Raw genomic sequence first — 576,716 nt, 5'->3', positions numbered from 1 at the left:
GATTTTCTCGAGGCCCCGTTAAAAATTCCTGGGGAAGAGGTTCATTGATTCAGCATGAGTCAGAGACCATCCCTGGATTAGCTGAAGTCAGTGGAGTGGGGACATGCAAGAATCAGGACACTCTTGCCTTACTGCTGAAAGCAGGCTGGGTGGACCGTTCTACGGATGTCCACAGCTTATATCTAACAAGGATATTAGATGTTTTGTGAGGGTTGGTAGCCACCTAGGGGCTGATGTCACTTCTTCAGCAGGGCACAACCCACATCTTTAGATGGCTGGAAAAAGAGCCTGGCTAGGAGGCTTCCCCAGGGGGAAGGGAAGTGAGGGGCTCCCGGTGCACGGGTAGCCTCCCCTTCAGGCATCTTTCTACTCCTGTCCCTCCCTGTGTCCCACTCTCACACCCCACTCTGTGGTGGCAGGTATCTCTGTGGGTCGTCCTGGCAGAGTAAGCAGCAACACATGGGTGGGTGCTAGCATTTCAGATACTTTGGCTGGCAGAGTTCTTTCCCTGCTGTACCCTTCCCATGCCCCTCTTCCTCCTCTCCCAGTAGGTCCTTCCTTGTGGAAAAATAGCTCTTCGAGTAGTAGAAACGGATCTTGGTTCTAAAGGCAAAAGGGGCAGAAGGGAGGTTCACTGGAATGATTCTGGGGTATCTCATAACCCAAGGAGGTTGTGCGAAGGTCAGAGCAGGGCAGCTCTAGGGCCTCCGTGGTGGGAGTTCATGGATTTCATGGCTTTCATGGTGCTGCTGATCACATGACTCAGCTTTCACTGAGTCAGGCCCCCAGCTGCTCAGAGCTATGCTCCACCTTCCTGGGGAGGGAGTTGAGGGGCCTCACTTTGGTCAATCGTGTACCCTGGATCAGCCAACTAGTGAGATGTCTGGCATATTAGATACCTGGAGTGAATAATTTTGTAACACCCCCCCCCCAACAAAGTTATTTTCAATAATAATCATAAAATACAGTTAATATTAATGATGATGATGCCAGGAAAGAAATGCAAACAGTGAAAAAAATTTATTAACTGTCTATATACAGTCATATTAATAATATATACATAATAAGATACAAAATATGTATTACAGTATAATAAAGGGAAAAGTAATAAAATAACACTTTTATTACATTTTCCTTGGAAAAAAGAAAAATAAATTTAGACTTGCATATTGGTCTGTCCCACTAATGAATGATAACAATATATCACAATTTTCATTTTCAGGCTGTAACTATAGCAAACTTGCAAATAATTTCATCAAAATTAGTCTTTGCTCCCCTTTGCTGATGTTCCTGGTTAAAAAAAAATAATAAGCTTTGCATATTTATACTCAATAGTCAATATAACAAGGTGTACCACTCTATCTTTGCTCATACTTTTAATTAATTTTAATTTTTAAAAATTTATTTCATATGAAGTAACATACGAATAAATAGAAAAAGTTTTAAACACAAGGATAGAGACTTTGGCAGAAACTCACGAAAATCTCATTTCACAAAAATTTCAAGAAATTACAATGCCATCCATGTTTTCATGTCTTAGGAAGTAATTCTAGTAGCTTTCAAATGCTGACACAGTTAATAAATTTCTTAAGAAAAGTAGAAAATTCATCATTTTATGTGATAATATCATAATGATAATTAAATCATAGTATCTCTTCTTGTATGTATCAAAATTCATACTGAACAGTGAATTCTGGGTTGCAAAAGAGGATTTATTTTTTGCACCAATCTGTAAGTCTTTGTCCACAAGTTAAACAAAAACAAAAACGCAGTCATCATATGTGTTCATTATTTTTAGTTAAAAGTTCCAAATTTTTTTTTCTACAAAAATCAGAATTACAAACAACTTAACAGCAACCTCTCCCCAACCAAATTATCCCATTAAAAATGGGCAAAAGACCCGAGCAGACATTTCTCAAAGGAAGACATACAAATGGTCAACAGGTATTTGAAAAAATGTTCAACCTCACTAATCCTCAGGGAAATCCAAATCAAAACCACAATGAGAAATTATCTCACCTCAGTTAGAATGGCTATTATAAAAAAAAAAAAAGACAAAAAGTAGCAAATACAGATGAGGATGCAGAGAAAAGGGAACTCTTATACACTGTGGGTAGAAATGTAAATTAGTATAGTCACTATGGAAAACAGTATAGAGTTTTCTCAAAAAAACTAAAAATAGTACTACCATACAATCCAGCATTCCCACTACCGGGTATGTATTTGAACAAAGGCAAATCCAAAAGTAAGTATGTCAAAAGGATACCGGCACCCCATGTGCACTATTCAGGAATCAACCTAAGTGTTCATTGATGAATAGATAGGTAAAGAAAACGTGGTGTAGATACACAATGAAATGCTGTCCTGCCATACGAAGGAAAGAAATCCTGTCATCTGCAGCCACATGGATGGAACTGGAGGTCAACATACTAAGTGAAATAAGCCAGGCACAGAAAGACAAATATTTCATGTTCTCACTCATCTGTGGAAGCTAAAAAAGTTGAGCTCGTGGAGGTAGAGGGTGGAATGACGGTTGCCAGAAGTTGGGAAGGGATATTCAGCGGGAATGAAGAGAGGTTGGTTAATGAGTACAAGCATATAGTTAGATAGAAGGAATAAGTCCTAGTGTTCAATATCTCTGTAAGGTGACCATAGTTAATAATAATTTATTGCAGATTCTTAAATAGCTAGAAGAAAACGTGTGAAATAGTGCCAACATAAAGAAATGATACATTTTTGAGGTAATGGATATCTTAAATATCCTAATTTGATCATTACACATTGTATGCATGTATCAAAATATCACATATACCCAATAAATATGTACAGTTATATTTCAATAAATACATCAGCATTCATGTCTGAATATTAGCAAGCACTAATATTATTCTACCCATTGCTTTAGATCAGATGTCCAGTTCTTGGTGATAATGATGAAGATATTTATGCATTGTTCTTTTGATTTTTGCTGGCAGCATAAGACCAGTATCTTTTGTCATTTCTCCTGGCATTTACAGAATGATGGAATTAAAGTAACTCAAATTCTGTTTCTTCATTTCTGTAATCACTGTGATATTGCTGCTTATTTTGAATCTACTGTTTAGATGCAGGAGTATGTGGCACCATGCGGTTGGGCACATGAAGTGAGCTCGAATGATTTTCAAACCATCAGGAACTTACTCAAAGCAAACATGCGTGGCTGAGTGGCTGAGTCCGTGTGCATTGAGGCGTGACTGTGTAACTGGGAGTTTGAATTAACTTCTAAGTAGAATGCAAGCTATAAAGGAGAAATAATTTTTTAAAAAAGTGCTAATTTGAAGCTTACATGCGTAGTATTAAAACTCAATGGTAACAAAACAGTGGTTTAGAACTAGATTCGCAAAAGGTTTTTTTCAGGAAGGAGTGCTTTATCACTGACATTGTTTGGAATGACCGGCACATGGTGATAATAGAAAGCAGACTGACTTCTAGTTGACTTCATTATTGTTTTAAAATTCTCTACAGACTTCCTTATTGCCTTCCCCCGGGCAGATTGCTTCCCTTGCCCAGCCTTTGGTACACCACTGCATCCAGCTATTGTGGTGGTGGGAACAAAGGGTGGGTGTCAAGATATCACATAAAATAGACAAAGGCTTTATGCGCACATTCTGAGTTTCAGGGGCTGTACTCAAGAGGGCATCAAGCATCAGGCACCACCTCCGTGTGGTGACTATTACATTTTCCTTTTTAGCTGCTTACCATTAAACACACACACACACACACACACACACACACACACACACACACACTATACATTTCATCCCATATGTCCCAAGATGCTCCTGTTCAACATTACCTGACAACCACACATTCAATGAACTATCATGCAAAATCACACCAACTACTTAATACAAGGTTACACCACACAGCCATTGTCTTCTAAATCCGGACAGCTGGGTAATCATCATTCCTTTTTTAGTTATATTGAGATCCCATCTGATATTCATCAGGTTATGGATTACTTTGTAAATGAAACCACTAATAACACACCCTATCCTCAAAATCTATGCCAACACAATATCCACAGTCTTAATGATATTCCTTAGCTAGTCTCTGTGTATAACTTCTTTCTTCTCTGCACTGATTCTACATAACGCCATCCAGTCCACAAAGAGTTCAAATGCTGGCCATACAGTGTGCATGGCTGAACATTAGAGCCCAGTGGGCTAAACTGTTAGTTTCCTCTGGTCGGTGGGAATGGGGGTGCAATGCAGGAATATATCAGAGAGGCTTGAAGGCCTAGGTTTCCCCATTCCTCTGACTCCTCCCATATATCTCAATTTCCATCACTAGGATTTTACTCTTTCCTAATCGTGTTGTATCTCCATATGAAACCTAGTTTATACATGCAAGTGGAGGTATAATTCAATAGCTTGAAACATCAATTTCTGAACTTGATTTTTTGTGATTTCAGGCTAGTAGCTAGTGGGATCGTATTACAATCTTGACTTTGATTTTACACCTGTAGGAGAGACTTATAGGACTAAGTTTGCTGTTCTCTTACATTAGGTTTTCCTGAAGCACTCAAAACAGCCATGTAACCTGTGGTCTCAACTTTTCTTATTTCTTTCAAATTGCTTATGGTGCCAGCTACTGGGTCCTCCAAAACCTTTTTTCCAGTTCCCAGTTGACCACAAGAAATTCATTTATTGCTGTTTTGCTACTTTTTAGCAAGCGTTGCTAATTTTACATCTTCAAATCTAGGATAGAGCCCTCCTTCACATCCACCCCATTACAATAAAATGACCCATTACATTTTTCTTGACGGCCTAGAATTCACAGCATGCTCTCCAGAAACAATTCATAAATTATTTAATTTTCTTCTTATTTGAAAACATTAGATACTGACTGTAGCTGGTTTTGGCAAAAAATAATAGGGGAAGACATTTATTGGAAAAATACAGGCTAGGCACAGTGGCTTACACCTGGAAACGCAGTACTTTGAGTTGCCAAGGCAGGAAAATCACTTGAGGCCAATAGTTTGAGACCAGCTGGGTAACATAGCAAGACCCTGTCTCTACAAAATAAGAAATAAAAAAAAAAATTATCTAAGCATGGTGGCGTGCACCTGTAGTTTCAGCTATGTGCTACTTGAGAGGCTGAGGCAGTAATTTCACTGGAGCCCAGGAGCTTGAGGTTATAGTGAGCTATGACTGTGCCATTGCACTCTACCCTGGGTGACAGAGAGAGATGCTATCTCTAAAAAAAGAAATACTGGGGCACCTGTAGAGGGCAAATTATTGAAAAAGCAACTAAACTGTGGGAAGGACAGACACCAGGGTCATGCTAAAGGCCTTAGTAGTGGGAATTTGTGATCCTTCTGCCTGGAACCCTGCTAGTAATATGAATCAGCCTCAATGAAAATCAGGTTTTAGTGTTTCTCAGGATAGAATTTGAAGTTGGCCCAGTTTAGAATTGGTGTCTGACTATGGCCAAAGCAGGGTTACGCAGTAGAGAAAAGGTCTGCTGGGGGTGGGGGGGAGTGGAGGTAGGGGTGCAGTGTATGTATCAGTGATTGTACCAAGAGAAAGGGCAGTTCTTGTGAGACAGGCAGCTTCTGCAACAAGTATCCACTTCAGTTTGGGGGATGAAGGTTGCTTCCTCGGCTTCCTTCATTGCCTTTTGTCCTGCAATGTTTACTGCTGTCTGTACACACTAGGACTCCCTCAATAGTGCCGACTGACTGATTAAAACATTCGTTATCTAAAAACAGGAGATTATTAGACTAGGTTCAGGACCAACATGGCTTTTGGATAGGAAGATACTGGTGATTTGGTAAAGGAAAAAAGAAAACAAGTAGTTGATTCTAAAATCCGGAAGGGAGAATTTTTTAAAAAGTTATCCATTTGTATGACTCTGAGGATTTTCCTGGTATCCTTAGCTCCCAAAGAGCTCCCTGGTCTCTGAACTTCCACTCTTCCCACCCACATTGCTCATCTGACTCTGAACGTGGTTATCTGCCTGGCCCTATACACCCCTACACAGAATTTCCATCTCCCAAACCCCACCACGAGATCCCCAAAGATAGACTCCATGTCTTACATTTCATTTTTTGAGATTCTTAATATATTTTAGTATCAGTTAGGGCAAGTTTTGTATTTCCTGGCCTCTTGATGCTCCATTTGTACAAGCTTATTTTCACAGGGGAGTTTTAGACTCTCTTTATCATGTTAGCATATCCTTACAGTTTTTTGTATCTCCAGTATCAAACTGTTATCCCCTCATACACTAAACAGGTAATGAATGTACTTTGATGAGGACAGTGTGATAAGCCGTACAGAGGGGTTTGTCATAGGCATAAATGGGAGAATTAAGTTTTCCTATTCACACCTTTTTAACTTAAAAAATGTTAACTTGGCATAGCAATGACTGTAAAATGGATATTTTGTTTAGAACAAGATTTAAATCATTGCACAGGTAGAATTTGCTCTATTTTTTATTTCCCATTAATAAACACTTATCAATTTCCTCCTCCCCTCCCCTCCCCTCCCCTCCTCTCCCCTCCCCTCTCCTCCCTTCTCCTCCCCTCTCTTCCCCTCCCCTCCCCTCCTGTCCCCTCCTTTCCCCTCCCCTCCCCTCCCTTTCCTTCCCTTCTCTTCTTTAGTATTGCTCTGTTGCCCAGGCTGGAGTGGTGTAGTGGTGTGATCTCAGGTCACTGCAACATCCACCTTTTCAATTCTAGCGATTTTCTTGCCTCAGGCTACCGAGTAGCTAGGACTGTAGATGCATGCCACTGTACCTGGCTAATTTTGCATTTTTAGTAGAGAAGGGGCTTCCCCATGTTGGTCAGGCTGGTCTCCAATTCCTGGCCTTCAGTGATCCACCCACCTCGGACTCCCAAAGTGTAGGGATTATAGGCTTGAGCTACCATGCCAGCCAATTTCTGGGTTTCTTTCAATCTCATGCAGATAACACATTTCTAACTCTAAATAAGATAAGAGATCTAGCAAGCTCCTTTGTACAGAGTAGGTACTCAGTAAATAGCAACTAAAATATAGTGGTTATAAAAATAACTCACTTTGAATCATTTTAGGCTAAACCTTCCATTTAAGGCCCTTGGAAGCTCTTTAACATCTTGATTCCTGAAATCCTTATAAGAAACTTTTATTTAGCCTAGTGGGTCTCAAAAGCTTGAGGTAGGGGGACCAGTAATCAGAACCCTCCTGGAGGAACTTTTTTCTAATTCCTTTCTTCGCCTCTTCCTTTCACTCTTTGGAGAATCAACAGGAATTATGTTCTCTCCCAAGTGCTTCATGGGGGAAAAATATATTGAGATCACTTAGCTTGTCGTTTCTTTTTCTAAACAAGAAACTCTTAAAACTATGTTTATGACTTACCTGAGGAAAGGCTGTCTCTCTCTCTCTCTCTCTTTTTTGTTTGTTTGTTTTTTTTGCCTCCTTCCTGCTGTCAGATAAAAGCAGGACTGGAGAGAAAAATCATGTTGCAGGCAACATAGTCAAAATTGTTCCACCATTGTGCTGCTAAACCAGCTCAGAGTTTCTCTTTGACCCAGACTTTTTTCTTGAGACTTGCTCTTCTTAGAATAGCACTGGCAGACACAGAGCAGTTTACAGCCTGCCTTTTTATAAAGGCAGTCCATTTTCAAGAGGAAGAATAAGGAAGCAGGGGTCTGAAGGCAGTGTCTGGGCTCTGATTGCAGGTTCCTACCTCCTAGCTCTATGATCTCTCTCTGCCTCAGTTTTCTGTCTGTAAATGAAGATAATAATAGTTCCTCTTTTATAGGGTTATTAAGAATTAAAAGAGCACTTGGCACATAATAAATACTCAATGTATATGAGTTCACATTATTTTTATTTTTATTTGAGACAGGGTCTTGCTCTGTCACCCAGGTCGGCAGAGTGCAGTGTCACGGTCATAGCTCACTGCAGCCTTGAACTCCTGGGCTCAGTCAATCCCCCCACCTCAGCCTCCCAAGTAGCTGGAATCACAAGCATGCATCATCATGCTCAGCTAATTAAAACACATTTTTTTTTTTTAGATGTAGGGTCTCACTATGATGCCCAGGCTAGTCTCAAACTCCTGATCTCAAGTGATCTTCCTACCTCCACCTCCCAAAATTCTGGGATTACAGGCATAAGCCAACATGCCTGGCTGCTCTCGTTATTTATTTTTCTTTTTTTGAGAGAGAGTCTTGCTCTGTTGCCAGGCACCAGGCTGGAGTGCAGTGGCACAATCTCGGCTCACTGCAACCTTCGCCTTCCAGTTTTAAGCAATTCTCCTGCCTCAGCCTCCCGAGTAGCTGGAACCACAGGCACGCATCACCACGCCCAGCTAATTTTTGTAATTTTTAGTAGAGATGGGGTTTCACCATGGTCTCGATCTCTTGACCTCGTAATCCGCCCACCTCGGCCTCCCAAAGTGCTGGGATTACAGGCATGAGCCACCGTGTCTGGCTGCTCTCATTATTTTTAATGGACAGCTAATTATTGAAAACTTGCTGTGTGCCAGCCACTGTGTGTATGTGTGTGTATAGATACCCACATACTATATAATATTTATTTATTGTGGGTCTGCCCTAAATTCACTAAGGAAGGTTCTTGGTCTGTGTTCTTCACTGCTGTGTTCTTATACCTGGAGCAATGCCTAAGACATAGGAGGCATCTCAAAATATTATTTGAGTAAATGAATGTTTAGGGAAATCCCTAACCATATCATATACATATGTGCATATATACACACCTATATCCACACACATACAGTTATATATATACACACACATATGCATATATCTATATATTCACCCATATGATCACACACAAACACACACTATACAGACATAATTAAAAATATATTTTCTTGCCAGGCATCTTGGTACTAGACTAAGAGCCCAGTTAGCTAGCCAAGAGCAGATTATGAGAGATTTGCTTGGCACAATCCAATTTCAGGAAATATCTCGGTATATAAATCCTGAGGTTTCAGGAAGGTAGAGAACTCGGGCGGAACTGAAGAGGAGGGAGTGGGAAGTTGTTTCCGGTGAGGAGGTAATGCTACGGGAGGAAGACAGACAGGGCAAGCTGCCAGGCCGGACCTGGGGAATCTGGGTTATTAGAGCCTTGGTGCTGATTGGCTGACTAGCTGGTGCTCACGGCTACCCCTGATTCCTCCCCTCAGGAAGGCTGCCCTGGATTCTCACAGGGTTTGTTTGAGAAGCGGGTGGGGGCAGGTTTGCACCCCTGGCTGGTCATTTCCTGGGCTTTCTCTGGACCCTGCACCTAATCAAGCAGTAGTTGCTTCTCTCTAGCCATCCAAAAGTTGCTTTTCTATTTACGTCAGCTTACTCTGATTCCCAGAGCTCTGGGAGTTGCGTTAAATGACAATTCCTAGACATTGTAAGTCTTTTGCTGAGTCACTGCTGAAGAACTTTCCGGCAAAGTAGTCTGAGACTCCCCTGACTAAGGCAACAGGCTACAGCATGAGAGCCCTAGCAACAGCCCCAAACTAAACAGAAATGGATTTTGAGGCTGCTAAGTGCTTAACGTTGGGGAGAAACATCCCTGTATCCCTGACAGCTGAGCTACGCACTCTCAATCTGGAACAGCCTTCCTCCGTGTACGTTTCTCCCAGGAGTCACAGGCTGCAGAGACCTCCAGCTGTAGGGCTCCCCTAATGCTCTCAGCTTCTCCTGGGGCTTCCAGGAGGGCAGTACCCCCACTGCCCTGCCCATTCACTTCTCCATCCTGGTGTCCCTGGAGACAGTCTAAGCATAAGTGCTCAACCAAAGAATATGAAGGGCTGGATGGATCACTTTATGTGCTATCTGCTCTTTGGAGAAACAGCAGAGATCCACATAAAATGTGGCTTAGCCACCACATACTAAGCCAGCAGAAGGCTCAGAAGGCTAATAATGTTAGTTCGGTTCGTTTGGGAATTTTTGAGGCTTAGGAGTATTCAGCATAATTCCATTCATTTAGCAAATTAATGATGTAGAAGGAGAGCTCCCTATATCCTTTTTTTTTTTTTTAGACGGAGTTTCGCTCTTGTAACCCAGGCTGGAGTGCAATGGCGCGATCTCGGCTCACCGCAACCTCCGCCTCCTGGGTTCAGGCAATTCTCCTGCCTCAGCCTCCTAAGTAGCTGGGATTACAGGCACACGCCACCATGCCCAGCTAATTTTTTGTATTTTTTTTAGTAGAGACGGGGTTTCACCATGTTGACCAGGATGGTCTCGATCTCTTGACCTCGTGATCCACCCGCCTCGGCCTCCCAAAGTGCTGGGATTACAGGCGTGAGCCACCATGCCCGGCCTTCCTATATACTTAAACAATAAACTACTTTGGCAGCAAGCTTTCATACAACAACAATTATAAGCAAATTACAAATGGTTTTATCAAGTTAGCAATGGTGGGCCTTCCAAATGAGCTCATTTAGGTAAGGATTAATTCATCAAAAACATAGCGAGAGCTTGCTATGTGTGGAAAGCTGCTAGACAGGGGGAGAAGACTGATCTAAATTAGGAGGAATGAATATTTACTTTGCCGCACATAATATTGGGTGCTTTTCCAATCTTAGCATTTAATCCTTCCAACAGCTTTGTGAGGTAGGTGTGGCAAAGACTGGTACTTGTTCCCCTGTATTCATTCTTAGCTCTATTTTGGTAACAGAACCTTCCTACTCTGAGTTTTGATAATGTATGTGGCTTCCCAGATATTGCTGAATAGGATGACTGAAGAATCAGAGGCTCATGATTGCTAAGCCTTTCTCAGCCTCTCTTGCAGCTAAGTGCGGTCACAGAGTTCTAGTCAATAGAATTTGAACAAAAGTGGCTGTGCAACTTTAGGGATGAAGTCTTGATAAAAAGAGCTGTTTTCTGTTTGCTTGCCTTCCTGCGAATTAGAAAGAGACATGGTTGTGGAGCTGATGAGTAAGCTTTAGTTCACCTGGACAATGGCGGAGCAGAGGAACGGAAAGGAGCGGAGGCCCTGATGGCGGAAGGACAACCTTCTACCTGTCCTCGTCTGTCTGTCCATCTCCTTGTCATTATGTGAAAGAACAAGCAGTTTCTATCTTATTTGAGTCTTTCTCTTTAGGGGGTCTCCTTGCTTTATAAGGCTAATTTCTACAGTTCTAATATAGTAATAAGAAACTACCCTGATGATGAAATACGTAAAGAAGTTGGCTGGGCGCAGTGGTTCACACCTGTAACCCCAGCACTTGGGGAGGCTGAGGCGAGCAGATCACAAGGTCAGGAGTTTGAGACCAGCCTGGCCAACATGGTGAAACTCTGTCTCTACTAAAAATACAAAAATTAGCTGGGCGTGGTGGCGGGCACCTGTAGTCTCAGCTGCTCGGGAGGCTGAGGCAGGGGAATTCCTTGAACCCAGGAGGCAGAGGTTGTCGTAAGCCAGGATTGCGCCACTGCATTCCAGCCGGAGCAACAGAGGGCAACTCTGCCTTAAAGAAGAAGAAGAAGAAAAAAGAAGTTAAGCAAAAGTTCTGAAATCTCTAAGGTACTATATGGCAGAGCCCAGACTGAGACTCAGGTCTGCTTCATGTCACCTTCCTTAAAATAAGCAGACAGACCCAACATGAACGCCCTGGGCTTCTCAAGAAAAGTTCTGCTGTGACTGCCATGAGATTTTAGTAGTTCATCTTTCAAAAAGTCTGCCAGAAGGGAGAGACTGTCACATTTATCGAATACCTACTGTGTACCAGGAATCCTGTCGCATACTTTACGTGTGGCATTGCGCTGAAGATGCCAATGCACACAAAGGCTGCTCTCAAACTATGTATAATGACATGTACTTAAATAGTTCCACATGAGAGACGGAGCGTGCTAAGTGAGTGCAGAGGAAGGAGAGGATGTACCTGGCGGGGTGGGATCGGGAACAGCTTCAAGAAGGAGGTGGCACTGGAGTTGAGCCTTGCTGAATAGGTTGTATTTGGGTGACAGGGCCTTGCAAGGAGAGACAACACCATGAGCAAAGGATGAGGAGCAGGACAGCACTAGAAGCCGGCCCTTAACCTGTGTAGAATGTAAGCTCCCTGATGACAGCAGGTGGGTGATAAGGATACGTAGTCTGGTGTCAGATGAGGGAGGGCCTGGAGTGGCAGGCTAAAGAGTTCAGACATCACGTATGGGATGGAGGGATGCCTGTAGAATTCCAAATAAGATGTTGGAAAAATCAGAGCTTCAGCGTTAATGAGCATTTCTAAGCCGTGACTGTGTCTCAGGCACTAGACAAAGATGAATCTACCAGTAATGGGGAAACAGAGTGGAGGAGGACAGACAGGAAACCAGAAGGCCAGCGAGGAGGCTAACTCAGGAAGCAGCAGCAGGAGAGAGGGGTGGGGACGGCAGAAGAGAGGTTGCAAGGGCAGTACTGACGGCACTTGGCAGCCTCCTGGGTGTGGGAGGTAAGGGAGCCAGAGGAACCCAAGATAACACAGAGGTTTGTTTTTGTCTGGAAGCCTGAAGAAGAGAAAATTACTTAAAAATATTCTGGCTAGCTTTTTTCTTAATTAACACAGGGAATGGGAAATTTTACAATAAGCTAAAAAGACCTTGCTTTTCTAAGGAGTAGTTTATGATTAGATATATAAAAGGTATGGTTACAGCACATTCCCTTTCTCTGAAGATGAAAGCCTTGGCAGAGGATTAAGATTAGTAATCCTCTGTGGGCACTAAAGCAGCTCCATCCTGGATGTTAATCTGCCAGGTTGACTTCTGATTAACCCCAGTTCCAGGAATGCCTTCTGGATCTCCAGTTTATCTATTGTTCTTTGTGTGTAAGAGCGCGTACTTACTGTACAGCCTGGCCTCAGGCCAAATCCCTACCCATCCCCTCTGAGGCAGGTGTGCCGCTCCCCGATGATATATAATCCCTGGGTCTGGTGGGGAATGGTATGGGCATCCACCATCTTTTCCAGTGGCCAAATAAGACACATACATTGCTTCTGTTCATTGCATCCCTACTAAATGTTTCTTTCTAAGAAGCTGCATTTGTTAGCCTCTTTCTTTGGCCTGTTGCCTTCCTTAGACTTTGGGGGAGGTTTGCATAGGCCTGCCCACCATAAAACATCCTTCAATTCTGCACTTGTCAAGACCAGAATTACGGTTCATCTATCTCAGAGTTGTCACGGCTGAGATGACCACAGCAGTGTTATCAAGGCCCTAGTGTGTGACTCCGGTTGATATATATGATTTTAACTGTCAGATAACTTTTTAATTTGCAAATTTATCCAGAGTTTGAAAATACCCTGGGGAATATTAGAAATCTCAGAAATTAGTGAATGGGGTATCTCTATATTTATGATATCTATAGATTTTGTGCATATCCACTCAGAAGGTTTCTGAAAATAGATATAATATAAGAAGTTAATAATTTTTATGTCTGGCTTCCTCTTTCTTTGCTTTTCTCTCTTATATATTCAATTATCTCTTTTCACTGGACATGGCTAACTCTTCGAGAAGTGCTAAACTCTCACAGTAAAGTAAAACATGGGTTAAAGGCAAATGTTTAACCAATCATGTTCAAATACAAGCTAACAGATGAAGAATTTTAAGCTCAAAGAGTCAAATACTCTGCATTCCTGAGAAATCTCAGTTTCTTATTCTGGGAAATGTTTTCACATTGCATTTTGCTGCCACAGCCAAATGGGTATACTTTTTTGAATTTTTATTACTAAAAGGTTTAAATTGGGATTTAGACTAGATTTAAATTAGAAAACTGAAAGAAAACATTTTGTATCCATGCATTAAAAAAAAATCCATCCATAAAAAGAGAATTATATGTCAGTTTCTGATGCAGGGGCGGTAATGTAACGCTAGGTCTGTCCATTTCATTTCTTGTTTTTTTTAGCAGCTTCTGTGATGCCTCTGCTGTCTTGTTTAGGTTCAGAAAACTCATTCCGTGGTGTTGCAACATTCTCATAAGGCAGCTTGTTTTACAGCCAAGCACTGTTAATCAAACCCAAGATCTCCTGTCTCTCTGTACCTAACTATCCGTTCTCCTGAAGCCTTGCTTTTTATCAGATGTGCACCTGGCTCATCACAGCACCCACTTCCACTGTGCCAATTTTGGTTGATTTTTGTCCCCTCTCATTCTTCCTCCACGGTCTTACATCTTGAGCCCTGTATGAAAGCTATGGTCATATCAGCCTCATCTTCCCTTAGTGAAGACCAGCAGAGCCGTCAGCTCTTATGTGGGCTGGGGTGCAGTGGGTGGTGGAGTGGGAAGCAGTTGGCTTCTTTTTGAGGTCTCATTATTTACCCAACAGTAGTTATGCTATATCAACTGTTTAGTAAGCACTGTTCTTGGGGGTGCAAAGATAAATTAAAAATAGACTTACCCTCAAAAATCTCCTAGTCTGTGGAGGAGACAGACAGAAGCAGATGATTACAACCTGGTGTGGAGGAAGAGCAAGGGAGGCTGGCCCAGGAAATAAAGGGAACAGAGGCAAGGGAAAACTGAGCCCTGATGGCAAATAGAAAAAGCCACCCTGCAGCAAATCACACTGCCACGTGTGTACCTATGCAACAATCTTGCATGTTCTTCACATGTACCCCCAAACCTAAAATGCAATAAAAAAAAAAGAAAAAGCCACCCTGATTTCTTCCAGATCACATCCAAAGGTACCGTCAATATCTTCCTTCTCCACGCTATTGGATGCTATTGATAAACCTCCTGTTTTCAATTAGTTCTGTTTTAATTAAAACACTCAAATTATAATGTATTTCAAGCATGCATCAAAGTAGTGAAATAATATAAGAGATGGCACCTCACGTGGTAGTTTTGCGTGACTGTTAAGAGCACAGACTCTAGAACTGAACTGCCTGGGTTCAAATCCCAACATTCCCTCCCACCACCGAGTGACAGTTGGACAGGTTATTGTCCCATCGTCCAGCTCAGCTTCCTCCTCTGTTGAACAGGGACAATAGCACTCATGTGGGAGGCGGAGCAGTGCTGGCACTTGGTCAGCATATAGAAGCATTCGTTTTCATCCTCTCTAGCAGGCAGCATAGCAGTTTTGTAGTCAAGCCACTGGCATGTGAGTCCCATCCAACGCCACACCACCTGTGGGTAAGTTATTTCAGCCTTCTGTGTTTTGATTCCCTTACCTATATGAGTCTAAATCATATCAGAATAACCTCATAGGATGGCTTTAAAGGATTGAGGGTGTTCGTACCTGCAAAGCTTCCACAACGCTTCTGGCATACAGTAAGCTCCCAACAAATATTAGCTGTTATTATGAAACAGAAACTCTACCTTCACTGAGCTTTAACGAATGAGAATATTTTGTCATATTTGCTTCCAATCTGTTTTTCAGTGGAATAAAATTACAATTAACGTGGGGCCTCCACCTTCTCTCCCAATCCCGTCTGCTCATTGCCAGAGCTCGTCACCCTGACAGCGTGCTTCCTTCCCATCCACACTTCACGTCTCTCCCACTATCTCTCTCTGTAATATACATGTATTGTCTATGAACATAGAGAAACGTACATCCATAAACGATGCATGGACTTTTTATGCTCTCAGCTTTTTGTAAGTGTTGTCAATGCTGTATCGTTCCGTCGGCAACTTGGCTTCTCTTCCTTATCCAACTTTGTTTCTGAGACTTAGCTATGTTCATTCATCTTCGCTGCTGTGTGGTACTTCATTGGATACATAAACGAGAGTTGATTAATCCATTCTCACAGAATAGACAGGTTGTTTCAGTTGCTGCCATCTGTATAGCAGACTGTACTGCATCCAGCACCTATGAAGCACTCTGATTCTGCGGGTCCAAAGTTTTTGTTTGTTTGTTTGTTTTTTTTGTTTGTTTGTTTGTTTGTTTTGAGACCGAGTTTCGCTCTTGTTACCGAGGCTGGAGTGCAATGGCGCGATCTCAGCTCACCGCAACCTCCGCCTCCTGGGTTCAGGCAATTCTCCTGCCTCAGCCTCCTGAGTAGCTGGGATTACAGGCACATGCCACCATGCCCAGCTAATTTTTTGTATTTTTAGTAGAGACGGGGTTTCACCATGTTGACCAGGATGGTCTCAATCTCTTGACCTCGTGATCCACCCGCCTCGGCCTCCCAAAGTGCTGGGATTACATGTTTTGTTTTTAATTATTCTTTTCACATTTGACTGTTTCTATGAGAGTCTGTGTAAGTGTTTTTGGTCTTAGAATGTTGAGGGTTGTGCCAGATAAATTATATGCATTGTCTTAACGGATTCCGTAAAGTAGGTGGTAGGGTAGGATGATTAAAAGCAGGGATTATGGTGCCAAATACCTGGATTCAAATCCCAGCTTCTCCATACACAAACTGTAAGGTTTTGAGAAAATCACTTAACATCTTGGACCTCAAGTTTCCTCTCTGTAAAATAGAATGATAATTGTATCTCTTCATAGGGTTATAGGGAAGAGTGAGTGAATTACTGTATATAAAACACTCAGAAAAGTGGGTGGCACATAATGAATGCTATGTAGGTGTTATAATTAGTCAGTTTTAACTCTGTTTTCACAGAAGGGAAAACAGAAGATAAGTCATGTTTCCAGAGAACTCCAGCTAAGTCAGCCTTACTGAGCCACGGACTGGAAGGTAGGCACACCTGACATTGCAAGCTTCCAAACCCATGTCTTCTATCATGCAGCTTCCTCTCTCTGTGGAGCTTAGTGTTCACGCAAGCTCTGTCTCCTCGGTACAAGACTCCGCCTAGGAGACCTGGAGGCCACAGCCAAGTTCCCTTGTACACCATCCCTTTCTCTGAAGCTCCAGCTGGACCTCCAGTGGGATCAGGAACTTCTCATTGGGCTATCACATGGACCACCTGACTGGCCCCTGTCCTTCCACGCATGGCAGCCACAGCGATCTGTTAAAGTGTAACTCGGTTCCTATCGCTTGTCTGCTTGAAACTGTCGACTGGTTTTCCATCACACTTAAAAGGAAACCCAAATTCCCGACTCTGAGGTGCAAGACCTTCAGGATGTGCTCCCTGGCTGCCTGTTGACCTATCTATTCCCTTACTTTAGCCACATGGGCCTCTCTGTGTCCTTGAACTCGTTACCAGATCTCTCTTGGGGTTCTTTTGTATCTACCGTTCTTTTCGCCTTGATCCCCTGGCGTCAGATCTTCACACGTCACTCACTCCCTCATCTCACTCCGGTCTCTGCTCCCGTGTCACATTCCACAAGACATCTTCCCCGAACGCCAAAAATGATTTCTTGTCTTTGCTTCCCAGTCAACCAGAGCTGATACTGCTTTTAGGTGCTGTATCTTTGGGAGCCCCTAGAGACCTGGGAAAGAGTCTGGTATGACCACAGTGGGAGGTGGGCGGTGGGAGAAAGGGAAATGGAGGATGACCTGGGGTAGCAGCTGTTTACCGTCTGGTAGAGGTGATTTGAAGTATTTTCATCAGTATGGCTACATCAGTACAGACTAGGGCCTAGAGCTGTGCCAGGCACAAGTAGGCGATCAACAAATATTTGTTTAATTAATTAAATAAAAAGGGAAAATGGACAGAAAAAGCAACATTTCAAGATAAGGAAGTCCAAACAGGTAGCATAAGGCACAAGGGAGAAAGGCAGAGAGACGCGTCTGGCTGTGGGGGTTTGATGCTGGAAGCTGGGGAAGCAGAGAGGGGCCAGTCTCCCCTCTGCAAGGGTTGCTTCCTCTTATATACCTCAGGGAAAAGAGGTTGTCCTTTGGAAGGTGCTCTTCTGCTCCATTGCGGCTGCTCTGGCTCTGCTGTGGAAATCAATCTGCTCCTCCTGGGACCTGGTTCAGCTCTACATGGGCGGTAGGCAGCAGAGGGAAAACGTGAGGTGGGCTCCCTGCTCTGTTCCCCGCTCCACCCCCCAAGGCTGGCTTCACCAACATGCCACAGCAGTTATACAGAGCCCTGTGCTCAGAAGGGCCCTGCAGTTGGTTCCATGCTTTGCTGTTACTGTCTTGAAAGTGATTTTTGCACAGGGCCCCCTGCATTTCCATTTTGCACCGGGCCCTGTGCATTACGGAGCTGTGCACTGTGAGTGTGCCATTCCATAAGGCAAGAAAATAGCCTGCCCACATTAACCCCCAGCCCACAAACAAAGGTTTCTCATCATCAGGGAAGCAGCTGAGCCCTGGGCCTGCCTGTGTAGCAAAGTGAGGCCCATCACCCAGCCGTTGACCCTCTGGTGGCCACACAAAATTAGGCAGAAGCTTTGAAGAGCTGCTTTTCCGTATCTCAGGAGGGCCTCCTAATTTTGTTCTCAGCGAGCACTGAAGCAGTAGAAGGATACAGAACTCTCCAGGATGACAAGCGACCCACAGGGGCCTAGGTGGCTAGAACGCATGGCTGGGGACCATGCACGCCTCAGGTTGTTTTTGATTTGGTATTTTTTAAAGTTTTTGTTTGTTGCTGATTAGCTAAAGATGTCCTGACAACTGAATTCTGGTCTCCCAGTTTGGGAAGCCCAAAGAGTTCCCTTGCAGACATTGGACTTTGCCTCCCAAGACCTGGGACTGAGCGGAGTTCCAGTACCTCCATGTTCTGGCATTTTTCCTGGAACTATGAAGTCCCTGCAGATAAAGTCTTTCAATTGTCTCAGTACACCTAATTACTTTTTAACCAGTTACTTAATCTACTGGCCCATTCAACAACTACACCTGGGACCCCTGCTATGTGGTGGGCACGTTTTTCACCTGTGAGGATATACACCTGTGAGGATGTATATCTGTGAGGATATACACCTGTGAGGATATACACCTGCGATAATGTATACCTGTGAGGTTATACTCCTGTGAGGATATACACATGTGAGGATGTATACCTGTGAGGATATACACCTGTGAGGATGTACACCTGTGAGGATGTATACTTGTGAGGCTATACACCTGTGAGGTTGTATACCTGTGAGGATATACACCTGTGAGGATGTATACCTGTGAGGATGTATACCTGTGAGGATATACACCTGTGAGGATGTATACCTGTGAGGATGTATACCTGTGAGGATATACACCTGTGAGGATGTACATCTATGAGGATGTACACCTGTGAGGATGTACACCTGTGAGGATGTACACCTGTGAGGATGTACACCTGTGAGGATGTATACCTGTGAGGATGTACACCTGTGAGGATGTATACCTGTGAGGATATACACCTGTGAGGATGTACACCTGTGAGGATATACACCTGTGAGGATGTACACCTGTGAGGATGTATACCTGTGAGGATATACACCTGTGAAGATATACACATGTGAGGATGTATACCTGTGAGGATGTACACCTGTGAGGATGTATTCCTGTAAGGATATACACCTGTGAGGATGTATACCTGTGAGGATGTACACCTGTGAGGATGTACACCTGTGAGGATGTATTCCTGTGAGGATGTACACCTGTGAGGATGTACACCTGTGAGGATGTATTCCTGTGAGGATGTACACCTGTGAGGATATACACCTGTGAGGATGTACACCTGTGAGGATGTACACCTGTGAGGATATACACCTGTGAGGAGCCCTTCTTCTCTGGGCTTCAGCCTGTGCCTCCAGCTCGCTTTCTTACCTCAAACTCAGTACACCCAATGTGGGTTCATGTGCTCTGTCTCCAGCCGGGTTCCTACCGAGTTCCCGAACTGAGTGAACAGCACTATTATGCAGACAGGCCACTTAAAGTGGCAGAGAGCATGGGAGCCAGACTTGCTGCCTATGGTGAGGACTGGCCATGACCCTTCTACTCACTGTGCCTCAGTTTCCTCATACAGTAGAGTGACACATACTAGCTATTATTACCAACTATCCAGGTACTCAAGCCAGAAAATTGGGAGTCCTGTTTGATTCCTCCTTCTGCTCCAACCCCCATCCCAAGTCTTGTCATATTACCTTCTAAATGGTTGAGGAATCTATTCAGTGCTCTCTTCATTATTAAAGTCCTGGTCCAAGCCACCATCATCTGCCAGCTGGACTGTTGCACTTATCCACTATTTAGTCATTCTGCTCCCACCCTGTCTGTTCTGTTCTCCACACTACAGCTAAACTGGTCCTTCTAGAACATCGATCTCATCATGTCACCCTCCCTACAAGACCTTCAGGGTTTCCAGCCTCTGCTCATACTACACTCTCCCCACTCCCTTCACTCTCTGCTCTGCCAACAGGGGCACCAATGACATTTTGGGCCAGATAATTCTTTGTTGTGAGGGATTGTCTTGTGGGTTGTAGGATGTTTAGTAGCATCTCTAGCTTCTACCTACTAGATACCAATGGCAACCCTTCCCCTATGTTGTGACCCAAAACAATCTCCAAACATGACTGAATGTCACCGGACATTGTCAGATGTCCCCTGAGGTGAAATCACCCCCGTTAAGAACCTTTAACATAAAGTGCTGTCTTCTCTCCTGAAATAAGGTAACAGAGGCCTCCTTTTGCCAAGAGCACTCTCCAGGCCTTGCCCCCTTCCTAATTCACCCCTTCTTGGCTTCACTCCAATCTCCACTCCATCATCACTTCCTGAGGGAAGTTCCTTTAATACCCCTGACTCTCTGGTCCCCCTGTTATAAGCTCTTCTAGCATTGGGTACTTCTCCTGTGTTGTATTTACTGGCTGATAATCAAAACAAATTATTTCTAGCATACTTGTAGTTCTGCTTGTACTTGTGTGATTATTTGATTCACATCTATCTCAGCCAACAACAGACTGAAAGCTCCATGAGGGCAGGGACTGCATCTATTATCCTCATCATCAGATCCCCAGGATACAATGTATCTACCCTAATACCTGACACACAGTAAGTAATCACTCAGTATTTGTTGAACTAATAAATACATGAAGATACAGCCCCTGCCCTCATGTTGTTGCCTTCTAGGGAGTTAGGTAAGGAAACAAGAGTAACACAAAATTTTGTGATGAAGTAATTATACACTGGGAGTCCACGGAGCACCTAACAGTTTTGCAGAGGTCTGAGAAGCTCATGGAGGAGGTTGTATTCTAGCTTCTGGCAGGAGATCTGAAGCATATTTAAGAATTAAGTGATTGGGGGTGGGGGTAGAAGAGGGAACGGGAGAGAGTAGGGGCCTCCAGGTAGAAGGATCAGCTTAGTCAAATACTTAGAAGTGAGACTGCATGGCCCCCAAATCCCTTCTTCTCTTACTTTCTGCCTTCTTTCCAATTCCTGTTTGTCCCAGGCTAAGGCCTTGCTTAAGCGATCCCTGTCAGAAAGACAGTGAAAGCAGGGAGAGTCCCCGCTGGCTCACAAGCCGGGCAGCCAACCATCGCGGTTTGCCTGGAACTGTCCTGGGCTTTAGTCCTGAAGGGTTCACGTCCCGGAAACCCCTTGGTCCCTGGATAAACAGGAAAAGTTGGTAACTCTGCTCAGAGGATGTGTTCTGGTCACCCACGTCACCTGGAAGGAGCAAGAGGGCATCTGAGTGTCTTGAAATGATCCCTGGGCTGGGGCCAGGACACCTGGGTTCGAGTCCCCACTCTTTCCCATGCCAGCCTCGTAATTCTGGGGAAGTTGTGTCTCTAGTCTCCCTATATTGACCACCTTTGCTTATTTTCTGTGTCCTGTATGTTCTGGCATTTGGGGCTTTGATCCGAGAGAGATTCCTGGGGCTAGCTAATCCCTAGAGTTAGCGAATGGCTCCCCATGGAGCAAGCCTTTGATATGTGAGCCAGCCAATCCAGAGCTCGCACCCTCAACCCTCTGCTTTATGAAACTCACACGCCAACGCAATCTCTCCCCTGCCCTAAACCATCCCAGGGCCAGGCCCTGGACAACTAGGGATCACCCTGATAGCCCAGAACATACTGAAATTATCCAAATTACTCAACGCTAAGCTTACTGAGACATACTAGACATACTTGCAGTACCTCACCCATTGCTTTTCACAGGAACCCCAGTAAGGGCTCTGAGCCACCCATGCTCTCCTCTCTCCACTTCTGCCTCCAGATCAACCTGGCACTTCCCCGCATGGCATGCCCTACCTCCTGTTCTGGGGGCCCGTGAGTATAAACTTCTTCCTCCCTGACAATCATGTCCATTTCTTCCCCTGCCTGATTAAAATGAACTCCAGGTCCATTTTAACACGCTCCTCCCTGCCCCAATTGTCCCTCCTGCCTTATGGGGTTGTTGCAAGGGCTTAATAAGATAATGTTTATAAAAATGCTTGTCTTCACATGTACCCCAAAACCTAAAATGCAATTAAAAAAAGAAAAAAAATCCTAATTTATAGTTAAGCACCGTGTTTATATATTTACACAGTTCCATTCAAACCAAAATATAACTTGCACTTTAATTTTTACTAGCATGCAAAATAATTCCAAAAAACAATATGGAGATATTTCTACTTTCCTGAATTATATAGTCAAATGTATGAAAGACAGAAATGTGTCCAGATATAGAAATCATAAAATATTACATCCAAAAAGAGATTTTATTTTATGCATGGGAAAACTGGGGTCTGTAAAAAAAAAATGCTTTGTCAACTTTCAAGGATAAGGTATTTTTATGATCATCCCTTCCTGGATCATTTAGGTTTGAAAATGCTGGAAATCCCCACAGGGCTCTGTGGAGGATGCCGGGAGGCCGTTCTTAGGAGGCTGATCCAGGTCACCGCCTTCGGCCCCTCCCTGCTGTGAGCAATCCGTCTACCAGGCAGCAGCGGCCAAGGCCCATTTGGACAGCAGCCTCCTGGACTCCTGGTCTGGCCACCTCCTCTCCAGCTTGCACCTCCTTTTCCTTTCACTGGGGGAACAAACACGTTTAGAGTTGAGAGGAATGGAACCACTCCATGACATGCTTGTCTGCAGGAGAAAAGCTTCCCATTCCTTTGGAAAGCATGCACACCACAGAGCAGGGCTCCCCAAAGGGTTCTTCCAAGAAAAACATATGGGATCTGTTACAGCCAAGAGGCCAGCACACTGGGTGGGACCCTCCTCATAAAAGCAGCAGCCTGCATCCTCTCTTCTAAATCTCTTCCTGGAAACAATCCTCTTTTCTTCCAGCCGAGGGCTGTTGACTCTGGTTTACCTCCCGGCTGCGTGGTTCACATCCACGCGGCCACAACAAAGGCAGTGTATGATCTGTGACTACCTTTCAGGCACCCCGGCTGCGAAACACAGTTTTGAGCAGTTTGTGGGCAGTTATGTGGCTCTGTGGCTTCAGTGAGCGCTAAGTGGGCATGACAGTAGCTTGAAGGGCCTTGGGATAGAGTTACCAGAGAAAACACAGGATGCCTGAATATTGCACAGGACATACTTACACAGAAAAGTATTTGCTATTTATCTGAAATTCAAATTTAACTGGGCTTCCTGCATTTTTTATTTGCTAAATCTGGTAATCCCAATTTAGGAGCCCATTTCTTTACTTCCCATGTGGAACAGGCCCATGGCCTTCATTTCCTGTGGAGATTTCTAGATCTAGTCTTTTGTTCCTATTCCCTGCTTCATGGGTTGAAGGCTCCCAGACATCACCAGGTGGGCTCCAGAAGTAACCTGGTTTGAGGTCTCTAACTAATTAGGTCTCTACTTAATGGGCAGATGAGAGAACTCAATGTGGGATTGAAAGATAATCAAACTGGTGAATCTTGCAGTCTTGAAGAGTCACTTGTACACACAGAAAACCTGAGTGTGGGTGGGTTAAGTGATGCCCCAGGGCCTTGGGCAGGCAGTGGCCTGCTGCCATGGTGCTGGAAGGGAAGGGTTAGACACCAGCCCTTCTGCAACATATCTTTGGCTTTGGGGTCTTGACGACTGTCATGTGGAGCCTCCGGTATTAATTGTATCCAGGAATTTGCGAGGGCCCTGGAGAAAAGGTGTCGGGGTTACAACCTGTTTTTCAAGACTTTCACCATAATTAAGGCTTGTGTGAATTAGGTGGCCTTGGTGAAGGCCTGATAATAGAAGAGGCATTTAGGGACCCTAAGAGGAGGCACCGCACAAAGAGGGAGGTGGGAGGAGGAGGGCTCCTGAAGGAGAGTGCCTCTCCTAGGCACAGTGTGCAGCCAGGTACCACGTAGACCGTGGCCCAATTAGGAAATCCTGGGCGGTGAAGAGAAAAAAGCCACATGTGTAAACGAAAAGGAGCTGCGCCATTATGACTTGCACATGTAGGGCCCAGGTGAGTTTTCTATTAGGCACCCTGATTGCAGGCTGGTATCCCTCCTCCCTTGAGGCGCACCAAGACTGGATGAGCACATAAGCGTAACTTACACAGGCAGCGGTGGGGACAGCAGGTTGGGCCCTGGGACCCACTGGAGCAGCAGCTCAGTCAGTCCTTATCTCTGGAGAAGGGCCAAGACCTTGGCACGCGCTCAGCCATACCTGCAGGTTGGAAGCAGCTGAGATGGAGACAAGTAACCCACCAGAGCGCGGTGGTCCCGGGGTCAGCCAACTCTGTGTATCCGAGTCCCTTCTCTTCCAGTAAGTGGCAGCAGGAGAGCAAAAAGAAGGCCTGACGTTGGGATAAGGGGCACAGAGGGGTGGGGGGTGGGGGGTGTTGTCGTGTGCACGTACACATGGTACACAGGCAATTTTTAGGAACATTTGCAGTGGGCAAGCGGTGCAAATGACTGAGCTTCAGTTTAGCAGGTGGGGGCTTAGAGTTATTATAATTTGGTTATTAAGGAAAATGGGGCCTTATTTTATAGTCAAAGGATAGTGAGGCCAAGACTTTTAGAAGATACATATGTCCAAGGAGTTGTCCATTAGAATACAAGTTGACATCAGATTGGATTTCTTTTGATTAAACTTCTTTCAACATCAGATGAAACTTTTTCCAAATAAAAAATCGTGCTCAATGTTGTCAATTCTTATCTTTTATAACTGTTCAATTCATCAAGAAGAAGGAAATAGGAGTGGAGTCAGCAGCTACTTTTAAAAGGCACCCCTTGGCTGGGCGCGGTGGCTCACGCCTGTAATCCCAGCACTTTGGGAGGCCGAGGCAGGTGGATCACGAGGTCAAGAGATCGAGACCATCCTGGTCAACATGGTGAAACCCGTCTCTACTAAAAATACAATAATTAGCTGGGCCTGGTGGCGCGTGCCTGTAATCCCAGTTACTCAGGAGGCTGAGGCAGGAGAATTGCCTGAACCCAGGAGGCGGAGGTTGCGGCAAGCCGAGATGGCGCCATTGCACTCCAGCCTGGGTAACAAGAGCGAAACTCCGTCTCAAAAAAAAAAAAAAAAAAAAAAGCACCCCTTTCCCTGGGTGAGTGCAACTCTATCCTAGATTTGAAGAGTGGAGTGCAAGCTGGATTCCAGACCCTACTGCCTTCTCAGCTGCGTGCCTCAGCACAACCCTACATTTTCAAAAAGAATGCTCTAGAGCATGGATGCCATCGTCCTATCATGGCATTGTTAGAGTAACAGAATTGGTGAACATTTGCTCTATACCAAGGATTAATCTAAGCACCGTACGTCTGTCTTATTTGGTCCTCACGACAACCAGCCAAGGTTAACACGGTAATGGTAGAGCTGAGTGTCTTCTCCTAACCCCCTGCTGTCCTGCCAGACATGAAAAGATTTGCTGCAGCAGAGCAGAAAAAATGAGTTAAATGGAGGCCACACATGAGAACTAAAAGATTTGTGAGCACATTCGAGCAAGGCAAGGAGAAAATAAGAGAAGGAAAATAAAGTATGGCCACAAGGAAAAGTGGTAACAAAATACTTGATATGAAGTCCTGTTTACCTGGGATAAGCTCCGTGATTAGTTAGTTCTGAGGCTTTTTTTTTTTTTTTTTTTGTAATCAGCAGGAAGAGGAAAATCACAATGATTTTCAAGATTCCCAGTGTCTCTAAGCTCTACAGCTCAAGCATCTGGAGAGAAGTAGAACTATCTGTGGAAGTAAGATAGAAAAGGATTGCCTCCAGTCTGTTTTTGAAGAGCCACTTGTCCAGGGTCTCACAGCTGCTCAGATGGAATTTGAACCCCAACCACCGAGTTCCAGAGCCCACATTCTCAGACATGGCCCCCCCATACTGCCTCTGGGCTGGGGCTCATGCTTTCAATAACTGCTTGTTGAATGGGTAAGTGAATCGCCAGTGGAGTTGGAACAGGAGTTCAGGAATTTCTGGAGTAATGAGGCTGCTGCTAGGTGCTATGACATTCATTCTTATCTAGGGGTTGTTTATAAATTACATAACAGGGACTACCTGTATTAGCAACAACCTTATCATACTCTCAAACTCCAAAGCAAACTAACTTCTAAATGCATTCACTTAAAGAAGAGCTCAAATGGCTATTGCGTGTCACCTTTTCTTCTGCGGAATCTGAGAATTTGCTTGGACTCAACATGATATGAATGGAATTTCTCACGGGAGTTCCTCAAAGACTCAGTCAGGCTCCCTCTCTCTCAATCTCACTCTTTCCCTGAGACCTAGATGAACACAAGTCTTCAAATCAGATCTTGGGCTGCCCTTCTTGATGTAGAGAGGGAATAGTATTATAAGTGTGAAACTGCTTATAAAATTCTTACAGTAATTGGAAAGGAATTGGAAACATTAACAGCTAAATCCCAGTTCAGCTCACACTTCATTAAATAAAATATCCAAACGTGATAATCATTCGAAGAGGACCTGGCTCAGCACAGTGGAGCAGAACCAAACTGAAGGCCAGTGGGAAGGAAGCACATGGCCTCAAATCCATGAAAGTCCCCAAAGCTCTATAATCAGGATTATAGTTTCACCAAATGGTATCTAAAATCTGCGTAGCACCTCTTAAACTGATTGCCTGAAATAAGTACACATTAAGAGTCTGCCACAGGCTAGGAGCATTTTGTTTCTTTCACACACATTCAGTCCTTTGGGACCTACAAAAACCCTGGGAGTTTAGGTTGGCAGGTATAATTAGCCCTGTTTTATAGTTAAGAACACAGGCTTGGAGAGATAAAGGGACTTACTGGAGGTTATAAGTGAGTGGGGACCCTCTTGAGAACCAAAGGGACCCCGAACTCAAACCTGGATCTTCTGACCTCTCCTACTCCAACCTCTGATCTCCACTGAGATGCGCCCTCCCGCCTGTGAAGGCAAAAGGAATGCCAGGTACCAACTGAGCCCCTCCCTGCAGCTCCCAATAAACCTTCTTTTCCTGCTGTGAAGATAAGGAAAGTTAGAATATTGCCACGTCAAGACTTTGCAACTTATGTCGCTTCCCAGGCCATGTGTTTTAGCACTTTTGTCCTCCTGCTGACATGGCATCGACGCACCCAGGAGGCTCCACTCTTATTCTGCAGACATGGGGGGGCTACCAGGCAGCAAGCTGCTACCCAGAGGCATATTCATGCTCTAAGAGATTCTGCCTCCTGCTGCCTATGTGCTTGTGGAAGCTTCATTAACTCTCCTGGGATTAATATGAGGGTCTAAAAGGGAGAAAACATGCAAAGAGCACCAAGCACTCTTTCTAGCATGAGAAGTCTTCGTGATTCTTTCCTTTTCATTCATTGTTTCAGTCATCTATTCATTTAGCAATTTTCGTGGAGCATTCACTTTGTGCTAAGCCTTGTTCCCAGTAGTAAAGATAAGCAGTGGCTGAAATAGACAAAAATCCCTGCCTTTAAGGAGATTACATTCCGGGGCAGAAATAGATAATTTAAAATAAAACATTAAATAAATAGTGGCAGTGTGTAGAAAATGTAAGAAAGAAAAATTAAGTGATGGGATAGAGAATGGTTGACTCTGGACACCTCTGCAAAGAGGTGTCATTTAAATTGATTTCTGGAGGATGGCAGGAGCCAACTGTGCGACAGTCATGGAAACGAGCTTGCCAGGTGTAAAGAGGTTCAAGTGCTGGGGCCTAAGGCGGCGAGGACCTCAGACTCTCTAGGAGCTACCTAAAGGCCAGCGTGGCTGGAGTGGACTAAGTGAGGAAGTGAGTGTTTGGAAGCAAGGTTGGAGACCAAAGCAGAAGCCAACGATGCAAGCCAGAGGCCACGGTAAGGAGTTGGGGCAGCCTGAAGGAAGGGAGGGAGCCTCTATGTGGATAGACCTGGAAAGCGTGGGCCAGAAGAGGGGCATCAAGTATGAGACCCATGAGGGAGGGTGTATGTGTATGTGTGTGTGTGTGTAAGGGACAGAGAGAGAGAGAGAGAGAAACTGAAAAACGTGCCCTCAAAATGCAAAAGACAATAACCACCCAAACTGCAGAGAGAGAAAGATAAGCCAGTAATTATAGGTGGAGACTTTAACACATCCCTCTGAGAAAGTGATAGAATGAACAGATACAAATTGCAAAACACACAGAGATATAGAAGATCTGGAAATATAGTAAATAAGTATATATACATGTTATTTTTAGTATACATATTGTTTTCGAGTACACATAAAACATTACAAAACTGTTCATGTACTAAGTCATTAAGGAAACGTCAATAAATAAAATGTATCAATATCATTCAGACTACTTTCTCGAACATATGAAAGAAAATTAGAAATAAGTAACAATAGGATTTTATTTTTAAAAACCTACATGTCTAAATCTACATAGCATCACTTGGGTTAAAAAACAAACTCATGAAAGAAATGACAAAGTAATCAGAACCAAATGACAGTAGAAATATTGTGGAATTTAGAGGAAAATGTGTAGTTTAAAATACATTTGTCAGCACACAAGACTGATTGAAAACAAATGAGTTAAGCCAACAACTCAAAAATTTAGAAAAGAAGCAATAGAGAAAAACTCAGAAATGAGACAATAGGAAGTTATGAAAACCAAGGCAGAAATCAGTGAAATAGATGCAATAGAGAGTTACAATTATAATAACCAATAAGATTAATAAAACTGAAAGCTGGTTCTTTCAAAAGATTAATAAGATAAGTCACTGTCAAGACACTTCAAGAAATAAAGACAATACACCAATAAACACAATATAGAAGAGTAAATAATGATATAACAGAAAATTCAAAGTGCATTATGAAGACATAGAATGGATGAAAAATGGCAGATAGGAGACAGGACTAAATTGTAACTCCTGCTCAGATGAACAGAGTAGGGGGTGGAGACTCACATCATCAACTTTTGCGCAAAGAACTACTGCAGAAACATACCAGGAAAGCCGAGAGAATCCACAGACCCTTTGAAGAGAATGAATTGCTGCTGCAGGCCCCTGGAGACAGCCAAAAAACTGTGAATGCCCAGAGTGTGAAAGGGGGATCATCTGCCCCCAAACACACCCTCACTGGGAAACCTGAATGTCCAGATCACAGAAGAAGGATTTTACCTTACCTGGGGCTGAGACAAATTTAGAGAGCTGAGCAAAATACTGGGGCAAAAGAAGCAGTGGGAAGAGCCCTGTGAGCAATCTTGGTCCTCAGGGCAGTCATTTCTGACTCTGTCTTACAAGGGTCCTTCAGGAGAGCTGCCAGAGGAACTGGAAAAAACCACAGGGTGAAGGAAATGTACAGCTGAACTTTTTAACTATTTTGACCAAACATGAAGTTTTTTGGACAGAACATGAAGTTTCCAGGCCAGAACCTGGGGGGAGGGGCAAATTGGGAATGCAGACATAATACAGAAGTCGCGGCAGGCAGGGAAGCACAAAACCTGAAAGCTTTGCTAGCTTTCTTAGCTGGGAGGCTGGTAGCCTGGGGCAAGTTCTCAGCCATGCTTGCTTACTGCCTGGAAATAAACTTGGTGCTGCTGTAGGGCCGGAGACAGTGGAAGTGAGACCAGGCTTTTGGGATGCATGGGAGCTGGGTGAGTTCTATAACTGCTGGCTTACCCCAACTTCCCTGGTGACCTGCATGATGCAACAGAGACATCCGTAATACCCTGGGAACATAACTCCATTGGCCTAAGAACCACACCCCATCCCCCACAGCAGCCTCAGCAATCTCACACAAGGAGAATCTGAGCTCAGACATACCTAACCCTGCCCCCATGATATGGTTTGGCTATTCCCACCTAAATCTCATATTGATTTCCCATGTGTTGTGGGAGGGACCTGGTGAAAGGTAATTGAATCATGGGGCCAGGTCTTTCCTGTGCTGTTCTTGTGATAGTGAATAAGTCTCTTGAGATATGACAGTTTTATACGGGAGAGTTTCCCTGCACAAGCTCTCTCTTTGCCTGCTGCTATCCATGTAAGACATGACTTGCTCTGCTTTGCATTCTGCCATGATTGTGAGGCTTCCCCAGGCACAATGAACTATGAGTTCCACTAAACCTCTTTCCTTTGTACATTGCCCAGCCTCAGGTATCTCTTTATGAGCAGCATGAAAACAGACTAAAATTGGTATCAGTAGAGTGAGGTGCTGCTTAAAATATACCCAAAAATGTGGAAGCAACTTTGGAACTGTGTAACAGGCAGAGATTGGAACAGTTTGGAGGGCTCAGAAGAAGATAGAAAAATGTGGGAAAGTTTGGAACTTACTAGAGAATTGTTGAATGGCTTTGCCCAAAATGCCGATAGCAATATGGACAATGAAATCTAGGCTGAGGTGGTCTCAGATGGAGATGAGGAATTTCTTGGGAACTGGAGTAAAGGTAACTCTTACTATGTTTTAGCAAAAAGACTGGTGGCATTTTGCCCCTGCCCTAGAGATTTGTAGAAATTTGAACTTGAAAGAGATGATTTAGGTATCTGGCAGAAGAAATTTCTAAGTAGCAAAGCATTCAAGTGGTGACTTGGGTGCTGCTAAAGGCATTCAGTTTTAAAAGGAAAACAAAGCATGAAAGTTTGGAAAATTTGCATCTGATTAATGTGATAGAAAAGAAAATCCCATCTTCTGAGGAAAAATTCAAGCCAGAAATTTGCATAAGTGATGAAGAGCCGAATGTTAATCCCCAAGACAATGGGGAAAATGTCTCCAGGGTATGTCAGAGATCTTCACAGCAGCCCCTCCTAAGAATGGTTTTGTGGGTCCTCATGCTGTGTGCAGTGTAGGGACTTGGTGCTTTGCATTCCAGCTGATCCAGCCCTGCCTGAAAGGGGCCAAAGTAGAGCTTGGGCTGTGGCCTCAGAGGGTGTAATCCTCAAGCCTTGGAAGCTTCCATGTGGTATTGAGCTTCCTAGTAAACAGAAGTCAAGAATTGGAGTTTGGGAACCTCTGCCTAGATTTCAGAGGCTATATAGAAACACCTGGATGTCCAGACGGAAGTTTGCTGCAGGGGTAGGGCTCTCATGGAGAACCACTGCTAGGGCAGTGTGGAAGGGAAATCTGGGGTTGGAGCCACACACAGAGTCCCTAGTGGGACACTGCCTAGTGGAGCTGTGGAAGGAGGCCACCATCCTCCAGACCGCAGAATGGTACATCCACCGACAGCTTGCACCACGCACCTGAAAAAGCCATAGACACTCAATGCCAGCCCCCATTAAAGCAGCTGAAAGGGAGGCTGTACCCTGAAAAGTCACAGGGTGGAGATACCAAAAAAAAAAATGGGAACCCACCTTTTGTATCAGTGTGACCTGGACATGAGACATGGAGTCAAAGGAGATGATTTTTGAGCTTTAAGATTTGAGTGCTCTGCTGGATTTTGAACTTGCCTGAGACCTGTAGCTCCTTTGTTTTAACCAATCTCTCCCACTGGAATGGCTATATTTAGCAAATGCCTGTACCCACATTGTATCTAGGAAATAACTAACTTGCTTTTTATTTTACAGGCTTATAGATGGTAGGGACTTGCATTGTCTTGAATGAGACTGTCAACTGTGGACTTTTGAGTTACTGTTGATGAGTTAAGACTTTGGGGGACTTTTGGGAAAGCACGATTGGTTTTGAAATGTGAAGACATGAGATTTGGGAGGGATCAGGGGTAGAATGATATGGTTTGGCTGTGTCCCCACCCAAATCTCATCTTGAATTCCTATGTGTTGTGGGAGGAACCCAGTGAAAGGTAATGGAATTATGGGACCAGGTCTTTCTTGTGCTGTTCTCAGGATAGTGAATGTCATATGAGATCTGATGCTTTTATAAGGGAGAGTTTCCCTGCACAATCTCTCTCTTTGCCTGCTCCTATCCATGTAAGATGTGACTTGCTCCTCCTTGCCTTCCACCATGATTTTGAGGCTTCCCCAGCCACAATGAACCATGAGTTCTCTATTAAACCTCTTTCCTTGTAAATTACCCAATGTCAGGTATGTCTTTATCAGCAGCGTGAAAACAGACTAGTATACCCCACCTGATGGTCTTTATCTGCTCTGTTAGCTAAAGACAAAGGACATAATCTCTTGAGAGCTCTATGGCCCCACCCAATGCCTGATTCTCCCTGTACTACCACAACCGATGCACTCTTTAAAGTGCCACCTTCTGGCTGGAGGCCAATCAACAAAAACTAATGCAATAAACAAAACTACAACCAAGGACCCTCACAGAGTTCACTTCACTTCACTCCACTCCACTGCCACTTCCAACAGAGCAGGTGCTAGTATCCACAGCTGAGAGACTTGAAGACAGTTCACATCACAGGATTCTTTGCAGACACCCCTAGTTCCAGCTTGGAGCCCAGTAGCTCCTCTGCGTGGCTAAATATGGAAGAGAAATAACAATCACTGCAGTTTGGCTCTCAGAAAGCCACCTCCCTAGGGTAAGGAAGAGAACATGACATCAAAGGGGCACCCAGTGGCACAAAACAATCTGAACAGCAGCCCTTGAACCCCAGACTTTCCTCTGACATAGTCTATTCAAATGAGAAGGAACCAGAAAAAACCAATTCTGGTAATATGACAAAATAAGGTTTTTTAACACCCCCAAAAGATTACACTAGCTTGCCAACAATGGATTCAAAGCAAGAATTCTCTGAATTGCCTGAAAAAGAATTCAGAAGGTTGATTATTAAGTTAATCAAGGAGTCACCAGAGAAAGATGAATTCCAACTTAATGAAATTTAAAAAATATGAGATATGGAGGGAAAAAGTCTTCAGTGAAATAGGCAGTGTAAATAAAGAACAATCACAACTTCTGGAAAGGATGGACACACTTAGTGAAATGTGAAATGCAGTGGAAAGTCTCAGCAATAGAAGTAAACAAGTAGAAGAAAGATACTCAGAGCTTAAAGACAAAGCTTTTGAATTAATTCAATCCAAAAAAGATAAAGAAAAAAGAATTTTAAAAAATAAAGCCTCCAGGAAGTTTGGGATTATGTTAAATGACCAAACCTAAAAATAATTGGTATTCCCAGGAAAGAAAAGAAATTGAAAATCTTGGAAAACATATTTGAGGGAATAATTGAAGAAACCTTCCCCAACCTGGCTAGAAATCTAGACATCCAAATACAAGAAACTCAAAAAAATCTGGAAAATTTATCTCAAAAGATCATCACCTAGACACATAGTCATCAGATTATCTACAGTCAAGAGGCTGGAAAGAATCTTAAGAGCTATGAGGCAAAAGTATTAAGTAACCTATAAAGGAAAACCTGTCAGATTAACAGATTTCTCAGAAGAAACCCTAAAAGTTAAAAGGGACTGGGGCTCTCTTTAACCTCCTTAAACAAAATAATTATCACTCAACAATTTTGTATCCTGTAAAACTAAGCTTCATAAATGAAGGAAACATATAGTCTTTTTCAAGCAAACAAATGCTGACAGAATTCACCACTACCAAGCCAACACTACAAGAAAGGCTAAAAGGAGCTCTAAATCTTGAACAAATCCTGAAAACACATCAAAACAGAATCTCTTTAAAGCATAAATCCTATGGTACCTATAAAACAAAAATACAATTAAAAAAATCAAGGCATACATAGCATCATGAACGGAATGGTACCTCACATCTCAACACTAATGTTGAATGTAAATGGTCTAAATGCTCCACTTAAATTGCAGAATGGATAAGAATTCACCAACCAACTATCTGCTGCCTTCAAGAGACTCAATTAACAAATAAGGATTCATATGAACTTAAGGTAAAGGGGCGGAAAAAAACATTCTATGCAAATGCACACCGAAAGAGAGCAGGAGTAGCTATTCTTACATCAGGCAAAACAAACTTTAAAGTAACAGCAGTTAAAAAAGACAAAGAGGGACATTATATAATGATGAAAAGCCTTGTCCAACAATAAAATATCACAATTCTAAATATATATGCACCTAACACTGGGGCTCCCAACTTTATAAAGCAACTACTACTAGACCTAAGAAATGAGATAGACAGAAACACAATAGTGGTGGAGGACTTCAGTACTCCACTGACAGCACTGTACAGGTCATCAAGACAGAAAGTCAACAAAGAAACAATGGATTTAAATTATACCCTGGAACAAATGGACTTAACAGATATTTACAGAACATTCTACCCAAAAACCATATTCTATTTATCAGCACATAGAACTTTCTCCAAGATAGACCATACAATAGGCCATAAAACGAGTCTCAATAAATTTAAGAAAACTGAAATTATATCAAGTGCTCTCTCAGACAAGAGTGGAATAGAACTGGAAACCAACTCCAGAAGAAACCTTGAAAATCAGGCAAATATATAGAAATTAAATAATCTTCTCCTGAATGATCATCGGTAAACCATGAAATCAAGATGGAAATTAAAAAATTCTTTGAACTGAACAATAGTGACACAGCCTATCAAAACTTCTGGAATATGGCAAAGGTGGTGCTAAGAAGAAAGTTGATAGCCTTAAATGTCTATATCAAGAAGTCTGAAAGAGAACAAATAGACAATTCAAGGTCACACCTCAAGGAACTAGAGAAACGAACAAACCAAATCCAAACCCAGCAGAAGAAAACAAATAACAAAAACCAGAGCAGAATTAAATGAAATTCAAACAAAAAAATACAAATGATAAATGAAAAAGAAAAGTTGGTTCTTTGAAATGATAAAACTGATAGACCATTATCGAGATTAACCAAGGAGAGAGAAGATCTAAATAAGCTCAATTAGAAACAAGATGGGAGATATTACAAGCAATACTACAGAAATACAAAAGATCATTCAAGGCTCCTGTGAACACCTTTATCAGCATAAACTAGAAAACCTGGAAGAGATGGATAAATTCCTGGAAATATTCAACCCTCCTATATTAAACCAGGAAGAAATAGAAACTCTAAACAAACCAGTAACAAGCAGTGAGATTGATTTAAATGGTAATGAAAAATTTGCCAACAAATAAAAGTCCAGGACCAGATGGATTAACAGTTGAATTCTGTCAGACATTCAAAGAAGAATTGCTACCAATCCTGTTGACACTATAAAGAGGGAATCCTCCCTAAATTATTCAATGAAGCCAGAATCACCCTAATACAAAAACCAGGAAAGGGCATAACCAAAAAAGAAAACTACAGACCAATATCCCTGATGAATATAGATGCAAAAATCCTTAACAAACTACTAACCAAATCCAACAACATATCAAAAACATAGCCCACCACGAATTTCATATCAGGGGTTCAGGGATGGTTTAATACATGCAAATCAAGTGAGTTTTATACCAGTGGTTCAGGGATGGTTTAACATATGCAAATCAACAAATGTAATATAAAAATCATACAATCATCTCAATAGATGCAGAAAAGCATTTGACAAAGTCCAGCAACCCTTTATGATGAAAACCCTCAGTAAAATTGGCATAGAAGGGACATATCTTAAGGTAATAAAAGCCATCTATGACAAACCCACAGCCAACAGAATACTGAAAGGGGAAAGCATTTCCCCTGAGAACTAGAACAGGACGAGGATGCCCACTCTCACCACTTCTATTCAACATAGTACCAGAAGTCTTAGCCAGAGCAATGAGACAAGAGCAAAAAATAAAGGACATGCAAATCAGTAAAGGGGAAGTCAAACTGTTGCTGTTTGCAGATGATATGATCATATACCTAGAAAATCCTAAAGACTCCCCCATAAAGCTCCCAGAACTCATAAATGAGTTCAGTAAACTTTCAAGATATAAGATTAATTTACACAAATCAGTAGCTCTGCTATACACCAAAAGCAACCAGGTTAAGAAACAAATCAAGAACTCAGTTGCTTTTACAATAGGTGCAAAAAAGTAAGATAAAATACTTAGGAATATACCTAACCAAGGAAGTGAAAGCCCTCTACTTGGAAAACTACAAAACACTGCTGAAAACTGGCACAAGAGCAGAAAATCAAACACCGCATGTTCTCACTCATAGGCGGGTGTTGAACAATGAGAGTACATGGACACAGGGAGGGGAGCACTACACACTGGGGTCTGTTGGGGGAAAATGGGAGAGGCACGGGGAGGTGGGAAGAGATAGCATGGGGAGAAATGACAGATACAGGTGAGGGGAAGGAAGGCAGCAAACCACACTGCCATGTGTGTACCTATGCAACAATCTTACATGTTCTTCACATGTACCCCCAAACCTAAAATGCAATAAAAAAAACAAAAACCACTGCTGAAAGAAATCATAGATGACACAACAAACAAATGGAAACACATCCCATGCTCCTGGATGGGTAGAATCAATACTGTGAAAATGACTCTATTGCCAAAAGCAATCTACAAATTCAATGCAATTCCCATCAAAATGCCACCATCATTCTTCACAGAATTAGAAAAAACAATCCCAAAATTCATATGGAACCAAAAAAAGAGTCTATGTAGCCAGAGCAAGACTAGGCAAAAAGAACAAATCTGGAGGCATCCCATTACCCAACTTCAAACTATACCTCAGGCCATAGTCAAGAAAAGAGCATGGCACTGCTTTAAACATAGACACATAGACCAATGGAACAGAATAGAGAACCCAGAAATGAAGCCAAATACTTACAACCAACTGATCTTTGACAAAATAAACAAGAACATAAAGTGGGGACCTGTATTCAACAGATGATGTGGGGATAATTGGCAAATCACCTGTCAGAAGAATGAAACTGGATCCTCATCTCTTACCTTATACAAAAATAAACTCAAGATAGATCAAAACTTAACCAGAAACCATAAACATTCTAAAAGGTAACATTGAAAAAACCAGTTCTAGACATTGGTTTTTTCAATGTTACCTTCTAGAATGTTTATTCAAATGCAACAGAACAAAGGTAAATAGATGCAACTAAATTAAACCAAAAAGCTTCTGTTCAGCAAAAGAAGTAATCAGCAGAGTAAACAGACAACCTACAGAGTGGGAGAAGATCTTCATAATCTGTATATTCAACAAAGGAGTAGTATCCATAATCTACAAGGAACTCAAACAAATAAGCAGGGAAAAAACAAACAATCTGTTGAAAGGTGGGCTGAGGACATGGATAGACGATTCTCAAAAGAAGTTATACAAATGGCCAACAAACATGTGAAAAGATGCTCAGTATCGCTAATAATCAGAGAAATGCACATCAAAACCATAATGTGATACAACCTTACTCCTGCAAGAATTGCCATAATCAAAAAATCAAATAATAATAGATGTTGGCATGGCTGTGGTGAACAGGGAACACTTTTACACTGCTGGTGGGAATGTCAACTAGTACAACCACTATGGAAAACAGTGCAGAGATTCCTTAAAGAACTACAAGGAGAACTACCATTTGATCCAGCGATCCCATTAGTGGGATTAGAAGAAAGGAAGTCATATAAAAAAGATACTTGCATGCCCATGTTTATAGCAGTACAATTTACAATTGCAAAAATATGGAACCAGCTGAAATGACCATCACTCAGCAAGTGGATAAAAACATTGTGGCATATATATACATACATATATATATATATATATATATATATATATATACACACACACACACACACACACACACATATATATATATACACACACATATATATATATACACACACATACACCATGGAATACTACTCAGCCATTAAAAGAACAAAATAATGGCATTCACAAGAACCTGAATGGAATTGGAGACCATTATTCTAAGTAAAGTAACTTAAGAATGGAAAACCAAACATCATATGCTTTCACTCATAGGTGGAAGCTAAGCTATGAGGATGCAAAGGCATAAGAATGATACAATGGATTTTGGGGACTTGGGGTGAGAGTGGGAGAGGGGTAAGGGATAAAAGACTACACACTGGCTACAGTGTACACTGCTTGGCTGATGGTGCACCAAAATCTCAGAAATAACCACTGAAGAGCTTATTCATATAACCAAACACTACCTGTTCCCCACAATTCTAGTAAAATAAAAAAAAATAAAGTGCATTATAAAAACTTTATAATAAATTTGAAAGCCTACATGAAGTAAAAACATTTCTAGAAAAATAAAAAACACAAAAATTGATAAAGGGAGAAACTGAAATTTGAATAGACCAATAAACACTAAATAAAATTAAATGGTGATCAAAGATCTCTCTTAAAATGCCTAAGCCTAGGTGATGGTTTTCTGTATGAATTTTACGAAATTCCCAAAGAGCAGATAATTTTGATCTTAGATAAGTTCCAGGACAGAAAAAGAATGACAATTTTTCCACCATGAGGACTGTGTGCTCTTGTTTTCAAAAATGGATAAGAAAGTTAAGAAAAATAAAAACACAGGGCTATTTCACTTTGAATATAGATGCATAAATCTAAATAAAATATGTGTTAAACAAATCCAATAGTGTATTAGGAAAAAAGTTCATGATAATCATAAAATACAATTTGTCTTAGGAATGCAAGACATTCAATATTAGAAAACTCTCTGAAATAATTTTCCATATTATGAAAGGAGAAAATTACTTGATTATCTCAAGACTGCTGAAAAAATTTATTAAAACTCACCACTTGTTTGTTGAAAACTCTTCAAGTATAATAGGAAGAGAATTTCCTCAACTTCACAGGCATACCAAACCTGAATATTGTATATACAAAAATATATGATGCAGTATATTCATATGACATGGTAACATTATACTTAATTGAGAAACTTCAGCTGCATTTCCTTTGAGATCAAGAATAAGTCAAGTGGCCAACTGTCAACCACCATTTAACATATAACTGGAGGCCCTTGCCCACAATTTTAAGAAAGAAAAAGAAATAACAGGTATAGATTGGAAGGGAAGAAATGAAGCTGCCACTCTGCAGGTAATTTGATTTCCCACAGAGAAAAGCTAACAGAATCAACAAACATTCAACACCTATGACAGCAAGACTGTCAGACGAAAGATCATCTGGTAAAAATCAGTAGCATTTTTGGTCATAAAAAATAATAATAACAAGGTAGATTTGTGGTCTAGGAGCAGGAAAGTGCCTTGCTCAGACTTATACTTAAAGGCTTACACGAAATGAAAATTAACCCTCTGATCCTGAAGTCAAACCACCCAACAGGCAAATAAATGTGGTCGAAAAGGGGACAAGGAGAGAGTGAAAGCTGGAGGAAACTATGGGACCAAGGGAGAATTTTAAGACGGGAGAGATACGAGGCCATGTTATGCCGATAGGGATGGTGCAGTAGAGACAGAGAGATGAATGATGGGGAAGAAAGAGAAAGGATTCACTAAGGGCCAAGATGAGAGGGGATGGGATCCACAGCCCAAGTGGTAATAGTCTCTTGGTAGAAGAGACACAATTTCAGTTCTAACAGGTAGAGACAGGAGAAGGTGCTGGCGCAAGCATAGAAAAACCTTGGTGGTGGAGTGAGGACAGAGCTCAATTCTAGAGACTTCTATTGGCTCAATAAAAGGTGAGGTGGAGTCATCAGCTGAGAGTGGGTATGAGGAGAGGCTAGGAAGGTGTGGGAGTTTTGAGGTAAGAAAATAAGGCATGAAACAGTCTTAGGTTATATGATACCCAACTCAGACTAGCTTTGTGAACTCAGAGCCTCGTCCTGGCAACTGCTCAGTAAGAGCTTATTGAATGAATGACAGCCCGGGGCTGGGCAGAGTATTTAGGGAGCTTGGGCTTGGAGAACAGAAGCAAAAGAGCACTAGATTTGGGGTCATAGACCTGGTTTATAGATCTGGCTCCACCATGTCTCTTCTGTGGGCTCCTGTGAACTTCTTGGCATGAAAGTTGACCATTAGAACTGGGTCATTCTTGTCATACCCAATTAAAAGAGTCGAGATACTAGTGGGCGTAAGCACTCAGGGTGCAAAATATTGCTCCAAGAATGTGATTCTCTTCAAGCCTGGCTACAGAAACTGCTCGTTGTAACCTGAAACCAGCTTTACCTGTAGTTTCTGAGATAGCCTGCTGCAACTCCAGGACTAATTTTGCCCACAGTCATTGCTCACTCAGCGGAACTTACCATCTCCCCAAACCCTCGCTAGTGCTAATGAACTTTCTCAAAGGGCAATACACAACATTTCTCTCTTTTTGTAAAACTTCTAACTTTCTCCTTGTTCTTTGCATATACCAAAGATAATCTAGGCTCGTGTATGCCCCGAATTGCGATTCTTTCTTCCCAAATAAAACAGTATAGTTGGAGACTCACCTCTACATTTTTATTTTGTAGACACTGGGCTTCAGTTTTTCTCATCTGGAAAATGGGAGTGATGGTACCTGCTGCCTTCACCTCGCAGAGCTGATGTGATTATGGCCTATTTTCCACTTGTCACCCCCTCCAGATCCTTTCTCAACCTTTTCTGAGCTACTCTGTGTCTTGTGGGGCTGACCTCGCTGGGCTGCAGTTCCCTGATTCCTTTGCCCTCTGGCTTCCCTTTGGGCTCTGCTGGTTAGACCCCAGTAGCAGATGGGAGAGCAGAAGACGACAGAGCAAGCAGAGCATTCAACGCCCCAATTCCTCCCCGCCTGGCTGCAGCTCTGGCAGTCCATGTTCCTCTGCAGCCACAGCTTCTGTTAAGCAGCCCCTTTTCCACGGCACTCATTTCCATGGGCTCAGCTAACACTCTTGCCTCCGTCTGCCCATTAAGGCCTACAGGGTTAATATCCCCTCCTGCTGCTCTTGTACCTGGGCATGGCCTGTGATTCTGCCCAGACTTCTGTAAATAGTCCCTAAGGATTAAACTGTCACCAGTCTCCTTTGAGGGTGCTCCATTCCTGCCACACCTTGAATACAAGGGCCGAGGATAGAAGGGTAGTCCAGGCGCTGAGCAAGGTGAGCTGCATGGAGGGAGCGAGAGAGGGAACACACAAGGGGGTGAGATCAGCTGTAAAATCTGCCATGCTCTGATGCGAGAAGGAAGATTCTGCTGCTTCCCCATGGTCTTGAACTCTCCTCACCATCAACTGGGGATAATGTTCTGTTTTCTGGGGAAAGAGAAGGCCCAGATTCACACTGAGGTTTAAGGAGGTCACAGAAACCAAGCCTCCATCATTCCACTGTACAGAGAGCTCAGGGGAAAGGTAATAGCAGGCCCTGCTCTTGGGCTCCAAGTGTTTTTAGAAGCCACTGACGTATGGAAAAGTGACTCATTTTTCACAGTAAAAAATGAACTACATTTCTTGCCAGGGACAGAGCAACAAACCAGCCATTGATAAGGGCAAGAAAAACCACTGATGAGACTAGCCACTCATTATCATAAGTAGGTCTTCAGCTACAAGCCTCTATTTACAGCTCACTGCAGCCTTGACCTCTTGGGCTCAAGGGATCCTCCTACTTCAGCCTCTGAGGTAGCTGGGACCACGGGTGCATGCCACCATGCCTGGCTATTTTCTTCTTTAAATTTTTTGTAGAGATAGGGTCTCCATGTGTTTCTGGCTTTACTTCTTTTCTAATCTGTATGCCTTTTATTTCTTTTTCTTGCCTCATTGCACTGGCTGGTACCTCCACTATCATGTTGAATCAAAGTGGTAAAAATGGACATCCTTGCCTTTTTCACTCTTAGGGAAGAAGCATTCAGTCTTTCTATAGTAAATATAAGCCATAGGGTTTTGTTTTTATCCATAGATGTCCTTTATCAGGTTTATTAAGTTTCTTTACGTCTCTAAATTGTTGATGATATTTTTCCTGAATGGGCATTAATTTTTGTCTAATGCTTTCCCCATGTCTATTGAGATGAGTATATGGTTTTCATTTTTACATTTAATTTAATAATGCAGTTAGCTACCTTGATTGGATTTTTAATGTTAAGCCAAGCTTGCATTCTGAGGATAAACCCCACTTAGTCACAATGTGCTGTATTTGAATATATTGTTAAGTTTGATTTGCTTAAATTTTGTTTAGAAATTTTGCATCTGTGTTTATAAGGGATATTGTTCTGTAGTTATCTTTTCTTGTTATAGTCCATTATTTTTAGCCAGCTTTAATAGAATCACTGTTTTCTTCATTCATTCATTCTTTATGGATGAAGACAAAGGGAAAGATCCTGAATCTCTGAGAGGTTTGAGTGTGTCACTGACATCTGTAACATTTTAGAACCCAGGATGTTCATACCAACATTTATATTATTTTTATACATAAAGTTATACTAGTAAAGAAAAACAGGAAGAAAATTTTCCAAATTGTAATAATAATTTCTTCTGGGACAGAGAAATTTGAGGAAGTCCAGACATTTGAGGAAGTCCTCCAATAGAAAAGACAGACATGAAAATAAACCAAGAAAATAGCTGGAGAAAAGAACAACATTTATCTATTTATCATTCTTTTTTTAATTCCTTGAAAATGGAATCCTTGTTGTAGAAAAAACTTTTAAAACATATAATTCTTCTTCTAGTGATTTGAGACATGTCACAGCCAGCAGACAACATCAGAATCAAACAAGAAGGGGACAATCGTGAACAGAAAGAAGTCATGGAAAATAAAAATATAGTTATTATAATGCAAATAAACAATTCCAATCTTACAAAGTGGGTGTGTTAGTCTGCTGAGGCTGCCATAACAAAATACCACAAACAGGATTGCTTAAAGAACAGAAATATGTTTCCCACGGTGCTGGGGGCTGGAAGGTTTGGACTTCCAGGTTTCTCCTGAGGCTGCTCTTCTCGGCTTGCTCATGGCCCTCTTCTTACTGTATCCTTATATGGCCTTTCTTTTGCATGCACATTCCTGGGGTCTCTTCCTTTTCTTATGAGGACATCAGTCCTGTTGAATGAGGTTCTCACCCTTATGGCCGCATTTACCTTGGTTACCTTTTTAAAAGCCCTATCTCCAAACACAGTCACGCTGGGGATTAGGGCTTCAACATGTGAATTTTTGGAGGACACAGTTCCATCTATAACAGTGGGGAACTGAAAAATACTGTCACGGTGAATGGAAAATAAAGTCATGAATACTTGCTTTCCTTCTTTTATTCAAGGAACTTAAAATACTGACGACTACATTGGAGGATCTAGATTGGCAAAGATGAAGCTAGAGACTTAAATCTCATCCAGGAGAGCAGAAAGTCAATGGGTATGACTCCAAATTGGTAACTTAAGGAACAGTGATAGAAGCAGATTATATATCCAGAATAAACAGCTAAAAGAGTTAAATGTGGTTATCTCTCAGAAGCATCAATAGAAGTGGGTAATATGTTGCTTTTTATTATAAACCTTTCCTTACTGTTCAGGCCATGTTCATGTATTTGATTTAAAAATTACCAAAATGCACTATTACCAAAACAAAACCAAGCAAAACTGTGACCACTCCATCTATTCTGTTCTTTTTCTTCCAGGTAGGTCCTTCTTGACTATTTCCAACAGCAGAGGTCACTTTTGCTACCCAGGACCACGAGTTAAACAAACTCAACTCTCATTCAGTATTTCCATTTTCCTCTCTGTCCCTTTTGGTTTTATTTTTGTGCGAATTTATTTCCAGAACAGATTGTGGGTTCCTTCTAAGATTTATACGCGGCTCACCTCCAGTGCCTTGACAATCACCTGGCACATGTAGATGCTCAGAGAGTATTTGCTTTTAAAACACAAATCTTGTTAACCTTCTAGAGAGCAGTTCTGCTCGGCATCACATCATCAGTTATGTCCCAGCCCTTGGAACCCGTGCAGAGAGAGCCTCATTAGAATCATTTTAAAGCAAAATGCTTAAATCTCTTTTATACATTTAAGAATGTGATAACAGCCGGGCGCGGTGGCTCAAGCCTGTAATCCCAGCACTTTGGGAGGCCGAGGCGGGTGGATCACTAGGTCGAAAGATCGAGACCATCCTGGTCAACATGGTGAAACCCCGTCTCTACTAAAAATACAATAAAACTAGCTGGGCATGGTGGCGCATGCCTGTAATCCCAGATACTTAGGAGGCTGAGGCAGGAGAATTGCCTGAGACCAGGAGGCGGAGGTTGCGGTGAGCCGAGATCGCGCCATTGCACTCCAGCCTGGGTAACAAGAGCGAAACTCCGTCTCAAAAAAAAAAAAAAAAAAAAAAAAAAAAAAAATGTGATAACAGCAAATGCTATTGGGAATGACTGGGGTCACTCTTACCTACTTTACTAAAACGAAGTTTTTAACCATATCAGTGTATCTCTCTCTATATAGCTTTTGCTTTACCACATTCATCCATCAGTTTGTCCTCAGCGGGCCCTATCATGTATAAAGCTTTATGTCAATGCATAATTTTGTAAACCATGTTACTGCCCTCAAGATTACAAACTGCCCTCAAATGTCAGGGTTGTTATATAAATGCAGAATGTAAACTACACAACTATAGAGAGTTTACAGGTTCTTTTGCCTGGATAAAATTTATGGATTTGCTTAAAACTAAATGAGAAGTTAATTTTTTTTGTCAAATAAATCATATTGCCTCATTGCTTAAAACTGCTATCTCAAGAGATTTCTTTCCTGCTTTTCTGATTTATGGTGATTTGATGGCAGTACTTGGGACTCTAGTTCTAAGTTCCCTGCCAGCCCCACCTCTCCTGCAATCTGTGAACAATGCCCTGGTCATTCTTTTCAGAAAAGAATGTTCTGCGGAGGCTGGAGAGCCTTTGGGAAGGAAAATGGTCATTCTCTGCACAGTCTGTTTGGTGTGAAAGATATTGAAGCACCTGGCCCAGGGGCTTTGGAGAGGTCGATCTTTGACCTCACCACCCGAGAGTGCTCCTATGCCTGGGTTTTCAGCATCCAGATGCTCAGATTCTCAGGCTATTTCCAGAGTCACACATAAGCCAGATCAAGATGGTGGGAGAAAATGATGGAGAGCAGATGATCTTCTCAGGATTCTCCCTGTGGGTGTGGGTTAACTCTGCATACTTTATTATTCAAAAGATATTGAGAACTTACACAGATCTTTTGGAAACTCCATAGCTGACCTTCTTTTCTGATTATTTTCTAGAACATGAACTCTACTGGTGAAAGTCTAGCTTCAGGCAGTCACATAAATTCATACTTAGAATGCACTGTGTCCCGAGCAATAATCAGATTATGTAAGCATAAGATTCAGAAGCAGCCCATTAAAGAAATGAGAGATTCTATTTGTAGAGGCTGAGAAGCAGGGGAGATCATTGTTGCCCAGGGTTTTAAAGAATAAATAGAAGTTTGTCAAATTGATAAGGGTGGAAGAAAATTCTAGGAAGTGGGAACAGCCTGTAAAAATGAATATGATTGTGACTAGATGGAATAATTAAGAAATATCTATTATCTATTACCAGATCTGTATACATTCCTGCATCTGCATTTATTTTATTTTTAATCTCCTTTTTTGATGTAAAGAGAATTTTTTATATAGATATTTGGAGTTATGAAACATTTTTTGGAAAGATGAAAGAACTGCTTAGAGAACATTAAATTATGTATATAACTTTAAATGACTCCAATATTTTCCTGTCCTTTAATCTTGTTATTTTTTTATTTTTATTTTTTAAATGTTTTATTTGCATAGGTTATTGGGGGAAGGGTGGTGTTTGCTCAGATGAGTAAGTTCTTTAGTAGTGATTTGTAAGATTCTGGTGCACCCATCACCCAAGCAGTATACACTGAACACAATTTGTACTCATTATCCCTCACCTCCTGTCTACTACATTTTCCCCGCGTCCCCAAAGTCTACTGTGTCATTCTCATGCCTTTGCATCCTCATAGGTTAGCTCCCACTTATGGGTGAGAACATGGGATGTTTGGTTTTCCATTCTTGAGGTTACTTCACTTAGAATACTAGTCTCCAATCTCATCCAGGTCACTGTAAATGCCATTAATTCATTCCTTTTAATGGCTGAGTAGTATTCCATCATGTATATATAAACACAGTTTATCCACTCATTGATTGTGGATAACCACAGTTTCTTTATCCACTTGTGCTCTTGGATGGGTAGAATTAATATTATGAAAATGACCACACTGCCAAATGACCAAACGTGCTCCATTTGTTTGTGTCATCTATGATTTCTTTCCACAGCGTTTTGTAGTTTTCCTCGTAGGGGTCTTTCACTTCCTTGGTTAGTTATATTCCTAAGTATTTATTTATTTATTTATTGCAGCTATTGTAAAAGGGGTTGAATTCTTTTTTTTTTTTTTTTTTTTTTTTAGTTTTGAGACGGAGTTTCGCTCTTGTTACCCAGGCTGGAGTGCAATGGCGCGATCTCGGCTCACCGCAACCTCCGCCTCCTGGGTTCAGGCAATTCTTCTGCCTCAGCCTCCTGAGTAGCTGGGATTACAGGCACACGCCACCATGCCCAGCTAATTTTTAGTATTTTTAGTAGAGACGGGGTTTCACCATGTTGACCAGGATGGTCTCGATCTCTTGACCTCGTGATCCACCCGCCTCGGCCTCCCAAAGTGCTGGGATTACAGGCTTGAGCCACCGCGCCCGGCCGGGGTTGAATTCTTGACTTGCCTTTCAGCTTGGTTGCCATTACAAGAAGAGCTACTAATTTGAGTACATTAATTTTGCATCTGGAAATTTTGCTGAATTCTTTAAATAGTTCTAGGAGCTTTCTGGAAGAGTCTTTAGGGTTTTCTAAGTAAACAGTCATATCATCAGCAAACAGCAACAGTTGACTTCCTCTTTAACAATTTGGATGCCCTTTATTTCTTTCTGTTGTCTGATTGCTCTGTCTAGGAGTTTCAGTACTATATAGAATACAATTGGTGATAGTGGGTATCTTTTTCCTCTTCCAGTTCTCAGAGGAAACACTTTCAACTTTTCCCCATTCAGTATTATGTTGGCTGTCATAGATGGCTTTTATTACATTGAGTTACGCCCCTTGTATAATTTTGCTGAGAGTTTTAATTATAAATTTAAATTTTGTCAAATGCTTTTTCTGCATCTATTGAGATGATGATGTGATTTTTTGTTTTTAATTTTATTTATTTGATGTATCATATTTATTGACTGGTATATTATAAACCATTCCTGCATCTCTGGTATGAAACTCACTTGATCATGGTGTATTATCTTTTTGATACGCTGTTAGATTTGGTTACCCACTATTTTGTTAAGGATTTTTGCATCTATGTTCGTCAGGGATATTGGTCTGTAGTTTTCTATTTTGGTTATGTCCTTTCCTGGCTTTGGTATTAGTGTGATACTGGCCTCATAGAATTATTTAGGGAGCATTCCCTGTTTCTCTATCTTGTGGAGTAGTATCAGTAGAATTGGTACTAACTCTTCTCTGAATGTCTGGTATAATTCTTCTGTGAATTCGTCTGGTCCTGAACTTTTCTCGTTGGTAATTTTTAAATTACCATTTCAATCTTGCTGCTTGTTATTAATCTGCTCAGGGCACTGAGTTCTTCCTGATTTAAGTGGAGAGGACTATATCTTCTCAGGAATTTATCTACTTCCTCTAGGTTTTCTAGTTTAGGCATGTAGAGGATATTCATAGTAGCTTTGAATGATCTTTTGTATTTCTCTGGTTTCCGTGGTAATATATCCCATTTTGTTTCTAAGTGAGTTTATTTGGATTTTCTCTCTGCTTTTCTTGGTTAATTTTGCTAGTGATCTATCCATTTTATTTATCTTTTTTAAAAAACCAGCCTTTTGTTTTATTTAATTTTGTTTGTTTGTTTTGATTTAATTTAGTTCTTCTCTGATCTTGGTTGTTTCCTTTCTTCTGCTGGGTTTGGATTTGGTTTGTGCTTGCTTCTCTCGTCCCTCTGTGACCTTAGATTGCCTGTTTGGGCTCTTTCAGACTTTTTGGTGTAAGCATTTGGGGCTATGAACTTTCTTCTTAGCACTGCCTTTGCTGTATCCCAGAGATTTTTGATAGGTTGTGTCACTACTGTCATTCAGTTTGAAGAATTTTTTAATTTTCATCTTGATTTCATTGTTGACCCATTGATCATTCAGGAGCAGGTTATTTAATTTCAATATATTTGCATGATTTTGAAGGCTCCTTTTGAAGTTGATTTCCAGTTTCATTCCACTCTTGTCTGAGAGAGTACTTGATATAATTTAAATTTTCTTAAATTTATTAAGGGCCATTTTGTGGCCTATTATGTGGTCTATCTTGGAGAAAGTTCTATGTACTGATGAATAGAATGAATATTTGTGGTTGTTGGGTAGAATGTTCTGTAAATATCTGTTAAGTCCATTTGTTCCAGGGTATAGTTTAAATCGATTGTTTTTTTTTTTGTTGTTGTTGTTGTTGTTGACTTTCTGTCTTGATGAACTGTCTAGTTCTGTCAGTGGAGTACTGAATGCTTCCACTGTTATTGTGTTCCTGTCTATCTCATTTCTTAGGTCTAGCAGTAATTGTTTTATAAATTTAGAGGCTCCAATATTAGGTGCATATATATTTAGAATTGTGATATTTTACTGTTGAACAAGGCTTTTTATCATTATGCAATGTCCCTCTTTGTCTTTTTTAACTGCTGTTGCTTTAAAGTTTGTTTTGTCTGATATAAGAATAGCTACTCCTGTTCACTTTTGGTGTGCATTTGCATAGAATGTCTTTTTCCACCCCTTTACCTTAAGTTCATGTGAGTTCTTATGTGTTAGGTGAGTCTCTTGAAGGCAGCAGATAGTTGTTGGTGAATTCTTATCCATTCTGCAATTCTGTATCTTTTAAGTGGAGTGTTTAGAACATTTACATTCAACATTAGTATTGCGATGTGAAGTTCCATTCTGTTAATTGGCTATGTGTTGCCCGTAAACCTTGACTTTTTAAAATTGTGTTTTTGTTTCATAGGTCCTATGAGATTTATGCTTTAAAGAGGTTCTGTTTTAATGTGTTTTTAGGATTTATTTCAAGATTTAGAGCTCATTTTAGCCATTCTTGTAGTGTTGGCTTTGTAGTGGTGAATTCTATCAGCATTTGTTTGTCTGAAAAAGACTATAATCTTTTATTTATGAAGCTTAGTTTTGCTGGTTACAAAATTCTTGGCTGATAATTGTTTTATTTAAGGAGGTTGAAGATAGTGCCCCATTCCCTTCTAGCAAGTAGAGTTTCTGCTGAGAAATCTCCTGTTAATCTGATAGACTTTCCTTTACAGATTACCTGGTGCTTTTGCCTAACAGCTCTTAAGATTCTTTGCTTCATCTTAACTTTAGGTAACCTGATGACAATATGCCTAGGAAATGATCTTTTTGTGATGAATTTCCCAGATGTTCTTTGAGCTTCTTGTATTTGGATGTCTAGGTCTGTAGCAAGGCCAGAAATGTTTTCCTTGATTATTCCCCAAAATATGTTTTCCAAACTTTTAGATTTCTTTTCTTCCTCAGGAATACTCATTATTCTTGGGTTTGATCTTTTAATATAACCCCAGACTTCTTGGCAGTTTTGTTCACATTTTCTTATTCTTTTTTTTCCTTGTCTTTGTTAATTGGGTTAATTCAAAAACCTTGTCTTCATTCTCTGAAGTTCTGTCTTCTGCTTGTTCAATTCTATTGCTGAGACTTTTCAGAGTGTTTTGCATTTCTGTAAGTGCATCCATTGTTTCCTGAAGTTTTGATTGTTTTTATCTATACTATCTATTTCATTGAAAATTTCTCCCCTCATTTTTTGCATTATTATATTTTTTTACTTCCTTAAATTTGGCTTCACCTCTCTCTGATGCCTCCCTAATTAGCTCAATAACTAACCTTCTGAATTCCTTTTCAGGTAAATCAGGGATTTCTTCTTGGCTTGGATCCATTGCTAGTGAGCTGGTATGATTTTTGAGGGGAGTAAAGAACCTTGTTTTGTCATGTTACCAGAGTTGGTTTTCTGGTTCCTTCTCATTTGGGCAGGCTCTGTCAGAAGGAAGGTCTAGGGCTCAAGGCTGTTGTTCAAATTCTTTTGTCCCATGGGGTGTTCCCTTGATGTAGTACTCTCTCACTTTTCCTATGAGTGTGGCTTGCTGAGAGCTGAACCATAGTGATCATTAATTCTCTTCTGGATCTAGCCACCCAGAAAGTATACCAGGTTCCAGGCTGATACTGGGGGTTGTCCGCACAGAGTCCTGTGATGTGAACTGTCTGTAGGTCTCTCAGTGGTGGATATCAGCACCTGCTCCAGTGGAAGTGGCAGTGAGGTGAAATGGACTCTGTGAGGGTCCTTAGTTTTAGTTTCTTAATGCATTATTTTTGTGCTGGTTTGCCTCCTGCAGGAAGGTGGTGCTTTCAAGAGAGCATCAGCTATGGTACTATGGTGATAAACAGGTGGTGAGTGAGGACCTAGAAGTCCCAAGAGTCTGTGTGCCCTTTGTCCTCAGCCACCAGGGTGGGCAAGGAAGGACCATTAGTTGGGGACAGGGCTAGGTGTGTCTGAGCTCAGTCTCTCCTTGGGTGGGTCTTGCTGTGGCAGCTGTGGGGCATGGGGATGTGGTTCCCAGGTCAATGGGGTTCTGTTCCAAGGAGGATTATGGCTGCCTCTACTATGTCATGGAGGGGAGAAACAGGGAGAGAGAGAGAGAGAGAGAGAGAGAGAGAGAGAGAGAGAGAGAGAGAGTTTTGGCAGTGTGCTAGTTTCTGAATCTTATCATCCATTCTTTTTTTTAATTTTATTATTTATTTATTTATTTTTATTTATTTTTGAGGCAGTCTGTCTCTCAGGCTGGAGTGCAGTGGCACAATCTCCACTCACTGCAACCTCTGCCTTCTAAGTTCAAGCAATTCTCCTGCCTCAGCCTCCCGAGTATCTGGGATTACAGTGGTGTACCACCACAAGTGGCAAATTTTTGTGTTTTTAGGGGAGACGAGGTTTCACTATGTTGGCCAGACTGCTCTCGACTCCTGACCTCAAGTAATATGCCCACTTTGGCCTCCCAAAATGCAGGGATGACAGGCGTGAGCCACCACATCTGGCTTTATCATCCACTCTTGAGGCCTTCTCAAAGCTGGGATTGTCACCTCTTCCTTGCTTCTGTTAACCACAGCAACATCTTTTCAATAAATTACTTCTTTTTGCTTAAGCTTGTTCCGATTAGGTATCAGTTATTTGTAATTGAAGGATTTCCTGACTAATACACATTCCTTGACCTCCCAATATAAATCAGGTCCTCTTGTCAGAGTCCTTTAAATGCTCTATGCTTTTCTTTCATAACACTTATCACAACTTATGTTTGTATGTTCACTGTTTAACATCTATCTCCTCATAGATATTAGACACCATCTGTATTTTGTTCACTACTCTTTATCTGCCTCACAGAGTAGTGCTTTACCCATGGCAAGCACTCAATATATATTTGCTGAATTGATAAGTAAATAAATGACTCTGTAGTTGACTAGATATGAAGACGGGGTCAAAAGGGAGGAGGCTTAGGATGACTTCACATTTTTCGGGCTTTGCCAAGAGAAAGGGGGATGATATCATTGACTTGTATTGGGAACATATGAGGAGAAGCCAATATTGAAGAGAAAGAACATGAGCTAAGTTTTAGAGGTGAGTTTAGAGTACTCATGGTATATAGAGTGCAGCTGTCCAGCAAATAGGGGGTCCATGTATGTCAGTTTAAAAGAGAGGACTGGGCTGGAGATCTGATTTGGGCGGCCTTAGATAACAAGGAGTCTTGGAAGCCTTGGGGGGCTGGCGAGATCCTCCAGGGATCATTAAATGTGGGAGAGAACTGATGACTGTAGAGAGGGACCTGAGAAAAAAATCTCTCAGGTTGGTCTGGATAAAAAGCTGTCCAGTGGTCCTCGGAGTCTGCTTAATTCCCGTCTTTCAGCTGGGCCTGAAGAGCCATCGGCCAAGAAGGCTAGTCCTGAGTTTGGAGGAGTCTGGTAGAAGTCAATGTGAGGCTCAGTCCAGCATCCTTGACTCTTGGGCAGACAAGTGCCCTCTTGGGCAGGGCAGAGGTTCCCACCTAGAAACAGCCTCGATCTTCTCAGAACCATGCATCCCCCACCTGGGGACTATCTGAGGGTATCTATGTCAGGAACTTTAAAAACTTTTCCATATATGATCTCAATCTTTAACCTGGATAGAAATCACTATGTCCATTTTACAGAAGAAGGATCAGAGACTCAGGAAAGTAAAAAAAACTTGCCCTGGATCCAACATCTGGGACGTGTCCAGGCTAGGACTCCAGCACTATGATCCTTCCATTATAGGTCTTTTCTTTATCACAGATTTGTGCCTTGTGGAGAGGGAGAGTGGGTCCATCCCATGAAAGCTGTAGGAACAAAAGGTCTCAGAGGGCAAAGTCAGCAGCCTGAACACTAGCCAACTGCCAACTCTTGCCAAACCCACTTCTCAGAGGAGTGACGTCCGGGCCTGGAAACCCACCTCATGCTGGCCTCTCCCCTTAGTTACTGCCATCATCCAGCTTGTTCAGGCCCCTGTCCCAGGCTTCTTTTGTCCCCTGGATGAGCTGCTCCTCCACGGGCCTCTTTAGTTTTCCCCGGAAGATCACAGAAAACAAGATCTAGCACTCTGTGCTGAACAGCACTTGGGTCCTATTTCTGCGAGTAGAATCGTTCATCAGGAGAAGCAGTTTCTGGGAATTTAAAAGCAACAAAGAAAAAATCCTGTCCAAAGAGAAAAACACAAATTTTTGGAAAAGCGAGCATGCCTTCAAGTGCTTTTTGGATGCCGTTTTTGATCTCAAGCCATTCTATTAGTCTAGAGCCATAGAGCACATTATAACTCAGTTTTTTCCAAAAATTATCACACTTGGCATATTTGGAGACAAGCAGGCCTGGGGAAGAAAAGCATAAAACACAGGAGAGAAAATGGGATTCCTGTATTTCCCTTTGAGTTTTCTAAGAAGGCAAAAGTTATTCTCAGAAAAATAAAATTTCCCAACTCCCAGTTTGCCAACTCTTATTGTGACCAGAAAAATATACTCACAAAAGCCGCTACTCCCAGTCAATAGCTACCATGTATTTCCACACCGGAGGGAATATTATATTATCCACAAGCACCCCCTACCGAGACCAGGGCCCACCAGGCTGAGGGGGACCTCACTGTCTAGAGAAACCACACTCAAACCAGTGCCCTTTCCAGAAGAGCAGAGAGTGTGAGTTCTGGGCAGGAGTTCTTAGCCACAACCTAAGTTTATAGCTAAAATACACAAACAGATAAGTAGCTTAGGAAAATTCTTTTTCCTATTTTATAGATTCACAATTCAACAAATATTTCCTGAGTTTCTTCCATGCTAGGAGTCAAACTAAGGGCCGGAGCCATAAAAGTGAATATACAACAGCGTTTTTTCTGAAGGCTCTCATAAAGAGACTACTAAGCAAGCCATCAGTTCTGGAACAGTGTGGTGAGTGCAATGAGTGAGATGTTTGCAGGAGGCTTCACTCGCAAGTGAACCTGGCTGTGGGGTGGGGACAGAGACAGGGCAGAATTGCTGGAGAAGGGTTTGCCTGACTTGTGGTCCTGTTGGACCAGAAGGAATTAGTCAAACACAGTGGTGAGGAGGGCATTCCAGGTAGAGGGAACAGCATGTGGAAAAAGAAACATGTATAAGGAAGAGCATCTGGCACTTTTCTGGAACAATACATAGATTAGCATGCCTTGTGCCATCACAGTGAAGAAGGGAATTGTGGAGTTGGGGCTGGAGAGGGAGGCAGCCAACTCACGATGAAGGGATGAAATTGTTGCAGTCTGCAAATATTTTCTGTAAAGGGGCAAATAATACATATATTAGGTTTCTTTAGTCATAGCCTCTCTGTTGCAACTACTCAACTCTGCTACTATAGCAAGAAAGTAACCATAGTCAATATGTAAATCAGTTGGCATGACTATATTCCAATAAAGCTTTATTTATGAAAACAGGTGGAGAGCTGGATTGGCCTGCGGGCTGTAGTCTGCAGACTCCTGCTGTAAATCACAGTTATCCAGAAACAGGCTGACCAACTCATTCCTTTTGGCCAAGGACTTCTCCAGTTTCAGCACTGAAAGCTTTAAGTGCTGGAAAACACCTCAGTCCAGGTACACTGGGACAGCTGGTCACCTAGGAAGCTTGTTAAAAATAGGAATTCCTGAGCGGACTCCTGGCTCAATCAAAACCCACTGGAATTGGGAGCGCTACAGGTGATGGGGCGCCATCTATGGGCAAGAGAGTGAGAAAGTCAGATCTGTACCTCAAGTGGTTTGCTCTCAAGGCAGGAACACATTCCCCAATACCCCTACCCTTGATGGCAGGAGAAAATGGTCAGTGTGGCTCTTTAAGAGGATAGAGTCAGCTGGGTAGCAGCACCGGAGCTGAGTCTGGGCATTCACTGATTTGTGCAAATGGTTTTTCTCTAAGTAATCACTGCCCCCTAAGGACAGAGGAGAGTCCACAGAATCCAACGGGTCAGGGACCTTGGAGAGACCACAGGAGGGGGAGAAACCAGAAGCCTCTCCCTGTGTCCCCTAGAGACCAGGGCTCATCATGCTAGTGGCAGCCTCACTGTTCGTCTAGAGCAGCTGCTCCCAAACCAGTGCCCCTTCCAGAAGCGAAGAGGGGAGTAAGTCCTGGACAAGAGCCGCAAGCCACATTTCCAGCTAAGGCACATGGACAGATAAAGAAAAATAAACAAAGGGGAAGATAAACTTTTTGGCCCAGATGTCAATTTCTGGAAGGTTTTCATGGTCAGCTCTTATCAGCAATAGCTCTAAAAAGTCAGATCTGAAATTTTCCTTTCTGAAGCAACAGGTGTTTGACTTCTGTTCAGAAATGGCAACTGTTTGGCTCGGGCAAACAAAGAGTTTGTACTAAAAGGACTAAGAGTGCTCTCTTTACTTTCCTTAATCACCCCCTTTTTAATTTAACTTCACAGCCATGGGGAAATTTTCCACTTTAATTACAAATAGTGCTTCCTATCTTCTGGACTGCTCATTTCTAAAACAGGTGGCTCTTAGTCTAAGAACGTCAATATATGAAAGCCTATACTTGCATGGCAGATAATTTGAATTACATACAAATTCTTCACATCTGAAATAGGTTCTCTCTTATACATCGCAGAGCTTGTATATGGACCATTAAGCCCATTAACAATTTGGCCAGCATTCTCTAGCTGTTGCCAAATGAAGAACAATCAGAGATGAAAATAAAATACATTTTAAGTCAGTGGAAAAATAAGCAGGTTGTGGTATTAGGTATTAGCAGAGCTTGGTGGTGAAATGAAATGTCTCTTGAGTCAAACTGCCTCAGCTGGAATTCTTGATTTACTTCTCACTTGATGTGTGACTTTGGGCACATTAATTCATTTCTCCAAGCTTAATTTTCCTCGTCTGTGAAATAAGGAATACTAATAATACTTCCCTATTGGGTTGTCATGCAGATTAAATAGGGTAATATATGTAAAGTATGTGGCGCAGAAATCACATAATAAATGTTAGCTGTTCACATTATTCGTATTAGGCAAATCATTTTAACTGTATGGGCTATGGTTTCTCATTAGTGAAATGACACAGTTGACTTCTAAAGTCTCTCTATTAGTTACCAATTCTGCGTTTCATATAGAAAAATAAAAAAGAAGGTAGAGAAGAACTATGTGGATACAAAAACATCACTCCCTAGGACAGTCCTGTGAAAAGTAGCGTGGGGTGGGGAGTGGGGAGGTGAGGCGCCAGCTGACACAGGGATAGAATATTTATCTGATAATAAAGCGAGGTGAAAACAGGAGATATAGTGTGAGAATAGTCCATATGCTATTCTCAAAGAGGAACAGGTTGGTGCTGTAAAAATGGGAGGAGCATTGGGAGAAAATGACTGTCATTTCCAAATTTATAATCACAAGAGAGAGAAATGCTGTGCCTGTCCGATCGTACTCTGAATAGTGGTGATTTTCAAAATGAAACTTTACAATCACAAAGTATACCCGTAAAAAAGAAAACAGTAAGAATTATTTTGATGATACTAGTTTACTCCAGGTATTATTGTGTACTTACTGTGTTCCAAGTTCTGTGCTACAGGGGAAACACATTTCTTTTAAAAGGCCACTGTCCTAAAAGAGTTCACAGTGTATAAATTACAGGGATGACCATCAAGTGTCCAACCTCAGTGTATTTTCATTACTGCTAATGAAAGTGTGCACAGGCTGCTATGGAAACCTATCAGAGGCACCCGGTCAGATTAGGAAGAGCCACAGAAAGTTCCCCAGTGGAGGTGAGAACATCTGTGTTTTAAAGAGTGCACAGATATGACAAGGTAAGGAGGAGATTCTATTCCAAAGAAATAGAATGTCTGAAAGACATCATAGTGGAAACTTGAGACAATTTACCATTACTGTAAGACTGAGTTCAAATTAAGGAATGAAGGAAGATGAGCCTGGAGAGGTAGAGAGAGGGCCAGGGGATAATGGGCCTTGTATAAAGAGAGCTTTGCAGAAAGGTCTTGCTATTAATGAGCTTGGATGTTATTCTTCAGGCCGTGAACACCATGGAAAAGTTTAAATTGATGGAGTGCAATGGTTTGACTTATATCTTAGATCTGTGGCATCACGTGGGATGAATTTTATCGGGTCAAAACTGAAAGTAGAGAGACCAGGGCTGAAGGTTTGGCAGAAATCTGAAAGAGACCAGGCACAAACGAGGAAGTGGTAAGGGGAAGAAAAAGACGGGTGGGTTAGGGTGATTTTAGGAGATAGAATTGACATGATTTTGCTATGAATCGATACAGGAGATGGGCGAAAACGCCTGATGCTACTGCAGATGACAACATAAAAGATAATGTTAGTGACTGAGACATGGATGAGGTGGCCCAGGCAGAGAGCTGGGATAAAATGAAAAGGAAATGGAGGGTTGGCTAGAGATCAAACCAAGAAGCCAGTTCTGAAGCAGCAGCCAAAGAAGGAGGAAAGAACCAGCAGGGAGTTGTCATGAAAAATCAAGAAATGCAAGAGTTGTAAGTAAAAAGCCGAGTATTGAACTTCACAATACCAGGGCAGTTTTGATCCAGTCAAGAGCAGGTCAACGGAGCGGTGAGAACACAGCCAGATTGCAGGGAGCTGAGGGGGAGCGGGAGGCGAGGAAGCAGAGACAGAACGGGGACTGGCCTCTCAAGACCCTTGGCTGTGAAGGAAAGAACAGGTTTATAAAGAAGTGCCAGTTGAGGGAGGAATTTTTTTAAGGACACTGAGAGACCTGAAGACATTTATGTGGAGAGGAAAGAGCCATCAGAGGGGGAGAGATTGAAGACAGAGGACGGGTGTAAGGGAGTCCCCTCTGGCAGTGGCTCTTGCTGCCCCTCATGGGAGTGAGTTCTCTGTCACGAATGCTAGAGGAAGACTTCCTCGATCAGCCTAGCTCAATCCAGTGGCACCTTCTAACTCTAAGATTCTTCAATGTTAGAGTGATTTATTGGAGCTTTCAATATTTGCATTGCCTTACACTAATCCAGTGGAACACGCAGGTAAATTGAAGCTATAGCATGGATTGAATCATCCAGTTCTGAAGCAAGAGCTGTTGACCGCGTGGCCACCCCAGACCCCTCTGATTCCAAGATTATAATTACTTAACTCAGGAATCCTTCAGAGGTGATAGTCAGGCCAGCCATCCCCTTCGCCACCTTCCCCCTGTCTCCGCTGGGGGAAAGCCAGGAAAAACCACTTCTCCCCAACCTCTAAAGCAATATTGGCTTTGAACCCTGTTACTATAATTCGACTCAACTTCGTTTAGTGAGTCAAACACCCATTGAGTGCGCTGTCCCCCAGGCTGCCTTGTGATAGGAAACAGAGCTCCTGCCCCCAAGAAACTCAGCCCTTCCCCAGCCATTTATCTTTTCTGGGAACTGGAGATAGACAGAAGAGGAACTGACAGGTCAAGCAACGTGGTGCTTAAAGAACATGGTTACAGAGCCCGCAGGTTCTACGTGGAGGCGTCCCTGACCAATGAGGGCGTGGGGGTAGGAGCAGTGTCGACCTTAGACCTCCCCACCCAGCTTCAAATCAAGTAGCTCTACTTTTATTCGTTTTTATATATTTGGGTTGTCATTGGTTTTCGTCTGAACCAAGAGACCCACAGCTAAGAGATGCCTTCAAACCCCACCAAAGTAATATTTGCTGATCAAAATCAAGAAAAGCATAACCTCATACTAAGTTACCAAAAAAAAAAAAATGTGGATCAAAAGTCCTGGAATAAACGGGTTTCTTTGATCTTCTCAAGCTCTGTTCACAAATACACAGCAGCAGGCAGGCAGTCTCACGTCGGGCACTGGGGCGGCAGAGGGCAAGAACGCTCGGTGTCTGCTCTCCAGGACCTCACGGGGAGACGGGCAGGGCAGTGACGGCTCCCTGGAGTGGTGTCTTCATCAAGGTGTGGATTAAGGACAGCGGGGAGGCAGGTGACAAGGGTCCACCCTGAGAAGAGAGGAGGGAGGCTTTGTCAGGGAGAGCTTCCCAGGAGTCTAAGGGATGGTAGGATCAGCCGGAGAGGGAGGAGGACGGGTGCGCCCCGATTCCCACGGCTGCAGTAGGGGGCGTGGAAGGGAAGTCGAGGCATTCCCCTCCGGCTGCACCTGGGCATCTCTCTGAGGCTAAAGCACTTCAGAGCCCTGGTGGCCCCCGCACCATGTCCTTCTGAGCACTGCCACCTAGTGGCCACGCTCAGTTCCCACAGTTCCCCGGAGAGCCGGGAGAGCCCGGAGTCACCTGTCTTCCCACTGATTTGAGGGTTGAGGAAACAGTGGACACACAGAGTGCACAAGTGACTTCGGTAGCACACAGTGTGTGAGGATGGGGCTAGCATAGAACCTAGCTCTTGTGACCCCGGGACTAGGTCTGGGATGGTTCAGTTTGCCCCCCGGCCGCACTCTGGCTCTGGCAGGTTGAGGCTGAAGGTCAAGTCAATTGGTGACTGTTCTGGAGTGCAATTTAAATCCTCATCCCAGGCTTTAATGAGGTGGGAACACTTTAAGAAAGAAGGAATGTGGGAATAAGTGGATGAGCTAGAAAGAAAAGAACAGGATATATTGTTTTCCTCACCTCACTCTCACCAGTCCAGCCTTCAAACCTGTCTCTCAGAAATAAGAAAAGGGGGCTAATGATCCACTTTTGGAAAAGATAGAGACCATCAGTTCAGGCATTAGGTAGCCACGTGTCCAGAAGAGATGGGAGGGAGCGCTCAGCCATCTTTTTTTTTCTGAAGAATGGCTGGGGGTGGGGGGAGTCCCGTGGCCACAGTCAAAGAATAATAGCAGGGTCCCAGAGACAGGACTGGAAGTTTCTGAAAACACCTGTCAGCTACTGAAGTTTTAAAAAAAAGGTGCATTCAAATATGATTCTCTGTTCAAGGTGACAGTTTGCATGCAATATGTTTCAGAAGCCCATCTGGTGTTACAAAACCCACTGTGGTTGCAACCTGTCCTTTCAATCAACCATCCTGGTTGGATTATAAAGACTTAGGAATAATAAAATCATAGAGATAGTAAGGATAGTAGGATTGACACAGTAGAAAAGCTAAACAAAACGAGGAACTAGATGGTGAAGGAGGTGGTAGAAAAATCTACATATTGAATAACACAACTTTTGGCAGAGGAGAACTATAAAACAGCCTAATCTTTGGTCTTAGCATCCCATCATCCTAGGAGAAAAAGGAATGTCCTGGATGAGCAGCAGGCATCCCCTCCAGGTCTCATCAGTAGGCATCTTCATCTTCATTTTGTAGAGGAGGAAACTAAATCTCATGGTGGCTACTTGGCTTTCCTGAGATCATACAGCTCTTACATGATAGAGGCATTCTGTGAAATGATAGATGCCTAACTTATTTCATTGGCAACCTGATCTGTTTACCTCCTGAACCCCAAGCTGTCTCTAATCCCTCTTGCTTTTTTAAAACCATCCCCAGGATGAAGCCTTCTGTCACAAAGAAAAAAAAGTTTTCCGGTTGAGTGTATGGAGAGCTAGGCTACTTTGGTTCATGGTGGGTGGGAGGCATGGCCAAGGTGAGCTTACATGGGCATTTCCCTTCCCTCCTCCCAATAAAGAAATTCCCTGAGTTGTTTCTGAATGTCCCATGATTGAGACTGGGCAGTGTGGCTAGGGATCAAAGTGCTGGAGCTTTCTTTGTATCCATCAAGCTGAATTCACAGAGGGAGGGAGAGAAGAAGAAAGGAGAGACTGGGCGCTGCTTCTGATTAGCCTGTGTCCTCTGCCAAAGTGAGATATCCTCCCTCTGTGGGCAATTAAATGGTTCTCATGAATGCATCATCTGGACTCAGCAAAGCATGGAGTGGAGGCTTTCTGTCTCCACCCAACTCCACTCCACCTCTGGCTCAGGAGCCAGGCCAGTGAGATTCAGAAAATCTGGTCTTTCCCCCACCTCACCCTTTCTCCCTTCCTAGGAGGGCTGCTGCAAACACAGTTCAGGCGTCCACCTCTCAGCAGATAAATACAGCCCAGGGGCACAGAAAAGTTCTTGAAGAAAATTAAAAGTGCTATTTCAGTGAACACTCAAACGATAAGAAAGTGAAACAGCCTTACTGCTGATGTGGCAAAAGTTTTGGTAATCTGGATAGAAGATCAAACCAACCACGACATTTCCATTAAGCCAAAGCTTAATCCAGAGCAAGACCCCTAATCCTCTTCAATTCTACAAAGGCTGAGAGAGGTGAGGAAGCTGTAGAAGAAAAATCTGTAGCTAGCAGAGGTTGATTAATGAGGTTTAAGGAAAGCAACCACCTCCATAACATAAAAGTTCAAGGTGAAATAGTAAGTGTTGATGTAGAAGCTACAGCAAGTGATCCAGGTCTCTAGCTAGGATAATTAATGAAAACAGCTACACTAAATAATAGATTGTCAGTGTAAACAATGCAGCCTTCCAATAGAATTGTAAGAAGATGCCATCTAGGACTTCCATAACTAGACAGGAGAAATTAATGCCTGGCTTCAACGCTTCAAAGGACAGGCTGACTCTCTTGTTAGGGCCTAATGTAGCTGGTGACTAAGTTGAAGCCAATGCTCATTTGCCATTCTGAAAATCTGATGATCCTTGAGAATTATGTAACTTTACCCTGCCTGTGCTGTATAAATGGAACATCAAAGCCCAGATGACAGCACATCTATTTATAGCATGGTTTATTGAATATTTTAAGCCCACTGTTGAGACCTACTATTCAGTAAAAAAGATTCACTTGCTCAGGTTTTTAAAGTTTTCATGATTTAGTCTTGGTAGATTGTATGTTTCCAGGAATTCATTCATTTCTTCTGTGTTATCTAATTGGTTGATGTACAATTTTTACAGTACTCTCTTATGATCCTTTGTATTAGTTCTAATGTCTCTTCTTTCAATTCTGATTTTATTTATTTTAGTTTCTTCAATTTTGTAGTCTGGCCAAAGGTTTAGCAGTTTTGTTTATCTTTTAAAACAACCAGTTTCATTGATATTTTCTATGTTTCCTCTTTATTTGATTTATTTCTGTTCTACTCTATTATTTCCTTTCTTCTGCTAACTTTGGGCTTAGTTTGCTCTTCTTTTTCAAGTTCCTGGATGTTTAAAGTTACGTTATTTATGATCTTTATTTTCTTTACATAGGCATTTATCACCATAAACTTACCTCTTAAAATTGCTTTTGCTTCATCTCATAGGTTTTGGTGTGTTGTGTTTTTACATTTGTTTGTCTCAATTTTTTTTTTTTAATTTCCCTTTTGATTTCTCCTTTGACCCATTGCTTGTTCAGGAGTTCACTGTTTAGTTTCCCCATATTGTGAACTTTTCAATTTTTCTTCTGTTATTGATTTCTAGTTCCATACCATTATTGTTGTTCAGTGTGTGCTTGAAAAGCTGCTGTTGAATAAAACTTTCTGTATATGTTGTTAGGCCCATTTGGTCTATAGAGTTGTCCAACTTTGCTATTTTCTTACTGATTTTCTGTCTAGATGATCTATCCATTGTTGAAAGTCAAGTATTGAAATCCCCCACTACTATTACATTGCTACCTACTTCTCCCTTCATTTATGTTAATATTTGTTTTATATATTTAGGTGTTCCATTGTTGGATGCACATATATTTATGATTAGTATATTCTCATGATGAATTGATGCCTTTACCACCATATAATGACTTTCTTTGTCTTTTGTGACAGCTTTTGACTTAAAGTCTATTGTGTCTGAAATAAGTTAGGTCACCTTTCAGTTGCTGTTTCCATGCTTTTCCAACTTTTCCCTTTCAGCTTATGCATGTTCTTAAATCTAAAGCTAATCTCTTGTAAAGAGCATATTGGTGATCTTACACTTAAAAAAGTTTTTTTGGGCTGCACACAATGACTCAGGACTGTAATCCCAGCACTTTGGAGGCCAAGGTGGGCAGATCACCTGAAGTCAGAAGTTCAAGACCAGTCTGGCCAACATGGTGAAACTTCATCTCTAATAAAAATACAAAAATTAGCCAGGCGTGGTGGCATGTACCTGTGGTCCCAGCTACTCAGGAGGCTGAAGCAGGAGAATCACTTGAACCCAGGAGGCGGAGATTGCAGTGAGCCAAGATTATGCCACTGCACTCCATCCTGGGCAACAGAGCAAGAATCCATCTCAAAAAATAAAAAATTTTTTATTGTGCAGTTCTTTTGCTCCTTTTTTCTTTCTTGCAGTCTTCCTTTGAGATTTGATAATGTGTATGTAGTGGTGTGCTTTGATTCTTTTCTCTTGATCCTTTGCTTTGTGTATTCACTACAGATTTTTTTCTGCCAAGAGGCTTATACAAAACATCTTATAGTTACAATAGTATATTTTAACCTGATAACAACTTCAATTGCATAAAAACACTCTATACTTTTACTCCCCCCAAACAGTTTATGTTATTGAAGTAACAGTTTCCATCTTATTATATTATGTATTCATTAACAGATCATTGTATATATAGTTATTTTAATACTTTTCATTTAACTTTAATACTAGAGTTAGAAGTGTACTACTATACTACTATTACAATATTACAGTATTCTGAATCTGACTATATACTTCCTTTTACCAGTGAATTGTATACTTTCATGTTGATAATTAGTGTCCTTTCTTTTAAACTCAAAGAACTCCTTTTTGCATTTTCTTCTAAGGCATGTCTAGTGGTGATTAACTTCCTCAGTTTTTGTTTGACTGGGAAAGTCTTTATCTCTCATTTCTTAAGGATAACTTCACTGCATATGATATTCCTGGTTGGCAGTGTTTTTTACTTTCAACACTTAGAATATATTATCCCAATATTTTATGGCCTGCAAAGATTCATCTGGGAAATCTGCTGATAGTCTTATCGTGGTTTTTTATGCTTGATAAGTCATTTTCAAAATTAGTCTTTCCTTCCTTCCTTCTTTCCTTCCTTCCTTCCTCTTGACCTTTGGAAGTTTGATTATAATGTGGCTCAGTAAAGACCTCTTGATGTTCAGTCTATTTGAGGTTCTCTGGGCATCGTGATGTGGATATTCATTTCCCAAAACATGGAAAGTTTTCTGTCATTATGCCTTTAAATATTTTTCTGCCACTTTCTCCTTCTCTGATCCTTCTGGGACTCACATAATGTGTATATTGGGTTGCTTGATGGTGTCCCATAAGTCATGTAGACGTTCTTCACTCTTTTTCATTTCTCTAACTGAATAATTTCAAATGACCTGTGTGAAGGCACTGATGCTTTCTTCTGCATGATAGAGTCTACTGTTAATCTTTCTGCTGAATTTTTTAGTTCAGTCATTGTACTCTTCAGCTCCAACACTTGTTTGGTTCTTTTTTGTGGTTTCTATTTCTTTGTTGAGCTTCTAATTTTGTTCATGTATTGTTTTTCTTATTTTTGTTTAGTTGTCTATCTGTGTTCTCTTGTAGCTCTTTCAGCTTCTTTACAATTATTTTGAGCTTTTTGTCAAACATTTCATGGATCTCCATTTCTTTAGGGTTTATTACTGGCACTTTATTCGTTTCCTTTGCTGCTGTCATGTTTGCCTAATTCTTCATGATCTGTGTCTTGCATTGATGCCTATGCATTTGAAGGAGAAGACACTTATTCCTGTTTTATAAACTGATTTAAGTAGGTAAAGATATTTTCCTGCCAGGTTCCTAGATGAATTACCTCCAGGATTGTGGTTAGGTGGAGCTAGAGCCAGATCTCATGGCTGTTTCCAGGTTCACTGTCAGGTCTGTGGTTGACAAGCCTGTTATCAGGAACATGTTGAGGCATGGCTTCTTTGGACCTCTAAGTATGCTCCTGTTAGGTAGCTGGACTGGTCTCTGGGTGATCAGGACTGCCTCTGAACTTTGAAGCCAGGTCACAGGACTGCTTCAGTAATCACAATTGGATTTAAAGTTGTCAGGTCTGTTACCTGGTTGTTTTTTGATGTGGCTTCCATTAGGTGCCTGGGCAGGTCCCTAGGTGGGCAAGACTGCCATGAACAATGGTAGAATAGGGCTTAAGACAGGTCATTTAACTTCTCCAGAGACTACAGTCAAGTTCAAGGTTGGCAGGCCTGTTATGGGGAGCATGAATGGATGTGGCTTCTCTTAGCTCCCTTGGTGGAAGGGGCTAGTGGCAGGACTGTGAACAAGAGGGGTTGAAGCTGAACTTATAGGAGGATGGAGCTCCTTCAGCCCACAGCTGGAACCATGGCCAGTGGGAACATCATCGATGTGCAGGCTTGCCTTCTCAAGCATCCCTCCTGAGTCTTGGGCTCTACTAGGGCTTTGCAACCTACTTCCCAGATCCCCAAACTCCTATGAAGTCACTTTGTCCACAAATGGCTGCCAAATATTTAAGTGTGTGTGTGTGTGTGTGTGTGTGTGTGTGTGTGTGTGTGTGTATGTGTGTGTAGAGTGTGGGACCTTTATTTTGCCGTCTTGCTGATGTCATCTAGTTTGTCGTTTAAGATTACTCTGACTACTATATTGAAAATGGTTTGGGAGACCAGTTAGGAAGCTTTTGTAAAATCCAGGCAAAATGGACTTACCATCATGTTCATGAAGCTTGTTTCCAGGGCCCTTTATTAGCACAAAGCCTTTAAATGGCCCTTAGAGGGAGTCCGACAGTGAGTGTTTATGCGCAAATGTTTTTGCAGAATTTGTGAGAGTAAGATAAAACGGCAGTTTCTTTCTACTCTAATTCAGCCTCCATCACACTTGCCCTCATGACAGATGACATTAGTATTTCAGGATCTAGCTAAGTAGAAGTTGAAATGGGGGAAACATTTAGTATGGGTTTGATGGGATATATTGATGTGGTTCTGTGAAGTTCTGCCAGCAAAGGTATAAGCAACGAGAGAGCCTCTAAACATTCCTCTTTCCTGTTTTTACCTTCATTCTATACTTAATGAATAGCCCACTGCTAACCCAGTGATCCAGGTTTGTGTCATACAAATATCCTCTGAAATAGTCTTCCTTTTCCAGTCCTGGCCCCTTTTAGCCCTTTCTCCACGCTTTCCCCAGAGATGAATTTCTGAAAATATAGATTGGATATTATAATTTCTCTGATTAAAAACCTTGCTGACAACTGTTCATTATATGCAGGATAAAGTTTGGCTTCTATAACCTACCTTTGTTCTTTTTTCTATCTTTTCTTGGCTTACAGTGTTAAGAATTGCCCACTATTTCCTACTTAACAACTTGCAGTCTTATGCAGTAATAGGTGACAAAAATTGTAACTAAAGGGCAATGTTGACTCTTCTTCAATTTATCCACTCCTGGGTCTGGCACTCTTGCTTCTCGGTGGTCACAACTCTGGGAAGTGTTTCTTCTACACCTCACACCCCATTCACCTCTAGTTGCTTTGGTCACATAGGAGTGAGAAACTGTATTGAATTGTGAAGGGAGAACTATAGCAGGTTGCTTTTAAACATCGCTATGCTAGGTAGTCATGCTATTTTATTGTTTTAACAGAGAATTATCACTGAAAGGGTCTGTAAACTTTCTGCTAGCAAGGGTTTAAAACCTGTTTGAACTGCTATACCCAGATTTCAGCAAGGAGTAGAGGACTAGGTTGGGGCTGGCAGAGAAAGGGTGGGAAAGCATGGCCATAAAAATGTAGCCAATTTAGCCTGATTGAGACTTCAACAGGTTCAAAGCTTTCTACTTGTTTGTTTAATAAAAATGTTGATCCTCCCCATAGTACCAAAGTCTAAGAAATAAAACTACTCAATAAAAGTGATCAAATTCTGGCCAAACTCATCAGGAAATTGAGAAGATACAAATTACCAATATCAGTAATGAGAAAGGGTATATACAGATATTAAATGGATAACAAGGAAGTCTTTTGAACAACTTTATGCCAAGAAATTTGACAACTTAGCTGAAATGAACAAATTTATTGAAAGACACAAACTACCAAAGATTCATTCAAGAAGAAATTGGTATTGAATACTCCAATATCTATTGAGGAAACTGAATTTGTAGTTGAAAATCTTCCGGCAAAGAAAACTCAAGGCCAAAATGACTTCTGATGGGATTCTATCAAATGTATAATGAAGAAGTAATGGCAGTTCTATGCAAACTCTCCCAGAAAGTTGAAGTAAAAGGAATACTTTCTAAAGGATTCTATAAGCCTGGCATTACTTTGATACCTCAATCAGACAAAGATATTACAAGAAAAAAAAAAAACACTATAGATTGATATCCATCATGAACAGAAATGCAAAAAATTTTAACAAATTTTTTAGCAAAGCAAATCCACCAGTACATTAAAATAATAATACAGGTCAGGCACGATGACTCATGCCTGTAATCCCAGAACTTTGGGAGACTGAGGTGGACAGATCACAAGGTCAAGAGTTTGAGACAAGCCTGGTCAATGTGGTGAAACCCCTCTCTACTAAAAATACAAAAATTACCCAGGCATGGTGATGTATTCTGTATTCTCAGCTACTCGGGAAGCTGAGGCAGGACAATAATTTGAACCCGGGAGGAGGAGGTTGCAGTGAACCAAGATGGCACCACTGCACCCCTGCCTGGGTGACAGAGCCAGACTCCATCTCAAAATAATAATAATAATAATAATAATAATAATAATAATAATACATAAGCAAGTAGTGTTTATCCCTGGAATGCAGGGTTTGGTTTAACATTTGAAAATCAATCAATGTAATTTATCATACTTACAGAATAAAAAATAAAATACAACAAAATATTATCTCACTAGATGAAGAGGAAACATCTGACAAAATCTAACACCCATTTCTGATAAAAAGTCTCAGAAACTAAAAACAGCAAAGAACTTCCCCAAACTGACAGAGAACATGTATGTAAGCCAATGGCTAATGTCAGACTTAATGGTAGAAGACCTAATGCTTTCCCTTTAAGACCAGGAACAAGGCAAAGATTCCCTGTTTTCATTGCTTCTACTCAATATTGTGCTAGAGGTTCCGGTCAGTGCAATAAGGCAAGAAAAGGAAATAAAAGACACTCAGACTGGAAAGGAAGAGGCAAAACTGTCTTTTTTACTTTATTTTTTATTTTTTGAGACAGAGTTTTGCTCTGATTGCCCAGGCTGAAGTGCAATGGTGCAATCTTGGCTCACTGCAACCTCCACCTCCTGGGTTCAAGTGATTCTCCTGCCTTAACCTCCCGAGTAGCTTGGATTACAGGCATGCACCACCATGTCCGGGTAATTTTTCTATTTTTAGTAGAGATGGAGTTTCTTCATGTTGGTCAGGCTGGTCTTGAACCCCTGACCTCAGGTCATCTGCCTGCCTCAGCCTCCCAAAGTGCTGAGATTATAGCCATGCGCCACCACTCCTGGATGCAAAACTGTCTTTATTTGCAAATGACATGATTGTCTGTGTATAATATTTAGTAGGGTCTACAAAATAGCTACATATTATATAATATTATTATCAATACTTTTGGTTTACAGGTTTACAGAGAGTTGTTTACCAGACTCACTTCGTGGTACATTATTTTCATATTCCTACAAGGTCCCTCTTTTGTTTTTCCTTCACCCCAGATTCTGATTTCCATTCCCTCCCTTTCCATACCACAAAGTCATTCATTCTAATGCATCTTTTACTGATGTTAAGTATTTGTGCAAAATATTTGTGAAATCTCAAATTTTTATACATGTTATTGTACCATACATCTCATCATTTTGTACTTTTTTCAATCAACACTATATTTTAAAAATATATGTTTATATTTTCCTTTGCAGGCCCTTACTCCGTTGTCACTTGACGGTCACAGATATACATACTTTCTGCATTTCTCTCACAATCACTGAGCATCTCCTATGTGGCATGTACTGTGCTAGGTGATGGGACTTCAAACATTCTAGAAGTTTGATGCAGGAGTGCACCGATGCACATCCTTTGGTCTAAATGTTCAGGATAAATGTCTAAAATCCAATCTGAACACTGCTACCCTTTTTCTTCTCCCTCTGATCCTGAATAAATGGATCACGGATCATTTTACATTGATTGAACCACAGCCACATGCTTACCAAACTGGGCCTCTGTTCTGATAGACTTCCTTATTACCATGCTATGTTATTAAACACTATTTGTCCCCTGGGGCAGCTCTTGGCCACTCTTATTTCCTACTCTTCCCCTCCAACTATCACCCCTTCCTCACCCAACCTTGAAGAGCGACTGTTTTTTAATTTAATATTGTGTCTTAGTTCACTTGCTATTGTCATAACAGAATACCGCAGACTAGATAATTTATAAAGAAAATATATTTCTTTGACCTACGTCTAGGGGCTGGGATGCAGATTGAGGGGCTGCATTTGGTGAGGACCTTCTTGCTGCTTCATAACCTGGTGGGGGGCATCACATGATGAGGAGGTGTGTGTGCAAGACAGAGAGAGCAAAAGGGGGTGGAAATGCCTGCAATAAAAAACCCACTCCCACAATAATGGCATAAATCCACTCAGGAGGGAAAAGCCCTCATGACCTTATCATTCTTGAAAGTCCCATCTCTTAATATAGTCACAATGGCGATTAAATTTCAACGTGGGTTTTGGGAGGAACATTCAAACCATAGCAGATTATTCTCCTAGGCTGCTTTGACCTGGGTTATTTCCAGCTCCCTTTCACAATTGCCTCAGTCCTATTGGGTAACATTCCCAGTTGATGTGTGGTGTGCCTTGTCTCTAGTTGTGCTTGGTGCATTGTCTTGACATTTGTTTGTTCCTGCTTTCAAATCATTAGCAAAGATGTTAAATAAAAAGCAGACCTGACCCTGCTCTCTGGGGAAGTGCACTTAGCCCCACCCCACCCCCAACTCCACTCACTGGAGCTGTTTCTGGGTACTTATATCATTATTCTTTCTTTATGATCTCCCGGCCAGTTGTTGAGTCCACGTGACCACATTCTCATCCAAGGCAATTTGAGCTGGCCTTAGAGGAGAAATGGCGTGGCAGGATGAACAAAATCCTTTACCCAAGTTCCAAACCATTTACTAAAACCTGGCCCTGCTCTGTTTTTCTCCTCTACTGAGTTGCTTGAACTCACTTCTTTCCATAAATCCTCTGTGACGTTACCCTTTCCAGATGGTGATGGATTTTCACTGTTCACATCTGTTTTATTACTGTGACTGTCTAATTTACTGGTCAGTAATTCCACAATTAGCTTTCTTTTGCTTTCCTTTTTGAACATTAACACCGTATTTATGGCATCTTCTTCCTCTCTGCCCTTGGTTTTCAACTCCCTTGTACATTCTCCAGTAAGTTTTCAAACGCTTTATACTTTCTCCCAGGGTGATAATGCTCAAGTCTCCACCTTCTTGGTGGCAGATCTGAGCATCAACAAAGCTGCTGCTAACCCTAGATCTAGAGATGCTGTTGCTTAAATCCATGTCCCCAGTTAATTATCTAGGTTGCGTTTTCGTAATTTTTTAACGTCACTCAGATAAAAAGAAAAGACACGTAGTCACTCAGATATCTAGAATATAGTAAAAAACAGACAAACAAAAAGAATCCACCACAAAATCCCTGACACCCCCACCAACCAAATAGAAATAAGCAGAAACGCCATAAGGAGGTCCAAAAAGTCCACATATCTCACGACATCAAGCTTTCACATCGCCTGAGTTGCTGCTGTAATCTCACTAGTCTCTCCATGTCCTTCATTGAGAGTAGGATGAGGGTTTATCTTTAACCTTCTAAGACACTGCCTCTAGTGGCGCTCTGGTAACCGGGTAACTACTTTGATGTTTATCAGGCCTGTCTAGCACAAAGACCATGTGATTTTGAGCCGGAGGGTAAATCTGGGGCATATTCAGCCCAATCTGCTCCAGCCCACATAACTGGTAGAACTTAAAAACAACAAACAAATAAAAATCAAATTCCTAGAATTCTCTTCTTGCCATCTCTACTTAATATATCTTATTTATCATCTGAAATCATTTGACTTTCAAATTACATCAGAACAAAAGAAGCAAATCAGAAGTAGGGTAGTGGTTGCTGTTAGCAGTCACTCTGATAACCACAAAAAGTGATAGCTGCCAGGGAAGAGAGAGAAAACATAAAAAGTAAACAAAATCCAAAGCCTCTGGAGGCTTAGCAGATTGGAAGCTATTTAGCATAGGAGCAAATAACTCTGTGTTATTTTAACATCCTTTGTTGGAATCATGCTATTTAGTAGCAAGACAATAATATTTATAATGATGACCTTGATTCAGAAAGAAAAGTTAGGTTTAGCAACTACATTTAAGGAAGTAAGGAAGCCTGCCATTAATTTTAAATTAACACATAATTGATGAGCATGATCCAAAATTCACAAACACATAGTGAGAAATCTGTTTCCTCCCACCCTGATTCCCTAATCTCCCAGTTAATCCTTCATTGATACAACCACTATAAACAGTCTCTTTCGGAATTTTCCAGAGATATTTTGAGTGCTTTTAGAAAAGTGTGTTTTGTAAATCATTAAAAAATTTTTTTTAGATTCCAATAGGTATGCTCCAGTGAGCTGGAAAATTCAATTAAGTAGAACTGCTTATTACCCAACAATTCAGAATGAATTAGGCATTACTTAGTGTGAGTTTAATTTCCTAATTTTTTAGATCTTTAGGGCAGAGAGGCCATTATAAACCTTAGAGAGACTGTGGAAGAGACCTGATACTGTCATTTGCAGGATCGGGAAGATTCTAATTGTTACCTCTGATAGCTATGAGGATTGTTCTCTCATCTCCATTCCCCCAAGTTTTTCTTAATCCTACCATGTGCAAATGCAGGGTGGTTGGAAGAAAACAAAAGGGCTTTAGGGGCTCAATGAGATGCAAAGAAGAAGATACCATCCCCAGTACTTGAAATCTAATTTATTTTTAAAGTTAAGTGGGAAAAAAAGGTAAGATGTGAACAAATGGCTGTAATAAATGTATAGTATATGCTAGACAAGAATTTAGAATGCTGTGAGAAGAGATTATTTGGAGCTGAAGAAATTCAGGAAAAATTTCTCTGGAGAAGTAGCACTGGAGATAACTGTGGAACAAAAAGTAGGGATTCATTAGGAGGGAAGACAGAGAACCATCCCAGGAAGAAGAAAAAGCATGGACGAAGGTATGGAGGCCACGAAAAAGCACTTTGGGCAAAACTGTTACCGGGATGATAATTAGCCATCCATTCACGTCGTTTTCTGAAACACTTCAAGCTTGCTCCCGAGTCTGATGTTGGCGCTGGGACAGGACATTGGCCCACAGACCAAGGGGTGTCTTTGGAAAGGAGCCAAGGTGATCATGTCTAATAAGGCGAGAAGAATTAAACTGATTAGCCAGCTGCCTCCTCCACCCTGACTCTAGCGAGTCTTCTCTTGGGGACAGACGCCTTTTTGCTGGCCTGGTGTGGCTAAGCCATGGGTCTAGGAACAACTCCTTGTTTTCCTGGAACTGTCCCTCACTCTTGCGGTAGTTCTTGGAGTAATATTCCTAGAATGTTTCCAGAATGCCAGGCCATCTGCTCAATCTAGTTTGGGTTGGCTCACAGCTGCCTCACTTTCCCGAAGCAGAGTCTCTAAAGCAGCATCCAGAGCCATGCTTCCCAAAATGCCAAAAGGTGAACTTTCCTGGAAATGGGTTTGCATTTTCTGATATAGTATCTTTCCAGCTTTCCCGAGAGTAAGCATGGCCTGAGAGCATATGTTTGACATTTCCCTCTGGCAGAGGTCCACATGAGCAATCATGTATAAGATGGATTTGATTAATGAGAGAGACAGGCAAATTCTTTTGTTTTAAGCTGGTCAGGGGATTTTATAGGTGTTGAGTTTTTTGGGGTTTTTTTGTCTTTTTTTTTTTCCCTTCTGCATTCAGTCTACCAGTGTCGAGCCCCAGACAGAGAGGGCACAAAAGGAGTGTTTGTCTTATTTGAAGACAAAGGTGTTTTGTTTGTTTATGTTATTGTTTTTCTGGAGTCATATAAACCTCCAGAAGAGAACTCTCAGGCACCTAGTTCAAATCTCTACTTTGTGCGGAAATTCCCAGTATCCTGGACATGCTAATTAATTTTAAATTAAAAGATCTCAGGACTCATGAGAATGGAGACCATATCTGATTTATTTATTACTATATTCTCAGTGTCTTGTTCATGTTGTGTTCTGAAAATAAAGGTTGAATGACGATAATCCAGAGACTAAGAGATGAGTCACTTTCAAGGCAGCCCATTCTATGTTTTCATACATTCTTTTTCATAGTAAACATATTATGAAACTAATAAACTATGTCTTTGTCATTTTCAATCACATATAATCATGCTTCTTTGCAACCACCATTATGTCTCAAAGCAAAAAAGGAGGCCAAATGCTGTCTAGTGAAAGAGGATATTATGATGAAATATTCCTATTATACAAAGGTGAAAATGAAAATGAAAGAAAAAAATAAAAACAACAAAACTTGTCGTCTGAGTTAAGGATGAGGGTGTGAGGAGAAAAATGTTGCATTATCAATTTTTTATCAGTTTGTCAATTTCTACTACTCCCGTTAGAATTTTGTTTGCGATGGTGTCGAATTTTACAGATCAGTTTTGGGAGAATTGACATCATAATATTGAGTCTTTCAATTCATGAGCAAAGTATATCTCTTTGTTTATGTCTTTAATTTTGCTCAGCAATGATTCACAGTTTTAAGTATACAGATCTGCACATCTTTTGTCAGATTTATTTCTAAGTATTTCATATTTTGATAGTGTTATAAATAGCATTTTATCTCAATTTCTGATTTTTGTTAATAGTATGTGGAAATAAAACTAATTTTTGTAAATTAACCTTGTATCCTGAAAACTTGCTAAACTCATTTATAGTTCCAGTAACTTCTTTTTTGTAGATTCTTTAGGATTTTAAACATGGACAATCATGTAATTTGTGAGGAAAGATAGCTTTACATCTTTCTTTCCAACTCTATGCTTTTTAATTCATTTTCTTTTCTTATAAAACTGGCTAGCATTTCCACTATAATGTTAGTTGAATAGAAGAGGTAAGAGTGGGTTTTTTGTTTTTTTTTTTAATGAGACAGAGTATTGCTTTGTCACCCAGGCTGGAGTGCAGTGGTGTGATCTCAGCTCATTGCAACCTCCACCTCCCAGGTTCAAGTGATTCTTGTGCCTCAGCCTCCCAAGAAGCTGGGATTACAGGCACATGACATCACACCTGGCTAATTTTTGTATTTTTAGTAAAGACAGAGTTTCACCATGTTGGCCAGAATGGTCTCGAACCCCTGGCCTCAAGTGATCTGCCCATCTTGGCCTCCCAAAGTGCTGGGATCACAACTGTGAGCCATCACTCCTGGCCAAGAGTGGACATTTTAACTTTTTCCTGAATTCAGGAGCAAAGCCTTTAACCTTTCACTATTAAGTATGATGTTTTGCTGTACGATACTGTAGAAACCCCTTCTCAGGAGGAGAAAGTTTCCTTTTGTTTCTAATTTGCTAGAGTTTTTATCATAGATGTAAGTTAAATTTTTCAAATGCACACTCCATATCTACTGAGATAAATGTATGAATTTTAGTCTGTTAATATAGCAAATTGTGTTGATTGACTTTTTAAATGCTATGCCAACCCTGCAATCCTGTGATAAATCCCACATGGTCATGTTATATTATCATTTCTATATGTTGTTTCTAAAATTTTGTTAAGAATGTTCCATCTGTGTTTATGGGGGATTATTGTATGTGGTTTTCTTATATTTCATTGGTTTTGTATCAGGGTAATGCTGGCCTTATAACATAAGTTGGGAGATGTGCCTTACTTTTCTATTTTCTGGAAGAGTTTTCATAGAATTGGTATGATTTTTCCTTTCACTGTTTTGTAGTATTCACCAGTAGAACCATCTGAGCCTGGAGTGTGTGTGTATGCGTGTGTGTGTGTGTGTGTGTGTGTGTGTGTGTGTGTGTGTGTGTTTTCTGGCTGTTTTTAATATTTTCTTTTCACCATTTGATTACAGATGTTTGACTACGCAGTGTTTTAGGTGTAGACTTATTTGTTTTTATGCTATTTAAAGTTCTACTAAGCTTTTTCATATCTGGTGTTGATGAGTTTTACCAATTTTGGGAAATTGTCAGCTATTTTCTTTTTAAATATTTCTTCTTCCTTCTTATTATTCTCTGTTTCTGTCTCTGAATCTGTCTTTTTCTCTCTCTCTTCTTTTACTATGACTTTATACTTTTTTCTCTGTCCTCTTTAGTTTCGATGATTTCCACTGACCTGTGTTTGGTTTCACTAAATCCTTTTCCTGCGTTTCTCAGTCCACTGTTAAGCCCAGCAAATGAATTCTTCATTTCAGACATTGTATATCTCAGTTTTACAATTTTCCATTTGTTTCTTTTTGGGATTTCTATTTATCTGAATCAATCCACCATTTTTTTTTTCATTCATTTTGTATCTCTCATTCTTTGCTTTAAATATACTTGTAAAAGTTATTTTAGTTTTCATACCTGATAATTCTAACATCTAGGTCTTTTGTGAGTCTGCTTTATTTGACTTATTATTTTGATTGTATGTCATGTTTCCTAATTCTTTGCCTGCCTTGTGACTTTTTTATTGCATGGCAGAAGTTATAAATACGAGAACGGGAGAGGCAGGATTCGATATTAACCCCCAGAAAAGGCTTGCCCTTTCTCTTTTGGGTGGGTGGTACATATGTCTTACCTCTTCTATCTAGTCAGGAATTGAGTTGGGTTGGGTTCACCTGTTATTTTAAATGTCAGGGCTTTGAGATATAAGTATCACAAACTATGCAATCTTTCTTATCTTTTACTTCTAGACCAGCCTTATCACTGCTCACTCAACAGAAGTCTGGTGAGGGGAACTTGGTGAATAACAAGACCTAGCTGTGTGTTTGGGACTCCTCCAGATTCCAAGCTACTATGCCAGCCCATGTACACTGACAAGAGCTCAGATAGTTTGTCCTCGACCTAATCAAGTATCTTTACCAATGGTAGTTCACTGCTTAGCCTACCAGTGCCCCCAGGTAGAGGTAATGCCCTCAAGGATGATAGCAGCTGCCACCTCTGCTCATCTAGGAAAGCCCCATTTCCCTCTGGAATTTATTTGTTCTTCTTTGCCTCCACAGCTCTTCAGTGGCTTTCAATAGTGTATGATTGTTTTTCATATAACTGGTATTTTTCTCTAGTTACAGCAGCAGTGATACAACCATCTTCATCCCAACAGTAAGTAAAACTCAGCTATTGCATTTTTAATTTGCTTACATCTATTTTTTATTTTAACCAGCTCTCTTCCAGTCTCCTCCTCCTTTATTTAGCCTAGCTTTCCTTTGGGTTCCTGATTTTGAGTTCATAGAAGCCACATCCTCTTTTGCCTTTTGGAGGACTTCTAGGATTTTTTATTTTTCTTGAGAAAAATGATCTTCCTCTGAGCCTTCGGGACTGTGCTCGCTTTTTCCTTATGATACAGTAATTTTTCATAAGATAACACATATTTTGTTTTCCTCACTATCTTCTTGGTAGCCTACAGCTTCCCTCTTTTAAATCTAAACCTGAAAGTGAGGTTGATGTTCTTCACACCCATTTCAGTTTGCACTGCTTAGCAGTAATTCATCTAGTAACGGCCACAGAGCTAAAGGGAGGTCTCCTCCAGCTCCCACTCTCTTAGTCTTGGGCTAGTGTCAGATGCAGTTTGCTGTTGGAAAGGATTTATAGAATGCATGGTTCAGTTCACAGCCTGTTTTTTCTAGTTACTAAGTGTGCCAGATGACAATTCAGCCTTTGCTTATCTCTTTCCTTACTGCCATGTTGTTTGCCAGGAGTGATTGGAACATAACATGGGTTGAAGGCTGAGTAGGAAAAAGAATAATGCTTCCAAGATGCCGACTACAATGTGAGGTGGATACAGGAATAGAGTTTTCAGCCTGATGTGTCTCTTATTAACTTCCTGTTGAAATACAACCAAGAAGAAACATCCAAGACAAAAACAACAAATAAGCTTTGTCAAAAATGACAATAAATGAACTACAGACTAAAGAAGACTGGATACAACATCTTGGAAAGTTTCTTTTAGCCAAATTAACCATGGGAGAGAGATGAGTAGAACAAGGCCCAAAGAAGGAAGGAAAGAGTCACCTTTACCATATGTAGCTAACTCATCTTCTGTCTTGTTACTAGACTGAAACCACTCTTACCAACACTGACCATTTGCTCACGAACTTCAAAGAGCACTTTGAAATCCTTATTTTATTTGACTTCCTAAGGCTCTTAGATATTGTTACCCACTCCCTCCTAGTTGAAATTCTCTTCTCTCTTGGCTTCTATGACAAACACTCTGTGACCACTTTTCGCCTCTTCTACCTTTGGGGGCTTTTCTTCCTCCAATAATCCTTACCTATTTCTTTTCTTTCTTTTCATTGTTACAATCTCACTCTCACACGTGCATGGATTATTTGTTATGTGCTGCTCCCCAAACTCCTATTTCTAGACCCAACTTTTTTCTCAAATATCAGATCCAAATTTCCAGGTAACATAATCAGGTCTTCACTGGGAACTTCAAATTATACATGTCCCAAAGTGAACTCATATTTTCTGCTCCTCCAAAGCAACTTCTCTATTTCCCCTCCTGTTTTGGTGAATATCAACATCCACTTAGTCCAGCAAGCCATAGCCTCCCTTGAATCATCTTAAAAGTCTCCCTCTTCTCCATCTCACAAAGTCAACTGAGTCTGATCAGTGTTTTCCAAATATTTCTCAAATATATCCCTTTTCTTCATTCCCTTCTACTGATTCATTTTCAGGTCTAATAGTCTCCTAATTGGTTTCTCTGCCTGAAGGCTTTTCTTTCTTCATGCCATTCTCCCCACAGCAATCAGAATACTTTTCAAAAAATGCTACTTGACCTCAGGGACCCATAGAACAAAGTATCCAGTCCGTGTATGACTTACAGACTCCTTCATTGTCTGGCTTCTGCCTTCCTTTCCAGCCTTCTCTCCTACTACTTCCCCATTGATTCTGCTTCCAACCAGCCCTGGACTCCGGCTATTCTGAATAGCTTGCAACTCTAAAATATGCCGCACTGATTCACACTCCTGATTCTCTGCATACGATGAATATAATTGTATTTGTTTCTTGTCTGGCTGGAGAATTCCTCCAAATCTTTACATTGACCTAACAGACTATACATAATCTTCATACCCCTTCCCACCAACTCCTTACCCCTCTGCTCTTATTTCCTATTAATCTTAACTTACTCACTCTGCTTCAACCACACTAGCTTCTTTGCAGTCTTCAAATATACCAGGCACACTTCTGTCTCAAGGTCTTTGCACCTACTGTTCTCTTTGCCTAGAACATGTGCGTTCCTCAGATACTCATGTGACATGCTTCCTCACCTCCTTCAAAGCTTTGCCCTTTTAATTTTATTGCAGTGAAGCATTCTCTGGCCATCCCATGTAAAATTTTAATGTACATCTGTGCACAGACATGCACATACAATATTCCCCATTGTGCTTCCCTGTTTTCCTTTCCTCCTTATTACTCATCATCATCTAATATATCGTACATTTTACTTATTTATCTTATTTACTTTCTATCTCCCACCACTGAAATATAAGCTCCATGAGGGCAGACTGTAGAGTGGGAGACTGAACTATAGACATCACATTCTTATTTCAGTAACTGCTCAGTAAAATTGTTTTCCATATATGGAAATGAACTGATTCCCTGCAGACTATTTTTTATTATGATAAAATATACATAACAGAAAAGTTACCATCTGAACTATTTTTAAATGCACAGTTCAGTGGCATTTCACAAACTTCACATTGTTGTGAAACCATACCACCGTCCATCTTTGGAATTCTTTTTACCTTGCGAAACTGAAGCTCTGTACTCATTAAATAATAGCTCTTTATTCTCTCCTCCCACAAGCCCCTGGAAACCACCATTATACTTTCTGTCTCTCAATTTGACTACTCTTAAGTACCTCATAGGTGGAGTTATACAATATTTGTCCTTTTGTATCTGGCTTATTTTACTTGGCATGGTGTCTTCAAGGTTTATCCATGTTGTAGCATGTTTCAGAATTTCTGTCTTTTTAAAGGCAGAATAATTATATGTGTATCTCACCTTTTATTTATCCATTCATTCATCAGTGGACACTTGGGTTTCTACCACCTTTTGGCTATTGTGAGTAATGCTGTTGTAAACATTGGTGTACAAATATCTGTTTTTGAGTCCCTGCTTTCAATTCTTTTGGGTATATACTCAGAAGTGGAATTACCAGATTATATGGTAATTCTACGTTTAATATTTTCAGAAACCACCATACTATTTTACACACAGCTGAACATTTTTATATTCTTACAAATACAATATTTTTGTACAATATTTTACAAATACAATATTCTTACAAATACAATATTTTTATATTCTGTACAAACCAACAGTAAACAAGGGTTTCAATTTCTCCACATCCTCACCAACACTTGTTATTTTGTCTTTTCTTACATAATAGCCATCCATCCTAATGACTATAAAGCTTATGGTGGTTTTGATTTGCATTTCCTTAATGACTAGAGACGTAGAGCAACTTCTCATGTGCTTGTTGGTCATTGCTATGTCTTCTTTAGAGAAACGTGGATTCAAGTCTGTGATGGCTGATTTTACATTTAACTTGACTGAGCTAAAGGATGGCCCAGATATCTGGTAACACATTATTTCTGGGTGTGTCTGTGAGGGTGTTTCCAGAGAGATTAGCATTTGAGTTCGTAGACTGAGTAAAGAAGACCAATCACCCCCACCAATGTGGGTGAACATCATCCGACGTCTTGAGGGCCTGAACAGAACAGAAGAGTAGAGAAAATGTGAATTTGCTCTCTTCTTGACCTGGGACATCCATCTTCTCCTGTCCTCAGACAATGGAGCTGCTGGTTTGGGGGCCTTTGGGTGGTTTCCAGGGGCTAATGGGACTACCTCAGTGGCTCTCTTGGGTCTCAGGCCATTAGGTGTAGACTGGAACTATATCACTAGCTTTCCTGGGCCTCCAGCTTACAGATGGCAAAATACGGGGCTTCTCAGCCTCCACAACTATATAAGCTAATAATAATACATCCCTTTCTATACATCCATGTATATCCTACTGTTTCTGTTTCTCTGGAGAACACTGACTAATACAAAGTCCTTTGCCCATTTTTTAATTGGGTTTTTGTTGTTGTAGTGGTGAAGGAGTTCTTTATATGTTTTGGATATCTATCCCTTATCAGATACATGATGTACAAATATTTTCTTCTATTCTCTGAGTTCCCTTCTCACTCTGTTGACAGTGTTTTCTATCATACAGAAGTTGTTAATTTTGGTGAAGTTCAATTTATCTGTTTTTTTTTTCTTTTGTTGCTTTTGATGTTGCATCCCAGAAATCATTGCCAAATCCAGTGTCACAAAGATTTCTCCCTACGTTTTCATGTAAGAGTTTTTATAATTTTTAGTTCTCACATTTAGGTCTTTGATGTATTTGGAGGCAATGTTTGTATATGGTGTAAGGTAAGGGTTCAACTTCATTCCTTTGTATGTAGATATCCAGTTTTTTCAGCACAATTTGCTGAGACACTAAAGTTTTAGATTGTATTTTTCACTTCATTAGGAGCATAAGATACTTCATTAAGGGTACAGTGTGTTTATATCATAGTGTGTGTCTGTTCTTTGTGTGTAAATTTGGCAAAACTACCAAATCTAAAATTGCTCAGTTCTGGGAATAGTAAATTTCATTTTTTCTACAAGAATAGCTTCATCTATAAAAGACAAAGAATTATATAAGAATTCAAAATAGCATGGGATGATGTTATTAGAAGGAAGATCTAGTGGTGAAGTTGTGGTTGGATTGGCTTAAAGGTGCAGAATCTGAATGGAAAGACAAGATGTCATGAGCTTTAAGTGGACTTTGAATCAGGTCTGAAAGAACACTGGGTTAGAAGGGCCTGTCTGGAAGTGGGAAGATGCCAGTTCTGATTCTCAGCTTTGGGAGCCCTGGAGGTGGAAGGATGAGCCCCTCATCCTTCTAAAGGTGGTTTAGAGGGGTTTGGGAGTAGTACAGAGAAATATTAGAGGAGTGTCAAGAAGAGATTTAAAATGATGAAAGAAACTGCTGAAAGAGTGGAATGGAAAGGATTCCTGCCACAGGAATGGAGGCCATAATGGCAGGAGGCCCAAAAAGGAGTGAGAAGAACCAAGCCAAACATAAACGGAGACTAGACCACCTGTATTAGTCCATTCTTGCACCAGTATAAAGAAATACCTGAAACTGGGTGATTTATGACAAGAATTGGTTTAACTGGCTGACAGTTTCACAAGTTGTACAGGAAGCATGGCTAGGGAGGCCTCAGAAAACTTACAATCATGGCTGAAGGCTAAGGGGAAGCAGGCGCATCTTACATGGGTGGAGCAGGGGGAATGTAGGGGAGGTGCCACCCGCTTTTAAGCAACTGAATCTCTTGAGTACTTGCTCACTATCACAAAAATAACAAAGGGGAAATCCGCCCCCATGATCCAGTCCCCTCCTACTAGCCCTCTCCTCCAACACTAGGGATTACAATTTGACATGAGATTTGGGCAGGGACGCAAAACCAAGTCATACCAGGCCCCAAGGGAGACACATTTGGTCAGCAACTGGAAAGAGAAAAAGAGTCAAAAGGGGGACCAAAAGTATCAAGATGGAATTAGCCACTTTTAGGATTCTCTATGTAACTTTAGTGTTTCTTAGGATCTTGATGTCATAAAGGTGACAAGATGGGTACAGGAAAAAGTTAAATAGTAATGAAATAGTTATTCCTCCAATATAAGTTGATGCCTGCTCAAGTCAATGTATTCTGTCATTGTTTGACAAAAACTAAATGATAGGAAAATAACAGTAGAGTTCTCTCTGCAGCTTGAGAGCTAATGAGGGCCTAATTGAGGGATAAATGGAGCTCTCTGAAGTCCATCTATCTGGTGCTGTGTGCTTGTTGGCACGTTCTTTATAGCCACTATGGGAAGCTATAGTAGGGTGGCCACAGATGGGTCTACTAATTACACTCTTTTTTCCCTCTGGATGAGACAGATTTATGCACCTGGTCACTGGCAGAGGCATTGCTTTGTAGGGACAAGACTCTTGCTACACAGCTGAAGAGAGCATCAGAGTGTTATCTTTTTGCCAGGCTGCAGATCTGAAGAAGGGTCTTAGAAGAGGCAGAACCTTGACACTCGAGACCGTTTCTCAAATTCATCTACAAATAAGTCCATTCTCCTCCCTAGGGGTAAAGACAGGAGTATGACCCTAATGGAAGTATCTCTGCATGAAAACTTGAGCAGTAGGAAACCAGTAGTTCCTTCTAACAAGGGCAAACCAGGAAACTAAATGCATTATAGTAGAATAATAGGCCGGGCGCGGTGGCTCACACCTGTAATCCCAGCATTTTGGGAGGCCGAGGCGGGCAGATCACGAGGTCAGGAGTTCAAGACCAGCCTGACCAACATGGTGAAACCCATCTCTACTAAACATACAAAAATTAGCTGGGTGTGGTGGTGCGTGCCTGTAGCCCCAGCTACTCAGGAGGCTGAGGCAGAATAATTGCCTGAACCTGGGAGGCGGAGGTTGCAGTGAGCCAAGATTGTACCATTGCACTCCAGCCTGAGTGACACAGTAAGACTTCATCTCAAAAAAAAAAAAAAACAAAAACAAACAAACAAAAAATAGAATAATAACTTTAAAGGTTTCCTAGCAGCTAGTTTTCTCCCAATTTAAACATGTAAAGCAGAGCCTAGAAATCTAATAAAGGCATAGCAATATGGAAGAAAGTCGTCCTATAAATGGCATTTACCAATCTGAGGTAAGAACAGTTACTGAAATAGTCTAGAGAAAGCACAGAATCTAGAGAAAGAGGAACAAAAACTGTCTGTTGTTGCTTCTCCTGGGGCAATGAAGATACTTTAAGAGCTAGGCTCACTCCTAGCTAAATTCCATGCTCATGAAGTAACTTTCTGATAATAATTCGGCTTTCCATGTAGACTTTCAGACAGAGGAGAGATGGTGCTGACCAGCTATCAAGGATATTCACATTTTCTTAGACCCTCTATATATTGGGGGCTAATTTCTTGTGAGTTGTTTGACATAATCAGTCCCCTGAGCCCAGTCATTTCCATGTGAGCTAAAAAGCTTGAGTTGTGGACCTTGCAAAGCTGTGGATAAGACTTAGATTATGGTTCCCACGGCAAGACAGCAGGTTTTCTTCGGAAAACTTGAGTCTTCATTCTAAAATCAGCTTCTCTATGTGTCCTCGTCCAGAAAGGGACTCAATACTTTATTGATTTGTGTCAAACTTTTGTATTAAATTTGGCTACACCATAGGAAATTATATAAGTTAATAACCTATAATTACATTTTCTATGGTAAGGTACCTAGCACCAAGTGATTGTCACATGCAAGTGAAATAAGGGCCAGCAGCAGCTAGAATTTTCAACCAGTTCTTCTATATTTCTAGGCCTTTCTACATTCATAGACGCAAGTTCCCTCTCCCTGTCTCTAGTCGTCTTGCTTCTCTTCCATCTTCTCTATCAGCTACAATGAACCCCTCCGCAACATTAAATGCCTTTAAACTTCCATATGAGATTCGATTTGGCTCTTTAAACCAAAGTGCAAGTTGTAAATGTCCTGAGTGTTCTTCCACAGGGAGTATTTTAGGTGATGTCTTCAAGCACACCACACTCAGAAAAGCAAATATTTCAAACACAGGAATGCAACCGCTGAATGTGGCAATAATTCTGCCTGCAGTAGTAAGACCAATTTCTGAATAAAACTGCACATTTCTAATCCTATACACTTTTTAAGAAGTTATTTAATTGAGCATACATTGAGACACTTGCTTCAGAATCAGATTCCAGGTCAGGGGCTATAGCTTGTTTGTACCGCTGAGAGGACTGCTTCACCCTCACCGCCAGGCTGACTAACGCTCTATGGTCATGGTCATTGTCCCAGCAGGGGTGATGCATGGGAAAGCCTTTCTTGGCCTTATCGGAAGCTCAGCCTGGGAGGTTGGCCTGGGGGCTGACCAAGCACAAAATAGAAAAGCCACTAATAAGATCCAGCTGGAATAAATAGCCTCTGTTTATTTCAGGGAACTAATGATATGTCATCATGACACATATCTAACCTTAGTATTTCCGATCGGACAGGCCAGTTATGTGGGCTGTAATTCAAGCTATGGTCACGGCTCTTCTGCTGGAAGAAGGATTCATCTGGTTTTGTGGTCTCGCTCTTCAGGTATTCCTTGCATTGAGTAATCACGTTATAAAAAATTTCATGTCTTGAGTACTGAAAATTTAGGGAGGTGCTTATTTTACATTAAAAAAAGATCCAAGTCAAAGGAATTTTTAAGAAGTGACAAACGAATGAGCCGGGCCCAGTGGCTCATGCCTGTTTGGGAGGCTGAGGCGGGCAGATCACCTGAGGTCAGGAGTTCAAGACCAGACTGACCAACATGGAGAAATCCTGTCTCTACTAAAAATACAAAATTAGCTGGGCGTGGTGGCGCGTGCCTGTAATCCCAGCTGCTCGGGAGGCTGAGGCAGGAGAATCACTTGAACCTGGGAGGCGGAGGTTTCGGTGAGCCGAGATTGTGCCATTGCACTCCAGCCTGGGCAACAAGAGTGAAACTCTGTCTCAAAAAAAAAAAACAAGAAGAAGAAGAAAAAGTGATAAATGATGAGTTTAATGCCAATATTATCCACTGACATTGTTCTCTTGTTATTTTAGAAATTGTAATCATTATCCATCCTAAGGAGAGAGGGATCAATGTTTCAGTAGAGAAGAATTAGATGCCATCTAGACGAATGAGACATTTCCACAGTCTGGGTCTGAGAAAACAGGACAGGAAAGAAACAGAAGGGCTGCAAGGCCACGGACTCAAAGCAGAGGCTGCTCAAGGGCAAACGTGTTACAAAGTCTTATGAAATAAACTGACTTGCTAGGAAGGCATAATGCGCAGCGTTACAGAAGGACTGCTCTGCCCCAGCCACGCCCAGCTGAATAACTGGCCACTGCATGACCCTCCACACCTCCAGGGCGGAGGCAGAGCTTCTAAGCTTGTGGCCTGCAGACCTAATGTGGCCCAAAGATGTATTCTTTTTGAGCCCTCTCCCCACAAGTGATTTGACAAATTAAGCCATACTAAAACAACAGGAGATTTCATACATACACAAATCGAGCTTTCTAGCATCTCTTAAAGGAAAACAAATAAATAAGCAGGTAAAACTGAGCTCATATTCCATCTGACAGCAACAAATGGCCATGATTCAACGGCTGCTGCTCCTTTATGGAGCAAAAGCGATGCTTCTGTGCCAGTGTAATGGAGAAAGCAGGACCCGGGGCCGGCCTGCCTAGCTGTCGTCCAACTCCACCTCTTACTAGCTGTGTGAACTTTTTTTTTGTTTTTTTTGAGATGGAGTTTCGCTCTTGTTACCCAGGCTGGAGTGCAATGGCGCGATCTCGGCTCACCCCAACCTCCGCCTCCTGGGTTCAGGCAATTCTCCTGCCTCAGCCTCCTGAGTAGCTGGGATTACAGGCACGCGCCACCATGCCCAGCTAATTCTTGTATTTTTTTAGTAAAGACGAGGTTTCACCATGTTGACCAGGATGGTCTCGATCTCTTGACCTCGTGATCCACCCGCCTTGGCCTCCCAAAGTGCTGGGATTACAGGCTGTGTGAACTTCTTAACTGTTCTGTTCCTCCGTTTACTCATCGGTAAAATGTGGCTCATAATTGTGCTTATCTCATAGGTTGTCGTAAAGATTAAATAAATTAACAAGTATACTGCGCTTCAACTAGTGCCGTGTAAAAATAATAGTCTTACAGAAGCCTTTGCTGTTGTTATAGTATTAATACCTTTCTTCTAAATTATTTAGTTATGTTAATCTTCATAACAATCCTATAAGGTAGATTCTATTGTCCAGATGTTATAGGTGAAGAAACAGGCATGGGGAGGTTAGAAAACCTGCCTAAACTCATCACATGGTCACATGGCACATTTCTAGTAAGCAGTGAAACCTGCTCAGGGGTCTCTGATGTACTGACATTCCTTTAGGTGGGACCCATGCTTCCAATTCCATAGTACTCACCATTTCCACAGCATTTGCCTAGAAACGTGCACATTCCTTTTCTATCTTTCCACCTAGGCCCCTGTTCTCCTTTGGGTTATCTCCCTGGCCCCCGCATGCATTTGGGTTTGGGACCCCTAGTCTGGAAAAGCAGATATGCTGACTGTAGTCCTTCTGGTAGAACCTCTACCAGTGAGGCTTTTACGAAGAGCCAAGGAGAAGACAAATTGTGTCCAGTGAGAGTCTGTTTCTATGTGGGTAGTCTGTGATAGCAGACAAGCCGCATCCCATCACCTCAAACTTGTAAGTAAAAAAAAACTGGTTCTTGCTCCAGACCTACTGAATCAGAATATCAGCTGTAGAGTCCAGAATTCTGTGGTTTATTAAGCCCTCCAGGTGATTCTGATGCAAGATAAAATTTGGGAACCACTGCCTTAGAAAGTAAATTTTAAAAATGCAAATAAAAAGAGGACTTCCATGGGAAGGAGCAGTTATCTGCTCCTAGAGAGCTGGCCCACAGAGATATGCAGAATAAACCCAAAAGCACGCTAATGGAAGGACTAGCTGGGAACAACATAGCTTTACAGTAAAGCCATCAGGATGAAACAGCAAAGTGTGTGCTTAGGTGATTGACTAAATTGTACTTCTATTTGTTGTCCTGTAAATGACATGCTACTTATAGGATAACCCATTAACACTTGGAAACCAGCTGCTCAAAACAATGATCTTAATTTTAAGATAGTTATTATTTTCCACAAAAGTTAGATAAATGGTCCAATTGTCGGTAGAGGCCCGTATAAAAAAGAACACATATCTATTAACTCTCTATGGCAGACAACTTATATCAAGGTCATCCTACAGCTGCCTTAAATAATTACAGTCTGTCAGGGCTTTGGTTGTAATTGACAGAAACACAAGCCACTCTAGCTTAAGCAAAACAGGAAAAACATTGTAAAAGTCATTTTGACCACATTTAGGTTCAGATAATGAATATGTTTTGGTATATACAACAAGAAATAACTTTATATAGGTTGAGACCTTGTCAGAAGAACATTTGCAATTACTAAGTCTGACTTTCTCATGTTTGAGCCAATCCTAATAAGAACCCTACTGGCATGCCTGGATCTTAGAAGGAAATAAGCCAGTGCGAGATAAAATCTACTTGTGAGGTTACAGCCTTAGCAGAAAAGATCCAGGAAATACTTAGTTCAGCTGAAGGGCAATAGAGACAGGAGGGGCTACATAATGCAAGCCTGAGGCCTGGTTATTAACCAGGCTCTTGCTGTTTGTTGTAACATACATGCTATTTGGATTATGCCCTGACTCAACTCCACTCCTCTTATTCTCCTAAGATGGACATTTGGGGACCTTGCTGCTGGTCCATTGTATAGGAGGAGCCATTAATACAGTATCTGCTGTTAGCCTAATTCATCCGGATGGAAAGAATACTTAAACCTTGAAAGCATTCCATTAAGCCACTGGACTTTATCCCAAGGGCAGTATAAAGCATTGAATGGTCTTAAGAAGAAGAACGATACCATCAGACTCCAGTTTCAGAAAAATGAACAGTGACTGCTGTGTGGAGATTACAATTATTGTAGTGTTCAAGCCAATGGTAAACAGTCTTATATTCCAGGCATACCTTAGAGATATTGCAGGTTCCTTTCCAGATGACAGCAATAAAATGAGTATTGCAATAACAAGAGGAGTCATACAAATTTTTTGTTTCCCAGTGTATATAAAAGTTACATTTTTACTATATTGTATTCTTTTAAGTGTACAATAGCCTTATGTTGAAAAAATCAATGTACAATTAATTTTTAAAATATTTTATTGCAAAAAAAAATGCTAACAGTCATTAGAGCCTTCAGTAGATTGTAATCTTGTAATCTTTTGGCTGGTGGAAATTCCTGCCTTGATGCTGATGGTTGCTGACTGATCAGAGTGGTGGTCGCTGAAGGTTGGAGTGACTGAGGTAATTTTAAAGGAATAAGACCACAATGAAGTTGGCCCCAACAGTTGACTTTCTTGCAGGAGAGATTTCTCTGTAGCATGCAATGCTGTTTGATAGCATTTTGCTTATAGTAGACCTTCTTTTACAATTAGAGTCCATCTACTCAAACACTATTACTGCTTTACCAACTAAGTTTGTGTAATATTCTAAATCCTTGTCATTTCAACAATGTTCACCTCATTTTCACTGATAGATTCCACCCAAAAACCACTTTCTTTGCTCATCCATAAGAAGCAGCTCCTTATATATTAAAGTTTTGTCATGAGATTGCAGCAATTCAGTCACGTCTTCAGGCTCCACTTCTAATTCAAGTTCTCTTGCTATTTCTATCTGCAGTTAGTTTCTCCACTGAAGTCTTGAATCCCTCAAAGTCATCCGTGAGGATTGAAATCCACTCCCAAACTCCTGTTAATGTTGATATTTTGACCTCATAAATCATGAATGCTCTTTATGACCTCTAGAATGGTGAATTTTTTCCAGAAGGTTTTCAATGGACTTTGCTCAGATTCATCAGAGGAATCACTATCTATGGCAGCTATAGCGTTACAAAATGCATTTCATAAACAATGAGACTTGAAAGTCAAAATCACTCCTTGATGCAGGGACTGCAGAATGGATGTTGTGTTAGCCAACATGAAAACAACATCCTTCCCATTGTACATCTCCATCAGAGATACTGGGTAACAGGTGCATTGCCAATAAGCAGTAACATTTTTAAAAGAGTCTTTTCTGAGCAGCAGGTCTCAACATTAGGCTTAAAATATTTGGCAAACCATGCTATAAACAGATGCACTGTCGTCCAGGCTTTGTTGTTCCATTTATATAGCCAGCAGGGTAGATTTAGCATAATTCTCAAGGGCCATAGGATTTTCAGAATGGTAAATGAGCTCTGGCTTCCACTTAAAGTCACCAGCTGCCTTAGTCCCTAATAAGAGTCAGCCTGTCCTTTGCAGCTTTTAAAGCATTGACTTCTCTCTAACTATGTAAGTTCTAGATGGCATCCTCTTCCAATAGAAGGCTATATTGTCTGCTGTTTAATGTAGCCACTTTCATTATTTATCTTAGCTGGATCTTCTGGATCACTTACTACAGTTTCCACATCAGCACTTACTGCTTTACCTTGCACTTTTATGTTATGGAGGTTGCTTCTTTCCTTAAACCTCATTAACCAACCTCTACCGGCTTCCTACTTTTCTTCTGCAGATTTCTCACTTCTCTCAGCCTTCTTAGTATTGAAGAGAGTTAAGGTCTTCCTCTGGATTAAGCTTTGGCTTAAGGGAATGTTGTGATTGGTTTGATCTATCCAGCCAGCCAAAACGTTTTCCATATCAGCAATAAGGCTGTTTCACTTTCTTATCACTTGTGTGTTAGCTGGAGTAGCACTTTTCATCTCCTTCAAGAACTCATGGGCATTCACAACTTGGTTAACTGTATGCCTTTGAGCAAGAAGTCTAGCTTTTGGCCTGTCTTGGCTTTGATGTGTCTTTCTCCCTAAGCTTAATCATTTCTAGCTTTTGATTTAAAATAAGAGATGTATGACTCTTCCTTTCACTTGAGCACTTAGAGGCCACTGTAGGGGTATTAACTGGCCTAATTTCAATATTGCTGTGTGTCAGGGAATAGGGAGACCTGAGGAGAGGGACAGAGATGGGGGAAGAGCTGGTCAGTGGAGCAGTCAGAACATACACAACATTTATTCATTAAGTTTACCACCTTATATGGATGCAGTTGATGGCACCCCAAACAATGGCAACAGTAACATCAAAGATCACTGACCACAGATCATCATAACAGATATTATCATAATGAAAAAAGTTTTAAATATTGCAAGAATTACGAAAATGTGATGCAGAGACACACACACAAAAAATCACTGACCATAGATCACCATAACAGATATTATAATAAATGAAAAAAGTTTTAAATATTGCAAGAATTATGAAAATGTGACGCAGAGACACAGAATTATGAAAATGTGATGCAGAGCCCAACCTGTTGAAAAAATGATACCAATAGACTTGCTCAAAACAAGGTTGCTACAAACCTTCAATTTGTTTTAAAAAAACCACACACACACACACACACACACACACACACACACACACACAAACAGCCAGGTGCGCTGACTCACGTCTGTAATCCCAGCACTTTGGGAGGCCAACATGGGTGGATCATTTGAAATCAGGAGTTTGAGACCAGCCTGGCCAACATGGAGAAACCATGTCTCTACTAAAAATACAAAAAGTAGCTGGATGTGGTGGCACATGCCTGCAATCCCAGCTACTTGGGAGGCTGAGGCAGGAGAACTGCTTGAATCTGGGAGGAGGTTTCGGTGAGCTGATATCATGCCACTGCACTCCAGCCTAGGTGACAGAATGAGATGCTATTAAAACAACAACAACAACAACATAATACCTGCAGGTACAGTAAAGTGAAGTACAATAAAATTCTGTATTCTTAGCAGATTCTGCTTCCCTTGTAAAAATTCAGACTGATACACCAAAACCTATAATTTGTTAGAGTAAACATGCATGAAGCTTAGCTGAAATATCAGAAAAGCTAATAATCTACAGAAGATTGACAATTTTTAAAAAGTATCATAGATTATGGCCTTTGTTCCATAGAGGTGGGTTCAAACTTGTGGACCTAACTAAATCAAATGATAAAAATCAGAGCTCATCAATTAATACAAGCTTTGAGTAGTGCTACTGGAAAAATACATTCTGATCATCTAATTTCATATTTCAATCAAGTAGCCTATCTAAAGATACGCTAGTGGGTCAAGATAATGGCCTTAGAACTTTAGAGTTGAGTAAATCAGGCCTTTTGGGGATAGACTTAAATCTGTATTTCAATGAACTCTTTCAACCAGAAGTATGCCTTGGACTATGACCCTAAGTGTATTCTCCCTACTGCTTTATGAAACCAGGCCTGTGATCCTCTGCAAGTATCTGTTATACATAGGTATTTCAGAGGCAATAAGTTTGTGATCATATTTAAATTTGATCAGTTCTCGGGTCACAAAGGGGAAAAATTCTACCTCATTCTCTTTTACAGCATGTCATCTAGGTAGAGTTTTTTGTTTGTTTTTCCTTTGGTGTTCTAATGTTCTTGTCAAATCAGAGACTGAGAGATTAAGACACACACACCCAAGAATGGAAGAGATGAGGCTAGAACCAGTTTATCAATAGATCCTTTGTAAGAGGAAAAAGAAAATGACTCTTCTGAGGTCTGAGAATGAAAATCAAATGATTAAGCAGTGAGGAACACCATAGTTTACCCTATAAATATCAAAAATTATATTAAGGTGGTATATGTATAGGCAACTTTTATGTCCTTAGAAATGTGTTTTGCCTGTAACATCCACGCCAGCTACAGTGGTGGGCAAACAGCCTCACTACATTCTTTGTATGTCAGATCCCTCTTGGGTTGAGGACTTGGCCCCAATTAAATCAGTTCTGAGCTTTTTATAAATCAAGTCCTTCAGAAACCTTGCAGTAAAATTTCATTCTCTTTGCTCTCTTCCCTCTGAATGTGTAGCTTCAGGCATTTCCAGACCTTCCTGTTCAGCTGAGTCCTCTTGAGGAGTTGTGTACAATTCTTCCTTTTGTTTCCCCCTATTTATGAAAAGTCCTCGCTTCCTACAGGACATCTGTGTACCATCTCCACCCGAGGGGAAACCCTTGTCCTCCACCCACACTCAGGGCTGCAAGGGATAGGTTCACAGCAGGACAACTGGTTGATTAGTCATGTAATTCTAAATTACTAGGTACTCAAATTAAACTTAGACCAATGAAATATAAAATGTGCTCTCATGTATTATAAGCTTATATTATGATAGAATTTAGATTTTTGTAGAATGGCATAAGCCACAGAGAAGCAGGGGACTTAGAAGTCCAAATCCACTTGGCCTATTTGACATGATCATATGACACTAATAAGACCCACCAGTCCATAAAGGAGTAGCTGGCAGAGTTCTGCAGGGGCGAGCTCGTGCACTGTCCCACCTAGTGGCACGCGATTGCTGCTCCTCATACAGATGTTAAACTGGATATATGTTTATTTCAAAGCCAAGAGCCCTCAAAAAGACCATCCACATGGCAAGCCTATGATTTCCTGTCCTGGAATATGAAGTGGCTCCTTTTCAAACATTTATGAGCAACATAAAATTTTCGTTTGCTTTCTCAAGTGAATAATAATTACTCTGAATGGGAAGGATTCATCCAGAGATATAAAAACATCCCCAGTCACTATCAATTAAAAGAAATCTACTAAGACATATATTACTTTGGCTAGAAAGCAATAGCATTCTTTATTCTTGCTATATCATAGGGCTTGCTGAGTCTCAGTAAAAAGGGGGATTAATTTGACCTAGAAAGGCCTAATCAAGAAAGGCATGCACCAGTCCTGAGCTGCTGTGAAACTTACAAAAATAGTGTGGAAAAGCAAGAGTTGGGGCGAGAATGATCTAAGAGAGGTTTTCTGAAGCCAGCATTATCCTGCTGAAACAGTGAGATTCATCCAACAAGAGAATTCAAGATTTTGAAAACTGGCACACCCAGAAGACTAAGCAGTGACACAGTAAGCAGGAAACGAGAGATGACCACAGTATTTTGGTCAATTCATATGAAGCATCCATTGGATGATATGTGCTATGTCTTATTGACAAAGCTTAGGCTGGACTAAGGTCCAGAGCAAATATGTTCTGACTCAAACCTCTTCAGCAGTAGAAACAAGGCTATAATCTTAGTACATTGAGAGGCTGAGGCGGTTGGATCACCTGAGCTCAGGAGTTCGAGACCAGCCTGGGCAACGTGGCAAAACCCTGTCTCTACCAAAAATACAAAAATTAGCCAGGTGTGGTGGCACAGGCCTGTAGTCTCAGATGCTCAGGAGGCTGAGGTGGGAGGATTGCTTGAGCCCAGGAAGTCGAGGCTGTAGTGAGCAGTGTTTGCATCCACTGCACTTCAACCTGAGTGACAGAGTGAGACCCTGAAAAAAGAAAAAGAAAAAAGGAGAAAGGACGAAGAAAGAAAGAAAGAAGAAAGAACGAGAGAGAGAAAGAGAAAGAGAAAAAAAGAAAGAAAGAGAAAGAGAGAAAGAAAGAGAAAAAAAGAAAGAAGAAAGAAAGAAAAGAAAAGAAAAGAAAAAAGAAACAGCCCAAGTACCCAAGTGTCCATCAAGATAAATGAATAAACAAAATGTGGTGTGTACACATGATGGAATGTTTTTCAGCTTTAATAAGGAAGAAAATTCTGGCACATGCTACAACATAGATGACCCTTGAAGACATTACACTAAGTGCAATGAGCCAGTCACAAAAAGACAAATACTGTATAATTCCACTTATATGGGTTAGATAGCCAAATTCATAGAAACAGAGAATAGAACGGTGGTTGCCAGGGTGTGTGTGTGGGGAAAATGAGGCATTGCTGTATGGTGAGTATAGAGCTTTAGTTTTGTAAGATGAAATTGTTCTGGAGATTGGTTGCACGGCAATGTAAATATACTTAACACTATTGAACTACCCACTTAAAATTGTTAAGATGGTGAATTTTATGTTGGGTGCATTTTACCACACTTAAGAAATTTTTTAACTTATAAAATTATATAATATATGTGTACAATTTATTACATGTCAGTTATACTGTAATAAATCTATTTTTAAAAAATAAAACAAAACAAAATCAACTCCAGGTGGCCCATATGAGCAGGGATGAGCCCGTTTTTTCTGCATAGTCAGAAAAGGCTGCAGTGCAGATCCACCTGGGTTGCCTATGCTGTCTGGGTGTGACTGGACTCATGGGGTGAATTCTGAAGTACTTAACACTAATCATTCTAATTTCCTGAGTTTAGTTCCTCATTTTTTAACTATACATTTTCAAGATCTTCCTAAATTGCTCCTGTAAGTACATAAGCTAATGGATTTGATAAATAGTGACCTCTGAAACAGTAGGTTCAGTAGGGGAGGTAAAATGTAGATTTTAAGACATAATCATCATCACTAAAATTTACTGAGCTAGCTTTACTTGTCTCTTTTCACTTAACCCTCACAAGACTCCTATATGTTTATATACATGCACATTTTACAGGTTAAGTCAGAGGTCAGAGTATTTAAGTAACTCATCCAAGGTCCCTGACTATTGTGTCAGATAGAGTCTGTCTCAATCCATTTTGCATTGCTGTAAAAGAACACCTGAGGCTGGTAATTTATAAAGAAAAGACTGACATTTCTGCAGGCTGTACAAGAAGAATAGTAGTCGGCATCTGCTTCTGGTGAGGGCCGCAGGAAGCTTCCACTCATGGAAGCAGGGGACGGGGAGCCGGTGTGTCTCATGGTAAGAGAGGGAGCAAGAGATAGAAGGGAGGAAGGTGTCAGACTCTTTTTGACAGTCAGGTATCGAGGAAACTAACAGAGCAAGAACTCAGTCATTACCACAAGGAGGGCACCAAGCCACTCATGAGGGATGAATGAGCCAAAAACATCTCAGCAGGCCCCACCTTCAATATTGAGGATCAAATTTCAACATGAGATTTGGAGGGAGAAAAATATTCAAAGTATATCAAAGTCTTAGCAGAAGGCATATTTTTACTTAGATGTTCAAATTAAATTAATTTTAATGAATAAGCCATTTCCAGAGGTGTGTAAGTTGAAGGTGGGCACGTTTAAGGAAACCAAGAAGGAATGTTAAAGCACCCAGCGTCTAATACAAATGAAAATCCATTACTAGCTCTATATGTGAAGGAGCGAGGGGAGGTCAAAGTGGCATAGTTATAAAATTAGCATACATGAGAATGTTTGTAAATTGAGGGGAAGGAAGTATTAGAAAGAGAAGCGGTGGCTTATGATTTAATCCCAGCATTTTGGGAGCATGAGGCAGGTGAATCATTAGAGGCCAGGAATTAGAGACCAGCCTGGTCAACATGGTGAAACCCCATCTCTGCTAAAAATATAAAAGTTAGCTGGGCATGGTGGCACACATGTGTAATACAGGCTACTCAGGAGACTGAGGCACAGGAATTGCTTGAACCTGGGAGGCAGAGGTTGCAGAGAGCCAAGATCGTGTCACTGCACTCCAGCCTGGGCAAAAAGTGAGACTCTGTCTAGAGAGAAAGAGAGAGAGAGAGAGAGAGAGAGAGAGAGAAAGAGACAGAGAGAGAGAGAAAGAGAGAAGTTAAAGAGGGAATAATTAAGAAGGCATAGGCTGGAGAAAACAGGAATGGGTGATATCAAGATCACAATGAAAAGAGTTTTGTGTTGGAAAAGAGGAAGAGTACATCTTCGCATGAGACAGGAAGAAAGGTTGGGAAAAGAACGAAGAGAACATTGTTACTTATCAAGTAGATGGTGAGACTATGATCTGAGAGAAAGAAGCCGGGAGGCTCTAAATAACAGGGTTGAAATGGTTAAGAAGCCATTTAAGTTATTTTTACTTCTGGAATTATGACTCCAGGTATTCCAAGATACCCTTTTATCTCAGAATAACTAGATCCTGAATAGAATGCATGCTTAGAGATATTGCTGATCTGTCAGGAAAGAAGGAAGGTCTTCTACGGCCCTTCATTCATTGACAGAGAGAAATAGAGAGACAAGAGACAGAGAGACTATAAACTACAGTGCTTTGACAGCCAGGTGGGGTAGGGTGGCCCTGAGGACAAATGACAATAGCTGTACTTACATCAAAATATTGAGCTTAGACCGTTACTAAAACAAAGAGGGCATATAGAACAATATATACAAACATTGATACAATTTCATCAAAGTAGGTTTTAACACATCTCTTTGACATCTTATAGGTTATACATGCCGAAAGAACATAGTAATGTAGATGGTTTCAATAAAATAAACTTGATCTAATGTATAGATCACATATAGAACTCTGCTCCCTCAAACTGGAGAATTACCTTCTCAACATTCAGAAAAGTTAATCATAATCTTGTAAAGCAAGCTGCAACACATTTAAAACCTGGTATGTAAAGACCACATTCTATGACAAGAGTGCAATTTGGTGAAAGTTAATAACAAAATGATGAAAAATCCTTACACGCTTGAAAGTTTTAAAACACTCTTCTTAACAAATTGAGGGTCAAAGAACAAATTGTTTTGCATATTTAATTACTCAGATCAGAATAATAATGAAAATAATACATATCAAAATATGACATGCAGCTAAATCAGAACTTGGAGAGTACTTTATAGTCTTAAATGTTTATTTTGGAAAAGAAGAAGGCTTAAATGTAATGAGCTTAAGAAATTAGAAACAGAACAAGAGAATACACTCAAAGAAAGGAAATGGATAATGAAGATGAGTGTAGAAACCAATGAAATGGAAAACAAAAGATACACTCAAGAGGATTAAGAAAGCCATAAATTAGGCTGGGCTCGGTGCCTCACGCCTGTAATTCCAGCACTTTGGGAGGCCGAGGTGGGCAGATCACGAGGTTAACAGATCGAAACCACCCTGGCCAACATAGTGAAACACTGTCTCTACTAAAAATACAAAAATTAGCTGGGCGTGGTAGCGCACGCTTGTAGTCCCAGCTACTCTGGAGGCTGAGGAAGGAGAATTGCTTGAACCCAGGAGGCGGAGGTTGCAGTGAGCCAAGATCGCGCCACTGCACTCCAGCCTGGTGCCTGGTGACGGAATGAGACTCTGTCTCAAAAAAGAAAGCCACAAGTTAAAACTGTGAAAAGGTTAATAAAATTGCTTAATGCTGGCAATATTGATAAGGAATACAAAAGAAAATGCATAAATAATATGAAGCATAATTACATATAGCAGTGATTAGAAAGAAAAGCTATTATGAACAACTTGATGCTAATAAATTTGAAAACAGAGCTATAAAACTGATAAATTCCTAGAACTTAAAACTGACTCTAGACAAAATAGAAAGCCTGAATTGTTCTATTCTTATACAATAAGTTGAAGAAGTATTTAAAACTCTTCTATAAAGAAAGCATCATAGCCTAGAGTTGTACAGGTGAATTCTACCAAATTTTCAAGGGACGATCATTCCCATTTTATAGAAGCTCTTTTACAAAATATAAGGAAAAGGAATATTCCCCAAAGTATTGTATGTGGCCAGAATAATCTCAATACCAAAATCAGACAAATACAGTACAAGAAATAAAACTACAGGACAAAACCACTAATGAATGTACACACAAAAATTATTAACAAAATATTAACAAACTAAATCTTTCATTAGAAAATAGAATACAAAGGGATTGACTGCAAAGAGGCATGAGGACATTTTTGGGGTGATGGAAACGGTCTCTGTGTTGATTGTAACAGTAGTATTATAACTGCATATATTTGTGAAAATTTACTGAACTGTACACTCTAAAATGTGAATTTAATTTTATGTAAATTATACCTCAGTAAGCCTGACTTTTTTTAAAAGAGATTTTTCTAGAATTCCACACCCATTCCATAATTCTTAGTAAATTATATGAATAAAAGAAAATATTATCCTAATAAAGACTACCTAGCAAAAATTTACATAAACTATTATTGTTAATGAGGGATGTCAGAAGCATCAGAAAGAAGACAAGTATGCCCATCATTATGGCTTCTAGTCAACATTTTACTGAAGATTCTAGCTGCATGATAAGACAACAAAAAGCAAATAGAAGCATAACGATAGAAGAAAAAATTGAAAATCGATAATTTCAGGTAATAGATTTGTTTCCACTGAAAATCCCAAACAATAGAAAGAGAAATAATAGGATTTAGCAAGGTGACTGATTTAAAAAATAAAATAAAATATAAATTTACATATCTATGTGCCAGCAAGAAGCAGAAGAATTTTTAGAAAGGAAATAATTTGTAATAGTAATAAAAAATAAGGTACTTAAGAATAAATATAACAAAAGATGTACAAGAGTTGTAGTTAGAAATTTTAAAAATGAAATAGGAAGAAAAGAAACAAATGGAGAGATTGTTTGGTTTATAAATAGAAGGATCATTATCATAAACATTTTAAGTATCTCCAAGTTGATTGACTCATGCAGCTTCAATTACACTTCCAAGTGGTTTGGAACTCAACAGGCCGATTCTAAAATGTATATGTAAGAGCAAGGAGACATGAAATAGGAAAAAAACATTGGGATCTTTGCCCCACGAGTTGTTAAGACTTATAAAGCTATAGAAATAGACTAATAGATTACAAGATAAAAATAGAAACCCTTGAAAAAAGCCTAAATGTATATGGAACTTTGGTAAGTGATACAGATGATGCCACAAATTTGTTGGTGGAAGAAAAAACTATTCAAGAAATGGTGCTGGGACAACTGATTATTTATATAGAAAAAAACATTAAGTTGGTTCCCCAGAATTCTCCATACATAAAATCAATTCTAGATGTATTATAAAATAAAACATAAAAGATGAAGCTTTAAAAACGTGAAGTAAAATGTGGAGAATGTCTTTCTGACCTTGGGACAAGAAAGAATGTCTTAAGACAAAACACCCTATAAAAGAAAAGATTAACATTAAAAACTTCTCTCCATCCAAAGACACTGCAAAGGAAAAGAAGATAAAAATCACACTGTAGGAGTGGCGAATGATACAAGCACTCTGAAAAACAATTTGGTTATTCTTATTAGATGAACATCTGTTTATCCTGTGGTCTACCAATTCCGCATCTAGTTATGGATACTCTTTTGCTTTTATACTTTTTATTACTTTTATTAACAAAATATGATCATAATAACTGTAAAAAATGTTTTATGACAGCAAAAGTCACTCTTGCCCTATTGTCTTAAAACTTTAACTTAACTCTTTCTTGCGTTTTTTTTTTTTTTTTTCTCTGCCCACTGGGGCTTTTTAAACAAATGTAATGGTAATCAGAAATATTTTAATCAGAGAAGACTGGGGGTGTTGGTTTAGGATCAGCAGCCCGGTTTAGATTGTGGGTAGACTTGCTGAGTGACGTTGGGACATAGTCCTAAAAGCCTAAAAGTGAAAGGCGAGGAGGCTGCAGGAGAGGCACTGGCCAGGTGAAAGCCCAGAACCCTGTACAGCACCTGCTTTTGGGTGGTTCTTACCTCCTGGGTCCTGCCTTAACCAGATCAAATGGCTACTCTCTCCTCAGGCAGAAACCCACATGCTTTCTGCCTGCTGGCTGCCTCTGGTGGCCTTGCACCCTCTCTGCTGTTCTCTCTCTTGGAGTTCTTCCTGCAGGGAAACCCAGCCAAGTAAGCCTGCTTTTATTGCAATATGACCAGTCATGCTTCCAGTTCCAGATGTTGCTGGCATCAGTTGAACAAACCTCACGAAAGTCATAAAGCCAAGCACAAACCCCAGATTAACTGTTTTAGATGTTTTCTCTTTCTGAGAACTGGGGCAAGGCCCTCAATATTCTTCTTGTCTCTCTTAGTTCAATCAACGTGTGGACAAGTAAAACTCACAATTTTCAACCAGTAGCTAATCATGATTGTGTAAGAATAGTGTAGGGCCCAGTAGAGTCTAGTGAGCATTACTGAGGGTCCATACACAGTTCTGGAGGAAATGGCTCATTGTCGTTCCATGGAATGAGATGGTGGTCTAATTTGCCTGGAGGCCACAGAGCATCTAAAAAGACAACAGATAGGAATTTTGAGGCTTTTTTTTCCCCTTAAGGACATCACCTTAAACATCAGCATGATATGGACAAATCTCTCTCGGCTAATAGAAGGTCAAGTCAGTCCAGGGTTAGGTGGGCCCACAGCCCATGTCCGGAGCATTAGGAAGAGAAAGGAATGATTCCAGAGTGGTGCAACACCAGGAATGTACTTTCCCAGGCAGAGTCCGTGTTCTCATGGAGGGCAGCTATCACATGTGCTGCTCAGCTTCTGGTAGGGCCTGAAGTCTGGGCACCATAGGATATCTGCATGTGCCACAAGTCAAGGAAGACAGAGACATATTTTTGTTCCAACCCCATAACTCTCTCTTAAGCCTCTAGGCCAATGTATATGTTGCTTTCTCTGCCTACAGCTCCATCCCTCTCCTAGGTCCCTTTTCCTGGCTCCTCCTTGTCTTTTTTTTTTTGAGACAGAGTTTCGCTCTTGTTACCCAGGCTGGAGTGCAATGGCGCGATCTCGGCTCACCGCAACCTCCGCCTCCCGGGCTCAGGCAATTCTCCTGCCTCAGCCTCCTGAGTAGCTGGGATTACAGGCACGCGCCACCACGCCCAGCTAGTTTTTTGTATTTTTAGTAGAGACAGGGTTTCACCATGTTGACCAGGATGTTCTCGATCTCTCGACCTCGTGATCCACCCGCCTCAGCCTCCCAAAGTGCTGGGATTACAGGCTTGAGCCACCGCGCCCGGCCCCTCCTTGTCTTTTAAAATGCATCTTGATGTTACTTCTCCAGGAAGGTTTCCTAAACCATCACTTCCAAATCCAAGTTTCCACAGAACCCTGGGCTCCATGACTACGTTATGTGTTATTTTTGTCTCTCTCCTACCTAGCCTGCAGGCTCTTCTAAAGTCAAGACTGTTTCTTCTTCACTCTCTCCACGTAGGAGCTGCTCAACATGCTCTTCGAATAATTGAATAAATTAATGGCATCCTGGGATTAGCTGAGGAGCATCAGCAATAGTAACAGACATGTTCTAAAGGTAATAGGTCATCAGAAAGGAGCAGCAAGGCTTCTCCCGGGGACCCCAAGACCAACAGTTTTCATCCAGGACAAGGACGAGAAAGAGACTGGAGCCCCACAGTGGCTCAGAGACCATCGTGATATTAGAATGAATACGCAGAGTGCTGTAGTAGTTTAGAGGCAAATTCTGGAGCAGTGGTGATGAAGAACATGTTTTAAGTTATGCTCTGGCCTCCACATAGCACTGGGAGGGGACCCTTGAGAAATCTGAGTACTACAGTGCCTCAGAGATGTTTTCGGAGCAAGATCATGAGGAGCCCCAGTTAATCTCTGTTCTATTGCCAGATATGGGGCAACATCCAACCAGCCTTGGGGATAGTCATGGTGGTGGTGGGAGTCGGGGGTGCAGGATTGAAATAAAGAAGAAATGGGCAGAATCTGGCACTATTCTGAGTCTGTCAAGTTGCCACATATGAGGTAAAGCACATAATTCCTGGAAATGTAAGTAATATATTATGTCTTAATATATGACAGAATAGTAATAGTAGATATTACAACATTATTAATATTAATAATATTATTAATCCTTAAATTAAAATGATGCTAACATTACATGGACAATTATGTGTGGGTGGAGGGGCTGACTACTCAGGACCCAAGTAATTTTATTGTTTATGAAAAGGATTCAGAGTGAGCAGAAGCCATGAACTCTCTCCTGGGCTTCATCAGCAAGGGGCTGCAATCTTACATTTCACCAGTCAGTATGTCTCCCTTTAGAGAAAAGTTACATAGATTTGTATTAACAAATTTCTGGTCAGCTTCCATGGCACTTCTGTTTCCATTCCTGTATCACAAAGAGGCTCTCGCTGAACTGAGTGGTGAGAAAATTAAAGGGCTTTTGTATAGGGAATTGTTGCCCCGCTTCCACTGGCAGATACGAGCTCCACCCCTTGCTCTCTCTCCTGATCTGCTCTGTGGGTGCAGGATAGCAATCATGTCTCCTTTTATTACCTGTTGTATGGCCCTCAACAATGTCTTTGAAAGCCTCCAGAAACTTCTGAAGAAAACACCCAAGAACCACTTCCACATACTAGAACCATGGCAGCCTGGTCTGGGGGTGTCACAGTCAAAAAACTTTTTCTGTAAATACCTGGTGAGTATTTTATGCTTTCTGCAGGCCATGAGGTTTCTATCACACATACTCAAATCTGGCTTGTAGCAGAAAAGCAGCCATAGACACTACGTAAATGAATGAACGTAACTGTTTCAGTAAAAGTTTACTGGGCCATAGCTTGCTGACCCCTGAGTTAGAGCAACAAAAGCCTGTCTTTACTGGAAGGTACTTCCAAATTACAGCAGGTTCCAGAGAGTTCTGGGGCACAATGTTGAGGATGGTTGCCCTGGAAGGCCGTAGGTCAGCAGCAGGTCAACAGCCATACCCTGACGGCCGCTCTCAAGGCCACTCTGCTGCAGGGAGCAGAGAGGCAGGAGTGTTCAGGGTAGTGAGAGGAAGGGGGAAAGGAAAGTTAGAATAAGAAAAGGGACTCTGAATTCCCTGGATCTGAGGGATTGGGACAGGGGAGGGAACCAGGGAGAAGTAGGGGAAGTAGGAGTAGGACAGGTGAGTGGGTGAGGACCGCTGCTTCAGCCAGCTCCCTTTCCCTGGGCCAGAGACTCTTAAAAAAACAAAATAAATTTATCTGGGACAGAGGTGCCTACTCCCAGCAGCTCCTGGACAAAACCTTGAGCAGCTGCAACTGGACCAACTCTCAGATGGTCCACGACCTTATGGATTAAAGACCTGGTCCATTATTTATGTTGTCTCAGTTCTTGTATCACCCCAAAACTCGCTACGACAGATTCACATTCAATTGTACTCAATCAAATAGATGGTGTGCTTAGAGGTATCACGGGGCAGACCCTCTTCCCAGTCCTGCCCTTGCTCTCCACTCTTGTAGAGTTAATCTTTAAAAATACTGAGACCCCAGGCTTGTCATGTTCTCCCAGTAGGGTGCTTGTTTTTCTCTTATGGTTCTGCTTCTCCTCCTATGCTGGGAATTCTGCTTTGTTTGCTGCTGATAGCTCCCAAATAATGAATGGTCAGGTCATAGGATGACTTCAGAAATGGCAACCACTGGATGGCAAAGACAGTTTTTCCAAGTGTGTTTGTATCATGCAGAGCCTACATCACACCTGCATAAAGACCTCAGGTAGAGGATTACATAGGGCGTGTAGCTCCACGGCTAGGAAGTCTGAGCAAATGCTGCACCAGAAGGAAGCATACAGGTGGCTGAATGGCTTTCAGGAAGCTTTCTCTTCCCTTTCCTGGTTGCTATTGTCTAAATACTGGTGTCCCCCCAAATTCACGTTTAAAACCTAATCGCCGTTGTGATGGTATTAGGAGGTGGGGCTTTGGAGTGTGATTTGATTATGAGAGCACATTCCTGCTAAATGCAGTTAGTGTCCTTAGAGACCTTAGAGCTGCCTTGCCCCTTTCACCATGTAAGGATATAATGAGAAGGAACCAGAAAAAATGGGCCGTCATCACACACTGAATCTCCCAGCCCCTTGTTCTCGTACTTTCCAGCCCCCAGAATGGTAAGAAATAACTTTATGTTGTTTATAAGCTACTCAGTCTAAGGTATTTTGTTATTGTAGCCCAAATGGACTAAGACACTGGTCAAGGTGGATTTTCCGCATAGTGGAGAATGGCAGTTTGTTTAAGAAGGTGTGCTCTGGAGTCTGGTGACTTGGGCCCTAAATCCCTGCCCTGACACATTCTAGCTGTCAATGACTTTGGGCAAATCACTGAACTCCTCTGATCTGTATCTGCCTCCTCTTTAAAGTGAGCAGACTAACAATATCTAATTTAGAGGACTAATGTGAGTATCAAATGGAAATCATCTGTGTGACTTGCTTAGGATAGTAAGTTTCTTCTTCTTCTCCTTTCTGTTATCATACAGACATGAATGAAAGCATGCAGAGAAAGTCCCACACAAACCCCAGACCTCCTCCTCTGTGTCTATTCTAGTTGTACAAATTATACCCCTGGAGATTTCTTTAGCATAAATGTAAATTTGTCTGGAGATAGAACAAGGTACATTATCAGCCATTTATATTTCAGGGAACATACATACATAAGCTTCTCTATATGCATTACTCTTCACTTTCACATGCGTTAACATATTCAGGACTTGGGCAGTCCTGAACAAGGAAGCCTCAGAAGAGACCTTCTCTTCATTCTACAAAGGGGAAAAAAATGAGTCACAGAATCTAAGTTATTTTGTGGGAACTAGGACAGATACCAAGTGCTATTGCACTAGGTCAGTGCTTTTCAGAGTGTGGGCCAAGGATGCCCTCTGCTCCAGAAGCATTTATCAAGGCTTGTGTCAGGTTCAAGCCCCAGCCGAAGTCTGAGGGGAGTGGGTGGACTGGGGGCAGGGAGCTGGAAAAACACTCAAGAGACAGCAGGCAGAGCTTTATTCAGCAGCTCTTTCACAGTGTCGGTGTTACATTTATACACTCCACAAACAATAGTGGTTGAGAGCCAGGTCATGAGCATGTCTGTGTTATGTCTACATAGCTGTGATTATATAAGGCACGGGAATGTGCACCTGCACTCCAATTCTGCTGAGCCATGAAGGATGCTTACCTAGGTCTATGCCTGCTTGGCTACAGCACAGCCATGTTCCTTATGCTCCACCCTGTAGGCCAAGAGGATTCTCTTAGTGGGGACTCATGCACATAGGGCAGCAACCTGGACCTATAGGCCACAGCAACGACACAGAGAGCAACAACCTGCTACTGATAGTCCTGCTGTGCTACCTCTGATTATGAGAGCACAACATAGGCCAGAACTCATAGACGCCCACTATCTCCGCAGGGGGTCACCAGCAAGGCACTCGATCACCTTAATCTCCCGTGACACCAGTTGTAAAGCTGCTGTTATGTTTTGGTGGTTGCCAGGGATGAATGTACAACATTAATGTACAACATTATGTCCCTACAAGGCCCAAATGCCACCTTGGGCAGATGTGACCGTGTCTAGGGCCATCCGGTTTTGGAGCCCCACTTTCCTGAACTGATTAACTTCATCAAGCAAAAGGAGGGCAACTCAGATGCAATTTAGGGCCCAAGCTGCGTGCTCTGCAAAGGCTGTAATCTGAATTTTTACAGTGGTAACACCTGCCCCAGGGATAGTTATTGCTAAGGGACAGAACCGCCAGGGGGCCTGCCACACTCACAAAAAGTGGGAACAGAGCGCCTCCCAGTTATGTGGGCAACTAGACAATGTGGGAAGCACATAGGCAGCCACAGAAGGCCACTCCCAGCTACAACATCCAGTCCACTTGGCTGGCAGATATGGCCATTCTCTGTTCCCACAGACCCATAAACTCCCAGGGGACACAAAGTCCATGGGACCTGGGCTTGGCAAGGTGTGTGGCATGTGTTATGTCTGCACAGGCCTCAGTGGGCAGCCATCCCACAGTGACTTTACCCCGGTGCTGCTCTATACATCATGACACCTGCAATGGGGGCACCACGTGATTTCCCATTAGCCAGCCCCATCCATCATGGATGCTATGAGTCAGCCAGGGGGCAGGCTTGCCATGAGTTTTGCAATGTGCTCTATCCAAAGCCCACCGTGATGCATCCCGCCCATTGTCCGTGGGACCCCAAGTCTTTAGCCATGTGCAGTTCTGCACAGAAGCTGGATGCATGTGCCAGGGCAAGCTGTCCACAGCTGCCGCTGGAAGGATATTGCAGATCCAACAGTTGAAGACATTGGCCACCTGGGCATAGGTGTGGGACCAGTCCACAATACTGATGGAGCATGCCAACCCGTGGCTGAAATGACAAAGCAGGCACAGGTACTTACAGGGGTAAATCATGTGCCCCAGGCAACATGCAGGCCAGCTTTTCATCTCTGGAAAACAATGCAGCTGCCAAGGGCTTCTGCCCTGGGTAATAATGCCACACCCTCTTAGCTCCCCATGGTTCTTTTGGGTCTTGTACCCATGCTAAAGTCACAGGGGAGCTCATCATAAGTCACAGAGACAGTACATATGTCCTCCGGAGGAGGGTCCCTCTCCTGCCATTTCCCTACGAATGGTCAATCATGGAGGCCACTCATTAAATACCCAAGGAGTCATATGTAAGTCATACTGCATACTCTCCCTTAAGGGGACTAAAATAGCCAACCATCTGTAACAGTGGGCTTGGAGGGTCCATGGCCAACACCAGGTTTTCTGTTCCCCTCTCTTCAGGGGCATCAGGGGAGGCAACAACAGATTACCATTTGTCCCTATGCCCGGTTGAAGGAGGTCATTCTTGGTGTGTATCTGTAAGACAGATGGGGGCTGTGGACCAGTGTAACCATACCTCCACCAGAACTGGGCTGCCTTTTGCAGCTGCTCAATCAAGATTTGAAGCACTAGGTCCAACCAGGAACTACAGCCCCCAAAAGATGGGGGAGTAACATGCAAATGTAACCCGTTCTTCAGGAGTCTGTTATATTGCTCAATCACGACAGTGGCTTGTGGGTTATAAGGAAGTGGAACTCCCATTGTATGTCCATCTTCTGTGCTCACTGTTGTACTTGCTGTCCAGTATGATGTGTTCCCTATCACTTTCGATGGCCAGAGGAAGGCCATATAAGGCATGTAAGTGTTGCAGGGCTTGAATGGTGTGTTGCTGGCCGGCCGCCCTGCAAGGGCAGGTGAACAACAAGCCAGTGGCTGTGTCTGCAGCCATCGGTGCATATGCTTAGCCCTGCAATTTTGGCAGTGGCTCGATGAATCAATTTGCCATCTGGTCAAGGACATCTGCTCTACTGTCCCTTGTGTTACACTGGGCAGTGTCTCTATCTAGGGTATGAGTGAACGTGCATTCTGGGCACTTCTGGCAGGCCTCCAAAAGGTCCTGTGAGGGCAAAGACAGATGCCAGCACCTATTGACCTGTTCCAAAAGTTTAACTATACCTGTCCGTTCTCTGTGTAGCCACAAAGCCACCTGTCATGTAGGTGCCAACCCTAACCATTGGACCTTGGCCAAGGCATCTGCCTCATCATTACCAGGGGTGGCCAAAGGCATATGGCCCGACACATGATATATAGTTACATCTTTCTGATGACCTATTTCCCAGAGGTCTGGCCACATAGTTGGGCCCCAAATGGGCTGATGGCCTACAAGCCAATTCTGTAACTTCCAGGTAGTCAATCACAAGGTTAAACCTCAATAGACTGCCCAGCTATTGGTACAAAGTACCATAGGTGACTCCTCTCTGGTAATCACTATCCACCCTGTTCTGAGTTCAGCCCATTGGCTGCTTTGTCACAGCCAGTATCAAACTATATGGTGTCAGTGTAGGCTAGATTGCCACAGCAGTCCAGTTGGCTGTAGCACCCTGGCTGGACCCATCTGTATACCATGCCCCATTAGGAATGGGAGGATGCCCTTTCTTAAACAGTGATGGCTCAGGGTCTAGGGGTGCCTCAGGCCCCATGGCCTTATCTTGCATTAGGACTATGGGTCCCAAGACTTCTTGTAACTCTGCTGCTAGAGGACTTGTACTCAGCATACTCTGCTCTTCAAGTAGTCAGCCCGCTTCACCAAAGTGGATGTCTGTGCTGTCTTAGTCCAGTCTAGGAGGTCGTTACTCATGAATGTCGCCACCTCGTTATTGGGTAAGTTATCTGCATGATGACTGTAGCCCATCCTGTCATGCTCTCACAGGCCTGAAGGGCAGCATACGCAGCAACTTTCTTCTCTCTTAATGAATCCTGGAGCTCAGACCCCTTCCACAGCTGGGACCAAAAACCTCCTGGCATTCCAAAGCGCTCTGTGCGCTGGCATAGGCCCTGGCCAAAACCATCTGCAGTTACGTGGTACATCAAGTTCAAATGGGCACCCCGATCCATTACTTGTAAGGGCTGTGTTTGCTGAATGGCCTACTTGGCGGACAGAAAGGCTGTTTCAGTCTCATTATCCCAATCCTAGGTAGCCCCTTTTCTTCGTTAATTGGTACAATAGTTTTATCATTTGAGTCACGTGGGGCACAGATGGCCGCCAGTACTCCAAGGGTCCCCCAGAATTCTGCAGCTGCTTCACCGTGGTGGGTCAGGGGTATGCGTGGATTTTATCAATGACGGCCTCTGGATGGCCTTTGTTTTACTTGAACAAACAACTCCCAAGAATTTTGCAGACAGTCCGGGCCCTTGGACCTTGGATTTGTTGACAGCCCAACCACATGCTGCCAAATGTTGCCACAAGAGGGGCACCGCTGCTTCTAAATCCGCAAGAGAATCGGAGGTTAACATAATCTCATCAATGGAATGAAACGGGAGGGCCCCTTTCGGACATTTCCAAACAGCTAAATGCATGGCACCAAGACCGTGACACATGGTGGGGCTACGCACCACTGCACCTGTGGCAGCGTGGTAAAAGTCCACTGTCGTCCTTCCCGTGTGAAGGCAAACTGTTCCTGGCTCTCTGGAGCAATATCAGTGAAGAAGAATGTGTTAGCTGAGTCTACCACAAAGTGGTACTGTCCTAGTTCCATTGTCAAGTGGTCCTTCAAATCCATGATGGAAGGTACAGCTGCATGCAGAGGGGGTGTCACCTTATTCAGGTCCTGATCATCCACTGTCCTCCACCAAGTTCCATCAGGCTTTCTGACTGGCCATACTGGGGAATTGTAGGGGCTATCGGTGCTACACATTATTTACACCTCCTCTAACTTCTCAGTGGTCTCAGTTATCTCTGCATGGCCCCCTGGAAAATGGTATTGATGAGTGGAGGTAACTTACCAGGGCCGTAGCAGAGCTTGGGGCTGGTGATGTGTTTGCCCACGCAGTACCAGCTTTACTATACAAACTGGGAGTCTGAATTCACTGGCTGTGGTGTGTAAATCCAGATCATGTAGAATGTCCACCCTCAGAAAATATTCACGTATAGGAGAGACATACACAGTGTATAGGTGAGGATCCAAGTGGTCAATGCCAAGATGCAGAGACAGATTTCACCTTCTTTGATTGGCCCCTGTAACCATCAATGAAGGCAGTTTTGTCCAGAAACTTATCCGAGTCTCCATAAACTAGACCACAGTCTCACCAGTATCTACCAGCACCAGAACGTCCTATACATCAGTGGGGGAGCAATGGATTGCCAGCTCCACATGTGGTCTCTGGTCATCTGGCCCCAACCCACAAAACCAGGCATCTCGGCCAGTTTCCTAAACAAACAAGAAAGGTTCCATATCTTTGCCTGTCTACAAGTAGTCCTTGAGCTGCAGTGCCTGGGTGGGATTAGGTTGAACAACAGTGTTTTGTGCTTTCTTGGGCATTTTCCAGAATTGTTGCTCTGGGGACAATTGCCTCCATAGAACCAACAGCATTTCATTGGGTTGCCTGTCAATTTTCTCTTGAGCAACTCTGGCTGAAAGTAAATCAAACCACATTTGCTTGTGGGTCACCTGCTGGGACCCCTTGTTATCTCCTGGGGTAGTTATCTGTGGAGGGGGCACCTTCCTCTTCTTTATGGCACAGACTCGCTGGTCCCACTGATGTCCTTCTGCCTCCACAAGGGCTGCCATAGCAGTAGTCACTTCATGTATGTGGTGCCCCACATATGGGGTGAGGACAGCAGCCAGAGAGCCAAAAGAGTTTGGGGATGCTGGGCCCAGCACAAGATCCGTCAAATGGGAGGTAAAGCATTCATTATCTGGCCTCCAGGTATTCAGATCAAACACAGCCTGCTGCATACTCATCCCCTAGAGTAGCTGCACCAAATTAGTATATGATTGCCATTTACTTAGTTTCTGGTATTTCTCTGGTATCATTCCAAACATTCTGCATGGCTGCCATTAGCCACTCAATTAAAGTGTGGTCATCTCGCCCCTGTGTTAACCATTGGAACAGCTGCAGCCACTGATGAAGGGAGGAGTGAGTTGTGATAGAAGCCAGCTTCTCTATCTTGGAGGCAGAGCAGGGAATGCTGTCAGCTCCTTTGTTCCAAAGATGGAGTAACCAGGCAGGGAGGGGCTATCGGCACTCTTTACCTAACTCCTGCAACTCAGTGGGGGTATAAGGACTTTAAGACATGTGTTCCACCACTGTGGGGCTTTCCTGAGCTCTCCCCTGGGGTCCCACTGGCTGCTTATGTTCTACCTTCTGTTGGATCATAGGGTGAGCCAGCCGAAGAAGAGCCTCCTCCTCAGCATTAGATCAAATGAGAGTGTCCAACTGGGAGGATGGGCTCAAGGTCACACTAACAGCTGTTGCTAACTCCTGTTCCAGGCTGTTTATCTGGGTCTCTAAGCACCCTGCTTGAGTCTGGAGGTCCTTCATCCTCAAGCGGTGGTCCAAGCTGTATATTTGGGCCCCCAGGTAGTCATCTTGTGCCTGAAGGTACCTTGCTTGCACCGTGTCCTGCAAGGACTCAGTATGTACTTCATGCAGTGCAGTCAGAAACACCCATCAACTCTGCTGGCAAAGGTACATTCCTTCTTGGTGCTGTAAGCTTCCAGCTACTCTAGTGCCTTCTCCATACTCGTGCGACACCTGTTCACTGCCTCCCATGTTTCCACTGCTGTGGCCACATAGTTGACCCAAAAGCCTCAAGAGATGAAGACCCACTCACCTCATCCTGCTGACTATGCCAATTGTCAGGTTCAAGTCCCAGCTGAGGTCTGAGGCGAATGGATAGATGGGGGCAGAGAGCTGGAAGAACACTTGAGAGACAGCAGGTAGATGAGACATGGCTTTATTCAGCAGCTCTTTCACAGTGTCAGTGTTACATTTATGTATCTTGCAAACAATAGTGGCTGAGAGCCAGGTCATGAGCTTCTCTATGCTGTGTCTAGATAGCTGTGATTATATAAGGCATGAGAATGGGGGCTGGGTGCTGTGGCTCATGCCTGTAATCCCAGCTCTTAGGGAGGCAGAGGCGGGAGGATAGCTTGAGCCCAGGAGTTCGAGACCTGCCTGGGCAATATAGCAAGACCCTGTTCTCCACAAAAAGGAAAAAAAAAAAAAAAAAAAAAAAAAAAAAGACAAATAAGAGAATGGGTGCCTGCACTCCAATCCTGCTGAGTCATGCAGGATGCTTACCTCGGCCTACACCAGCTTGGCTACAGCACAGCCATATTTCTTACAGCTTGCTAAAAATACACATTCCTAGGTCACATCTATCTGAGACCTGCTGAATTAGACTCGCTCAAGGTGGGGCTTGGTAATATGTATCCTTAGCACCCTCTTCATGTAGTTTAGATATATGTAACAGTTTTAAAAATCATTGCTTTTGGGTCAAGATCAGTGGCTATCAATCCCTATTAAACATTTCAATTACCTGTGGAGATTTTACTAAGAAAAACACATTCAAGCATGCCTGCGTCCTACTTCCCAGAATTCTGATACAGTAGGTTCAGAGTGAGTCCCTGGCATTCTCAGTGATTCTGATTCCCAAAGTTGAAAGTTACTGATCTAAATCAGTGGTTTAACACTTTGCTGCACTTTAAAATGACCTGTACTGGCTGCACCATAAACCAATGAAATCAGAACCCAGCTATTGGTATTTTTAAAATGTCTCCCAGGAGTTCCTAAATAGTGTAATCATGACTGAGAACAAGTGGTCTAGATTAGGGTCAGCAAACCTTTTCCTTAAAGGTTCAGAAAATAAATATTTTTGACTTTGTGGGCTGTGTGGTCTCTGTCACAACTACTCAATACTGCCATTATAGCATGGATGCGATCATAGACCATATGGAAATAAGTGGCTGTGACTGTGTTTTAATAACATTTTATTTGCAGAATTAAGTGGTGGACCACACTTGGCCTATGTTTGCCTTTTGTAGATCAGTGCTTCTCAAATTATTTGTGGTACAGGTGTTTTTTTTTTTTCTTTTTTAAAGAATTTCCAATCTGTGGCAGACTGATTATTTTGTAAAATACAATAAAAATAAATTACTAGAAAACTGAAATGAAAAAGACAAAATATGAGCCCACTGATTATGCAGTTGGATGTTATAGCAATGTCAAATTGTTATGGTAGTTTCTAAATACTTACACTCAATTACCTTACTTATCTTGCATGAACTGACAAGAACCATTTCAGACTAGACTCATTCGAAAACGACACTTTGAGTAGCATGGGTATAATCAAATCAATCATCTTCCTGTTTTATAAATGTGAACACAATCAGGTAGAAGTAAGTGGTGTAAACTACATAGAGAAAGAACTTTTGAATCCAACTTTGAAAAAGAAGATGAACCTTAATTAGTGAAGAAGCAATGACAAGCCATTGTAGCCTAATACCAATTAAAAAACAGTAAAGTTAGCTGAACCACTGTGGAAGACAGTGTGGAGATTTTGAAATTCCTTTTGACCCAGCAATCCCGTTACTGGGTATATACCCAAAGGACTATAAATCGTTCTACTATAAATACACATGCACATGTATATTCATTGCAGCCCTGTTTGCAGTAGCAAAGACCTGGAACCAACCCAAATGTCCATTGATGATAGACTGGACAAAGAAAATGTGGTACATATACACCATGGAATACTATGCAGCCATGAAAAACAATTAGTTCATGTCCTTTGTAGGGACTTGGATGAATCTGGAAACCATGATTCTCAGCAAACTGACACAAGAACAGAAAATCAAACACTGCAGGTTGTCACTCATAGGCGGGTGTTGAACAATGAGAACACGTGGACTCAGGGAGAGGAGCATCACACACTGGGGGCAGTTGGAGGGGGGTAGGGGAGGGACACTGGGGTTGGGAAGGGTGGGGAGGGATAACATGGAGAGAAATGCAGGATATAGTGTGCACCTATGCAACAACCCTGCATGACCTGCACATGTACCCCAGAACCTAAAGTAAAATAAAATTTTTAAAAAGTGATTAAGAAGTGGGTATGTCTCCTCTACCTTCTTTCTTCTTGTCTTCCAGCTAAAAGGCAAAGGACTCTGAGACTCAAGAAAATAGCTAAGTCACCAAGCAGGAAAAGGTTGAGCATATGGTCCACAAATTGTCACATGAGAGACCACCCATTGAGTACCTGATTGCGATTAACAGGAGCAAGAAACATAACTACTCTGTTTATGCCCCTGAGAGTTGGAAGATTGTTATAGAAGCTACTTTTACCTTAACTGAGAGCAACAACTTGTGGTGATATCAGTGTCAAAGTCAGTGGTAGCATTCCTCTGGCACTGTCCCAGGGAGGCCAGGTATTTGGTGGGACCTAAGAGCCAAAGGCCCTTGGATGCTTTGGGGACTGTGGTTAAGAAAGACAAAGTCTTTGGCAGTGGCTGGCTGCTCTGTCTCTCAGCAGGACTAGGGTGGAGCCGACTGGCAAAGTATAAAAGCACAGTGAGAAGCAAATGCCAGAGTTCGGTTGGCTGCTCCAAGGCACCAGGGAGTGGGCTCTGGCTGACCCCAAATAGAGACAACACCTCTCTCTGAAGTTGGCTGAACAGTCCCAGCAGAATCCTTTCTTGGAGACAGGGACTCAGGCTAAATTTCAGTAATTAGATTTGGCTCTGTTCCCTTTTTGCTTCTTTTGCCCTCAGTTCAGTGGCCTTGGTCCAGCAGGGCAGGTAAAACATTTGTCAGACCTTCCCTGAGCTGCTCTGTCAAAGAAAACCCCATGGTATCACATGAGAGAAGGCCAGCACACCTTCCTCTAGTGTTAGAGAATGAATCTGTTGTATGCATGTAAGGAACAAGGGGAGTTCTCCTGCCACGAAGTGGGAACCTGGTAGAGGCACTAGGTATTCAGGCCGCTACTGCCTCTCAGTTTTCTCCTCAAAGAGGAAATCAAGGGGACCATGTTTCTCACATCCCAGTAGGAAGACAAAACCAGTTTGAAATCCACCTAAGATCTAATCCTGGGGCAGCTTTGGGGCCAGGTAGCTCAAGGGTTTGGGTCAAAGCTCACAACCACACAGGGAAGACCTAGTGTTTCTTCCCTACAAAAAGGTGAGAGACAGAATGGGAAGATGGGGTGGACCAACAAAATCTCAGCTCCAACCAGTCTTCCCACATGGTCTTGCGAGCAGGCTTGAAGTACCTGGCCTGTTGCCCTGGCAGGTTCCAAACCTTTTCTGAGATGGAGTCTCTCTCTGTCACCCAGACTGGAGTGCAGTAGCATGATCTCGGCTCACTGTCACCCAGGCTGGAGTGCAGTAGCATGATCTCGGCTCACTAGCAGGTTCTGTGGGAAGTAGTCTTTGTCCCCTGCAACCTTTGGGCAGTTGTTCTTCCCATGTCAACTGACTCTCTGAGTATGTTTTTAGCATTTCCCTTAGTCTGTCCCCAGGACCTGAGATGGCTAGATTGCAGATCATGCTACCTAAGTGTTTGTGCCACAATGACTAGCTATTCCCACAGGGAGCCAGCATAAGCCTCACTGACGAGATATCTGACATCAAACTTCTTTTTGTCCTGGTTAGATTTGGACAAATGGAGTTTTCAGGTGCCCTGTGGCAAAACAGTGGTCTCCTCGTGGCTAGTCTTTTCTGTGTGAGATATTTCCTTTAGGGAATTCATTAAATGATGATGCCGGGAAAGGAAATTGCCTGAGGTCATCATGATCCAGGAATTGGCTCTCAGGTTTGCTGGGTTGGGAACTGAATTCCATAAGTTCCTCAGATAGAAGCAGGCTATGGTGAGCTGATTCTCTCAATAAGAGCCTCACTGACAAATGAATGCAAACTTATCAATGAGGGTATCAGGTAGGATCGTAAGTGTCCAACCTTTTCCAAGAGTGCTCCTGAGGATAAATAATCTTACTTGGGATGCTGAAATATAAAAAAAAGATATTCTTAATGTAGACAAAAGCAGAGCAAAATTTCAAGAGCGTTCTTGTTTTCAAGGCTATTTCGTCATTCTAGAGTCACTGGATTCACTGCCCTTCTGCACTCTGGAGACGTTTCTGAATAAAAAGTACTGGTTCTCAGAATTTGAGGGTTCTCACGCTGGCACAGTGCTTGAGGACACCCACCAGTTTACTGAGTATTCATGCAGACCATCAGTGATGACAGCAGGCCTCCAGTATAATAGATCACAATTGGGTACATGACAACTTCTTTTATAAGCCAGTGCTTTCTAATTTTTTGTAAATAATGCACTCATGCAACAATATTTGTATGAATTGACAGAAGGACTCTAGCCATCCCAGGTCCTGTTCTGCCACCCTGAGATCTACAGGAAGTAAAAATCCCCACACATCTGTGACTCGTTGTTGTTCATCAGTTGGCCCTGACACATCTGTTGGAAAGCTCTGGCACACACCATGGTCTTCTTTACTAGACTTTGGAGCATTTAGCAGAGATGATAAATAGTCTAGTCTTATCAGCAACACATCTTCTCTTAGGATCTGATTCTTTTGATATTGTGTCTTGAGGTTTTCTGTCTCTACTTTCAGCAGGTGAATTTTTCTGACCCTGCCCCCACCACCCCAAATCTGGAATGCCTTTTGTGGGGAATGCTTTCATATTCTGTTCAGATTCCCACTTCAGGGCTGAGGCACCAGCCTCCAGAGGCTGATGGCTCACAGCTGTGTCCTTTCCTAGGCAATGATCTTGGCAGAGAGCTATCTGGCTCCAGACTAAGACCCCTCCCAGGGTTGGCTCAATAGCCAGTAACTGCCTAATGCAGAGATACAAAGGTTGGGTCCCTTGGCTTTAGTAGGAGAAAATTCTGAAGACTTGTCTCAGCTTCAGCACTCCCTATAGCACTGGCAAGGCCTCAGTTACAACATAGGCAAGGTCAATTTCTTCTCACCAATCCTTGTAAGTGCACCTCTGAAAGCATACCCAATAAACCTTCTGCATGTGAGTCTGTCACTAAATCTGCTTTCAGGGAACCCAGCCTAAGCCACACTTTCAGGTCTCTTGAGCATTTAAATGCCCAGATTTATGTAAACTCATGGGGTAAATTGTTAAAAGTTAATGGGCAGGTGAATGGCTAAAACTTTTGGAAAAAATATAATTTAAAAAAAATCTGAGTTTTCCTTTGGGAAGAGAGGGAGAACCCAGAGAGACCAAAAGGTTACCTATCCTCTGTGTCTTTTGGGACAAGTCACCTTCTCTCTCTGGGCCTTACTTTCTTCGCCCATCATGTGATCAGGTGCACACCTAACTCCTCTACTCAGACTTTCTGTGGCTCCACATTCCTCTGTTTCTCTAACACAGTGGTTCTCAAACTTCAGTGCATATCAAAACCTCTTTGGAGGCATTTAAAAACAGATTTCTGGGCCCCGCCTTCAAGTTTATCATTCAATAGGTCAGGAATGTGGCCCTAGAATTTGTATCTCTAACTGGTGCCAGGAGATGGCAGTGCTGTTGATCTGGTGTCCACACTTTGAAAACCATAGTTCCGGTGGTATCTAACAGCTGTTTGTTCTTTCTGATGGAAGAAGGACCATTTCACAACTTACAATAGCAGTGGTATTATTACTCAGGGACTTCAAAGAGTTAATTCAGCTTCTTTATTCGCTTAGTGAAAAACTCTCTGTTAAGAAAAGTGTTCCGAGCCCAGCTGAAATCTAACTACCTAAAGGTAAGTCTTATGAGAAAAAGAGGTCATTTTTTCTAGAGAAGGTGGCAAAGATTATAAACCACATAGATTTTGATCAATGACAAGCTCTTTAAAGCAGAAGAAAGGAGGGAGGGAAAAAAGTTTATTCTGGAGAGTGTCTTTCTTGCCACCTGAACATGATCTGAATGCAGACGGGGTCTGGTATGAGCCTCACTTGTGTGAAAAATCGCAGCCTCCACCCCTAGGGACTCTGGAGCCTGTGCTATTGCCTTTAAAGCATGCTCATTGCCAGCAAGTCATCCACACAGGGCTGCACTGCTGGAAGCACTTCCCCTTCTCTGGCCCCAGGCCTCACCGCCCAGTGTGTTTTTACTGGACATCACTGCGGTCTGGGAGCCCAGGCGTCAGGGCACTTCCCTCTTAGGAGTATAGTGTCTGGGATACTGAGCCCAGGCCTGCCAGTTCCCATGCTTGCCTCCAGGCCATGACGTAGCCCTCCTGGCTGAATGTAGGCTTTGCCTGTTCTCACCGAGTGTGTGGTTGGATAATGCCCTGGACTGTCCTCTGAAAGCACTTGGACACTGCATGGGATCAGGAAAATCTTTTACCTAGTTCTTATCCTTTGTACCAAAGGCAGTTTACTGTCTTTAAAGCATCAGAGGATTTCAGGAGTCAGAGGGATCCTGAGAAACCATCCAGTCCAGCTCTTTCTCTTTAATAATCATGAAGCCCTGTTCTGCATAATGATGCTAACATTTCAAGTGTATGAAGTTTACAAAGTGCTTTCATATGTATCACATTTTCCTTACATGGTCCATTGAATCTGTTAGAAAGCCCCGTTGACTTTTCCTAAAAAAATATGCTCTAAAGATCTGTCCATTTCTCTTCATATTTTCTGTAATACCCTAGCCACCATCATTTCTTGCCTGGACACAGTACTGGCCTCCAGACATGTTTCTTCTCTTGTTCCCTAGCTCCCTGACCGTCTTAGTCCACTCAGGCTACTATAACAAAATACCATATTCTAGGTGGCTTATAAATAGCAGAAATTTGTTTCTTACAGTTCTGAAGACTGGGAAGTCCAAGATCAAGGTGCCAGTAGAAACAGTGCCCCATTTCCTGGTTCACAGAGAGGATCTTCTCTCTGTGTCCTCACCTGGTAAAAGAACAAGGCAAGCTGACCATAGTGGTTCACACTTGCAATCCCAGCACTTTGGGATGCTGAGGTGGGAGGATCACTTGAACCCAGAAGGTCTAGACCAGCCTGGGTAATATGATAACAACTCATCTCTATTAAAAATAAGAAATAAAAAATAAAGAGAGCAAGGCAGTCCTCTGGAGCATCTTTTATAAGGGCACTAATCCCATTCATTAGGGTTCCTGACCTAATCACCTCCCAAAGGCTCTCCCTCCTAACTAATACCATCACATTGGGCATTAGAATTTTCATGTGAACTTTGGGGAACGCAGACATTCAGACCATAACACCACCCCACCATCCCTTTTCCACATAGCAACCAGAAGAATGTTTTTGAAATATAAATCAGTGGTAGTTGCACAACATGATGAATGCACTAAATGTCACTGAAAATGTTTACTTCAAAATGGTTAATTTTATGTTATGTAAATTTCACTTTAGTTTAAGATATCTACGTCTGATATGGTTACTTGTCCTGCCTATAGCCTAAATTACATGTTGAAATGTAATCCCCAATGTTGGAAGTGGGGCCTGGTGGGAAGTAGATCATGGGGCCGATCCCTCATGCCTTGGTGCTGCCCTCACAATAGGGGGTACTTGTGAGATTTGATGGTTTAAAAGCGTGCGTCACCTCCCTGCCCCTTGCTCCTACTTTTGCCATATAACGTACACGTTCCCACTTTGCCTTCTGCCATCAGATACAGCTCCCGGAAGTCTCTCCGAAAGCTGAGCAGAAACTGGCACCATGCTGCCTATAAAGCGAAACTGTAAGCCAATGAATCTTTTCTTTATACATTACCCAGTCTCTGGTTTGAGTGGTTGTTTTAACTTAGAGTTCATTTTGACTTGTACCAGTCTCAGATATTTCTTTCCCCGCTTTTTTTTTCTTTTTGAGATAGAGTCCGTGTCACTCAGGCTGGAGTGCAGTGGCATGATCTTGCTCACTGCAGCCTCTACCTCCTGGGTTCAAGTGATTTTCCTGTCTCAGCCTCCTGAGTAACTGGGATTATGGGCATGTGCCACCATGCCGAGCTAATTTTTGTATTTTTAGTAGAGATGGGGTTTCACCACAATGGCTAGGCTGGTCTTGAACTCCTGACCTCAGGTGATCCACCTGCCTTGGCCTTCCAAAGTTCTGGGATTTCAGGCATGAGCCACCATGCCTGGCCACAGATATTTCTTTATAGCAATGTAAGAACAGCCTAACACAGAAAATTTGTACCAGGAGTGGGGTCTTGCTATAAAGATAACTGAAAATGTGGAAGCACCTTTGGAACTGGGTAATGGGCAGAGGCTGGAAGAGTGTTGAGGTTCAAAAGAAGACAAGAAGATGAGGGAAAGTTTGGAACATATTTGAGACTCATTAAATGGTTGTGACCAAATTGCTGATAGTAATATGGATAAGTGAAGTCCATGCTGACAAGGTCTCAGATGAAAATGAGGAACTTGTTGAGAACTGGAGCAAAGGTCACCTTTGTTATGGCAGAGCAAAGAACTCAGCTGTACTGTGTTCATGCCCTGGGGATCTGTGGAAATTTGAACTTAAGAGTAATGATTTAGGGCATCTGGTGGAAGAAATCTCTAAGCAGCAAAGCATTAAAGATGTGGTGTGGCTGCTTTTAACACTCTAACACAGATGAAGGAGCAAAAAAATGACCTAAAGTTGGAACTGATATTTAAAAGAGAAACAGCGCATAAAAATTTGGAAAATTTGCAGCCTAGCCACATAGCAAAGAAAGAAAAGGTTTTTATAGGGGAAGAATCCAAGCAGGTTGTGGAGTGACTACTTGTTAGAGAGATATTTATGATTAAAAAAGAGTCAAGGACTGATAATCAAGACAATGAGAAGAAGGCCTTGAAGACATTTCTGAGATCTTTGAGGTAGCCCCATCCATCACAGATCCTGAGGCCTAAGAGGAAAAAAATCTCCAGGAACCCACTGCCCTGTGCAGCCTCAGAAAACTGCTCCCCACATCTTGGTCACTCTAGCTTCAGCCATGCCTCAAAGGGGCCCAAGCACAGCCTGGGTCTCTGCTGTCAAGGGCATAAGCCATAAGCCTTGGTGGCTTCTATGTGGTGTTAATCCTGTAGGTATGCAGAATGCAAGAGTAAAGAAGGCTTGGCAGCCTTCACCTAGATTTCGGAGAATATGTGAGTAAGACTGGTTATCCAGGTGGAAGCCTGCTGTATGGGTGGAGCCCTCACAGAGAACCTCAACTAGGGCAATGTGGAAGGGAAATTCAGGGTTGGAGACCCCACACAATGTCCCCACTGGGGAATTGCCTAATGGCACTGTGGGAAGGGGGCAACTGTTCTCCAGACTCTGGGATTATAGATTTACCAAGAGCTTGCACCTTGTACCTGGAGAAGCTGCAAGTGCTCAACTCCAACCCATGGAGGCTGTGCCTAAGGGAAACAGAAGGATGGAGCTGCCCAAGGCCTTGGAATACCATCCCTCACACTAGTGTCCTAGACATGGGACATGGAGTCAATGGAAATTATTTTGGAGCTTTAAGATTTATCAACTGCCCTGCTGGGGCAGTTGCACAACACGTTCAATGCACCAAATGTCACTGAAAATGTTTACTTCAAAATGGTTAATTTTATGTTACATAAATTTCATTTCAATTTAAGATATCTACATTGGATATGGCTTAGTTATTTGAATGGAGTATGCAGCCTCTTCCTTTTAACCAATTTATTTTATTTGAAATGGGAATGTTTACCCAAGGCCTATACCCCACTGTATCTTGGAAGTAAACAATTTGTTTTGATTTTACAGGCTTATAGGTAGAAGAAACTCATCTACAGATAGGACTTTGGATTTGGACTTGGCATTTAGGGTTTTTGAGCTGATGTTGAAATGAGTTAAGACTTTAGGGGACCATTGGGAAGGCATGATTTCATGGCTCAGTGTGAGAAGGACATAAGATTTGGGGGACCAGGTGTGGAATGATATAATTTAGATATTCTTCCCACCTAAATCTCATGTTAAAATGTAATCCTCAGTACTGGAGGTGGGCCGGGTGGGAGGCGACTGGATCATGGTGGGGCACATCCCTTGTGGCTTGGTGCTGTTCTCATAATAGTGATTGAATATTCGCAAGATCTAGTTGTTTAAAAGTTTGTGGTACCTCCCTCTTCCTCTTGTTTTCACCCCGTGACATACAAGCTCCTGCTTTGCCCCAGAAGCTGAGCAGATGCTGGCCCCATGCTTGTTCAGCCTGCAGAATCAAGAGCCAATTAAACTTCTTTTCGTTACAAATTACCCAGTCTCAGATATTTCTTTACAATAATGCAGGAACAGCCTAATGCAATATCTGCCTATCTCAGAGAGAGAAAAGGAGAGAAAAGAGCATGACACCAAGTCCTTCAATGGTTTCCCATTGCACTTGGAATACAATGTAAATTCTTTGTCATGAGAATGCTAGGCCTATCTGATGTAGCCCTTGTGACATTACCTCCCTCATGCCCTATCACACTTTCTCTCACCCACTCCATTCCCAGGCACATTGTCTTCCTCTAAGTTTAAGCACACTGAGCTTGTTCCTGAAAACTGTTACAATTCCCTGTCTTTAATATGCTTCATCCAGGCCCACACAATCCAAAGAAGGTCCCCTCACTCACTATCAGTACCTCATCTGATTTTATTCATATCACAACCTGATATTTCCTTATTTGCTTATTTATTGTTTGACTCCCTCTCCACAAAAATTCCCTGAGAGACCCTGTCTGTCTCTTTCAGTGCATCCCCAGCGTCTAGAACAGTGTCTGACTCATAGTAAGTGTATTCGTCAAGGTTTTTTTTTTACTCTATGCCCTTTTGAATCTTTTGAATTTTGTATTATTTACCAAAAAAATGAAATTAAAAATTATACAAGCATCTCTGCAAAAATTCTCGTGTCTGTAACTTTAGAAAAAATATTACTACTTTTGTAAAGGAAGGCAGGTATAAAGGAAAAGTAAAAATAAAAGGGTAAAAATGAAAGTAAAGAGACAGTTAAGAGTGACCAAATAGTGATGAGGGATAGTTTCCCTTTAAAGAATTGTTCCAGTTGATAAAGAAAGAATGAAAAAATTAGTTTTCCAGCATTTGCAACTCCTAATGTATCCAAGGATCTAGGCAATAGTCAATAATAGCTCTAAACATCAAAAAGGTTGTATATATTTACATGGCCTCTGATGTAAGTACATACTGCCTGTGAAGGACTCAGGCCAAAATAAGTGGTCCTGAATTGGATCAGCTTCTAGACCTATTTCTTAAAGAATGGACAAGGGTCAGAGGAACATATTAAATAAAATTTCCTGTCCCTAGGCAATTGTCACACATGCAGAAAACTATTTAAGTTCAAGCATACATAAAATTAGAATAAGAAAAAGAAATTAACTACAAACATAGATGAGATTTTATATGATAATATAATTTTAAACTAATAATTTGAAAACCTCAGTAAAATAGATTATTTTCTTGTAAAATAGGGATAACCAAAATGGACTCAAGAATTAGAGGAAAAAGTTCCTACTAGCTCCAAAGAAAGGATCTGGGCTCAGGTATGGTGCTAGTCCTGGGCCTTCTGCCCCTAGATGACTCTGTAACCTTCCCCTTCTAGGCAGTATTTTCCTGAGGCTGGCCCTTGCAGGGTGTGCTTCCTAGGCTCCTGAGCCAGCTGGCTTTTGGTAGATTCAGGCATTGGAAGGTACCAGCAAGACACTGGAGACTTGGGGAGGAGATATGCTAGGTTTGGGGGTTTTTGTTTCTTTCTTTGTTTTTGTCTCATTCTACTCTGCCTCTGTTGGAAGTCTCCCACACTGGTTACCTCTTTCCTTAGTTTCAGCTTCTTCTAGTCACATCAACATGGTTCCAGCTTCTACCTGATGACTCTGCCCTTTCAACTTCAGTGATATCACCTCCTCCTTTTGTTCCCTCCTGGTGAGAAGTGGGAAAGCTTCTGCTATTGCAAATTCCATTTGGCTAGCTTTTCAGCTCCTTCCTTCATGTGTACAATTAATTCCCTGCAATAAATTCCTTTTGTATTAGTCCATTTTCATACTGCTATAAAAAACTGTCCAAGACTGGGTAGTTTATAAAAGAAAGAGGTTAACTGACTCACTTCTGCGTGGCTGGGGAGGCCTCAGGAAACTTACAGCCATGGCAGAAGACGAAGGGGACGCCAGGCACCTTCTTCACAAAGCAGCAGGGAGGAGAAGTGTCAAGTGAAGGGGGAAGAGTCCATTATAAAACCATCAGATCTTATGAGAACTCACTGTCATGAGAACAGCATGGGGGACTGTCCCCATGATTCAATTACCTCTACCTGGTAGTCTGCCTTGACACATGGGGATTATGGGGATTACAATTCAAAATGAGATTTTGGTGGGGACACAAAGCCTAATCATGTCACCTTCTTGTTTAAATACTCAAGTGGTTTCTGTTTCCTTGATTGGACACTGACTGGATAAATACCTTAACGTTAAGTATTTCCTTTGTTTTTTAACTTGTCCCCCATGTAGAACTAAGGGTTAATATTTCAAATTTTTAAGAACATATAATTTCTAAAGCACAGATGTTTCAGAGCATAAAAAGGAGACCCTGTGGTCTCTACTTATTTTATGAGGTCAGCAAAATCTTGATATAAAACCTATAAACATGACAAAGAAAAATTACAAAAGAAGCATAAGAAATGGTTTTCTTAAGATATACATTACTTTTACTGATTGTCAAAAAGAAAAAAAAAAAGAAATGGCTTTCATTTGGTCACTTGATTTGTGACAAGGGTGTCATTTCAATTGAGTGCAAGAGAAGCCAGTCTTCTCAATGAATGGTATTGGATCAATTGGAATCCATTAAAATAAAAAGAACCATTGACCCTCTCCACATCATAGCAAAATAAAAATTGTGATAGCTCACATATGAAAACTAAAGCAATAAAACTTCTAGAAAAAAAACTTCATAATTTTAGATAGGTCAAAACATTTTAAACAAGATATAAAAAGCACTAAAGAGAAAAGCTTAATAAATTGTACTTCATTAAGAATCGTTCAACAAAAGACAACAGAGTAAAAAGGCAAGCCACAGACTGTGAGAATATTTTTAGAAGATATGTAATACATATGATAAGGGACTTATAGTCAGAACTACAAATTAAAAGAATTCAATAAAAAGGGGGAAATACTGGAAATTGACATGTGACAAAAGACTATATTCAAATGACTGATAAGCATATGAAAAAGGAAGTTAATAAAATTAGACATCCGAAAAATACAAATGAAAACCACAGTGACACCACTACACTATCACCAAATGGTTAAAATTAAAGGCATTAAAATTTTTGGTAACAATGTGGTAGACAACTAGAATTCTCACACATTGCTGATAAGAATTTAAAATAGTTCAACCACTTTGAAAAACTGCAGTCTTTTAAAAATTTTTTAAACAGCTTTAAGTATAATTCATATACAACAAATTGCAATTCTTAATGTGTACCATTTGATACATTTTTAACATAGATATATACCATGAATCCATTACCATGTCAAAAAAATGAACAGATCCACATTCCCAGAAGTTTCCTCATGGTTTTTGCAATTCTTCCCTTCCTCTTTAATCAATCCTCACTATACCAGGCAACCACTGATCTGCTTTCTAGCACTATGAATTAGCTTGCGTTGTCTAGAATTTTATACACATGAAATCACATAGTATGTACTCTTTGTGTCTAGCTTCTTTTACCCAAAGAATTATTTTGAGATTCACCCATGCTGTGTGTATCAGTAGTTGTTTTGTTTGCTTTGTGTTTTATTGAATACATATGGCTACGCAGCAACTTGTTTATGCATTCACCTGCTGGTGAACGTTTGGGTTGTTTCTGGTTCTTTTCTGTTACAAATAAAGCTGCTATGAATATTAATTTGAAAGTCTTTGTGTTGACATATGCTTTATTTTCTCTTGCGTAAATAACAAATGGAATGGCTAAGTCATAGTATGTGTATGTGTAATTTTTAAGGAAATATACAGCAATTGTAAATAAAGCTAGAGATACATGTTCCCTTTGATCAAGCAAGTCTCAAGAGAACTCTATTTCTCTGGGTATATTCCCAAGAGAAATAAATGCGTATGTCCACCCAAAGATATGTATAAAAATGTTCATATATAAGCTTGATTAATAATAGCCTAAAATTGGACACATGTCCAAATGCCCATCAATGGTAGCTAGGATTTCCTTTCCACTGCGGTGTCCTGAGTTGCTTAGGCCAGCAGGGGGTATTTTGTTGTTCAGAAAATCTGTTATAATTACTGCATTACAAACACCATCAATTCCTTTGACATTCTTTTCACTGTCCTTTTCTGTCGAATCCTAACACTCATAAACTCAGATTTTGCATAGTCCCTGCCAACATCTGAATGTGACTGAAGAAAACTATGCAGCTCTGTCATTGGTCTCCCTGTGGTCCTCAATCAGGAAAAGTTCAGCTCCCTGGGCAGTGTTTGGAAGTGGGGCAGAGAACATTTTGATCATCATAATGATTGAGGGGTACTACCAAGGGCCAGGGATGCTAAATGCCAAGGAACATGCCTGCCTGAAACACTGACAGCATCTCCACTGAAAAACGTTGCTTGATCACAAACCTCAGGTGGTCACTGCTCTCCCAAATCATACTATAATTCCCTCATCAATTCCTTTCCCACTCTCCTAGAAAAACGTTTACCTCTTCTCTCTTCAAACTTACAATATCTTTTCCCTCCTCCTCATTTTTACTCATAAACCATTTTTATCTGTAAACCATACTTCTTATTTAATACAAAAGTAGACAAGTTCAGAAGAAAACTTCGATATGTTCTTGGTATCTATCAATCTACCTACATCTATACTCATAAACTCAGTATTCCATCCTGTCACTATTGGTTAATTGTCCAGGCTATTTTCTAAGCCCTCTACTTGTATACTGGATTTTACCCCTTTTACCTACCCAATAACTTCCCTCTTACAATCATTGCATCATTGATTTTTCCCCTCTGCTCTATTATTTCCATCAGGATATAGACAATCCATACTATTTCATGACCACAAAATACTCTCCCCTGACATGATATTTCCCTCCACATTTTAGAAGGTGGTAATTTACAGGGAATCAGGTAACCTAGCTCTGCCACCATCTCACCAATGACCTTGGGTGGCTGGCCTTTACACATCTCAGTTTTCTCATGTTAAAAATGAAGAGATGATACCAGTTAATCTCTGAGGTCCCTTCCATGGTTAACATCTGACATCTATGACATAATGCTTCACAACTTGCAGACACAGAGCCAACCTAGCCTGTGTCAGGAAGACGCCAGGCTAAGCACCACAGGGTGTGCAGGAATAGATAAGGCATGCAGTTCTCTGCCTGTGGGAACATGGGGGACCCAACACAGGAGAATGAGTGACTCTTCTACAAGGTTAAGGATAAGGGCCTAAACATAGGGATGAAGTTCAGAGCAGAGCAGCAGAGGGAGATCAATGAAGTTAGAATTGCGGAAAGCTTCACGGAAGGTAGTGCTCATAATGGGACTTAAAGGATACTCAAAGGAACAGTATAGATCCAAAGAGATGAAGAAGATCTGGGTTAAATTCAGTACAATTTGTTTTGAGGTAGAATAAAGGAAAGCAGAGGAGGAGGGCAAGATGGCCAACTAGACATAGTCAGGTGGAATAGCTCCCACCAAGAGACTGAGATGACTAATATGCTCCTAATAGATCTTCAGAGGGAAGACACTGAGAGTGGATGAAGGGGAGACATAGAAGACGGGCTGAAAGGGGAAAAAGCTGGAAACTCTACATAGGTATACAGCACACCTGGACTTGTTCCTGATTCCCAATGACTTTGGGGGAATGGGTGAGTTGAACTGACAAGAAGCAACCCACTTTCACCATGGGTCTCTGGAACCCTGGTAGGAAGAGACCTCTTGACCACTATGGACACTCAAGTTGGCAGAGAGAGCTGCTTAGAGAAGTGGTCGAGATAGCAAGTACCTCTTTCCTCCAAATGATGATATCACCTCTCCAGCAAGGGTGCTGAACCAGGCAAAGATGACTGAAATGACAAAAATAAAATTCAGAATATGGATAGGAACAAAGATCACTGATTATTTTAAAGGAGATCATTTTAAAGGAGATCTTTTGAAGGAGTACATTAAAATCCAGTCCAAGGAAGCTAAATATCATAATAAAATAATGCAGGAACTAACAGACAAAATAGCCAGTAGAGAAAAGAATGTAATCAACCTGATAGAACTGAAAAATACTCTGTAAGAATTTCATAATGCTATCACAAGTATTAATAGCAGGATAGAACAAGCAGAGGAAAAAAAATCTCAAGAGCTTGAAGACTAGCTTTCTGAAATAAGACAGAGAAGAATGGAGAAAAAAAAAAGAAAATGAATGAACAAACCCTCTGAGAAATATGAGATTATGTAAAAAGACCAAATCTATGACTCACTGATGTCCCTGAAAGAGATGGGGAGAACTGAACTAACTTGGAAAACATTTTTCATAAGAATATCCCTAACATTCAAATTCAGGAAATGCAGAGAATTCCAGTAAGTTACTTCACAAGCAGATTACCCTCAAGACACATAATCATCAGATTCTCCAAGGTCAAAATGAAAGAAAAAATGTTAAAGGCAGCTAGAGAGAAAGGTTAGGTCACCTACAGAGGGATGCTCATCAGACTAACAGCAGACATGTCAGCAGAAACCCTAAGCCAGAACAGATTTGAGGGCCAATATTCAATATTCTTATAGAAAAGAAATTCCAACACAGAATTTCATATGCAGCCAAACTAAGCTTCATAACTGAAGGAGAAATAAGATACTTTTCAGACAAGCCAATACTTAGGAAATTTGTTACCACCTGACCTGTCTTACAAAAGCTTCTGAAAGAAGCACTAAATATGGAAAGGAAAGACCATTACCAGCTACTACAAAAACACACTGAAGTACACAGACCAGTGACACTACGAAGCAACCATATAAATAAGTCTGCAAAGTAACCAGCTAACAGCATGATGACAGGATCAAATCCATACATATTAATAAATACTAACCTTGACTCTAAATGAAGTAAATGCCTTAATTAAGAGACACAGAGTAGCAAGTTGGATAAAGAACCAAGACCCGCTGGTATGCTGTCTTCACGAGTCCCACCTCACATGCAGTTACATATATAGACTCAAAATAAAGGGATGAAGAAAAATCTACCAAGCAAATGGAAAATAGAAAAAAAGCAGGGGTTGCAATCCTAGTTTCAGACAAAACAGTCTTTAAACCAACAAAGATTAACAAAAGACAAGGAAGGGCATTAGATAATGATAAAGGGTTCAATTCGACAAGATCTAACGATCCTAAATATATACACACCCAATGCAAGAGCATCCAGATTCATAAAGCAAGTTCTTAAAGAGCTTCAAAAAGATGTAAAGTCTCCTGCTATTATTGTGTGGGAGTCTAACACTCACTGACAATATTAGACAGATAATCAAGACAGAAAATTAACAAAGATATTCAGGACCCAAATTCAGCACTAGATCAAATGGACCTGACAGACATCTACAAAACTCTCCACTCCCAAGAAACAGAATATACATTCTTCTTATTGCCACATGGCATATATTTGAAAATCGATCACATAATCAGCAGTAAAACACTCCTTAGCAAATGCAAAAGAAATGAAGTCATTACAATCTCTTAGACAACAGCACAATCAAATTAGAAATCAAGACAATGTAATTCACTCAAAACCATACAAGTACATGGACACTGAATAACCTGCTTCTGAAAGACTTTTGAGTAAATAATGAAATTAAAGTAGATCTCAAGAAGTCCTGGCTGGGTGTGGTGGCTTGCACCTGTAATCCCTGCACTTTGGGAGGCTGAGGCAGGTGGATCACCTAAGCTCAGGAGTTCAAGACCAGCCTGGCCAACATGGTGAAACCCCATCTCTACTGAAAATACAAAAATTAGCTGGGTGTGGTGGTGGGTCTCTGTAATTCCAGCTACTCAGGAGGCTGAAGCAAAAGAATCACTTGAACCCTGAAGCTGGAGGTTGCAGGGAGCTGAGATTGTGCCATTGCATTCTAGCCTGGACGGCAAGAGTGAAACTCCATCTCAAACAAACAAACGAACAAACAAACAAAAAAGTCCTATGAAACTAAGGGGAACAAAGATATAACATACCAGAATCTCTGGAACACAGCTTAGGCAGTGTTAAGGGGAAAATTTATTGCACTAAATGCCCATATTAAACAAGTTAGAAAGATCTCAATTTAATAACCTAACATCACAACTAAAAGAACTAGAGAACCAAGAATAAACCAATCCCAAAGTTAGAAGAAGACAATAAATAACCAAAATCAAAGCTGAACTGAAGGAGATTGAGGCACAAAAAACCATTCAAAAGATCAACAAACCCAAGAGATGGTTTTCTGAAAAAAAAAAAAAAAAAATTAATAAAACAGATAGACTGCTAGCTAGATAAAGAAAGAAGAAAAAAGAGATGATTCAAATGAACACAATAAGAAATAACAAAGGGGATATTACTTCTGACCATAGAGAAATACAAATAAACATCAGAGTATATTAAGCACGTCTTTATGTACATAAACTAGAAAATCTAAAAGAAATGGATCAATTCCTGGACACATATACCCTCTCAAGACTGAACCAGGAAGAAATTAGATCCTGAAGAGAACAATAATGAGCTCTGAAACTGAGTCAGTAATAAATAGCTTACCAAACATAAAAAGCCTAGGACCAGAGATTCACAGCTGAATTCTACCAGATGTACAAAGAAGAGCTGGTACCATTCCTGCTGAAACAATTCCAAAAAACTGAGAAGGAGGGACTCCTCCCTAACTCATTCTATGAGGCCAGCATCATCCTGATGTTAAAACCTGGCAGAGACATAACAAAAGAAGAAAACTTTGGGCCAACTTCATTTATGAACATCGATGCAAAAATCCTTAACAAAATGCTGGCAAACTGATTCCAACAGCACATCCAAACAGTTTTTATTGTAAGAGGTTGAGAGAGTCAGAGCCTCTTGGTTTACTCAGGAGAAAGTGCTTTGGGGGCCATGGAGTGGGACGGTCTGAGGAAATTTTTATTAACAAAATTTTCTGTGGAAAAGATGGAGAACAGTTATATTCTATTATTATATACCTTCCTCACGTCTGGAGCTAACATAGTTAAAAATCCAATTCAGGAGTGATCACAGGGATACTTTTAGACATGTTAAAAATTCACTTAAGTTTGGCATTCTCCAGAAATACGCTGGAAAATCTTTGTAAGGTCACACCTCACTAGAATTTTGACCAAACAAAGGCATCCTATATAGAGTGATTACCACATAATCTCCCTGGAATAGCCTCAAATGTAATAAAATTCTAGTCTCCTCAAATGCTCACTTGCAACTGTCACATCACATGTGCAAAATGTTTATTTGAAAACTTTTCTAACTATAAGACAAGAAAATTCTGTATAATATTTCTGTCCATAGTTCACCCAGAATACTATGTACTTGGCAAAGGTCAGAACTAACAATTCTCTGCTGGAATGTTTGTTTTCAACACTTCATAGCAAAATAAGATTCTTCAAATAAGACAGCGATAATCTGGTAGGGAGATAGTCAAATCTCCTGGCTTCTGTCTCTGAATACAATGTCTGAGTCTACTCCAACTCATTTTATGACATATCTGCTTGAAGAATCTTGATGCTTTTGTCACTTCTTTTCTCTATCTTTCACCTCCGGGTCTGTTGCCAAACCGTGTTAACTCTGCAACAGGATGTAATCACTGACCAAGACTCACAGGACTTTCTGAACTGTTTCTGTGACACTGTGTTCTTTTCAGGAATTTGCCTGGGCAAAGTCCTTGCATTTATTATATTAGATTTGGGCTGACAGAGGCCATTTCCCAAAGATATAATTCTGGTAATATCTTAAAATATCTAGGGTTACGGGGTTGGTCTTGATTTACAAAAATGTGATGGTAATAACGATGATGATATTTTGCTACTTGGATATAGTGCTTTATAGTTTACCTGCAGCTATATTTTGAGGAAATAAGAGAACAAAGTTCAGAGATAAAGGCCATATAGGTTAAAAAAAAACCTGAGAAGCTAGGGTCTTCTGAATTTAGAGCATATATTCTTTCTGAAAGACTCAATCAAGGTAAGTGCTATAAACAAGCAAATCAAGATGTGGTAGTAGTAGAAGAAAAATCTTCAAGCCCTGAAACACAGCACAATATTAAGGCATTCTTTCTAAAATGGGACAGACACTCTTTCATTCACCAAATAATGAATTTATATCCACCCTACTTTATATATATATATTTAAAATATATCTACCCTTTCAATCTTCTTTATAAATAACTTAATACAAGAAGTCATATTAACTTCTCTCCTTATATTTAAATATTTAGATAAAGGCAAGACATTGATTTTCTTGCCTTCTCTTCTTCCTACCTTCACCACATAGTTACAAGAGATGACTTTATAATGTGTGGCTTTTCATAAGAAAATTGATGGCTTTCAATATTATATACTGTATAAAGTAAAAAAAAAAAACAACATAAAAATGGGTGTGGAACAGTTACCACTCATATAATGGCAATGAATAAGCAATTAAAATCTTAATGTAGTAAAGAATTACATATTTGTATATTTTAAATAAGTAACTATAAAAAGCAGTTAATTAATGTAGGAATCCAAGGTGGCACTCAGCCCCATCAGCTAGTGGAAAAAAAAAACCCCACACATATTAAATGCCACTATTCTGCTCAGCACTGTATAGTGTTTGAAACAGACACTGCATAGTGTCCTTATTGAAGTTCACCATCTAGGTGGGAAGTTGCTGTCTTTCACCAAAACCTAGAGGATTAATAAAACTCCTCTTAATACTGTATCAATTTAAAGAAAATATTTTGTAGCGTACCTTGAGAACCTATTTGCAGATTTGGAGGAGACTAGCAAATCTGATGACTGCAAGGATTGCCCAAGTAGTAAACAGGTAGAGAAAGGCTGCAGCAATAGAAATACAGCTCCTAAGATTCTGTACAGTGAAGTTTGAACTTAGAGCAATGGTCTGAGTGAAATTAGTTGCTATGTTCACAAGAAGGTCACTGGTCTCCAGTGACCCAGAGGGGTCCCATACCAACTTGGGTCACACAAGCAGCTGAATGATACAAACTAGCATGATAAAAGAACGAGGATCTAAAAGAAAACAAGGCTTTCATAAATCATATATTAGCCTCTTGATTGTGGCATTCTGTTGGAAGAGGGAAGGGTGAGCAGATAAAGAATCATCATAAATACAAGTAGGAGGTTGGTGGCTCCCCTTCTGAGGATAAGAATGTGGTCCCAAAACAAGTACAAAGGGCAGATGTTTATACAGGATTACAGAGTACAATATGGGAAGGTCTGGACAAGGATGGTTTTCAGAATCATAGGAAAGGCAGTTAAATGCACAGCAAGAGAGTCTAGAATCATGGTCTAAACTTGATTAAGCAGAAAGTCGGTATCGCCACAGTGTATATGGACCAATGACTCCATCTGCTTCCAAACACTGAAATATCAAATATAGGGCAGCCATACAGAATCAGACAAATACAAGGCATATAAGCTGTTACTATATGATGTCAGTACTTTTTTCTGCTCAATACTGGATGTTGTGATGGTCATTTTCAGCAGAGTAATGCAAGCAGCTGTGATCAGTTAGCATCCAATATAAGTTTTCTGCAATACCTGGAGTAGGCTTTTTCTAGACCTCTCTTATGACTGGGAAAGAATATATTAATATGTTGCCTATCAAGATTCTCACTGGATGGAGGACCAAGTGAAGAGGAGCTTTCAGGTGGCTGATTACATTTTACTGCAGATGTCTGTAAGATATTTTTAAAAATTTAACATCACCATCAGGCTATACAATGCATAAAGCTAAGGACTATGACCATCTTGTGCAAGACTGTATCCTTAGAGTGTAGTACATAGTAGCAGCTTAACAAACCTGCTCTTTAGCTGGACACAGTAGTGTGGGTTCAGTTACTGACAACTATAGTCGATTGTCATTATATGCAGTAATGTTTTATAAAGTCACCATAAACAATGAATTAGTGAATACTAAAACACTGCTCCTAGTGGAAATACAGAATGAGGTTCCTGAGAGCCTCTGGTCACAACATTTTCATCAACTTCTTAATACATAATCTTATTTTACATTTGTTCCTGTTTAAAGACATCTTATTTAACAAATATTGTTGATTCCTTAACATTGAATTCAACAGCACTAAACTCATGCTTAAACAAAACTTATCTAAACATGTCTTTTCTCTCTAAAAGCACATCAAAGCACTAGGAAGACTAGACAGCACTTCAGCACTATGCTAGAGACCATTTTAAACAGCAAAATCACCAATAAAAGGAGCAAGCAAGAAAGAAAGTAAGAAACAAACAAAAAAAAACAACCAAAAATCATGGCACTAGACCATGAAAAGGAAAGTTATTGATGAGAGCCGGAACAAGAAGGCAGAGTATCACCTTGTTCTACCTGAGTTATTTTGCTGTCCTGAGAAAGACAAAACAGAAACTCTTCTGTGCAATTAAGAGTAAAAATGGATCCAAAATGTACTTTGCAGTGATCAACCACATGCTCAGCAGTTCCACAAAATGCGGCTTGATTAAGAGCTATTTTTATCTTTGGATGGTTACATAAAGAAGGAGACATTAGAAAGATGATCATGGAACTAAATGATCACCAAAAAGTAAAATGCCTTGGTTGGCTACTAGAATGTTAAAAAAAAAAGGCATATTTACAGTAAACAGATTATATGTCAGTGAGTAAAAATAAAGAAGGAATAGAACCGGCTAGAAATATATTCAGAAGAAGTTCAGCGGAAGTCACAGGTGGCTACTAAGAAAAGGCAGGATGTATCAGAACTTCTTAATAACATGCCACACTAAATTCTTTGGATTCTGCTAAAGAGTGAGGTGAAATGGATGTGTTTCTTCTCTGTTTCCTAGCCTAGGAAAGGAGGCATGCTGATGATGGTGCCCAGGTTTGTATAGGCAAGCCTTATGTGCAGGTAGCTCCGCAGGTAGATACTAAGCACCCATTGGTGCTCATTCTTTCTCTTGTGTGTATGCAGAGGCTCAGCTGTCAGGAAGGACAGGAACAGCTCTGGCCAGTTAGGCTTAATGGCTCATTTTAGTTATTCTGGGTGATTGAATCTCCACAATTACAGAGGGCTGCACAAAACTTCTTGGCAAGATTGCCTCATCATTACCTCACAGCCTTACCATAAGGCTCCATGCCTTGCAGGTTTAAAGCATAAGCTAACTATCTCTAGGCCTAGTATCTGGTCATTAATGAGGCTATTTGGGACCTGAAACCCAATACTCACTTATATTACCCTTGCCTGGAAAAAACAAAAGTACTAAGGGTTAACGCTGTGAAGCAAGTGTCCAAACTGAAGGAAAGATCATTTGGCTGTACCCAAAAAAGTATTCTAACTTAATTTGCATGGCTTCCTTGCTCTTATGACTCATCAAGTGGTTCCCAAATCCTAATTGATCAAGTGGTTCTCTTGTCTTAGATATTTTTTGGTACCATATGCAAAAGCACAATTCATTTATTCTTTCAATAATTATTTGAGAGCCCACTATCTGTCAGAAACTGTTCAAGGAAAGGACTCTTTGCTTGCTGGATTGTGGGGAGATCCATGAAATCTGGAGGAAGGGGGATGGGCAGCAAAGGGTGCTTGGCTCAGGACAGCAGCTATTATCAACTTATACGGAAGAAAGTAGTTCAGTATTTTTAACCATTGATGTGGCTGAATAGAAGCCTGGTAGTAAGTCTCATGTAGAAAATAATGGCATATGACCAAAATGTGAATAGAAAGACTTGTTCCAGAGACAGAGAAAGAAAATACTTAGGTTTTACAATGGAACTTTTTAGGGGAACCCTTAAAATAAAGTGGGAAAGGGAGAGTAGGTAAGAGCAATACTTTAATGTTTTCTAAGCAGCAGATTTTGTTTTTATACTATTATGTGAAAACAAAACTAATCTTATTTACCTGGAGTGTGTCATGATCTCAAGGTCTGATGTAAGGTGATTAGGGTACAAAAACAACAGATGCTTTATAGGAGAAAGAATATAAACCAGTAACACCTGAACTTAGTAAAACCTGAATATTGATAACTTTCTCTCATTGATGTAACAGGAGGCAGTGGAGTCAAAAATTAAGCTGTAAGTCATGACAAGAAGCAGAAGCAGCAGGTCTGTTCTGAGCAATGTACTAGCTTCAGACTTGGTTGGCCTTCAGGCAATGAAGGGTAGATATTCCCCTCACAGCTCTATTTCTGAAGACAAAAAATTGCATGTTAGGCTTAATAGGCTTCTCACTTTTCATTTTGAAGTAGTTTGGATCTGACAAAAGTCATTTTTAGGTATTAAAAACTCATTTTTAAGTATTAGGTTTTGAGAAGACATTTAAGATACTAAAAGAGTTTTAAAAAGTATGGCCAAGAGCTATGAGCAGACTGTAAAGAGAGAAAAAAACAACATTTTAGGCCTATGTAATGCCCTCAACATGAACACTGAAAAAGGAAAGAAACCAGACATCTAAAAATCCAGTTGCCATACCTATGGAAAGAATTCTAAACAATGTTATTCAGAGTGTGGTGAATAGCATCTTCTTTCAATAGTTTGCCAAATCCTAAATGCAAGGCTTCTCAGTTAGAGATCTGATTTATCTGGAAGGATGATCCGTAACTTTAAGATGTTTTTCAAAGCCATCCCTAACCTAAGAAAAGATTAAGAACCACTGGCATAAATTCATTCATTTATTCAACAAGCATTTATTCAGTGCCTACTATATACCAGGTACTAGTCTGAGCACTGGGGTAGTGCAGAGGGAATCCAATGAGGTCTCCACTCTTCACGGAACTTCCATTCTAATAAGGATGTTGGAAGCGTTCATGAGTGTTTGAGTCTAATGCACTTGGGCTTAGGCACTGGTATGGCAACCTGGAACAGGTTTTTATGGCTCCCTGAACCTCCATTTCTTCCCCTATAAAGCAGGAATAAAGATCAGAACTTAAATGATTCAAATATCTAGCACAGGGATAAAAAGTCAGTAATTTAATTATTATTTATTATTAAATTCCCTTCACCAGGAAAAAGTAGGTATGGGTTACAGATATATCACTACTCCAGTTTTTATAGATGAAAGGTTAAGCTCAAAGGGGTTGCATGAATTGTGTTAGGCAAGGGAGTGATTAATATAACTGTGCTCTGAGGTAACTAGCTGATAGATTGGCTAGCTCTTGATCTCTCTCTTCCATAATGCTTTTCCCTAATTAGGGCTCTGCTGGATTCATCAGCTTTAAAGAACCATTTAATTATTTAAAATAGGGATTGGTGAATTAAGACACACTGCTTGTTTTTATATGGTCCTCAAGTTAAGGGTGGTTTCTACATTTTTAAGTGGTTGAACACAAAGAAAAATAGTATTTTCCTTATACTTGAAAATAATTAGAAATCTAAGTTCTAGTCTCCATAAATAAAGTTTTATTGGAACACTGTACACCCATTTGTTAATGTATTGCTCTAAAATGGCTTTCATGCTACAACAGCATATTTAAATAGTTGTGACAAGAGACCCCATGACCTCCAAAGCCTAAAATATTTACTATCTGGCCCTTCACTAAAAACGTATGCCATTTAAAATGTCATTTTCTCTTGAAGGATAGAAATACCAAATATACATCTTCTAAATTAGTAATGAATATACCTTGAAATTAAAAATCAAGTGTATCTGATATGTGCAGAGTGATCACAGCAGTTAGAATATTTAAATGAGACAACAAATAATATTTATGAGCATTTTAGAAGTATTAGTCATTTTTTCCTCACAACAACTCTAAGCAGCAAGTACTTTTTACATCTGAGAGAAGTGAAATTCTAAAAGGTTGGAAAATATATCAGAGGCCACAAAGCTGGTAAATAGCTGGGCTGCAATTTGAATTGAAGCCTGTACTTCTATCTACCAGACCAATATCACATAATGGTTAGCTCAACAGTAAGAAGCTTTGTATAGGTAGGCTTACCTAGTCTCTGCCTTTCCAAAATCTATTCCCTGATGCTACCTTATAGCTAGATTCGTTACTTTTCTAAGATAGTTTGTGCCTTCTGTAAAATGAGAAAAAATCCTAACTTGCGAGGTTTTTCCTTTTCATTGACAATATTCAATATAATTGCCAGGTTATTGTAAAGACTTAATATATTTACAATGCCCTACATGTATCAATATATCACATGTACCCCCAAAATGTGTGCAACTATTATATATCAATCAAAAATGATCATACATTAGGTCACATAGAAACTTTAATAAACTAGTGTGTGTGTGTGTGTGTGTGTGTGTGTATGTATATATACACACACATATGTGTATATTACAATGCCTGAATACTATATTATATATATATTACAATGTAAAATATATATGTATATTTTTTATAATGCTTGGCATACTATAAATGATAGCTTCTACTATTTCATTACTATTATTTAGGAGATATTTTCCTAAGATGCACATGCACAGCAAATCTGCTAACCCAACTCTAGGTCAGCTATAAGAATTGCAAAGACAATTAAATATGTTCCCTAGCCCCTAAAAGAAGCCCTAGCAATCATTCCCAGGCTGCCGGTGCTTGTTAGGCAGCTCCTCCTTCTGGAGATGGTTTCTGCACCCATGGTAAAGGAAGGGAGGGACATTACTGCTGAGTTGGAATGAGGAGTTGGTAATACGTCCTATGTCAGTTCTTCATAGCTGATGAACGGTGCTTGCCTATGAGAAAGTGGGTGCTCTACAGGAAGAATCAACATTAGCATGTGGAGAAGAAACAGCTTTATGTAGAAATAGGAGAGGTGGCAGTTGTGAGGAAAGGTAATGGTAGTTGTAATTTTTACTCTAGAATTATCTTTTTTGAAAAAGAAAACTAGAGAGACTGAGACACTGGAATGTGCTATGACATTACTTTGAACCCCTAGCAGGGGAAATATCTGCTACAAGATTTCCTTAGTCTCTAATCTGGTGGCAGATATTTCCCCTGGTCACAAACTTAGGGGTTTATCTTCCATTGATGAACAAGCAATAATTACCTTCCTAGTGTGGGCCAGGCACTGTGCCAAGTACTGTGATCAGATCTTCTCAACTGATTCTCACAACTACCCTGTGAAGTAGATGTTGATATCTCCATTTTATAGATGTGAAAACAGATTTGGAAGGGGTAAGTGATGCTGAACCTGGCCCAGCAGTGCTGGTAAGAATCGGAGTTAGGATTGAATCAACTCTTTTGACATCTGTTCCACTGCCCTTTCAACTACTCCTTAGCTGCCACTCATGGCTAGTGTTCTTTGTGGAGACAATGCCCTACATGTATCGAAATGTCACATGTACCCCCATGTGTTAATTTGTTAATTAATTCAACAAATCTTTACGAGACACATCATGAAGAAGTGTCTAAGAGGGAGCACACACTGCAGTAAAACCCAGACATGGGAGGAAGCGTGGAAGACATTGGGAATAAGGAATGATATGGGTATGGAGATTTTTAGGATGTTGAAACTGTTCTACAATAGATTGTGGTGATGGTTATAAAACTGTTGGAGTATACTACAAATGATTAGACTGTACACTTTAAATGAATAATATTTATAATATGTAAATTATATCTCAATAAAGCTGCTAAAAAATTAAAAATAAATATACCAAAAAAGGATACACCATAAAAGATTAGAATAGAAATAGGCATATGTCATATGTCTTTACATTAAAAGAGAATATTGTGCAGGATTATGATATTATAGTTTGATTTTAGTACATGCCACAATAAATAATTATAAACATAAGAACAAAAAAAAAAAAAACAAAAAAAAAAACAAAAAACCCTAGGTATGGCCAGATGCAAAGGTTCATGCCTAGAATCCCAACACTTCGGGAGGTGGAGGCAGGAGAATCATCTGAGCCCAGGAGTTTGAGCCCAGGAGTTTGAGCCCATAGCGAGATTCTGTCTCTACAAAATAAAAAAATTTAGCCAGGTGTGGTGGTGTATGCCTGTAGTTCCAGCTTCTCAGGAGGTAGAGGTGGAGGACTGCTTCAGCTAGAGAGGTAGAAGCTGCAGTGAGCCATGATCATGCCACTGTACGCCAGCCTGGGTGACAAAGTGGTATCCTCTCTCTCTAAAAAAAAAGGGATTCCTATTTCTTTCCTGTGTAACTCCCAAAGCTGTTATGTTAGGCTCAAAATTAGGTTTGCTGCGCAGGTGTGGTGGATCATGCTGCAATCCCAGCACTTTGGGAAGCTTGGGCAGAAGGATCGCTTGAGGACACGAGTGTGAGACTAGCTGGGGGAAGATAGCAAGACTCAGACTCAACAAAATAAATAAATAAATAAATAGAATTTTAAAAAATTACATTTGCTAGGACACCTTTTTCCATACCAGTAAGATGGATTTAACAAGAAAGCACTGAGCACCTCTTAGTTCTAGTCTTGTACTAAGTGCTTTACAAAGAAAACCAACTGTAAAGCATACTTATGCTTCCTTTCCAAACTTTAAGTTCATTTCTCTATGGATTGAGAAGCAGAGTCTGAACACACAGGAATATATACAAGTTTTGACATAGATGGGAATCGAAAAGAGTTCCCTCTTAATTTCAAAAGTTCCCACTGATTCATGATCCCAACAAATCAATGGTATAATTCAACAACTGAGGTTAAAGTTAGTACCTTATTCCTACTTGAACTCAAATGTAAATGGTGCTGGATTTGATTCTTTCCTTGAGTAAAAGCTGCCAGAATTAAGGCTTTTCAATTTCTTTTCCAGCTTTACAGGATTTGATAAGCCTAAAGTAAAGCATCACATAACATCAGTAAACACAAAGGGATTTTAACATTAGAATTTACTTTTAGAAAAAGAGGCAAAAGCCAAGTAAGTTGATACTAGGAACTTACTTTAAAGATGCTCTGGAAGTCCCAGACTATGTTCTTAGGGCAGTACAGATGCTGTGCTATCTGATAACCTTCTACACTGACCACATAGGATAAACTGAAACAGTATGAGAAGGATGAGGCTGAGACACTGAAAGATCTGGATGTGCTTTCCAAATCATTACATAAACATGAATCTTAATAGACTTATTAAACGACGCGCAAAGATTATACTAAAAATGCATTTTCAAGAAAGTTGAAAACCAGGTTATCTTTTGTTTGTACAAAATTATTCTACATATAAATATTCTGTTTCACCCATTTCAGTTCATCTAGGGTTACAACATATTATGACTAAAGTCCATTAAGCAGTCAGTGTCTCTCAAGTTTCGACAAATTATATTGTTTCTGTGTACATTTGAAGTTTATAACTTGATAATTCATTGGTTGAAGTTATGGCTGTTTGTCTATATTAGGGTTTATTAGGAAAAATACTCTTTGCTGACTTTGGAAAGGCTTATTTTTTTCTGTGCTTACTCATCTCTAAGGAACAAAGACTAAACCATATAAATAAAAATCCTCCCCACCATTTCAATAGGCTAAAAACCCTTAATACAACACAAATAACGCAAGCATTTAAAGAGGATGAGCTCAGATACTTAAAATTTGAAAGCTGTATCCCCTTAGTTACTTTTGAAAGTACTTAGCATGTGAAAATAACCAATGCTTACTAAACAAGAGGTGTTAATATTTGTATACATTATCTCTAGAGATACCTCAATATCCAATTACATGTACCCCATCTTCCTGTCACTCCACCCTCTATTTTACAGATGACAAAGTGCAGAGAGAGATGATGCAATCTAACATCACACTGCTAGTAAATGCCAGAGCCAGGATTACAAGGACTCTTAAACCTTGATGTAGATGTAAATTGCCTGGGGCACCTTGATAAAATGGAGTCTGATTCTGTAGCACTGGGGTGGGGCCTGAGAGTCTATATTCCTAACATGTCAAGGTTCCTGACCACAGACCTTCCTTTGAGTAGTAAGATTATCACAAGATTCAGTAAAGAACATCTAGATGTTCCTCCATTCCGTTTGTTTTACAGTATTGGCATACATAATCTTATTGTGCTTTACTTTATTGTGCTTGGCAAAAAAGAGTTTTTTTTTAAATTGAAGTTTTGTGGCAATTCTGCACCAACTACATCTACCAGTGCCATTTTTTTCCTACAGTAGGTGCTCAATTCATGTCTCTGTCACATTTAGCAAGAGTAAGACACTGCAACACTGATGTGCCAATATTGCAAGAACATTTCCAATTTTTTCATTATTATACTAATATGGTACTCAGTGAACTTTGATGTTGCGACTGTAATCATTTAGTGGACACAAACTACGCCCATATAAGATGGAAAACTTCACTGATGAATGTTGTGTTCTGACGGCTCCACTGACCAGCTGTTCTACTGTCTCTCGCCCTCTCTGAGCTTCCCTATTCCCTGAGACACAGCAATACTAAAATTAGGCCAATTAATAACCTTACAATGACCTCTAAGTATTCATTGAAAGGAAGAGTCACATATTTGTCACTTTAAATCAAAAGCTAGAAATGATTAAGCTTAGGAAGAAAGGCATCAAAAGCCAAGAGAGGGTGAAAGCTACGTTTCTTGCTCCCAACAGTCAAGTTGTGAATGCAAAAACAATAACAAAAAAAGTTCTTAAGGAAATTAAAAGTTCATAACAGTGAGTACAAAATGTGAAGAAATTGAAACAGTCTTATTACTTACTGATAGGGACAAAGTTTTAGTGGTCTGAATATAAGATTAAACCAGCTACAACATTTCCTTAAGTCAAAGCTTAATCTACAGCAAGAGCCTAATTCTCTTCAATTCTATGAAGGCTGAAAGGTGACAAAGCTACAGAAGAAAAGTCTGATGCTAGTAGAGGTTTAAGGAAAGAAGCTGTTTCCATAACATAAAACTGCAAAGTGAAGCAGGAAGAACTGATGTAGAAGCTGCAGCCAAGTTATCCAGAAGATCTTGCTAACTGATGAGGGCGGCTACACTAAACAATAGATTTTCAAAGTAGACAATACAGCCTTCTATTGGAAGAAGATGCCTCTAGGACTTTCTTAGCTAGAGAGAAGCTACTACCTGGCTTCAAAGCTTCAAAGGAAAGTCTAATGACCAGTAATGATGAGCATTTTTTCATATGTTTGTTGGCCTCCTGTATGTCTTCTTTTGTAGTGTCTGTTTATATCCTTTGCCCACTTTTGAATGGGCTTGCTTTTTTTCTTGTAGATCTGTTTTAGTTCTTTGCAAATTCTGGAAATCAGCCCCTTGTCAGATGGGTAGACTGCAAAAATTTTTTCCCATTCTGTTGGTTGCCGATTCACTCTAATGACTATTTCTTTTGCCATGCAGAAGCTGTGGAGTTTGATTAGGTCCCATTTGTCTATTTTGGCTTTTGTTGCCAATGCTTTTGGGACGGGGGGTGGGGAGGTGGGGAGAGATAGCATGGGGAGAAATGTCAGATATAGGTGAAGGGGAGGAAGGCAGCAAATCACACTGCCATGTGTGTAGCTATGCAACAATCTTGCATGTTCTTCACATGTACCCCAAAACATAAAATACAATAAAATAAAAAATAAAAAAAAAAAAATAAAAAAAGAATGTCTCTCTTATTAGGGGCTAATGCAGCTGGTGACTTTAAGTTGAAGCCAGTGTTCATTTGCCAGTCCAGAAATCCTATGGCCCTTAATAATTATCCTAAATCTACTGTACCTGTGCTCTAGCAATGGAACAACAAAGCCCAGATGACAGCCTATCTGTTTACAGCATGGTTAACTGAATATTTAAAGCCATTGTTGAGATCTACCTCTTAGAAAAGAAGGTTTCTTTAAAAATATTGTAGCAGGAGTGGCTGCTGGAAATAGATCTCTCGAACACCAAATAAAGGAGGGAGGAGTTTATTTGGCTGGGAGACCAGGCAGTAATTTGTCAAAAACCCAGCTCATCTAACAAAGGAAGGTTCTGCCTTTATATAGGCTTATACTTTAGATGTTACACGTGGAAGAATCTTAGGTTCATAGTTTTAGGACTCACATATGAAAAGGTTTTGGTTTACAGTTTCAGGAATCACATATGGAAGGGTTCCAGTTTAGAGTTTTAGGACTCACGTGTGAAAAGGTTTCTGGTTTGATCTTCTTTTTAGTAAAAATAGTGCCTTCTGGAGAGTTTCCCCAAGGCCTAGCCTGTCACCTACAGGAAGGTAAAACCGGAGGCTCCAGTCGGTTAACCTCTTCTTCTATTGAAATGCAGCATGATAGTCAAAGGGGAAGTTGATCTGAGAAGCCTGGGTCTCCCTCTTCAATATTACTGTCCATTGGTAATGCACCTGGTCACTCAAGGTCTCTGATGGAGATTTACAAGATGACATTTTCATTCCTGTTACCACAACGTCCACTCTACAGTTCATGGATCAAGGAGTGATTTCAACTTTCCAGTCTTATTACTAATGAAATACATTTTTTTTTTTGGTAAGGCTATAGCTGTCATAGATAGTAATTCCTCTGATGGATATGAAGAGAGTCAATTGAAAACCTTCCATAAAAGACCATTCTAGGTGCCGTTGAGAGCATTCGTGATTCACAGGAGGAGGTCAACATATCAACATTAATAGGAGTTTGAAAGTAGATTCCAATCTTTATGGATGACTTTGAGGAGTTCAAGACTTCATGCAAAAAGTAACTGCAGATGTGGATGAATAGCAAGAGAACTTGAATTAGAAGTGAAGCCTGAAGATGTGACTGACTTGCTGCAATTTCATGATAAAATTTTAATGCATAAGGAGCTGCTTCTTATGGATGAGCAAAGAAAGTGGTTTCCTGAGATGTAATCTATTGGTGAAGATGCTCTGAACACTGTTGGAATGATGACAAGGATTTAGAAGATTTCACAAACTTGGTAAAGCACTGGCAGGGTTTGAGAGGACTGACTCCAATTTTTAAAGAAGCTCTAATATAAGTAAAATGCTTTAAGACAGCATTGCATGCTACAGAGAAATCTTCCGTGAAAGGAACAGTCAATGGATGTGGAAAACTTAATTGCTGATTTATTTTAAGAAATTGCCATAGTCACTCCAACCTTTAGTGGCCACCACCTTGAACAGCCATCAACAAGGTATGATCTTCTACCAGCAAAAATATTATGACTTGCTGAAGGCTCAAATGATCATTAGCATTTTTTAACAGTAAGAAAATTTTAAATTAATGTATGCACACTGGCTTTTAAAAAACATGCTATTGCACACTATAAGCTACTGTATAGTGCAAACATAACTTTTATATGCACTGAGAAATTTAAAAATTCTGGTGACTTGCTTTATTGCAAATATTCACTTTACTGCAGTTATTTCAAATGGAACATACTATACTCCAAGCCATGCCTGTATTTGCACATATGGTGATAGGGATTCAAGATACTTAAGAGCTTCAGTTCACAGTGTCCCAAGTTATGCCAGGGACTTTGTTCGAGGCAAAACTGTGATCATATGTCACTGACTTACTCTGTGAAGTGGCATTTAATGTATCTCTAGTAAGGCATTTCTTTCACGATGCTGCAATTTATTTCCTCTTAGCTGGAATATCTCTTTTATAATTTTATGTTTCCAGCATCTAGCAGATAGGCCAAAAGTTTCATGCAGAAAGCTGAGCACCAAACTCTTATTCTTTTCCTCCTGGGCCCGCAGACTACATTTTCTAGCCTCCTAAACTTGCACTTACGTGTAGCCAAGTGACTGAGTTCTACATGATGGCATTTGAACATAAGTGGTATGTGCCATCTCCAGGTCTGGCATATTCAAACTTTGTGGGCAGGTCTTCCATGCTGTTTTCCCATCTGCCAGCTTGAAGCAGAAAAGCACGAATCCTTTGGGAGCCACATGTTGAAGCTGGGCAGAGCCCCAGTATTGAAGATGCTTAGGTCTCTGAATCAGGACTTGGAGAAGAACTGCTTGCTCATCAAGAACATCTGTTTAGGTTTTACATGAAAAACACATTTCAATTGTGGTGAAGCCATTATGCATTTTCAGATTGTTTGTTATAACAACTAATATTATTTTAGCATATAGATCCTTAGTAATGATTTGCTGAATGGGTAGAAGAAGTATAGAGTTTCTCTGTATTGTGATCTTGCCCATTTCATGCAGGAACAAGCTAGAATTTCTATGCCAGCAAATTCATGTCAGAAAAATGAGCACACAGGTAAGAATTCATTTCCTCCTGTGAGAGCTTCCATAATTTTACTATGAAGCTTATCTTGGTACACTTTCGGCACTTGATAGGGTATCACTGTCAAAGTCTGCGCAGTTTTCTAGGTGGTGTAAGTTCATCATATTCAGATGAACATTTTCTTAGTGTTACTTTTTTGCCCAAGAGGTGGTTCTAAATGCTGTTTTCCTGTTTACCTTTGCTGAAAGGAGGAATTTCTATTTAAGGGATGAGACAGTAAATGAGCATTTGTGTAAAAAAAAAAAAAAAAAAAAAAAAAACCCAAATGTTTAAACTTAACATTAAACCTACCTCAAAATATTTTCATACTCCCAGAATGATGATTGCTAACCTCTGCTGCTAATTCCCGAACTCTGGTCCTCCCCTGGAACTTGGCTAAGCAAATGTCACGTGAATAAAAAATAAATAATGAAAAAAAAAAAAAAGAACAAAACAAAAAAACTTCTTTAGAGGACATAAGAGGGAATGTTAAAGTCTAACAGCTGTGCAAATGTAGTTATCAACCAAACAGCTCAAGCTATCAGTGGCAAAGTCACCCTGAAACAACCTAGAATCTACATGATTTAGCTCTTAGTCCAACCTGCTTTAACTAGCTTGAGCCTCCATTTCTTCATTTTTAAAATAAGAGGTTTCAGTGTAATAAATAAATTTCATCATAAATTTTAACACCTAATTTACTATTAGAAATAAAATTGATACATAACATAAGCTACATACTTAAAAATACATTTTATAATTTATTATTTCAAAATGTAAATGCCAGCCACATCTAAACTAGAAAACATAAAGAAATAGTCAAATGCCTTAAAAACCTACAAATAAAAAATAAGTTTGGATTTTAAAGAAGCAAAAGACTAGAGGTCATCCTATTCAAGAAGTAAAAGTTACATAAAAATGTCTTATTTGTATTCAGTAAGAGAGAGGAACATAACTTTATGTGAAGTAGGCTTACAATTCAATTCAAGTAACATGGCTGAAATGAAGAAAAGTAGGAAGACTGGGCTCTATCTATAAATGTTATGCCAGAGCAATTATCTTTTTCTTTTGGAGACAAGAGTCTTGTTCTGTCACCCAGGCTGGAGTGCAGTGATGCGATTTCAGCTCACTGCAACCTCCACCTCCCAGGTTCAAGTGATTTTCCTGCCTCAGCCTCCTGAGTAGCTGGGACTACAGGTGCATGCCACAACGCCCGGCTAAGTTTTATAGTTTTATAGTTTTTTTTTTTTTTTTTTTTTTTTTTTTTTTTTTTTTTAGCAGAGATGGGGTTTCACCATGTTGGCTAGGCTGGTCTCAAACTCCTGACCTCAGATGATCCACCCGCCTCAGCCTCCGAAAATGCTGGGATTACAGGCGTGAGCCACTGCACCCGGCGAAGCAATTTTCTTATGGTGTGATATGTTGAAGTAGTAATGAAGTATTACAGAAAACATATATTCTATCTTGATAACCCACACATATGGAGAGAAATTAGTTCAGTAAACTTAAAGACTCTGGAGATGTAGAAAAGAGGCTGCAATGGAAAGAATCAGTAACTCCCACAACATAGATCATAATTATTGTGTTATCTAGGATTCAATAACGGACATATTTTTAAAATAATCTTAATTAACAAAATTCAATAACAGCCTCATATTTCCTATATTTTCATTACTTTAGTAATTTGGGCAAATTTATGTTTCAGTAAGTAGAGAAAATTTTTAAATTTGATACCTATCATCTTTGTTAATAGTTATCAGATTAGTTTCTTTTGCAACTCTCTCCTAGTGTTTTCTCCCATTACCCAAAGAGAGATAAAGCAAAACAAACAGAAATCTAGCCAATAGTATGTTTCTTCATTTTTCAGAACTGCAGTTCGTCTTAGAAAACAGAAAAGATAGAAGACTGACTAGAAACTATTTTAAAGTTTTGAAAGCTGTTTTACATATGAACATTAAGATGTTTGCACACTACTTCACACAAACTGACATGGAATATCAGAATAATACTGATTGGGGGGAATGCTTTGGCAAAAGGGTTATATGGCAATTTGGGGAGAATCTGATGTTATTAGTTACTGATCATAAATATGCAAGAGAATAATAATGCCAATATTAGGACCACTGAGCCCAATGGTCCTAATATTCCTGCATGGCAGCACAATCTGGCATGACTGCCTTTAAATGAAATCTGTATTTATCTCATGCCAATTTGAAATCAACACATCATTCAATCTTTAAAACGAAATTTAGCTATTTTACCCTCTATAGAATCATTAATTTGATATTTTTGAGAAAGTATAGGACAAAAACCTTTTTAAATAAGCAATTTACATTGATATTTTATACTTAAATTATTTTTTATGAAAGCATGAGCTTTGGAGTCAGATTTGGATTTGAATCCTGATTCTACCACTCAATATGGAATATATATATAAAGAGCTTAGCAAAGTTCTAGGCACATAGTAAATACTCAAATGTTAGCTGTTATTATTTCTAATCAAAGCAGTGGTGGCTGTCATTATAAACACTACTATGCCTGCTTTATGTACACTATTGCATTTGTTCCTTCTAATAATTCAGTTATTATTATCTCCAGTGAATACAGGAAAACACTGAGGTTCAGAAAAGGCTGAGAAACACACCCAATGTCTGAGTGTGTCAGAAGCCAAAGTGTCTACTATGTTACTGACCACTAAATTGCTGCTTCTTAAACTGGGTCCATGAGAAATTCTGTGGCGTATGTAGGTTGTCAGGAGTAGGAAAGTGCCCATGAACTTACTATGAGAATTAAGCATTATTAATGTTGATGAAACATTTTAAAATAATTAATATTCATGTTCTGAACTATTTGGATAACTACTAAAACCCAATATTGGCAGAATCATTTCAGTGCTTAGCTTTGCATTTGCATTTACTTCCTTTTTAAGGGCCAGTTCTACATTAGTGGGGGAAGGCTTATGGAGAACAGAGGCTCTTTTAATAGGGGAATGATGCATTCAGGCTAGCAGGGAACCAAATAACATCACTATGTGCTGAACAAATTAAATCGTCTGAATAGAAAAAAACAGGGTCAATTGGGTCACCACATAACACATGCCTGCTGAACTGAAGAGAGCCTGTACTGCAGCACTCAGTACCATAATCACACTATAATTGATGATTTCATTTTGTCAAAACATCACCATCCATAATATTTAATACTATTTTAAATTTTAGTAGTTTTATAGTTTTGCTTGTGTCAACCTGTAAACCTGTTCTGGTTTTATACTTGTGTAAGACCTATAAACATAAAGCATTTATACTTAGTTTTATGTATATATTATTTAGATAACATTATAACAAATACGTTAACCAAAAACTGAGGGGCTAAGAGACTTTTTCCTTATTAAAAAATGACGTACATTATTCAGGTTTGAGAAAACTGGTCTACACAGTCCTGCTTGTGAGTGTGGTCTTCAGCAGGTCACTTAACTTCTATTACCACCAACCTCACAGGAATTATAAGAGGATTAGAAGAGATGATGAATATTAAGAGTGCCTGGACCACAGAATGGATTACAATAATAGTTCTGTCTCCTTTCCTTGAGAGAAAATCTGGAAGCTAAATGTAGTCTATGCTCTTTTACTCTAACTGTGGTCTGGGGACCAGGAAAATTGGTAACACCTAAGAGGTTGTTGCAAACTGATCATTCTAGAAGCCGCCCCAGAACTACTGAATTGAAATCTCCATTTAATAATATTCCCAGCTGATTTGATACATTCACATGAAAGTTTAGGAAGCACTAGTCCAGGTCTCCATAGAGAATGCTGACAATAAAATTCACTGAGTTTTTAACTACTCTTCAGGTTAACTTTGGTAATTAGAGAAAGCCTGATGTAAATGGCCAAAAAATAATGTCCCATCCTGGGATTTAATATAAACATTATTATTTCACTACTGATTCTTTATAGGCTATATTTGTATAGTGTAAGACCCTCTTTAAAAGGGATCTAACTTCTAATTCAGAATCAGCCAAAAATATTTTAAAATGCAAAGTTTTCATAAATGCTTTCTGAATTTTCAGTAAACAGATTGTAAGCATTAGGTTTCCTTTGCCCAATAGCAATGAAAATAATTTCTATGTGTTAAGCTCTTATTTAGCTCACAAGATCTGGTCTAATAAAGTCCTGTCTCAGTCTGTGACGACTGCGTGCTTACATTAACAGAACACATTACAAAAAAAAAAAGGTGTGACTGTGTATACAAAATGTATTATCTTTACTGTCCAACAAAAGTATCAGATTACATTCTGCAGTTGTGATTTTGTTAGTGTAATTTACCTGGAGTATATCTATGCTTTTCTTCCTGAACTCAGTGGTCCTACACATTTAAGGCATGCTGTACTTGAAAAGATTCAAAGAAGCTGTTCTTGGGAGTGTAAAAAATAAAGTTAGTAATTAACACATAAGAGAGTCACTAATATCTAAAATGATCTTGATACCTCTGTTTAAGGACTAGTTCAGTAAGTCAAAGCTTGAACTAGGTTATTTATTGCTCTATGTTCTTTACATAGGGACCACAGAAGTCAGACTCTAAGAATGCAAAGTCAAGCAGATTATGCATATATGCTTGTGCATGTATATATATGTATATATGGTTAGGCCTACCAGGCAATCCTTATCAGACCCGGGTTTATAAAATGACCTAGATTATAGATATGTTATGAACTGAATGCTTGTGTTCTCCACCTTGCCTGCAAATTCATATGACATAAAAAGTGATGGGATTTGAAGGTGGGGCCTGTAGGTGGTAATTATGTTATGAGGGTTGAGCCCTCATGAATGGGATTAAGGTCCTTGTAAGAAGAGACAGGAAAGTGACCATGTTTTTCTCTCTCTTTCTGCCAAGTGAGAATATAGCAAGCAGATCATCTGCAAACCAGAAGAGGGCCCTGATCAGGAATTGCACTGGATGGCACCTTGATCTTGGGGTTTCTCAGCCTCCAACATTTAGAAATAACGTGTTGTTATGCCCCCCAGTTTATGGTATTTACCAAAATGACTATGGTAAGGTAAGGCCCTCCTTCATTCTTCATGGTCTCAGGTAATTGCAAAACAAGAGTTAATTATATGCCAAGCAGCAGCAGTGCTAACATAATTAAAACACTCTAGTGCATGTAAATTATGATGATTACAACTTGAGAAATCTGTAACAGAAACCTGGCCAGGTGGGGTGGCTCACGCCTGTAATCCCAGCACTTTGGGAGGCCAAGGCAGGCGGATCAATTGAGGTCAGGAATTCGAGACCAGCCTGGCCAACACGGTGAAACCCCGTCTCTACTAAAAATACAAAAATTAGCAGGGTGTGGTGGTGTATGCCTGTAATCTCAGCTACTGAGGAGGCTGAGACAGGAGAATTGCTTGAAACCTGGAGATGGAGATTACAGTGAGCCAAGATCGCACCATTGCACTCACTCCAGCCTGGGTGACAGAGCGAGACTCTGTTTTACACACACACACACACACACACACACACACACACAAAAAAAAAAAAAAAAAAAAAAAAAGAAAGAAAGAAAGAAAGAAAAGAAAAAAAGAAAAAAGAAACCTAACTCCAGTTTTCAAGGTTTTTTATATTACCTTGCAGTTGTTTTGGACCTTAATACAATCAATCCACTGTCACTAGAACCACACAACTCTCCTTTAGTACTTCAAATTCGAATCATTTCTGTTCATATATTAAGCAATTTAAACTCTATATACATACATACAGTCAATGTATCAGGGGAAATACAAAAAGTGATCTTTAGTTTATGCTGAATACTTAATTTTATCATTTATCCATTAACTGTTATATACACAAGACTAAACCTACAGCTTGAATTAAACAATATCCAAGCAAACAGAAAAGAGGAAGAAACAGGCAAGCGATGTTTTTCTACTAGAGTGACTACACTTACCCGTCTTCAGAAAGAAGTGATATTTTCTTTCTTTTCCATTTCAGAAATTTGATTTTAAAAAATCTATTTTTCCTACCAAAAATACTCTAAAAATCCTCTGCTAATTACTTTCAAAATACTGCAGATGCATTTCTTTGAAAAAAAAAATACATGTCAGGTGCGGTGGCTCACGCCAGTAATCCCAACACTTTGGGAGGCTGAAGTGGGCGGATCACTTGAGGTCAGGAGTTTGAGACCAGTCTAGCAAAAATGGTGAAACTCTGTCTCTACTAAAAAAAAAAAAAAAAAAAAAGAACAAAGTTAGCCAGGCCTGGCACTTGTAGTCCCAGCTACTAGGGAGGCTGAGGCAGGAGAATTGCTGGAACCTGGGAGGTGGAGGTTGCAGTGAACTGAAGTCACACCACTGCACTCCAACCTGAGTGACAGGGCGAGACTCTGTCTCCAAAAAAAAAAAAAGAAAGAAAAAAGAAAAAGAAAAAATAAAGCACCAGCCAATAAAATATAACACACATTAAAGGAATATGTACCATTTGCCCTCAAGAGTCTAATAAAGGCTTACCTTTTAAGAGGTAATTTTCAGTAACGAGAAACTTGGATATAGATGAATTAAGAACCCAAATACATGTGGAAGCAAGAAATGTACTTGTTTTAAAAATATTATGCCTTGTATGATTAATAAATTATTTAATAAATTTTATTATTTAATAGTTTATTAATCATGCAAGGCATGATTTTATAACTTGTGTCTTCAAAAATTCAATTATGATTTGGCATAACCAAAGGTTTAATTACAGACTTGGTGGTGCTTTGAAATAACATCAGATGCTGGTGGTCATCTCCACCTAGTCTCTCCTTTATCCTCTAATCTGTCATTAAAAATGGCATGTGCTATTCAAGCTAAAAGTTTTCACGAAGGCAGACTGGTTTACCAAATGTTACTTAATCATTTCAATATCAAGGTCACTATGTTTCTCCTCTAGGATTTGGTACTTTAAAGTAACTTCATTCTATAACACTTCAGACATCTATAAAAGCATGAACTTGGTCCCACATCAAATTTAGTTTCAGTAAGAACAGTGGTCCTTATCTTTCTTTAATCATCATTGAATTATAAAACAGTTGATACGTATATAGTTCTGTACCACCTTTATACTGTAGGACATCAATTGTACTAAAATCTAAGCATATGTAGACTCCTGCTTGTGTTCCTAAACATTAAATATTGGTATGAATATAGCAAAGAAACATTCTTTCAAAATTACTGCCTGTAAGAAATTGTATATATAAATTTGCTTCCTTTCAAATTGGCAAAGTAGCTTACAGACTTTATTATCTATACAGAAAACGGTTCGGGTCAGATGCTTGAGGCAGCCAAGTTCCCATTTAACAAGGAAAAGTTGGCAGACTTTCATAGCTACTCCTTGTGAAAAAGATACCTCAAATATGATCTCACGATTGACTGTAGAAGATGATGTTGAAGTTTCAGACTTTTAAGGCACAGGGCCCAAGGGGTTAAAAAAAAAAGTATTATGTTACGGAAAGTTTAACAGCTGACATCTGACTAGCTGCCTGGATGTGATAACCTAGCGGACATAAAAGAAGACCTTAACATAGATGTATATATAAGGATCAAGTAATTTTAAGGTCTGACACAAAGAAGATGTGTTCAATACATGCAAAAGATAAGAACCTTTATCTAAAAAATGTGAAGCCCCTTCTTGTTTATATGAGAAAATACAGGATGAATTTAATGCAACTATAGGGGGATTTCCCTATTGTAAATGAAGAGAGTATGTTTCTTTGATCTCCAATGAAGAATTAGTTTGGGCAAAAAAGAATGGGCCCTTGGAAGCACTGATTTGGATAGAACAGAAAGGTTCTGCTTTTTTTTTTTTTCTGAATTGCCAATGTACATGATGGGGTGATGAAGATGGGGCCATGGGGAGGTGGCTGTGGGAATTAAAAAAAAGTATAAAGATACCCAGATGGGAATAATAATACTTTGATCTTAATTCAAGAAGAAATGTTTAAAATGGCCAACAGATGCCTCTCACTGAAGTGTAGCATCAAGGGAGGAGCAGCCAGAAGTGATTCCGGACAAAGCAGTAAGGAGGTCATCAGGGTGGGAATTTTATACTAACAGGTCCTGCCCCACAAAAAGAAAAATCACTCGAATGGTATCAAGGACAAGAGGAATACTGTGTAGCATTCCCTCATATATATTTATTCCCATTTAAAAACTAACTGAAGATACCCCACCACAACAAAGCCCTTTCTAAATGCTATCTTCATGATACCTCTGTGAGGTAGACAGCATAATTCTAATTTTTATTCATAAGCAAGCTAAGGCACAAGTCGAGCCTGAGTGGTAAAAGTGGTCTGCAAATTATCAGGTCCCTGGATTTGTTCACTGTGACATACTTCCTTCATACTGATGCAGGCAACTGAAGAGATGCTGCTATGAAATGTCCTTAGAGGTAGTAGACCTGATAGCTAAACAAAATCGTTCACGACTCTGGAAAGACAGCACACACTCTGCTCACTACTGGAGTCTTGGGAGATGCTCTTAAGAGTACTAGTATGTGCAGTCCTTCTGAGTAAGACCAGATCATCCATGATTATAGGAGAATGGCTGAAGATACAGTCTACTTGTTTCCCCACACTGTTGAGATTAGAATAGTAGCAATCTTAACAAATTATATCATCCAAGGAACCTCAGTACTTAAACTTTAGTCTTAACTTGTACATTAATAAACTAAGTCCTATATTTGTTAATGATTCTGATGTTTTTTGTCAGATACATTTCCACATTCTTGGTCCCAGATAATTCTCTTTTAACATAGCCAATTTATCTTTAAAAAATGTACATGGTGTTAATACCATGGATCTGAAGCAAACAATGCGTCTCATTAGCATACACGGGATCTGTATATTTCAAGAATCACTTAAGTACACAAAGGAAGCGTGCAATGTTAAAGAGATGACGTGAATAGTCTTGGTGGTTTATCTAATGGGGAATTTGGTGTCCTTCGAGAAACTAAAGATACTCAAAAGTTGCTCCCCATTTCTATTAATGACAATCTAAAAATGAACATTTCCATTTGATATAAATATACAAATTTAAAATGTATGCAGTTCAGAATGGCCTACCATTTTTAGATTGTTTATGTGCCAGAAAATATACAGTCAATAAAAAAATACCAGAGAGGTAGGGACAAAAGGCTCTCTGGGTCTGTACAGCAAAAATGAATATCACTTCAACAGGTAGCGATTTGTGGAGGAAGTGGCATCCTGGGAACCAAGAAGCACTGAAAGATGGCAGGTCACAAATCTGGTGATGGGGGATATGATGTATAATAAGGCCCGTTTTCCTGTGGAAAGAAAAAAGGACAAGAACATTTAAGTAACAGAACCAATTTAACTGCGAATGTGAAAGAAAGGGATATACAGTCACTGAGGTCGTGATATAAAATGTCTAGCACATGTCTGGCACTAAGCGGGCCCTCAGTCATTAGGTAGTTCAACTGGTATCACTCAAAGTATAAAACAGGCAAAGGCAATAGGATGATAATATTGTTTTAAAAATATACCACGTATTGCATATTTTATATGCCAGACATTTTACAGGTGCTTTAAAAATAATCCCTTTAAATCTTCACATAATGCCATGAAGTAGGTAACGTTCTTACTTTACAGAAGGGGAAAGTGAGGATCACACAGATTGCATAATTTACCTGAAGTTACCTAGTTAATAAGCAGCACAACCTGAATTTAAATCCAAATCTATTTGACTCTAACATCCAGATTCTTTTTTGTTAGACTGTTGTCTTACTGAGTGTCAAATCTTAATTTAGAGTTATGAAACAAAAAAGTTATCACAGAGGAACTTAATAGCTAGAACTATTTTGGCAGAAGTGAGTCTTCATGACATGCCTACGTGGCAAGGCTTGTAACAATTACAGTTCTCAGGAAATTTACTACAAGAACAAGATGGAGAATTAAATGCCAAATCTTTAATGTCAATGTAAGGGCAACAAATTACTGTAAGGGTGAATTTTTTGGCCCTTAATTTGGCTAATCTCAATAAAAATCAAGGCAGTTAAGTTTATGATAGAAGGATCCTCGATTAGATTTATGAGACTTAAGACTGGTTTCTCATTTTTAAGGAAAGTATTTCTTTTCAAAGAATTAGTTTTTCAGCAAATCACAGACAGAAAACGCTTAGCACTAGTAAAAGACAATACTTTGGAATGAAGAATTAAGAAGGAAGAAAATAGCATTTCTTCATGTTACATTTACTTTGCAGCTGTTATGGAGCATTAAACCTACGGGGTCTTGAACATGGTAGGTAGTGAAATAGCTTGAGAGACTAAATAAATCAGATACTCGGCCATTCTTCACCACAGATGCTTTGGAGCAAGAATTGATCTTGGGCCATATCCAAGAAAACAAGAACACATCTAGGAAAACTTACCTCTGATTATAAACCTAACTATGTATCAAACAAGATTAAAAAAAAAAAAAGGTAGAAAAAATCCTAGAGTTTGGCTACATTTCTAAAAACTTGAAAAACCTTAATAAAATCTTTTTTTAAAAATTGACAAACGGGACCTAACTAAACTAAAGAGCTTCTGCACAGCAAATCAAATTATCATCAGAGTAAACAGACATCCTATAGGACGGAAGAAAATTTTTGCAATGTATCCATCTGACAAAGGGCTAATATCCAGAATCTATTAAGGAACTTAAGTAAATTTCCAAGAAAAAACCAACTTTATTAAAAAGTAGACAAGGACATGAACAGCCATTTCTCAAAAAAAGACATATATGTGTATATGTGGCCAAGAAACATATGAAAAACAGTTCAACATCACTGATCATTAGAAAAATGCAAAACCACAATGAGATACCATCTCACGCCAATCAGAATGGCGATGACTTAAAGTCAAGAAATGCTGGTGAGGTTGCAGAGAAATAGGAAGGCTTTCACACTGCTGGTGTGAACGTAAATTAGTTCAACCATTGTGGAAAACAGTGTGGCGATTCCTCAAAGATTTAGAACTGGAAATACCATTTGACCCAGCAATCCCATTATTGAGTATATACCCAAAGGAATATAAATCATTCTGTTATAAAAATACATGCATGTGTATGTTCACTGCAGCAGTATTCCCAATAGCAAAGACATGAATCAACCCAAATGCTCATCAATGAATAAAGAAAATGTGCTACATATATGCCATGGAATACTATGCAGCCATAAAGAGGAATCAGATGTTATTTGCAGGGACACGGATGAAGCTGGAAGCGGGAAGATTATTCTCAGCAAACTAATGCAGAAACAGAAAACCAAACACCATATGTTCTCACTTATAAGTAGGAGCTAAACAATAAGAACACAAGGACACAGGAAGGGGAACACTTACTGGGGCCTGTTCAGGGAGGGTTGTGGGGAGAGCATTAGGGAAATAGGCTAATGCATGCTGGGCTTAATACTTAGGGTTGATAGGTACAGCAAACTACGATGGCACACCTTTACCTACATAACAAACCTGCACATCCTGCATATGTACCCCGGAACTTGAAAATAAAAATAAAATAATTATTTAAAAAAATCCCTATAAAAATGTTTCACTAACCAAATCCTGTATCTTGAATATGCATGGAAGCTATACTTATAGAAACATTCCCTGAAGAGATGAATCTATTCTGAGGTTCATCTGAAAAGTTCACCAGCTGCCTTTAAGAATTCTCTATTCTATTCTATTACCATTTTTCCCCTAAGTTTCTCGTATCTACATTAAATTGTGATAAACTAAGAAGCGCAGGTTTAATACTTAATGCCATGAAATAGAATTTCCAATTATTAATCTCACACTGGGCAAGAGACTGCTAAGCAATCAAGTATTTTTTTCTATTTCTAGAAACAATCACAGAAATTTAAGGAACTGTTGCCAGGCAAAATTGTATATTCTCTGCTCTGTTAAGACTGCCAGTTAGGGAGGATCCAAGATGGCCGAATAGGAACAGCTCCGGAGTGCAGTTCGCAGCAAGAATAATGCAGAGGCTGAGTGCCCACTGCATTTCCACACAAATTTTCACTGCCCACAGACCAGGAGATTCCTGGGCCGAAAAATGCCATGAGCTTTCAGCATGGAGGCTTCATCTTGTGCCAGATTGGTGCACAGAAACTCACACAAAGCTGGGCGGCTGTTTCAACTGGTGCCTGGAATGCCTGGGAGACAGAGCCGACCATTGAACTGAAAGAGAGGGGGCAAAGAGAGGGAACTAGGTGATCTGGCTCGGCAGGTACCACCCCCACAAAACAAGCAATCTGAAATGCTCTAGACTGAGAGTTTCGCAGCAAGTGCAGCTGGACCAGGACGGTCCAGCTTAGTGAGGGGAAGGGCAACAACCACTACCAAGGCAGTTCACACGACAGCTGGGGGGAGCCTGCAGCAGCTCAGCAACACCTCTGCTGGCAGACTGTGACTAGACTACTCGGTGCAGGGCAGGGCATCTATGAAAAAAGGCAGCAGCACATCAGGAACTTACAAACAAAGCCCCACCTTCCTAAGACAGAGCACCTAGGAAAAGAGGTGGTTATGAGTACTGCTGCAGCAGACTAAAAGTACCTGCCCAGCAGTTCTACATGGAACAATGGAGCTCCCACCACAGCACATGAGCTCCTATAAGGGACAGACTCTCTCCTCAAGCAGCTCCCTGACCCCTGTATACCCAAAGAGACACCTCATAAAGGAGAGCTCAGCCCGATATCTAGCAGGTACTCTTCTGGGATGAAGATGACAGAATAAGAAACCGGCAGCAACCCTTACTGTTCTGCAGCCCCTGTGGGTGATCCCCAGGCAAGCAGGGTCTGGAGTGGACCTCCAGAAGTCCTGCAGCAGAGGAGCCTGTTAGAAGGAAAACTAAGAAACAGAAAGAAATAACTTCATCGTCAACAAAAAGGACATCCACTCAGAGACCCCATCTGAAAGTGACCAACTATAAAGACCAAAGGTAGATAAGGCCACTAAGATGGGGAGAAACCAGCACAAAAAGGATGAAAACACCAAAAACCAGAACACCTCTCCTCCTCCAAAGGATTACAACTTCTCACCAGCTCGGGATCAAAGATGGACGGAGAATGAATCTGATGAATTGACAGAAACAGGCTTCAGAAGGTGGGTAATAACAAACTTCTCTGAGCTAAAAGAACATGTGCTAACCCAATGCAAAGAAACTAAGAACCCAGAAAAAAGATTAGATGAGATGCTCACTAGATCAACAGCTTAGAGAAGAATATAAATGACTTGACGGAGCTGAAAAACACAGCACAAGAACTTTGCGAAGCATACACAAGTTTCAACAGCTGAATCAACCAAGCAGAAGAAAGGATATCAGAGATTGAAGATCAACTCAATGAAATAAAATGAGAAGGCAAGAATACAGAAAAAAGACTGAAAAGAAATGAACAAAGCCTCCAAGAAATATGGGATTATGTGAAAAGACCTAATCTATGTTTGATAGGTGTACCTGAATGTGATGGAGAAAATGAATCCAAGCTGGAAAACACTCTTCAGGATATTATCAAGGAGAATTTCCCCAACCTAGCAAGGCAGGCCAACATTCAAGTCCAGGAAATACAGAGAACACCACAAAGATATTCCTCAAGAAGAACAACCCCAAGGCACATAATCGTCAGATTCACCAGGGTTGAAATGAAGGGAAAAATGCTAAAGGCAGCCAGAGAGAAAGGTCGAGTTACCCACAAAGGGAAGACACACAGCAGATCTCTCTGCAGAAACCCTACAAGCCAGAATAGAGTGGGGGCCAATATTCAACATCCTTAAAGAAAATAACTGTCAACCTAGAATTTCATATCAAGCCAAACTAAGCTTCATAAGTGAAGGAGAAAGAAAATCCTTTACAGACAAGCAATTGCTGAGAGATTTTGTGACCATCAGGTCTGGCTTACAAGAGCTCCTGAAAGAAGCACTAAACAAGGAAAGGAACAACCAGTACTAGCCACTCCAAAAACGTACCAAATAATAAAGACCATCAACACAATGAAAAAAATGCATTATCCAGCTAGCATCAAAATGGCAGGATCAAATTCACACATAATAATATTAACCTAAAACATAAATGTGCTAAATGTCCCAATCAAAAGATACAGACTGGCAAATTGGATAAAAAGTCAAGACCCATCGGTGCTGTATTCAGGAAACCCATCTCACATGCAAGGACACACATAGGCTCAAAATAAAGGGATGGAAGAAGATTTACCAAGCAAATGGAGAGAAAAAAAAAATGCAGGGGCTGCAATCCTAGTCTCTGATAAAACAGGCTTTAAACCAACAAAGATCAAAAGAGACAACGAAGGGCATTACATAATGGTAAAAGGATCAATGCATCAAGAAGAGCTAACGATTCTAAATATATATGTACTCAATACAGGAGAACCCAGGTACATAAAGCAAGTTTTTAATGACCTACAAAGAGACTTAGACTCCCACACAATAATCGTGGGAGACTTTAACACTCCACTGTCAATATTAGACAGATCAATGAGACAGAAAATTAGCAAGGATATCCAGGACTTGAACTCAGATCTGAACCAAGTAAACCTAATAGACATTTACAGAACTCTCCACCCCAAATCCACAGAATATACATTCTTCTCAGCACTACATTGCACCTACTCTAAAATAATTGGAAGTAAATCACTCCTCAGCAAATGCAAAAGAATGAAAATCATAACAAACAGTCTCTCAGACCACAGAGAAATCAAATTAGAACTCAGAATTTAGAAACTAACTCAGAACTGCACAGCTTCATGGAAACACAACAACTGGCTTCTGAATGTCGACTGGATAAACAATGAAATGAAAGCAGAAATAAAGATGTTCTTTGAAACCAATGAAAAGGAAGACACAACATACCAGAATCTCTGGGCCACATTTAAAGCAGTGTCTACAGGGAAATTTATAGCAATAAATGCCCACATGAGAAATGAGGAAAGATCTAAAATTGATACCCTATCATCAAAATTGAAAGAGCTAGAGGAGCAAGATAAAAAAAACTCAAAACCTAGCAGAAGACAAAAAATAACTAAGATCAGAGCAGAACTGCAGGAGATAGAGACACAAAAAACCCTTCAAAAAATCAATAAATCCAGCAGCTGGATTTATGAAAACATCAACAAAATAAGACAGACCGCTAGCCAGGTTAATGAAAAAGAAAAGAGAGAATAAGCAAACAGATGCAATAAAAAACGATAAAGGGGATATCACCACTGATTCCACAGAAATATAAACTACAATCAGAGATTACTATAAACAACTCTATGCACATAAATCAGTAAACCTGGAAGAAATGGATAAATTATTGGACACTTGTATCCTCCCAAGCCTAAACCAGAAAGAAGTTGAAACCTCGAATAGACCAGTAACAAGGGCTGAAGTTGAGGCTGCAATTAATAGCCTACCAACCAAAAAAGCCTAGGTCCTGATGGGTTCACAGCCAAATGCTACCAGACATACAAAGAGGAGCTGGTACCATTCCTTCTGAAACTATTCCAAACAATACAAAAAGATGGAATCCTTCCCAAACCATTTTATGAGGCCAATATCATCCTGACACCAAAACCCAGCAGAGACTCAACAACAAAAAAAGAAAACTTCAGGCCAATATCCATGATGAACATAGATTCAAAAATCTTCAATAAAATACTGGCAAACAGACTGCAACAGCATATCAAAAAGCTTATCCACCACGATCAAGTAGGCTTCATCCCAGGGATACAAGGCTGGTTCAACATATGGAAGTCTATAAACATAATCCACCACATAAACAGAACCAAAGACAAAAACCACATGATTATCTCAATAGACATAGAGAAGGCCTTTGACAAAATTCAACAGCCCTTTATGCTAAGAACTCTCAATAAACTAGGTATCAAAGGAATGTATCTCAAAACAATAAAAGCTATTTACAACAGCCTACAGCCAATATCATACTGAATGGGCAAAAAGTGGAAGCATTCCCTTTGAAATCCAGCACTAGACAACGATGCCCTCTCTTACCACTCCTATTTGATATAGTATTGGAAGTTCTAGCCAGAGCAATTAGGCAAGAAGAAAAAAAAATAAAGGGTATTCAGTTAGGAAAAGAGAAAGTCAAATTGTCTCTGTCTGCAGACGACATGACTGTATATTTAGAAGACCCTTATCATCTCAGCCCCAAATCTCCTGAAACTGATAAGCAACTTCAGCAAAGTCTCAGGATACAAAATCAATGTACAGAAATCACAAGCATTCCTATACACCAATAACAGACTAAAAGAGAGCCAAATCATTAGTGAACTCCCATTCACAGTTGCTACAAAGAGAATAAAATACCTAGGAATACAACTAACAAAGGATGTAAAGGACCTCTTCAAGGAGAACTACAAACCACTGCTCAATGAAATAAGAGAGGACACAAACAGATGGAGAAACATTCCATGCTCATGCCTAGAAAGAATCAATATCGTGAAAATGGCCATACTGCCCAAACTAATTTACAGATTCAATGCTATCCCCATCAAGCTACCAATGACCTTCTTCACAGAACTGGAAAAAAACATTTAAACTCATATAGAACCAAAAGAGAGCCTGCATAGCCAAGACAATCCTAAGCAAAAAGAACAAAGCCAGAGGCATCATGCTACCTGATTTCAAACTATACTACAAGGCTACAGTAATCAAAACAGCATGGTACTGGTACCAAAACAGAGATACAGACCAATGGAACAGAACAGAGGCCCTGGAGGCAATGCTACACACCTACAATCATCTGATCTTTGAGAAACCTGACAAAAACAAGCAATGGGGAAAGGATTCCCTGTGTAATAAACGGTGTTGGGAAAACTGGCTAGCACTGTGCAGAAAGCAGAAACTGGACCCCTTCCTGACACCTTACACTAAAATTATCTCTAGATGGATTAGAGACTTAAACATAAGACCTAACACCATAAAAGCCACAGAAGAAAACTTAGGCAACACCATTCAGGACATAGGCATAGGCAAGGATTTCATGACTAATACACCAAAAGCACTGACTACAAAAGCCAAAATAGACAAATGGGACCTAATTAAACTCCAGAGCTTCTGCACAGCAAAAGAAACAATCATGAGAGTGAACTAGCAAGCAACAGAATAAGAAATAAGTTTTACAATCTACCCGTCTGACAAACGGCTAATATCCAGAATCTACAGAGAACTAAAATAGATTTATAAGAAAACAAACAAACAAACATATCCAAAAGTGGGTGAAGGATATGAACAGACACTTTTCAAAAGAAGACATATATGAGGCCAACAAACATATGAAAAAATGCTCATAATCACTGATTATTAGAGAAACACAAATCAAAACCACATTGAGATACCACCTCATAGCAGTTAGAATGGCGATCATTAAAAATTCTGGAAACAGCAGATGCTGGAGAGGATGTGGAGAAACAGGAATACTGTTACACTGTTGGTGGGAGTGTAAACTAGTTCAATCATTGTGGAAGAGAGTGTGGCGCTTCCTCAAGGACCTAGAAATGGAAATTCCATTTGACCCAGCAATCCCACTACTGGGTATATACCCAAAGGATTATAAATAATCCTTTTATAAAGACACATGCACACGTACATTTATAGTGGCACTGTTTACAATAGCAAAGACCTGGAACCAACCCAAATGCCCATCCATGATAGACTGGACAAGGAAAATGTGGCACATACACACCACAGAATACTATGCAGCCATCAAAAACGATGGGTTTGTGTCCTTTGTAGGGACATCGATGAATCTGGAAACCGTAATTCTCAGCAAACTGACACAAGAACAGAAAATCAAACACTGTATTTTCTCACTCATAGGCGGGTGTCGAACAATAAGAACACAGGTACACAGGGAGGGAAGCATCACACACTGGGGTCTGTTGCCGGGGGAAAGGGAGGGACAATAGGGGGGTGGAGAGTTGGGGAGGGATAACATGGAGAGAAATGACAGATGTAGGTGACGGAGGGATGGAGGCAGCAAACCACATTGCCATGTGTGTACCTATGCAACAATCCTGCATGATCTGCACATTTACCCCAGAACCTAAAGCACAATTAAAACAAAAAAAAAAAGAGAAAAGAATGCCAACTGGCTCTCTTTCTGAAATGGTCTCAGTATCATTGTTATTTAGATTAAAAAATAGGTTCTGATTACCTTCAAAGGTCCCTTTTGATCCTATAAAATTTATGTTGCTATTTCAAGTCACATAAATCCCAGAAAAATAGAAATTCACTGAAACTTAGGTTTCTATGTTTTTTAAGCAGATACTAACCAACGCCACTTCACTCCTTAACCAAATAAAGAACCTTCTATATGCAACGCATTATTTGAACATGATAGTGAAATTAACCAACTCTATACTCATGTCTTTTCTCTGATCATATTTTTAAATCTTCCTAACAAAGAAAAATGTTTCCTTACAAGGTAACATGAAGCTACCTACTGGTATCTCCATTTCAATGTCTGAAGAGCACCTCAAACCTAATGTGTCACAAACTGAACACAGTACCTGTCCCTTCCCCCTAGTATTTCAACCCTCTTCCCCCAAACTGCTTCTCTGTGGTGGTAGTAGCACCATCCACCAAGTCTCCCAAAGCAGAAACTTACTTTCTGCTTCATTCTTAGTGGCTACTCAGTCACCAAATGATATAAATTTTATTTCCTAAAATGTCCATTCCTAAATATCTCTACAATCTTCAAATCCCTGCCATTGTCACTAACACTGCCCTAACAATACTGTCTCATTTATCTTCCAGCCATTATTAACAGACCTCATCTTTTTCCCGTGGACTTACCCCGAACTCTAGTCATTCTCTATGCTCTTTCTATAGTCATTGTCTAAACAGGAATGTAATCGCAATTCTCCCTTGCAGAACACTCTCCACTGACTACAAAGCCAAAGACCTGCAGCACTAATATGTGAAGTTACTGTATCCAGCGATGTGCTCTCTGCCCGCCCCTCCCACATCATCTCCTGATACCTTCTGCTATGGTTTGAATATCTGACCTCTCAAACCTCATGTTGAAATTTGATCCCCTTGCTGGAGGTAGGGCCTAGTGGGAGGTGTTTGGGTCATGGGGGCATATCCCTCATAAATATCTTGGTGCTGTCCTCATGGTAATAAGTTCTCACTCTATTAATTTCTGTGAAAGCTTGTTGTTAAAGAGACTGGCACCCTGCTTCCTTCTCTCTCTTGCTTTCTCTTTTGCCACATGATCTCTACACCCACTGGCTCCCCCCTCCCCTTCTACCATGAGTAGAAGCAGCCTCAATCCCTGCAGAATTGTGAGCTGAAAAACCTCTTTTCTTTATAAATTACCTAGCCACAGGTGTTCCTTAATGGCAACACAAAATGGATGAAGACAGATTGGTACTGAGGAGTGGGGTGTTGCTTTAAGGAGACCTGAAAATCTGGAAGCAGCTTTGGAACTGGGCAATGGGCAGAGGTTCGAAGAGTTTGCAAGGCTTAGAAGATAACAGAAAGACTTAGGGAAAGTTTGAAACTTCTTAGAAATTGGTTAAGTGGTTGTGACCAAAAAAAAAAAATGCTGACAATAATATAGACAGCAAAGGCCATGCAGGTAAAGTCTCAGATGGATATGGGAAACTTAGGAATTAGAGCAAAGGTCACCCTTGTTACACCCTAGCAAAGAAATTGGCTGCATTGTGTCCATCCCCTAGAGCAGGCGTCCCCAAATTATGGCCCGCGGGCCGCATGCGGCTCCCTGAGGCCATTTATCTGGCCCCCCGCCGCACTTCAGGGGCACCTCTTTCATTGGTGGTCAGTGAGAGGAGCACAGTATGTGGCGGCCCTCCAACAGTCTGAGGGACAGTGAACTGGCCCCCTGTGTAAAAAGTTTGGGGACGCCTGCCCTAGAGTTTTATGGAAGGCTAAACAATACTGGTACCCTATGGTATCTGGTGGAAGAAGTTTCTAAGCAGCAAAGCATTCAAGAAGTAGTGTGACTTCTTTTAATAGTTTATGATCAGATATGAGTGCAAAGAAATGACATAAAGTTGGAATTTATAATTAAAAAGGATGCAGAACATAATTATTTTAGAAACTCTCAGCCTAGGCACGTGGTAGAGTAGGAAAGAACATTTTCAAGAGAGGACTCTAAGGGTGCTGTGGAGCGACCAGTTGCTAGAGAGATTAGCAAGGATAAATCTTTGAGGTAGCTCCTTGCATCAAAGGCCCAGAGGACTAAAAGAACAGAATGGTTTCGCGGGACAAGGCTTTAACACTTCAGGATGCTGCTCCCTGCATCCCAGTCCCTCTGGTTCCAGCGATGGCTTAAAGGGTCCCAGGTACCGCTTGGGCCACAGCTCTCTGGAGGGTACAAGCTATAAGCTTTGGTGGCTTCCATGAGGTGTTAAGTCTGCAGGCATGCAGAATGCAAGAATGGTGGAGGCTTAGCAGCTTGGAACTAGATTTCAGAGAATATATTAGAAAGCCTGGGTTCCCAGGCAGAAGTCTACGGCAGTACAGGAGCACCTCCAGGCAGTCCTCACTAGGGCACTGCCTAGTGAGCTATGGGGTTAGGTTGCTCCCATCCAGACCCCACAATCAGTCTAGAAAAACCTCTGGCATTCAATTCCAACCTGTGAGAGCAGCCATGTGGGCTGCAACCAGCAAAGCCATGGGATTGGGAGTGCTCAAGGCCTTGGGAGCCCACCCCTTGCACCAGTGTGCCCAGTATGCAGAACATGAAGTCAAAGGAGATTTTGGAGATTTAAGATTTGATGTCTGCTCTGATAGGTTTCTGACTTGCAAGGGGCTGGTTATGCCTTTCTTTTGGCCTATTCCTCTTATTCCTCCCTTTTGGAATGGGAATGTTTACCCAGTGTCTATATAACCATTTTATCTTGAAAGCAATAACTTTGATTTTGATTTTACAGATTTACAGTTGTGAGGAACTTGCCTTGAGTCTCAGATGAGACTTTGAATTTCTAAGTTGATGCTGGAACAAGTTAAGACTTTTGGGACTACTGGGATGGAATGATTATATTTTGCATGTGAGAAGAACATGACGTTTGGGTGGCTAGGGGCAAAAGGCTACATTTTGGATATTTGACCCTCTAAACCTCATGTTAATATTTGATCTCCAGTGTTGGAGATGGGGTCTAATGCAAGGTATTTGAGTCATGGGGTGGGGAGGATCTCTCATAAACGGCTTGATGCTGCTTGTGTGGTAATGAGTAAGTCCTTGCTCTATTAGTTCCTGTGAAAGTTGGTTGTTAAAAAGAACGTGGCACCTTCCCTTCCTCTCTCTTGCTTCCCTTCCCACCATGCGATCTCTGTACATACTGGCTCCCCTTCCCATTCTACCATGAGTGGAAGCAGCCTGAGTCCCTCACCAGAAGCAGAAGCTGGTGGCCTGCTTCTCATACAGCCTGCAGAATCCTGAACCAAATAAATCTGTTCTATATAAATTACTTAGCCTTGGATATTCTCTTACAGCAACGAAGAAATGGACTAAGAAACCCTCTTTTGTATCTTCCCCATTTTTATGCCTCTCTTTGATCTAATAACTCAATTTTAGAAAGTTCTAGCATACATACAGAGAGATGATCCAATGAGCCAAGTGTTAGATTATAAGTTAGTTTACTTAATTTTGATTAATTACATTATGCCTATATTTATACAAAAATATAACAGCTGCCGGGCGTGGTGGCTCAAGCCTGTAATCCCAGCACTCTGGGAGGCTGAGGCGGGTGGATCAGGAGGTCAAGAGATCGAAACCATCCTGGTCAACATGGTGAAACCCCATCTCTACTAAAAATACAAAAAAATTATCTGGGCATGGTGGCGTGTGCCTGTAATCCCAGACACTCAGGAGGCTGAGGCAGGAGAATTGCCTGAACCCAGGAGGCGGAGGTTGCGGTGAGCCGAGATCGCGCCATTGCACTCCAGCCTGGGTAACAAGAGCGAAACTCTGTCTCAAAAAAAAAAAAAAAAAAAAAAAAATTATATATATATATATATATATATATATATATATATATACACACACACACACACAAAACAGCTAAAATAAACACCCAAACAAAACTAAAAAAACAAAACCAGGCTTGAGTGTGGAGGAGTTATAGTTGATATTTAATGAAAGCCTGGTCTATAGGCTCTTAAGTATATAGAAAATGCTTTGGCTTAAAATACAAGTCCTTTAGATTTTCTAATCAAACACCCAACATGTACATTTCTATCCCAGAAAATAAATAATAAATCTAGACACTGGCTGTGAACTGTCATTCCAAATTTTGAGTATAAAAATATTCTTTAGTGCCTTTCACATTTTCTGCTATCCATTTTTTTTTAAGCATCAAGATGAGTGACGTAGAGTTCAAAGGAAAACACTAAGATCATTCTCCACTCCAGCAATCTGCAGTTAATACAAACTAATGTATTCTTTTCTCTTCCCTATATTCAACAAGTTTTATATCTATGATCCAGCTGCTCCAATTACAAATCCTCTCTGTACAACAGCCAAACATAAAATTTTATTAGCTATTAGATCACATTATACACTTTACTGTGCACATAAGGGAAAAAGAAATTATAGCTAAAGTTAGAGCAATGTTAGAGAGAAACTGTGTTGCAGAATTTTTATTTTACTGTATACACATTGCACAATAACTAGGGAATAATTCATTTCAAACTTAATATAACTTTCAAATATATCCCCTGGTTCATGCATAAAGATACGCAATCAGCAACAGTTAAACAATAAGCCTGATGAACTTTTGGCCAAGTGTGTTGCTTTTTTTTTTTTTCCAAAAAATTACTAAGGTGATACCATAAATAGACACAATAGAATAAACTCTGATGAAATTCATGAGTAGTCCTTTGACTAGTGCTTATGTAAAGGATCCATAAATGCATCTACAAATAATAACAATATCATCAGATGATGCTCTTAAAAACGTTATACAACTTTGAGAAAAATGAAACTTTTAGCAGGGTAAAGACTACTGAGATAGGCTACATGATTTACAATTAATCCTAAAAGTGGACGCCAATAAATTCTTCTGGCTCTGTGCAGATGGAAGGCCAACCAATCTTAAGAAAATTAGGCAGAGGTATCTGTTTAAAATATGGTAGAAAACTTATAATACAAACAAAAATTGGCTCCAAACTCACACAGAGAAATCTCCCACTGAAACAGAGGCAAATCTGGGGAAAATGCCTCTCTTGGGACAAACCCTTTTCCTAAAGTCATCCTAAGGAAAGTACGTTAAATGGTATTATAACGTTTACTAAGACCCACCAATTTACATTACTATCTGGTGATGACGGGGGTTGTGTTCCTAAGTGCTGCCTACAGAACAGTTAATATGCCATGCCAGCTGAGGGAGAACTTCGGGCACCTCTTACCCTGGCGTCGTATTCAAGGACAAAAGGAGGAAAGTCGATCTGTTCCGGTGATATGGCAGAAAACAGCTGGTGGAGGCTGTCCACATGATGGATTTTGTCCTTCAGTCCTGAGACAGAAAAGGTGGTAAAAAACCATGTTGACACCTGATTAACAGAAGACAAAAAATAATTTAAGCTAGTTGCCATGCTCAAAAACATAATCACAATTTGGAAAATTTATAGTAGACAAAAACTGTATTTCAAAATCTTAAAATAACTAGTATTTTTCAAAGTGCCATTTGAGTTGTACAATCATCAGTTTAGTTGATTGTTAATGACATTGAAAAGAAGAAATGAAGATAACACTGACTAGAGACTATACCGAGTTGTGTTTCAGGAAGCCTTTGTTTCTGTCACATGTATGTATGTTCCCATGCGTGCCGTGTGTTAGGGATACACAACATGCTTCTTATTGTGGATTGTGTCAAAACCACCGCATTATTTGGTAGAATGATTGATGTTCCAGTCTTCTGAAAATGGTTAATATTTCCAAATCTCACATTGTGAATTTTTCAAATGAGACTGAAAAGCAAGTTTGTGCCAATATTTGGAACTTATGTATTTTCAGTTGACAGTTGGCATTAGTCTCTTTCTCAAAGTCCATCAAAGTGAATCACTTGGAGATGTGGTACCATCTTTGCTCATTTCACTTAACAACATGTGATCCCTCTCTAAAAGCTAGTCTACAAAATTTGTTCATTCCCAAAAAAAGGATAAAAAAATTCTTGATAGCAAACAATACTGACAAACTGTAGGTAATTGCTAGAGATTAAAATTATTGTTCATCTATCTAAATTGGCAATCACCAATCAGTCCATGTTTATCAACATACAATAGTCCAATAGGGCAGTATGATATTGCTGTTACCCCCATTTTACTTACAGGAGAAGGTAACGTATGTACATGAACTTCCAGTGCACTGGCATAATATACTCCAAATAGGCACAAACTGGGTATGTTATAAATATAGGCCACTTTAGGTGCTTATCATGGATTTCAATCATTTTGTTAATTTTTCTTTGGCATCCTATCATGTTCTTCAGTGCCTGTTCCAAACCTTTAACATAGTCCAGACCCTTAATATGACATGCTTTCTACATACTTAGTTAGAAAAGACAGAATAACAGAGACAACACTGAACTAAATTCTATCAGAATTTTATTCAAACTTCCAGACTCAGAAGAAGTGTCATTTTCACCATTATTTTTTCCTTACAGTTCCCAACAGACTACCTCCTTAACAAAATTCTTATAACCTTACTTAAATCTCTTCGTAGAGAGATTTAAGTTACCTCCTGGTATTTCTGTTACTTATACCGATTTCTCAAATCTCCCTAGTGCCTAGCAGATAAACAAAATTACAGTCCCTACAGTATTATGAGGTACTAACAGAGCCATGAGTTCTCTAGTATTTGTTAAAGAATGAATGAATGAAGATAAGGTCTATTTTATAATGGTTTTTACGGCTTGGGTCACTATTCTATGTTGATGACACTACCAACAATTGACTTAAGGCCTCAAACATTAACATTACCCTCTATAGCTTCTCCCCTCCCATTTTACCAAGTTTATTTGGAGAGAGGTGGGGAGTGGGCAGGGGTAGAACTTGGCCTTCTAGAACCAAGTGAATTAATTTAAACAATCCTTGAATATACAACAAAATCAATTTGTTTAAACACATACTATTATATACCCTCTTGATACAAACTTCTACAAAAGAGATTAGTGAAAATGCCAGATTAAGAGCTCCACAACTAATCACAGAAGTAGCTAAAGTAATGAAAACTCTAAAGAGACTATGGAGATTTTAGAGATTCTACAAAGAACCTAAGGAAATCAATGAGATGGCACAGGTGGAACCAAGAAGAACCTTAAGGTTCTTTCCTCAGCATTAATTATTTTGAGATTCACCATGTTGCTGTGTATGTCAATAGTTCATTCATTTTTATTGCTGAGTAGTATTTTATTATATGGCTGTACCACAGTTTGGTTACCAATTCTCCCAGTGATTGGCATTTGGGGTTTCTAGGTTTTGCTATCACGAATAAAGCTGCAATGAGCATTTGTGTACAAGCTTTTATATGGATGTTTTCATTTATCTTGGGTAAATACTTAGGAATGAAACGGCTGCATCACATAGTAGATGTAGGCTTCACTTTTTAAATAAACTGCCAAATTGTTTTTCACACTTGCTGTAATACTTTGTATTATGATTACCATATGAGATTTTCAATTATTCCACATTCTCACCAACATTTGGTATGGTCAGTTTTTCAAATTTCAGAAATTCTAATAGGGTTGTAATGATATCTCATTGTAGTTAAATCTGCATTTCCCTAATAACTAATATGTTGAAAATCATTTCATGGCCAGCTGCAGTGGCTCACACCTATAATACCAGCACTTTGGGAGGCCAAGGCGGGTGGATCTCGAGGTCAGGAGATCAAGACCATTTTGGCTAACATGGTGAAACCTCATCTCTACTAAAAATACAAAAAATGAGCTGGGTATTGTGGCCCATGCCTGTAGTCCCAGCTACTCGGGAGGCTGAGGAAGGAGAATCGCTTGAATCTGGGAGGCGGAGGTTGCAGTGAGCTGAGACAGTGCCATTGCACTCCAGTCTGGCCAACAAAAGTGAAATGCTGTCTCAAAAAAAAAAAAAAAAAAAAATCTTTTCATGAGCTTAGTTGCCGTCTGTACATCTTTCATGAAGTGTATATGCAAAACTTTTTCCCATTTCTTTAAAAAAAACAAAACAAAACGTAGAGATGGTGGTCTCACTGTGTTGCGTAGGCTGGTCTCAAACTCCTGGACTCAAGCCATCCTCCCACCTCAGCCTCCCAAAGAGCTGGGATTATAGGCATGAGCCACTGTGCCCAGCCTGCAGTTTTTAAATTACTCAAAACACTTCATATAAATTTTAAAGATGGTATCTGAACGAGAAACCCAATCATTTTATAAATAAGAAATTATTTACAAAAATACAGTGAAAATCGTTATCTCACTGAAGTTTTTAATTCAAGAACATAAGGAGGACGTTTCAGTATTTATCATACATAATTTTCACACCATGATTTAGAAAATGACTATTTCTACCATCTTTTACACTTTCCCCTCCACTGGCTCCTACAGTATTAAGTCTATCTTGGTCACTGTACTAATTTTTAGATTATTTCTTCTTGGTCTCCTTCCCTGATCTCAGCAATGTCTTAAGTTGTCCTCTTTGCTCTAAGTCTCTCTGTGGCTTTTTTCATTAATAAATGTAAAAAGCTAAATCTCTATTTATCTGATGGTGACTCTTGATTTATATCTCAGTCCATATTCCCTACATCTCATGACACCTGGGAACCATGGATGACACAGTTCTTTCTCTCACCCTTACTTATCTAATATTTAAGAGATCACTAAAGCTGTTTTCTAATGCCCAAATAAGTAATTTTTCTCTAAACCAACTCACATGTTCCAATTCGCTTATGTTTCATTTGTCGTTGCTTAGACCAGGAAAGAGCAAACTGTTTTGAAAAGGACCATTACCGTAGGCTTCTTATAATAACATTATAAGAAAATGGTTCACAAGGCCTGTCTGAAGGGCTCTCGGAGCAGCGCGATACTGGAGAGGACATGAACATTAGGAGGCCGCTGTGTCATTTCAGTAAAAGCGGATCGTGGGATGAACTAATGGCGAGGCAGTGGGAATAAAGACACAGGCATAAATTTGAGCAACGGTAAACACACAGAACTGAGGCAATGTGCTAGGGGGTGAGACAGAGAAAGTGCTCCAGAACGCCTCTCTGGTTTCTGGCTTAGGCACTTGGGTAACACAGGGAACACAAACAGCAGTTGGGGAACAGGTGGAGGAGTGTATGAGGAGTTCTGTTTAAAGATGCCGAACTTCAGAGGCCTCTAAGACACCCAGGTAAAGATACCCGATCGGTAATTCCATACCACGGTCTAAAGCCTAAGAACAATGATGATGATATGATGACGATGACAACGAAGATAGCTTCTATTTACTGAGCACTTATTGTCAGATAACGTTTTAAGGATTTTACATGTATTAACTCATTTCTTCTTACAATAACTCTAAAAGATAGGTACTGTTATTATTCCCATTTTATAGGGTATAAAACTAAAGTGCGGAGAAATTATACTACTTGCCTGAGGTGATAAATTGGTAATTGGTAGAGCTGGGATTAGAACTTAGGTCACCTGAAACTTGAAACCACGGTTCTAAACATTAGGCTTTATTGGCTCCCCAGATATATGTTTGAAGACTGCCTATATTTTGGAGGGTCACTGAAGCAATGGGAATAAAAAAGGTACAGAATTAAAGATGAGGGTGGAGAAACACAGGAACACTAACACTCAAAGGATGCAAACAGGAAGCCAGGTGCAGTGGCTCATGCCAGTAATCCCAGCCCTTTGGGAAGCCAAGGTGGGAGCATCACTTGACGCCAAAAGTTCGAGACCAGCCTTGGCAACATGGCAAGAACCCCTCTATAAAAATACACACACAAAAAATTAGCCAGGTGTGATGGTGTGCATCTGCAGTCCTAGATACTCTGGAGGCCAAAGCAGGTGGATCCCTTGAGGCCAGGAGTTGTAGGTTACAGAAAGCTATAATCACACCACTGCACTTCAGTGTAGGTGACAGAGTGAGACCCTGTCTCTAAATAGATGAGCAAAGACAGGTCAACAAACGAGACTGAGAAGCAGCAGCTAGAAGGATAAGAGAAACCAGGCAAAAGAAGCCAAGACAAAGTGTGTCAAGGAAGAAGTAATCAACTATGTTAAAGCTATAGGGAATGCCGGTAACATAGAAAAGTGTCTATTATTTTTAGTGGCCCAGACATTTATGGATGATTCTGGTGTTAAAAGCTTCAGCTGGCAGAGCAGGATCAGAATCACACTGGAGTGATTTAAAAGACACATGAGAAATGGAAGACGATGAGCACAGAACAAAGATTATACCAAACAATTTTGATTGTAAAGTGGAGGAGAGAAAAACAGATGTCTTAGCATGCTTAAAAGTTGATAGATAATTTGGATGCAGAAAAGTGGGAGAGGAGAAAGGCATACCTGTTGAAGAGAGGTTCTTAAGGAAATGGAAATACACTCTAGTTTACAGCCTGGGATTAAAATGCCTAGATTCAAATCCAGCCTTTGCTACTATCTGTTACCTTGGTTCCTGAATTCCCTCTAAGCATCATTCCCCTTACCTGTACAGTGGGAGTACTAACACTACCTATTTCACAGGTATACTGCAAAGCTTAAGCAAGATAATTCATGGGAAGAACTGGCAGTTAGTAAGTTCTCAGAAAACGTTAGCTAATGTCATTATTATGGGATCCTTCATTAAGAAGGAACACATTTTTGTGACACAGAAAAAAGAGGCAATGATATGAACAGAAGAGTAGGTTTGCAGTGGGAAGGTAAAGAGCTCTTTGCTGATGGTTTCTATGAGTGAAGAAAGCAGTACAATGGGTTAAGTTTAGGTTTTGATGGGCAGGTATGATGAAAGAGTAAGAGGTCATAGGTTAATTTATGCAATGACGAGAGTGGATGAGGTGGTAAAATGTCAGTTTTAAGCTCGATAGAGCAGAAAATAAAGGTAAGAAAGAAGGCATTTTTAGAAAGAGCAAAAAGACCAAGGGACTACATATCTTGATAAAGTCAAGATACAGGCTTAGGAACTAGGACTATAATTGGGAGCAACACTGCTATATTCCAGCCCTCATGGATCTTGCTGGCTCATGTATAAGGCAGAAAATTAAACACACAATTAAAATAAAAACATATCAATGATACAAGACTACAGAATCGTAAGGGGTTACAATGCAAGAACAGCTACTAGCTGCAGTATTAGTCAGGGAAGGATTTCTGTAAAAAGTGGAGCTGAGATCTGAAGGCCAAGCAGGAGGTAGCCATGAGCAGAGGAGGGAAGTGTCCTCTGTACCAACAGCATAAGCAAGGCCCACATGAGCAAAGAGCACAAAAACAGGCAGGGACTGATGGGCTAACAGCTTTTAAGGGTTGCCCAGAAAGGCACTGGAGTCACATACACCAAAACATGAGGACTACAACTCAAGATCACTTAGCAACCAGGAAATTAGCAGTCACAAGGTGACAGCAACAATTAAGATGCTCAGCTATATCTTAATACTCTGGGCATGTAGTACACATAAATCATAGATTTAGCCAAAGAGAAAAATACTATACCTTTGAACGAAATGTGGGATGAACAAAATAAACAGCCTTCAAATTCCTCTTGTACCTGATCCAGAAATAAAATGACAAGAAAATCAGTATAAGTTCATACCTAAAACCAATTACTATTATAGACAATTAGCTCTTTGCCTGAGTATATATATTCAAAGAAAAATAAAGGCAGCTATAATTTACAGATTGAATTTTGGGTGAATGTCAAAAACAATTCAAACAACATTTCATTTTTTAACGTATCTGTTTTATAGGAGATAATAAGTGCTCTATCAGCTGAGCTAGAGCAACCTATATGTAGGACAAAGTTTTTTCATATTTAACAAACAAATTTATTGTGTGTCATTTTTTAATATGTTAGAATCTCTGGAATCAGAGGTATGAGTTAAATAGCAGCTAAACCACTTAAAATTACAGCAAAATTTTAAACTGAAAGTTTCAATCATTATATTATAACAACTAACAGAATTTGCTGTGTTCCAGAAATTGTAAAGGCTTTCTACTCAAATTCTCGTAACAATTTTATGAGCCCAGTATTATTATTGCAGCTATTTCAGCCCTCCCAAAGTCACCCAGCCATAAAGTGGCAGAGCCAGGAATTGAACCCAGGCAACGCAGCTCCAAAATCATACTCCTATCCACTATTCCATCTGGCCTCTCTACATGTGCCTGAAATTTTTTTCAACAGTCCAGTAATCAACATTGGGTCAGGTGAGGTTAACTGAAAAGGACTTCAGAGAAGTAGTGCAAACTATTTCACAGTTGAGGCCTGTTCCAAGTTAAAGAACTGGTTAGTGGTAGAAGCAGAACTACAGCGGAGCGGAGTTTCCTTTCACATATAACCCACATTCAGGGTAAGCTAAAAAGATATCTACTGGGTAATGAAAGCTTTAATATTCCTAATTAAGATGAGATTTACTGGGAGGAGTAAGATAGCTAGAAATTTACAGCAATTTGCCTTCTTTGTATCCTAACTGTAAAACAAGTTTCTCAATGCAATCCACAAAGACATTGTGATGCTACAAATAACAAAACAGCTAACAGGAGGGCTGAGTGCCAATTTTTATTAAAAATATATATATATTAGTAAGAAAAAATGTGAAACACTACATTTCATCCTTGCTATAGTGCAGTGTCATATATTTTCTGGTTAAAATTTCCATTATCATTTCAAGGCAAATATGCTTTAATGAAAATAATTTTCTAGTTCCAAGTCAGTAACCTGGGTTCAAGTCCAAATTCTGCATTTACTGTTGTGAGGCTTTGGGCACATGCTTCGCACTGTAGAATCTCAGTATCTTCCATCTTTCAAACACAGATAACATCTCTCTAAACAACTCATGGGTTAAAGGATCAAAGTAAATAATGTTTATAAATGTATTTTGATAAGCATAATCATATAAATAGAAGGTAATATGTTTGTTATTTTATACACAAATACTGGTAATGTAAAAAGTTTACATGTGAATTTACTTTAATGCAAAATAAGTTTCAGTTAGGGAGGGTCTCCTATGATTGAACTCTCTATGTATGATAAAAACCTTTGTTACATGAAATATCCTTTTACAGCATACAAAGCAATGTTTGCCACCATTTAATATTAGGAAAAAAGAAGCTATTTCCCCTTCGTAATTTGCAAAAATAACTAACTTGACATCAACAACATCGTAGAGTTTCTTCAGGAAGTCAGAGTCCAGGTGATTGTATTCGCTGGTCAGTGTGTGAAAATACACTAATACATACTCCTTTACAGCAATGTGATCCATTACATGAATGAAATATAAGAGAGCCTAAAAGAAAAAAAGGGGAATAATCATTTTGAACAGTAGTCTATTTTAAGAGGTCTACAGAAAAAAAACAAAAAAACAGAAAACTAACCAACTCTATGCCCTAGTCATCACAGATGGATAACTCAGTGATGAATATCCATTCTCTTCAAAAAGATCTCCAGGAAAGTGAATCACTCCAGTGTTTAATAATTCTCCTAAGTGCTACAGTACAATTCCTTTCTGTCTTGTTCTAAGTGATGGAGGAGAACAATCAGTCTCTATCCTCTAAAACAACTCTTGAAACAACATATTTTTGAAAAAGTTCTTGATCAACTACCAAGTTTTCCCTCTGTAGGATAATGATATTAAAATCATTAGTAGAATTTCTACACTTTTAATAATTTTTTAAGTTTCCGCTTGAATTCAATCAGTCTTCGCAGTCTCTACGCAGAAACAGACTTATGGTCTGCACATAACCAAGAATTACAATAAAAAGATATAAGTTTGGGAGGCCGAGGCGGGTGGATCACGAGGTCGAGAGATCGAGACCGTCCTGGTCAACATGGTGAAACCCCGTCTCTACTAAAAGTGCAAAAAAAAAATTAGCTGGGCATGGTGGCACGTGCCTGTAATCCCAGCTACTCAGGAGGCTGAGGCAGGAGAATTGCCTGAGCCCGGGAGGCGGAGGTTGCGGTGAGCCGAGATCGCGCCATTGCACTCCAGCCTGGGTAACGAGAGCGAAACTCCGTCTCAAAAAAAAAAAAAAAAAAAAAAAAAAAAAGATATAAGTGCCTCACATGATTCACTTGAGAGCTAATTTTTTTAGATCTTTAGCACTGATCTGAAGGAGGACATTGAGAGCGGGTTTAATCAGTAGATGGGCAATAGGCTAGGAAGCATTTCTAGAGCTCTGAAAGACTCAAATTTAATGTGACCCAAATCAGTTATAGAAATATTCCATTACATAAATGACAAATGTAAAAGCAACACCAAAAACAAAACAGAGATACAATATAGGCAGGGCCAGTATGACCCAGTGGTTTACCTGTAAACAATCACATAGAAAAAGCTTGGAGGTAACAATCGAAGGATAATTATAAAACAAACTGTTTACCAATTCCTCTTCAGGTGAGGTCTTGACATTAACATGGTTGGATTAACATGGATTAGGACCCAACTGCTACCAGAGCAGACAGAGGAGGGCATTAAGAAAACACAGTATCTTTCCACTCATTACTTGCTTTGGTAACTAATACTATTGTCATTATTTATCTCAGTATTTTACAAGAAATGATACATTGTGAATATCCAGAACACAACAAAATCAAGTGCAAGGATTTATGGTTTTATTGGTAATAATCACATTATTATAAAAATGAGTGTCATGCTGATTATTAATAACACAAATGATTACAAACAGAAACTTTTTACTAATGGTATAATTCCTATCAATTTAGTTATTCCCTGTGTGTGTGTGTGTGTGTGTCTGTGTGTGCGTGCATGCACTCGAGCATACATGTGTCTGTGTGTGTTTTGTTTGAGACAGGATCTCTCTCTGCCACCCAGGCTGGAGTGCAATGACACAATCTTGATTGCGGATATGTTGCAGCTTCTGCATTCCAGGCTCAAATGATCCTCCTGTCTCAGCCTCCAAAGTAGCTGGACTACAGGCATGTGCTACCATGCCTGACTAATTTTTGTATTTTTCATACAGACAAGATTTTGCCATGTTGCTCAGGCTGGTTTCGAACTCCTGGACTCAAGAAATCTGCCTGCCTCAGCCTCCCACAGTGCTGGGATTACAGGCATGACCTAGCACATATGAGTGTGTGCATATTTTCATTATTCTTTTTTCTCCTCTTACCAGATTGCTGCTTCATCCTCTTTCTGTCCATTCTCTACCCCCACCCCAGGGCAATTAGGATACTACTTTTTGGCTTCAAATTCAACTTCTTAAGTTATTTTCACTATATAAAGGTATATTCACATGACCAAAAAATGTGAAAGACAAATTCTCCCCCAAATCATGAAATCCGTTTCCTTGAGATATTTTCCTTGTTTTTGTGTTTAAAAACAAAACCAACCAACCAACCAAACAACTCAATTAGGGTCAATGTAAATACAATTTAATGTGTCACTGTTTCTCTTATTAAATTATATTCTAGACATTTCTCTATAGTACTTACCTCTATAACCATAATTTGTAAGGATCACAGAACATCCGATTTGAATGTACCACAACTATCTGTTAGGAATTTAAGCTTTAACTTTTTGTACAAATAACCCTGCGAATAACATGCCAGGTTCAGTGCTTTCACAACTTTTTTTTACCAAAACACCAGCAACCACCAGAAGCAATTATCAGCTTTTGTACAACCGTTTTACCTTAAATTCTGCGTAATTTTGCTTTTTCAAGTATATAATTTTTTACTATGGTTAATAATTACTGATCAGTTAAAGTTATTATCCTTTGAAGTCAGTTCCTAAAAAAACTGGTGTTCCAGGATTCTCTATATATTTACCTTGTGGGCTAAATTTCCCCTTGTATGAGTATCCTGCTTTAAATAGTGTCAGGGCCTATAGCTACTTCCAAGCTTTGGGTTATTTCCTTAGCACAAGTTTTCAGAAATGGAATTAATAGATCAATGGATGTGATTACTTTAATAGTTTCATCTTTGATGACAATAACCATTTCTTAAGAGTTATGGCTAATTTTGAAGGTGAATAAAGGTATCTCATTTAAATTCACCTTTTTTGGACTACTAATCAGGTTGAATATTTTCTTATTTTTATCTGCCAGTTTTAATCATTTTTCTTTTATGAATCATCCACTTCTGCTCGTTGACTCCAAATGAAGGGATTATAGAATTATGCTATCTTGGGTAAACTACTTTTCTGTTTTTTTTCTCTTATATTAGATACTCAAACATTAATTTTTCTTTTTTCAAAAAGTCAGAATTTGATTACACAACTACAATACAGAGTCCAACCACTTACTAGTTACATCATAACCAAAATAAAGCAGCTGTGTTTTTGGAGACTATATTACCGTATTCCAGTATTTTTATTTCTTGGGCAGAGAAAAAATCAGACCCCAATCGACCTGAAATGATACAGGTCTACCCATAGAACCAAATCTGCTCCTCTGTCAGTGATACACAATCGAGCCTCGATTCATATTGTAGGTGTTGATTCCAAATTTATATACTACTTAATTTTTCAATCAACATTATTTGTAAAACAGAGCCCTTTTATGGCTTACCTTATCCATATCTATTAATGTTACAGGAATGTTTCTTCCAACTACCACCATCACTGTTCGACCACAGTTATCAACACCTATAAACAGGAAATGTAATCAGTACCCAGAAACTTCATTCCAAGAATATTATTTGTCTTGGGTTCTGACTTTATAATATATTCTACATGAATTTAAAACATTGAAAACAAGAAGTTGCTGAAATTTAATCTTCCAATTTTTTTTTTTTTTTTTACTTTGCAGGTAACAACACCTTTTCTAAAAAAGCTTCATGAAGTTTTGATTATTGTCCTTTTTTATTATTATTATTTTTTAAAAAAAGACAGGGTTTCACCATGTTGGTCAGGCTGGTCTTGAACTTCTGACCTCCAGTGATCCATCTGCCTCAGCCTCCCAAAGTGCTGGAATTATAGGTGTGAGCCACCACGCCTGGCCTGATCATTGTCTTTTTAAGAGAAGACTTCTTAAATATTTTAAATCAAGAACAAACAGCCAAAGGTCTTTTAAAATATTTTATTATTTTCTAGAGACAGGAACTTGCTCTGTCACCCAGGCTGGGACAGTGGTGTGATCATAGCTCACTGTAGCCTCCATCTCCAACTCCTGGCATCAAGCTATCTTCCCATCTTACCCTCCAAAGTAGCTGGGACTACTGGCATGTATCACCACACCTGGCTAATTTTTTCACTTTTTTTTTGTAGAGATGGGGTCTCACTATTTTGCCCAGTCTGGTATTGAATTCCAAGTCCCAAATGATCCTCCTGTCTCCACCTGCCAAATACCAAAGTCTGGTATTGAATTCCAAGTCCCTGTCTCCACCTGTAATTCCAGGTATGAGTCACTATGCCCAGCCCTCCAAACCTTTTTATAAATAGCTTTTTGCTTAAACTCACTTCAACTTATAATGACATTAGTGATCCAGGAAAAACTAAATAGCACTCAAATCTGAAAATTACTAAAAAGTACTGTCTGAAAAAGAAATAGAATGGAGAAGGAGTGGCAATCTGGGAACTTTCACTGTCTCCATCATATATTTACATAAGGTTTGAATTTTGTAATAGCAAGTATATGGTACTTATAAAAGCAGAAACATTTTTTAAAAGAAGAGAGACACTATCATGAAAGAAAGTTGGCCAATGCTGAATTATAAGTTGAAAATTTTATAGATTTGGATGTTATTTTTAAGATCTTGATGACAAGTAAAACTATCTTCATTAGTATAAAACTATTTTGTTCATTTTATAGATACAATAAATGAAATCAGAGAAAATTAAATTCTCAAATAGCATGCTTGGTAGAGGAACCTTAATTAGTGAAAGAATAAGTTACCATATATTTAAGCTCACCTGTTTGGTATAAGGCTTTTAGAGAAGCAATATCAGATAGATCCTCAGATCTTGCTTGACATAACCAGCGATTATAACTAGAAAAATAAAAGATATAATCATTAATAAACCCTTGGAAATTAAATTTACAAATGGGACCAATTTTTAATACCGTTCCCTGACCCTAAAAATTTTCAAATATATGTTTCATTAGAATTATGAGGAATGAGTTAAAGAAGCATTAAACCATGTAGACTCTTTACTACATGTTATTCATAAAATAAACATAGATGAATTATTGAGAAAGGAAGGTGTTCATCATTTTAAAAATCTTTATGATCAAATGAAGATTGTATAGGTAAATGGCTAAGATACCAAGTATTCAAACTAACCTTGTTTTAAAATACTACTATTTTCCTTTACTAAAAACATGCATAGAGAAAGCCTAAAGCAATGGCAGTTCTCCAAAACAGATGCTCTCTCATTCAACGAAGATTTGCGTGCCTACTCTGTGATAGTTACGGAGAATACGATCATGAAAGGACATGGTTGCCTCCCTCAAGAAGTTCACTTTTGAGGGGAAAAACAGGCAAGTGCTGTACATATTATGTGGGATCACAAAGGAGTTGGGTAAATTTATCTGGGAAGCCCTGGCATATTTAACCATCAGTTAATCAAACTAGTTGTTCTGATATCCCACAGACCAGATCATATGGACTGTGGTTTGGCTTTTGGCTAAGAGATGTTAAAGCTGGAAGAGACAGTAAAGATTCTGCAGATGGAAATGACATCCAAAAGATTAATGGTCAAGTTCATCTCAGACTTCCCAGCCTATTAAATGGTAGAGCTGAATTTGAAGTTGCACTCAGGTCTCTGGATTTCTGGAAAGGTCAGCGCTTTTTCTACTACATCATATTAATTTCTTGAAATTAAAAGTGCCACTTACTTGACAGTGAAAAAGCTTTCAAGATATCTAAATGTATGAAAAGCAGCTCTGAAGTGTGTAGATCACATATGGCAACATACAGTAACAACAACAACAAAAAGCTTAACTAGGAGAGGGGAGATTTGGCTTCTAGTCCTACTGCTTTCGGTGCAAATTTACTAAAGTCTTTTTACCTTTATAGATTTCAGTTTCCTCATTTGCAAAATGGTGTTCATATGGGAGGAACATCTTTCAGTTATAAAGTACAATTACTCAACCAAAAATATTTAATGGGAATTCTATCACATACAGACTGAAATCAACAAGTGACACGTTTGCTAGTTTCACAGAAATTGTTACTGCTTGTGAAAAACATAGTGGTACTGCTTTAGTTCTATAGACTGCCTTCTCAAATTACCAATCTATGCAAAGTGAAAAGTCAGAGACAGCAGCTTTTAGTTTTGTTTTAAAATATAATTTCAAAGTCAAGAAAATGCCTATATTTATTGTAGTTCTCCCTAAATCATATGCACTATTCCATATTTTCAGTCATTTCCTATTTACACTAAATCAAAATTCTATTTTTTTTACTTAAATTATTTTCTTTGACAGATAATGTACATGAGGTACATTGTAAAATGGCTAACCTCACATCTTTATTTCTTTTGGTGAGAACACTTAAAATATATTCTCTTAGCAATTTTTGAGTATACAACACATTGTTATTAACTATAGTCACAATATTGTATAGTAAATCTCTGATTCCTACCATCTAACTGAAATTTTGTATTATTTGACTAAAATCTCCCCAATCCCATCCTAATACCTCCAGACCCCGATAACCACTTTATTCTCTGTTTCTCTGAGTTGTTTTTTTAGGTTCCACAATTAAGTGAGATCAGGCTATATTAATTTTTCTGTGCTTGGTTACTTCCCTTAACATACTGTCTTATATCTTCAGTATGAAGGTTAAAAGACAAAACTATTATAAAAATAATAGCAACAATAATTTGTTAAAAGACAAAAATAATACAAAAATGTAAATTATGACATCAAAAATGTTGGAGTGAAGAATAAAAGTAGGAAGTTTATTTTGTTTTTTAAATCATTCTATATTTTCTAATTGTTGAAGTCATCCCCATAATGAGACTAAACAGCAAAATATATATTACATTATATGAGCACCATAGGTCCTAGCACAAAGCAATAAACAGGAATTTGATTAATACCTATTAACTTCTATACTCTGTTCATGTATCCATTGGGTCATTTTTCAAAGATTTATTGAATAAATGCAGTGTTTGTATCATCATAGGTACTAAATTCTTTGCTAAATTAAATAATCAACATGAGTATTATGCAAGGTATTTTGGGGCCTGAGAGGAATTTTAAAAACGCTCATGACTTCAAAGAGTTTAAAGTTGTATATATGAGAAAGACATGTTACAGTACAAAGAAAATTAACTTTGTAATAAGATAGAATGAGACAGGCAACCCACCAGAAGTCTAAATACTCTATCAGTCAAATACGTATGCTGAGAAGGGAATTGTGGTGGGCTAGGAGGTGGGGTGAGAGGGAGTGGAGTGGAGGCAAATTCTAGATATGTTGTAGAAACAACTGCTCCCTTCTTTGTATCACCAAAGACTTCCACCATGTTCAGCGTAAGACTTCACACGCTTAGTAGAATGGCTATTTCTATTACATTATACCACCAAATAGAGACTATGTCATACCTGTCTCTGTATTTCCAGCCAGTCCCTAGGGTAATTCCTGACACTCAATATCTATATCTATCTATATTCGATGAACTTGGAAAAAAATTTTCTTAAAATTGGAACTCAGGTGTACAAAATGGAATAAATCATCCTTGATTCAAAACACTCGCATAACTGGTATATGCATAGTCCACTTAGAAGACTAGTTATATAATTATTTATCTTTAATGAAGTAATAAGCACCCTAAAATCTACCACTATAACAAAAATTAGCACTTTCAAAATAACCTTTATCTAATCCCATGTTACTTCCCACGGTTATCTGGAATTCCAAGTTAATCATTTATTGTTTTCCTTTTTATGTTGTTTTAAATTCATCTACATGTAGTCAATGTAAGACATTATTTTTTGGTTGTTTTTAATTATTAAAAAAAGCTTATCATGGTATATGTAATCTCTTGGGTCTTACGTTTTTGACTTAGCATATTGCTAACATTCACCCATATCACTGGATTTCAATGTTGTTGACTGATTTGGACAATTACAGATTGAGCATCCCAAATCCAAAAATACAAAATCTGAAATGCTCCAAAATCCAAAACTTTGGGTGCCAACATGACAAAAATAAAAAATGCTCCTTGGAACATTTTGGAGTTTAGATTTTTGGGATTTGGGATGTTCAATTAGTAAGTATAATACAAATATTTCAAAATCAGAAAAAATCAGAAATCTGAAACACTTCTGGTCCCAAGAATTTTGGATATGGCATACTTAATCTGTACACACCATGTATTCATACTAGATAAAAACTAGAGATTTTTTTCATTCACTCTCTCATGGATGGGTGTTTCAGCTGTTCCCAGGGTTTTGCTATTGTGAAGAGGGCTACGATCAGCTTGTTTTGCATGCCTCCTGGTATACATGCGCACTATTTCTCTTGAGTAGATACCAATGAATGGAAATGCTAGGTTACAGGGAATGTTTAACTCTAGGAGATAAGGACAAACCTCTTTTCCAAAACATTGCACCAAATTATACTTCTATGAGCAGCATATGAGATTCCGTGGATCCCTGTCCTCATCAACACTTGCTACTGTCAGATGTTTTAGTGCTTGTCAGTTGGGATAGGTTAGAAATGGTAAAGCATTTCGCTCATCAGTAACGAGGTTGAGATTCTGCTCATGTTGACTTGACTCTTTCTATGAGATGCCTGTTCCTATATTTTTCCATTTTTTTATTGGGTTGTTTGATCGTTTCTCACCAAGTTGTTGCTCTTTACACATTGAGGCTAATCATTTGCCAGCTGTGTGTTTTGTGAATCTCTGCTCCCATTTCATAACTTGCTTTTCACTTTGTTTATGCTTGACTCTACTTTCTAAAGTTCTTAATTTTAATATACTCAAAACGATTTTTTTCTTTAGTAGTCAATGCTTTTTATGTCTTTTAAAATCTTCCCTTTCTCTAAGGTTTGAAGGATATTAACCTATAACTTCTTCCACAAGTTTCAAAATTAAAAAAAATTTAAGTCCTTAATCTATCTAAAATTGATTTGTCCATAGTATGAACACAGAAATAGTATAAACTCTAAGATGTTTTAAACCTTGATTGGTGATTAACAACTTGAGATCCAAAAATAGATTTTAGCTGGCAAAATATATATGAACATATTTGTGGGGAGAAGGTTTATAGCTTACATCCGATTCTTAAAGGGTTGATGAAAAGGTTAGAATCACTATTGAGACGCTGGTCCTGTTCTGGTTTCTAAGGACCATGCAACAACTCATGATTGCAATCTTCGTCAGGTTTCTTCTTTATTCTAATTAAGTCTCTGCCATTCCCACTACAGATTGTGTAAGTTTGATTATTTAGTCATAATTTTAAAAAATCAACCATTGGGAAGAAAGAGTAAAAGCACTCTTATCTTCTCACTCAATAGACAATGCTTTCCTTCTTTTTTCTAAACTTCATTATTCAAAGAAAATTTCATGTTTTCTATTACATTTCTTATAAACAGCACCTCACTTTTTGCTATAGTGTTCTGTTTTGTTTAAATAAAGACATGCAATCTTTTGTTCCAATCTAAAAAATCAAAACAAAGCTAAAAGGAAAATATGAACTCGAAAGTTTCTTGGTTTCCTACAGGATATTTCCTAAATATCCTATATAAAATATTTTCTTATTCCAAATAAAATTCTATTACTTTATGGGTAAATATAATAATCATGGATAAATAATCACACAAAATGTGACAAAATGGCAGAAAAAGGAGTCACTAGAATGCTCTAAAGGCAGAAATACTGATTAGTTTTTCAAAGGGTTGCAATCAGCTGAGGTTGGACACTGTTTTCACAAAGCTAATATAAGCCAATTTCTTCCAGTTAATAAATTACCATCCACCTGTACAGCCAACAGCTGAATGACGAAGAAAATTTAAACTATATCATTCTTAAAAGACTAATAACTAACCCATCTGTGTAAAATCAATAGCACAGGGAAAATTCTGTCTTTGGAATTAACAGATGCTTTCCTGGATCGTATACAACGGACACATCCCAGATTTAGTTAAGATCCTTGCTGTATCGTTTTATTGCACCCTGTACTGTAACTTAAACAATTATTAAGATACTAATTAACATTCTTCTCCTCTAAAAGACCCTAAGCTCCATGCAGGTGGGTGCTATATCTGTCTTGCTTGCCGCTTTATTTAGTATCCAGCACAACATTTGGCACATTAGTAAAGGTCTAATAAATATTTAATAATGAACAAGATAATGATTTTGTTGAGAAAAATGACCTAAGAGTCACAGGCAATTGAATCTTAAGCCAACCAAGTAACACTAATAAAATTAAGGAAAGAAAATATCCCTGTAAATTAACGAAGAGTTTCAAAGCAGTATTTTTAAAGAGTATCTAGGTTCCTAATATTTTAGGCAAACCAAGTTCTACCTCATGATTCACCCAAATCAGAATCACAACTGGAAAACAGACCTGTATTAGAAATCATGTCTAATTTTTCAAACGTTAAAAACAATTATTTTGAAGAGATATTGAGGTGCTAAGGGCAATGCTACAGGAGTGACATAAAACCATTGCCAATCCATGTGACCTTTAGTTTTGTTACTGATGGAAGAACTGAAAGCTTTCAGAAAGACATTTACTAACTAAAAACCTACTTACTTTAAAAATGTTAAAAAAAAAAAATCAACAGTTGTTCAACTAATTAACATAATCAACAGAAGCCACACTCAATATGTGAAAATAAAAGCCTGATTTAGAAAGACCAAGAGAAAGAAGTTTTAAAAACTATAACCTACAATCTCAAATATGGCTGAGCATGGAAACAGATGACTTACAGCTTAGTTATATCATAAACTCCTCAACAAATAGCCATCAATTCTAAAACTTTTTGGTCTCAGGATCAACAAATATCCGTATAAAATGGAGACTTTTTATGTTTTTATAAATTATTGAGGACCTTAAACATCTTTTGTTTGTGATTTGTATCTACCAGTTCTCATATTAAAAATAAAAAGAGAAATTTTTAAAATATTAATTTAAAAACAATAAAAAACCTATTTTGTGAACATAACTTTTTTTTTAAAGACTTATTTGGAGAAAATAGTTGTATTCTTTAACTTGCAAATCTCTTTAATTTCTGCTAGATTCTCATATGTGCATATGCATTTAATTTACTGCAATATCACATACTGAGTGACCTCCAGAAAACTCCACTGAACACTGTGAGAAAATGTGAATGAAGAAGGAAAATAAGTCTCAGTAACATTGTGAATTTTTTTTTTTTTTTTTTTTTTTTTTGAGACAGAGTCTCTCTCTTTCGCCCAGGCAGGAGTGCAGTGGTGCGATCACAGCTCACTGCAACCTCCATCACCTCCTGAGCTCCACACCCTCCTGCGTAGTTGGGAATATAGGCATGCATGAGCATGTGTGGTTAATTTTTTATTTTTTTTTTGGAGAGACAGGGTTTCTTGAACTACTAGACTCAAGCAATCTACCCATGTTGGCCTCCTAATGTGCTGGAATTACAGGCAGGAGCCACCATGCCTGACCACATTATAAAAAACAGCGTATAGGTTTCCTGGAGCACATTTTTGAGAAGAAAACAAGAGTATCAGGTTCCTCTCTGGACCATACTTTTGAGAACTGCTATTATTACTGTTAAAACAAAAGAGATGGAGGCCAATTAGCTTAGGGTTGCTTCCACACCAGGAACCCTTACACAACCAGACCAAAATTTAACTTAAAGAAATCCCTTGTAACTGATTAATTTTGGAAACAAACAAACAAACAAACAAAAAGCAAGTAAACTGAGTTTCAGCCAATCACAAATGTAAAACTAGCTGCATCATACCCAAATAAGGCAAACACTTAGCTACAGCCAATCAAGTAATTCCTTTACTTTGCTTCTGCAGTCAGCCTATAAAAGTCTCTGGCTCACGCTGCTCAACTGAAGTTCTCTGAACCGCTTCTGGTTTTGAGTGCTATCTGATTTGTGAATCCTTCTTTGCTCAAATAAACTCCATTAAGTTTATTTTGTCTAAAGTTTTTAACAACACTCTGAAGTATTCTGCTTTATGGATGAAGGGAAGACCTCATCTTCAATCATCACAGACACTGGACACATAAATGGGAAATCAGAAAAATCTTTCGTTCAGACACAGCTCCTTACTCAAGCAAACAACTTTGGAAGCCATAGGCTATCCTATTCTCCAAACCTGCAACTATGTGTTCATACAGCCTGACTGCAGTTCTGAACTTCTGCCTCAATACCTCTGACAACTGAAGGTAGCGTGGCTCATTCATGGATTTCCAGAAGATGGGGAGTACTTTATCTCTGTGAACTTGTAACTACAATACTATCTTGTAGAATAAGTGTTCATTTCCTAAACAAAATGGAAAAAGTCAACTGTGCCACAAAATTGACTCTCAAGATCAAGGCCATCTACCAATACAAAGGACAACGCTTTACATGCCATAAGACTACTTTCCAGAAAGTGTGGGATCAGTGAATATAAATTCATTTCATAAACTAATAGTTACTAATTAAAACTAGTCAACTCACTTAGGGGAGGAAAAAAGAAAGCAACCAGCCCAAAGACAAACTTAAAACTTTCAGATATCTGTACCAGTTTACGGAGAAATGAGTTACGTATGTAGTGTATAAGTTTGTATGTGTGTATGTGAGAGTGAAAATGGGCAGAAGAGAACAGGTTGTTTTGAGAAAGGTGATAATCAGGTAGTTCTTTGTATGTGAATATAAAAAGTCTCTAGTTCTTTCCCATCTCTCCGAAGTTGGCTTGTGTAAGTGGGTTGAAGGTGATGGTAGGGAAGGGAGATAGGCTGCAGAGGCTACACCCAAGGATCTTCCTTAAGTAGCTGTAACTGTGGGCAAGCCACAATTTACCTCATGTAACATAATGGGGTCACACTAGGTCAGTGATTTAGGGCCATAAAGAATCATCTAAGAAACTTCAGAAAGATTTCTGAGTCCTTTCCATGGAGGACAAGAAGTTTGATACTGGAAGTTTGGTGTGGGATACAGATTTTTAACAAGCACTCTTAGTGATTCTAATGTTGATGGAGTGATGATTCCACTTTGGAAAACTATTAACAAATGATCACCAAAATTCCTTCCAACTATCGGTGAGAGACCACAGATCAGTGATTCCCAAAGTGTAGTCTGTAGGCTTCTAAAGAGTTCCTGAAATGTCTTCAGGAGGTTGTAAGTTCAAAATTATTTTTGTAATAACATCATTTCCATTTTTCACTATATAGACATTCGCACTAATAGTGCAAAAGCAACTGATGGGTAAAAACAGCTCATAATAGCCTTACCACAAATCAAGACAGTGGCACCAATAAACAAAAAAGGCCAGTTGCATTTAAGAATATCTTCAATGGAGAAGTAAAAATTATCAATTTTATTAGATTGGCTTGAGAATCCATCTTTTAAAATTAATGCAAGACAAAATGGGAAGAACATATAAAGTACTTTGGCATACTGAAGTGTGAGGTTGCTTTTTTTCATGCAATAACATATTTACTTCAAAGAATGACTAGCAGATAAAAAAAATAGTTATTCAACATGAAAATCTGGCAGGTGTTTTCCCAAAAATGAATACAGTGACCCTGACATTTCAAGAAAACCAACAGTATTTGGTGCCAATGATAAAACTTGAGCTTTATATATATTAGAAACATTTTTATTGTCATCAGAAGCTTGATCATTCCTAATATTACTTTTCTGATGCGATTGGTGATACTATACAACTGATACTAACAGATATAATTTTTTGATACTGTATAAAGAAATGTGTCAATATTTGGAGCTCCAAATAATTCAATGAATCAACACTTTCCAAAAAGCCAATATATTATGTTATAAAGTCATGCTATAAATTCTTATTATCAAATTTGTTCAAAGTACAGAATAGAACAACACATTTTAATATAATAGAATTCAAAAATTCATGGATACAGTGTGAGATTCTACATGACAACTGTATTTTAAAACAGTATCAAATTCTGGTATAGTATCAAAGAAGAATATCCCAATTATTTTAAAAGGCTGTTAAAATGTTCCTCCATTTTCCAATTATAATCCCAGTGAGGTCAGGTTTTCTTCATATACTTTAGTCAAAACAACTTACTGCAGCAGTTTGAATGCTGATATGAGAATCCAGCCATCTTCGATTAAGTCAAACATTAAATGATTTGCAAAATTAGAAAATGCAAAACACTATCTTTTTCATTAAATTTAAAAAGTTATTTAAAAATAAATACTTTCTCATGTGATAAACATTGATAGACATAACCCATGTAAACATAAGCTCTCTGGGGTCCTCAACAATTTGTAAGAGTGCTAAGGAGACTTGATACTTAAGAAGTCCTAGATCTCAGTCATGTGAGGAGCCCAGACACTGTAATTAATGAAAAATGTCCATCCGATGAGTCTTACACATATAGCCAAGTTTAAAAACCACTGAAAGTAGTATTTGGCTGTGGCTGCCTCCTTTGGAAAAGCTGTTCCTTGGTGCCCCCTAGTGGCTCACATGCTTTCGTTTTTTTTGTTTTTTTTTTTTTTTTTTGAGACGGAGTTTCGCTCTTGTTACCCAGGCTGGAGTGCAATGGCGCGATCTCAGCTCACCGCAACCTCCGCCTCCTGGGTTCAGGCAATTCTCCTGCCTCAGCCTCCTGAGTAGCTGGGATTACAGGCACGCGCCACCACGCCCAGCTAGTTTTTTGTATTTTTAGTGGAGACGGGGTTTCACCATGTTGACCAGGATGGTCTCGATCTCTTGACCTCGTGATCCACCCGCCTCGGCCTCCCAAAGTGCTGGGATTACAGGCTTGAGCCACCGCGCCCGGCCCGCTTTCGTTTTTTTAAATAAAAATCAGAATACAGTAAAGGAAGACCAGGAATTGAGGAGACACAAAATACTAATTCTGTAAGGGACTCCAGAGATCATGTAGTCCAACTCCCACTTTATCAGTGGAGACAGACAGCATGCAGACATCATTACATTACAGCATAAAAAACGCTATGCTATGCTCTGGGTGAATACAGGGTATGAAAAAAAGCATACAGGAGGTGGTATCTGTTCCAGATTTAGAAGAATATGGAAGAACTGGTTTGGATGTCTTATAAAGGTCTTTGGGATAAGTCAGGGAGAAATTATGCTCTTTTAAATTTAGTTAAACTGTAGATTTTCCTTTAATTATAAAGTAGAGCTAAGTAAATGCTTTGTAACTGCCTTTCCCTTTTCCTAATTTCTCCTTTTGAAATGTAAACCTTGCATGGAGGCACTACAGTTACAGTACACACGGTAGGAGCTCTGAAATCAGACATGTATCTGAATACCCATTTCGCCATATGTTAACTGTGGCCACTGATAACTTTCTTAACTTTGAGTGTTTGCCCCTCCAAAATGGGGATGGTATCTTCCTCACTGATTGTCATAAAAAATAAATGGGAATGCATTATGTATAGATGTAGCTCACGCATCACATGTAAGGTCCCTTTCTTGTTTCTGATATTCTTATGTGTCTAACAGTTCTGAACGGTTGTCTTACTTTCTTTGATGCTGCTTCTGCAGAGCTGCCTCTGATAACTGTCCCTGAAGGATCAGTTTTCTTTGCTTGTCAATATCTCCTTCCATTCGAGCAAAAGCATGAGAGCCAATGAAAGATAGATCAACTCCCAAGCCTTCATCCTCCTCTTCTTGGTTATCTGTAACAAAAAGGCTTCTATCAATAGAGAGCTTGGGCTAAAACTAGACAGTAAATGAAACACATTGTGAATGCTGCAGTAGGGATGATAGTGAGGTAACTAAAAAAAAGTGGGGTTAAGGTTATTTTTGAGAACAAAATTGTCATTGGATTTAGGCATTTGTAAAACTGAAATAATGAAAGAAACTGCATGTCCATGTGTGACAAAGGTTTTAGCAGTATGTGAAATCAAATCAGGGTGACCTGGGTCACACATAAAAAGACAGAAGTAATTAGATTGTATTTGGCCCTAAAGATGGCTCATTGCACAGCATCTGACAAAAAAAATAAGCATAAAAAACAAGCATTCGGGAAGGTTTATTCAACACTGTTGAAGGAGAAAGCATTTGATTGCATGAACCCCAGCCCTTCTGTCAGCTAACATCCCCCAAGATGAATGGACCAGGATCACAGAGTATAATCCACATTCCTTAAGAGATATTTCAGTTATAATTTAGCATCCTGGTTTTCTACACTGGTCCTAACACAGTTATTTTGGTCCATAAGAGTTATAGTTCTCACTACACACTAATACATTAGCTTTCTAATCTATCCACACAACCACTATGAGTTGGATTAGCAGAAACCGGTCTCTTGAGAACAGATTATCTCTTATGCCTTGGTAGATCTGTTAAGAAAAACAAAACAAAACAAACCTTGTACCATGGGGAACCTCCCAAGGCATTGCCCGCACTTGAATTCCAACCCGGTGGACAATCAGCTGGAATTTCCCCACGTCTACTTCACTGCTCCTCAAACTGACAGGCCAATAGCTCGGAAGGGCCTGCTTTAATTAAAAACAACCCTCAAGTAAAGCTTGGTTATATATATTTTAACAGATTTAACATTCTATTTGAAAATATTTAAGAACACTAAGGCCTGTAACATAGAAGTATTTTCTGAGATATGAATGCAAATCACACACTCTGGGAATGGTGGAAGGCAGAGAATCTTTTAGCAAATGAGTTAGTCTTATTGACTGTCCAGCACTCAGAGGTTTTGCTGTTCATCATAATTATCACATCAAATGAATTTTATGAAAGAAAAATTTTATGGTAGTCACAGGCATGAGGATGTCTAAATAACTCTTGGCATTATTTCAAGGATATATTATTCTGGAGGCTCACCCAAAGTGCAAGGGTACCCCTTCAGCAAAGTTTGGTTTCCAGACATTTCATATTTTCTGATGCTAAACCACTTATAATTCACGCCACTTGATGAAAGTCTATGTAATGGTGATAAAAATCTTGAGTCGCTTCCTAAAGATTTTGGCTTAGTGCTCATTTTTAAAAGAAGTGTTCACACTAGGAATTTCACAGTAATTCCTTACGCTGCTGGATGTCAAGACTGAGTCCCAGCACTGAAGCCTGTGAGGTATGTTTCTGCAGAAGGGACTTACAACCTTCAATATGTACACATGAACATCACTACAAGGTGCCACACAGAGCAGATACAGAAGGGCTACCATCCTAACACATTCTACGTGCTATTCCAACCTACAACAGCATATAACCTGAGGAGACAAATGAATGGTTCTAGTATTCTAGTATTCTTGTCTTAGTATTTAATGTTAAACATGATTTTTAGAGGATATTGAAAGCCATTTAAAATACTGGACAATAACGTACTTTACTATCTCAACAGCGTCCTGCATGGGTGAGAATATTGTCAGAGCCACCCACTGTCTAACACGGACCTGACATATATCTATCCACCTATAATTTTATTTTTAATTTCAAGAATAGAACTTGAAAACTTCTAAACTGGTCTTGATGCAGTGTCATGCTAATAGAGAGCTTTCCAAAGGTTAAGCTGAACTTCTTCCTTCTTTGGTGGTTGGTGCCTTATTCTGCTTCTTAACAGGGAGATGTAAAAAGTTAGAACTCTAGAACTCACCTTCTGGAGCACCAGGTTTTTCACTTATTCTAATCTGTCGTTCAGGTACCACAGGCTCCCCTTCTGCATTTCCAATATCTGCAGGTAAGTATGGCAATGACCTATTCTCCTCCTTTAACGACCTTGGGAAGTACAGAGGTAGCAGCTTTTGGTAAGTAGCCTGTGTCAGAAAAGCAAGACATTCTGTGAAAAACAGGACACAACGAAGAAAACCTCAGCACTACTTAGTGCTGTTCATACACTCTGAAGATAACCTCCATTAAGAATAGACTTTACCACTTCTGAGCTCAGATTAGATACAGTTCGTGCTCGACTTACGACCACGGTCGGGACCGTGGAATGTTCGTAACACGATTTGGTCGTAAGTTGAGTAGGCTCTATGTACAGTTGAAATGGTGCACGCGGAGATGGTAGTGCTGCTGGAAGCTGGTCCGCACTGTCGTATGCCCAGCTGGGCAACGTTTGCGCTGCCAGACACGGAGCAGTCGTGGCTAGCGATTGTGGTCGTAAAGTCGAATGGTCGTAAGTTGCGTAGGTTGTAAGTCGATCAATACCTGTACTACTGTCTGTAACCCTCAATCAGCTTCTGAGTTAAAGATAAGGATATTGTTATCTAGTCAAGTTAAATGCCCATCCTAACAATTCCAGGTCACTAAACCTGGAATGCATAAGCCCTGCCACTCCTGTCCCCATCCCTGCCTTCACTTCCTAATGATAACAGTCCTTCAAGATCTAGCTCAAATGCTACTTCCTTAACCCTCAGTGTGCCAGCAGGGTCCATTCAACACAGGTATTGTTTCTGAGCTGTTCGTGAAGGATTTCTCTTTCATGATGTCTGTTCTTTCTTAAAAATTGTTCAAAGGACAAAGATTAATTTTACTTAAAAAAACAGAAAACTTATTTTGTGATTCCCATATTGATTGGTCCACGGACTAATAAATCTGCAGTACATTAAAGACATGTAGTGCTCTTATTTATCCTATATCTTGAAACATGTTACTTTTTCATCATCCTAGGAATTGTTTTCTCCTTACGTAGAATTACTCAATTATTAAAAACTATGCTAAGAAATACTAAATTAAAATAATAAAAAAAATGATGGAATCACCTAGGACAATGAAATCATTCAACAAATCATTATCTTTCATTTTCATATTGTGTTGCCCACAGTACTGCATCATCTTTTAAACATTTATATAAAAATCGAGATACCATCTTTACAGCCTTTTTTAAAAAAATCGAGATAGAATTCACATACCATAAAAGTCACCCTTTTGAAGTATACAATTCAGTGGTTTTTTTGGTTTGTTTTCTTCTTTGAGATGAGGTATTGCTGTGCTGCCCAGGCTGGTCTCAAACTTCTGGGCTCAAGCAATTTTCCCACCTCAACTTCCCCAGTAGCTGGGATTACAGGTGTACACTACCACACCCAGTTTCAGTGGTTTTTCATATACAGTATTCACAAAGGGGGTATAATCACCACCACTATTTAATTCCAGAACATTTTTACCACTCTAAAACCCAGTCATTCACCATTCCTTCCTTTCCCACCCCCAGCAATTACTAATCTTCTTTCTGTCACTATGAATTTGTCTATTTTTAGACATTTCATAAAAATGGAATACAGGGCTGGGCGTGGTGGTTCACACCTGTAATCCCAGCACTTTGGGAGACCAAGGCGGGTGGATCACGAGGTCAGGAGTTCAAGACCATTCTGGCCAACATGGTGAAACCCTGTCTCTACTAAAATACAAAATATTAGCTGGGCATGGTGGTGCACACCTGTAGTCCCAGCTACTCAGGAGGCTGAGGCAGCGGAATCCCTTGAGGTAGAGGTTGCAGTGAGCCGAGAATACGCCACTCCACACCAGCCTGGTAACAGAGTGAGACTCCGTCTCAAAAAAAAAAAAAAAAAAAAAAAAAAAAAAGAAATACAGTATGTGGCATATTGTGTCTGATTTCTTTCATTTAGCATGATGTTTTCAAGGTTGACCCACATTGTAGCAGTTATCAGTACTTCATTCTTTTTTATGGCTGAATGATATTCTAACACATATGCATATACACATAAACACACACACCTGCACACCACATTTTGTCAGTTCATCAGGTGATGACATTTCAGTTGTTCCTACTTTTTTGGCTATTCTGCATGATGCTACTACAAATATTTGTGTACAAGTTTTTGTGTGGAAGTATTTTCAGTTCTCTTCTATATATACCTACGAGTCAAACTGCTGCATTATATGGTATGTTTAACTTTTTCATTAACTGCCAGACTGCTTTCCAAAGTAGCTGCACCATTTTCACATTTCCGTTAACTATCTATGAGTGTTCCATTTTCTCCATATCCTCACCAACAGTTGTTATTACTGCCTGCCTTCATAACTATAACCATGCTAGTGAGTGTAAGCGGTATCCATGGTGCTTTTGACTTGTATTTTTCTAATGGCTAATGGTGTCGAACACCTTTACAGTGCTTATTGGCCATCTGTATATCTTCTTCAAAGAAATGTATGTTAATTATGTTTAATTTTTCGTTTTTTGTATTTTATAATGTTTTCACATCTCAAAAAGCTTTTTAGCCTGAGAAGACTGTCCCTGTAAGGGAGAGCTAATTCCTAAAGATGGTAAACATCGTATCTTGCATATGCCAATCAATCAGTCCCAAATCTACAGCCCTAATTATTTCCTTACCTAACTCTGACACACCAAGCAAATATTTCTCCTAGTTTAAATCATCCCAAGGTCAGGTATCAGGAATCTAGAGATTACTCCTATAGCCCAGAATAATGGAATTATTCAAACTAGCCAGTCCTAAACTGTAAGTCCTGCCCTGCCTTGCCTTTCCCAAGGAAAACCCAATAAAGGCTCTGGTTCAGGATTTCCTCACACCCCTGCTTCTGCCTCCTGACTGAAACCTAGTGTTCCTCCTGTGGCCCTGCATAGCACCTATGCCTCTCTTTTTTAGAGAAACTATGAAAAACACTAAACTTTTCTTTCTTTCTTTTAAACAGTCTTTCTTGCCATAGACCTCTCTTTCTCCTCACTCAGTCACCTTTGTAAATTAAAACCTAGGCATGAAACATGTCTGTTCAAAATGTTCGTTCACTTTTAAATTTGCTTGTCTTTTGTTGAATTATAAGAGTGTCTACTTTATCCATTTGTATTTTGGCTGTTTGTACTTTTGGTGTCATATCTAATAAACCACTGCCTAACCCACAATCAGCAAGATTTATATCTACACTTTCTTCTAAGAGTTTCATAACTTTAGCTCTTACATTGAGGTCCTAGATTCCTTTTGAGTTAATTTTTGTATATGGTTTAAGGTAGGAATCCAACTTTGTTCTTTTGCATGTGGATATCCAGTAGTCCCAATACCATTTGTTGAAAAGACAATGCTTTTCCTCATTAAATTGTCTTGAAACCACTGTCAGAAATTCGATTCCATTGACTTATATACTTATCCTTATGCTAGTACCACAGTCTTGATTATTACTGCTTTGTAGTGAGTTTTGAAATTGGTAAGTGTGAATCATCCAATGTTGTTCTTTTATTCCAAGACTGTTTCGACTATTCTGGGTCTCTTGCATATCATACATTTAGGATCAACTTGACAATTTCTGCAAAAAACAAGTTGGGATTTTGATAGGGATTATGTTAAGTCTGTAATACAATGCAGGGAAAATGGTCAGTAAAGTCATCTTAACAACATTAAGTCTTTTAATCCGTGAACATAGGTGTCTTTCCATTTATTTGTGTTTTTAAATTTTTCTTTCAAAGAGGTCTTACAGTTTTAAATGCACAAATCTTTAAGTTTAGTTCTAAATATTTCATTATTTTTTTGATGTTACCGTAAGTAGAATTGTTTTCTTAATTTTTGTTTCTGGATTGGTCATTGTTAGCGTGCATATAATTTATTTTTGTACATTGATCTTACATCCTGTAACCCCAGTGGAACTCTATTAGGTCTAACAGTGTTTTAGTGTGTGTGTGTGTGTGTGTGTGTGTGTGTGTGTGTGTGTGTGTGTGTGTGGACTCTTTAGTATTTTTGATAAGATCATGCTGTCTGCAAATAAAGGTACTTTTACTTTGTTCTTTTCAGTTCGGGTGCTTTTTATTTCTTTCTCTTAGCCAAATGCCCTGGCTAGTAACTCTAGTAAAATATTGAATAGAACTGGCAAGAGCGAAAATCTCTGTCTTCTTCCTGATCTTAGGCAAAACGCTTTCAGTATTTTACCATGAAGTATGTGAGCTAAGGGTTTCCCACAGATGCCCTTTTTCAAGTTGAAGAAGTTCTCTTTTATTCCTAGTTTGTTGACTGTTGTTATCAAAAAAGAATGTTGCAATTTTTCAATGTTCTTTTCTACATCTATTGAGATGGTCCTGTGGTTTTTATACTTTATTCTATTAACATGGTATATAACATTGATTCAGATTCTTGTATGCTGAACCAACCCTGCATTCCTGAAATAAGTCCCACTTTGGGGTGGTATACAATTCTTTTATATTCTGTTGGATTTGGTTTGATATTTTTTGCATCTCTAGTCATAAGAGATATTGCTCTATGGTTTTCTGGCATGTAGCATATTTTTAACTTTACTGGACGGAGTTGAGAATTCCGAATTTTTCATTTGCAGTCCATAATATTAAAGAGAAGACAATTAAATGAAGAAAACATTTTGGAATCATTAAATAAATCAAATATGAATGTAAAGAGATAGACAGCAGCCCTCTTAATGATGATCATAAGATTTACTGTATAAGGTGAAGTCTCAGACTCTGAGTCTTCAGACAACAATATTCTAGATTATCTCTCAAATTCAATAATCTGTTGATGATGTATTTTTTTCTTTTCTTGAGACATAATCTTGCTTTGTCATCCTGGATGGAGTCAGTGGCACAATCTTGACTCACTGCAACCTCTGCTTCCTGGGTTCGAGCAATTTTCATGTCTCGGCCTCCCTAATAGCTGGAAGTACAGGCGCCTGCCACCATATCCAGCTAATTTTTTTTTTTTTTTTAATTTTTAGTGGAGACGGGGTTTCGCCATATTGGCCAGGCTGGTCTTGAACTATTGACCTCAGGTGATCCACCCATTTCAGTCTCCCCAAGTGCTGGGATTACAGTCATGAGCTACAATACATTTCTAAAGACAAAAGAGAAATCTGGTATTCTCATTCAGAAAGTCATTCAACAAGAAGAACTTAATCACATACTATTTTGTGATAGGAACCTGGACAATCCCATTTTACTAAAAGGATGTGTGACAGTATTCTTTCATCTTTTATGTTTGTGCAACAGTATTTAGTTCACACAAAGAGGTTTGCTATGTTTAAATTCTTACTAAAATGTCTAATAAACTTGTTTTTCATTATCTGTTTATTCTTCTATAAAGATGGTTAAGTGTTGATTACTTTCCCAAGTATACTGAGGGCAAAGACTTATTCTCTGTTCCTCTAAATCTGGGTCAGGTGTCATGATAAGTTGCCATGGTACTGTGGGGCATACTTTAGCAGGGTATTTGTCACACTGTAGGGTGATCTTTGTTTACCTGGCTGTGTCAGCATTAGTCTGCCAACTCCCTGAGAGCAGGAGCCATATCTCGTTTGTATCCTATCCTATGAAAATGGACACATCTCTAAACTGGCCTTCACTCCTCAGCTTCAAACTGATGAGCACAACAGTTTGCTGAGCCTCTGCTCCTGATGATCCTCTGATCCTTTAAGACAACGTGTTCAGAAAATAATGTCTTCAACCCATCTCCAAAACTTTTCCTACTTTCTATTTCTATCTCAATGGTGTTATCGCAATCTAGTAATTCAAGCCAAAAAAAATTCAATAGAAGTCACACTTAACTCTTTTTTCCCACATGTATTTAATCAACCACCAACTCCAGTTGAATTTATTTACTAATATTTAAAACGTTAACACTACCAGTACCCTTGTTCAGGCCTGATCATTTCTCATGTGGAGTACTGCTACCACCTGTTATCTCTTCTTGCCATTAGTCTTTCTCTTTCCAAATCATCCTCCACACAGCTAAAACAGAAAGTAGATGACATCATTTGAGTAAAGCTCTTTTGTTTCCCATGACTTAATTAATAAAGTCTAAATTTCACAGCTTGTGACACAAGGCCTTGAGTGATCTTACCCCTATCTAACTTTCATTGCTGCCACTGTGAGCCTCACATTTTATGCAACAGCAATACTAAACACTCTATGCTATATCTTATTTCTATGCCTTTGCTCAGGCTTGTATGACTGTTGCCACTTGCCTCTGTCCCTTGGCAAACCTCATGTACCTTTTACAATTATTTCAACTTATGTATCACTTCCTATGGGAAGCATTTCCTAACCCCATGCCAGGCTAAAGTTATGTCCTATCCTTCCCATACCTCCATTAATGCACTTATTGCAATTATCCTAACTTCTCTGAATTATCTATCTCCACTAAAGGATAAAGGCTCCTTGAGCAAACAACCATTATTTTTTCACCGGCGTATTCCCAGGACCTAATATAGTAAACCTGATATATGCTAAACACTCAGTAAAAGATCACTGGAAGACTCTATGCATAAATAAAGAAGATGAAACAAAGTAAATGTGCCTTTTTTCAGCAAATTCAAAAGTACATATATATTTTATATGTAGCTACATATGCTTTGAATACATACTTCACCAATAGATAGCTAATATGAATGTATTAGCTCATTTAATTATCACAAAAAACTGGATACAGGTACTATTAGTATTCCAATTTTACAGAAGCAGAGAAGTTAAGTAACTTGCTCAGTGATACAAAACTGGGAAATACTGTAAGCTGAATTAGACAAAGCACTCTAAAATTAAAGTGTAATGAGATAAGAATAAACTATTTTCTAGAATGGCTTGAAATTAAATGGAAATATACTAAACCTAACTACATATAATAAAATATATAAATCTCACAGTACCAGCCACTAGGCTAGGCTGTCACCTGGTCAGCCAGACATCAAAGATTTTCTGGCATGTTAGTTTTCCAGTTACGCTCCCCAAACATGCAGTGCTTAAAGGTGATGCTTTGAGAGCTAACACAGGGGCCAAGCAGAACAACTCTACTTTTTAAGATTTCACTTACAGTGACAACAGTTTAATCATAAAAAATACGAATAAAATGCTCCTTCTTGACTTATTTTTAGTTTCCAATACTGTCTTTTTTCAATGAATGATGGTAAGTCCACTGTCAGATATATACATAGATAATTAGGATTTGTCTGCTGGAAACCCCGTAAGTATATAGTGATAAGCCAAAGGCAAATGCTTAAAGGTAGAAATAAGATTTAAACAATGTAACAATTAGCAAAATACCTCTTCAAGATCAGAGACAGCAAATACCACTTTTTCAATGGTTTCCCCATGAATCTCTAGAAATCTCCTGACAGTGCCTAAAAAAAGAACAGAAAGATTACTCAATAAGTAAAAAATTACTTACACATAAAAATCAAGCTCTTCAGTGTTTATTTTTCTAAGGGATCACTTCTCACTTCGTTCAGGACTCTGCTTAGTAATACTTGTATAAAAACCCGTCTCTGATCTGCTTTCCTCCACAGCAACTGGGATAGACATTTTATGAAGTTATTTGCGTACTGTTATCCTCCCTGTCTTCTCCTCATTCACTAGAATGAAAGCTCAATAACAGAAGAAGCTCTATTGGATTTATTGCTCCATTTCCAATGTCAAGAACAGTGTCTGGCAAGAGAAGATGCTGACTTCAGACCATTCTTTTTCATATAGTATGTTGTTCTTATTCCTTTCTTTAGCCAGAATGATTTAGCAGAAGTGTTTTTCCATTCATTCAGTTACAGTATCTAACCCAGCCTTTCAGCCCTTCACAAAACTCCACAAATAAAGCTCCATTATTTTTTCTTAATTTCTATGTTATTCTAATTCTTCTCTATCAACTTCCTAATAACAACATCTACTGACCTTTACTTCAGTTATTAACTCATTGGGTCTCTCCCTAGCTTTAGTCCTTAACACGTATGCCCTCACCTTTTAAAAATGTTGTCCTCCAGGGTTTTGTCTTCAACATTTTTTAGATATACTTATTCTCCTTAGCTCACTAATTTGCTGGATAGGTATTACCTCAAATGTTGATGGCTCCCAAATCTTTATATTCTTTTTTTTCTGAGCAAAAGACCCAAATTCCCTGATGCCTATTGGGTCTACCTGCTCAGATAACTCACACAGACCTCAAATTCAATGTATCCAAACCTGACACCAACAGGTCCAAATCCTGACCGCCATCTTTTTCCAGGAAACTGGCTCCTTTTAACCTCCATTACTTACCTTCATTACATATCAATATCCAGCCATCATCCAAGCTAGAATCCTGAATTGTCTTTGATGCTTTCTTTACCTCTTCCTTCATATTGCATTTTCAAATAGTTCCCATGACTTTTAATTCTATTGCTAATATTTCTAAGATTTATTCCTTTCTTTTGGCTGCTTTCAGGTTCTCAAGGCTCACACAGACTTTGACAATAAGCTCCTAACTGCTCTCCTGTGTCTTTTTTCCCCAAGTCTACATACTCACTGTTGGCTGACTTATATTCTCATGTTACCCTCCTTACTAAACACTGGTGATCGCTCTGCACTGCTTACAGGTTAAGATTAAAAAACCCTAGCATGACTCTCTACACTCCAACCCCAACTATCTACTTTCCCCCAGTCAGCTCATTAGTCCTACTTCCAAATATTTCTCCCATATCTTACGCTTTAGCTAAATCTACTTTGCTGTATTCAAAACATATCACTTACTTTTATGATGCCATGCCTCTGGTTGCATGGTTACTTTTGACTAGAATATGACTCATCCACCATTCTCCTCTTCATGAGCTCCTACTCATTTTTCAACACCCAGCCAAGAGCCATCCCCAACCTTCCTTGGTCCCCTTGGAATCTTTTGAACACCCTTCATTTAAAGAATTTCTCACATTTTATAGCTAGATTAAGCTTTCTGAAGACCAACTATATTTTATAATAATATTACTTTAATTTGGGGCCTAGTACACCTTATGATGTGATATGCAATCTTTCAAAAGTAACTAGTAACAATTTATGGCTCAGGTACATATTGCCTGCTTTGTTCCACATTGTATCTCATGAACCTAACACAGCAAACCCATTTGTTAAAATACTAAACAAACACTCCTTACTCTCCTCCAGTTGGATAACAAATTTATTTTTCATTTCTCCCTCTATTCTGCTTTAATACTTTTTCAAAAATGAACTTTCAAAATAAGATTTTCAGCAGGGTATAGGGGCTCATGGCTATAATCTCAGCACTTTGCGGGGTGAGGGTGAGAGGATTACTTGAGCCTGAATTTGAGACTAGCTTGAGCAACACAGTGAGACCCTGTGTTCATAATTTTTTTTTTCAAATTAGCTAGTATGGTGGCACATAGCTGTAGTCTTAGCTACCTGGGAGGCTGACAAGGGAGGATTTCTTGAGCCCAGGAGGTTGAGGCTGCAGTGAGCTGTGAGCTGTGATTGCCCCACTGCACTACAGCCTGGGCAACAGTGTATGACTCTTTCTCTCAAAAAACATACAAACAAACAAAAAACAAAAAGATTTTTGGTTTCCTATTTATTTTGACACCAAGTTTTAATGTTCATGCATAATAGTTTTCCAGAATATATTATTTCCTTTGGAAGATAAAATACAATGCTAAATAGCAACCAAATCGAATTTTCTCAGTGGAATTCATTTAGAAAATTAACTCTGCAAAAGCAGTGAAGACTGATGTCATGAATCTAAGGTTTTAGTACTAACCGCAAGGCTATGTTTTTCCTTTCAAAGTATCATCTGTGCACTATTATCTGCAACCAATCACGACGTCCTGTGCTTAAATATCTAATGAATACCCTTTAACTTATAAGAATGACATCTAGGACATTACAATTCCCCATCTGGAACCACCACAAGAACAAACACCTTCATCTTATTTCTCACCACTATTCTTTTGTATACAGCACATAGTAGTCACTCAAATTTTTGTTGGATGAATAAATAACCTGATAAATTTATTTCAATACAGATGTAGGTTTTTTTCTGGTGAAGAACAAGCTACATATGAACTAAGAAAAAAAACCACAAGTCTTAATATATCTATCAAAAACATATTACTTAGGCTTCAAAGGAAATAAATTTTGTTAAGTTTAGTAAGAAAGTTTTTGATACTAAGAACTTAAGAGTCTTATCATTAGATTTGTCCTTGGCCCATATATGCCTCAAAAGTATCCAAGCCATTTGTTTTCCAAATGCTTGATAAAGTAACCGAACAAAGGTTACTTTATACATGCACAGAATACATGCGTCTTCTGTGCATGTATTTGAATGAGATGCTACAGTTTTGCCACTAGATTTAAGGCACAGTAAGTCAAATGTGCCTTATAAACTTTGAGTTAATTTGCCCATTTAAGAATTGTACATTTCCTTTTTGCTAATTAAATTCCTAGAAATTGCTTCATCAAAGTCTCTTATACTCACTATTAATCGTTATCTGCTGTTACTCTCAAAGTTGACCTCTCCTATAGTACTGAATCAAATGATTTGCCTGGGGCTGCAGAGTAGTGTTGGCCTGGTAGAATCAGAACTAAAAACTAGCCTTAACTCCCTGTTCAGAGCCTTTTCTAAAAAATCATGCTGCCTCTTTAAAATATAATCCTTGGGATTACCTTAATAAAAAATAGATACACAAAGGAAGCTATGGGATGACAGGGCAAGGACTAAGTAAAATCAGAGAATACAGGGACCGGCCAAAAGCCTTGTCAGGAGCAATGATATCAAGGCAGGAGCTTCGCTTTGGTTAGGCACCATTTAGAAAATAGGCAGGTTATAACACAGCAGTCTTCCCCTGAAGCAGTTCTAACTCAAACGGAATGAATCATCTAGTATAACAGACAGGTTCCTAGACTTGGCAGTAAGAAGGTCTGGATATATGCTCCAACTCTGTATAACCCTGAGAACAGGAGAAATTTCTGAGCCTCTTTATTTGTGTAAGGGACACCATACTACCTAAAACACTGGGTTGTTAAGGAAAGTAAGTGGAATTTACTTGTCCCTTTTTAAAATATGTATTTCTTAAGCAAGTAACATATGTCAAGCATTCAAGAAAGAAAGATAAGATCCATGCCTCTCAAGCTCAGTCTAATACAATGTATACAAACTTAATTATAAAATATACAAATTTACTATAAAATCCTTGAGCAGTTAGAATACTGGATTTTAAAATAGCTTATAATTTAATAAGACTAAGACTGAACAGCTCCTCACCCTAACTTCCAGGCTATGTAATAATAATTTATACATTCAAGTATCTTTGTGTTATTTGTGGAAATAAGGCTTTCAGCTCTTCAACTTTAAATTCTAGAGATAAAAAGGGGTCTTCAATATCATTTAGTATAGTTTGTCTCCCAAATGAGAAATGTTTTCTATAATAGCTGCAACAGATGGTTATGTAGTCTCTGCATGGATGTCCCTAGTGACAAGAAGTTCACTAAAATACTTTTCTGTTACAGATAGTACTATCTCAAGTGGGACCAATATTTTCTGCCTTATAACTTGGTCTTAGACTTTGCCTTGTACAGTTGAAGTTCTTATCTACAATCCTGATGAGGATCTGTAAATTTCCTGAAATAACATAGAAATTCTGTATTTATGCACATTTTTCTTGAGTAAAGGTCCACAGTGTTCTTTCACCAGACGCTCATTGTAGTTTATGATAATACCCCAACGAACTTCCGCTTGAAAAATGTAGCACAGAGTAAGTCCACAATGAGAGTCCTTCAGACATTTGAAGACGGACATCATGTTTGCTATAAGCATGCTCTTCTTTAGGAGAAACACCACTAATGGTTGAAACTGTTTGTCCTCCTGTTTGTCACTGTCTCATGCAATATGACACACGCAAATATACACAAAACTTGAGATGTGGTCTAAACCTGCATATATATAGTGAGATCACGGACTCTAGCTGCAGGCCATATTTTCATGTCACATATATACATTTGGCTCATATTAATTGAGCCTAGTCTTTTTAAAACCTAAATGCAGAGTTTTACATTCAAATAGCATGTGTGAAAGTGGCTAAACTGCCAAGTGTTACACAAATATGATACCATGAAATCTGACTGCATTTGTTGCAGACTGTTAAGATTATTCTAAATTCTGATTTAACTACTCAATACATTAGCCATACTTTCTAACTTAGCATCACTTTCAAATTCAAGAGGCCAGCTACTCTGAACCTACTCTGGTTTCGGGGGCTGCCCAATTCAAGACTCATTCTTTGCTCAATTAAATTCTGATAAATTAAAAAAATGAATAGGGATGTCTTCTAACCCTTTATTCAAATGGATAAAAATGTCAACCTGGAAAACTAAATTGAGAGCTCTGCAACCTGCCAATAAAAACTTCCCTCCAGAGTGCCACCACAATCACTTAATTAATTTTCTTTGACTATAACTATTTAACTAATGATAAAAAAAAAAATTTTTGTTGCTTTTTTTTTTTTTTTTTTTTTGAGATGAGGTCTCGCTATATGTTGCTCAGGCTAGAGTGCAGTGTCTACTCATAGGTGTCATCACAGCTCACTACAGCCTTAAACTTCTCACTTCAAGTGATCCTCCTGCCTCAGCCTCCCAAGTTGCTGGAATTACAAGTGTAAGCCACCATGTCCAGAATTAAAAAAAAATTTTATGATTCAACTCAAGTAGAGCATCTCCAATATTACTTACGAAGTGCTATGTGTGTTGCATCCTCTAAAGGATAACCACGTTTTGCAGAATTGATGACACAGAAGCCAACAGAAGACATTGACTGCTCTCTGCAATCAAACGAAAAACACAAAAATTGCACTTCAAACATCTGTAATACATACACAACAACATATCACTAATTCCAAAATGCAGCTCAACTTCTCCTTGCCTCCCTCTTCTACAAAACTACTATAATAGCTAACCCAATTGCACTACTCAATAATTATATTAATATACAATTTAACTGCATGCACTCTTTGGAGGACATATATTACACATAAAAACTGAATAAAAATGGAAAAAGGTTAAATTCTTAAGTTATTCAAATCTATCCCATTATCCTGCTAAGTTTGGAAGAATAATTATATCACCAGGGTCCTCCTAAATCACCTAAGTTCCTTAAAATTTGACTTCCATTGCTAGGTCTTTAATCTTTAAAAACTGGGGCCTTCATATTTAAAAACTGGGGTCTTTAACAATGTATAATATGCTATGTCCAGAAAATGAGTAGACCATACTTTGCCAGTTGAAGTACGTTTCTGTAGCAGCTATAAAGGGAACTCTCAGCTGCTGTGCGATAGCGGCTCTTATATTTAGGTCCCACTGTGTGAATGATGAACCGGGCAGCTAGATTGAATCCTTTTGTCAATTTTGCTTCCCCTGTTCGGCAACCTGGAAACAATAGAAACACATATAAATTTGGAGGTATTAAGAAAACAAAAATAAAAACAAATGAAAACATCAAACAGAGAAAGTATTAGGAACTCTGAGAAATTTCTGTTAAAACTACAGACTGAATACAAGCATTTATTTCTGCTCCTTCTGTTCCCAAAATGACAGTAAAGCAATACAACAGGTAAAGAGAATGAGAAAGAACAGAGAAACATCATCAAAATTTTGGAAGGTAGAAGGTCAACTGACTAGTAACTGACTCAACAGAGCAGAGAAATTTAATTGTTTGAAGAAATGAGATAACTAATATGAAGTAAGCTGATTTGTACTGAAAAGCAGTGTGGGATACAAGACACAGGGCTTTGATTCAAATCCTGAGTCACCATGTTCCTGTTGAGACACTCCGGGCAGGGGCTTGGCCTTGATGTAACTCCACTTCCTATTTAAAAGTGATACTAGCAGTACGTACTTCACAGAATTAAATGTTATTATATGCAAAGTGCATACATGCATTAGCAATTATTATTACTAGAGAATGCTAAAAAGGCTCAGAAACTGTAGACCTAAGTACTTGTAAAGGCTATGCTGTGAAGTGGGCTGTGGGACTAAAAAAATTTTGTATAAAAACAGTCAAATCTACAATTCCTCTCCCAGCCAGCACAGCAAGGTGATGATTTTTTTTTTTTTTTTTTTAAACCACCAGAGCAGCAGGGAGGAAGTTTATTCTCTGGAGATGCTCAACTAGAGAGTTTCTGGATTACGGAACCCCAGCACAGTTGAAAAGAGGGGATTTAGTTAAAGTATTATACCTAACAACAAAAGTCTAGCCTCTGCTCCTAAACGGCTTTCAAAACAGACATCTAGGCTTAAACCCCTGGAAGATTCCTTTGCAAAAAATTGAGAGGCCCAAACCAAAGGACCTACAGATTATGGTAACTGGGGAAAGTTCCCCAATAAAATAACAGGGCTCCTATTCTGTCATCTGCATCAGGACCCACCAGGCCCACCTTTGTCCACTGTTAGGAACTAAATGCATGGGTTCCCTCAAAATTCCTTTTTTTTTTTTTCAATAATAAAGCCATTTTCCCAACCTTGGCAGCTATAAAAAGAAATACCATCTATTAAAGAAAAACAAAGCATTAGCTTTTTATAATACAGAGAACAGATCCCTCATACATTTAGCTCTTTTTCTTATATAAAAAAAAAAAAGAATAAAGAAGAAGAAGAAAGAGAAAGAGGAAGAGGGAGAGAGGACGGGGGTATTGCTTTATTGCCCGGGCTAGAATGCAATCTAAATATGGGTATGCCTATAATTGTCCTTAATAATGGTGATATAAAAGAAAATGAGGGAAGAGAATAACAAACAAGGAGCCAACCAAGATTTCTTTTAAACTTCTAAGTTGATATGATGTGGTACTGATAAGAGTGTATATTTTGTATATTTAAAGTGGAGAGTTCTATAAATGTTAATTACATTTACTTGTTCCAGATCTGAGTTCTAGTCCTGAATATCGTTAATTTTCTGTCTCATTGATCTGTCTAATATTAATGTTGAAGTCTCCCACTATTATTATGTGGGAGTCTAAGTCTCTTTATAAGTCTTGTATGTCTGCGTATTCCTGTATTGGGTGCGTATATATTTAGGATCTTTAGCTCTTCTTGTTGTTGCATTGATCTTTTTATCATTATATAATGTCCTTCTTTGCTTCTTTTGATCTTTGTTGCTTTATTGTAACTTCTGCTTTTTATTTATTTATTTTAGCTCTCTGGTTGGTTGGTAAATCTTTCTCCATCCCTTGTTTGGAGTCTTCGTGTATCCTTGAATGTGAGATGGGTCTGGATGCAGCATACTGATGGGAATTTTAGTTTTTTATTCAAATTGCCTGTCTTTGGATTGGGGGATTTAGTCAATTTAAATTTAGAATTAATAATAATATATGTGAGTTTAATACTGCCATTAGCTGGCTATTTTGTCCATTAGTTGACGTAAATTCTTCATTATATTGATGCTCTTTTTGATAATTTTTTTAGAAAGGCTGATACTGTTTGTTCCTTTCTATGTGTAGTGGTTCTTTCAGAAGCTCTTGTAAAGCAGGCCTTGTGGTGATGAAATCTCTGAGTGCTTGCTTATTCACAAAAAACTTTATTTTTCCTTCACTTGTGAAGCTTAGTTTGGCTGGATGTGAAATTCTGGGTTGAAAGTTCTTTTCTTTAAGGATGTTGAATATTGGCCCCCACTCTCTTCTGGCTTGTAGGGTTTCTGCTGAGAGATCTGCTGTAAGTCTGATAGGCTTCCCTTTGTGGGTAACCTGACCTTTCTCTCTGGCTGCCCTTAGTATTTTCTCCTTCATTTCAACCCTGGTGAATCTGACGATTATGTGCCTTGGAGTTGCTCTTCTTGAGGAATATCTCTGTGGTGTTCTCTGTATTACCTGGAGTTGAATATTATCCTGCCTTACTAGGCTGGGAAAATTTTCCTGAATAATGTCCTGAAGCGTATTTTCCAGCTTGGATTCATTCTCTTCGTCACATTCAGGTACATCTATCAAGCGTAGATTAGGTCTTTTCACATAGTCCCATATTTCTTGGAGACTTTGCTCGTTCCTTTTTATCCTTTTTTCTCTAATCTTGTCTTCTTGTTTTATTTCATTGAGTTGGTCTTCGACCTCTGATATCCTTTCCTCTGCTTGATCAATTCGGCTGTTAAAACTTGTGCATACTTCACGAAGTTCTCCTATTGTGTTTTTCAGCTCCATCAATTCACTTATTTTCCTCTCTAAATTGTGTATTCTTTTTAACATTTCGTCAAATCTTTTTTCAAAGTTCTTAGTTACTTTAGATTGGGTTAAAACAAGTTCTTTTAATTCACAGAAGTTTCTCATTATCCACATTTTGAAGCCTGCTTCTGTAATTGGAACACACTCGTTCTCCATCAAGCCTTGTTCCGTTGCTGATGAGGAACTGTGATCCCCCGCTGAGGGAGAGGCGTTCTGATCTTGGGCATTCTCAGCCTTTTTTGGCCGTTTTCCTCCCTTCGTTATAAATTTATCCATCTGTGGTCTTTGTATTCACCGTCTTTGTAATTAGGTTTCTGAGTGGACGTCCAACTTACTGATTCTCAGCGCCGAAATCTGAGCAACCCACTGCACCGACCAAATCAGCGGCGTTAAGATTGATGGTGCTTTTCTGACTCTGCACCAAGAACCGTCGCTCCAAGGCGCCGGCAAAACCACCTCGCCGGTCACAAGAGTCGCGCTGGCGACCCGTGGGGCTCCTCCGCTGGGAATCTCCTGGTGCGTGAGCAACAAGAATTCATGTGAAGGTGTGGCGTCCTCTCATTCTTTGCGCTTTCACTGGGAGCTACAATCCCGAGCTGCTAGTGATCAGCCATCTTGGATCTCACCACCTCAAAATTCCTATGTTAAATTCTACACCCTAATGTGATGGTGTTAGAAGGTAGGGTCTTTGGAAGGTAACTGGAATTAGATACAGTCATGAGGGTAGAGCCCTTATGAATGAGAGCTGAATCCTTATAAGGGTCTACAGAGAGCTGCTACCTCTTTCTGCCACGTGAAAATACAATGAAAACTCAGCAGTCTGCAGTCAGGAAGATAGACCTTAGCAGAACCTGACCATGCTGGTACCCTCATCTCAGATTTCCAGTCTCCAGAAGTTCCTGTTCTTTATAAGCCACTCAGCCTATGATACTTTGTTATAGCAGCCTGAACTTACGTATGTATACACCTATGTGTACAAAGTTTCCCATGAACTTTTCAGTTCTTCCATCTTCAATCCAGGTAACACTTAAGGGACACCAGAAAGCAACAAAAGCCTCTAACAAAAACTAAAAGGGGAGACTTAGCACATGATCAAGAAACAGACAACACAGGGAAGAAAACTTAAAATCAGAATGTCATAAAAATATGACTATTCAGAGAACAGGAAATGGCACTTATGTAAGTGGTATAGCCAAGTGAAAAACATGACAGCAGAAATGAAAAGTTCAATAGAAGGGTTAAAACTAAACTTGAAGAAATCCCCCAGAAAATAAAACAAAAAGAAACTAAAAGTAAGAGATAAAAGATAAGAAAACTGAAGAATTAAGCAAGAAAATACAACATCCAATAGGATTTCTTCAGAGAGAATGAAGAATACAGAGTAAAGAAATTATGAATGAAATAAAACTAAAAATTTCCCATAATGGAAAAATATGAGTTTCTGGAGTCAAATAACCCATAAAATAGTCAAACCATATGAAGGCACATCACTGTAAAATCTAGGAGCACTTAGAAACAAAGATGAGATCATAAACTTTCCAGAAAGAAACCAGTAACATACAATCAGGGATAAGACCAGCACGAGACTTCTCAACAGCACTAATCGAAGCAGAAAACAAAGGAGCAGTGCCCTCAAATTTCTGGAAAACGATTTCCAAGCTGGAATTCTATTTCTGAGCACAATACAAATTAAGTATGAAGGCAGAAGTAAAATCTCAGTAGTTTTGCCCTACTGCATCTTTCTTTAAAATCTCCCGGTAGATTTACTCACAAAGATGAGAGATCCAATCCATCAAACAGATAAAAAGATTTTCCAGAATGATGTTTAAAAAAAGTTCAATAATAATAACTGTGCAGCAGGAATACAGAACAGTCTAGAGAGGAAAGGGAGGATGGAGGGTTCCAGGAGGGACTGTGGCAAGAAAAAAATAGAATGGAAGATCAAACTGTTATCGCTCCAATTAAGAGAGCCATCTTACTATGAGCAATGGCCCAGGTCTAACATGATACAACATTAAGTAGACAACACAACACCACCTATGAAATATTTTAGCCAAAACTTGACTCCATTAGACATAATGTCAAGTTTATAGGAAATACAAACTAAATGGTACCTCAAATAAATCAAACAAATCTAGAAGGAGGGATATCGTGAAAATAATTGGCCTCGTTCACTCAACAAGCCAGTGTCATAGACAGGGGACTGTGCTGGATAACAAAATAACACACACACAGCTGGGTGTGGCGGCTCACACTTGTATTCTCAGCATTTTAGGAGGCCAAGGAGGGCAGATCATGAGGTTGGGAGTTTGAGACCAGACTGACCAACATGGTGAAACCCTGTCTCTAAATACAAAAATTAGCTGGGTGTGCTGGCACACGCCTATAATCCCAGATACTCAGAGGAGGCTGAGGCAGGAGAATCACTAGAACCCAGGAGGTGGAGGTTGTGGTGAGCTCAGATCACACCACTGTACTCCAGCCTGGGCAACAGAGTGAGACTCCATCTCAGCAAACTGACACAATAACAGAAAACTAAACACCGTATGTTCTCACTCGTAAGTGGATGTTGAACAATGAGAACATATGAACACAGGGAGGGGAACATCATGCACTGGGGCCTGTTGGGAGGCACTGGTGTTAGGGGAGGGATAGCAGGGGGTGGGGGGATTGGAGAGGGCTAACATTAGGAGAAATACCTAATGAAGATGATGGGAAGGATGGATGCAGCAAACCACCATGGCATGTGTATACCTATGTAATAAACCTGCATGTTCTGCGCATGTACCCGAGAACTTAAAGTATAATAATAAAAAAAGCAAAATAAAAATAAAAATAAAACCCCACACACAGAGACAAATTAATAAACATAACAAAAAGATGCAATGTATGGTCCTGGATTGGATACTGGTTTGGATAAAACAGCTGCTGCAAAGGACATTTTTGGATCACCTGGAAATTTTAAGTATGGTCTGGGTAGCCGATGTATGTAATTTCTGAAATTAAAAGGTAGAATTCATTTGCTGAAGAAGCCAAATTGTAGAATATGTACATGATTATCTTATTTTGAGACTAGCATACATGCAATTATTCTTTTTTCCTAACAAATGATATAAGAATGTATGTATACACCCACACCCACATACAGGTTTAAATAATAAACAAACGTCACATAGGTTTAGTTTCATAAAATTTCTAAATTCACAAAGTGAATATAAGACTGATTTTTTTTCAGGGAGGAAATTTGGTTACAAAAAGCCAACCCTGCCTATTCTAATTTTAGTATCAATTCTTAGATGCTTAGATACTAACTGAACTGACATACGGTTTCATGTATCTTCTTATCAAGGATTCTATGAACACACCATGATTATCATTCTTCCTCTTTAATATGATCCTTTTTTAAGTATTTGAGAATCAGTAGTATGTTTCCCCCAAATATTCTGTTCTCTATGTTAACCCTAACTTTTTAAATTACTCTTTCAAATAATCTGGTTTTCACAGTATTACTAATTTTCTGTTAGGTATCCCCAGTTTATTACCCTTAAAAAGTAGTAATGAAAGACATACAGTTCTTGTCCACATGGAGTTTATAGTTTAATGGGGATACAGTTACTATAAGACAATTTACAAGATTACAATTGTGATAAGCCAACAAGAGAGAAGTACTGCAGGCTGGGAGCATATATGGTGGGTGGTCTGATCTATTATGCAGTAAAAAGAAAAGTGCTTTGAGGAAGAAATGTAAGCCAAGACTTAAGAATAAGGGTTGACAACTAAGAGAAAGACCAACAGCAAGTGCAAAACTAAAGCAGCGAGAAAAGATCAGTTTGACTAAGGCATGGAAAGGAAGGGAAATGGGGGCATGGGCTAAGCCTGGAGAAAAGTGACTGAGGTCTTGCAAGGCCATGGGGATCAGTTTAAGGAGTTTAGATTTTTAAGTTTAATGGGAGGCCACTAAACGGTCTGAAGTAGGGGAACCATAAGAAGGAGTTCACACTTACTGGTTGTGTGTGGACAATGAATTTAAGAAATGAAGAATGGATATGGTAAGATCAGCTGTGACAGAGGATATGGCTGTAATGTAGGCAGGGAATGATGGTTGCATATACTAGCTGCTGGAGACAATGTTGACAGACAGAAATAGATTTAAGACTAATTTAGGGCATGCTGATAGACCTTATGTGAGGGATAAGAAAGAGGAAAGTGTTAACCTTAAGGTTTCTTGAATGAAAAATGAAATGGGAGGCTGGATGTGGTGGCTCATGCCTGTAATCCCAACAATTTGGGAGGCCGAGGCAGGCAGATCACTTCAGGTCAGGAGTTCGAGACCAGCCTGGCCAGCATGGTGAAACCCCATCACCACTAAAAACACAAAAATCAGCCAGGCGTGGTGGCACATGCCTGTATTCCCAGCTACATGGGAGGCTGAGGCAGGAGAATTGCTTAAACCGGGTAGATGGAGGTTGCAGTGAGCCAAGATTGCAGCATATCAAAAAAAAAAAAAAAAAAAAAAAAGAAAGAAAGAAAGAAAAAGAAAAATGGCATGGAAAATAATGCCATTTTACTAAGACATGAAGTATTGTTAAACTATTGATGTTTCCCCATCATTTTCAACTTATTATAAGACTTTAATATTCATCTGTTAATTTTTTCATTTTCTGGCTTATACTTCCAGTCACTTAAAAATCTTTAGTCTATCAAGCAGTATCTTCTCAGCTTTCTATCATCTACAAATTTGGTAAGCCATGCTTGTTTTTATTAAGTCATTAATAAAAATGTAAAGAGAGGAGAGGAGTAAGTGTGCAGCCCTAAGATTGGCACTGATTCACTAAACACACAACTGGGGCCTAATAACTAACACTAGAAATCATACTTGTTGAACACTTACGGTGTGCTTAACACCTAATGTCCATTATGTAATTTAGTCTTCAAGATATTAACTTTTTTCCATCACCAAATATTTATTAAGTTTTTGCTCTATGTCCAGAACTGAGGTTGGAACTACTATCACCATCCTCATTTTAGAGATGAGGAAACTCAGACTCAGAGGTAAAGTAACTAGTCTTAAGTCACACAGTTAGTAAAGGGCAGAGTTATAATACGAATCCCAGTTGGGAGATGCTCAGACACACCCAGTTTAATATTGAGGTTTTACTTCCACACTTCTGTTAAATTTTCTTCTTTTATTATCCATAAGTCTAGCTCTAAGGTATACGTAAGCATTCACATGCAAGCCATTAGGAATTCTTCCAGACCAGCTCCTCTGTTACTTTTACCAAAGAACTTCTCAGTATTATCTTTAATATCCTTTCTAGTTTCTACATGTTCTTTATCATGTCTTGTTTTGCAGCTTAGTTAACACCATTTTCCCACATTATCCTTATAGTGAAAATTCAGTTTCTGGATCAAAAAAATGCAGTTCTTCTGATTCTATCCTTTCCACAGAGTCAGCACTGTAAGTATTACTGTTCAAGTTCTATTATTTTTATTAGGTTAGAAACCAGTTGTCCATGTTAAATGATAGAAGGCAAAGAAAGCGAGATTTTATACAGGTTAACTTTGCTGTTTACATTTTAAGAAACATTGCTATAGTTCATAAATACTTTCTATACAATGGGAAGATTGAATTTCACAGTATTTCATTTGAGCTCAAGTAACAAAGGGCTGTAGGGTTGGTAATTTAACAGTTTTTGAGTTCAAGAGGATAGTCATTCTACAATGCTTTTCTTGTATCTTTTGTGCAAGAAAATATGCAGCCACGAATATGCTACCAAAACTAACTAGTTACAATGATTGTCAATTAAAATTCAGGACGGGACAGAGAAGTTTTACTGGTAGTAAATTCTCAGTACTCAGTTTTTAACACACTTCAAAATGTAATAAATTTTGTTAAAATGGAGCTTTCAAAAGCAGCTTTTATTTAGTTTCAATAAAAGAAAAACGGTTACACCTACATAATTTTCCCACAAAACATGCCTCTTCAAGGTAGACGATATCAAAACACAAGTTTCCTAAGCAATAATATACCAAAGAAAATTCACTCACCTTTAAGTTTCTGGAGATCTTCCTTCAAATCAGGCCCTGCAAGCATGAAGATACTTTCTGACACAGGATTCTTATCTGTGAGACTTTCATTGCTGGTATTCACAATGGCTGTACAGTTCAGTAATGCCACATCTCCTTTCCTGAAGAAACAATAAAGAACAAACAAGCGAGGGGATGAAGAAGAAATCTAGTTTCTAATTATTTCAAAACATTTTGTCCTCGACTTTTTTCATAATGTTGGTTTTGCTAGCTCACAAGCTAAGCAATAGTAGAAAGGAAATTTCTATCTGGCATCTCAGATCTTTAATGCAATTGTTATAACCATGAAACTCACAAAACCATCATGTTTAGAAATAGCAGCATTATTTATATAATAGCCAAAGGTGGAAACAATCCAAATATCCATCAACTAATGAACTGTTAAATGTGGTATACCCATACAATGGAATATTACTCAATCCTAAAAAAATATTTATTTGTACTACAATGTGGATGAATCCTGAAAACATTACGCTAAGTCACAAAAAAACACAAATTTTACTGTATTCATTCTATTTATGTGAAATGTTCAGAACTGGCAAATCTACAGAGACAAGAAAGTAGATTAGTGATTGCCTAGAGGGATTAAGGAAAAATGGGGAGTGACTGCTAATGGGGCTTTGGGCTGATGAAAATGTTTTAAAACTAACTGTGGTGAGGGTTATGCAACTCTATGAATATATTAAAAATCACTAGATTGTGCCATTTGAACAGATTAATTATATTGTATATCAATGTCTCAATAAAGCAGCTTTTTAGAGCAATGAACTACTACTGATACATACGGTAACACAGATGAACTTAAATCATTCTGCTGAAAACAGACTAAAAGGCACACAATTCATCATATAAAACTCCAGAAAACGCGAACTAACCTACAGTGACAAGAAGATCAGTGGTTGCTTAGGGATGGGGAGGCAGAGAAGGGCAAGAGGGAGGAATCACAAAGAAACAGAAAAAAACTTTTGGAAGTGACAGATATATTCACTATCTTGACTGTGGTGATGGCTTAGTGGATGTATTAACATAAGCCAAAACTTATATACTTTAAATATGTAGTTTATTAAAGGTCAATTAGACCCCGATAAAGCTGTATATGCATATGCAAAGCTATATACTTCAACAATGCTAGGGCTTAAAGAGGTTACAGTAAATTATGAGAAAATGTTATCTCCTCATATGATGCAATCAAATAATTACCAAAGAACTACTTTTCCATTGATGTCCTTATTATAAAGAAAAGGTGATCGAACAGTGTCTTCCTGAAATATTTCAGCTGTGGTATCAGAGGAATTTAATTCATCTTCACGTGAGTCACCCCAGCTTGGTAGTGTATCCACATCCACAAACTGGGAAGGCGCACCTAAGGGATCCATGGAATGAGAACTTTGATTTGTCTTTTCCCAAATTCCTCAGCAATTCAATATTCACTGGAGACTTTAGCTTAAGAGAAAAGAAAGAATCATTTTAATAGAGAAACACAGATATTACTCGAATTTTATTAAAGCAGTAAACAAAATTCCACTGTGAAATACCCCATTGGTGTATTATGTAATTACAGTCACTTAAAAAGTCCATTAAAAACAATGGACAACAAAGAATTGCTACAGCATTTCCAAAACAGGATTAAGGAGTGATTATTTGAGCATAAATTCTTTTCAAAGAATTATAGCCATTAAAATAATCACATGGCCCATCAATTCTGCTTTCCAGAAACAGGATTATTCATCCAACATTCACTGAGTGCCTGCTACTGAAAAAACAAAAAGTGACAGACACTGCAAGAGATGCAAATATAAATGGTATATATAATTTAAAGTCTGATGATAATGTGGAAGATGTACTAGGGAAGACAAAATGAGAAGCAGGAGGTTACTGCAATCAAGCAGTAAGAGATGATAAAGGTTTTAACTAGGAAAGGGGATACAGAAAGAGGCGCACATTTAAGAGGCAACATGCAAAGGAAGGATGAACAGGAGTTGACAATTTATAGGATATGATGTGTAAGACAGTGATATGGTAGGTGGCTGGTTGTGCTGAAATACTGACATTAGAAGAGGAGGGTGTTGGAAGACATACTGTCAAGTACTAGACAGAAGTAATGGGAAATTCTTTGTTGCCAGAGAAAAGGAGAACCAATTTGCCTATGAGTCAAACAGCTATTTCAGTAAAATGGTATATTCATTCATCAAATAAATCTTCATATGGCACCATGGCACTGCAGCCTCGGCAACAAGAGTAAAACTCCATCTCAGAAAAAAACAAAAAAAAATCTTTGCAAGCATCTATTATATGTTAGATACTATTGCAGGCACTGGGCATACACTGGTGAAAAAGAACAAGTCCCTCCCCTTAGGGAGCTTATGCTCCCATGGAGACGACAGAAAATGATAAATGGTAAAGAAACAGGCAGGTATCTAACAGAATGACTAGAGGAAATAAGGATTATGAGAGAACAGGTAACATCTGAGTAGAAAGATACAATGAGAGCAAGCCACATGAAGCTCTGAAGGATGTTTCAGGCAAAGGCCAAAAAGGCAGGAAGGATCTTGGTATATTACAGGACAAGCAAGGAGGTCAGTTTAGGTAGAGCAGAATAAGCCAGGTGATGAGTGGTAGATGATGAGGTTGGTAAGAGAAGGAAAGGCCAGAGGATACAGTTTGTAAGCCATGGTAAAAAGTTTAAATCTTATTCTAAATATTAGGAGATGCTGTTAGAGGATCTTGTGCATGGCAATTATTAAACATAAATAATATTTGAAAAGAATACTCTAGCTACAATGAAACTGAGAAAGGGCAAGAGTAGGTGTAGAGACCAATAGAAAATGACTGCAGTAATTTAGGTGAGATGGTAGTGATAAGAAACATCAGATTCTGAACATATTTTGAAGACGAAGTCAACAAGACTTACTTCATGAATATAGACAGTAGGGAGAAAGAACAGAACCAAAGATAACTTCTGGATTACTTGCTTACACAATTGAGTAATGTTATGCTACTTACAGAGAATGCAGAAAATTAGAGTAGGTTGTAGGGCAGAGTGATAACCAGTGGTTTTTCTTCTTCTTTTTTCTTTAAATAAAGACAGGGTTTCACCATGTTGGTCAGGCTGGTCTTGAACTCCTGACCTCAGGTGATCTGCTCACCTTGGCCTCCAAAGTGCTTGGATTACAGGCGTGAGCCGGGTGTGCTGAGTTTGAGATGCTCATTCTATCACCAAGTGTTTATGTCAAACATGCAAATTGGTTACATGAGGCTAGAGCTCACAGAAGATGGGGCTAAAGATATAAATTTGGAAGGCTTGGCATATGGGTGGTATTTACAGCTATAGGAACTAGACAAGACTGCCTAGAGAGTAAATGCAAACAGAGAAAAGAGATCCAAGGACTGAGTCCTACAACAAAATCTAGAGGTTGGAAAGAGGACAAGTCAGAAAGTAAAATGGAGTAGGACTGCTAAGAAAGGAAAGTAAGCCAGGGAAGTGCGGCAGCCTAAAAACCAAGCGAAGAAAACATGTCAAGGAGTACTTGAGATGTCAGTTAAATGCTACTGAAACGCTGAGTAACAGGACTAAGAACTGATTAACGGTTTAATAAGTTGGAGGTTGTTGGTAACATGAAATATATAAGGGCAGACAGATGATCAGGGAAAGAAAGTTGGCATGTAAACTTTTCTCCCTCCAAATAAATGCACAGTTTAATGAGCTATTATAAAGGAAACCACCACCCAAGTCAGGAAATAGAACTGTGCAGGCACCCAGAGGTACCTCCATGTGATCTGTCATGATCTCAACCCCTTCCTGTCCCTCAAAGTAACTACTACGAGGACTTTTAATCACTTTCTTATATACTCATATAGCTTTTTCACCTAAGTGTGTATCCCCAGAAACCATAGTTTCATATTAGACATTTAAAACATTTTAATGTATATCTTACATCTTTTTTAATCTACAAGTCCCCATCCAACCTTTCCTTTTCTGTAAAATTTATTTGCTGAAACTGTAGTGTCCCACAGTCTGGATTTTGTTGCTTGCATATTGTTATTTGAAACTTTCTTGTTAGTCAGTTCTGCCAAGATTATATGAGATGGTGTGTCTTTCATCAGGAGGCACATAATTTCAGATTCTCTCTTCTTTTCTCTTGGTTCTTTCTTTTTTTAACTTTCAGGTTCATGGGTACATATGCAGGTTAGTTAAATAGGTAAATTGCATGTCATAGGGGTCTGGTATACAGATTATTACATCTCCTAGGCAATAAGCCTTGTACCTGATGGGTAGTTTTTTGATCCTCTCCCTATTCCCACCTTTCACCCTCAAGTAGGTCCCAGTGTCTGTTATTCCCTTCTTTGTGTCCATGTGTTCTCACTGTATAGCTCCCAGTTATAAGTGAGACCAGTAGGTGGTTTTCTGTTCCTGCATTAGTTTGCTTAGGATAATGGCCTCTAGCTCCATCTATGTTGCTGCAAAGGACATGATCTCCTGAAATTTTTTGAGAAGTTTTTCAGCATGGTTCTAATGTTTTTTATCAAAGAGAACAAGCATGCCCTTCCATAATACATTTCGTGAAGTTTCCTGCTGAGAGACATGGGATACTCATTGGAACAAAACATGGATCTAGTGTAACATGCTAATTCCTGAATCAACACTGTGGAACAGGAAATGTGATCATTTACATAACAATTTCAGAAAGGCCTTGTAGGTTATACCATGACAAATTTGTATGAGAAGACTATTCTTATTTGACACTGAATACACCTCTGAAATTACTTTGAAATAAAGAAACTAACTTTACCTAGAAGTTGGTGTTTAGTCCATCAAATTGGCCTTCCCACAAGTTTTGTTGATCTGTTCGTAAGTATTCAGACTTAAAAAGGATAAGCTGAACAGAGGACAAATGAAGACCATATTCATCTATCATCGTTAAAACTGCCTCATGCTCAATGGAATGACACTTGGTACAAGTTCATAATTTCAAAAAATTATCTGCAGATTTTTTATGACAAGGACTCATACTGAAGGTTCTTAACCATAATCTTAAAAAAAAAAAATCCATTAAACACAAACACAGTTTTCAGTTTCCAAACTTGAATGCCAACATTCAGAACAAAATTGCTTTTTTAAGATAACTTTTCTTTCTAAGTAATACAAGCTTACAGAACATTTGAAAAACATCAAATTGGCTGGACACAGTGGCTCACACGTGTAATCTCAGCACTTTGGGAGGCCGAGCAGGGCAGATCACTTGAGCCCAGGAGTTTGAGACCAGCCTGGGCAACTTAGTTTGACCCATCTATACAATAATACAAAAAATTAGCCAGGTGTGGTGGCATGCATCTGCAGTCCCAGCTACTTAGGTGGCTGAGGCAGGAGAACTGCTTGAGCCCATGAGGTGGAGGTTGCAGTGAACCAAGATTACACCACTCTACTCCAGCATGGGTGACAGAGCAAATCTATCTCAAAAAAGAAAAGAAAAGAAGGAATTTTGGTTTCTTCTTTTAAGGAGGAGGAAAAAATTCCTCAACTTTTGATATAGTTACTACCTTTCTCTGTGATAGGTAAAATCATACTGACACAATTTTGAATCCAGCTTCTTTAGTGGTTTAAGGTAAATATTTCCCCATGCAATTATGCAGTGAGGTGGAGACAGCTCGGTTCAATGTGAGAGTTCGGACTGTTGTCACAGGGTCTGAGTTTGGATCCAGCACTGTCACTTAATAGTTCTGTTATCCTTGACTCAAAAATAGTTGTTTTTTTTTTTAATTTCTAAAATAAGGGTAATTCTCTTAAGATTATTGTGAGCATTTTTAAATGAGATAACTGGTGTCAAAACTGCATAGGAGAGCAATTACCTTAACTTCCCTCCAATTCGAAATCATTCACTGTTTCCAACTTACAAGTGATTTGAAGGTATATTCCACACTTTTAAGCTTGCCAAATCACCTTAATTTAAGCAACTTCCTTCATTTGACCATTTCTCCTTGTAAGAGAGTGTTATAACACAAATTCTCCTTTTACAATTTCATCTTGCTTTTTCCTTTCTCTCCATCTTCCTGTTCTCAAAAAAGTTCTTCTTTATTTCTTCTACTTCATTTCTTCTTCAGCATATTAAACTCCTCTTTTTTTAACTACTAAACTTTTTTTTTTTTTTTTGAGACGGAGTTTCGCTCGTTACCCAGGCTGGAGTGCAATGGCATGATCTCGGCTCACCGCAACCTCTGCCTCCTGGGTTCAGGCAATTCTCCTGCCTCAGCCTCCTGAGTAGCTGGGATTACAGGCACGTGCCACCATGCCCAGCTAATTTTTGTATTTTTAGTAGAGACGGGGTTTCACCATGTTGACCAGGATGGTCTCGATCTCTTGACCTCGTGATCCACCCGCCTCAGCCTCCCAAAGTGTTGGGATTACAGGCGTGAGCCGCCGTGCCCGGCCTACTACTGAACTTTTTAAGGGTAATTTGTTTTGCAGCTCTGCTTCCTCTTCATACATTTGTTCAGCCTACTGCAGTTTTGCTTCTGCTATACAGCTACGCTAATACTGCTCTTCCAAAGGTCAGCAATAACTTCCCAAATGTCAAATCCAAGAAGTAATCCAATTTTATCCACGTTTATCACTGACCATTTCCTTCTCAAAACTCTATTATCTTCTTTGACAGCACACCCTGGTGGTTCTCCTTTATCCCTGATCATACCTTGTCAGTAGAATTTGTTGGATCTTTTTCCCACCTTTTAAGTAATTGTGGCCCACAAGATATTGGATGTTAAATAAGTAAAAGTAATGTTCAAAGCTCTTATTGTAGGACAAAATTAAATGGCATTTTATGGAAAGTGTCACAGTATTTGACAAAAGTTGAATTCTTTTTCAACTCCATCTCTAAACAGAAATGGATGTTTCTCAACAAAAAGAGGTTTGAATCCCCCCCTCCCCTAAACACACATACACCTTGGTAATAAGTAGATGGAGCCGCAAACCCAAGCTAGGCAGGAAAACCTGATCCCTGAGAGAACAGTGGTTTTCAGCATTCTCAAGGTCACAGGACCCTTTGAGAATCACATGAAAGATACGGATCCTTTCACTCCCCAAAATGTTTGTGTACGAAAAGCAGACTTGTAAATAAGTTTCAGTTAAGAATCTCAGTGATAGAATGCAAACATGCTCAAGTGACGAAGAGAGAAGAAGACTCCTCTAGCCAGTAATTTACAGCCACAGCCAGAATTTTTGGTGACATTAAAAGAGAGCAAGACTGTCCACTCAAAATCAGTGGATCAGCTCTGTACTTTGAATAAGTTTATGAACAAACACTAAGCCCTAGTTAAAAAAAATTTTTTTTTAAGTTTCTTGAAGCAAGATATTAATTTCCAAGGATTAAAAAGTCTATATGGGACAAACAGAAGATTCCACAATGAATCAGATATATTTCCATTGTCATATGATCTTCAGTACTTTAGTGAAGATGACCTAAAGACCAAGATAACCTACTATGTATCCTTTATAATTCAAAGAGTACAGTGTAAACAGCTCTCATTACACTATAACTTCTGTCTCTTTTTCCTCAAATCCTGTCATCTTTTAGTTTAAGAAGTCCTTTAAATACTGTTTAATATGAATCATTGGATTGGCTAGAGATCAGATTTTATTGTTCAAAACTGGGCAAAATTGCCTAACACCTTGGATCACTGTCTCAAAAATCCTTTTCGTCTGAATAAAAAAAAAAAATGATATCATTTAAGAGAGAAAAACGGTAAATTTTAACCTGTTTACCTTTCGAAATGCTTACATTGATCAGACCAGTCTGAATAACAACCGTACAAAGAGAGCTGCTGCATGCACTCGACCACCATTAATTACCAGGTTTACCATTCTTTATGTCTTTGTATTTCAATATTTAACAGTTCAGAGTACATTATGTGTGTACATTGTAAGTATGTGTGCACACCATACTTAAAACTCGTTTTATGCCATCATCCAATACCATACTTAAGAATCATTTTAAGCCATCAGAAAGAATGACATTTATAAGGCTGGGCGAGGTGGCTCACGCCTGTAATCTCGACACTTTGGGAGGCCAAGGTGGGTGGATCACCTGAGGTCAGGAGTTCAAGACCAGACTGACCAACATGGTGAAACTTCGTCTCTGCTAAAAACACAAAAATTAGCTGGGCATGCCTGTAATCCCAGCTACTTGGGAGGCTGAGGCAGGAGAAACTCTTGAACCAAGGAGTTGGAAGCTGTAGAGAGCCGAGATCTCGCCACTGCACTACAGCCTGGCGACAGAGTGAGACTCTGTTTCATTTAAAAAAAAAAAAAAAAGCTCTTTAAAAAAAAGATTTTCGATTGGAAGACTAACTGAAGTAGTCAAATATGTCAACAATAAAAACAGTATAAGAACATTCCTAAGCTTGTCAATGGCCTGGGTCAAATTTAACATCACCATTCAAAAGCACCCAAAGAACATGTTCTAACAGTGAATTAGTAGTATCCTTTTATATTAAATGAACTGTATTATGCCTTAATTGTTAAGTATTGATATACTGAGCATTTTGAAACTAAAATAAGAAGATAGAGTTATAACTTTGAAATATTGTATAAGGAATTTTATAAGATGCATTACCTTAGCACTCACAGTTACTCTGATACCAACTTTTATTAAAATCATTTTTTCCATCTGTGGTTGTCCCATCCCATAATATTTAATTATGTTAAGAAAAATGTTTAAGAAAAGGTAAAATCATGACTCATTCAAATATAAAACCAAACCCATGTTCAATATCTTATTTAACTCAAAAGGGAACCAGGCAGAAGATAAAGCACATCCCACAATTAGACACCTTAGAGCAGGAATATTGAAATAAATGTGTAAAAGGAGGCAAAACTTCTACTGAACCTCTGAGAGAAGAGAATTTGCAGCTCTTGACAAAAATTATTTAGCATTGATGTCAGTTACTTACAGTTTACATAACTGAAAAATAGCTTTTTTAGAATTAGTTAATCCAAGGGGTGTTATTAAGATAGAATCTAAACTGTGCCGTTTTCTACTGAAGCACACACTTTACCCCAATAATAATATAAGGCACAACACCTGTCAGGGATATTAACCAAACACACCCACTCAAATGCTTCCTTTCCAACCAAACTTCTTAAAATAATAGTTTGTGGTCACAATTTCTTCCCTTCTCATTCATCCAATCCACAGCAATCCTGTTTCAAAACACCTATGCTGCTACAGCTGTCCAGTCTCATCCCATGCATTCTTTGTTGTTGCAATTTTCTTGAATACGAAAGATTAGCTGAACACGCCTTAAGCTCAAGAAACTCTAAAGAAAATAAGATAATGTAGGCAAGAGTCTACTTTCTAGGCTGGCTGCAGATAACGTGTTCAAGAAGCGCTGGCAGGATCTTCTTTTGTACAGCTATGTTAGCTTTCATTTTGCACAGCTCTAGACATCAGAACTCATTTCTAAACACTTCTATGCGGCTCAAGAATAAAAGTAGCAGAACTGCAAGACAGAAAAGCTAAATCCCCACCTGGTGACAGAGCACTGAAGTCTCGGTCAGCAAACAAGGAGTCAGCCCCGGTCACTTCCCCTCAAGCGGCCGGAGAGCGGAAACACAAAGCCAGGCCAGTGTCCCCCTAAGGATTGCGGGAACCCAGACAGCGCACCATCCCGGGCTCAGCGTCCGCCCACCCCTTCCCTGGGGTGCTCTCGGCTCGTGGAATGTCCAGTCCACAGGAGCGGCAGCAGGGACTTGTCTCTGGGGCTACCACCAGCAAGAGCCCCGGCCTCCCCGATTTCACCTGCACCCTAGGGCGCGCGCCTCCTCGGCTACAGCACCTCTGTCCCTAGTGCCTGCTGACTGCCGACCCTTTCACTTCTCGTAGCGACCCCGACAACGCTCGGCAAGAACCTAGCCGACGCGCGAGGAAGTGGTGCCAGGCTCATTCTTCCACAACTAACCCTCAGCCCGCGCCGCCGACCAGGGCCGAGTCCCGTGCGCCTGGGGCCGCGCCCCCGGCCCTCTCCGCCCCGCCTTCCCTCCCGGCCTCCGTCCCGCCTCTCACAGCACTCCGGCGGTCCCATGCGGTCGGCGGGCGGGACGGATCAAGCTCCAGGTAGAAGGCGGCCGAGCGACATCTCCGAGCGACCCTCAGCAGGAGCGCGCCGGGTAGGGCGAGGCAAAGTCCCTGGAGGCTGGAGTGACCAGCTCCAAACGCTCTGGGCTGCGAAACGCCGGCTTCCGCTCCCGGCCAGAGCTCACCAATCAGCGCCCGGCTTCTTCCGTCATTTCCTCTTAGAGGGCAAATGGAACGTCTGGCGGAAGAGGCTTCCGGAACGGACCCGGAAGGGGCTGGTCTCGTGGGCGGGTCCAATCGGCTGGGAGCCTCGTGGAAGCTGAGGTGAGTCTTGGAGGTGCACTGCTGGGGCTGAGAGCCTTTTCCGTGCGGTTTGGACTTTGAAGATTCCGGCTGAGGCATTCGTGATGTCGGCAGCAGCCGAGGCGGGCGTATTTACGGCCGGTTGCTAGGGTCGGGGGAACTCAGGTGACTACGGGCGTCCCCACAGCAGTACTTGGAAGCCCCTTGGCTACTCGGCGCGGGTGGCGGGGGCTGAGCAGAACTGCCTGACCGATCGTGTGCCCGCGCTTGCCCGAGGGTGATCTGACCGTGCGTTCGGTGTCTGGAACCCTCCGTCACCCTCTCCTGACCGAAGACGCGTTTTGGAGTGTGTGTCAAGTCTGTCCAGGCCTTCAGTGCATCACAGAAACATCGTTTTGGGGGCTGTGGGTTAGGAAGCGGAGGTGATGGGGTCTCAGTCGACGAAGGTTTGGTGGTGAGCGGTCGGAAAGGAGGCGAAAGCTGTGCACGTGGAACAAAGTGAACAGTGCGAGTCGTGTGGGAGGTAGTTTAAATATCGAGGCGATGAAAAAAGGCTGCGAGAACTGGGTTTACTCCAAAGGAAGTGGGTTTCAGAGAATAACACTATTTAAAATAAGTAGGGTAGAGAATGCATGTTATTTTAAGTAAAACGAATAATGTGAAGACAACGAGGTCTCAGGACGAGGAAGGAAACTAGCCAGCTTTGACAAGAAGGTTTATTCGAGAAATGCGGAGGATAGATAGGATGAGTTTTTGGAAACTGGCAAACGATTTAGCCTTTTCAAGTCTTTGGGATAGGGAAAGCTCATTTGAAAAGATTACTCAGTAGTATTATGACTTTTAAATGAAAAGAGTGAAAAAAATGGAGGCGGAGGTGCTAGGTGAAAAATCAGTGCAGTAACCCAGTGATAAAGAGCTGGAACTGAAAGTACTGGAGAAAAAGGGATCCTGCTTCAGAGTAACAATCAGGTGGAGTTGACTAAAGAGGCAAAAAGAAGCAGTTTAGTATAGTGGTTAAAAGCAGAAATTTTGAAATTAGACTGGCTGGATTGGGATCTGGCTTTGGCACTTAGATGCTAAATGACTTTGGGTTAGCAGTTTACCATCTCTGGGTCTGTTCCTTGTCTGTAAAATAGAGAGAGGAAGAGTGACCTCCCTTGTAGTGTTATTGTGCAGAATTGGTTTATTTATTTTTAGAGACAGAGTCTCACTGTCACCCAGGCTGGAGTGCAGTGGCGTGGTCATAGGTCACTGCAGCCTCGAACTTCTGGACTCAAGTGATCTTTCTGCCTCAACCTCCTGGGTTCGCCGCCATGCCTGCGTAATTTTTTAAAAAAGTGTTTTGTAGAGATAGGGTCTTGCTGTGTTTCCCATGTTGGTCTGAAACTCTTGACTCAAGCCATCAGCCTGCCTCAGCCTTCCAAAATGATGGCATTACAGGCAGAAACCACCACACCAGGTCCTGACAGGTATTTTTTTATAGTTATATTTATAGTGAATTAGAGGCTTTTCTAAGTGCTTTGCTTATGTTAGCTCATTTCATTAATTGCCGTATGTAATTAAACGATTGCATATGTTTACTAAGTTATATACATTTAATGTTATCAGTTACTATAGCATAAGCACTCTGTAAGTCTTGGCTGCTATACTGTTATTTTTTATTTTTTATTTTTTAAAATTTATTTTATTTTTTGAGACAGAGTCTCGCTCTGTCGCCAGGCACTAGGCTGGAATGCAGTGGCGCAATCTCGGCTCACTGCAACCTCCACCTCCTGGGTTCAAGCAATTCTCCTGCCTCAGTGTCCCAAGTAACTGAGACTACAGGAGCGCACCACCATGCCCAGCTAATGTTTGTATTTTAGTAGAGACTGGGTTTCACCATGTTGGCCAGGATGGTCTCGATCTCTTGACCTCGTGATCTGCCTGCCTCGGCCTCCCAAAGAATATTTTTTATTAATGATTCAAAGGTTATTAAGTGGTTTTGAGCCTGAGTAGGTAGGAAAATTGTGTCGTTGTGTCAGACAAAAAGAGAGGAGTAACAGAAGTGAGGTTGGCTTGGTTATAGACATGTTAAATGTGAAACTATAAGGTATCAAATGCAGATATTCAGTAAATATTTGAAACTCTGTAATTAGTATTTATGTAGGTGGACAGGACTGGAAATAGGCAGATGGGAGTCCCTGGACCTACTCATGCTATATGTATTCTCCAAGGAAAATACCATAGAAGGAGGTGGTAGATGGCCAAAGACAAACACGAAGAACAACTACAGAGTCTGGAGGAATAAGAAGAATTGGGAAACAATTCAAATTCCATTTGAAACAATTAATCAAATGGCCTAAGCTAAGAACATTATCACCATGTTAATATTATCTTTCCTTAGAGAGTTGGGATTGAAAATCTTTTTTGTTAAAGTTGACTAAAACAGCATTTGATAAAATTAGAAAGACCCTGTAGAGTTAAACCAGCCAACCACCAAAGAAACAAACAACAGCAAAAAGAAACAGCTCCTCATAAAAGGCTGTAACTTCTTTATTTTTGTGTGTTTTAAGTTACATGGGTGTTTCGGAGGCTACTTTTTACTCTTCCATGTAAAGAACAGACAGGACTGATTTGTTATCTCCTTCATTGACCTCTTGTCCCTTTTATCCATAACCAGTGTTTTCAGTGAATTTAATAAAAGTGCAGAAATTATGGCATCTTTCCAAAAATAGTGTGCCAAGTTGCTCAACCATTTTCTGTGCCAAGGGTAAGTGGCTGCTCTGATTTTGAAATGAAGGACAGACTTTCATGGACTAGAACAGTAGTTCTCAAAGTTTGGTCCAGGAACCGCAACAGCAACATCACTTGGAAACTTGTTAGAAATGAAAAATTCTAGGCCCTTCCCCAGACTTCAGAAACAGGTACTGGGAGAAGAGATGAGATGGTATTTCCTAGCAATGTTGTCATAAGCCCTCCAGGTGATTTGGAGATATGCTAGAGTTAGAGAACCGTTGCCTGAGAAGTTAAATACCATGAGGTTAGGGATTTTGCCTTATTAATAGTATGTTTCCAGTGTCTAGAACGGTTCCTAAATGGTAGGTTCACAGTAAATGTTCATTGAAAAATATGTTCAGTTTCAGGCCGCCAATCTCTGTGTAAAAGCTTTGATGTCAGTTGAATGGGCAGAAGTGAATTAGCTTAGTTGCATTGAGTCTATAGTGTCAGATATGTACGAGGTGGGCATGACAATGTGACTAATTTGGATCTTAAGGAATGAGGGATTACACTGAGTCCATGTGAATAAAAAATGAAGTTGTCCAGGTATTTTACGTCAGTGATTTATTCAGAGTAAATAAAGATTAAGAAGTCACAAGTTAAATGCTTTTAATGACATGATAAACAGTTGGTGTTGTTCGGACGTGGTGGCTCATGCTTGTAATCCCAGCACTCTGGAAGGCTGTGGTGGGTGGATCACTTGAGGTCAGGAGTTTGAGACCAGCCTGGCCAACATGGTGAAATCCCATCACTATTTAAAAAAAAAAAAAATTAGCCTGGTATGGTGGTGCATGCCTGGAGTCCCAGCTACTTGGGAGGCTGAGGCAGGAGAATCACTTGAACCCAGGAGGTGGAGTCTGCCGTGAGCCGAGATCCCGCCACTGCACTCCAGTCTGGGCAATAGAGTAAGACTCTGTCTCAAAAAAAAGAGTTGGTGTTTACTAACCTAGTAGATCCAAGGCACCCAAAGAGCTGAGTTTTCTTTGTTTGTATGCACAGATTGCCTCACCCGTGGTATCAGACATCATCACATGGGGCTCACCAAGCAGTACCTGCGCTATGTTGCTAGTGCAGTCTTTGGCCTGATTGGCAGCCAAAAAGGTAATATTGTCTTTGTGACACTTCGTGGTGAGAAGGGACGCTATGTGGCAGTGCCAGCTTGTGAACATGTTTTCATCTGGGACTTAAGGAAAGGAGAGAAGGTAAGCCCAAATGACCAGTTTGATACTGATTTATCCATAGTTGAGGGTGGAGAGGTAGTAGAGGTTGGGGAACACTGGTTTATTTATCATGGGGTTTTTTGTGTGTGCCCTTAGAAAAGAAATCTTTTTCATTTAGGTCTAGCTAACCAAGCATCAAGTTCCTTTGTGTTCTTCTCTGCTAAATTCTGTAAACCACAATGAAAAAGGAGCTTATTTCTTACATGTCTATTTGTTGGAATATTTATAGGTCATTATTTGTAGTAATTATTTATTCCCGATGTATTCTCTACCAATTCTATTTTTCAAGTTTGACTTACGCAACTGATAAGTTGACTTATGCAAGCTCGACTTACATAACTGATTATAAAATATTAGGCATGTAAAAGGAAGGTTACTCTATGTTGGCAGATTCTTTTTCTAATGTGGATAAGGCCCAAATCTTGTTGAACTAGACTTTATATGACTGAATTTCTTAAGCCTCCCACTTTTGCCAAATCAAATATAGGCATTTTGATATTGTTCATTTATTTTGTGATTCCCAAGAGGTTACTACTTCAATTCTTGTTGCCACCCAGAGTCCTTTGTGGTTAAAACCGCCATAGCACTCTGTTGCCATGCAGATTGTTTTCTTACAAAATGGGTCTCAGTTAAAGGAAGGATGGGTTTATAACCCTTTATTGAAAATCACTTAGCGTTGTTCTAGGATTAAGACTTAGATTAAAGGGATTAAGTTTATTTTATTGCCTAGAGAATGTTTGCATGTATTACACCATTGTAGAGCTTTGGAGAAAATAAGACTTTTCTTAAATATCTCATTGTCTGGCACAGATAATTTCTATATTAAAAACCTTGAAATGGATTGTGGAGTTTCATTTTTATTCATAAGAGTAATTGGGAATTACTGGTGCTCTTAATTTTACTGTGCCTAAGTATTCCTGTGCTTTTTCCTTGCTTTCATGCTTAACTCTTCTACTTTGTTTTTAACTTTTATGGTTTCAGATTCTTATCCTTCAAGGGCTTAAACAAGAAGTTACTTGCTTGTGCCCCTCCCCAGATGGGCTACACTTAGCTGTTGGGTATGATGATGGGTCGATCCGAATCTTCAGTCTCCTGAGTGGGGAAGGAAATGTGACCTTCAATGGTCACAAAGCAGGGATCACTACCTTGAAGTATGATCAGCTAGGAGGCAGACTGGCATCTGGGTCCAAGGTGAGCCTTTGAATCAGCCCAGACTTTGATACGTTAGAGGAATGTAAGGCTTATGCCGAAGCAAGTTGTTGACAAAAGTTGTCAGGTTAAACACAATGGGCTGTCAGTGTTCAAAGCAGTATAATGGTAGAAATAGAGTGAGGAGGATGGGTGTGAATTGGAAGGTTCATTTTGTTTCCTGTTGTTCATTTTATCATATTCTCTGATAAAAGCCTATTAAGTGTAGGAACAAGATGACGAGAGCCATGATAACTATTACTGTGGAAGTGCTACCCAAAACAGTAAAGCAAAGAAAGAAAACAAAGACTGGAAAGAGACAAAATAATAATTATTTGCCATTGAATTCTGTAAAATCAGTAGATTTCCTATATCTCAAAAGTCATGAGTTAGAAAATAGAAGAGATTCCATTCGCAATAGATTAAGTAACAGACATAAAAATACCATGAAACTTTACTGAAGAATAGAAGATTTTCTAGAGATATAATCCTTGTTCTTGAATGGGAAAACAAGATATTGAAAAGATGCTGGTGTTTTGTAATTGGTTTATATAGCTAAAGCTATGTTTAAATAGATACATGTTTATACATAGACATAGATATATTTAAATAGATATCTTAAAGGTTTTAGTTGGCACTTAGAACTTGACCTAATACAGAAAAGCGAAGGAATCGGAAACACCAAAATCTGGGGAGAGAAGAATAATAAAATGGAAATGGAGGTTTTCAATATGAAAATATAGTATAAACCCATAATATAAGAAGCATCATATTGATACATCAGTGCAAGTATCAATGCAAAATAGATTATTGCAACCAAATGGAAATCTCAGAAACACATTCATGGTTACATTTCTAATTAGCAAGATGACAATTTTAATAAGCAGAAAAATGATGAATTGCTTATAAAACAATCCTTAGACAATTGTCTATTTGGGGAAAAATTTTAAATTAAATCTTTGCCTCATGCTATATACCAAAATGAATCAAAGATTAAAGAGATAACTATTAAAAAATAGCATTTTAAAGTAAACTAGAAAATATGTAAGTAAATATCTGATAGCAAGGTAGAAAAGGACTTACAAATGTGTTAGCCAAAGAAATAAATTAAAAAGGAAACTGTTGGTAGATTAGAATACTTGAAACATTTGTACATTAAAGACAATTCAAAAGACATTGAAAAAGATAAAGTATTTAACATTTTCAATATAAAAAGACAGGATTAGTATCATTCATTTATTAATAACTTACAGTAAGTAAGAGATGACACTTGAAGAATGATAGAAGACATGAATTGGCAATTCAAAAGAGATACTAATGGCCAATAATCACCATAAAGCATGTAAACTATTTCTCATATTCATAAATGTAAATTAAAATAAATATTAAGACTGAACATTTTTTACTTATGAGATTGGTAGTAGATTTTCAGAAAACTGGTAATACATTTAAGTGAATGGGGAACAGGCCTTGTCATACCTATCCTTGATGGTTCTATAGATTTACCCAACCTGGAGATCATTTTGATGGTATAAATCCAAAACTTTTAAAATAAACATATCATATAACCCAAGAACTTTTCAGTTTAGTTATTTCTAATCAGAGATATGTACAAAGATTTGTATATAAGAATGTTCATTTCTACATATTTATAACAGCAGAAAGTTGGAAACTAAATGTCTAAAACAAAAAATTTTAAATAAGTTATGGTATCGCTTTAGAATTATGTGAGCATTAAAAATGTAAACACTCTGGAATAACATGGAAAAAATGGAAATAATATTTAATGAAAAAAGAAAAGGTTATAAAATGATGTGAATAGCATGATCTCAGTTTTCTAATAGGAAAGTAACAACCTGGATTATACATAGAGACTAGAACAGTAACAATATCTGGGGATTATTTCTGGGTGGTGAGAATAAGGCTGGTATTTATTCCCCTGTACTTGCTTCATGCTCTTAAGTCCAATTGTTTGTCAAGTTAGGCCATATATGGTAAAGAAAATTACTTGTCTTCTGTATTGCTTGATTTAGGACACAGATATTATTGTATGGGATGTAATCAATGAAAGTGGCCTCTACCGTCTAAAGGGGCACAAGGACGCCATCACACAAGCGTTGTTTCTACGAGAAAAGAACTTGCTAGTTACTAGGTAAAGAAATAATGGTTTAATTTCAAATTCTTTTCTAGAAAGAGAGAATTTGCTTTATTCCTTCCTCATTTCTCTCATGAGCACTGTGCTCATGCTTGTAAGTTAGTTTTCTCTCCTTTCTTTTGCTTTTCTTCTTTCTGCTCCTTCTAAGTAGTATCGTAGAGCTATCCAAAGTTATATCATTTAAAAAATCACTTTTCTAATTTGTCATTCTTTTCTCTTAATATCAGCTTTTCCATGTTTCTTAATCTTTTGAAGCTCATTATAGAATGAGCTTTGTCTGCTTTCTAGATCTCTAGAAAGCCAGGAAAGCAGAATATGGAGCAGAGGGAAGATGTGAATACCAGATGTTAAATTCAGCTTACCTTTTGAGGAGAGATGTACTCTACTTCATAGCCCTTCTGAATACCTATTAGGTTGAACCATTTGAAATTTTTATTTGTGTACATCATAAAAAATGATTAAATATCAGCAATTTTATATGGTTCAACCTGATAATGAATATTCCTAAAGAATGGCCACCTAGGAAAGGCTGGGATCTCAAGATTTGCCAGACATTAATTAGAGGAATCATAGTAATGATTCAGAAAAAGCTGTGAGCACTAAAAATGCTTTACCAATGGTGGATTTGTTTCTGTGGGATAGGATACAGGTAAATTAGTATATTGTTCAGATAACATAGGTTCTCTAAGAGAAGGATCCTACAGTTCGGATAGGAAATATGTATATTACACCTTAGGGAATTTAAGGAAAAGAAATAACACTGTAAGGTGGGATTATACAGGATGCACTTTCTAAATCAGGTTTTTGAGGGTTTGTTTTTTTTTTCCAGTTTGCTCGTGAGGGAGAATTATATAGATGCACATAGTGAAGAGGTAGGGAAGAGGTGTTTGAGCAAGAGTAGTAGAGGCCATTGGCTAGGAGGGATTATATTTAGGGGATTAAGAACCAATAAATGGGAAATTTCAAGAATGCTGCTAAAGAGGCTGATTTTGATTCTACAGGGAACATTGAACCTAGTGCAAATATTAAAAATTCAGGTTATCTGACAGTTGCACATTGGATGGGAAGAGAGACAGCAGTGGACAAAGAGACCAGATGAGAAGCTATTAAAATAATCCAGGTAGTAGGACTTAAATTCAGATTAGTGTACAGAAATGGACTAGAAGGAGTCAATACTTAGAAACTTCACAGAGGAGGCATCTTCAGGACAAGAGACTAGCTGGACAGGAAAACAAGGGGGTAGGAGAGGTCTAAGATGTTTCCATGGCAGACTGAGAGAAGGCCAGTGCTGGGATGATAGAAACGATAGGAGCAAGGCATGATGGGTCAAGTTCTGTATTCTTTGGTATTCTGCATCTAAAGTCATTCTTGTGCTTATAGGTGGAACATTTTATTTTCTGCACCAGAATAATTATAAGGAAAGTTAGGATTCTTTGCTTTTCAAAAGAAAAATCAGCGAGAAAAGGAGTTTTAGACATTATTGAAGTATATGTTCCTTTTAAAGCAACAGTGAGTTCTAGATCTCTCTATTAGTTGAATGAGGTTTCCTAAACAGGACTTTTTTTTTTTTTTCCTATTTTTTCTTTTAGTGGGAAAGATACCGTGGTGAAATGGTGGGACCTTGATACTCAGCACTGCTTTAAAACAATGGTTGGCCACCGGACTGAGGTACATGTAGGGTCATGGGCGTGGGGAAATAATGGCAAGGCAAAAGGGAAAAGATGATTATCTTCTCTTCCTCTTTCAAGGTTCTTTGTTTTTACTGCACACAGTGATCGTCATATGCTGTCCTGAGAGACAGTGAGGTTGGTTTGATGGAAGCAATGTCAGCCATTGGAACAGATACTGTAAAAACTGGCCTTGGATAGTTTTTAATTCCTGAGTTTCATCATTTCTAAATAATAAGCGTCCACTTTTATGAACATAGGGAAGTGGAATGATACTATGTGTATAGCACCTAGCTTACTGACAGGCAAGCAGCGCATGGTAGCTGTTATAATAGTTACTTGAACACAGATCTGTTCAGTTGAGTTCAGGGACTTTTTTATGCATCTTTGCATCCTCAGTGCTTCATTCATATCAGGCATTCAGGAAGGTAATATCTAGAATTAATAACAAGAAGATTAAATTCTTTGTTGATTTGTAACAATATTGTTATTTTCATTATTTAATTCCTGGATAGTTGAAGCTGAAAGTTATGCAACGGACATTAATGGGGCACCTTTTATTTGCTATACACTGCGGAAAGCAAAGAAATAGAAGACTTAAAATTATCATGTGAGTGAATTCTAGTTAAGATTAACACTAAACAGCCATTATCTTAATTTGATTATAGGAGGTAAAAGAGAAACTCCTATTATCACAAAAGTAACAATTTCACCACAGGCCATTTTTTTCTCTGTAAAAGTGAGATTTTTCTTGGTGCATTGTGAAAGGGTTCTCAATATGCCTTTTCTTTGCCTTTAAATTACTAAAGACATTTTACTACAGTGTACTTAGACTTTTGGAACATCATATTATGCTACCTGGAGTCTCTTGAAAATCATATTACTCAAATCCTTTTATATTCCATAGGTATGGGGGTTGGTTCTGGTGTCAGAAGAAAAGCGACTCATCACTGGGGCCTCAGACAGTGAACTGAGGGCATGGGACATAACTTATCTGCAAGAGGTAATTACTTTTTAAAATCATGTGCAGTGTCATGTTTAAAAGTTTCATAAGCACCTTGGATTTAGAATCAGATGTAATTCTTGAGTACTTCACATAGTATTATAAAGAATTCTGTCACACCGATAACCTGCAATATCTAAACAAAGTTTTTCTTCCTTATATGCACATTGTCCTCATTTATTTGAGCTCATAAGGTAGCTTTAGGCGTACAGCTTCTGATAATACTAATGTTTTAGTTTGTGGCACTCTTAATCAGATATTCTTGGACATTTGGGTGTCCATGGATGGCCTTCAGAGTATCTGTGAACCTTTCCCCTCAAACGTGTATGTATAATTTTATGTTTATAAATATGTATGTTCTGAAAAGATCTATAACTTTTTCTTAGACATTCAAAGAATTTACATAGAAAAAAGCTTATAGATCTTAGGTTTAGCTAGATTTAAATATGTGCTGTGTCCAGCAGCCATTTTGGTGGGAGTTACACTAGTAGTCTAGGGGTTATCTTTTCTTTTTTTAAGGAGAAAATGTATCAACCTGTCTTGCAATGCCTTTGCAATTTCTAATACCCATTTGAATCTGCCATTCTAGAATATGGTCGGCCTTTCACCTAAATGCAGAGAAAATTTTGAAGTTAGTGAAGAGTGGGTCATTATTTTTTCACTGTTGTCACTAAACAGTAGTCCTTATGCTATAGAAAGTTTCCAGAGATAGTATACTGAGTAATATTTTGTTTGTATATTATGTAGTCAGTTTTTAATAAGTTCTGATACCTGTCCTGCTACTGAAGAGGTTTGATCAGGGAGATCACTGATTAGAAGCTATTATTGGTCATAAGAAAGATTTCTAAGTCTTCAGGATTAAGAATCACCTCCTGGGCCAGTCACAGTGGCTCATGCCTATAATCCCAGCACTTCGGGAGGCTGAGACAGGAGGATCACTTGAGTCCACACATGAGTTTGAGACCAGCCTGGGCAATATGGCAAGAACCTGTCTCTACAAAAAAATTTAAAAATTAATGCGTACCTGTGCTTTCAGCTATTTGGGAGGCTTAGGTGGGAGGATGACTTGAGCCTAGAAGATCAAGGCTGCAGTGAGATATGAATATGCATTGCACTCCAGCCTGAGTGACAGAGTGTAAGACTCTATCAACAACAACAACAACAACAAAATGCCTCCTGAAACATATTATTTCAGCTTTTATTTTCCCATTTTTATAAAACAGATTGAAGACCTGGAAGAACCCAAGCCCAAGAAAATCAAAGAGTCTTCTCCTGGAATACAAGACACTCTTGAGACAGAGGATGGTACCCTTGAGATGGATGAAGCCCCTGAAGATGTAATTTAATTCCGTTTCTTATGTTTTATTGTGTTGAACAATGGGAAAGTGAGAATTGCAGATTTTTCGGGAATTATCACTTTAGAGCATATTTTTGTTACTTGTACTTAATAGAATTACATTTTTTTCAGAAGCTCAGCAGAACTTACATCTAACCTTCATGTGCTCTTGCTTCTTCTGTAGCGAATTCTTTCATGTAGAAAAGCTGGTTCCATAATGCGGGAAGGAAGAGACAGAGTTGTAAACCTCGGCATTGACAAGACAGGCAGGATTCTTGCTTGCCATGTGAGTACCATACTTAGGAGAAAATACCTTTCAAACACCCATTCTTTCATATTCAATGTAAAGATGAATGTTTCTTTACTTAGGTTAATAACTCATTACATGGTACTGTGTAGATCTATAATTTCTAGCTTTATTAGCATAAAACAAAAGATAATTACTATTAGGTTGGTGCAAAAGTAGTTGCGGTTTTTGCCATTTGAAAAGTAATGGCAAAAACCGCAATTACTTTTGCACCAATATTATTATTATTAGCAACCATTTATTAAATGCTGGCTTTTCTAAGCAATGTAAAAGCATTTAATTTCTTATTTAGTCTTCAGAGCAATGCTACAAGTAGGAAGTAGTATCCTCATTTTACAGATGAGATAGCAAATCCAGAGAGATTAAGTTGTCCAAGGTAATGCAACTAGTAAGGGAAGATAAGTAAATGTTGTTTGGTTTTACTGGTTTTTACTGAGAGTTAGGTAAATTACAGATTGTCTCTCCTTGACTCACATTGACCTTTTCCTTTCCAGGGAACTGATTCTGTGCTAGAATTGTTTTGTATCCTTTCCAAAGAGGAAATTCACAAGAAAATGGATAAGAAGATGAAGAAAGCTAGAAAGAAAGCAAGGTTTGTTTTTTTAATACTTCTATTAATAACAAAGTGTCCTGGGTGGGCCCCATGTTACTGAAAAACGCTGGCTTCTTTAATATTTACTCCGTTATCAATTACCATGAAAAGTCTGAGAAGAATTAGGTACCGATAAACCAATTTTATCAAGTCTCAGAGAGAGAGAGAAAATCACCTGATTTCGCAAATCTTTTGAGACCTATTCTGGTTTATTTAACATGGTTGGATTGTTTAGTGCCGGTTAATGAGTTTTCTAAAAAGTCCTGAAATTAGAAAAATAACCAGAGACATTTCAGTGGGGATAGTTTGAATTAAAAGGACTTGTTCCAGGAAATTTTATGGGCTATTACATTCAGAATCCATTTCTTAAGAGTACCTATTAGGTGAAATAATACTTTATGACATTGTAGTGTACAAAATGTTTCCACATATACTGCATCGTTTAATTCTCATGGTAATCCTGTGTGGTTAAGTGACTTTTCCAGAATTATGGTTGGTTGAGGGACCAGATTTTGAACTCAAGTAAGAGCAAAGCTGCTTCTAGAAAAGTAAGAACATGATATACTTTTCTTCTTCTCTAGGTTAAATTCTTGCAAAGGGGAGGAAGAAGATTCTGAAATTAATGTTGAAATGACTCTTCAAGATGAAATCCAACGGGTGACTAATATCAAAACTTCTGCCAAAATCAAGTGAGTAAAAAATAAATTATCATAGTAGTGAACTCCCAAGTATTGTTGGCTTTTTCATGCTATTTGTAAGCTGTCTGTTTGAATTATGTATTTGGAGACAGTGGTCGTGAGACATCTGTGTCACACTCTGCCCCTGTTGCTCTCGCCATGAGCCCACTTACTGTCTCGTATTTGGATTATTATTAGCTAGTAATTTGCTGTCTTTTCCTGCCGCTAATTAAAAAAAAAAAGTATGTCCCACGTTCAGAAAGGATATAAGTTCACTTATAAAGAAGAATACATACATAAAAACAAGGTATCAGAACCAGGATGTGAGCCTAGATTTTTTTTTTTTTTTTTTTTTTACTTAAAAGCGACTCACCTACTACTCCGTATTTGGAGCACTCTTTTTGAGGCGTAGTCTTGTTCTGTAGCCCAGGCTGGAATGCAGTGGCACGATCTCAGCTCGCTGCGACCTCCGTCTCCCAGGTTCAAGTGATTCTCCTGCCTCAGCCTTTCCATAGCTGCAGTTAGAGGTGTGTGCCACCACACTCGACTAATTTTTGTATTTTTAGTAGCAACAGGGTTTCGCCATGTTGGCTAAGCTCAAACTCCTGATCTCAAGTGATCTGCCTGCCTCAGCCTCCCAAAGTGCTGGGATTATAAGCGTGTGCCACCGCACCTGGCTTCAGAGCACTCCTATTTGAAAAATTATTTATAGTTATTCAAACTTTATATGGCTAGAGGACATCGTGAGCTAAGGTGGTAGATAGAACATTTATGATTATTTTCTCATGCAGATCTTTTGACTTGATTCATTCACCTCAAGGAGAGTTAAAGGCTGTCTTCCTGCTACAGAACAACCTGGTGGAATTATATTCCTTGAATCCATCCTTGCCTACTCCTCAGCCTGTCAGAACAAGCAGAATTACCATCGGGGGTCATCGCAGTGATGTGCGGACTTTGTCATTCAGCTCAGACAATATAGCTGTTCTTTCAGCATCAGCTGATTCTGTTAAAATATGGAACAGGTTCGTGAAATAATTTTTCATATAGCTGTTTTCAGTAGTATTTCTTTACTTTTAATTTTTTTGTTACTCTTAGTCGTTAACTTCTTAAGGCCCTCAATACAATTCTCTTTAGTGCATTTGGGCCATTGGCCTATGGAGCTTAGAGAAGAAAAAATTGCCTTTTAAAATGTAGTGGAAAAAAAAAAAAAAGCAAGTGTGTTCCCTGTCTAGAGCTTATAGCTGTACTTGGCTAGAGAAAAACATACTAGCTACTCTTTAAATTTAATAAAAAGTGGGCTGTTAGTGCTGCCCAGTAATTGTACCCTAATTTCTCATCATTCTTTTATTTTCCTAGATGACTGTTTTACACCATCCTTCTGTCGTCAAACCAAATACCTCCAAAACCTTTAAGCTAATGATCTATCTCCCATCTTAAAGGAAATAATAATCCTCTCTCATCCCTGCTTTGCTCTCCCGTTACTACCCCATTCTCTGATTCCCTTTTCTCCATTCTGCCTTCATCTGTCTCCATCGAGCTTTTGTCCCCACCATTTCTCAGAAGGATCATTATCATCAGGGATCATGTTTCCAAATCCAGTGAGCTAAAAGCTTTCTTTTATGCTCTCTCCTTGAATTGTTAACTTTCTCTCTTTGAAACACTTTCTTTGACTTTCATTATTTCCCCTTCCCTTGTTATCTGTTTATTCTCAGTCCTTCCTCCATCCTTCTTATCTTTATGACCCTAAGTGTTAGAGTGCTTTAGGGCAGTCTTTGGACCTTTTGTCTATCTAAACTCACTTTATGTCATCTCCTGTCATGTAGCTTTCTCTGTGATGACATATAAATTTGTATCTAGCTTTAGTCTCCTCCCTAAACATCAAACTCATATATACAAATACTTCGTATCACCACTTGAATATCTAATTAAGTATTTCAAACTTTTATGTGTCTCAGACCAAACTTAAGATGCTAATTTCTCCAAAAATCTTCCCATCTGCTATTCCTTCAGACTTCCCTACCTTAATAAATAATTACTTGATACCAGTTGTTCTAGTCCAAAACCTTATAACCATTCTTGATTTTTATTTATTTATTTTGAGGCAGTCTTGCTCTGTCACCCACGCTGGAGTGCAGTGATGTGATCTCGGCTCACTGCAACCTCCACCTCCCAGGTTCAAGTGATTTTCCTGTTTCAGCCTCCTGAGTAGCTGGGATTACAGGCATGTGCTACCACACCTGGGTAATTTTTATATTTTTAGTAGAGATGGGGTTTCACCATATTGGCCAGGCTAGTCTCAATCTCTTGACCTCAAGTGATCTACCCACCTTGGTCTCCCAAAGTGCTGGCATTATAGGCATGAGCCACCATGCCCGGCCCATTATTTTCATATCCCATATCCATCCAATCTCTTAGCAAATCCTATGAGCTCTACCTTTAAAACTTATCCCAAATCCAGCCTCATCTTACCACCTGCACTGCCACTACCCCATTCAAACCACTGTCATTTCTCACGTGGGTTATTGTAATAGCCCCCTGACTGGTGTCCCTTTGTTCTTGTTTGCTCCTCTGTAGTCTGTTCTCAACACAGTAACCAGTGCAATCTTTTAATAGTAGAAGTTAGATCACTTTGAATAGTTCCATCTCACTCTACCTACCTTACAGACCTTATCTCTTACGACTTGCCTCTTCTTCAGTAGAGCCACACTGGCCTTGCTATTCCTTCAACAGAACAAGAATGTACCTTCCTTATAGCTGTTGTGCTCCCCGTTCTTTTTGCCTGGATCTGTCTTCCCCATTTATCCGTAAACTTTTTCCATGTCTTATCAGATGACAGTCCTATCATTCTTACCCTACTCCTTGCACTCTTCCCCCTCTTCTCCCAGCATTATGTTTCTCTGCAGCACCTATCATCTGACATATCAAATGTTTACATATTTATTATTCTCAAAGACTGTTAATCTTTATGAGGTTAGGAACCTCTGCTGTTTCGTCCACTGTTTTTTTTTTTTGTTTTTTTTTTTGAGACGGAGTTTCGCTCTTGTTGCCCAGGCTGGAGTGCAATGGCGCGATCTCGGCTCACTGCAACCTCCGCCTCCTGGGTTCAGGCAGTTCTCCTGCCTCAGCCCCCTGAGTAGCTGGGATTACAGGCAGGTGCCACCATGCCCAGCTAATTTTTGTATTTTTAGTAGAGACGGGGTTTCACCATGTTGACCAGGATGGTCTCGATCTCTTGACCTCCTGATCCACCCGCCTCAGCCTCCTCCTAAAGTGCTGGGATTACAGGCGTGAGCCACCGCACCCAGCCTCGTCCACTGTTTTATCTCCAACTCCTAGAACAGTACCTGGTGTATAGTAGGCATTCAGTAAATGTTTGTTAAGTGGATATTTGAGATATTTTAATCAGTGAATGTTTGTGGTCCTATAAAAAATGCAGGGATATGTAATGATGTACTAATTTGACTTGTAGTCCTTCAGATTCACTCACTTCTTGGTAATGGCAGATTGGGTTCTGTGGAGCCCAGCAGACACTTTTTTCTACCTGCTTTTATATGATTTCTGTTCCTTAGGATTTGGAGGCCCTATAAAGTAAACAAAGTTTGATACTCTTTAGTATTTTCTCCCATGACTATAATTGTATGTGAGTCAAGGGTTTTTAAGACTTTTATCTTCTTTTATGTTCATCTGTCTGAGTGAGTGTATTGAAACATACACACTGACCTCCAAACTGGGAAGCAGATCTCTTAACATGAGTTCCTTATGTTTTCTTTTTCATAGGTCTACACTGCAGTGTATTCGCACGATGAGCTGTGAATATGCACTTTGCTCATTCTTTGTACCTGGTGATAGACAGGTGATCATAGGAACAAAGGTAAATGGAGACCTTTTCCGGGATATCTGGAGCTTTTCTACTCCAAATTCGTAAAATTAAGAAATCTGGTTCCTGTTTTTAGCATATTGGAGATGTGCTAGAGCTAAGTAATCGGAGCATGTTAGTTTATTGCGTTTTTTGTTTACCGAAGTTTTATTTGTTAAAAATTATGAAGAAGAAAATTAAAATCATGACTCTGAGATAACTACCATTAACATTCATGTGTCTTTTCATGAGCACATGTGAAATTGTGTTTTAATTAATTATAAAACATATTAAGGGGAATAATAAAATAAAAGTACCTAGTATGCTTGGCAGATAGAAGCATTCAGTAAAGACAAACTGATCAAGTCCTCATTCCTAGGGGTAGTCAGATTGGGGGACAACCACGTGGAAATAAACAGACATGGATTTATATTTAGTCTCTGCCCTTTAGAAATGGATAATTTGGAGCAAGTCACGTAACTGCGCGTAGTGTGTTTCTTTATATGATGGGATGATGACACTTCCTTTTTGACAGCAGCTTTCCTACTAGACAGACTGGGACCAGGCTCTGGCACTTAATAGCTATATGACCTTAACACTGGTTGTTAGCCTTGGTCTTCTCATGGAAAATGATGTTAATAACCTATTTCACAGAGATGAAGTATGAGATGGAGTCTTACTATGTTACCCAGGCTAAAGTGCAGTGGCACGGTCTCGGCTTACCACAACCTCCGCCTCCTGGGTTCAATGATTCTCTTGCCTCAGCCTCCTGAGTAGCTGGGATTACAGGCGCACACCACCACACCCAGCTAATTTTTGTATTTTTAGTAGAGACAGGGTTTCACCATGTTGGTCAGGCTGGTATCGAACTCTTGACCTCGTGATCTGCCTGCCTCAGCCTCCCAAAGTGCTGGGATTACAGGCGTGAGCCACGACGCCCAGCCTGAAGTATGCAAAACTCTTAGCAGAGAAACTAGCTTGCAGCAGACACCTAATGGATAATAGAGCTGATAGCAGAAATAGCAGTAATGGTTGTACCAGCGGTGAGAATAAACCGGAACAAGGTCTATGGAGTGTTTTGAAAAGTGCTTTGCAAGTATTTGTCATTATTATTCCCATAAAACAAGGGCATATGTACATGAGTTTTATTATAAAATATATGGATTACAATGGATATTTTTTGCACAACAAAAAAATATAATATGGGCTAGTGCGATTTTAGCAACAATGCCAGGAAACGTGTTTACATTTCAAAAATTTCCTTCTTTTTTCATTCATTCTTGCAACAAACGTCCATCTCCGATTTGCTGTTGGGAAAGTATTTTTTGAATTGCTTAAGACTACCCATGTGACTAAAATGCAATCTCTGGCTTATGGCTGTGCTAGGCAGTTAATATATATTATCTTGTTTAATCCTGACAACATCTTTGAAACATTGGTGCTATAAATTTCATTTTGCAGATGAAAAGCTAGGTTCTTGGGGATGAATTTGCCGGTGGGCACAAAGCAGACCTGGTACTCAAGTCTTCTAGCTTATGTTCTCTGTACCACATTGTGCAAAAGCACAATGATCAATAAAGCAGGCTTTGCCTGTGTGTGTGTGTTACATGCTGACACCATGACTATGGCTTATATAAACCTCTAAACAGGAATTGTAGAGTGATTGCTTTCTGTGCCATTCTGATTTTTTTTTAATTCATTGTCTTCCTTAGTGTTATAGGTAGATCCCGTTTCTTACTGCCAATGTATTGTAGAGGAGAAAACCAAAAGCAGATGGAAAAGAGTTGGTTAAGCCAATAACTATAGAGGATTGTCCCCTTAAAGCAGGCGTCGCCAAACTACGGCCCGCGGGCCGCATGCAGCCCCCTGAAGCCATTTATCCGGCCCCCCGCCGCACTTCAGGAAGGGGCATTTCTTTCATTGGTGGTCAGTGAGAGGAGCACAGTATGTAGCAGCCATCCAACGGTCTGAGGGACAGTGAACTGGCCCCCTGTGTAAAAAGTCTGGGGACGCCTGCCTTAAAGGATTGGCTAAACTTTCAAGGTTTTTCGGTTTGCATTTGCTATTTTGTTTATTCTGATTTGCCTAATGGTCATGATATTTTCCTTCTGAAGTTGTGGAACCGATGAAAGTAATGTGTCCAGTACCACACAATGGTACTATTCCATACTTGTACACCGTGACAGCCCTGCCAAGGTTAACTCAGCACATTAGTAGGGGATTTAATAGCATTTAATTAGATAGGAAATACAAAACATAGAATGTGGGATCCATTTCCTAAGCAGTCGATCACATTTTTGCAGCTTGGTTATGCGGTCTTTCTAAATTGTGCAGGTGTGAATCATGGAGGTTGTAGATATGTTCATTGGCACTGTGCTCATTTTGTGTCTTCCCAGACAGGGAAGCTGCAGCTTTATGACTTGGCCTCAGGAAATCTGCTGGAGACAATAGACGCACATGATGGAGCTTTATGGTCCATGTCCCTCTCTCCAGATCAGGTAACTAAACCAGATTTTAAAGCTCTGGACTTCCCTCTGGCTATAGTTCTCAATTCTTATACCAAGTTTTACTGCTGCTAAGAAAGATATCTCTCAGGGTTTCTCTAAAGAAAGCCTGTGGGTTTTTTTGGTCTAATCTTTACTCTTCATATGTGATACCTTCTTATATACCTGGTAAGTGACTAGCTGTCATTATGAAATGAATTCATGTTTGGCTACTCTGGCTCATCAGCAACATGGCATCAAATTGCTTACCCTCATGATTTTTTTTTTGCCAGTGTTCATAATACTTCTTAAGGTGGAATATGCCCTTGGGCAACATGACGCAGAGAACCAAGCAGATTGGCTGCTCCCCTTTTTTCCCAAACATCTATGACTGTATAAGCTTAGTAGTTTTAGCAAGTGCGTTCGCCTTTACAAGTCAATAAAAATATGCTCGCCTTCAAAGCAATTCCTGGCAAACTGCTTATTCTAGTAATGGTGATCTTGCTTAGAAAATCTTGAGATACTTTTTTGACAATACCTTAAGAAATTTTGGCCCATTTATTTAAATAGTTTCAATGGTAGAAAATTTTCATCCATTGAAAATAGATCTTAGTTTTGGGAAAAAAACTGAAGTTTAGAGTGGTTAATACCATTTGGGGTCCAAACCAAACAGCTGTGAGTCCAAAATAGTAATAAATCTTGCATTTGTAGAGTGTTGTATCTTTTCCATGAACTGTGTGGTCTTTTTTTCAACAAAACTAGGGATCATGGAAAGGTTGTGTTCTGTGTTATAAATCTGTGAGGTGGCAGAACAGACACTTGAGATTCTGTTTTCTGCCTCCACGTTCTGTGTACTTTACACTAACACCACCATGTAATGAGACTAATTTTCTTGATAATGGAAAACAGCTTCAAAAATGGTTTAAGCCGGGACATTGCAGGACTAAATGTATATCCTTCTGAGGTAAATAGTTAAAACAAATCTAAATTATCCATTCTAGGTATATTCAAACTAGTTTACTGAGAGTTTTTGTTTCTTCTTGATGCTAGATAATAGTATAACTAGAGCTTTTCATTGGTTATTATCTCCGCCTATGTTAGTCAATGGTAGGACTTTTCACTAAGGTTTGCGGCAGTAGATCCAAAAGAGCAGTGAAAGGGGCTAGAGAGAACCACATTTTTCTTAATTTTTATCCCATGCCATTAAATAAAAATATTTTCTTAGACTTCTAAAATGTATCTTCTTAGCAAAGTTTTTAGGTTAAAATAGTTTTTAATGGAAATTTCATTTGATTTTCAGCGTGGCTTTGTGACAGGTGGTGCAGATAAATCTGTCAAATTCTGGGATTTTGAGCTAGTGAAAGATGAAAATAGTACCCAAAAGAGGTGAGTAGACATTTTTTGTGTCCATTCTTTGGAATGAAAATGGGAAACCACTGAATGTCAAATGTACGTATTGTTTGTTGTTAGAGTTAGGATTTATCAGGATTTGTGTTCTCATTAATTTTTTTCCTGATGTTTTTTTGTGGTGCTAGACTTTCTGTGAAGCAAACTCGAACCTTGCAACTAGATGAAGATGTTCTGTATGTCAGTTACTCTCCCAATCAAAAGCTATTGGCTGTGTCTCTGCTGGACTGTACCGTGAAAATTTTCTATGTTGACACTTTAAAGGTATAGTGGTTATGCCAGGGGATATTTTCCCTTTCTGACTGACCTTAACAATTTGGATGGAGACTATAAAGAAGTGGCCGTGACTGTGCTTGGCAGTAGTAATGCAGTTCTAAAAATTTGTGTGTGAATCAAAGCAATGTCGGCATCCTAGAGAAGCTAGCATTTTAAAATAATTCTATGGTTCATAAATTTTGTTTAAAGCAAATTATATTTTATATGTTCAAAAAATCATGTGGGTAGAAAATTCTTTTATACTAAGTAGTTATAAGAACATTGTGAGGTGATTTTACACTTGGCTATATATCAGGATCATTTGGGTTGCTTTTAAAAATATAGATTACTACAACCAGAGAGTTGATAGGAATGGATTGAGCCTCGGAATTTTTTTATGAGACAGGTGCTCTGAAATCTTTCCAGTGAAGCGCTCCAGAGATCCGACTGAGGCAGTAAGCTTCTGTGGGCCTCCTTGCCTCCACTGTACTGCAGTATTCTTGGCATGTCCGTGGAGGATCTGTGTATTGGACACCGGTGCTCTTACCAAGCTGTCTTTTATGGCTTTTCTTTGAAAATACACATGTAAAGCAATTTAAAAATGTATTTAGTATTGTATTTTAAAGTCATATTTTAGACCTACATGTAATAAATTATACCTATATTTTATAGACAGATATGAATTATTTTTTTTTAATGTTTAGTTTTTTCTGTCACTGTATGGACACAAACTGCCTGTTATCTGCATGGACATCTCTTACGTAAGTAAAGTTTAAATAGTGTCTCAGTAAAATGTTATCTTTTCTAAAGCAGATACTTATTTCTGGCTTGATGTCTTCATTTTGGATTATTTGCTTTTATCATTTTGTTATATATTTTTCTCTAAAAAGTCTCAATTTAATATATAGTATCTTATATGTATTACTTTAACGTTTTCAGAATAATTTTGTATTATCTCAGTCAATCCTTATAAATATATTAAGCCGTCTTATAGATCTCCCAAATAGTATTTTGTTATTTAAAATACTATAATTGGTAGAATCCACTAAAATATGAAAGACTTTTAAAAAGGCATTCCTTTTTGTTCTGAAGGATAATGGTGCTGAGGAGCTTGGATTTGTATTTGGATAGTTAGGGTACTTTACGCTATGTAGCCTTTTGGTCTCTTGACCAAAATCATTTATTTTCCAATATCTAGTTTTGATTAGGAGTGGCAGTGTATATTTAAAAACAATGTCTATTCTGTGTGTTGACCTCAAAGCTGTCTGATCAGTGCACTGACAAAGTTAAGTTACAGTGTTAAATGTATTTCTATTTTTTTTTTATGTTGACAACCATTTAAACCAGGCATTGAAATAGGAGAGAGAAGAGAAATAGTGATAGGGAACATGGGATACATAAACATTCTAGTAGTCTTTCTCAGCTTCTCTTCTCTTTCTCCCTTCCACTTTCTCTCCAAATCCCATGCCAGAGATTAGAGAATCTTTTTCCCATCTAACAAAGTAAATAGATAATCTTACATTAAGGCACAGCACTGTCCTATGACAGTACGGAAGTATTTAAGCCAACAAGGTTCATGCTTTTACTTAACAAGCTTGTAAAGTACCTCTGTAGGTAAGAGCAACAAAGAATTCAGTGTTTTTAGTAAAGAGATGAAATCAGTTTTTTGGCTTCATTTTAATGTTTTTGAAAGAAATGGGTTAAATATTCTGGTTAGCTTTTTATTCATATCCAGAATTCAAAACTCAAGGTAATGTTTTACTTTGGTTTCTCATAGGATGGAGCACTCATAGCAACTGGCTCCGCTGATAGGAATGTGAAAATCTGGGGTTTGGACTTTGGGGACTGCCACAAGTCTCTCTTTGCACATGATGACAGGTAAGTATAGTCTTTTCAAAGGCCTCCCTTTAAGTCACCTGTAGATATCACTTTCCTTGAGCATCTGGGTCTGTTTTTCAGTGTTCTCAGATAGTGATATAAGCTCTAAAATATAGTCCAACACTGTAGAAGTAGCTAGTCAAATGCTATTTATGTTTGTAAAACTCTTTTTACTAACCTGGAATTTTATGACATTTGAATATTTCTGTCACTTTTCAGTGTGATGTACCTACAGTTTGTACCTAAGTCTCACCTCTTCTTCACTGCCGGGAAAGACCATAAGATTAAACAGTGGGATGCAGACAGATTTGAACACATACAGACTCTGGAGGTAACCACATGCCTGCTTTGCTTGCTCGGTACTTAAGAAATACTTTTAAGAGTATTTAATTACCCACTAAGTAGTGGTCTATGAATGATGACATTTTTTTTTTTTTTTTTTTTTCCCTCTAGGGGCATCACCAGGAAATATGGTGTTTGGCCATAAGCCCCAGTGGAGACTATGTTGTTTCATCGTCCCATGACAAATCTCTGAGACTTTGGGAGAGAACAAGGGAGCCTCTTATTCTTGAGGAAGAAAGGGAGATGGTAAGAACGTTAGGCTTGGTTACAAATGTGCCAGTAGCTGTCTGACAGGCTGTCCTAGTTGAAGTTTTCTGTCTCATGCAGCTACACCTCATTCATTGTGAGTCCAAGAACCTTCAGGAGATCTGTTCAAGACTATTGTCACCCATTTCAGAAGCTAGGCAGAGATAAAGATGCCGTTAGGGGTTACGCTATCAAAGAAGCAGCTTCTTGCTGCCTTATTTCTCTTTATATACAGACCATGTTTTATTCTCTCAAATTAATGTATGTCTATCTCATGATAGGAAAGAGAAGCAGAATATGAGGAGAGTGTGGCCAAAGAAGACCAACCAGCAGTAAGTTAATTTTGGGGACCCTGAGATTATGCCCCGTATATAGTTATCTTACTGAAATTGACTATAATATCCAGAACTTCTAATAGAATTAAAATTGAGGCTAGAAATTTTATAGTATAACCAGCTGATAAGGGAAAGAATCTGTGTAATTGTTTTTGTTTAACTGTATATCCTAATTTTGTGGTTCATGTGATTGGCCAAATTTGCTATTGAATAACTGGCAATTGAGGCTTTAGGGAATCATTTTATTCACTGTAGAGCAAAAATAAAAATTAGAAAATTTGGATATTCTCTTTTTAAACATTTGCAGAATATTCTTACGATAATACATATGCTTAGGTGTCTGACACTAAGTACTGTCAATGGTAGTTGATAACACTTAGCATTTTCATAAGATAATGATGGCTATTTTTATGTGGATGTAAGATTAATTTATCAGCTCTTTTTAACTCCTGTCAACACTATCCTTCAAGGGTTTCTTTATTTCTGGCAGGTTCCAGGAGAGACTCAAGGCGACAGTTACTTCGCTGGAAAGAAAACTATTGAAACAGTGAAAGCAGTAAGTTGATATAGAATGTAGTATCTCATTTTTTAATAAGATCCCAACTTTTTAGTAAAAGTTTTATTCTGTATCCACCAGAAAGCCATTCTGTGGCAAAAAGCTGATGAGATTAAAAGGTGGGGATTATAACCTCTGTTTTCTTCTCTTGTAACCAAAGATGGGAGTAGTCCTGAATCTCTTTGATCAGTATGTGCTTTTTTCCAGGTTTTCCTGGGACCTGCCCTATTCAGAGTGTCTCAATATTATCCGACCTGAGTCTATAACACTTAGTCTCCTCCCTGTGAATTAGAAAAATAAGAAAACCAAAAATGTCTTTACATGCTTTTTGGCTCTCTATTGGCACATCTTTATTAAGTGGATTGAAGCTATTTGATTTGGCAAATTTCTAGTCAGCTTTTCCAGTTTTCGGTGTCCTGGGATGACAGGGTGTTTTGTCATGATCTCTGTGCTTTGTCATCATCTGTAGGCTGAGAGGATCATGGAGGCTATTGAGTTGTACCGAGAAGAAACTGCAAAAATGAAGGAACACAAAGCCATTTGTAAAGCTGCAGGGAAAGAGGTAAGAGAGTACAGTAAATTGCAGTATCAATAGAGGGAATTCTGAGGCGAAAACCATCATTCCGGGATCTGTTCTCTAAGATCAGGGTATGCAATAAATGCAGTAGAACCTTTCCAACTCACTGTATTAGAAGAAATTGAGGCACTGTGGGAGGAAGGGAACTTGGTCTAAATGAAAGTGAAGGAAAGGAAATTACAGATTGAGGTGATTATCGTCTGGAGTAGAAATTCACATTCCTACTTTGGTTTGGGAGGCAGGGTAACCATTTCAGATTTCCAGATAAAACGCATTGTCCAAGCCCATTCATGAGTGCTATAGAAACTAACAGGCTTGAGAATTCTTTTATACTCTGTCATTTTTTTAGGGTCTCTTTTCGAAATTATAAAATAGAGTTACTATTCTGTCTGTAACAAGCGCTATGTAAGTCTCAGTTTTTTGAATGATTTCATTTCATAATTTCTTCATAGGTTCCTCTTCCCACCAACCCCATCCTGATGGCTTATGGCAATATCTCAGTGAGTAAAATGTGTAACAGTTTTTCCTTGGTTATTCAAAGGACAAGAAAGGAAGTAAAGGGGCATCATGATTTCGGGATGGATTATTGGGAATACTTTTTCTTTAAAAGTCTCTTTTGAGTCTTGGCATTCCATAGGATAGTTTGTGACTTCCCAAGCCAGCCTTTTTGGTTGGACTCGACTGCCATTCTTCTGTTTTTGAGTGCTTGTTTATGTTCAGTGTCCAAAGCCCCCTGAAGGTTCTAGAAGTTCATAAATGAACTTTTGAATCAGTCTTCTGAGGAAAAGTTGACAGAAATCAGTCTGATACGATTTAGACTTTAGAAGAGAGAGAGGAAAAGTAATGGGAGAGTGTATGTTTCTCTAGTAATCTAATTAGTATTTTACTTGCATGTCTCATCACTGCTTTTGGGAGTCAGGGCATCTTCACCTTACAGATTAGTAATCTGGCTTGACTTGTATAGTTGCTAAGGGACAGAGTTCGATTGCAAACCCAGATCTGGCTGACTCTAAACTCTTACAGATCTTGCCATTTTAGAACACTTTTTCTGAAGAAAGGAGAGGTCCCTGTTTTATAGGAGACAGAAATTAGAGAACTTTAGTAGAAACCAACCAAGAGTATCACTAATGGTGTTAATCCTTCCTTTACAGCCTTCAGCTTATGTATTAGAGATTTTTAAAGGTATCAGGTCAAGGTGAGTGAGTCCTTGCACACAATTACTATAATCTGTCACCAAACATTTACGAAGTGCTTATTTGAACAGGAAATAAATGGAAATTATTTATTGATTATTGTCTTTCTTTTAGGTTTAACAATATCAAAGTTTTGATGGAAAATAATTTATAAATGTTTGAAGTGCTAGAACTAGGAAGTTCCTTCTAAAGTATGAAGAGAGATGCTTTTAAGGACAAATGAAGGGGAGTGATTTATGTTGTAGGCAATGAGATAATATATAATTAAATCAGAAGCACCAACTGTTAATATATTTTTATATGTTTGGCTTCTTTTCTGTGTACATACACAATTGGAATATTATATAAAGTTATATTCTCTTCTTTTTCACATATTCCCTGAATATTTATTTGTTGTTCATATTTAAAAAAAAATCACTGAATTCAGAATTATTTCGTTGTATGAATAATTACTGGATGTTGCCTTTGTTTCTCCTTTTTGGCTATTAAGGGCCTCACTGAATATGTTTACATATATATCTTTGTCATCATTATTGATTATTTTCTTAAGAGTCCTAGCAGCCTAATAACTGACAGTAGGCATGAGAATTTTTTAATTACCAACTTACTTTCCAGGGTGATTATTACTGATTTTTGGCAGGCTTTTACATATTTGTTGCCAGTGTGAGAGGCAGAAGGTAATATTGTATTATTTTCATTTCTTTTGACTATTACTGAAGTTAAAAATCCCAGCACATTTGTTGACCATTTGTATTTTTTCTTGTGAATTTTTAGTTATTTTTTTTTTTTTGCTCTTAGGTAGTCTTTTACTGGTTTTTTAAGAATTCCTTCTGGGCATAGTGGCTCATTCCAACATTTTGGGACGCTTGAGACCAGAAGTTTGAGACCAGCCTGGGCACCATACTTTATTTTCTTTATCACAAAATTTTTACAATAACTGTTATATTATTTGTGATTTTCCTTTTGATTTTATCGATGAGTTTGTACTACTGAAGGCTATCATTTTCATAGTGAACCACAATATCTACATATGTTCCTTACAAGAAACAACACCTGTCTTAGGATAAAGATGAAGCTTCACTACAGAAATGTAAAAGAAAATTTATTAATGTGAAGGTTACAATACATTTCAAGATAGAAGATTCTGTGTTTTAAAGATTTAATTTTTCCTAATTAATAGGTTTTTTAATCCCATTTGATATCCTCTTAGGATTTTAAATTAGAATTGTTGAAATAATAATGCTTGAGCTAGTTCTAGAGGGAACGATTTTCCCAGATTAAAAGGCTATAAAATTAGCAAAATTAAAATAGTGTAGGATTGGTGTCAGGATCAATCATCAAAATAGACTCTAAAGCCCTGAAACACACTCTGTCATATATAAGGGCTCAATATATGGTAAAAGAATATCATATGAAGATGGAGTATTCAACAAAAGGCCTTGGAGAAATTGTTTATCTGGAGGAAAAAAATGTTAGACTTTTCCCATCATGCCATTGACCAGAATACATTCTAAATAGATTAAGATATTAAATATAAAACAATTAAAAAGGGAGATTCATCTAGCATATAGATGAATATTTAACTATAGGCAAGATGTATTCAAGTAGAAAATGAGTAGAAAAATAATAAAGGGAAAGATTTAAAAACCATGTTAAGAAATGTGGTTTTTTATATGTATTTTTTTTTTTCAGTGAGCTGGAAGAATCTCTACTTGTGCTGCCTTTCTCTTATGTCCCAGACATTCTTAAACTCTTTAATGAATTCATGCAGCTGGGCTCTGATGTTGAACTCATATGTAGGTGCCTTTTCTTCCTCCTCAGGTAACATCGTTTTCCAAACAATACCATGTCTGTTTAGCACAGCTGCTTCAGTAGAACCTTAACTAAGCTGTCAACACTTTGGGATTAAGAAATACTATGCCGAACTCGGTGGCTCATACCTGTAATTCTCAGCACTTTGGGAGGCTGAAGTGGGTGGATTACTTGAGCCCAGGAGTTTGAGACCAGCCTGAGCAATATGGTGAAACCCTGTCTCTAGCAAAAATACAAAAATTAGCTGTGGGTGGTGGAGCACACCTGCGGTCCCAGCTACTAGGGAGGCTAAGGTGGGAGAATTGCTTGAGCCTAGGAGGCAAAGGCTACAATGAGCCCTAGATCATGCCACTGCACTCCAGCCTGGGCAACAGAGCAAGAATCTGTCTACCAAAAAAAAAGAAAAAGAAGTATTGTTTCAGAGAGTGAATTTCAGTGCTAGCTGACATAAAGTGTTTCTTATCCTTTGGAATCAGTCTTTCCTTTAAAATAAGGACCATGATGACCCACCTCTTTGAATAAGAAGTCATGGTAATACATTGCTGAGGAATGCTTACTCAGTCATAAGCCTCCACGTGATCGTCTAAGATAGCTCTAGTTCTAGTCTGTTTGCCAAAAGCCAATTACGATTGGCCAATTTTCCTCATTTGTTGTTTCTTTTAAATCAAGCTTGTCCAGCCTGTGGCCTGTGGGCCCCATGTGGGCCAGTACAGCTTTGAATGTGGTCTGACACAAATTTGTAAACTTTAGTAAAACATTGAGATTATTTTGTTGTTGTTCGTCAGCTATCATTAGTGTATGTTATGTGTGGCCCGAGACAATTCTTCCAATGTGGCCCAGTGGAGCCAAAAAGGTGGACAATACTGTTTTTTGTTTGTTTGTTTTTGAGGCAGAGTTTCGCTCTTGTTACCCAGGCTGGAGTGCAATGGCGCGATCTCGGCTCACCGCAACCTCCGCCTCCTGGGTTCAGGCAATTCTCCTGCCTCAGCCTCCTGAGTAGCTGGGATTACAGGCACGCGCCACCATGCCCAGCTAATTTTTTGTATTTTTAGTAGAGACTGGGTTTCACCATGTTGACCAGGATGTTCTCAATCTCTTGACCTCGTGATCCACCCGCCTCGGCCTCCCAAAGTGCTGGGATTACAGGCTTGAGCCACCGCGCCCGGCCGACAATACTGTTTTAAAATGTTTAGTATAAGCTAACAGGTTTTGTTTTGTCCTTATGCCAACATTTTAAGGAAACTGGTTTATTTCTCATAGTCTCTACAGGTGCAAATGGAAATGTAGGGGTGTATATAGAGGTGAACTAAGGAACACAAAGCAAATATGTTCATTAGGCTATATTCTTAAATATGAAGAATTCTGTTAATAGGTAGTTGAGAAGAATATACATACAAAGGCTTAATATATTCTTCTCATCTCTCACTCTCTGACTCTCACTTTCAAGCTGTTATAGCAGAGAACAGGAATAGAGACAATTTGAACATTCCTTCAGATACTGTTATGCAGACAAAAACTGGCCAGCCAATGCCAAATAGTTAAACAGGTATATTTAGTGAATTGACCAAATAGGCATTCGGTGAATTGGCCTGTTTTTATGATTCTTAACCCTTCATTACTTATATTCTATCCAGGATAGTAGCAAGAGAAGAAGAAGATGGTGTTCTGTTGCGATATTGATAATTTGGGGCAAGTTGTAAAGACGTAAATTCATATTTAACAATATTACTAATTTAATGGCATACGTGCTATTGAATCAGGGTTGCTGGTTCTACGAGAAACACTGAATATTTAAAGTGTATCAGAGCTTTATAGATGGGTACTACCTGACAGGTATGGCAGGGTCTTCAAGGATATCTTGGTACTCTAGGTCAGAGTTTGAATCTCTGATGAATGTCTCTCTCTTTTTTGCTGTAGCTTTATTAGAAGTAATAATGCATCTTTGTTGAGTTGGCATTTCTTAGAGGGCTCATTCTGTCTTTGAGTTTTCCACAAAGTACCACTGTCAAAATCTGTAGCCACTGGCAGATTGCTAGGAAAGAGTTAGCCTTTGCAAATGAGTTCAATGTGTTATAAAGTTTAGGATAGTATTTTTTAAGTTGTCATCAAATTGAACTGAATAGTAGAGAAAGAAACTTCTTTGGCTTTTTTTTTTCACCAAAAGATGTCTATACTGTATTTTTTTGTTGTTGCTTTGATATTGTGTCTGTTTACTGTTTCTAGAAGGGTTAGGTAGGGCTAGAGCCTCTCTGCAACATGGCTCTGTTTTGTTTTTCTATTAGGATTCACTTTGGACAGATCACTAGCAATCAAATGCTTGTGCCAGTGATAGAAAAATTAAGGGAAACAACTATTTCAAAAGTCAGCCAAGTCCGGGTAAGTATCGTTGCATAGAGATAAAATGATGAGGCGAATTCCTAGTGTGATTAGAAGTAGTATACTGTGTTGTGCTTTGTCTTTAGCAGTACCCACCACCGAAAAATCCATATTTGAGATAATTTTTGTTGGAATTAGTAGGGGGAAAAAAAAAAACAGGAAAAGTTCTTAATGAGGGAAAGATAAGTGACAACACCTGAAGCTTTGGTTCTCATATGCTGCTATAATGAACTGAAATGGGAGAAAATTTTTTAATATTTATCGTCTGGCATTCCAGGATGTTATCGGCTTCAATATGGCTGGTCTTGATTATCTCAAGAGGGAATGCGAGGCAAAAAGTGAAGTTATGTTTTTTGCTGATGCCACTAGCCACTTGGAAGAGAAGAAGAGGAAGAGGAAAAAGAGGGAGAAGCTGATTCTAACGTTGACTTAGAACTGAAATGTGGTGTCTTTTTTTTTTTTACTTTTTCCTTAAAAGGACACATAAACTAAGCACTGTAGAGTTGGTATCATCTTAAAAATACCAAATAACGGAAGATCACATTGCAGAAGATCTCAGTATGTGGTTCATAGCTTTGCCTGAGGAAATTCCAACATGAGATTATGGGCTGGCTCTGTTTCTTGGACTTAAAATGCATGATTAGTTTTAAAATCTTTATGTGCTCTCAAAGCTTGAGCCTTGCAATTGTTGTTCCCTTTATATTCTAGCAGGGAATAAATAATTGTGTTAATTAGGTATTTGTTTCACTGGAGTTGAAATTAACATTTGAAAAGTTTTTCATACTTTTTTAGGGCAGATGATTTGTCATTTATTTATATGAGGTTTTACTACCTATTGAGATAATCAGGTGCATAATTGATTGCCCTCTGGCCATAAAAATACAGTATCATGGACTCTTGGAGCAAAAAGGACCGTGAAAATTACCCAGAAAAGCCTCCCCAGACTTAACCTTTTATGAGTTATGTCTGTATATAAGAAGATTCTAATTGCTGTTTATACTTTTCTGAATAAAATAGTTGTTTCTAATTAAAGAGTAGGCAAGCTAAGATGCCTGGCTGGGCTTCCGAGTGATTAATACGTCTGTGTGTGTGTGTGTGTGTGTGTGTGTGTGTGTGTAGATACATACACAGTTGACGCTTGAACAATGCAGGTGGTAGTGGCGCTGACTCCCCTGCACGATCAAAAATCTGCATATAACTTTTGATTCCCCAAAGTCTTAAGTACTAGTAGCCTGTTATTGACTGGGAGCCTTACTGATGTATTATATATATTGTATACTGTATTCTTGAAGTGAGCTAGAGAAAAGAAAATGTTACTTACAAAATCATAAGGAAGAGAAAATACATTTGCCGTATTTATCAGTACTATAAGTGTGTATCATCTGTTTATCAAATGAATTGTCTGCCTGGAGTGGCAGGCAACCACAGCGCAGACTTCAATCTGTGGTACCTATCAAGCAATTAGATTTTTCTTGTAATGTCATGACTTCTCTCTGCTTTTTGGAAGCACTGTGATATGCAGTTTACTGGGGAGATGAATTGTTCATGCACAGGCGATTAGTGTGCATACTCGGAACACTTGAGCTCACTGCAATAGCAACAGCAGGTGGCTGTGAAATTACTCAGTAATAGACTGTGTATTACAGTAAATTATATGCAGTTATGATTTAAAACTGCATCCTTTTTTTTACATCTCTCTCAACTGAATTGTACCATGTATTATCTGTGTTTGTGTGTATTAATTTTGATAAAATAATAGATTTGCATGTATTTAATAACAGTAAATGAGAAAATAGTCTAGTATCTACATATATTTTACGCATTCGTGGTAATTTTTTTATGTTCAATAAACAAAAGTATTTTTTCAAACTATTTTTTTCATCTGCAACTTCTCTCATTGTTTCAAATGTCTAAAAAAAATTTTCCAATATATTTGTTGAAAGAAATCTGTATATAAGTGGAGCCACATGGTTCAAACCCATGTTCAAGGGTTTGTCTACTGTATATCTTCATGGTAGGGATTTGGGGAAGTAGGAGTGTTCTAGGAAAAGATACTGACAGATACCTCTGGGTCTAGGCTTTGGGGGAAGTTTCTAAATTACTACATCATACTTCTTGTTATAGGCCTGTTTAGACTTTCTGTATCTTCCTGAGACTGTTTTGGGTTTTATCTTTTTTGTTGTTCTTAATCCCAAAGCCTTAAAACTATGAATTTGATAGTTTTAGTTCTCTGTGAATTTGATCATTTCAACCAAGTTACTGTATTGTGGGGCCACCATTTTCTTCCCAGGCTCAGAGCTGCAGTTCTTCTGGATTGGCGATTTCTGTCCCAAACCACAAGTCTTAATGTTCTTGAGCATAACACAGTCACTGAAATGAGGTAAGGAATGCAGTGGTGTTATTTGTTGGGCAGAATAAGTAATTAAATTTTGGCACAGTGTTTCTAAAGGCATAACTATGAAAGGCAGGAGAATAGCCAGGCAGGATAACATATTCTAGGTGCTTTCCAAGGAGTCAATGTTTAGGCAGCTATTCCTGCCACCAGGGAGAGGAGTTAATTCTTGAAAAATAATTATTTTTGATGAGAACAGGTTGAATCAATATGCTTAGAGTTGTTCATCAGAACATAAGTCATTTTCTAGTAACATTTTTGATGGTTTCCAAACCAAAACAAGTTCCAGGAGGGCATTCTAGATGTATACGTTACTAACTCTTATGTTAGAAGTTGCTGTTTTCCCATAGCTTTGCCACCATTTGTAATTGAAAAGCCTGACAGTGGTTGGGAATGTAAAGATGTTTCTGTCTGGTAAGTATCATACTAACCAAAGAGAAGGGGAACTTTTATGATAAAGTGACGTGTACAGAGCCTAGCTAAGTTAAAACTTTTGCTCAAAATACTTAAAACTCCTTAACCCTAAAATTTAAGGTCAACAGTTGCATTAAAAAGTAAATTTTAGGCCGGGCGCGGTGGCTCACGCCTGTAATCCCAGCACTTTGGGAGGCCGAGGTGGGTGGATCACGAGGTCAAGAGATCGAGACCATCCTGGTCAACATGGTGAAACCCCATCTCTACTAAAAATACAAAAATTAGCTGGGCATGGTGGCGCGTGCCTGTAATCCCAGCTACTCAGGAGGCTGAGGCAGGAGAATTGCCTGAACCCAGGAGGCGGAGGTTGCGGTGAGCCGAGATTGCACCATTGCACTCCAGCCTGGGTAGCAAGAGCGAAACTCTGTCTCAAAAAAAAAAAAGTAAATTTTAAGCCAGCAAATTTCTAGTCATTAAGTCAGTGTTCATTGTCTTAGCCATTGGCTGTATATAATCCTTAATATAAAAACCATTCAATGACTGATATGTCTTGCATATTGTGAAGTAAGTTACATGTAGAAATTCTGTAATACTATAAAGAAAAGCCTCTCGAGGTTGCAGTGAGCCGAGATCACACCACTGCACTCCAGTCTGGGCAACAGAGTGAGACTTGGTTAAAAAAAAAAAAAAAAAGCCTCTTGAACGGTTTATTGGGAGTAAAATACTTAAGTTTGTTTTTAAAAAATAATATGTATGTATATATCCATTCACTTAGAGAAAATATGCTTAACAATTTTGAAATTCTCTGGCTGGAAGCTAGGTGCTTTGTGTATTTGGTATTAAATTGTTTCTCAATGGCAAGTGTCTTAAATTATATCTCATTCTAAAGAAATCTAGCAAACCTCTAGCAGAGAATCTAGGACAGTGCCCAGGAAAGCAATGGTATCTGTTGGTAGGTTCAGGACTGTATATGGGACTCTATTCACCTATCAGCTATAGATGAGCCTGCTCAACATAGCCTTTTTAGGCCAGATTAGCCTTCAGAAGAGAGGGAGATTTTGAGCAGGAGCTTAGGAAGAAACCACATGGGTTTACAGATACCATCTACAATCTACCCTCACAATTCGGGATCCTAAGTTTGAGATGGGGCTAAGGTTCTTAAAGGTACTATCCCCATATATTCAAGTCTTTTCACTTTATTTCTGACGTTTTTGGGATCCAAGCAGCCTTGGTATGTTTTTAGAACACAGTACACGTGTAACAGTCACTGTGCCCAACTCTGGTAGTAGTTGCCCTTGTGTATCCCTTCCCTTCATGGGGTTGGGCCCAGTGACAGGCTTCTAATGAATGGAATACAGCAAATGTAATGGGTTGTCTCTTCCAAGATTAGGTAGGTTATAAAGCACTGAATTCTACCTTGCTTACATTCTGGCTCTTCATGCTTGCTCTGATGAACCAAGCTGCCATGTTCTGAGATTCCCTAAAGAAAGGCCTACATGGCAAGCAACGTGGTATTAAATTGTTTGGTATTAAATTTGGTGGTATTAAATTTGGTATTAAAATTGAGTGGCAGTCGCCAGTGAGGATCTATGGCCCTCAGTTTAACAGCATGCATGAAACTGAATCCTGCCAACTGCTGCTTGAGTGAGCTTGAAAGCAGATTCACTCTCAGTTGAACCAGAGGACCCCACTGAGCTGTGCCCGATTCCTGACTCACATAAGCTATGAGTTCATAAATACTTACTGTTTTAAGCCACTGTTTTGGGGTGGTTTATGGCATAGCAACACACAACTAATACAGCTTCTATAGAGCAAATTACCTAACCTTTTCCTCATTTATAAAATGGGTAGAGTAGCAGCTACCCACACAGAGTTATTGTGAAGTGTTTAAAGTCACGACTGTTACTGCATCTTTTTAATCTTATCAACTCTGCAATAATATGCACAAAGAGGCATGAAGATATAATTTAAGACATTTCATCTATTAGGTAGATTCATGAATTACTTTTGATAGATTGGCGCCAACAGGAATTAAGAACCTTTGAGAGCTATTCCATAGTTTCCAGAATTGTCCAGCTAGAGATGCAGACTGTACCACTTCTCATTTGGGGGTAACTTCTGAATGTCACTAATGAGAACTGAAATAAACTATGTCCTAATTTAGTGGTTCCCAAGGTGTAGTCCAAAACTATAATATTAAGATACATACTGGGTTGATTACTGCTCTCCGAAAATTCATGTCCACTTGGATTCTGTGAATGTGACCTTATTCGGAAATAGAGTCTTTATAAATGTAGTTAGTTAAGATGAGGTTAGATTAGGGAGGGTGAGAATGTTACATCAGCAGAGACATTGCCAGCTTGGACTGAAGGAGAGAGAGACAGTACAAAATGAAGAAAGGCTGTCAGATTTCTGGAATTCTGAAAGCAGGAAACGGGCTGACCAGGGGGTAGGACTGTTGCAAGAGGGCCCAGGCTGAGGGCTCAGAGGGTGGGGCTGATGGAGTCTTTGAGGGCCTAGAGGCTGGGATTGGTGGAGTCTCCATGTGTTTACAGGGCAGATGGAGCCACAAATTCTGTCCTTGAAATCTAATGGGGTTTCCTCTGCTGGGTCAGAAAGTTACTATAGACAGTGACTTCTTTATTCTTCCATTTTCTCCCTTTTGGCATGGGAATTTGTATCCTGTGGTGGTCCCACCATTGTATTTTAGAAGCTAGTAACTTGTTTTTCAGTTTCATAGGTCTGGAGATGGAAAGAAGGCCAGGACAGTTCAGCTTCAGAGTCTCACCCATACATGATTTAGATGATGAGCTTTGAGACTTTTGGAGTTGGTGACCTTTAGATGGGACTTTAGAGTTAATGCAGGAATGGATTAAGTATTTGGGGAATATTGGGATGAAGGACTGTATTTTGCACCTGGGATGAACATGAATTTTGAGGCACCAGAGGGCGGGCTGTACTGGGTTTGGCCATGTCTGGTGGAAATTCATGTCTAGTAGAACCTATTTGTAAATAGTCTTTACAAGTGTAATCAAGTAAAGATGAGGTCATTCAGGATTAGAGTAGCCCCTAAATCCAGTGAGAGGCACACAGATAAATACACAGGGAAGAATGCCACGTGAAGACAGAGGTAGATGCTGGAGTGATGCCACTACAAGCCAAGGATTGCCGGCAAACACTAGAAGTTGGGAGATGTGCATACAGCAGATTATTCCTCCAGAAGGAACCAACTCGGCTAACACCTTGATTTTGGACCTCTCTCCCTCTGAACTGTGAGAGAATAAATATCTGCTGCTTTAAGCTACCCACCCAATTTGTGGTACTTTGTTAGGGCAGCCCAGGGAAACTAATACAAGATGTTATTTGCATTTTTCTCTTATTCTCACATAGGCATAGGGTGGAGTTTTCCAGAGAGTATATGACGTGTGAATGATAACAGTTTGAATACAGAGCAGATGTGAGAATCTGGCTGTGTTCCATTAAACATTAAAGAGATTTGCAAAAATATAAAACAATGCTACCCTTATTACATTTTTGTTATCAAAATAGTTATTTTTTATTTCATTTTAAAATAACATTTAAAAATGTTATTTATGTCAGTAAGCTGGGTTTATTATTTTTAAATGAATTTTAAAATTTTCTCAGTTTTACTTATTTGGTAAATATTGCTATCACCCACATAAACCAAAGCTCTTTGGGATCCTCAGTAATTTTTAAGATTATAAAAGGAGTCTTGAGTCTAAATAGCTCAAAAAAACACTGGTTTAATTGTAAATTCTCAAGTTCTAAGGGCACCTTGCTGTTTGTTTGTGCTGCTGCTTTTCAGAGGGTAAGATCAACTTTATCTGCACAATGAAGTCAGTGCTTAAAGAATGGACTTTAGAATCACATTGAAGTACTTTAGATTTTTACTTCTTCCATTTAAGAAGTATCTGAGCCTCTGTTTTCTTATTTATAAAGTCGGAAAAACTATCTTCTAGATAGCATGAGGGTTAGATTTTATACTATATATAAAGGAGTAACGTATAGTTACTGAAACATATTTTCACTGATTCAGGCTAGGTGACTTACGGGTTTCTGACTATAAGAAGACAGGAAGAAACCTGGGGTCTAATACCTCAAACTTGAATGTTTGACAATGAAATTCCCATTTATTACTTACTGTTCCTAATGTGGAGAAACTTCACGAGACATGAAGACTCCAAGTGCAGAGGAAGAAATTGTAGAAGTTCTACGGACCATGGGATTTTCTTTTCCCTGGGGCAAGTCTCTTGGTCGTTTGTCATAATTGCTGCTTGTTAAAACTGGTAAAATATTTGTTAAGGGCTATGCTTTTCATGACTCAATGATTTTGTACATGTTTGCATATGTAAACCCAAATAATGTTTTAGATTCATAGAATTTCTTATCTAGCAACATTAGTTCAATTTTAGGTACTCATCTATACCGAGTTCAGCTTGACCATTGAGACCCCCCCCAAACCAGGTGGCCCTGAGTCATTAAGGAGCAGACACCCAGACAGAACAGCAAAGTGGGACTATCGGGGGGGGGGGGGGGGGGCAACGGCTTTCCAAGCTGAGAGCCTCAGGGGACCGACAGCATTCTGAACTGAGGGCCTCGAACAGACTTTGACCCACGTAGTCTCTCTGAACAGTTGATTATTATTAACAAACAGGGGTTCGGTGTTTTCTCATGGAACAAAAATAAACTAGGCAGGCACCAGGTGCCTGCTTACCACGGATCAAAGGCAAACTAGAAAGTATTCTCCATGAGGGAGCCAAGGGAACAGGGTCACATACCCCATGCTTAAAGAATTGTTTTAACTGCTGCATGATATACATACACTGTCCTGCTATTTTAAAATGCCCCAGGTAGTTTCCACTTGGGGAGCGGGGAGCTAGGTTTTCTTTGCCATCGTTCTTCTTAACGATATAATTTTATCATACACTCGGCATTTGTCAGCAATCATACATTCAGCATTTCTCAACACGTGTATCCAATGCAAATTCTACATGCTCAGGCTTAGGTGTTAGAAGACGGATAGGTCAATGTCTAGAATTCTTCTGTTCTCCCTAGTGTACATTTCTCTCCTAACGGTCACTGGCTTTCTATAAGGAGCCATCAGCATGGTCAATCCCCGAACCGTATCTACGACAGATTTTATGCTATTTTTTTTTTGGTGGGAAGAGGGACAGAGCTTAGGAAATGGGCTATGAACTATCATTGTTGACATTGGAAGTAAGTAAATAAAAGATCTCGTAAGATTCTTTTTGTCCTTTATCTATCTGTGTTTGACAGGTTCTCTCTAATCTGTAAGCAGAGAAATAGAAAATTTATTATAAATGCAAATGATTTCATTCCCATGATCAGCAGCAGTGATTCAGGTGTCCACATCTAGTAACCTGTGTGGGAGGGCAAGGGCACTTGATTTTTTTTTTTTATTGCATTTTAGGTTTTGGGGTACATGTGAAGAACATGCAAGATTGTTGCATAGGTACACACACGGCAGTGTGGTTTGCTGCCTTCCGTCCCCTCACCTGTATCTGTCATTTCTCCCCATACTGTCTCTTCCCACCTCCCCACCCCCCCGCCCCTCCCCCATTTCCCCCCAATGGACCGCAGTGTGTAGTGCTCCCCTCCCTGTGTCCATATGTTCTCATTGTTCAACACCCGCCTATGAGTAAGAATATATGGTGTTTGATTTTCTGCTCTTGTGTCAGTTTGCTGAGAATGATGGTTTCCAGGTTCATCCATGTCCCTACAAAGGACGTGAACTCATTGTTTTTGATGGCTGTGTAATATTCCATGGTGTATATGTACCACATTTTCCCTATCCAGTCTATCATCGTTGGGCATTTGGGTTGGTTCCAGGTCTTTGCTATCGTAAACAGTGCTGCAATGAACATTCGTGTGCACGTGTCCTTGTAGTAGAATGATTTATAATCCTTTGGATATATACCCAGTACTTGATTTAATTCCCAGAGGAAAAAACTAGTTCTTTGGCTCATTTCCTTCTGTCACAATGGAGAAACCCTGTCGTCATTACTCAAACAGGAAAGGAAGGAGAGAGGGAAGGAAGGTGAGAGGGAGGGAGAGACTTTCCCAGTGAGGACTTTCCTTTCCTCCTTTCTATTTTGCTCCATTGTACTTCCTGCCATCATTATTTATGGTTTCCTTACTTTGGGTATCATCTGTCCTCCCACTGAATGTAAGCTACATAAAGCAGGACTTTCTGTAACTTTGAAAACATAGATGAACCAGTGAACTCAACTTCATTTGCTGACATCAGTGTCATCTGACACAAGTTCTTTTAACTTTCTCTTTCACCTCAGAATGTCTGAATCCTCAGCTATCTTCAGCTCCTTTCTTGCCAAGATGAATCCTTCAGCTCTGTTTTTTTTTTTCTTTTGCCCTATTTTGGATATTGCAGTTTCAATTACTTCTCATTCATATTTTTTATATATCTCCTGTTCCACTCTCGTCAGCCTACAATCATACATAGTGTACACTAAACTGAAAATCCTTCCTATATTCTGTTACATGCTCAAGGTACCGTATTCTCTTGCTCTTTTCTAAATTTTCTTGAAAGACTATCCATAACTAATATTTCTGCTTTCTTAATACAGTCATTCTTTACTTTTTGCAATTTAGTTTTTGTCCCAACCAAATTTAACACTTTAAATCTGAATTTTTTTTGACCTCTCAATAGCATCTGTTAATTGTGTCTATCTTTTCCTTGAAATTCTTCCTAAGCCTTCTGAAGTATTTCATGCTCTTCTAATGGCTGCTTTTGTCTCCACTGGCCCCTCTTCCTCCTGCTCCCTAAACAGACTCAAAATTTCTGCTCCTTGCCCTTACCTTCAGTCATCACTTCTGTGTAAACGCTGTTTAAAATGATTACATCTTCAGTTCTGGCTTCTCAGTTGAGATCTAATATTTCATAGCCATGATTCATTACCTCAGCCCCAAACGCTGTGGTTGAACTCTTTGTCCTCTTTCTTGCATCCATCAGTGGCTTGTACCTCTGATTTTGCATTTTCCTTCCCCGACCACGTCTTTTGTTCATGTCCCTCTTTCATGTTGACTGTTGCCCGCCCCCCACCCCACCATGGCTCTTGTTCTTATGCATGGTCCATTTAGGAAGACTTCTAATGGTTCTTTTACACATCCAGTTGTTCCCCTTTGACATGTCCTGCACAATAACATTGGGTTCATCTTAATAAAGTTATGCTGATCCTATCACCTATAGGGTCAGGAATCTGCAGTGGTTCACTGCTGCTTAAATAATAAAATTCAAGCCAAGGATTTAAGATCTTTCACAACTTGACACCAACCTCCTTTCCCACTACATTCCTAATACTCAAGCTCTTGGCACGTTGAACTCCCTGCCAATCATTCCAAACACCTGGAGCTCTCCTGTTGCCATGGTTTTGTTCATTCTTTGTACTTAAAGTTCCCTTCAATCAAGTTATCACATTCTATAAGACCCAGCTCAAATATCAAATAAATACGGAACTGTAACACAAGCAGTACACAGTTCATGCCACTGGAGAAGTACAAAATAGGAATAAAATGTGAATACTTTATTTCTGCTACTAGATTATATAATATCTTTTAAGACAGAGCCCAGTTATCCATTTTTATATATGATAAACTATTACATACAGTACCTTGGAGGTAATAGGTACTTGGTATCCACCTAATATCTGTGTAGCTGGAGCACTGATGGAGGAACGTATGCATAATTCAGTGAATACCCAACTTCTTATTATAAAGATAACAAGAAGGCATCTCCTGTCCTTCCATAAAATTATAATATTTTTGTGATAGAGACTTGCTGTTTTATTATCTCTGATATTCCATAAATAGCTAATAACATTTACATTTATTCAACCTGAAGTTACTGAACATATACTATATGTCAGGTATTTTTTAGATTTGGCTAGGTGCTTTCAAAGATGAATGAAGATAGTCTTTGTCTTAATTTTTTTTCTTTCTTTCTGTTTTACTCGCAACATAGCTGCTTACTTACAGAAATAAATTTAACTTTATGATTTTGAACATAGAAATAACAGAGATGCATTTTGACTTCCATGTTTTCCTCACTCGTGTAATTTCTGCACTATATGTGATTAGTCAAGTTGAACTTTAAAGGATATTTGCTTCCACAGGTAGGAACAGAATCTCATGCTCAGTCATAATCTCGATATTGTGAGAGATGTATGCGGATCCCTTGGCCCCATCCTCTCCAACAGCCATGGCAAATAACTCTATATTCAGTTCTGTGTGCAAACCAGCTGCCACCTACAAGACACAAATTAGCTTTAGGACCAGACACCTCTGAGTTCAAACCTTGCTTTTAACACCAATTTGGGCAAGTTACTTAAACTCGCTTACCTTTGGTTTCTTCATCTATACATTTGGTACTAATGCATGGTAGTTATTATAAGCATTTAGCAGAATTACTTCATAATGAAGGTAGAATTCCATTGAATAAAGGGGATCCAGGATAAATTGTTGAAGGGGCAAACCAGGTGCTATTTAGGAAAAAGCTAAATGCCAGGTTATTGGAAATGGAACTGAAGGCAAAATTTTGCAGTACTCCTAATTGTGCTAGTTTTTGAATGTCAGTGACTTTCAGTAGTGAAATCTGCAATAGGGGCTATTGCAGATAAAGATAAATTTAATCTAATATAAATATAAATCAGGAGACTGACGTGGGGGAATTGCTTGAACCTGGGAGGTGGAGGTTGCAGTGAGCTGAGATTGAACCACTGCACTCCAGTCTGGTGACAGAGCAAGACTCTTTCTCAAGAAAAAAAGATTAACTTAACAGGCTTGGTGAATTCTATAACTTTCGTACCCCTTTGCAGGGGTGTCCAAGCTTTTGGCTTCCCTGGGCCATATTAGAATAAGAAGAATTGTTTTGGGCCACACACAAAATATATTAACAATAAAGATAGTTGTTGAGCTTTAAAAAAAATGCAGAAAAATCGCATGTTTTAAGAAAGTTTAGGTATCTGTGTTAGGCCAAAGCCGTCCCGGGCCGTGGGCTGGACCAGCATGACGTTAGGGTGTTCCTAATGCAGGATGCATAAAGTAATGAAGCCAGTAGAGGGAGACAAAATTAGCTTAAATGCCAAACTGCTTAGTTCTGAAAGCCCATGGAAGAGGATTACCAGCAAAGAAGAAAGCTGATACAGAACAAAGAAGGAACACAGCAAGGCATGGGTGCCTTGCCTTGGTCCTTGAAGAGAACACTAGCCAGCAAAGAGAGACCTGTTTATGGTTCTAAGTTGCCTCTTCAGGAGGTGGGTTAAAAAGCAGACTTGGGAACAGTTATCTGGAAAAAAATAAATCTGAAACTACCACATGAAAAGCTATTAGATATAAATGGAATGTTTTCTTCAATATAGTTTTATAAGTAGAATTGAAAAATGTTTCAGTTTTTTCAACAGTGTACTCTTCGAGGTATGCATCCCGGAGGATGTCCAACAGCAGACCCTTCTCCTCCAAGTCCAGCAGTCGGAGCAGGGCTGGGTGATGAAATTCATCATGAGGTGGGCTGGAATATTGCCATCATACGGGTCTGCCCAGCCTCGGAGCAGATTCATTTCATGTTGGCAACTAACCAAGCTGAACGGTGGTTAGATTTACATAGGGGGAAGTCTACAGCTTATATATATATATTTTTTTTTGCCAGAGCCAAAACCTACTATCAAAAACTTAAAAATAAATAAATAAAAAAACCTTATAGTATAGAGTGAGCTTCAAAGACTACATGCTGTGTTTTTACTACCTATAAAGGTTGATCCAACAGTCATTTTGGCTTTTGGCATAATCCCTACTTTAAATTAAAATGGGATTTGTTAACTTCCCACAACAGTGGAAGAAGGGCTTGTTCTGATTTTTGTCTTTGCCTTATGTTGTGAAGGTTCTGAAATCTTGACACAGTACAGTGATGAATTACTTCAGAACAGTACTCATGAATGAGTGGATATAATCTCAAAATGTTTCTGTTTGGAGTTTCAGCCTGTATAATATACTGTATTCTATCGAGCATATTATAGCTAGAAGGGGGCTAAGAAATCATCTATCTGAACTCCCTCTTTACAGATGAGGAAAACAAGGCTTAGAACATTAACTGAACTGCTTGATGGCATAGTCATGACAAGAAGCCAGCTGACTTTGCACTATACCAAACTGACTCTTCAGTATGAGCCTGTAACTGGGGCTGCTTTAAGAGCTTCAAACTCAGGGACCACTGGGTGCCTGTTAGCAGGACTCATACCTTTGTTCACTGTTCTCATAGGCCTATGCATTTCTCCCATGTGTGATGAACGGCCATGCATCTACCAGTCTCGCTCACTTCATTCTGTCACTCAGCCACACATCTCTTGAGTACCCGCTGTGTACCTGGTTCTGTAAGCTTCTTATGTGTCTTATTCATTTTTAACATCCTCTGTGCCCTGGCACTTTAAATGGCATATGGGAAGAACTCAGAGTTAGCTGAGTGAAGTGTGAAGTGGAAGGGGTATTAAAGCAGCCAGATGATGCACTGATCAAGACTTATCAATGTGACTTTATTCTATTTTAAGATGAACTTATGTTTACATCATCCCGTATTTCTGAAATTATAACTTAAAGCGGAATATGCTATTAATAAACATATTTTTTTTTTACTAAACATGCCATTTTAGAGGGTGTATCAAATAAAGTCAGAACAGGTTGACATTTTTGATGTTGTATTTTCAGAGATCTTTGAAGAAATGAGGTAACTGATGAGTTTAGTAAGTATGATTTCTTAGTATGGTATTAAATAATGTTCTCTGGTAAATACCTAGAGAGCAAACCAGATTTACATAAAATTTAAAGAATGAAATAATTATTTTTCCAAAATATTTTTCACTTTGCGTAAGGATTTACTTTTTTAAAAGGCAGTTTTTATACAATGGTACATAACTGTAATATTGTGACAAGTGAGGTGAGCTTCAGAATTGTTTCCATAGCTGGAAGTTTAACTGTTTTTGCATACGATTGGTCTCATGGTTGCTACATGGAATGAATGCCATCAAGCCACATATTTTATCACTGCCAGAAATCTTTTGCTTATGATATTAGACAAATTAGACTTATACTAGTTTAAACTGAAGGGGCAGAATGATCTCAAAGCCCACTTTGCTGGAAACCTATCCACATTCACCTGCATGCACGCAAGGACACACAACAGATGACAGGTAGGACTTACGGGTCCAGGTTTGTAAGTCACTTTCAGTCCTGTGCTGGGTGGGGGCTGCTTCACTTTAAACCTACAAGGCAGAAAGATGAAAATAAATCCATGCCATAATGAAAAACATGAGCAATGAATAAGCTGGCATGTTGTAAAATAAGAAAGGTGTTAATATTTGCTACACAGGAGCTGGGGGTCCATACCATTAAAAAAACAACCCTAATATTCAATTGGGAGAAGAATCTGGGGCCCATTTCACAGTTGCCTTTCCAACAGTTTTCATCAGTATAAAACGGGCTCCAACCTGAGTTTCAACCCTTTGTTATTAGCTGCTGACGAGCAGCCCAAGCTTGGGCAGTGGGACTGTTTGGCTGGCGTGTGCATTTCAGCGTGGCCGCCAGCAGGAACGCAAATGCTGGCAGCCGGGTCATTAAGCTGAAGAATAAAGGCTCTTTTGGAAGGCAGCGGAGCATGAGAGCCAGCCTTGCTCTGTCTTGGTATGGGGTTTGCATGTTTGAGGAGAGGAGAAACAGAAAGGCTCAGAAAAGGTTGAAGAACTTGAAAAGCTCCGAGCTCACACATGGTGCTTATTGATCTCTCTCCCTTCCTGTGGTTTGTGGGTTCTGCTTGAAGGTTAAAGACCTGGAGTAAATTAAAATGCCAAGGAAAGTCTACCTTCACTCTGACCTCAACCCTGCTTCTTCTACCATCAACCTTGCTGTCTGCTCTATCGCAGCTGAATTTAACAAGCTGAGGAGTGAAATCTCCAAAACTAAAATTTTATCCTGGAGCGACAGGACTCGCACGAATGAGTTTTATTAGTTCGAGGTTGACTCTCTATTTCTCCCCACCCACTTTGTTGGCAACAACCTAAACAACAATTAATGTGTGATTTGGCGGACTGAGTTCCACACTTAGGAAGCAAAGGTTATTCCTGAAGCTGCGGATTTGCCTCAACTGAAATAACTGAAATGGGACAGGGATCTTCCAAACTGGATGCTTCTATCATTTTCCTCTAATTTCCAATCCTGAATCCAGAATCATAAACATTCTTGAAGTACTTACCACTCAACTCTGAAAATAATTGCAGTTGAAATAAACATACATTCCACATGTACTACACATTCTGCAAGTTATACACATGCTTATATTTAATTCAAAATAGAATAGTGGACATTTTGTAATTGGGGATAGTTTGATAGAGGTATATGGTTTATTGATCCAATGGAAAGGTCTGAAATTTCACAAAAAAACAAAGCATTAGTAAAGCAAAATATGTGGGACTCAAGAGATCTGAAGTCTGGCCTCTGTCAGCCTACAGGAAGTTAAAACAAGTTACAGTTTCTCCTTTCATAGTAGTCTCTAAAGTCTTTGCCTCCATTATGCAGAAACGATGTAACTAAAAGTACTTTTCAGATCATAAAGTGCAAATTAACATCAGCTGCTATTATTATAGTTAGTGGATTTGAGAAAAAGACTCTAATATTGTGCATTCATTGTTGTAACACTTGTACAACCTCCCTTTTTTTTTAGCTGGTGGAGATCAGGATGTGAGTTGCTTTTACCCAAGTATGGATAATGATTAATGGGAGGGCAAGGAAATATCTACCATATAACTGGGACTAGATAAACACTCACTGATGTGTTAATGAATGAATGCGTGAACGCATTAGTGTGCAAATGACTGAGTGAATAATGTGAAGATTCAAGGAAATTCCAGTTCAGTTCAATAAACATTGACATGATGTAGCTGACCAAAGACAAGTGTCAGTGTAGGGAAAGGTAACCTGAGCAGACCTTTGGTCCCTTGGCCTCACCTGCAGAAGTCCACTCCAACATTCTTGAGCTTGACAACTGTGGCATAGGTATGTCCTTCCTTAAGCACTCCAAACTTCACTGATGATGGGAGAAGATGGAACCCAAAAGGGGATGACTTTGCATTGTTAATGGCAGCAGACGCAAAAGAGGATGTGTTCACTTTTCCTGCGACAGAATCTTGCACCTTTGCATTAAGGAAAAATTAATAAAATGGTTCTAGCTGGAGTTCCCAAGATTAAAAAAAAAAAAAAAAAGTCCCTGTCACCAGAGGAAAACAACTACTTGGTTGCTGGAGGAAATGAATGATGACAGTCTCATGTAATCCTTACAACAGCCCTGTGAGGAAGGATTTTAGGCTTTGTTTTAAGGATAAGGAAGTCAAGTTTAGAGAACTGAAAGGTCATTGCTCAAGTGGTAAGTGGCAGAGCAAAGATTCAGACTCAAGTCTGCCTGATTCTAGAGTCTGTACCCTTTCATCTGTGCCCGTGGTCAGTAAACAGCATCCATCAGAATCTCCCAGAGAAATCATTAAGACCCAGATTGCTGACTTTACCCCCAGAGTTTTTCATTCTGTTGGTCGGGGGTAGGGCCCAAGAATCTGCATTTATAGCAAGTTCTCAGGGTTGGCAATTTTGCTGGTCCGGCAACCACACTTTGAGGACCATTGCTCTTGCCCTTAATATTTCCTCAGGTCAGCAGTGCTGACATCAGTGCTGATTGGCTTTGGAGAATTTGTTCCTATGTTTGTTAGAACTGCAGAATCTCATGCCCTACCCCAGACTTAGTGAGTCAGAATCTGTATTTTAACAAGTTTCCAAGGTAATTCATATGCACATTAAAGTTTGAGATGTACTCTAATTATGTCAGCTACGTATATGTTACAATAAATTCTTTGATGGGGATGAACACAGTGTGCTATGAAAGAAAAAACAAGATAATTATCAAAACTGATGGGCTCCAGAAGGTTTCCCAACAAAACTGGGTGGAATCTTAATTTTAGAGGCTCGAAGGAAGAAAGGGGATTGGTATTTTTAAAGAATGAAGAGACATCCACAATGGCTGAATTATAGTCAGTTTGGCTCCGGGTGAGGGTGAAGAAGCAAATGGAGCCATGCCTGGTCCTCATACTAAGTCATTTGGATTTTATCCTAAGAGTCATGGCAATGGTGGCCAATGATCCCTTTAGCGTGTTGTTGTGTGCTGGTAAACTGGCTCTCTGAAAACAATCCTGATTTCTAGTGTGTACTAATTTTGTGGTCCAAGTACTCCCGGCATGGCTGATTTCAAGCTATCAGTGGTTTGATAAGCGGCTCATAAAATTTCTGTCAGGAGCCTGTATGAATCAGCTCCGGCAAAGCCCCGCCTCAGTTTACATGTGTGAGATGTAAGTTTAAAGACCTTCATGGTGAGTTGTGGAAATAGTCAACAGCAGCACACAGTGGCTGGAAACTAATCACTTCGATGAGTCAGGATTACGTAAAATCTACAGAAGGAGCCGGATTGAAAAAAATAAAAAATAAAGGATTATATCAAATGCTGATTGGTTCTCGGAAATTTGTTCCTGTCCATTTTACCTTTGTGAGAGGTCGAGACTTAGGTTTGGAACTCAGCAAGTAATGAGGCAACTTCACTCTTTCTTTTCTCGCTTGTCCTGCAACGTCCTGCAGCAAGGACTGGGTTGGAATTTTCATGGGCTCAAAAGATTCTGGTTCTGTTAGACAGAAAGCTTAAATTATGCCACGTGGACATTTCATTCAAAGACATTTGAAGCAATAACAGTATATAAGAACATAAACCAACTTGGAAACTTTTCCTCTTTGCTTTTCAAAGAGCTTGCTTATTTTTATTTTATTTTATTTCATTTTTTCTTTTACAGGAACTGCAGATTTGTTATAACGGTAAACTGCACGATCATGCTGTCCAAATGGTGAACACAGTACTCAGTCGGGAGTTTTTCAGCCTGTCCTCTCCCTTCGTCCCTCCTTTTGGAGTTCCCAGTGTCTCTTCTTCCCCTCTTTTTGCCCGTGAGTATCTCAGATTTAGCTCCTACCCAAGAGAGAACATATGATTTTTGGTTTTCTATTTCTGCATTAATCTGCTTAGAATAATGGCTTGCAGCTGCATCCATGTTGGTGCAAAAAAGGTGATTTCATTCTTTTGATGGCTGCATAGTGTTCCATGGTGTATATGTACTACGGTTTAAAAATCCAGTCCATCCTTGATGGAGATTGATTGCGTGTCTTTGCTGTTGTGAACATGACTGCTGTGAACATGTGAGTGTGTCTTTTTGGTAGAACAATTTCTTTTCCTTTGGGTGTATATCTAGTTATAGGATTGCTGGGTCAAATTGTAGTTCTATTTTTTTTTTTTTTTTTTTTTTTTTTGAGACGGAGTTTTGCTCTTGCTACCCAGGCTGGAGTGCAATGGTGCAATCTCGGCTCACCGCAACCTCCGCCTCCTGGGTTCAGGCAATTCTCCTGCCTCAGCCTCTTGAGTAGCTGGAACTACAGGCACATGCCACCATGCCCAGCTGATTTTTTGCATTTTTAGTAGAGACGGGGTTTCACCATGTTGACCAGGATGGTCTCGATCTCTTGACCTTGTGATCCATCTGCCTTGGCCTCCCAAAGTGCTGGGATTACAGACTTGAACCACCACGCCTGGCCCGTAGTTCTATTTTTAAAGAGCTTGTTTAAAAGGAGAAAAGTCTTCTGTTAATTCTCATTTTATGCCTTTTCATTTTACAAAGTGTTACATACCTAACCTAATACTTGTCCTCACAACAACCCTATAAGGTGGGCAGTACAGATGCTATTAGCATCCTTTTTTTTTTTTCAATAAATGAGAAATATAAGATTCTAAGAAGCCAATAGCTTGCCTAGGATAAACTGAATTATACCCAGGTCTTAAATGTTCTTTCTCTTAAATCAATGATATATAACACAATAAAACATTAATTCTGAAAGATTTCTTAAAACTAATGAGTAAGCCAGGCACGGTGGCTCAAGCTTATAATCCCAGCACTTTGGGAGGCCGAGGCGGGTGGATCACGAGGTCAAGAGATCGAGACCATCCTGGTCAACATGGTGAAACCCCGTCTCTACTAAAAATACAAAAAATTAGCTGGGCATGGTGGCACGTGCCTGTAATCCCAGCTACTCAGGAGGCTGAGGCAGGAGAATTGCCTGAACGCAGGAGGTGGAGGTTGCGGTGAACCGAGATCACGCCATTGCACTCCAGCCTGGGTAACAAGAGTAAAACTCCGTCTCAATAAAAACAAACAAACAAACAAACAAAAAACTTATGAGTAAAAAATTCCCAAGGATTTATTTGATTCTACTACTATATTTATAGTTCTAAAAAATGGGTTAGTAAGTATAGCTAAATTAAGCCAGGAAATTAAATCTTCAGATCACTAAATTCAGTGGCTTGTTCTGTTCCTCAGTTGCATGAAGGAATGAGCAAGTGTAGGAAATCCATGAGTGTGAGTTTTTGTTCCACAGATCCAGGAGGGGGAAAAAAGAATTGTATTGGAGACCATGGTAGTTAAAAAGCCTTTCCTGCATTCACATCAGGAAGAGAGGAAAAGGAAGGGGACCAGTATTTGAGTGTCTATGATCTGCAGGTGAGTGCCACACTTGTTTTTACATCTGAATGCGGAAGTTGTGGCAGTTACAATCTTGGACTGCTCAGCATTCTTCCCATCCTCAACTCTAAGTGCACTCCTACCATATGCATCTGGTTCCAGGGCACCCTGGTCCCAATCATGAGGAGCAAAGCCCAGCCAATGAGGGCCCTTTCCTGGATATTTCCACTGAAGAGGTTGGGGACAACCCTGTCTTGCATACTAGGTTATAGATCTGGAAGAATCAGAATCTTGGGCCTTTATGCTCATGACCTCTGCCACATCGACATAGCCTGTCCTTTGTTGCAGAGGATAAAACCAAAGGGGAACAAGTAGAGATGGATCATGGTGGAGGCAGGGAGGCTGCGGAGAGAAAAAGGCAATCAGACGCAAATACTCTCCTTGAAAGCCAGAGTGGCTGAAGCCAAATGCCCGTGACCTAGCACCACAGCCACTTTTCTGTGGTTTGCTTTTGGGCACCAATAAATTTCCTTTATTGTTGTTGTTTTTCAAGTGAGTTTCAGTTTTGATTCTCAGGGTCGTAAATTGAAAATTTCCAACTAATATAGTAGTAGTCTTTCTTTTTTTACCGATGAGGAAACAGAGGTTCAGAGGATTAAATAACTGCTCAAGAAACTATAAAGAGGGTCAGGGCTGGAATGTGGACCAAAGTGTGGTGGATCCAGAAAAAATCCTGCTCCTTTTACTACACGGCGTGTCCCAAACCCATTTGTGCATCAAAGTGTCCTGGGCTGCTTTTGGAAGAATAGAGATTGCCAGTCCACATGCCAGAAAAACACCTATTCCTGACCAAAACAAAATCAGAATCTCTGGGAATGGAACTCAGGGATCAGTGTTTTAATGTACTTATTCCCTTTGATCACCATTTCCTGCATAGGCAACCATTCTAGTAGCTTGGTAGTTTTTGTTCATATCCTATGTGTATTACTGCTTTGTGTGCACGCATGCATCAGTCTAATAAGTATGAATTTGTTGCTGATACTATTAGTATTAGTAGTAAATATGGTATGGGGTTTATCATGAGCTGGACACTGTGCTCAGCATTTTACATATGTCAACTAATTTAATTCTCACAGCCCTGTGATGTACATACCATTATTTCTCCTTTACAGAAGAGAAATAGGAAGAGATAGAGGGTTTAAATAAATAGCTTGTGTCACATAGCTATTACACAAGGAGCCAGGATATGAACCGAGGTAAAGCCTGGACTCTTAGTTCCGCACTACACTGGACTGCCTCCCATAAAACATGCAGATTACTATTCCACTGAGCCTGCCTAGGGCTTCTGCAGGAATAGGGATAATGGGGGAGGGAGTCCTTGAGGGGCTTGGAGCAGTGAATGATTCGCAGCTGACACAGAGGTTCTTTAGCATTTGAACAACTGGTACAGTCCAACTAGTGCATTCATCTGAATATTACCGCCGGACCTGACCCAACTGAAGAACCGGTAGTGGTTCCTTGTTACCATGCTGAGCAAGGCTGGATTATTTATTCACAATTATTTACTTCCCCTTTCAGAATGGCTTCCCTGTAGGTGGAATATAATTCTCTGCTTCATTGACTTTGAGCTTGGCCATGGGACTTGCTTTTACCAACAGAGGTGTGTGTAGATGGCAGTGTATGCCAGGCTGAGCAGAAGCTGTGAGGGGCAGCACGTGTTTCTGCTGGCATCCCTTGAGCTTTGACGCTCTGCTATGAGGACAGCTTGCCTGAAGTGGTGGCTCCTTAGCTCCTACAGTGTGGCCTTCTTGGAATATACCTGAACCTTACCTGCAGCCGGAGGTGTGCTGGTGAGTGGTTAACAATTACCTTTCCCAGGATAAACTGCCCTGGTTTGTACCAGTCTGCGGCAGAGCTGCCATGGACATCCACAGCCCACAAACTGGTTGTGCTAAGCCACTACGGGATTTGGGGGCACCTCCCCGCGGTATTATCACAGTGAGCACTGAACCAACATTTTGTTTTGCAAGTCCAAACCTTCTCTAGCTGACTCTATTGCATTTTCCAGGCAGCATCTTGTATTGTTACTAAATAAAAACTCTGATCTACTTACTCTGATTTCCTGTTCATTTCTCCCTTCTCCCTTCAAGCTTTTAAACACACTCATTTTATTTTAAATAAAATATTCAGGCCAAGAGTGGTGGCTCACACCTGTAATCCCAGCACTTTGGGAGGCAGAGGCAGGTGGATCACCTGATGTCAGGAGTTTGAGACCAGACTGGCCAACATGGTGAAACCATGACTCTACTAAAAAAAAAAAAAAAAAAAAAAAAAAAAAAATAGCCAGGCATAGTGGTGCATGTCTGTAGTCCCAGCTACTCAGGAGGCTGAGGCAGGAGAATCACTTGAATCCAGGAGGCAGAGGTTGCAGTGAACCCAGATCGCACCACTGCACTCCAGCCTGGTGACAGAGCAAGACTCCATCTCAAATAAAATAAAAAAATAAAATAAAATAAAATAAAATATTCTTTTCTCTTCCCTACATCTAAAATGTAATGTAATAAAATACAGATAACTGGGAGTCTTGAAACTCATTTTCTAGCCCTGGCTCAGTCACAAATTTGCTGTATGATTTTAGATACTGCTTGACTTCTCCAGGTTTTAGTTTCCTTAGGTAAAATGAGGGTAGTCATAGGTGATTCACCTCTTAAATCTTAAGATTTACGAAATTCTGTTTATTTTTCAAGACCACTCCTGCTATAAAGCTTTCTCCAGTTTTGTGTTAATTCCTTACTACTCTGAATTTCTTTAAACTTTTTAACATCAAAATTTAATTCTCCATTTAGAGTGAAATCATATTACTGTCCCTTATCTCGAGTACCTCAGTACCTGGGGGTGCGGTCAGTGTCCTTATTTCAAAACAATTTATTTTTCCTCCTTCAAAGCTTTGTTCCGTTGAAGCTTGTGCCATCAGACTGTGTTAGTTACGACCTCTCCAAGTGGTTGTCATTTACTGGCCACTCTCAATCATTCCCTTTACTCCCTGGTGATTTTAACACCTGAGAGGGTCCCCCCACTTTATCTTTCCCGATGATACCACCTGGATGATCCATCCAACACCCAGTCCTCTCTGATTCTTGATCACACCGTGTCTTCACCTTTTCTACCTCAGAGAGTCCCATGGCCACATTTTTTACCTTGCCTACCCCAACAATTCTACCATTTTCAAAATCTGTTTCCAGCACACTTTCTGGATAACCACTTCCTATTCTTCTAACTTATTTTTCTGACATATCCAGCAGGTGATTATTGACCTCACTGATGTCTCTCATCAACATTATCATCTTACACAAGCAGTCTTTCCCTTATTGGTTTGCTTTCCTGTTTCTCTGGAATAGATTTAATGCTCTATCATTATATCTGCTCCTTTGCAATCAGACAGAAATTCCCTCATCCATCATCCCCCATACCAAACCTATCAACTTGCCGGCAAATGTATCCCTATTCTCTCTCTTCTCTCCTGTGGCTATGGATAAAGTGACCCTGTTCATATCTAAGGTTAACTCTGTCACTCAAGATGCCACGTTCTCTGATCTTCTTTAGGACCTTGCTGTCTCGCAACATGATCTTCTCTCCAGCATCATCAAGTTCTCTCTGCTATGAAATTACTACCATTTGCAAATTAGACTCTAGTATGCCTAATCTTTAGAAAAATATCTCTTCCTTGACTACATATTGCTCTTTTATCTGCAATCCCATTTCTCTAGTCTTTCCAGCAAAACTCAAGGGTAAAGCTATGTACTCTTATGCTGCCATTCTGTCTATTACCTGCTTCAGTTAGGCTTCAATCCGCTCTGTACTCGGAAGCTGGCCTTGTTAAGTTCACCAGTGATCTCCATGTTGTTCAACATCTTCCTACTTCACCTTGCTTGACCTTTCAGGAGCACTTGCTACACTGAGAACACTCAGCGATTTCACACTCCTGTTTTTCCGCTACCTTACTGGCTTCTTCTTAATGGCCTTTACTGGCTCTTCCTCTGCCTGACTTTCACCTTCTAGAGTTCACCTCAGGACAGTCCTTCACAAGGCACGAACCTATACGAGCAACATCAGCACCATTTGCGAACTTGTCAAAACTGCAAATTCTCAACCTCACAATCGGTTTAATCTAACGATCATCCTTGATTTTTCTTTTTGTCTTACACTTGCAGCCGCTTGAGCAGCAAATCCTATTGGCTTCACCCTCGTGATGTATTTCTAATTAATCTGCTTCTCCCCATCCCCCTTCGACCACCTTAGCCCATGTCTTTGGCACCTCTCACGTGTGCCACTTCAGTTGCGTCTTCCTTGCTTGCTCTTTGTCTCACTCCTCCCTTTCCTTGCCACGAGCTGTTATCCTCACAGAGTGATCTTTTAAAAATAAAAATTAGCCATGTAACTACCCTGCTCAAAACCTTCCACTGATCTTTGAATAAAGCTGCACTTAGAAACATTGCATGATCTCACCTCTGCCCCTGTGTCTGACCTCATCTTCTTCTACTTTTTCCTTTGGTCCTTGTGTTCTAGCCACCTGCCTTCTTTTTTTCGTGTGACAGAGTCTTGCTCTGTTGCCAGGTGCCAGGCTGGAGTGCAGTGGCGCAATCTCGGCTCACTGCAACCTCTGCCTCCCGGGTTCAAGCAATTCTCCTGCTGGGACTACAGGCACACGCCACCACGCCCAGCTAATTTATTTATTTATTTATTTATTTATTTTTATTTTTAGTAGAGATGAGGTTTCACCATGTTGGCCAGGATGGTCTTGATCTCTTGACCTCGTGATCCACCTGCCTCAGCCTCCCAAAGTACTGGGATTACAGGCGTGAGCCCCCGCGCCTGGCCCCACAGGCCTTAATGTTTCTTCCCCACAGGACCTTCACAGCTGCCATTTTCACTGCATGGACTATTCCTCTCTCCTAACCTTTGCGGGGTTGACTCCTTCTTGTACTTGTCTCAACTCAACTATTTTATCAGAGAGACCTTCTAATCTCCTGATGGAATGTTGCCCCTCTCCCCAAATCACTCTCCATACATTGTACTCTATCATTAGGTCATAATATTTATTGCAATCTGAATTTATCTGACTTATTTCTTTACATATTGTCTAGGTTTGCCCAAAATTTGGGTAAGGTCTGGCTCCATAAGACTGTGGCGTCATCACTGCTGTATATCCATGCCTGGAACAATGCCTGACACACAGTAGGCATTGAGTAATCATCCATTGAATGAATAAAACTTAGAGGAGAGAAGTTTAAGTCAGAAAGGCAAAAGTCTTATGTGGGGTAAATCTTTTTTTTTTTTTTTTTTTTTTTTTTTTTTTTTTTTTTTTTTTTAGACAAGAGTCTCTCTTGCCTAGGCTGGAGTGCAGTGGTGCGATCTCAGCTCACTTCAACCTCTGACTCTCAGGTTCAGTCGATTCTCCTGCCTCAGCCTCCTCAGTAGCTAGCATTACAGGCATGTGCCACCACATCCAGCTAATTTTTGTATTTTTTGTAGAGACAGGGTTTCACCAGGTTGGCCAGTCTGGTCTTGAACTTTTGACCTCAAGCGACCTGCCCGCCTCGGCCTCCCAAAGTGCTGGGATTACAGGCACGAACCACTGCACCTGGCCAGGGAAATCTCTTAATTTATCCATAAATGTGGTAAAATACTTGCTCTACAAGAGATAACTGAAACCCATCAACAGATTCCCATCTCACCTTCACCACAGAACATACCCACAAGAACCAAATGGTGGCAAAATTATCCAGGCAATGCAAATTACCCTCTCTATCTCTCTTTTGTGACCAGCTATGTTTAATTGAATTATCTTAGAAAAATCAGCATAATGTAACTCCATTATAACTAAATATTATCCCAGATTATTCTGTATTTCAATTTCTGCTAGTCCAGTAAGATTACGTGCTATGTAAGATAGAGACTACATCTCATGTTTTTCTTCTAGCACCTGGAGGACCAAGAAAGTACTGAAATAACAGGTAAGTCTAAGTATCAAATTTCTGGATACTCAAGAAAAGCTATCAGGTGTCTCACCTTGAATAAATCATACAAGTTTTAGAGAACTAAAAGGGATAAAATCAAGTAAAAATGAAATAAAATAACATCAAAAAAGTATTTGTATTTTTTTCTTTCAATCTGGAACTTTTAGTCATTCTCAAAAGTGTTTTTTGAGATACTTTGATGTGTTAAGATTTACCTGCAGCTGGCCAGGTAAATCTCTTAATTCACCCATAAATGTGGCAAAATACTTGCCTTTGCAAAGCTTCATAGCTCCAGGATCTGTTACCCTCTCGATTTTTTTCAGTAACTCTCAACCACACCTCATAGTGCAATTTCTCATATGCCAAAAAGGCATAATGTTCAGTTTCAAGAAACAAGATTTTAAAAATGATTGCCATACCTTCAGGAGATTTTGTTAAATTTTCAGTTTGGTTTTCAGCAGTGAAATCCTTCTTATCTGCAGTAATCTCTGGTTTTGGAAGACTAAGCACACTTGAGGGTTTCTCTTCTGAAACCTTATGTGGATTGAGATCTGGAAAACCCAAAATGAAATGTACACAGTGATATTTTGTAAGATGATATAATGACTGCTAATGTTTATATGAACAAATACTGAACAAGTTGTTTTACAATGAACAAGGTACCTTTTCCCCCACTCTCTTTAGAAAGACTAAATATAAGAAAGCCATTAAGAGGCAGGGATTTTTAAAATACAGTATAACGTTTGCCATTAACAAACAGGACAGTATTTGCAAAGTCTGCACTCCCTAGGAGCTAGCTGGTTTTTTGTGAGCAAACAGTAGAGTTGCCATCTTGTTGTGCTATGTAGAAGAGGCCAAGCAATTTGTTTCTACTTTTACCTGGTAATGGCAACTGAGATGTGGTATTTTTTCTTTTTTTTTTTTTTGAGACAGAGTCTCGTTCTGTCACCAGGCACCAGGCCAGAGTGCAGTGGAGCAATCTCAGCTGTAACCTACATCTCCCAGGTTTAAGCAATTCTCCTGCCTCAGCCTCCCGAGTAGCTAGGACTACAGGCGCACGCCACCATGTCCAACTAATTTTTGTAATTTTAGTAGAGATGGGGTTTCACCATGGTGGCCAGGATGGTCTTGATCTCCTGTCCTCGTGATCCGCCTGCCTCAGCCTCCCAAAGTGCTGGAATTACAAGCGTGAGCCACTGCACCCGGCTGATTTTTTTTTTTTTTTTAAGTTTCCAAACTTAAATTCATTCATTACTGTGAAAATATAGCTCTTTGTTAAATGTATCTCTCTAAGAAATAGGTACAACAGGAAACAAATTTTAAAGACTCTCTCCAGGATTGAGGAGGCAAATACATTTCAATCTGTGTGTGTGCCAACCCTGGCTGAATAGTCCTGACTGCCTCAAGTACTGTGCTGAAAAGACTTCCACAGTCTTATTCCATTTCAAAAGGAAAATAAGCAGTACTTGTTTAGTGCTGTCTGCCCAGGCTGCAGGAGGTCCAAGAGGCAGCATAAGAGCCATCAGCTTCTGATCTCTGATTTCTGTGCATCACATTTATAAGTCATTGTTTCAACCTTAATCTTTGGTTTATCAACTCTGTGATAATTAGATGTTTCTATTGGCTGTGTTCACTATAGACAGCTGAACTTCAAGTATTATATTGTATAGGAGAAAATTCCTCTATCTGGGTATTGTAATTACTCAGTTTACTAAAGAGAAGCACTGAATTTTATTTCATCTCTAAATTCTTCACCATGCTGCTCCTGAGAATGAAGCCATTCTCCTACTCACAGCAGCATCATCTACCCAAGAAATTAACAGTAATTTAACAATGTCCTCTCTTACAGAGTCTCCTAATCAAACTTGTGCAGTTTCTCCAAAATATCTTTTATAGCTGTTTCTTCTTCAGTTAAGGATCTAATCAAAGCTTAGGTTTCACATTCAGTTTTTATATCACTTTAGTCTCTTTTAGTTCAGAACAATCATCCCTTTCTTTTTTTTTAATGATGTTGACTTTTGAAGAGGCTGGGCTGGTCATCTTACAGACGATCTAAATTTTGGTAGACATTTGTCTGTTTCCTCTTGGATTCTGGTTAAGGATTTTTGGCAAGAATTCTCTAAAGGATTGTTTTAGTCTGTTTTCACACTGCTTATAAAGATGTACCCAACACTGGGTATATCTACAGGTAAAAGATTTAACGGCCTCACAGTTCCACATGGCTAGGGAGGCCTCACCATCATGGTGGAAGGCCAGGAGGAGCAAGTCATGTCTTACAAGGATGGCAGCAGGCAAAAAGAGCAAGCTTGTGCAGGGGAACTCCCCCTTATAAAATCATCAGATCTCATGAGACTTATTCACTATCATGAGAACAGCATGAGAAAGACCTGCCCCCATGATTCAATTATCTCCCACCAGGTACCTCTCACAACACGTGGGAATTCAAGATGAGATTTGGGTGGGGACACAGCCAAGCCATATCAAAGGTCTATGTGCTTTGTGTTGCATTACCTGAAAACTCACTTACTGCTAGATTGTCTCACCGATGGTAGGAGTTTGATTACTTAGTTAAGGTAGAAAATGCTGAATGTTTCCACTGTCAAGATACATTTTCCTTCTTATAATTTGTAAGTATATGTGGGTTGATATTTTGATACCTTACAAATGTCCTGTTCCCGAATGAACTTCATTACTTCCTTGCATTTTAAATTAGTCAGGTCTCCTAAATGAATTTAGGCAAATTTTAAGCACAGAGGCTGAAAACTAAATGTTTTTTACATTTTAGTTTTCTCATATAACTCAGCCAGGTCTGTAACATACAGGTCACAGTAGGTTATGTCATCAGCTATCACTGGTTATGTCCTAAGAGGCCACTGCTAGGTATTAATTCAGTTACAGACATTTAACAGGAATATGCGCTATGCTAATGCATTACCTAGATTAAGATCAGATGTATCCTGAACAGCTGTTTCATCTGTTTCTTCGTTTTTCTTTGTAAAAGAAGGCAGTTTTTTGGAAAGATTGTCCAGATGATTACACTGAAAGAAAAAAAGACTTATTTTAGACTTATACATGGCTGAAATTCAACTGTCACAAATATATTAAATTGATAAGCGATGATGAAAACATATTTTTAATGACCAGAAAATAAAGTTTACAAATTAATATTCTACAAGAGACTAATTAACCCAATTCTAGTTTTTGTTAACTAGTCATAATTTCCTGTAATTTCTTCTGGAGTTTTCATAGAAATGCAAGGTGTTTGGAACATATGAAAATATTCACTTTGAATCAGAGTTTTAATTAACTGGCCAGTGAGGGGAAGGTTGGGGCTGTGGTCCTACAGGTAGGCTGAAATAGAACAGGAGAAGATCATTCTGCCTCTCTGAGCTTCCAAGAACTCACAATCTCTCAGTGGTATCTTAACAGCTGATGGGTGAGGAAATTTTAACTGAATAAAACTCCAAAATGAGTTATCAGAGGATAATGATAGGAAAGATTCTGCCTAAAAAGGCTTAATATAGATAGGAGAGGGTAAAAAATAGTGAGACTGAAAGGCAGGATGGGGGAGTGATAGTAAAACACTGCAGAGAACTTCTAATAACATATGCAATATATCAGCTTTTATAAATACCTTTATTTGATTATTGTTCATTATATTCAGTTACCTGAGACTGATACAACTCGTTCATTTCAGATTTTAAAAAGGGTGGTATTATGCGGTTCCTAATACCCATTAGATAATTTTTTGTTGTTTCAATTTCCTTCCTGGTTGATGTTTCCATAATTATGCAAAAGAAGAAACAAACATTTTCAGGTGTTATCCGTTCGTGCTTTAGCTCTAACTCCCACAAACATGAATGTAATCACCAACAATAAAACTGATAGGAATTAACTTGTTAGATACTTTTTGTCCGCTTGTTTTGGTTCATTTTCTCATCTTTTAGAATTAGTTACATTTTCTACTTTAAAAATCAGACTCTCACGTAAGATAGGAAATAGTGGTACCACGTGTTAGTTTCATTTCATACTTGATCTCAAAAAGCTAAAAACCACATAGCCCTGTAATAGTTAAACTTTTTGAGGTTTTTCAATTCTCTGAGGTTAAATGACAGCTAGAATTACCGGTTTTCCTAATTTCAGTAGCAGTAGTAACAAAAAAACCTAAACAAATCAAAAACAAAAACATGAGGCATAATTTGTGAATAATGTGGTCGGTGGTTATACAGTTAAATAAAAGCAATTATGATAATCCTGCTTTCCAAGACCAGAACCCCTAGAGTGGGGAGACATTATATAGAGAAGGCCAATGAGATGTAAACTGAAGTCATTGGGTAAGTGTCCAGGAGCTTTTAAGGAGGGCTAACTCAGCTGGGAGGCTCTTCCTTGTCCTTGCCTGGTATCTTTTCCTACTTCCTGAAATATGATGGCTGAGGCTGCAGCAATCATTTTGCAACTATTAAGTAAACTTGAGAATGGAAATCACGTACTAAGAATGTTGGAACAGATAAAAGGAAGGAATCTGAATTCCTGATGATGTTGTGGTGCTTCCTACCGTAAACTGCCCAGCTCCGACTTTTTCACATTAGGAAAAATAAGCCCCTTTTTAATACAAGCACTGATTTGGAGGTTTTCTGTTAAATGTAGCTAAACTTAATTCTACCTGAAATAGTTTTCATTTTTAAGTGCTTATTGCATGACAGGAGTTTTGCAAAGTATTTTACATTTAATCCTATAATAACCATATGTTACTATTTTTTAAAATTTTACTTTAAGTTCTGGGGTACATGAGCTGATCTTATATGATTGGTTTGCTGCCTCCAGCCCCCCGTCACCTATATTAGGTATTTTTCCTAATGTTATCCCTCCCCAATCTCCCCACCCCTGCCAATCCTTTCCTAGCTCCCCACCCCCAAACAGACCCCAGTGTGTGATGTTCCCCTCCCTGTGTCCATGTGTTCTCATTGTTCAACACCCACTTATGAGTGAGAACATGCAATGTTTGGTTTTCTGTTCTTGTGTCAGTTTGCTGAGAATGATGGTTTCCAGATTCATCCATGTCCCTGCAAAGGGCGTGAACTCATCGTTTTTTATGGCTGTATAGTATTCCATGGTGTATATATGCCACATTTTCTTTGTCCAGTCTATCGTGGATGGGCATTTGGGTTGGTTCCAAGTCTTTGCTATTGTAAACAGTGCCACAATGAACATATGTGTCTATGTGTCTTTATAATAGATCGGTTTATAATCATTTGGGTATATACCCAGTAATGGGATTGCTGGGTCAAATGGAATTTCTATTTCTACATCTTTGAGGAATCACCACACTGTCTTCCACAATGGTCACTATTTTTATCCTCATTTTATGGGTTGAAAAACCAAGCACAGAAAGGTTAAGAAACCCCTTGCAAATCACATTACCAATAAGGGGTCGAATCTAAATTAAAACCCAGGTTGCTTGCCTCCAAGCCCATGATCTTGAGAACTGCACATGCAGGGAGCCATCAGTCCCCCAGTGTGAGAGCTGAAAGAGACCTCAGATATTTGACAGTCCAATTAGCCTCAGTTTATTGCTGGGCAAACTGAACTCCCAAAGTAAATGTTACTGAAGTGAAACAACCAGCCAGCATCATACATTTTGTAAGTCATCAAACGGCAATTGATTGGATCTGTTTACAGTGCTCTTATAGTAGTTGGCCTGTCTGGAAATACCAAAATACAACCTTACTTAAACAATTTTCATTTCCCACTGAAAGTATATTATCTCTATTGCTTCACTGGATTCACTCATCAATCTATGGCAGTCTGGTTGCTGCCTACCACTTTCTTAAAATTATTCTCACAAAAGAAAGTAATGAACCTTCTAACTTATAAACCCAAATTCTTTTATTCATTCCCATTTCTGATTCTTCCATGGCATGTTACATTTGCTGACCAACTTCTATTTCCTAGAAACTTTATCTTTTCTTGACCCAGTTCATTTTCCACATTGCCAACACTTCTTTTTCTGTGACACTCATCTAATTATATTTTTCACTCTTCTTTAACAAGCTTTCACTGGCTTGCCATTATATACCTATAAGTTAAAACTTGAAATTGTTAATGTTGTAAAATTTAAAAAAATTGAATAAGTAATATAGGCATATGGACACAGTTTTAAGAACACTCAAAAGTACATAATACTGAAGTACATCCTAGCCCCGTCTCTCAATCTCCTTCCCCTCAGGCAATCACTGTCTCTCAGAGAAGCTTTTAGGGATACTCTGAGAATAATGGTCTTCAAGGTGCACTACCTTAAAATATGGCAGCTTGGAGCACTGAATATTTTCAGCTGAAGGAATCTGAGAAAATGGTAGAAGCAGGGAGGTTATTCTCACCTTCCCTCTGTCCTTCTTCCCTGAAGCAGGACATAAAACCTAGAGAGGATTTTCTGACCTTCCCCTTGAGCAGTTCATAAGACCCTCCCATGGAGGGGCCCTTGTAATACCTGCAGGAAAGGAGGATCTGTATCTCTGAAGACAAAGGCACACAGAGAGGAATCTGAGCAACAGACCTCGCTACAGTCCCCCAGTTTATTACCATTAGATTATGCCTTTTGTGCTGTATCATATTTCTCCATGAGTGTTTATTCTTCATCATATCTAGCATAAAGATATTCAGGCTTAACCATTTATTTGGGTCTTCATTTCCTTATGAAGGCTACCATGTCATGTAAAACTTAAGCTATCCTCCCTGCAGACCAGTATATCCCTTCCAGTTTGATCTTGTATAGGGGAGGTGACCCATGAGGCTTAAAGTCTTATCTCAGCACTCCTCTAACGCATTTTGCAAGACAACCCTGACATTTTTATGAAGAAGCATATTAATCCTGAAATCATTCTGAAAAGGGGCCATGGAAATGTGTACAACAGATATTATCATATGTACTACTACATATTCAACAGATACATCTGGCTGCTTCTCTCTATGACAAGACAGCTGGAGTTGAAATCCCCAGTGAGGACTAAAAAGAAACGAAACCATATAATGCTTAGAGCACATTCCTCCTGTGAATTATAAGAACCTTGAAAGTTTATGACGGTGTTCTGCATTAAGTTCCAGAATATTTATTAGTATATTAGAATCACCAAAAACACAGAGAGGGCCTTGAGAGCTTTCTTGCTTAGGAGAGGAAGAGCATCTATCTAATGGTCAAATGGGCTTCCTCAAGAGACAGAGAGGTCATCACACAGAGCTGAATGACCACTTGGTAGAACTGTTGAAGAAGAGATTTAAATAACATCTGGGCACCTGGTAGGACACTTTGACCTATTCCACTCTCAGAGTCTGTTACTCTGGGCCTTTTCAGGTGCTTATGCATATTTGGCGGTAGAATTACCTCGTTTTGTCTATCTTTTCCTTCCAGCGATTGGAGGATGCTGTGTCCCTATGTGAAAGGAAAGGAAAATATGAAAAGGGGCAATGGTCTCAGCTTAAAAACAAGAACAAAACCCTCCACTACTAAATGATGAATTGTTAATATTATGGGAGATGAAGGGCTGTGAATTCATTGACGTAGTCACCCAAAGTTATAGCATCTGCATATCCCATTTCCTCAACCATTGCATGCCTAATACTAATTAGAACACATTATTGCATTAGCTTACCTCCACGTCTTTTCAAAGAAATCTTTACCAAGTGTGTCTGGTGGGCATTTTGGAGGTGCAGCCAAAGATTGCTTGTATAAATCAGCTAGGTGAGCTGCAACTTTAAACATAAATATATTTAAATTTTATCCCCATTTCTTTATAGGGCAACACACAATCAGTACACAATTACTCATTTGAGATGCCTATTAAGAGCCTATATTTAACCCATCAAGTGTTTACTAGGATTTACATGACAAAGCTGTAATACAATAGTAAACTAGACTACTTTTATGAAATATCCTACTAGAAAACATACAGCTTATAGCTAAAATGTAAAATGCAGTGATATCTCATTTATCCCATATTATTAGGGGAAGCGATATTCCACTTAACTGAATTTCCTCCAATCTGAAGCAGCAAATCTTAAAACAAATTAACCATAATATTGAAATTGCTTTTCTGAATATTTTCATGCATCTTGAATCTAAGAACATGAATATACGACAATGATTGTTCAAGAATTTAGGTAGCGATTCTCAGAGTTCATTCACAAAACATGATCTTGGTGGGATGTCAAAGGGAGATTAAAAAAAGGAAAAGGTTTTCATGTTTCATGATTATATGACCTTGGGAAACACTGATATATACAAGGTTAAATAGGTTTTATTACTTTCCTGCATCCTTAGTTAATTAACATACATTATGACTCTCTCAGAAAATAAGACAATATGAAGCATTATCCAAATTTATTTAAATATGAAACTCATTTTTGAAGGATCCTTCTCACAGATGAGTGTTTTAGAAAATACTATGGAGGAATGTTTACTAGGATCATTTTAATTATGTGTCAGGGACAGCTATAGGTATGCAAGAGCTGTTTCCTTCCCAGAATCGTTTGTTTCAAAACATGTGTTTGTCTTTCACTTTTGAAAAACCTACGTGTTTTTCTTTGTTGTGCCTGTTGCTTTGTCCCACAGGTAAAAGTTCAAAAGCTACGGGGTAGGGTTGCCAGATAAACTATAGGGCCCCTGGTTAAATCTGAATTTCAGATAAACAAATAGCTTTTTAGTATAAGTACATTCCAGGCTTCAAGGGGCATACTGTGTCTTAGCCTGCTTTTTGTTGCTATAAAATAGTGCCTGAGGCTGTGTAATTCATAAAGAAAAGAGGTTTCTTTGGCTCACATTCTGCGGGCTATACAAGAAGCGTGGTGCTGGCATCTGCTTCTGGTGAGGGCCTTAGGCTACTTCCACTCGTGGCAGCGGGGGAAGGGGAGCTCACATGTACGGAGACCAGATAATGAAAAAGGAAGCAACAGAGAGAGGGAAGATGCCAGATTCATTTTACCAACCAGCTCTCATGGCAACCAATAGAGTGTGAATTCAGTCACCACCAAGAGGACAGAGGGCACTGAGCTATTCACGAGGAACCCATCCGTATGACCCAAATACCTCCCAATACGCCCCACCTCCCTCCAACATTGGGGATCAAATTTCTTTTCTTTTTTCTTTTTCTTTTGGAGACAGGGTCTTGCTCTGTTGCTCAGGCTTGAATGCAGTGGCATGATTTCCAGTCATTGCAACGACCACTCACCAGGCAAAAGCTATCCTCCCAACTCAGCATTCAGAGGAGGTGGGACCACAGGTATACACCATGACACCCGACTAATTTTTTTTTTTTAAATTTTCTGTAGAGATGGGGATTCACCATGTTGCCCAGGCTGATGTTGGCCTCCTGGGCTCAAGAGATCCACCCACTTTGGCTTTCCAAAGTGCTAGGGTTACAGGCACAAGCCACCAGGCCTGGCCTGGGGATCAAATTTCAACATGCAATTTAAAGGGGTCAAACATCCAATCTATAATGTACTTACACTAAAAAAATTATTTGTCATTCATCTAAAATTCAAATTTAACTAGGCCTTCTGTATTTGTATTCACTAAATCTGGTCACTCTACTACAAGAATTGCCCAGGGTAAAAGAGTGATCGCAAAGTATAGGCACAGGGAGACATTGGGGGTTGTGATGAACTCCCGTGATGGTCATTTTAAAGGGGAAGCTGCCAATTATCTTCAGCCAAGTTTACTATGCAATAATGTGAGATTTAAAAAGGAGAAAAATCTAGTTAAAAAACAACAGCAAAAGCTGGAGGCATCACACCACCGGACTTCAAACTATACTACAAGGCTACAGCAATCAAAACAGCATGGTAGTGGTATCAAAACGGAGTCATAGACCAATGGAACAGAACAGAGGCCTCAGAAGCAACACCACACATCTACAACTATCTGATCTATGACAAACCTGACAAAAACAAGCAATGGGGAAAGGACTCCATGTTTACTAAATGCTGTTGGGAAAATTAGCTAGCAATGTGCAGAAAGCAGAAACTGGAGGCCTTCCTTTCACCTTACACTAAAATTAACTCCAGATGGATTAAAGATTTAAACATAAAACCTAACACCATAAAAACACTAGAAGAAAACATAGGCAAAACCATCCAGGACATAGGTATAGGCAAGGACTTCATGACTAAAACACCAAAAGCAATGGCAACAAAAGCCCAGATAGACAAATGGGATCTAATTAAAATTTAGAGCTTCTGTACAGCAAAAGAAACCATCAGTAGAGTGAACCAGCAACTAGCAGAATGGCAAAAAATTTTTGCAGTCTACCTATCTGACAAAGGACTGATATCCAGAATCTACAAAGAACTAAAATAGATATACAAGAAAAAAAAAAAAACAACCCCATTCAAAAGTGGGTGAAGGATATGAACAGATGCTTTACAAAGAAGATATACATGAGGCCAACAAACATATGAAAAAATGCTCATCATCACTGGTCATTAGAGAAATGCAAATCAAAACCACACTGAGATACCATCTCACACCAGTTAGAATGGTGATCATTAAAAAATCTGGAGACAACAGATGCTGGAGAGGATGTGAAGAAATAGGAACACTCTTACACAGTTGATGGGAGTGTAAATTAGTTCAATCACTGCAGAAGACAGTGTGGTGATTTCTCAAAGATCTTGAAATAGAAATTCCATTTGACCCAGCAATCCCAATTACTGTGTATATACCCAAAGAAATATAAATCTTTCTACTATAAAGACACATGCACACATATGTTCATTGCAGCTCTGTGTACAATAGCAAAGACCTGGAACCAATCCAAATGCCCATCCGTGATAGACTGAACAAAGAAAATGTGGCACATATACACCATGGAATACTACACAGCCATAAAAAATGATGAGTTCATGTCCTTTGTAGGGACTTGGATGAATCTGGAAATCATGATTCTCAGCAAACTGACACAAGAACAGAAAACCAAACACTGCAGGTTCTCACTCATAGGTGGGTGTTGAACAATGAGAACATGTGGACTCAGGGAGAGGAGCATCACACACTTGGGGCAGTTGGAGGTGGGTAAGGGAGGGTCAGTGGGGGTGGGAAGGGTGGGGAGGGATAACATGGAGAGAAATGCAGGATATAGTATGCACCTATGCAACAACCCTGCATGACCTGCACATGTACCCCAGAACCTAAAGTAAAATAAAAAGAAAATAATAAATTAAACATCATCAACAACAAAAACAACTGTACAAGCACACACTGTGAAGGATACTCAGAACCTATCTGTGGCGAATGAAGCCCCTGGCTGTCATTTTATGATCTTTGCCATATGGCCAAAAAACCAAACCAAACCAAAACAAAAACCCACCATATTCTCCACTGTTTGTTTGCTGTGATTTATGAAACCATCTAACCACAGTTGTTAAGGTTGTGTATATCCCCAAATGAACACCCTTTGAATGAGATCTAAGTGCTTGCATTGCACATAGTGTAAAACTGTAAGATACCTGCATTACATATAGTGTAAAACTGCAAGGTTTTGGTGACAACAGTGTAGTTGCTAAAAAATTCTGTGTAGGAGGGTGGGCTGTTGGTTGGTTGAATATATCTTCATTATAGTTGAGACTAACATAAAAGTCTAATGTCAACATTTTTCATTTAATGGATGAAAGTTAAAGATGAATGAGAGAAAATCATCGTTTTCCAGGATCTCACAGCTCAGGCAGAACAATACAGGCAGAATGATTTACAAAAATAAACCACCACTACAATATGGCCAATATGAGAATGGAAATATGTCCATGGTGTCTTGTTATCTGATAAGAGAATGACCGATAAGTGTATTTAAGATTATTCCTTTGAAATTTGAAAATACATGGCAGAAGAATACTAAATACAACTTACCTTCACTAACATGACTTTTTGTAGTTTCCTCCATTTTAGGGAAAGACTGAAATGAAGATAGAATTACTTAATGGTGATGACTATTTTACTTACAAGACTTACTTTGTTTAGAAACATTCTCTCAAGTTGATCTTCTGTAAAAACTACTATAAAATGAATTAGTTTTAAAATACTGATATAAAATTCATTTCTGTAGGTCTTTTTTTCACTTAATTTATAAAAATGGAAATAATTTTAAGTTGTAAACATTCCTTTTTCCTCTTTCCCATTTCATTTATTAGTTCATTCAGCATTTTAGTAAATGTCAATTTCTTTTGAAGACAATAAAAAGTTTTATTTAAGGACCTTCAGACTTATTTATGAAAGAAGAGCCTGAAATGTTTAGAGAAACAAATTTCCTCAAAAACTAAAAATTATGAGGAGGGAGCAAATGCTTCATAGAAGTGGCAGAAGCAGCTATTCCTTAACGAGATTTTGTCTTGAAACATTTAATACTGAAACAATAGTAAGAACACAGGTATACAAGGAATTTTCTCACCATAACCAGCTTGAGGAGATCAGCAGCATTGCCTCTCTCCTCCTCAGTTCTGGAATCTTTAACCATCATTTCCTGCAGCTCATCTTCTTTCTTTAGAATATGGTTTATGTAATCCTAAATTAGCAGAGTAAAATAAATAGATAAAAACAAAGGGGTAGGTAGAGAGACACCAAAATGGTCATCAACTTCAAATATTACCCCAAAATGAAGAATCTATAGGTTTACAATACTCAGCAATTGTTTACTATTCAAAGAGTCTGAAAAGACTTTTCCTTAATATGTTAATGGAATAAAACTTCAAAGGTTCAAAAGCAAAGTTGTAAGGGCCAAAGGATAGAGCTGTATGGCGACCTCAGAGAGGCCCTATTAACTTTGTGCTTAAGTGTCCTCATCAATAAAATGGACAGAGTTGGGTTAGATGACATTTAGGATCCTTTCAGATATAGTCTTCTATTTTATCTGTGAATGGAATTTGCCTAGTTCATGTCTTTGTTTCCAAGAGAAATATATTTTATTTTTTCCATAAGTATTTGATCCATTTTCATAACTAATAATTCCCTTGCTCTGTGCCAGGTGCTAGGTATATAACCATAAACAAAACACATATAATCCCTGTACTGAGGGAGTTAACAAATTGACATGATATAGACATAATCATACAATTAACTATGTATTTAACATCCTTAGACCACTTCCAAAGCCAGCAATCATTTTCCTCCATGGACAAATATTATATTAATATGTGGTTCTGTCTTTTTCCAATGGTCACTAGATCAATTTTCTATATAGTGACACAGATGAAGGACTCTATATAGTAATCACTTATAAAAATTTTTACTTTCTCAATGTCTTTGGGGCTTAAAAATTTCTACACCTTATGGGAACCACTAAATATTCTCTACCTCTCAACCCTCTACTGTGAAAGACTGACATCCTTGTGTTGTATTAGATAAATACTGGTAGAGTTACATAATTTCAGGTTTCTTAGGAAACCAAGAGCAATGATTGCTCTGCTCTGATTCTTTTGCGTTGGGTTACCTAGATTCCATTACCTTAAGGGAAACCTGCAGCCTCAGTTTCACCTCATTCTTTATGATCTCATGCTGAATGAACTGACGCATCTGTAGCACACTGGGGCTCTTGAGTATGGCACCTGGGACACTCACTAGCTGTTTGGACTCGATGCAAAGGCCCTTCCAAATCTGAGTGCCAAATGGAGGTCCTGGAGTTTTTTTCTGTTAACAAAACAAAGCAATAAAACCACCAAAGAAATCAGAATGTTTTCACATTCAAAATGTTTTAACTGTACATTTATTATGTAGATATCATAATAACTTTTCAGGAACACAGTGATGAAAAAAACCCGTAACCTCAAAAAGTTCTGCAAATATAAGGAAAATTGGTAACAGAACTGGGCATGCTTTCTTCTTTATTTCTGTTACTCAAACACTGGATATTTAAAAATCCTGTTGCATGGTGTCCTGGGTAGGATGCAGAGAGTGCTAAGCAATGCTGTGCCATGATGATGTAACAGCAGCCTAGCTTATGACAAATGCATGTGGCTATTGCTTAGTACCTACAGGTAGCTGAAGATATTTGGAATTGAGCAATCTTTCACTTTTAGATTCTGTGTTCATTTTGACCCAGAAAGGTTCTTTGCAAGAGAAATAATTCCATAGATCTGGGCCATCTTCGAGTTCACTCTAGATTGAGCATGCCTCCAGAGTCTGAGGATCTCTGGGGCAGAAAAATGTACATTAGAGTTAACTCACATCTATATGTTATACTCGTGATTGATTTTCAGGAACGGTGTGCTTTGCTGCCCTATGTCCTCAAGTGTGCTGGATGTGCATCATTTTAAAAGGCCTGGACGGTGACAGCCACATAGGGGCTTTGCAGGCCTGGATCACTCCTACCAGATGTAGAAGGTCAGAGCATAAGAGTTTCAGAGGATGAGAATAAACTTCCTTCAATAATCTTAGATGTGGCATACCCTTTGTCATCACATAGTACCTACAATTTGGATATAGCCTTAGTGTGCCATTTGGTGTGACCTCCTCATTTTCAGAGAAGGAAATGGAGACTCAGTGTGACTTGTCCCAGATCCCACATTAATAAGGGGTAGAATCAGGAACAGAATTCTAGTCTCCTTCATCTTACCATGTTGACTATAGTCACCAAATTTAACCATAGGGCTAGGAGGCCATTGTAATCTTAAGTGTTCATCATGCATGCTTGCTATTAGAAGATTCAGTGTAGTACAGCAAAAATGATCACAATAAAAAACATTATGTCAATTAACACTACTATCAATCTCTAATCATATTATCAATCTCTTCACTGATTTAATTAACACCTGAAAATATGTTGGATGTGTGACATAAATTGCTTATAAAATGAAATGGCAAATTACGTAAGATGTAGGACTTCATTGATGCTTATCCCAGACATTTTATTTTATTTAAAAAAATTTAGGTGTGGCTTCTCTTATCTGACATCATTACAATGTTTATTTTCTAACATTGCAATTGCAAATCTGTGTATAATCTTTCATATTATTCTTAGTTTGTGCATTTTTAATATATGAAGAAAAAAAGGGAGAGTAAAAGACCTAAAGTTGTGTGTTAAAATTAACAAAAAATATAGACTGGATAAAGAAAATGTGGTACATGTACACCATGGAATACTATGCAGCCATAAAAAAGGATGAGACATGTCCTTTGCAGGGACATGGATAAAGCTGGAAACCATCATTCTCAGCAAACTGACACACAAGAACAGAAAACCAAACACTGCATGTTCTCACTTATAGGTGGGTGTTGAACAATGAGAACACATGGACACAGGGAGGGAGCATCACACACAGGGGCCTTTTGGGGGATGGGGGACTAGGGAAGAGGCAGCAGTGGGGGAGGAGATAGGGGAGGGATTGCGTTAGGAGAAATACCTAGTGTAGATGACGGGGTAATGGATGCAGCAAACCACCATGGCACATGTATACCTGTGTAACAAACCTGCATGTTCTGCGCATGTATCCCAGAACTTAAAGTATAATTAAAAATAAAAATAAAACAATAAATTTTATAAAAAATAAAATAAAATAAATAAGAAAAGGCGGAAGAAAAGATTTCTGTATGATATAATATCAGTAATTCCATGACAGAGGAAGTGTAACCTGGCTTACTCAGAAAGGATATTTTCATATTATAGGAAGATGTTCAAGCCTGCAATACAGGATAAAAGAAATAAAACTGAAATTAGCTAGCTAGGAATATTCCTCTAAAACGTTGTTGCCACATCTACAAATGTTAGGATCTTCAGATATAAAACTCCCTGAGCACGTTAACAATTTACATACGAATAAAAATATATGAATATATGGGAGGAGACCTAAGACTCTGGTCCACTGATGGATGTATATGTCAATAAAGTGAGTTTTTGGCAGAAAATATATACCTCAACTGAGGGAAATGTTTCCCACGACCTTGACCGGAGATTAGGAGGGACAATTGCATCTTCCTTTTTTATCAGCCATGGTGATGCTTCATGGACAGGACGGAGGACTGTGATGCTCAGGGTGCCTGGTTCAAAGACAGTTGTCAGAAGACCATTACCCATCAGAGAAAATGAAAATGCATTCACTAAATTCAACAAGCTCTTTTTGAATAGCCTTAGACATGAAAGATTAACGAGATACAATGACTATACTTAGGAACCTTACAATCAAACAAGGAGGAGGAAGCTTTTAGTCACTGTAACACCTAGAGACGGGATTTAGATCACCTGGAATGGGATTTAGATCACCTGGAAGTATTCACTGACACCTCACTGTCCCTCACCAACCACATACAAGTTATGACAGTTCTCCAATTAACTTGATGAGTGCGTCTTCTTTCCTCTTTGCGAACCCTACTTTATGTGCTTCCAAAAGATCCTCTTGTACAGGAACAACTGGCTTTGCCACCTATACGTACTCTATGAATGAACCTTCCCCTGCAGCCATGGTAACTGATTATGTTAGTCCATGATTAAAATTCTTAGGCCTTCACATTGCTCATGAGATAAAACACGGTCCTTAACATTCTTTTGCCCTTACCTCAACTTGTACTGTTCTTCCCCTCTGTGCTTCAGCTACTTTGCTTTTCCTCCAGCTCATGTTTTCCAATGCTTTATGCTTTCTCCTTTATGTGTTCTTTTCCAAGAAAGTGCTCTCTTACTTTGATTAACCCTTACCTACCCACTAGCTCTTGGCTCGGGTGTCTTCAAGGAGGCCTTCTAGACGATGTCAGTTTCTTCTGTTAGATTCTCTGACATAACTATGTTATTTTTCTTCATGGACTTATCCCAACTTAGAATCATACAGTTGTGTGACTTTATAACTAGCAACTATCTCTCCTAGTAACCTACAAGCTCCATGGAAACAGGCATGCCTGTTTTAATTCACCATTACATTCCTAACACCCAGCCAGTGTTTAGCACATGGTGGTTTGCCAAGTTGAGGCTGGTTAAATGATTAATAAACCAATGTGAGATGAATTCTTATTCTCCCAAAGCTCCATAAGTGCTCCACACTGACTGGGGGCCAGCCAGAGTCCTTCATGTTCTATAGTCACAAAGAGCAAGGTGTATTAATGTCATGCACACTAAAAGTTATAAGGGCACAGAAATGCAGGCTTATTCATGAATGTACACAAAATATATCCCCAAACACAGAGTAAAGATGAAAAAAAAAATACAAAACATAAACCTAGGCACAGCACATAGGTTTTGTACACAGATAATACGTAGACTTATATCTATATTTAAATACACATATATTGGATAGTCCTTACTTAATGCAATATGTATCTCTAACCTCTGGCAACACACACATTTCTTTGAAGTGGATGAAAAAAACCTAAGTACCTAATGAATATAGCTTATATAACTTATCAGGTATTTCAGGTTGGCATTATAACTCACATATCAATTTCATCAAAGCAACATCTTCAAAATGACAAAAAAATGAATTTACAAGAGATAGCTCACTTTGTTTTTTTTCTTATAAAGATGAAATGAACTAATAAATTGGAACTTTGGTACATACCTAAATACAGACACAAATCTGCTTATAGGAGAAGAGGGATACATACTCAGCTTACACAGATTGATACTCAGATATATATTGATATACACCTAAATTCAAGTAGCTATATAAGTTGACATGGTCAGGTGGAAAGGAGAGCAGAAAGGGGGGAAAGTGGAAAATGTAAGAAGACACGAAGATAGACTGGATAGTGAGGAGGATGGGAATTGGCTAAGAGACGCAGTGCATTTCAAACAGTGTGAGTCCTCTACCCGGCTGTTCCTGCACTGCCTCTTGGAGAACAACAGTATTTGATTCTTTATATGCCAAAGATAGATATTCTTCTATGTCACTGTCTCGAAGAAGTTCCATTCCTGATCCATCAGCATAGACAACAAAAAACCTATTTGAAGAAATAAAAATATAATCAATTGAAGGCTTCAGTTAAAATGCTTCTTGAACTTAGAATTAAAAGCAAAATTATGGTATTACTATTTTACCTGGGGACATGTTCACCATAGATTTGCTGATGATTCTTTTCAAGGTGAATAGAGGATAAACTATCATAGCTCTCAGTTTTTTCGTTTAAATCATCCTCCAATTTTTTTTCAGGTAATATAGTTGATACGCTACCATCAGCCATGACCTAAGGGATAAACTATGTAAGCAATTAAAAGAATCATAATGCCTATATTTCTGCTGATCCAATTTAAGAAACAGGTGATTCAGGGGGTTTACTCAGAGAATTGGAGATGCTTAGCAAGTATGCTTAGTAAACAATTAGCAAGGCATTGTTTACTAAGTAGAGATGACATTAATAACAGTAAAATCCTAGCAGCATAACTCTACTTATAAATGACACCTAGAACAGGAACACAGCTGAAGCATATTCAGAATGAAGTGAATAGGATTGGGAGGATACTTAAAACCTCACACTATGAAGATAGGTTCAAGGAATTGGGAATTTAAACATGGAGGAATGGGTGCTCATGCAATAGTTGTCTAGATTTATTTGAAAGGATCTATGCATGGAAAGGGCTTATACTCTGGGATTTCAAACACAGAATTGCAGCTCATGGGTAGAATACATAGGGAAAGAGATTTAGTATCAGTATGGTATGAGAAAAGAGTTCTAGTTCTTTATTACTGTCTAGATATGGCGTGGGTCTCTCCAGGAAGGGGTGTGATTCATGCTGCAAGACCACTGAAGGGGATGCCCAAGAGGAGTTTCAATGCCCAGAAAAATGCTTGGCCTAGAGGGTTGTGAGCTTTAAGTTTCTACTTCAATTTGTTGTAAATTGAAATTCGTCAGTTTGAACTCATGCTGTGAAGAGTTTCGGTTACTTAGCAAAGAAAAAATAAGCTGGATCAGGCTAATCTACATATCGAAGCAAAGTTAGAATTCGGCTGTATAATTCCAAATCTAAAAAATAATTTCATACCTACTAGCTGATAGACAAAATATCACTGTTGAAGGAGAAGTAAAAATAATAATAATAAATAAATGTCTAGAGAAATGGTTGGCAAATTCTTTTCATCACAGGCAAGGCAGTAAATATTTTAAGAGTTTGCAGGCTATACATTCTCTGTTGCAACTGCTCAACCCTGCCATTACTGTGGAAAGCAGGCATAGACAGTATGTCAACAAATGCGATGACTGTGTTCCAATAAAACAACATTGAGATTTGTATTTCCTATAATTTTACGTGTCTTCTTCTTTTGTTTTTTCAAAAACCATTTAAGCATATATGAAACCATTTTGAGTTCATGAGCTATAGATAAAAAAAAAAAGTGGCCACGGTGTGCCAATGCCTGACCCAGAGGTGAGGGGATAGTTGTGGTATTCAAAGACAAAGCAAATATTTTCTCCCATTCTGTAGGTTGTGTGTTTAGTCCGTTGACAGTTTCTTTTGCTGTGCAGAAGCTTTTTAGTTGCATTGGGTCCCATTTGTCAATTTTTGCTTTTGTTGCAATTGGTTTAGGTGTCTTTGTCATGAAATCTTTGCCAGAGTCTGTGATGAGAATGTTTTTTTCTGTTTTTTCTTCAAGGGTTTTCATAGTTTAGGTTTTACATTTAAGTCTTTAATACATCTTGAGACAACTTTTGTATATGGTGTAGTGAAAGGGTCTAGTTTCAACTTTTTGCATATGGTCAGCCATTTATCCCAGGGCCATTTATTGACTAGAGAGTCCTTTCCTCATTGCTTGTTTTTGTTGGTTTTGTTGAAGATCAGATGACTGCAGGTGTGCAACTTTATTTCTGGTATCTCCATTCTGTTCCATTGGTCTATGTGTCTGTTTTAGTACCAGTACCATGCTATTTTGGTTACTGTAGCCCTGTAGTACAGCTGAAGTCATGTAATGTGATGCCTCCACCTTTGTCCTTTTTGCTTAGGATTGCTTTGGCTATTTAAGCTGTCTTGTTTTTTTGGTTTTATGTGAATTTTAGAATAGCTTTTTCTAATTCTGTGATGAATGTCATTGGTAGTTTGATAGAAATCATACTGAATCTGTAAATTGCTTTGGGCAGTGTGGTCATTTTAACAATATTGATTCTCCCTATCCATAATCACGGAATGTTTTTCCACTTGCTTTTGTCATCTCTGATTTCTTTTAGAAATGTTTTGTAATTTTCACTGTAGAGATTTTTCACCTCCCTGGTTAGCTGTATTCTTAGCTATTTTATTGCTTGGCGGCTATTGTGAATCAGATTGTGTTCTTGATCTGGCACTCAGCCTGGATGTTGTTCCACCTCCTGACCTTCAAACCTACTGGATCCTTTTTACCATGGGCTCTCTGTCTACTCAAAGAAACTTGCCTGCTGCCTCATGTTTGCTCTTACTTCAACTTGGATACAGATCACTGCCACATCATTCTTTATGATGGCATTTTTTTTTCACTTTTTAAAATTGCATTTTAGGTTTTGGGGCACATGTGAAGACATGCAACATTGTTGCATAGGTACACACGTGGCAGTGTGATTTGCTGCCTTCCTCCCCTTCACCTATATCTGGCATTTCTCCCCATGCCATCCCCCCCAACTCCCCACCCCCCACTGTCCCTCCCCTATTTCCCTCCAACAGACCCCAGTGTGTAGTGCTCCCCTCCCTGTGTCCATGTGTTCTCATTGTTCAACACCTGCCTATGAGTGAGAACACGTGGTGTTTGATTTTCTGCTCCTGTGTCAGTTTGCTGAGAATGATGGTTTCCAGGTTCATCCATGTCCCTACAAAGGACACAAACTCATTGTTTTTGATGGCTGCGTAATATTCCATGGTGTATATGTGCCACATTTTCCCTGTCCAGTCTATCATCGATGGGCATTTGGGTTGGTTCCAGGTCTTTGCTATTGTAAATTGTGCTGCAATGAACATTCGTGTGCATGTGTCCTTATAGTAGAACGATTTATAATCCTTTGGATATATACCCAGTAATGGGATTGCTGGGTCAAATGGAATTTCTATTTCTAGGTCCTTGAGGAATCGTACGATGGCATTATTTTTAGATGTCTGCTGATGTTTCTTCCTTTCTGTTCTAATTACTTATTTGGCCTTAACATTTCTATCCCACCAATTGTTGGGTTTTCCATCCCCCATGGAAGTACTCTTAAGAATCAAAGGAAAAATACTGACATTCATTACTGCTTGCCCAAACTATTGGCAGTAGGTGGATAATGAATCTCAAGGCAACTAAGGTAGAAATCTACATGGAAGCTTTGTAGTGTGGAATATCTCAAAAGGAAAGCCACAGGCGCTCTCTGCATACCAAAGGTATACTTTACCTGAAAAGTGTTTCCCTCAGGATCCAGAACCTCACAGATAATCTCTGAAGTGTGCCTCATGATGTACGTGCCAGCTCTCAGCTGCTCACGCTTTTGGAAAGGATAGTATATGTTACTGCTTGATTCATGGCAGTATATAGCTGAACAATCGTTGTCAATATAAAGACATCCTGTGTTTGGAGGTAACACCTGAAAGGGTAACAAAAGGAAAGAAATTAAAATTTTCTTGTTCAATATGTGGGACTTGGAAAACCATTTTAGGAAAAAGAATATCCATAGATCCTAGTCACCAACTGTGTTTGCAGGAAGAAAACATTATCCAAGTGAGGACTTAAGGTTTGGGAAGGACGACCTGATAAGGAGGCAAACTGAATAGTTCGGATATAATTTCTCTTGTATCCTCACATCTTACCTACTCACTTTAATATCTCTCCTAAGTAATTGTCCTATGCCCCATTATTTCCAATATTTAATATATTTTAGCTGAGGTTAAATACATGCTTGGCCCCATTCTAAATGTTTGGTGGTGTTTGTGATCTTGGACAAGAAGCATCTCTGAAAGGGTCAAAAACCACGGGATCAGTGCTCTTAGGAACTTATCTCTCCTCTCTCCTCTGGTGGCTGACACAGTCCTTAAGTAATAGACTTCATGCAATGAATTCTGGTTGAAATAGATCTTTTTCTGAAATATAATTTACATATCATAGATTTAACCTTTAAAAGCATATAATTCAGTGGTTTTTAGTATATTCAAAAATGTATGATGCTATTATCACTAATACCAGAACACTTTTATCATCCGCTAAAGAAACCCTGATTCCATTAGAAATCATTCTGCATCACCAAGCCTTGGGCCCTGGCAACCACTAATCTACTGTCTATGGATTTACCTATTCTAGACACTTCATTTAAATGGAAGCATGTACGCTGTGACCTTTTGTGTCTGGCCTCTTTCAGTTAGCATAATGTTGTAGCACAAGAATTTCATTCTGTTTTATGGAGAAGTAATATTCCATTGTATGGCTGTATCACATTTTGTTTATTCACTCATGAACTGGCGTGCATTTGAGTTGTTTTCAGCTTTGCTATTATTAAAAACGTTGCTGTAAATATTGTGTACAAGTTTTTGTGCAGATGTATGTTTTCTCTTGGATATTTTTCTAGGAGTGGAATTGTTTGGTCATATGACAACTAAGCTTACCTTTTTGAGGAAGTGCCAAGTTATTTTCCAAAGTGACTATACCATTTTCCAAGTGAGTATACCACTTTCCGAAGTGACTATACCATCAGCAATTTGTGAGGGTTTCAATTTCTCCATACTCTTGCCAACACCTGTGATTATCTGCATTTTTGATCACAGTTTTCTAGTGGGTGTGAAGTGGTATCTCATTCCCTCATAACTAATGATGTTGAGCATCTTTTCCTGGCTTATTTGCCATTTGCATATCTTCTTTGGAGAAATCTAAATCCTTTTCTCATTTTAAAGTGGGTTATTAGTCTTTTTATTGTTGAGTTGTGAGAGCTCTGAGTTGTAGGGTACTCTGTATGAGACCATTATCAGTGATATGATTTTCAAATAACATCTTCTATTCTATAGTTTATCTTTTCGCTTTCTTGGTGGTGTCCTTTGAATCACAAACTTTTTTTTTTTTTTTTTTGGTAAAGCTTGCATGTTTGGTATCATATCTAAGAAACTACCGCTTTAATTCGAAAACATGAAAATATATGTCTGTGGTTTCTTTCATCTCTGACTTCTAGCACCTTCTTTGCCCCATAATAATCTACACTGGATGAAGAGAGGGAAGGATGACAGTAACAGAAGAGATGAGAGGAATAAACTGATCAGCAACTTTCACAGTAACAAGTGTTTGTCAGTGACATCTTTGTCCATCATCTAGCTTTTAGCTCTCAGGATCTAGTGACATTGTTTGCAATATCTATGCTGTAGTGTCCTTTCTCCAGTAAGTGGATAATATGTACTTTTAAGGCTAAAGGAACAGTAGGCTGATGGTGGATGGTTGTATTTATTTATTTATTTATTTAAATGGAGTTTTGCTCTTGTTACCCAGGCTGGAGTGCAATGGCACGATCTTGGCTCACTGCAACCTCCGCCTCCTGGGTTCAAGCAATTCTCCTGCCTCAGCCTCCTGAGTAGCTGGGATTACAGGCACGTGCCACCATGCCCGGCTAATTTTTTTGTATGTTTAGTAGAGACGGGGTTTCACCATGTTGACCAGGATGGTCTCGATCTCTTGACCTCGTGATCCACTCGCCTCGGCCTCCCAAAGTGCTGGGATTATAGGCGTGAGCCACCGCGCCCGGCCTTGATGGTTGTATTTAAAGGGGAAATGTAGAAAGGTAGGGAAAGGTGCTAACTGCTCCTCTTTGACCTTTCAAGGACAGAGCTTTGCTTCAGCTGGGAGAACTGCCCTCCCCTCCGCCAGACCATACACATCATGTGCTCCGTCTTGTCCTGCTGGGACATTGAGTAGAATAGGGAGGACAGACTGGAGGTGGAAGGATGGAGAGTGAGAATGAGGGTCGAGGTGGCAGGAGGTGAAGCTGGTCTGTTAGGCACAAGCCAAATCATCTAAGTGTTACTAACACCCACAATGCCTAGCACATAAGAGGCCTCAACAAATACATTTTGGTTTATAACCTTGGTCCAAAACTACCAAAGCTTTGCACAACAAGCAGGGCAATGTTTTTCTGGCATGGGCTGCAGAAAGGGGTGAATCAATACATGTTTGAGAAGCATATTGTAAGATGTTAGTATTCTAAAAGAAACCAAGAGCGGTATACATTGCAGGCGTCTTTACTGCCCCAGAGAAGTGGGTTTTCTTAGCTGAACAGACATTCACCTTTGACACTTCTCATTTTGCTCCTAGACCTACCTGGTATGTTCCCTGTGGCTTTGCAATAATAGCTGTTCCATCCCCAAAGGTGGCACAGCAGCTGCTGTCCTCACAGTTGGTGATAACGGTGGCATAGTGTGAGTTTTCTACCCGCATACACTTCACCTGCCTGGTGACAGTCTGAGAACCTTCGGCTGGAAGCAAAGACAAGGTAAGCAGATCTGATAGGATGTAGACATTGCAAAACAGACCTCAGCCTATTGATTTTGCTGCTGTCTCCTGGATGTCTGGATTCCCCATGAAAAAAACACAATTGTAAAGTCTAGAGAAAGTGTTGAGAACTCCACAGGGTTGGAGTGTGGCCTACTCTTCTTGTCAATTCAGAATAATTCTTCCAGAAAAAAATCTTCTTACTTAATTTAGGATGCTGTCTTATTTTCACTATTTACTTTGAGGAGTTGAGAACATCTGATTTTTCAACATGAAAAATTGAAAAGCATAAAATATAATTTAAAGACTCAGATATTCACCAATTAAAATTTATACTTACTATTTTGACACATAGGCTTCAATATTTTTAATACATATATACAAGAAAAATTACAGATACAATTGAAGTTTTTCCTAATGCCTGGGCTATTATTATCTTGCAATTCATTTTTATACTTTTATGTACATATATATCATGAACAGTATATATGTGTGTGCTTTAAATGTATGCAAACTACATGTTACTCTATGTATTTATGTAATTACTGTACTATCATGGTACACCTGCTTTCTTCATTTAACACGTTTCAAGACCTCTAACCATCTTAATCTATATGTATCTATATCTCTATCTATCAATACATATATGTGTGCGTAGATATCTTTATTTGTGTGTGTATGATTCCCTTTAACCATTATATAGGATTATTTTGCAGGAATTTACCAAAATTTATTTTTCTGTCCTGCCATTGATGGACATTTACGTTTTCTCAATATTTGAGCATTATACTCAGTGTTGCAAGTCACTCCTCTGTACTTACTTCCTTGTGCAAATGTGTATGAATATCTCTCTATATATAGGCAGAAATGAATTTAATACATCCTAATATGCATGATTTTGCAGGTGGGATGGGGAGATGTAGGTCAAAGGGTACAAGGTTATAATTATGTAGGATGAATAACTATGAGAATCTAATATATAGATAACGACTATGGTCAATGGCATTGTATTGCATAATGACAATTTTCCAAGAGTGTAGACTTTAGGTGCTCATAACACACACACACACACACACACACACACAGAGTAACTATATAAGAGATAATTTGCTTTCCTTATTCGGCTATGTATATGAATATCAAAATATGGTGCTTTACATCTTAAATATATCCAACAAAAAATTGGCCTTAAGGACAGGGAACTCAGGGAATAACTTGTCATTAAAAATGTTGCTTTAATTTAGGTTAGGAGTAGTGGAAGGCTTTTAGAGTCTTTGAGCAGGTTCCAGTTAATTAGCAGCTACAGTTTCCTTTTCTCTGATACCGATTTTCTCATGATGAGAGACATGCTCAGACTGAAGACCTACCTGAGATCACCTATTTAGGCAAATTAGATGCCTTGAGGATCAAAGGAAACATCTGAAAACTAACATCTAGGACAGATGAATCATGGTTATTAGGTTTTAGTTGTCACCAATAACTAGAGTTGTTATCACTCCCATCTCTGTTGAGATAATGATCTTAATAAAAGGTCCTAATGTATCCTCATATTCGTTGCAGCATTATTCACAATAACCAAGACTTGGAATTAGTCTAAGTGTACATCGATAGATGAATAAATAAAGAAAATGTAGTAAATATAGACAATAGAATATTATTCAGTGTTAAAAAAAAGAAATCTGTCATTTGCAACAATATGGATAAACCTGGAGGATGTTATTTTAAGTAAAGTAATCCAGGTACAGAAAGACAAATAGCACATGATCTCATTTATAAGCAGAATCTAAAAAAGTTGAACCCATACAAGTGAAGAGTAGAGTGGTAGTTACCAGCCATCAGGGTGAGGAGTTGGGGAGACGTTGGTCAAAGGATATAAAATTTCAGTTATATAAGAGGAATAAATTAAAGACATATACTGTATAACACATAGTAAGTAGCAAGATATTGTATTTTGAAAATTTCTAAAAGAGTAGATTTTAAGTGTTCTCACAACTAAAAATAAGTCCAAAGAACAAAGCTGGAGGTATCTGTGCTACTCAACTTCAAACTATACCACAGAACTACAGTAACTAAAATGGCGTGGAACTGGTACCAAAACAGCAAAGCAGACACATAGACCAATGGAACAGAATCGAGAGCCCAGAGATAAAGCCGCACACCTATAACCACCTGATCTTCAACAAACCAACAAATACAAGCGATGAGGAAAGGACTCCCTATTCAATAAATGGTACTGGGATAATGGCTGGCCACATGCAGAAGATTGAAACTGCACCTCTTCCTTACACCATATACAATAATTATCTCAAGATAAATTAAAGAATTAAACGTAAGATCCCAAATTATAAAAACCCTGAATGACAACCTAGGCAACACCATTCTAGACATAGGAACAGGCAAAGATTTCATGATAAATACACCAAAAGCAATTACATTAAAAGCAAAAATTGACAAGTGAGATCTCATTAAACGAAATAACTTGTGCACAGCAAAATAAACTATCAACAGACTAAACTGACAACCTACAGAGTAGGAGAAAATATTTGCAAACTATGCATCTGGCAAAGGTCTAATATCCAGCATCGATTTAAAAAAAAGCTTAAACAAATGAACAAGCAAAAACCAACTAACTCTATTAAAAAGTGGGCAAAAGACTTGGAACTCTTTTTAAAAGAAGACATACACGTGGCCAACAAACATACGAAAAAAAGCTCAACATCACTGAACATTAGAGAAATGCAAATCAAAATCACAACGAGATACACTCTCACGTCAGTCAGGACAGCCATTCTTAAAAGGTCAAAAAGCAACAGATGCTGGCAGGATTGCCGTGAAAAATGAATACTTATACACTGCTGGTGGGAACATAGTTCAGCCACTGTGGAAGACAGTGTGGTGATTACTCAAAGACCTGAATACAGAAGTACTATTCAACTCAGCAATCCCTTTACTGGCATATACCAAAAGGAATATAAATCATTTTGCCATAAAGACCTATACACACATATGTTCACTACAGCACTATTCACAATAGCAAAGATATGGAACAACCTAAACACCCATCAGTAGTAGACTGGAATAAGAAAATGGCCTACGTATACACCACAGAATACTATGCAGCCCTAAAAAAGAACAAGATCATTTCCTTTGCAGGAAAATGCATGGAGCTGGAGGCCATTATCCTTAGCAAACTAACACAGGAAGATAAAACCAAATACTGCTTCATCTCACTGACAAATGGGAGCTAAATCATGAAAACACATGGACATAGAGGAACAACAGATAATGGGGCCTATTAGAGGGTAGAAGGCGGGAAAAGGTCAGAAAAAATAACTAATGGGTACTAGGTTTAATACCTGGGTGACAAAATAATCTGTACAGCAAACCACCTGACACAAATTAACCTTTATTATAAACCTGTACATGTACCCCTCAACTTCAAATAAAAGTTTTAAATAAATAAACACGTAAATAAAACAGAAACACACTTGCACACAGTGAGGAGTGTGCTGGAGGAACTTTTGGCTGCTGGGTGCTACTGGTGAAAAAAAACTAAGAAAGTAGATTTTAAGTGTTCTCACGACTAAAAATAAACATCTGAAAGTAACACATGTTAATTTGCTTGACAGAGCCATTTTGCAATGTATACATATTTCAACATATCATGTTATTTATTATATATACACAATATTTGTCAATTAAAATAATAAAATTAAATTTTAAAAAGCAAACAGCAAAATAAGTAATAATGGCAATATTAAAATAAACCCCTATAGACCCTGCTTTGGACTGCATGAGTGTTCTTTGGCTGACTAACTTTACCAAAAAACTCTTTCTTATGAGGTGTTCAGCAGTCAGTGAGGATTCTATCTATCTTATGCTAAAGAGTTGGAAAATATTCTCATGTACTCAGAAAATAAAGCTTACTTGTTTCTTGGTCATCCGGCGGAATAATCTGATCTTCATAAACCTGATAAAAGGTGGTGATTCTGGTACCATCAGCATGATCCACTATCCGAGTACCATCTTTCCTTTCAACTATGATAACTTTGTCTTCTCGAGTTGTTACAACCTGAACGTGTAAAGACAGGGCATAATCATTTAGCCAGGGGGTTAATCCCAAATGTACTTATTTTTATCCATTGAATACAAAGATGGCATCATCGAAGTCCTAGTTATTTATTTATAGGCAAAAGTTTTGTCTCACCTACCTGATCTAACCTTTATGACAATCTTGGCAGGTACCCTCATTTTATAGATGAGAAAATGTAGGCTTAGAGAAGGTGAGAAGCTAGCTCAAAGTCATGCCGCAAATAAGTATCAGGGCATATCTGAGGACACACTTAACAACTGGCCTGGGTTACCCCAAGTCTGCCTGGAAAATGACCACAGGCCCTGTTTACCTGGGAACTACAGAATAATGATAAATGTGGCATACTGTGGCTGCCTCGTGCGCTGTGAAACCCCTGCTCAGCAGAAATTCTCCTGATAGGGTGAACTGCAAGATGGCCTGTAAGTATCAGGCTAATGTCATCAGAGCAGTACTTGAAGACTGGTGGGGAACAGGGGCTGTAGCCTCTCCGTGTCAAGTTGACCTGCACATATATTTGCTGCCCAGTGCCGGTGCATGCCTGTGAGCTTGAGGGTTCGAGAAACAGTGTGTGTGGGCCACTGCTCCTGAGCTCTGCACTGGGTTGACTGCAGCTCTGTTGTGCTTGCCTCACAGTTCAGCTTCTTCCTCTGCCCGTTACTGCTCTCTCTGTCTTCCTTTCACAGATACGTCCCTATTAAAATCTTGCGCGCCAGACTTCACCTCAGTGTTTGCTTCTGGAAAGCTCTACCTGCAACCGCAGTACTTTAAGTTGGATAATACATATTTCAGTCATTGAGCATTTTCTAAACTTAAACTGTTGTAACTCTAAGAAACACGATGCTTCACTGAAGGGTCTGGATGGAAGTGAGAGTGCGTTTGCTAGTTGTTTTCTGACTCCAAATCTATGGCTATTGGGAGCGGGTGATTATCACTTTCTCAGGTCTTTATGGTAGGCAGCAATCACTGTTGAAGAGAGAAATGAATGCCGATCACCATTTTAGGTTCTTATCTTTGGCACTTTATCAGCCGGGAATGTAGGCTGAAAGATACTGCTGTGTAATGTGGTGGTCGAGAGCCTGAGCTCTGGGGTTAAGCTGCCTGAGTTTGAATCCCAACTCCATGGATGGTTGGGTGACTTAGGCATGTTGCTTAACCTGTTTGTTCTCTGGTTTACTCATCCACAAAATGGAGCCAACACTAGTATCTTCTTGGAAATGTTACATGAGTTACGTGAGATAATGCTGGTAAAATACTTCACACTTGGCCATCATGTTAGTAATTATTAATACCAGTTCTTTATATAGTGGAGATATTTACAGTTTATGATTTAGAATTAGTCAAACATTTCATAATGCCACATAAATAATGATATTTTCTGGTCACCATAGGATAGGATAATCATTCTTAGCAGTGGAAATCACACATTAACAAGGATATTTTCGAATGCCTGACAGTGCCGGGTCTGGTATTAATCTTCCCAACAGGTAATGACTGTTATCTTCAGTTTATGAATAAGAAACCAGATTAGAAACATGTCCAAAGTTATACATCTGGTAAGAACTATGGCTAGGGCTTGAAACACAGGTCTGCCTCACCCCAATGGCAGTGGTCACTCCTTTAGAATGTAATACGTCCCGTCAGGGGTTGTGAAAATACACATCCATTTTCAATTTCGTTTCATATGATCATGCCAGTTTCTTGAGATCTGGGACACAGTGCTGGGGTCTACATTCTGGGTCTACCATTTGCTGAGTGATTTTGGGCAAATTATTTAACCTTTCTGTAGCTTAGTTACCTCATCTATAAAAGGGAAACAATAGTAGTTTGTTGTGAGAATTGAGTGAGTTAGTATACGGAAAATGCAGAGAACAGGGCCTAGTATGCAGTGAGTGCTCAGTAAATATCACTATTATTGCTATTATTCTGTTGGGTATTTGGTGTTTAATTCGTGCTTGTATCCAGGTTCTTGGATGTTGATTCATGCTTCCAAAATGGTGATAGAGATGAACGAGGGAAATTAAAAGTCAACAAAGAAATGTTAATCAAACTTGCATATTAAGCCAAATAATCTACCTCAGGGGCCGAATTAAAGTGAGTTACTTGAAGGAACTAAAACAATTAGAAAACCCACAAAACCAAAACAACAACAACAACAACAACAACAACAACAACAACAAAATCCCTTTCTGAGATCATAATGTACTTTGAGTCTCGTAAAGGAAACCAATTAGCAAACAAAGTAAGAGATTCTAATACTATTTCAGAAGTAGACTGAAAAGGAAAAGATGTTCGGTTAGATAATGTAATCCATCTCAATAGCAAGCAGGCATTTTGCTTTTTACCAGCAGCACGTGTTTTTTTTTGAGACGGAGTTTCGCCTTTGTTACCCAGGCTGGAGTGCAATGGCAAGATCTCAGCTCACTGCAACCTACCCCTGCCTCCTGGATTCCAGCGATTCTCCTGCCTCAGCCTCCTGAGTAGCTGGGATTACAGGCATGCGCCACCATGCCCAGCTAATTTTTTTGGATTTTTAGTAGAGACGGGGTTTCACCATGTTGACCAGGATGGTCTCGATCTCTTGACCTTGTGATCCACCCGCCTCGGCCTCCCAATGTTTGTTTTTAAACAAGGATAAGAAGTTCAGACACCAGAGTTAAGGCACCTAGGAAATTCTTCTGTTTGTTTCGATTCAGAAGGTGCTGCAAATCTCCACATAAGATATTAGAGAAATAGCTAAGGAATGGAAAGAGCTCAGTTTTTGGTAAGAAACAACTGGCTGTAATCCTGGCTTCAGCACTTTTTGGACGTGTGTACTCTCAACCACATTACTTAACTTGCTAAGGCCCAATTTTCCTCATTTGTTTAACAGACATTTGGTGTGAGGGCTGAATGAGAAAATGTGCATAAAAGCCCCCAAAGACATCCTGGCACACAGAAGGTGGTATTGTTCATTCCAGGAGTTTTGCTTTCATATCAAAAACAAAATCATTATGTTCTGTTCCACTGATTTGTCACATATTCTTATGCTACAAATAAAGTTTTTGTAAAGCTGCTGTATGACTTTGGATTCTTGAGTTATTTAATGTATGCCTTATCTCTTTCAATATACCATAAGTTTTTTCAAAATCAAGGATCATGAACAAGTTTCTCTCACCACCTACAAGTAGACATAAATAAGCAGGAATGAGACACTCACTTCCAGAAGCCTCTCACTTCCAGAAGACATTTACACACATACATTCAGCATTGGGAAACACATGATGACATCATTAATTACATATATCTTAAAAGTGGCATCAAGAACTCATGAACTGCCGCTCACCTAAGTAATTAGCATTTTGTTCTGACGTAGTTGTGCCCACACACACAAAAATAGTCCCTAATGATACTCTCCATTTGGCAAACATACCATAAGATGTTTTTAGATTTTGGAAAATAAATCCATCTGTCCATGCATCCATCCATCCATCCATCCATCCATCCATCCATCCATCCACCCACCTACCCACCCACCCACTATTGATACTTACTGAAAAAAACATTTTTAGCTAGGCACTCTTCTAAGAAGGTGTTGTTTCAGAATTCTAATGACTTAGAAAATTTTCCAATAAATAATAGTTTGTCATACCGTTCCGTTGACAGGATCTGTGGCCCGAAAGGATAACAATGGGGCCAGGTCTGCTATTCTTTCTAATCCTTTGGTGCCAATCCGTTTTCCCTCAGGTGTGGTTGTAAACCAAGTGCCTATGTGAACGTCCACAGGAGTTACTACTTGAACTATCTCTGGAGAATGGTCATGGATTTCACCTTTATGGGCCATTGATGACTGATTTTTGTGACTCTTTCCTGTGAAGTTCAAGTAAAATCAAACAACAACAATATAACTATAATATCAATTATATACTTCATTCATTATGTTTTGATGTAGTACAACTATATCAAATAGAGTAAACCATTTCAGATACTAGGTATAGGCAATTCTAAGTGGCATTCATCAATTGTGCTATTTCTCAATAGGGAAAAGTACCAGGTTATGAATAGCTTAATTTAGGCACTTACACTGTGGCTACATTCCCACCATTTCCCCCCAAACATACACATGCTTACACAGTTCACTGTCTAGGGCACAAAAAATATTCTGGTCAACTTCTGTATTCTTTTGAGTTCTGTGTACTTCTCCTGGAGCCCAGATTTTGGGTTTTATTTTCTGGTTTTTGAAGCCTACCTTTTCTCTCACTTATCTGTCAAACTTTCAGACTCCTTTTGACATATTGGACTGGAACAGTTATTAAATTTTTAACTTTGGATTCCCCTGATTTTGCCACTTTGTCAGTAATAAAAGGCAACATCTTTCTTCAACCCTGGATCTGGGAAGTCTCACTAGCCAGGCATATCCCTGGGGAGAGGAATTTGTGCAGTTTAACTATTACAGCAATAACTGTCTGATAAGTCTTCCTCACCATCTTCTATCTCCCATTCATTTGGAACAGGAGGAGAGAACTAAAGACACCTTCATGGAACTCCTTGATCAATATTTCAATTCCTCTATCAGGGTGATGTATGCCACTTCCATGAATAATAATGAGTAATCTGTAGATGAGACTTGACAGTGTGGTCACATCTCAGTGATGAGGTAAGCTGAGACCCAGAAACAAACTGCAAGTAATGACAGTGAAGGAATGTTAACTCTTGGAAGATTCTCCAGATTCAAACCATGAACTATACAGCAGGGCATGTATCTCAACCTAACTAATAGGGACTCAACTAGTGGGAAGAACCAAAGACAGATAAATCAGGTTGAGCCTTTTCATTGCCCTAAAATTTAATTTGGACATATTTATACTTCTAGAATATTGGCAGAGAGTAAAAATGATATTGCTTTCAGAATAAAGAGCAGATGCTCTAGAAATAGTAAGAAATACTTTAGGAATTATCTTTTTTTCTACATTCTCCCTTTTTCTCCTCTTTCCATTCCCTCTCCTTCTCTTCTTACTACTTTTTCTAATCAAAAGAGGTGAGCTATTGAAAGGACATTCCAACATAAGGAACGTAAGAAATAGAATGGGGTAGAGAATAGCATGGTGTACACAGACAGCTGCTAGCAGACCACTGTGAAAAGAGAATACATTTCAAGCAGATTTTGGTTGAGAGACGGGACTGGAGAGTTAGACACTGATTCAGTTGAATGTGCTTCAGCAGAATGTTAGAGATCTTGACATTTTTCCTACAGGTGATATTTAGTAACTGAATTGTTATAAGGCAGAAAGTGAGGTGTTCAGAAGATTAGTTACATGCTTTTGGCAGGAAGATGCAAAATCAATACTAGTGAAAGCAGGAAGAACAGTTAGAAGGTTTTAAAGTATTAGAAGTTCAAGTTGGCAGAAGAGATAAGCACAATTTTGATACAAATGTAGATTGGGGAACAAATTTGGAATATGAAAGGATGGGGATGGCTGTGGAAGGTGGAAGGATAAGAAGAAGAATCACATGCAGATCCTGAAATCTTAATCAACTATTGTCTTCTATTAGGTATATAGGTCAACAAAGCACACTGGCCAAGGATCAGGTCAAAGGGAAGAGAAAAGAAACACGCAGGGTTCGAGTTCCATTTTCAGCAACATCACAGACTAGATACCAACGATTCCATTGAAAAGAACCAAAACTGCTAGAAAAACATCTTTTAATCAATCTTCTTAAAAGTGTCTATGAGCTGACAGCTATAAAGAAGATCAACACAAGCCATGGACTAGGGGTAAAAGTAGGAAGCCAAAGAGGTAAAATAGCTCTGAAGTTGGATTTTGCCTAGTGGGTTTTTGTTAAATTGGGTGATTGTATTTGTTTTCTTAGCATTGTGGGACTTAGGGAGAAATGAATGCCAGAACCTGCACAATCTGGTTGGAAGGCTTGATATAAGGCCCTCAAATGACTACCCTCTCAGACTAAGTGTGAATTATTAACAGGAATCATTCATGTCTTTTCCCACCCCACTCCAGAACCATCAGAAAACTTGCCTGTGTTCAAACTTGGTGCTGAGCAGAGAGGACAAAAAAGTGCTTAAGAGGCTGTATAATCACAAGTAGATCCTCATATAGGTTTGAAGTGAAAATTCACACCACTTGAGTGGCACCCCCCAGAAATTCCTTAAATTAATAATTTAAAGTGATCCAAGACTATTGGTTCTCCTATCAACTGCTAAAGTCCTAAAGTTCTTTCTGAAACCAAAGTCCTTTCTAAGGACATGCACTATTGGCCAGGCACTGTGGCGCACACCTATAATCCCAGCATTTTGCGAGGCCAAGGCAGGAGGATTGCTTGAGCCCGAGTTTGAGACTAGCCTGGGCTACATAGTGATACTTCATTGCTACAAAAAAAAAAAATAGCTGGCATTGTGGTGCCTGCCTATTGCATGATGGTACAAGCCAACTTTTCAATAGCAACATTGGAAGCAAGAGAGTATAAAGGATGTTGCCAATGCACTGAAAGAAAATATCTGTAATCTAGAGTTCTATACCTAGTGAAATTATCTTTCAAGAATGAGAATAACATAAAGGCATTTTAAGAAAATATTTGGTACAAAATGAATGGACTAAAACCTCCAATGACAAGTCCCAGCTATTCTGGAGGTTGAGATGGAAGGATTGCCTGAGCCTGGGAGGTTGAGGCTGCAGTGAGCTGCGATCATGCCACTGCACTCCAGCCTGGTAGAGTGTCAGAGTGCGACCATGTCTCAAAAAAATGTACTTTTATACCAGCCCAGGAATTTAGAATTAAAGCATTAAGAAAAAAGTATCATCTGAGTAAAAAATACCAAGACACAATGAAACTGAACAATTCAAGTGAGAGCCAGAAGAAGCAACAGAAAATGGAATTAGATCTACAATATTTTAGATATTGAAATTATCAGACACAGAATATAAAATGCATACTCAATGTGATTCCAGAAATAAAATGGGGACAAAAATATGACTAAAGAGAAGACAGATTACAAATAAAACAAAGAGAAATGTTAGATATTAAAAAATGTAATAACTGAAATTTAAAAAAAATTAACATGTAGGTTTAGCAGGAGACAACATGGGGCTTAAAAGACAACTGAAAAAGAGACCTAAAGTAATTCTCTAGAATGAAGCTCACAGAATCAAAGCAATAGAAGTAAAAAAGGAAAAGTTCAAGGCCTCTAGTACATGTTTAATTGGAATTCCAGAAGAAGAGAAGAAAAAAGAAATGGTTCAAAAACAATATTTGAAGAGATAATTACTGAAAAATCTCCAGAATCAATGATAAATATAAATTTGCAGATTCAAGCAGCACAATGTATTCCCACTTTGGTAAATAAAAAGAAACGCATGTCTAGTCAAATTATATTGAAACTGTAATAAAAAAATCACAGAGAATATTTTAAAGGCAGTTACATTATCCTTAAAGCAACACAATTTAAACAACAGCCAACTTTTCAACAGCAAAATCGAAAGCAAGAGAGTATAAAGGATATTTTCAATGTACTGGGAGAAAATATCTGTAAGCTAGAGTTCTATACATAGTGAAATTATCTTTCAAGAATGAGGACAACATAAAGACATTTTTGAAAATATTTGGTATATAATAAATAGACTAAAACCCCTAAAGACAAACATTTTCAAATTCAATTATTAAAATATTTACCTACTTGTTGCTTACAAGAGACACATGTAAACATAAACCACAGAAGGTGAAATGTAAGTGTGGGAAAAGTTATACTGGTAAGCTATTAAATAGAGGCTGGTGTAGCTATAATAAAATAAGCAAAATAGACATTAGGGTAAAAAGAATCCTAGAATAAAAAGTTATTGCAGGCCAGACACAATTGCTCCCAGCACTCTGGGGAGCCAAGGCAAGTGGATCACTTTAGGTCCAGAGTTTGAGACCAGGCTGGCCAACATGGTGAAACCCTGTCTCTACTAAAAATACCAAAAAAAAAAAAAAAAAAAAAAAAATTTGCCAGGTGTGATGGCATGTGTCTGTAATCCCAGTCACTTGGGAGGCTGAGGCACAAGAATCGCTTGAACATGGGAGGTGGAGGTTGCAGTGAGCCAAGATCACACCATTGGCACTCCAGCCTAAGCAACAGAGTGAAACTGCATTTTAAGAAAAAAGAAAAAAAAAGAAAAAAGAAAAAAGAAAGTCATTGCATAATGATTAAAGGCTAAATTCATGCAGATATAATAATTCTAAATCTATAAATATCATCATATCCTTAAAATATATAAAGAAAAATGACAGAACAATAAAAAAAGACATATTTACTTCACAAATAAAGAAATAATGATTAAATTATAAGGAGTACAGCACCAAAGAGGCTATTCTATCTTCTCAGAAAATCTAAACATACTATTGCTAAGTAAATTGATGTAGCCGATTTTTAAAAATTTATAAGAATATAGAATAGGGGTTAGCAAATTGTGTATTGTGGACAAATAAGGCCTGCCATCTGTTTCATACAGTCTGTGAAGTAGTAATTCTTTCTACGTTTCTAAATAGCTAATAAAATCAAAAGAATAGTAAGAATTTATAATATGAAAATTATATAAAATTTGAATTCAGTATATTTAGTGTACATAAAGTTTTATTAGAACACAACAGAGCCAGGCTTATTTAATAACATATTGCCTATGGCTATTTGTATGTTCCAAAGGCAGAGTTGAGTAGCTGTGACAGTGACCATATGGCCCACAAAGTCTAAAATATTTACTATCTGGACTTTTACAGAAATGTTTGCTGGACTCTGATATAGATCTGTACATTAAAATTAACACATTTCATCTAATAAATATAAAGAGAACTTCGTACCACAGAACGACAAGATAGATACTCTTGTCAAGCACAGACGATTTAAAAAACTCAACCATGTTTAAAATCATAGTTAAACAAACTTTTAAATTGTTAGTCAAAAATCAGTTACAAAAACAAACTAGAAACACCTCATAGGCTTTCCTCATAGGAAATCTAGAAGTAAGTTTAAATAATTCAAGGGTCAAATAAAAAGTTTTAATGGAAATAAGTAGTTAGAATTGAAAAATAATAAGAATACTAAATATTTCTTGTGAGATGGTATACACTTCTGGAATGACAAGTAAAGACCAGGGAAAGTCTACCCCTCCCTAAAAGCTATGAGAATGTTTTTAAGAAGAATCAAAAGGAACTTTCTCAGAACTTTGAAAATTAAACAAAGAATTGCAACAATCTGAGAAATAATTTAAGAAAAATGGCTGAATCTCAGTAAGAAAAGTTGCTTTGCAGTTTTAGAACTTAAAATTTTTTTGGATAAAATAGACTATAATATTTCATTTAATTGATGTAATATTATTCTGTGATAAAAAGAAATGAGCTATCAAGACATAAAAAGACAGAAAGGAATCTTAAATGCATATTACTAAGTGAAAGAAGCTGGTCTAGAAAGGCTACATAAGGTATAATTCTAATCATGTGACTTTCTGGAAAAGGCAAAACTATAATATAGACAATAAAAATGTTAATGGTTCCCAGGAGTTTGGTGAGGTAGGGTGTGTGTAGTTCAGGATAGGTAGAATAAGAAGGGTGAATAAGTGAAGAGGGAGTTTTAGGGTGGCAGAATTATTCCATATGATACAGGAGACAAAGAATGTACAACACCAAGAGTGGACCCTAATGTAAACTATGTACTTTAGTTGATAATAATGTAAGATTGGATCATCAGTTGTAACAAATATACAACACTAAAGCAAGATGTCTATAATTGGGGTGTACTTTCTGCTCAATTTTCCTGTAAACCTAAAACTGCTCTAAAAATAGTCTATTCATTTAATAAAGGGAGTAGATCACCTTGGATGAAAGGGCTGTGAAGAAATCTGGGGCTCATTGTGCCAGAAGCAGAGGTCCTCCAGAACCAGGGGAGGCTCTTAGAAAAGTGGCTGTACAGACTAGTCTTGTATCAAGTTCTCTGTATCAACAAAAGAGGGAACCCTGAGCCAGGAAGTTTGGAAAGCTATCTGGATACTTCTGTAACCAGAAATCTGCTGCTATGACTGAAGGAAAATCTGTTTTACTAAATTTTGAGTAATTAAAAAGTAATCTAGTTGCTTTCATACAATATTTCTGGGTACTGTGGCGAGATGTGTAAAATTGACAAAAAAGGATTAAATCTAGGTTTCAGATCATTAAAGGCATATGAGAAATTGAGAAAAGTTTGTGAGGCATGAGAGGGAGTGTAATTTAGGGTTAGGGACCTAGACTCAAATCCCAGCTCTACCACTCGCTAGCTAAGAGCCCTCGAAGAAATTACTTAATCTCTCTGCTTCATTTTTCTCATCTGTAAATTGGAGATTATTAAAATATGTGGCTCACAGAGGATTAGCTAATTTAATAATTGAAATATTCCAATTTTTCCTGATACACAAATATACACCTTCTATGTAAAAATCTCTTACAAATTAACATGAAAACAATGACCATCACAATGGTAAACCAAGAAAAGAGTAGGAAATTCACAAGATAAAAAAAAAAAAAAAAGAAAACCACAGTAAACATCTTTAGATGTTTAGCCTCACCAGTAATTAAAGAAATGCAAATGAGCATAATAAGATGAATTGGTTATCTATCATGTTGAATAAGATTAATAGAGTGATAATATCTGGCATTGGTGAGCGTGTGAGGAAGTAGATATTTTCATACTGTGCTAGTGGTAGGGGCATAAATTGAAAACACTTCTCAGGACAGCAGTCTTACATTTTATATTATAGCAGACTCTGTTCATTGTTTATCCAAGTAGCATCCACCTTCTTTTTTCCCTCCTTAGTAGCGCTGTCTTCTGAGAAAGAGGCCAAAAATGTCAGATACTTGTTTTCCCAACCTTGCTCCCCAGCCAGGTCTAGTCAGTGACATAAAGACAGGTCTGCTGGGGTGAGGGTTGGAGTTCTAGAACTATTTGCCTTCCTGATAAACAGAAACACTTGAAGAAAGCTCTTGCATTTGCCCTCTTTTCTTGGAAGTTGCTGAATGAGGTCCTCATACCTGGAGTTGATGTACTTTCTTGCAACTACGTATGAGGAAAAGGTCAAGAGAATCACAGAGAGGCCTACTCATAATCTTTACACCATCATTCTGCCCTATCAACCCTAAAACAGCAGCCTAGGCATTATATCTGATGTGTAAGAATATTGAATAACATATGAAAATGTTCATTATTTATTACTAAGAGAAAAACCGTTTATAAAACAGTGCACAATTCTGTGATAAAGAGAATTCATGTATATATATATATAGAAGAAAATATATGAATATATTCATAGAAAAGATTAAAAGTATAATAGTAATAAAATTGAACACTTATTAAGCCGTTGAAAACTTTACTAAATCCATTACAAACTGAGAGGCTTCAATTGTCACCTTTCTTTGCGTTGCTAATGTCAGACGGTACCCTTTCTGATTTGTGCTGAGAAATAGAGTCCAACAAATCTCCACAGTGAGGGCTTGCTGGCATTTCCGGAGGACAAATAAGACCTGGATTGGGACTATTGCTCACGGCACCATCTGCAAAGAGAATCTGAAGAGCAAAAGTTCTCAGCATCCTCAGAAGCAAGGAAGAACTTGGCTAACAATAAATACTGTGCGTCAAATGAAAACAGGTTCAAAATGATCCACAGAAGAAAGGCCTCCAGACCCAGCAACACAAAACAGATTATAGAAAGGTAGATTTGGAGTTCAGAGACAATAGCTTAATTCCCACTGTAATGATATTATTTTATATTTTTTATTTGCCTTCTATTTTGTTTCTTTTCTTTTTATTTCCATCTTAGCTTAAATTGATTGGAGTTTTATTTTTTCTATTCTTCACCTTTCCCCTTTGCAATTGGGAAATTATATACTCTATTTCAATTTTTTGAATGACTGTATTTAAAATGTTTTCACATATTTAAACTTGTGGTTTCTTTTAATATCTCTCTAGTATGTATAGTATCTCTAGGTGCCATAGATACATCTACCTGATATCGGTATCTAGACACCCCCAACGAACTTGACAAGGACCAACGTCAGTGTTGCTGATGAGAAGTCGAATGTTTATCTGATTCTTATTCTTGCATAGGTAACTTGTTTCCTTGAGGAAACTTTTAAGATTGTGTATACAGTCCTAAAATTGCATGATTGGAATATTTAGGTAATTCTTTAAAGATAATTAATACCAGTTCTGATTGTCATTTGGTTGCCTTGTTTAATCTGAAGTATTTTTTTAAGCTCTGGGAAAATTTCTTATGTTATGTCTTTCTTTTCTCCCTTCATTCTTAGTGTTTTCTTCTTCTGGAAATTATGGACCCTTTTTTCATATCTCTCAACTTTTCTCACCCTCATAATCTACCCCTCCCACATTTGATTATTCGGTTATTTCTAATTTCTAAGAATTCTTGATATTCTTCCTTAGCTACTTTTAAAAAAAAGTTGTTATTTTATGAACTGTTAACCTCTCAAGTCTGCCAATATTACTTTTATCCATTTTTAGTTTTTTAAAGTATTTAATTTCAAGGGTTATTTCTTTTATTTACTGAATTACATACTTTACTTTTACAGCATTGCTTTCTTTCCAAGATTTAGAACTCAAGTGCATGGTCATCTTTCTGATAAACCCTTTTCACTTCTTGTAGTGTAGTGTCTGGTCACAGGAGCTCCTGTTTTGTGACCATTGGGGAAAGAAAGAACAGGGCATATGGCTTCTGATTTTTAAGGTTTCTCATTCCCATGCTCCAGGTGACAGTGAATCACCTGGGGCACCACCCTCATTTTCTGAGCCCAGAGCTCCATGTGCAAATCGTTTGTGTTAGAACTCCCATTTCGATTTTTAATTTTGCTGCATATTTTCCTCTTGTGTATGTTTTAACTTTGTGTGTATTTCTCCATCATATTGGTCTCATCTGATTTGTATTTTTTAAAGAAATTCTCCAAATCTTCTATTATTGATGAGATCCTTTGCTGTTCTCCAGTGCCATTATGAATTCATTAGGTAAATTTTTAAAATTATTTTAAGATACCTTGAGAGGGAGAAAAGGAAAAAACCGTGTTTAGTTTGCAATCTTAGATCAGGTAGAGAAATGACAAGTTTATTCATATCCTGCTCTGTATAGTGTGTTTTTATTCTGACTATATTATTCACCATTTGTCATTCCTTTTTCAAGTGAGTTGTTCTTTCTCCCTGCTACAGAACTGTTCCTTACTCATAACTTGTCTTTTACTTTGGAACAGGGAAGAATAATTTCTCCAACACATTCTTTTACCTGTGAGGATCCATCCAACATATATTTGACAACAGTGCCTTGACTGGTGATAACCCTTGAAGTCTCCTGCTCTACTGGTGGCATCACCGTTTTATAGAACTCATAGTGCTTCACCCTCTGGGGGTAGCTCTGACGGACCATGATGTCCCACGTGGGTTCCTCATCTATAACATATTGACCTAAAACAAGAATAAAGCTTTCTGTGAACTGGGCAATACTGCAGGGCCGGGATTTTATCTTCTTGCTTAATCATTTTCTTTTTCTTTTCTTTGTTTTAAAAATAGAGACAAGGTCTTGCTTTGTCACCCAGGCTGGAGTGCAGTGGTACAACTGTAGCTCACTGCAGCCTCAAACTCCTGGATTCAAGCCTCCTGAGCAGCTGGGACTACAGGTTTGCACCACAACACCCTGCTAAGTTTTTCTATTTTTTGTAGACACAGTGTCTCATTCTGTTGGCTAGCCTATAAACTCCTGGCCTCAAGCAATCAAATTCCTGGTCTCAAACTCCTGGCCTCAAACAATCCTCCCACCTCAGCCTTCCAAAGTGCTATTATTATAGGTGTGAGACACCCTGCTTGGAGCGTAATTATTTTCTTTAGTCTGTATGTGAATAATAGAGCAGTTTCCAAGTTATGACAGATGGCCTAGAATGCTGGTTCTTTGCTGACCTTGTTATATTCAATGGTAGTAAATGAGGTCATCTACGACACCTAGTAGGTACCTTCTCCATGTGTAAGCCACACTTTCTAATAAAAATTCAACACAGTTTAGGGTGAAATTATGAAGGAAGCAGAGTTTTGCTGAATTAGGTGTTTCCTCTTCCTGCTCACTGGTGCTCATCCCTCACCTTTGACACACACGCCACCCTGGTGTTGCCTGGTTGCCCATAGCCCCAGGAGAAGTCACTCCCTCAGTCTTGCCTCTCCTAAGTTACTCTCATCTTCCAAAGTTAACGTTAACATGGTCCCCTCATCTCTAACCAAATCCAGATTTATCTTAGCATTCTGCTGTCAGCTGGCAATCAAGGAGAAAAGCACCTAATAAGCTCCTTCAAAAAGCGGGCACTATTACGGAGAAATTTTGGCATACTGTACCTCGTTAGGCTTTGATAACTGAATAAATTCCTCTTAATTTATAATGTGGTTTATTGGGGCAAAAAAGCCTTAACACAAAGGAATTAACCCTAAATGATAGCATTTTAAGAACTACATATCAGGCTGGTGGGAAAATCATGGCACTCCTTAAATCACAGAAGCAGTAATAATAATGATAAACCAATACACATTTATTGAAATATTTCTATATGTGGAGTCTATATTGAGTCTGCCTTAGACTCAATATAAAGCATTCAAAGTAGACACTTTGATTTTCTAGGATTTTCAGATGAAGAAATAGAGGCTTGGAGAGGTTATTAACTTAGAAAGTTATAACTTTGGAAGATACTTAGTGACCATCTAGCACTAAGTAAGAGAGTGAGCAAGAGTGCCGGGATTTGTACCATTTTCTTTTTCTTTTTTTTTTTTTTTTTTGAGACAGAGTTTCACTCCTGTTACCCAGGCTGGAGTGCAATGGCGCGATCTCGGCTCACCGCAACCTCCGCCTCCTGGGTTCAGGCAATTCTCCTGCCTCAGCCTCCTGAGTAGCTGGGATTACAGGCACACGCCACTATGCCCAGCTAATTTTTTTGTATTTTTAGTAGAGACGGGGTTTCACCATGTTGACCGGGATGCTCTCGATCTCTTGACCTTGTGATCCACCCACCTCGGCCTCCCAAAGTGCTGGGATTACAGGCTTGAGCCACCGTGCCCGGCCAAACCATCTTCTTATATTATAAAAGCAACCACCACTAACAACCTAAAATAACAAAGAAAAACCCCAAACACACACACACACACACACACACATCTGAGAAATATGTTCTAAGTGAAAAGCATTTTCTCATTTCATTCCAAAGTCGCTCAGGAAAGGATTCAAGGCTAGGCTCTCTCCTCTTATGCCATGATGCCTGTCTCTCCCTAATGTCCAAGGCTGACCCTGATGGAGATATTGCTACTTTGATATTTATGTTATGTTCAGACTTGAATTAGGATTTTCATAATATATGAACGAGTTTAAACAGATGAATTATTATTAACTACATTGTCTACCCTAACACAAGGATGAAAACATTAGGGTAGATAATGAAACTAATAGAAAAGACAGGTAAAAGAGGTGTTAAGCTGGAGTTTGATAACAGGAGCAAATAAGCAAACAAATATATCCTTGAATCGGAAAGCAACGTGTCTTTGCATACACTCACAGCTCTTAGACTGGAAGACGCTAAGTGACCATCCAGCATAGTGGGGAAACCTGGACCACTGGGATCTTTGGGAATGGAACAGGGTCCCTGGGCTATTTTTAATAATTCAGAATGCCTAAGGAAAAGAAAAATTTAGCTTCAACATTTAGTTTCTGGTTTTTTTGTGGGGAGGGGGCTGGCAAGTAAATAAAACATTAAATTATTTTTAAATGAGCGTGGCCTTTTTCTCTGACAGATACACTTTTCAAACGTGGTATGCATAAGGGAATTACATGAAAGAGGATATGAAGCTGTGAAAATGTAAAGTTCCGCTGATGTAATAGCTATCGGATGGGAACACACGGCCCTGAGCCTAAGTAACTGAAAAGGGCCATGTCATTCATTGGCATCAGGGTCAGCTTTAGAACTGAAGTCCCAGTTCAGTGCCTGCTTTGCTGCCTCTCCTACTTCTTCTGCAACAGTGAGTTTCTGTTTAAATGGTAATCAAATTCAATTACAAATGCAGATGTCTCATCAGGTTAATTAAAGAAATCTTACTTGTACTATTTATTCAGCTGAAGAAGTTAGGAGCCATGTACAGAGCCAATAGAGATACCACACTATAAAATTATATATGGATACATGGAAATAAAGACTTGGTTTTCTTAACTCATTTAACCCACATCTATCTCTGTGTACTTGGTGTCCAGTGTCATTTTGTTTGGTCAGACCAGCAACATACTGTACCTCTGTAGACGCGAGGATGTAGGGATACATGCAAGTCTTTAGGAGCACTGTCTTTGTCATCGTTGAGTTGAGAATGGTATTTCAGCTCTGCCACTTAAAAGGTAGGGCCATTTAGGAAGTGGTTAAGTCATGAGGGCTCCACCCTCATGAATGAGATTAGTGCTTTTAAAGATCACAAGATTGGGAGTCATGTGATCTTGGGCAAGTAACTGAGCCTCCTGAAACCTCAATTTTCTTATTTGTGCTTTTGACATGTATACTAAGTATTTAGACAATGCTTGGTCATAGTAAATGCTAAAAAATGTGAAAATAGCCCATTGTTCGTCATCAACAAGGCATATGTTTAACTGGTAAGAAAATACACAGTGACCAGTGGTGATTTAACTGTTTTTGAGATGACGTTTTGCTCCCTGCCTCCCCACCCTACCCCATATAGCACACACCTGTAGATTCTTGCCCAATGAAAGTCAACAGGAGCCCACTGGGGCAAGACACATTTAGGCTTTGGAAGGTGGGAACATCAGAAGTCTCTTGTAAAACAGGTTCTGGTTCTACTTCCTCCTGTAAATAATTTAGCATGTGAATAATCGGTTGTCATTTTCTAAATGAGCTATTATTTATTCTGACTAAGCAAGGATGTGCTGAGTGCTGAAGACACGTGCAGAGCTCAGTGGACCCTGCAAGGATGCATGTGTCTCTGTGGTTTTGCAATTTATATTCTACTTGAAGACTGGCATATAGACAAGTGAGACAAATGGCAGTAACAATAGTTGACACATCTTTTCTCAGAAAATAGAGATATAGTGAAAGTTAATAAGAACAATTGGGAAAGGACGTGCGGGATAATTGGGGCTTGAAGTAGGTCTTGAAAGATGCCTCTGCTTGGATATTTAAGAGTAAGGGCAGTGCTGGCATCTGAATGCTGGTTTTCCCCACCCAAACTCATATGTTGAAACCTAATACCCACTGTGACAGTATTAAAAGGTAGGGCCATTTAGGAAGCCGTTAAGTCATGAGGGCTCCACCCTCATGAATGAGATTAGTGCTTTTAAAGAAAAGGTTGATGGGAACACCTTTGTTTCTGCCATGTGAGGACACATTGAAGGCACCATCTGTATGAGGAACAGTGGGGCGTGGTGGTTTGTGGTTGCAATTCCAGCTACTTGAAAGACTAACTTGGGAAGATCACCTGAGGCAAGGAGTTAGAGACCAGCCAGGGCAACATAATGAGATCCAATCTCTAAAAATTAAAAGAATTAGCCAGGTAGGATGGTGCATGCCTGTATCCCAGCCACTCGAAATGCTGAGGTGGGACAACTTCTTGAGCCCAGGAATTTGAGGCTGCAGTGAGCTATGACCACGCTACCATACTCCAGCCTGAGTGACAGACCAAGAACCCCATCTTAAATAAAATAAAGTAAAGTAAGATAAAATAAGAGAAACAGGCTCTCATCAGACATCAGATCTGCTAGTATCTTGATATTGGACTTCACAGCCTCTTGAACTGTGAGCAATAACTTTTGATTGTTTATAAACCACTCAGTCTAAGGTTTTTTTTTTTAATAGCAGTCCAAACTAATACAGAAAAGGTATATAAAAGACCAACATCTCCACCACATTTCTTGATGTATTCTTGCAATTTGGATGCTAGAGATATTATGCTATTAGGATATCTGTCCTTTGTTTTCTATAATGAGTACATATTGCTTTTGTAGCAAATGAAAGTAATGAAATAAAAACAAAAGACAATTATGAAGTTATTTGTAATTAATGAGGGTTTGGGTGTGTTTACTTTAAAATCCTAATTAATTTTATGTCAGCTATGCCTAAATCCCTTGTTTGGTTATATGCACTCAAGAATGAAATTGACTTGATAACTTTCAAACAATCCATAATAATGACCATTTCAGTTTTTCCAATTGATTCTCTTTTGTTAGCCACCAAAATCACTCCACTGGTACCCAACTGCTGGATATTTTTTTTTTTTCTAACTAGTCTTCTATTGTTGAACATTGAGGTTGTACAGCATTTTCTTTGTCAGTAACAGAGGACAAATATATAAATAATTAGCCAAAAATAAATTAAAAACACAAAGCAAAAAGAAGAGAAAAACGCTTATGAAATTCTGTAAAGTGAACAAAAATGCTTAAAGATGCAAACCTGCCACGGCAAGCCTATCATCACACACAAAACCAGTTACCATCCTTCACCCTTCCATTATCATTCATTTTAAAAATGTTGAGTGAATGAATTGGTTCGCTAGCAAGATACCTTTGGCCAAATTAATTTTAAATGAATTACCCGGAGTTATTTTGTTTTAACACTTGAACATTTTTACTTAACAAGAGTCAAGTGGCCTGGCATGAGAAATTTTATCTAGTATAACTATGTAAATATGGTACAGAGGCAATGTCATATTTAAACCTCATAATTTTTAAAAGGCGAGGGTCTGAAATCCAGGTTCTTCGGTATTTTTAAATATATTTTTATCTTGTAGTAAGTTGATTATTTGTACACTGTACACATTTTTAGTAGTAACTACCAATAGTCAAGACTTAACCAGTAGTTTCCTTGTTGCCCCTCTTTTAGAACCCTCTTTTTAAACAATTTTTTTATTTTACTTTAAGTTCTGGGATACATGTGCAGAACATGTAGGTTTGTTACATAGGTATACATGTGCCATGGTGGTTTGTTGCTCCTATCAACCTGACATGCAGGTTTTAAGCCCCACATGCATTAGGAATTTGTCCTAATGCTATCCCTCCCCTTACCCCTAGCCCCTTAACAGGCCCCAGTGTATGATGTTCCCCTCCCTATGTCCATGTGTTCTCATTGTTCAAATCCCACTTATGAGTGAGAACATGTGGTGTTTGGTTTGCTGTTCCTGTGTTAGTTTGCTGAGAACGATGGCTTCCAGTTTCATCCATGTCCCCGCAAAAAACATGAACTCATTCTTTTTCATGGCTGCATAGTATTCCATGGTATATGTGTACCACATTTTCTTTATCCAGTCTATCACTGATGGGCATTTGGGGTTGGTTCCAAGTCTTTGCTATTATAAATAGTGCTGCAATAAATATATTTGTGCATGTGTCTTTATAGTAGAATGATATATTATCCTTTGGGTATACACTCAGTAATGGGATTGCTGGATCAAATGTTATTTCTGGTTCTAGATTCTTGAGGAATTGCAACACTGTCTTCCACAATGGTTGAACTAATTTATACTCCCACCAACTGTGTAAAAGCAGAACACTCTTTTGATCTTTGTTCTATTAAGGAAAATGTTTAGAGTCAAAGTGTGTGTGTGTGTGTGTGTGTGTGTGTGTGTGTGTGTGTGTGTGTACTATGATGAAGCTAGGGGTAAAAGGTGGACTACTTTTTAATCAAAAGTGGGCTGTTATTCTTGTTAGATTCTTAGCACATCAATGTGTAAGGCCAACTTAACAAAATGAAACTGTTTCTATTGTTTAAATATATTTTTCTTCCAATTGTTATTTATCTCAACGGAGCTAAAAAAATAGTTTTAAAAATAAGGAATGGCAGAAACTTGAACAACCAAAAGCAAAGAAAATCAAAGAAATAGAATGCAAAAAAAGGTTGAATTAAGTTTTTCTAAACTTAGAACGAATGTCCTGAGACAACCTATGTATGACAATGGGTATCTTTGAGTGGAAACCCAACTTTTGTGTCCAAATCTTTCTTGACTATTCAAACCTGAGAATACAAGGGACATTAATGTATCATATAATAAAACATATGCACTATAACACTATTGACATAAGTCACGGTTTAAAAAACGTTAACACTGGAGCAGAAACAGAGTTTTGGAATCTATGGAATCTATGGCAAGGTTTGTTCACCTTTTTCTCTTCTTCTTTTGGGTGCTCTTCTTCTTTAAGGGATTCTTTGGGTTTGTCTTTGCCTTTTATTTTCCCTTTAGCTTTGCTTTGAGGAACAGTCACTATAACAGGAACCACTGTTGGGGTGAGTGCTGAAGGGATATTCAATATTGTTTCTAAATCAGGATCTTTATCTTCTATAAACAGAAAAAGTAAAAATAAAGATTTCAATATTCATACGCGATATCTTTGTGAAATAACATTTACATCTCAAAAATGCTAAGTATGACTTATCAGTTGGATAGATTCCAGGAGTAACGAAGTTGGTTTGCAAATCAGGATTGCAGTTAGAAAATTTGAGGTATTTAATACTTGGATATGCTTCATTGAGTCATTATTTCTCATGTTCTTCCCTTCCCATCTACATTGTAAACTCCTTAATGATAGGACAGTAGCTATACCTTAATTTATTTGAGAAATATTTGGGAGGCTCTACTTACATATAAAATGTTTAGAGTAGCAGAAAATAATTAAAAAAATATGTAAAAATCCTTATAGAGTAAAAATAGTCTAAATAAGATTCTGCATAAATAACCAAACATAAAGACTATTAAATGGAAATAGAATAAATGGTGAAAACAAGAAAATTCAGAGAAGAAACTTGTATGTGATAAATTTGCTGGATTTTAAAGGATTATCAGAATTCTAAAAGGAGAGCTGATGCTAGGAGTAATTATGTGGGGAGCTCTAAAGCATCCGTTGTGTCATGAATTTTATTTTCCACTGGGTTCCAGAAAAATGTTCTCTGACTCTCTTACCTCTATGGTCAATTTTTTTTCTCAGTCTCCTCTACTGACTCTTTTGTCAGTCCCCTAAATGTTTTTATTTATTTTTATTTATTATTATTTGCGACAGAGTCTCATTTCATCACCCAGGCTGGAGTGCAGCGGCACAGTCTCGGCTCACTGCAACCTCCTCTTCCCAGGTTCAAGCAATTCTTGTGCCTCAGGCTCCCAAGTAGCTGTGATTACAGGCACCTGCCACCACACCCAGTTAATTTTTTTTAGACATGGGTTTGTTTTTTTTTTAATAGACATGGGGTTTCACCATGTTGGCCAAGCAGGTCTCAAACTCCTGACCTCAAGTGATCTGCCCGCCCGCCTTGGCCTCCAAAGTGCTGGGATTACAGGCATGAGCCACCACACTCGGTTAATTCCCTAAATGTTTTTAGGTTGCAGGGTTCATTATGTTCTCAATCCTGCTTGCCTGTAATAACTACTCATGAAATTAGAAAAAAGAAAAACATGCTCAGGCCCCACCCTGACCTACTGAATCAGGCTTACTGGAGATGAGACCCAGGTATTTATATTTGTGAAACACTACATGTGACTGTGATACATAGCGAGGGCTTTTTTATATACATTAGATCTGGATGAGCTCACTCACCACTGGGGCTCCAGTTGTCATCTACATGCTAATGACTCCAAAATTAACATCTCAAGGCATGACCTTCCTTCTCAGTTCCAGACCTGTATTTCTAGCTTTTTTAAGGTCTCTCCCAGTTGTGGTGCTAGAAACATTTCAAACTCAATTAAGACTCTTTTCTCCCAAGCAGATTAAGCCTCCTACATTCTCAGTTTCGGTTAAGGCCATGACCAATTATCCACTCTGTTTCCCAAGTTAGACAATGAGATCACTTGCACTTAGTCTTTTTGACTCATCCTACACATCCAGCTAGTTGTCAAGGCCTAAGAACTTCCTCCCAAATTATGCCTTTTCAGGATCCCATAATTGCTTGCTGGGTCTTTTGCAGCAGTTTGCCAACGTATACCATAGCACTTCCAATACCACCACTTCACTGTAATCTCCAAACTACCATAAACCTTATGCTCCTAAAGTAAAATATGATCATGTCACCTCCCTTACTTAAAGTCCTCTTCCACTCTGCTGATGTAGGGCATGTAACATTGTTCGCAATCTGGTCTTCACCTACCTCCACGCAGCCACACTGAACGTTTCACCTTTCTGTAAAGATGCCATGTTTTGACACAATTGTGTGTTTACACACATGGTTCTTAAGTTCTAGAATTCCCTTCCTTGTTTCTGTGCCTGGAGAGAATTCCCTTCGTCGTTTCTGTGCCTTGTTTCTGTGCCTGGGACTTTAGAGCTGAGCTGTTCCCACTCAGCTCTAAAGTCCCATCTCAAATACTATAGTTTCTCTGAAGTATGTGCTGACTGTTCTCAGTACTCTGTTTAAGTACAATTTCTAGCACTAATCTCAGTACTCTGTTTAAGTATAATTTCTAGCACTAATAATAACTAAGAGTTATTATTACTCCATTGATGTTTTCCATGTCCATTAGACAGTGAGTTCTTTGTGTGGATGCACCATGATTTAATTCATCTTAGTGGCTCGGTGCCAGCAAGTTGCTTGACCCATAGAAGGTACAGTACATAAACAAGTGAATGGCGTTCAGTTTCAGGCATCTGGAAATTCCCTCCTCTCATCCACTTCCATTTACTAATATTCAGCAAACATTTGTTGTGTGCCTACTACTACGCATCATGAAATGGATAGCCAATGATGGATGAGACAGACATCTCACCTGTGGGTAGTTCAGATGAGAACCCCTCAGGTACAGTGCTGTGTGTTCAGTCCGTGACAGAGGAAATACTGAGTGCCACAGGAACCCAGAAGAAGGGTACCTACTGTAAAATGTCTTTGTACAGTCTACTGTGGCTCTGCTGACCAGTTCACCTTTTCATAAGTGGAAAAGACTTTCTATGCTTTTACACTACTGGACTTTTACACATGTTATTCCTGATATCTAGAATTCCCATCCTTCAATTTTTTGTATAGGCAATTCTCACTCACTTCCAAAGACCCAATTCGAGTGCTACTGCCCCTTACTCTGGGAAGCATTTCTCAGAGCAAGTAACCTGGACGCTGAGGCCTGCAGGATGGGAGGAGGTTTAATTGTTGAAAGTGGTGGTGCACACGGCAGGAGAAAGTATTCTAAGCAGTGGCACAGCATGAGAAAATGGGCAGAGGTAAGAGACGGCATAATTTATTCAAGTAAATGAAAGGCACAGAAATAATAGGATAGGAAGATATGCTTCTCTAAGGGAAGATAGACCAGGTCAGTTGTTGTTCAAGATTTGGGTAAAGAATCATATAAAATATAAGTTGGGGCCTGATTAAGATTCTTAATTTTAGGTATATTCAGTAGGTGCTCTGAAATGTAGTAAGAGGCAAGAATGATCTATTCCTCTTAGCAAGAAGGTGCAATGCAGTGTCCCAAGATTTGATTGTGTTTCTTTAACTTTTGCCTATTTCATTTGTATCAAATTGCATTGAAATTTGCCTATTTCAGTTTAGTATCTTTTTGGACAAAGAAAAAGTAGCTGTATTGTCTACTTTTTATTTGTCCAAAAGGATACTAAATTATGTTTAGCTGTGTATACTCAACTAAAGGGGCAAAATTGGAATGGATATTTGTTTCACCATTAACAGATAAAGCTCTTAAATATCAGCTATATATGAATCCTTAGGAAATGTATGTGTGTGTGTGTGTGTGTGTGTGTGTGTGTGTGTGTATACATATATATACACAATTTACAAAGACTTATACCTTCAACTTTAAAAAACATATAGGATATGAAATATTACTTATTATCTACACTAAAAACATTTTCAAATGCCATATTTATAACTTGAAATTAGGAACATCTGTTTAAAATGGAATGATTACATATTAATTTAAGGACTAAATCAAGATTAAGAAAATCAGGAATAGGAGCAACAGAATTGACAGTGGGCAGAAATATCTTAATCTAACATAATGATAACCTATATTAAGAAGGGAGAGGAATTTTTAGTGACTGTGCAATGATAATGAACTTTAATATATAATTTGTTAGGCATCAGATGACTTCTTGAGCTGCTGGTTTTACAACAAATCAAATGCAAAAGTAAAATTAAAACACCAAATCGCCAATAAAGCAAAAATACTAAGAAATTTGATGAACTATCAAACTCAGTAGAGTACTAGGATATTTGGTACAAGGTAAGAAATAAGATTGTAATTATCCATGGAAAATTTATCTCTGTAAAAAAGAAGCTATACAGAAAGGCAGGTAGGTAATTGGATCACTATGATCTACACTGACATATAAGATTTTAAGCTTATACAGCATAGCATTTACCCTTTGATTATATAATGCTTAAACAGTATGTTGTGGTTAGATCCCTCCAGAATGCATGGGAAGCCACAGATTTCCTAATTTGTTCTTGATAAAGTCACATCCTACTTTGTGGTTTGTAAAGAAATAACTTCCAGTTGGATGATTTGTTTATTGAAAATGGGGTTGAAGGCCAGGTGTAGTGGTTCACATTTGTAATCCCAGCACTTTGGGAGACCAAGGTGTGTGGATCACTTGAGCAGAGGAGTTCAAGACCAGCTTGGGAAACATAGTAAGACTTTACCTCTACCAAAAATAATTAGCCAGGTGTGGTGGTATGCCCTTGTAGTCCCAATTACTCAGGAGGCTGAGGTAGGAGGATTGCTTGAGCTCAGGAGTTTGAGGCTGCTGTGAGGCATGACTGTGCCACTGCACTCCAGTCTAAGTAACAAGCAAGATCCTGTCTAAGAAAGAAAGAAGAAAGAAAGAGAGAGAGGGGAGGGAAGGAAGGAAGGAAGGAAGGAAGGAAAGAAAAAGTGGGGTACAGAAATCTTTCCATATGTCCACAGGATAGCTCCTTTAAGGCTAATGTCCTGAAGGAAATGGAATAGTTCAATAATAACAGGATTCACAAAAATATTATTCCATAGAAAGCCAAGAGGATTCCTTGGCAAATTATGCTTTCTCTTACTCCCAACTAAAAGGCTCGATTTTATGGGGCAGTTAACGAGGATAACTGGCATATATGTGTGCATATACATCTATACATACATGTATATATATCACACACATGTGATCATATGTATATGTGATTATATAAAAGCATTTTTATTTCATATGTACCAACATATGAAAGATTTTATACATATATATATATGCACACATATGCATACACACATATATGGGAACACACACATACACACACACACACCCACACACCCCTCTTATATTCCCACACTGCAGGGAAAACTATGAGGAGCATTAAATCATAGCATGTTATTGACAAGTGATCAGACTGAGCACGGGCAGTGGCAGGGACCCTTGGCCGTGAGGCATACTTATCCGTTCTGTTGTATTCATTTCACCTGGTGCCGTTCCATTTGATCCATAGTAACTTATCGAGAGGCAGATTCCATTGTCTAAGGTGGCAGAAAAAGATCCAAACTTGCTGAAAGCTATATTCTTTGTGTCTGATACTTCTAAAAGACAAAATCAAATCAAGAATATTTTCATTTAATTCAAAAGAAATATAACTAAGACTCAGTGGGAAGGCTGAGAATGGAGTTCATAGCTGGTCTACCACAATCAACTTAAAAATAATTGACTTAGCTTGACCATGCACTCAGGGTTTTTAGAGGTAGGGTAGAATTACAAAGATAAAAACCTGAAACTGTTGTAAGGACTTTAAGTTGAAATGAAGTGAGGAAATCAATGGGTTGATGGCATAGCCATAAGCAGATTATTCACCTGGCGGATCATCCACATGGCTTTTGAAATTAAAAACCATCAGTTCAGTTTCAGCTTCCACGTATTTTAAAACATGTTCTTAAGTTCTCACATTTAAACTTCTTACATTTTAAGACATTTAAGAATTGTTTCTGTCAAACATAATTTTAAAATAAAATTGTCAAGGCACATTTTTTTTTTCTTTTCTTAACTTTTTGGAGTAGGGGGTACATGTGCAGGTTTGTTACATGAGTAAATTCCACGTCACTAGGGTTTGGTGTACAAACTTCATCACTCAGTTAGTGAGCCCAGTACCCGATAGGTAGTTTTTTTTATTCTTACCCTCTTCCACCCTCCCCTCTTAAGTAGGCCTCACTGTCTACCATTCCCATCTTTATGCCCATGTGTGCTCAGTGTGTAGATTCTACTTATTAGTGAGAAAATGCAGCATTTGATTTTCTGTTCCTGTGTTAATTTGCTTAGGATAATGGCCTCCACTGCATCCATGTGGTGCCAAGGGCATGCTTTAGTTTTTTGTGGCTGCATAGTACTCCACAGTGTGTATGTACATTTCATTGATCCAGTCCACCACTGATAAGCATCTAGGTTGATTCCATTTCTTTGCTATCATGAGTAGAAAACACACATCTGAAGGTATATGTAAAGAATTTGTGAATTTTCTGGCCTGTTGTTTTATTTCCAGTTCACCATTTCCTTTATTATCAGATAATAAAGATGGAGCAATATTGATTTAAAATAATGTAGATCACTCAAAGATAACTTCTAGACTGGGAAATTCAAATGAACAACTGAACAAAAGATAATGCCTTAAGAGAATGAAAAAAGACGCCACAGAATTGGAGAACATGTCTGCAAAAGACATATCTGTTAAATGACTATTACTCAAAATGTATGAAGAATTCTTAAAGCTCAATAATCAGAAAAGAAAAAACCTGATTTAAAAAATTGGCAAGGAACTTCAACAGACACCTCATCAAAGAAGATATACAAATGGCATATAAGCATATGGAAAGATGCTCAATATTGTTTATTATCTGGATAATGCAGATTATAACAACAAGATACCACTAGACACCTTTTAGAATGGAGAAAATCTGAAATAGCAAATAATGGTGAAGATATAGACCAACAAGAACTTTCATTCATTGCTGGTGGGAATACAAATTGGTATAGCCAATGTGGAAGACAGTTCAGTGGATTCTTCCAACATAAACATACTCTTACCATGTAATCCAAAAATCACACTCCTTGGTATTTATCCAAGGGAGTTGAAAACTTATGTCCACACACAAACTGGTACACAAATGTTTGTAGTATGTTTATTCACAGTTGTCAAAAGCTGGAGGCAACCAAGATGTCCTTCAGTAGGTGAGTGGAAAATAAAACTGTGGTACTCCAGACAATGTAACATTATTCAGTGCTCAAAAAAAAAAAAAAATGATCAAGACAAGAAAAGTCATGAAGGAAACTTAAATGCATATTACTAATGAAAAAAATCAATCTGAAAAGGCTATGTAGTATATAAGTCCAAGTATATGATATTATGGAAAAAGCAAAACTGTAGATACAGCAAAAAGATGGGTGATTATCAGGGGTTAGGAAGGAGGGAGAGATGAATAGTAAGAGCACAAATTTTTAGGGCAGAGAAACTACTCTGTATGATACTATAATAGTAGACACATGCCATTATACCTTTGTTCAAATCCATAGAATGCACAACACCAAGAGTGGCATAAACTATGGATTCTGACTGATAATGAGATAGTAATGTAGGCTCATCGACTGTAACAAATGAGGAATGTTGATAGTGGGGGAGGCTGTGCACATGTGTGGGAGTAGGGTACTGGGAAATCTCTGCAACTTCTGTTTAATTCTGTCATGAACCTAAAACTGCTATGAAAAATAAAGTCTACCAAAAAAAGAATGCTTGCTATCCGGTTCAGGAAAATTGGTATCTTCATGCACTATTAATAAGAGGGTGTTTTGGTAGAAACTTGAGAAAAAGAATGTGCAATAAGCCATTTAATGGAGTGGAATGGACAGAGACAGGAGAATCAGAAAAGAAAACACTAAACAGAACACATGCTCAGCAAAATATAAATTATAGAAGAGTTAGCGAAATGCTTGAATTTTTTAGGTGCATTAAGTGTATTCTAAAAACACTTTCTAGAATTTAAAAATATACTTTCCCAACCAAACTATTCATAATCCATACATGACTTGAAGAAGAAAATGGTCATTTTTGAAATTCAAATGAGTTTCTTAGAAAATCAAGTGAAAAAATTATTTCAAAACAGAGCAGGCTAGGCACAGTGGCTCACCCCTGTAATTCTAGCACTTTACTTGAGTCCAGGAGTTTGAGAAAGGCCTAAGAAATATGGTAAAATCTGTCTCTACAAAAAATACAAAAGTTGCCAGCTGTGGTGGCTCACACCTGTAATTCCAAAATTCTGGGAGGCCGAGGCAGGTGGATCACAAGGTCAGGAGTTTGAGACCAGCCTGGCCAAGATGGTTGACACTCCGATTCTACTAAAAATACAAAAATTAGCCAGTCATTGTGGAAGGTGCCTGTTATCCCAGCTGCTTGAGGCAGGAGAATAGCTTGAACCGGGAGGTAAAGGTTTCAGTGAGCCAAGATCATGCCACTGCACTCTAGCCTGGGTAAGAGAGCAAGACTTCATCTCAGACGAAAAAGAAAAAAATACAAAAGTTATCCAGGCATGATTGCATGTGCCTTTAGTTCCAGCTACTTGAGAGTCAGAGGTGGAAGGATCCCTAGAGCCCAGGGGTTCAAGGCTGTAATGAGCTATAATTGGGCCACTGCACTCTAGCCTCTGCAACAAAGCAGGAACCTGTCTATAAAACAAAACAAAACAAAACAAAACAATATCCAGAGCAGGGATTTCCCCCTCTGGGGTCTCCTTCCACTCAGTGTGGAAGCTGCTTTCCTCTCCGGGATTCCATATTTGGGTCCCTTTCCACAATCTTCATGGAAGCTTTCTCTCTCTCATCTTTTTCTCTTTCTCCGCCTAAATAAATCACTTTTCTGGAAAAAGAAAAATCCAGAGCAAACATTTAAAGAAACAGAAGAGAGTCGTGAAGAAAACAAAAGACATAAAAGATCTGGAGGATAAATGTACGCAAATTGCAGGTTTTACCGAAGGAAAAAAGAAACAAATGAAGTAGAACAAAAATTAAATTAACCAAATTAAAATTTCCTGAGCTAAAGCTGGAGCTCGATTCTTAGATTACAAGGGCTCATCAAATTCTAATGTGGAAATTACAAGATGATGCAATGGCAACTATCACAAAGAGAAAAGGATGACAACCCAAGGATCCTGTATCCAGCCAAGATGTCCATCCAGATATGCAGAGATGCATAAACATTGAGAGGGCATACTATTGTGTACCTCACGTGAAGAGAAACTTAATAAAACTAAACAAAAACAAATAAACCAGGGCAGAAATGGAAAAGAAGCAAGTCAGCAGTGGTGGGCGATGACCGTTCTTCTCTGCATCCTCATCTCTCTCTCTCTGTCTGTTAATCTTTTGTAGATGCATCTAGATCAGAGATTAGCAAACTTTTTCTGAAAAGGCCTGATGGTAAATGTTTTAGGTTTTGTAGGTCACGTATAAAGTGTTTGTGACATTTTCTTCTTTGCTTTTGTTTTTTTGAACCATGCAAAAACAATTCTTAGTTCATGGGCCATACAAAAACAGATTGTGGGGCAAATTTGGGCCAAAGTATGCAGACTCCAGGGATAATTAAAGCTGAAATGAAAATGGAAGGTTTAATGTTAGGGCTGAAAAGGGGACTTTAGCTAATAATGTAAAAAATAAAAAAATTGTAGAACATCACACACTGGGGTCTGCTGGGGGGAAATAGGGGAGGGACAGTGGGGGGTGAGGAGTTGGGGAGAGATAGCATGGGGAGAAATGCCAGATATAGGTGAAGGGGAGGAAGGCAGCAAATCATGCTGCCATGTGTGTACCTATGCAACAATCTTGCATGTTCTTCATGTGTACCCCAAAACCAAAAATGCAATTTAAAAAATAATAAAAAATATACGAATGAATATATGAATGTTTATATGTAAATATATAATATAGATATACATGAATAAGGATATAATATAAACATACATTAAGATAGGTATGCTTATATAAAATTATATACATATGACTAAATATATTTATTTATTTTGGTGGAAATCACCTAAATATGTAAAACATGAAAATAAGTAAACTATAATTATATATCAACGAAATATTAAATCATCAAAAAGATCTTGCTTTCAAAGATATTTAATGAATATGAAAATACTCATGAGGATAAAGAAAGAAATACATTATTAGCAGTGGTTATCATTGGGGTGGTAGAATTATAGGCAACAGTTATCTTCTTTAAGTATTTCCATATTTCCTACTTTTTAATAATAATCCACATCTTTTTATATTAGGTAAAATAAAGAAAATTCATTTTAAAATTTCTGTGTTAAGTTTTTGGGCACATTCACACTGGTCAAACATTCTGTTCTTTCTCCAGCAAAGAGAATCAGAGAAAAAAAACCTGTGTTCTTCCCGTGGGTTTAATAAGTGTCACCAACTAACCTCATATATGAAATTTAGTTACTGGCTATCATTAATTTTCATTTCTTTCTTTCTTTTTTTGAGACAGAATCTCTCTCAATTACCCAGACTGGAATGCAGTGGTGCAATCTTGGCTCTGCAACCTCTGCCTCTGAGGTTCAAGCAATTCTTATGCCTGAGCCTCCCAAATAGCTGGAATTACAGGTGTTCGCCACTACATCAGACTCATTTTTGTATTTTTAGTAGAGATGGAGTTTCACCAGGTTGGCCAGGCTGGTCTTGAACTCCTGAGCTCAAGTGATAAGCCCACTTCCGCCTCCCAAAGTGCTAGGATTACAGGCATGAGCTACTGTGCCTGGCCCTCATATCACTAATTTGAGTTGAATATTTCTAGTAAATCCTTTTCTTCTATATTCTTTTCTTTTTTTGAGACAGAGTTTTGTTCTTGTCACCCAGGTTGGAGTGCAGTGACGTGATCTCGGCTCACTGCAACCTCAGCCTCCCGGGTTCAGGTGACTCTCCTGCCTCAGCCTCCTGAGTAGCTGGGACTACAGGCACGTGCCACCATGCCTGGCTAATTTTTTTTTTTTTTAAGTAGAGACAGGGTTTCACCGTGTTAGCCAGGATGGTTTTGATCTCCTGACCTCATGATCTGCCTGTCTCAGCCTCCCGAAGTGCTGGATTACAGGTGTGAGCCACCATGCCTGGCTAGTAACTCATTTTCTTTTGCAGGTATAATCAATACCATATTGGGCAAGGAAGAGGAAATTAATTTCTCTTAATGATGTTACCTGGCACAATGGTGTTATCATGAAGTTTCATGGTGTTTTATCAATGGACATCTATTTGTAGCTCTCATCTCCAAGCAGGTAAACATATGGTCAAATGTATGGTTATTCCTTGTCTTTGCAACCTAATATATTTGGTGCTACAGAGGATTAAGTGATAGAGCACAGGAAGAAAGCCCATCATTGCAGCAAATATTGAAAAGAAGCTATACTATGGTAGGAAACACTGCAAAACGACCTGCATCCTAGAGAATGTGATTGGTATAAGTGCATAAACCAAAATTAAGGGCAGAATAGATATGAGAGACTCAGTGTTGCTCCATAAAGGTGACCAGTCTGGGTAGACTCTGTATCAACTGGAATCAAAAGCTGGGTGCCTGGAGGAAAAAAAATCAAGTAAGCAGCCCACTATGATGAACTATGTGTATAATAACATATTACATTACAGGATGGTAAAACACCTTAGTTACCATATGGGAAAATGCCATGTGCTAAGTACAAGGAGTCCACGTGTATTCCTGCCAGGTAGATGGGTTCGGCACATTGCTTAAGCATTAAGATCTACTGGCACAAAGATGCCCCTGCTTACCTGCTTCAAGATTTTGTTCCTCATCTCCTTCGTTCTCTTCTAAATAATAATGCTCTTTCTCTTCCTTTTTCACAATTTCCTTAGGGTCACTTAAGTGAATTACAAAATTGTGCCTGTCCTTTAGCACTCTCACTTTGATAAAAGTTGGACCTGAGGAGGAGCCACAGGATAGAAGATGGGCTGATCAGGATGCCGCATTAAGCTCCTTGACAAGACGTTTACACAATGCTGCATAGAAACTGACACAGGAACAGAAAACCAAACACTGCATGTTCTCACTTATCAATGGCAGCTAAACATTGAGGATGCATGAATGCAAAGAAGGTGACAATAGACGCCAGGGCTACTTCAGGGTGAAATGGGGGTGAGGACCAAAAACTACCTGTCGAGTATTCGGTTGATTACCTAAGTAACGAAATAGTATGCATGCCAAACCCCTGCAATATGCAATTTACCTGTAGAACCAACCTGAATATGAGCCCTGAAACAAAAGTTTAAAAAGCAGCATAGAATATACACCAGGGAAGGGAAATGCCTAGAGATGTCAACATCTCCATAAAAGAATGCCTGAGGAAATAAAGTAATGGTGGAATTCTAGGCGTGAATGGTAGGTGGACCAAGGAGATGTTGGCAGGCCTGCTAATCACATTTCAAACCAATTTCAGAAGAGAAAATGAACTGGCTGAGGCAACGTATACCTATAATCAATGTTATAATTCATAAAATGATATAATTGATGTGAAAGGGTTTTACAACTTATACAGATTCTGTGTTAGTTATAGTAGCTATTATTGTTATTATTATGGTAGTTAATAAGAATTTTTCCAACAACCCCTTCTCTGTTTTAGTGTTCAGACTCATTTTTCTTCTGTTTTCTCTTTAAAAAAAAATAAATCTGGCTTTTTCTTTTCAATTTCAATTTTGGTTGATCTATCATCCCTTAAAATTGACAGGACTAGGAGAAAATACTGAATTCACTACGAACCACCTGAAACTTATATGCATTTTATGCATATGTAAATCTTAGTAAGAGCGAAATAGGTGGATATTGGGAGCACACCCCAAGCTCTGTGCTTCAGAGCCACGCCAGAAAAATGAAGTAAACTCACAGAATGTGTTTGGTTTCTGGTATGACATATATTGTAATGAGTATTATTACTTAATTGCTTATTGCAGTTACTATTATACTATTTAATAATTGTATGAGAGTATTTTAATATTTTAACAACTGGAATAGTCATATCAGCATGTACCAGCTAAACTCTTGACAGGCCTATGCCTTATAGAGTCAGTTATAATAGCAGAAAATGTGAAGTCTGAAAATGCTGACTGTGGCACCTAAACTATTGTGAGGGACACAATAACACCCTCACCTAACAATCTCAAGAGTAGAGGGCCCCTGGTTATCTGAAACACATTACTATCTTTCCAGTCATTATCCAGTTACTTTCAAAGTGTACCTTTTTCAAACATCGTCTTTTCCACTTCAATCTGCCCTCCATCAGAAGGATACAGGTAGTAATTTGACCCCGAGATTTGAGTGGGTATATTTCCCATATTATATCCGTGAAACTAGAAGAGAAAATATTATGCTCTGAGTGTCGAAGCTGTAATAGACAAAAGTCAACTTATCAGTGTTAGCCAACTAAAGTTGCCGGAAGTTTAATTTCTGCTAAGTGATATGTCTGTCACTTTGCAGACTCAGAAGCCAGTGTTCATATTATTTTAAGAAACTTCTGTGGTGTTACAACTCTCTTCATTGGCATATTCTCATCACCTATTGAAAATGGAAGCATCATACTATGGTCAAGGCAGTTCAAGAAGAATTCAAGTTCTCATTCACTCATTGTTAATTTTCTGTTTCAAATGAACTGATGCTGGGGAGAGTGGACCCTCCCTTTTAGGAAGTCAAATGTAGAAGACATTTTTTACTGAGTGTTGCTAACAGAGGTCCAGGGGATTTTGACGCATGCTAAAATTTGAAAGCGACTGGTTTAGAGGAGTGGCTGCAAAGCACAAAGGCTGTTAGATTTCTTTCCATTTTTTTCCCATGAGGTTTTCCTCGTAACAGCTAGCTGAGGGAGAACTGGCAAAGGGAAGGTTTTACAAAAGCATGTGAGCCAGAAACATGATTGCCTACAGAGACAAAATGTAGTCAGCAAGCCTCATCATCTGAGACAGATAAAGCCAACTTTTGTGTTCACCTATTTATATATACCTAAAAGGATGCTTTTGTGTGAAATTTCTATCTTTACTGACTTTAGCCAGGTTCATGGCACTCAAATAAAAGCTGGCCTGAGGGTCTTTTCATCTTGTTGATTGACTAGAAACAGAGTTCTAGACATCATGGGATAGAATACAGGTTTGAGCTCATTGATACGAGGTTTGAGCTCATTGATACCCTAGGCCTATTGTGGTAGTGAAAACAAAGGAATCTTACAGAAGCCGTTTTCCCCCAAAACAATTAGGAATAGCCCAAAGAGACTAAGTTCTACAGAACTAGACTTTACCGGGTAAGTTATCTCAGGTTCTGGTTGGTGGAGGGATTCCTCTGTTACTTCTTGGATCTTGATTTGTTCTTCTTTAGGTTTCTCCTTGTAAGACGATTTTTTCTTTGAAGACCTAATATCTTCTTCCTCTACTTTATCCTTGCCTTTCTTTTTACCAGCGTCTTTGCTCTTCTTCTCTGCTTTCTTTTCTTCCTTTAAGCGTCCCTCTTCTGCTAATCGATCTTGCTCTTCTTTCCAAGCCTGTAAACACATTTAAAAAAATTTAACAGGATTTCGAAGCAAATTAAACATAGGTACTATTCAGGTTCATTTTGGAGAATAGTTAACATGACTTTTGTAAGTGGTATCTCTGACAAATCGAAATACTGAACTAGAAACCTTAAAGTCTCCTTGACTCTCTTTCTCACTCAGTTTCTGTCTACTAAATCCTGTCCATTATCCCTTAGAGATCTCTCCTCAGTTCAGCTTCTCTCATGGTCTGTTTTGCAATTTCCTTGGTTTAGGTCTTCATTGTCTTTTGCCTGGACCATTGTAACAGCCTCCTAACTGGTCTCCCAGTCTCCCATCCGCCACATGAGTTCCATCTTTCATTTAGGTCCTAAAGATAGTTTGTTAGCAATGTGGAAGACTGGATGTTCAGAGAAACATTCCTGGGACAAAATAATTCAAAAAATGATGGATGAAATAGGTACTATGATGGAGGGCAAGTCTCGTCTCAGCACTCCTAACCACAAGCCTGTCCTCAGATAGATTTGTGGCCAAAATACAGATTGCTTTTACATTTTATTTTAAAGCACTTATTGAGGCAGGATAATAGGGTCTGGAGGCAGGGAACATAAGGCTGATTCACACTTTAGCTGTGACAGGAAATACCCTCTCCATAGGGCGTAGGCCAAGTAAATGACTTTGTAATTCTTTACTTCATCCTTTTCATAGAGTGTACCCCAAATAAACAATGGAATCCTCTAGAGGATATTTAAACTCCCAAAATTTCTGTAATGGGGCCTTTGAGGTCCTATGCTCAGAACCGCTCCCACACTGTGGTGTGTACTTTCATTTTCATTAAATTCCTTTATTCTTTCCTTGCTTTGTTTGTGTCTTTAGTTTAATTTTTTATTCAAGACGTCAAGAACCTGGATTCCTCCACCATTAACATTATGATTTGATAGAAGCTCAAAAATGAAAATCACAAAACATGCAGAAATAAATCACTTTGAGCAAGAACCTGAAGAAACTGTGAAATTATATCTACAAAGACTATAGATATTATAATTACCAAATAGAGAATATAAAATAAGTTTTAAAGCATGCTTAAATAAATAAAAATAAGTATCAAACACATAAGAAAGAAAAGATCATCAAAAATGGCAAGGTGAATTTGAAAGACTTCTTGAAAATTGAATTGAATTTTTGAAAAGGCAGTATTTGATCAGATAATGGCTGAGACATTTCCAGAGTTAAAGAAAGACATTCATCCTAACATTAAGGAAGATCAATAAATCAAAAGCAGGAAATAACATTGATATATTGGACCTGGCTCATATTGACTTAAAATAGTTTATTGTTAAATTTTTAGAAATTTTGTGAGCCAACTGTTAACCATGACCATCATCTAAAAATGATATAAATTCATAATTAAGCAGGATATTAAAGATAAAGGCAATAAAGACTCAAAACTTACCACGTTGTAAGCATTTTGTTACATTTCACTATTGTCTATGCTCTGGAGTTTATTTATGTCAATTGTAATGGTGCTATGACAACTTTATACAATGGTGTGCTACTGCAGAGCACTGCCAAGGTCAGTGTTGTCACGTGGTAGCTTGAAATCAGCCATTGTAGTGGTATTTACACTACAGATATCAGCAAATGCTACAAGTCAGGATTGACTGATTATTTATTATCTAGATTTAAGGCAGTGATGGAGATCATGTTAATAATGCAGACTAGCTGTTATAGTGTTACTAGCACAGAAAGTTGAAGAAATGTTCTTCCAGTAATACAAACCTATTACTTGACTCAGCAAAAAAGTTGCTCATGTCATTGAAAAATGAGTGAGACATATCCTTTGTTTGTTTCACTTTTGTCTTACTTGTTAATACAAATACAAATATCAATCAACATTCATATTAGAACTACATGTGTTTATGAATTGTAACCATAGGTTGGCTAAGGATACAAAAATTTAGCAAAAATCAATTTATCGAAATCAAAATGCTATTTGTAACTTATGTGTAGCCATATGAAATTTACATAAAGAATATTATATGCTTTATTACACGTAACTTCTGTGCTGTATGTACTCTATATCAGAAACATTTATAACTTATGTACATATATACATACTTTTATTTTCCTAGAAAGCTACTGCTTAAGCATTTACCAGCAAACCACTGAATGTTTTCATAGCAGCTAGAGAGAAAAGATAAACTGCGGGGTTATGCCAAGATGGCCAAATAGGAACAGCTCCAGTCCGCAGTTCCCAGTGATCCAGAAGGCAAGGGATCTCAGAATTTCCAACTGAGGTAGCAGGTTCATCTTACTGGGACTGGTTAGACAGTGGGTGCAGCCCAAGAAGGGCATGCCAAAGCAGGGTGGGGCGTTATCTCACCCGTGAAGTGCAAGGAGCTAGAGAACTCCCTTTCCTAGCCAAGGGAAGCCATAAGAGACGTTTCCTGACACTCTGGCACTCTGGCTCAGATACTGCACTTTTCCCACAGTCTTCACAACCCACAGACCAGGAGATTTCCTCCAGTGCCTAAAACACCAGCATCCTGGGTTTCTAGCCCAAAACTGGGTGGCCATTTTAGCCGCAGGAGTTTTTGTTTTTCTCATACCCTAGTGGCGCCTGGAACACCAGCAAGACAGAACCGCTCATTCCCCTGAAAAAGGGGGCTGAAGCCAGGGAGCCAAGTGATCTGGCTTGGCAGGTCCCACCCCCATGAAGACCAGCAAACCAGCAAGCTAAGATCCACTGGCTTGAAATTCTTGCAGCCAGGAAAGCAATTTGAGCTTGACCTGGGAGGCTCGAGCTCCATGGAGGGAGGGGTGTCTGCCATTGCTAAAGCTCCAGTAAGCAGTTTTAATTTTGCCTGTGTAAACAAAGTCACAGGGAAGTTTACACAGCCCCTGCGTGGGGCCCACAGCAGCTCAGCAAGGCCTCTGCAGGTAGACTGTCAACTAGACTCCCTTCTTGCTGGGCAGTGCATTTCTGAAGAAAGGTGGCAGCCCATCAGGGACTTATAAATAAAGCCCCCACCTTTCTGGGACAGAACACCTGGAAAAAGGGGCAGTTGTGGGTTCTGCTTCAGCAGACTTATATGTCCCTGCCTGGCTGCTCTGAGGGGAGCAACAGAGCTCCTGGCACAGCACTTGAACTCTGATAAGGGACACACTGCCTCCTCATGTGGCTACCTGACCCCCATGTAGTCTCACTGGGAGATATCTCATATAGGAGAGCTCTGGCTGACATCTGGTGGGTACCCTTCTGATATGATGTTACCAGAAGAAGGAACAGGCAGCAATCTTTGCTGTTCTGCAGCCCTCATGTGTGATTCCCAGGCAAGCAGGATCTGGAGTAGACCTCCAGCAAATTCCAGGGGACCTGCAGAAGAGGAGTCTGACTGTTAGAAGGAAAACTAAAAATCAAAAAGAAATAGCTTCGACATCAACAGAAAGGATGTCCACTCAGAGACCCCACCAAAAATCACCAACTTCAAGACCAAAAGTAGATAAACCCACAAAGATGGGAAGAAACCAGTGCAAAAAGGCTGAAATCACCAAAAACCAGAATGCCTCTTCTCCTTCAAAGTATCACAACTCCTCACCAGCAAGGGAACAAAACTGGATGGAGAATGAGTTTGATGAATTGACAGAAGCAGGCTTCAGAAGGTGGGTAATAATAAATTTCTCTGAGCTAAAGGAGCATGTTCTAATCTAATACAAGGGAATAAAAACCTTGAAAGAGGGTTAGATGAAATGCTAACTAGAATAACCAGCATAGAGAAGAACATAAACAACTAGATGGAGCTGAAAAACATAGCATGAGAACTTTGTGAAGCATACATAAGTTTCAATAGCCAAATAGATCAAACGGAAGAGAGGATATCAGAAACTGAAGATCAGCTCAATGAAATAAAGTGAGAAGATAATATTAGAAAAAAAGAGTGAAAATAAATGAACAAAGCCTCCAAGAAATATGGGATTATGTGAAAAGACCAAATCTACGTTTGATCGGTGTAGCTGAAAGTCATGGGGAGAAGGAAATCCAGTTGGAAAACATTCTTCAGGATACTATCCAGGAGAACTTGCCCAACCTAGCAAGGCAGGCCAACATTCAAATTCAGGAAATATAGAGAACCCCACAAAGATATTCCTTGAGAATAACAACCCCAAGGTATATAATTGTCAAATTCACCAGGGTTGAAATGAAGGAAAAAATACCAAGGGCAGCCAGAGAGAAAGGACAGGTTACCCACAAAGGGAAGCCCACCAGACTCACAGTAGATCTCCTGGCAGAAACCCTACAAGCCAGAAGAGAGTGGGGGCAATATTCAACATCCTTAAAGGAAAGAATTTTCAACCCAGAATTTCATATCCAGCCAAACTAAGCTTCATAAGTGAAGGAGAAATAAAATCCTTTACGGACAAGCGACTGCTGAGAGATTTCATCACCACCAGGCCTGCCTTACAAGAGTTCCTCAAGGAAGCACTAAACAAGGAAAGGAACAACCAATGCCAGCCACTACAAAAACATACCAAATTGTAAAGACCATTGATGCTATGAAGAAACTACATTAACTAACGGGCAAAAAACCAGCTAGCATCAAAATGGCAGGATCAAATTCACACATAAAAATATTAATGTTAAATGTAAATGGGTTAAATGCCCCAATCAAAAGACACAAACTGGCAAATTGGATAAAGAGTTAAGACCCATCAGTGTGCTGTATTCAGAAGACTCATCTCACATGCAAAGACACACACAGGCTCAAAATAAAGGAATGGAGGAACATTTATCAAGCAAATGGAGAGCAAAAAGGAAAAAAAAAGCAGGGGTTGCAATCCTAGTTTCTGATAAAACAGACTTTAAACCAACAAAGATCAAAAGAGACAAAGAGGGGCATTATATAATGGTAAAGGGATCAATGCAACAAGAAGAGCTAACGATCTTAAATATATATGCCCCCAACACAGGAGCACTGAGATACATAAAGTAACTTCTTAATGACCTACAAAGAGACTTAGACTCCCACACAATAATAGTGGGAGACTTTAACACCCCATTGTCGATATTAGACAGATCAACAAGACTGAAAATCAACAAGGATATCCAGGACTTGAACTCAGATTTGGACCAAGCAGACCTAATAGACATCCACAGAACTCTCCACCTTAAATCCACAGCATATACATTCTTCTCAGCACTACATCAAACTTATTCTAAATTTGACCACGTAATTGGAAGTAAAACACTCCTCAGTAAATGCAAAAGAACAGAAATCGTAAGTCTCTCAGAACACAGTGCAATCAAATTTGAACTCAAGATTAAGAAACTCACTTAAATCCGCACAACTACATGGAAACTGAACAACCTGCTTCTGAATGACTACTGGATAAATAAAGAAATGAAGGCAGAAATAAAGATGTTCTTTGAAACCAATGAGAACAAAGACACAATGTACCAGAATCTTTGGGACACATGTAAAGCAGTGTCTAGAGGAAAATTTATAGCACTAAATGCCCACAGAAGAAGTGAGGAAGGTTCTAAAATCCATACCCTAATGCCATGATTAAAAGAACTAGAGGAGCAAGATTAAACAAATTCAAAAGTTAGCAGAAGACAAGAAATAACTACAATCAGAGCAGAACTGAAGGAGTTAGAGACACAAAAATTCCTTCAAAAAATCAATAAATCCAGTAGCTAGTTTTTTGAAAAGATCAACAAAATAGATAGACCGCTAACCAGACTATTAAAAAAGAGAAGAGAGAAGACTCAAATAGATGCAATAAAAAATGATAAAGGGGATATCACCATCAATCCCACACAAACTACCATCAGAGATTACTAAAAACACCTCTATGTAAATAAACCAGTAAATGTAGAAGAAATGGATAAATTTCTGGATACTTACACCCTTACAAGACTAAACCAGGAAGAAGCTGAATCCCTGAGTAGACCGGCAACAAGGTCTGAAGTTGAGGCAGCAATTAATAGCCCACCAACCAAAAAAAAAAAGTCCGGGACCAGATGGGTTCACAGCTAAATTCTACCAGAGGTACAAAGAGGAGCTGCTACCATTCCTTCTGAAACTATTCCAAACAATACAAAAAGAGGGAATCGTTCCCAACTCATTTTATGAGATCAACATTGTCCTGATACCAAAACCTTTGTGTATATACCTTTTGAGTATATACCCAAAGAATTATAAATGATTCTATCATAAAGACACATGCACATGTGTGTTTATTGCAGTACAACTAAAAAAAGAAAATTTCAGGCCATTATCCAAGATAAACATTCATACAAAATACCTCAATAACATGCTGGCAAACCAAATCCAATAGCACATCAAAAAGCTTATCCATCATGATCAAGTGGGCTTCATCCCTGGGATGCAAGGCTGGTTCAACATACACAAATCTAGAAATGGAATCCATCACAAAAACAGAATCAAAGACAAAAACCACATGATTATCTCAATAATCATACTGAATTGGCAAAAACTGGAAGCATTCCCTTTGAAAACCAGCACAAGACAAGGATGCTCTCTCTCACCACTCCTATTTAACATTGTATTGGAAGTTCTGGCCAGGGCAATTAGGCAAGGAAAATAAATAAACGGTATTAAATCAGGTAAAGAGGAAGTCAAATTGTCTCTTTGCAGACAACATGATTGTATATTTAGAAGACCCCATCATCTCAGCCCAAAATCTCCTTAAGCTTATAAGCAAAAATCAGCAAAGTCTCATGGTACAAAATCAATGTAACAAAAATCACAAGCATTTCTATACACCAATAACAGGCAAACAGAGAGCCAAATCATGAGTGAACTCCCATTCACAATTGCTACAAAGAGAACAAAGTACCTGGGAATACAACTAACAAGGGATGTGAAGGCCCTCTTCATGGAGAACTGCTCAAGGAAATAAAAGAGGTTATAAACAGATGAAAAAACATTCCATGTTCATGGTTAGCGAGAATCAATATTGGGAAAATGGCCTTACAACCCAAAGTAATTTATAGATTCAATGCTATCCCCATCAAGCTACCATTGACTTTCTTCACAGAATTGGAAAAAACTCCCTTAAATTTCATATGAAAGCAAAAAAGAGCCCACATAGCCAAGACAATCGAAAGTAAAACACACACACACACACACACACACACACACACACACACATACACACACACAGCTGGAGGCATCATGCTACCTGACTTCAAACTATACTACAAGGCTACAGTAATCAAAACAGCATGGTGCTGGTATCAAAACAGAAATATAGACATATAGACCAATGGAACAGAATAGAGGCCTCAGAAGTAACACCACACATCCACAACCATCTGATCTTTGACAAACCTGACAAAAACAAGCAATGGGAAAGCATTCCCTATTTAATAAATGGTGCTGGGAAAAAACTGGCTAGCCATAAGCAGAAAGCTCAAACTGGATCTCTTCCTTACACCTTATACAAAAATTAACTCAAGATGGATTAACGACTCAAATGTAAGACCTAACACCATAAAAACCCTAGAAGAAAACCTAGGCAATACCATTCACGATATAGGCATGGGCAAGGACTTCATGTCTAAAACACCAAAAGCAATGGCAACAAAAGCCAAAATAGACAAACAGGATCTAACTAAACTAAAGAGCTTCTAGATAGCAAAAGAAACTATAATTAGAGTGAACTGGCAACCAACAGAACGAAAAAAAACATTTGCAATTTATCCATCAGACAAAGGGCTAATATCCAGAATCTACAATGAACTGAAACAAATTTACAAGAAAAAACCAAACAATCCCATCAATAAGTAGGCAAAGGATACGAACAGATACTTTTCAAAAGAAGACATTTATGCATAGCCAACAAACAAATGAAAAGAAGCTCTTCATCACTGGTCATTAGAGAAATGCTAATCAAAACCACATGGAGATACCATCTCACACCAGTTAGAATGGCAATCATTAAAAAATCAGGAGGCAACAGATGCTGGAGAGGACATGGAGAAATAGGAATGCTTTTACACTGTTGTTAGGAGTGTAAATTAGTTCAACCATTGCAGAAAACAGTGTGGTGATTCCTCAAGGATCTAGAAATAGAAATACCATTTGACCCAGCAATCCCATTACTGGGTATATACCCAAAGGATTACAAATCATTCCATTATAAAGACACATGCACACGTATGTTTATTGTGGCACTGTTCACAATAGCAAAGACTTGGAACCAACCCAAATGCCCATCAATGATATGGGCAAGAAAATACGGCACATATATGCCATGGAATACTATGCAGCCATAAAAAAGGATGAGTTCATGTCCTTTGCAGGGACCTGGATGAAGCTGGAAACCATCATTCTCAGCAAACTGACAGAAGAACAGAAAACCAAACACTGCATGTTCTCACTCATAAGTTGGTGTTGAACAATGAGAACACATGGACACAAGGAGGGGAACATCACACATTGGAGCCTGTCAGGGGGTGAGGGGCTAGGGGAAGGATAGCAGGGGGTGAAGGGATAGCATTAGGAGAAATACCTAATGCAGATGGTGGGGTGATAGATACAGCAAATAACCATGACACGTGTATACCTATGTAACAAACATGCATGTCCTGTACATGTACCCCAGAAGTTAAAGTATAATAAAACACACACAGACACACACACAGACACACACACACACACACTATTAAAATAGTTTTTGTTGCTCTTGTGAATAAAATTTATTCTTTGTTTTTCTAATTGGTTATTGCTGGTGAATAGGAATGTCAGTGATTCTTTTCCATGTTGATCTTGTCTACAGCTGGACTTCCTCAATTCATTTTAAAGTTAACACAGAGTGACATCAGCAAGATGGTAGAATAGGACTTTCCAGTACTCATCCCTCACAGAAACACTGATTTTAACAACTACCCATACATGAGAATACCTTCACAAGAGCCAGGAAAACCAGGTGAGAGAGTATAGCACCTTAATGTAGCTTGGAAGTAAGAAGACACAGGCTGGTATCTGCAGAGCACCCCTCCAGGCCTGCCCCAATGCCACGGCAGCCCCTGCAAACTCAGGATCTAGGCCCACCTCACTGCCAGGCTCACCTCAGTGGTCCCACGCTCCAGGCACCTCTAGCACCAAGCTGGTCCCCGTGGCCCCTGACTTCGGGTCTGCCCTGGCAGACTCAGCCTCTAGATCCTTCCCCAGTGCTAGGACAGTTCTCAGATCCCAGATTTTAGGCTGGCACAGACAGATCCAGCTTCCAGGCCCTCCTCATTGCCAGGCTAGCACCCAGGCTCTCCAGCTGCAGAATGGCCACTGCTGACTCAGGACTCAGTATGCCTTAATACCAGGTAAGCCTTTGTAGCCTCAGACTCACTGGCAAGTGCACAACCTATCCTCCAGGCCTGCCCCAGCGGCTGTTACTATCCATAGACCCAGCCTCTAGGCTGGCCCCTTTGGACACAGGTTCCAAATTCGCTTGGTGCCAGGTCATCCCCTGTGGCACCAGGTTTTAGGCAAGTCCCTGAGGCCTCATGTTCCAACAGACACAAGGTCCTGGCCTACTCTAGTGGACTGAGATTCCAGGCCCATCCCAATAGACCCTAGCACTGGACTAGTTCCTGTGATCTCGGCTCTAGGACCACCCCTGCAGACTCAGGTTGTGGGCTGGCCATATGGTTCTAGGACCCAGGCCTGTACTCATGCCTTAGTACCAGGTCAGCCCCGTGCTCCAGGCTGGTGAGCAAAGCCCCAGGCTCCAGTGGACCCAGGCTTGCCCCCATGGACTCAGGCTCCAAGCCTATTCTTGTGGACCTGTTTGTAGGCCCATCCAAGTCTCTGGCCAGTTCCTAAAGACTCAGGCTCAAGGTCTGCTCCAGTGTCAGGTCAGTGCTCTAGGTCCGACTCCAGGCCCACCTCCATGAACCCAGTGAACAGGTTTACCCCAGTGGACTCTGGTGCCAGGCTGACTGCTGCAGATTTGGGATCCAGGTTTGTCAGAGCAGACTCAAGCTCCAGGCCCACCTCAGTGGACCCAGGCTTCACGCTCAAGCCTCAGGTCCCAGAAAAGATCAATAAAACTAAGAATTCAACTTTTTGTTAAAAAATAATGAAACTAAATTTATTTTTCAAAAAGATAAACTTGATTAACAAACTTTTAGCTAAAGTAACTAAGAAAAAAAGAAAGAGGACTCAAATAAATAAAATTAGAAGTAAAAGAGGTAACATTACAAACCGTACCAGAGAAATACAAAGGATCACAGAGAATACTACGAATAATTATATGCCAACAAATTGGATAACCTAGAAGAAATAGATAAATTCCTATAAGCGTACAACTTACCAGGACTGAGTCATAAAGAACTAGAAAATCTAAACAGACAAGTAACAACTAAGAGACTGAATCAGTAAAAAAATATCTTCCATCATGAAAAGCCTAGGACCTGATGGCTTTACTAATGAATTCTCTCAGACATTTAAAGAACTAAAACAAATTCTTCTTACTCTATGAAAAAAATGGAAGGAAAGAGGATACTTCCAAACTCATTTTATGAGGCCAACATTACCTTGATAGCCAAGCCAGACAAGGACATTACAAGAAAATAAAATGACAGGCCAATGTCCCTGGTGATCTTAGATGCAAAATCCTCCAAAAAATTCTAGTGAACCAAATTCAACTGCACATTTGAAAGGATCATTCCTCATGATTAAGTGTGATTTATTCCTGGGATGCAAAGATGATTCAACATATTCAAGTCAATAAATGTGACACACCATATGACAGAATGAAGAATAAAAATCATATGATCATCATAATAGATGCAGAAAAAATAATGACAAACTCAAATATCTTTTCATAATAAAAACTCTCAATGAAGTAGAGAGGAAATGTATGTCAATGCCATAAAAATGTCCATCTACCCAAAGTGATCTACAGATTCAATACAATCCCTGTCAAAATTCCAACGTCGTTTTTTTTCACATAAATAGAAAAAAAATCCTAAAATTTGTAGGGAATCATCAAAGACTCTGAATTGCCAACACAATCTCGAGCAAAGATAGAAAAGCAAGAGGTATTATTAAAATAGGTAGCTAGTCAGGCATAAGCAGGGCAGTAGAGGGCTACCCCCCATCACACATGGCAGGAATGCCAGGTGACCATCAGGTGATGGCCAGGAAATTGTTAACTCTCTCTCTAAAATAATACTTGGTCATAGCTGTTGCCAGGGAAGGGGCGTCTCCCAATAAATGGGAAGGACCTGAAACTGGTGGTCAGCTGCTTCCCAATGAGACCTCCGGAGTTGGGTGAGTGGGCTCAAACATGTTCATTAAGGGGAAAAATGGTGGAGTTTAACTGGTATATGACCTTCCTCTAGAATGCTAGACTGGTAAGGGAAGAATGCCTCAAGTAAGCACACGTACAACTCCAGAAACCACACTGTGCATGCTCCCCTTCCCAGTGCTAGCAGGCCACTTCACATGTGAACAGCCTGCCCCAAGGGAAGAATCATGGGAGAAGTAGTGCAAAACCCTGGAAGTATGCCAACATATTAAACACAAAGTCACAAGGTCAAACCGCACACTTGATCTCTCAAGTCACCTGCTTGGCCCTCTTCCAAGTGTACTTTATTTCCTTCCATTCCTGCTCTAAAGCTTTTTAATAAACTTTCATTTCTACTCTAAAACTTGCCTGAGACTCTCCTTCTACCTTATGCCCCTTAGCTGAATTCTTTCTTTGGAGGAGGCAAGCATTGAGGTTGCTGTAGACCCATATGGATTCACCATTGGTAACAGTATCATACTACCTGATCTCAAAATGGCTAACTATAAAGCTATGGTAATCAGGACACCATGCTACTGGCATAAACACATAGATCAACAGAATACAATAGAGGGCCCATAAATAAATCCGCACATGTACAATCAATACATTTTCAACATAGATGCCAAGAACACAAAATTGAGGAAGACCAAGTTTTTCAATAAATGGTGCTGGAAAAAATGGATATCCACATGCAAAAAGAAAAAAAAGAAAAAAAGAAAAAAGAAAAAAAAAAGAAATGAAATTACACTCTTATCTATTGTTGTCCAGGCACAAAAACAACACAAAATGGATTAAAAATTTAAATGTAAGTCCTGAAATTATATAACTACTAGAAGAAAACACAGGAGAAATCTCCATCACATTGTTCTGGGCAATGATGTTTTGCATATGATCTCAAGAGCACAGGCAACAAAAGCAGAAACAGACAAATGGCATCACATTAAACTAAACTTTTCTGCACAACCAAGAAAACAATCCACAAAGTGAAGAAACAACCTATGGAACAGAGCATAATATTCGAAAAGCATGCAACTGATAAGGAGTTTATATCTAAAAACATACATAGGGAACTCAACTCAGTAGCAAGGAAACAAATAACTCAATTAAAAAATAAGCAAAGGACCAGGGCAGACATTTCTCAAAAGATGGCTTGCAAATATCCTACAGGTTCAGGAAAAAATGCTCAGCATAAACTAATCAGCAGGGAAATGCAAATTAAACTCAAGATATCATTTCCCACCTGATAGAATGGCTGTGAGAGAAAAGACAAGATAATTAATGTTGGGGAGGATGTGGAGAAAAGAGTACTATAGTACACTGATAACGGGAATATAAATTAGTACAGCCATTATTGAAAGCAATATAAAGTTTCCTCAAAAACTAAAATTAGAACTACCATATGACCCAGCAATCCCACGACTGGGTGTATATCTAAAGGATTTGAAATCAATATGTTGAAAAGTTGTCTGCATGCCCGTGTTTTTTTGTTTTTTTTTGCACCATTATTTACGATAGCCTAGATATGGAATCAACCTAAGCATCCATCAACAAATGAATGAAGAAAGAAAATATGAGATACACACACACACACACACACAGTGGAATACTATTTTACATCTATACATATATATATACTATTATATATATACATACTACTACATATACATATATTACATTATGTACATAATAAATTATGTATTATATATATGTACACATAAAATACATAATATATAATAGTATATCATAGTATATGTAGGTATAATATATAGTATAATTACAATATATTATATATACTGTAGTATAATATATACTGTTAAATTAGATAATATATACTATTATATAAACTATTATATAGTAGTATATATACACACACACATACAATGGAATACTATTCAGCCTTTAGAAAGAAGAAAATTCTGTCATTTGCAGCAACATGGATAAGGCTGGGGGACATTATATCAAGTGAAATAAGCCAGGCACAGAAACACAAATAGCACAATGATCTCACTTATATGTGGAATCTAAAAGAGTTGAATTCACAAAAACAGAGTAGAATGGTGGTTACCAGGGCTGCAGGGGAGGGGATCGGGAAGATGTTGGTCAAAGGATATGAAATTTCAATTAGACAGAAGGAATAAATTCAAGAGATCAATTGTACAACATGATGACTACAGTTAATGAAATGCATACTTGAAAACTGCCAAGAGATTAGATTTTAAGTATTCTTGCCACATAAAAATAATAACGATGTGAGGTAATGCATATGTTAATTAGCTCGATTTAGCCATTTTACAATATATATATATAATTCAAAATATTATGTTGTACACCAGAAATATATACCATTTTTCTCAGTTAAAAAAAGTAATAAAAATGTTTTTAAAAGCCAATATAACCTTAATACTAATGCTTGTTAATAAAAAAAAGTCCATAGACCAATTTCATTCATTATGAACATAAAAATTCCAAACAAAATGCTATCAAATCAAACCCAGTCTTTTCTGGAAATAATAAAATGCCATGAACATATAGTACTGTAATTTTTATCTTTTATGTACATAAAGATGTTCCCAGGAGATTATTAAAATTAAAATTACTAGGTTCTACTCTCAAAGCTGCAGTTAGGATGGAGTAACGGAATGTGAATTTTATGAAGTCCCTCTTCCCACCAGACACCCTTAGGCAATTATGATGTATGTAGTTATGTGGGATGAGAACTCAATTTAAGGAAACAATGAAGAGTTTTTTATAGAAATGCAAATGTAATTTGTTAAATCAATCTCTGTAATTCAGTATACCAACAAAGGAGGAAAACTAACAAATATTAGTCTCCAAGTCAGTAGACAGTTTAAAAATTAATAAAATTTGGTGATAATTAACAATAAAGTTGAAGGTATGGCATGTTTTTTTTTTTTTTTTTTCTGAGATGGAGCCTTGCTCTGTCACTCAGGCTGGAGTGCAGCGGCACGATCTCAGCTCACTGCAACTTCTGCCTCCCGGGTTCAAGCAATTCTCCTGCCTCAGTCTCCCAAGTAGCTGGGATTACAGGCATGAGCTACTGTGCCCGACCAGCATGTATTTTTTTTTGCCATTAATATCCAGAAACCAGAGGCTCACCAAAATTAATCAACTTTATTTAAAGGTTTACTGCATTCTCATGGGGGTGGGGAAGTTGGCTCTTGCTTACCCAATATGAAAGCTTACAACGAAGCTATCATAATTAAAATAGTATGGTATGCACATAGGAATAATTAAGTAGGTGACTGAAACAGAATACAGCATTCAAAATTGAATTCAAAGAATAAATGGGTACCTAATATATGAGCTAGTCAACACCCAAGTTCAGTAGGGAGAATTAATGTTATATTTAATTAAAAAGTACTAGTAAAATAGCCTATCTGGACAAAGAAAAACTAAACCTTTACATTATACTATATAAAAACACATTTCAGATAGATATCTGAATATAAAAAGTAAGTCTATAAAAATATTCTAAGAGAATGCATAAAAAATATGTATATCTCAAAGTGGAATCAACCTGATAGAATCAATAACATAAAAGCCCTGAAACCATAATGGGAAAAAAATGACAGATTAAAAAAAACTTTTAAAAAATAAGCTATAACATACACACAAAAAGCACACAGATAGCACAAATCAAACACTCCTGCAAATGCCAGCAGGTCAAGAAAGAGATGGTCTCTAGCTTCCAGGAAACCATCCTCCTGCTTTATCCCAATCATTCTCCACACCCACTGCCCCAAAGGTAACCACTATCCTGTTCTATAATACTTTAGTGCAGTTTTGCCTGTTTTTAAACTTTATGTAAGCTGGATTACCTTGAGAGAGCCTTCTAAAATGAAAGGAATCTTTTCCTTCTCTTTTTCTTTTTCTTGATCTGCTATGTCTGTTTTGCTGATTCCTTTGTTACCTATAACCAGACAAAATTAAACTTTTTAGTAACTCTTAAATAAGATATCATAGAAAGACTAAATCTCTGGGTTAGATGAGACCTCAAAGGCTATCAAGTTCAACTTCACCTTTATTTACCTCTGATTTTTTTCTTGCCATTTCCAGAATGAACATCTGAAGTGGGACTGAGCCACATCAGTGATGGGGAACTCAGTTTCCAGGGACAGTGTATTCCATTCTCAGTGTGCTGATGTTGCAGCTTTTATTGAACAACAGTCTCTCTCCCTAAAGCTTTCACCTAATAATCCTGGTTTACCACTTTAAGACTACACAGAACAAATCTAATGTTTCCATCCATACTGAAGCCCTTCCCTTGCCATTGTAGTCATTCTGTTTCGAAGGCTGACAGTTTTCCTGACTTGGGAGACCTGAAACTGAGTGCAAAATGTATCAGGTGCATTCAATCCTAAATTAACCATTATCTAGATTTTCACAGGCTTTTGGTCTTTTCAGTAGCATTATAAAGAAAAGGCAGTAAATTCACATTTTTTTTTTCTTACTAATAGGCAGGTATGGCCCTGGATGTGAGTGTTAGAGGGCAGCCCTACCTATATATATATATTTTTAATGTAGTCCTATCTATTTTTCTTTTCCTTCATTTTTTTCTTTTTAGATACTTAATGCTCTCCTTCTACATCCCCATCAGGACCCAGAACTGATGGATTGAACAACCATTTTGGTCAATAAGGTAAATGGTTCATCATCAACTTGGTTTTATAAGGTTTACTTCAGAATCATGCCATGTATAAACTCCTTTGGTAACTGAGAGAGGTTGCTAAAATTTTGGAAATTATGCAGCATTGCTTCTTTATGAGAAATCCTTCTTACTTTGGCTACCATAAGTAAGGAATATTATTAACAAGCAGTCCATTTCCTCTGGACAAGCTTAATGAAACATTATTATTTTCTAGATGAATTGTCTCATTGTTTCACTTTTTTTCCTTGACCAAGTATCTTTCTGAATGTCTATTTTACTCTCTTTGTCACCATCTTCCCCTCCCCTCCACAGCCTCAAGGCCACAATGCCACAACATAACCACCACAACATCATCAACAAAAGAGCTATCTATTGATCAAATATCTTGTCACATCCCTGCCACAGGCCCCCAAAAATCTCTTTCCCCATTACTTTTAGATTCCTATTCCCAGTTAGTCGTGGAACCCTTCTGTTTGCTGTTCTAAGAAAGATCTTGTTTTAATCTCACTTTTGGAATCTATCATTATTCAAGTAGATATCTACTAACTCCAAATTTACCTCCTATATTGTCAACAAATCTTAGATAGCTTAATTTACCAACCTTACCAATAAAGGCATTTGGAATTTCTCTAACATGTAATATTTGATCTGCACAACGGATGGAATATTCCAGATTTGACAGGAAATGGGGTCAATATAAACAAATATTCTATCATTGCACTCAGGTACAATCCCATATTTGGAATGTAGCTACTCTATTTACTAGAGAAAGTGAAGAGTCACGGGAAAATTTCGGGGTAATTATTTTTAATGTTGAAATATTCACAGTCTTGATTAAATTGAGAGATAGATGAATGTACTCAAATTTTATTCTAGGTATAAGTTGAATTGGCTACTTACTTTTAGATTTTTTAAGGGAAAAAATTTTGCTAGCAGAAGCCATTTTGGTACTAGCAGAAGATTTCAGTTCCAGCTCAGTCCTGGTCCTAATAATTTCCTCATTCATTTTAGCTTCCTGATATATAGCTTCTTCTTTTGTGATCCAATCTTGAATAGATTTTGCAACAAGTTCTAAATAATTCCTAAACAAAAGCAGATGAAAATTGAGTTACTATTGAAGTCAATAAATACTAAACATACTGTCTGTGCAAATAAACTTTTCAAAAATGAACTGATCCTAAACTGCTCATCACAAATATAATGAGTTTGAATATATCTTAGATGTATTTTGTATAAAATAGTCAAATACAAATATCCAGGGAGCATACGAAAAATGCTCTTCATCCAGAGTTAAAGACATGTAAATTTAAAAATGAGATCTTTCATTTGACTCACTAGGCTTTGGGTTTAAGAAAAAAAATTAAAAAAAAAAAAAAAAGAAATGAGATCTTTCCACCAAAATGAAGGATTAGCAGGTTCAATAATACCAAGGGTTGATGACAGTTTGAAGAGATGATCACTTTCACCACTGTTAGTTGGAGAATAATATGATTCAATCTCTCTCTTGGGCAATTTTATAGCACATTAGAAAATTTTAAAATTGATCACTAGTGAATACTCACTGGATTAACTAAATGACTCTAGCTTAGCAATGAAATTCACTCTAGCTTAGCAATGAAACCTTATGAATATGTACATCTTAGATACTATTCTCTAACTGCTTGTACGTTTATGATTCCAACAGCAATCTGTTGCTTACCAAGAGTCAGTCATACTTGTTCCCAAATTCGTTCACATCATTTATACCGACTAGTGTAATTATTTAAATTAAATGTTATATACACTTAGATGAATGTCCAAAGAGAGTTGTTTGAGGAAATTAGTTGCAAGATTTAGATTTGACGATAAAAATTAGTTATTGTCAAATTATATGAAAGTGAGGCTTAAAGTTTTGAAAAATAAAGCTAGATGGATTATATACTCAGGTTGCTTAATAGTTTTCTTTAGTTCACCCTTTTTGGAGAAATAAACTACAAATGCAAACAATGAATTATGTGGGTACTCAACATCTTCATTTAGAAAGTAATGGATCTCTCGAACTCAGCATGTCCCCAGATGAACCTGCATCTACTCCAACCTGCAGCATCAACATTCTCTGGCATTTTAGCTGATGGCAGGTCTACACTTCCAGTTAAGCAGGTCAAATACCCTGATGTTATCCTTGATTACTCTTATTTTCTTATACTCTTTTTCTAATCTTTCACAAAATCTAAATCATTTTTTAAATCATTTAAAAATAATTTTTGAAAACGTCTATTTGTAACATATTCAAAATTCTAGTGACTTCTCACGTCCTTTACTGATATTTCCCTGGTCTAAGCCATTACCATCTCTTGCTAGGATTTCTGCAATAACTTCCAACTGGTTTCCCTGCTCCTACCCTGGACTCCCAAAGTCGATTTTCGGCATAGCAACTAGGGTGATGCTTGTAATTCTTAAGTCAGATCATGTCTTTCCTCTGCTCAGATCTTTTTAATGAGTCTGCATGTCAAATAAAAAGCAGAATACTTACAAGTAACCTACACCGAGGAAACAGACATATATGCAGCACAATCAGTCTTCAAATGAGAGAACAAAATAAATATTAAGCATGAAATTATTCAGAAAGTTTATCACACATAGGTACTTTCTGAAAGATTTACTCACAATGTATTCCAGTTGCATTAAAAACAAATTAGAGAAGACAACACTGGATGTAAATTAAAAGGTCAAGAAAAAAAGCAGTACAATTTACAGTTAAATGCAAGTGTGCTTCTTATTTGTCATTGAAAACTATTACTTTACAATGAGAAGCAATAGTTCTAGACAATTTCAAAATGAGACGTATGGATTTGCTCGGGGTAAATTAAATTATGTTAAATTTAATCATTTTTTTTTGTGAAATAATATTGATACTTATTAACTCCAGATATGAGATAAAAATATTTCAACATGTTATTTAAAAGGACAAGTAGTCCCGGCGTGGTCGCTCACGCCTGTGCACTTTGGAGGGCTGAGGTGGTGGCATCACCTGCGGTGATCAGCAGCCTGACCAACATGGTGAAACCCTGTCTCTGCTGAAAATACAAAATTGGGCAGGCGTGGTGGTGCACGCCTGTAATCCCAGCTATTCGAGAGGCTGAGGCAGCAGAATCACTTAAAGCCGGGAGGCGGAGGCTGCGGTGAGCCGAGGTTGTGCCACTGCACTCCAGCCTGGGCAACAAGAGCGAAACTCTATCTCAAGGAAAAAATAAAGAAAGAAAGAAAGAAAAAAAGGGTAAATATAACCTCTACAAGAATATAAATAGAATGTATAACGTTTTAAAAATCACACGCTCAGAATGAACTTAGAATATTCAGTCTAACAAAATAAAATAGATTAACACCGTATAGAAATATGTTTATAAAATTAAACGGTAAGAATAAGGCCAAACGCATTATCAACAAAAGTAAAAGTGAATGGATTAAATTCTTTAACACCGAAAATACTTAACTTTATTTATTTTTTTTGAGACGGAGTCTTGCTGTGTCGTCAAGCTGGAGTGCAGTGGTGCCATTTTGGCATTGCAACCTCCGCCTCCTGGGTTCAAGCAATTCTCCTGCCTCAGCCTTCTGAGTAGCTGGAATTATAGGCGTGTACCGCCACGCGCAGCTAATTTCTGTGTTTTTAGTGGAAACGGGGTTTCACCATGTTGGTCTGCCTGGTGTCAGACTCCTGACTTAGTGATCCGCCTGCCTCTGCCTTCCAAAGTGCTGGGATTACACGCGTGAGCCGCCACGCCCTGCCTATTTTTAATTATTAAAATCCTTTAAAAGACAGGCTCTCAGAATAACTAATAAAATGCAAGGTGCTACTTATTTATTTATTTATTTTTGACAAGGTCTTGCTCTGTCCCCCAGGCTGGAGTGCAGTGGTACAATCCCGGCTCACAGGTGCCTCAAAATCTTGGGCTTGAGCAATGCTCCCGGCTCAGCCTCCCAAGTAGCTGGGACCACAGGTGTGCACCACCAGACCTAGCTAATTTTTGTGTCTTTTGTAGAGATGAGGTTTTGCCATGTTGCCCAGGCTGGTTTCAAATTTCTGTCCTCAAGCAAGCCTCCTGTCTTGGCCTCCTGAAATGCTGGGATTACAGGCATGGGACACTGGGTTGACCTCTAAGTGCTGTTTAAAAGAGATGTACACACAAACGAAATAATGCAGAAAGATAAAAGTGTGGCAGATGGCAGACTAAGAAGACAGAAGCCTACGTCTTTGATAACTTTGATGAGTGGCTGTACTATCTCCGAGGCACTGCCCAAGTCCAGATTTCTTGCTACAAGAGAAAAGTAATCCTCTTCTCAGTTTAACCCAAGTAGTCAATTTTCCAATAACCTAGTAAACTATAATACCTAGCTGACATGTAAAATGACTGAGAAAGTTATACCAATAAATTCTTACATAAAGAAAGACTACCCCAAAGTATTAATACCAAACATAGTTACATACAAGGTAAAAAGTATTAATGGGAACCCAGAGGGACACTTCATCAGATTGATAAAAGTCATCAATTAAGGAGGATTCAAAAACAAATTTACACACACACACACATGCACACACATGTCAAAAGTAATAGAAAGAGTAGATAAATCCATTATCATAGAGATATGAACATATCCTTCTCATAAACAGACATTAATCGTGAGAATATGCTGTTTAATTTTATGCCCATAGACTGGGAAATCTAGATGTCATGCATAATTCCCTAGGAAAAAAAATTACTTAAATAGATCGAAGAATTAACAAATCTAAATAGAGCATTACTTTTAGAATAATTGAAAAAGTTACAGACAATTAAACCTTGATCTCTTCATATTACCATTTATCTTCTAGTCCCTAGGATGTCATAAGCTCAAAATGATTTTCCCTAGGAAGTCATAAGCTCAAAATGATTTTCCCTGTGAAGTACTATCATTCTTCTCAAAATGGATAATGTACAATACGAGGTAAACTATTACATGTCTGAACAAAGGGAAAGCAACAGGCCTGGACTTAGCTTATAAAAGATTGGCAACAGGGCCTTGAAAAAATCCTTGTAGTCCAACTTCTGACAATATTGTTTGTTTTTTGGAAGCTACAGAGCGAAGATAAATGTGGAATGTTTTGAATGCCTTGTGTTCTGTGGGACTCCAGATCTATGGGCTTGCACCTTAATGAGACAACTGAGTTGACAAGCAGGTCTTGGAGGAAACCTGAGGCTGTGGCTTCTCTGCCTGAAGGGAACTCATGCAGTCCTTGGTGCTCATCTTTGGCAGCCATACACAACCAGTATGGGGAAGCAAAACATGCTATGGATTGGCGTGGCTGCTGAGCATCCTGATGAGATGAAGATGCTTGCTATGTGGCATTTCCCGCCCTGCATTCTTTTACCAAACTTGGTAAACGTAGAACTGGATTAAAGTCTATCGCGTTGTGTTAATCTGGCGGTTAATTTGTATCTATAACTATCCTATGCTGGAGCATCAGGTCATAAAAAAACATACATAATAGTCAATTTATTCCATGAGGCCACCATAGCACTGATACATCTGACACATTTGGGAGAATACTGTATATATCACCAAGAAGTGCAATTATTGAGAGATGAAAATTTTATAGATATAAGTAATTTATCTATTTTAATGTTATAAAATCTAGAAAATAAATCACTGTGCTGGTTTTAATTACTTAATTTGTGACAATCTGAAGCTAAGTGTAGCTCAAATTTTTAAAATTTTCATTTACGGGGTGAGGAGTGTGTATGTGTACATATTCAATTCTAGGGTTTGGCTTTTCTAGGCACTCTATGGTTTTTATTTCTATGTCAACTGTGTCTTTTTCTTTTTAAAAATATTACGTTTTCTAACCATTTGTTGTGGTGCACAGAAATGTAATTAAAAATACAGTCTTGGACTGGCATGATGGCTCATGCCTGTAATCCCAGCACTTTGGGAAGCTGAGGCGGGCAGATCACGAAGTCAGGAGATCTAGACCATCCTGGCCAACATGGTGAAACCCCGTCTCTACTAAAATACAAAATAAAAAAGTAGCGGGGTGTGGTGGTATGCACCTGTAGTCCCAGCTACTGGTAGTCTGAGGCAGGAGAGTCACTTGAACCCGGGAGGTGGAGGGTGCAGTAAGCCAAGATCACACCACTGCACTCCAGTCTGACAACAGGGCAAGACTCCATCTCAAAACAAAACCAAAACAAAACAACCTCAAGGTAATTTCTTCTATTATTTTGTTATTTTTCTATAGATTGTTGTGGGATTTTCCTGTGTTGAGAAAACATTTCAAGTGTCAATAATTACATTTTCATCTATTTTTTTCCAATTCTTATACTTTTACATTACAATTCACTTATTTTGCTGGCTTAGACTGTAATTGTAAATGTTGCTTAGAATAGATGATAGTGGTCATCTGTTTTGTTTCTAATTTTACACAGCATGCTCCCAGCATTTCCCATTAAGAATAATGTTTACCTCTTAACAGCTTCAAAGGTATCCAGAGATAATGGAATAATTTCCTGTAATGTGCTGAGAAGAATTTAATTGCCAATCAAGAACTATATATACTATGCAAAATTATTTTTCATAAACAAAATTAACATGTAGACATCGTCAACACACAAAATTGATTTCATCACCAAAGGTCTTCACTGTAGGAATTTCTAAAGCCCTTACTACAGTAAAAAAGGGAAATGCAATGGTAAACATGTTAATTTACACACACTGTCTGTAAAAATGAATAAATTACTTAATTTGTAAGGTAAAAGATCAAGATAGAATTAAAGTTCTAGACTACAATAATATAAACTGGAATGATTGGGATATGTGAAATTATTCTATTGTGCTTATGTTATTTGGGTAGAAAGTAAAGACATTGGCGCCGGGCGCGGTGGCTCAAGCCTGTAATCCCAGCACTTTGGGAGGCCGAGGCGGGTGGATCACGAGGTCGAGAGATCGAGACCATCCTGGTCAACATGGTGAAACCCCGTCTCTACTAAAAGTGCAAAAAATTAGCTGGGCATGGTGGCACGTGCCTGTAATCCCAGCTACTCAGGAGGCTGAGGCAGGAGAATTGCCTGAGCCCAGGAGGCGGAGGTTGCGGTGAGCCGAGATCGCGCCATTGCACTCCAGCCTGGGTAACAAGGGCGAAACTCCATCTCAAAAAAAAAAAAAAAAAAAAAAAAAAAAAAAAAGAAAGTAAAGACATTGACTTTAGGCTTCATTAATTTAAAGACATAACCCTTTAGTTTTGATTTTGTTGCCTATGATTTTGGTCTCAAATCCAAGAAATTATTGCAAAGGCCAATGTGAAGGTATTATGTTTAAATTTTTAATCCACTTTGAGTTGATTTTTTGTGTATATTTTAAGATAGCAATCCATTTTTTGAATTTTATTTTTAAATTAATAAATAAAAATGGTATATATCATGTATAATATGTGGTTTTGAAATACGTATATACTGTGGAATGGCTAAATTGAATTAATTAACATACATACTAACTTGTATACTTATCATTTTTTCTGAAGTAAGAAGACTTAAAATTAGGAATCCAATCCGAGTGCTATTGTATTGCTGTCAACTTTTCCTTTTGGTTCTGCTAATGTTTTCTTTATGTTATTTTGCTGTTCAACATTGTGTACATATATATGAATAATTGGTCTATGTCCTTGGAGAACTGACCTTGTCATTACATAATGACATAGTCTTTCTTTACTACATTTACTACATTTCTGACTACATCATTACATAATGTCTTTCTTTACCTTTTTAAACAATTTCTGACTTAAAGTCTATTTTATCTGATATAAGTGTAGACAACCCTGATTTCTCTTGGTTATTTTTTGCGTGGAATATTTTTTTCTATCTCTTCACTTTCACCTTATTTGTGCCCTTAAATCCAAAGTGAGTCTCTTGTAGGCAGAGTATAGTTGGATATTGTTTTATTGTCCATTCATCCACTCTGGATTGGAGAATTTAATTCATTTAAAGTAATTATCGATGAAGTATTGCCACTTAGTTCACTGTTTCCTTTTATCCTCATTCTGTAATACAGTATATTATATTTATTGATTTGTATATATTGAACCATTCTTGCATTCCAGTTTTAAATTTCACTTGATTATGCTGAATAATTTTCAATTTTTTTGTATGGTTCTTTGGTTTCTTTCTTACTCTTTTGCTGTCTTCCTTTTTGACTGGATGATTTTTTGCAGTGCTATTGTTTGATTCTTTTCTCTTTATCTTCCATATGTTTATTACAGATATTTGCTTTGCAGTTACATAAAACATCTTACATGTATAACAGTACATTTTAAGCTGACAAAACTTGATTTAATGATTTTACACAAAAACACATATTTTAAGTTTTTCTTTTCTTTTTCTGTTTTTTAGAGATGGGGTCTTCATAGCTTACCCAGGCTGGACTCCAACTCCTAGGCTCAAATGATCCTCCAGCCTAAGACTCCCATGTAGCTGGGACTCTCCCCTCACAACATTTTATGTTATTGATGTCACTATTTACATATTTTTGTAATGTGTATCCATTAATAAATTAGCATAACTAGCTATTTTAATACAGTACATTTGTCTTTTAACTTTTATGCTAGTTTTAAATGTGACTTGTAAACCATCAGTACAGTATTAGAGTATCCTGAATTTGATTATATACTTACCTTTACCCATAAGTTTTATGCTTTTATAAGTTTTCACGTTGCTATTTAGTGTTTTTTCATTTCAACTTGACAACTCCCTTTGAGTATTTATTGAAGGGCTGGGTGGTGTTGAACTCCCTCAGCTTTTGTTTGGGAAAGACTTTATCTCTCCTTCATTTCTGAAGGCTACATTTGCTGGGTACAGTATTCTCAGTTGTGTTATAAATGTGTTCAGGAACACATTTATATTTCCTGAATTCTTCAAGTTCCTTGAAGTTTTCTGTTGCTGTCTTTGCAATTTAAGGAGCAGTCTCCTTCTCCAGTCTTTACTGACAAGAGTTGGTACTTGGAAAGATGTTCAACACTAATCATCAAGAACATGCAGATCAAAACCGTGATGAGATATAATTTCACTTATATTGGGATGGTTATTATAAACAAAACCTGAAACCAGAACACTTCTCCTCCTACAAGGGATCACAACTCCTCAACAGCAAGGGAACAAGTTTGGATGGAGAATGAGTGTGATGAACTGACAGAAACAGGTTTCAGAAGGTGGGTAATAAGAAACTTCTCTGAGCTAAAAGAACATGTTCTAACCCAATGCAAAGAAACTAAGAACACTGAAAAATGATTTGACGAAATGCTAATGAGAATAAACAACTTAGAGAGGAATATAAGTGAATTGATGGAGCTGAAAAACACAACATGAGAACTTCGAGAAGCATACACAAGTTTCAACAGCCAAATTGACCAAGCAGAAGAAAGGATATCAGAGGTCAAAGATCAACTCAATGAAATAAAATGAGAAGGCAAGATTAGAGAAAAAAGGGTAAAAAGGAATGAACAAAGCCTCCAAGAAATATGGGACTATGTGAAAAGACCTAATCTACATTTGATAGGTGTACGTTTGATGGAATACTATGTAGCCATCAAAAATGATGAGTTCGTGTCCTAGGGACATGGATGAACCTGGAAACCATCATTCTCAGCAAACTGACACAAGAACAGAAAATCAAACACTGCATGTTCTCACTCATAGGTGGGTATTGAACGATGAGAACACATGGACACAGGGAGGGAAGCATCACATACTGGGGTCTGTTGGGGGGGAAATAGGGGAGGAACAGCAGAGGGTGGTGAGTTGGGGAGAGATAGCACGGGGAGAAATGCCAGAGACAGGTGATGGGGAGGAAGGCAGCAAATCACGCTGCCATGTGTATACCTATGCAACAATTTTGCATGTTCTTCACATGTACCCCAGAACCTAAAATGCAATAAAAAAATACATCTCTACAGTCAAAAGTTGGAGAATATTCCTTCCTGTCATACAAACTTGGAGCACTTATGAAAACTGACCACATATCAAACAGCAGAGCAAGTACCAACGAATTTCATAGCCTCAGTATTCCATAGAATATCTTACCTGATCATTATCTTAAAACTATAAACTGTTAACAAAAATGTAACACATAGCCAAGTGTTTAAAATGAAAACTCACATTTCTGTATAATTAATGGGTCAAGTAAGAAACAATAATGGAAATTAGAAATGAAAGATAATAAAAATACTGTCAGTCAGATACTTCTAGGTGTTGCTAAGGTGGTATTTAGGAAGAGATTTTGCCTTAAATGCTAATAAGGAAAAAGCAAACCAAAACTAATGAAAAACAACTCAAAATCATAAGATAAGATTTTAATTTAAGAAGTTGAACATCAGAATAATCCAAAGAAATTAAAGAGAAGAAATAAACAAGATGATAGCAAAATTAACTGAGACAAAAGGAGAAAGAATCAGAAAGCAAGAACAGATTTCTTAAAACTATTTATTAATAAAACTGGCAAACGTTTTGCAAGATTGATCTAGAATAATAATAGAGAAATCACAGATTTAAAATGTCAGGAACGAAAAAGAATATAGATGCATGTAACATAGATTTAAAAGAAAATATTGTAATCAACTTTATGTCATCTAATTTCAAAAACAAGTATAATGGTCAAATATCTGGAAAAATATAAATTATAAACCTAATGAAAATTAAATAGAAAATCTGAGGAGTCCAATAACCATGATAGAAGTTGCACCAGTAATCAAACGTCTTCCCTGGGCCATATGTTTTTATCTGCAAGTTCTACCAAATGCTAAAGGAACATATGTCTTAATTTTCCACATACTATTTCAGAAAATGAAAAAATAGAAATAAAAAGGAAGAACATTCTTCAGTTAATTTATGAGGTTAATATAATCTCAATGCCAAAACCACATAGGAATATTTAAAGACAGGTAAAATTATAGCTGAATCTTGCCCATGAATATACACATAAATATTCTAACTAATATATTAGCAAAGGAAATGCAGCAATTATAGAGAAGATAACATAATGGAAAAATTTTGTTTACTATAGGAATGCAAGTTTAGTTCAACACTAGAATATCTGTTAATGAAATTCGCATTTTCACAGATTAAAGAAAAAATATAAATACCTAAATTGATCCAGAAAAATCATTTTATTGATATGACTTAATGACCACCTATGATTGAGAACTCATAGTAAACTAGAAATAAATAACTGACAAGCTCACTGGACACAATGAACTAATTAACTAAACTTTCTAAATTTGTTACCTGAATCCCACATTGGAGTGAAGAGCAACGTTCCAATATTCACAGTGCAAACGTTGTGTATTCATTGGATTATGAAAGACTAAAAGTAAAGAGTTGTCTTGGGTGTGGTAGTAAGAATCAACACACCTATACTGCTTATGGGCTTCTTGAAGGACCTGAAAATCAAAATAATTGCATTGTAGAATCTTTTTATTTTGCCCAAGAGATCTCCTACTAGGGCACTTCTCTGCTCCCCTTTTCTTTCTACATTTACCTCCACATCGTTACTCAAGTTGAAATTCCCAGAGGATTCTTTCCTAACTGATAGGTGAGAGCATACATGATAGCTTGGAAAGCATTTCAGCAATACTTACAGAAAAACACATAGTAGGCATCAGGCAGAGAGGCATTTGCTACAAATGTTCTTCATGAAGACTGGTAGGTCATCATTAAGTACAGCAGTCATTTATCTAGCATTTTCCATGCCTTGATATATACACCATCGTATTTTATCATCATAAAACTCCAGATATTAATTAAATTGTGTTCACCATTTCTACATGTATGTTGAAGCCTTAACTGCTAGTGTGATGATATTTGAAGATGGGGCTTTGGGGAGGTAATTAGCTTTGGATGGGGTTTGAGAGTAGGGCCCTCAAGATAGGATTAGTGTCCTTACAAGAAGAGGCAGCAGAGAACTTGTTCTGCCTCCCTCTTTCCCTTCTCCGTCACCGCTCCCTCTTCTTTTCTCTGCCAAGTAGGGACAAATTTGAAGGTGCAAGCCAGGAAGGAAGCCCTCACCCAAACCCAATCATGCTAGCACCCAGACCTCAGACTTGCCGCCTCCAGAACTGTGAGAAAATTTCTGCTGTTTAAGCCACTCAAGATGGCATTTTGACAGGGCAGCCCAAGTGGGCTAAAACAGTAGGTATGATAATTTTTCCCATTTCAAAATACTAGAATTCTCTCTCTCTCTTTTTTTTTTTTTTTTTTTTTTTTAGCATAAATTGGGGCTAAGAGAGAATAAGGGATTTGTCTAAGAACACTGTGTGTTACGGTGCCAGGGCTCATCCTGTTTTCCAACTCTAAATTTTACCATTTCGTGTTTTCTCCACTATACCATGCTATGTTACATGAAGTGAAGTGAGTGGTCTTTCTGACAGATACCATTTCTACCTGCGTTCCAGCTCTGGCCCTTTTTTAGTTTTTTGAGACAGAGTTTCACTCTTATTGCCCAGGCTGGAGTGCAATGGTGCAATCAGCTCACCACAACCTCTGCCTCCCAGGTTCAAGTGATTCTCCTGCCTCAGCCTCCTGAGTAGCTGGGATTACAGGTATGAGCCACCATACCTGGCTAATTTTTGTATTTTTAGTAGAGATGGTTTTTTTCCATGTTGGTCAGGCTGGTCTTGAACTCCCGACCCCAAGTGATCTGCCCACCTCGGCCTCCCAAAGTGCTGAGATTACAGGTGTGAGCCACTGCACCCGGCAGCTCTGGCCCTTTCTGAAGCATGCTGTCCTCAGCATGCACTGCAGCAACAGCCACCAACAGAGAGGCACAGTGGGTAGCTGCTTATCCTGTTTCCTTTGCCAATCAACAATGAGGAAATTGTCAAGAGGAAAAATAAATTAGGCAGCTGTGGGCTTTTGTTTTTGTTTTTAGTATCAATCTGCTGTAGGCAGCTTTTGGTTCTTTACTGTTTGCCTGATCTGAAGGCACGGAATGATATATTACATTTAGAAAGAGGTGCTTTAATTTTGCTTTCAATTCTACATTGGTGGCATAATCAAAACAATACATTTGCTTCCCCAATTTAGTCCCCTGAACAAGTATCTTTATGAAGTGGTACTTTTACATCTGGTCCCTCAGAACCAATATAAGAAACATACATGTGATGAATATCTTTGCATTAAAAAAAATTGCTATGTGGGGTAAGCATCTAGTACTTATTGATGTGTTTTTGAAAAGCAAATTCTGCTTGGACTATAAACCCAGAAAACCATTGCATTTATGATGAACATACATCCTTCTTTCTTTTAGATAAGAAGAGCTTTGAAATCGTCGTGTTTTCATATTTGCTTTGGGGGGTGCTAAAAAGACAGCACTAAGCTTCTCAGAGCCATAGCTGCTCTCAATCAATATATAAAGTTTTCATATCATATCTTCTCCTTTTTACTAATTGGTGCTTGTCATTTATTCTGTATATCATTGGTCATGTGAGTTATTTAGTTAGGTTTTACATTAAAACTGAGTACCTATTGTGTGGCAGGCACTGTGCAGGTACTAGGAAAACAAAAGTAAACAAAATAGATAAGATTTTTCTGTAAAATATGATTAAGTTTTTTGTTTTTTTGTTTTTTTTTTTTTTTAATTAGAGATGACACCTAGCTATGTTGCCCAGGCTGGCCCCTCTAAAGCCTAGTCTCAAGTGATCGTCCTGTCTCATGTTTCTGAATAGTGGGACTATAGACCTGTGGCTTTATAGATTATTTTTGGAGTTGAGAGAAGTGTGCCCCAAAAGATAAAATAGATGGAATATCTGATATACAGAGAATGTATTAGAGCAGGGCAAGAGTGAAAGCAGGTAATCAAGAGGATATTGTGGTAAAATGAGAGGGTGGTAGTCATATAAAAGTAGGCCGGGCACGATGGCTCACACCTGCAGTCCCAGCACTTTGGGAGGCCGAGGCAGGTGGATCACAAGGTCAGGAGACTGAGACCATCCTGGCCAACATGGTGAAAACCCTTCTCTACTAAAAATACAAAAATTAGCTGGTTGTGGTGGTGTGCACCTGTAGTCCCAGCTACTGAGGCAGGAAAATTAGTTGAACCTGGGAGGTGGAGGTTTCAGTGAGCCAACATTGTTCCACTGCACTCCAGCCTGGGTGACAGAGTGAGACTCCATCTCAAAAAAAAAAAAAAAAAAAACCAAGCAAACAAAAAGGTCAGGGAAGATGAAGAAATATTTGGCAAGACAAAGATTATTGATTACCTTGAAAATTGCAGCTTCATGGAGTGCTAAGGACAGAAAAACTGATAAAAAATAAAGTCTGAAATAAACTTTCAGTTACAGAGAGAAGATTGCACATTTGCACTCCCTAAGACCTCATTTAAAAAACAGTACAATTTTGTTTAATATCATAAAATTGAAGGCCAGCTTCAATGTGTTGAAGGAGAGGAGGCAAAGGCACCAGAATTTTAGACCTGGAAAGCAGAAGGATACGTGCTAACTGACTCAGCAGAACGCAGAAAGCCAAGTCATAAGATTAATTTTAGGAGAGACCAGAGGCAACGCCATTTGTGTGCAAAATATAGAAAGTCTCAGAATATGGAAATACTAGTCACCTCTGCAAGTGGGGTAAAAGTGGCACTGAACATAGGAAGATAAGTTCCAAGTCTTTTTAAGAAGCAGTTAGGCCCCAGGATCCCCTTCTAATTCTGAGCAGCTGGGCTACTGCCTATCTCCCACTCCAGTGAGGGGAAGAGGGTAACTACAGATGGTAGACCAATGGGTTCTAAGAACAGTGGACCCACGACACACTGGCGGAGAAGTGCATTCCAGAAAAAAGGGAAATTGCGTAAAAGCCTCAATCAGCACTGCTGAACAGAAATGTAAAGTGAGCCACAAATGTGAGCCACATTTTAAAAAGTAAAAACAAATAAATGTAGTGACATATTTTACCTAATCCAAGATAAAAATTACTATCATTTCAACATAAAATCAATACAAAAGTAATCAATTATATACACAAGCATATACATCACCTTTTAAAAATCTTGGAAACTGAGTATATATAGCACTTATATGGCTATAAAGATAGTGTATAGCATAGTTATTCTATATCTCAATTTGGACTAGATTCATTTCAAGTACTCAGAAGTTAGATGTGACTAGTGGCTACCACATTGGATAATGCAGATCTAGATAATAAATGTCAGAAGCTTAATTGCCTTCCCCCATTACTCAGCTCTCAAAACACTGACAGGAAGGTTTATGTCTTTCAGATGGAAAATCAGACTTTTTGTTTTCATGGAGAATTTAAGTGGCCCAAGAAAACAGTCCTAACATCCCAACACTGGTGATTCTCCTAAGGAAATCTCCCAGCCAAGTCACCCAACAATGAACTCAGCTATTGACAATCCCTACCCCACCTTATACAGCACTGCCTGCTGTGTTTTTAGTGTTTCCTTATTAATACGAGGAAAGAGGGCAATATTATATGTTACCCTCTAACATGAAAAATGAAGAACAAATGAAAAAGAAAAAGGAAAAGAAACTTGGAGGAAAAAGACGTAATTCAGGGAGAAAACAACTTCAGAGGACTTTAATGTCCTCATAGAGGTAAGAGAAGGTATTATATCAGAAATGCAGCAGCTTAACCCCCGTAATGCCAGCACTTTGGGAGGCTAAGGCAGGTGGCTCACCTGAGGTCAGGAGTTCAAGACCAGCCTGGCCAGCATGGGGAAAACCCATCTCTACTAAAAATACAAAAATCAGCCAGGTGTGGTGGCACATGCCTGTAATCCTAGCTACTCAGGAGGCAGAGGCAGGAGAATCACTTGAATCTGGAAGGTGGAGGTTGCAGTGAGCCGAGATCTTGTCACTCCAGGCTAGGCAACAGAGCGAGACTCTGTCTCAGAAAAAAAAAAAAAAGAAAAGAAAAGAAAGAAAGAAAGAAATGTGAAATGATCCTATAAAAAGATAATTTGGAATTACAAATAGAACTTTAAGAAATTAAAATGATAATAACAGGAATAAAAGGCTCAGTATAAGAACTGAATGGAAACTGAGCAATATTTCTAAAACCAAAAGATAAAGTGATGGGAACCAAAAGAAAAGGAAATTGGGAGTTCAGTCCAGGAGATCCAACACCAGAATAATAAGAGTCCCAGAAGAAAAGGACAGAGAAAATGGAGGGGAGAAATTACCAAAGAAGTGATTATAGAAAATTTCCCAAAAGATAAAGACAGGAATTTCTGATTGCACTGGCTCGCCAGAATGATATATAGATATAGAACCAGACTAAGGCATATCAACAGGAAATCAAGAGCACTGGAACAAAGATCTTAAGATCTTCCAGTGAGAAGATCAAAACATACTCAACTGATTAGGAATCAGAATTTTACTGATTTATTTTTTAAAAGACAATCTGGGAAGCCAGAATACTGTGAAGGAATGTCTTTAGTCTTGAGGAAAAAATGCTTTTTAATTTAGCATTTACTGTAAAGCCAACTCTCAGTCAATATAAAGATAGAATTAAGATATTTTCAAATATTGAATACTTTGAAAACTTATCTGCCATCTATCTTGATTAAGGACGCTACTGGAAGAGATAACAGAAAACAGAGTAACGGGAGAAGGAACACATGGAATGAAGGAAACAGGCATCTAACTGGAAAGGAAGGAAGTGGGTGTGGCCTGGATGACGGTAAAGGGAGGGCCCAGGACCACAGCTGCGCAGCAAATTTAAGGATTATGGGAGAGATATCACTAATACAATAAAACGAATAGAATATCTGTTACGTTTGAATGTACTGAGAGACGTACTCTATGGTAGAGAATTTGGGGATATGTTGATAATTAAATACACAGTAAACTAAACAAATAGAAAAAGAGACAATATTTAACTGCAGAGAAAACAAAAATGGTACTGATAAATATTGAATACTACACAGTTCAGCCGTGAATAGCACTTACATAACTGAAATAAAGTGAATTTGGAATACTGATCTAACCAAAAATTATGATATCATTAACAGTACCAGAGAATGGAGAAGTGCTACTGTGAATGTGGGGGTGTGTGGGCGTGTACCTGTACACGCCCACGCATGTTGGAATGGGGTGGGCAAATCTGTGTTCTCAAGAGGGAAATCAATTGATAATGATGTCACAAAACTAAAACTAAAACGAAACAAAATATACTTGCTATTTAGAGATCACTGCCTAAAGTAACAAAAGAAAGGGGTAAATGTGCTGAAGATTTTTGCCTCTAAGAATTGGGGCTTGATGGAGTGGGGTGGGAGTTGGGGAAGGAGGCTGCCATTTTTCATAAGACGTTGGAGAACTTTCTGGCTGAACAAACATGTTGTAAAACTTTGATAAAAATAAAAATCAAATTAAAAAGACAAAACCAAAAGAGGACAGGTTTTTGTAGAAAATCTAAAAACAACAAAAAAGAATTTAGGTTTAGGATTACTTGTTGTTTTGCAGAGTGGGTAAGAACACAAGTTCTGGGGCCAGATTTCCTGGCTTTGTATCTTGCTTCTCAGCTGCCAGTGACCTTGGGCAAAAGCCACTATTGGTCAAGGTGCCTCAGCTTCCTACCACTTACATAGTTTCTACTTCATAGGTTGATTGGCAGGATTAAATGAGCTAATAATACATATTAATCAGTGCCTGGCACATGGTAAGTGCTCAATGAATGTTAGCTATCCCAGATTCCATTAAACTGTTAATCAACATGGAAAATACTGTGAAATGTGAAACTGAGTAGAATGGATAAACACGGGAAAAAACAGGGTTGTTTCTCAATAAAACTTTAAGAAAATATATACAGCAGCATATATGTGTGTGTGTGTGTGTGTGTGTGTGTGTGTGTGTGTGTGTGTGTATGCAGCAGTCTTGTATATTTCCTTTTTTCTTAAAATATTTTATAAAAGCATTCTTTTGTAAAGTATATTTTAAACTATTTTAGAGAGTCCCTGGGAATGCATGGCTCAAGCTGGGAGTAAATTTATTTTACAGCTGAAGTAAATGAGAATATTGATCTGAACTAGATCTGAGAGAGTGACCTAGACGTGAACTGCTCTAAATGACAGCAGACTCTCCAGACCTATCTGACCGTCTCCTGGAGAATCGCAGTCCATAAATACCTGAAGCAGTACTTCTGGTTTAAAATGTTCAGTAAAACTCCAGTCCATTAGACTGCGCTGCTGTGTTTTCTTTATGTCTTCTAAATCTGCTTCCACCATCATCTTCTTGGGTTTCTAAAATATCATAGCAACACAATTTCAGGTTTAATTTGTTTAAGTCCAAACGGAGCCCTCTTGGGCTCCGTCAACTAACCAGCATGTACTCCATCTAATTGGGGAAATCTGCATATGTATAAATTCATATGGCAACATTTTAGGAGAGCTGTTGCCAAAAAGAGTATGCCTTTGACTTTTTTTTTTATGGGCAACATAATCTAAATATTTTTATTGTTAGGTTATACTCTTCTGAGTCCTGTTAGCAATTACAGGCAGGTTTTCTGAACTCTCTTCAAGACAATGTTAGCTCTACATGGCTGTATGGTGAGCAGGTGTTTGTGAGGTTGCCAAGCCACACTGTCTAGAGAGGAGCCTGGAGCTGGGAAGTTATGCGCAGGCCGCCTAGCAAAATTAACTCCTTTCTCTCCATTTGGAGCTGTTCTGGGGATGTCTGAATGATTCCTCTTTTCTAGCTTCAGTATTCTCCAAGCATCCTCTTTTTCCTTTTTCAGTGTTTCTCACCCCAAATCATGGTTTTCTCAGATCATCCTGTCATCTACACGTTGAGAAAAATAATTCCTTACCTTTTCCTGAGAATCAGCCTTTGTGACTGCATCATCTTTGATCTCATTGTTTGTGGTCTGCTCTGTAAATCAAAGACACCAACATCCAGTTGTGTTCTGGCTTTGTTCTTGCCCTGCTGGTTAGTGCTGTGCCTTATTGTTGCCCATATGATCTGTGTTTCTGTGCTGAAAAGGCAATGCCTAAAAGGTACGTTTTGTGCCTCCAGAAAGGCGTTTGTGTCCGTAATTCTAAATCTGTGCCTACCTAGAAAAATTATACTAAGCTCTTTGAAAAGAACTTAGTTTCTTATGTGAAATATCTTAAATCACATCAGATATTCCGTTTTCAGACTGCACCATTCACTTTTAACAATATACCTTTACCTTTAAAAGTTGTAAATATTTACTGATTCCATCCAACTTCTTAGTACATTTGTCTTCTTGTGCTGGTGACTATCACAAAGCTTTTTAAATTTCCGGGGATCTTATCTCATGGATGACAGACTAGGGTGGGGTCAGGTCATGGGCGCAAAGAGGTCATGGGCAGACAAATGCACTTCCTATTGGAAAATGATATGCTTTCGCCATTCTGCAGGGCTTTCCTTCCATTCATTAATCATTAATTAATTTAAAAATGATTTAATGAGCATATGCTAATTTACAGATGGAGCTTAACCAAAGTTAAATAAAGGAAGGGGTAGCTGGACTCCAGGGCACTGTACCATGGACCAATACGAGTCATCTACACCAGCTTTCCTTGTGACAACAGAGTATACTTATATGATGATTGAGATGGTGATATCATCCCTGGCTATGAAAAAAAGGTGAATGAACAGGGAAGAAACAGTTTCATGCTGCTGATTTCTGCATCACCAGAAGAATCCCATGGTAAGTTTAACATAGATCAACGAACATCAAACTTTGAATGTCTTAGAATTTGTAATTTGCTCTTGTTATTGTGACTCTCTGATGGAGAAATGGACAACCTATATTTTATTCTATGGCAAGCACAAGGCAACTTTTTATTCTGTGGCAAAGAGAACCATATTTGGGCTTCTAGAGCGAGAAGCTGATTGTGCCTACAAAGGACAGGCCAGTGTTTTTCTTTCTTTCAGGAGCACAGCTACTTACATTTTTGCTACTAGTTTAATCTTGCCTTGGGCTGGTGAAGGTGAGAGCATGAATGTTCCATTTTGATTTACGGGAAAACCATACAGCCAATTCAGTTCAATATTTATATAAATACATCTACTCAAGAGAAAACGCAGGCCAACTAAAACTCTAAATAGACCATGATGTCCCATGTGTCCTTGAAGCAATTGATATGAAATCTGTGGATAAAAATTATTCTATTCTGTGGTCTGCCAGATTTCCGGGAGATTTGATATTCCCTCCTATGTCTAAGGATCCAGCAGAAAAAGTCTCCAGTTTAGAAAACATGTTCCAAAAATTATGCATCAGTTATTTTGACAAAGGAAAGCACATTCTAAAAGTAATCTGAATTATTTAAGAGTAGAGGAAAAATCAGTTTTTTTCTTTTTCTGATTTCTGCTTTCAACCACATAATCCTTTGACAGTGTGATTCAGTAGTTTTTGACACATCTGGAAATGGATGCTTTCTCATCCCTTTGAAAAACAGCTTTCCTAATCTGTTTTACTTTAGAGATAACAAGATCCCTCTGCGAAGCAGTTACTTTATTAAAAAAACACCCAACAAGCATAAAGGGCACATCTAAACCTATAGACTCGCGGTTATCAACTCTCAGGTTTTTCATAAATATCCACTAGGCCCTGTCAAGTTCAAAAACAGTCTCAGATGGAAATCCAGTATTTGGTTAAGAAAAGCACAAATATTCAGCCCTTTATGTCCAGGAACAGGCTTTTATATGTATTTGGTACTAAAATGGTTGGGCAGGAAATACATAAATGATTTTTTGCCTTGTTTAAAGAGAATTAACATTGGCAGCTTTGAAGTAGGTATGATTCAGTTAGGGAAAGGAATGTAATATCAACAGCAACAACAACGAAGTCCCCCACACACAACAGCTACAATGCGACCCCAAGCCCAAATGTCCTCTCCCTTTCAAATGGAATGGCTCCTTAAAGTAGGTCAAAACGCACCATGGAGAAACACTTAGGGCCCTGAGATCCACCCTCCAGATTGTGTGGCCTCTAGAATACACTGTCCACTATAGCATTTTCAACCCTGAGAATTTAGGAAGTTACTATTAATGTAATAACCTGCTTTCTTCCAGAATCCAGCACGCCAATTTATGTACTTTGACCACCAGGTGGCGAAAGTCGCCTGAGGAAAACGCTATCCAGTTGCTTTAAAGAAAAAAAACAACAAAAAAACAAAAAAACCAAAAAAACACCACGAAACAAAACAAAGAGAACATCTTGGGCCTTGCACCCCTCCTGACTTACTCTGACTGCACATTAACCCAGAGTGACTTCCCTGTCATTCATTTGTAGTCCCATAGGGTACACTATTGCCATAAGAACTCAGGTTAACTTATTTGGCTTTTTTTTTTTTTTTTTTTTTTGAGAGGTAGGCTAATAGGTAAGAGTACTTAGGACAAAGAAATAGGGAATCTATCCTAGTTAGAAGAAAGGAAAACCCAAACGCAACAAAATCAGCATGAATGAGACTAGGACTATGGCTAAATCATTAGCTGCATCATGAAACATTTCTGGAACTCAGGAAGCTGCAAGACACAATGGAGGAAGCACTGGTTTGAAGTCAGCCCTCTGTTCAAATCCTGACTTCCTACTTGTGTGTAGTTGAACAAGTTATTTAACCTTTCTACTTCTTGGTTTCCTCATCTGTAGAATTGGGGTAATAGTATCTTTGTCATAGGCTGATGTTTACGTAAGTATTTGTTAAAGTACTTGAGATACAACAGAGCAATATTAAATAAATGTCTATCTATTATGTCTACTATAATAGTGTCACACACACACACACACACACTCTTTAACTTACCCAAAGACTCATGTTGGAGCTGAGTCTTCATTATGCCCTCCTGCTCTAACAGCTGCCTATTATCAGGTCCTGAGAGTACAGGATTATTCAAGTCAGAATGCTTCATATTGTTAGCGTCACGCTGACTAGGATCTGAAGGTTCTTGGTTGCTCTCATCATTTTGCACAGACATTGACAAATTCTGATCCACAAATATTGTTCTGTCTTTGATTTTAATATCTATTCAGTGTAAGGAATATCCATGAGATACAATATGAGAAAAACTGACAATCATAAAATACAACAATGCGTTCTGTTCCCTCCATGCAGTGTACCTGCTGTCTGCTTGGCCTCTTGAGTATTCATTTTCATGGCATATTGCTGCCTTATCTGTTTAGCAAATCTGGCAGGGTTGTCCCACGGTATGCTGAACATTTCAGAATCCGACCCACTCATCATCCCAGAAGGCTTTAGTTTCCCTTTTTCGTCAACCTCAGAGAGCTTCAGGCTCTCAAAAGTAAACACCTTGAAGGCTCGTTCTACTTCATTCCAGCTCAAGACATCTGTAAGAAAGCAGAACCGATGCTGCTGAAATGTTCTTATTAGCAGATGGTATAGGGTTGACGGAGGGACAAGAAGCAGGGAGTCTGTCTACCAGAAAGACAAGGGAATAATGCCACAATGGCTGTTGGCATGATTTGAAACATTGGCTCCCCAGTCTGCAGCAAATATCAAAGGTACCTGAGGGTAAGCAAACGACACAGTAAAGATAGAATTTAGCAAACTATAATGCTCCCAAACTGCTTGATAACTTAAATCAATCTTAGGTGTCCGGATTCATTTGCATGGACTTTCCAGGGTACCATATTGGTTGAATATGCTTACACAACTTACTATTTTTGAGTGAAAGCACCCTTTTTTCCTGTTGTAATTTAAAACAGAGAAATTATTTATTTGTGCCTAATATAGGTTGTTATATTTACTGAGTTTTTCTATTTATTTGGGCTCAGGAAAGGCTTCCTTCTGTGCACATAAACTGCTGCCGTGTCTTCCATAATTGCACTTCAAACTTTATCAGCTTTCAACAGGCTTCAGCATTGTGCATTTACCTTTTTACGGCATTTATTCACTTGCTCACTCTTTCATTGGTTATTATTTTCTGTGTATCAGGCTTTGTCATAAGTGTCTGGGATTTGAAATAATCAAGATTTGGTTCTTACACTTTAGAAGTTAAAGGTAGAGGGAGGAGAAGCAGAATTCACAAATAAGCATGGAATTCAATCAGAAAGAAAGTGAAATGATATGGATCAGTAATTCAGAAGTACCCTCCATTGTCTCTCGAGCGAATCTGAGAAAAGCAGCAGGTCCTTTGGGAGAAAACAGGGAAATTAAGGAGAGAGGGAAGAGGAAAATGAGTTACAGCATGAAGAAGAGTTTGCTCATTCATTTATTTTTCAATTTTTTTTTGAGCCCCTACTAAGTGTCACTAACTATAATAAAAGCTGGGAACATAGTGGTGAACAAAATAGCACCCTGCTCTCATGGAATATCCATTCTAGTGGTTGGAAACTGATGAATGTAAAAGACAAAAGATGATAAAAAGAATATAGCCAGCTGAGGGGACAAAAAGTGGTCAGGGAGGGGCTTCTAGTTTATATAGAGCAGTCATGAAAAAATCGTCTCAACGATGAAGCAAAACTGTGAAGGCAGTGGGGGAGCAAGCTGCGTGGATATCTGGGGAAAAGTCACCGAGGGAGGGAAAGCAGCGAGTGCAACGATCCTGAGGCAGGGGTGTGATCGACATGTTCATGGAATCACAGTGAGGCCAGTGCAGACGGAGGAGAATGGAACATGACAGCTTGACAGGTGGCGGCTTAAAAATTAGGTGGCGGACAGTTTAGGTTCTTACTGTAGTTCGTTTTTTTGAGACAGGTTTACCCAAGCTGAGTGCAGGTGATTCTCCCACCTCGGCTTCCCAAGTAGCTGTGTCCGCAGGCGTGTGCCACCACACCTGGCTAATTTTTGTATTTTTTTGTAGAGATGGAGTTTTGCTATATTGGCCAGGCTGGTCTCGAACTCCTGAGCTCAAGCGATCCACCCGCCTGGGCCTCCCAAAGTGCTGGAATTAAAGTCATGAGCCAGGCACCTGGCCCAGTTTGGGATTTCTTCGAGTGAAGTGGGTGACTGCTGTAGAGTTTTCGGTTACAAAGGCACATGATCCAACCAACATTTTAGAGGGGCCGTTTGGGTGGTTGTGTGGATAAAAGACTGTCAGTAAAAAGTGAAAGCCTGTAGACCAGCTGGAAAGCTATTGGAACAGTCCAAGTGAGGGGTGGTGAGGACTGGGCTGGGATGGTAGTGAGGAGTGTGAGAAGACAGAGACAGCAGGGATGACTCCGAGGTTTTTGGCGGAAAGTAGTTGCTACTAATTGAAATAAGGGAGATGGTGAAGGGATAAATTTAAGGATGCGGCATCAAGAGGCTGGTTTTGAACTGGTTACGTATGATGTGGCAAAAGGGAAAGGAGGAGGGGGGAGGAACACCACGGGTCCAGGACAGGCCATGTAAGCAGCGTATGTGTGAGGTTTCGATGGTGGCAGCAGGAGCAAAAATCCTGTGCGGGGTGGAGAGCTGAGCTGAAGGGAGAACGGAATCACGTCTTAAGGCAGAAGGAGAAGTGGGGGGGCCGGGCCGCAGGACACAGAAAAACAACAGAAGTTCACCCCCTTCCCAGGAAGCAGGTAGTTACAGACACAACAGCAACACCATACCAGGCCCTCGAGGCTGCGCCCTGCGTGTCTGTGGGTCAGTGGTGGGACAGCGTTCAACAGTTCCTGGCTTTTTCTATTACTAAGCCTACTTAAAAGTGAAAAAAGAAATCAAGATAAAAATATTTGGTGATTTGTTTAGACTTACAAATGAGGTGGTAAGGAAGAATATGCACATGCTCTTTTCTTTTCTAGGTCAAATGTTTCCCTGTCAAATAAAGATGTCTGTGTAATTTAATGTCCCTTATAAGTAGAAATGTATCTGCATATTCCCGCAAGTGGGAAAGAGAATTTACTCTGGGAAATGACTGTCTCTATCACAAAATCCCAGTCAACTCAGATGAGATGTGATTCTAGATACTGTATCTGAACAACCCCTCTTCCCACTGGCCTCAAAGAGCATAAAATGGCTCTTCCTGCTGGGAGAACGTGTTAATTTGAACCAACTCCGGCTCAGCAACAGGCCAACAGTGGGCTCTCTCTTCACCTTTTATCCCTAGTTATACAGCAGGTGCTTAAACTTGCACATTGCACCATCAGACATCTGCAGTGGCTTTCTTCCTGTGTCCTGCTCAGTAAGGTAGGGAATGTGGTTCTACCGGGTATCCAGAGACCAGAATAATTTTTTTTCTTGCTTTTCCCACCATTGTTATACTCCTAAAACAAATAATTTAACCCTGCCAGGATCTCAGCTTTCTTCTCTGAAAATGAATTTTGACCAGATTAATTCTATGGTTTCTTTCAGTTAGGAAATTTTATGTTTCTATGATTCATCTTTCTCCATAAAAATTTAATTTCTGGATTTGAATAGCGTGCTCAGAATTTTCTCTCAAGATAGGATTAAACATGAGCTTCTAGCAGCACAGCTTACAAGATATCTACATCTGCCTCCCAAGTCGCACGCTTTCTTCTTTCCTTCCCGCCCTCACGGGCAGAGATGGACCACGGTAGTGCTCACATTGGTTTTACCCTGGTGAACATTCCTGCCAAATTCAGATTATCTCAATCTTCTTTTTTTTTTTTTCTGCTTTAATAAAAAAAGAAAGAACTGTGAAGGGACAGAGTGGGAAGAGACAGAAGAAAACTCATTATGGAACCTGTGTTTTATCGATTGTGGGTGGCTGAAACAAGACGATGTAAGTTGAAAATTAAAAGACAGGTATCACTGAATTGGAGCAAAGTTGCATGGTCCAGGTTGCTCTTCTCTCTTTCCAGAAAACGTCTTTGCAATGTTCCTGTAATGTTTGCATGATGTGTAATGATGATAAAGGAGTGTAGTGGTCAGGCAGAAGAGGGAAGGACAGCATTGTCCTGGAAATGACACACACACTCTCACACACACACACACACACACACACACACACCCCTTTACTTCTCTGTAAGTAGGATGGGATTACAATGGGAGTATTTGGGACAGAGATGGGGAAAAGGAGGAAAAAAAAAGAATTACTGTGGTTAAGAAAATGCAATAGGAAAAAAATCCCAGTACATAAAATTGAAGAGTGTTATGCATTATAGCTACTGATAACATTGCAGATAACATTATTCAAATAAGGAAGTTGCAGTCAATCAAAATACCCACCTGAGCCTCTGAAAGGTCTTTAAAGAATGAAAATACTTTTCGTAAATAAGGGTGCAATTTTAAGAGGCATATATGACCATTAATTAAATTGAGTTTAAGCTAAGCCAAAGCCATGGACTTACCACTCGTACAGAAGTGCATAAGCTCATGAATTGTTGCTAAATGCTTAGTGTTGTTCCACGGTGGGGGCAGAGGGAACTGAAGGAATTCCCACAGTGGCAGCTTGGACTGCATCTCCTGCTCAATTTGAACTGGATCAAAATTCTTTTGGTCCTGATGAAAAAGAGCAACATGACAGAAGACGTTAAAGTCAGCTGTGAAGTGCCTTATGCATATGGAGAAGGCTAAACATGATACCTTCACTCTCATTATTTGGGAACAGAGGAAATCAATGGTAATTGGGAAAGACAAACTTTTGGTATTTTGCTGAAGGTCAAAAAGCTAGTTCCTATGTTGCCAGGAGTTCCTGGGGCACAGAAATGACTGATTCTTCATTCACAGTGACAAACTGCCAAAGTCTCATATATTATATTCATCTCTCCGTCTTGAGATCCTTTTCTGGCTTCTATGAGTTTTTCATAGCAGCAGTTATTTAAAGCAAATAATTATAAGGTTTTAATGCAAATTTAGTGGTGGTAACAATTAACTGAATTGTTAATCAGACCTCTAGGATCAAGCAGATTTCCTAGGCTGACATCATTCTTCCCTGTATCTAGGTCCATTTTCTAGGGTCCTCTTTTGTATGCAAGTGTCTATTTTGTACATTACATTTTAATTAGTGTTGGTGAAGTTACCTAATTAACTTCTTTCAGCTGAATGGTTGTAAACACACTTTCCCACAGTGGTTTTCCTTGTGGCAACCTGATTACTATTACCTTCAGTGCATACTTCTTGTGGGCGTGTGCATCATGATAATTCAGTAGAAGGGGGCCTTTGGGTACGGCTTTCCTTTCACTTTCTTCTTCAAATAAAAATGCTTCATGAAGATTCTATGCAAATTGAAATAACATTGATTTAAAGAAAGAATTCATACTTTTCCAAAGCATGAAGACTCTGCTATCTCAGGCTATCTGACCTTTTTCTCCCTCTCCGAGAGACAGAGTGAGGGCAGAAGGGATACGATGTGAGCTGCGATTCTGTGGTCTAGCCCGTCTGCTCTGGGGGGTGGCTCCTGCAGACTGGGTGGGACAAGGTCTTCTTCAGTTGCCACAACCTTTTGAGATCAACAATGAGAGGAACTGGTGTAAGGGTCTGCTCTTTAGTGATACTCACGGCTCATTGCTGCATTCCCACTGCTTAGTAAGAACCATTTCCACGACCCAAGTACCGCTGATGACACAAAATGGCAGGAAACTATCAGTGATCACCAAATAAAAGGAAAAGTGTTTGCAATCCATGCATTAAAGTAGATATAAATTTAATATTTGTATTAAAATTGCTAACATAAAAAATGGTAAACAAACTTTTGATAAAAATATTTCATGAAGATTCTATTCAAATAGAATAATAACATTTTTCTTAACATTTACTCTTTGTCTTAAAGAAGTGGAAAGAATGTTCATACAACTTTGGATTGATGAAATATTTATTGAATGTCTACCACAAGCCAGGTACTATGTAACACATCTTCACATGTGATCATTTAAGCCTCACAGCAATCTTGTCGGGGTAGATATTATTTCCCATTGTATAGAGGAAAAAACTAGGGTGACTGGCCAAAGCTCATGGATACCAAGTGGAAGAAATGGGGGTTCAGCCCAAACCCTCATACTTTCTTCAAAAACAGAAAAGTTATTATAAGATCAGTAAATGGAATAGTGTCTCCTATATGTGGGGAAAGTGAGATGTAGAAAGATTAAGAGCCTTGTTCAATTTTACATGGAAAACAAGTTAAAGAGGTTGAAACATAATCAAGTTTGGCCTCTAATTTACAGCTTTTCCCTTTACCCTATATCCTATAACCAACCTCTATGATTTCATTTCCCTCTACAAGTTTCCTCAGCCTTGGCATTAATGACATTTTGGCCTAGATAATTACTTGTTGTGGGGAGCTGTCCTGTGCACTATAGGATATTTAGCAATGTCCCTGGGGTCTACCCATTTTATACAAGGAACAACCTTCCAGTTGTGACAACCAAATATATCTCCAGACATATCCTCTGGGAACAAAATCACCTCCTGTTGAGAACCACTGCTCTGGAATAACAAACTTTTATCCTATTCTTTACCTTGTTGAAACACCCTACTGTCGGAAGAGTAACTTACTGTTTCCACCTTCTATCCTCTGATCATTTCTTGGACCCACTTTAACCATGAAAGATCACTCAAAACTGTTCCTTCTCTGAAATGTTCAGTTCTAGCATCCCATTCTGTAAAGTGCCATCCCATCACTCCCATATTTCAGTGTTTTCATCCCCTTATTATTATTCAGTGTTCACTCATTCAACATGGATCTACTGGGTGACTTCTATTTATTAGGAGCTGAGCCCATTAACTGTCTCCTTGGGTACCTGGAACACAGTAGATGGTTAATACGTGTTTGTTGCTTTAAGTTTTGTAGAATAAAAAAAGAAAGACTAAGATAAATAAAATAATGATACTGCAAGCTCTATAGGGCTTTTGTACTTTTATGCATTTATTGATATAATAAAACTTTTGGTCTTCTAAAAACTTCCTGGAGCAATTGAAGGCAAATATTACTGTGGTTATCCAATTGGTTGGAAAACTAAGGCAGTCAAAACCCAGAAAAATGTATATGGAAGGTAGCAGAGATGACAGAGTCTAAAAAGCACTTTAAAGTAAATCTTTTGTGTGTTAAGAGAAGAAAATGTGTCACATCCATGAACCAAGAACAAGAACAGGCAATTGTAAAAAAAAAAAAAAAATAGAGGATTTATAAATTAAAAACATTACTGCCAGAACCAAACTTCAAAAGCAGATTGGACTCCCTGAAGAAGGCTGAAGGAAGTTAAGCTGGAATTCCCAAAGGGACAGAATTTAAAGAAAACTTAAAAGACAAAGAGGAAAACCCTGAAGTTCGAACATCCATTCAATAATAATTAAGGTAAATGGATAGGACAAATGATATTTGAAAATGGAAGACTTTCTCAGAATCTTCTCAGTTTAACAAATACGTATTTAGTGTCCACTATGGGTTAGGTATGGTTATTGTGTGCTGAGCATACAGCAATGAACAAGATTACATTGTTACTGCTTGCATGGAGATTATATTCTAGCAGGAGGAGGGGAAAGGTAAGAAGAAATAGTTGATAAATATACTGCAAAAAGAAAAGCTGTTGATAAGAAAATAAAACAATATAATATGACAGAGACTGCTGTGTATTGTCGGGGGAGAGGGTTCTTCAGATCAGGTGGTCAGAGAAGGCCACTCTAAGGAATGGCACTTCCACCAGGGACTCTCCAGAAAGAAAGTTTTCTAGGTAAAGAAGGTAGAGTAAAAGGTTAATGTGGAATTAAGTAACATATTTGAGGAAAAACCAGAAGGTCTATGTACATGATGAATTGTGTGTGTGTGTGTGTGTGTGTGTGTGTGTGTGTGTGTGTGTGTGTTAGGTGGAAGGCAGGAGGTGAGATGACAGGTACATCTCAGAGCCCTATTTTTAAGTCCTTTATGGGACAGTGTAAAGAATTTTTATTTCACACGGAATATGACTGGAAATCAGATTTTAATTTCCTTACACCGTAATGACAAATATGATAAAACAAAATCACACCTAGACATAGTCTGTGTTATCAATTATAAAGAGAAAATCGTAACAGCTGCTAGAAAGAAAAATAAAGGTTATCTGCAAAGAAAAAATTATTAGATGTCAAATTGGACTTCTTATCAGCAACATTAGAAGGAAGATGACAATGAAGAAATCCCATCCAAATACTTTTCTATGTAGATTCACTAGGTTTTAAGTCATTTCTGATACTTTCTACTTGAACAAACTCGAAAAACATTTTGTGCCTCAGTTTCCTGATCTGTAAAATGGGTTCTACGGTCTCCACCTTAAACTTATTTCAAATTGTAATCCCCACGTGTGAAGGGAGGAAGGTGATTGGGGTATAGGGGTGGTTTCCCCCATCCTGTTCTTAAGATAATGAGTAAATTTTCATGAGACCTGATGGTTTTAAAAGTGGTAGTTTTTTCCTACTGCCTGGTGAAGAAGGTGTCTGCTTCCCCTTTCACTATGACTGTAAGTTTCCTGAGGTCTCTCCAGTCATGCAGAACTGTGAGTCAATTAAACCTCCTTTGTTTATAAATTGTCCAGTCTCTGTAGTATCTGTATAGCAGTGTGAAAATGGACTAATACATTGGGGGATAAAAATAGTTCCTGCTTCACAGGATTGTTCTGAGGATTACACCAGTTAACATATTGAAAGCATTTAGAACAGTGCCTGGTGCCTGTAAGTGCTACATATATGCTATTAGTACGAATAAGAAACTCTTTCAGATATACATAGAACGTTCACAAGAACTGACCATGTTACATCAGGTCACACAGGAAGCCTCAGGAAATATTAACTAGTTAATTTGCAGAACATGTCTACTGATCCTAATGTAAAAATATTAGAAATCATCACTAAGTAATGGAAATCAAAATAATTCATGGGTTAAACATGTAAATAAATAAAAGACTTAGAACTGAATACACAGAAAGCATCGGGATGCAAACAAAGAAACACTCAAAAAGAAATGCATAGCCTTAAATAAAGCAAAAAGACCAAAAACAAATGAAGTAAGCTTTCATTTTTAAATTAAAATACAAAATAAATCCAAAGAAAGCAGAAAGACGAAAACAAGCAAGACATGAGCCAGACACAATGGCTGATGATTGTACTCCCAGGGCTTTGGGAGGCTGAGGTGGGAGGATTGCTTGAGGCCACGAGTTCAAGACTATACTAGGCAACATAGTGAGGCCTTGTTGCTACAAAAAAAAAAATAAAAATAAAAATAAATTCTTTTAAATTAACTGGGTATGATGGTGCATGCCTGTAGTTCTAGATACTCAGGAAGCTGAGGTGTGAGGAACATTTGAACCCAGGAGTTTGAGATTGGGTGAACTACGATTGTGCCACTGTTCTCCAGCCTAGGAGACAAAGAAAGACCCTGTCTTTAAAATAATTAAATAAATAACAAATACACAAATAAATAGACGAAGGAATTAGTGAAGAGAGTAATAAAATAAAAAGTAAAAAGGTGTTGATCAGTGAAACAAAACACTGGTTCTCTGAAAAGACCAATACAATAGCTATGTCCCTAACAACCATGATCAAGAAAAGGAAGGGACAGATAAACAACATCAGTCATGAGAAAAGGATTTTAAAACACATTTAAGTGAATAATGTAAAGAACATTGTATCAGATTTAAAACTCCAGTAAAATGGACATATTTATGAAGAAAAAAGCTGATGACAAAAGTTGGCCTTGGAAGTAGAAAAATCTAGTTAAATCTACAAGCATGAAAGAAAATTTAAAGATAAAGACTATTAACCACCCCACCCACTTGTCCATGTCCTCTTCCCCTTCTAGTAAAACGACACCAGACACAGATTACCGAGGATATGTTCAGCCAAAACTCCAGGGAATGTTACATAAATGGCTCCGGAGTATAGCGAAAGAAAGAGGACTGAAGCTGAAGATTAAAGCAGACTTCAGTTCCATCTGGAACATTCTAATCTCTATAAAGGAGAATGTATTTAGGTATCGTGGGAATCGTTTTAAAATAGTGTGAAAACAAACAGAGGCCAGGAGAGATCAAATGACTTACTCAAGTATACAATCTGGGAAAAAAACCTCAGAGTATACATACCCACCTGTTCCAGCATACAATGGAGTATCAGGGGCACAGAAATAAATTCCTCTGGAATCGGATTCAGCAAATCATTGTAGTATCTCATGTCTACTTCAGTTGTGATGACGGAAGTCACTAAAATATCAAAAATACCAATGCCCAATTAAGATGTGTTCTCCATTATTTTCATCAATATTTCATGCATAATTTTAAATTATGACTATGCAATAATAAATGCAGGAGCTCTAGGTGAAGGGAGGCCAAAAGCAGTATGGAGGACAGTCCTTGTCTCTTAAAGGGCAGCTCGTGGTGTTGATCCTCCAGCAGCTGATTTCATACATGCCTGGTGGTGGAGCTTGTGGTTCTTCAGACTGTGTTTTCTTCTTTCCGGGGGATGGTACAAGTTGCAGAGCCTAGAAAAAGAGTAATTAAAAAGAAACAACTGAGATACCCAGCTGAGAGATGCCCTCATCAAATGCTGGTATGATGAGATCCCACAGGATTCTGAGATGTGCACACCACAAAATCATTGCTAATATTAGAATCAAAGGAAGAGAGTTTTGCTTGATGAAGGAAAGAAGGTAATGGTATAGACTATTCAGTTTTGCCTACCAGAACTACTGAACAATTGTGGAGAAAGTGATGAGGTGATGGCGCACTGAGCATCAGACAGGTTTTTTTTTTCCCCCTGGGTGACTCAGGGTCATGCCATTTTCCCTCCTACAATCCTTCAGTGGTTCTTTCTCCATTGCCTGCAGGATATAAACCAGACTCCCAACTTAGCACCAAAGGAGATTCATGACCTGGTCCTGCCTCTGTAGCTTCAGTTCCTGTTGCTGTTCCCATCTTTGCACATGCAGCCTGGGATCACTAAACTACCCTGTGCTCCTGGCTTGTGCCCTAATACTGCTCTTCTTTGACCTCCTTTGTACACCTTTTCCCCTTTCTTGAGAATATCATTCTGTCACTTTCCCCTACCACATTTTCCATTAGGCACTTCATACTCATCTTTCCCCACATCCCTAATCCTGGTTCCGTTTTCCTGACTTCCCTCTCTCGGCCCTCCTCCTCTCCAGATCAGGTGACCAGGTTTATTTCTTCTACTGCAAGCTGAGCTGACCGCTTTCAGCCTTCATCATGCTATGCTGGAATCATCGTTGAGTTGACTGCCATCCTTTTTAAAAGTTAACCTTAATGAGGAGAACGGGAATGAGTTTTCATTACTGTATTGCCAGCATCTTGCGCAGCGTTAGCATATAGCCAGGTGCTAAATAAATATTTTAATTACTTTATCAATATCCTTCTTGTCACAGATGTTATTCATTTTACTGAGTGCTGCCAGGAGGGTTCCATCCTTGACTCTGCAAGTGTCAGGTAGTTGAGGAGCTTCATAAAGCCCCCATCATGTGGGGGAATAGTGAAGAGATTAATAAAATAATCTTTCATGCCGTAGGCAGTATGACCTTGATCCAAGTATTTATGTAACTTTTTCTTCATATGCCTTATAAATACGAAAATAAAATTGCTCAGTTAATAATTTATCCCACTAAAGACATTGAATCCATGCCTACCTCCAAAGTTGGCATGGCTTCGAATACAGGTTTCTCATTAACCACTTGTGGAACATTAATAAGCTGTATGCTTTCCAAATAGTGCTGGTGTTGCCTTTTCCAATCCAGGATGTCATACATCAAACAGGCAATATTTTCAAAAATATCAGTGCCCAATTTCAGCTACAAGTGAGAGATTTAATGACAATTTGTTATGAGTTTTATAGTTTTGGAATCAGATATATGGTTTGTATCTCTCTTAACAGCTACACCTATCAACTTTATACAGGACAGCAAACCACTAAATCCCCAAACCACTGAATTCCAGTCATGGTGACCCCGTTTATATTCCTGAATGCTTCTTGTCCTTTGTTTACCATAATGTGGGCTGTTTCTTTTGGAGGGCCATATGGCTGTCTAATGTTTTAAGAGCCTAATTAACGCTTCAACTGAAAGAAATACAACTGAGTCATGAGTTTCAGCAGTGTGGCCTGTATTCTTAGTATCTCAATTCCTAAAACATGTCAGGTAACTTTAGCATCCTCAGCCAATGAAAAGCTGTCGATGATTTCTTACCTGGCTATGCAAGGAGCACCGTGGAAACACTGACTCAGCTTTGTGGAACATCTACCCAAGTACATTGCATCCACACAAGCATGTGGGCAATCAGTATTTCTTCTTTTCTTCCAAGCTTCACTTCTTTCCTTTCACCTGTTCTACCTTTAGGGCAAAACACTAAGAAATCCTGATAGACGATTCTTCTAGAGTACCCACAAGCACTTTTTTTTTTTTTTTTTTGAGACGGAGTTTCGTTCTTGTTACCTAGGCTGGAGTGCAATGGCGCGATCTCGGCTCACCGCAACCTCCGCCTCCTGGGTTCAGGCAATTCTCCTGCCTCAGCCTCCTGAGTAGCTGGGATTACAGACATGCGCCGCCACGCCCAGCTAATGTTTTGTATTTTTAGTAGAGAGTGGGTTTCACCATGTTGACCAGGATGGTATCAATCTCTTGACCTTGAGATACACCTGCCTTGGCCTCCCAAAGTGCTGGGATTACAGGCTTGAGCCACCGTGCCTGGCCATACCCACAAGTTCTATGAGCTGGCAAGTAAGCTGTTGCTCAGATACCTTGATTAGTTGGGCTTTGGTTTCCAGAAGTAGGAAAGCATTGTGATGGCTGGGTCTGTCTGCCTGGAAGCTAAGAAGGATGAAATAGGCTCATTCTATGCCTGAGTTCAAGGAGTGAGGTGTTATGAGATGGTTCGTTGTATGCAGAAGTCCAGTGACGTGCACAGCTCTGTCAGTCACTATGGTGCACTCAGTTGCTGGCTGGCTTCCCATTCCCACACTAAGGCTGAGGCCTCTTCAGTCAAGCTTCAGTCTGGTATTGCTTGCTCAAATTCTGGCATAGAAATATGTTTTTGTTTTTGCTTTTTATTTCTAGGAAATATAGTAAAGCTTTTGCCCAGTGATATTTTAGCTTAACCTAGTTTATTCATGTTAAAATCAAACAGCAACAAATTATTTCAGCAAACAGGGTCTTTTTTTTTTTTTTTTTTTTTTTTTCAAAGAGGGTCTTAATTTGAAATGATGCTGATGTCTTCCATGGGCAATTATCATGCCTTGAAGGGCATTTATTTGATATACAGCTTTTGTTACCTTGGTTCAACAGAAATACAGCCTGCTTAGTTGCAGCTAAAGGTTGCAAATGCTTTCCTCCATTCAAAGGGGAAGAGGGCTCCTTGCTTAGATACTATCTTGGATATGAAGCCATTATCAATTTGCAGATACCACTTGAAGTGTGACACTGTATATTTGATCTGCTTCTACTAGGGGTAGATTTATCATTTTTATGCTTATTAAAGGATCCTGTTTAAAATGAACTTTGATTTTACCTATTAAATTCAATGGCCTTAGGCAGGTGGATCACGAGGTCAAGAGATCGAGACCACCCTGGTCAACGTGGTGAAACCCCGTCTCTATTAAAAATACAAAAAATTGGCTGGGCATGGTTGGTGGCGTGTGCCTGTAGTCCCAGCTACTCAGGAGGCTGAGGCAGGAGAATTGCCTGAACCCAGGAGGCGGAGGTTGCGGTGAGCTGAGATCACACTATTGCACTCCAGCCTGGGTAACAAGAGCGAAACTCCATCACAAAAAAAAAAAAAAAAAAAAAAAAAAAATTCATTGGCGTTTTCTTCTAGAATCCAACTTAATGACTGAACCATCTTCAAGACTTTCCTTCCCCCTCATCTTCAACGCTGAGTGCTTCCCTCACAAACCATGTCTTAGAGAGACATGCACAGGCTTTAAAAGGTTAGTATAGTTGGACCCAGACCGTAGCCCTGGTATAAGATGATATTCAATAAATACCTGCAAATTGACTAACAGGTCAGTCTGGCAAGCTGGAAAACACAGCCCTAATTGGCTCTGTAGAGACCTGAATGTTTTCATTGTTGACAGTTACCTTCATGGCCCAGCTAGAGACCTTTTGCATTAATGTTCCACTTCTGAAGTCAGGAATGTTCTACCATAACTAGACTGGTAATGCTTTTCCACATAAAAGAATTTTTCTGAACTTTAATTGCCATTTAAACTCTTCCATTCTGTATTTTTTTAAAGTAAAACATAGCCACTAACACTTTCTTTAAAAGGAAGAGATTAAAATCTGGTGAATAGGAAACTGTGGACCATGCAGTAGGAAGCCGAGTGCTAGAAATGGCGCTGGGTCTTTTGAAGTTGCCCTTGTATACCGTAGTGTTTACATCTATGTTCTGATGATGCAGTGGAGTGTACATGATTTTAGACTCAATGCATTTCAGCTTTATTCTGCCTGTGCCTGGAAAGTAAAGAAGATACACAGAAGGGAGCCCTAGCTAGAGATGGAGCAAAAGATACTGGGCTTGAGGCTGCTTTAAAAGTAGGCTCTTCTGAATGAACTATGGTTCAGGGATCATAAGGCTGGGATCTCCTGCGCCCTGTTGAACTAAAAATGTACACAACTTCTTGATAGGGTATGTAGCCAGGGCTGGGCCCAAATGAGAGGAGCAGTGTTTCTCCAAAATTTAAATATGTGGATGTGGGTTTTATTAACCACAGATTTTACATATTTGGAGAACAGCTGGTCTGTGAAAGAGAGAGTGAGAAGCTGGGTTTGAGGTGGGATTTCAGGATCCCAAGGAAATATCCCTCTTCCCCCGATATATGTCCCTCTTTTCCCAATATATGTCCCATTTTTTTAGTATCATCTAGAATTTCAATAAAATAGGATGGAATGTTCATATGTTACTTGGAATGCCAAGATCTCTGGCATAGGGAAACATACTGACCCGATGCAACACAAAATAGTGAAGGACAGAGGACAGTGGGACCTTCTCTGAGCTCAGGGTTAGGAGGTAGGAGAGTGAAAGATGAAGCAGGAAAGCTGAACATATCTAGATAAAGGGGAAGGGAGGGGCAAGACCAAAGGGAGTTTGGAGTCTCCAGTCTTTCCCAGAACTAACTGTACCTTCTATCACAGCTTTTCTACGTTTGGTTTCATTTTCCATACGAACAACAAGGCTGAGATTCATCAGGACATCAGACTTAAGTGTGGTGTTTCTACATAGTGACGTCTAATGCCTCGTGTTGAGTCCTTACAACTCAAACCAATCCCTCCATTACTACTTATTCAAAGTCCTGCCCATCCTTCAGGGTTCAAGTCTGGCCAACCTCCTCAGCGTTTTCACTTACTTTATGAAATGCACGTCCGTCTCAAGGTAACAGAATCGGGGACACTCAGAGTCAGAAGTGTCCATGCCCTATAGGCTACCCTCTGCTACAGAGACAGTTTCAGGCTTTGATCTCACTCTTCTTTTAGACAGTCAGATTTTATTTTCTTGCCAGCTACCCACAGTGACTGTGCAAACACCCACCCACCTTCCACACTCCATTTTGCCCAGCCTTTTTCAGAGCACTCGCTTGAACGTGGTCCTTCTCTAGGACTTTGCTTTCATTTCAGCTCCCTTGATGCTAAAATATATCATCCCGCAGGGTATTCAACATCCCGCTGGGTATTCAATCTCCCAGACCCCCGTTAGTTGGGATAAGAACTAGGGTCATCTAGGAAGAGACCTGAGAGATTTTCTGTAACAGAGGGATGCCTGAATACTTTCCGCATCTTTGATAAGTAGTCATTTGACCTTTTTTTGGTTAGAAAGCCATCATGCGTCTTGTCATTCACTGCTTTTCAAATCATCTCATTTCTTCTTTGTCTGAATTAGTAGGAAACTTAGAATGTGTTTCACATAACCGGGCACCTAGATATGTGGGCTCTTGACCACGGACTGCTTCTCTGCTTTGCAATTTTAGCCTTGTCTCTCTGCAAGCCCCTCAGTAGCAGGGACCAGTAAACACCATTCTTGGGAAATGCCTGATAACTACAGGGCCAAGTTCAAGTCATCCTATTAGGATAGACTTTGGCCAAATCGATCAAAAATAAGATTTTGGGGCCAAACACGGGGGTTCATGCCTTAATCCCAGCACTCTGGGAGGCCAAGGCAGGTGGATCTTCTGAGGTCAGGAATTCAAGACCAGCCTGGCCAACATGGCAAAACCCTGTCTCTACTAAAAATACAAAAATTAGCTGGGCATGATGGCACCTCCCATACAGTCTCCCAGCTATATGGGAGGCTGAGGCAGGAGAATCACTTGAACCCAAGAGGCAGAGGTTGCAGTGAGATCACACCATTGCACTTCAGCCTGGGTGACAGAGCAAGACTCCGTCTCAAAAAAAAAAAAAAAAAAAAAAAGATTTTGGAAACAAAAGCAAGGGCTTAGAAAAGCAATGTGTGAACTGAAACATAGACAGACATGTAATTTAACAAACTATAAAATTTACTATTATAAGATTAATACATTTTAAGATTCGAATTACTGTCTAGAACACTGTTAAGTTATAAAACAAAGCCATGTGTCACCAAATAAAAGAATCATCATCCTTTTGTTCCTCACCTTCTACATCTTATCATTTGTTGTTCATTCACACACTAAAAGCTAATGAATCAGACTATAACCATCATTAAGCATTCAATATTATCATTACCCTGAAGATAAAAGAGCCGAGCTCAAAGCCTTGTAATCAGCGCTCAGTATCTATGTAATGAATAAACGGAGCAAATAGAACCATTGTGTCACATGTTAAAACCACGCACTCTAACTAATGTGTGTACTAACCATTTTCTCACTGTCTGACCAGTCAGAAGGAAAATCAGCTGCTTTAACCATGTATTCAAGTCGAGCAACATCAAAGAGATTTGTTTCAGGTTTCTCATTATTCAGGACTGGTTCCAAATACTTCCAGAAAGTTTGAAGTTCTTTTACGGTATTTTCTCTCTTTAATTCTTCTTCTTCTAGATCTAATAATAGCAACATATTTATATTACAAAATGAGAGTGTTAAATGTTTTCTCACTTTAGATGGATGTGGTGAGTCATATGCATTGCCAGATATCTTTACAGTACCAGAAAATATAAATTAAAAAATGTAATTTTGAGACATTTTTGAAGTTGGACTATACAATTATGAAATCAGAGAACTTTACTTCTGAAGTTGATATTAAATATGTACTTATATCATGCTTTTGTTTTATAGCTGAGGCCCAGAAAGATTATGATGAGGTCACACATTTTGGGAGCTAAATATGTTCAAGATTTCCATCACTCTTAGATTACAGTCTACAGAGGACCAGTTTTTCTGCCAAATCACTTTTTTAGTCATCTTAGTGTCTGCTACATAACTGATTAGAAATGGAGTTTATCTGGTTCTCCTTCTCATATGGCTAATAACAGAGTGGATCGGGGCCGAGCATGGTGGCTCGTGCCTGTAATCCCAGCACTCTGGGAGGCCGAAGTGGGTGGATCACCTGAGGTCAGGAGTTCAAGACCAGCCTGGCCAACATGGTGAAAGCCCATCTCTACTAAACATACAAAAATTAGCCAGGCATGGTGGCATGTGCCTGTCGTCCCAGCTACTTGGGAGGCTGAAGCAGGAGACTCACTGGAACCCAGGAGGTGGAAGTTGCAGTAAGCCAAGTTTGTATCACTGCACTCCAGGCCTGGGAGACAGAGTGAGACTCTGCTTCAAAAAAAAAAAAAACACTCAGAATGGATCAATGTTCTATGGTTAACTTTTGGTTACATTAAATAGCAAGAGGCTTCTCTAGGTATTTGTACTTTTGCTGTATAATAATGATGGATTTCCACAAAATTATGCTTAAAATTTGCATGAAATATTTATGCTTATTATATCTATAATTAAATAGTAGTTTCTACTACTAAGATTTTATTATTCTATTATAAAGTCTATTTTTCTATTATTTTATTTTTATATATTAAATATTTTTATGAGAGACTGTTTGGAGCTTATGCAGCATTTTCTCACTGGCTTCAATAATAAATCATTTAATGTTATAACTAGCCTTTGAGATAATCAGGAATAGCCTGGGTTTGAATCTCAACTTTTTTTCTTAATAGCTGCCGCTAGACTGGGAGTCCATTTTTGTCTCCCACCCAAGTACGAACCAGGCCCGACCCTGCTTAGTTTCCGACATCAGAGGAGATCGGGCGGGTTCAGGGTGGTTTGGCTGCAGATGACTGAGAGTCTATTTTTGTAAAGTGGAAACAATAAAACATAATTCCTAGGCTTGTTGTGAAAACCACATGAATCAATGTACTTAACGCCCTTAGCACTGAGCCTAGTCCCAAGACATGTGCCCAATATATGAGAGCATTTAGTATTATCAAGGGTAGCTATTCCTAACTTTGAGCAGCAATTTAAAAACGTAGTGTTATAAAAATTGGGATGTGGCTGTGTAAGATATAAAGTACTGTGCAAATGATATTACTAATAAATAACAATAAAAGCAACATCCTATGGCAGAAAAAAGCTTGGGCATCTGGTAATACAATCTTACACCAAATTCTAGTTCTATTTCCTAAAGTATACAGTGGCCTTTTGCTCCCCTTCCACAGAAGTCATCTAGGATAATTTTCTTAGACAAAGATCTCAAGGTTCAAAATGGCTAAATGGTAGCATGGTTGGAATTTCATCCCACAACTTCCTATCTAAGGCTAGGAAGATATAGCACCCCTGTGATTTCTCGCAATAAGCCAATAGCAGAACAGGGCAAGAATCTGAGGCCGTGACCTCCCTTGGGCTGCCTGGTGATTGTGGCTTCTGCAAGAACAGATTATGAACAGCGATTCATCCAGCCCATGCTTTAGGTAAAACTTATCAATCAAATGCTCCAGAGAAAGGTAGTTGGATAACCGAGTCTTCTGACCTGCAATCTGTTTTCTGTGACTTCACAGGGATATAAACACAGGGTATAATTTTAATTTGCAAAATTTACAACACTTGGCTAGTACAAGCAGAGTAAATAGCACATCAAAGTCTTGAAAAGATATAATAAGGTATGAATTGTATGACTACGCTTTGGACAGAAAATTACATTTGTACTTTAAGGACAGTGGGTAATATTGAAGGACTCCGTAAGTTGTGTAGCAGACCGCATACCTTCAGGCTGAAGAAGAACTTCCTGCTGCTGGTTAACTTCTGCCAAGTGTGTCTGCAGAGGTTCATAATTCTCTGAAGATATTTTAATCACGCTGGTTATAGGAATGCCAAGTTCAGCCATAATTGCTAATAGCTGAGGATTGTTGAAGCCCACAACTATAATGTAATGTTGGGCACCATCATCTGGCTCATCGTCTGTTCAAAATACCATAAAGAAAAGCAGCCATCATTGTAAAAGAGAGGAGGTTGCACTCAGCCAGTTCAATGGCTATATACATTATGCATGCATTTATAATCCCTCTGGCTTGCCAAAAATGATCCGGTTGCTTGGAATGCAGTCATGTTGACTGTTTTTCATTATTGCCCTTCCAGCAAGAAGGCTGTGACTATTTTACAAAATATTAAATCACTTTTGCAAATGAAACATAGGCATAATAGAAGGACAAACATATATGGGGCTTGTGGTCACGGAAAATGTGCGCCTGGGTTTTTGTTAAGAGTTTAGCCTGTAACTTTTTGGGTTCTAATCTCTTTTGAGCAACATCTGGCTTTACTCCTGAATTACAAGTAGCTGCAGCTTTGTGGTATTTTATAGTAGAGGTGTTTACAGGAGAGGGAAATATTGAATATGGACGTGCTCCCTTAAAAAGTATTGTACGCACTTATGCCAATGGGTGTGAATCCCGAGTATGGATTATGCAGCAACTATGTATTTATTGCATTAAAAATTTAAAGTACATATTGTGTACTTTCCTAACATTTTTCCCTTTCATTTTGCCCTGGTTATACTGTTTTATTAATATTAAAACATGAGTTTATTTTAGAATGTGTCATTCTGGAGGGTGAGAATACTTGCTATACTTTAATACTGATAGTACACAGTACACAAAAGCATTCTATTTCATGAAAGCACATTAAGATAAATATACAAATAGTGCAACAGAGGCACAACTTTTCATTTTTAAATAATGACTTTTCTTCTTTCACTAGACTAATCAATGTTGATATTGCCCGTGGACTTCGTAATATCACTGCTTCCAAGTCCAGCGGATTTAGAGCAGAGAGACATGAGGGTAGTCAACTGGGAAAGGATGGGAAAGCCCTCTGCTATCTCATTTAAATATGCATACAACAACAAGAAGCTCATTTGGGTTCAGGGGAAGGCAGGAATGAATGACTTCTAGCGGCCTAGGATGAATCATTTTATATTAATAAACTAAAATGAAAGAAAAATTCTCGTGTCTCTATCTAGGGCAAAATGGTGGTGGGGGAATTGGGGTCAGGAGACCATGCACTGTATGTGAGTCACCAAATTAACTAGTCTGATTTTATTACCACTGTGTTTCACTCGTGACCATAATCACTTTTTATTTTCCTTTATAATTATGTCTGACTTTCCTATATGTGACCAACAAGATAGTAAGCTCCTTGATAGCACAGTCAACTGGCTATCTCAGCCTTTATCTACATATGTAAATGTGCCTGGTAAGACATATGCTTAATAAATATTTGTTTAAGAGAGCCAGGTGTAGTGGCTCATGCCTGTAATCTCGGCACTTTGGGAGGCTGAGGAGGGAGGGTCACTTGAGGCCAGGAGTTCAAGACCACTCTGGGCAACATAGTGAGATCTTATCTCTACAAAATAAATTAATAAGTAAATGAGCCGGGCATGGTCGTGCGCCTGTAGTCCCAGCTACTGGAGAGGCTGAGGCAGAAGGATGGCTTGAGCCTGGGAGTTCGAAGCTGTAGTAAGCTACGATCATGCCACTACACTCCAGCCTGAGTGACGGAGGAAGATGCTGTCTCAAGAAAAATTTGTTTCCAAACATAAAGGAATTGCAAATAGAAATATTTCTCAGGGTGTCATGGGAGTCAGCGATCTATGGTTTCGTGAAGAGTGAAAAGGCTGGGAAAGACTAAGCACAGTTACTGGAAGGACTGCTCCAATTGCACCACAGGTCGGGAGGCAGGAAGTGAAAGGCAGTGCCAGCAGCTGTGCCTTACTGACCGATGTAACACCTGGTGTCATCGTCTTCTCCTCTCCGCTTTAACTGGGTGGTCTTTTTCACCGCCGCGCTGGCCTCCGGCTGATCCTTTCCCTTTCCTTTGGCAGGCTTCGCACTGGCAGCCTTCTTCTCCTTGGGAGATTTTGCTTTCCCTTTATCCTTTTCTAACTTCAGTTTGTCTTCTATTACCTGGAACGAGAGAATACTTTCTTCTCCAAATCAAACAGCGAGAAAGCAATGGCTTTTCTACTGCCAGGTGCATTAATTCTTCATCTCGTTCAATCACTCGTGTACTCTTTATTTTTTCTGTGTTCATTCCGTAAATCAGGATAATGGAGATTCCACCTTCAGACTAAGTTGTGATAAGGCACATTTATGCATGAGGACTGGTGGGGTGTTTTCCAGAAAGCTGGTTACACAGAGACTTCTGGAAGAAAATCAGTCCTCAGGGAGAGCTAAGTGTGGCCCAAGAAGCCACCCCAGTGGTTTGAAGGCAGGGTGGAAAGATAATTCGGAATATATAATGGTGTCAGGAGTTTAGGCTTATCTTTTAGCCTAACCCTGGGGAGCCTCTGTCTGAGTCTCAGAGAGAAGTGGGGTTGGTTATTAAAAACAAAACAAAAATTAAAAATAAAAAGGAAAACAAGAATGTTTTGCTAACATCTCCTTGATAAAGCATTTCATAGTACAAGCAATGTATTGACCAATTTTTAAAAAAAAACATTAAAAGATTCTTTGGGGAGCTTAGCATTAACTATTTTTATTATAATCCTACTGAAAAATGTGCAGACATAACCAATGGTTGCTATTTGATGGGGTCAGAATGAAACATCAGTTGGTAAAATGAATTCCTTCCATGATGCTCTGGGGCATGCTTAAATTGCCACGTACCATGTAAAGATTAATTCCTCCCCAAAACTCTGCTTTTCTTTCTTTCCAAACAGTTGCCAAAAATGTTATGCAGTATTTCATAATGTAATTACACTTTCAGTTCATGTGTTTACGAATACAAATTAGTTGTACTCATTGAAATGTGGCAGCAGTACTAGATCATAAGGTGGCCCTGCAGAAGATCTGGAATATGTTTATATTGCTGTTATTATTCCTACTCAACAAAATTAAAACAAAAATAATTAAAATTATTACCATCTTGGACTCTGATATCTATTCCTGAGGTCATAAAATCCAAACTTGAAAAACTCTATGACATTAGAGGTTGGGAGAGAAGATATCTTGCTTTGACACCCAGCTAACAGAATATAATGCAGAAGGGGAGAGGTGCACTTCCCGTACTCCATGTGGCTTCTGGATGTTAAGAGCTCTAGAGAGCCCAGTTTAGCTTTGGCACCCAGAGGTGCCCATGGGTTCTAGCACCCATGGCTCTAGTGGCAATCAAACTGCCACCTTCCCATACCTGCTCCTCAGCAGGAAGGGACATCATCAGCAGAGCTTCAAGCGTCACTCACAGCCTGAGGTGGAGGCGGGTACAGACTATGAAATGGCCTCACCATTTCTAGAAAATGAAGAGAACTCCAACGTGGCTAGAGCATATGTAAGTGGCAAAATTAACACCTTAGAAGAGCTAGGGCCAAAGAAGAAAAGATGTTCCTGGAGTGGAAGTGGAGGTCCAGGAAAACAATTCCACGCTAGACAGAAAAAGGGGGACAGGAAGGAAAGGAGGCCATTGCCAAAGTCAAGCTTGCCAGGCTTTACACATGTCTCCCTCAGGCCACTCCCATTTACATAAATGAGGTAATCTTAACAATAGAATTTCAATGACAATAGAAGTTCTGAAAATATGTGGGATGCTGGTATTCATCTACGCATTCGTTCACTCAGTGAGCTTCAATTTCTGTCCCAGGCTTCCTCAGCAGCAGAGGGAAACATCAGTGGAGGCTGAAGGTGTCACTCACAGCCTGGGTAGGGACAGCAATGAGGGCACAGGTAAGGTACAGAGGAGTGCAAGGGCCCCAGCATTTCTCTCTTCACCAGGTATAAACTGGTGCTTAAAATGGGGCTGGGCTCTGCCCCTTGAGCTCACAGCCTATGGGGAATGAAAGAGAAAAAGAAATGTATGCAAACAGATAAAAATGTATCTATAAATTTTAATGATTGCTATGAAGAATAAAACCCAGTATGGTCATAGAAACACAATAGAGAACACTTTCATAAGTAGGTGATGAAGAACTCTCTGTGGAAGTGATACTTGAGCAAAGACCTCAAAGGCTAGTCATCCACATGAGAAGCAGGGAAAACATGGTGTGTGTGTGTGTGCACGTGTGTGTGTGTGTGTGTGTGTGTGTGTGTGTGTGTGTGAAGTCCCTGAGGCATAAGAAGCTGGGTGTGTTCAAAGAGCTGAAAGGAGATGAGCCCAGCAGGAAATCAGCAGTGGAGGTGGGCAGTAGCCTAAGATGAGGTGTGTGAGGCAGGGCACGGGCCAGGCCATCCAGGCTTTTTTTAAGGTGAAGGTAACAAGTTTGCCTTTTTTTGAGGTGAAGGTAACAAGTTTACGTCTTAATTAAAATGCAATGGGAAGATTTTAAAGAGTTTTAAGTAGAGGAGCTCTATGATTCTGCAAGATTAGAAACCAGAAGACCAGAATGAAACTCTTGCAATAGTCCAGATAAAACCCAATAGTGACTCGGATTAAAGTGTTGGCAGAGTGAAGACAGATAGATTTGAGATGGATTTTGAATGTTGAAACTTCATGGGTTGAAAGATTAGATGTGAAGTCTGAATAAAGAGGTACATCAAAGATAATGGTGTGAATTTTAGCTTGAGCAACTGAGTGATTGATGGTGTCACAGAGATAGAGAAGACTGGGTGATAAATGGATTTTACTTCGGGTGGACCGAATGTTAACAGTGTTATGTCAACTTTGAGATGCCTCTAAGAAGTCGAGGTTCAATACACACACTCTCTTCCCAGAAGAGAAATTTGGCTGGAGTTACATATTCAGGTGTGCATAACATACAGATAGTAGTTAATCGCATGGGAAGAGGTGAATCACCGTGAGTTCTTGAGAAAAATGAGAATTGAGGGATTCTGTCTTTGGGTCCCCTTCCACTATCTCTCTGGGATTTCCCCCTCTGGGGTCCCCTTCCACTCAGTGTGGAAGCTGCTTTCCTCTCTGGGATTCCATACTTGGGTACCCCTCCATAGTCCTTGTGGAAGCTTTCTCTCTCTCATCTTTTTCTCTTTCTCTCTGCCTAAATAAATCACTTTCTTCAAAAACTATTTGGGGTTTGATATTTACTTGAGGGCACACTGCGCCATGGTCCTCTTTCCCATTCTTGGGTGAGTGAGAGACCAAGAGCCTACAAAAACAGCCTCTCGGGGAGCTAAGCACTCCCCTGAACTCCCAAAACCTGGAAACAATTAGTAGTGAACCAGCCAGCAGGAGGCAGTCAGGAGCCAAGAAAGCATGTCAGAGGGCCCTCCAAGCCACAATTGTGGTGAATGGAAAAGAATGTATAAGCTTTGCCTCATTTAATTTTCTTGGATTGTTGAATAATCCTAGGGTTAAGTCAGCAGCGTTAGCGTTTCTTTTTTTCTTTTTTTTTTTTTTTTTTTGAGACGGAGTTTCGCTCTTGTTACCCAGGCTGGAGTGCAATGGCTCGATCTCGGCTCACCGCAACCTCCGCCTCCTGGGTTCAAGCAATTCTCCTGCCTCAGCCTCCTGAGTAGCTGGGATTACAGGCAAGCGCCACCGTGCCCAGCTAATTTTTTGTTTTTTTTTTTTTTTTTTTTTTTTTGAGACGGAGTTTCACCCTTGTTACCCAGGCTGGAGTGCAATGGCGCGATCTCGGCTCACCGCAACCTCCGCCTCCTGGATTCAGGCAATTCTCCTTCCTCAGCCTCCTGAGTAGCTGGGATTACAGGCACGTGCCACCATGCCCAGCTAATTTTTTGCACTTTTAGTAGAGACGGGGTTTCACCATGTTGACCAGGATGGTCTCGATCTCTCGACCTCGTGATCCACCCGCCTCGGCCTCCCAAAGTGCTGGGATTACAGGCTTGAGCCACCGCGCCCGGCCAGCATTTCTAAAGAAGTATGGTGTGAGGACTTGTGGACCCAGAGGATTTTAAGGCATATTTGATGTTCATTTGGATTTGGAAGACCGCCTGGCAAAATTTATGAAGACAGAAGAAGCCATTATCTACTCGTATGGATTTGCCACCATAGCCAGTGCTATTCCTGCTTACTCTAAGAGAGGGAACATTATATTTGTAGATAGAGCTGCCTGCTTTGCTATTCAGAAAGGATCACAGGCATCACGTAGTGACATTAAGTTATTTAAGCATAATGACATGGCTGACCTTGCGTGACAACTGAAAGAACAAGAGATCCAAGATCAAAAGGGGGCATAGTGGACATAAGGTAAACAATTCCTGGAGGAACTATGCTGTATCCTACCCGACCCTGCCCAGCCTCCCATCGACCAGTGCACAAGAGTGAGGAGGCGGTGCCCAGCGCTCCACCGCCCCACCCTCTGCAGAGGCGAGGACGTCAATGAGCAGTGATGCGCGCTTTTAGGATGCGTTTGTGACCTGCCTTCTGGAGGGAATCGCCAGCAGCTAACTATGGCGACCGCCATGGAGCAGTGAGTGCTGGTGGAGGTGGTACACGTGCTCTACGAGGCTCCTGCTTGCCATCTTATTTTCGAAGGGATTCGAATACTCTGGCTAATAAAACTTCTTTTCTCTAAGACTTACAAATTTCAAGAACGATCTGATCTTTCAGTCAAGGAAAAGGAAGAACTGACTGAAGAGTGGTAACCAGAACCTCTTGTTCTTCCTGCCCCAAAAGACCATCCTGCTCTGAGCTACAACATCATTTCAGGTTAAGTGGGCACCTGGTCTTGGAAAATCTTGAGACAGCTCTCTCTGGTTTCACAATTCTTCTGTCCACCTTGTGTGGCCTTGAATTCATAGCTGCATCCGCCTCCTCCACAGTGGCAGACCTGAGGAACCCAAAGCCCCTGGAGCACTTGGTGTTTGGATCTCCCATTACCACACAGTCCGTGAGACTTCCCCCGTTGCTCAGAATGGCTCCTCAGGCTCTCATTGGTTGTTTCAAAGCTCAACTATACAATGAAGAACTTCCTCAGCTGTTCAGGCTCTTTAGGAGACTCCGACTTAGACATGATCACAGGGAGAAGAGAGACTTTAACGATGCTTCTTCGGTGGCGTCCACGGGCACAAAGGACTATTAATTACTTTTGACATGGAGGTTCACTCCTGTTGCCCAGGCTGGTGTGTAATGGTGCAATCTCAGCTCATGGCAAGCTCCGCCTCCTGGATTCTAGCCAGTATCCTGCCTCAGCCTCCCAAATAGCTGGGATTACAGGCATACGCCACCATGTCTGGCTAATTTTGTATTTTTAGTAGAGATGCAGTTTCTCCATGTTGGTCAGGCTGGTCTTGAACTCCCGACCTCAGGTGATCAGCTTGCTTTGGCCTCCCAAAGTGCTGGGATTACAGGCGTGAGCCACTGTGCCCTGCCATAGATATCAATTTTTACTCAATTTTTTGTGTGTTCAAAAGTGAAAGGACAGGCAGGATGAGGGGCCCAACAGCCACGTGGGCCAAGTCAGAGGTAGGAGGAGGAGCTGTGATCTGTGACATGTACGTGGCTAGGAGCAGGGAGTCTCAGCAGGTAGGGAGCTAGCAGGGGAAGCTGGGTGGTACTGCCGTTTCCCATGTCTTCTTTATCCTCCCAAGTTGCTTTTTCAGTCTCCTGGATTTTGATGTTCTACTTAACGCCCCCATGTTCTTATCCATGTTGTCCATGAATCCCTCCAGAGATAGACAGGGAAGTTTAGCTGGTGGGGGCAGCTCGTCTCTCTCCCACCTCAATTGCAGGGGAGGGGCCAGTGGCAGCTGCGGGGATGGCCCTGACAGTTTTCGTTTGTGGGACCTGCGGCTGGCAGCTCCGGGTGGAGAAGAGCTGCTTGCTGCAAAAGCTGCAGGATCCTTGGCTGGGTCTCCTTCCCCACCAATCTGCAAGCCTGAGGAGCTGGGCAGGTGGTCTTTCCCCAGCACGGGAGAGGCCGCCTTCTCTGGCCAATGGGAGCTGTCGGGAACTGGGCCAGGTAGTGCTGCTGAAGCTGGGTCAGGCTTCCCAAAGAGAAGGATGTCTTCTGCAGGGCTGTGTGCGCTGGGCACTCCATGGCCCTTGGAGTGGAAACTCACTGCAGGCACCTGGTCCTTGCCAGTCCCATTTTTTTCTGTCAGTCTCCTGCTACGGACATTTCCCTTTAAAGTCCTGGGACTGCAGTCGAAGGAAGTGAGGTTTCCCTGAGCCTCCAGGGGCCTTGAGGCAGATGCTGCTTCCCCATTGCTTTCTCCTCCTCCTGTCCCTGGGTCTGTACCTGATCGTCCACCTCCATTGGTTCTTCCGGCTTTTCTTCTGCCCTCACCTCCATCTTCAGGATCAGGATGGAATTCCAAGACCTGTTCCCCGGCTCTTGTAGTGAAGGCAGTCGGAGGAAAAACTTGAGTCTTAGACGAGGGATCCTCATGGAGCTGACGTGTCCGAACATCATGGAATGGGGTGCAGACAGCACGGGTTTCTTCCTTGCGGGGAGCCTCCAGACCAAAGGAGGCAGGTCCCGCAGTAGGGTGCTCGTGTTCCCAGGAGGAGGCCACGGCTTCCTAGGGGCGCCATTTGACCTGGCTGGAAAAGAAGGCCCAGGACCTCACTGAGGGTTGAAGAAGAATCCAGAAGAGCAGAGGGTTCCTGGGGGCAGGCCCCTGCTCGGAAGCTGCAGGGTGAACCCGGCCAGCCGAAAAGACAGCATGGACAAGAGGAGCCCATTGGAGATGGCATGGTCGGGGCCTGCAGGGGGACCAGGAACAAAATATGCTTAGGAAATTTCCCATTTTGTGCAAGTTGTGCGTGGATGAAAATGAGGGTCAGAAATGGACTTTGCAGCTGGGCGCGCACTGGGCAGCTGGGCGCTTATGACATCTCAGTGGGGCTGGTGACAGAGCAGGGCGTAGGGTAATGCACAGGAGCCCAGCAAGGGTGCCTACAAGTGGAGTCAAAGGGCAAAGGGCGAGGCTCCCCACCCATCCAGCTGGACCCTGTGGCTCCAGGGACATCCTGCTCCTGGGGGCAGGTGTGTGGCCCTGGATGGGTCCCGCTGTGGGGCTGTGGGTGCATGTGGGGCTGATCTGCAAGAGCCCTTCCCACCTGGTACCTGGCCAAGGCGCTGGCTGGCACCCAGTGGCCGTGTCTTGGCTGGCCTTGTCCCCTGGGTTACAGGGCCAGACCCTGCTGGAAGCAGAGCGCAGGACTAGCCAGATCCTGCCAGGCTCTCCTAGGGCCTCTTCAGCACCTTTGTGCTGCCTGGAGCCAGGCCCGCCTTCTCCGTTGCAGTCCTGGCCTCGCCGGGAAGATTTCAGGAGAGGATGCGTGCCCCGGCTTGACTGGCTACCGTCCCTTACTACTTCCCTTCCTGGCAGGCAGGGTCTCCACTTTTTACAAATTTGACTGAAAACTTTCCTCAGGTCATTCAGGTGATCATGACCCAGCCAGGCTTTGAACCCAGGCTGTGTGATTCCACAGCTGACATTCTGGCCTGTGTGCCTCCTGATCATGGATACAGCATGTATTCTTAATTTTTCCTGTAGTTTTAGGGTACTTAGCACCGTGGCATATCTGTAATAAGCACATGCACATATAGAAGGAGGTCTTCAACACATAAGTTGACCATGGCCCACTCTGGGCTCCAGTCCTCTTCAAAGATGTAGGGCAGGGATCACCAGCTGTCAGCACAGCACCATCCCACATTGTGCTTCTAATGGAGCCTTTCAGCCCAGATGTTCTTTCTCGTCTAGTGGGAAGAATCTAAGTCTGTAAAGACGAAGTTCTAGATCAGCTTTGGTCTATCCTGAAAGAAATTCACTGGTGGATTATTCCATATAGATAAAAGCCAGTTTCTCTAGTCTTCCTGGATATGTCTAGAAAGGAAGTACATTATTTATTTGCAAGTTTTAGTGGATCAATGTATTGGATTAAAATATGATCAACATAATTTGGTCATCATGAGCATGCAGCTGGGTCCACTCTTCACCACACATTATGATCCTCTAGATTTTCTTACAGTAGAGAGAAAGGCATATTATTGGATGTCTGTACTAGGGAAACATGTATGAAAAACCATTCGGCCACTCCACATCCTTGTATTAGAGAATTGAAACCATCTATATTCAAGGATGTTACTGAAAGGTAAGAAATTACTTCTGTCATTGTGTTAATTGTTTTCTGGTTGTTTTGTAGATCTTTGGTTTCCTTCTTTACTGTTTTCTTTATGATTTGGTGAGTTTCTGTACCAAAAAGGTTTGAATCCTTTCTTCATTTCATTGACAAATATGATGTAATTTTTTCCCTTTGGTTACTCTGTAGCTTACAATTACAAATTTATAGTTATGGTAGACTAAAGCTGATAAAAAGTTTTCATCACACATGAACATGCTATACTTGCTCCACATCCCATGCCAATGCACAAAATTTATACTTTTTGGCCATAATTTATATTGTTCTGTATTGTGTACTTGTTAAGAACTCATTGTAAATATAAAAATAAAGGATGTGCAACTTAAAATAAATGAGAATTGAGCCCAAGATCATGCTAGGGACCTCAATGCTTACCAACTGGGTATAAGGAGAGGTGCCAGTAAAAAGAGATAGAGAAGTGGCTGAAGGAATAGAAAAAATATACACAGTGTGAAGCCAGAGAACCAAGAAAGGGCCAAAAAAAGGGCAAAAAGACAAGAATTGGCAGTGGTAGGTAACATTAAAAAGAGCAATATGGTGGAGTGTGGAGGTGCAAAATAGGAGGACAGTATTGATAGAGAAACCACTTTATGGACAACTGTTTCTGGAAGTTTGATTGTAAAGTGGAACCAGAGCTCTGAGTGGTTCAGTAGTTGAGTGGATGGAAGCAGGTATGAGGCGTACATACATAAAGTCAAGAGATGTTACGCTTGCAGGCTGTTGGAATGGTGCAGTAGACAAGGAGACGGTGAAGATAGGGGGCCAAGTTCTCCAGGAGTCAACATGGGATAAGGACAAAAGAATGTGCCAATGACTGGACCTTGATAGGAGGAGAGGAAATTTCTTAGTTTCATAACCAAGTCCAACAGGAAGAGGATGGATGCTTGGGTGTGGATGCAAGAAACAGAGACATCTTGATGATGTTGAGAAAATGCTTCCACTTTTTTCAAGTGAAGCATGAGGTAAAGTCATCAGCTGAGAAAAGGCAGGAAAGATGTAGGAGTTTTGAATAGGGAAGATGACATAAGAGTTATATCAGAGAGTGGAGGAGCAAGCTTACTGAGGTAATATGGTAGGACTCTGCCAGTGGTGAGAACTTATTGAATATTGAGGTTGTTAATTTTAAATGAAATCAGTCTGTTTAACTGTGTGAATTTCCTCCATTTATGTTTAGCTAGTCATGAATAGATATAAAAATGATGGATCACTGAGTTCATCCTTGGAGAGGTTTTGCAAAATGATTGTGATGGAAGGCGAGAAGGGCAAGGGAAATCAAGACTGAACAGAGAAATTATAATATGATTCGATCATGGGACCTAAGCCAAACAAATAGCAGGAGAGGACAATGAATAGAAAGTGTTAGAATCTATGGACTGGGATTTATAATGTGGTTGAAGAAATCATGGAGGAGGATATTGGATTACAAGTAAGAGACAAGGATAGGAAATTTCCAAGGTTAGAGAACAGGAGACCTCAAGACTTTGGAGGTGATGAGGGCTTTGGCGATGACAAGGTTTGAGGGAGGCAGTGACTAAGATGGAGTGGAAGAAATGACCATTAGAGAACTAAGAGGCCAGTAAGAAGAGAATTAGTCACTAATTAAAAACATAAAAAAGATGAAGAGTCAGAGAGGCAGAGAACGACAATATTAATTAAAAACTGTCCAGGTCAGAGATTTCAGACAGATAGGAGGGTCTCGGTAAACCGGCATGTATAGCCATGTGGTCAGGGGGCTGCACCAGGCCATCAGTGCTGTAAATCATTAAACTAACTCCCCTTTTTAAGACTCGAGTTTCTCTACGTAACTTTCTGACAGTTTGTCTTCCTATGTAAAATTTGTCTACAGGGAGAAAACTTTCAGTTAAGGCTGATGGGTCTGTCCCATAAAGCTGACAGTAATATTTACAGTAGTAAATTTGCAAGTGGCTATCACTATTAATATCATCCTTATCATTATCACTAATATTACGTATCTATTTATTACATTCTTACTATAGTCCAAATACTCTATCTTGTCAAGTCTTCACGATAACTACAATAGGTAGAGCATCATCTTCATTTTATGGAGGAGAAAACTGATTCTTAGTGAAGGCAAGTAGTTGTTCAATCTCAAAGCTAGTAAGTGGCAAAGCCAGGCCAGTCTGGCTCTATCACCCATGCTCTTTTTTAATGGGTTTGTAAGGCATGAGTCAGTGCCCCTGCGTGCAGTTGGCCTGGAGGCACTGGCAAGATTCATGCAGGGCTCTCCAACAGCCAAACTTTGGATCATGGCAAATTTACTAATGTGCAGCTCCTTGGTAGACAGCTGGCCTTGCTACAGACAAGTTCCCAAGCGGCGATCAAAACCTACCAGAAACTTTTACAACTGCAATTTTAAATACAATCAGGGTGATATTTTGATCTAAAAAGATGAAACCATTTAAGTTATTATTTTAAAGTTTACCTGGAACAAACATTCATTCATTCATTTATTCATTCATTCATTTCATCATTTCACAGCTACTTCTCCCCATCATGGGTCAGACAGTAAGAGGCCCTCTGGTCCTACAGGTTCTCCTAGGCAGGGTGTGAGAGCCTGGGCAGCCACGTAAGTCTCATCCCTTTGGGGCCTCTTTAGCAAAGACTGGAGTTCTAGAAGGTCAGGAACTCTGGCCCTTTCTTCTATTTGGTTCTTGGGATTCTAGAGAAAGGAGAGGTGACCATAACCAAACATTCAAAGGAAGTGGTAAATTCCAGTAGCAGAGTATAGTTTCCAGACATCATCATCTTTAATTTGATCTTACAAAGGAACCTGTAAGGTGAGGAATTTTATTCCCATTGTATACATTAATACAGAGTTTGTCCTAAGACACACAAGTATGGTAGACAGTGCTAACCTGACTTCAAAGCTTGAACACATTTTATTTCCATGATGCTCTTTTCTCAGTCTTTGATGTTCTCCTGACTTCTACATACCCTCCTGCCTTCCCTTCTCTCCTCTGTCTTCCCAGGGGCTGAATCACACTTGCTCGTTGCCCTTTCCTTTCTCCAGAGCACTCCACCCACCTCAGCCACTCATCCTGCTCACTTCTCTCTCATTCTCCTTTCTCTCCCATCCTTTTTGCCTTTGCGTTCCTCTAGCAAGACCAAAGCTGGGAGACTGGAGAACAGTATACATTTAAACTAATTTCCATTAACATTAAAATGATATTGACTTCTCTCACCTTCACAAAAGTATTAATTTTTTTTTTACGTTTTTATAGATGAGTTTCACTCTGTTGCTCAGGCTGGACTCAAACTCCTGGGCTCAAGATATCCTCCTACCTCAGCCTCCTGAGCAGCTGGGACCACAGCTGCATGCCACCATGCTCAGCTAAAAGTATTTTTAAAGAGGACCCTTATAATCCTAATTTACTTCTGTAAATAACTTCTTCTTGTAAACATTATTACTAAAAATTTGGAAAAAATACAAAGAGCTTGCAAAAGCCACCATAATTCAGAGAAGATAAGTGAAAATGTTCAATGCATTCTTTCAAATTAATTTTCTGCATCATTTATACATAATTCTTATTGTTCTCCCTGTATTACTTGGTGTCCCACACTTTTCTATTTAACAATGAAGTATCTTCAATTCGTAGAATATGTATTACTATGTAAAGAATTTCCTGGGTAAATAACGGATTCTGTGATGCAGAGAAATTATATGCAGACAAAAGTGAATGGAAGCACCTAGGTCTTCCTGGGTTCCAGGTCCAGGCTGAGAAGTCCTTGGTGGATTTTTGAATATGTTCTTTACCCTGCCCAGTCCCTTCTGCTCTTTTCCCATGGCTGGCCATAGCGGCGGTCTACCTAGTCCTGTCTTGAATTCAGTCTATCCCTCACTCACTCCTCCCACCCTCCATACTGAAGTTGAACCAGGACAGTCTCTTTGTCCCTCTAGTTCTGGATAATGATCGACTGGTTGGCCCCTAGAATTCTATGTTGATCCCAAAGGGAAACATCCTTTTGTAACAAGCCCCAATCACAGGAAAATCATTTCCTATCTTTTACTTCCTTTTTCTTACATTCTAAGAAAACCCTTGTCACCGATTGGTTTATGTCTTGAAATCTGGGAGTGGGAGGGAAGTTAACAAGATCAGGAGCATTCAGCAAAGCTGACCCCCTCAGTTATAAACTCAAATTAGTTCATATAAACTTTTTATCTGGCCTTTCTTACTTCTAGAAAAAATTCTAGCTGGGCATGGTGGCTCACGCCTGTTATCCCAGCACTTTGGGAGGCCGAGGTGGGTGGATCACAAGGTCAGGAGTTCAAGACCAGCCTGGCCAAGATGGTGAAATCCCATCTCTACTAAAAATACAAAAATTAGCCAGTCATGGTGGTAGACACCTGTAATCTCAGCTACTCAGAAGGCTGAGACAGGAGAATTGCTTGAACCCAGGAAACGGAGGTTGCAGTGAGCTAAGATCGCACCATTGCACTCTAGCCTGGGTGACAGAGTGAGACTCCATCTCGAAAAAAAAAAAAAGTCAGAAGGAACTCTTGTCAATTTAAAGCAAAAATTTTGGAGGGGTATATTGCAAAAGACCCTCTCTCCACCAGGTTTGGGGAACATATGTTCCCCAGCATATGAAGAAAGAGTCAAGTTTGCTACAGATTCCTTTTTTTTTTTTTTTTTTTTTTTTTTTAATCCTGTATGTATAGAAAGCATCTGGATGCCTCCTACTGTGAGAGGGCTTTGGATAGGCACAGAGATTTCTTAACCAGTTACGTTACATAGCAGATGTGAGATTTTTGTCTCAGAACCAAAAAAAGTGTTGGCATTTCACATACTCAGTTGAATATCAAGTGACACCTACCTAGAACCCTTAATCTTAAGTTATTCTCACTTTTTAAAGAAAGAAATAAACCATTCTCTTTCTCTCTAATAGGGCAACCTAGTTATTGGATGCTTCAAAACATTTTAGGTCATATTTTATTTCTAAATGAATTCTTGGTGTCAAAACTGAAATATAATTAATAAGTATTCATTCTCCTAATTCCTTACAATGAAAGGAATGTAAAAATGGTAAACGTCAGTGAAACTAATGATAAACAGCTATACTTCATCTTATTCTTTAAGATAATAATGCAGGCCAGGCATAGCAGCTCGTGCTTGCAATTCCAGAACTTTGGGAGGCTAAGGTGGTGGCTCACCGGAGGTCAGGAGTTTGAGACCAGCTTGGCCAGCCTGGTGAAATCCCATCTTAGCCAGGTGTGGTGGAGCACGTCTGTAATCCTAGCTAATCAGGAAAATGTGGCAGGAGGATCACTTGAACCTGGGAGGCAGAGGTTGCAGTGAGCCAAGATTGTGCCACTGTACTCCAGCTTGGGCAAAAGAGTAAAACTCTGTTTCAAAAAAAAAAAAAAAAAAAAAAGATAAGAATGCATATACATATTCATGTATAACTGTATTTCATATAAAATTTATAATAAGAGCCTCAGAATAGTATTGTTGAGGATACAAATAAGAAAACATGTTCAGAGTTTGTAACTAGCTTACTCTGTTAGGTAGTTTATGAGAAATTGGGTTTTCTGAGTGTTTTTATAGTTTTCTTTCAAGATGCCATGCTATTTCATAAACAATCTATTATAGTTGACAAGAGATAGGCTAAAAAATGTATAAGATCACATAAATTTGAAAGACAGTAGGTTAAACAATATTAAACAGAGTGGTTTTCCTCCATCTTTAATTAGCTATTATGTTGTTAAATATCTTCAAGGGTTGTATATAATACACAGTGATTTCCATGTTCATTTGAACAGGGGCCATTTTTTTTTTCTTTTTTAAATGGAGAACTATGTCTGAGTGGCCATAGGATTCACTTTGAATATACAAGGTTACGGGAACACTTTTAAATATTAAACCAATTCAATAAATCTATGGTAAGAAAATTATACAAAATCTGGAGAATTCTATGCTACAAAGTACATGGTTCATTATGAAAAGATATGGAAATAACTTAAATGCTCAACAATAGAGAAATGGTTAAGAAAATTATGGCAGTCAATAAAATATCACATAACTAATAATAATGATAGGGTGGACACCGTGATAACGAGTAAAAATTATAATCTATCTTAATTGAAAAAGCGGTGGATTTTTACAATGATTACAGCTATGTAAAGAAACAAATCTGCAGAAGGAAATAGAAAGAAAAATACCAAAATGTTAACATTAATTATAATAGGGTTATACATTGTAAAAGTTTTGCTTTTCTTTCTCGGTGTTTTCTATGTAGTCTATGAAAGACTTTACTACTAGATCAGTCAATGCTATCCTGTCTTACCATGTAGAGGAACATTTGGAACAATCTCTGAATGTCCAGTTTTAAGAGTTTCTCCCCGAGACTGAGTCATTTCTGGGTGGGCGGTAGGACTGGAAATGAAGTCAGGAGTCCCTATGGAATCAGTGATTGGTTAGCTCAGAATGTTTCTCTTCGGTGAGTTTTTTTCCTTCCCTTGACCACTGTCTCCCTATTTAACTGGAGGATGTTGTACACAATGTAATGAATAGAACCAGATGTTTCGGAGTAGATCGCTGAGCACAGCCATGGGTCCTACAGGGAAATGTCTCTGGGCAGGCACTCTACTGACTGTGAGCCAAGAGTGCCATTTCATAATTATTGAGACACACTTAGGATGGATATGTATGGGGGTTAAGAACATGGTCTTTGGAGTCTGACAGTTCTGGATTTGAATCCCAGCTCTACCACTGAGAGTAGCTGTTTGGCCTTGGGAAAATTCTTTAACTTTTCATACCCTCGTTTTCTGCATCTGCAAATTGGGAACAATACTCTGTACCTAATAAAGTCATTTAAAAGATTAAATGATATAACACGTGCACAGGGCTTAGTAATGTGCCAAATAATCAATAATGATAGCTATTAGCTGCTATGATTAGCTCATCCATATTTTAAAGTGCTACTATATGTTAAAGATGTATGTTTCTTTGCATTTTTCCTGAAGTCTATAAAACGTTTTCATTGATTAAAAGAAAACCAATTAGGAAAGCACTACTCTATTTTATGGATAAGCCAGCTGGGGCAGGGGGTCATTTATTATTACTCCTGATTTGTTGGCTTTTGAAGCTCCTTAGATTCCACATCCATGTTAGTAGGATCCTGATTTCAATAATCCAGCCTCAAAGAATTCCATCCAGTTAGTGAGGCAAGTCATTCCTGTCCTGAAACCACACGGATCCCTCTAAACTGAGTTCCTGTTCTTTCTGTGTTTGATTTCTTAAAATAGTTTCTGAAGATTTTAACCACAACTGAATCAAAACTAACCAGCCTGTAATTTCGTTGTATGTCCCTATGGCCTTTCCTTTAAAACAGCGCGCGCGCGCGCACACACACACACACACACACACACACACACACACACACACTGCGTTACATTGGCTGGTTTCCAGTGTTTTGGAATTTCGACTGAAGGAAGTTGGAAGGTGTCTGTGAAAGCTGCTCTCATTTCTCTTTGTCCCTCTTTTGGAGCTGGCTCTGGGTTGCTTGTGGCTTAATCGTAACTTCTTATCAAATGCAGGCACTTTTAATCTTGAATTGTTTTAAGAACAGTTTACCAGCGTTACAAAAACTTTCCCTAGTTCTTTACCAAGTATCTTCCTTCTCTTTAATTCTAGTACATCAGAAAATAAGGCAATTTGTACTACGCATATTAGCTAGCAAGAGAAAGAATTGTTCTTTTATAGAAAAGACATGCTTTCTAAAAACATCTAACAAAATATGGACGACTTATTTGAATTCATAAATTAAAAGCACAGTTGGAAGATATTTGGATTTTCTCCCAAAACCTGTACAAACATTCTGAAATCAATACAGAGGAACATAAGACTAGATTATATTTGGCCGATTATTTAAATGGTTAATGACTTTTTGTATTGTAGCTCTTTTTCATTTTTTTTTTTTTATTATCAAGTGTTTTCTTTTAGTTGAATTCTCAAGATATTTGGGTTCAAAATTGTTTTGACTTTAAATGTGTTCATAATTGACTTTAAATGTGCCCACAAAAGTTGGAACTAAAAAGAAACAAAAATATGAATAGATATAACATATTTAGAAAATGACTATATTAAAATGGATCAGAATGAAAACCGAATAATTTATTTTAAAATTATAAGGAACATGATGAGAATATATGTGTTCAGTACATTGCTTCTGTAAACGTTTGTTTCAGTAAATGTTTGTTGAATTAATAAATTAACAACAGATTAATAATGATAGAAATAAAAATGCAGAGGAAATGTTGAGATAATGATGTAAGAAAAATATATTTCTAAACATAACACTTTTATTTATGTTTTAAGAAATAATAAAATTGACATAATTTAGAATTATTGTGTGAGAAAGTCATATTCAAAAGTTCTGAAATGCTAAAATATATTTATGAAAATACAGTCCATTTTCTTTATGATATTTACATTTGGAGTTCATCAGCAAGGTATTTCCAAATAAATAAATGTTTTCAGACAGATTTAAGTCATTTGCAATTAGAGGCTGGCATTTGCATCCCAGAAATTTACATATTGAAGAACTTAAAACTGTTTTAGAAATATCTTTTCTCATTTTTATAATATGAATTATCTATCAAGCTTTCTTAAAAGCAGAAAGCAAAGCAATGTTAAGCATAGTCCAGACTAAAGTGTTATGTTATTAAAAGTAGTGGAGTGAAAATAATATTTCTTTACTGTATTTGGCAAGTAAAACTATATAATTTACATTTTTTCCCAAAAGTTTTGATTGATTAAAACAGGATCAAATATATAGTGATACATTAGAACATTAGAACAGATACCTAGTCATATTACTTATTTTTGCCCTCATTTTTGCCTAAGATTTTCTATAATTTCTACTATGGGTATTTTTCTGATTCTTAAAAATACAATTTCAAAAGTGAAACAGAAGATACAGAACATTCTTTGGGTTGTACAGATATAAGCACTTAATTAACCTTTGAAAGATAACATCTACATAGATATGTTGATGTTAAAAAGTTGAAGAGTCAGTCACACCCTCCCCCCCTTATAGAAATTTCAGAATCTCCCTGTTGGTTCTGGAAAGATGAAGAGATTAGGTAAAGTCCTCTTGTCTTTATTTCATATTCTAATCCACAGCATGGTGTCCGTGTTACATACTTTCTGCTTATTTTGTGTATTGGCAAACTCCTTGGCTGACAAACATTAACCTTGATTGTGTCAACGGACCTCTAAAGCAGTGTTGTTGAAATGAACAGCAATGATATCATCCCACAAACAAGTGCTTTCATCTCCTCTTTTCCAAGAATATTTTCCTGATTATAGTCCATTCCAATCAGTTTTCAACAATTTATTTAGCACTTACTCATAGGGTTGTGACTCAGAGATTTGGGGTTGGTGTTTTGGGAACCCAAAATAATGGAGACATCATATTAGATTATGTAATCATTGGCTTCTAATTGCTCAAAAGCTCTCTTACTGCATCTAATACTTAAAAGAAAATAAAAACTCTAAGGTTCATGCCCCAGTTACCCAGAACTCTCAAATTTTCAAGAAATAAATTAGGATTATTTCCATATATTTAGAACCTCTTAATTGTACTATTACAGTTCACATTTCAAAGAAACGCTGAGTAAAATAATGGTGCAAAAATATTTTTATATTGTTACAAGCTTTAAAACCTTTGTCTAAGCTACTGGGGTATTTTATTTGCTTTTACTTCAAATTTGTTAACTGAAATCTACAATCTACTCTCATAATAAACAATTAATGACCTAGTAAGTGGCAAACAAGTAAATTGATGCTCTTTAGCGCACTATTTTCTAAGTGCTGTGGGAAAGGGCAAAGCAAACAGAAAGTCCAGAAATTTTTGCAAGAATCACAGTCTACTTTTTATAATTCAGATTCCCATATGGCATTGGAATTTAAAACAGGCAAGAAGAGATGTTTCTATATTAGTTTCAAATTTTCCAATTTTTCTTCTGCCAAGTCTTAACTAGCCTGAGTATTTCTTAAGGTACAACTCTGCCGACGCAATGGAAAGAGTTTCACTAGATAGAAAACTATACTATCAGTTGTGTTAATATGAGTAGAATTTTTCTGGGCACAGTATATGCCACCCTAATAAGATGCTATATGGGAAATAGCTCTGAAAACCATAAAGTTCTATATTGAAAATACAAGGTGGCATTTTTTTTTCTACAATTACGTTGTTGAGAGGCCAATTCAAATAGGAAACCTAGATTTTGGGGGTCTTACAAAGGTGAAGAAGGCATTATTGGAACATTTTTCTCTTTTTTCTTCCATGAATTGGTTTTACCTTTTCCATTTAAAGGCATAAAAAAATGACTTCATGTGCAAATCCATTACACACACACACACACACACACACACACACACACACACACATTACATATGTACATACTGAAGCACTGGGCTTTCCAAACATAATTCAGCATGATTCAGAAAATAAGAAAAACATCCTAATTTGGGTTATGATGATAGCAAATGGATTTGAACCTGGTATCAGTTTGCTAATAGCATTTTAAAATATTTTTCATATGCAAATATGAGTCTTTGGAAAACACACAGATTGATTTCTATAAGCAAATTAAATGAAAAATCCCGGTTATGAAGAAATTATCAGATGTATAATATAGGAGTCGAAATGATAGATTGCTGCTGAAATATTCAGATCATTAGGAAGGTGCAGATGTGCCTATTATTTTAAAGGCCACTTCTATAGTATATCATACAAACTATCTTAAATAGTTAGACCCGTTCCCCCGAACTGTCCTTTTTATATTTAGTTTTCCTGACTCCCTTTCTCTTCCTGGGTGCCTTCTTGGCTACAAATTTATTATATAAATATACTGCCACAGAAACAATCTTGGGCACATGCTCTGAATTTTGTTACTTTCAAATTTTAGGGAACCTATTTTTTAATGGGTTTATCATAATTCCTCTAGATCTTTGGACAGCCTTTTCTCTAAGAAGTTGAGGTGACAGCCAGATTTGCCAGGTAACATTTAATGGTAGGCTTAAGAAGAGAGGAAGTGCCCCTGGAGAAACCTGGCTCCATTTCATTCACCACTTGCCCTCTTTAGAAAACCCACCACATCGTACAGTACCTTCTTTTCACTTTCCCGTCGCTGTTGGTCCTTAACTTTAATCTGGAGAAGTTGAAATTTCAAGAGTTTCCCTATCAGTGGTAAGGTTAATTTCTCTCCGCTATCCATAATTGCTTTTGCTGCCATTAACACCTATACAGAAACACAATCATTAGAAAAAGTGATGTTTTATAACCTTTGGCACAGTCTGTCAGTGATGAAAAGATGAAAGGAAATTTTATATTTTCTATTATTTGTCATACTGGAAAGATATCTCATTGTTCGCTGAAAGAAAGTTACGGAAAAAATGCCCCAAGGCTACAGAGAGGGGCATTTACCCTCTACTTTAAATTGGATTGTCTGAATATTGAGTTATTTTTCCAAAAAGGCAGAGTGCTTCCCGCAATCTTGTTAGACTCAGACTCCAGAAAAGGGGTAGAGAAAAGATAGGCGGGGCTCCATTTCAGGATGACTGATAGGGTGATTCATGCTACAGAAAGTATATTGTTGTTTGGCGTAGCCAGTAGTCCAAACTGTCAAACTTTGACTTATTAGGACATTGTAAACTAAACAGGGTTTTATAATCGTGGAAATGACTATGTTAGCAGTCTTTTATTTCTTTGTAACTAAATTCAAATGAAAGATAAAAGCTGCTTGACACAAAGGCGCCATATGAACGCTGCTCCCCCCTGCAACCTAATGTTGATCATGTTGGTATGCAGCCTAATTGGGGTGAAATAAGGTTATTCAGTTTTCTTTGGGTGACGACAGCCACTAGGAACATACAGCTGTATTGTCCAGATGTGTGGCACTGACAGCCTGTTTTATGACTGTGTTTTTTACAGCTTGTTTCCCCTAAATTTCACACAACTGTCTAACATCTGGGCCCTTTTCCTTGGAGTCCTATAACCACTTTATTTACTGCAAAAAAAATAAAATCACGTAAAATATACCATAAAAAGTTGTTATGTGTTTCTCTTTATTCATGTTGTCTCCCTAATAAAGTTCACCTCTGCCTGAAGCACTGTCACAGAAGTAATCTAGTTGAAATATTTTTTGACTTTTGTTTTTAAGCAAGCATCATATTTATTTATAACCTTGGGATGAATTAGGTGTTACTAAAATGTTCTGACATGTTGCTTTTCTCCCCCCTTGGAGTAATCACTCCTGGGGCGCATATGGTGTCAATTTCAGACCCTCGGTCTCAGACAATGACTGCGCACACTGCATCTCATGGAGCTGTGTCTTGTCTGAGCTCTTGGTCAGGGCTTTCCTGACCAGTCCAGTTCCTTTTGACTTTTTACTTCGCCAAGGGAAATAGCCGGAAGAAAGGGAGGTACCTATTTTCGTCTAACTGCAGAAGGCTCTGTGGATTACCATGTGCCAAAATGTAACTGGACCCCTTAGAGACCACATTGGGGTTTCCCGCATTGCATCACAGAAGGGGAAAGCCAGAGAAAGGATTCCTCTAAAGCTGCCTTTTCTAAAAACCAAAAGAACTAACCGAATGTCAGAAGTCTGCATGTGTCGAAGCGAGCACTCTGTAGGAAATACAGTGTTTTGCTTTTTATGGCACTTCTGCTCCTGCTAACACGATTTAGGGAAAGGGACATGAAGGCTGTGATTTCTGGGAGCCAAAAGACATAACAATACACCTGCAGAACCTCACCATTTAATGATGACCAGATCCCACATGGAAGGATCCTAAGGGGATGGTACGTCAGACATTTACTGTAAAGTGAAAGGTGTCCAACTGGGTCCAACCCCAAGGGTAGATGTCAATATTTGGGATTGCATTTTTTAGTGCCAGCTAATTAGTGTGCTGACAATCAGGCTCTGTGACATCTGGTTCAAAATACTCAAATGTGGGTTTTTAACGCTCATGGAAGTCTAGCATGGGGTGTTTCCCTTTAATACAAAGATAATGATAGCGCTGAAGGGAAGTCAATATTGAAAAGGGTTAGCCCAGCATGGTTGTGGGGTCTCTTTTCCTGATGACCTGTGAAAACAGGATATTCACCTATGTCTGGGGGGTTTGGGTGAAGCCTGCCAGGTGTCATGGCGATGGATGGGATGTCTGTGGAGGTGATTTCTCTGAGTCTATGAATGTTACCTCAGTGTATTAAGATGTACTCAAAGCGTTATAAAACATCCTGAGAGGAAAGTATTTTGCAGTCCATAAAAATTATTACTGATTTGTCTAAAACTATGTAGAGTGCTGGTTTGAAACAAAAATCCAGCACAGCATCAAAGTAAACAGTGAGGTCCTGCTCTGACATGGGAGACAGGTGACGAGGGGCTTCACCAGTCTGCCAAGCACCCATGCTCTCATGACATACGGACAAAGAAACAGAGAACAGTGATGGGCAGGCAGCCTTGAGGAGTGCCCTGGGCAGTGTCCTCCTCCCGAGCTGCCCTGGGGCAGCCTACACGGAAGCAGACTAGATGCCCTGCACCCTGCTGAAAGGCACAGCCTGCCCCTTGTACCATTAGGAATGGCAGAGGCTGGGTATACTTGGCCTCCCGCAGGGTTGCTCTGAAAAGGCCTGACTCTTTAAATCCCACTTTCTGTGTGTCCCCCAAAGGGAATGATACTGTGAATAATTGGAATAATTAATGAAAATGAATGTCTATGCTGAACTCAAAATCTGAGACACATTTTCATGGCATATGAGTCATTCCTAAGAGAGGCGGAGAAAGAAAAATGTTTACAAACTGATTTCCATTCAAAATTCTTTCTTCTCGTGCCCCACAATTCACAATTCTACCCAATCAGTAGCCCGTAGTTTGGTCTCAGATGAAAAACAAATCTCTTAGGAATCTTTGTTTGAAGGACAAGTTTTTGACGGAGGAAAAAATTAAAGAGACAGACTTTAAGAGGAAATGTACCTTTTCACATAACATCTCCAAAGGCTTCTCCTCCCTGGCCTTAGTTGTATTAATTAAAAGAATAATCAAACCTTCAACATTGCAGCGCTGTAAAGATTATTTGTCCACCATCTATGGTCAAAATATGTGTGTATATCTGTGCATGTGTGTGTGCACTGGGAGGTGAGCTGGCTGGGGCTACAGGTATTGAGGGGATGACAGACGTAAGAGGACATGGGAGCAGAGAGCTGGAGTGGCTGGGGAGGAATCAGGCAAAAATCTAAGTTTCCAGAACTAGGCAGAAAAACAGTCGTGAGTGGGTTAAAACCTTGGTGCTCTTCAAGCCAAAATGTCAAGTAAATGTGCCTGGCATGAATCAAAAACTCTAAGAAAGCATGAGTCTTATGGGCAAATGAGGCTTATTAAAATGGAGAAAACTGTTGGCAGGCAAGGCCTGTGTCTCCTGGAACTCATCAGGTCAGTTCTCCAGGCAGAGAGGCCACCAGGACCGGAGGGAGGCTCTAGGCTGAATGACCAAAGGTCACTCAGTTCTGGGAATGGTTGTGAAGGAGGAATTCTTCAGGGAGTGCAGATAAGGCAGGAAGCCATGCTTATGTTTCATGGTGTGAAGATTTTTAAAGGGTCTAGATACTCTTTTTCTGTTAGGGAGCTTGTAATTCTGTACACACTAAGAAATAAAAACATTTCCTTTATCACTGACCTGGCTCAAAGACTCACATCATATTTACTAACGACTTGATTCAACAAAAATATAATACATGAGCCAAATTCTTTCCTTGCCTGGGGATCAGGTCTACCTACAGACACTAGTGTCCTCTCTGCCTTCTAACAATCCTCCTTTCTCTAGTACCTTCCTACATTAGTAAACACAAGCATTTGCCTGCTCAATGCTTAGAATTGCCCTAGGAGCGCTCATGGAAACCAAATGTATGCATGCACCCATGCGTGTGCATATGTATATACATACACACATTTATACATACATGCATATATGTGTGTATATGAGAGAGAGAGAGAGAGAGAGAGAGAGAGAGAGAGAGAGAGAGAGAGAGAGAATAAACTCCCATGAAAGCTGCTGCATGATTTCCCTTGTGTGTTTACAAGAAGTCATATGAAGCAGCTTGAACCATTGCTGAACCTGCTGCATATTCAATCCCAAGTGAATTCTGAGGTTGCCTAAAAATCTGGATCTGCATTTCTCTTGCCTGGAACGGGTTATGGGAGTGAGGTGGTGGAGGAAAGGGCAAGCTGTGGCTGTGTGAAGCAGAGAGAAGAGGGGTGGTAGAAGAGAGATGATCTGGAAGAGAACTTTCCCTCCAGGAGCTCCAAATATCAACCAGATTCCCTAAAACAATTCTTTGGCTTCAGGGACTTTCTTGGAGGCCCATGGTGGGTATTGCAGTAATCGTAAAAATTCACAAAATATGACTTCATATTTAACCTATTTCTGGGAGGCGAATGAAATAGGATTGCTCTGGATATATAAAGACCTCAGCAAACAGAAGCAGAATCTATAAGCTAGATCTTGACTTAGTCCAGGCTAGCACAGGGCTGAGCAAACAGGCTTTCAACACACATTCTTTTGGGTATCTCATTTCTCTAAAATACGATTGAGTAAATAAAGTAAGAGTATAATCGTCCTTTATTACAGTAAAAAGTATATACACATAGATGTATATTCAAACACAAATGGGATTACACTATTCATATTAACTGATTTCTGGTTTGTGTTTTTTACATAAAAACACATCCAGGACAGCATTCTGTGCTGATATATTTTGCTTATGTATATGGTTTTTAATAAATAGCATATTCTTCTATTGTGTGGGTGTTTGCTCACTTATTTAACTAGTTCCCCATTGATGACCATTTTAACAATTTCAGTTTTTCTTTTTTTTTCCATGAAGTGCATGTGTGATTTTGTTAGCAGCATTTTTGTTCCCACTAAAACTACATGAAAATGTCTGTGCCCCCACTTCCCATATAAACAATGAGTCTTCTCCAACTTTTGTCAATATTAGTGCTAATAGTTTTTCTGTGATGATGGAAATATTCATTATCTGTAGTATACAATACGGGAGCTACTAAACCACATATGACTACTAAGTATTAATATTGTTAGTGAGATTAAGACATTTCTTATTTTGTTTTTAGTTGATTAAAATTAAAATTAACGTGGAAATAGCCACAAGTGGCTAGTGACTATTGTTTTGGTCAGAGAAGGTCTATATGATAAGGAAAAGTGAAATGTAGTATTTCATTTAAAATTATATTCATTTAATAATACCATCACTTTATCCTTCTTATTTTATTCCCAAGCTGAAGGGTACCTTTTCAGCACCATCCTTGGCAAATTTTATTAACGCAGGAGATGCTTACATACATGTATTGAATAACCGTGGTGTACTCAGATTTACATAGTGCTAAAGGTGAGGATTAAGGAAACTCTATGGCTTCCAAGGTAAGATATTGCTTGTGGCCATACAAGAAATTTGTTTTTGTATGGATTTACCTAAACAGGGCTGGTATGGGGCAAGAATAGGAAGAATGAAGAATTTCCTTCTGGCTCGCTCTGTTACCTTTCCAAATCCCTCTGTTACACCCCTTCCACTTCTAGCTACCAGATGTCTTTTTGCTTTCTAAATCCTTCCTGCCATGAAAATAGAAAATATTTAACTTGGTAGCTCACTTTGAACAAAATTTATTTATGCCAGTAGTTTAGCTATATTTTGGGATTTTAATTTCTTATTATAGAATGCAAGGGACTAGTGACTGATGAAATAATTTCAAGCAATACGTAACAGGTGTGGCAGTTTAGAATTTAGGATAAGAGGTAATCTGGACATTTGAAATGCCTAAGTCTGGCTTTGGGTGAACATAGTTTTGGTGTTTGTGGTGCTCGTAGGCCAGGGTTGAGAGCAGCACCCCTGGGCTTTCCTGCCTGGAGTCGCTGTTATGCTCCAGGACTAGGTTATTCAAGAGAAAGCCTCTGAAGGGAAAATGGAACTCCCGCTCCAGCCAAGGTCACAGGAGGATAAGCATCAGAGAGGGTGGGTGGGTGACTGCAGCGAAACAAAGGGGAGGCAGCAACTCTGTATTGTGGGAGAGAAGTAAAGGCAAAATAAACCCACTCTGGCAAGTAAGATCTGGAACCTATCTATGTGCGCCTGTGTATGATGTGTGTGGGCATGTGGTGGGTGACTTTTGTGGTATATATTAGGGGGTCCCATCCCCCAGTTAGGACCAGTTCCTAACCTGTCCATGGCCTGTTAGGAACTGGGCTGCATAGCAGGAGGTGAGTGGCAGGTGAGGGAACATTACCGCCCAAGCTCTGCCTCCTGTCAGATCAGCGGTGACCCTATTGTGAACTGCGCATGAGGGATCTAGCTGTGTGCTCCTTATGAGAATCTAATGCCTGATGATCTGAGGTGGAACAGTTTCATCGTGAAATCATCCTGCTTCCCAGTCTGAAAAAGTTGTCTTCCACAAAACCAGCCCCAGCTGCCAAAAAGATTGGAGACCGCTGGTACATATGAGTGCACGTCCATGTGTGGACAAAACACGTGTATGTGCACAGCTGTCTTGGGGTTCATTCAGATTATTAAAATATATTCAATATCTAAAAACACTGTCAAAACTGTGACTTGCACATATTGAAGGGAATAAAAAAGATTATGAATATTTTTGGTTGGCATTTTAAAAAGAATACTGACAACTGTTTACCATTTCTATCTCCTTATCCTGCAGAACACAAGGGGCTGTTCATTATTAAATATGTCATATTAAATACATAAAATTTATTCCTAGTAAGCTGTTGCCATTTGTCCTATCTTTAAAATGTATTGCTTAGGTAGCAGGGTTGTTTGCTTATGCATTCTGCTTTTATCTTACATCTTGTTATATTTGCTTACATCATCAGAAAGTCAGAGGAACTATTGCCACAATGCATGTGTGTGTGTTTACAGAATTTTCTGTTTAGAATGAAAGGCTGCATTACATGGGCCTGATTCTGCATATTTGATGAAAATGATGAAAGAGCAGATAGTTTGCAAATGGCTGAAAAAGGCCACATGTATTGAGATGTTCTCACATAAGATACCAATGGGAAATTTTCACTGTTTTGGTACAGGGATGATGAAGCTGTTGTGGAAGCCGTGACTATGTATGCGCAACTTAATGCGAAAGTACAGGCTCCATTTTCACTCCAGTCTTCCCAGGTATCGTGGCATAACCTCAGGCAAGTTACTCATCCCTTTAAACCTCATCCTCTTAAAATCTACGGCGGTAGCATGTTGACATTTTGAGCCAGGTAATTACCATAGGAGGTTTGTCTGTGCATTGCAGGATATTTAGCGAACCCGTATATTCCACCGAGCTGTGATAACCAAAGGGATCGATCTGCAGACGTTGTGGAATGTTCCCTTGGGGGCAAAATTGTCCCGACTGAGAACAGAAAGAACTAAGAAAGGAATATGAGTAGTGCTGCTGAGCTCTTAAGTCCGTACCCAGAATTAAATGAGATAACCCATGTAAAAACCTTGCATGTGAATGGCATATACATGGTAAATGTTCACTGAAGTCAGCACTTAACAGTTATTCATACATCCAGGGCAGAGCTGGGATTCTTGAAGATCCCACAGCCCAGGTTGGGGCAGCAGAGAACGGAATGGAGTGAGGAGCATCTGGGCAGTGAGACAGTGACCTGAGTTTATGATCAGCTGGCCATAACCTGGCTACTCCTTTTATTTAACCCTTTGTCCAGTCTGAAAAGACAAAGTGAGATCTGTTTAGAGAGAAGCAAAGATAAAAAGAGAAGGTATAAAAATATATTTTGTTATGGTGCAGTGTATAATGGGGAGGACGTAGAGGAAAAATTATGCTATTAATTTCTTCTCAAATGTGAGACGGAGGCATTCCATGAATAGTGTTCAGTAATTTTACAGCCTCCTTTCCTGTTCCCTCTGCTCCCTTCCCTCCTTCATTCTTTCTGCATTTATTTAGGGCCAGCTATATTGTAGTTATTTCATTACTTGATCCTGCATGTGTCTAGTCTATTCAATTCACATTCTTTAAGTAACGAGTAATTTCCAATGAGGCATAATTGGAAAAACAGCTGGAAGGATAAGGGTAGTAGCAGTGAGGGGGGCTATGGAGAGAAAGAAAAAAAGAGGAAAGAAAAAGAACAGGAATGATTGAAACATATTTTCTCACTTTGAGGAGAAGAAAAGAAAATAAGCAATATTAAATTGTCTATACATAAATTTAAAGGTGGCTGAAGACATAGGTTTCATATAGATCATACTGTCTGTCTAACACAAATGGAAAGTTATGAAAGTGCTCAGACCACAGCTTGGTGAGAAATTCATAATGATGATAAATATCTGTAGCAGGTGACTCCTAGATCATTTTCAGCTGTCCATAATTAAACTGGTATCCATCTCTCGACAATGTCAGGGCTGTAAAATAATTCCAGTCATTGGACCCCTTACATCTGTGCTGAAATGAAATAATATTTGGCAGTAACAAGGAGTCACTGAAACTAAATAAACAACCCCTTTCAAGACTACATAAAAGTTGGTAACATAATAACATCTGACAGGGATTAAGACCTCCTTGGGGCTGTAAGGAAGTTTCAGAAGCAGCAATAACAAATACATGGAAGGTAGAACAGATCTATGCTTTAACAGACATGTATAATTTAAAATGTAATGAATTTCCTAAGGGAGATGTACATTTTTGAACAACCAATATGTGGATGTCAAAAAGCACAGGACTATTTTAGAAATGTTTGTTGGAATTATCCTTCAAAGAAGGAAAAAGCAAAGCTTCTTTTATTAAGGAGTGTTTTTGTTTTTATATACTTGCAAATATATTGAGGCACAGGAAGCTGAATGCGATAACATATGGAAGGATGACATACAAAGTTAAGGGCTTTTCTTTAGGTATGTATTAGCCACAAACAATTCTACTATCATGGCAATGTTCTGGCTTTTAGATTAAGATCTTCTCCTTAGTCCAAGATGCTCCCACCCCTCTGAAGTCATTCTTGGTTCTTCCAGTTGTAGTGACCTTCCCCTCTGAACAACCCTACAACTTTTTTGTTTCTTTCCTAAGGGATTTTACTGTCTCTTTTATTGCAATTATTTGTGCACAGGGTTTGTTTCCTCTACTAGCTTGGAAGGTTAAATCCTTTTCGAATTCATCTTTTTAAATCCCCTCACAGCATCTGATGCATATATAGACATACAGTATATTCACTCCTTAAATAAACATAAGAATGGCATGTCTAGAGTTTTTTGTTGTTTGGCTTGAAGGTAAATGTTTTTGATTGTTTATAGCTGCAGTTACAAAGCCTTAGGAGTGCATTGCAAGGAGTAGTAGGTTCTCAGACTATGTAACACACAAATGATTATATAGCACACACCCTGTGCTGGACAAGGACTGTTCCAGGCACTTCACATATTCCAATGCATTTAATCTTCACCTGCCCTTTTAGGTGAGTATTCTTATCACCCTTTCTATTAGGTAAGGCAATTGAGGCCTGGTGATCACACAGTGAGTATTTAGTAAAGATGGGATTTGAACCCAGGCTATCTGGTTCCAGAAACCTGTTTCGAATCCACATATTATGTGGCTTTACAGTATGCCTTTTCAACTCTTAGCTGGAGCTACAGGACTCCCATCTTGGGTGACAGTCCCTCTTCTCCTGGACATGGATGTGTCCTAGTCCCTCACCAGTCTCCATGCCCAATCCTCACCTTAGCTGCAAGAGCCTGAGTGCCTTTTAGCTCAGGTTTTTATGTTTAGATAATACGCTTGCTACCCTTAATAGTTTCGCTCTTACCTGAACCCTCATCTCTACATAGCTGAGCTGTTTTTTTTTTTTCCTGACACCTACTGGGGACCTGTGGCTCAGGACCCTCAGTCCTGATTGCTCTACCTGTCTCTTGTCTCCTGGCCTGAGCACACATGAATTTTTTTTTAAAATTGTATTATTTTAACTTGTATTCATATATATATATATATTTTTTTTTTTTTTTGAGACAGAGTTTCGCTCTTGTTACCCAGGCTGGAGTGCAATGGCACGATCTCGGCTCACCGCAACCTCCGCCTCCTGGGTTCAAGCAATTCTCCTGCCTCAGCCTCCTGAGTAGCTGGGATTACAGGCACACGCCACCATGCCCAGCTAAGGTTTTGTATTTTTAGTAGAGACGGGGTTTCACCATGTTGACCAGAATGGTCTCGATCTCTCGACCTCGTGATCCACCCGCCTCGGCCTCCCAAAGTGCTCGGATTACAGGCTTGAGCCACCGTGCCCGGCCATATATATATATTTAATTGACATGTAATAATGGTAAATATGGGATACAAAGTGCTATTTTGACACATGTGTAGTGTGTGTAATAATCAAATCGGGGTAATCAGCATATCCATCATCTCAAACACTTATCATTTCTTTGTCTTAGGAACAATTCAAAATCTCTCTTTTAGCTATTTGAACTACATACAAGTTATTAAACTATATTCACCCTATAGTGCTATAGAACACTAGAATTTTTATTCCTCCTATCTAGTAGTAATTTTTTATCCATGAACCAGCCTCTCCCTTTCCTCTCCTTTCTCCTCCCCTTCCCTGACTATTCTTTATATCTATGAGCTCACATTTAGCTTCCACACATGGGCGAGACCATATGGTGTTTGTCTGTCTGTGTCTGACTTATTTCACTTAACATAAGGTTGTTCAGGCTCATCCATGTTGTTGTAAATGACAGGATTTCATTCTTTTTTACGGCAGAATACTATTCCATTTTGTGTACATAACACATTATCCATTCATCTGTTGACAGACATATAGACTGATTCCATCTTGGCTACTATGAATAGTGCTGCAGTAAACTTGAGGGTGCAGATATCTCTTTGATATACTGGTTTCTGTTCCTTTGGATAAATACCTAGTAGTGGGATGGTAGATCATATAGTAGTTCTGTCTTTAACTCTTTTGAGAAATCTCCATACTGTTTTTCCAAATGGCTGTACTAATATTCTTTCCCACCAACTGCATATGCATTCCTTTTTCTTGGCATCCTCACTATTATCTGTTATTTTTTTCCATTTACTTCCATCTCTAGAAGATAATTGCCATTCTGACTGGGATGAAATCATATCTCATTGTGGTTTTGATTTGTGTTTCCCTGATTAGTGATGTTGAACATTTTTCATATACCTATTGGCTAGTTACATGTTCTCTTTTGAGAAATGTCTACTCAGATCCTTTATCCATTTTTTAAATTGCATTATTTTTGCAGTTAAGTTTTGGAGTTGCTTGCATATTCTAAATATTAGTTCTTTGTCAGATGAATGATTTGCAAATATTGTCTCCCATTCTACAGGCTGTTTCTTCACTCTGTTGATTGTTTCCTTTGTTGTGCAGAAGCTCCTTAGCTTGATATAATCCCATTTATCTATTTTTACTTTATTTTTGCCTGTGCTTTTGATATCTTATCCACACAAATCTTTGCTTATATCAATGTCCTAAAATGTTTTTCCAGTGTTTTCTTTTAGTAGTTTTAAAGTTGTAGATCTTAACGTTTAATCTTACATTATAGTTTTTGATCTTACATTTAGATCTTTTTTTGTTGTTTTTTTTTTTTTTTTAGATGGAGTTTCACTCTTATTGCCCAGGCTGGAGTGCAATGGCGTGATCTTTGATCACTGCAACCTCAGCCTCCCGGGTTCAAGCAATTCTCCTGCCTCAGTCTCCAGAGTAGCTGGGATTACAGGCTTGTACCACCATGCCTGGCTAATTTTCTATTTTTAGTAGAGACAGAGTTTCTCAATGTTGGTCATCCTGTTCTCAAAGTCCCAACCTCAGGTGATCTGCCCCCCTCAGCCTCCCACAGTGTTGGGATTACAGGTGTGAGCCACCATGCCCAGCCACATTAAGAGATCTAGTTTCATTCTTCTGCATATGGATATCCTGTTTCCCAGCACCATTTGTTGAAGAGGTTTCCTTTCCCCTTTGTATGCTTTTGGCACTTTTGTCAAAAATCAATTGACTGTAAATATGTGGGTTTATTTCTGAGTTCTCTATTTGGTTCCATTGGTCTGTGTATCTCCTTTAATACCATTACCATGCTATTTTGGTGACAGTAGCTTTGGTATACATTTTGAAGTCAGGTAGTATGAAGCCTCCACTTTACTTTTTTTGCTTAGGATTGCTTTAGGGCAATCTGGGGTCTTCTGTGATTCATATGAATTTTAGATTTTTTAAAATCTATTTCTGTGTTTTAGGCCTTTCTTGCATTGCTCTGAAGAAATACCTGAGGCTGGATTATTTACAAAGAGAGGAGATTTAATTGGCAGTTACATATCTGTAGGCTGTACAGCGAGTATGGTGCTGGCATCTGCTCACCTTCTAGGGAGGCCTCTGGAAACTTACAGTCAAGTGTGGGAGCAAGCACTTCACATGGTGGAAACAGGAGCAAGATGGGATTGGAAGGAGGTGCCACACACTTTTAAACCACCGGATCTCATGTGAACTCAGAGCAAGAACTCACTTATCACTAAGGGGATAGCCCAAGTCATTCATGAGGAACTCACCCCTGTGATCCAAACACCTCCCAAGAGTCCCTGCCTCCAACAGTGGGGGTTACATTTCAGCATGAGATTTGGGCAGGGACAAATACCTAAACTATATCATTCTGAAGAATGTCATTGATATTTTGATAGAGAGTGCATTTAATCTGTAGACTGATTTGGGTAGTATGGTCATTTTGCAAGATTAATTATTCCAATCCATGAACAAACGATATCTTTTCTGTTTTATATGTGTCCTCTACAGTTCCTTTCACAGTGTTTTATAGTTTCCATTGTAATGACAGTTCACCTCCTTAGTTAAATTGATTCCTATTTTACTTTATTTTTGTGTAGCTGCTGCAAATGGGATTGCTTTATTAATTTTTCAGCTAATTTGTTATTTGTGTATAGAAAAGCTGATTTTTGTATGTTGATTTTATATACTGAATCTTTATCAAACTAGTTCCAAAAGGTTTTTTGTGTGAAGTCTTTAGGGTTTTCTGCATATAAAATCATGCTGCCTGCAAAGAGGACAATTTGGCTTCCTGTTTTCCAGTTGGGATACCTTTATTTCTTTCTCTTACCTGATTGCTCTGGCTATGACTTCCAGTACTATGTTGAATAGGAGTGGTGAGGACGGGCATCCTTGGCTTCTTCCAGTCCTTAGAGGAAAGGCTTTCAGTATTTCCCCACTTTGCAGAAAAGACTTGGGCTGGCAGCCACCTCCATTTTCCATCTTCCTTCTATTTAAATCTTAAATCATTTTCCTAAAACCCTGCTTTCAGTCTGAGACTAGTGTCTGAAACCCTGCTAGTTACTGATGGACTCATGCTGCCTGCTTAGCTACCTGAACTTCCTGCATCCCAACACTGGAGCACTAGATGTGTTAATCTGCCCTTTGGTTTGGAATACCATGCTCCACTTCCCAGACTAGCAGTTGCTGATTGCTCATCCATCACGTCCCCTTCCTTCATAGAAGAATTGGACTTTTTTTCAGGCATTGCCCTCTCTCTCATTCAGCTCATGTGACTCAGGGGAAACACAGCTCCACAGGTGGACCCATTCACATTAAAAATAATCCTAACCTCGGCTTGTCCATGATTGGTTCAGGAGGTGCATGTGATTTTGTTCAGGCCAGTAGAATGAGGCACGGTTTTCTGGGGCTGCTTGATCTGGTTTCCTTGGTCATGACAAAGCTCTGGGAAGAGTCTTGAAGGATGAGATTGCTCCAGCCACTTTACACCCTTCAGGAAGCTGAAGCCCCTACACAGATGAACGAAGGGGTAAGAGCACTGCAGGGAAGTGGGCTGGAGGCCCTAAACTAAGCTGACCTTGAAGCCTGCCTAGAATTTAGGTCTACATGCCGGCACATTTCCTAACTGTTTAAGCCAACTTTAATTTTTGTTGTCATCATAGAAGATGAACAAATTGATACTGATATGAAGAGATTTATGCCTTCTAATTAATAGAATTTAAAAAATAACCAGACAATACTAAGATGTGTTTCCCAGACAAGCAGCATCAGCATCACCTGAGAATTTGTTAGAAATGGAACTCTTGGGCTCCAACACAGACCTGCTGAATCTGAAACTCTGTGGGTAGGGACAGTAGCATTTTTTTTAAAACAAGATCTGAGGTGATTCTGATGTACTCTAGATTTGAGAACTATTGTTTCGTATCTGGTTTCTTATGTGGTCTTTCATAGTAATGTATTTAGCGCACATGTTGTCAGTTTCACCCTTGAGTCCCTTGCTAAGTCTCAGTTATGCATGTATATTGCCTTAGTTTATTTCCCCTTCTCCTCCTTCCTCCTTCCCCTCCTCTTCTTTCCCCTGTTCCTCCTCCTCCTCCTCCTCCTTCCTTCTTTCTTCTGCTTTCTCCTTCTTCTCCCTCTTCCTTTTCAGGAAGCTGAAGCCCCTATACTTCCTCTTCCCCTTTCTCCTCTTTCCTCTTCCCCTTCTCCTTCTCCTTCCTTCTTTCCTCCTCCTCCTTCTTCTTCTTCTATCTCCTCCTCCTCCTTCTTCTTCTATCTCCTCCTCCTCTTCCTCTTCCTCCTTCTCTTCTTCCTCTTCCTCTTCCTCCTCCTCCTCTTCCTCCTCTTCTTCTATTTAGACTTACCAAGCTGCCCATTTCAGAGGTCAGCCTGGAGTCCTGGAGTAGGATTTCTGCTAATGTCCTGCCAGACAAAGAATGTATTCAGTGTGTCAGACTGTCTGCTTTTTCCCTAAGTTCTTGGTTTCTCCACAATTACCAAAAAGTTGTAGTGTTTCTCCAGCTTGATTTGGATGATGTTCTAGGCTGTTGTTAATTTCTAAGTTTTAATCTGAACAAAATCTGCTTATAAAAGGGCCTATTCCTTGAATTTTCTGATCCTCCCCTTAATCTCTTTGGCTCCTCAGTTAGCTGTAGGAGGCATACAGGCTATGTCTCCTGGCTGACTACTGGGAAAGCCCTTAATGAGCAGATGGATGCTGCATAGTTTCCCATAGGACAGTTTTCCTCCAGTGTTACCTGGGATCTACCCTACCCTATCAAATCAATCTCTGGAAGTAAGGGCCTAGCAATATGGCATTTTAATAAACTTTCTAGGGATTCCTAAGTACCTTTAAGAATTATGCAAAGGTCGTTTACATATTGACACTGGGATGGCCAACTGTGGGGTTTTCCAGGTATTGAACTTTCAGTGCTGAAACTGGGATGGTCCCTGGCACCCAAGACAGCTGGCCACTCTGAGACAGCAAGTTCAAAGGAAGCCTTCTCAAGACTGTGGCAGAATGGCATTAGTCAACTCCATCCCCAACCCCACTGTACCCAGTCCTTCCAGTTTATCCACTGATGGCCTTCCCAGAGCTTCATGTTCACCCCAGTTTCTGAGCCAGTTTTATCAGAAGCAACAAAGACATTAATCCCCCTACCAGTAGGCATGTCCAACACGGTTATTCATCTCTGATTCAGGAGCCAGTAACCTAATGATAAATATTCTAGTATAATGTGGATTATCGAGTGCATACTGTATGCTAGACATTGTGCTACATAATTATTTCATGGGGTTCGGAGACCAAGGTACCTTCCCAAGGGTACAGGGGTTAAATAGTGGTACTAATCTTTAAACATAGCTCCATGTTTTTAGAATCTGCTCTTCCAACTGATGTGATGTCTGCTTCTCTTTTGTGTACCATTTCTCACTTCTAGAAATGACTGTTCTCTTCTCTGTCCTGGACTGAAACCACAACGAGCTATGAGCCAGATCACAGTTTAGACGCTTCCTTAGGATATCGATTCCTTAGGATGAGACTCAGAACCCAGCACTCTTATTGCCCGGCTGAGGTTCGTTTCAAAATCCTTTTCATGGCTTCAGGTCAGTTCCTGCACGGTCTGGCCATGTCTCTTGTTGATTTCCTTTTCTCTCACTCCTTTTCGCTCCACGCCCATCTTGATGTTCCCCAAATGTGCCTCAGAGCCTTTGCTTTGCAATTTCCCCTGCTTGGGAGGCTCTTCCCCTAGTGGCCACAAAGTTTCATCTCTTCCTTCAGATTTTTATTTAAGTGTCACCATCCAGTTTTCCCCTCCGTGGCTACGCAGATTAGTAACTCTTCTACTTCTCACCCTTCTCTCCCCTTTTCTCCATAGTTCTTATTACCATCTAACATAATATACACTTTCTTTATCTCTTCCATTATTTCCTATCTCCAATTAAAAAGTAAGTCCTGCCAGGGTATTGGCTTTTATCTACCGTTTTTCACTGATTTAAATTCAAAGCCTGGAGCATAGTAGAAGATTAGATAATTTTTGCATGAATGAAGTCAGATAGGCATTGTGTCCCATGTTTTATGCTGTTTAATTGCAAATTTCACCACTGCCTAGAATGAGTCTCCCATGCTTGGATTTTCTGGTTGACCTGGATCAAATCTGAGGCAACTGGGGTCCCCTGAAGGGTGCACTGTTGATGTTGTTCATCCTTACTCAGAGGTTTGTTCTATAGCCGGACTGTTTCTGTGGTGCAATGCTGGTGATGTCCTCTTTTCATGAATTGTTGAGATGGAGCCACGCTTGGTTATGGATTAACTTGACCCACACTTTAAGAATTCACCTTGCCATTCATTCATCAGACTTTTAAAGAGCACCCATGACATTCCCAGTGCTGGAGATTCAAAGACAAAAGAAGCAGGCCCTGCCCACAGTGAGCTTTTGGTGGAGTTGGGGAGCTCGTCTACAAGGCACAGGGAGCATGCCGGATAGTATCTCATGCTGTGCACAGCAGTGGAGGTAAGCAGGGGTGCTGAGGTGGCCCCAGAGGGTGTCTTATCCACATTCGGAGAGTCAGCAAAGGCTCCCTACAGGTGTCACTCCTGTGTTGAGGCATGAAGGATCAGTGACTACCTCAGGCTATGACTGAGGTCAGGTGTTGTGAGACTGGGGAAGAATGAGGAGAGGAGGGCAGTGACCCAGGAAGAAGGACTGAGGCCAGGGAGAGTGGCACAGGCAGAACACTGGAAAGGGTTGTGGGTGCTGGGTCGGGCTGGGGGATGAGATTGATACTGGGGGGAGGTCGCCAAGGAGACACAATCAGATACATAATCTCTGTATGAATTTAGGCATTTTATTTATATTCGGTGATTACTGATATGAGCAAAATCCCAGGCTTTGTTAGATTTTGGTAACCCACAGCAAACTTCAAAATCTTTGTCTATTTCAGAGCTTCCATTATGTATCTTTCCCCCTCTAGCTTTGTATACTGGTAAACTGTTCCTAGTACTAGAAGCATGCATATTTAGCAGAAGCATTCTAATTTAGTAGAAGTATTCTAGTTTAGACAGAGTCTATAAGACAAAGACATTAGGTACCTCCGGGCATGAAGGCAGTGCCATCTGTCTTGCAAAGCAGGGAAACAGGGAAAGCATGAACATTTTCTAACCCTTCACGGACCACTTTGAGTTGGGCAGAGCTCAGCAGATTGGAGGATATGAATATCCTGAAGGCATGTAGATGAACAGTGGCCAACGCAAGTGCTCAGAAATGAAGGAAAGACTGAATGAATGCAGAGACATTGGGCAGCAGAGCTTGTAAGCAGTGCCACAGTCCAGTTCCAGGTGGGTGGCAAGGGGACCCAGAGTACAGAGGGAGAGTTCATTGTTGAGGAGGGCAATCCCCCTTCTGTTCCTGAGACCTAAGTGGACATAAGTGTGGCTGCCCTTCTCCAACATACCTTTTTCAGAAGGTATGTTCCTAGATTCTCCTGAAGATAATCCTAATCCCCATCACAGTGGCTAAGCTCTGGAATTGGCATTTTAAACAAACTCTTTGGGTGATTTTTGAGGCATACCACTGGCACAGGTAAGAGGAGGTTGGAAATTAAAGGGTCTCAGGCCAAAGAGGTTCCTGCATCAACCCTCTCAGACTTCCGCATCTGAGATCGCTCGCCCGGTTCCCACGGTCACAGCCCTAGCTCATGTTTGCCTGGAGGCACCTCCTGCAGCTGAGCCTTTCTTAGCAGTTTTGCCTGCATGTCCTTCTTCTGAAGGATGCTGTCAGCTTGTGCAGGGCCCGGATGATGCTTATCTTTTTTGTATCATTCACAGCACCTAATATCTGTTATGAAAGTACTTAAAGCAAATATTCCCTAACCTGAATTTTAACAATACAGATTGCCTCAAGGAGTCTGAAAACAAAATGACATAATTGTTTCACTTTAATGAATTCCATACAAAACACAGCCAATCAAAATATGACTAAATGTTCAAGCTTACAATTTTTGCTTTTCAAATTCACTAGAATAAAAATAAAATGTTGAAGAGGGTGTGGTTAAATTGGAACTATCAGAAGGACTGTAAATTTGTACAAGAGCTTTAAAAAGGATGATATGCTTTGACCCAGTAATTCTACTTTATGAAATTTTTTGTAAGGAAATAATAAGGGTCGCTGCTATTGGTAAACAGTCTAAATTTAGCAAAAGAGGGAGTGGTTAAATGAATCAGTGAATAGAAACATGCTTTCTATTATATATACACTGAATATAGATTTAGAAAAATGCTAACATCATAGAATGTGGAAAGGATATGATATAGAACATAGATAATATATAGTTCCTATTTATAGGATTATAATATAATTCCTATTTTATAACAAGAAGTATACATCTCTGAGTGGTGGAATATTTTCCTTACCTCTTAAGTACCTTCCTAATATATGAGCTATGTTTTTTCTATATTTTCCAAATTTTCTGCAGTTAACATGCTTTGCTGTAATAATAAAACAGCTAATAAAATATATGTACAATTTAAATGCATTCAGCTTGTAACAGTGCCACCCCTCCAACTTCCCAGGAATTATTCCTGTACTCTGGTTCTAATATCTTTGCCTATCATATTACTTCCCTGCTCAGAATTTCTCAGTGGGTCCCCATACCTAAAGGATGAACCGTACACTCCTTAGCAAGGCATACCAGGGCCCTTTATGACCTGGCCTTGAGCCACCTGTCCAGACTAACTGCTGGCTGCTCTTTCCAATTTCCCTCCTTAACACATCAGAGATACTCACCATCTGGAGTTCCTTGGTCATACCTTGCTGTGTGTCTCCCTGACTTTGCATGCCTGATTCCTTTGCCTAGAATTGCTCTCCACCTTCATGACTTCCTCATTCAGCTTTCAAGCCATTTTCTTAAAATCTGATTCTCAAAACTTTAGAAAGATTTAAGCATTGCTCGGTGTACTCAGTGCACCTTTTAAAATGTCTTTGCTATCACGTGGTAACAGAACCATTCATTTCCCTATCTGTTTTTCACTAGACTGGAAGCTGGTTGAAGGCTGGCATTAACTTTGTGATTGGCACATGGAAGGCAACCCATAAAATAAACGCTGAATAAAGTCACTAGCACACAAATTACACAGATCTTTGCGAATGCTGTGTGAGTTGTGCCTTGTGTTATAAAAGGGACCCCTGTGACTGGCAGGTGGTGGTGGACATCCAGCCAGCCCTCCTCTCACCAAACCAGGCTTGCTGAAAGGCTAGGAAAGCAAGCAGTGGTATTTCTCTAGTTTAGAAAGTGTCTGGTGTCCCAGGAAGTGCTTAATGTGCCAGAACCAAAGGAGGAATGAGCTGGAGTTACTACAAAACTGGCTCATCAGCTCAAGGAATGTGCGTGCATGAGTGCATGTGCGTGCGTGTGCATGTGTGTGTGTGTCTTCAATTACGGAGCAAAGCAGATCTGTTTTGATACAGAAATCCTAGACTTCACAGTCACTTCGTAAAGCCTGATCAGGTCCTACCCCCACTTTTGGTCTCTCTCAAAATTATCCCTAGGTTCTAAGTGTTTCTGGAGAATATCTTCAGTTAATTTCTGACCATTCACATTTTCATTTTCCCTGTCTGATTTGGTTCACTGTTGTATTTGACAGTTTTGTGAAAAATGGTCAGTATTCAAAATGTGGGATATTTTCTGCATGGGGAATAATATGAGTAACTGGTGAAACCTCACCCAAATTTCCAAGGCCAAATGTGTGTGAGCGGAGTCTTTGGCACAGTACCTTTAGAAATTTTAAGACAATAGAAAACACTTTCTTAATACTACTACTCCTAGAGAAAGCTTCCAGGTCTTGCTCTTTAGTTTAGACAAATAGCTTTAAGCAGGTTAAAGTTAACTGTCAGCTCCTTGACTGTAGAGATTGTGTCCTGAAGAGCTTGAAGGAAGAAAGCAAACCTTGGATTTGGAGTCAGAATGACGGGGTTCCCATGCGAGGCACTGTCATTATTAACTGTGGGCACTGGGCAAGCCACTTAACTTCTTTGAGGTTCTTTCCTCATTTTCTGCATGAGCACAGTGAGACTTAAATCTGCCACACAAAGCTGTTGGTGGGATCAAAATTTGACATGCTGCGAAAGTATTTTGGACTATCAAAACCATCTTCCAAATGTGTGTTATGTATCATTCTTTTATTCTTTTTGATGGTTCCAGCAAAGAGCAATGCCTGTTGGAGAAACTGTCATGTTCCAGAAAATATTGATTCAAAAAAGACTGATGGACCGTCTGAATGAATATGGAAGAAGTTTCATTTTAACAAATGCACTTGTGGTATGCAGAAATTGCTTCCAGGGGCTTGCATCATTATTCTAAGCCTTAGACCTTGCTAACCCCTTCTTCAGTCTCCCTGCATGCATGTACATCCCCTCAGGATCCAGCTTTTATCTCTGATAAATAAATGCATACTGAAAGGATAACAGATATAACGGGTTAACATTCTGAAAATGCAGTTTCATTTCATTTAAACCATGGTTTTATGGACACTGTGTCTGAATTCAACAGGCGGTGCGGGGGCTATTTTTGGACAGGCAGAACTTCCAGCACCTCTTAAATCACATCACATGGCAACTGCCTGCTCCACCTACACACAGGGCGGGCCTGCATGCATAAAACAGGATGCTGGCCCAGGGTGAAACCAAAAAATTCTTTTCCCCATCTGATGACTAATACTTGTCTCTGCTTTCAGAAAGGGAAAGCATCCCATACAAACCTCACCAATGCATTTTCCTTTGCTTATTCTAAAGAAGGTGGGAAAGTGTGTGTGTGTGTGTGTGTGCGTGTGTGTGTGTGCACGTGTGTGTGTGTGTGTGTGTGTGTGTTGTTTTAATGATGGAGGAATCCTAAAATGAACCTCCACAGGAAACCCCTGACAATGTTCTGTGGATGCTTTTGCATGGAGAATTGAAACAAGTTGGCAGGAAGAAGAATTCTTTCTGCATAACTCAAAGCAGACATTTTACTGGGGGAAAAAGCAAATCAGAAATTTGCTGTCAGTCCTCAAAATCTTATTAGTTACAAAAAGTAATATATTAGCCTTTGCATTAAATCCAGATAGAGCTTATATCTTTTTTTTTCCCTCAATGATATTCCTAAAATGAATCTTTGAGCATGCAACAAGAGTAGCTCTTCACAAAGGATGTAGGACTTGGCAGTGGTGGCCTGTGACTCTGTGACATGTTATTAGACTCTGTTCTGGCTCTTCTGAACTTCAGGGATAAATGAAAGGATAATAACTAAAATAATTAGGTGATTCATTTGATAATGAGGATAGTCTCTAAGGATTGCCTGATGAATGACTGAGCCCAGATAGAATCTGCCTTTCCATATGAGTTCTTGATAAAGGCTCATAAGGATAATGATAAACTTGTCAGTGTGAGAGTGTTTTGTGGGTATTGGGTAGTATGCAGGACGTCCTGATGGCCTAGCTCACCGTTAGAGTTCTGTAGATTTAAAATGGTATGAGCACTGTGATCCAAATATATATGAAGTTAAAAGAATATAAATTCTTAAAGGAAGGCATTTATTGAACAATTTCAGCTTTTGCTTCCTATGTTTCAAACTACTAAATCTGTAATTATTTTTTAATGTATTTACTGAAGCAATATAGAAATCATCTTTTAGTTAACTTGCAGGGTGATTTTTGGCCAATCATGTTTGTGAAATAGAAGAGTGAATTATTTTGACCTATAAATATATCTGAAATCCATTCATTCAAATTAATATTGAGTACCTATAATACGCACAGTAGCTTTTCAATATATAAATGAATTTCCATCCAATAGAATTTCCATCCAATTCTTTCAGCCTATACCCATGTTTATTCTGATTATTTCTTCTTCCTTTTCTTACAACCAAAGATCGAGGAAGAAGAATTTCAGAAATAGAGGTCACATTCATAACATGCAGAAGCATGAAAATTGTTACCATATTTCAATTGCAGCTATACTTTCTGCCCCTCTAAGGAAACAAGGCCTTCTGTATCTTTGCTGCATCTTTGACTATTTGGGTAAGTGTTCTGTCCCTCCCTCCTTCTTCTTTCCAATATACTCTGTCTGGGGACCATTACCCTTTTGGCTGGAAGTTGTGAACAATAAGTGAGGTCAGCCACAGAGCTCAATGAAGAACAGACTCGATTATAACCAGGGCTTGAATATGCAGCTTTTATATCTGGCTTCCTATGAGGTATTAAAATGTCACAAAATAATAGGAAACAAATATATTGTTGCAAAGTTATTGACTATGTGCTCTTGAGGGCAGAGATCATGTTTAACTCAATCTTGTGCTTGTTACCCAACAGATAACAGAAACCCAGCAAATGTCTGCTGGGAGAGGAAAGAGTAGGAATGAGAATCCACTGTATCATTTAGCCCAAAATTAAGAGAGAGGCTGAGAGAGGAAATGTAATAGAAAATAGGTTTCAAGGATCCTAAGGCAGTGTTTTTTCAAAAATGTTGACCTATATTTATAGTAAAAAAAAATATTTACATCATAAATCACACACATACTCACATACTAGTTGAAACCAACTGAATTTCTCTGTGAACCACTGGGATGCCACCCACATATACAAACTATGGTAAAAAATATGGAACCAATAAAGGGAAAATGGAAAGGACCAGAATTGTTAGTACCCAGGAAAGTACTAGCAATTACTACTGAATTACTACTGTTAAAATGGCCCATTATTTACTTCTTCTAGCCTTTAACAGTATTTTATTAGTAGTACTTAGTAAGTTAATTCTTTCAGACAAAGAACAATTCTACAGTACTTACTATGTATTAGCACTGAGTTAGGCACATAAAGATAGAACAGATGAAAAATACACTGAAAGTATCTGACTTTCTTCTTGATATCTCTTCTTAGATATCCCTCAGATATTTCAGACTTGAACTATCTCACACTATACTTCCAGACTTCCCCCAAATTTAGACTTCCTTCAATTTTCTCTGTAAAAGAAGATATTTTCAGTATTTGTAACCCATATATTTGATAGGAGGTTAATATCCAAAATATATAAAAGGCGCAGACAACTCAATAGCAAGAAAACAACAATAATCAAAAAAACTCAATTAAAAAATGTGCAAGAAAAAAAAATTTAAAAAAACGAGCAAGAGACCTGGTCTGGACAGACATTTCTCAAAAGAAGACGTGCAAATGGACAACAGATATATGAACAATGCTCAATATTGCTAATTACTAGGGAAACGCACATTAAAACCATAATGTGATATCATCTCACACGGGTCAGATAAGTTTTTTTCAAAAAGATGAAAGATAACAACTGTCAGCCAGGACGTGGAGAAAAGGAACTCTTGAACGCTATTGGCAGGAATATAAGTTACAATAGCCATTACGGAAAACACCATGGAGGGTCCTCAATAAACTAAAAATGGAATTACCATATAATCCAGAAATCTCACTTCTGGGTAATTACCCAAAAGATTTGAAATCAACTTGTTAAAAAGATGTCTGCACTTCCATGTTCATTGTAGTATTATTCACAATAGCCAAGGTATGGAATCAATCTAAGTGTTCATCAACAGATGAATAAAGAAATATATAGTATATAGATTCAAGGGAATACTATTCAGCCTTAAAAAAGAAGGAAACTTTGTCATTTATGATGGAATCACAGAACATTATGTTAAACAAAATGAGTTGGGCACATAAAGACAAGTGCATGCACTTACTTATGTGTGAAATATAAAACAAACTCATAGGAGCAGAAAGTAGAATGGTGGTTACAGAGACTGGGGGGATAGAAGGAATGGAAAGATGATGGTTGCTACGGTCTGAATGTCTCCTCCAAAACTCATGCTGAAACTTAATCCCCAGTGTCGCAATATGATAGGTGGGACCTTTAAGAGGTGACTGAATAGGGCTTTGCATTCATGAATTAATGGGCTAATAGATTAATAAGTCACACAGAAGGGGAACATATAGCTTTATAAAAAGAGGAGGAGGGGCCTGAGCTGGCACATTAACACATTTGTCCCCTTGCCATGTAATTCCCTGTGCTACCTCAGGACTCCACCTGGAGTCCTCACCAGCAAGAAGGCTCCCACCAGACATGTCCCCTTGACCTGAGGCCTCTCAGCCTCCTTAACTATAAAAAATAAATTCCTTTTCTTTATAAATTACCCAATTTCAAGTATTCGGTTATAAGCAACAGAAAACAGACTAAGACAATGGTTGAAAGGTAGAAAATTTCAGTTTAAAAGGAAAAACACATTTTTTTCTTTTTTTGAATTCTATTGCACAGTGTAGTAACTATAGCTAATAACAGAGAATTGTGCATTTCAAAGTTGCTAAGAGTAAACTTTCAATGTTTTCCCCACAAAAAATGTTAAATGTTTGAGATAATGGATATGTTAACTAGCTTGATTTAATTATTCCACACTGTATTCATAAATTATAACACCACTTTTTACCCCATAAATGTAGTCAATGATAAATGTCGATTTATAATAAAAAGTAATAAAATTGTAAAACATAAAAAAAGAAAAGAAAGATATTTTTATTCAGTTTCTCCAATCAGATCTGTGGGATTCACTCCTGATAGCTTCTTCTTTACCCCTCTCATCTCACAAGGGCACCAATCTGCCAAAGTCTTCCTTCTAAATATTCCCTGAATCTGTGTGCTCTCCCCACTGCCACCAGGATACACCCAGTGGCCTCCTAACTGGTCTCCTCTTTCCATGTTTGCCTGCCTTCATCCTAATTTACTCTTCACTTGGCAGCCAGAAAACATTTTTTAAAAGACTTAAATTGTGTCACTCTCCTTAATGGCTCTCTGATTTTCCTATGAAGCAAAGCTGCAAAATCCTTCTCAACAAGGACTCAGCAGCCCACGCATATATGGCCTCTTCAGGCTTCTTTCTCCCACTCTCAGTGCTAAAGCCACCCGGGTCTTCTTCATTCCTGCCTTAGGTTTTTTGCACCCTCTGCCTGAATATGTTCCCTTGCTCTTTTTCCCTTTCACTCATCTCCACTCAGCCTACTGTACTTTCCTCAGTAATTCTCTCCGATTTAAAGCAATTAGCCCAATTCAAAATTGTGTATATATTTGTTTGCTTGTTTAATTTTTGCTTAATGCCCGTCTCCCCCATTCAAATGTAAATTATATGAGGCCAGGGAGTTATAACTATTTGGTTCACCAAGATCAATCCAATCATCGATCTCGTATATAATAGACCTTTGAATATTTATGGAATGCATGAAAATGAAACATTTCCTAAATCTTAGTCATTGAATATCATTCAATGATTTAGCCAAAGCTATGTACCACCTGTACTAAACACCTAATCATTTTCTCTAAGCTGACTGTAAATCAAGTTTAAAAAAATAATGTAGCTCTATCCCAAGCACAGTGTTGGGGAAGTTGCAGGTTAGTAGTGCAATCTTATTTTTTAATGCACATTGAAATAAATGCATATGTAATCAAACAAAAATTCGTTTCCATTATATACAATTTTCTTGTGGGAAATAAATGAGTAAGGGCTTTTTAATGAACGAGAACTGCCTTCTGCTGGGTGTAAAGCAAGCTCTGGACTGTTAGGAAAACTGACACCGATTCCATTGGTGACTGAACAAATCATTTAAGTTTCTGGGTTTCCATTTCTTTATTTGCACTGTGGAGACTAATTTTAGCTGTTCTGCCCAGTATGAAGATTTTCTTTTCTTTCTTTTTTTTTTTTCTTAGCACACAGAAAATGATTCAGTTCCAATGCATCCTTTTTTTTTTCTTTTTCTTTTTTTCTTTTTTAGCCACATGAAGATTTAATAAGTGGTTGTGAAAATCATCTTTTTACATAAATATGAGATTTTATTTTTAAAATCATTTATTTTAGAAATGGTTACTACTGCTATTTGTTTCTTAGGATGCTCAGTCATATTGACCCCTTACATGACATAACAAAGAAGAAGAATGTTTATTTGTCTCCATCACAGCCATGAGGACTTGTATAATGGGACAGTGCAAATACCCTTTGGCCGCTGATTTACCTTCTTTTCTTCCCTTACTTGCTTAATTAGATGTCTGCTTACTTTTCAGGAATCATATTCCACTTAGAGAAAAACCTCCTCATAATGTGCACACCTCCATGTTCATAGCAGAGCTCAGAGGTGGAAGAAATCCACGTGTCCACCAGCAGATAAATGGGCAAGATAAATGTGGTATATACACACAACGGAGTATTACTCAGTTTAATTAAGAAGGAAGTTCTGACACATTGCCATGAATGAACCTTGAAGACATTATGCTAAGCTGGTCACAAGAAGACAAATACTGTATGATTCCATTTACATGTGGTATCTATGTCAAATTCATAGAAACAGAAAATAGTACAGTGGTCGTCAGGGGCTGGGGTGCAGGAGAAATTACAAGTTATCAATTAATGGATATAGAGTTTCAATTTTGCAAGATGAAAAGTTGTGAACATTGGTTGCTCAACAAAGTGAATATATTTAACACTACTGAATTACACACTTAAGACACGGTTACAATGGCAATTTTATATTACATATTTTTTACCACAATAAAAAAGGCATATTATGCCCATAAATGTGTTTCTAGTATTTTCATGTTCTGATGTTGAATATTGCTGAGAACAGAAATTTTGAAAATAATAGTAACAATAATAGCTATGCTTTATGGATACTCAACTCTATGCCAGGTAGTATTATATATTTACTATCCCAAGTAATCTTTACTGCAGCTTGATAAGGTAGACACTGTCATTATAGAGGTACAGCAGGGTTACATAACTTGTGCAAGATGACACAGCTAGTAAGCAGTGGAACCAGGACACGATAGCAGGCAGTCTGGTTTGGTCCTGCACTTTAAACACTAGGTACGCGGCTCACCAAACTGGTGATAGGTACTCTGGAGATGAATTTAGCTCTCACTAATTAGTTTTAATTAGTGAGATTTTAGAAAGGTCCCTTCACACTTTTATCTCTGTTGAATATGTATTAACTTCCCTCTTATGTTTCATCATTCCTTGTTTCATCCTCCAAAGAAAAGACACAGTCACTTAACCATATAAATCTTAACTGTAAGAATGAAAAACCCCTGATGACCCAAACATGCGGGCAAAAGCCACTCATCCAAATGGCTTAAAAACTCCAACTGAAATTATTTGGCCTCTTGATCATTTGCAGATGATCATTTGCAAAACAGTTCATTGTTTTTGCCTGAGTCGAAGGAAAACTAATAAACATATAATAGAACTACTGAGAGATTTAAAGCTGAATTCTAATGAACTAGCAGTAGTTCATATTTAAGACATGTTAAACCACAGTGGCCACTTACAGAATTTAAACTATTTATTCTCAGCTTTTGTGAAATGCAAGTAGAAAAAACAGGTTTCTGAGTCAACAAGTTACCTAACCAGTCTGATTCCAATTTCATCATTTGTAAGCTCTGAAAAGGTTAAGAAGGTTGGGTTAGCCAGCTGCAGTGGTTTACACCTGCAATCCCAGTACTTAGGCTGGCAGGGGTGGGAGGATAGCTTGAACCCCAGGAGTTTGAGACTCACATGGGCAACATAGTGAGCCCCTGTTCCCCACCAAAAAAAAGAATATTAGGTTAGTTAATAGATATGAAGTACCTAGCACACAAGACTTGGAATACATGTGTTCAGTTAAGTGGTAATTTTTATTATCATCATATGTGATTGTTGATTTTTCACAGTTTTAAATACAGAAATAGAATGATACAGTCCTCCTGATTCCTTCCTCAGCACCCCTCTAATACTGGTGCCTGTAGCGTGTAGGGTGTTAAGAGGTTTCAGAAACCCCCAGCCGAGACCCAGAGGAGAAGCTGTGGTGACTTCTCTCCATTAGCCGACCTCACTTTATTCGTATGGTTGGCCCTCCACTGATTTCTGTGTCCTGGAATTCTTGATGAGATTCCTGCCTTGCCCACTGCCTGCAGGTCCTAGCTAGCAACCCAGTCCTTGGGTAGTGTGGGCTTCCTGCCGCTGGATCCCAGGCTCCGCTGCCTCACCACCACACCTCCCTCTGTCTACCTCCCCTCTCCTGGACTCTAACTATTTGCCACATGGGCTTGGCCAGCTGCCTGTGTCCCAGGGTGGAAGACAGCTGGGGCATGATTTGGATTGTTTTCGAATGCTTTTACTTGAGTTCTGCTTTTCTTTGAAAATAGAACTCCCGGTTTCTGGTCTGGGAGGCAAACATATTCACACCCTGGGAGTCCATTCCTAAAGCAATGGAGCCCTGACCTTTGCCCCTCAGACACTAGCCTGAACTCGACTTTCTCTGCTGGGCTGCTCTGGCGCCCTCCAGAAATGTGGAGGCCCAGGGCTGTTAACACATCTGACTGCTCTCTTCCCCATCTTGACAAAAGTCATTCATTTGCAACTTTTCAGAGCCCTTTATAACTGTTTCTAGCACTGCTATTTCTCTTCTTCTTTCCTTCTTCGGGTTAGAAATGGCTCCAAAACCCCAGATTTTGGCACAAGAACTCCTGGATTGTTTTTAAGAGTCCCAACGTAGTACTTCTTTGTTACAGCTTGATAGTCCTACATTTTGTTCCAAGTCTCATTATTTTACATTTATAAATATCAGGTTGTATTAATTGGTTCCAGCTTTAAAAACGTTCCATCAGGGGTTATTTCTGCTATTTGGATAGTGGTTTCTGAACGTGGAGTGCCAAGGTCCTGATGTGGGCCACGTTCCGTAGGCATCCCTGAAGGACTGATGTGGAACGGAAAGATCCGCAGATTCTGAGTCTCGCTGTATTCTTTGAAGGCTGTACTGGCCATAATAGCTTCAAAGAATTTCAACAAGTTCCTAAGACATGACCTTCCCTTTCCGAAAATCACGTTGGCCAGGCTTGCCTTAATCAAGCTGTGCTTTTCTAAGCATCCTTTTACTTGATCTCCTGCAGCAGTTTTTAATACTTTCCCTACAAGTGAAGTTAAACTAACTGGCCTGTAATTTCCTGGTGTGTCCCTAAGCTCTATGAAATAACGGCATTAGGTTGGCTAGCTTCCAATTCTTCCAGAATTTTTTTGTTTTGTTTTAAAACGCAGGATTGAAAAGGCCAGAGAATGCTTCCCGTCTCCTTTTTCCTTCATTTCTTCCATGACATACTGCTCTCTCTGTTCCCTATAGAGCTGCCATTTTAATAACTTCAAACCTTTTCAATGTTTTCACATATTATTTGTACCTATTTCTGAAGCATGAGTTTTCCATTTTTCATTTTGACAAGGGCCACCCCCAAAATAAAGGCTTACAATTCTATTGAACTATTAATTCAAGGCACTGTTTAAAAAATGAGTTTCATATCAGGAATCTGGAAAACAGTGGCAAACTAGATAATAATTAAGCCTGTGTCCTTACTTGTGAATCATTAATAAATACATGTTGGAAAAGACCTGAGAGAAATGTCTATACATCCAGAAAATAAAACTCAACAAATGGAACTATTACATCTGGGCTTACTAATCTGATGCACTAGCAAAGCATAATTCAATATGGTGAAATGAATTAGATCTGAAGACCTAATTTGCATCCTACATTTTATTAAACTGCATTTCGTCCATTATTTTCAAATCTAATATCAGAAAAATCTTTCCACATTTGATGGTTTCCCAGTTGCTACAGAAAGACCCATAGAAATATTTTAAGATATATTTGTTGAAAAGAAAAGTTATTTTAAAAATCATTTTCTTAAAAATATGAGAACTTCTTTTACTGATGGGAGTAAAGAAGAAAATTAATAATTATTTACATTGATACAATTGTACCATATCATGAAATGTTTAGGATACTTCAAGTTCTTTGTTGTATAGAAACTTGGAAAATTGTTTTGAAATCAATGAGCCATCAACTAGAGCATAAAAACCTTTATTCTTTATAGACAACTTTTGTTTCAGTAAGCTTTTCATTTTCCTTTTTTATTTTGTGGTGACCTAATGAGTCTTTTATAAATAAGTCACAGGCACATAAATCACAGCCCATCTGTGTGGATGAAGGCTCCTTTCCAGGTAGGTGGGTATGGTGATCATCATCATGAAATGAAAGGAAACATGAAGAGGAATTTAAAAACTTTTAGAATGGTTGGTTCTGATTTCGGATTAATTGGTAAGTAAACCCCTATCAACTGGGAGCTTTTTCTTTCTGATTTATCAAAGTGATAATGTCAAATGTAAAATTTGCACATTTATCCTGTAAAGTTCACTTACTGTGTATCAGATTTAGCCATAAATGGGAGAACCTTTGCATTTATAGTACACATAGAACTCTCTCATTGAGAACGTTTCAGTTGGTTTTGAATGACCACTGATATTTTCCTTTATAATTTTGGTCAGGACTGAGTATACCTGCAAATACACAGGTCAGATTTTCCATGTGAGCTATAAAGCATACATACACAGAAACTTATCTGTGCATAGCCAGCAAGTACACTTAAGTTCAGGCATAAATCTAAAGCAGGTACTTTTTCCAGTGTTTGAAATATTTCCTTATAGATTTCCATCTTTAGGATTTTAAAGTTGCAATTAAAATATGTGCAAGATTCATCTTTCCTGTTGAGTATATATTATACCATATAACCTCTAATTTAGTACACATTCATTCAGTCTTCTCCTATTCCGATGGCTTTGCTTGAGCTATTCCCTTTTCTTAGAATGGCCTCTTCCATAGCTGAATGTCAAGATCTGCCCATCCAAGGGTAGACAGCTTTGAGACTGAAAGATTACTAGGAGACTGAGAGTGAAAGATTACTCGGTCAGTGATAAAGTAGAAAAACTTGGTGCTATAGGTTTATCTTTGATTAAATCCAAATTCTTTGTTTTGCTCGTGAACAGACTTTCTACCTTCCCTATGCCTCCATTTCCCCATTTATACAATGGGGATTTTACATTTCCTTTTAGAATTGTGATGTGGGCTAATTGATGTAATATACGTAAAAGATCAAAAATATAAGGTCCTTTCCTTTCCTTTCAAATGCCAACATTTCCACAAAAATGTCTCTGGGTCTCACCGCTCCCTGCCAACTACCCCAGCTAATGAGAATCTCATCTTCCTTTGAATTCTTATATGCTTTACCTGTCCCTCAAGAACTTCACTGACTATTCTCTGCATTGTGTTATTCATTGACTCAGCAACTATTTACAGAATGCCTACCATGTGCCAGGCTTATGTCCATATATATATATATGTTATATATATAATATATGTATATTATGTCCACATATCTATATATTTTTTTGTTTTCCCTCTAGCTGGCCCTTAAGCTTCTTGAGGTTAGAGTGTTTATAATATTAATATTCCTTCCTCTCTCTTCATCAACCCATAGTGCCTGGTACTAGGGCTTGAACAAGAATATATTTGTTAATAATTAGTAAAACTGGCTACTACATAATGCAGGCAATAAGTGTATATTTATTTTCAAATGTGTCCATATCCTCATATAAGATTACATGTGGAAAATGGTGCTTATATGCCAGTGCGCGGGATCATCCTCATCCTCACTATTAAATAATAACAATGAGGATGATGATGATAATAAAGTAATAGCCAACATTCCTCGGAATATAAACAAAGAAGAATATTTTGTTCTTATTCCCACATGAGTTCTTGGAGTAGTTTCTACTAGAGCAAAACACGGTTTCCAAAAAGAGAATGTGAATGAACAAATGAGCTGCAGCTGCATCTCTATGGAATCACATTAGCACAAATCTAAGCAGTTTTTCAAAGAACTATGGTTTATAAATAAAGACTCTCACATATATGATGCCATGGCTAGATGAAATTCTAAGGTTTCAGGGGGAATTATACAATTTCAAAATGAGGCTGTGTGTACACAACACCAAGCCATCCAAATGAAAACTTGAGCAAATCACTTAGGAATGTGGTCTTTGCTAGCCCAGACACTGCTAGTCATTATTGGAAATATGTCATGTGGTTCTGACACTATTTTACTACTCATGGATGAAGTGCACTATAGTGAAGTCTCACTTTAAATTGCTGCTTCTAATCAACCACAGGCTAGGAAACCAGAAAGCCAAATTGGTTAAGATTGTGTTTAAAATAAGAATAACTAGGCTCTGATTTAAGGCTTACGAGAGTGCCCTACAAGCAGAAGTAAATATAGGTGTTTACATGCATGGCTGTTATATTTTGAGCTCCTTATCTCCGAATTTGAGGTTTCTAAGAATCTGCCATGTCACGTAAGCAATTTGTTAGATTGTCTCTTCTTCTGCAGTGCAGTTTCCTTTGAGAAATGGGATGTCGTAAGACTTTCGCTCCCCAGGAGCTTACCTCTGTCAAGTGTCCTAGTTGCTACAGACCATGCCAGATTCTAAACAGAAATAGATTCATGAGCATGCTGTCCACGTGTCTCAGACGTCCAGAAGTCCCAAGAGACTTTCGGGGTCTCTTCCATGCCTACCACGCACAACTACCTTGCAGCTCTGCAGGCGCTGTCAGTGACTTTTCAAACCACTTGGGGAGTGCTTGAACAGGTCCTAAGCGTGAAGGGACTGAGATGGAAAATACGCCCCTCTTCTCCAGATGTGCAACCTGTCCTTGCCTGATGCTGACCAGGAGCCTGAATTTGTTTTATGGTCTTTATCATTTTTGCTTCAGCGACTGGCATGAATGAATGTCTGGTGCACCTCAAGTCCAGTCTCCATGGCACTCCACCTACCTTCTCTTTTCTTCTGGAACCATTCAGAAGACGGTATGTGAGTGAGTGTGGGAGGCTTATTGCCCAAATGCTCCACTGGAAGAATGTGGTGGAGCCAGATGTGAAATGGACCTCCCCGAGTGAAGAATATGCAACCAAGAGTCGCAGCACATATTGGAGAGGGATGGCTTTCTAACTTAACTCTCCGTTTGTAATTTTGTGCTATCCCACATCCAAGTCAGAATGCCTGCCCGGACTAGACATCAAAACTGGCCTGCTATCATTTCTGATTTTTACTGAGTATCTGTGAAGAAGAAAGGATCTTTTGTGGGGTTAATTGATCCCAGGCCTGAGAATTGGATGTGGATTTCTATGGCCACTTCAGAAGAAAAATTCCAGTATTTTAAATCCAGGTATCACATAATGTTTCAACTGCAGCACACACACATTCAGAACATTATGAAAAAGAGACGAAACATATTATTTGACTGCAAAAGCACAGATAAGTTTGCCAGGATGGTGAGCACCATGTAGCAAGAGTTAATGCTATAAAATTCACAGCACTGTCTATTGTGAATAAATCCAGTGAAACGTGTTCAGATAGTATTCAAGCAGTACTAAATAGACCATATGTAATCACCCAAGACCTGAGACACATAAAAACTTTATTAGTCATCACTGAAATAAAGTGCAAACAAGTTCGTCTTAGAAAGATCCAAAACTCTTTATGTTTAAGGTCGGCTGCACCATAAAACAGTGCCTGACAGATTTTAAGTGATATTCTAATTAATCATTGGATTTTTATAGTTTCTTGAAAGCTGTAAGTTAGATATTAACAAGGCAGGGTGAGAGGAAATCCCCTCATACGGAGAATGAGTCCTACGTCCTTTGCAGAAGCCCACTGGGTCAGCCTAGCTAGACTTTATACTAAGCAGCTGCTGGAAATGGAACGGACCGTGAATCCAAAGAGTATCATTATTTTCCTATCGATTAAAGTGGGATGTAAAAACGTGCACTGAGTTCACAAACTGATGGAAAATCATTCCAGCTGTGCCTCTGTCTTATACAAGAGACACTCTCTGGCGCATTTTTACATTGTTTCTTTGGTAAAACTAACACTGTGTAATATGCTGATAATATGACTCTCCTTAATACTATCATATACTCAGCAATTATCATAAGAAAGTATGACCCAAACTTTGGGTGTATAGAAGTTTCTGATTAATGTTTTTCAATTATTTCAATTAGATGCAGCGATGGTAGAAACCATCTAGGACAATTTTATTTATAAAGGGAAATTTTGTTTAAAAGGAGGCAGATTTTCTCATGTTCACCATCAGGAAAAAAATATCTCTAATAAGGAGCAGGCATTTATTTTCAAAGAATGAATTAAATTTAAAAATGGCTGTCACATTATTACCTCAATTCTTTTTTCTAAAAACACAAAAATCTCTTCCATAAATGCTTTCACTTACCTCATAATATAAAGGTGCACTACCGCCTACAGATTTTTTTGCCTTTTTAGACGAGGCAGATCCAAGTGTATTTATTTCATTAATCTGTAAGAAAATTATAATAAAAAAGCCTTATTTGAAGAACACTTAGATATATGTAACTTTCAAATATCTAGGTGACCTGAGGGGTTAGGGAACCTAGCAAGCAAGAGGTACGCATGAATTAGGTAAAATATTTATAGTCACTTTGGTAAGTTGTCAGTAATTGTATGGGTATGTGCCATCTGGCAGGCCTTTTCTATATTATTGCTCTCCTCTGACCTCTGACAGCTATGATTCTCTGTAGCCTTCATTTCCCAATTAGTCGTGTACCTCCCTGGAGTCTTAAATAGTCTAGTATTTTATAATTATTTAACTTTTATTAAATATTTGCTCACAGAACCTAGCATGGTGCCTGGTATGACCTCAGAAATCTTTGTCAAAGAAACGCACTTCGAATGAACAAAATTAATGAACAAAAATAAATTCTTTCAGATTGAAAAACTCAAATTTATTCTAGCTAGTTACTTAAAATAATCCATCAAAATCTATAAAACAGCCTAAAACTATGATAGTTTATTTTAAATTCTATTCTATTACTTTAAGTAAAAAAGTCTTCAGGGGGCTTTGAGGTAGGAATGGACAGGTACCTGCTGGAGAATGTCTTGCCACGATACCATACTGAAGAGTTTACGCTGAGGGACCTGGACAGCCAGGGTAAGGGCTTGGATGAGAAGATCATCTTGAATCTGATTCCCAACCACAAAAGCAATGGAGGCCTTCCAATCGTTCTATTAAAAATCAGACAGAATTAGATTTAAAATATTCCTGAAGATGTCATTTTGTGTCAAACGTTTCCACTGAGAAACAGAATAATCTTCCTGTAAACTTGACTCAAGACGGAGGTGACCTTGTAATGTATGTGATTCTCTGACTGAAGTAGTCGCAAGGCGGCAGTATTGTGCCAAGTTTCACGCAACTTGACCAAAAAACAATTTTCTTGAGAAACTAGGTCTTTCATTTTGAGGAAGACAATTTTTTAAAATGACGCTTTCACTAGAATGCTGTCTGCTGTTGGAAAGCAATCGACCATTCCTATATCACAAATATACATTAAGATGCAATCTCCACAAACAGGAATCTTTGTTTTTTCCCCTGGTATATTCTAAAACTCTAAATAGTGGTAGAAATAGAGAAAAAGCTGAAAAAATTGTTAAATGTTGGGTAATATTGGATGAGCTGCCAAATGAGAACTGAACCATATCTTTTAGTGTAACACAAGAATCTCATTGCTAATTCACAAGTGAGTCCTTTCTACTCCCAGGAAATAGGTGAAAATATTACACTTGGACATGATATTTTGCATCAAATAATTAAAAAAAAAATAAGTTACTAAAGAATTACATTCAGTACTTTTTTCTCTTTGTTTATTGTAATTATAATTTCTGTTGAGAGATTAAGAGTGGCAGTCACTAGATTACCACACATTACCTACTGTGAGGTGCTGAGGAAAGAGCTACTCATGCAAATAAGTATTCCTGCTTTTGAACACTAACAATCTTAGGTGGAGATGAAACAAACATGATAAAGACATCATAAAAGAGAGAGAATAATAAGGGAGGGCACTCTAGTCATGTGACCTCTCTGGGCCTTAGTTTCCCCATTCGTACAATTAAAGGGGTTGACAGGTCAATATCTAAGCATCTCTCTAGCTCCTCTCTAGAGGTCTGATTCAAATATAGTAAACCAGTCTCCTGGTGGATACCAGAACAATGTCTAAGATTTGAAAAGGTCAAACAGGTTTAGCAAAATACATCATTTTATGTGGTTCCTCTGGTTTCCGCCCAGTTTATAATCAGGTCGACGACAGAAGTAGGGTATAGGTGGGAGAAAAGGCTTACGTGTAAATCCATTCTTATCATCAAAGAGTGATTATCCTTAAGTTCTTACTTTCCTTCATGGAAATCCATTAACTACCTAACCAGAGTCATCCAATTCTCAAGGCTATCGCCAAACCAAAAAACACATGTAAAAGCATAAAAATGTATATTTTACTTGCAAACTGTGTGTGTGCATGCACGGAGGCAGGTAGGTGTGACTGTGTGTGGTTTCTCTGTTTCAACGAGTTGAAAGCATTCTTTTTGTCTCTAAATTCACCAGAGGAAGATCGACCATTTGTTTTTTATAAAACATTCTGATTCTTAAAAGTAGGTATGATATTTACAATGTATTCTTTAGAAAAAAAAAATCCATGATCACAAAATGATCTTTCCTGAGTTTGATGCCTTGTTTTTTCTCTTGTCTGCTTCCTCGGTCAAAGCTGCAACCGTAGGCATCATTCAAGGGGAAAAATCCCTTTCATTCCACAATAAAGTACACCAGTTCCAGGACAGGCAATACCTTGAAGTTCCTGACTTCACCTTCCAAGACTGAAGATTCTAATAACCACCTTTACCCCCTTATCCCACTCTCCACTGCAAATTTCCTTGCCAATATTTGAAAGTTGATGGTGACGAGAAAAGGCTGTCTCTTTGCCCTTTGGTGGCAATTGAGAGAGTCCATCACCTATCTACCCATGAGTATTTGGTGTCAAGTCAGGTGTTGGCCATTTGGACCAGAAACAAAGAAAAGGGGAGGGGAAGGAGGGAACTGATGATCACTGTGAATCTGCCATGTGTCAGGCGTATGTTACCTCATGGAATCCCTAAGTCACCCTACAAAATAGTTTCACCATTGTCTTATAGATGGGAAAACAAAGGTCCAGAAAAGTGAAATGGCTTGTTCAAGGTCATTTTGGCAGAACCTCATGGAGACTACAGACATTGCTTGCAACTTTGTGATCATTTTAGAATAGTTTTGAGAATATGTCTTTGGGCTCAGAATGTCTTTCTATAATCATTAAATTGCACCTATAGGCTACCTTGGCCATAATAAAATTAACAGGCAAAGATTTATCTCACATGTATACACGTGTATAGAGCCTTCAAAAAGATTATGTATTAAATCCTTAAAACATCATATGATTACTTTTTTTAAAATAATAATTTTACAAAGGATCAAAGAGGTTAAAAAATTTCCGAAGGTTCTTTCTCTCAACTGCAACGCTCTTGCTCCTTTGCTCCAGGAAACATCTTAACATAAAATTGTTCCTCCAAGTCGTGGCACTAGACTGAACCTTCTGGGTTTCTGAAGTCACTCTGAGACAGTCTGCCCAAGTGAGAGCAGGTTCAGATTTGTTTAGAGCTCTCCATAAGAGCTGGGGGTCCAGGCCACGTCTCTCCATTTCGAGGAGTCTTAAGAGTCCAGCTCTGTCCCTGTTACCCATCTATGCTCTTTTGCTCACCAAACATGTGCTTTAAAATTGGATCTAGGTGGCAAAAAGGAACTCATAACTTTGTCAGAGTTTTGATTTAGTGTCGAATCACTCGGCCAGAACCTGAGGAAGCATGATAGGGACCAGTCAGACAGTAATAATATAGAGAATGCCCACAGAGAAGCATGCACTCATTGTGAGCTGCAGCAGGGGGCAGTGAGATGCTAGCAAATATGCAATATTCAACTAGGGAAGAACAAGTCATTTCCCCTTATCTAATTGGACAGAATAACTAAATAAGCAATTACGTGCAAATGCAATTTCTGAGTCTTTCTCTTAGTATTCCAGGGAAACCAGAGATTCCAAACTTCCACCAACCGGCAGCACTTTTAGAAAGAAAAAACTTGAAAAAAATCAGACACAGATTAGATTTGGCAAAATACAATCAAAAACACCCCTCTACCCAGATCCTATCCCAACATGCAGTTAAACGAAGTCCTTAAATTTAAGTTCACAGGAAAGCAAGGGAAATTTAGTTTGGAGAAAGCCAGGGTTGACCATTGTGGGCAAATGAAAGTACAATGTGTGCAACCCAATTACCCACAGGCTACTGACTACACCCAGACTTCTTAAACTATCTTAAAAAGTTTAAGTTTAAGATAGTTTAAGAAGTTTGGGTGCAATTAGTGGCACGAGCTGAGGGAAAGAAAAGATTAATAATTTTAGAAAAGGTACACTGGATACATCCAATGGTGGAGGAAGAGGGTCTAGGCCTGTCACACCAAAAGCACCTTAGGAAATCAAGTCGGCTCTCTATGACCTGCAGGCATGTATTGTACGTGATCATTGCTGACTCCTGCCCCTCCTAGTGATTGATAAAGCCATTCAAAGGATGGGAATGAAGTCATGTATGGACACAATCCATTTCCTTTTATTTACTTTACCAGGCTTACCTAATTTGAGGCCTAGCAGGAGGGCTTCTTAACCCAGACACCTACATAGTAGTCTCCTAAGGCAGGAAAGTATTCATGTAAATGCAGAGAAACTGGCTGTCTCACAGAAGCCTACTGTCCCAGAGACACAGGGTAAATTTACAACTGTTTTTCTTTCATGTATTGCAAATTCTCCAAATTTTACTTAGGCATTTCATATTCTTTTTTTTTTTTTTTTTTTTTTTTTTAACTTGTATCACAAAGGCTTTATTTACAGGTCCATCTCAATTTACATGTGGCGGCATAAAATAAAGGACCAGATTGTGACACACCATTTCCATCTCAAGTAGTCGAATCCAACATCCAAAACCCAGCAAGCAGCCAAACTCCGCGCAACCTCCGGGCCTCTCGCTCGGACTCCAACAGGGTCAGCACGTCGCCTTCGTGCACGGGGCCGTTTGCGTTGCAGATGATGGAGCGGCTCGTGTCGCCCGTAAATTCCATGCGCACCTGCGTGCACTGTCCCTGAGAACCGGTCCTGCCCAGGACTTTGGCGTCCCTGGCCAACTTGATACGCGGCACACGGCTGGTATCCATGATGACGGCTAGGCAGGGGTCTGGCGGACGGCATTTCATATTCTTAATTGCAAAAGCCTTTTCAAAAGCAAGTAAAAAGTAGCTTTTGGACAATTGGATTGTAATTGCTTCCCTCTATTAGCATAAGTAATCAGCTAATATAGGGAAAAACAAGGGCAGGACTTGTCAGCTCTCTTCTGCTGCCTCTGCTAGTATGACAGGGGTCCTGTGTCCCTGAAGGACTCGAGATGAGAGTCTCATAGTCCTCTACCCAAAACAGAGCAGGGACTGATGAGGTCTATGAACCAGTAGTGGCCAGTGCCCTTGTTGGAAGAAGCTGTCTAAATGCCGCAGGTAAAATCAATGCAACATTCAAAAAGTCAGGTTTTATTAAGAGCTAGTTAACCCTGTACGAATATGCAAACCTGTACTTTATGTCAATACTCTGATGAAATGATAACCTTTTTGCTAAGTAGATTTACTGCCAAATGGACAGAGATTTGTGAATGTCTTTCTCATACCAGATTTTTTCTTCGAAAAGAGTCTTGGATCAGCATCAGAAGGAGTGTTGGTATGGGCTTTCGGCCAACAGAAGAAATATTTTTATTACATAGAACTGGCTGCTAGAATCATATTTGTGTGACTCTAACTGTAAAATAGGTTGAAAATATAGGTTAAAAATGGGCACATGTTACTACATAACAAACAAGAATACTATTAATGACCATGCTATTCACTAATCTAACTCTTTACTGTACTTATTATTATAGACCCTAATTATATATATCTCACAGTTTATGATAAGTGCTATAGTTTGAATCACACTGTTAAAGTAATCCTTATTTAGGAATTGGACCACACGACTGCCGTATTTTCTCATCTAGATTGTAAACTCCTTAGGTCAGAAATCATGTTTGCTATGCTTTTGCACTTTGTGGTGCCTGGCAGTGAATGGGAAACAGAAGGGTTCTCTATGTAAATATCTGTTGGTGGATATTTTAAAGCAACAGGGAGTACATTTGGATCCTGAGAGGGTTTTGACCCTCAAATCATAAAATGCTAGAATGCAGCATATCAGGAAACTGCAGGGTATACAGTCCATGGCCCTGGAGTCCTTTAGGAAGAGAACACACTATATCTGATCTAACATGGCCCACACCAGGGGTCAGTGACAATGGATTGGGCAATTGGGCCTTGTGGCCATTCCTCGGCTTAGATGTATTTCCCAGGAGTGACTTAAACATGCAACCAGATGCAAGGGGAAGGAGGATGCTCCTCCAGAGAGGAGAAAACAGTCAAAGACCCACATCCAAATGTGCATTGCCTATGAAACCATTCCTCCCCTCTCTCTCCTTCCTGCTTTCTCATCTCCTATCAGAAGGTACCTTGATGGCCTGATCCCTCTTCCCTTCCCAACCTACTATCTATAGGCTGCAAGTTTGGTGGTTTCTTTTTCTTTTCTTTTCTTTTTTTTTTTCAGGGTGTCTTAGAAATTCTTTTAAGTTTGATTTATGGTGGAAGAGTATCAGGGTGGGGTGGAGAGAGAAGAGAGGCAGAGTGAAACAGCACACAGGGTGTGCGGTCCTGGTCCGTCATCTGGGACAGGGCTGTAACCTGACATCTGCCCCCTGAAGCAATGACTGCTTGATTCACCCTCATCTTGACCTCTGACTAGGGCTGTGCTGAAGCCGATTGTTCATGGCTCTTCCCAACTCTCTTCAGTAAAACTGCCTTAATAATTGGAAATATGCTACAGTAGGAATATTTAAACTAAGGTGATGGCAAACACTACAAATCGGATATTTCCACGTGGAGAACAGGTTATTAAACATCTACCAGCATATCACAGCTTCCATCCCAGGAAGAGCTGCATGTCTAAGACTGACTTAGATATGATTTTTATTGGGAAGAACAAAGCTGTCTCTGAGAAAATATTAAGGAGAGCAAAACAGATTTACTCTCTCTCTTGCACACGAACCCCACCCCCATCCCAAATACACACTCTGCAGCAATGTCTGCTGATATTGCTTCAGGTGTGACCTAGTCTTAAGTCCTATCCTTCAAAATGGGCTCTAAAAAAGCAAGTATAGAGACCCCTGAGAGGAGTAGGGTCAACCCACTCGAGGACCCTCCTTTCCTCCTGACCACTTCCCTACTTCCCCACTCAAGCATCTGCACACAGGGGCCAGTGACCTGGGAGATCCCTAAGCATACCCTGCCCACAAGTGACTGGATTCCCTCACACTGCGGTGGCCCCTTGAAGAAGCATGGGTCATTGTGCCACAGTAATTAAGAGCCGGGTCTTGATTCACTGAGCCCCAATTCGAATATCAACGAACAAGCTGTGTGTCCCAGGGCAAGTTACTTAACTTCTCTGTGCCTCATGCATAAATGAAGATAATGATAGTAGCTGTCTGTTGGGATTGTTGTGAAGATTGAATGAGAAAACCTATAGAAAGATAGCACCTAGCAATAATCCCAGCCATCCTTAAGCATATTACTTTGGGGGCTTCTGCACTTCTTGGTCATTAGAACAAACATGGTTAGCCCATGCAAGCTGCTTTAAGTGTGGAGAACTTATGAGAGACCCAGGGAAAAAAAATCAAACAGAATATCAACAGTTGCATCACAAAAAGGCAAATATAATTTTGAACAACAGTTTGTAAAATAACTTTCTCTTTGATAATAATAAACTTGTTAACTGACATGTTTCTAAAATACTCTAGGTCCTTGGAAGAGAGGACCAGAATCATGAACATATTAGTTTAAAATTCTAAAGGTATGTATAATAATTTTTCAGAGTCATAGGAGAGAATGTGAGTGGCATGAGAAATCTTCAAGTCATTTTGTGCACTGTGCAAGTCCACCAGAGACTTTAACCCATCATCAACCATAGGCACGAGCCAAACATCCATTAGAGTCAAATGAGAAGACACTGAGCTTTAGATTCTGTGCACTGGCTGACTGTGAAGATGATGACCTCTGAGGTGGCCGTACAGACGACTTGGGGAAGAGAACAGTCCCAGGCTGCCTTTCATTACAGATGTGGAGCTGCTTACTTGGCTTACAAAATAGGAAAACGAATCAGTTGTTTGCTGGTTGAATTGCAAATATTAATCTGGTCAGTTTGGGGCATCCAGGCCTAAAACATGGATGTCATGCAGGGCTAGTTCTTAAAATAAAAACAGAGGCAATCAATAGAAGTTTATTTTTGATGGGGAGCCTTAGTGCAGCCCTCTCCCTAGATGAGACAGGTTTCCCAGCCTGCTGCTATATTCTGGCTTTGCAGGGCTCATTACAGACCTTACCAAAATCCACTACCTCCTTCTCCTGGGTATTACCTGCTATTCAGCTCAGAGTCTTTAGAGTTGATTTGAAATATATATATATACACACACACATATATATATGTATACATACGGATATATCTACATATATATCCATATATATAAATATACATATATATAAATATAAATAAATAAATAAATAAATATAGAAGCTTTAGTGCTAGGACTATTTTAAAGTATTTCTTCTAGTATCTGCATTTTCAAAAAGGAATCCCAGTGACTCCTGACCTAACTCAAAGGGATGCCCTGCTAATGGTGGTTATTTCAGGCTGTGAACTGGTCTGGTGGAAAAGGTTCCCCTAGAATTACACCAGAACAGATCCCTAGACAATTTCCTACTTCACTCATGTGCCTGGCATATAGCAGCATTCAATAAATGTTTCTTGAACTTAGCAGCCAAAACCACAAACTAAAGAGAATTTTTACACATGCATAGCATGGGAGGGTCGACTGAGTATGTGGCATTTTATCAGCCACACTCAGCACTTTGGAAGGACTCATACCTCTGAATCACTCAGAATCTGAATTTCTTATGCATGTATACACTGGCTGGCTGGTGTTCCTTGTCTTCATAAATATTAAACGTGATCACTAATGACTGAAGTTCTGATGTAGATATGCAGAGAGGTTGGGGTAGTGTCAATTTCTGCCTCTGTGGTTTCTTAGTCAAATGACTTTGGGCTTATCTTTGTGACTCACTTTTCTCATTCAAAATGATGAATCTATTAATACAACGTTCAAAAGACTATTGCAGGACCCAAGAATGAATATACCTAGTGTCATTTTGTAAATTTGCTGAGCACTACGTATATGGAAAATATTAATATAGGTAAGGGAAATATTCTATTTTTTTTATTTTTTATTTTTTATTTTATTTATTTATTTTTTATTGCATTTTAGGTTTTGGGGTACATGTGAAGAACATGCAAGAAATATTCGAATTTTTTATAGAAAGTTCTGCAAAAATGGGTTAAAAGAGGCGACTGCCGCAGTGATTTTGAATTGCGATATGTCCTGGGGATCTTTTCTGCACTGTGTAGCCTCTGGCTTAGGCTGTTTGTTTTTCTTTCCTTTTTCACAGAGTCTTCGGCCCATCCTACCAATCTAGCACATGAGCTTAATTCAGTTTTGCTGCATGCATCAGAGAGTTTTAAGACAGCTATTAAAACACCACATGGAAAAGCTTTGCAGGGAATTCTACTCCACAGAGAAACCACAGAACCATTACACACCTTAACTATCTCCCCACCCCCAACAGTGGGCTAAAATTACGGCTCCATTATGTTAGTACAATCCAACCAGTTTTATTGCTTGGAGCAAAATCTGAGGTTCAAAACGAACTTCAGAACATAAAAAGTAAGGCAAACCTCAAAAGGAAACGAGCTTCTTTGGGTTTTCAAACAAATATTACATATCAGAGACATTCTTCTAACAGAAGAGACTAAGAAAAGCCAAGAGGAGTCCTGCTAATTGCTCCAGAAATGTAAAACTGGAATCAGAGACTCACTCCCCCCAAAAGGAGATCTCTTTTCATCATCATATATTAAAAGCTACAACCTTTCATCAACTCCTTCCTCAAGCAGGAGACCCTCTTTGACCTTGCTTGACTTCCTTCAATGTTGCATCACTATCTTCCACATTAAAAAATAAGATATATTTTCAAGATTCAATGTTAGCTCATTATTTAGTCTATTGTAGCCCTTTTGCTTTGTTTTTCCATCTTCCTTCCTCTATTGTGAATGTCATTTATACATTAAGCTTTGTGTATACTTCATGAATGTGTTGTGCCTTGGCAGTATGGCTACCCAAAGGAAACAAAAATAACCAGCCAGTGCCCATTCTCATTGGACATCCATCCTACACAGCTGCTGCTTAGTTAATTCAATCTCATGGACGACTTTTTCTTACAGCAAATGCAAGTGTCTTCACTTGTGCCTTGTTTACTACAAAGCCATGGATAGAATTCAATTTCAACATCCATCTTGAGTGAAGCATATCCAGGACTACCTCCACTAACACAAGATTGTCCTGGCTACTAACTCTATCTTATTCTTCCCCAAATTCAATAAAATGTCCATCCAATCATGGGGAATATTTTGGCAGCCAAATTACCTACCTCATAATATTCCTAATATCTGAGCATGCATTATGATTCTTAGGTCTACAGACATGGTCTTCAAATGATAGGGTGAGAAAGAAGGGTTAAGGAAAGAGGATCCGTGGGGCACTCACAGATCTTCTAGAGAGCTGACTTTATATTATGCTGGCAGAGAATGATGGGAGTCTTTCTAACAGCTCCCTGGGGATGTGTGTCAAAAAACTATAAGACTGTAACTTGAGCAAGAATAGTGTCAGGGAATCTGTGCACTACCTCAATTCAACAAAAATGAGTAGCACTTCAGCTCAACAAGCATTTATTATATTAGTATGACTTAATGTATGTGATGTAACAAACTAAGGGATACACAAAATGACTAACATAGGAGTGTGAAAATGAGTAAACAATGCTTGTATCATGAAATAAATTTCTAGAAACTATTTCTTGTCAAGGCTATTTTAACATCAGTGGTCCTGACTGGCTTTTATTGAAGGAGTTAGGGTACAGAGCTGATGCTGTGCAGTGATCCTGACTTCTCCAGCTGCTCAGGACACAACAATCATGCTATGAAAGTAAAAGGCAGTGGAGACCTCTCGCAGAGTAAGGAAAATGAGGTCAGACCCCAACAGACAAGTGGAGGGTAAAAGTATTCATCAAGATCAATCAGTCCTAGTGGAAGGGCAGATTAAACTGTGGAGGGTGGAGATGTCTGAAGTAGTTCCTGATACCTTTCTTCCAAGGATGCTTGTAACTTTCTTTAGAGTTCCATGCAACTATCATTTTTTTTCAGGGAATGGTTTCTTAGGAGGCAAACCAAAAAGACAGGTAGAGGAGAGCTGGGAGGGAAGGTGTCACTGAAGCCAGGGAAGGAATGGTCCATGTATGTAGTCAAAGGCAATCAGAAGGCCACCAGTGACCTTAGCAAGAGCAGTTCTACTTGAGTGAAACTGCTTCCCATTCATTCCCTCACTTGTATAATCCTACATACCTCCATAACTCACACATCTCCTTCATAATATAAACCCCCTTTAAGGACCATGTGACAAAGTGTCCCCAGTCAATGATTAGAATAAATTTTAAGCCCTAGATCTGGTTATGGTTTTTAATTTTCTCCAATTACACAGGTACACAGAGTCTATTTATTGGATACGTTAGGGCAGTAATTCATTATAATTATTCCTCTCCTATTGATTCTCTAATAGAGTCCTCACAATAGCTCTTTCAATGGTGTAATAAAAAGGAGCACTGGATTTAGTATCAGAAAACCTGATTGTTAGTCCTGATTCCAACCACATGGTCTTGGAAAAACATTTAAGAACTTACAACCTGGACCTTAGCAAAATAATAATACTTAGAGCAGAAAAGTCATTCATTCATTCAGCTAACATTTACTGAGGAGTTACAAAAATTGAAATGGGCATGGCATTGGGAACAGGCATAAGGCATAATCACTGCCCTTTAAACAGCACCAGCCTGAGGAGAGAAATACACAAAAAAAGGTGAAAAGAGATGACATATAAGATTATTTCATAGCTATAAAGCACTGTACACAGTGCCCATTTCTGTTATCACATTATTCACCCAAATGTCTTACCAATAATTAATATTTACTGCATGGGTTCCTACATTGCATGGGCCGCCCTGGAAATGGAGGAGGCAAAACTGAATAATATGGCGCCCAAACTGTTTCATATTGCATTAACCAATTCTGCAATTTGTTTTTTTTTCTCTTTAACATTATGTTTTGACGTCTATCCACATTGAGATACACAGATTTAATTCATTTATTTTCATTGTTCTTGCCTTAGTTATGTTTGCATCCTTTATTTCTAGGGCAGCACATGCAACATAAGTACCCACCTAGTAAATATTAACTATTAGTGAAATCATATAGTAAACAACACTATATGTCATTAATGAATGTAGATAGGCTAAGAGGATATGTATTCCATTCGTATTAGTGTTTGCTTCTGAGGAGAAAGAGAAAGAAATGGGACATAGAACGAGGGTGAGGACTTGTGTTCTTCGACTTTATTTTTACAGTGTTTACTTAAAAAAAAAAGAATTTTTTTGTCAGGATAAAAAAATGTGCTTGTCACATTGTCTTTTGGTGCTTTTCTGCATTTAAAAAATTTCTGGAAAAAAAAAAAACAACTGTCTGCTTTCAAAAGTCCAACAGTTTAGTAGAGGAGACAGAAACAGAAACACTTAAAATACAAAGTGATACGCATTATCCTAGAACCCATCTCTCCCTGTGTCTTAAGAAAAGCCTCGTGGGCAGAGGTCACTTGAAGAATTAGTGGGATGAATTTTTTGTCCATGCCTGCTTGTCCACTGTCTATCTACAGGATGGCCTCATTCCCACTGCCTGAGAAGAGAAAGGTTTTCCTGCCGAGGTTTTCAATCCTTTTTACGTTTTCCATCTCAAAACCTCCTTCACTGGCCCCAAGAACTTACTCCTTTTTCTTGCACTGAAGAAAACATTCTGATTCCTTCTTCATGTTACTAGAGCAAATGACCTCTTCTTCTCTAACCGTGTGGCTTCGCTTTTCCCATCTTTGCCTCACTGTTTTCACTCTGCTTCTCTTTCCTCTCTATCCTACTTCACACATACACAGCCATCTTCACCTAACCCCAGCCTCCCCATTAACCATTTTCCCTTATGATCTTTTCTTTTCTTTTTTTTTTTTTTTGAGACGGGGTTTCACTCTTGTTACCCAGGCTGGAGTGCAATGGCGCCATCTCGGCTCACCGCAGCCTCCGCCTCCTGGGTTCAGGCAATTCTCCTGCCTCAGCCTCCTGAGTAGCTGGGATTACAGGCGCGCGCCACCATGCCCAGCTAATTTTTTGTATTTTTAGTAGAGACGGGGTTTCACCATGTTGACCAGAATGGTCTCGATCTCTCGACCTCGTTATCCACCCTCCTCGGCCTCCCAAAGTGCTCGGATTACAGGCTTGAGCCACCGCGCCCGGCTTATGATCTTTTCACGTCATAGTCAAACTCCCCCAAAAGCTGACCTACACCTAAAGCTTCCACATTCCGAAAGGCCACAGTGTCCTTAACCCTCACAGTCCGTCTTCCACCTCTTCCCTCTCCACCAGCACCGCTCCCGTGCACCCTATTGAAATTGAGTTCTGGAAGATCACTGACGATGCCTTCATTACCAGACATGGTTGCCTTGCCATTTCTCCCAAGGTGTTTGTAGGTGGGAGACTTGAACTGTGATTTTGTGACCTTCTCTCTGATTTGACTTTCATGACACCACCCTGTTCTCATTCTGCCTTTACTCCTTTGGCTGTTCCTTCGCTGACCATCAGGTTCTTTCTCTCCTTCTGTCCTGTAAACAAAAACTGTTTAGGTATCCCACTCTGTTCTCTTGGCATACACTACCCATGGATATTTTAACTATCCCCATGCTACTGCCTCTGTTCTGACAATTCCCCAGTCTACATCTCCAACCCTGCAGTACGAGCTATATAGTCCATATTTCTGACTTCCTGATGAACATCTCTACTTTAATGTTCTGCCATAATCCCAGAGTCAGCATGTCTAAAACTGAGCTCCTCACATCTCTCCATACCATAACAACATAACAAAACAATCAAGCAAAAAAATTCCCTATCACAAACAATAAAAATTAAGTTTGGACAGGCATGGTGGCTCATGCTTGTAATCCTAATACTTTGGGAGGCCAAGGTGGGTTTATCACCTGAGGTCAGCAGTTCAAGACCAGCCTGGTCAACATGTTGCAACCCTGTCTTTACTAAAAATACAAAAATTAGCCAGGCATCGTGGTGGGCACTTATACTCCCAGCTACTCAGGAGCCTGAGGCAGGAGAATCACTTGAACCCAGGAGGCTGAGGTTATAGTGAGCCGAGATAGCGCCATTGCACTCCAGCTGGATGACGAAAGCACAATTCTGTCTCAAAAAACAAACAAACAAAAACTAAGTTCATTTTACTAAATTTGTCAGTCTGAAGTTGGCCATTTCTCCCAATCATCATAACTTAAAATCCCCTTCCATTCTTCTCTCAAATATGCAATCACAGTTGCCTTCTTCCCAGAGTTTTTTGAATCTGTCTCTTCCTTTTGATTCTCCTCACTATTCTCCTAGTTCTACCTACACTTTGAATCTGGGCTATTAAAAATACCATCTATAGGTTCTGTTTAAGCTTCCAGCTACTTTCATCTCCAATCTATTAATTTTTCTAAGACATAAATTTTCATTCTGTGTCTTCCCTCATATAGAGCCCAAACTCTGAAGTCTGGAATTCGAACCCCTTTATATTCTCTTCCTAACATATTTCCAACACCTTATCTTCACTACTTTTCTAAACTCTTGCAGCTATCAGGCAAATTGCTCTGTGTAAATTCTTGAGACTGAATTTCATCATATATGTGGGAATACTATTTTTTGTTGTTGTTTTGAGGAATAACCATGATTGTGTGTGTAAAGCACAGTTTATTGTTAGTGGTTAACTGTGGTCTCTCAAACATGTTTCCTCTCAGCCCCCTGCCTTGCTCAGCCTGGTCCTTTTATTCAGAATGTCCTCCTTCCAGGTGAAAGTCCTGCCTCACCTGTGACTATTTCCCTAAGTATCTCAGCCCAACAGTGTCCTGGGCTTGCCTATTAAAACTCATTGTCTGTATTACATAAGCAGTGCAGTACTTGCACTGTGATCGTGGCCTTAGAGCACGTCTTGAATGCTAGTGTGGATGAGCTTCACACTTGTTAAAGTATACATCATCAGGGTCCTTCTGGGGCGTCTGATTCGGTAAATCTATGGTGGGGACTAAGGATTTTGATCTCTTACAAGTTCCCAAGTGATGCTGAAACTTCTGGTCCAAGGGGGCCAGAAGACCCCCTCAGGCGCCCCTCTCTCTTGCAGGACAGAAAGCTGTTCTCCTTTCTTTCTTTTGCCGATTAAACCTCTACTTTTAACCTCACTCCACATGTGTCTGTGTCCTTGATTTCCTTGGCATAAGGCAACAAACCTTGGGTATTTACCCCAGACAATGACGCCGCTTCATCAAGAGCTGAAATATGGCTGTAATAAACCATTTTTCACACATTTTCTTAGGTTGGTGCCAAATTCATAGAATATGCATGGCAAGTTAAACAGTAGGCTTTTCTGAGGGTACTTTGACTTTACAGTTACAGTAACAAGTGTAAATTTTTAAAAAATCTTTCTTTTTACTCAGCATCCTATTTGATGTGAAGGCAGAGGTGGTTGAACTTAATATTCCTAACCTTAAAGTAGTTTAATGAAAACTCAAATATATATACATACATGAAGTCATGTACATTTTTAGGATCACATGCCTTTTCATTGGTGTTCATATAATTTTGGAGGTTTCCTTGATATTTCTACTCAATATATGCCGCTTGAGAAACTGATACGGTGTCTGTGCCACCCAAAACTACACATCATAATTATATTTAAGAGAAAAAACACAAAAAACAACACGAAGAACAATGATGGTGAAGGGTGAAGACAAAGGAAAGCCAGGAAACAGAATTGACCCAAACATTTGAAAGCATTTCACAAGTTTCTGTAAGAAAAGTAATGAGTTACCATGGAAGTATAGGAAATGTTTGGTCATGGTTAGAAAACTGGCTTAAAGACAAATGTACAGTTAACCGGGGACTTTTCTAGACAGAGAAATGTGAATAGTGGGGATCCCTGAAAATCCCATCCATAGATGGATCTTATTTAACTGTTTTTATAGAAGATATAAAATGAATTAAACAGTGAAACTTAGAAGAACAGGATTCAGTGCTGAGAGATTTATTTTCTTGTCATTTTGTCAATTTTTTTTTTTCTAAAATTGCAGGCTAAAACTCCACATCTTTTGCATGTCACCATCTTGGAACCATTTTTAATGTAAACACTTACCAATGAAGCCATTTTTCTTGGTAATCAATGATATTGTTTGAGCTATTGTAGGTGCTAGTCTGTTTAGCCCCACCAGATCAACAAAAATCTTTCACCATCTTCAGCATCATAAAATTTTGCATGCTAAGTATTAACTTTTTTGTGTGTGAAAAACTTTTACATAAAATATTCTAACCTTTATTAATAGTGATTAAAATTTCACCATATCAATTTATATATTTTCCAAAAGGTTTGCATTCTCATTTCACAGACAAGTGCTTTGACAAAGTCAGGACCATAAATCCACATTGCAATGGTACTTCTGTATAGATATTACTTTTTGAGGCTCAACTAAGTATTTCATGGCTTACAATACTCATTATGTTTAACTACATAATATATTATGTTAAAAGTTCTGATATGTTCAAAAATGTCTTTTAATTACTTTATTGATATAGTTTGATAAAAAATTTTTATTTCAAATACTTTAATGCATAAAGCTGATTTATGATGTTATTTAAGTTTTCTATCATTAATGATTGCAAAATTTCTTTATTAGAAACATGAGCGAATTTTACCAGACATAAAAAGAGGAGCTGGTACCACTCCTTCTGAAACTATTTCAAATAATCCAAAAAGAGGGAATCCTTCCCAAATCATTTTATGAGACCAACATCATCCTTATACCAAAACCGGCAGAGACTCAACAAGAAAAGAAAACGTCAGGCCAATATCTATGATGAATACAGCTGCAAAAACCTTCAGTAAAATACTGGCAAACCAATTGCAACAGCACATCAAAAAGCTTATCCATCACCATCAAGTAGGCTTCATCCTGGGAATGCAAGGCTGGTTCAACATATGCAACTCTATAAACGTAATTCACCACATAAACAGAAACAAAGACAAAAACCACACGATTATCTCAATAGATGCAGAGAAGGCCTTTTACAATATTCAACAGTGCTTTATGCTAAAAACTCTCAATAAATTAGATATAGATGGAGCATATCTCAAAATAATAAAAGCTATTTATGACAAACCCATGGCCAATATCATACTGAATGGGCAAAAACTGGAAGCATCCCTTTGAAATCTGGTACTAGACAAGGATCCCCTTTCTCACCACTCCTATAGTATTGGAAGTTCTAGCCAGAGCAATCAGGCAAGAAAAAGAAATAAAGAGTATTCAGTCAGGAAAGGAGGAAGTCAAATTGTCTCTATTTGCAGATGACGTGATTGTATATTTAGAAGACCCCATCATCTCAGCCCAAAATCTCCAAAAACTGATAAGCACCTTGAGCAGAGTCTCAGGATACAAAATCAGTGTGCAGAAATTGCAAGCACTCCTATACACCAATAACAGACTTAAAGAGAGCCAAATCAAGAACGAACTGCCATTCACAATTGCTACAAAGAGAATAAAATACCTAGGAATACAACTAACAAAGAATGTAAAGGACCTCTTCAAGGAGAACTACAAATCACTGCTCAAGGAGATAAGAGAGGACACAAACAGATGGAAAAATATTCCATGCTCATGGTTAGGAAGAACCAATATTGTGAAAATGGCCATACTGCCCAAAGTAATTTATAAATTCAATGCTATCCCCCATAAAGGTACCTACGACCTTCTTCAAAGAACTGGAAAAATCCACCTTAAACATCATATGGAACCAAAAGAGAGCCCGCATGGCCAAGTCAATTCTAAGCAAAAAGAACAAATCTGGAGGCATCATGCTACCTGACTTCAAACTATACTATAAGGCTACAGTAATCAAAACAGCATGATACTGGTACCAAAACAGAGATACAGATCAATGGAACAGAACAGAGGCAGTGGAGGCAACACCACACATCTACAACCATCTGATCTTTGACAAACCTGACAAAAAACAAGCAATGGGGAAAGGATTCCCTGTTTAATAAATGGTGTTGGGAAAACTGGCTTGCCATGTGCAGAAAACAGAAACTGGACCCCTTCCTGACACCTTACACTAAAATTAACTCCAGATGGATTAAAGACTTAAACATAAGACCTAACACCATAAAAACCCTAGAAGAAAACCTAGGCAAAACCATTCAGGACATAGGCATAGGCAAGGACTTCATTACCAAAACACCAAAAGCATTGGCAACAAAAGCCAAAATAAACAAATGGGACCTAATTAAACTCCACAGCTTCTGCACAGCAAAAGAAACAGTCATTAGAGTGAACTGGCAATCAACAGAATGGGAAAAATTTTTTGCAATCTACCCATCTGACAAAGGGTTAACATACAAAATCTACAAATAACTAACACAGATCGACAAGAAAACAAATGAACAAACCCATTCAAAAGTGGGCAAAGGATACGAACGAACACTTTTCAAAAGAAGACACATATGAGATCAACAAACATGAAAAAATGCCATCATCACTGTTCATTAGAAAAATGCAAATCAAAACCACATTGAGATATCATCTCATGTGAGTTAGAATTATGATCATTAAAAAATCTGGAGACAACAGATGCTGGAGAGGATGTGGAGAAATAGGAACACTTTTACACTGTTGGTGGGAGTGTAAATTAGTTCAACCATTGTGGAAGACAGTGTGGCGATTCCTCAAGGACCTAGAAATAGAAATTCCATTTGACCTGGCAATCCCATTGCTGGGTATATATCCAAAGGATTATAAATCATTCTATTATAAAGACACATGCACACTTATGTTTACTGTGGCACTGTTTACAGTAGCAAAGACCTGGAACCACCCAAATGCCCATCGATGATAGACAGGGAAAATGTGGCACATATACACCATGGGGTACTATGCAGCCATAAAAAATGATGAGTTCTTGTGCTTTGTAGGGACGTGGATGAACCTGGAAACCACTATTCTCAGCAAACTGACACAAAAACAGAAAATCAAACACCGCATGTTCTCACTCACAGGCAGGTGTTGAATAATGAGAACACATGGACACAGGGAGGGGAGCATCACACACTGGGGTCTGTTGGTGGGGACTAGGTGAGGGACTGCAGGGGGTAGGGAGTTGGGGAGAGATAATATGGGGAGAAATGCCAGATATAGGTGATGGGGATGGAGGCAGCAAACCACATTGCCATGTATGTACCTATGCAACGATCCTGCGTGTTCTGCACATGTACCCCAGAACCTAAAGTGCAATAAAAAATATATACACACACGTGTGTGTGTGTATATATATATATACACATATATATGCATATACATATATATAAAAGAAACATGGGCTTTAACAAATACTGATTTTTTTAAAAAGTGCTTTGCTGTTCAGCGTTTAACATAAACTTTGAACTTCATTTCCATCCAACATTTGTATCATTAGCAATAATAAATTAAGTTTTTTAAGTTGACTCAAGTTGTTTTTCATTTTAGAAATATAAATTGGTTACTTATGTTATAATGATTTTTGTACAGTATCAGAACATGCCTCCAGTTGTGACTGATTTTTTTCTTTTAATCTCCTGTCAATTTAGAATCTTTACCTATTCTTTTCATGTTACTTAAAGAAAAATTAAGAAAAATAACTAAATTTTGAAGTCTTTTTACTATGGGTTTTAATAAATTTATTTAATATATTTATTTAATATATTTAATTTTAAATTTACATACTATCTGTATTAAAAACTATTCACACAAAAATTGAATTGTATTATAATTAAAAGTAAAACTAAACATCAGAAATAATAACTTGAAGATGATGATTAACTGGTATAGATTTTAGATACGGGAGTAGAGACTTTAGATACATTTCAAAGGCAGAGCCAACAGGATTTTCGGATCACTATGGCTTGGTTCCACGTCCCCACCAAAATCTCATGCTCAGTTGTAATCTCCAGTGTTGGAGGAGGGGCCTAGTGGGAGGTGACTGGATCATGGAAGTGGATTTTTCATGAATGGTTTAGTACCATCCTCTGGGTACTGCCCTCACAATAGTGAGTGAGTTCTCGTAACATCTGGTCCTTTAAAAGTGAGTGGTGTGGCATCTCTCCCCTCATTCTCTTGCCCCTGCTCCTGCAATGTATGACACCTGCTCCTCCTTTGCCTTCTGTTATGATTGGAAGCTTCCTGAGGCCTCCCCAGAAGCAGAAGCTGTTGTGGTATCTGTACAGCCTGCACAACTGTGAGTCAATTAAACTTCTTTTCTTTATAAATTATCCAGTCTCTGGCATTTCTTTATAGCAATGCAAGAAGCGCATATATTGATGAACTGAGGAGCTGATTAAGGGTACTGAAAAGGAGAAAAAAGAATGAATGCAAGGTTTGGGCCCTAGTGTCTGTCCAGGTGAATGGTAACATCTTTCAATGAGAAGGTGACAACTTTGCAAAGAATAGCCTTGAAGGGAAAAGTTGGAGTTTGGATCTGAGATACTGTGATCTAGATGCCTTTAATTCTTTTCAGCAATGTTTTCAATATCTGTAAGAGAGGTATGACCACTAACCAAGATTTGGAGATATTCAATTTAAGTTGCCACGACCAATGAGTTGTGATTCATTCCGGAGCTCAAAAAAGGAAATAGGCCATGAGGCTAAGACAGTAACAAATAATCAGTGAATTTAATCAAGTAGATATTTTTCAAAGATCACTATGTGTTTATCACTATCAGGTGCTATAGCCAGGAAGGAGGGAATTCAAATTTCTAAACCTTTGCTATGTTCCAGGGATTAGCAGGGCTGGAAAATATATTCTGTAAGAGAATATAAACACAGTAGGTGACACTTAAATTGACGAACAATGCAAAGTAGATAACAAAGGTAATAATTGCTGAAGTAGTTTAGTGAAAGGAGGGATGTCAGTGAGGGTCACAATGGTGTGAACTGAGTTTTTTTTCTCAGAGATATAGGGGAGGATTTTCATGAGCAAGAGTGAGATGGAGGCAGGGGAATCTTCAGGCCCGGAAGCTGCTTAGATATAGTCAGCATGGGCCTGGGGACCATTTGACTGGAGGAGAGGAAGATAAATACAGATAGGCAGAGAAAGGCCACATTAGGCAGGGCAGTGAAAGCTGGGTAGAACACCTTGGATTTTATCCTGTGGGACTGGGAGCCACTGACGGTTTCCATGGCTAGAGCTCAAACAGTCACCATGTCTTAACTAACATTTTCCTAGGATGTTGCCAAACTCATATTGGCAACACTTATATTTTACTTATATTTAATATTTTTCACTTGCAATAAAAATGATCACATATAACATCTAGGTGGATATTTTGACATACTAATTCCCTTCAGTTCCAGAGTCATTCAAATAATACAGTTTCGTCCAAAAAGAGAAATTATAATGTGAGGTTATGAAAAGTCCATTTCCCTCTCAACATTCTTCCTAGCAACTCAGTTGTTTTCATTGGCTTCTATTAAAACAACCTTTGTGTGAACTGGCAATTTGTTTTGTAAATATCAATGAAAGCATATTTCAGAAAATATAGTAATAAAAACCAACCCAATTTCAGAAATCTGCTTGCTGCCAGACGTCACTCTTCAGCTCATATTATGAGTATTTCCAGTAAGTCTTAAATACACATTAACATAAGAAATAGCTTGCTGTTTAAGATCAAAAAGTTGAAAAACCTTTTGTAGCCTCTCAAAGATTGCTCAAGGGTTCTGTTCAATAAAATGCATTTTCCTTTTTGATAAACTACATTTATAAGGGTTTCATGCACTTCAATTCATCTGAACTCTTCCTTCCCAAAACCTACTTAGACTCAGTTTATTATCATCCTAGTACTTATATGTTTTATAACTTTGCTTATTTAAGAGGTCTGGGATATTAATATTTCAACAATATCTATTTTGAACTCATATTTACTTTCCAACCCTTTATAAGAATTAGAAGCTTTGTTCAAAACTCTAGGAACTTCTATTACTATTTTTCAAGTTAAGCACAACTTAGCTATTGTCACTAAGCCATGTTTAATAATAGGAGACAAAAATTAAAATGTGATTCCTCAGTTAGAAGTATAATAAGGAGAAGGACAGGCTGCAACCTAAATGTTCTAAAGAACTTTAACTTGAATGCCTACTGGTTGGCAGATGAAATATCTCTGAAAAATGAAATTGGTCATTGCATAGTTCTTCTCAGGACACAATCACAATCACCCTATATATCTGCTGTGATGCCTTTTTAATACAAACGTTTTCTGTAAAACATCTCCTAATTCTACTAATTGTCCTGGTTCCCGTAACATACATTTCTTCATATTTCAAAGTTAAATGGAAAAACTAATTCAGTACAGAGTTTGGGTGTATATCACATGCCTAAAACCATGTTAATTATTTTGGGGTACATATAAGGAGGGTAAGATGTGATTTTTAGCAGCTCGTGTTCTATTAATACTTGTGTTCTATGTAACATGAAATACATAGCAAAACTTTGAGACATTCTATAACTAAGTATTAAGTTATAAGAGAGATCCTAGAACCAAGGTGAAGGAAGAAAAACAGTGGGTTAGGGTTTCTAGGTACATTTGCTGCAAGACATGCTTTATGAGAGCCTCAAAGATTGGATGGATGGGCAAGGAGGGCAAAGGTAGAAGTTCATGTGAAGCAAGGGGACTGAGTGAGAGAGCAGAGGAGAGGAGGTAACTCATTCATTGAAGGTGTATTAGATGTCATGTGTTATGGAAATATTCATGAAATGAAATAAACATCATTTAATATTCACAGCAAGTCTTTGAGGTGGCTATTATTGTCTCTATCTGACAAAAGGAGAATAAATCTCAGGGCGGGTAAGAAAGCTACTCGAGATCACCTGGTACACGGCTAGCAATCACAATGTTTGTCTTACCCAAAGTGGAGCTTTCTCCAGCAGCTCACTGCCTCCTTTGTGTGTCTATACAGCAGCGAGGGAACTATCTTGCCTGTAACAACTCAATTTGGTTATTCTGTGAAGTATCCTGTGGCTTTCGTCTAGAGCCAGACTAGAAAGAGATGAGGAAGCCTGGCTCATTAGCCTTTGTTCAAAGTGATTATAGATGGTCACTTGCAATTTTTAAACTGGAAATTAACATGGTGTGTACAGTGTTTAGGAAAGATAAATAGTTTGACAAACAGAAATAGGTAATTCCATGATGAGTAGAAGTAAAGGGCTCTTTTAAAAATCTAGGGATCAAAAGATGTGAGCCTAGGCTATAATGAATGCATGAAAATGAAGAGGAAGAGATAGAAGTGAGCTGTTACAGGAAAAATCAAGAGGACTCAGAGGCAGACAGAATATGGGGAAAGAACAAGACCAGTGGATTGTAGATGAGCTTTAGTGACTGTAAGAACTATAGGGCCATGGACAGAAGTGGGAAAGTTGAAATAAGGAGGTGATCTGAGACTTTGATGAGATGGCTGGCACAACCAGGGAATGTGGCATGCTTCCAGGCATCAGAAGGGGCCATTTTTCTGTACTTTTTTGGAGCTAGAAAAATAACTTTTTCATAATGAAGAATTTATGTGTCTCACAATAGAGTATGGAATTATAAACTCAAATATTTCTGTTGGTTCTATTTAGATGCTCTCAGTAAGAAGCCTAAGAGTTGAATATAAAAAAAAAAAATGCTATGATCTTTCTGTCCTCTAAATGCGAAAGTCAGAGGATAAAAGATTCATTAAGGATGAAGTCTGACGTTTCAGGTAAAATAAGTACTCTTTTCACACTGATTTATTGGTCTTAAGCGACACTTTAATATTGAGTAAATAACTTCTACTCTAATAATATCTACTTCATGGCACTGCTGTAGAGATTGACATAAGGGACTAACTGTATAACATTTTGTTATGAATTGCAAGGTCCATGTAAGATGCTATGATTGTCACGACTTACTGTTAAGGAGGAAGAATGGAGTAGTGAGGAAATATAAGTTTCGTTCCTGATGTGACAAATTACTACATGTCTTTGGACAAGATCTTGAAACTCCTAAATTGTCAGTTTTGTAAAAGGAGAAGATTAGCCTAGATACCTAGGAGTCTCCACCTCTGAATAAATATTGTAAAGGACACCACAATAATGTATAGAATAACTTTGTGTTTTTCAGCCTGTAAAAGTAATTATTATGCATATATTACCTTGTATTTGAAAAAGGGCAACCCTATATTGAGAATGAAAATATAGAAATAGGAAGGAAGACCTAGCAGCCTCAATTAGGACCTCAATATATTATAGCAGATGTTTGCAAATATTTTAAAATATGTAGATATTTATACCAAAGATGAATTGAAAGTTTTAGCATAAACTCTTGAAAAAAATTAGTCAAATAATAGAAATGTTCAGTCCCTTGAGTATTAAGATCCTGAAATCATCATTGCAGAATGAAATCAATTAATACTGGAGTAGTGGATCTGGCTGGGTTAAGAGGTGTGTGGGTTGCCATAAACTTTTTTTCTGTGCATTTAATGTTTCCTGTGGTGAGTCACAATAAGGGAATGGAATAACTCTCATGCCAATAGTTGGTCTCACACAAGTATAGATGCCTTTTTGCTACATGTAAAAATGTGACTTTAAATGTTAGGAAGAAATAAAAAGGAATACCAGCTTTAGATAATCTGCAAATATAAAAGTATTTAATCATTAAAACTGACAAAGCTCCAATCCAAACTCTACCTGTGAGATGTCTAAAGAACCCAAGCAAACTTCCAGGCAACTCTGGTATTCTGAATAAGAACACATTCGGGGACAAAAAGTCCGTAATATTTTAATGAAAAAAAAATTACGTCTGGCCTTACGGATATTCTCTTTACTGGTACCACGCTTCACTTAACATTAATAACATTGTGTGATTTTCTTCTTGTGTTGGTGCAGAACTTCTGACCATAACACAGAATTCTAATTGAAATATATAGCTCAGCCATCTCTGACCACGTGCATTATTCTGAGATAGGCTTTGTGTAATCCAGAAGCTCCTAGAGGGAATGGCTATGCTATTTAAACAAGGCTGGAAATGTTTTACAAATTCCTGTCAACAAAGCTTTTACTCATCTCTCTTCGCAGCCTCACCTCCCATATTATGGTCTTCGAAGAAATGAAAAAGAAATCAGAATGTATTTAAAAATATCTTAGACATCAGCAAGATAACAGACTTGAAAGCTCCAGTCCCTCTTTGCCCACCATTAAAAAACAAAAACAAAAACGCTAGAGACTATCATAGCAGTATAAGAGTTACGAAATCAGTCAAAGATCTAACAAATGAGTCCTCCCTAAGGTGCTGTGGCTGTGTCATGGTTGGGAGAAAGTAGCCCAATTCCTGATTCCCTCCTGTGAGCCAAAGGAATAGAGTAAATCTTATTTGCAACATTCTAAGCTTTTGGTGGGCAGGCAAAGGGACTGTTTTATATCTGGTCTGACTCAGAGCTCAGATGGAACAGCAAGACAGTTCAGATCTCAGGTTGGCAGCAGCTGTGGCCAGTGGCAGGATTTTTGGTATATGGAAACTTCAGGGCAATGGCAGATTCATGGATGCCTGGGGAAAAGATTATAAGCAGAGGACCACAACAAGACATTTAAGGCCCTGAGAGGAAACTGCTGTGAGACTCTGGGAAATTAAGACATATTTAAAAGCAGTCATATATGGGAGAATGTTTTTTAATTAAAAGAAACGCCATCTCTACAAAAAAATACAAAAATTAGCTGGATGTGGTGGCATATATAACTGTGGTCCCAGCTACTCAGGAGGCTGACTTGGGAAGACTGCTTCAGCCTGGGAGGTCAAGGTTGCAGTGAGCTAAGACTGTGCAATTACACTCCAGCCTGGGCGATAGAGCAAGACCATTTAAAAAAAAAAAAAAATAGATAATTTTTTAAAAAAAGCACACACGAAGGGCCAGGAAGAATGCATGCGTGCCCATGAGAAGATTTTAAGCCTTTATCCTTGGCTGTTGCTAAGGTCCAAAACCTGGAAGTGGCTGTTTTTTCAAATGCCCAATTTTCAACGAGACATACAGAGGACTAGGAACACAAGGCTCCATTGAAAGCAGCAAAATAAATCTTCAGTAACTGTCCTTGAAGAAATACATGCATTGGACTTACAAGGCAAAATTAAAAAACAAAACAAAAGAAAACCTGTTTCAGATATGTTCAAACAGCTAAAGAAAAATGAAATTAAAGGAAACCAGAAACTGACATATGAACAAAATGAGAATATCAACAAAAAGAAATTATTGAAAAGAACCAACCAGAAATTCAGGAGCTGAAAAATACAATAACTAAACTAGAGATTTCACTACAGAGATTCAGCAGAAGACTTGATGAGACAGAGGAAATTATCAGTGAACTTGAAGACAGGCCATTTGAAATTACAGAGTCTGATAAGCAAAAAGAAAAAAGTATGAAGAAAAGTATATAGAGCATAAGAGACTTAAAGGATACCACCAGACAGACTAGTAGATGCATATGGAAATTGCAGAAGATAAGAGACAGTGAAAGAGGTAGAGAGATTATTTGAATTGGTAATGGTTAAAAGCATGTCTCATTTGAAGAATGACACGAATATAAAAATCCAAGGGGCTCAACAAACTCCAAGTATGATAAAACCAAAGAGACACATATTGAGACACATAATCAAACTATCAAAAGCCAAAGACAGAATTTTGAAGGCAGCAAGGGAAAAGTGACTCATTATGCATGAGGGATTCTCAATAAGATTATCAGCAAATTTCTCAGGAGAAACCTTGCAGGCCAGGAAGCACTGGAATGACATACTTAAAGTACTGAAAGAAAAAGATTGTCAGCTAAGAGGTCTACATTCAGCAAAATTGTCCTTCAAAAATGGAGAAATGAAGACATTCTCAGAAAACCAAAATCCAAGGGAGTTCATTACATTAGGACACAAATAAGACTACCCAAAGGCATAGAATAATCAAACCCTCAAAGGTCAAGGACAAAGAGAGGATCCTAAATCAGCAATACAAGAAAAGCTCAAATAACATACAAGAGTTCTAATTCATCTGGTAACGAACTTCTCAGTGGAAACCATATAGGCCAGGAGGGATTTGGGTGACATTTTCAAAGTATGGAAAGAAAAAAAAAATTGCCATCAAAGAATATTTTATACAGCAAACTACACTTCAAATATAAAGTAGAAATAAAGTCTTTCTCACAAAAACAAAAACTAAGAGAATGCACCATCACCAGACCCATCTTAAAAGAAAAGCTAAAGGGAGTTCTTTAATGTGAAAGAACAAACATTAATGTGCAAAAAGAAAATATCTGAAGGTATAAAACCCACTAGTAAAATTAAGTACACAAACAAACCCAGAACACTCTAATGCTGTAATTATGGCTAGCAATCAAGTAATAATTCTAGTATAAGGCCCCAAAGACAAATCTATCAAAAACAATAACAACTATAGCAACTTGTTAAGAGATAGGCAATATTAAAAATATGCAAATTGAGATAACATAAAGCCAAAATGGGGGGGGGTGCATTAAAGTGTGAAGGTGCTTTTTAATTGTTTCTATACTTCTCTAAGCTAAATAGTCATCTCTTTAAAATAATTTGTAAGCCTCATGGTAGCCACAATGCAAAAACCTATAATAGATTCATAAAAGTTAAAAGCAAAAAATTAAAACATACTACCAGAGAAAAATCACTTAATCACAAAGGAAGACAGAAAGGAAGAAAGGAAGAGGAATTATGATACAAGGACACAGCAACAAATGGCAATGGTAAGTGTTTAAAAACATTGACTATAAATTGGCTCAATTCTCTAATTAAAAGGCATAGAATGGCTGAATGGATAAAGAAAAAAAACCCAACTCTATGCTGCCTATAAGAAACCCACTTCACCTATAAAGACACACATACTCTGAAAGTGAAGAAGTATTTCATGCAACCTGAAACCAAAAAAAGAACAAGAATAGCTATACTTATATAAGGTAAAATAAACTACAAATCATAACTGTAAAAAGAGACAAAGGAGGTCACTATATAATGATAAATGTTTCAATGCAGCAAGAGGGTATCACAGTTATAAATATCTATGCATCCAACATCAGAACTCCCAAGTATATAATGCAATAATTAATAGATGTAAAGGGGGGAATGTTGGGAAGATGGCCACCTAAGAACAGCTCAGGACTTCAGCTCCCAGCGAAAGTGCAGAGGGTGAGTGGACGCCGCATTTCCAGACGAATCTTTATTGCCCACAGACCAGGAGATACCCAGGCAGAGGGTTCACCAGCGCGGCAGTCCCAGCCGGTGCAGCTGTTTTGGCCCCCGCGGGGCTGATTCCGCCCGCGCGGCTGCTGTGACCATGCCCTGCCGCGGCGGTTCTCCGTACAAAAGCCACTGGTCTGGGAGCCCTCTTAGCTGGTGATCGGAGCCCTGAGACGGCAGAGCTGCCCATTCATCTGAAATAGCGAGCCAGGCCAGGAGCTTCCTAGGCAAAATATCCGCCAGGAGCCGGCGCCGCAGTTCCAGCCGATTCAGTGAGTCGCAGCACGGGAGATCCCGGCGCCTTTTCAACAAGCGACTGGAACGCAGGGTCGTTCAACTTAAAAAATAAAAGACTCTGAGTCAGGGAGCCAGTTGATCAGGCTCGGCTGGTCCCACCCCCCACCCCCACAACAAGGAAAACAAAAACAGTGATTGGAAACCCTCTGGGTTGAGTGTTTCAAAGCAAGGACAGCTGATCAAAGCAAGGACAGCTGAACCCTGGACGGTCCGGCTCAGTGAGAGAGGGGCATTCGCCATTACTGAGACTCTCCACCACTACGGAGGCAGGCCACCATCGCCGAGGCAACCTGCCACAACAGAGAGAGTCTGCCATAACAGAGGCGGGGCCACCGTTGCTGAGAGTTCTAACTACCTCCATATAAACAGGACTGCAGGGAAGAGCGCAGGGCAGCTGGGCGGAGCCCACAGCAGCTCAGCAAAGCCCCTGCGGGCAGGCAGTGGCTAGGCGTGCTGCTAGCTGGGCGGGTCAGACCTGAAAGAAAAATCAAAAAAGGCAGTAGCACAACGGAAACTCATAAAGCCCCAACTCCCTGGGACAGAGCACCTGGGAACAAAAGGTGCTTTATGAGTTCAGCTGCAGCAGACCTAAACATACCTGCCCAGCAGCTCTGAACAAACAATGGAGCTCACAGCTCAGGACTTAAGCCCCAATAAAAGATAGACTGTCTCCTCAAGTAGCTCCCTGACCCTCATAGATCCAAAGACTCACCTCATAAAGGAGAGAACGGACTGACAGTTGGCGAGCATCCTTCTGGGACAAAGATAGAGGAAGAGGAAACTAGTAGCAACCCTTACTGTTCTGCAGCTGCTGTAGGTGATCCCCAGGCAAGTAGGGCCCGGAGAGGACCTCAGCAGTCCTACAGCAGAGGGACCAGACTGTTAGAAGGAAAGCTCAAAAAAATAAATAAATAAAAGAGAAGTAACTTCAGGATCCACGAACTAGAAGCTCACTCAGAGACCCAATCTGAAAGACAGTAACTACAAAGACAACAGGTGGATAAACCCACAAAAATGGGAAGAAACCAGTGCAAAAAGAATGAAAACTCCCGAAACCAGAAGACCTCTCCTCCTAAAAGGGATCACAACTCCTCACCAGCAAGAGAACCAGACCAGAAGGAGCAGGAGGGTGATGAAATGACAGAATCAGACTTCAGAAGGTGGGTAGTAAGAAACTACAGTGAGCTAAAAGAACACATTCTAAACCAATGCAAAGAAACTAGGAACCTTGAAAAAAGATTGGATGAAATGCTAACGAGAATGGACAGCATAGAGAGGAATATAAGTGAATTGATGGAGCTGAAAAACGCAACACGAGAACTTCATGAAGCATGCACAAGCTTCAACAGCAGAATTGACCAAGCAGAAGAAAGGATATCGGAGGTCAAAGATTAACTCAATGAAATAAAAAGAGAAGGCAAGAACAGAGAAAAAAAGTGCAAAAAGGAATGAACAAAATCTTTAAGAAATGTGGGACTATGTGAAAAGACCTAATCTACGTTTGATAGGTGTACCTGAATGTGACGAAGAGAATGAATCCAAGCTAGAAAATACTCTTCAGGATATTATCAAGGAAAACTTCCCCAATCTAGCAAGGCAGGCCAATATTCAAATCCAGGAAATACAGAGAACACCACAAAGATATTCCTCAAGAAGAGCAACCCCAAGGCACATAATCATCAGATTCACCAGGGTTGAAATGAAAGAGAAAATGCTAAGGGCAGCCAGAGAGAAAGGTCAGGTTACCCACAAAGGGAAGCCAATTAGACTCACAGCAGATCTCTCAGCAGAAACCCTACAAGCCAGAAGAGACTGGGGGCCAATATTCAACATCCTTAAAGAAAAGAACTTTCAACCCAGAGTCTCCTATCCAGCCAAACTAAGCTTCATAAGTGAAGGGAAAATAAAATCCTTTGCAAACAAGCAAGTACTCAGAGATTTCATCACCACCAAACCTGCTCTACAAGAACTCCTGAAAGAGGCTCTACACATATAAAGGAACAACCAGTACCAGCCACTCCAAAAACACACCAAATGGTAAAAGAGCATCAACACAATCAAGAATCTGCATCAACTAACCAACAAAACAGCCAGATAGCATCAAAATGACAGTATTAAATTCATACATAACAATACTATCCCTAAATGTAAATGGACTAAATGCCCCAATCAAAAGACACAGACTGGCAAATTGGATAAAAAGCCAAAACCCATCAGTGTGCTGTATCCAGGAAACCCATCTTACATGCAAGGATACACAAAGACTGAAAATAAAGGGATGGAGGAAGATCTACCAAGCAAATAGCAAAAAAAAAAAAAAAAAAGCAGGAGTTGCAATTCTCATCTCTGATAAAATAGACTTTAAAGCAACAAAGATCAAAAGAGACAAAGAAGGACATTACATAATGGTAAAAGGATCACTGCAACAAGAAGAGCTAACGATCCTAAATATATACGCACCCAATACAGGAGCACCAAGATACATAAGGCAAGTTCTTAATGACTTACAAAGAGACTTAGACTCCCACACAATAATAGTGGGAGACTTTAACACCCCATTGTCAATATTAGACAGATCATCCAGACAGAAAATCAACAAGGATATCCAGGAACTGAACTCAGACCTGGAACAAGCAAACCTAATAGACATTTACAGAACTCTCCACCCCAAATCCACAGAATATACATTCTTCTCAGCACCACATCACACTTACTCTAAAATTGACCACATAATTGGCAATAAATCACTCCTCAGCAAATGCAAAAGAATGGAAATCATAACAAACGGTCTCTCAGACCACAGTGCAATCGAGTTAGAACTCAGAATGCAGAAACTAACTCAGAACTGCACAGCTTCATGGAAACTGAACAACTTGCTCTTGAATGTTGACTGGATAAACAATGAAATGAAGGCAGAAATAAAGATGTTCTTTGAAACCAATGAGAACGAAGACACAACATACCAGAATCTCTGGGACACATTTAAAGCAGTCTCTAGAGGAAAATATATAGCAATGAGTGCCCACATGAGAAGAAAGGAGAGATCTAAAATTGACACCCTATCATCAAAATTGAAAGAGCTAGAGGAGCAAGATCAAAAAAACTCAAAACCTAGCAGAAGACAGGAAATAACTAAGATCAGAGCAGAACTGAAGGAAATCGAGACACAAAAAACTCTTCAAAAAATCAATAAATCCAGGAGCTGGTTTTTCGAAAAGAACAACAAAATAGACAAACCACTAGCCAGATTAATAAAAAAGAAAAGAGAGAATAACCAAATTGATGCAATAAAAAACGATAAAGGGGATATCACCACAGATTCCACAGAAATCCAAACCATCATCAGAGATTATTACAAACAACTCTATGCATATAAACTAGTAAACCTGGAAGAAATGCATAAATTCCTGGACACCTGCGTCCTCCCAAGCCTAAACCCGGAAGAAGCCAAAACCCTGAATAGACCAGTAACAAGGTCTGAAGTTGAGGCAGCAATAAAGAGCCTACCACCCAAAAAAGCCCAGGTCCAGATGGGTTCACAGCCGAATTCTACCAGACATACAAAGAGGAGCTGATACCATTCCTTCTGAAACTATTCCAGACAATCCAAAAAGAGGGAATCCTTTCCAAATCATTTTATGAGACAAACATCATCCTGATATCAAAACCCGGCAGAGACTCAACAAGAAAAGAAAATTTCAGGCCAATATCCATGATGAATACAGATGCAAAATTCTTCAATAAAGTACTGGCAAACCGATTGCAACAGCATATCAAAAAGCTCATCCACCATGATCAAGTAGGATTCATTCCGGGGATGCAAGACTGGTTCAACGTACGCAAGTCCATAAACATAATTCACCACATAAACAGAACCAAAGACACAAAGCACATGATTATCTCAATTGATGAAGAGAAGGCCTTTGACAAAATTCACCAACCCTTTATGCTAAAAACTCTCAATAAACTAGGTATTGACGGAACGTATCTCAAAACAATAAAAGCTATTTACAACAAACCAACAGCCAATATCATACTGAATGGGCAAAAACTGGAAGCATTCCCTTTGAAATCTGGCACTAGACAAGGATGCCCTCTCTCACCACTCCTATTCAATATAGTACTGGAAGTTCTAGCCAGAGCAATTAGGCAAGAAAAAGAAATAAAGGGTATTCAAATTGGAAAGGCGGAAATCAAATTGTCTCTATTTGCAGATGACATAATTGTATATCTAGAAGACCCCATCGTCTCAGCCCAAAATCTCCTGAAACTGATAAACAACTTCAGCAAAGTCTCAGGATACAAAATCAACGTGCAAAAATCACAAGCATTCCTATACACCAGTAACAGACTTAAAGAGAGCCAAATCAAGAAGGAACTGCCATTCACAATTGCTACAAAGAGAATAAAATACTAAGGAATACAACTAACAAGGAATGTAAAGGATCTCTTCAAGGAGAACTACAAGCCACTGCTCAACGAAATAAGAGAGGACACAAACAGATGGAGAAACATTCCAAGTTCATGGTTAGGAAGAATCAACATCGTGAAAATGGCCATACTACCCAAAGTAATTTACAGATTCAACGCTATTCCCATCAAGCTACCAATGACCTTCTTCACAGAACTGGAAAAAAACACCTTAAATTTCATATGGAACCAAAAGAGAGCCCGCAGAGCCAAGTCAATTCTAAGCAGAAAGAACAAAGCAGGAGGCATCACACTACCAGACTTCAAACTATACTACAAGGGTACAGTAATCAAAACAGCACGGTACTGGTACTAAAAGAGAGATATAGATCAATGGAACAGAACAGAGGCCTCAGAGGAAATACGACATACCCACAACCATCTAATCTTCGACAAACCTGACAAAAACAAGCAATGGGGAAAGGACTCCCTGTTTAATAAATGGTGTTGGGAAAAATGGCTAGCCATGTGCAGAAAGCAGAAACAGGACCCCTTCCTGACACCTTACACCAAAATTAACTCCAGATGGATTAAAGACTTAAACATCAGATCTAACACCATAAAAACCCTAGAAGAAAATCTAGGCAAAACCATTCAGGACATAGGCGTAGGCAAGGACTTCATGACCAAAACGCCAAAAGCAATGGCAACAAAAGCCAAAATAGACAAATGGGACCTAATCAAACTCCACAGCTTCTGCACGGCAAAAGAAACAGTCAGTAGAGTGAATCAGCGACCAACGGAATGGGAAAAAATTTTTGCAGTCTACCCATCTGACAAGGGGCTGATATCCAGAATTTACAAAGAACTAAAACAGATATACAAGAAAAAAACAAACAAGCCCATTCAAAAATGGGCGAAGGATATGAACAGATACTTTACAAAAGAAGACATACAGGAGGCCAACAAACATATGAAAAAATGCTCATCATCATTGGTCATTAGAGAAATGCAAATCAAAACCACACTGAGATACCATCTCACACCAGTTAGAATGGCAATCATTAAAAAATCTGGAAACAACAGATGCTGGAGAGGATGTGGAGAAATAGGAACACTTTTACACTGTTGGTGGGAATGTAAATTAATTCAACCATTGTGGAAGACAGTGTGGCAATTCCTCAATGACCTAAAAATAGAAATCCCATTTGACCCAGCAATCCCATTACTGGGTATATATCCAAAGGATTATAAATCATTCTACTATAAGGACACATGCACACGAGTGTTCATTGCAGCACTGTTCATGATAGCAAAGACCTAGAACCAACCCAAATGCCCAACGATGATAGACTGGATAGGGAAAATGTGGTACATATACACCATGGAATATTACGCAGCCATCAAAAACGATGAGTTCACGTCCTTTGTAGGGACATGGATGAACCTGGAAACCATCATTCTCAGCAAACTGACACAAGAGCAGAAAATCAAACACCGAATGTTCTCACTCATAGGCGGGTGTTGAACAATGAGAACACATGGACACAGGGAGGGGAGCACTACACACTGGGGTCCGTTGGGGGGAAATGGGGGAGGGACGGGGGTGGGGAGGTGGGAAGAGAGAGCATGGGGAGAAAGGACAGATACAGGCGAGGGGACGGAAGGCAGAAAACCACACTGCCATGTGTTTACCTATGCAACAATCTTGCATGTTCTTCACATGTACCCCAAAACCTAAAATGCAATAAAAATAATAATAATAAAAAAAATAGATGTAAAGGGAGAGATAGATTGTAATACAATGATAGTTGAGGACCCACTGTCAGTAATGGACAAATCATCCAGACAAAAAAATCACCAAAAATATTGGAGTTAAAATACACACTATAGCAAATAGGCCTACCTGATATTTACACAGCATTTCAATCAAATAGTGCAGAATATACATTCTTTTCAGTAGCACACAGAACACTTTCCATTATAGATCATATCTTAGGCCACAAAACAAGTTTCAACAAATTAAAAAGAGTAGAAATTATATCAAGAATCTTTTCTTACCACAAAGGAATAAAACTAGAAATCAATAACAAGAGAAACCTCAAAAACCACACAAACACATGGAAATTAAACAACTTGCTTCTGAATGTTAAATTGGTTAATGAAAAAATTAAGAACATTAAAAAATTTCTTGAAACAAATGAAAATAGAAAAACAACATGCCAAAATTTATGGGACACAGCAAAAGCAAAATTAAGAGGAAAGTTTATTGAAATACACTTGTATCCATAAACCAGAAAGACTTCAAATAAAACAATTCAACCATTGTATTAGTTCTCACATTGCTATGAAGAAATACTCAAGAATGGATAGTTTGTAAAGAAAAGAAGTTTAATGGATTCACAATTCTCCATTGCTGTGAAGGTCTCAGGAAACTTATAATCATGGCAAAAGATGAAGGAAAAACAAAGGCATGTTTTACATGGCAGCAGGTGGGAAAGCATATGAGCTAGTACAGGGGAACAGACTTTTATAAAACCATAAGATCTCATGAGATTCCCTCACTATCACAAGAACAGCATGGGGAAAACCACTCCCATGATTCAATTATCTCCATTTGGTCTCTCCCTTGACACATGGGGATTATGGGGATTACAATTCAAGGTGAGATTTGGTTAGGGACCCAAAGCCAAAGCATATCAGTCATGCACCTCAAAGAACTAGAAAAGCAAGAACAAACCAAACCTCAAATTAGTAGAAGGAAAATAATAAAGATCAGAGGAAGAATAAATGAAATTGAGGCTAAAAAAATACAGATCAATGGAATAAAACAAGTTTTTTGGTTTTTTTTTTGTTTTTTGTTTTGTTTTTTAAAGATAAACAAATTGTCAAACCTTTAGGAAAAACAGAGAGAAGTCTCAGGTAAATAAACCTGGAAACAAAACAGGAGATACAACAACTAAGGCCACAGAAATGCAAAGAATCATGAGACTATTATGAACAACTGAACAACAAAAATTGGAAACCCCAGCAGAAATGGACAAATTCCTAACATATAAAACCTACTGAGATTGAACCATGAATAAATAGATAATTTTAGCAAACCAAAAATGAATAATGAGATTGAAGCTGTAATAAAAAATTTCCCATCAAATTAAAAAGATCATTCACCATTATCAAGTGGAATTTATGTCAGGAATGTAAGGATGGCTTAACATAGGCAAATCAAGAAATGTGACACATTGTATGAATAGAACCAAGAATAAAACACATATGATCATTTCAATAGATGATGAAAAAGCATTTGATAAAATTTAATATCCATTTAGGATGAAAACCCTAAAAACTGGATATAGAAAAAACATGCCTCAAATGATAAAGGCCAACACTCAGCTAAAATCATATTGACTAGGAAGAAATGGAAAGCCTTTTCTCTAAGATCTGGAATAGGACAATAGGATGCGGAATTTTACCACTTTTATTCAACATAATGCTGGAAATCTTGGCCAGAACAATTAGGGAAGAGATAGAGATGAAGGAAATCCAAATTGAAAAGAAATAAGTCAAATTTTCATTGTTTACAGGTATGATTTCATACTTAGAAAAATCTAATGATTCCACCAAAAAAAAAACTGCTAGAACTGATAAGTAAAGTTGCAGGATACAAAATAACATACAAAAATCAGTAGCACTTATATTCACCATCAGCATATAATCTGAGAAAAAGAATCAATAAAACAAACCCATTTGCAGTAAATATCTAGGAATAAAATACCTAGGAATCGATTTTATCAAAGAAAAGAAAGATCTATACAAATAAAACTAGAAACACTGATGTAAAAGATTGAAAAGGATGCACACCAAAAAGAAAAGATATCCCATGTTCTTGAACTGAAATAATTAATTTTGTAAAATGTCCATGCTAGCCAAAAGAATTTACAGTTATGCAATCCCTATTAAAATACTAATGACATTCTTCACGAAAATGGAAAAAAAGGACCCTAAAATTTATATGGAACCACATAAGACCCAGGAGAACCAAAAAATTCTTAAGCAAAAAGAACAAAGCTAGAGGCATCAAACTATTTGATTTCAAAATACAGTAAACAAATCAGCATGTAGTCTCTACTAAAATACAAAAACTTAGCCATGTATTAAACTCATTTTCAACAAAAGTGCCAAGAACATACAATAGAAAAGGACAGTCTCTTCAATAAATGTGAAATAAATGCTGGGATAGCTATACGCAGAAGAAGGAAACTGGACCCCTATCTCTCTCCATATACAAAAATCAAATCAAAATGGATTGCAGACTTAAATCTAATTCCTGAAATTATGAAATTATTAAAAGAAAACATTGGAGAAATGCTTCAGGACATTGGTCTAGGCAAATTTTTTTTTGTGTAAGAACTCAAAAGCGTATGCAAACAAAGCAAAAATAGAGAAGTGGGATTATATCAAGCTATAAAGCAAAGAAAACAATCAGCAAAGTGAAAAGACAACTCATGGAGAAGGATAAAATAGTTGCAAATTATCCGTCTGACAAAAAATTAATAACCAGATATTTAAGGGGCTCAAACAACTAAATAGAAAAAAAAAATAATCTGATTTAAAAATAGGCAAAGGATTCAAACAGACTTTTCTCAAAAAATGTAGTAATTACCAAAAGTTATATAAAAAGATGCTCAACATCACTAATCATCAGATAAATGCCAATCAAAACCACAATGAGATATCATGCCACTCCAGTTAAAATCACTTTTATCAAAAAGACATGAATAATGAGTGTTGGCAGGGATGTAGAGAAAGGGGAACTCTTGTATACTGTTGATGAGAATGTAAATTAGAACAGATACTATAGAAAACTATATGGAGATTTCTCAAAAAACTAATGATAAAACTACCATACAATCCAGCAGTTCCACTATTTGATATATAGCCAAAAGAAAGGATATCAATGTATCGAAGAGAGATTTGCACTTCCATGTTTATTGCAGCAGTATTCACAATAGCCAAAGTATGCAATCAATCTAAGCGCCCATCAACAGATGAATAAGTAAAGAAAACTGTATATGCGATACAGTTACACAGTTGAATACAATTTAGCCATACAACATGAAATCCTGTCCTTTATAGCAACAAGGATGGAACTGGAGTTCATTATGTTAAGCGTAATAAGGGAAAGATGAATATCATATGTTCTCACTCTTAGGTGGGAAATATAAAAGTAGATCTCATGAAGATAGAGAGTAGAATGAAAGTTAACAGAAGCTGGGAAAAGTAGCAAGGAAGGAGCATAAAGAGAGTTTGCTTAATGGGTACAAATACACAGTTTGATAGAAGAAATAAACCTAGTGTTTAATAGATCAGAAGGGTGACTATAATTTACAATAATCTGTCATATATTTCAAAAAAGCTAGAAGAGAATAATTTGAGTGTTTCTAGTATAAAGAAAAGACAAATATTCAAAACAATGAATATCCTAGTTACAGTCATTTGATCTTTTCAAACTACATGATTGCATTAAATTATCACATGTACCTCTAAAATGTGTACCTCTATTATATATGAATAAAAAAATAAAATGGATAAAAAAATGTTAAAGGATACTAATATACTAACACAAAAGGATCTTATTGCCTTCAAGCTGAAATGAAGGATGCTAGACAGTAACTGAAAGCCATATTAAAATATAAAGTTCTTTGGTTAAAAAAAAATGCATGAACAAATTTATTTTAAAAGTTATTATAATTTTGATTTGTAAATCCACTTTTTATTTTCCACAGGATTTAAAGAAAAAATTGTAAAAATAATTATAAATCTATGCTAATGAGTACATAAAGAGGTAATTTGTGACACCATAACGTAAGTTATGCAGGAGGTGAGGCTGTAAAGTGAATTTACATAAGAAATTGATACTAAGTTGGTATCAATTTAAGACAGATTATTATAACTTTATGAGATTACATGGTAACCACAAAGAAAATATCTACAGAATATACACAGAAGAAAATGAGAAGGTATTCCAAACATGTCACTAACAAAAATCAACTAAAGAAAGACACTAATGGAGGGAGCAAAGAACACAACAAATCTGTAAGACATATAGAAAACAAAAAATAAAGTAGTAAAAGTAAATCTTTTCATACTAGTAATTACTTTAAATATAAATGTATTAACCCTACAACAACAAAACAGAGACTGGCAGAATGGATTAAAAAACAACAAACACAATTCAGAATTGAAGTATATGCTGTTGGCAGAGATTTACTTTAGATATAAGGATATGCATCGGTTGAAAGTAAAGGGACAGACAAAGGTATTCCATGCAAATATTAATAGTAACTAAAAGCGAGCAGGCTAGGTTAAGCAACTACAACGCAAAAGAGACTTTAAGTCAAAAGTTGTTATAAGAGACAAAGAATAAAGATGCTCATCATCACATCATTAAAGAAATGAAAATCGAAACCACATTGAGATATCACCTCATGTCTGTTGGGATAGCTATTATTAAAAAATCAAAAAACAAAACCAATAAACAAACAAAAACAAACCTTACCAAAAAATAAAAATAAAACAACAACAAAAAATAAAAAGTGTTGGCAAAGATGTGGTGACATTGAAATCCTTGTACATTGTGGTGGGAATGTAAAATGACATAGCCACTGTGCAAAATGATAACGGTAGTTCCTCAAAAAATTAAATCTGGGCACAGTGGCTTACTCCTGTAATCCCAGCACTTTGAGAGGCTGAGGCGGGAGGATGGCTTGAGTCCAGGAGTTTGAGACCAGCCTGGGCCGCATAGACCCTATCTCAAAACAAAATTAAATACACAGAATTGCCATATGATCCAGTAATTCTACTTCTGTATACATACCCAAATGTTTTTAAAGCAGGGACTCCAACAAATTTTTGTACACCCATGTTAATACCCACGTTAACAGCAGCAGTACTCACAATAGCCAAGAGGTGAAAGCGACCCAAGGGCCCATCAGTGAATGAATGAATAAATAAAATGTAAAAAGGAAAGAAATTCTGATGCATGCTACAGTATGAAAGAACCTTGAGGACATTAAGTAAAATAAGAGTCACAAAAAGACAAATACTGTACGATTCCACTTACATGAAGTACCTAAAGTAGTCAAATTTGGAGAGACAGAAAGTACAGTGGCAGCTTCCTGGGGCTGAGGAGAGGGAAGGATGGGGAATTAATATTGTTTAATGAGTACTGAGGGCTAAGGTTCACAACTCCTCCTCTCACTGTGGCCAGTAGAGCCTGCCTTGATCATTGCATGGAAAGATTTTAATTTCTACGATACCAGCGCATCTTTGACTTTCTAATGCTGCTAGAGATCATAAATATAATGTCTATGTCACATACATACTAACACAAAAGGATCTTATTGCCAATGTACCTAAATATTTTCTTTTTATATAATTTGAGGTGTGATATTCCATCTATACCAATAGGTTAAATCTTTTGGTATAGCAAAGAGAGTAAATGACCATTTGTTTGATGGAATTAATTTAGGAGTAATGTATACCCAGAAGTGGTCTAACCTACATTTTTCTCCCAATCTAAATGTGTCAGATTTACTTAGTGCACATATTAGTCTTCCTACTTAAAATAATCATGCTCCTTCATTGTACCTGTTCAAATTCCACCCACTGTTTAGGGCCCAGGTGAAGGCATTTCCTGACTATCTCAGCCCATATTTATCTTCCTAACCTCTAGTCTCTATTTAATCATTTAGTGCTTAGTGATAGAATGCTTTGTATTATTTGCTTTCATTTTATATTTAAAACCAACTAAAATGTATGAAAAAACTGACAATTATTCCAGCCTGAAGGGACAATCTGAGACAGTGATACAAGGTAAATTCAATAAAACCAAATTGTGAACTTGTTTATTCTCTTTAAAGCCTACCCAATATGAACATGAATTCAAAAGTACTATTGATTTGGATTATCCAATAAGTTAATTCTAAAAACTGGTTTATGGAAAACTGGAGGAATTCTTTCCTCCTCCCCCACCCCCAACACACACACATAATACAACACACACACTAGCATACACACTCAATCACACATACTTCGACATGAATCACAAGTGTATGGAAAGAAACTCTCTGGATACTAAAACAGTAGAGTACACTACGTGTGTTCAGGATTCACACATCCACAGTCATCTGCAACCTAAATTCACAGTCTGTTGCATTGGTGGTTAGGACATGCCTCCGGGCATTGAACTGCTGGGTTAATCTGGAAATTATCTTTTTGGATCAGACATGAAATCAAGCAGAGAAAAATGTGAGAGGAGGTGGAGGGTAGTTGTCTTTTTCCTGCAATAAAAAAAAAATATGTGTGCCAACCAACTGAAGAAAATGGAGTTCACTCTGTATAGTTAAAAGCACATATTACTTTGAGTTCAAATTCTTTCTATTAATACATAAGATTTATTGAAGTTATATTGTTTGAGTAGGATCAAGAAAGCTGAATATTATTTCAGGTTTTCAAGCCATAAGGACAAATAGTGCCTTTAGGTTTTCCATTCAACTAGGAAAATTCTAGCTTCGTATTTGCAGCACGAAAGCTAATGCACTGTCAGCACCTCCATCAAACCCCGTTGTTCAGCAGTTTATAATTCAAGCAGAAATGTTCACTCCAAGACCAAACTTGGCCTATACAATCTCAAAAAAAAAATGGAGAAAAAATTATTTTGGCGAGGGCTGACTTATAAAAGCAAAAGAGAGGGTGCTTTTACAAAGTGCTTTGAAAAACAGCTTTGAGAATTTGAGAAAGTAACTGGGGATCACTGAGTTGACATCCGGCATTACTAAAGTTATAGAAAGGACCCAAAATTCCATGACATCACATCAGCACCAGGAGTATCATAACTACTTTCATGAAATTCTTCATCAGGACTAATTTCCTTATCAAACAGAATTGCTGTTAATAGGAAAAAAAATCAATCGTAGTGGAAAATAAAGACAAATAGGTAAAAATTTCTCATGAGGGCAACACAAGATTTTGGATCCATTTTCCCTTTAAGTTCTAAGTCTCTAGTACCTTATAGACACATATAAAATGAAAAAAATACTTTACCCCCACTTATTAAAGTAGTTCACAATGGGCTGGAATTTCCAGAAACAACCTTTCTCTTCCCAAATGCTAACTTGGACTTAAAAACACTTTAATGTAGAAGGGGATTTCCAGCCGCAGGTGACGAGAGCTATTGCGCTCCTCATTCACTGCAGGTGGGTGGGGAGCCAGTGAGTTCTGGGATCTCATGCACTTTGAAGTCCTGTGGCAGGTGGGTTCTAGATTGCCTGGTGCCTTTGTGGCATCCTGTGGGTAAGTTGGCTGCCAACCCCTCATTGCTCTGATCTCCCACACCTTCAAAATATGTCAAAGCCTTAATAGGGTGGGATCAGGGCATTACATTTAAAAATCATCTTTTCCTATCTATACAAAGCTCCCTTGTACTAAAAACAGTGTAATTCTAGGCACTCCGTGTCTGTTTTCACTCAGCATTTATTAAAGCCCTATTACAGACTAGGCCACAGATGATTTGATAAGATTCTCATCCTTTAAAAGACGTCAGGAGAAAATGAAAAGTACATGAAAAACAACAACAACAACAAAAACTCCAGTACAGTTGTGGAGTGCCATCCGGACGACTTCACTGAAAAGGGTCTGGGGGTGTCAGAGCGACACCTCCTCTCTTTCTCACCAGCCTTTGAAATCACACTGACTCACCTGCTGGGTATTCCCTTCCTTCTTCCCTTCAGTTCTGCTCATTTATCAAGCACTCCCTGTCCCTGGGACCCTGGGTCCCGGAACCTTCAGGCCCCAGAGACACTGAAGAGAGGGCGAGGCTGAAGGCGTCGCCTAGGAGGGTGTGGCAGAGACGGCTTCAGGGGCTCCAGGCTCACCTGATTGAGCTGTGCAGCTACGAGCGAGGGTTCCCATATCTTAGAACTGGTGTTCACAGTCCCGCCCGGTTTCTCTTTCTTGGGCGCCATGCAAAGGACGAGAGGAGCATTGGCGTCTGCACTGGGCTCCGGCCCTGCCTGAGCGTCCCTGCTGCCACGGTAACCGAAGCCACGCCCAGTCCCTGAACGACGTCGGCTCCCCTTCCGGGGTCAACCGCTTCCGTCTCCATAGCAACGGAGTTTCCCCGCGCGCGGCGCTCGCGGGCGGGGTTCCAAGGCCCGCGGTCAGAGCTGAGGACGTTTCTGCGGGAGAGCTGCGCAGCGGTGGAGGGCAGAACGAGGCTGGCCTGGGCGGCCGGGCTGCGCGCTCCTACGGCCTGAGGGGGGTCTAGAAAGTCTCAATGTCTGGACTCCCATCCAGGACCCCTCCACCAAGATTTCTTCCGATCCTAGGCCGGGCGCGGTGGCTCACGCCTGTAATCCCAGCACTTTGGGAGGCCGAGGCGGGTGGATCACGAGGTCAAGAGATCGAGACCATCCTGGTCAACATGGTGAAACCCCGTCTCTACTAAAAATACAAAAAATCAGCTGGGCATGGTGGCACGTGCCTGTAATCCCAGCTACTCAGGAGGCTGAGGCAGGAGAATTGCCTGAACCCGGGAGGCGGAGATTGCGGTGAGCCAAGATGGCGCCATTGCACTCCAGCCTGGGTAACAAGAGCGAAACTCCGTCTCAAAAAAAAAAAAAAAAAAAAAAAAAGATTTCTTCCGATCCTGAGTGACCTGGATTGGAACTCTGACCCCTTCGGGAGGCAGCGCATGCCGTTTTTTCCCAACCGCTCTAATCTGCCCCAAGTCCTTCCTCTGTGAAGCCAAATTTGTCTCTCCTTGACCTGGACATTCTGCCCTGGTCTTAGTTCAGCTGTGGAGCCTTAGTAAACAAATCCAATCACCCTTCCAAGTGACTCCTTATTTAATTGTAGATGGGATTCACGTACTTCTCTGCCCAAAGGGCTCCAGTTCCTTTAAACTGCCTTTTATTGATTGGTAAGTAGAATATTTTTTTTTTTCCCCTTTTGCCCACCCTACACACGTCAATATCTAAAATACCCTGGTTGGACAAACTTCTCAAAATAATGACAGTAATAAAAGCTATTTTTTCTTGAGCAATGGTTGTATGCTATGCAAGATTATTTCATTTAATTCTCACAACCACCTTATCCCAGTTCCCACAGTGTTTGATTGATGGCGCCAGGATTAGATCCCAGGATACTCTGAGTCACAGATGTAGTACGGATAATTTCTACACTGTTGTCCACTACTGTTTTAGGCCTGCCAAAATCAGGGATACCCTCTTCTGGAGCTAGATTTACTTTTGTTTTTTGTTTTTTGTTTTTTGTTTTTTTTTTTGAGACGGAGTTTCGCTCTTGTTACCCAGGCTGGAGTGCAATGGCGCGATCTCGGCTCACCGCAACCTCCGCCTCCCGTGTTCAGGCAATTCTCCTGCCTCAGCCTCCTGAGTAGCTGGGATTACAGGCACGTGCCACTATGCCCCCTAATTTTTTGTATTTTTAGTAGAGACGGGGTTTCACCATGTTGACCAGGATGGTCTCGATCTCTTGACCTCGTGATCCACCCCCCCCTCGGCCTCCCAAAGTGCTGGGATTACAGGCTTGAGCCACCGCGCCCGGCCTACTTTTGGTTTTTATTACAGTGAGACAAATTTGAGGACACCCGGGGGAAGACCACAATCAAAAGTGTCATGCTGTCTCCTTAGTCATATAAAATGCAGCACTGACCAGGGCTTAACTAGCCATTAAGTCCCTGCACTTTGCCTAGAGGTGAGATGCTTCAGCTATCTCACTGGCCCGGATGAGTGAGGTGATGCAAGCCAGAAGGTTAATTTCACTGGGCACAACCTGATGAATGGGTGACCTTCCACAGGGGAATGTTCTAAACCTTTTCATTGCTAACCCTTTTAATTTTTTTGAGGAATAAATTGAGGGAAGCGGAATAGTGATATCCAGCCACTAGCTTCCTTTTTCGTTTAGGGAGCACTTTTAATGATGATTTCAAATTTTGTTCATAATTTAGACCATGAAAGAAAGTTTCTCTTTACACTCTAATTCTTTAATACAGATACAGTCAGCCCTCCCATTGTCACAGTTCTTCATTCCTGGATTCAACCAACTTTGGATCCAAAATATCAAAACATAAATAAAGAAATACACAAATAAAGAAAAATACAGCGTAACAACTATTTTACAGCATTTACATAATATTAGATATTATAAGTAATCTAGATAGGATTTAAAGTACAGGAGAGGATGTGCATAGGTTATATGCAAATACTAGACTGCTTTATTAAGGGACTTGAATATCAGACATTTTTCTATTGGGGAATGTGAGGGGTCCTGGAAGCAATTCCTGGTGGCTACCAAGGGACCATTATATTAAAGAAAAACAATTTCTAGAAAGAGTCTTTCGCAGAAACTTTACTGAAAAATACAAGTTTTTATTTCTTAGAATAAGTACAGTTCATCTTTTTGGGAGGGAACAGACAGATTCTATGGCAGCCTGGCCATAGGGCTAGATAATTTACATCTGGAAGCCCTCTCTTGTCATGAGAATAAAATAACTGATGCATGGTGAGACCAGAGAGATCTGCCAAAAAAGGATTTTCTTGAGAGTCTCCATAGCAACACCTAGGCTGCTAGTGATGAATTTTCACAGTGTTTTCTCCAAAATTTTGTTCTTCACTAAAATTTTCTTAGCATTTTGTAAGATGAAAATTTTCTTTGTATTATGGCTGGAAAATAAAGTTGTGTCTCTTCCATACACACACAAAAAATTGACCTAATCATTAATTATTCTGAATTTTAATCAAGTTTTTCTCATAGTTTTAAACTGGGGGAAAAAAGTTCTGCTTTTTTATTTGAAAGGTAGTAAAAAGTTTGTTGGCATTCTGGTATATAAAAAATTTAACTAGATGTTTGTGCATGTCATGTTACATTACTAATTTTCGCTCTTCTTGAATGTGAATGCACGCTTCAAAATAAACTATTGCCTGCAATCATTTCAGCCAAATCACTAGCAGGTGATTAACAAAATAGGTTGCAGATAAGAAAGAGAAAAAATGGAATAAGGAAAAAAAAGTAAAATTAAGTGTTATTTAAAAATTGCAGAGATAGTGTCACTATCTCTGTATTTCTTACAAGTGACAGCTGTCCAGCCACAATACTGGCAGCAATAATTTGTTTGCAATACTTATTGTGACAAAAACTGTCTAGATGTTTATCAAACATTTCCTTTTCTTTTCTCCTAATATGTAAGTCAGACACTTTTTGGCCTTCCTTATTCTTAGATACAAACATGTGACTGAGTTCTAGCCAAATCTGGCGTTGAAAAGTGTCTCCCAGCATTTTTGCTCCATATTGGGGTGGCATTGAAAACCTTATCTCTGAATGATTTCTGTGACAGAGAGGTCTCCCCTTCCCCTGAGAATCATCCTGCTCCTCCCACCAAAGGCATTTGCTTGGGACTGTTAAGTAGGTAAGAATTCAACTTTTTTCTTAAAGCTGCTGAAATATTGAGGCTTGCTGTAGCAGCTAGCATTACCATAACTACCCTCACATTATTGATAATTTTCATCTGAGAATCACCTTTTAATAAATCTAACACCAGCCAGCCTTTCCGAAACTGCCTGAGAAAACAACCTTGTTACTTTCAGGGAAGCAATACACAATGCTGGCCACTACCGATTGGTGAGCTATAATGTGATCCTGACTTCACCCTTCACCTTGCCTTCCATCTGCATATACAGTACATCCCTTCACTCCTTTATCTAGTAAATAAACTTCTTACTTTAAACAAGTGGTCTGTGTATTTAAGTAATATAATAAACGAGTCTTATATCACATATACTTAGGAAAAATTTTGCCTATTTTCAGAAGATAAACCAACTAGATCCATCGCCTAGCTATCCATATACATACTTTATAATTTTAAAAATGATTTAAAGGAATTGAGCATTTTAAAGGCCGAAAGCAAATACTTCAGGATGGAAGGGTGTATTTCTAATATAATCTTTTATAGTTTCCTTGGTTAAGTCCTACCAGAATAAATTTAAATATAGAAGGTTTTCCAAAATTGATTTAAAGAGTTTAAAATAAAGGTTTTATTACAGAATGCTTTTTGCCCAGTTTCGGCCTTTTTCATTATTCTAGGGAAAGTGGTACTCTAGATAATTTATGACACAAAAGGGGAAGAAATTATACGGTAACCAAATTTATAAGGGGTTTCATCATAGAATCGGTCTGTTTAATTTCAGAAAATAGGTGTGAATGACAATGTTCATAGGTTTAAGTAGCAAAAGTCATTCAGCCAAAAAGGGACCCTGCCAAGAACAGAAAAAAAGCATTCCCATCTGTCATACATTTATGCTTTTTTTTTTTTTTTTGGTATAATAAATTGTTTCCCCCCACTAAATATAAGTTGAAACTTTATAAGCATATACTTTACTACATAAATTTTCCCATATGTCAGTGGCTAAAAGAAAACGATACTATTTGGAGAATTTTCGTTCACATTGGCAGGGTTACTCTTGGTTTGTTTGATTTAGTTTTTCCACTATGAGTTTGCATTTAGTATGTTGAGTTTACCAAAGACTGTCCACTTTTAGGGATGCACAATTTCTTCAGGCTTTGACTACTGAGTAAGTTATTTCTTCAAGTATTAGGCTTTGATCTTATAATTCAGTCTTACTGTGTGAAGTCAGCCATATTACTTTTCAGACCTGAAAGGTTTAGCCAACTATTGATGCATCCAGCGTTTGCACTGTTGTCAGGTAACATCAGGAACTATGGACCAATTCACTTCTAGACCAGGATTCCGGGTGTTTGAAATCCGTTTAGCTGCAGCAACCAGCTTGCCTTGGGTTGAGAAGGCCTCACAGATGTCTACTGATTTCTCCAGTTGGTATCCTACATCCAAGAACACCTCTCACTATACCTATGTCTTGCTCACACCATGATCTCTGTTTTTCTAACCTTCAAAACAGAGTACTATAAGCCTTGTCTTTGGGTTTTTATTCTGTGTGATACTGAGGGCTAGGTGTTATTCAGCTGCAGGGTCCAAAGCATATGGAGAATATTATACTTGCATTCTATATTCAGCATTAGCTTCTTATTTATTTGTGAGTGCTATTTAAAGTGTTGACTTTAATCTTTAAAGCCCTCATTGTTTAGAAGCCAGTTACTCCAGATATCACATCTCTCCCTATGCATCACTGTGGCAATTAAAATCAGCTGCACTGCTTACAGTTTGTAGTCCCCCATGAATTCTGGGGAGCCTGGGAGTAGATCACTTTCCAGAGAAGAACTTTCCTAAGAATCCTCAGTTTCTGTCAATGATAAAAACAATATTTGGAGTTTGAAGTTTTGGGCTTGAATGTATTGTCATATATCTGTAAGTGTCTGGAACCATAATTAAGTGCTGTTGATTTAATTTTTATGTTATTTGTAGTGAGAGAGTTTAGAATACCAAATCTACATTTAATGAATCAGAAAAATAACAGATATACTTAGTAAAAATGGACAAAGCTAAAATTCATCTGTTTTTTATTTATTAGTGTGGGAGTTTTCACTCTAGTGTTCTCTCAAGTCTTCCTTTGAATCTAATTTTAATGTCTTCAGTGAAGGGATTTGCCCTGAATCCTTAGGGAACCGTTTCAAAATCTATAACTCATGGTAATTCATTTCTCTAAATGCTTACCTAAATATTTCTTAATGATTTATCACATCTGTTACTTGTAAATTTGTGCTATGTTAATAACTTTCTTTTTGCCATATACAAGGTCCAAAAGCTGTAGTTGAAGTAAACCTACTTCAGCCTAACAGACTGCACCAAGTAATATTATGCCAGATCATAGAACAATCTTTTGGAGAGAACAGATGATTGGTAATGAGGCTTTGAAGACCTGGAAGCACTATGTATGAGGCTTAGATGAAGAGTGGTGTTCACCACTTTTCTTACCTATCCTTCTTCAACTTCTTATTTCTTTTTCCAGCCTAACCCTCAGGCTTCTTCAAAAACTGCAGGATATCACTAGGAAGGTTTCCAAATGACTTCCTAGGAACTTTTTCTCTCACTATGATCTCGTAAATGTTAAATGCAACGGTGCATACTCATGTTTTACTATCTTACCATGTATGCCGATCCATGTTTTCATGAATTAATTTTGCTTTGCTAGCTTCCAATTTTTGTTTAATATCCTGTTACGGAAGGAAGCCCAACCAAAGGCTACAGGATACCATAGTGCCCCATTTATTGAGAAGGGTTTATCATTCAGTAAAATCCAATTACTTCATTTCCTCCTATATTTCAACATCATAGATGATTTGCTTACTTAAGAACTGTAAAATGTTCTTTCTTAGTATTTTATACTATGTTCATCTCTTGGTTAAAAAAAAGTTTATGTGATTAAGTAAAATTATATTTCCCAGTTGATTGGTTTGCCATTTAGAGGGATAAGAATGTTAGAAAAAGAAGGTTTTGGGTGGGTTTGGTGGCAGGTGAGGAAATTATGATTTTGATTTTAGACATGTTCAGTGTGTACCCTTGAGACATCCAGATATCTCAGGCAATTGGATTTGTGGGCCTGGTGCTCACAGCAGAGATAGATATGGGTAAATCATCAGCAGATGAGGATGAGTTTGCCTGGAGAGACCACCAAGCGAGCAGGGGAGCAGAACCTAGAGCTGAGCCTTTAGGAGACTGTGGTTGTGAGGAAGAAAATAGATATGTCACTTTGGGAGGCTGAGGCGGGTGAATCGCGAGGTCAAGAGATCGAGACCATCCAGGTCAACATGGTGAAACCCTGTCTCTACTAAAAATACACACACAAAAAATTAGCTGGGCATGGTGGCGCGTGCCTGTAATCCCAGCTATTCAGAAGGCTGAGGCAGGAGAATTGCCTGAAACCAGGAGGTGGAGGTTGCGGTGAGCTGAGACCACGCCATTGCACTCCAGCCTGGGTAACAAGAACAAAACTCCGTCTCAGAAAAAAAAAAAAAGAAAAGAAAAGAAAAGAAAATAGATATGCAACCAAAGAAGTGTGTCACTGAAGCCAAAGGATAGGGTGAAAGCATTTCTAAAATGAGGGCGTAACCAGCAGTGTTAAATGCTACTGAGAGGTCAGGTGAGAAAGACTGAAAAATTCTTGCTGGATTTAGGGAAGAAAAGGTCAGAAGTAGTTAAGCTACTCTGCTTTAGCTACACTCACTTGAATGCAGTTCCTATGCAGGTAAATTTTCCTACTGTTCTTGAGTCAAAGTGATCTTTAAGAGTGGATTTTTTAAAATTACGTTTCCAATACTTTTATATGTAGTGAATTTATGGGCTGAAGGAATTAATACTGTTAAAACGTTCATACTACCCAAAGCACCTTAAAGACTCAATGTAATCCCTATCAAAATACCAGTGGCATTCTTCACAGAAATAGAAAAAAAAATCCTAAAATGTATATGAAACCACAAAAGACTCTGAATTGCTGTAAAGCAAGCAATCCCAAGAAAAAGAACAGAGACAGAGGTATTAATAGTATATTACCTGACTTCAAACTAAACTACAAAGCTATAGTAATCAACACAACATGGTACTAGCATAAAAACACATAGCCCAATGAAACAGAATAGAGAAACCAGATATAAATCCATACATTTACAGTGAACTTATTTTCAACAAAGGCTGCAGAAACATACCCTGGAAAAAGAACAGTCTCTTTGATAAATGGTGCTGGGAAAACTGGGCATCCATATGCAGAAGAATGAAACTAGGCCTTTATTTCCTGCCATTTAAAAAAATCAATTCAAAATAAATAAAAGATTTAACTCTAAGACCTGAAACTTTGAAAGCACTAGAACAAAACATGGGAGAAATGCTTTAGAACATTGGTCTGGGCAAAGATTTCTTGAGTAGGACTTCAAAAGCATAGACAAGAGACACAAAAGTGGATAAATGTGATCATATCAAGTGAAAAACTTCTGCATAGGAAATGAAACAGTCAGTAGTGAAGAGACAACCGACAGAATTAGAGAAAATATTTGTGAACTATTTAAATGACAAGAGATTGAAAACTAGACTATATACAGAACACAAACTACTCAATAGCAAAAAAATAAAAATAAAAAAACAAATAATTGGATTAAAACATGAGCAAAAGATCTGAATAGACGTTTCTCAAAAGAAGGCATACAAATAGTCAACAGGTAAATGAAAAAATGTTCCACATCACTAATCATCAGAAAAATGCAAATCAAAGCCACAATGAAACATCATCTCACCCCAGTTAAATGGCTTTATCAAAATGACAAAAAATAGCAGATTCCAGTGAGGACATAAAGATGAACTCCTGAGCACTGTTGGTGAGACTGTAAATTAGTACAGACACTATGGAGAATGGTATGGAAGTTCCTCAAAAATCTGAAAATAGAGCTACTGTATGATCTAGCAAGCCCACTGCTGGGTATATATCCAAATGAAAGGAAATCAGTATATTAAAGAGACGTCATCACTCCGTGGTCAATATAGGGAATCAACCTGTGTCCATCAGTGGATTGGTGGATAAAGAAAATGGGGTACATATACACAATGAAATATTATTTGGCCATAAAAAAGAATTAACTCGTGTCATTTGCAACAACGCGGGTGGAACTGGAGGACATTATATTAAGTAAAATAAGTTAGGCACAGACAGATAAATATTGTATATTCTCACTTATATGTGGGGGCTAAAAAATTGATCTCATGGAGGTAGAGAGTATAATTATGGTTATCAGAGACTGATTAGGGTAGCAGAGGTGGATGGGGAATAAAGAGGTCTTGGTTAATGGGTATAAAAATACTGATGGAATAAAATCTAGTGTTCAGTAGCATAACAGGGCAACTATAGTTAATAATAATTTATTTCATGTTTCAAAATTCCTAGAAGACTGGAATTGGAATGTTTGTAACACAAAGAAATGATAAGTGTTTGAGGTAATAGATACCCCAGTTACCCTAATTTGATTGTTACACATTGTATGCTTGTATCAAAATATCACGTTCCCTACAAATATATACAACTATTATATGTCCCCAAAAATTAAAAATAAAAATTTTGTTTAAATCGCATAAGCTGAAAAAAAATCATATCTATCGTAATACACAGTTTTTATTGCATACATTTTCATATTTGTAAATTTTTTAAGATATCGGCACTGGCTTCTATGCACAGTATAAAGAAATTTTCACAACACTGGCATCCTTTAAGTTTTAAAATGTAATAGTAAAGAAATTAGCTTATTAAAATCTACTTTGAGCATGTTGTGTGAATGCATCACTCCGAAAAGGGAGGAAGGATTATGATATATTGAGGGAAAAGCCCTATCCTGCATTTCTGGCAACTTACAAATACACATTATCAGAAAACTTCCGACAAAGGTTTTACCTTTTGGCTGACAAAAATGAATATAAGGAAAGAATATGAGAAAAAAGAAAGCACTTGAAGTCAGACATTAGGAAGCAAAGGAACACAATAAAAGACTCATTCAAAAACAAAGTAAGTTCAGACAACGCACAAGTCAATCAGCAGAACAAATCATGCTTCCAAAGGTGGTGGTATAGGTGGTTTTCTCCCTCCCACTCCACGTCTGAATGAATCTATTCAGGTCTTCTGCCATTTCCTTTATGGGAGCCAACTGTTTCTAACTCTGCCCACCCAAAGAACGGCTTTATTGGCTCTTTCTTACATTTCAGCTCTGTTCTATATTAAACACAACAAAACTTCATTCTTTGTTATGCTTTGATTTTTGTGTTTTACTTTTTCTTTTGTAAACAGCAGTGCCTTCTTTATGCTCCCATGTTTTCGTTTATGTTTTTTAAGCTGGTTATAATCTTTAGGGTTCTATTTTCGTTCAAAATCAAGTTACACCATTTGCCAATCATCCACATTTTAAAACTTTTACGATTATTTTTGCATAACTGTATGCCCTTCACCTGAGCCAGCTGTCTTAATCCTTTAGAGTGCGGCCATTTTCCGCTACTATACTTTTGGGTAATAACCATTGCCAATTTTATCCCACTAAGTAAATTCCTCATTTTATTGAAGTTGTTTTTATAAAGCTTAAGTTACTCACATTTATACCCGTAATCTCTTCTCCCTCCCCGTTCAGTCTGGTAGGTACTTGAAACCCTATTAAGCTATTTCTTATCACAGTTTCTAAAACTCCTTCTGATATTAGCTGTTCCACTTGTCATATACTACTTCTTCAACAAAGGAGGCTAATTAAAAAATTAGAGAATCCAATCCTAGAGCTGAGAGGCACTTTGAGAGGGCATCTTGTGCTCAGGGAACAACATTCTTTCTCCTGAGTTCAATTCTCTGCCCCACTCCTTACTGGCTGTTTGAGGACCTTGAGCAAATTATTTTACCCCTTTTTGCTTCATTTTTTTTTTAACTTTGAAGAATGAAATGGAAATAATTACGTTTGCATTATAGGGCTATAGTGAAGGTGAAAATTGTAGCTATAAGTTCGTAGCACATACTGTGTCCTTGATAAATGTTAGCTCATATTTTTAAAATAAATGTTTTATTTTAGAATAGTTTCAGATTTATAGCAAAGTTTCAAAGACAGTGTAGAGGGTTTGCATATATCCACATCCAGTGTCCCCTATTGTTAAAATCTTAAATTATTATGACATATCCGGTTGCAACAAATGAACTAATATTGATATGCTAACTAATAGTTTTAACCTAATGTCCTTTTTCTGTTCCAGGAGGCCATCCAGGATACGACATTACATTCAGATGCCATGACTCCAGAGGCTCCTCTGGACTGACAGTTTCTCAGACTTTCCTTGTTTTTGAGGACCTTGACAATTTTGAGGAGATACAATAATTTGTGAAGGGTTTCTCATGCTTAGCCTGGAGATTGGGGATTGGAAAAAAAGACCAAATGTGAGGTGCCGTTCACACCACAGCATGTCAAGGATTCATGCTATTAACATGAATTATCATCGATGATGTTAACCTAGATGACCTGGCTGAGGTAGTTTATTAGACTTTTTCTCTGCAAAGTTACTCACCTCCCCATACCTTTCCTCACTGTATTATTGGGAAGGAAGTCACTATGTTCAGCCCACACTTAAGGTATGGGGAGTTGCACTCCAACATCCTTTAGGGGCGTACTATGTATTCATACCTAAATAACTTGAAATTCTTCTGTATGGGAAATTTCCCACCTCATTAATTTATTTATGTAGTTGTTTGCTTACCTCGGTGGGACTCACGAATGTGTATCCTTTGGTTGTATTCCAAATTTAATATGATATTTATTTATCGTATTGTTCAGCTGGTTGCCCTAGCTTTGATAATTGGGAAGCCTTTTAATTGGCTCTTGTGTCTCCTTAATATATTCCCTTATTGGATTTTTTTTCTTTAATTTTCTGGCGCAACAGATGCTTCAGGCTCATTCATTTGCCTATTCGCTGACCCAACCCTAGAAGCAGCCAATTTTCCAAGGAGCCTGGATTCCCTTTCCTGGAGAATGGTTGAACATGGCCGTTGCTACTGGAGTATCTTTTGTTTCTAGACCCTCTTGGTGGACAGATCTAAGAAATAACCTATGTATATATACGTATTTATATATAAAATTACTTTTTTATCCATTTGTGTTTATATTAAGGTAAACATGAGTTCACACTGATATTTCTCACTCTAATCCATATGGTTCCTTTTAGCCTGCTAATATTTTATTAGCTATTCATTCATTCACTTATTGATTCATTCAACACATTTTATTGAGTATCTATTATATGCCAGGCCCTGTGCTCAGCACTGAGCATTAGAGGGCCTGGTAGATAGTATCCCTACTCTCATGTAGCTTAGAATTCAGTTTATGCCTTAAATTTTTACTTTAGTTCTTTGGTACTACCAAGGAATGACGCCAATCACAATAGCCTATTTCACATCTCTCTGCATTTTCCCACCATAGTCCATTCTCCCACTTCCAAGACTGTGCTACCTTCTACTGATCATTCATTTTTCTCTCTACCCTCATTTCCTCCGTCAGCTCTTTGCCCTGTGGAGTTTTCACCTTTCATTAAAACACTCCAGCAGAAGAGTGGTTTATATGCTGAATAAGCGTATTCTACTTCCCATTTGTGTTGCATATTTGAAAGCTCTTTCATTTCTCACTTTTGAGTATAGAATTATTTGAAGAATGACAGTGTATTACCAAAGTGCTTTGTCTAGGGTGGCATTACCACTCACATGTAAATTCATATGGGGTTTGTCATTACCTACTGCTATCTGGAATTGGAGGCCGTGTGTCATTCTCTTATGAAGACAGTCTGTACTGATGCAAAACTGTACAATACCTCTGATTTTAATGCTTTTCCTTGCTGTTTACTGAAAAGATTTTAATGTTTTAATGATTTTAATGCTTTTCTTTGGTGTTCATTGAAAATCGATAATTATATCTCCTTCACTCTGAAGGTCATTATATTTGCCTTCTTTTTTCTTGAGTAAACTTTTATTTTATTAATCTTTAAAGTTTATCAAATTTATTATTATTTATGTTTATTAAACTTAATTAGTCTTTCTGGTAACATCTTTAGGCTTGTTTGATCCTCTCTATTGAATGTTTGTTTTCTATTTCATTATGTTTTGCTCTTTTTTATTTCCCTACTTCTAGTTTCTTTCTTTTCTAGTTTCTTTCTTTCTTTTTTTTTTTTTTTTTAAGAGACAGGGTTTTACCATGTTGGTCAGGCTGGTCTCGAACTCCTGAAGTCATGATCCGCCCACCTCGGCCTCCCAAAGTGCTGGGATTACAGGCGTGAGCCACTGTGCCCGGCCCTTCTATTTTCTAAATTCTGTTCTCAAATTTATAAAGTTGAATGCTTAGCACATTAATTTTAGCCTTTTAAATTTGGTAATATAACCATTTAAGCCCTCATATTTCCCTCTAACTGCTACTTTGGCTTCATGTCACCAAGTATTAATATATAGAACATTTATTATTGTTTAGTGCTTGACAATTTCTAATTTTCATTGTAATTTATTTTTTGACCCATGAACTGTTAGCATTGCGATTTTGTTTTCAAATGTGTGTGTTTCCCCAGTCATCTCTTTAATTTTGATTGCTATTTAATTGTGTTATGATTAGTTTTTTGAATGATGTTAACTCTTTGAATTCTTCATCCATGTCTAACCTGCTGTTTATGCCTTATGCATATTTATAACACCCAAGAAAATATGTATATTTTAATGTGAATCTGTTTGCATGAATTTATTTTTCCTTAAATTGATTGTTATTCTTTGCTTTTATACCCTAAAAATAACTAATTCTGTCCAATGATAGGATATAAGGGAGGGAAACTATTTAAGGTGGCAAAATCTCTAAAAAATTCAACCATAGGAATATTCCTAGGAAGAGCCAAAGGTCCTTAACCCTAATCTCCTCCTTCTCAAAACTTAAACTCACATAAGCCAAAATACAACAGAGGGATCTTCTGAGACTGAGATTGAATAAATCTCAGCATGGAATAAATGTCATTGCAATCGAAGACATCTACCACGTGAGAGAGGGATACCAAGCACATATGTGGGGCAGAGGAAATCCTCTAGTCAAAAGTCACACGTTACTAAGCAGCAAACTGCACAAAGTCACTTACTGTGGGAAAAGCGTAGATATAAAAATGCAGATTTCAATGGAACTATACCCTGGATTTATTATTTATTTTTCTGGTGTATGGGGACCTACATTGCCTTTGAGAAATGAACAAGGCACTAAGAAATGTGAAGAAGGGGTTTGGTGGTTAGAAAGCGATGGAGTGGGCTGCTGGTGGGTGGTACAATGACTCTGTGTTGCATTTTCTCATTTTCTTTTCTTTTCTTTTCTTTTCTTTTTTTTTTTTTTTTTTGCATTTTGAAGTAGGAGAGAGCAGAAAAAAGTACGAAAAGCAAGAGGACAAGTGGAGAAAGGTACTAAGGCTTAGGTTTTCTTTCTTTCTTTCTTTCTTTCTTTCTTTCTTTCTTTCTTTCTTTCTTTCTTTCTTTCTTTCTTCTTCCTTTCTTCTTCCCTCTCCTCCCTTCCCCTCCCCACTTTTCTTTTCTTGGAGTCTCCAGTCTCACTCTGTCGCCCAGGCTGCACTGCAGTGGCATGGTCTCAGCTTACTACAAACTCTGCCTTCCGGGGTCAAGAAATTCTTCTGCCTCAGCCTCCTGAGTCACTGGGACTACAGGCGCACGCTGCCATGCCTGGCTAATTTTTTCTTGTATTTTAATGGAGACGGGGTTTCACTGTGTTGCCCAGGCTGGTCTCGAATTCCTGAGCTCAGGCAATCCTCCCGCCTCAGCCTCCCAAAGTGCTGGGATTACAGGCCGAGCCACCATGCCAGCCAGGGCTTAGATTTTCAAACGGAAAGACTAGTTGTAGCAACCAAGTGGAGAAATGTCTTGGAGCTTTTTGGGTTTTCTTTGGTTGGCTAAGGGGAAACTAATTTTGTCTTGATTCAGATTCCCTTTATAATTGCCATTTACCTTTGCATTTATATCCAGGCACAGTATGGGATAATGGAAGCTCTCTGTACTCAACCTCCTGTCAAACTTTCTTAAACAAGAAATACCTGACTTTTCTCAATGAGTTGCGTTTCCAGTGCCCATTGAAATGCTGATGTAAAAGTGTTTGTTCTGAAATACTTGTAAATCACACTGTAATAAGAATAGTTATATACTTAATAGATTCTATTTAGCAACTAAGAAAGGAGAAAGGATAGAATTCAGAATGTTCCCAGCTTTACATGAAGTGTATATATATATATATATATATATATATATATATATATATATATATTTTACTTTACTAACCCTTTTCATTTTCATTAGAGCCCTAAGATAGGCATTTATCTGAAAAGAGATGTGCTTATACAATTTAATCCTTGCTAATTGGGATTCAAGCCGAGATAAATAAGAGTTCTGAAACTTTGCTTTGCAGAAATTCATAATACTTAAGTTCAGTTGAAATTCCAATTCAGAATGTTACAGCTCTGAAATTGAGTTAGTCACTCACTCCTCGGACGTTGTATATGTCACCATGATTTTGGTTAAAATCATGATTCTGATAACGGTTGGCAGTTACAATGAGAAAACTCTTTCTGTGAGTTTTCAGAGGGATACAGTCACCAAAAAGAAGACCAAATTACTGGTTCTCCCTTCAATAAATATTTTCACATATACTATGAAAACATCATTTACCCATAGTGCCAAAACAGATTGTAAGAAGCCTTGGCTAGGCCGGGCGCGGTGGCTCAAGCCTGTAATCCCAGCACTTTGGGAGGCTGAGGCGGATGGATCACGAGGTCAAGAGATCGAGACCATCCTGGTCAACATGGTGAAACTCCGTCTCTACTAAAAATACAAAAAAACTAGCTAGGCGTGGTGGCACGTGCCTGTAATCCCAGCTACTCAGGAGGCTGAGGCAGGAGAATTGCCTGAGCCCAGGAGGCGGAGGTTGCGGTGAGCCTGCGCCATTGCACTCCAGCCTGGGTAACAAGAGGAAACTCCGTCTCAAAAAAAAAAAAAAAAAAAAAAAAAAAAAGAAGCCTTGGCTAAAGTAAGGTAATTACAGTGCTTAGCACATATAAACTCAGTAAATGTTAGGTTTTCGTTTTCATTTATCCTTCTTTAGCCTTCTCCCTTCCTCTCCCTCCTCCCCCGCCCTCCTCCTTTTCCTCTGCCTCCTCCCTTTTCTCCATTACCTTTATAAATATATTTCACCAGTAACTTGTAACAAGGTTGTGGTGAGGGTCTCTGGCAAACAACAACTCACACACATAAAATCTTTGTGGCCATTTTCCCTGTTATTTTATTCTAGCCCCTAATGCTTCTGCTGCACCTCCCATATAAAACAGAAACCTCCCTTACTCTATCTCCTCTCCTGACTTCTCACTTCTCACTGGAATCTGCCTCATTTTTTGTTGTGGAATGCGGTCTCAGTGTCAGGAAGCAAGGAGCCCTCTCCCCGTTTCAGCCTGGGAAAGGAGAAGGGATAAATATTTTCCAAATCTCCCAAGTTGAAATTCAGAAGGAATTTCCCTAGAAAGTAAATCTAAATGGCAATAACCAAAATGAGGAAGCAACATTCAGGCCTATCAAATGTTCTCCAAGTTATGACAATAAAGAAACTAGTCAGTGGGAGGATAGGGTGAAACTGTTCTCTGATTCAAAGAAGAAACCCTCAAACTCAGGTAGTTTCTGAAAGGAGCTAGAAAGGACTTGAATGAAGACAGAGAACACTGCATAGGTGAAAGAGCTGGCACAAGCAAAATTTCCAAGAGGAAATTGGTGTGTGTGTGTGTGTGTGTGTGTGTGTGTGTGTTTCTGTTTGTGTATGTGTGCGTGTTTCTGTGTGTGTGTGTTTCTGTTTCTGTGTGTGTGTGTGTTTCTGTTTGTGTGTGTGAGTGTTTGTGTGTGTGTGTGTGGTGTGCTGGTCACTTGGGGTGTGGGTAGGGTACAGCAATGAAAACAGTGTGATTCGAATCACGAATACATTAAAATAAAGACAGGCCAGATATAAAATTGGATAGCCAGTGTTAAGCCAGATTGCAGAGGCTCCTCTTGGAAAATTATAGAAATATGCACCATGATGGGTTTGACTTCTGGGTCTGGAATTCTGTTAGGTTATCCAATAGGCCTACACTCAGAGACTCAGTCCTGACCCAGGCTGTGTTCGTTAATCTTGCACTTTCCCAAAGAAATACCCGAGAATGGATAATCTGTAAGAAAAGAGGTTTAACTGGCTCATGGTTCTTCAGGCTATGCAGTACATACCACCAGCATCTGTTTCTGGGGAAGCCTCAGGAAGCTCACAGTCATGGAAGAAGTTGAAGTGGGGAGAGGCATCTCAGATGGTGGGACTAGGAGCAAAAGAGTGAAGGGGAGATGCCATACATGTTTAAATAAACTGATCTCACGAGGAGTCACTCACCAACACAAGAATAGTGCCAAGGGGATGGTACTAAACCACTCATGAGAAATCTGCCCCCAGAATTCAGCTTCTACCAGGTCCCACCTCCAATATTGGGGATTTTCTTCCTTTTTTTTTAGATAGATTCTTGTTATTTTGCCCAGGCCAGAGTGCAGTGGCACAATCTCTGCTCACTGCAACCTCTGCCTCCCAGGTTCAAGTGATTCTCCTGCCTTAGTCCCCCCAAGTAGCTGGGATTACAGGTACACACCACCATACCCGGCTAGTTTTTGTATTTTTAGTAGAAACAGGATATGTTGGCCAGGCTGGTCTCGAACTCTTGACTTCAAGTGACCCACCTGCCTTTGCCTCCCAAAGTGCTGGGACAGGTGTGAACCACTGTGCCTAGCAGGGATTATATTACATGAGCTTTGAGTAGTGACACATGTCCAATCATGCTTCTGGGACTAGACTGACTTTGCAGCCAGCTTCGATTCATCAGGCTTTTGCCTTGCTCCTTAGTTCCAAGCGATGCTCCTTTGCCCCAATTTTAATATTTGGATTTCTACCTGTTTCTTCATTCCTGGGTTCTTCCTGTTCAGAATCTAGGTAACAATACATTCCTATGTTCCTCTCACGTTGGAATCCTTTCTCCTCCAGCTTTTCCTGCCTCCTATTCTGCCTTATTTGAGGTTCGTATACATTGGAATCTTTCTGTGAAAGCCAGTTCCTTTCACTAATACCAGAACTCTTTCATACCCGTTTCTTTCTGAAAGTACTATCTGTACCCTACCATGTAGAATGTTCCAATAAATAGCTTGCAAAAACTGTGGGTGGATCTGTAACATTTCTGTTGTCTGTTTGTTCCTGCTCTGTCTACTGGTTATGAGATTATATGTTATCTGGAAATAAAGAATAAAGTTTCATTCTGTTACTCCTTACTTCTGAAGAGAAGATTCCATGCTCTCTTTATATTTATTTATCCCTAGGGTTTAGCATATAGAAGGCACCCAGCACATCTTCGTTGAAAGGATAGAATTCATTTGCTCTCTAGGCCTTCTATAATTTGATCCCATTCTCCCTATCCCTCTTTTCTTCTCTTTAACACATTCACTGTATTTCAGTTAAGTTTGTCTTTGAATAGCTCTTCACATCATAGCTCATTGCCCTCCTCATCCCTCATGTAGCATCATGGCTAGTCATTATTTCCAGGTCTTTGCTCATGCTGATCCATCACTGAAATGATGCCTTCTGTCTTGTTCTTACATCAAGCCTTGCCTCCTTTATGAAAGGTTCATTAATTATTCTAGCCAACACTAACAGCTTCACTTTTCGGTAATTGCTTCAATGTCTTAATAGGGTGCATGCTTAAGGAAAGGATCCCCCACATGCTGCAATATCTTTCTCTTTTGTTTCCACTGTACCTGGGTCAATGTCAGGCACACAGTAGAGCTCCAAGCTTACTGTTCGTTCAGTTGATTGCTGCACGCTTTGGTCCCAAGCACAGAAAAGGTAGTCTCCTACCATGATGGACTTTCACACAATCTCTTTAAGGGATCTCTGGTCTTTGATGCCTGCCTTTTTTAGGTAGGGGCTTGCACATAGTAGGTGTTGGAGGATTTGGAGTCAAGAGGTCCGTGTTCAAATCCAAGTTCTAGCTGTGTGACTGTGGGTAAACTACTTAACTTTTGTTGGTCTCGTGTAACTCATAAATAATAATTAAGTGATAATAGTAATTTCCCCACAGGGTTGTTAGGAGGATAAGATGCGATAATGTGTATGAACAGAGTTTTATAAAGTGCATGGTAAGTACTGGTTAGTTTTAAAGACTCAATAAAACATGCTTGAATGAATGTGTCAGGGCATTACTCATCATTCCACGTGTGGCATCCAGATGAGGAGGCTCTAAAATTTATGACAAAATGGTTTGACAGAAAACTCACAGGATGCCAGCCATCTCATCGGTGTTTGCTGTGTTCTTTCATAATGCATTGTTTTCTAAATTTCTTTCTTCTTTGTTTTAGTAGTTCAAGAGGGACTCTTCAGTTAACCTCACCATCTTAATACTTAGACAAGCTGTGCTGTTTATCTCTATTTTTTTTTTTTTGTCACTGAGGTCATTTTGTATGACATCCCTGTCCTAAGTGAGGATCGCCACCCTCTAAGGAGTGTCTCTTTAAAAGTTGGCTTTGGGGCCGGGCGCGGTGGCTCAAGCCTGTAATCCCAGCACTTTGGGAGGCCGAGGCGGGTGGATCACGAGGTCAAGAGATCGAGACCATCCTGGTCAACATGGTGAAACCCCGTCTCTACTAAAAATACAAAAAATCAGCTGGGCATGGTGGCTCGTGCCTGTAATCCCAGCTACTCAGGAGGCTGAGGCAGGAGAATTGCCTGAACCCAGGAGGCGGAGGTTGCGGTGAGCCGAGATCGCGCCATTGCACTCCAGCCTGGGTAACAAGAGCGAAACTCCGTCTCAAAAAAAAAAAAAAAAAAAAACAAATAGAAGTTGGCTTCGCTGGTCCCCTCCTTTGAGTCCTCCGTGGATATGCTATGTAGGTTAATGGGGCAGGTTGACTTGCAGGGATCCCCCTCACACCTCTCCTCTGAGAACTTTCTGTACCTCCTCTTCCCTGCTGTCATTCCTATGGTAAGGGTTCCAAATGGGAAGGGCCCCTGTGTTGGTGACACCAACTGCTGAACTGCAAGCGATAACTCATTCTGGTGTGGTGTTGACAGAGGAGAAAGGCAGAGGGAGGCATTTTCCCCAGCAGCAGGTGGTGGCACTGGTCCAAGGAGAAGTATGTGGACAGTCTTTGACAGCAGCGCATACCTGGCTTAGGATGCTTTTTTTTTTTTTTTTTCCCTCCATTTATTACGACCAGCTCCAAGAATAGGGAAGAACTTGGCAGAAAAGCTCCGGAGTGCAGGCCATGCTAGTCAGCAACTGTAGTGGTCAATTACTGGGATATTGCATTTTATTTATTTAATTACTTAACTTATTTTTGAACTACATTGGAGGCTGTGAATGGTGGGTATGTATCAAGTTCCTGCCTTTTAACCCAGTAATTTCAATTCTAAATTGCATGTAAAAAATTAGTTATGCTGTTATCGGTCACAGTATGCTTATAGTAGGCCAGATAACAAACTAAGCTTCTAACAATGGAAACTTGTTTAATTAATAATGGCACGTCAAAATGATGAAACATTAGGCGCTCATTAACATGATGCTTCAGAAGAATATTAAATTACATAAAAAGTTTTTAAGGTATATTAACTAAAAACCAGCAAGTTACTAACATAGATTGTACAGTCTGATCTCAAGTTTATGTGAGTGCGTGAGTGTGAGGCAGTATATTTTATGGGCTACAAGCACATCCTTAGGAGCTAGGTTGCTTCTGATCAAGTACCACTTCTATCACTTAATATGTGTGTAGCCTTGGGCAAGCCACCTGTCTATGCCTCAGTTTCTCCAATATATTATGTGGAAATAATAATTTTGCCAATCTAATGAGATTGCTCTGAGAGCTAAAATAATCCACATAACATGCTTAGAACAGTGTTGCCTCAGCCTCCTGAGTAGCTGGGACTACAGGCTGCGCTACCATGCCCAGCTAATTTTTGTATTTTTAGTAGAGATGGGGTTTCACCATGTTGATCAGGATGGTCTCGATCTCTTGACCTCGTGATCCACCCGCCTCGGCCTCCCAAAGTGCTGGGATTATAGGCGTGAGCCACCGCACTCGGCCGATGCATTTTTCAAATGCATAGGTGATACATGACTGTAATTATATATGCATAAAAGGAATAATACTAATATAAGGGTGATTATCTCTGAATAGTATGATTAGGGGTTACTCAAAATTTCCTCATTGTGTATATTTATACCTGTATAACTTCTACAATAAATACATAACACTTTTATAATATGAAACATATAGTGAAAGTGGTTTAAAAGGGCAGTTATTAAACTATTAAAATACAGAACTTTTTTGCAAGGAAGATATCCCCAGATAAATTAATCTAAAGTGCAAAAAGTTATATTAAGTTGTTTATATAAATTAAAAATCCTGTTTAACCCTAAATATTTATTTGGAGAGGACATTGTTAAAATATTGTCCTTTAGTAAGATCAGAATCTAATTTATTTTTGTTTGTATTAGATGAACTCTATTGGATGGAAGGATTCAAACAGAAAAATACTAAGAGAAGTCTGATGGAAAACTCTAGAAAATCCAAGAAGGGAGCTAGTTGGTGATGAGCAAAACTACACGTGCTGTCTTGATAGCCATAGTGAGGAATGGAGGCCTTGGTACCTGAGTGAAAAGAGAGTGGTTTGGGCAACCTACTGAGGTTTTGCCTCTACAAAAACCATGAAACAACAGACAAACAAAATTAGCCAGCTGTGGTGGTGTGCACCTGCAGCTCCAGCTACTCAGGAGGCTGGAGTGGGAGGATGGCTTGAACCAGGGAGTTCAAAGCTGTAGTGAGCTGTGATTGCACCACTGTACTCCAGCCTGGGTGACAGAGCAAGACCTAATCTCAAACAGAAAAAAAAAGAAAGAATTTAAAACAAGAAAGAAGAATGAGAAAAGAGTCACAACTTTGATAAAGTGAGGAGCATTGGGTTGGTTATGGAATGGTAGCAGTCTTATCTAGTTCAGAATCAGATAGACCTGAGTTTAGTCCTTAGCATCTACCCTTTTACCCTTCTTATTTTATTTCCCTTCCTTTCCCATTTTCTTACTCATTTAATAAAGGTTCTGTGTTCTACTTTGTTTTTGGTATCATGGTAAGCTTTGGGAATGCAAAGTTGAATGAAACGTGTCTTGTACTTTCAAGGAGAGGGTTGGGCCTTGTGGTGGTGATAGCTCACTCAGCAGACAATCACACAAATGTGTTGTGAGAACAGATATTCACAGGGTGCTGCAAGAGCCAGAGGACTGGTGATGACGTCTGCTTTTGTGATGAAGTGGTGGGTGGTCAGGCACATGGTGGGTAGCTTCTGACAAAATAGGCCATAGGCTGAGTACTGTAGAAGTTAGAAGTAGACAAAGATGGGAAGAGGAAACAGCATGTATAATGCACATAGGGTGATATAGTAGTTTGAGGAAACACAAGGAGCTTCATCTGGTAGGAGAGATTGATATAAATGGAGGAACAGGAAGAAAGATGGACAGAAACCAGGTCATGATGGGCCTGGTGTGCTAAGGTGAGGATGCACTGGCATTACGGAAACATTGAATGCGACTGGGGTCTGTTAATGCCTGAAAGTCCCAGAGAGTGACTGATTTGGGAGAAGAAAGCTTCATGATAATTCCTGTGTTTGGCCGTGTGATCTTGGGCAGGTAACCTTTATGAGCTCCTTTTCTGTAAAATCTAGACTAACCTAAAACCCACCTTGCCATGCTATTGCAGAAATGAGAGCATGTCTCCGAGGCATTATTTATAATACCTGGGTTTATAGTTATGATATGGTGGATAGTTCCAAAAACAAAGAACTACTGCTTGGGAAGTAAGAAGGAATGCTTGGCTTGAAATAAGATCTGTCATTAAATCTTGGTTCTGCCACTTCTTGGCTCTGTGACCTTGAACATATCGTTTGACTTCTCTGAGCTTTTTTTTTTTTTTTACTTATGAGAGGCAAACCACGTTGACCTCACAAGATTAAGTCAGGATAGTGCTTGCCGTAGATAAACTCCCCAGTACAAATTCTTTCTTTGCAGTCGGGTGCGGTGGCTCACACCTGCAATCCCAGCACTTTGGGAGGCTGAGGTGGGCCGATCATTTCACGTCAGGAGTTCGAGATCAGCCTGACCGACATCATGACACCTCGTCTCTACTAAAAATACAAAAAAATTAGCTGGGCATGGTGGCATGCTCCTATATTCCCAGCTACTTGGGAGGCTGAGGCAGGAGAATCGCTTGAACCCGGGAGGCAGAGGTTTGCAGTGAGTCGAGATCACTGCCACTGTACTCCAACCTGGGAGACAGAGTGAGACTCCGTCTAAAAAATAAAAATAAAAATAAAGGAATTTTCTCTTTCTGTGTGAGTCCTCCTTTCTTTTTGTTTCCCTTTTGCAACTGCAGGCTTTTGGAAGTCACCCCTCTGCTTCATGAAGAACACGCTGGGGTGGGATATCACACTGTGAAAAATACATCACTGGAACTTGAATAGTAAACCAGCAGATCGGGAGCAACCTCTGGAGGGCCCATGTATGCCCGGGGAGAGAAGGAGGGGTTCCGGCATGCCCACAGGGGAGTGAGAGCAAGTGAGTGTATGCACAGAGCACTTCTGGAGCACGGCCCTCCCGCGATGCCTGCTGAGCCGTTCCTTGAACGTCTACACAGGTGTAGACCAAACTCAAGGCCTAAATCAAGGGAAAGTATTACCATATGTTCCCACACAGAGACTAAAAGAGAGGGCTGCTCCCAGTATGCGGGGAGGAGGGTTGAGGTGGAAGTGAGGAGCCAGGGGAGGAAGGGAGGAAAACAGAAGAGCTGCCAATATAAAGAATTCATTAGAGAAAAGTCATGTTGTGACCTCCAAGATGAAGATGAGTGAAAATTCTTGTATGATTTAATATTCGGTGGAAATATTCCAAACCACATGTGCTCCGAGCAGGCTGCGGTCTTTTACCTTAATTTCAGGGAAGTCCGACGACCCATTACTCTTTATGTTGCTTACAGAGTCTGAGCTTCTTTGTAACGTGCTTGCAGGGTGTAGATGAAGAGGTTTGACTCGCAGCCTGCAATTATAGAAGTCTGGACAGTATGGAAGAACAGGGAGCCTGGCTGGCCATTTACGTGAGAGAGGGATGTGTCTTAGCTGAGTGCCACAGGAGTCACAGAGCCTTTTCTCCTGGCACGCATATGCTCCAAGTCCACATTATTTTCTGTAGCTCTCTCGGGGAGTTGGATTTGTCCATCAATTTTTAAACTTACAAAATATTAGGAACATCTTCTTAAGAACAACTTTTATGACAATAATATACTCTAAAGCCTGATAGGATAAAAAAAAAATTATCTGCTTGGGTTGGAAGTCGAGATGGGGTCCTGAAACCCTGCCTACTGGCTTCTCTCTCCTTTTGCAAATCAGTTCCTGAAAGTGTGAAAACTATCACTGTAGTACAACCTTCAATGTGCAGAGGAGGAAACAGAGATGCTAGAGGCTTGTCCACGTGCCCATAATTAAGGGCTGAAGTTAGATTGAAATCACTTTTTTTTTCCATATCTATCTTCGTGTATTTTCCTAGCTCTAGAATCATAGCTATTAGCTTTCAGAAGAGAGATGATTAAAATATTGCCATGTTTGATCAACCCGGAGACACAGGAAAAACTGAAAGAGTTTGAAGAATGCGATGCTCTCCCATCTGTAAAAGGTCTAGAGGAAGCCTCCACATCCCTTTGGCAACTACAGGCGTTTGCAAGTCAACCCTCTGCTTCATGAAGAACACCCCGGGGTGGGAAATCATACTGTGAAGAATACATCACTGGAACTTGAATAGTAAACCAGCAGATCAGGAGCATCATGTGGAGGGTCTGTGCATGCCTGGGGAGAGAAGGAAAGGGGCTGGCATGCCCACAAGAGCGAGAACAAGTGAGTGTATGCGCAGTGCACTTCTGGAGCACGACCCTCCCCACCCCCCACCCCCACTGTGCAAGGGGGATGCAAAATACACATCTGTTGAATTGAAATGAAAGGCTGTGGTTTTAGGAAAGAGTCCCTGGGACGCCACAGTCTCTCAAGTCTTAGGCTTTCCCTGTCTCAAAGAGACTTGGACTCTGAGCATTTTTCTCCCAGGAATGTTCTATCCTCCTGCAACAGGGCTCTGGGCTTTAGACTCAGAAAAACCTCAAATTGCTAGTTGATTATTTAGACAAGCAAATTCACGACAACTTGCATCATCTTGCAAGTACGGCAGAGTGGACCAGGGCAGAGCCTTCCTGGGATTTTTGTTGAGCTGTTTAAGTTTCCTTTCCAGTCAACGAAGAATGATTAGTTTAGCACATTAATATCAGTTAAGAGTAGAAAAATGAGTGTTTGAAGATTCTTGCTGAGCTTCTGATTTTGCTGAGGCATTCACAGTCAGGTCCTTTATTTCCCTTAAGCCTTCTGGTTCCCCTGGATTGTGTTATGTCCTGAATTATCACAGGTTCTGATGCCCGCTGAAATCATCATGGGTGTAATAGAGACAGTGGTACTCACCGAACATTCCATCTGCTTTTTTGCATTTACCAAATGCCTTGCACTTAGGTGGGGTCATGAGCCTAGCTCTGACCAATGAAACATAAGCTGAAGTGGTGAAAAGTCTATGTGCAAACCTCTAGGCTCTCCTTCATTGACACCAGCACTTTCCAGATGGCAAAGTCCCCACCAGCCCAGAACCCCGAGAAACTTTGATAAGCAGAGTATCTTTCTTCCATGGACCTGTGCTGGATATTCATCATAAATGAGACACAAACTTTTGTTATTTTAAATCACTAAGATTTTGGGGCTAATTTGTTACACAGCGTACCCTAGTTGTGACTAATCAGTCAGGACTAATAAAGGGATGATTGGGCTTGAAGCAAGGAAGATGTGAAGGACTGCTCTGATGAGAGCTATGCCTAGGGGTTCTCTTTAGGCAGCCCCAGGGTTTCAGGCAGTGGTGTGGTGAATGGAGCTGCCTTTTACTGGCTTGTTATCTCTGTGTACATTGTTTCCCAACTCTGCATTCAATGACATTGCCTTGATAACTTGTCATTGGCCATGGTAGAAGTATTGATACCATAGAAATTGTCTCATGTGATAAATCACAGCATTTTTGTTTTTCCTGGCAAATTAGTTGTTAAATACTCATATCAAAACATTACATCATACTCCTTAAATATATACAATTGTGATTTGTGAATTAAAAATAAAATAAAATAATTATCTGTAAAACCAAACAAACAACCAGACCTCAGCAAAATTATGACACAGGAAGAAAAAGTTTAACAGCACATCACTGATTTCAAGTCTCTGCAGAGACAGTCAAGGTGGCGGTTGGAAATGAAACAGTAGGGCCCTTGGTAAATAAGACCTACCTAAAATTTGTAATTATTTCAAAATTTCTGTAGAGGAAAAATTTGGTAGAGAGATAACCTACTAAGTATGTTTTTCTCCAAATCATGAAATAGGTGGTCAAAAACTATCTTTGTCAGAACACAGATATCAGAATTTTGAGCTCATGTTTATAATTTATATTTTTTAAATTATTGTTGATACATACTAGTTGTATATATTTATGGAGTACCTGTAATGTTTTGATATAGACATACAATGTAAAATGATCAAAGCAAGGTAATTGGCGTATCCATCATCACAGGTATTTATTTCTTTGTGTGAGGAACGTTCTAATTCCACTCTTTTGGTTATTTTAAGACGTAGACTGTATTATTAACTACAGTCACCCTATTTGTGCTGCAGAACACTAGATCTTATTCATTCTACTTCACTATAGTTTTGTATTTCTATTTAATAGCCATTTAAGCTGGAGTGAGATGATAGCAGTATCCCTTACTCCCCACTACCCTTCCCATCTCCTTTTTTTTTTTTTTTTTTTAGCTCCCACAGATGAGTGAGAATGTGCAATATTTATCTTTCACTTTATGTCCTCCAGTTCCATCCATGTTGTGGCAAATGACAGGATTTCCTTCTTTTTTATGGCTGAATAATATTCCATTGTGTATATATGCCCCATTTTCTTTATCCATTCAACCACTGATGGACCTTTAGGTTGACTCCACCCATATATTGTCCACTAAGAATAGTGCCTAATAAACACGGGAGTGCAGATGTCTGTTTGATACACTGATTTCCTTTCTTTTGGATTATAGCCAGCAGTGGGATTGCTAGGTCATATAGTAGTCCTACTTTTAGATTTTTGAGGAACCTCCATGCTGTTCTGCATAGTGTCTGTACTAATTTACAATCCCACAACAGTGTACAAGGGTTCTCATTTCTCTTTTGGATAAAAGCCATTTTATTACCAGAGACTCAGGATGCTGAGGCAGGAGGATTACTTGGGGTTAGAAGTTGAACACAGCCTGGGCAACAGTGAGACACTATCCCTAATTTTTTTTTTAAATTAGCTGGACATGGTAGCATGCTCCAATAGCTATTCAGGAGGCACAAGTGGAAGGATCATTTGAGGTCAGTAGTTTGAAGCTGTAGTGAGCCGTTATCACACTACTGCACTCCAGCCTGGGCAAAATAGCAAGACTTTAGTTCAAAAACAGCCATTTTAGCTGGAGTAAGAAGACATCTCATTGTAGTTTTGATTTGCATTTGTCTGATGATTAGTGATGAGCATTTTCCATATACCTGTTGGCCATTTGCATGTCTTCTTTTGAGAAATGTCTATTCAGATCTTTTGCCCATTTTCAAATCAGATTGTTTTTCTTTTTCAATTAAGTCATTTGAGCTCCTTATTACTAGTCATTTGTCAATTGAATTGTTTGCCAATATTTTCTCCTATTCTGTGGATTGTCACTTGCCTTTATTGTTTTCTTTGTTTGTGCAGAATATTTTAGCCTGATATGATCCCATTTATCCATTTTTGCTTGGGTTTCCTGTCCATTTGAGATCTTACTCAAGAAATCTTTGCCCAAACTAATAGCCTAGAGTAATTCCCCAGTGTTTTCTAATAGTAGTTTCAGGTCTTAGATCTAAGTCTTTAATCGATTTTGAGTTTATTTTTTATGTATGGTAAGAGACAGGAATCTAGTTTCATTCTTCTGCCTGTTGTTGTCCAGTTTTCCCAGCACCATTTATTGGAGAGACTGTCCTTTCCCCAAACTATGCTTTTGGAGCCTTTGTTGAAGATAAATTCACTGTAAATGTGGGATTTATTTTTGGGTTGTTTATTCTGTTCCATTGGCCTGTGTCTGTTTTTATGCCACTATCGTGCTGTTTTTGTTACTATAGCTTTGTAGTATAATTTGGGTATAGGTAACGTGATGCCTCCAGTTTTGTTCTTTTTGTTCAGAATGGCTTTGGGTATTCTAGCTCCTTTGTAGTTCCTTAAAAATTTTAGAATTATTTTTTCTATTTTTGTGAAAAAAGTCATAGGTATTTTGATAGGGATTACATTGAATCTGTAGATTGCTTCAGGTAGCATCGGGCATTTTAACAATATTGGTTCTCCCAACCCATGAACATAGAAAATCTTTCCATTGTTTTGTGTCCTCTTCTATTTCCTTCATCAATGTTTTATAGTTTTCATTGCAGAGGTCTTTCACTTACTAGGTTAAGTTTATTTCTAGGTAGTTTATTTTGTTTGTAGATATTGTAAATGGCATTACTTTCCTGGTTTCTTTAAGATTTTTCACTATTGGCATATAGAAATGCTACTGATTTTTGTACATGTATTTTGCATCTTGTAATTTTACTGAATTTATCAGGTTTTTTTTTTTTTTTTTTTTTTTTTTTTTTTGAGACGGAGTTTTGCTCTTGTTACCCAGGCTGGAGTGCAATGGCGCGATCTCGGCTCACCGCAACCTCCACCTCCTGGGTTCAGGCAATTCTCCTGCCTCAGCCTCCTGAGTAGCTGGGATTACAGGTATGCCCCACCATGCCCAGGTAATTTTTTGTATTTTTAGTAGAGATGGGGTTTCACCATGTTGACCAGGATGGTCTCGATCTCTTAATCATGTGATCCGCCCGCCTCGGCCTCCCAAAGTGCTGGTATTACAGGCTTGAGCCACCGTGCCCGGCCCCTGAATTTATCAGTTTTAACAGTTTTCAGGTGGCGGTTAGGTTTTTCTAGAATATGATAGGATATGATAGGATTATATCATCTGCAAACAAAGATAATTTGACTTTTTCCTTCCAAATTAGATCCTTTTTTAATTCCTTCTCTTGTCTGATTGTTCTGGCTAGTACTTCTAGTACTATGTTAAACAAAAGTGGTGAAAATGAGCATTCTTATTTTATTCCAGACCTTAGAGGAAGACTTTCAGTTTTTTTCCCATTCAGTATGATACTAATTTTGGGTTTATTGTATATGACTTTTATCATGTTTCTAAGTTCATTTTTTCCTAGCTGTTATTTTTGAACAGGTTAAAGATACCAAAAGCATCTTTTACCTTATGCATCAACATCTAGCAGAATTCTGTGCCTTTCAGAGTTTCAGGTGAATTAGCTGCTAAGGAAATTTATCAGCTGTGACTCACTGGCATGTAAATATAGAAGACACTTAATTCAGCATTCTTCTCCTTTCCAGCATTCTTTTATATTAAAAAAACTTTCCATGTATCTTTCCACATTGCCACCACTATTCTTCTTCATGAGTACAAAACTAATAGATTCAAATTTGATTTGTTGGGAGTTTGATATGAAACTTAAAGCCTAATACATCATTACTTATTAAATGATATTTAATGCATTTGCTTGAGGGTTCCAAATATGAAATATTTAATTCATCAATATAATACTTATATTAATATTTTCACATATAAAAATAAGTACTGTGTATAAAAAACTCCATGAGTATGCTTTGCATACTCATGAAAATCCTCAGTCCTCATCCTCTCTTTCTGTTAGTGACACTCTTACAGTAGTCATGGCTCTAGGAACTTCAAAGAGGACAAGCGATTCGGAGATTGGCCCATAATTCTATCTGTACCCTCATCTCCCAAAGTAGGGGCAAAGGTCTTGCTTACCTACATAGAATCACAAAATATTCAACATTCTTCTTTCTAGCTGCACCTTTACTTTTTCAACAGGTATTTTCCCTGTTGTTTCAACTGTTTAATATGATGTCTGTGTAGTGAGGGAGGCTTATATATGGACTTGAAATGTCTTATGAAAACTTGATTTATTTCATTTTATAAGGAGTTATGAAATAATTTTGATTGACATATTACATTGTTTGGCTTGAATATTAAATATCATTGGTGAATAGCTTATGTTTCATTATACTGGCAACTGCTATCTGCTAAAAATAAGATACCAGGATATATCTTTCCAATTTCTGTAATTCTGAGAAACAGCCTTGGCCTGACCTTCTTGACTTCAGTTTCTTCATTTGTAAAATGAGGGGTTTGACCTGATGATTTATGGGGTTTCTCTCAAGACAAACTGTTTTTGATTGTACATGTATGCCATTATGCAGACATACAGGGCTAAAAGTACATTCATGTACTCATTTATGCACTACACTACATGTTGTCTAGTATATATCAAGTACTGTGATAAGGATGGTTAATAGGAGGTCCCTGACTTCAAAGAACTTACTGTTTTAGGAGGAAGACAAACAAGTAAAGAGCCAATTACAGAATAGCAGAATAAATGTTACATCCAATAGGAGTGAAGAATGGATACAAATGGAGGAGGTAGGAGGGGCACCTAACTCATTTTTTGGGAAAGAAAATAATAGAAATCAAGGAAGAAGAAGGTGATAAGTATACGTAGGGCTAGGACTAGGGTATGGCAGGAGAGACACTTATGGTACAAAATTTAAGCAGGCGCTCACCTTATTCCCAGGCCCTGAGTGTATAATCTGGGCGTGTGCTTGAGTTTAGCCACAAGGAAGAAGATAGAATCTGTTCTGTAACAGTATGTGCAAAAGTTTAGGGAACAAGAGACAGAACTTCAGGAAACTGGAAGTCATTCCCTAATGTCTGGATTTGGAAGTAAAGTTAAGATTGTAGATGTGAATGATGGAAGTAAACAGAACCTCAGGTCAGGAGAAGTGTCTCATAAAATATGTTAAGGTGTTTGAACTTTACCCTTAGGTTAATGGGTATCCATCAGGGAATTTTCTTTAAAAAGGAAGTAGTATGATTAGAGATGCTTTTGAAAACAAGATTCCCTGTATGGAGACAGGGATAAGGAATTAGATAGCAAAAGAGGCTGGAGGCAGAAAGACCAGTGGAGTAGGGTTGGGGATAGAGAGGCAAACCAAGCCGCCTCAGAAGTGTTTAAGAGTTGGAGCTGCCTGGGATAAAGACCAATTGAACAAGTTAGGTGTTAAGAGAGAGAGGACTAGGGTGCTCAGGGTTCCTGGAATGAGAAAATGAGGGGTGGTGGTGCTGACCACTGAAACATGGAACACAGCAGAATCAAAAGGGTTGGGAGGAGAGTGATGAGCTCAGGCTTTGACTTGAAGAGTTTGAATAGCTCAGGCTTTGACTTGAAGACTTGAAGAGTTTGAATGGCTGCTATAGAGGCTGGTGTCTAGGTTGGCTCACAGCACAGAGAGATGAATATAGAGAAGAACATGGATTTGTCAAGCATCTGCCTATAAGGGATAAGGAAAACAATGGCTATGGATGAAAATTCCCAGGGCGGGAAGGTAGAGTGAGAAAGAACACTTAGTGGCTATCGAAAGCTCCTTGCCACTCTTCAGTAAAACCATCACAATATAAAAGCGCAGCTTTGTAGCCACGTTAAGATATTCTGAAGGACAGGATAAGGAGGGAAGTAGTGTTAGACGTAGCTAGGCTTTCTTCTGTTCAAGCAGTGATGTTGTTGTGCCTTTGCTGCCATGGATTTACAAGAGTCACTAAAGCTTTGTGTTAGTTTGTGGTTAGAGACTGTTTGCTGAAGCTGCTGACCCTGCACTGTCACTGCAAGGAAGAAACTCAGTGGCCCTGTCGGCCTTGTGGCTTTGGAAAGCACATCACTGCTAATTCCCGAAGAGAGGGGGAAGTTGGGCACATTTAAATTTCTTTAAGTTACAAAGGCAAAAATTAGTGACCCTTTTGGATGCCCCTGTCTAAATGTTCACACTTGAGAGAAAATTGCCTTCTCCAGGAAGTGGGCAACAAATCTCTCTCATCAATGGAAGTCACTCACATCCTGAAACAACAATCCTCAGCTGAAAAGGAGAAAAAATTAAAACATGCATTTCCCCTATGAAACTGTCTTTCTCCAAACTTGTGTTTCCATTAGACTATAGGGAGCATCGTTAGGCAGACACCTCAAACTTCTTGAGGACTTGTCCAGAAACGTAATTGGCTGTAGCCAAATGACCACGGCAGACGTGCCCACGGTGTGAAAACATTAGGTTGGGATCGTTGCTGGACAGGCTCTGCTTGTAAGGCAGGCTGAATGAGCAAACCAGGCCAAATATACACCGACATGGCGGGTGCAAGGTGAGATTTGGATATGCATCCTTTACATCTTTTTTTTTTTAAATTGCATTTTAGGTTTTGGGGTACATGTGAAGAACATGCAACATTGTTGCACAGGTATACACATGGCAGTGGGATTTGCTGTCTTCCTCCCCTTCACCTATATCTGGCATTTCTCCCCATGCTATCTCTCCCCAACTCCCCATCCCCCGCTGTCCCTCCCCTATTTCCCCCCAACAGACCCCAGTGTGTGACGCTCCCCTCCCTGTGTCCATGTATTCTTATTGTTCAACACCCGCCTATGAGTGAGAACATGCGGTGTTTGATTTTCTGCTCTTGTGTCAGTTTGCTGAGAATGATGGTTTCCAGGTTCATCCATGTCCCTACAAAGGACACGAACTTATTGTTTTTGATGGCTGCGTAATATTCCATGGTGTATATGTACCACATTTTCCCTGTCCAGTCTATCATTGATGGGCATTTGGGTTGGTTCCAGGTCTTTGCTATTGTCCTTTCCATCTTTTACATCTTCATTTTGCAGGCTGTGTGGTGTGTGTTGGGGTGTGTGTGTGTGTGTGTGTGTGTGTGTGTGTGTGACAGAGAGAGAGAGAGAGAGAGAGAGAGAGAGAGAGAGAGAGCGAGCTGTGTTGCTTCTTGTCTTTCATCTGTGTTTTGCCCTTTGTTGGACTTTCTAACTTGTCCTCTGCCTCTGGTCTTGTTTCTTTCACGTCAATCTTTACCAGAATGGAATGCCCATAAGAACCTGCTTAAGACTTGTCAAGGGCTCCCCTGCTTCTACAGCTGTCAGCCAATATGTCCTCAATGCAGAAGAGAGCAAATACCTGCCTCCTAGGAAGGCTGGGACAATTCTCAAAGGAGGAAGCTTCTGGAAATCTCACTTTTAATGTGAAAATTCAAGAAATTCTTTGACTCATTCCATAATATACCTGTGTTTGTTTTAATAAAAATTGATAAACTACTTATCATTGAGGAAAATGTATGTTCCAAGAGAACACACTTTGTCCCATAAATGTGTGTGCCTCACCTTGAGAAACAGGAGCCCATGGGAACTCCATGAACTGGCTTTCTTCTACCTCAGTTTCTACCAATTAAACCAAAGCAACTTTATACATGGAGGTGTTACAAGGAATGTATTGTATCATTAGTTGTACCTAGTAAGTTGTGTCTGGTTTATAGATGAAATTATTCTACTTGATATTGAAGTGGTGTTCAATAGAAACACAGAGATTAGGGGAGAACTAGGTGGTCCTAGGCCTGATGCCTGCTCTGCCATTTTACTGGATATGTAACCTCGTGGAGCCTCAGTTTCTTCATCTGTAAAATGGGGGTTATAATGGCACTTGCAACAAGGGGGTGTTAAGATGATTCAATGAAATATTTATGAAGTATACATCATGTGCCTGACATACAGAAAGTGCTCAGTATATACCAACACTAGGAATTATTTACTATGGAAATAATTTTAGAGGTGATTCAGATACAGTTATAGGCACTATGGTCACAGATAGATATAATTATGTTGATTATATTAGATGATTTGCAACAGCTGAAACAATTTTAAAAGGCTGTTTGCATTGGGCTAATGGATGCTTCAATATTATTGTCACCTAACATATGAATTAAAAAAGGATTTAGGAGCTCATTATAAATACACATTTAAGAATATTTTAGAATCATATCACTTTTGGTTGATTGAGATAGTTATGTTTATTCTGGTGATTATACTAGCTATTTTGACATCCTGTGTGATATAGTTTATTGTACTAATATGTCTTTCCCCAGAGCAGAATTATCTCAAAAACTTAAGCAAAGAATATAAATAAATAGGAACATCTGGTGGAAGGTTGAAGCAGATGTGCAGATTAAGGTACATCAAAGAAAAGCCCGTTATTATCTTGGTAACTGGCTAGTGCTGCATGATATAAACAACTTAAAGAAATTGAAATAGTGGTTCAGAGATGTTAATTCATCTAAGAAGAGATCCTAAAAGCAATAAATATTATCATAACAATAAATGATTACAAAATGTATAGTTAATGTTGACACTCGTAAAGTCCTTCAGTAGAAGATGGATTTAAGACATAAAATAGCAAGTGTTTTCGGTTGTATGCTCGAGAATGGCTTCCTAAAATGTGACAATAAGAGCATCTTTCTGAGATTTTCTCACATAGCATTGCACATACTTGATAGGTTGTTTCTGAACTCACACACGTGTAACACATGACTGACACTGTGTGTGCTATGACATGGGACTGCAGTGTTAGAAGGATCATGTGACATGCCACTTTTTAATGCAGAGAGCAGAAGATTGGCCTTATTCCAAGAATGATCTTATTTGATGTTATATAAGAAGTTGGTCTTCAAGATTGAGTCCAGAAAATGGGACAGAATAATAACAAGACTTCAGATTTATCGATAATAAATCTAAATATATGAATTTTTTTGACATATTGCAAGGTAGGAAAGAATACTGTGCCAGCCGCCGTAAGTAATTTCTCTATGATATTTTTGTTAACTTTTATAGATTCTTTCTTTCTGAAATACTTATAGGCAAGTTAAGCAACATATATGTAGGTGTGATAAGTCCTTCTCCTGATGATTTTATGGGTGTCAAAGGCCAAAACCCTGAACTCTGGGTAGGGTGAGAATTACATTCAAATGCACTGAACCTTCACCGTAAGGAAAATAAAAGTGTGCATCCTGCAAGCTGAGTGTCATGGGGCCAGGAAAAAAATTCTAAGACACCTCCTTCAAATGTCACAAACTACCTAGGAAGGCTGAGGAAAGTTCTAGAAAGTGTTAAGTAATATGCTTACAACCCAAGTAAATTTGGAGTGCCTAGAGCCACAGTCCAGGAGCTTCAAACCCCACAAATATGACTGTAAAAACGATTGAAATGTAATAACAAGCTTTCCCTGAAGGTCTCTTTAACAGGAAGCAAAGGAGAAATTTCCTAATATTCAGAAAATTTTTGAAAAGTTCCTTTGCTTATTACTACCAAATTCTAGACAAACTGAATTTCCTATTTAATTCACTATCATCCCCTCTTTTGCAACTCCTTTCCTCTATTTTTTGGATTTTTTTCCTCTTATTTTCAGAATATAGTAATGCTTTTGCTTCTGTAGCTTAGTCTATAGCATTCTGTCTCCTTTTGAGTTCTGCGTCTTGTCTTGTTATTCTGCTCAGCACATTAGGACTCAACAGGCAGGCAGGGGAACAAAGAATCCTCCTGAGAAGGGAAACGAAGGAAAATATTGCAAATATTTAGAGATTTTTGTGCTATTCACAAGATGTAAATGCTATTTATTAAAGCCACAGAAGAAGTGCCACAAAGTCTCATTGAATAATTGCTAAATGGGTGGCCTAGGCAGGCAGTAAGAAGAGCGTTTTTCACTTTCAGCCATGGTGACCAAGAGAGAATTGACGGGGAAGGTAAAGAGAAAACGGGTGGAACTGAAACCGGTGAAGAGAAAAGTCTAAGGGGTTTTGTAGGCAATGAAATATTTTAAGAATGTGTCCTAAGCTTTACAAATATAACCTCCTTGAAGGCAGAAGAATTTGAAAAACCCTTGGTCAATGTAGTAGAAAATAAATGCTTGTGAAATGAATATAATCTATACTATCTTTGTGGAACAATATAATTTGTAGAATGTATAATCTGTGGAAGGTGTAATCAGTTTTTTAAATAATGATAAAATGTTTTACCTGAGGATCTCAGCAAACTGACACAAGAACAGAAAGCCAAACACTGCATATTCTAACTCGTAGGTGGGTGTTGAACACTGAGAACACGTGGACTCAGGGAGAGGAGAGTCACACAAGGGGTAGTTGGAGGGGGTAGAGGAGAGACATTGGGATTGGGGGGTGGGGAGGGATAACATGGGGAGAAATGCCAGATATAGTATGCACCTAAAGTAAAATAAATAAATTTATATATTAAAAAATGTTTTACTATTACAAACTTTTAAGCAACAATTCTTTGCCAATTTAAAATATTTGATGTAGTTGAAGAGGTTTTTTTTTTCTCTCTAAGATGCCAGATGTGTTTTCTTTGCTACCATAAATCATCAAGTGAGAGCTGATATGTTACAAAGGTAAGTTTTTTTCTTGTCTGTATTTGGATCTATGTCAACGATTAAACAATTTTAAATCCTTGGATAGTAGTGACTTTACAGTAAAAAGCTCTTTTAAGACCTTTCTGAGCTCATTTGAGTCACATTGAATTTGCATTTCTTTCTTTTCTTTTTTTAAAAGTAATCTGAATATTATCTTAAGGACTATCTTAATCCCTCTAAGACTCTTTAGAAAGATGTTTTCTAGGTTTTGTGGACTATTGCCCAGCGTAAAAATTGCATTTTCACTTATGTATATAATCTATGTGTATAGGCACACACACACACACACACACATACACATGAGGTGACGGTATTTGAAAATAAAGCTGACCTTTATACCTGTGATGCTCTGCTAATTTCTGCTCTTTTCTAGTTTGTGGAAAACAATGCTAATCCCTGAGTCACTGAATATATTTCGCAACCTCAAATGAATGGTGGCTGGCAGTTTAAAAAATAAACTGCTTTTGAGCAGAGATCAAAACAGAACAAAATAAAAACAAACAAAAGGCACATAAAAACCAGTTATTATAAATATATGAATTTGCCTGATGTGACAACAGTTAGCTTGTGGATAAATTGATAAATTGGATAGTCTTTGTAAGGCTGTTAAAAAAGTCTTAGAAAGAAACAACAACAAAAAAATGACAACAGGAAAACAAAACAGAATTTCTGGTGTAGGCTTAATAAAGCCAGTGTGGGCCTAATTTGACCCTGGTCGGTTGGTTTGTCACTTCTGCTCTAAAAGGTAGAACGCAGTTGAAGATGTTTTAAATGAATTGCAACGGTGTTAAATGTGAGTTTAATTTTACTCTCAGTGAGTTACCTCATCTATTTCCAAATTCTTCTCTTTTTAGGCATATTAGTAGAAAGTTTTCTCAATGACAGGGGAAATTTGACCTTTCAATAAAATAGAAATGATGATATTAGGTTTCAGATGAGTTGCATGGATCAATTTATCCAATTAAAAGTCACCCGCTGAGAATTTTTCTATTGACTGGTATGTGTGTGTGTAATTGTTATTGTCGTAATTATCATTAATATTATTTTGTGTGCAGCCCATGGTTGAAATTATTTAAAATTTTAATATTTGATTTTTTAAAATATTCAACCATCTTTTCGTTCTTTAAAGGTTCAATTAGTGCTACATTTGACCTTAAATTCTGCTTTTCTATTTCCCTTGTACACTTAGAGACTGGTTTTTGTTTTGCACAGAAATAAATTTTAACTTACAATAATTTCCACACCTACTTTGTTTAGTTAAAGAAGAGCTACGAAACATTAAATTTAATTTATGAAGCCTGCTATTTGTGTTCCAGTCCTCTGAACATACACACTGTGTTAATGCTGTGTCTCTATATGCCAATGACATTAGCGTTTCTGGCAAAACTCAATATGTAATCAATTATCACCTGTCATGAATGACTTTTAAGATCCAGCCAGATATTTTGGAAATGGCGCTTAGTTCCACTGAGAAGGAAAGGCTCCCTCTGAAAGTGGTATGGCCCTCATCTTTAAATCTCTTATTCAAAGGAGTTTGGACAACTTTCAGTTTCAGTCAATGTGCAATGGAGTCCAGCAACTTAACATCTTAAAAAAATAGAATGTAGCTATTTCAAAATGAGTTCAAGGGTATGTTGTTGCTTAAAAATGATAACAAATCTTAAATCATTTTTCCCCCTATAGGGGAACACAAGAATCTTATATGCACCAGTGACAGGCCAATGCCTTTTTTTTCTTTTCTCTTTAATGCTTGTGTTGATTTCAAACTCACCAGTTGAGAAGAACTGGAGTGTGTCTCCTAGAATTCTAATAGTGTTGTGCTTTCCTTTCCTTTCCTCTTTCTGTCTTTCTTTTTCTTTCTTTCTTTCTTTCTTTCTTTCTTTCTTTCTTTCTTTCTTTCTCTCTCTCTCTCTCTTTCTTTCTTTCTTTTTCTTTTTCTTTTTTCTTTTTTGGAGACAGAGTCTTGCTCTGTCTCCAGGCGCCAGGCTGGAGTGCAATGGTGCGATCTGAGATCACAGCAACTTCCGCCTCCTGGATTCAAGCAATTCTCTTGTCTCAGCTTTCCGATTAGCTGGGACTACAGATGTGTGCCACCACATTCGGCTACTTTTTACATTTTAGTAGACACAGGGTTTCACTGTGTTGGCCAGGATGGTCTCGCTCTCTTGACCTCTTGACCTCGCTCTCTTGATCCGCCCGCTTTGGACTTCCAAAGTCCTGGGATTACAGGTGTGAGCCACCACGCCCGGCTCCTTTTCTTCTTTATTGATTGTCTCAGAGAAAACAGGAATCAATTATTACCCTACCAGCCAGAGAAAATCACTGATTTCCAAACATACGGCTTGAATAGCACACATACACATTTGAAGCTCATGGTCTTATCAATAGTAGGTGTTCAATAAATGCTATCAAGAAATAATCTTCCTGAACAATCTGAATCTTAATTAGATAATGTAAAGCCATTTTCCCTAGTTTAAAGAGCTGCAGTAGGTTAGTTTCCTGGTGATCACATTGCTGGGTGGGCTCTGAAAATCGTTGCCTCTGTGCATGTTGATTTTCTATGTTCGAACTTTGGTAGCCTCGTTTCTGAAGGGTTGGATCAGGTGGCCAGATGATCTCTACCAGTTTCAACATCTGAGATGCTCCTAGTTAGACCCTCTGGCCTGCCTTGAAGGGAACAGGCTTTCTTAAACCTCCAGGGAGCAGCCCACACTAGTTGTTAGGAGAGAGAGGATCAGCTTGCTGGGAGTAAGAGGATAGCTCTTCTACCCCTTGCTCAGGCAAACTATGTGCGGCCCACTTAGAACTGCTGCCGTGGAAATTTGCATGAAATACACAGCACCCTTGAGGGACTCAGCTTGGGGCAGAGCGAGTGTGGGGTAGGGAGGAGCTGCCTTTATTATTGGTGGCTAAAATGTCAAGGTTTATAGCTGTAAGTCTCAGTTTTACCACTTGTAGATATTTTCAGTGAGACCTAGAAAAGAACAGGTGTTTGTGGCCACCAAGTGACCACAGGTGAGAGAGTAGAATAGCAGATTTACCATAATCTGTTTCCCAGGGCTTGAGGGAATAAAATTATGTACGTTTGTTGTGTTTTTATGTATGAGTGTATGCTGTTAATAATGCACACTTGGGACAATTAACAACATCCTTCAAATACCTGCATTTGGAATATATAGCTGCAGTTCTCTTAACTGTTTATGGTTCAACTATCCACTCAAGTTGGTAATTGTTCAATAGCTGATTCTAGAAGCTCTAAGAACTAAGGTCTTGTGAGGATCTTCGGTTTGATCAATTTTTTGCTTTATAGATTTGCATTCTTTTCTTCAAGAAGATAAGAATGAGGATGGATGCTTCACTGATAGATCAACACTTTAATGGGGATTAAATTCCAAGAGTATTTGTTAAGCATATTCCGAGGGTGGTGGAGGAATGGGGGATGGTGGTGCTTACAAAACCCTAATATGTGTATTTTGCTCTTGGTGAGTTTATATTGTAGCAGGATATGCAAGAACATAAAATAAAAATCTAAGTAACTGCATTGCTCGATGTGGTAGCTCATGCCAATAATCTCAGCACTTAGGAAGATTGAGGTGAGCAGATCTCTTGAGCCTAGGAATTTGAGACCAGCCTTGGCAACATGGCGAAACCCTGTCTCCACAAAAAATACAAAAATTAGCTGGGCATGGTGGTGTGTGCCTGTAGTCCCAGTTACTTGGGAGGCTGAGGCTGGATGATCACCTGAGCCCAGGAGGGAGGTGGAGGTTGCAGTGACTGGCGATTGCTCCATTGCATTCCATCCTGGGTGAGAGAACAAGACCCTATCTCAAAGGTAGATAAATTCATAAAGATGGGAAGAAACCAGCCCAAAAAGGCTGAAAGCTCCAAAGAGCAGAATGCCTCTTCTCCTCCAAGGAATCAAAACTACTCACCATCAAGGGAACAAAACTGAATGGAGAATGAGTTTGATGAATTGACAGAAGCAGGCTTCAGAAGATGAGTAATAAACTTCTCTGAGCTAAAGGAACATGTTCTAACCCAATGCAAGAAAGCTAAGAACCTTGAAAAAAGGTTAGACAAAATGCTAACTAGAATAACTAGCATACAAAAGAAAAATTAACAAATATATAAATATAATAAATAAATAAATAAATACCAGAAAAGCCAAGAGAATCCATTGACCCTTTGAAGAAACTAGATATAAGCACCTTAGGCTCCCTGAGACACTGAATAATGGTGAGTCGGCTTGCTTTCTTAACAGGGAGGCTCAAGATTTAGGGTAAGTTCTCAGTCCTGGTCACCAGCTGCCTGGAAATAGACTCAGTGCTGTTGTGGGGGATGGTGGGAGTGAGACTGGGCTTTAGGACTGCAGGCTGTGTGGGAGCAGGGTGATGTGACTACCAACTTCCCCTGAGTTACCTGGTGACCTGTATGACTCAGCAGAGGCAGCCATAATCTCCTTGCGAATGAATATAACTCCATTGGACTGGGAACCACATCCCCACCCCTGACAGCAACCACAGCAAGCCCCGCCCAAGGAAAGGCTGAGTTGAGACACACTTATCCCTGCCCCAATCTGGGGTCTTTCTCCACCCACCCAGGTAGCCAAAGACAAAGGTCAATCTCTTGGGAGCTCTATCGCCCTCCCCTCCACCTGAGAAACATGAATACTTAACCAGGTGTCCCTGGGGCAAGTTTGCATCCTCCCTGTAGGACAGCAGCTGATGTACTCTTGAGAGTGCCACCTACTGGCTGTAGACCAACCAACACAAAACCAGTGCACAAAACAAAAGAAAACAAAACACAACCAAGGATCCTTACAGAGTCCACTTCACTCCTGTGCCATCTCCACCAAAGCAGGGGCTGATATGCATGGCTGATATACCCAAAGATTGATCACATCACAGAACTATTTTCAGACACTCCCCAGTACCAGCCCAGAGCCTGGCAGCTCCACTGGATGGTTAGATCTAGAAGAGCTATAACAATCACTATGGTTCAGCTCTCAAGAAGCCCCATTCCTAGGGAAAGGGAGAGAACACACATTAAGAAAGCACCCCATGGGACAAAATGATCTGAACAGCAGCCCTTGAATCCCAGATCTTTCCTCTGAATAGTCTACCCAAATGAGAAGAAACCAGAAAGTCAATTCTGGTAATATGACAAAATAAGATTCTTTAATGTCTCCCAAAAGATCAGCTCACCAGCAATGGATCAAAACCAAGACAAAATTTCTGATTGTCAGAAGAATTCAGAAGGTCAATGATTAAACTAATCAAGGAGGTAGTAAAGTCCAACAAAGGAATCAAAAATGTGATACAGAAAAATGTTCATGAAAGAAAAACTTTTAGTGAAATAGCATAAAAAACAATCACAACTTCTGGCAATCAAGAACACAGAAAAATGTAAAATGCACTGGAAAGTCTCAGCAATAGAATCAAACAAGCAGAAGAAAGAACCTCAGAGCTCAAAGACAAGGCTTTAAAATTAACCTAATCCATCAAAGACAAATAAAAAAGAATTTAAAAAATGGACAAAGCCTCCAAGATGTATGGGAATTATGTTAAACATCCAAGCCTAAAAATAACTGGTATTTCCAAAAAAAGAAAGGAAATCTAAGTTTGGAAAATACATTTGAGGGAAAAATTGAGGAAATAATTGAGGAAAACTTGGTTACTGCTTGTATCCAAATACAAGAAGTTCAAAAAGCAGTTGGGAAATATAGTGCAAAAAGATCATTCCCTAGGCACATAGTCATCAGGTTATCCAATGTCAAGACAAAGAATCTTATGAGCTGTGAGGCAAAAGCATCAGGTAACCTATACAGGAAAACCTATCAGATTAACAGCAGATTTCTCAGCAGATACCCTACAAGCTAGAAGGAATCGGGGCTCTATCTTTAGCCTCCTTAAACAAAACAGTTGTCGGCCAAGAATTTTGCATCCAGTGAACTAAGTTTCATAAATGAAGAAAAGAAGTCTTTTCCAGACAAATGTTCAGAGAATTCTCTGCTACCAAGCCAGCACTACAACAACTGCTAAAAGAAGCTCTAAATCTTGAAACAAACCCTTGAAATACACCAAAATCTGACCTCATTAAAGCATAAATTTCACAGTGCCTTTGTAGCAATAGCACAATATTAAGAAAACAAGGTATTCAGGCAACAGATACCTTGATGATTAGCATAGTATCTCACATCTCAATACTAACATTGAATGTAAATGGCCTCAATGCTTCATTTAAAAGATACAGAATTGCAGAATGGATAAGGATTCACAAAGCAAATTAACTGCTGCCTTAAGATACTCACCTAACACATAGGACTCACATAAAGTTAAGGTAAAGAGATGGAAAAATATATTCCATGCAAATGAACATCAAAAGCAAGCAGGAGTAGCTATTCTTATATTAGACGAAAGAAACTTTAAAGCAAAAACACTTTAAAAAGACAAAGTGAGACATTATATAATAATTAAGGGACTAGTCCAACAGGAAAATATCACAATTATAAATATATATGCACCTAACACTGTAGCTCCCAAATTTATAAAACAATTACTAGGCGGGTGAATCACGAGGTCAAGAGATCGAAACCATCCTGGTCAACATGGTGAAACCCCGTCTCTACTAAAAATACAAAAAATTAGCTGGGCATGGTGGTGCGTGCCTGTAATCCCAGCTACTCAGGAGGCTGAGGAAGGAGAATTGCCTGAACCCAGGAGGCGGAGGTTGCGGTGAGCCGAGATCGCGCCATTGCACTCCAGCCTGGGTAACAAGAGCGAAACTCTGTCTCAAAAAACAAAACAAAACAAAAAACCAATTACTATTAGGCCTAAGAAATAGATAGCAATATAATAACAGTGTGGAACTTTAACACTCCACTGACAGCAGTAGACAGGTCATTGAGACAAAAAGTCAACAACAACAGCAACAACAACAACAACAACAACAACAGGGACTTAAACTTTACCATACAACAAATAGACTTACAGGTATTTACAGAACATTCTACCTAATAACTGCAGAACATACATTCTGTTCATCAGCACATGGAACATTCTCCAAGATAGACCATATGATAGGCCGCAAAACAGTCTCAGTAAATTTAAGAAAATTGAAATTATATCAAGTACTCTCTCAGACCACAGTAGAATAAAATTGGAAATCAACTCCAAAAGGAACCATCAAAACCATGCAAATCCATGGAAATTAAATAACCTGCTTCTGAATGATCATTGGGTCAACATTGAAATCAAGATAGAAATTTAAAAAAAAATTCTTTGAATTGAATGATAATAGTGACACAACCTATCAAAACCTCTGAGATACAGCAAAAGCAATGTGAAGAGGAAAAGTTCATAACATTAAATGCTTATATCAAAAAGTCTGAAAGAGCAAAAATAGACAATCTAAGGTCACACCTCATGGAACTGGAGAAACAGTAACAATCCAAATCCAAATCCACACCCTGCAGAAGAAAAGAAATAACAAAGATCAGAGAGAACTAAATGAAATAAAAACAAACAAACAAAAAAATATAAAAGATAAGTGAAACAAAAAGCTGGTTATTTGAAAAGATAAAATTGATAGACCATTAGCGAGTTTAACCAAGATTAGCAAAGATCCAAATAAGCTCAATTAGAAATGAAATGGGAGCTATTATAGCAGATATCAGAGAAATACAAAAGATTATTCAAGTCTACTATGAACACCTTTATGTGCATAAATGAGAAAACCTAGAGGAAATGGATGAATTCCTGGAAATATACAACCCTTCTAGACTAAATCAGGAAGGTATAGAATCTCTAAACAAACTAATAATAAGCAGCAAGATTGCAATGGTAACAAAAAAATTGCCAACAAAAAAGGAGCCTAGGACCAGACAGATTCACAGCTGAATTGTGTCAGACATTCAAAGAAGAATTGTTATCAATCCTATTGACACTAACCCAAAAGATAAAGAGGAAATCTCTCCTAAATCATTTTATGAAGCCAGTATTACCCTAATACCAAAACCGGGGAAGAACATAATAAAAAAATAAAATGACAGACCAATATCCCTGATGAACATAAATGTGAACATTTTCAATAAAATATTAGCTAACCAAATCCAACAGCATATCAAAAAGGTAATCTACCATGATCAAGTAGGTTTTATACCAGGGATGCTGGGATGGTTTAACATATTTAAGTGAATAAATGTGAATATACACCACATAAACAGAATTAAAAACAAAAGCCCCATGATTATCTCAATACATGCAGAAAAAGCATTTGATAGAATTCAGCATCACTTTATGATTAAAACCCTTAGAAAAATTGAAATAGAAGGGAAATACTTTAATAAAAACCATCTATGACAAACACAACATTGTACTGAAAGCCAACATTGTACTGAATGGGGAAAAGTTAAAAGCATTCCTGGTGAGAACTGGCACATGACAAGGATGCCCACTTTCACCACCTCTATTCAACATAGGACTGGAAGTTCTAGGCAGCAATCAGACAAGGGAAAGAAATAAAGGGCATTTAAATTAGTAAAGAGGGAGTCACTGTTTGCTGGTGAAGTGATTGTATAACTAGAAAACCCTAAAGACTCATTCAAAAAACTCTTAGAACTGATAAATGAATTTAGCAAAGTTTCAGGACACAAAATTTACATACACAAGTCAGTAGTTCTGCTATACACTAACAGTGACCAAACTGAGAATTACATAAAGAACTCAACCCCTTTCACATTAGCAGCAAAAGGAAAAATAAAAAAAAAACTTATGAATATACCTCGCCAAGGATGTGAAAGATCTCTACAAGGAAAACTACAAAACACTGCTAAAATAAATCACAGATGACACAAACAAATGAAAACACATCCCAAGCTCATGAATAGGTGGAATCAATATTGTGAAAATGACCATACTGTCAAAAGCAATCTACAAATTCAATGTAGTTCCCATCAAAATACCACCATCATTTTTCATAGCACCAGAAAAAAAAAATTCTAAAATTCATGTGAAACTCAAAAAAGAGCCTTCGTAACCAAGGTAAGATTGAGCAAAAAGAACAAATCTGGAGGCATCCCCTTGCCTAACTTCAAACTACACTATAGTCACTAAAGACCATAGTCACCAAAACAATATAGTACTGGTATAAATACAGGCACATAGAACAATGAAACAGAATAAAGAACCCAGAAATAAAGCCAAATACTTGCATCCAACTGATCTTTGATAATGCAAACAAGAACATAATGTGAGGTGATATGTTTTGGTTCTGTGTTCTCACCCAAATCTCACCCTAAATTGTAATAATCCCCACTTGTCAAGGGCTTGACCAGAAGGAGATAATTGAATCATGGGGCAGTTTCCTCCATACTGTTCTCATAAAAGTGAGTGAGTTCTCATGAACCTGATGGATTTGTAAGGGGCTTCCCCTTTCACTTGGCACCCATTCTCTTTCTTGCTGCCCTGTGAAGAGATGCCTTCCACCACGGTTGTAAATTTCTAGAGGTCTCCCAGCCATGCAGAGCTGTGAGTTAATTAAACCTTTTTTTCTTTATTAATTACTGAGTAATGTATATTTCTTAATGGCAACATGAGAATGAACTGAAACAGTAAATTGATACCACACCACAGAGAGTTGGGCGCAGCTGTAAAGATACCCCAAAATGTGGAAGCAACTTTGGAACTGGGTAATAGGCAGAGGTTTTAATTGTAGGGCTCAGAAGAAGACAGAAAAATGTGGGAAAGTTTAGAACTTTCTAGAGACTTGTTGAATGGCTTTAACCAAAATGCTGATAGTGATATTGACAATATCCAGGCTGAGGTGGTCTCAGATGGAGATGAGGAACTTGTTGGGAACTGAAATGAAGGTGATTCTTGTCATGCTTCATTCATGCTTGCTTTGGCAAAGAGACTGGTGGCATTTTACCCCTGCCCTAGAGATCTGTGGAACTTTGAACTTGAGAGAGATGACTTAAGGTATCTGGCAGAAGGAATTTCTAAGCTGCAAAACATTCAAGAGGTAGCTTGGGTGCTCTTAAAATCATTCCGTTCCATGTACTCATAAAGATATGGTTTGGAATTTAAACATATTTAAAACAGAAGTAGAGCATAAAAGTTTAGAAAATTTGAAGACTGACAATGGAATAGAAAAGAAAAACCCATTTTCCAAGAAGAAATTCAAGCAGGCTGCAGAAATTTGCATAAATAACAAGGAGCCAAATATTAGTCACCAAGACAATGGGGAAATGTTTCCAGGACATTTCAGAGATCTCCACAAAGCTGCTTCCATCACAGGCCCAGAGACCTAGGTGGAAAACACGGTTTCATAGGCTGGGCCCAGGGTCTTTCAGCCTCGTGCAGTCTCATAACTTGGTGCTTCACTTAGGTGAAGCAACATCGTTGCATTCCAGCACTTGGTACTTGACATCTAACTCATGCCTCTGCCTCCCCCTTCTCCCTACTTGGCACTGCTATCAGGAGAGCAGCCAGGTAGCAACCCCCACACTACCCTCTGCTCACCTTTTACTGCAGACACAACCCCTGCCATCTCAGTATTAGAGACCACCAGTATTTACGTCTTCTCTTCCCATATCCCTATACCTCAGTCAGACTGGAGGCCCAAGGCTCTCAGATCATTCCTTGTCGCTAGATCCTCCTCTTCCCTTAAACTGATCCATTTATGAAGTTCTCTTTAACCCCAGACACGTGCACTGCACCCTCTGAAACTCACTGTCTGGCTTCAGCAAAATACCTCCAGTTCTCTTTCTTATCTTTTCCGAAACCTGGCCTGGAGCCCAATCCTTCTCGTCTATTTGAGGGCATCTGTAATGGGCTAACTTGTGTTCCCCTCAAAATTTAGATGTTTAATTCCTAACCTCCAGTACCTCAGAATATGACTAGATTTGGAGAAAGAGTCTTAAAAAGGTCATTAAAATTCAATGAGGTCATTGGGTGGCCCCTAATCCAATATGACCGATGTCTTTATGAGAAAAGGAGATTGGGTCACAGACATGCCGAGAAAAAAGACTGTGTGAAGACAGAAGTGAGGGAAACAATGCATACAGTGGTCAGTTTCCAAGACAAAGGAAAATCAGCTAAGGTCAGCAAACTACAGAAAAAACAGGATATACTAGGCTTCTGCTTGGACAACTGATGCCTGCTTGTCAGGGGTCCCCTGCCCCAATCTCCTTAGTTGCCCTCACCCGAACCAAAAGAGTTTCATCCAAGATGAAAGTTTATTAGCCTGCAAAATAGCTCGCTTTGTCTGTTCTTATCAACCTGCCCAGCTACTGAGGTCATAAGTCAAATACTTAAAGAGCCCCTGAGCCGACTAGGGTTGCAATGCATTTTGGGCTGCAGTAAAATGCAAGACAACCCCCCCCCCAACCCCCACCACTTCAAAAACACCTAAAGCCCCAACCCAACGACTGACAGGTGATGTCCGGGAAGATTGTAACCCTGTAGTACTCAGTCTCTGAGAACTGGGGGTGGGACCTGAGCACTAGGGAATAAATTAATTGCTTGTTGTAACTGCGCTGGGTGCGCCTGCCCGTCAACGCCTGATCTTGGACCATGGTCATTAAAAATCTCACTTTCGCTTTCTCAGGGTCTCTGAATCCATTCTTTGGGTTTGGGAAGGTGAATTTGTTTCTCACAACAAAAGACCAACATCTGCAAGCCAAGAAGACAGACCTCAGAAGACATGAACCCTGTTGAGACCTTGATCTCGAACTCCCAACCTCCAAAACTGTGATTAAATGAATTTCTGTTGTTAGGACATCCGATCTATGACACTTTGTTATAGCAGACCCAGGAAAATAATACAGCATCTCTCCCCAAATCCTTCACCTTTTCCCCACATCATCATTTTTTCTTCACTACTGAACTATTCACATCAGCATTCACATGAGCTACACTGTATTCCATTATTAGAAAAATGTGCTGCTTTGACCCTGTGTTGACCTCACAGCTCTGTGCCCCTTCACAGGAAACCGAGTAGTCTCTCCTTATTGCTCCTTTTATTCCCTCCCAGACTCCTCGGAACCAACTCCAGGATGGCTTTCAGCCCTGCCCCCCATCAAAACAGCCTTTTCAAGTTCAGCTGTGACTTCAGGTTGCCAAATGAAGTGGGCTCTCTCGGCCCTCATCTCCCTCACTTCAGTCTATTTGATCTGGCTTCTTCTGAAACACTTCTCTTGGCTTTTGCAACTCCTTTAGTTCTGGTCACTCTGTTCTCTCTCTGGTCACTCTTCGTTTTTTGCTTGCTTCTCTTCATTTTTCTCATCTGTCTCTCTCTCTCTCTCTGTCTCTCTCTCTCTCTCTCTTTTTTTGAGGTGGAGTCTTGCTCTCCCACCAGGCTGGAGTGCAGTGGCGCAATCTCAGCTCACTGCAACTTCCACCTCCTGGGTTCAAGCGATTCTTCTGCCTCAGCCTCCTGAGTAGCTGGGACCACAGGCGCGTGTCACCACGCCTGGCTAATTTTTTTGTGTTTTTAGTAGAGACATTTCATCATGTTGGCCAGGATGGTCTCGATCTCTTGACCTTGTGATCCACCCGCCTGAGCCTCCCAAAGCATCTCTTTTTATGTTGGGGTTTCTGAGGCTCAGTCCTTGGGTTTCTTCTCTGACTCCGTCACTCTCATGTGATCTCATTCTAGTGCCATGGCTTTATAAGTCATCTTGCCGGGCGTGGTGGGTCACGCCTGTAATCCCAGCACTTTGGGAGGTCGAGGCGGGTGGATGATGAGGTCAAGAGATCAAGACCATCCTGGTCAACATGGTGAAACCCCATCTCTACTAAAAATATAAAAAATTAGCTGGGCATGGTGGTACGTGCCTGTAATCCCAGCTACTCGGGAGGCTGAGGCAGGAGAATTGCCTGAACCCAGGAGGCGGAGGTTGCGGTGAGCCTAGATCACGCCATTGCACTCCAGCCTGGGTAACAAGAGCAAAACTCTGTCTCAAAAAAATAAATAAAAAATAAAAATAAAAATATATTAAAAAAAATTAAAAAGTCATATCTTCACTGAAGACTCACAAATGTATCCCCTGAACTATATATGGATTTCTCTGTTTAAATATCAACAAGCATTTTCAATTTGTCTTGCCCCAAATAGAACTCTTGATCTTCGAATTGCTCTCCATCCTTGTTTTTTTCTGTATTTTTCCTCATACCGTCAGTGTTTCTCCAGTTTATCAGGGCAAAATCTTGGAGTCATACTTATGTTTCTCTTTCAAGCACTTCTCACATCCAGACCAAAGCAATTCCCCTGGTTCCTCCTTCCTAGGGATCGACTCCAGCTGCACCTCAGCGGCTCCGTGGCACTTTTTCTGGTCGAAGCTGTCATCCACAGCCTTTGGACTTGCCCTGGCTTCCTAGATGCTTGTGTTGTGTCCATCCTTGCTCCCTAATGATCAATTCTGCAGCCAACTTGATGTTTCTAAGATGTGTCAGTGCATGTCTTCTTTCTTCCTCAAACCCTTACCTAGCATTCCATCTCAAAATCTAAAGTCTTTGCCCTGACTTCGTGGTGCAGTGTGATCTGCCCCTTGATGCATCTCTGACCTTCCAGCCTTCTGTGTTCCCCTCGCCCGCTCAGCTGTTGTTACATGTGCCGCCCTCTGTTCCTACAACATGTCATAAACGTCCTTGCCACCGGGCCTCTGCAGGTGCCATTTCCCCTCCCTCAAATGCTCTTTGTCCAATTACCTTGGTGGCTTTTTCTCACACTTCTTGAAGTTTTTCCTTTTCGGCTGTCTTCTTAGAAGAGAGATCTCCCCTGTACTTTGTGTCTAAAATTGTTTTTTTTTCCGCCTCTCTCTCTCCCTCCCTCTACTCATTCATGGACCCATTATGCTGGAAGTTTTAACATATGCATTGTTGAAGGAATGAATGAAAAGAGAAATTCAAATATCTGTGAAAAGAATGTTGATCTATTTATTTCAGGTGAGCAGTGATTTTTTTCCTGCGATTTCATTTTAGTTAAGAACATCAAAATTACTGTTAAGAACTTTATTGCATGGAAGAATGGCCCCCAGTGCACTGCCCGACTTCGATAAAAACATCATTCTGAAATAGAAAAAGAATACAGTACCTTCTCTATGTGCAAACTCTTGCACATTAAGTCTAATAACATTGAAGAAACAACCAAAGTTGCTTACATCTTTTTTTAGCCAATAGTGAAAAGGAAAAATATCAGATAATGTCTTGTAGGCCTCTTCTTGGTGCTCAAAGTTTTCCACTCTACTCTCTAGTTCTTTGTGGGCTTGTTTTCCTGTGCGCCGATGATGAGGGAGACTATTTGGCAGATAGATGCTTGTATCTAACAGATATGCAATAATGCACACTGGAAAAAGAAATAGACATTGGTAGGGGGAGGGGGAAGTAGCGAAGGTAAAAGTCCGCAAGGCTGGAACAGAATTACTTGAAGTGGACTTCATTTTTGTCGTCCTGGTGAAAACTCAGCAGGTGACATAGAGAGGTATTTTAGTTAGAAGTTTATAGCAAAATGAAAAAATTACTAAGTAAGGAAGCAGAGCACTGAGAAACTTAGCGTTTGCTAAGAGGCGCTTACTTCTTGAAAATACTGTTAATGGCAATAAAATTAACATACACTTGACAACTTTCTTTATCATTAGAGAAGAAATGTGCATTCTGTATGCATTTCACAAATATTAGCTATTAAAAAGCCCAGGGAGTTAATTGCATGACCAATAACCATTAATTCTTATTACTGTCTTTTTATTCAAGAAATGAAAATCTCTTCCAGTGAATATTTATTTTCCAAAGTCAAAAGTTTTTGCTTTTGTGTTAACACTTTACTAAGTACAGCCAAGGGATTACATTATCCCTAGGAACATGTTTAGTTCCCCACCCTCATGTTCTACATCATGTTTTCTCTTTGTAAACCTTGAATAGTTTGAACCGTGCTCTGTTTCAGACTCATTAGCACTCAACTCAGGTCATTCAATAAGTCATGCTTGATGTCCAGTAAGGCATTTAATATGTTGTACTAAGAGTGATTCAAAAATTTTTTAAATATGTTGTACTAAGAGTGATTAAAATTTTTTTTAATATGTTGTACTAAGAGTGATTCAATTTTTTTTTTTTTTTTTTTTTTTTTTTTTTTTTTTTTTTGCCAAGGATATGCAAACTGAAATACCAGGAGATTTGAAATTCAAAACACGTGATATCAGAGTGAGTCCCAAGCTTGACACCATTTCTCTTTTGCTTCTTCCCGTTTCCATTTCTCTACACTTGCAGATATAACCTAAGAGTCATCTGGCCGTTTTGTAAGCTAGTTATTATTATTTAGAGGACTTCTAGGAGGATATATTTTTAAAGAAACTAAGATACAGGTGTAATATTGTAGCCTTAAAACCGCCATTCAGAGCCTAGAGTGAAACCTCTTCTATAGGTAGTTATTGCCAGGTGTTCTGAAAAATGCATCTGGTTATTATCCAGGGTCAGAGTCTTTCACAGTGAGGAGAAAGGTGTCGGTTCTGCAAAACAGCCCAGGGACGTGAAGCTGAAACTGATTGAAGTAAAGTATCCTAAAGCCTTGATTCTCCCCACCTTTGAAGACAGGAGTAAATTTGGTTTCCTGCATCCAGGTGGTCCTCAGATGTACTAAATTACAACACGGTAAGAATGGGTTTTTCACAAAACTCTACCCTGACCAATCTATCAGCGTCCACATCCCTCCACTGTGATTCTGTGCAATAGACCCAGTGGAAATTGCAGGGCAAGCAGGCAATGAGGAAGCGCCATGCTTTCCTCTGTGTTGGAAATAGGCCAAGACTGTGAATGTTAATCACCCAATTCTTGTAAAAGGTACTAGGCAGCCTTTAATAACCACAAATGGCTGGGGTCTTCATTTTTCATTTCATCTGTGAGGCTCTGTCAGAGGGAGGTGACAGCTGTAAACAAATTTTGAAGCAATATCCCAACCTAGAAGTAGAAAGTCAGAGCTTTGACACTGTTGATCTCAGAGACTTGAGACACAATGAAAAACGGGCTTTGAGTATAGGTTTTCCATTGCTTTTGAGGCCAATTCTAACTATCAAACATTTCAGAGAGCAAATATCTGTCCTTGTGCATCTCCCCTGCCCTCCTCTAACCTCTTTGTTATCTAAACACTGCTGCCACCAATAGCCCAGATGATGCCCCACAATACCACCACTGAGCTATTGTCTCAGGAACATGGCCTTTTTCTTCCTCCTACTCCCTGCTCACCTCGAACACACTGATGGTAACGCATGCTTACGTTGTCATGTATCTTTTCAAGTTTCTTTATCTTAGTTGGGAAAATAATAGGGGAACAATCCCCAGAATAACAAAATAAATGTGAATTACAAATGTTGTTGTTGCGTTGCTGTAGTTGTTAGAGACAAGGTCTCCACCCTGTGGCCCAGGCTGGAGGGCAGCAACATGATCACAGCTCACTCTAGCCTCAACCTCCTGGGCTCAAGTGATCCTCTTGCCTCAGCCTCCCAAGTAGCTGAGACCATAGGCATATGCCACCATGACCAGCTCATTTTTTAAATTGTTGTAGATACAAGGTATCCCTATGTTGCCCAGGCTGGTCTCGAACACCTGGGTCTCAAGTGATCCTCCTACCTTGGCCTCCCAAAGTGCTGGATTATAGGTACGAGGGACTGTGCCTGGCCAAAATAAGTGTGAATTTTAATTTTGTTCAGCTTAGTTGTGTTTCTCGAGCAAGTAACTTAAGTATGCAGAACATAAATTTTGTTATCTATAAAATGTGTCTACACCATTTGATTTATGCTTAGCTCCATTGATGTAGATCAATTGACACAAATATTAAAGATGTAAATTATAAAGTGCTATATTTATGTAAGCTATTATTATTTTTATTATGTAGCAGACTTATAGGAGGATATATTTCTGAGGAATATATTCATTTTCTATAGCTTTCCACAGTATCATGTGCAGAAAAGCACTGGGTACCACTGGAGTTCCTGCAGCATTCAGAGGACCCAGGTGAAACCAATCATTTTCTTTGCTCCAGCGGAGCATTTAGAGGAGAGAGAGAAAATATTTTTGTATTGTTGGTGAAGTGAATGAAAAAATATTATTTATGCAATATAATGAAAAGCGTAATTTTTTTTTATTCACAAGGAAAAGATGACCCCAATTTCAAAATGTATAAAGGGTAGAAATCCTTTCATAACAAAGAAGAACCGAAGTCATCAAACATTTTCATTATGATTCAGAGTTTTTACCTGCTGTACTGAGTTTTCAGAGGAGTTCAGCCCACGGCTTAATGTGAAGAGCAGAAAGTCTTAAAACATCTTTGGCTCTAAGGCTGCAGATAGAAGGCAGAGGCAAATGTTTGGAAACTTAAGTGAAATAAAGGGGGAAGAACAGGTTTGAGGATTAGGCCATTGCCACCCATGCTTCTTTGGCGTGTTTATTTTAGGATGAGGCCTGGCTATTCTTGATGCTAGGAGGGGATTCGATTTCATTCCATTTTCCAATCATAGGCTGCTTAACACCACTTAAGCCAATAACTCTAGCTCTCACCCCATGGGTCCGAGTTCTGGCAAAGTCTGAACATGCCACTCTTCTGTTAGGCCTTTGGTCATTTTAGCTATTTTGAAGGCCAGAAGAGTTTACAAATGTGGGACAAGTCATTTGTTATTCAAGGATTGATGATCATTTATAAGAGGAAAAGAAAGAAGTCTCAAAAACAGTTTATTCGGTCATAGAATATGGGCGGAAAATTTTGATGCAGACGCAGTCATAGGCTGAACACAATTCCAATGTGTTTTTTTTTCTTTTTGTTTTGTTTTTTCCTTCTTCATTTTATTTTCCTTATTATTATACTTTAAGTTCTGAGCTACGTGTGCAGAATGTGCAGATTTGTTACAAAGGTATACCTGTGCCAGTGTCTATTGCAGCATTGTTTTTTTACCATAGTCAAAAGGTAGAAAAACCCTAACGAATGAATCTTTAATGGATGAAGAGATGAACAAAATGTCATACATAAATACAAAGGATTATTAGTCAGACATAAAGAGGAATTACGTTTTGATGACACACTATAGCACGAGGAACCTAGAAAACATTTTCTAAGTGAAATAAGCCAGACTCAAAAGGACAAATATCCTGTGATTCCAATTATATGAAATATCTAGAATGGGTAAACTCATAGAGACAGAAAATATATTAGTAATTACTACGATGTAAACCATACTGATAAAACAACACCTATTTAGGTCTCTCCTTACATCGTGGTAATTCCAATGTTTTTAACACTATTTGTCCTTTCTTTGCCTTCCTATATTCCAGTAAAAGGACCAAGGGGTGTCTTGGTTCAAAAAGTAAAGGAGTGCCTCTCCTGGGTGACAGGGAACTGCCATTTGCTATTAAAACTCTTCTTCTGGTGGTTTAATTAAATAATCAGACGGGTATTTCTTGACTGAATATTACATTACAGGCACTACATTAAGTGCTGGGCTTATAAGGAAAAGCAAAAGCCAGACACGGGGCGCTGAAGAAATGACCATTCAAGATAGGCATGGGCATCAAGCAGCTCAGAAACAATCTCTAACAAGGTCAGCAGAAAGTTGAAAGTAAGAAAACAGGATTTTGCCTGCTCTTCCCTGCGGCAACAGCTGTGGCCTCTTGCAAAGCAATTAAGCCTGTGGCTAGGATTCCAGTCCCATCTCATCTCAGCCGCCTCGCAGCACTGGAACGTTCTTGATGGAGACTCTTAATCGATGGCATTTCTTTGTTTTTGCCCTGGCATCTCAGATGGTGGCATTCCCGAGGCTGATTAGCTCCAAGTTCCTTCCCTAGGAAGCCAAAGCCACCATGTAATTTCCATTAGACCTGAAAATGATCCTGATTTGAAGCTTAGATGGAGCCCATAAGCCATCATCTAATCATACTTAAAAATTTACTGGCCTGGGCTGCATGTTCTCCATTTCTTTAGCAGTAAAATCGTTCTTAAAAATACATCACTCTTTGTGTACCATCAAATCAGCCTGATGACAGCCTAGCTTAGAACTGCGTACTGCAGTAAATGTCAGAACTCTGATGCTGACTTTCTGGCTGACTTTGGGTAAGCGACTTAACTTTCTTTCTTTTATTTTTTTTTCTTCCGTTCTTTCAGCATCTTTGATGTGCCAGGCTTTAAAACTAGACTTGAGGGTAGGGAGGCAAAGGGTGGGTGGGTGAGGAGGGCAGGAGCCTACAAAGATAAAGGAAACCTAAGCCCTGCTCTGGAGAGGAGCACCGTTTGAGGAAATAGCCTTGAAAAGCAAATAATTAGAACCCCACTGGACCACACAGTCACTGAGGAGTGTACCAAGCACTGTGGGAGCACACAGGAAAGATTCATTCCTTTCAGAAGACTGTGTAGGGGAATTGGACAATGGCATCCCAGACGTACTTAACAACGAGCTGAATGGTAAGGAATGAAGACGAATTTCCTGGGCGGAGAATGGGGAAGGACACTCCTAGCTGTTCTGTCTTCTAAAAGGAATAATAACCTTGAATCCTGCTTAGCTCTCGGAAATATTTTGAGAGCAGATACATAAAACACAACAGACTTGGTAGCCCAGCTCCATGACCGTCAAAGCCCTCCAGCTCAATGGAAAAATGGAGCCGTATTAGACTTAGAGCTTTTTTATGGTGGTTGATTTTTAAGTCAGGGTCTCACTCTGTTGGCTGGGCTGGAGTGCAGTGGCACAATCATGACTCACTGGAGCCTCGAACGTGGGCTCAAGGACTATTTCTCACCTCAGCTTCCTGAGTAACTGGGACTACAGGCATGTGCCACCACTCCTGGTTAATATATTTTTTTATTTTTTATTTTTTGTTGAGATAGGGTCCTGCTGAGGCTGGTCTCGAGCTCCTGGGTGTAAGTGATCCCCCTGCCTCAGCCTCCCAAAGTGCTGGGATTACAGCGGTGAGCTACTGCACGTGGCCTTCTGATGCCTCCTTTGCCCCGCACCAGGGAATGCCTGTCTTCCTTTGGCAAATGAGAGGGAGGGGCCCTGCTCCCGGCCTGCTTCTTTATCCTCTCCTGGTGTGTGCTGACGCTGGGGCTGTCACAGCTGTGACAATGGTGCCTCTCAGAGCTGCTGTGGAAGAGGCCAGTGAGGTGCCTGAGGAGTGAGCATCACCTTCCCAGGAACAAGGCTTTACATTTCCTTCTCCAACCCGTTAGAGAGGGAGCTCTTTCTTACACAGCATCTTAGGAGGAGCAAGCTCAAACTCAGCCACTCAGCTGTCCACACCCGTCCCAGTAAGGGTCCCCTATAACTCCCTTGTGTTCATAACCACCATGACTCTGGCTGCTTTCATATGGGTATAGATAAAGGGAGTATGTATAGTGACAAAAGAACATGGGGACATTCCTAAAGATGTCTAAAGCCTCGGGGTGATAGGGATTTAGTGTCTAATCAGTCAGTAGTGAAGAGGGCAAGTATCAGATAGGCCACCAAGGCCTGCCTCAGCATTACAAGTTATGCCAAGCACTGGGTTTTCTATGGAAAGTCCTGGAAGCAAAAAACAGGACTGCTGGCCATGTCACTTCCCACACTATGTGAAGTTTCTGTACCTCTGTTGCCTTTTTCAGGACAGTGTGGAGGGGATGACTTAGCTTGTGTGATTCTTTAGAGCCCTGCCAGATCCTAGGGCCCATGATCCTTGAACCTCCCATTGATGGAAGACTCAAACCTGGAGAAAGCTATGTTTATGTCAAGGTGGTGGGGATTCGAAAGACTGATTCAATAGAACAGGATTCTAAAAAAGCATTATATGTGTATATAAAAAGGTGCTACATTTTAATACACTGTATTTGTGAGTGTGAGTGCTCTAGTCACCTTCTTAGACTGTGTTACCAATATTACAACCTTATTTTATAAAAGCAGGAAAAAGGAGTCACAGAAAGATTAAGTTTCATGTGTGTTACTGAACATGGTATGGTGCTAACATCCTCCCTCCTTCTTGCCAGTTACAAAACTCAGCCTCAAACAGCACGTGGCAGCTTCAAGAATAAGTATCAGAGAAAATGCAGGAAGCAGTAAGGTTGGAAGATACAGCTGGTTTATGAGGCAAGAAGACCAGGTTTTAGACTTTCTCCCAGTTTCTGTCTTTGTGCAAACTATCATTATTTTTGATGCCTTCATTTCTGTTGTTTTAAAATTCGGGGTGGCTTACAAGAACTAATGGATTGTTTGAAACAAAAGGATAAACACCAAAGGGATGGATGCTCCATTCTCTGTAATGTGATTATTGTGCATTGCATGTCCATTACCCAGAAACGTTAAAATTACGAATGTTTTTAAAAAACTAAATAGAATTAGAGGGGTCAATGTTTTCCTCATATTGATGCCTTCATATTGATAACTTCAGAATAGTGACAGGTGTGCACTAAAGGCTTTCTGGAGACAAAGGTGCAAGGGGCTGGTCCATGCACACAGCCTGGCTGCTGGTGGGGTCTTTGTGTTTGGCTGTGGTGATGTGTTTCCCTGCAGGAGTCTGTGGTGTGTGTGGGTGCATGTGGGACCATTAAGGGCTCATTACTCATAAAATCTTCAGTCTTTTATGATATGATTGCTTTTAACACCAGATGGGCAGCAACTTCCTTTTCTCTTGGCTGCTGCCCTGATTTCTACTGCCTGAAGTTCCCCAGGATATAGAAACCGGGGTCAGTTCAGCTTTATTATTAACTAGGGAAAGCATTCTGAACTTCCTCTCTTTCTCCCTCTTTCCCTTCAATTCACCTATTCATTGATTTATTTATTAGGCCCGTCCTCTGTGCTGGATACTCTTCTGAGCAGGTGGTTCCCGCTCCTTTAAAGCACACACCAACATGAAGAAGGCAGAAAACAAATGAATGATACCATTTCAGATAATGGTTTAGGTGTAAAGAAGAAAATACATGGGATGATGTAAGAGAAAGTGACTGGCAGGGGGACTACGCCACCTACAGATATTTGGACTCTGGAGGCCTGGGCTGGAGTCCAGGAATCCACATGGTCAAACAGAAGGGCATGGGGTTCCGCTGCAACTGGTCTCTGGATGACCCTTTCAGCATCCCTGCCCTAGGAAATGCTTTGAGTGTTTGGCCTTCAGGGTTGTGCTCTCCGTTGTGAGTGGGGGGGACTGGAGTCCGGTGTATTTCAGGGTGAAGGTTAATTGCTCTGAGCAGATTCCCACCTGAAGCCTCCTTTTTCTGGCACCTTCCCTCAGTCCCAGCAGCTGTTGGCTCTGCAGGAATAGGCCTTGCCACCTGTTGGACATAGCCTCAAACTCAGAGGATTAATGTGTTCTTATCTGAAAGGACACAAAGGGAAGTGGGGGGGGAAGGAAAATTGTTAACATGGTTCTCCTTGTCTCTTCTCTCCAAGATCCATTTTTGATCCCCCCTTCCTGGATTCTCCCTCCACCCTCTCAAATCCGTCGTAAGCAGCTGCTGGCTTCCTGGCCCGATGAGCCTCCTGGCCAGCTGTCTGACGTCACACATCAATCTTCCATCTTTGCTGCAAATCTCTACCGATCAAATTTCACATTTCCAGGACTCTGTTCATAAAGCCCCTTTCTCTGGTATAATTAGTAATTAGAGGAAAAATGTTAGCTAACAGACACTCAATCCCCATCTGTCAAGTGAGGAAATTCCCATTCAAGTGTAGGGCTGACCATTCTGCGTAGGTGATAGACCACTCACAATCTGCTTTTCTGAACTAAGTGGTTGTAGGGGAACAAGAAAGGGAGCTGTGTTTCTGAGTGTCCATTGGGCTGTACGCATCTTTCTTTATGTCTGTATAATTTAATTAATACTTTAAAAATTGTTTCTTCCCTTCTTTCATCCTCTCTCCCACACTGCTTCTAATACAAAGTCAGCGGGAGCCTCATTAAAAGTAGTTTCTCTTATGGAAGCATTTCCCAGATCATGACTGGTCCTCATGATTCCCTTCAGAAAGGGCTGGTTACATCTGCCACCTGGTTGCTGACGATCATAACTGTGCAGATGGGAGACAGGAATTGTCCCCAGTGAGGCCTAGGTGTTGCTTGCAGATTTGCCTAAGTGGGGACATTTAGCTGGGGGCAGTCTTTGCTCATTAATTGTTTTTATCATTTGTAAAAGTGACTTTCTTTTGTGAGATATTTTCAAATTCATGCTTTGCTGAGCTTGGGTTTTAGTTATTATTTACCTAAACATGGGCCAAGAGCATAAAATGGATACCCCAAACAGACAAACATAGAAGTAAGACTCCCCACACCTCGTGTGTTTCTAGAGAGAAGCAATTGTTTACTGCTCTTAGTGTTAGTTAAATCACAGCAGCCTGGCTGTATTACTTCTGAGACCTAAAATTAGTGAGGACATAGAATCCATTCCATGTGTCAGAAGACAATCATCAAGAAGGTAAAAGAATTTCATACTTTTTCACTTGATTGAAGATAGTTGAAGATTCGGAGAAGAAAGGCCGTAGAAATATTTCAAATATTTAAATGGGTTGCATGCTGTAAGGGCTGGGAATCATTCCACAGCACCCAGGGGTCAACTTGGGAGGACAATGATAGGAAATGGTGTTTTAGTTTAAAGTACTGGGCACCTGAGTCCAAAGTTTTGGGATCGAATTCTGCTTCTGCCACTTGTTAGCTACGTGATTGTGTGTAAATTTCTTCACCTCTCTATAGTTCAGCTTTTTCATCTGTAAAGTAAGCGTAATAGCCATCCCTATAAGGTTATGAGAATTAAATTAGTTAATACACGTCAAGTATTGCATCAGGGGCTGACACACAGTAAGTACTGGCTATTTATATTACCACAAAAACATGTGACACGATCACCTGCCCAGAAAGCTTAACATATTTCAAAATGTTTTCCACAAAACACAACTCCCTAAAGCTGATATATTAACAGATGAGAAAAGGGTTCTGAGATCAAATTGGATGACCCCTCGCTTTCAAATCCATAATATGCAGGACAGTGAAGAAAAGCAAGTTACTTCTGTTTAACCAAATGTTTCGGATTTATTTCACTATGGAATCTGCCTTCAGTGGAAAAATATATTGGAAATATGAAACACATTGGAGAAAAAGCAAAATGATAGAATTGTCTAATCAGTTGTGCTGGTGGGAGGGTGAATACATTTTGATGGGTTGGTTAGGTTTGATTTCTGGAAAGGACTTCTGCTCTCATGGTGTTAAATTTCTGAAAGTAGTGAACGATGTCACATTTTAACACCATCACTACACATAGCCTCCCCAAATCTATCTGTCTTAAAGCAGAGAGAGGTTTGCAAGTGAATGATGGGAAGAAAACAGGGTATTTCATTCATTTAATATCCATGAGAAGACATTTTCTTATGCCAGGCCTTGAGCTAAACGCTGGAGATGTGAAGATGACTGGGATACTACCCCTCCCCTCAGATGTCACAGTGTGGAAGATTTGTAACCCAGTATGATCATTGCCTTAGTCGAAATGCAGAAGGCCTAAGAGGACAGACAGGATGGAAAGCTAATTCTGATTGAAGGTGAGACGTGTCTAAAAGGGGCTTCCTCACCAGCAGCCAGGCTGTGTGCATGAACCTTCCCTGTGTGGTGAAGAAGGAGTACATGCTATCGGTGACGGCATGTGTCCCAGGAGGGTAATCTTTAGAGAACGGAGGACCAGAGAGAGGGCCCTGGGAGACAGAAACCACGACAAGGACAGAAAGAATTCATGTGCAAAGGCAAGAACACATCAAAGCGATGCCACATTCAGAGGTTACTGGGCTAGTGGTGTAATAACCAAGAGACCTTGAGGTTTCCTATTCAGTTCTGTTGTTTAAATCACTTTAATAAATGACATCCTTTTCGGAACTCTTTGAGTCTTGGCTTCGTTTGTTTCTAAAATCTCCGCCTTCTCTAATATTCTCCTATTTCATTCCAGTTTTAAACTTGATCTACAGCTCTCTCTGTTCCTTTCCCAGCATGATATCGGCCAGCCCATCCTGTGAAATTAAAAAATCCTCATCTTAAATCAGCCACCTTTAATTCCCTAATTAGTGTGGCATTCTCCAGACCTTTTTTTTTTTTTAATTTTTCTTTCTCATTTCTTACTTTTGAAGGGGAAGATTTGAACTCGGAATTCCCAGTGTGGCTTCCCCTAGGGGTGCCAAGATCATCCATCTTCCATTCACTGGCAGGATGATTCTGTCTCCAGCTAATTTTGTTGACATAGAACACTGCAAAATCATGTGTTTCTGGTTATTTTCTCCCAAATACATTACTTTGCATTTTTCCAAGCTGAATTCTATTTCACTCTTTCCCACTCATATTTTTATAATCTCTTAATATCATTCATGTGTTCACTGCCTGCCCACACTGGGGTCTGCTTCTTCTAGCTTGGTATCATCTACATGTTCCATGACTCTTTTTTAAAGAACACTGGGTCTCGTATTTTCTCTCGTGTCTCCTTACCTATTACCTCATAGCCCAATGCTGGGCCTCAATGATGATACCTGGATTCTGGGTTGCCTTTGCCCCTTGGTCAGAAATATCACTTTGCAAATGCATTTAAATATTCCAAATGTTGCTTCTGCAATAATTTCTTAGTGTTTATGGATACCAGCCTGTTGTTCTTGGACGCTATGATTTAAGCAAATATTACTTAGCTCATACTTAAATAATATTAACATCCCCATTTCAAAGATGAAGAAACAGACCTGGAGAAGTCATGTGCAATTGACAGGGAAGGGTACGGCAGTAAACAGCACCCAAGATTCCCTCCTTCCAGACCGTGAGTGGAGAGGTTACACAAAGAGCTGTGTTAACCTGCAGATGTCATGGAAAAGTCAAAGAATGGGGGAATGAATGAAAAGGGTATAATATTATAAATGTCCTTGCTTTGATACAGCTGTACAACTGTGGTCCCAGTTAGATTTTCTAACCTTGAGAGTCTCATTCTGATGAAAATACATTCACAGTGTACATATCCCTCTCCCTTTTCTTGAACCTCTAAGAGGCCTACAGGGGTGTGGGGATTATCCACCCTCAACAGTTAGAGTTCTGTTTTAATGAAGAATAATGTTCAGAACCACTTTTCTCCTTTCCTGCCTTGGTCTAATGGTATTTATTTTTAGCCCAATTATGGGGATTTTTGTCCATTCCTCACCAGCCTTCAGAAAAGCTGTAAGTGGTTTCTTTCATTTATTTTCTTTATTCTCAAGATTGTGGGTTATTTTTTGGTTAAACTTTATGCATTCAGGATTTCCAAGTATCTGTTAGCCTGATTTACATTTTATCTTACTTTGTAAATTTCTAATTTACCACTTATTTGTCAACATTGAGAAAGAGGTCTAGGGGTATAGTTCATTATTTTCTGTGACCTGGTGATTACTCTCTGACTTATTTAGAAGAATGGCTTTCTTTCAGTGTCTCCTGCACCATGGCAATCATAAATGAAAAGTCTTTATTCTTTTAAGATCGTTATGCTAACATTAAGTCATTTTTTTTTCTCCCAGGTTTTTCCTCCAAGTCTTGACTGAGGCTGGGTCTACATGACACCAAAATATCCAAATGCAAAATAAAAATTCACTCGAACCGCTTAGATGTTTCTTCACCAAATCCAGATGTTTGGCAGTACAGATGATACTTCTGGATAATGAGTGACTCTCCCTACAATCAACACTTTCATCCCACTGCTTTAATTAAAAGCATAGTTCCAATAGTCGGACTGTGTGTAGTCTGTAAGAATGCTAGAGTCTTGTAGATTCCACTATTGCATTAAAAGAACCTTTGACTCATGAGTTTGACCAAAGTTGAGGTGAAGATGGTTGTCTTGGGTGGATGCTTCATTGTTACCATGAAGAATTGTGGGTCAGGAAGTGGGCATTTATCCCAGCATAAATAAATCCAGCTGCAAAACATTTAAAGGGGAAAGAATTAGAAACTTGACTCCTCCTTGGCAGTAGAACTGTGGCACATATTTTAAAGTATCCACACTATCCAGTTCTTACAGTCTGCATAATTTGCCTAACATGTTCCCTAATATAATTAAATGAAAAACACATATTTTGCATTTAGGAACTAATTGTCATTCTGAAAGATTCAAAACACTAAACATGTGGTACCTTTCCCATATTCTCAATATCCTAGAAAGAAGAGTTTTACTATTTTATCAAATGACCAGATAACCAGAGGCTTAGTTTCACATAAAAGGTAGAAACCTTTTAAGAGTAGACCCAAGTCTAGAAACATAGATTTGAGGAGCCTCAAAGGTCATTTAAAGAAAATCCCCATCCGATACTTCAGCCTGCTCCCCATCTGGTAAATCTGTTGAGTGGTTATCCAGGTAGTTCTAGAAGTTCTAGAGACAGAGAACAGCTTTTGTCTTGTTTTGTTTTTTTGGTAATTTACTTAGGAATTCACCTTTCTGTGTCTGCCATTTGCTGAACGCTGGCATCTTCTGTGACTCACAGAACAAGTCACTTTGCCTTTTCACATTGGTAAAAAGTATTGGTATTTGGTGTTTTAAAAAATTGTCACATAGTTTACCCATTACAGTCCACTTCTCTTGAAATTTCAGCTAAGACTTCTCTCTTCCAGCCACCTCTGTCCCCACATGTGTTCCGTATTGCTTGTGTTTTTCTTAAGGCACTAAATACAAAGAGGGTTGTGCCTTCTCTGGGCTCACCTCCCCTGAGCTTCTGACTCTGCCTGGAGGCTGGCAATGAGCTATCGAGGCAGGAGGGGCCCTCGGAGGCCAGATCGAGATGCCTTCCACCCTGGTCTTTGTTTCATCTACACGTTCATCATCCTTACCTCCAATGCCCACTTCTCCGATGAAGAACAAAAACTTGAGTAATGTGTCCTTCCAACACACTTAACTGCTCCTCACAGCCACAGCCACAGCCACAGCCACTACCACTCCCGGCAGGGTTCCAAGAGGGGTCGGGGCTCTGGAACCTTTACATAATGGTAAGTAGGTTAAAGGCTCAGACAGATACCCAGGGCAACCTAACAATGGAAAATTTAATTTGGTGGGCAGTTAAGCATCAGCAGTGATTCCAGAAGCACAGGATAGAGTAGAGGACAAAATGCATGTGCTCCTTCTTTGTGTGAGGATTGCCCCTTCTCACCTGAGCTACCTCCAGGCCACCACACACCTGCAGTCTCTTTACAGGTCTGGCAGCTATCCTTGAAGCCCCAGTCACGACTCCCCAGGCAAGAACAACCCATCTTGCCTCCCACCCTGTAGCCTTCTTCCAGATATACTGTAACATTGAGTGGTCTGGAATTTAATCGTCTTTGAATGGTGCTTTGTACCACTGGCACCTTGGGTTTATAAAAAGAGTAAAATTTCTGCCTTGGACCGTGACTATAAAAATCTCTAACCTAATTTTACAGCTGAGCCAATTTCAAATTAAATGGCTTCATGTCAGAAACATCAACATCTGGAAGAGACTCTAAGAGATTTCGTGATAAATCAGCAGCTGCTGTGGGTTAAAGGTTACGCTAATTCCAGATTCTCAACCTGGAAAACACTGAGGCAATACATAAAGTGACCACACAGATTCTGGGAATGCCACAAGGGGCTCAATGGGTGGGAACGTGGAGGCGAGAAGGACAATCTTACGTGGGTGAAGCTGGCAACGTCCGTGGAACTGCATTAGCTTGAATGAGGGAATGGGTAAATGGGCAGCCTCTGTTCTTGGCCTGTGTCACCTCATAGCCGAACCAAGCATGCCATTGCATCCCTGAAACAGATCTAACAGGCAATATTGATGAGGATTTGATGGGGAGGTGGTGGGGAAGAGCACTTATTTCACCGGATATACAGGGAAGTCTCATATAATCCTGTTAAAATGTCTCTGCTAATTCCCAGGAGCTCCTCTCTGGATTCTTGCCACTTCACCTAGGTCTCCTGAGGGCCAGCATGAGGTCCTCCTTTCTTCCCTGGCTCCCATGCTCTGGTGAGGCTCTGGCTCTATCCCAGATCATCCTAGGATTTCTCTCTACCCTTTTTCTTATGCAGAGCATTGTCACACCCGCTCAGCCTCTAATCAATAGCTCAGTACCCATGGCTCCACTCAGCAAGCAAAGGATTCTTCTCAGCATCCACTTGTCTTAGGAGGGATGAAAGTGGGGATGAGGGTTGTCACAATTTTACCCTGGTACATAGGTAAATTATAAAGGACTGTATCTAGCACATAGTATACATACCAAATTTCCAGTATTTCTGTTAAATAGTGATGCCATAGACTAAATCTTTATATCTCCTCCAAATTCACATGTTAAAATTATAACATCCCCTCCACCAACCAGGTGATATTATGAGAAGGTAGGGGCTTTGGGAGGTGATTAGATCATAATGGTGGCGCTCAATGAGATTAGTTCTTTCATAGACCAGGTTGCTCTCTAGCCCCTTCTCCCATGTGACGTGATAGTGAGGAGACAGCTATCTATGAGAAACGGGCTTTCCCGAGACATCGAATCTGCCGACACTTTGATTTTGGACTTCCCAGCCTCCAGAACTGTGAGAAATAAATCTTTATCATTTATAAGTGACCCAGTCTGTGGCATTTTGTTATAGTGGCCAAAACCAACTGGTACAAATGTTATTTTAGAGAAAAAAAAAAAAAAGCATTGATATCCATGTGTTACAAAATATTCTCTTTGAACTTGAAATTTAATCAATTAGCCCTGTGTTGATTTTTAGTTTTAAGAACCTCAGTGGTTCCCAAACTTTGTCATGGAAACAAATAACCTAGTGAGGCCCTCACAGAGATTCCTGCACGATTATTATAATTCTGTAGCTCTCGATGGCGATTTTCGTGAAGCCCAATTTTGGCGATTTTAATTTCCCCAATCCTGTGTGCTCTATCTTCTCACTCCACCTTACCATTGCCTCTCTAACCTCTCTCATATCTCATCTGAATAATCACCTCTTACTTATGTCCCTGCAGTAAATGCTTAGAACAGTAGCCAGAAGTGTTCTTTAATAATACAATCTAGGTATTTTTGCTGTGTTCAAAACCTTCCAACAGCTTCCCATGTCATTCAGAGTGAAAACCTTTACAACTGCCTTCAAGACCCCTGTGACCTGGCCCCAGAAATCTCTCTGGCCTCCTTTCTTGCTATTTTTTTCTCACTAACTCTACTTCAGCTTTAAAGGCCTTGCTAGAGCCTTAGTAATTTCTGTTCTCTTACTCTTGTTGACCAGGGGAAATGGGATTTGCCAAGGAGAAGGAGATCCTTGGGTGTGGAGCAACATGTGGGTTTTGAGAGAGTTGTGGGAAAGCTTGTGTCTAGCCAAGGCCTTCCCCTAGACAGCTGCATGATATTGGTGTCTTTGGCTATTTCTCCACTGTTCCTACTGGACTATGAGCTTTCTAAGAATGATGTGTGCACCTGGTTCATCTGTGTACCATTACCCCCCTTCCCCAGTCCACGCACAACATAAGAGCTATAATAACATTATTGCCATACAAAGCACTGCCTTGTTCTGCCCACCCTTGGTAGATGCAGGTTCTGTCCACATTGGAGTCAGTTGTCTTTGTCTTGTCCTCTGGACATCACCTGGTTTCATGCCATAGGGCCCATGAGGTGCCAGGAGTTACAGTAAGACAGAGCAACTGGATTAGCACAAACTCGTTCCTCCTAAAAAAAGAGGAAATGCAGATGTTTCTGGCATATTCTGCTGTTCGCTGGCTCTTGGCAACCTTTGCTCCTGGCTGACAATGAGTAGCAGCGCTAAAAATGTTTGTTGGGCTGAAATTGTAAGGAGCAGGAGAAAACCGCTGATCTCTACAGCAGTTCCTTATCATTAGATTTCAGTCTGGCCCAGAGCCTCAGCGGTGGTGCTTCTTACATTCTTATGCTGTATTTCAGTGTTACTAAGGACAATGTTTTCTGTGTATAGGTGACTTCGCAAAATACAATTCTCCTGGGTATGGGGAAGGCGATGCTCTCTTGAGCAATTGATTTGTTCTAATCTTTTTTTTTTTTTTAATTGTTAAAAGTGTTTTTACTTCTTTTTTAATTTTTTATTTATTTTTATTTTTTTATTGCATTTTTGGTTTTGGGGTACATGTGAAGAACATGTAAGACTGCTGCATAGGTACACACGTGGCAGTGTGGCTTGCTGCCTTCCTCCCCTTCATCTATATCTGGCATTTCTCCCCATGTTATCCCTTCCCAACTCCCCACCCCCAGCTGTCCCTCCCCTATTCCCTCCGTTGAAGACAATGCTCCCCTCCCTGTGTCCATGTGTTCTCATTGTTCAACACCCGCCTACGAGTGAGAACATGCAGTGTTTGATTTTCTGTTCTTATGTCATCTTCCAGATACCGTTATTCTAATAATCACAGCGTTTATGAGATAAGATATAGACAATCTTACAATTCTTTCCCTCTTTTAATGTTGGTTTCTAAGAAACTTAGCATCATATTTTCAGTCCACCTACAGCAAATATATAGCATCCTATGGCCTTCATGTTTTACATCAATCATTTCTATGTTACTCATTCATCACCTTAGTGTTCCATACTTACTTTTCTTTTCCATTTATTTTCTTACTTACTCTACTTCAGCTTTGTATTACATGTCTTTTTGTAATTTTTACAAAATTATTTTAAAACAGAGCACAGTTTAAGTAATAATCCTTCCCTATAACAGGTGTTCCCACTATGCTCGTCATGACACCAGCCACTATCTGCAGGGAATCCAGAAAATTCACGGGCCTGGAGACTTAGGATTTCTCTTACGGAGGAAACAAGTAAAAAAAAGACCAAAGCACTTCTTCAGACTGTAGCTAACAAGTGGTACTAATGCTCAGAAGCCCACCCAGAAGCCTGAGAAATGTGGATAGACTTCCCAGGGATGCAACTATTTGAAGCAAAAATAGTAATCAGTAAGACAAGCCCCACCCCTGCCTGGGTATTTTCATTCTGCAGATGTAGCTAGATGCTCAGATGGTCCGCAACTGGCACAGCTGTGCCCAGCTGGGGACTTTAGTACCACATAAGCCCACAGCTGGGGGAGAGATGCACTGTGGCTTGACTATCTCTGTTAAAAAATGCCATCAGCTTTAAACACCTCTTTGGCAGAGGGAGGTCTCCAGGCACCTGGGCTCATTTATTCATTTATTGGTTTCTCACATGAGTTAGGCACTGTGATAGAAAAGCCTAAGAAATATAAACACACACAAGGCACAGACTTTAAGGAAAGGTAAGTGAAATAAACCTGTTATATACACAGCCTGAATATAAGGTGAAGTGTTAAGTTCCCAGAAGAAGTATAGGTAAGCTGCCATGGAAGCTGAGAAGAGGAATGTGTCTCCTTTAGCTAAAAGATCAGAAAAACTTTCAAAGAATTTAAACTACATTCTGAAGTTGGCAATATTTGGACATTACAGGGAGAGGGAGTGGCAAAAGCAAAGATATGGAAGTGTTTAAGCGCAGAGTATGTTTGGAGAATGCTAATTAGGTCAGTCTGGCTTGGGGAGAGTTGGGTGAAATTAAGAGATGGTGGGAGATGAAGCTGGATGTGATTAGTAGTGGGATTGTGCTTTTTGAGAACTAACCCTATTGCAATGGTTAGACACTGGGGAGAAAAATTCTAACAAGGGAACTCTCATGCTATTCTAAGCAAGAAATAACACTAGGGAAATATTCTGTAGATATTTCTGAGATAGTATTGACAAAGACGCAGTCAAAAGAACAGACATTTCCTGTTTCTGCTTTCTGCACCTTCTCTCCGTCTCTTACCCCCAGGCACACTTTCACTCCAACTTGCAAAAAATTCCCAATGCTTAGTTGTACTCAAGTTGTCAAGGTTTCTTCCATAGAGAGTGACAATTCACTGGAAAATCAAGGCAATTAGGCAAGGAACATGCTGGAAAAAGAAAATCTAAAGAATTCAGAACAATTTCATCACTTTAATTTAATTAGTCACTCAATTACTTCAACTATTTACTTCTCTGTAGACAGAGAGGCTGAGTGCCTGAAAGCAGGCCCTCCACCATTCCCGACCCAGATGTAACATGCAGCATTGACACAAATGTGGCTTTGGGTCTTTTGATAAAAGGTCCACTACCGTTAAACTTGGGATGGGTCTGTTTCCTTTTTCTTCCCAGAGTTGAGAGCTAAGTTTATTCTAGATTCTTCTCTGTATTGCATCCCTGTTCTGCAGGACCAGGGAGTCTTGGGGGTATAACTGGAGCTTCGGATCTTCAGAAAAGCACTTACATCTGTGAGTGGTATCCCCAAACACCTCCTATGTCCTCATTACTCCCATTCAAGTACTAACCAGGCCTGACCCCTACTTAGCTTCTGAGATCAGACGAGATTGAGCGCATTCAGGGTGGTATGATCACAGACTTATTTCCTCATCACGAAGGCCGATCCAGATTCCCAAGCTTTAGCTGGTCCTGCCCATAGCTTCATTTTCTACTATGCCTCCGCCTTATTCTCCGATCATTCAGAATAACTTTCAGTTCCCCAGGCATACCCTGTCTGCTATGTCCAGGCATTTACCCATGTTATTCCTCAGTTCTTGGAAAGCACTTTCCTGCCCTTTCTAACTTTCTGAATCCTCCTTGCCCTTTAAGTTCAGTTCACCCTTTACTTACTTGACTTTTTTTTTTTTTTTTTTTTTTGAGACGGAGTTTGGCTCTTGTTACCCAGGCTGGAGTGCAATGGCACAATCTCGGTTCACCACAACCTCTGCTTCCTGGGTTCAGGCAATTCTCCTGCCTCAGCTTCCTGAGCAGCTGGGATTACAGGCACGCGCCACCATGCCCAGCTAATTTTTTGTATTTTTAGTAGAGACGGGGTTTCACCATGTTGACCAGGATGGTCTCGATCTCTTGACCTTGTGATCCACCCGCCTCGGCCTCCCAAAGTGCTGGGATTACAGGCTTGAGCCACCGCATCCAGCTCCTTGACTTTTTATCTCAGTTAGATGCCTGTTCCAAGTCACCTGGGTTTATCTCTGTCAGAACTCCATTCATTCATTTCTTATATTGATATGATCAAATAACTTCCATACACAAGGTGCTGTTCTGGATCCTGCATACATTAGAAGTAACCAAAGACTCTGCTAGGTAAATGTGTGTGGGTAAGACAACCTATTAAAAAGCAAGGATGACTGCTGAAAGAAATCAGAGATAACACAAACAAAGGGAAAAACATTCCATGCTAATGGATAGGAAGAATCAGTAGTGTTAAAATGGCCATGCTACCCAAAGTGATTTACACATTCAATACAATTCCTATCAAACTACCAAAAACATATTTCACAGAATTGGAAAAACTTATTCTAAAATTCCTATGGAATCAAAAAACAGCCTGAATAGCCAAAGCAACACATGCAAAAAGATCAAAGCCAAAAGAATCACACTACCCAACTTCAAGCTATAATACAAGGCGACAGTAACCAAAACAGCATGGTACTGGTACAGAAACAAATGCATAGACCAATTGAAGAGGTTAGAGAAGTTAGAAATAGAGGTACAAACCCACAACCATCTCATTTTTGACAGATAACAATAAGCAATGGGGAAATGACTCCCTATTCAATCAGTGGTGCTGGGGTAACTGACTAACCATATACAGAGGATCGAAACTGGACCCCTTTCTTTCACCATTTACAAAAATCAACTCAGAATGGATTAAAGACTTATGTATAAAACTCAAAACTATAAAAACTCTAGAAGAAAACCTGGGAATTATCATTCCAGGCATAGGCCATAGCAAAAGTTTCATGACCAAGATTCCAAAAAGCAATTGCAACAAAAACAAACACAAGTTAAACTTAATCGAACTAAAGAACTTCTGCATGGCTAAAGAAACTATCAGCAGAGTAAACAGACCACCTACAGGATGGAAGAAAATATTTGCAAACTATGCATCTGACAAAGGTCTAACATCAAGAGGACATAAAGAAATTAAATTAATAAGCAAAAAACAAATTACCCCACTCAAAAGTGGGCAAAGGATATGAACAGACATTTTTCAAAAGAAGACATATATATGGCTAACAAGCATACAGAAATGCTCAGCATATCTAATCATTTGAGAAATGCAAATCAAAATCACAATGCGATACCATTTCACACCAGACAGAATGGCTATTTTTAAAAAGTCAAAAAAATACCAGATTCTGGTGAGATTGCCAAAAAAAGAAAAAGGAAAAAAAATCTAGAACACTGCTGGTGGGAATATAATTAGTTCGGCTAGTGTGGAAAGCAGTTTGGAGATTTCACAAAGAACTTAAAACAGAACTAGCATTCGACTCAGCAATCCCATTTATACCCAAAGAAATAAAAATTGTTTTGCCGTAAAGACACATGCACGTGTATATTCATCGCAGCAGTCTTCATGATAGCGAAGACACAGAATCAACCTAGATGCCCATCAACAGTGAACTAAATAAGTAAAATGTACGTATACACAACAGAATACTATACACCTGTAAAAATAATGAAATCGCACTCTGCAGAAATATGGATGCAGCTGGAGGCCATCTTCATAAACGAATTAACACAAGAACAGAAAACCACATGCTGCATGCTGCCATTTGTAATTGGGAGCAAAACACTGGGTGCGAATGGACATTAAGAAGGGAACAATAGACACCAGCACTTACTCGAGGGTGGAGAGTGAGAGGAGGGTGAGGATCAAAATCTACCTATTGAGTGCTATGTTTATTACCTGGGTAACAAAATAATCCATACCACCAAACCCTGCAACACAAAATCTATCTATATAACAAACGGAAACATGTACTCCCTCACCCTAAAATAAAAGTTGGGGAAAAAAAGAATAGAATAATGGTTACATGAAATTAAAACAATGGTTTTGAGCAAAGACTATAAAAAGTCAGACTGGAAAATATATTTGTGATATCTGCGATATAGTATAATATTTTAAGTTTAACTTTTAAAATATGTAAACAATTCTTTCAAATCAATAATAAAGGACCTAATTTTAAAATGTACAGGAAACAAAACAACCAAAGTAGTGATGAGATCCAAGATGGGGCAGAACAGTGAGCGGAATTTGAACTGCTGGCTTTCTTCCCTAATTTCCCTGCTGTGCTGTGGGTTCTCTGACGTCAGGGAACTGACCTGGTATCTCTTACTAATCAGGTGCTTAATAAATGTTGAAAGAATAGTTAGAAGTTGACTACTAATCAAGAAGACTCAGTTCATTTCAGGACTAACATCTGGTCTTGAAATTACAGAGGGGAGTAGTTGTCTGACTCCTAGTTATTATCAGATTGTAGTCACTGGGGCTTGAAAAGGGCCTTAAAAGGAATGTGACTATAGATCCTGGTTTGCCTGGCACAATACCAGTTGACATGTGTTTTTCTGCATCCTGTTAGGGTTATCACTTATTCCAGATTTGTTTTCTTTCAGTGTTCAATGACATATTATAATTTTATTAAAGTAAGCTAAGACAGGCTTGGTAGACTCTACTTTTTTTTTTGAGGCAGAATCTTGTTCTGTCTTCCAGGCTAGAGTGCAGTGTTGCAATCTCGGCTCACTGCAACCTCCGCCTCCCGGGTTCAAATGATTCTCCCGCCTCAGCCTCCCAAGCAGCTGGGATTACAAGTGTGTGACACCACACTCAGCTAATTTTTCTACTTTTAGTAGAGACGGGGTTTCACCATATTGGCCAGGCTGATCTCCAACTCCTGATCTCATGATCCACCCGCCTTGGCCTCCCAAAGTGCTGGGATTACAGGTGTGAGCCACCGTACCCACACAGACCTCTACTTTCTATTCCCACATTCTGCCACAATTAGTCTCATTTGGTAGTACGTGAGAAGCTTGGTTAATAAACAGAGTTCTTACTTAAACACGTGGTAAAATTGGAAGGACACTAGCAATAACCTGCTTCTCTTTTCCTAACCCTTCTTGGTGCAATGTAACCAAAATCACCTTTCCCGGGACAGTGTTCAAGCTGCTTATTGATAAATCACAGAACTCTTGGACATGAATGGTTCATGTGGCCTAGGTCACCTTTGGTCTGGTGGTGGGGGGAGAAGTTCTCATTGCCACTGTCCCTGCTAGCCACTTGGCGTACCAGCTAGTTATGCCATGGACTGTATTATGACTTAAGAGCTGCTCAAAGCTACTAGACAATGAAAGAGAGTCATTTACAGTAAGTAGAAACATTGAAAATTATTGGTTAGGTGTCCCTGCAATAACTGCACAAAACACAGCGCTTTATCACAAAATACCGGGAGAGCAGTCAGAACTTTCTTTGTTATAGTGATTTTGTCGTTTATTTGTTTCGTGTAAGTCTCCAGCTGTTTATTTGATCGTTCCTCAAGACTTTTTACTTCTATGTTGCAGTAAATCCTTCGAGAAACAAAGTTAAAAATGGAAGTGCAAGTTTAGTGAAATATTAAGAAGTAAATTTGTATCTCAAGAAAGATGATGATGAATGTGGAACTTGCAGAAAAGTTTGTAGACATTTACTGTTCACAGTGGGGAATGGCAACCAAGGACAATCAGAAGATTAAAATCTGCTTGAGAAACATCGGCATCGCCAGGCGCGGTGGCTCACGCCTGTAATCCTAGCACTTTGGGAGGCCAAGGTGGGTGGATCATGAGGTCAAGAGATCGAGACCATCCTGCTCAACATGGTGAAACCCCGTCTCTACTGAAAATACAAAAAATTAGCTGGGCATGGTGGCGCACACCTGTAATCCCAGCTACTCAGGAGGCTGAGGCAGGAGAATTGCCTGAACCCGGGAGGCGGAGGTGGCGGTGAGCCAAGATCACGCCATTGCACTCCAGCCTGGGTAACAAGAGTGAAATTCCGCCTCAAAAAAACAAAAAACAGAAAACAAAAAAACAAACAAAAAGAAACATCGGCATCTTCCGCAAAAGTCTGTTGTTATTTTAGGAAGACTGTGCCCTTACAATTTAATAAGTTTTGCAGAGCACAATTATATAGCACTCTGGGAATCATGAACTTTCACTTAGATTAAATGATGCATTTTCTAAATTCATGTCATTCGTGATTGTTTCTGCATCTTCCATAAAGCAGTTGGAATTGTCCTTGGAACCCAGGAAGCAGTCAGGTTTGCATTCGTTGTTCTCATCACATCGTTAATATTACACTAATTATTATTATTTTGCATATATTGACTGAAATATTTGTGCCAAGTCCTGTGAATAACTAGATAATGATTAAGATAGTATAAGTAACAGAAAGGCTCACCAAGAAATGATGACAATATCCTCTGGTTGTTGGGGAGGACCAGCCATATTTTCACTTTTCATGGTCTGCAAATGCCTGAGCTTAGCAGGAGAGGGTGGAAAAGCCCTGAGCCCCGCGAGTGCTACAGAACCAGGTACTGTTCCAGGCTTAGCCATCAATTACCCTAAACTTGCTCATCCAATAAAATGGGGATCACAGTGCCTACTTTGCAAGATGACTAGGAGGGAATTGTATGAGGTCTTGGCTGTAAAGAGGCTAACATAGTGCCTAGGAAATTTAGGTGCCAAGATATTTAAAACAAGTCTGAACCTGTGAAGCTTATTTGTTTTCTACCCTGGACAAAACGAGTTTGCTCATTCCTAACACGGTCAGGTTCTTTGGCAGGAGTGGCTGGGAGGGCAGTAAGGCTAGGTTTTGCTCTTGATGGGCTCATGGTGGAGGCCATTCAAGGCAGATTTCTCAAGTCGTCGTAGCACCATGGGTTAAAGGAAGAAAAATATTGGTGTTTTACTGAATTACTTCTATAGGTCAGATCATGTATCAGTGCTGTGACCTCAACAATGAGCCGGTGCAGGAGGAATGCACAGCTGAGACTGATGAGATAAACCTTCCACAGCCCTGACTCCTCCAAGACCCAGTAAATTGCTTCCTTTATTTAATTACAAATTAATTGAAAACACTCCCATGCTGATGAAACAATACTGGTCCCCGATTTGTTGATAATAGCCTAATCCTCCTGTAACAGTCCCATAGACACCATCTCATGATTATGTCATCAATTTTACACTTGCAGTGTCTTGATAAACACGGCTGCCTGAGGTTCAGGAAAAGGATAAACACACAGAGAGGTGTGCCTTAGAAAGGATACTTTAAAGGTAAGTTTGCTGTCAGATGGTGCTGGATTGATTCCCAGTTCTGCCAGTCACTAGCTAGGAGGCATTTTGCAGCCCGGAGCGCACTTGAAGATTAATAAATACATGAAAAGGACTAGTAATGTGCTTGTCACATAGTGAGAAATTCATTAATGATAGCTGCATTACTTTTTTCTCTCGTATTCAGTTAGGGGCACTCATGCTTTGTTTTCAGTTAAGAAGGTAATGTTAGTTCCAGGTCAGTAACTATACTGATACCCTCTCCAGCATCCAGAGCTCCTTCTTCATCTTGTCTGTACCCATCAGGGCAATTTCCAACCCATGGTGGCTCCTTTCTCCCTACTACAAAGCTTGTTCATGCTTGATCCCAAGACTTTCTAGAGCAGGAAAGGATCCCATTGAGTGAGGTAGGCACTGACATTACAGTATCCCCAATGCCACTCATTCCTGGTTAAGGCAACTAAAGAAATATATATACATTTTGCAATTAAGAACAGGTACACATAATAGCAAATAAAGCAGCATTCTAAAGCTTAGGACTCAGTTTAAAGGGGCACGTAAGAAAGAGTTAATGTTAGTATTCAAAGGATTTTTAACTCTGGGCCCTTTACTAGGTCAGGGTACATAGTCCCCCTTAAAATAAGAGTATTCTCTCTCCATTATGATTGTCAGAACAATAAAATTTTGCTTATAGGAAGGGTAACTTACTTTGGTGCACTTTTAGATAGAGCAGAAAGTGAGATCCTCTTCCTTTATTTCCGTGGTTGAAAGTTTGAAAATAGAGCAGAAGAAATCTAGACACTGAATCTGCCTATATTAATGGAGAGGGCGAATGGACTTCTCATAGGTTATAAAGAAGAAAAAAGGGAAAAGTGTGACATGTCCACCAAGCAGAGAGGTACATTTCTGTGAGTTAGGTCTGAAAACCACTAAAGATTCATAGAGTCTTAGACCGCTTTCTACTCTCTTACCAGGCCTCACCCCCAACCTCCAGAAGAGGGCCCGAGAGAACAAGATAGGCATGAAATGCAATCTTTATTAAGTGTTGTGCCATTTTTGAGATCATCTAAAAGAAACTGCCCTCTGTTCAACACGTATGGTGAGGAAGCAGTCATGTGTGGGAAGATAATCAATATTTAAATAAATCCTTGGTCAGCCAGGCACAGTGGCTCATGCCTGTAATCCCAGAATTTTGGGAGGCCAAGGCGGGCAGATCACGAGGTCAAAAGATGGAGACCATCCTGGCCAACACGGTGAAACCCCATCTCTAGTAAAAGTACAGAAATTAGCTGGACATGGTGGTGCATGCCTGTAGTCCCAGCTACTCGGGAGGCGGAGACAGGAGAATTGCTTGAACCCAGGAGGCGGAGGTTGCAGTGATCCGAGATCGGGCCACTGCACTCCAGCCTGGCGACAGAGTGAGATCCCTTCTAAT

At 39.2% G+C, this 576,716-nt stretch overlaps 4 protein-coding genes and 1 non-coding gene across 13 annotated transcripts; 1 reads left to right on the top strand and 4 right to left on the bottom strand.

Annotated features, from left to right (window-relative positions):
* Positions 1-1,647: 1,647 nt before the first annotated feature.
* On the bottom strand, positions 1,648-1,771 carry LOC120360577 (small nucleolar RNA SNORA40). Its single transcript, XR_005577040.1, has one exon. It is a non-coding gene; the product is annotated as a small nucleolar RNA SNORA40 (small nucleolar RNA).
* A 129,999-nt stretch (positions 1,772-131,770) lies between these two features.
* Positions 131,771-225,467, bottom strand: GDAP2 (ganglioside induced differentiation associated protein 2). Of its 3 annotated transcripts, XM_074381194.1 has the most exons (15): positions 225,279-225,467; positions 216,424-216,666; positions 215,185-215,324; positions 206,206-206,359; positions 205,667-205,755; positions 200,234-200,310; positions 192,884-193,043; positions 190,793-190,949; positions 180,082-180,158; positions 178,739-178,815; positions 175,358-175,497; positions 173,708-173,762; positions 167,451-167,594; positions 156,173-156,236; positions 131,771-153,347 (listed from the first exon to the last, which is right to left on the bottom strand). In XM_074381194.1, the coding sequence occupies exons 2-14, from the start codon at positions 216,597-216,599 to the stop codon at positions 156,192-156,194; spliced, it is 1,491 nt and encodes a 496-aa protein (XP_074237295.1). In that variant the 5' UTR covers positions 216,600-216,666; positions 225,279-225,467; the 3' UTR covers positions 131,771-153,347; positions 156,173-156,191. The 3 variants fall into 3 exon arrangements, with proteins under 3 accessions (XP_074237295.1, XP_003933578.1, XP_010342372.1); XM_003933529.4 differs by lacking the exon at positions 156,173-156,236; XM_010344070.3 differs by lacking the exons at positions 156,173-156,236; positions 225,279-225,467 and adding an exon at positions 224,744-225,227.
* Positions 225,468-225,538: 71 nt separating this feature from the next.
* On the top strand, positions 225,539-256,866 carry WDR3 (WD repeat domain 3). 2 transcript variants are annotated; one of them, XM_003933531.3, is made up of 27 exons: positions 225,539-225,614; positions 229,350-229,552; positions 230,552-230,761; positions 232,792-232,910; positions 234,503-234,581; positions 235,488-235,583; positions 236,807-236,920; positions 237,104-237,205; positions 237,721-237,818; positions 238,400-238,507; positions 239,287-239,517; positions 242,273-242,366; positions 244,748-244,849; positions 246,135-246,220; positions 246,370-246,505; positions 247,201-247,257; positions 248,274-248,374; positions 248,594-248,705; positions 248,828-248,962; positions 249,244-249,294; positions 249,788-249,853; positions 250,323-250,415; positions 250,883-250,930; positions 251,582-251,625; positions 253,316-253,444; positions 255,718-255,811; positions 256,089-256,866. In XM_003933531.3, the coding sequence occupies exons 2-27, from the start codon at positions 229,382-229,384 to the stop codon at positions 256,242-256,244; spliced, it is 2,832 nt and encodes a 943-aa protein (XP_003933580.1). In that variant the 5' UTR covers positions 225,539-225,614; positions 229,350-229,381; the 3' UTR covers positions 256,245-256,866. The 2 variants fall into 2 exon arrangements, with proteins under 2 accessions (XP_003933580.1, XP_074237294.1); XM_074381193.1 differs by lacking the exon at positions 225,539-225,614 and adding an exon at positions 225,621-225,758.
* On the bottom strand, positions 249,848-500,122 carry SPAG17 (sperm associated antigen 17). Of its 6 annotated transcripts, XM_003933530.4 has the most exons (49): positions 499,969-500,122; positions 457,671-457,811; positions 457,003-457,086; positions 422,627-422,758; positions 403,208-403,394; positions 401,200-401,394; positions 398,860-399,041; positions 393,671-393,832; positions 392,443-392,512; positions 392,122-392,234; positions 387,374-387,511; positions 387,174-387,287; positions 386,421-386,571; positions 382,284-382,511; positions 381,970-382,188; positions 379,005-379,066; positions 378,325-378,438; positions 371,472-371,626; positions 361,090-361,271; positions 359,360-359,451; positions 343,974-344,213; positions 342,924-343,035; positions 341,464-341,613; positions 335,115-335,228; positions 329,869-330,044; positions 326,449-326,566; positions 322,981-323,159; positions 321,104-321,260; positions 313,332-313,549; positions 309,538-309,682; positions 305,440-305,594; positions 302,546-302,734; positions 299,265-299,410; positions 299,037-299,167; positions 297,156-297,280; positions 294,752-294,934; positions 293,700-293,813; positions 293,162-293,207; positions 288,915-289,014; positions 288,647-288,694; positions 284,937-285,036; positions 284,204-284,306; positions 281,688-281,819; positions 273,240-273,376; positions 271,665-271,849; positions 269,866-269,926; positions 266,777-266,921; positions 262,780-262,924; positions 249,848-250,365 (listed from the first exon to the last, which is right to left on the bottom strand). In XM_003933530.4, the coding sequence occupies exons 1-48, from the start codon at positions 500,056-500,058 to the stop codon at positions 262,785-262,787; spliced, it is 6,660 nt and encodes a 2,219-aa protein (XP_003933579.2). In that variant the 5' UTR covers positions 500,059-500,122; the 3' UTR covers positions 249,848-250,365; positions 262,780-262,784. The 6 variants fall into 6 exon arrangements, with proteins under 6 accessions (XP_003933579.2, XP_074237290.1, XP_074237289.1 ...); XM_074381189.1 differs by lacking the exon at positions 393,671-393,832; XM_074381188.1 differs by lacking the exon at positions 422,627-422,758.
* LOC120360502 (small ribosomal subunit protein eS28-like) lies at positions 461,485-461,872 on the bottom strand. Its single transcript, XM_039460781.2, has one exon. The coding sequence runs from the start codon at positions 461,860-461,862 to the stop codon at positions 461,608-461,610; it is 255 nt and encodes an 84-aa protein (XP_039316715.1). The 5' UTR covers positions 461,863-461,872; the 3' UTR covers positions 461,485-461,607.
* Positions 500,123-576,716: the final 76,594 nt, after the last annotated feature.

This window comes from Saimiri boliviensis, chromosome 11 (genome assembly GCF_048565385.1).
Source record: "Saimiri boliviensis isolate mSaiBol1 chromosome 11, mSaiBol1.pri, whole genome shotgun sequence".
NCBI lineage: Eukaryota > Metazoa > Chordata > Mammalia > Primates > Cebidae > Saimiri > Saimiri boliviensis.
This window is presented reverse-complemented; position numbering and strand designations above follow the sequence as displayed.

Bases quoted from the DNA above. Each gene is read 5' to 3' on its own strand.
- SPAG17 (XM_003933530.4), bottom strand. From the start codon at position 500,058: ATGGCGCCCAAGAAAGAGAAACCGGGCGGGACTGTGAACACCAGTTCT. The intron at 382,189-382,283 runs GTACACTGCATG...TACACTGAATAG, and splicing joins AGAGGCCAAGCAGACAGCAG to ATATTAAAATCAAAGACAGA. The intron at 288,695-288,914 runs GTAAGCTAATGC...CCTTTCACATAG, and splicing joins TTCTTTGAAAAGACGTGGAG to GGACACAGCATCCTCCAATC.
- GDAP2 (XM_003933529.4), bottom strand. From the start codon at position 216,599: ATGGATCCCTTAGGTGCGCCTTCCCAGTTTGTGGATGTGGATACACTA. The intron at 205,756-206,205 runs GTATGGTCTACT...GTTTGATTGCAG, and splicing joins AACGTACTTCAACTGGCAAA to AGAGCAGTCAATGTCTTCTG. The intron at 173,763-175,357 runs GTTAGTTATTTT...TTTCTGGATCAG, and splicing joins TACGATGTTGTTGATGTCAA to GTACAAGAGGAATTTGAAGG.
- LOC120360502 (XM_039460781.2), bottom strand. From the start codon at position 461,862: ATGGATACCAGCCGTGTGCCGCGTATCAAGTTGGCCAGGGACGCCAAA.
- WDR3 (XM_003933531.3), top strand. From the start codon at position 229,382: ATGGGGCTCACCAAGCAGTACCTGCGCTATGTTGCTAGTGCAGTCTTT. The intron at 248,706-248,827 runs GTAACCACATGC...TTTTCCCTCTAG, and splicing joins AACACATACAGACTCTGGAG to GGGCATCACCAGGAAATATG. The intron at 250,931-251,581 runs GTGAGTAAAATG...CTTCCTTTACAG, and splicing joins TGGCTTATGGCAATATCTCA to CCTTCAGCTTATGTATTAGA.